This window comes from Hemicordylus capensis, chromosome 2 (genome assembly GCF_027244095.1).
Source record: "Hemicordylus capensis ecotype Gifberg chromosome 2, rHemCap1.1.pri, whole genome shotgun sequence".
NCBI classification, from domain to species: Eukaryota; Metazoa; Chordata; class Lepidosauria; order Squamata; family Cordylidae; genus Hemicordylus; species Hemicordylus capensis.
The window spans coordinates 265,660,151-266,145,079 of record NC_069658.1 but is presented as its reverse complement, the minus strand read 5'-3'; the positions used below and the strand labels follow the sequence as shown (position 1 = coordinate 266,145,079).

General features: G+C 46.9%; 11 protein-coding genes across 50 annotated transcripts; 3 read left to right on the top strand and 8 right to left on the bottom strand.

Annotated features, from left to right (window-relative positions):
* Positions 1-9,924: 9,924 nt before the first annotated feature.
* IL17RE (interleukin 17 receptor E) lies at positions 9,925-61,688 on the bottom strand. 5 transcript variants are annotated; one of them, XM_053299846.1, is made up of 17 exons: positions 60,056-61,688; positions 59,414-59,541; positions 55,798-55,953; positions 37,503-37,652; positions 35,765-35,868; positions 32,454-32,577; positions 31,340-31,479; positions 29,144-29,212; positions 26,787-26,853; positions 25,716-25,903; positions 24,764-24,811; positions 22,823-22,868; positions 17,741-17,895; positions 17,509-17,577; positions 16,261-16,312; positions 14,371-14,472; positions 9,925-11,843 (listed from the first exon to the last, which is right to left on the bottom strand). In XM_053299846.1, exons 5-17 carry the CDS (start codon positions 35,780-35,782, stop codon positions 11,146-11,148), a joined length of 1,776 nt encoding a protein of 591 aa, XP_053155821.1. In that variant the 5' UTR covers positions 35,783-35,868; positions 37,503-37,652; positions 55,798-55,953; positions 59,414-59,541; positions 60,056-61,688; the 3' UTR covers positions 9,925-11,145. The 5 variants fall into 5 exon arrangements, 4 of the variants coding, with proteins under 4 accessions (XP_053155821.1, XP_053155820.1, XP_053155822.1 ...); XM_053299845.1 differs by having other exon boundaries at positions 59,414-61,688; XM_053299847.1 differs by lacking the exons at positions 59,414-59,541; positions 60,056-61,688 and adding an exon at positions 58,217-58,374.
* A 15,404-nt stretch (positions 61,689-77,092) lies between these two features.
* JAGN1 (jagunal homolog 1) lies at positions 77,093-80,284 on the bottom strand. Of its 3 annotated transcripts, none has more exons than XM_053301598.1 (2): positions 80,149-80,284; positions 77,093-78,450 (listed from the first exon to the last, which is right to left on the bottom strand). In XM_053301598.1, exons 1-2 carry the CDS (start codon positions 80,235-80,237, stop codon positions 77,988-77,990), a joined length of 552 nt encoding a protein of 183 aa, XP_053157573.1. In that variant the 5' UTR covers positions 80,238-80,284; the 3' UTR covers positions 77,093-77,987. The 3 variants fall into 3 exon arrangements, with proteins under 3 accessions (XP_053157573.1, XP_053157574.1, XP_053157575.1); XM_053301599.1 differs by lacking the exon at positions 80,149-80,284 and adding an exon at positions 79,952-80,091; XM_053301600.1 differs by lacking the exon at positions 80,149-80,284 and adding an exon at positions 78,602-78,775.
* RPUSD3 (RNA pseudouridine synthase D3) lies at positions 79,975-96,687 on the top strand. 3 transcript variants are annotated; one of them, XM_053301595.1, is made up of 10 exons: positions 79,975-80,120; positions 80,636-80,719; positions 81,880-82,022; positions 86,056-86,100; positions 87,272-87,368; positions 89,161-89,268; positions 89,468-89,552; positions 90,004-90,130; positions 90,910-91,049; positions 95,727-96,687. In XM_053301595.1, the coding sequence occupies exons 1-10, from the start codon at positions 80,104-80,106 to the stop codon at positions 95,931-95,933; spliced, it is 1,053 nt and encodes a 350-aa protein (XP_053157570.1). In that variant the 5' UTR covers positions 79,975-80,103; the 3' UTR covers positions 95,934-96,687. The 3 variants fall into 3 exon arrangements, with proteins under 3 accessions (XP_053157570.1, XP_053157571.1, XP_053157572.1); XM_053301596.1 differs by lacking the exon at positions 79,975-80,120 and adding an exon at positions 80,297-80,436; XM_053301597.1 differs by lacking the exons at positions 79,975-80,120; positions 80,636-80,719 and adding an exon at positions 84,340-84,388 and having other exon boundaries at positions 81,885-82,022.
* Positions 96,688-97,766: 1,079 nt separating this feature from the next.
* On the bottom strand, positions 97,767-137,564 carry TTLL3 (tubulin tyrosine ligase like 3). 11 transcript variants are annotated; one of them, XM_053301581.1, is made up of 16 exons: positions 135,619-136,014; positions 135,174-135,324; positions 133,769-133,835; positions 130,589-130,702; positions 129,289-129,401; positions 128,941-129,115; positions 127,057-127,127; positions 126,718-126,846; positions 126,426-126,540; positions 123,506-123,634; positions 119,969-120,161; positions 117,398-117,546; positions 113,340-113,583; positions 109,530-109,965; positions 107,234-107,774; positions 97,767-101,688 (listed from the first exon to the last, which is right to left on the bottom strand). In XM_053301581.1, exons 2-16 carry the CDS (start codon positions 135,243-135,245, stop codon positions 101,471-101,473), a joined length of 2,766 nt encoding a protein of 921 aa, XP_053157556.1. In that variant the 5' UTR covers positions 135,246-135,324; positions 135,619-136,014; the 3' UTR covers positions 97,767-101,470. The 11 variants fall into 11 exon arrangements, with proteins under 11 accessions (XP_053157556.1, XP_053157549.1, XP_053157548.1 ...); XM_053301574.1 differs by lacking the exon at positions 97,767-101,688 and adding an exon at positions 137,442-137,564 and having other exon boundaries at positions 106,451-107,774; positions 135,619-135,697; XM_053301573.1 differs by lacking the exon at positions 97,767-101,688 and adding an exon at positions 136,305-136,414 and having other exon boundaries at positions 106,451-107,774; positions 135,619-135,697.
* A 5,638-nt stretch (positions 137,565-143,202) lies between these two features.
* Positions 143,203-156,044, bottom strand: ARPC4 (actin related protein 2/3 complex subunit 4). Of its 2 annotated transcripts, none has more exons than XM_053301603.1 (6): positions 155,760-156,044; positions 155,130-155,248; positions 147,154-147,265; positions 146,973-147,068; positions 146,104-146,274; positions 143,203-144,125 (listed from the first exon to the last, which is right to left on the bottom strand). In XM_053301603.1, exons 1-6 carry the CDS (start codon positions 155,760-155,762, stop codon positions 144,120-144,122), a joined length of 507 nt encoding a protein of 168 aa, XP_053157578.1. In that variant the 5' UTR covers positions 155,763-156,044; the 3' UTR covers positions 143,203-144,119. The 2 variants fall into 2 exon arrangements, with proteins under 2 accessions (XP_053157578.1, XP_053157576.1); XM_053301601.1 differs by lacking the exon at positions 155,760-156,044 and adding an exon at positions 155,560-155,714.
* Positions 156,045-156,185: 141 nt separating this feature from the next.
* TADA3 (transcriptional adaptor 3) lies at positions 156,186-172,318 on the top strand. Of its 3 annotated transcripts, none has more exons than XM_053301591.1 (9): positions 156,186-156,398; positions 157,132-157,351; positions 158,768-159,018; positions 160,434-160,539; positions 167,087-167,228; positions 167,956-168,059; positions 168,267-168,376; positions 169,529-169,714; positions 170,015-172,318. In XM_053301591.1, the coding sequence occupies exons 2-9, from the start codon at positions 157,145-157,147 to the stop codon at positions 170,205-170,207; spliced, it is 1,299 nt and encodes a 432-aa protein (XP_053157566.1). In that variant the 5' UTR covers positions 156,186-156,398; positions 157,132-157,144; the 3' UTR covers positions 170,208-172,318. The 3 variants fall into 3 exon arrangements, with proteins under 3 accessions (XP_053157566.1, XP_053157569.1, XP_053157568.1); XM_053301594.1 differs by lacking the exon at positions 156,186-156,398 and adding an exon at positions 156,421-156,730; XM_053301593.1 differs by lacking the exon at positions 156,186-156,398 and adding an exon at positions 156,421-157,020.
* Positions 172,319-174,359: 2,041 nt separating this feature from the next.
* CAMK1 (calcium/calmodulin dependent protein kinase I) lies at positions 174,360-228,463 on the top strand. Of its 7 annotated transcripts, none has more exons than XM_053301584.1 (12): positions 174,360-174,706; positions 186,564-186,692; positions 191,961-192,092; positions 198,257-198,331; positions 198,521-198,659; positions 212,701-212,827; positions 215,377-215,452; positions 217,027-217,139; positions 220,913-220,991; positions 222,992-223,079; positions 223,656-223,752; positions 227,034-228,463. In XM_053301584.1, the coding sequence occupies exons 1-12, from the start codon at positions 174,399-174,401 to the stop codon at positions 227,096-227,098; spliced, it is 1,428 nt and encodes a 475-aa protein (XP_053157559.1). In that variant the 5' UTR covers positions 174,360-174,398; the 3' UTR covers positions 227,099-228,463. The 7 variants fall into 7 exon arrangements, with proteins under 7 accessions (XP_053157559.1, XP_053157562.1, XP_053157563.1 ...); XM_053301587.1 differs by having other exon boundaries at positions 174,572-174,710; positions 186,526-186,692; XM_053301588.1 differs by having other exon boundaries at positions 174,575-174,706; positions 186,526-186,692.
* Positions 228,464-228,607: 144 nt separating this feature from the next.
* On the bottom strand, positions 228,608-245,530 carry OGG1 (8-oxoguanine DNA glycosylase). Its single transcript, XM_053295902.1, has 7 exons — positions 245,204-245,530; positions 241,298-241,671; positions 239,343-239,522; positions 236,258-236,439; positions 235,900-236,047; positions 234,239-234,288; positions 228,608-231,369 (listed from the first exon to the last, which is right to left on the bottom strand). Exons 1-7 carry the CDS (start codon positions 245,422-245,424, stop codon positions 231,262-231,264), a joined length of 1,263 nt encoding a protein of 420 aa, XP_053151877.1. The 5' UTR covers positions 245,425-245,530; the 3' UTR covers positions 228,608-231,261.
* Positions 245,531-247,971: 2,441 nt separating this feature from the next.
* On the bottom strand, positions 247,972-279,577 carry BRPF1 (bromodomain and PHD finger containing 1). Of its 5 annotated transcripts, none has more exons than XM_053295897.1 (14): positions 279,388-279,577; positions 275,804-276,413; positions 273,220-274,179; positions 268,830-269,028; positions 268,017-268,169; positions 266,852-266,998; positions 263,185-263,491; positions 261,744-262,049; positions 252,410-252,697; positions 251,763-251,910; positions 250,948-251,084; positions 250,728-250,846; positions 249,042-249,196; positions 247,972-248,835 (listed from the first exon to the last, which is right to left on the bottom strand). In XM_053295897.1, exons 2-14 carry the CDS (start codon positions 276,397-276,399, stop codon positions 248,652-248,654), a joined length of 3,699 nt encoding a protein of 1,232 aa, XP_053151872.1. In that variant the 5' UTR covers positions 276,400-276,413; positions 279,388-279,577; the 3' UTR covers positions 247,972-248,651. The 5 variants fall into 5 exon arrangements, with proteins under 5 accessions (XP_053151872.1, XP_053151875.1, XP_053151874.1 ...); XM_053295900.1 differs by having other exon boundaries at positions 266,870-266,998; XM_053295899.1 differs by having other exon boundaries at positions 268,017-268,151.
* An 8,922-nt stretch (positions 279,578-288,499) lies between these two features.
* On the bottom strand, positions 288,500-350,441 carry CPNE9 (copine family member 9). 5 transcript variants are annotated; one of them, XM_053297993.1, is made up of 21 exons: positions 349,833-350,441; positions 330,834-330,874; positions 324,896-324,942; positions 323,841-323,944; positions 322,733-322,772; positions 318,996-318,998; positions 317,852-317,928; positions 312,839-312,902; positions 311,086-311,189; positions 308,344-308,448; positions 307,846-307,887; positions 305,752-305,827; positions 300,838-300,891; positions 299,526-299,587; positions 299,110-299,156; positions 298,369-298,550; positions 296,094-296,221; positions 295,184-295,286; positions 293,022-293,079; positions 292,400-292,473; positions 288,500-289,106 (listed from the first exon to the last, which is right to left on the bottom strand). In XM_053297993.1, the coding sequence occupies exons 1-21, from the start codon at positions 349,907-349,909 to the stop codon at positions 288,954-288,956; spliced, it is 1,641 nt and encodes a 546-aa protein (XP_053153968.1). In that variant the 5' UTR covers positions 349,910-350,441; the 3' UTR covers positions 288,500-288,953. The 5 variants fall into 5 exon arrangements, with proteins under 5 accessions (XP_053153968.1, XP_053153964.1, XP_053153965.1 ...); XM_053297989.1 differs by lacking the exons at positions 318,996-318,998; positions 322,733-322,772; positions 323,841-323,944; ... (1 more) ...; positions 330,834-330,874; positions 349,833-350,441 and adding an exon at positions 319,104-322,700; XM_053297990.1 differs by lacking the exons at positions 307,846-307,887; positions 308,344-308,448; positions 311,086-311,189; ... (6 more) ...; positions 330,834-330,874; positions 349,833-350,441 and adding an exon at positions 306,215-306,363.
* A 2,830-nt stretch (positions 350,442-353,271) lies between these two features.
* Positions 353,272-470,695, bottom strand: MTMR14 (myotubularin related protein 14). Of its 5 annotated transcripts, none has more exons than XM_053297912.1 (21): positions 470,574-470,691; positions 458,235-458,285; positions 457,530-458,123; positions 456,058-456,206; positions 429,464-429,572; positions 427,186-427,261; positions 426,955-427,018; positions 424,245-424,367; positions 422,204-422,277; positions 420,167-420,237; positions 417,824-417,898; positions 411,855-411,921; positions 407,115-407,200; positions 405,073-405,149; positions 404,299-404,335; positions 402,462-402,532; positions 401,578-401,627; positions 394,229-394,367; positions 386,964-387,140; positions 368,470-368,613; positions 353,272-353,754 (listed from the first exon to the last, which is right to left on the bottom strand). In XM_053297912.1, the coding sequence occupies exons 3-21, from the start codon at positions 457,869-457,871 to the stop codon at positions 353,577-353,579; spliced, it is 2,109 nt and encodes a 702-aa protein (XP_053153887.1). In that variant the 5' UTR covers positions 457,872-458,123; positions 458,235-458,285; positions 470,574-470,691; the 3' UTR covers positions 353,272-353,576. The 5 variants fall into 5 exon arrangements, 4 of the variants coding, with proteins under 4 accessions (XP_053153887.1, XP_053153888.1, XP_053153889.1 ...); XM_053297913.1 differs by having other exon boundaries at positions 457,530-458,042; XM_053297914.1 differs by lacking the exon at positions 368,470-368,613 and having other exon boundaries at positions 457,530-458,285; positions 470,574-470,688.
* Positions 470,696-484,929: the final 14,234 nt, after the last annotated feature.

Sequence of the window (484,929 nt, the reverse complement as noted above, 5' to 3'; positions counted from 1 at the left end):
CCTGCACTAGGATTAGAAAGTTAATTCCAGCAACAAAACCAACATAGTATTAATTAAGGGTCTAGAGACTTCAGTAGTGGGTGGTATACAAATTTATTAAATAATAACTAAATATCCTTTCTATCAAATTTTTGTTGTTGTTAGATTTTTATACTGGTTTTCATTAAAACAATCTCAAGTCACTCTACATAACTATAAAACAGTTACAGAATAATAATATTAGATTGGAATATAAAAATACAAATCTACTTAAAAGTTTAAAAAAAACATACGAGACCATAAAATACAGAGCTGCAGCAACAAAAAACACTGGGTAAAAAGCCAAGATTTCACTTGCTTTCTAAAAACTGATGGAGATCGAGGAGTGAATAGCCACTGGGAAGGCATTCCAAAGTCTGGGGGCAATAACTGAGAAGGCCCAATCCTGCGTGCAGAACAGCTGAACCTCCCTAATTATCGGCACGTGGAGCAGAGCCCCCTCCAACAACCTTGTCAAGCAGGTAGAAACCCTTGGGAGCAGGCGATCCCTCGGATATCCAGGGCCCAAACAGTTAATGGCTTTAAAGGTCAAGAAGAGCACCATGAATTGGACCCGGAAACAAATTGGCAGCCAATGTAGCTCTCTCAAAATGAGTGTAATATGCTCCCAGCAGGCAGCTCCGGATAAAAGATCCATTTTGGATACAAAGCTGATTACCATTAATTTACAGTTTTATTCATTCTTAGATACCCCAAAGGTTTGCAGAACTGCTATTTTCAGTTTCAGATTTCCTTGAGAAGACAACCTTCAATGGAGAAAAATAAGAGGCTTACCCTTAGGCAAATGTTACAATGGCATACGTGAGTCCAATGAAACACAGGAAGCACAACTCAGAATCTATAAGCCTCATCATGTAGTGAAGCAGGCTTGTAGTCCACGATGAATCAATGAATACTGGCTGGAAATGCATAAATAAATGCGGCACTCATACTGCATAGACGGTTGCTGAATTCAGCGCTTGTAATGGCACATAAATATTCAATCTAGTTTTTCTCTTGTTCATCCCTGATGAAACCACAAAACATCATTAACGACTTCCAAATAATTCATCCAGCTTGAACATACCTTGATGATAATATTCTTCCCACACACTTGAACTTGAGAGTCATTCATTGGAAAATGTTCTAATTATTCTTTCACCACATTCCTTCCTGCCTTTGTTTTTAACTGCAGTTACTGTGCTATTGGGAAGCTGGTCAGTTATAATAATTTAGTATTTTGCTTGAACCAGACAACAGTGAATCCTCACTGTTCTCAAAATATTCTAAAAATATGCCATATGGTTTGGAATGCTCTCTTGTGTGCTCTCATAGCACAGTGGTCCAATTTTCCTTCCAGTATGGTGCAGTGGCACCATTTTCTGAACTAAAATTTGCTTTCTATCTAACAATCATTGTCACAGCCGCAGATTCAGACCCTGAGGATTTGGAGGAAGGAGAAGACTGGTGGCAGGAATCATACCTGGAGAAGGTCCCAGAAATAATCATGTGGCTGCTGGAGACTCTTGTGCACAGGGAGCACCAGCAGATAGCACTGCCTGCACTTGTGAACAGCCCAGGGACTTTTCTGTGTAGGGTGGTATACAAATGTACTAAATAAATAATTAAAATCTGTCTCACTGATTTAGGTAGCTCTACCCCCGGATTCCACCTTTGAGAAACTCTCTATGGTAAGAAGACATGTCTGAAGGAGCAGTTTTATTTAGGCTCACACAAGCCAAGCTAGAGAGTCCTAGTTTGGATCTTTTGCAAAACCTGATCCGGACAAACCTCATACACTATCCAATTACAACTGGATTTCTGAACATTGCACTCAAAGGGGGTGGAGGAGCTAGAGATAAGACAACGAATATTTAAATACCATTTTTCAACAAAAGTTTCAAAATGGTTTTACACAGATAAATAAAGATGGACCCCTGTCCCTAAAGGGCTCATAACCTAAAAAAGAAACATAAGACACACCAGCGACAGCCACTGGAGGGATGCTCTGCTGGGGCTGGATAGGGCCAGTTGTTCTCCCCCTGTTCGGGAAAGAGAATCACCACTTTAAAAAAGGTGCCTCTTTGCTCAGTTGGCAGAGAGTTATTCACACATGGCTTTATGTTATGAGGTATCTGAAGAGCGAATCTGCTTCGCAGCAGATTTGCAGATGTTTAATTCGGGGGATTAAATGGACAGCTCACACAGGGTCGGCTCCTCTCTGCAATCCCTGGAGATCTTTTTCCTGTGTGTGTTTCCACAGCTTGCTCTGGGGTTTTTTTTCCAACCAATCACATCCCAGAGGAGGAGGCGAGAGACCTTTTTTATTTTTTGTTAGTTTGACCGTTGGTTACAGAAGACTGATAGGGCAAGCTGCCAAGCAGCCGGATCAAACAACAGAACGCTTAACCCAAACCTGCCAAATCTTTGCTGATTTTTATAATGAACTCACCTTTGTGAGTGACTGCCTTCATCACCTCATGTCCCCCCTCCACACCCCAGACCATTTAAGAGGCAGGGAAGTTTAAAGTAGAAATCACTGCTTTGTAATGAAGAAAAATGCAGCCTCAGTCAGCTCAAACACAAAGGGTTCAGGTTACATCGATTCCTATGGTGACCAGGCTTCAATAAGATGAAGCTGAACTTGAAAGCCTAGGAAGAAAGCATTTTGTATGTGCTTCAGGAATTTCTCCCTCCCCTTCTGGGCTCCCTCCACAGAATTTCACCAATCTGCCACAACCCCTCCCCGCCACCCCAGCTCTCGCAATTTCAAATCACTCAAAGAGCAGACCAGACTGGGCTGTCAAACTCTCCTTCCTGACACTTGGTGTTGCAAGTTTGGGAAAAATCAAATTATTGGCAATGGCCTTTCCCCACATCACAGATAAGGGTCGGGGTTTACCAGAAGCCTCAGGTTTTCCCCCCAAAGCGGCTGAAAATAGAGGATTTTTTTAAATGCTGGACATAATTTGGGCTAAGCCATAGCGCAGGGGGACACAGAGTCGTGTCTGAACTGGTCACTGATAGCCCACAGCGACTTCGGGGTTAATCAAGCTATGTGGACTGGCACCCTCCATTCCAGAGGAGATGTGAACTAATAGCCATGTGTGTAAAAGCTCCAAGGGAAGTTAGAAGTAGTCCTTGACAATAGGACCATTAAAACGCAGTTAGCTTCAGACTAGGAGCATAAAAACTTAATTAAAAATAATTCTGTGGTGGATTCATCACCAGGGGTGGGGTGGATTCCTGGAAGGGTGTTGTATTTTATCTAGTAATGCTTTGTGTCATGAGTGTGGGGGAGGGGGTGGGTGGAGTTAGAAAGAAGAGGGTGGGAAAGGAGAAGGAGAAAAATAGCCTTAGTTAAACCAGAATAAAGTTTCTTCATGTTTACAAGGGAAGTCGTTATGAAAAAGGGTCAGTATGGCCCCATTTCCCCCCTAGTCTAGGTATGCTTTGGGAGTGGGGAAGGCTGGGAAACTTTGTTTTAGCCACTATACATTGATAGTATCTGAATATTGGTCCAAAAGTCACCCAGCAAACTTCACAGCTGAGCAGGCTTGAACCCATATTTAGCAAATTATTAAAGCCAATCATGACCAGAACAACATGCCATTCCAACACCTGATGCTAATAATTCAATTTGCAATATAAAATCAAATGAAAGGTGCAATTAACTTTCAATAGAAAATAACTCATCAGCTGATTTAGATAAACTGATAGAGCCAGCCTCTCTGCTGAAAGGGGAAGATGCTGTTATAGTCTATTTGAAAAGAAACAGGCTGGTCAGAGAACAAATTCTTTTTTTGTCTGCAACTGCTCCCTGCTGTGAGCCAACTTGAAAATGCTACTTCTGCCTCTGGAAAGTGTCGAAGAGGCAAATCATTTTTTTCCTATCATGGTGATCTACACCAAAGGTTCCCAAATGACTCCTCAGATGTTGTTGGATTACAACTCCCACAATCCTGTACCTTTGGCCATTGTGGCTATTGATGAAGGGAGTTGTAATTCAACAATATCTGGGGACACATGGTTGGGAAGCCCTGATCTACACACATGGACCCACAGTCTGGTCTTCTGATGCATTTTATCTTCTCCCTTGCCTTCTAGGCACTGCCTATAGAGCTGAGCAGGTGGGCATTCTGAAGGTTAGCAAAGCTGAGAATTATTAACTGAGATTGGTGTGCCAGCTCATGCCTTCTACAATGTGTAAGGGGTATGCATGTGTGACATCAGAGTATCCCTGTTTTCATTAGTGAAATGTTAAACAATATGCTTGCACAGAAGGGCAATTCACACATTCCATTGTACAGGTGTACAAATGTCTGTACGTAGATAACACATTTTCATGTGAATGAACATGCGCATGCATTCATAGAGGACCACTGAAAATGCAGAGTACAGATTGATTGTACCACTATATGCACATTGAATGTTACGTATGGATGAAGGTACATATATGCACATGAACAGATCAAAATCTTGAGAAGATCTATTGCATATGCGCTAAACATAACACAGGGCTTGTATCCGAGCCAGGATTGCATGCAAATTCCGGGTTCTCACATGTTCTGCGGGAGCGTGCAGGGGATAGCTGATTGTGGTTAAGTCTTTAACTGTGATCTTTCTGGTTGTGGGCCAATATGTAAAAATGGATAATTATGACCTATTTCCCAGGGTCATTATGAAGTTGAAGAAAAATATTTTTAAGTTCTTTGCTTAATAAAGGCACTTCCAGCATCTGACATACTGTTCACCGTATTTCTACTAACTAGCCTCCCCCCGATCCCTACTTTCCAGAGATCTGGCCATACTCTGGAGAAGGAAGAAAGGCAAACAATTAGTCTGTTTATAATATCATAACCCTAGAAGTCACCCTGTCCGGTCCCCATTTAAAAGCAGCACCCCCATTTCCTCCCTAAAAATTCATGGAAGCCACTACGAGTAAAGTACTTCATTTGAAACCATCTGGGTTTTATGGCAGAGAATCAATAGGAAACAAAGGTCTGCTAAGTTACAAGTGAGGCCACTACTTGATATTACATGGGACTCATAACAAGACTTATTACATGGGAGTCATTCAACTTAGGGCCAAAAAGACATAAAGTTAAATGTGTCACTGGCCCTGCTGTGCTCTGTTAGTAAACAGCAGCTAGACCAGGGATGGGCAGCTTTAACCATAATCCTGTCAAGGTCCTAGTCCAGATCACTGGGGTGGGAAGTGATCCATTCATGCCAAAGGAAAAAAACTTCCATTTGTGCCAATGGGTGCTTTTTTCCTTTGGCAAATAGAATGCGGTGATGATTCATAGCAGGATCACAGTGTGGGTAGAGGTTAAAGCTCCACTATCCCCTCAACAGACCTGAAGGGGTGGGAGCCCCAATCCAGCTGCTTTTCACCAAAGAAAATAAAAGCACATCAGGGCCACTGAGTGTATTTAATATCATGCACAAGTTGCCCCTAAATTTAGCTACCACTGTGACCTACAGCATTCTAAAGGCTCAGTAGGTACTGTGCCAGGAATTTGCAAAACGAACAGATATATTAAAGATAAATTCAAAGCAGATGCTAAAAAGAGCCAGAGCTTTTACCCTTGAAAAGTATCTTTGGCAGAGGCGTAACTAGGGAAAACGGCACCCGGGGCAAGCACTGAAATTGCGGGGGGCCCCCGTGCCCCCCCCGCCGCCCCCCAGCATACATCTGACTGACACACGTTTCAGAAAACTTTTATTTTAAAAATTTACAAAAATTACAAAAATTACCAAAAATTTCAAAATGCGATAAATAACCAAAAATGCGATAAATAACCAAAAATGCGATAAATAACCAAAAATGTGAACTCTCCCTCCAAGTAGCCCAGAGTGGTGCGCTACATACTTAGGTTTTTCCTCACAAACAACAACCCTGTGGAGTTGGCTTGTATCTCAAACAACAGAATTATGATGCAATGATTGATGATACACACCACATTATACTTAGGTTTTTCCTCACAAGCAAGAGACAATCTCCAAAGGTCCTGGCATATAACCCCCTCCCCCATTTTTCTTGCCAAACTTTGTGTCTTTAGCAGGATACCACAGGCACTTGTTAAAGCTAACACTGCAGGTTTTTCTGAGATGGAGCTGTTATAGGAGCACTTCAGCATAAACTGAGATCACAAGGCAAGCTTTCACAGTGCAAAAACGAGCATGCCAGCAAGCAGAACTCATGGTAAAACTCTCTTGAAACACCTTGTAACAATGCACAGGCAGCTATGTTACACTGCTTGAGTCAACTCACACTGCTGTACTACCCAGGCTGTGGGAATTGACTCTCAGTTCCATATACATGCATGCATTTAAGATTGAGTGCCAAAGAATCTTTATGATTGTTTTTCTTTCTTTTGGGGCGGAGAGAGGAGCGTATAATGCAAACATTAACACCTGTTAGGCACCTGAGACCATAGTTGGGCAGCTAAATAAAAGCCTGATTCTTTAATATGTTTTTTTTCCCCCACATGTGGCTTCTGTAGTTTTTGCAACTCATTCTCACCCTGACACTTGGTCTGCTGCTTCCACCCGCCCGCCCTGAATCCTTTCTTCTGTGCCGGGTGTCCATGTGTGTCCTCGTTGTCCTGCCTGCGCCTGCTACAGTGCAGCCCCAGCCCCAGCAACGACGCTTTCCTCCGTGACGGCAACCGCACCACTACGTGCAGGCGAACAGAGGAGGACGGACGCACCGCACGCATGCGCAGCACGACTTGACACGCTGGCCGAGTTGCGCATGCGTGCGTGCGTCACTGACTAGAAACCCTCTGGCTGGCGAGCCACTAGAGGGCCTCTTTCTGGCTGTTCCAGACTAAGCGAGCTATGGAGCGAGCGAGCCTCAGCCAAGGGCAGGCGCAGTGAGCAGCATGAAAGGCGCCCGCCACCAAGCCAGGCCACTGGCTGCAAGCAAAGCAATGGGGGGGGGGCGCAGGCAGGCAGGTGCAGTGAGCAGCATTAAAGGCGCCCACCGTGGCGCCCGCCGCTGCCAAGCCAGGCCGCTGACTGGCCGCCAGCAAAGCAATGGGGGGGGCGCAGGTGGCGCGGAAGGGACCGCTCGTGGGGGAGGGGGCGCCAACGCGCTCCGTTGACTGCTGCAGCGCTGCTGCACTGAGCAGGAGAAATTTGTATTTAAAAATTTTTTTAAAATGGGGGTTACGGCGGCACCCCCCACGTGACCCAAAAAGATGGCGCCCGGGGCACATGCCCCCCTGCCCCCCCTATAGTTACGCCTCTGATCTTTGGATGTTCATTTGGCACAGTTTCAAACATGTACATTTTTCATTTAATGGCTGTAGTGTCAAGCAATGACTTGCATGGGTGAATGAGGAATTAAAGATCAAACACCTCTAGAGGGCCTCAGATCATGGCCTCCAACACCAAACCCAGGCACCTTAGTGTTTCACCAGGGCAACTCTCAAGCAGATTGGCCTTATTTTTGCTGGTCAGAGAGGGTACTGGTATGCAGCAGTCCAGTCAAATCAGGTGATCTGGAGAATCAAAAGGGGCTTGATAGGCTATGAGGCGCTTCACGTGATTGGTGTGAAGTGCCAGACGGGGTTTGTGCAGGGAGAACAGGCTTAGCCACCCAGACAAGCAGCTGCTCCAGTCGGGTGCTCCTGTGCCTGACCGCAGCTCCACCGGAGCTCCAAGGGTCAGGTGAAAGGGAACGCCGTCACATGGCATCCCAGCCCCCTGAACCCCAGGAATGTACTGCACGAGTGCGTGGTGTCTTCCTGGAGGGCCCCCCCCATCTTCCCTCCCACCCCAGTGTTTCAGCTATCGTGTGGCTGACACACAATCAAATAAACAAGGTTAATGGAGTACTCACTCTGTTAACCTCATTTAGGGTGAGAGATAGTTAACCAGGCTAGCCGCCAGAGAACCACTGGGCTCGCCCATGAGTTCTCACGATTGCTCGAAACCGGGCTATGGGAGCCCAGCCCGGTTTCAAGCAATCGTGTGAATAGCTTTTAAGTATAACCACTGCTTCTGGCTTAGTGCCTCAGTTTGAGAAATTTGTTAGGTATGGTCTTCTGACCCTGAGGAGGTCGGTTCATGCAAGGGTATTTGACCTGTATCTTCTGTAGTTTAGATGCAAATAATTAATTCAGCTTCTCTGCAATCTCCATATCCTCAAACATTCCTTTCACTCCCTTGTCATCAAGCAGTCCAACTGCTTCCCTACCAGATTTTATGCTTCTGATGTATTTAAATAGGTTTTTATTGCTCACCTTGATGTTTCAGCCATACATGACTCAAATTCTTCTTTGCATCTCTAAAAATTAGAGATGACCATTATAATTGTCAGCTTATATGTCCTTTGCCAGAATTTGTGTTCCTTTTTGTTTTCCTCGTTTGGGGGGAAGATGCCCATTTTCTGAAGAAGGCTTTTTTGCCTGTATTTATTAGTCTTGCTGGAACTCTTTTGGACTTGGTAAGAACATAAGAACAGCCCTGCTGGATCAGGCCCAAGGTCTATCTAGTCCAGCATCCTGTTTCACACAGTGGCTCACCAGATGCACACCATTTGGTTGTACCAAATGCATGGAGAAACCTGGCTTGTTAAGGCAGCACATCCAGACCCTAGTGAATTTGGGACCTAGATCAAGGAGGCTTTGGCTACAAGTCACCAGGTCCATGTACAGGTGCAGAAGGAAAATATGCAGCTAGGAATTTGTCTTATTCTGTGGCTCAGCACTGGGTCACCCAGCCACTTCTGAAACTCTAGGGGTAAAGAAGGTAATGGACTGCTATGTCCGAGCATGCCAAACTAGAATAATAGATACTAGCTTCTGCACATTTTTCCAGTTCAAGGACAGTGTTTTGTTTGCCCTCAGAAGAACTGCATGAGGCAAATCGCCAGTAGTCTTAATCTATAAACGGGGACACGAAGTAACTCCAAATGCTTTTTCTACTGAACTATATGGACTCCCATACTGAAGTTTCCAGAATGGGTGTAAAAGGAGAGATCAGGTGACGGTTGCTTTTCTCACTGCTGTGTTTAAGGCTATAGCCCAGGCCTGCACAACCCGTGACTCGCTAAGCCAAACACAGCCAGCCAGCCAGTAGCCATGTGCTGTGTTTGTAGCCCAAAGCAGGCATCAAAAACTGGAGGCACACCCTGCCTCTGGTTGGCTGCCATAACTGACTGTGTACTTCATTCAGCTTGATGGATCACAAGGTGTGCCAGCCTACACTATACTCTTAAGCACATGTATTTGGAAGGAAACCCCACTGAAATGGGGTATTTACTTCCAAATATGCTTAGGAGGGGGGTGTATATCATGGAAAGGCCACGAATGTGTTGCTCCTGAGTTTAAAATTGTAACATGGGAATGGCAACCTGGAAAGCCAGAGACACCAAGCTACATTCGGTATACTCATGTCTTTCATATCATATGGGGAGCGGTTTATACTTATATCAAAGGGGGAGGGTTTATACTAGTACCTGCGCATATGAAGGCAGGCACAAATATAAACCCTTCCTCTTTTGCAGTTTTAGACACAGGAACGACTTGTAGATATATAACATGGTAAGAAGCCCTGAAATATACAACATGATAAGAAGCCCTGAGGCACAGTAGTATTTTACTGGTAAAAGAAGCTGACTGGAAGCCACTAGAGAGTGACAGGTTACCATGGAGGGTCCCCCTTCACCCTGGAGCCTTTGTGGGGTGAGGGCAAATGTGCCTTGCAGTTTTTCAGTCTTCTAAGCCATGAGCACCAGAAGCAACGGATCTAGGAAACCAAGCTCTGCAACAGATTACTGGATTTCATGTGCACTGCAAAAGGACACCAATCAATCTGCCTTCTCAGGGCTAAGTGGCACTGTAAACACACTACGCATGAAGTTGAACTTTGCACTGAAGATACTTTTGTGGATTGTTTTTTTAAAAAATAAAGAGTCATTTTATTATCCTATTCCAAACAATACAGAAAAACAAGAACAGATGTAGGAGTTGCATGAGATAAAGCCCCAACATACTCCATACACATAGCAAAATAAGAATCCCCTTGTCACCTCCCCTGGTGACACACTAGCTTTGTTCCTGTTTGGACAGGAGAGTTCAAAGTAAGGCAAGATTATAGGCAGAAATGTTGTGGTGAGGAGGTGGGTAGTCCCTGCAGAATACACAGGACATACATACAGGCAACTTATATACTTAAAACTGTTTAATTGCACTACCTGTTAGTGAGCAATTAGGTAAAATATTGCCTGCAAGTGTCTTTTACATCTCCAAAAGTAAAAGGGCTTGAGGGTAGGTTTTAAAAAATAAAAAATAAATAAAAACCAGAAATTCAGAGAGGCCCCCTAAGGACCCATTGTGGCTAGACATCACAATGAAGTTATGTCTGAATCTCCTTATAAGGGGTCTGTCTCTGTCCTATTTTACCCGATTAGGTTGTGATTCTTGGTCAGTGGGTTCACTGTCACCTTCCTCCGGGGCAGCTCTCTCTCACCCCTACCAACAGACCCTTGGAGACTGCATCATTAGGGAATGTTATATGAATTACACAGGACTACATTCATGCCGGTTCGAATCCCCGCTGGTGTTTCCCAGACTATGGGAAACACCTATATCGGGCAGCAGCAATATAGGAAGATGCTGAAAGGCATCATCTCACACTGCATGGGAGGTGGCAATCGCAACCCCCTCCTGTATTCTACCAAAGCCAACCACAGAGCTCTGTGGGCGCCAGGAGTCGAAACCAACTCAACAGCACACTTTACACACAACACATATTGCACAGGCCCTCTTTCAGCATTAAGGACAGGAGTTGGCCTTCTAACCTTTCCTGTGCTTTTTACATTAGTTTACACGACCACTAATCTCCATGGCAACAGTTGCCTTGGCCTCCATGTAAAGGCAGGCCCAGCTGGTAAGCGGAGCAGTCTCTCCTTACCTCTGGGTACTTGGCTGGGTTTGACCGTTCCACTTTACAGACTCGCAGGCCCAACAGACCACAAATGCCTGGCTTCTGAGTTCCAGGATGAAATGGGCATTTCTGAGGCCTGCTTTGTACCTCTATACCGCTACCCACAGGCAACCTCTGGGCTAGCTTCTCTTAACTACCCATGCTACTTCCACAGGTATGTGTCTCTTAGCAAGAACTGCTCAAGTGCAGCTTGGCCTGTGCGGTTTGGGATGAGCAAGTGGAGCAAGGCCGACCTGTGGTTGTCCTCCATGGCTGGTACGGATGGCTCTGCAGACCTCCCTTCCTCTCAGCCTTGAGCAGGCGGCATACCAGGGCCTTGGAACTGGCGCGGAGCCAGCTAGGAGTTGAACTGGAAGGGCCCTGTAGTACCCTTACCAGCCCAGGCAGCTGCTGAGGCAGGCGGTAGCGGGGAAGAAACCTCAGGGCACGAGGAATGTCCCGTTGGCCACACCGTTTACTGAAGTAGGCTATGACCCAGTCGCTCTGCCGCACAGTCCCTGGCGTGTCCCACAGTTCACCTTGTAAGCAGGCCATAGCTGCCCCGAACAAGTCATGGGGCTCTGGCACCGGCCCACTGCCTGCCTTTGCTTTTCCTTGCCACAGTCCATAGGCCCGAGTGCTGCCCGCACTCCACAGTAGCAGCACCTGGCCCTGCTCCCGGCCGACATGTTCTCGCTGTGCGTACATCCAGGGCAAGATGCCCAGGCGCCCCACGAGGTTCAGTTCCCAGAGGTCCAGAAGCACAGGGCAGCCCAAGGCTGAGCGTAGCAGCGCAGCAAAAGCACACACCAACTGCTTGTGCTCCTCCGAATCCGAAGAATAGATCAGCAGGATGGGACGGGAATGGTGCTTGCTAGGTGTATCTAGGAATATAATTAAGAATAAGAATAAGAAGAAGCATTTGTATAGGGCTTCTGCATGTTCAAAGTGCTTCATGTGTATTATCTGGTTGTATTCCTTACAACAAGATATGGGGACAGTCCTTATCATCCCCATATGGCAGATGAGAGGGTGCTGAGGCTGAGACAGTGTTGTCAGTTCCAGATGGTGGAAAAAATTGATAACCATCACACAAAAAAAGTAGCAATAGGGGATGCTTTTCACACAAAAAGCCTCCAAAAAGACTCCACTTTGCATAAAGTTTGCATATGTTTATTGGCATTATAGATGCATAGTTTGATTTAAAAAACTGAATCATTTGAGAATAAATACAGTTCACTACTGTGAAGCTGATGTATGTCTGCTCAGTCTGCTGCCCAGGTGCAGAGTTCTCAAGGCTCCTGCTTCTTAGCCGTAAATCCATCTCCTGGTGAGGTTTACTACATACACAGTCCTCCTCCCCCACAGGTCACCCAGCCGGCTCTCCCCAGCCAGGCCAGCAACTTCACCTCTTGGCTCGAGGCAGGGCAGCTAGCTAGCTACCGAGCCAGGCTCTCTGCATGCTGGCGCAGTGGTGCATGCACAGTCTCCCAGTCTCTTGCTGTTCTCTATGACTACAAACATTTATATACGGCTTTTCAACAGAAAGTTTCACGGTGTTTTTCATAGGAAAATAAATAATACGATGTTCCCCTATCCCCAAAGGGCTTACAAGCTTTTAAAAAAGGCCACACAAGGTAACACCAGCAGCGGCCATTGAAGGAATGCTGTGCTGGGGTTGGATAAGGCCAGTTGCTCTCCTCATGATAGAAGAGATTCACTACTCTAAAAGGAGCCTTTTTACTCAGTTAGCAGGGGTAGCTGCTTATTGAGTAGAGTTAATTCGCTAACTGCTGAGTAAAATTAGTTAGCTAACTGCTAAATTCTCACTGCCGCCACCACATGAAGGAAGCAAGGTGCACCCGCCGATACTACCGATCCGTGCTCCTGAATCACGTGGTTATGCAACCTGCCACTGAAGCAGAACCTCCCCTCTGGCAGGAAGGAGACAGAGGAGGAGAGGCTGCTCATGAGAAAAGAGTGATCTGAGCAAAGGAAATGTTCTAGCCGCTTCAGAACTTTGGACACCATAATACATGCAAAAAAGTCCTCCAAATACTCTCTATTCTTCCTAATGCAAAAAAAAAAAAAAAAAGTTGTTGAGTCCCCAAGATAGTTGCATGCCCTATATAAAAGTTGCTAGTTGGCATTGGCAACCCTAGGCTGAGAGGAAGCAGCTTGCCTGAGAGAAATTGGCTTGCTTACTAGTGACACCTAGTGAGTTCATGGCAGAAGTGAGACTTGAACTGGATTCTTCCTGATTCACAGCTCAGTATCTTAACCAGGGAGAAGAAGGCAGAGAAAGTGGCTAGCTGATGGAAATGGGGCTTTTTAGAATGTGAGCCCCTTGGGGACAGGGTTCCATCTTATTTGTTTGTTATTTCTCTGTGTAAACCACCCTGAGCCATTTTTAGAAGGGCGGTATAGAAATCGAATTAATCATCATCATCATCATCATCATCATCTCTTGACATCAGAAAGCCTTGTCACGGGTTCCTAAGGTCGTATCCCTGCTTAACAGGATCCTTCCAACCCTGACTATCCACATCAGCCCCTAAATCAATAAGCCTGGCCTATCAGAGCCTGTTATACTGACCACACATTTTTATCACAAGGCAAACAAACTGTGCAAAAGGAGGCTGAGGTCACATTACTTTTTTTTTTTTTACAGGAAAATGCCACCATATCGTAAGGATTTCCTGTACCTCTTAGCTCACCTTTCCTGTGAAGTCTTAGGCCTGGTTGTTGACTAAAACGAAGCCTAAGAGTGTGGAATTGAATTTACTCATATTCATCCCTTGTTAGGCTCCCCTTGCAGTCTCCCATTTGGCTGACTAGACTGTATGCCCCTATCTTTGTTGTTGATGGTATTCTGTAAAGCACTATATGCATTACATATATGACTGTGATTGTTCTTCAGGGCTTACCATTCTCAGAATTCTGAGAATAACATTCTCAGAATGTTACAAAATAGAGGGGATGCTACTGCACTGAAAATTAGATATGCCTTCTTTGAATTTCACCCCCCAAAAGTAAGTTATTAAAATTTCTCATCTTGTGCTGATGTTTGCATGCAAGAAGTGACTGTTCAAACACACCCTTCCCATCTGCTTGTCTCACACCTGGTGCTCTGGCCCCCAAATTTTATGGCCACTTCATCACTCTCTTAACTCCTCCAAGCTGAGCACCCCAAAACTCTACCCTACTACCCTTGATTTTTCAGGGTCTTGGTGTCCTGCTGCACCAAGCTCCCCAGACTGGCATTTTCAGCTCACACCATGATGGATTTAGTTTTGATCAGAGAATAGGTAGAGAAGATACTCCAATCCCTTTATAATTTTATAATTTATAGTCCCAGAATTCCACCCCTGTGGAAACAGACAGCCCTTCAGCCCCTCCAGTGCTTCTCACCTCTTTGAAGTCTGCACAGGCCCCAGCGAACCAGTAGGATGGCTACCACCAGCAATCCCAGGACCAGCCCCAGGGCTAGCAGACCCCAGCGCTTGTGAGAAACTGCAGAAAAAGAAGTTTGAAAATGAACATGAAAACTCCACAAAAAGCTATTTCGCCCACTTTCCCATCACCCAAAGCATCTGCGTATGCTCTCCTCCACTGTTCTCTATCCTAAAGTGGAAAGTTGTAATGCCATCTGTTCTTCTCAACTGGTGTGTGTGTGTGTGTGTGTGTGTGTGTGTGTGTGTGTGTACAAACCAGCTCTTAATACCCACCACTCTGAGGATTCCATTCTACTTTCTCCAAGAGGGTTCTGATGCTTCCCCCATTTACGGGCGTAAATGAAACAAACTCCCTGTCCTTCCTCACAAAAAGGCATGAGATTCATGCAGTGCTGATGCCCGGTTGTGGAGGGCCCTAGAGTAAAACTTTGCACTGGGACCCCCATAGGGTTGCCACATTCTGGCTTTCTAAATCTGGGGGCCTAATTTGCATAATATGTAAATTGGTTCAAAAATAATTTTTAAGCAGAATAGTGACTGCACGTTTTGCTCATTAACTCCGCTTCTACAAGGAGAGGAGAGGAGAGCTGGTCTTGTGGTAGCAAGCATGAGTTGTCCCCTTAGCTAAGCAGGGTCCACCCTGGTTGCATATGAATGGGAGACTTGATGTGTGAGCACTGCAAGATATTCCCCTCAGGGGATGGAGCCGCTCTGGGAAGAGCAGAAAGTTCCAAGTTCCCTCCCTGGCATCTCCAAGATAGGGCTGAGAGAGATTCCTGCCTGCAACCTTGGAGAAGCTGCTGACAGTCTGTGAAGACAATACTGAGCTAGATGGACCAATGGTCTGACTCAGTATACAGCAGCTTTCTATGTTCCCAAGGGCTAGAGCTTAACTTTAAAAAGAAAGAAAGAAAGAAAGCTGAAATCCAGGTGAATCTGGGTGGGCCAGGCAATCTGGGTAAGATGCTTAAGATCCAGGTAAAACTCAGAATTTCGGGAGGCATGGCAACTCTAGATCTCCACTGGTGCACCCTCTCCGAGCTTATGGCAGATGATGAGAAGAGGGGCTTATCAGAAGGCAAGCAAGTGGTAGCTTCTCCTACCCCCTCTTTTTCATGAATGGGAGAGATGCAATGCATCAAATTGCAGCAGCAGCAGTTCTTCCTCCTCACCTTGGAGTATGGCAGAAAGAGGAGGAGCTGCCACAGACAGACAGACAGACAGACACACACACACCCAGTTCACCAAGGGGAAGAAGAGAGAAGCTGCTGCCAAGTTTCTTACAGTTCTCTTGGAGAATATTCATTTGCTAAGGGTGCAGTCAGTGGGAGGCAATTTCTTGTCTAATCTTGTGCCATTGCTCCCACCCACTTCCCCATCTGCAAATGGCAATGTCCCTGTCTCTGGGGCATATTCTCATTTGCAGATGGGGAGGTGGGTGGCAGAAGACTGCAGCATCAGCAGCACAAAGGACTCACAGCAATGCTGCTTTATCCCACCACCCCTCCTATGGACCTTGGGGCCTTGAGGTTCAACCATGGGCCCTGAGTCAATGCCCAACTTGGCCAGCCCCCTGGATTCATGCACTAAGATCAGCCCTATAAACAAGGCCTTGAACTTTCCCCATCCCCTGAACGAGCCCTAACTCTGATTTCTGCTCTCCATCTAGTGGTGTCCAGCACCGTTCCTCTCTCCTTTCAAGAAGGACCTGGTACTTTCCTTACATTTAACATGCCAAATGGAACCCACTGGTACTGTCTGTCTCTGTTATGCAGGGCATGAAACTAACTGCCAACACCTCCTTAGATCCACCCCAATCCCAACCAAATATGGCCCTGTAACTTACCATCTAGGCACAGAAGCTGTTTGCCAGCAAAGTGTACATCGGAGCGCCAAACCTGGCAAAGCAGAAACAGAGAGAGTGGAGGACATAAGAAGAGCCCTGTTGTCTGAGGCCCAAAGTCCAGCATTGCACAGTGGCCAACCGGATAACTTTGGGAAGTCCAAAAGCAGGGCATGAAGGCAAGAGGCCTTTCCTGTAGTTGCTGCTTCCTACAAACTGGTATTCAGTGGCACCCACCCCAAAACAGTGCAGTTCTACACAGCCATCATAATTAATTGCCCTTGATGGACCTCTCTCCTCCACGCATTGGTCTAATCCCTTTTTAAAGTCACCCAGGCTAGTAGCTATCACCACACCATGTGGCAGTGAATTCCATACAAGAATTCTGCATGGCATGAAGAATTCCTTTGTTATGTCTGTCCTGAATCTCCTGCCAGTCAGTTTCACTGGATGACTCCGAGTTCTAGGATGATGAGAGAGAGGGAGAAAAACTTCATTATTCATTTTCTCCACAACATGTTCCTGCTTTGTTCATTCTCTAAACTAAAAAACCGCAGACGCTTTCACTTCTCCTCATGGTGCTCCAACCTTCTGATCATTTTGACTGGCCGCTTCTGCACCTTTCCCAGTTTTGCTACAATATTCATTTTGAGAGAGAGCAACCAGAACAGCACACACAATATTCCAAATTTAGTTGCACACCATATATATTTTTATAAGGGCACGATAATATCAGCAGTTTCATTTTCAATCCCTTCCCTAGCATCAAGTCACCACAGCCACACATAAAGTTGATGTATTGACACTCAAACTGGTTTGGCGAGAGTCGGCTTGGGCAATTGTCAGGTATTTGGCTCATGAAACTGGGCTCTGGAACTTGTAGCAGCCCAACCTGTTGATAAGTTTGCTCCCTTCTCAGTGAATTATACACTGAAATACAGAGGCTGGGGCTGGTCTTGTGGTAGCAAGCATGACTTGTCCCCATAGCTAAGCAGGGTCTGCCCTGGTTGCATCTGAATGGGAGACTTGATGTATGAGCACTGCAAGATAGTCCCCTCAGGGGATGAAGCCGCTCTGGGAAGAGCAGAAGGTTCCAAGTTCCCTCCCTTGCTTCTCCAAGATAGGGCTGAGAGAGATTCCTGCCTGCAACCTTGGAGAAGCCGCTGCCAGTCTGTGAAGACAATACTGAACTAGATAGACCAATGGTCTGACTCAGTATATGGCAGTTTCCTATGTTCCTATGATCCTTACCAATACACAGCTCCTCAAGACTCGCTGAGGGAGGATGAGGTCCAGATCTCCCGGGCCCAATCCCTCCGGCTGCAAAGACACAAGCACAGATGAAATCTAAGGTCCACTCCACTCTGTGACTCTCCGAAATAAAGTGCAGCCCCTTCTGAACCCATCTGAAATCCCCCCCCCCACTTCTCCCCACCCCTTGCCTTTCCCTCTCTCCTCCTTTTCTGATCCCATGGTCACTTACATGGGCGACAGTATAGACAGGTGGTTCTAGCTCACACTGGCTCGGAGACAGCCATTGGCACACAGCTGAACTGAAGGATGCTCCTGGTATGCGAGAGTGGAAATGTAAGTGTAGCTGCAGAAACTTGACACTTAAGGACACATTCCAAGCAGGGTCTAGAGGGGAAGAATAGCAAGAGGAAAAGTGTTGTCTAAATGGTTCCAGTTAACACTCTGCTATTTGCAGTCCATATGGGGATAAAATTGCTTCACTCACACACACACACCCTTGATGGCCCAAACCCTCATATACATAAACAAAATTTGGGATGTAGCTAGTTGTAACCTATACTCAACTTATACTGTAAACATAATAAATACTTCATAGCTACAATTGCTGCTATTCATCATTCCTGTGTCCAGAAGCATAAATGTGTGTCACTCCTTGATCCAAAGAGCTTACCACTGAACCTTTAAACAATGGGTGGGGTGACTAGGGCTGAATGTGAACAGGTGCGGTATTACAGCACCTGTTCACATTCATCCCTAGTCACCCCACCCACAGTTTAAAGGCTTAGTGGTAAGCTCTTTGGGGCAAGGATCTCTCTTCATTCACCCCTAGTTTCACCCACAGTTTGGTGGTAAGCTCTTGGGGGCGGGGTAAGGGTCTCTCTTTTTGGCATCATCCCTGCCATTTCTAATTAACTCTTTGCCTGGAGTCAGAGCCAGCAGCATCAAATATTGAGATAGAGAGACAGTTGCAGAGGGCCCAGGGAGACCCTCAGAGGAGCCCATTGCTGATCCCTGAGACCAACTCTGTGCTCAGAGCCTTTGTATTGTGGTGGTAAAGAAGCAATTCTTTCAGGACCCATTCAGGCAGGAGGAGGGCCCATAGAAGGCAGTTTGCCCAAGACTCCCTGAAACCTGGAGCCAGCCCTGCCTGAAGCCCAAGAAATTAAAACACATTCAGCCATTGAGTACTGCTGGCTGGTAGAACTGGAGAGAGACCCAGAGAAATGCAATTATTGATTGATTAGATTTGATTAGATTTTTATATCGCCCTTCCAAAATGGCTCAGGGCGGTTCTATTCAGTTCTAATTGGTTGCTGCTGATTGCACAGCCAGGGCGCTTTCCAGTTTAGCTGCTCAACAGCAGCAAAATGCTTCCGTTCAGGCAAATCACATTTGAAATGTAAACAGCAGGGGGAGCAGTCTCACGGAAACTAACAACCCCCAAAACAACAACCGTTTTACGCTGGATACATGATGGCATAGCACTATATTGCAGTGATTAAATTTGAAATAAGGCATTGGAAATGTGAACGGCACCCTGCTGTCAGTGGAGGGACTGTGGTGTCACCACACAGGAAGTCTGAAAGCACACTTCTGAGATATGCCATGACCCAGTTGTAGAGTGTAGTCTGGAAAGCGCCCTGCAGAAGTTTTGTATCACAGTGTTTGAGCTGACTGTTGGTGGAGCAGCAAACTTCTCAAGCACAAGATCCAAGCTGTGAGAATGTGGACTTTTGGTGGCAGCACACAAATCTTCTTAAATGATTTCCCATTCACTCCCACAATGATCAAGCAAGGGGTGGCTCCTATTTTGTACAGAAGTGATTTCTGTATATTCTTTGAACGTTGTGTGTGTGTGTGTGTGTGTAAAATCAGAGCAGAGGACTATGGACAATTCTCAACTTTCTTTAAAGCGGGGGGGAGAAATCAGAGTTGGAAGGGACCTCGGAGGTCTTCCAATCCAACCCTGTGCTTGAAGCACAACACCGGTACGGTATGATGCATCCTTAATGGAAAGAGAACCCAGGCTCTGTTTGAAAACTTTTAGCAAAGAAGAGAGCCCATCACTTTGCAAGGCAGGCAGGTTCACTGTAAAACAGGAAGGCAGAGAAGCAAACTATCCTTACACATAACAAAATGAAGGCTACATGCCCTTCCATAATCTCATCACATGGGGGTGCAGTTTGGCTTCAGCATTAAGAGTGCAAGTGCAATTATTCCTAGAGGAGAAAACAGATTGCAGGACCTTCTGCTCTTCCCAGAGTGGCTCCATCCCCAGAAAGGAATATCTTGCAGTGCTCACAAATCAAGTCTCCCATTCATATGCAACAAGGGCTGACGCTGCTTAGCTAAGGGGACAACTCATGCTTGCTACCACAAGACCAGCTCTCCTCTTGCCTGAGACCTTGGACAGCTAATGCCAGTTAAATAATCCTATGGTCTGCAGAGCTCTGCATTTCCCCCTAGAGATAAAATCCATAGGTGTACTTCAGGGATGGGGCTGCAGTTTAATGGAAGAGTTTTTAAGCAGAAGGCCCAAGGACAGGTTCAATCCCTAGCAGCTCCAGGTAGGGCTGGGAAAGACCCTTGTCTAAAACCCTGGAGAGCCGTTGCCAGTCAGAGTAGGCAATTTTGAGATAGATGGCCCAATGGTCTGACTCAGGAGAGAGCAACTACCTATGCACCTATGTGTATCTTCGTAGTATCCGCTTGGATATAAATCGTATACAGCCTGTAGATTTCTATATCAGGCGGTATAGAAATATGATAAATAAATAAATATCCATGTATCAGATTATGCTGTCCTAGTTAAAGTACACACATACAGACAAGGAATCCTTAAAATTGTAGGCATCCGTGTTTGTCTATTAGGAAAACAATGTATTATAGTAAGAACTAATCAGCCTACTTTCCTTTCACCGTCTCTACAACTGGACTAAATTTGGTTCAAATCAAGGTCCACAAGTTAAATCTCTTGCACCTAAAATGTTCATGTATCCGCCATCTTGGATCGAGGTGGATGACATCATTACAAATTACATCATTGAGGTGTCCCTGTGTGTCACTTACAACAACTGTGCCAAATTTGGTTCAAATCAGTTAGACAGTCTTCAAGTTAGTGCATTTGCACCTCAAAAGTTCACACATCCACCATTTTGGATCAGGGTGGATGATACTGTCACAATTTACACCATTGGGGCATCCCTATGTGTCCATACAGCTGTGGGAATTTGGTTCAAATCAGTTAAGCGGTTCACATTAGCCCACTTGTGCCTCAAAAGTTTACACGTCCGCCATCTTGGATTGGGGTGGATGACATCATCACAGACTATACCACTGAGGTGTCCTTGTGTGTTACTCACTGCAACAGTACCTAATCTGGTTTAAATTGGTTAGACAGTCCACAAATTAGCCTGCTTGTGACTCAGATGTTCCCGTGGCCACCATTTTGAATTGGAGTGGATGACATCATCACATGCCACACCATTTGGGCATCCTATGTGTCCCTACAACTGTAGCAAATTTGGTTCACATCGGTTAGGTGGTTCACAAGTTAGCCCACCTGTGCCTCAAGAGTTCACACAGCCACCATCTTGGATCAGGGTGGATGACATCATCACAAACTACACTGTTGAGGTATCCCTATGTGTCCCTACAACTGTACCTGATTTGGTTCATATTGGTCCAGGAGTTGCGAAATTGATAGGGGGCCACACAGCGACACACACAGAATGTTGGGTGATTTCATAAGCCTACTAGGAAGTAGGCTAAAAAATTAAAAAGCCAGACAGTTACTACCTGTATCAGGACCAGCTAATCTAACAACTAATAACTAAAGAACTGTCAGCCATCCTGAACTATGTCCTCATACCCTACTTAAGAGCTTCACTGGGCATCTGGCTGGCTAGTTGATGCTGTGAGCTGCCCTGAGCAGGAGCGTACTGGAGGGGTGGGGTAGAAATATTTCAAATAAATAAATAAATAAATAAATAAATAAATAGGATCAGAGACATAATACCAGCTTGGGTTAATCTTTGGTCTGATCCATCAGGGAAATTCTAATCTTATCTAGACACTGAATGAGTAGATTCCAGTCAATCAAGGCAGCTCTATGTGAGGTAGATTTGGAACTTGCAAAGGAAACCAGAAAGCAAAGGCCACAGAACAGAGGTAGTCAAGGAGAATCAAGCCTGGTAGAGGTAGCAGAACAGCCACGGTAGATCAGTTATAGGAGATCAGCAGGATTTGGGAGCTGAGGCACACAGGATGTGGAGACATGTTTCAGTAAAGCACTTAGAGTTAGCATTGTTATGAGATTGGTGTCTGTCTGCTGGAAATGGATCTATCACTATAGGTCCTATCTGAAATAAATGTGTGGTCAGAATCTGGGATTGGACAAAAGAACTAATGTTAATCCTTAATGGTCCACTGATGCTTATTTAATGGGAGATTTCTCTGGAAAGCGAAAAGCCCCCAGCTGAGGCAAGGGACTGGTGCTGAATGTAGAGAGACAGCAGTTTTTGCAGCCTGGGAAAGAGACAGGGAAGAGACACAGGATGAATGAGAAGGTGAGAGAGTGTGTGTCTAGTGGTGCAGATCTTCTCCAGGGATCTGATATAAGGAATCAGGCTTGCTTTCTGGGAGGACTGCATGTGATTTGCCTCTGCCTAATGCTCAATTTATACATGTGTAAACAAATCAAATATTATGAAGACATCAATGACCTCTTCTCCAGAGGAAGCCAGAATTCAAGAACCATTGCACACCTGGAATTTCTCACTGCTCAAAGAAGTGGTGAGCACATAGTGAGTTTATTTATACGAATGCTTTAGCCCACCATTTCCACTTTATATAAAATGTTCAAGGAGGCTAACAGCCAAAACAAAATACATTAAAAACCACTCAAACACACTGCATAAAAAATGAAAACAATAAAACAGCAGATAAAAGCATCCATGCAGCAGTATCAAACAGCAACAGAGAAAATTGCAGATAAAAGCATAATTGTGTTGCAGGGAGGTGAGGCTGGAGACCCAATAAGTGAGTACTGGGATTGCCAAGGCTTGCCTGTTAATTGGGGTTGCCAAGATCTGCAATTCTTAATGGTGTGCCATTAAGAACTGCACAACAACCATGGATTCTTGTCACACTGCTGTCACGCTGGGAACTGGGTACACGGGATGGGTACACAAAAGCCCTTTTTGGGTCCAGCACTTGCAACCCAAACAAGCACAATCCCCTGTTCAGGAACCTTTCCCCTCCAGAGCCTTCCCACCATCAGAGGTTTGTTCTGGGTCTTAACTAGACTCACCTATACGGTGTGGGCACTCAATGTGGCTGCCCTTAGTGAAGGAAAACTAAAGAAGAAAGAGGAAAGTCACTGAAAAAAATCATAACTGGTTACATCAAATCCTGCACTTTACACTCACAGCATCCCAGAACCACAAACACTGAAACAGATCTCATGTCCAGTACAGCTCCCTTCCTTCAGGAGGGATAGCTAAGGCATCTTTATAAGGAAAGGGAAAAGAACTGTCCTCTCACTCCTCTAGCAATGGACACCCTTAGATACAGGATTGGAATTGGCCATACATATAACTAGTGCCTCGTGCAACAACTCCACTTAAACGAATCCAAATAAATGTTTGTTCAACCTGCTGTTAAAAACCTTCATCATGGACCTTCAAGCATTCCAGGGTTCCCCCACACCTGTACAGTCAAGCAGCTCTTCCCAATGTTCAGCTCTGATCAAAACCTTTTTACATGCCCTTGAGCCCATTATTCATTTTGAGCAACTAAGGGCCATACTAAACAGGGCAAGAAACCTGTCAAAAATTTGCATGTTTTGAACTTTTAAAAAGCACCTACTGGTGGAACAATATGTGTTCTTTATGCCAATGCAAATCCACCCCCCACCCCCACCCCACACATACTCTATCTTGGAGATGAAAGAAAAAACATATGAGGATGACACATGTTTTTCCATGCAGAGCAGCTAGGTTTTTCAGGGGGTGGTTTTTCTCATGGAAAATGGAACATCTCATCTAGTTTGCCCACAAGTCTGCAATCCTATGTAGACTTGCTTGAGAGTAAGCCCCACCGAATACGGTGGGACTTAACCCTAATCAACATGCAACATGCAGATGTTCAATCAACTGCACATCTCCATCCACCTTTGGGCAACTCTTCATACTTTTGAAGGCTGTTATCCAGAGCCCTCCCAGTCTCTAGGACCTGCAAAACAGCTCGGACAGAGAGGCCTCCCCCTGGATTGGGTCCACCTTGCCAGTTCAGGGCACAGCAAGCCATGAGAGTAAAAAGAAAGTTCATTCATATGGCTTTAAAAACTATTTGAATCACAACGCTATCTACTTAATCCTACTGTAAGAATGGAAGCCCAAGATTCTGCTGCTCTCTTAAAGGTAAAGTGTGCCGTTGAGTCGGTGTTGACTCCTGGCGACCACAGAGTCTTGTGGTTGTCTTTGGTAGAATACAGGAGGGATTCACCATTGCCTTCTCCCATGCAGTATGAGATGATGCCTTTCAGCATCTTTCCTATATCGTTGCTGCCTGATATACATGTCCCATAGTCTGGGAACTCTCTTAAAGTAAAGGTAAAGTATGCAGTCAAGTTGATTTCCCTGCTAACTTGGCAAAGAGGCACCTTTTAACGTGGTGATTCTCTTTATTTAGCAAGGGGAGAGTAACTGGCCCTATCCACTCCCAGCACAGTACCTCCAGTGACTGTTGCTGGTGTCTGTCTTATGTTTCTTTGTGGATTGTGAACCCTTTTGGGGACAGGGTTCCATCTTATTTGTTTGTTTGTTTATTTCTCTGTGTAAACCACCCTGAGCCATTTTTGGAAGGGCGGTATAGAAATCAAATGAATGAATGAATGAATGAATGATTTCGATTCCTGGCACCCACAGAGCCCTGTGGTTGTCTTTGGTAGAATACAGGAAGGGTTTACCATTGCCTCCTCCCACGCAGTGTGAGATGATGCCTTTCAGCATCTTCCCATATCGCTGCTGCCTGATATAGTACCATCGGGAAGTTGAACGAACTGGCAACCTGCTGCTTGTTAGTCAAGCATTTCCCTGCTGTGCCACTTAAGGGAACTCTCTTAGCCTCTGATAAATGAGGCTGGCACAGATGGCAGCAGCTTTGAGCATATTCCGTCCCTGGGTAAAAGGGAGGGCAACTGCCATGCAAGTGTGTGATGGTGGTGATGGTGGCAGGAGGAGCAACTCACCTTGAAGCAGAGCTGGGGATGCACATCCACCTCCTCAAAGATGTACTCCTAGGGCAAGAAGAGCATGTCAGGACAGTGGCTGAAACTTCTCTCCTCTATCGAGCCTCCCCCCGCCCCCCAAACAGGGCTATGGTCTACTTAAAACCACCACCAGGTCCCTTTGGCCACAACCTCATATGCCTGACCCCGGTGTAGCCACCACAGTCCGTACATCCTCATGTTACCAAATGGCTGAGGATCTAAATGACTCTAGGGCCAGGGAGTCCTTTATCTCCTGATTTGTTTTTCCGGAGAGAGAAGGAGGAGCAGCAGTATGGATTCCTCTTTTCAAAGGGAGGATACACCTCTTCTCCTGAACCATTTCTTTACAGCATTGCCAAGTCCTTGCCTGGGCGCTTTCCAGACTAGACCCTGCAACGGGGTCACGACACATCTCTGAAGTGTGCTTCCATACTTCCCGTGTCGTGACAACGCAGTCCCAACAAAAGGGCCAGGGTGCCATCCATATGTTGGATGCCTTGTTTCAAATTTAATCACTGCGACTTAGTGCTACGGTGTCGTTTGTCCGGTGTAAAAAAGATGTTGTTTTTTCGGGTTGTTCATTTTCGCGAGACTGCTCCCCCTTCAGGTTTTACATTTTGAAAGTGATTTGCCTGAACAGAGCATTTTGCCGCTTTTGAGCGGCTAGACTGGAAAGCACCCTGCAGACTGTGCCCATAGTTTTAAGTGCTCCAAAGTACTAAGAGAGGACACAGGGGTGCTGGAGCTTTTGCCATGTTCCTCCAAGAGTTTTCTCCCTAATTGGCAGCTAGGGCCAAAGCATGTGGAGGGAAAAGCTACATGCCTTTCTTTGATTTCATCTTTGCTGCACACCATTCATTCACCAAGACACAAAACCTACCTACCACCATCCTGCTCAGCAAAATATATGACCCTCCCACCATCTCTTTACCTGGTTTGATCCGGAGACTGTGGAGTTTGGGATGTCTTGACAGGTTGCTTCTGGAGCGGCACTTTCCTTCCAGCAGAGGGAAACATTGGGATGAAGTGGGCAGCGACCATTTAGAGACATCACCATTTCAGCCTTGTCAATGGAGCTGTAATCCTGGAACCACGTTGAGGACCACAGATCTGGACCATCTATAGAAGCAAATAGGATCAGGAGAGAGCTGACATCTCAAACACATGCCGATGTCTTACAGCCTCTGATGACATACACATACTCCTTTCCCTCTCACTGCAATGCCAGCTTCAACAGTTCTTATGTATTTATTTTTAAACCAAGCGATCAAGACCCTCTCCCATAACATTATTTTCCTTTGAAGCCTGTGAGGAGCTAGGAAAGTGGGCAGGAGGGGCCTCTCCTCTGTGTGTCTTTGTGGGTCTTTGTGAATGAGTGGTGTAGAGCAAAAATGCAAAGCATAGCAAGGTATGCAGCTTTTTCTTGCCTGCATTAAAACAGTGGTGAACAACCAAATTCACAATAATGAATAATTCAGTGCCCCAAGGCCTGATGCTGGCTTTGGAAACATGTTTTAGGGTCTGATGCCAGCAAAGCCCAGCTAGACTTAGAACACTGGCACTGCTTCTGCTATTGTGCTTGCTGTGAATTGTCAGATAAACCAAGCAGGAGGATGCTACAGCCTCTTGGCCAGAAGCAAATATGTCAGAGAGACCGAACCTATGCTTTATGCTTGCATCCCTCTAACAGTGGCTTTGGATTGTCTGCTAAACTCCCTCTTGACTCAAACAAGCCCCAGACAGAAAAAAACCAGTTCTATACCCCAGCAAATGAATTAATAGTTTAATAGTCTTCTTAAAAGATAATGGTCTGGGGAAGAAGCCAGGAATTTAAGAAGTTAGCAAGCATACCCTCTGTTTGGGGACCCACCCCAATTCTCTTTCCACAGACAACTAGGCCCATGGTAAGAGAGTCGATGTGATGGTCTATGCAGGTCCAACAACAGAGCTAGCAAACACTGACAGCCCAGTATGGCAGGTCTGGCTCTAACATAAGACTCACAGGCCTCTTGCTGATCCTTGAAGGGGCACACCTTATTGCGCAGGCCATCTTGGTGGTTATATGATGCCTGGGGAAAGGTGGGGAAAGTCAGAAAGATCAAGCAAGCTGTTAATCAACTCTAGCCCTATTCACACATTATATTCAATGCATACGCCATCTGCGCACAGTGCACACATATACTGATCTGTATGCATGCACCATCATCCATCTACACATTATGCACAATGCACATGCAGCATCATGCTTCCTATTTGTACTATGTGTTTAGTGGAGAAATAAATAAATAAAATGAAATAAATAACTTTATTTGTTAGCTGCCCCATAACAAATTGTTCTCTGGGCAGCTTACAACACAACATTAAAACATGAAATAAAAACACACTACATATAAATCATAACAGACCAAAAAGGGGGGAGGGGAGAAAATACAATACACAGTACAAAACAATTTTAAAGACATTTTTTAAAAAATCAATTAAAATCAGATCAAAATTTAAAATTTAACAGGTCTGAGTGAGCAAAAATGTCTTTACCAGGGGTCAAAGAACAAAGTGATGAAGCCAGGCGAATCTCACGGGGGAGGCTATTCCATACACGGGGTGCAACCACCAAAAAGGCCAGTACCCAGGTTCACTTTTAAAATGAATGCATGTGAAGTCACTCACATGACAACATGTGCTTCAGTGCTTGTGTACAGAAACACAAACGAAAGGCTTCTGATTCCCTTTGTGGCCCTTGGGAAGCTACGCAGCGTGGCCAATCAGCACACCAAGTGGGTAGGACCTAGAGAGGCATTGGAAGGAAGAGAAGACTCTTTGCTAGAAAGGAGTTGGGCTGGAGGAACAGCAAGACGTATGGCCATGGAAATGGCTGTGAAAAGAACTGCAGATCCTTGAGAGACAGGATTGCAGGAAACTTGATTCTCACCAGGTGAGGGGTGAGTTTTGAAGGAAAAAGAGATTCAGTCTAGGGAACAGTTTGATAGTAAGATTTTACATTAGAAACTTATATTTCTTTTGAGTGCTTTTTACATCCCTGATATTGTTCGAGGATGGTTTATCTGTAAGCTTTTAAAGGTGCTTTTGTATTTTCTTACATCCATGTTCTTTGCAACTGGGTGACCATGATTTTTAAAGTGTACCACCCCAATATCATCTGGGGTGCTTTCTGGAAGTATTATTGTAACCTACTGAGTATTTATTTTACCTGTAACTAAAAGCTGAGAGAGCTGCAGACTGAAGCAGTCTGTAGTATTTTGAATAAAGCTTTTTTCACCTTTTTTGCCATTTTAACAAGTCTCTTTGAGTGGATTTTTAACTAAGGAAAGGGGGTTTCTCTAGTGCAAAACACATCCTCAGGCATGCAGCAGCTCTACCAGTTTTCTCACCATGTGTAAGCTGGCACGTGGAAGGTTTTTGTATTTTTCCAATAGCAGAGGAGAGAGTTTCCATGGGAATTCCACTCAAACCCGTGTGTGTTTGTGTGTCAAACTCTGTTGATAATTTGGGTGTTGGTGGCAGCCTACAAAGATACAGGAAGGTTTTGGGGAGAAGCCTTTGTTCAGAAAGCATGGAGGGGATGATTCAGCATTTTTCTTCCCCTCATGTGGTCTTGCTCTGAGACAAAGGCTTGGTAATCTACTACATGGTGAGCAGCGAGTGGGATGAACAGCCACCAGAGGGCCCCAGAGACCGGTTTTGTCTCTGCTTGCCTCTTTACTAAGAAAAGCGGGGAGATTTTTGTTTGGGGGTGATCCCAAACAGAGAGTTCTTTTTTGAGTTTGGTTATTTTGACCAGAAAGCCTAATTGTTTTGGCTGTGAACAAAAAGGGATTACAAGCACACACAGCGGTATATAAATATTTGTCATATTTGTCTTCATAAAAGGGGGACATGCTGAGAGCATGCCATTCTCACATCATTTGCAGGGTTCTTGATGTCCTCCCAGTACATTCTTTTATCATGTGTAGGGTGGCAATTTGGATTAAGCACCCCCCGACACACACACACACACACACACACACACACACACACACACACACACACTCTCTCTCTCTCTCTCTCTCTCTCTCTCTCTCTCTCTCTCTCTCTCTCACACTCACACACACACACACACACACACACACACACACACACACCAGAGGAATACACTGGGAGGACATAAGGAGGTTCGTGGAAAACGTTAAGATAGGTAAACTCTTGGCGAGTGCCCTCTTTTAACAACACGAACCAGGAAAATGTTGTCTTAACTGGCCCTCGGCCTTTTGTGCGGCAGCTGTCCTTTAATGAGACATCTCCATTTTCTCTTTTCCTGCAGAACTTGTTGTTGGTGCATCCTTCAACATGATGCGTACATACCTCAATACATAAGCAAGGAAGCAGGAGCTCATATGGCAGCTGAGCAGGCTGATGAATGGAAACCTCTGCCTAGCAGGAGAAAGAAACAGAAAAACGATACTGTAGAAAGACACAGAGACTCTGAAATCGGATATAACCCCCTACAGCATCCCTCCTGACAGCCCACACCCGGTCCTGTCCATCCTGCAGATCCCCTTCCTTCCGCCTTTCCCTTTCAATCTCAGGCATTCTCCCCATGGGCCACATATCTGGCTGGCACAATGGGATCCTCTCAGTTGCCTTCCTGTATGGTGTCTGGGGTGTGAGTAGCCACAAGGGTACTGAGAGGCAAAGGGGATAATGAGCCCATAATAAGAATCATGATAAGGAGGCAAAGGGAACTTTCCTTCCTGGATCAAAGAACAGCTGCTGGGGGAGGAGCCAGACTAAGGCCACCAGGAGGCCAAAGGGATAAAGATCCCTTCCCCAACCCCACTATTCCCTGGTCCCAATCCAAATCTCCCCATGGCTCCTATAAGAAAATTTACAAGTGTCATTCCAAGGACATGTTTAATCTAACGTGTAGTTTTTGGCTCAAAGTCTTATTGAATAGATGAAGCTCATTATTCTGAGTCAAACCATCTGGCCCTGTTCTGGCTGAGGGTGGCTTCGTACGGTCTCAGGCAGGTGCCTTTCGTTGTCCTGCAGTTTGGGACCCTTTAGATGGAGATGCCAGGGACCAGACCTGCAACTTCAGGCATCCAAAGCATGTGCTCTGTCATTGAGCTATGATCCAGTTATATTTTTATGCTGCTCCTATAACTAGTGATGCCTCAGATGCCATGTGCATATGACAGAAGACAGCCATGGGTGCTTCCAGATGGCAACTTAGAATGGCTTCGCAACATATAGGCTTACTGTGTGTTCATACAATCTGGGTTTTGACACTGTCTTGCATACGGGAACAGCAAGATGCCGTTCGTACAGCCACAGCCTGTCTTGGGCTCTTATCTTAAGATTTCAGGTTTAAAGAGTTGTATGTGTGTTACAAAAAAGTAGCTGTTGGGTTTTTTTAGTTTTGAGAACAGTTTGCAGGCTTGCTGGGTTTACGGGAGAGGAGAGCTGGTCTTGAGGTGGCAAGCATGACTTGTCCCCTTAGCTAAGCAGGGTCCACCCTGGTTGCATATGAATGGGAGACTAGAAGTGTGAGCACTGTAAGATATTCCCCTCAGGGGATGGAGCTGCTCTGGGAAGAGCAGAAGGTTACAAGTTCCCTCCCTGGCATCTCCAAGATAGGGAGATGAGAGAGATTCCTGCCTGCAACCTTGGAGAAGCCGCTGCCAGTCTGCATAGATAATACTGAGCTAGATGGACCAATGGCCTGACTCAGTATATGGCAGCTTCCTATGTTCCTATGTACTTAGAAGTGAACAATTCAGTCCAATGGGCTTCCTCCCAAGTAAGAGTGCATAGGATTGCAACTGGAGAAGTGTGGCTTGCACAGAGGCAGACTATTTTCCGCCAATTATTATTATTTTTTTGGTACCCTAAACCAGTGCTCTTACACAAATTGCAGCGCTGCATTCTGCTTAAATTCTGCAGAGACTAAGTTTTGGGTGGTATGAAAATATGTTAAATAAATAAATAAACAAATGGTGGGCATTGGGCAAGTTTCGGTGGGTTCCACCCAGTGATACAGCTGCGGGAAGCGAGTGCCAAGGCAAAGGGGCACGTCCCCACCTATGCCCGGCTGCAGTGGGGAGGCGTGATGGGCAAGCCCCTTAGTCGAGGGAAGGGAGTGGCAAGAAAGTTGGCTGTGCTCAAATGCACCGAGGGAAAGGAGGTGAGCGAAAGCCATCAGTCACCCACCCCCTCCTCCTCTTCTCTCTCTTTTGCTCTCTTGGGGAGGAAGTGGTGTTAAATCCGAAGACAGCTTCAAAACATTCGGGTAAAAGCCGTGGGATTTCACACCACTTCCTCCCACAGTCTGGAGAGCACCATGGGGCAGCAGGTCCAGAAGGAGTGGGGAAATGTCTGCCGGACAATGCAACTGACTGTTTCCCAGGATCCCTAGCCCTGGCCCCAGGAGTCCCACCAAACCTCTTCCCTCCCCTCCCCAGCTATCTCCCTGGACCCCCACCCCATTGGGCTCCACCTCCTGTTCTGCCTCTTGCTCTCCCTTCCCATCTTCTGCTCCTCCTCCCCTGAAGGTCCCACCTGCTGGTGGAAGGGCTGGCGCAGTTCCTCACACTCCAAGGCCAGCTGGTGGCAGAGGCGCACAGTGATGTTGGGGCTGTCAAGAACAGAGACCTCAATTGCCCGTTCCGCTGGCTTCCATGTGTACTGGAACTCGGGTGCTGGGAAAGGAAAGCAGGCTGTGACAGCAGAGGAGAAAACCACCGTCTCTCTGTCCTTGCCCCCTGCCCCAAGCAAGACCTCACAACATTGTTGGTCCTTCTGAAGACACACCTCTCCGCAATCAGTCGACGGCACCTGAGGTTTCCAGATCCTGTAGAGTTAGCCCTTCCAGATCTCCAGACCTGGCCCTGAGACTCCATGAACCAAGCTCTGCTTCTGGGCTTCCAGGCTGACAGTCTGAATCTGCGGCCTCTGCTCTGGCCTGTCCACGAGTTTGCTTCTTTATATGGGGCAGCATGCTCTCCTATTCCCTCCTCCTCCTGCCAGGCACTGACATCCAGGCATCACCCTGTTCTGCTGCTTTATAAGCTCCTGCTTCCTTGCTTAAGCAGTGAGGTGTGTATGCATCATGTTGTAGGGTGCACCAGCTATAGGTTTTGCCCAGTGCCTGCTGCACATGTTGGATACTTCATATTTGCAGCACATGAGGCAATCATTGCATGGACACAGTGGCTGCCTGCAACGCAGCTGCTGCAGCAGTGTGGCACCAGTGCCGTGCAGAAAAGGCAAGGGAGAGCAGCTGGGCCAGCACTGCAGCAAGAGAGTGCAAACATCTCATCGTTGCCATTTCGGAAGGAACATAGGAAGCTGCCTCATACTGAGTCAGACCATTGGTTTATCTTAGCTCAGCATTGTCTACACTGACTGGCAGCAGCTTCTCGAAGGAGAATCTTGCCTGCTGTAGCCTGTTATTGGCAGGCCTCGTGAACACTATTTGCTGTGACTAGGTAACAGAAAACATTAGAAAGACCTTCCAGGGCACTGTGCCCAGACCTTGCATGGAGGCTGTGCCTGCTTGCAATGCTTTGTTAGAAAGGGAGAGGCAGGAGCTGGTGCCAGCTGCAATAGGAGGTACAAGTAGCAATAGATTTGGCAAGACCCACTTCTTGTGTTTTGGCAGGCTGTCTCTTACCTGACTGCTTGTTGGAGACCACAAGGCTTTGGTTGAGGCTCAGAACCCCATCAGGAATGGTTTTCAGTGAGACAAGCACCCGTTGGCCCGCCTCTGCTGGAAAACAGTCAAACTGCAATTGCCACTGGAGAAAAGAACATTGTGGTAAGAACCGAGCCCATCCTTGCCTCTCCCTGCCTTGTGAGTCATGCTGGATCATCAGCCTGCCCCAACCTGGAGTAACCCCATAATCAGTTGTCACTGCGACAATTTAAATTATTCCCTCGTGAACCTCTAAGCAACAGTAGACCTAGAGATTTGGACTGACTTTATTATGCAGTTGTGGAGTGCAAAGTATTGCTTCTAATATGGAATGCAGTAATTTTTGCTTAAAATAGTTCAGCTTTCAGTTTTTAAAAGGAAGTTTCTAGCCCTCATGCAATGAACTTTAGAATATGCAATCAGGTTCTGCTAATTCCCCAAGTTCCCTCCTCCTGTCAGTCCTCCTGCAGAAGGAAATGTTTCCACACTAAATTTCCCCACAAGTCTTGTCAATTAAATACATACATACGTACATGAAAAGTGTATGTACTGTCCTTCAACAAACATTATCCAGTTAGATAATGAGAGAGACCACGGGCTCTCAAATTATGTATCATATGGAAACAATTCTCCCTAATTTGAGATTATTATGAGCTGGTTGTGGCTACCGCCGAGTAGTGATTCAAGTAAACATAGCCTGCACATACTCAAATATATATATTTCATTATTATTTCTCACATGTTCTAGAACTGAACATGGACACTGAAGACAGGCTCTGGGGCTCAGCCCTCCTCCCCTAGTCCTTTTTCTCTCCTTCTTGATCCTTCCCCCACATGGAGCATAAAATAAAAACAGAGTGGTAGGGATTGTGCACTACTCTGACATAGAAACGTCTTGACTTGAAATGGGCTGTTTCGAGTGTTTCGAGCTCAAAACAGAACACCCTTTAAATAAAGGGCCTGTTTCGAGCTTGGAGCAGAACAACCCAAACACAAAACACAAAATGAGGGAATTTCAGAATGTATTCAAAGGGACTGAGAGGCAGAGAGAGCCCTTATAGAGTGATCTCTCTCTCATAGAAGAGGATACATCAGGAGAAGAGGAAGGTCGGTTTGATTTTGAGGTTTTCTTTTCTCAGCACTGAGTATAATATGCTGTGCTATTGTTGCTTTAACTATCTGCTTTTGCTGGATCTCAAATTGACAGAATGTGGGTGCCTTCCTTCCTTGAGTTGTGGTTTGTTTTGTTTGTGAGATAGTGTTGTGGTGAGAAATGGACAGTGGCAGGGGTGTGTGTGTGTGTGTAAAATATTTCTTGGCAATTGCTGTGATGAGCTCCATGACTGGCCTTGAGACTAACTTGTGCTTCACTCACTGCTCTGGTCCACTCTGCAATCTGCATTGCAACGCGTACTCAGTCAAAATGTTGCTAAAGTTGCTTTAGTTGAGCTTATGGCTATGCTTGCTGCTAAGTAAGGGTGCTGCTGTAACAGCTGTTGCAATGCTATGAAATAACATAAGGAGTCATAATTGTATGTAAGAGAGCAACTTGTGCCAGTGATGAGAGCAACTTGTGCCAGTGATGCCACTGCCAGGCACTGTGGCTGGCAGTGGATTCTGGGTCAGTGATTCTTTTTGGGCCATTTGGACTCTGTTTGAAATGTGTATTCTGTGTTGGGAGGGACAGATTCTCTTTTAGTGTGTGCTTCTGCAGTGTTTTTCAAGGCAGGGTTGCAAAATGCATTGCAAATTGCAATGCAAAACTTGTGTGTGCACTCTGTGAGTGCAACTTGTTCCGTCCATAGAGAACAAAAAGGAAACTTGAAACACCCCATTGTTCCCCATGGGTAGCTCCTAGGGACACAGAAATGGGTTGGGTGGTAGGGCATGATGGGTGCTACCTACCTTCTAATCCACAAAAGAAATGGGCAAGTGAGATATTTTTAACCAAGTTTTAACCTTTTCCCCAAATCCCCATAGGATCTTATGGGGGTTTGGGGAAAAGGTTAAAAATCTGTTACAAATTGCTCGCTTGCCCTGTGGATTGGGTGGTAGGTAGTACCCATCATGCCCTACCACATAAACCACTTTGGTATCTCTAGGAGCTACCATGGGGAACAATGGGGTGTTTCGAGTTCCCCATTGTTCCCCATGGCCAGAACACTTGAAACATTTCAAGTTGTTTCGTTGAAACATCTGGCTCGACCGCAGTTTTGGTGGAACATTTTGCCCATTTTGTGTTTCGTTTCGAGCTCGAAACAGAACACAAAACCCATTTCATGCACATCCCTAGTTGTATATATATATTATGCAAGTTTTCTGCAGTTGTATAATTTAGGCTGCAATCTTATGCACATTTCCTTGGGAGCTATGTCCATTAAAATCAGTAGGACTTACTTCTGAGTAAATAGAAGCAGGAGCAGGTTATTATTCCTGTTGTAAAATGTTGAATTCTTCAGAAGCAAGATTGAGCAATTTTGATCACAGGACTTTCAGCTTAGAGAACCTGCTTTGAGTGTGGAATCTACAAAGACTACAAATTTCCTAAAGCAGCAACCCAATAGGGAATATGAGGCAACGCTTACAGGGTTGCAAGCGTTTTCCCCAGGAGAGCACCTCTAACAGCTGCATGACAAATAGAAATGCATGCAGAAGGTTCCAAGTTCCCTCCCTGGCATCTCCAGACAGGGCTGGGAGAGACTCCTGCCTGCAACTCTGAAGAAGCCGCTGCCAGTCTGTGTAGATAATACTGGGCTAGATGGACCAAGGGTCTGACTCAGTATAAGGCACCTGCCTATGTTCCTAAATACTACAGCTACTGCTTTTCCCAGAACGGAAATAAGGTGATACTTTACCTGGGCACTTTCCAGACTAGGTGCTCATCATCAACAAAATGCCTCCGTTCAGGCAAGTCGCATTCGGATCATAAACAGCATGGGGAGCAGTCTTACAGCAACTAACAACCCGAAAAACAGCAACTTTTTCACGCCGGATATACAACATCCTTGCTCCATATTACAGCAATTAAGTTAGCAACAAGGCAATGGAAATGTGAACGGCACCCTGCTGTCCGCGTAGGGACTGCGGTGTCACAACGCAGCAAGTGTGGAAGCACACTTCTGAGATATGCCCTGACCCCATTGTAGAGTCTAGTCTGGAAAGCGCCCTGCTGAATTTCTGCCTGTCACACAGCTGTTAGGAACCCTGACAGGACAGGAGCGGTCTGAGGTGCACATCCCAACCCAAGTCCCAACGTGCCGTCTGGAATGAAGAGGCCAATGTTAACTAACCAGGGTTCCCATAGCCATCTGGTGCTTTTTTCGCCTCAAGACCTGAAGCCAGCCAGAGCGGTTAGAACGTAGTACCAGGAAATCTAGCTCCAGCCCTTTAATCCCTAAAGTAAGAAAAAGCAAGTATGAGAAATCTTGAAGACAGCCCAACACAACAGGTCATCTCTGAAGCAATCCTCTCGTGAGATGTTGCTTTAGAATGGCAGAAGAATGCTGCCCTCCAAGCAGTGATGGCCCTGCCCTCCACAATGCCTACAAGGTTGTGTGTATTCTATACATGTATGGGTTTGCTGTACATATACAGAATATGCTTCTCTAGCAGGAAATCTGGGATACTAAGGCCCAAACTTGATAGGAAGTCAGAGATGCAAGAATGCAACTCCTGGAGGCTATTCACACAAGCGTGCAAAACCAAGCTAAGGGAGCCCAGCCTGGTTTTGCACGCTCGTGTGAACCACCAGGATTCCGGCTGATCCCACTGGCCACATGGTGTAAAACCTGCCAAAGTAGCCTCCTAGTTAAATGACGTTAAGGAAGCAAGCATCCCCTTGATCTCATTTATTTGATTGTGGGGGACACACTCAGGGGGAGGGGGGCCCCCAGTAAGGCACCGTGCACTCACACCCAGACAAGCAGCAGTTTGGCTAGCCTGCGGTTCTCCCGCAGCTTGCCCAGCAGCTCTGGGGGTGGGGCGCCACGTGGCAGCACTTCCCTGCGCTGAACCCCCAGAGCTGCTGGGCGGAGCTGCCTGGGTGAGCCATTCGCCTGCCCAGGGAATGGTGAGTATTTGTGGGGAGGGTCGGGCAAATCTATTCTCTCCCACAGACTTCCCTTTGGCACTTCACACTGCTTGTGTGAAGCGTCTCCTGATGTTTGTTTGTTTATTTGTTTGTTTTTATGGTGGGCTTTGTTTGTTTATATTTTGTTAAAGAAAGTTGGAGGAGATCCTGTTTGACTTCCCTTCCTCTTACCAAATCCTCATTGCAAATGGCCCCTGGAAAGGAAAACATGGGATACCTGTTGGATCAAACCTAAAGCTAGGGCATGGAGAAAAGGGTTAGGAAAAGATCCTTCCCAAAACCCTAATCCAAATGCTCCCCACCTCCCACCCATGGCTGCTTTTAGCCAAAAAGTGGGCTTCTGGTCATTGATGGTATATCAAAGGCTACTAGTCTGAGGGCTTAGACCACCTCCAGCTTCAGAAGTGAGATGCCTCCCAATACCAGGTGCAGTGGAGTGACAGGAGAGAGGGCATGCCCTCAGCTCTTGCCTGAGGGCTTCCCGGAGACATCTGGTGAGCCACTGTGTGAAACAGGATGCTGGACTAGAGAGGCCTTGGGTTTGATCCAGCAAGGCTGTTCTTATGACTATAGACAAAAAGTCAAAAATGACTCCTCCCCATGTCATCTTCCTTTCCCAAAATTAGCTGAAAACTGAAACACAGAACGAGAAAAACACACTTTGACCTAGTTTGAACTGACTTCCTGGCTGCAGAATTTGAAAAAAAAATTTTTTTTTAAATTAAAAATAGAGAGAGAAGTGTAGCTTCCACACACGTGTATGCAACAGTGTCCTCGGGAATATGCTCTCTCAGAAACAGGCAAGAACAAGACAGGTATACAACATCCCAAATGTCCCAGAACTCTTCTGAGATAGGAAGAGGAGAAACCTACCAATCTACCCTGTCATAGTTAACCACTAATTAGCAGTCTGCTTCCCGCCCCCTGCCTCATCATACCTGCAGCATTCAGAGCCACGCAAACACGCACACACGTCTGGCATTCATGTTGGCAGAGCTGAACTGTGCTTAAAGCAAGGGTGGGCACAGGCAGAGCTGGTTCCTCCTGCGGCTTCCACTGGCATCGGGGTTTGGACAGAGTGCTGTCCACTGTGGGAGAGAGTAGGGAGACTAATGTAAACTCCATAAGCCAACTTGGCCTAGATGCTTCCCCCGCCCCCCCATTTCAAGCATCCCATTCAATAAGTCTCTTCACATGATCATCTAAACCTGGGTTGTCTGCCTCTAACCCAGGGTTGCATGCTCATGTGAACCAGGGCAAATGCCCCAAGCCCTGGTAGTCTGAATCCAGGTAACCCTACTTCTAACTTTCACTTCCTAACCCAGGTCAGTGAAGAACAGGGGCGCTGGTACCTAGGCTTGTTGATCGTGTGTTCGCTTTTCCCAGTGTTTTCAGGTCCCAGATGTCGGCCACCTTGTTTGTGAGAGAGCGCTGTGCCTGGGGGTTTCCCACCTGGCCAGGCAGTGCATGGTGGGAAGGTTCTCCCAATTCTTGGCAGACTTCCTGGTTCCGAGCTCGCCACTGCAGCTCCCATTGGTGTACTGGGCTTGCAGAGTCCAACAGAGGCTCTATTTCTCTGTTCAGAATTGTGTCCAGCTGTCCCTATCCAACCCCAGCACAGCATCCCTCCAGTGACTGTTGCTGGTGTCTACCTTATGTTTCTTTTTAGATGGTAAGCCCTTTGGTGACAGGGGAGCATCTTATCTATGTAATATTTATTTTTCTATGTAACCTGTTTTGAGAACTTTCATTGAAGAGTGGTATATAAACAGTAGCCACCTAATGGTGCAGTGGGGAAATGACTTGACTAGCAAGCCAGAGGTTGCCGGTTTGAATCCCCACTGGTATGTTTTCCCAAACTATAGGGTACACATTTATTGGGCGGCAGCAAAATAGGAAGATGCTGAAAGGCATCATCTTATACTGCGCGGGATATGGCAATGGTAAACCCCTCCTGTATTCTACCAAAGAAAACCACTTGGCTCTGTGGTCGCCAGGAGTCGACACCGACTCGACGGCACACTTTACTTTGCTTTATATAAACAGCAGTAATTGTAATAGTAGAAGCAGTAAATAGCAATAGTACGGCTGATCATGCGCAAGAGCCCAATGTCTGAAGTGTTGCCTGGGCTGAGTGGCAACATTTCCTTCCATGCTCATCATCATAGTAGATGGACTTTTGGACATACTATATCAGCCAATGTGGGAAGTGGCTAGACCTAGAGTAGTGGAACTGGACTGGAGAGACCCAGTTTCAAATCCTTGCTCAGCCATGAAGCTCACTGGATGACTGCTGAGGATGGAGCCAGATGGACATGGAGGATGGGCCACGTAGGGCACCTGCTTTGCATGTGGAAGGTCCCAGGTTCGATTTCTTTCATTCTCAAACAGTGCGAAGAAAGATTACTGGAGAGTCACATTTGTACTAAGGCAGAACTGCAGGTTCAATGGATCCACTCCCCTCTCCCCCATCCGAATTTGGACATAACTGAGAGATCTCCCTTTGCAGTCAGCAAGACTGCAGAGAGGAGCAGGAACTGGCTCCCTGGGCTTCCTTCTTGATTGAAGGACAGCCTGGCAGCCAATAGCAGCCAGAGAGAGTTGCTTCCTCCCTCAATTCCGGTTCCAAGCAGCGAAACCATGGTGCCACGTTTGGATGTAACACTGGCACCGCAGAACCGGAGGTAGAGGCAGTGAAACTCACTACAAACTGAAGGTACAAATAGGAGTCTGGGGAGGGAAACCGTGGTCCGTTTGGAGATGAAACTGCGGTTGCACGCATTTGGATGTACACAAATTGAAACCGGAGGCCTCTTCAACTTCATTTTCATGTTACGTCCAAATGCAGCTAAGTCAGTGTAGACTGTACTGAGCTAGATGGACTAATGATCTAATTCAGTAGAAGCTCTATATGACCTTGGGCTATATGACCCCACTCTCTCATGCTAATTCACCCCCAGGGTTGTTGTGAGAATAAAAGGGAGTGGATGGGAATAAGATATATTGAGCTCCTTGGAGGAGGGGTAAGATAAACAAGTTAATCATAAATCATACCTGTAACTGGGCAAAGAGGCACCTTTCAAGTAGTGGTTCTCTTATACTTACACTTAGGAGAAGCACAACTCTTATTATTCAGCTCAACATTGCTTCTCTCCACTGGCTGTCAGGTGTGTGTGTGTGTGTGTGTGTGTGTGTGTGTGTGTGTGTGTCTGTGTGTGAACATTAGAAGCCTGTTTAGGACAGGGAACAGCACCCCCCCCCAATTTCTCTACTATGTAAACCACTTTGTGAACGTTTTGCTGAAAAGTAGAATATAAATATGCTGTCCTGAACTGATTAAACTATATAGGATAGGAACACACAGGCTCTCTTGTTACCTATCCCAGGAGCACATCAAAGTGGGTTTAGAGCCTGAAGCAATTAACAATTCTGAATAACTACTATGACACAATGACCTCCTCTCCTTTGCCATGTAGAGAGTGAAGTGCAATGCTCACTCTGGATAAAGGAAGTCTATTTGGAGTGGTTCCTAGCCTGCATTATAGGGCCTGTATATCACCAGCCAGCCATTAAGTGCTCTTCAGTGGCACATATCCTAAAGCCAACATTCTTCCCTCCTCACTTTGTTGGCTCCTGTAAAACACGAGTTGAAACTGAGGGAGCCCAGCCCAGGAAATGAACCATGCCACATTCTTTCTGGCAGTGCTATTGTTCTGCTATAGAAAAAACTCTAAGTAAAAAGGTGGCAATGATGATGTGAAGTCATTGAAAAGGGTATGGAACTTGTGATCCCAGGGCATTTAGCCAAGTACACTGCATGACCTGTCTGAATCCCAGAAAGAAGTGTTGTTTCTGGCAAATGCTGGCCCAATCAGGCAACAATTCTATGCATGCTTACAAAGAAGGAAATCCCATTAAACTCAGTGGCAGTTATGTCTGAGTAAACATGTATAGGATCAGGCTGCATCTCATTCTCCTTCCCTTTAATTAAAAAAACCCAGTCCTGGAACCCAGATCCATTCTCCATCAAGAAGAGAAACTTTTTGCCCCCTGAAGTTTGGAATCGCAATTCTTGCCCACCCTACCATGTAAATGTGAGACTGTGCCACTTCTAGCGCCCTCTAGTGCCAACCTGGAACACTGTGCAGTCCCAGCATGCAGAATCCAGCCTCTAAGGCAGTGGTTTCCAATCTGGGTCCCTCCTAGGGTTGTGCGTTTTGTTTGTTTTTCTGTTTTGTTTTTGGCCCGAATCCAAAACACCCCCGTTTTGTTCTTTGTTCGAAATCAGCCAATCCAAAACACCCCAATTTTGTTCTTTGTTCGAAACTGCAAAATCCAAATCCGAAACGTTTTGGATTTTGAAAAATGGCCCCGGGGGAAAACTAGTGGGTGGGGGTGGTAGTGCCCAATGGGTGGAAACTACCACCCAAATTTCAGAGGAATTGGGCAAAGGGCTGGTTTTTGGTGAATTTTTGAAGTATAGGATTTTTCCCATAGGGAAGAATGGAGGTTTCAGCAAAAGTATAGCTTCATGTTGGGGGGAAAAGGGGTGTCTCAAAGCAGAGTAGGGTGGGTGGTAGTGCCCAGTGGGGGCAAGAAAGCTGCCAGAATTATTTCAAAGGAATTGGGCAGAGGGCTGATTTTTAAAGATGTAATGAAGTTTGCACGTCTGTAAAGTTCTTCCCCATAGGGAATGATGGACCATAATTCCTGCCCCATAACTGCACTTGGGAGGCACCAGGGTGGCCCAGAGCGAGTGGTGGTGTAGAGCACATAGGGTGCCAACCACCCCCATGGGTTGCTAACCCATGGGGTACTGGGTTCTGTTGTTTCTGAGATGTTTGAGTGTAGATTCAGATTCTCTGGTAGCATATGAGAGTGGATTCATGGTTTGTCATTGAAAATCTCATATGCTACCAGAGAATATATACTCAGAACACCTCAGAAACAACATAACCAAGCACCCCATGGGTTAGCAACCCATGGGGGTGGTTGGCACCCTGTGTGCACTACACCACCACTCGTTCCCGGCTACCCCAGTGCCCCCCAGGTGGAGTTATGGGTCTTCTGAAACCTCCTTTATTCCCTGTGGGGGGAACCTTAAAGAAGCGTAAACTTCAACAATTCCTAAGAAATCAGCCTTTTGCCCTATTCCTTTGGAATAGGGCAAGTGGCAGGCACCCCTTGGAGCATTGCCACCCAACCCACTGTTTTGCCCCTCAGGCCCCCTTTCTGCCCCAAAGACACGTCAACTTCAGAAATTCTTTAAAAACCAGCCCTTTTCTCAATTCCTTTGGAATCTGGGTGGCAGCAGGCACCCATTGGGGCACTACCACTTGAACCACTCTTCTGCCCCCAAAGCCCCCTTTCTGCCCCGAATCCACCCCAAATGACATCAACATCACACATTAACAGCAGAGCTTTGGGAAAAAATCAGGCAGATTTCCAAAGGTCATGCACATCCACATCCCTCCCACCCAAAATGCAGTTGATCTACACACAACAGTGTGAAACAACAACAATGAAATGCACACTTCCCCACTGGGCAATGAGGGTAAATGCACACTGCCCCACTAGCCAATGAGGGTGAATTCTACCCTTAAATTTGCTTAAAAGGAATAAGGAGGCAATTGCCAGCAGATCAGTCCATGCTTTTGCTGGCCAGTCTGTGGGCTGGAAATTCAAACAGATGTCAAAACTCAAAATGGAGACTGAAGGAGAAAGACTTTTTGCGATTGCAAAATGGAGTTCCAAAACAGCCGAAACAACAAAACATTTTGTATCCAAAACAGGGATGTTTTGTTTTGGCTACAAAATTTTCTGTTTTGAGCATTGGGTGTTTTGTTTTGGCTACAAAACAGCCGAAACGGCCTGTTTTGTGCACAAAACGTTTTGTATCCGAAACGAAACGCACATCCCTAGTCCCTCCAGATGTTGCTGAACTGCAACTCCCAGCACCCTGGAGGAACCCTGGTTGTGAACCACTGCTCGGAGGGTTGGTTTTTACAACTGGCAGAATAAGGAGCAACATTTTTCCTGGAACGCACCACTTCAGGCTGCAAGATGGAGGGCTGCATATTTGAATGTTTCCCTCCCCACTGCCCCATGAAAGGCACTCCATGCAAATACAAAGTTCAGTCTACCCTCCTTCCTGACACACACTTTCTCTATATGCAGAGAGGGCCTTTTCCCCTAATGAAGGAGTTTTCATACATGTAGTTGCTGTGACCAGAAGTAGCACAGTCCAGAAAAACCTGATTGTATAAACTGGCCCTCTCTGAATCTCTGTGACTAATCTCTGCAAAACAGATTAGTGCCCTTCTTGCTCTCCATGTGCACAACCACATCCTAGAGTTCAGGAGTTCCAAAATCTCCCTCCCCCGCTTTCCTTTCCGTCACCTCTCCCCGCAATTGCTTCCCTCCCACAGCATCCACAACAGGCACATGTAGTAGTAGCATGTTTATGTAATAGTGTATAAGTTACTCACCATAGGTTTTGCATTCCTGTAACAACAAGAGAGAAGGACACATGGTTAGCAGGGGAAAGTGGAATCCAGGTCTCTCCACTATGTTACAGCTCTGCAGCTGGAGGAGAGGAATTGCTTGGGTAGAAGCCGACAGGCAGCCTGCACCACATTCAATGCTGCAAAGGGGGTGTCGGGATTTCCTACCCTCCAGTACAGGGCTGTTTACCCAGTCAAATGGCAGGATGCTAGGAGAAACAGGGGGTTCCAGACGTCAGGATAACCCCAGTAATTACGTTTCAGGAGTCGGGAAGGGCTCGGAGGGACGTGCAACAGCTGCTGGGGGATGGGCAGGGGGCAGCCCAAGAGGCATCAGAATGGTGGAGAGGGAATAGTAATGATTTCAGCTCCACAGCTGCAAACGGCTGCAGAAAGGCTCATGAAGGGGGTGGAGTTGGAGAACAACTCCCCTTTGGAAACCAGGGACTGGGTGACCAATCCACTTGCCTGGCCAGGGAAGAAGGAGCAAGCGGGGAGGGGTGTCCTAAATGTAGGGCTTTATTTAAGGCAGGGGCTGCCGAAGATGAGAGGATCAGCAGGGATGAGGTTTATTGGTCTGATGGACTTCTGGAGAGGAGCTCAGGCTTTTGGCTCCCGCTGATAAAGGAATGGACTAAAAATATGTTCCTCCTCCCTCAACTCTGAGGCAAATGCCCGTGCCTATAGTTCAAGGGTGAGAGGGTGGAAAGTTATCTGGAGAATTCCTCCTCCCTAAACACAGATAGGGGGGGAGGGGGTGCAGATTTCACAGATGTCTTTCAGTGCCTGCCTGGTCCAAAGGTGATAAAAGGCAAAGGAGGTATGTCTTCACACAACTGAGCTATGGAATTCACTGCCACAAGATGTGGTGATGGGCACTGGCTTAGATGGCTTTAACATGGTATGAGACTAATGAATGGAGGAGAGGTCTGTCCATGGCTGTTTGTCATGACAGCTAAATGGAACCGTCAGGCTCAGAGGTGGGATTCCTCTGAAGACTATTGGTTAAGGGATGGTGGGGAGAGCAGCAGGGGAATGTCCTGTTTGTGGGTTTCCCATAAACCTTTGAGTGATGTTCAGAATAGGATGGGAGACTAAATGGATATGTTGTCAGATCCAGAAGAGCTCTGCTAATGTTTTTTTCTGAAGAAATCCGTGGTACCTGGGGTGGTCCAAAGCACTACCATGATGGAGGGCAGGCACCAAAATGCTGTCTTACCCTCTGCCTCTGGTGGGAACCAACCCCTTTTCAAAACAAACTTGGGCAAGCTCTGAAAGTGGTAAGGAGACACGGAGGAGGACAACAGGTTGCCAGCAGCCTCCTCTCCTCATGCTTCTTGCACACTTTCCAATCAGTCCTGAAGAGCTGCTCCAATGGTGGCAGGGGGCATCTAGCTGCCCAGCTGGTGCCCCAAAAATCTGCCACCTGAGGCCACTGCCTCACCTTGCCTCATGGAAGGTCTACCCTGGTGGTATCCAATGGTGGTGAAATGATAAAAGACGGGGGCATCTGGGCTCTAAGACATACTAAGCCAATGCATTTGGATGCCATCGTCAGCACCTTCACTTGAACAGTTTGGTTCACTTTAACAAACCCTTAACTTGCTTTAGCTTGGCCTAGCAAAAACCCCAGAAGCTATTTGCCTTCCTGCCAAACATTCCTGTATTAGTCATTTACTGCCTAAAACCACACTGGATCTAGTTTTGCAACACATCCCTGCCCGGTCACCTAGAGTTGGTTCTTTCCACAGGAAAATGGCAACGTGCAAGCCTCCTTTAACTCCTGTTCTCATCAAGGGCAGATTGGGTCGTGGCCTACAGATGTGGTTTCCTCTGTGCATATGAGGGCGGTCTCTGCCGTCGTCACATATAGAGAAGTGCCTCTGATTATGTAACAGCTCTGCAAAAAAACATTACTGAAACCCCGCTCATAAACTGAGTGTTATTGTTGCCATGGTACGCAACCAGACATAGGCCTCTCTGCTTGAACCTGAGCATAAGTACAGGTGGTCCCCATTATCCACGGACTCCATATCCGCGATTTCGCGTTTCTGCGATTGGGTCTTAGACACCCAGTTTCATTATCTGCAGGTAGAAAAATAGGTGAAATTCTCCTATCCACAGTTTTGAGTGACAGGAAATGAATTCCGATGTCATTTACGGCTGCCATTTTCCAGCAGAGAGCCATTTTGTATCTCTCTCTCTCTCTTAAAGGCAAATATCCAACTGTTTAGGGGGTTTGGGGGAGCATTGCTGGAGAATAAGGTACTATCCTTTCTTCTCTTATTTCTCTTCCCATCCCTTGCTTTTTTCTTTTTTTTTGGGTCCTTGTTATTTTGGTTAGGACCCTAAACTCCACCCCCTCCCATTGATTCAATGTTCCATTATTCAGTTTCTGTATTCACGCCTATAGGCAAGAATGGAACCCCTGTGGCCTCCTGTACTTCTCTTGCCTGAGGATCCATAAAATCTGTATATTTAATTCTCCTGGGTGCGCCTTAGAATTTGCGTACTGGTGCCCAGCTGATTGGCTGGGCGGCGGCAGCTGATTGGCTGAGGTACACCCAGGAGGATTGGTCGCTGCGGTGGTGGCAGGCCCGGCTGCGGAGCCAAAGGTGGTGGCGGGCCCAGCCCGGCCGTGGAGGCAAGACCCAGGAGGGGGGAAAGAAAGTGCGGGGAGGCAGAGGTGGCGGTGGGGAGGAGAGGCGGCTGGGCCTGGCACGGGCCAGCCATGGTCAAGAAGTGGAGACTGGGGCAGAACGGGGGGGGGGAGATGTAACCGCCGGCCCCAAAGAGCGCACAGATGCTCTGTGCAGGGTCGGCTAGTTGCTCCTGAATTGTTTGTGAAAATATTTCGAGTGGCTCCTATACAATCCCTGTTCAGGGGGTTGCCTTCCACTCCAAAGAAGAAATAAACTCACCACAGGGGATAAAAACTGTCTTTAACAACTGGATGACAGGCAGAAACACACACATATGCAACGTTTCCCAGCATGGAAGGGGAAGCTTCTCCTGTTTAATTTCTGTCTGCCACACAGCTATTGCAGGCACAAGTACTCTGCCAGAAGGAAAAGTGGTAGCTCAATATAGAGCCCCTGGTGGCGCAGTGGTAAAACTGCTGCCCTGTAACCAGAAGGTTACGAGTTTGATCCTGACCAGGGGCTCAAGGCTGACTCAGCCTTCCATCCTTCCGAGGTCGGTAAAATGAGTACCCAGAATGTTGGGGGCAATATGCTAAAAAAAAAAAAAAATCATTGTAAACCGCTTAGAGAGCTCCAGCTATAGAGCGGTATATAAATGTAAGTGCTATTGCTATTGCTATCTCAGAAGGAAAATGTGAGGAATGTGCTCCTTTATGAAAATATGTGAGAAACGTACAGTGGTAAGGCAGGTACTGCTGAATAATTGCTTGACTGCAGTAATGTCTAAAAACAGTCATTTTCCTCACGTATATACACAGTTTGGGTAATTAAACCATGTTATGGAGTCTTAATATGGAATCTTGAAATAGCAGTTTATGTGAATATGGCCAAAGTTAGCTGGGTTTATTTTATTTATTTATGTATTTGATTGGGCTTACCTTATTTATTTATTTATTTATTTATTTATTTGATTTTATTTCTATACCACCCTTACAAAAATGGCTCAGGGGTAGTTTTATTTTAGTTTTAGTTTTATTCTACATTAAAATAAAACTAAAACCAATTAACTGTTAAAATAAAAAACTGTAAAAACAACATAAAAGCATTATTAAAACAAAACAGTTTTTAAAACCCTGGAAAACCAGGCCAAACCTTTACAGTTTTAAAACAGTTTTAAAACCCTGGAAGGCCGAGCCAAACAAATGGGTTTTAAGGGCTCTCCAGAAGGCCAATAACGAACTCAGGTTGCGGATTTCTGCCGGGAGTGCATTCCACAGCCCAGCTGCAGAGAAGGCCCGCCTCTGAGTCGCCACCAAATGGGGTTTGTTTGTTTGTTTTTAAAGTTTAGTGTTTCTGAACCTATGTAAATACTTATTGCTAAAGAGGAAGCATTAGAGGATAGTTATCTTTTCCCCTCTGGCAGGGCTTTTGTGTCTTATCTGTTCTGAACATTATCAGTTGTGCGGGAAAGGAAGAAATTCAACAGATTCTGCTTTTCCTGACATGAACATTTGGTGGTCGACAATATGAGTTTGTTAACTTTTATCAGTCATGTAGTAGTTAACAGCAGGAAAACCCTGAAAGTAATTTTTTGGTGTTTTTTTTTTAAAAGTGGCAGCCCTTAACTCAAGGGGATTGTTCTCATGACCAGCCCTACCTGGGTAGGGCAGTGCTAGCCCTTTAGGGCTAGTCATGAGGAGTCCCCTGGGATCCCTCCCAATCCTGGTGCTCTACCACTGGGTAGCCTGGGCTTGAAACCCAGGCTAAAAGTGAGGTAGGAGGACACGCATGTGCCTCCTACCTCACTGCCCAGTCGTGTGGAGATGGCAACAAAGCGGGATGCACGCCTGATAGAAAGTAGAATAGAAAAATACCGTACAAAGGTAAATAGTGAGGGACCAAAAATTGCTATTAGTAGCGGAGGCACTGCAATTGCTGGAGAAGCAGCTGCTGACAGCTCCTTTTGGAGAGAGCCGGGTGGGGGGGAATAGCATACCAGCAGCCAGGGATATCCCAGTGCACCGCAGCTTGAGCAGTGCATTGTGGGATATCTGCTGGCTGGGCTGTCTTCTCCTCACCTCCCGCTTGCCATCCTGGTCGGTGCTGTGCTGCTCGTGTGGGCGCACGAATGGTGGAGCCCTCTACGGGCTCGAATTGTGTTGGGCAAAGGCAGGTAAGCTTCTGCCTCCCCCCTGTCATGCCCCCACTCGAGGAGACTGGAGAGGAGTGTGGGGCAGGCAACTTACTAGAAGGCGGGGAGGCACCTGAGGAGGAGCAGGCCAGTGATGTGAATGGGGAGGTAACTGAGACAGGCCAGGGTGAGTTGGCGCAGGAGGGGTCAGCAGGGCCCGGTGATCTTTGGAGAGAAGGGTCAAGATCTGAGCCAGGGTTTGAACAGCCACTATCTCCTTGAGGATGCAGATGGGGAAAGCGTCAGCAACAGGTGAGGGAATTACGGAGGAGTCATCGGCTCGCAAGGAGGCAGCAGGAGCTGGATTGAATCTGTGGCAGCTGGAGGGGGTGGAGTGTTGATTAAGGGCATGTGGCTGCTGACTATAAATCGGGCAGCCTGTGCCTTGAACAACTGCTGGAAACGACACGTCAAATCCGCCTGAGCCTCTGTCGGAGAGATTGGGACTTTGGAATCTGGGCTTCTCACTCCTGTATCCCTGGTGAGACTGTTAAACCTGCCTATTTAGAAATAAAACTGAAACCTGAGCTACTGGCTACTGTATCATATATCTCTGGCCAGCGTCTTCCGTCGAGTGAGCTCGTGACACTCCCCCCCCAGCCCTCCCCTGCCCCAGCGCATGCAGAAGGTCCCAGGCTCAATCCCTGGCGTCTCCATGTAGGGCTGGGAAAGGCTCCTGCCTAAAACCTTGAAAAAGTTGCTGCCAGTCAATGTAGACAATACTGAGCTAGATGGACCAATAGTCTGACTTGGTATAAGGCAGCTTCCTAAGATGCAGCTGTTTGGGAGTAGCAATGGACATTTTTAGAAGCTGTCCTGCTCCCATGCCTTTAGCAGCAGCTTGATGTGCTGAAATCAGCAGGAGGCTTTATACACAGGGCTTCTACACTGAATCTCCTTCCGGAGAGAGTGTGTGCGTTCACACACCAGCCAAACTGACCCCAAAGTCCCTTCGAGATCCTTGGACCCACTCCACACACAAATCGGGCTTTGTCTTGTGAATTCTAGCTTATCTCGAGGTATTTTGTTTTTTAAATGCTGCTTTTAAGCAACTTTTTCTGAAAATGCTGGAGCAAATAGGGAGAGGCACTGATGTAGAATCATTAGCATGATAAGAGGGATACTCTCTTTACAAATGCAGATGTAGTTCTTTAGTAATCTCTCCCCACACACACACCACAATTGGCTAGAAGGAAAACACATAGGCATGCCATGTGAACTTGCATCAAAAGCAAACCTGAGAGCAGAGTGGAGCAGCTGCTTCCCTCAATGCTGCGAGTGTAATTCTAAGTAGCTTCGCTCAACATTTACCCCGCAGCATGAAGCCATGTGTAAATAACTCCCTGGTGAAGCTGTTCACAGCATGGAACTGCTGCAGCCCAAACTCCTGTTAATGACACAGGAACAGGGATCACTTGAAAAGTTGGCAATCCTAAATGCTGTTAAGGAGGGTTGTGCAAGAGGTGGGTTGTCAGCTCTAACCAAGGGAGTGTGTGCTGAAGGCACAGAACGCCGTTCACGTTTCTGTACACAGGAATAGTACAAAGTAAGTTTTCGTTCCCCATCATTAATGGGAACACTGATGAGAGCAGTACAGCCTGGTCAATGCCTTGCTGCGATTCAACTGTTATGTGTTTTTTTTAAGTCAGGAGTTCTCTTCAAGGCCAGATATCGGTGACCCTGTACTCTAATATCCGTAATTACAATAGATGTACATGCAAAACATCTCAGCTTCTCTGCAAACTAAGGCTCATTTTATACAGTCCACATATTTCCCCCTAAATCTGTTAGTACTCCTGACCACCGTTCACACATTGGGGCCTTTCTCACGATCAAGCATGAGGATGAGCACAGAAGAAGTCTTGGAATGCTTATCTCCCCCGCAGACAATCATCCTGTCAGTGCTGTGTAGGAGTGTGCATGGTTCGGTCTGGCACAATTCAAAAGACCGCCGGACCGCTCCGGAGGTCCGGATGGGCGGGGGACTGTTGCTTTAAGCGGGGGGTGGTAGTACTTAAACCCCCCACCCCCGCTGCTCTTCCTCCTCCGGCGCTGTGTCATTTGAAAAATCTTCTTGGGGCGGCAGAGTTCCTCTGCCGCCCCTGCCCCCGTCGTTGTTTGTAAAGCCTTCAAAGAGACGAGCGCTAGCGGCGCACATGCACCCTGCGCAGCACGCGCGCGCAGCAGCGTCAGAGACAAGCGCACACGCCGCGCACGCACACCGCTAGCGCTCGTCTCTTTGAAGGCTTTACAAACAACGACGGGGGCAGGGGCGGCAGAGGAACTCTGCCACCCCAAGAAGATTTTTTCAAATGACACAGCGCCGGAGGGGGAAGAGCAGCGGGGGGGTAAGTACTACCACCACCCCGCTTAAAGCAACAGTCCCCCTCATGCTGGACAGGGGGTGCACCAGACCATGCACACCCCTAGTGCTGGGCGCGTGGTTTGCACACCCAGATGCTCCGCCACTGCCCCTGGCAGCGTGGAGGCTGGGATGCGTCATCCCGGCCCCTGGAAATCCCACAATGCAACACGCCAGTATGCTGTGCATTCTGGGGCTCCCCCCAGCGACAGGTGTCAGTGTTTCAGCGCCGGCTGAATGCCACATGGTCAGGTAAACAGGGTTAAGGGAGAGCTCACTCCCTTAACCTCGTTCAAGAGGTGAACTCCCTTAACCAGGAGCTCAAGAGGCAGGCTCCCTAGGCGGGTTTGGTGCCAAGGCGCTGCCAGGAGCCAGTGGACTCCTGCAGGTTCCTATGGGCAGCTAAGCCCAGGCTTAGCTGCCCTAGCCCAGTCTTGGCTGCTTGCGAGAAAAGCCTCATTACGCTTTTCCGCTTTAAATGTCACCACATTGAAATGTCTCGTTTGTGTAGGAATAGGTCTTCTCACCCTTGCTTACCCAGATGTTGGCCCAAACTGCCCTGCGACTTGCCCTGGATGCAATCCTGTGCTCACGTGGTTGGTGACAGCTTGAATGTGTGTTAACACACCACCTCCCCCTGAACATTACCTGACCTACTGCCATTTCCTGGTTATCTGTGAGATGTGTGAAGTTGGAGCAATGCCGTGTCAGTTTTACCTAATGCTCTTAGGAGAGGAGAGCTGGTCTTGTGGTGGCAAGCATGTCCCCATAGCTAAGCAGGGTCTGCCCTGGTTGCATCTGAATGGGAGACTTGTTGTGTGAGCACTGCAAGATATTCCCCTCAGGGGATGAAGCCGTTCTGGGAAAGGCAGAAGGTTCCAAGTTCCCTCCCTGGCATCTCCAAGATAGAGTTGAGAGAGATTCCTGCCTGTAACCTTGGAGAAGCCGCTGCCAGTCTGTGAAGGCAATACTGAGCTAGATAGACCAATGGTCTGACTCAGTAAATGGTAGTTTCCTATGTTCCTATGTTCCTCTTCTCAGAGTGCTTGTGAAATGAACAAGGCTGTGGAGGAGGAACCCAGTCAGCTTAATCAGTCTAGCTTTTGTTTGTTCTTCAAAAGGGCATGGACGTTATATGTGCACCAGTGAGTGACCACATAGCGTTTCTTCAGTTTTGTTTTGTTTTGAAAGCTGCTGACAGGGCACCAGATGAATTGACAAGACATTTCCTCAGTCTTGTCAGTCTCATGAGAGTCCAGACAGGTGCGGTGAGGGATAAATAAGTAGCCATGTGGCAGATGGCCACCATAGTCATGGAAAAGGAGAAGGAACGAAGGGAACCACAATATACCCGTTAACAGTGACCAAAGAGACACTCACCCACAGGGAGGAAAGATTAAAATGTGAAAAGGCCATTCCCAACTGTTCACAACCACGCTATGGAAAAATTGTGGACTAAAAAGCCTTTTTGAAAGACTGCATGCATCTGTTCACAGGTGACACAAAAAATGCGGGAAGGTTGAAATAATTAGATTTAAGGTGTTAATCCACCTTCCTAGATGCCCATCAGTGGATTTTAAATCTGATACTGGCCCATTTGAAATGGCATTTCTGTCCTTTACACATGTGCACCAACAGCAGGAGAGAGGTTCAAGAAGGCTCTAAGTGGCACATCACGAGAAATCATTCTTAGCAGAATCAGGTAGCAAACCTTTTCCCACATGGAATCACTTCAGGCTGCATGTCTGAATGCTCCCACACAGATGAAAAACTCCTTGTTTGTACAAAACTAGCATGTTTGCTAGTTTTGAAGAGGAGTGCTGATCTTGTGATAGCAAGCATGACTTGTCCCCTTAGCTAAGCAGGGTCCACCCTGGTTGCAAATGAATGGGATACTTGATGTGTAAGCATTGTAAGATATTCCCCTTAGGGGATGGAGCCACTCTGGGAAGAGCAGAAGGTTTCAAGTTCCCTCCCTGGCATCTCCAAGATAGGGCTGAGAGAGATTCCTGCCTGCAGCCTTGGAGAAGCTGCTGCCAGTCTGTGAAGACAACACTGAGCTAGATAGACCAATGGTCTGACTCAGTATATGGCAGCTTCCTATGTTCTTATGTTTCTCTGTTTGGGGAAAGGGTTAGCCTTTCCAGGCAGCCTTTCCCCCCAAATGCTAGCATTCTGTGTATGAGGAGTTTGTTCCACGAGTACTTTCAAGTTTCCTGGGGAGTTCATTAAGACACACAGCCCACCACACACATTTGCAGTCTCTGAAGTGATGCCATTGGTAGTGGGGGAAGCTTTCCCCACTTGATTCCACTAAAGGTATAAGCTGGTCTTACGCATCTTGAAAAGTAGCTTAGATTTTGAAAAGGAGCTGTTGGTAGGAGATTTATCTCATATAAGTTTAGTTTTAGAGAATAACCCTGTTCAGATATTATGTTGCACCTGCAATCAATGTCTGTGCATATGTACATGTTTTTGTATGAATGACTGTAACTGTGTACATTTTAAAAGTGAACCTGGGTACTGACCCCTTCAAATGCAGGCTGCAGATAGGACATGTACAGCTGGACTTGTGTTCCACATAACATGCAAACAACTACTGTCACCACATCTTGTGGCAGAGAATTCCACAGGTTAGTTATGCATTGTATGAAAAAGTAGTTCCTTTTGTCAGTCCTAATTTCTTGGCAGTCAGTTTCATTGCAAGACCCCTGGTTTTAGTATTATGAGAGAAAGAGAAAAATTTATCTCTATTAACTTTCTCCACACCATGCATGATTTTATAGACCTCTATCAGATCTCCCTTCTGTTGTCTTTTTCCTAAACTAAAAAGCCACATACCCGTGTACACTGTACACTCATTGTACCAGTGTTGAATATAACATGTGAATATAGCTATAATGCAAAGTAATAGCCAATGTAACACCAATTTTCAAACAGGGATCTGGGGGGGATCTGGGAAATTATAGGCCAGTTAACTTAATGTCTGATCTGGGTAAATTGATGGAAAACAGTGAAATCCACAAGATTGTGAGGAGCTCCAAAAGGATCTCTCCAAACTGGCAAATCTGGTTCAGTGTTAGCAAGTGTAAAGTGATGCATAATGGGGCAAAAAAACCCAACTTAACATATAAATTGATGGGGTCTGAGCTGACAGTGACTGCCCAGGAGAGAGATCTTGGGGTTGTGGCTCATTGAAAGTGTTGGCTCAATGTGCGGCAGCTGTGAAAAAGGTCAATTCCATGCTTGGAATCATTGAAAATAAAACTGCTAATATTATAATAATGCTAATATTATAATGCCCTATACAAAACCATGGTGCAGCCATATCTGGAGTACTGTGTTTAGTTCTGGACACCATACCTCAGAAAGGATATTATAGAACCGGAGAAGGTGCAGAAGAGGGCAACCAAGATGATCAAGCGCCTAGAGCACCTTCCTTACGAGGCAAGGCTACAACACTTGGGGCTTTAGTTTAGAAAAAAGACGACTGAGGTGAGACATGATAGAGGTCTATAAAGTCATGCATGGTGTGGAGAAAGTTAAAAGAGAATTTTTTCTCCCTCTCTCATAACATTAGAACCAGGGGTCATCCCATGAAACTGACTGTCAAGAAATGTAGGACTGACAAAAGGAAGTACATAATTGACCTATGGAATTCTCTGCCACAAGATGTGTGACAGCCAACATCCTGGGTGGCTTTATGAGGAGCTTAGATAAATTCATGGAGGAGAGGTCTATCAATGGCTATTAGTCTGAGGGCTTTAGGCTACCTCCAGCCTCAGAGGCAAGATGCCTCTAAATACCAGAGGAGCAACAGCAAGAGAGAGGGCATGTTCTCAGCTCTTGCCTGTGGGCTCCCCAGAGGCAGCTGGTGGGACAACGTGTGAAACAGGATGCTGGACTAGATAGGCCCTGGGCCTGATCCAGCAGGGCTGTTCTCATGTTCTTCTTATGATTAGAACCTGGGTTCAAATCCCCACTGAGCCATGAAGGCACTGGCTGACCTTGATCCAGTAAATATCTCTTGGCCTAACCATCCTCACAGGGTTGTAAAGAGGATAAAATGATGGTAGGGAAAGAATCCAAATATGCTGCCCTGAAGTCCTTAGAGGAAGGATGAGATTTTTTTTTAAAAAAAACCAAATAGATAAATGTCCTTCTTAGTAAATATGCCAAGAATCAGACTGCACTCCTCCTCCTTTTGGGTATTCAGAAACTGGCAAGTATGCACAGTCAGCTAGTGATCAATTCAAATGAGTGAGCCACTGGCATAGTCCAGTGGTCTGTCTCGTCAATTTTTTGTTTCTTTGTTTGAAATGTTAATATGAAAATATGCATTTCTCTAAAAAAAAATTTTTTTCTTTTTATTTAGAGGTGAACATTTTCATTACCATATGAAATCTCAATTCGAAATTTCCCATATAAAACGGTTGGCTGTTCTATTGATCAAGTAGGTCCAGCTGGCAATGAAGCTCCAGCACTGGGTACAAATTCAAAGCACACCATCAGGCTTGCAGCACACCCCCGAGAACATGAAAACCATCACCACTGCATGGGCAATGCTGGAGAGCATCCAGTTCTCTGGATGCAAGCAGGAAGGCTACCAAGGCAACAGCATTTCTGCAAACAGAGACCGTCTGGAGCAGAGCAGGTCAGACATATCGGACTGGAGAAAAATTCTCATAGGAAGCTCCTTAAACAGAGTCATACCATCAGTCCCTCTACACCAGGCCTGCTCAACTTAGGCCCCCCCAGCTGTGTTTGGACTACAACTCCCATAAACCCCAGCCACAGGGGCCAATAGCCAGGGATTATGGGAGTTGTAGGCCAACATCTGCAGGAGGGCCGAAGTTGAGCAGGCCTGCTCTACACAGTCTGGCTCTGCAACAGGGGTCTTTCCCAGCCCCTACTTGGAGATCCCAAGGACTCGACTGGGGACCTTCTAAATGCCAAGCACACTGCAACAGCTCCTCCATCCCTGGACACTCCTGAAGGCTGCTGGGACGCTCCTCCATGCTCTGCCAGTCCCCACTGCGGTTGCTCCTCTGTGTGTGGACGGCAGCCTTTTCCTACAGTCAGCAATCCTAACAAATTACACTCCATGAGGTTCCTTAGCACATGGCTTCCTTCCCCATGCGCAAGCCACCCTCCCTTCTCCAGAGGATGGCCTTTGCAATAAACCATGCTGCGTACCCTGCAGCAGAGCCAGAGAAGAAGCCAGCAGGTCTCCGTCAAACACCCCCAATGTTGCCCATAAGGTGGGGGAGGAAGCCCTTTGTCACAGCCCGCCGCCAGTCATCCTTTCTCCGCTACACACCGTCGCCTTCCCCCAAACATGCCCCTGGACCTCTCCCAAAGAGTGCAAGGCAAGGGCCCTGTGAAGAGTGCTCCCCTGTCCCTCCTTCCTAAGGAAGGCTTGAGGCCCATGCCTTCATGGAGGCCCACGTTTGCAGCCCCCACACTTCCCAATGATGTGGCATGTCTGACCCCCCCCCCCCCACTCCATGTCCAAGAAAAAGGGAAGCTCCTTACAAAATTGGTGAGGACTCGCAGGCGGACGAGCGGCAGGTGGGTCCGGGGAGCAGCGTGCAAGAGGCTCAGCAGCAAGGCGGTCGGAAGCAGCAGGGCCCTCGGCGTGGGGCTCCCCATGGAGTGCCGGGGCCGGAGCTCAGCTGGGCCGGAACATGGCTGTTGTTGTTAAACGGTCGGGATCTCAGTGCACCTGGGCGAGGCGGCAGCTGCCAGAAAGTCTCCACCCCTTCTTCTCTCCGCACACGGCTCTGCCCTGCCCCAGCCTGACCTGTCTTGCTCGGCTGCATTCCTCGGCTGCTGCAGCCGCTGGATGTTGAGGCAGCCAGAGAAGCCTCACTAGTCCGGGGGGGGGGGCGGTCTTTCCCCCTCTGCCCCAGTGAGTGTATTTCTGGAAGCCCCTGCCTGTCCTCTGGGAGGGTGGAGCCTGGCTTCAATTAATCATTCCCAGCCCTCCTGAGTAAGGGGCTAAAGGGCATTCAGTTCCTATGGAGCAACCCATGGAACTCTCCACTCTTTGGAATAGGTGCAAGTGCCTTACAGATCCAGAGCCCACCCGACACTCCAGGCCAGGGGTGGACAGTCTCCAGGTCTCCTTTCTTTTTCTTTTTTTTACTAAAACTCTGAGGTCCAGCAACCGAGGCCAGGTGCAAAACAACAGCGCAGTTCCCCTGCTAGCTGAGCAAAGGGGCACCTTGTTAAAAGTGGTGATTCTCTTTACTGAGCAGGGGAAGAGCAACTGGCCCCATCCATCCCCAGCACAGCATCCAGTGGCTGTGGCTGCTAGTGTCTATCTTGTTTCTTTTTTACATTGTGAGCCCTTTGGAGACAGGAATCCATCTTTATTTATTTATATTTCTTGAAGTAATCTGCTTTGGGAACTTTTGTTGAAAAGCCATATACAAATACTTGTTGTCGTCGTAGCTTAGCCACCTAATGGCACAGCGGGAAAGGAACTTGCCTAGGGAGCAAGAAGTTGCTGGTTCGAATCCCCGCTGGTATGTTTCCCAGACTATGGGAAACACCTATATTGGGCAGCAGCGATATAGGAAGATGCTGAAAGGCATCATATCATACTGCACTGGAGGAGGCAATGGTAAACCCCTCCTGTATTCTACCAAAGACAACCACAGGGCTCTGTGGGCGCCAGGAGTTGACACCAACTGGACGGCACAACTTTACCTTTACTTTAGTAGTAGTTTACACAATCAACATGAGGCTAGGAAGAGCCTTGTTCCCTAATTCGGGAGTTGTACATGTTCCCATGTGCTGGTCGTGTGTCAGTTAAAAACAAGGCCAGAGGCCTGAAGCTTGCTTGTGAGCTAAGCCCTGGCTGGGTAGGACGATGCTTCCTCCTCCCTTGCTCTGAAGCTGGGGACGGAGTCTGGGGAGGGTGTGCTCGTTCAACACAGCTGGGGCTTGGCTCACAATCAAGCTTACAGTGCTCTCTGACCTTGTTTTTAAGTGAGCGGTCAGCAAGGAGGAGCTTGCACAGCTGCCGAATTAGGGTAGGAGGCCTTCTCCTACCCTACTGCTGATCGTGCGAATTGCCCTAATGCTTCAGAAGGGCAGACTTGCACTTTGAATTAAGGAATGGGGTGCTTCTGAGCCCATCGGTACCAGTTCACCGTCCTCTTGCACCAACACCCATTCCTGGATTTTAACCAGGTGTTTTTCATTTCACAGCAGCCTGATTTGGCTGGGGACAGCCTTCTAGAGATCTGCCAGTAGACCCTGATTTACCTTCTGCCCACCTCTGCTTTAGGCTCAGGCCAAGTAGCAACCTATCCTCACAACAACCCTGCAAAGTACTTCACTATTCATCCCTTTTTACAAAGGGGAAATTGAGGCTGAAGGAACACTAGCTGGATATTGCCAACCATGTCCTGGGTGTATGCAGTGCGCTGTGGCCACTGGATGGCTGCTCTGGAAGCCAGCATTCCCTGATCCAAGATCAGGGCTCTCAGGGTTTAATTTGTGCCAGGGCTCACCTGCAAAATGAGCATATGAATGACCTACCTAGTAGTGGGGATTCGGGCTGAACGGAAACATCAGCCCTCACTTTGCAAACCTATTCATGGACTGTAAAGTTTGTGTCCTCAGTTTCAGCAGGTTTTGAGGAACCCCTACAAACATGGTCAAAGTACCCTTACTGTGCCGGCGGGGCGGGGCGGGGCAGGGCAGGGGGGTGGAGAAGAGAATCCCTGTGCTACCTGAGCAACTGGGCAACTCTCCCTATCTTGCTGTGCTGTGAGCTGCCAGGAAGATAGGGAGAGATGCCTCCTTGCCTAGGCAACACAGGGACAGCCCATCCTCCCACACCGTGCAGCAGTAGTGCTGTGCCTTTGGTGATGCTCCTACTTTCCCACACTATTTTATGAACTGCCAGGAAGAGAGGGAAGTGTCTGCTTCCTTCCGTTACCTTAGTTCATCTGGAATGTGATCTGAGTAGCCGCAGGACTGGGAGGAGGACAAGCCTGTGCACTGGAAATGGTGGCGGTGGCTACTGTTAGGTCAGGTAAGACGAGGCCTGGCAAGGCAGCCAGTGAGGTGGCGGGGTGCTCCCACCTCCTCCCATCCCCCACCAGAAGCAGCTGCTTCACCAGGCCTCATTGGCGGACTGCCCTGGGTGAGGATAAAGGGCGGTGGGGGCGGGAGATGGGGAAAGAAGAGGAATGGCTCTCTGCAGCCTGCCATGCTACTTTCTGTTACCCCTGCTAACTGAAGAGAGAGAGACACCTTTTTAAATGGTGATTCTCTTATATTTAGCAGGGGCAGAGCAACTGGCCCTAATCCAGCCCCAGCACAGCATCACTCCGGTAGCTTTGCTGGTGTCTATCGTATGTTTCTTTTTAGATTGTGAGCCCTTTCGGGACAGGGATCCATCTTTATTTATTTATCTTTATTTCTATATGTAAACCTCTTTGGGAACTCTGCTTGAAGAGCAGTATATAAATATTTGTAGTAGTAGTAGTAGTAGTAGTAGTAGTCCCAGCCTCCAAATGTTGGAGCAAACAAATCCTTTCCTGGCTCTAACAGGAGTTTTCCCTCAAGCCATTCCTACAAGGGGAGCTCCCTTTTCCTACATTTGCTCTCCATCTGCTGCACTGGCAGTTTCATGGACCCATAGCAATTTCCAGCAGGCTTTTCAACAGGAAATTTGTGCAGAGGTAAAATATTAAGCACCCCCTACCTCTACGCCATGGTCTCAATCTGGGATCAGACTCCCAGGCAGCTACTGCTTTAGAGTAAAAGCAAGCCCCTATCTAGATGCTGGTGCATTTAAGGCCACATCTAGCTTTGGCCCTTTGCTCCCCTGGTCCAAGGCTGGGGCCAGCCTGAGTATCACCCGGATGTTCTTCCTCCCTCCCAGCTATCCTCCTTCCCAGCCATCTTTCCACCCATCCTGGCCCTTCCCCACCACAGAATTCCACTTCTGCTGCCCATGCTCCAAATGGCAGCATGAACGGACACCCAGAGGATGGTGCATTGGCACCGTCACGAAGTTTCCTTTCCCACATTGACTGAACCTCAATTGTCTAGTGCTACTAGGGAATTAATCCCAATTTTCTAGTGCTACTAAGGAATTAATCCTTACCTTGGCTGATGATTGACTTACCCATCAGAGGACACTCTCAAGTCATCTCAGCCCAGGCTGAAGTCTTTGGTGTCGAGGATAACAATGTAGTCCTGGTTTTCTTATGCTGGTTTCTCCCACCAAGAGCAGCCGTGGGAGGGAAGGACAATCTGTGGAGGAGGAATAGCACTGTCGGGCTCTTTCACTGCACCGCACACTTGGATTGACATTGCCTTACACCAAGTCAGACCACTGGTCACCTAGTTCACTATTGCTCACTGACTGGCAGCAGCTCGACAGAGTTTCAGGGGGGGTCTTTCCCAGCCCTAGCTGAAGGTGCTACCTGCCAGGGACTGCACCTGGGACCTTCTGCATTCAAAAGCACTGAGCTTCCACTGAGCTAAAGCCCCTTCCGACTGTGCATGAAACGCAGGCAACTGTAACTCAGTGATAGGAGGCAGGCCAGCTAAGCGAAGGGGCAGAATTCACTACAAGGCATGGTGTCAGAGTCCCATCTTCCAGGAAGAAAAGGGGAGCAACGGGGGTGGGGGTGGTGCAGGGCTGAACGTCTAATGAAAGGCAGAGAGCTCTGGGGAAGGGCATCTGGTTGCCACTCTGCTTAGTCCATCCCTGGCCAGGGACATACATGCCACCCACGCAGCACCCAGCTAGGCTGAAACATACCGGCACCTCCTGGCTCCCGGCCACGCAGATTTCTCTTCCCCGCTTCTCTTTCAGACAGCCTCTGCAGGCAGTCATTCCACACATACGCCAGGTTCAGTCCCCACCCACAGAGGAGGCTTGATGCAGAGCTGCAGGGAGGAAACTGGGACATGCAGTAGGTGACCTGGTTTTGCTGAGGTTTCCTGTAAGACTGACTCCACAGGTAATGGGGACGCTCCACACCAGCCTAGGAGACGATGTGGTTGAAGGTGGTTGAAGGAGGCACGTGCAGAGGCACTGGGGGAGAGAGACACGATGTGGGGAGGGAGGAGGGAAGCAGGGCTGTCCTCAGAGAGCTCTGGCGGGGTGCAGGGCCTGAGGCAGATCAGCCAGTGCGGGGCCCCTTCCAGTTAATTTTAATGGTGGTTTAAAGAGCGGGGCCTTGCTTGCCCTTCCCTAAGAACCGCCCGAGGGAGGGAGGGAAGCTATGACCCAGAACCTGTCAGAAGCCAGCCATCGTGGTCTGACCCTGCCACACCTGCACCCTGCTCTAATGATCACAGGCCGTGCACAATGGCTACGTCCCAAGGGCACAAATACCATGAAAGCACATTGATTGCAAGGAGAAGCACAGAGCCTGACCTGGAGCGTTCAAGGACCAGGAAACCCAGCCGTTTGTCCAGTATGGCAAGGCTCCCACAAGAGCTCTATTAACCCAAGCAATGCCTCAGTGTATAATTTAATTTCATGGCCTCAGTGCTGGGGCTCAAATAGCCAGTCCCCATACCTAGGAACCTTTTTCTGATTAATTGTACTTAACACGCATGGAGAGCTTCACTTCTTATTGTCTCAGAAATCCTTACAAGAACATGGAAGGGAGGTGAGCAGTATCTGTGGCATTTATAGCCTGCCTGCCTGTCTTGGTTGTTGCATGTGGGGCACGCAGGCAGTCTCCCATCCAGGTACTGACCAGACCTAAGCCTGCTTAGCTTCAGTAAGGCTCAGCCTCAAATGCCTTCAGACCATCTTGCAGGTGAGGGGCAGCTGGCTTTCCTGAGCCAACCTGGTGAGGGCATGGTGAAGCTGAGCCTTTTTGGCTCGTAACTCAATCTCACACCTACTATGCTACAAATGGCTTGGATCCCCAGTGGCATGGGGAAGGCTTTCTGTACATCTTCAGAAACACTTTCTTCATTAATGGGGAGTCACATATTCTAGGTTTTGAGCTGTGCTGCTGGGAAAGCAGCTGCTATTGTCCCAGGAAGAAAGAAGCGTTGGTTTCACTTACCGTGAAGGCTTCTTCTGGTTCTTGTCACCAGGGACATCTCATGGGTTATCCCCCTCCACCAGCTCCGAGACAGGACAGATAATCTGATAGGAAAAAACAGATACGAACCACCCACTCGGGGCTGTTGGGGATAACCCTGCCCCAGTTCTTTCGGACAACTGAGCCGTGAGCGAGATAATTATCCACGTGTAAAGAAAAACTGTCAACTAACATAGAAACTTCAGACAATAGAAACAGGTGTAACTGACCTATACCTGCCAAACATGAGCATTGACAAAACAGGAAACCAACAGAGGATTAAGCACAGCTAAATAGAAGAAGAAGAACACCCTCGCCACACTACCATATTAGACAGGAACAGGCAGGAAGCGCCTACTGGGTGGGTCGAGATGTCCCTGGCGACAAGAACCAGAAGAAGCCTTCATGGTAAGTGAAACCAACGCTCCTTTCTCGGTTCTTGCCGCCAGGGACATCTCATGGGACATACCACAGGTTTGGCCAACTTGGGCGGGAACGCACCTGGCTATTCCTGTGGAAGGACCCGTTGAAGGACCCTCCTGCCAAAGGCTGCCTGAATGGTGGCATGTGTATCCATCTTAAAGTGCCTGGTAAACGTTGACGGAGCTGACCAGGTGGCCGCTCTGCAAATATCTTGCACTAGTGCATGAGATGAAAAAGCCGCCGTGGTTGCTGCCGCCCTGGTGGAATGTGCTGTGATTCGAGAAGGGGGCGTCATGTGTTGTGCCTTGTAGGCCATAATAATACATTCCCTAATCCAGCGGGCATTCGTAGCCGAAGTTGCGGCAGATCCCATAGAACGTGAATCGTATGATACAAACATAGAGTCTGTTTTGCGTATAGAGGCAGTCCTCTTAATGTACATCTTCAAACACCTACGCACATCCACTTTGTGCCAGAGCCGCTCCCTCTCATGGGCTGGGTGAGGACAAAAGGAAGGAAGGTAAACATCCTGGGACTGATGGAAAACAAACAAAACATTTGGTCGAACAAAAGGGTCAGGAATAAGCTTCACCGCCTCTTTCTGAAAAATGCAGAAGGATTTTCCAATTGATAAGGCCCTTATTTCTGAGACTCGTCTGGCTGAGGTTATCGCCACTAGGAAAGCCAATTTATAGGTTAGGTTTTTAAGCGGAACGGTTGAGATTGGTTCGAAGGGAGGATGCTGGAGGGCTGTAAGGACTACGTGCAGGTCCCATGAGGGAAACCTATGGATGACCGGAGGGGACATCAGGGTAGCCCCCCTGAGAAACCTCTTCAGATGAGGATCGAACTGGAAGGAGGAAGGCAGGCACCCGGATATAAGTCCTATCAAAGATGTCGCCTGGCGCTTCAAGGTGTTCGGCTTGAGGCCTTTCTCCAGACCATCCTGCAAAAACTGTAATAAGTGTTTTAAAGTGGCAGTCCCCCTAGGGATGGAGTGATGGGAAGACCAACGTAGGAACGCTCGCCAGGTACTCTGGTAAATACAATTGGTCGAGGTCTACGTGACGCCAATATTGTCTGTAACACTTCTGGTGAGTAGCCGAATCGACTCAGTAATCCCCGTTCAGTCTCCAGGTGGTCAGCCTTAACCAACCCGGATCTGGGTGATGGACCGGACCTTGATACAGGAGCTCGCTGGTGACGGGTAGCTCCCAAGGTGGTTCTGCGGACAGGAGTACCAGCTCTGGAAACCACGGCCTCCTGGGCCAGAACGGCGCGATGAGGATCACTCAGGCCCTCAAGAGGCGAATCCTCCTGAGAACCCTGGCCAGCAGGGGTGTTGGCGGGTACGTAAACAGGAGGCCCCTTGGCCATGGACTTGATAGGGTGTCTACTGCCGCCGCTCCCTTGGAGGGGAATCTGGACATGAACCGCTTTAGTTGTGTGTTTTTTGGAGTTGCAAATAAGTCCATTACCGGAATGCCCATTCGTCTCGTGATTAGCTGGAACACCCTTGGATTGAGGCTCCATTCCCCCGGATGAAGATCTTCTCTGCTGAGCCAGTCTGCTACTTGGTTCAGTTCGCCCTTGAGATGATGCGGTGAAAGAGACTTGATGTTTGTCTCCGACCAAGAGAGGAGTAGCATCGCCTCCTGATGCAAGGACCTGGAACGGGTACCTCCTTGCCGGTTCACATGGGCCTTTGCTGTGGTGTTGTCTGTTCTTATGAGAACATGATGACCCTGAATTCTTGGTTGGAAGGTTTCCAGAGCTAAGCGAATGGCTCTGAGTTCTCTCCAATTTATGCTGTGTAGACTTTCGTCTGTGTCCCAGCGACCTTGAGCGGAGAGATGTAGGCAGTGTCCCCCCCAGCCCCTGTCGCTCACATCCGTGGTTACCAACACCTTTGGAGGGTCCAGGAACTCCCTCCCTTGGAAGAGGTTGAGGGGGTCCAACCACCAGAGCAGTGACTTTCGTATTTGAAAAGGAAGACACAGCCATAGTCTTCTCTTTCTTGCTATGGCCTGCTGATGTGGAAGCAGGAACCACTGTAGGGGGCGCAGGTGAAATCTTGCCCACGGGACTACTTCTATTGTTGCTACCAATAGGCCCAACAGCCTGGACAGGGAGGTAAGTAGGGTTGAAGGGGACGCCAATATCGTCTTTATTTCCTTTGTAATGGTGGAGAATCTGTCCCATGGAAGAAAAAGACGGTCTTCTACTGTATTTATCACCATGCCGAGGTGACAGAGATGGTGGCTCGGCCGCAGCTGACTTTTTCAGTGGTTTATGAGGAAGCCGTGACGTTCTAGCTCTGCTATTGTTAACGCTAGGTCTTGCTGAGCTTCCTGTAGACTGCGTAATTTCACGAGCAAATCGTCTAAGTACGCAAAAAGTCGAACTCCCCGCAGGCGGAGATGCGCCACCAAGGGAGATAGGACCTTGGTGAAGACCCTGGGTGCGGCGAACAGGCCGAAAGGCAGTGCTGCGTACTGATAGTGGTGCCCCGTGTACTTGAATCGAAGTAGCTTCCTGCTTCCGGGATGAATGGGAACATGTAAATACGCCTCCTTTAGGTCAATAGATGAAAGAAAATCCAGGTGGAGAAGGGCTTCTGAGATCGACCTTAAGGTTTCCATGCGGAAACGTTGCCTCTTGACTGACTTGTTCAAGAATTTTAGGTCTAGGACCACCCTTTTTGAGCCGTCTTTCTTGGGGACGGTGAATAGAATAGAATAGAATAGAATAGAATAGAATAGAATAGAATAGAATAGACGCCCCCTCCCTCCTGAGACTGGTACTGGTTCCACCGCTCCGATCTCTAGGAGATGTCTGATGGCTTGTAACATCCCTGCATGTTTTTGGCGACATCGAGATCGGGGAGTGGGGACAAACCTGTGGGGAGAAGGGGCGTCCAACTCTATTCTGTAACCCTCTTTTATCACTGACAGGACCCAGGAATCTGTTACAGAAGATTCCCAGGCGGCAACAAATTGAGCTAGGCGCCCTCCCAACTGAACTGCTTGGCAGTCATTGCTGGAGGTTTTGTTTCGTTTGAGCGGATTGCTGTCTAAAGTTACTTGCCCCTCTATAGAGGAAGCGCTGGCGGCCCCAAGATCCCCTTTGTTGTCTAGTATCCCTGTACTGGCCTCTAAAAGGCCGGAACCCCCGAAAGGGCTGAAACTGTTGAAAACTTTTCTTAAAGGGGGGCCTCTCTGGCTTGCGTACGGCCATGGGCATGGTCTTGCGCTTATCGCTTGACTCAACCAGAACGTCTTTTAGTGCTTCTTCACCAAACAGCTTAGTGGCGTCATAAGGAACAGCTGTGAGGTTGCTCTTTGAGGTGCTATCCACCGCCCAATTCTTTAACCATAAATGGCATCTCCCTAGGACTGACACTGCGGCCACTCATGAAGAGTACCTGATGGAATCAAGGGTGGCATCGGCTATAAAAGCCTGCACCTTTTGTATCTTGACCAGTTGTTGTTTTAGCCTAACGCTGTCGGATGGCGGGTAATTTAGCAGACCATCTAACCAAAGCAAGGAGGCCCTAGCCTCCATGGAGGCTGCTGCCACCGCTCTGGTTGCGTGAGTTGAGTTATCGTGTGTGCGTTAAAACGCTGACTCGGCTTTCTTGTCCGCTGGGTCTTTGAGAGTTACCTCGCCATCCCTTGGTCACCAAGGAATTTGACACCAGCTGCGCGATGGGCGCGTCCGTACAGGGCGTTTTAAATAACTCTGTGACCTCCTCCTGAAAAGAATAAAAACGGTTAGAAATAGCTAAAGGCTTCCTATTGGCTGCGGGAAGCTGCCACTCCTATTTCACCACATCTGCAAACAACTCTGGCAAAGGCAAGAGAATGTCCTTTGGCGTTGCCCTAGGAAAAACCCAGTCCCCTTTATCAGTTGTGGGTTCAGGGTTAGTGGTCTGTTGCAGACCTATAGTCTTTATAATCCTGGACATGAGAAGATTAAAATCTTCTGCCATGAAAAGCCTTTGGGACACAGATGTAATATCATTGTCCTCTCCTCCTAACCAATCTCCATCTTCCCTGTCTGGGAACTCAGGGTCCTGTGGTAGGGAACCCGTTCTAGTCCCGGGGTCCTCCCCACCCGATATCGGGCTTTGCGGGGGATTTCTGCTAGGTTTTGCTATAGGCCTAGGATTAAGAGGCTTAGAGTCACCGGATTCTTGGTCAGATATGAGCTAGAAGGACCAACGGTTTGACTCAGGATAAGGCAGCTGCCTATGTTCCATTTCCTGTAATATTGCCAACTGACCAGAAAAAAAACAACACCCTTATTTTGGTCTACTTCTGTGCTTCTGACAATGACCTGTTCTGCAAAAATCAGAACTTTATTCATTTTTAATTTTTTGCATTGCAGAGAGTTCAGTATTCTCTGACCTGCTAATGTCTGCAAGTTAAGCTGCTGTTTCAAGGCACAGGGGACAGTAAAGAAACTGGCAACTGATTCCAGTGATCAGCAGCCATGTAGCTTGATCCTATGCACGTTTCCCCAGAAGGAGTGAAACTTTCTTTTAAAATATCTGCGATTTTATTGCTGCTGTTTTAGTTCAGGGACTGGCCCTTTAAGTGTAGGTACAGATGGTGTAAAATGTTGTACATATGTCCAACATAATATAGGGTTGCCAACCTCCAGGGTCAGTCTGGAGTCTCCAGATAGTGGCAGCAATCTCCAGGTGACTATTGAAAGCAATCCTGGAAATTTTAAAGGCTTGATATAGTGGAGGGAAATACTGAGGGAGGGATCTTCGTTAATAACTACAGTTAGAGTTGACAACTTAACTGTACATCCATATAGATCAGCAATCTGTGTATCCTGCACATAGTAGGGATGTGCACAAATCAAATTTTTAAATTTGAATTGAATTGGAACTGAATTTTGAACACTTGTTTTGAATTCAAATCAATTTGAGCCTGTTTTGTTGCCTTTTTTAACCAATCAAAAGGGCCTGAATGGTATTTAAAAGGTGCCAAATGGCCCTCAAATTGAATTTGAAATTAATTTCAAAAATTCAATTCAAATTTGAATCTAATTGCCCTTTTGAGGGGTGATTCGAATTGAATTTGAATCACTCGAATCACCCATATTTGAGATGAACTGATTTGAATTCAAGTCGATTTGCACATCCCTAGCACATAGATTGTGCATGCATAAAACATCATGTTTAAATAACCTAAATAGATCTGTTAGACTTTCAGGCACCGATGTCTTGAGAAAACCACCTCTCTTAAAAGTATGAAATATTGCAACAGCTTTGAAGTCTTAGCTGGCTGATTAGAAAAGATCGCGTTTCAGCTATTTCCCTGTCTATCATTCTGTGGTGCCAACACAATGAATATTTACTGTATGCAACTAGGGCCCTTCACTCATACCATCAGAGAGCATTTCTTATTCTATAGGCCTGGCAGCTTGAAGTCACCACAGACACTAGATCTGTTTTCCCTTTCTCACTTACATAGTTGTGGTATCTACTGCACCAAGGGGCAAAGCTACAACTGAAAAATTGGGACAACAATTGAACAAGGTGGTAGGGATGTGCAGAAGCAGTTCGATCACAAACCAGTTCACCACGAACCAGGTCAGTTCAAGCTGTTCAATCATAAACAACTTTGAACTGGTTCAAGCTGGTTCGTTGACCCGACTGGTCCAGCTGGTTGACCAAACTGGTTCGGGGACCCACAGTTCGGACCTAATTCAGACTGAACTGTGGCAAATGGTCCATGCACACCCCTACAAGGGGTTCAGGACCGGCCCAAGGACTGGCAACACCCCAGACAAAGCCTGGCTTTGGTGCCCCCAACCCCCTTCACCCCTGTTGGGGCAGATGCCTACCATCAGGCAGGCGAGCCCCATCTCTTGCCTGGCCACACATTTGCTCTCCTCGCTGCCTCCACTTGCTGCTGGGCAACTGGCCTGCAGCAGCACATTATAACAATGTCGCTGCACAATGCGCCATGATTATAACATGCAACAGGAGGCTGGTTGCCCAGACACAGCCAGCAGGAGCAGCAGGTGGCAAGGAGAGCAAGTGGTTGGCTGGGTGGGTGACAGGGATGGGGAGCACTTACTTGGTTGCCCACCCACTCCAATGGGAGGTGTGCATGCACGCCTGTGGGGGCAGGGTTACATGTGCAGCTGGCACATGATCCAGGCCATTGGCACCCTTCCCCACTTGGAGCCCTAGGCAACCAGCTACTTTGCTTAGTGGATGGGCCAGCCCTGAAGAAGGGACAAATATCCCTGGGCCCCTGAGGGAGGGGGCCTTGCTGGCTGAGTAACAGCTCGCTCTTATTTGCTCTCCCCCTCATGCCTCTCTTAAAAAGAGGTTGGGAGGTTGGCAGAGGGGGGGTTACATCTTTACTTTTTTGCTCCAGGGTCCAGTCTAGCCTTGCTATGCCTTTGACTGCATCCTTGCAATGAAAGCAGAGGATATATCTAACAGTCATTAAATTGGTCTCATACACCAGGCTTAGTCCAGTGTCACAAGAGTTTGTTTGTTTATTCATTGTTAAATTCTTATAACGCCTTTCATGAAAATAATCTCAAGGAGGTTTACAAAACATATGTATTAATTCATGCATAACGAACACTACGGCACCATACAGTGTACAGCCTGTCATTTCACACACAGTGCAGTTGCTGAGGTATATTTTGAACAGTTTGACATACTGTAGGGCATTTTATGTTTCCCTGCCATATTTTCAATAAAAAAAGAAAAGCCTCTTCTAGGTTGAAAACTGGGGGAAGCAGGCTATTGCCAAATTAACTATCACGCCGTACAGAAGACAGGTTAAACCTTCAGCATTGTGTAGTAGAAGGATTGAGGGCAGGGGCAGGCAGTGATCTTTGGTATAAGAGTTATGCCTGACCCAACTTTTCTTTGAGAAATATGTGAGGCTATGTAGTCCCAGGAATAGCAGGAAATGACTGAGAATGAGAAAGTGCTGAGTTATTTAGGAAAACAGATCATTTTGAATACACTTGTAATTCTAACACTCAACCCTATGCACATGTGCAAATTGATCCTATGCATGTTTACTCAGAGGTAATGCCCACTCTGTGCAATGGGCTCCCTCTCAGACTCATGTGTATACAATTTCAGGCTTAGGTGATAGCAAGCTTACATTGGCTGACATGAGGAAAACTACTCAAAGGAGTCCCATTGAAATTAAAAGGACATGTGAGGCATTGTCTAACTTGTCTTTTAATTTCAGTGGGACTACTCTGAGTAATTTTCCTCATGTCAGCCACTAATTTCTAAAATAAAGAAAAGAAAAGAATGCGCAAAGGTTAGTGTATGCCCAGTTGGTTGGACTCAGCCCTGCAATGTGTTAATTCATGTTTACATGTAGTGAAGTAATATTTAGGGCCCACCAAGTTCTAGCAAAGCAGATTAAACAATTTAAACAATAATTTTCTGGCTCCATACTCATGACAGAACGTTGAAAAACCAAGATGCCTTTAACCATGCAGTTGCTCCATAATTATTTCAGCTGCCATAATTATTTCAGAGTTCCTTTCACTTATCACTGAGCAGTACATTTCTAAATGCAGAGGGCTGAGGGTTTAAGCTTGCCTTTAAACCACACCCACTAGCCAGCCAGCCATCCCTGCCTCCTAATCCCAGATACATGGGTATGAGTGGAACATTCAAAACAATTGGGTGGGAGGAAGGGGAACAATTCTCAGGATTTCAGGAATTGATTACTTAAGGCTCAGCAACAATATCCAGAGAATCAGGACACACCTAAAACCACAGCAAACTATAAGCCCTATTCACACATTATGTTCAACACTCGTACAAGTGTACAGTGTACACTCAAATGCAGATCTGTACACAGATACAATTATTCATACATTATGTTGAATACAGGTACAGCAATATACTTCTGTACCACACATTTTGAGGGCCTATAACCAGGTTTACTTTTATGTATTTCTTTATTTATCATATTTATTTACTGCCTAATATGTATATCTCTAGGTGGTGTACATAATCCAAATTACAATATAAAAAGAAGATAAAAGCAATTAAAACACTTTCACAGAATAAAAACAATTAAAAACAATTCACAGAACAAAACAAAACAAATTTGTTTATTTATGTACTTAGTAAATTTATAGACCACCCCAAACTTTCATCTCCAAGCTTCCGTCTCTGGGTGGTTTGCAAAAACATAGAACAAATCAAGACAAAAGTGAAAATCTTAAAACAATTTAAAAACACAGCCAAGTTAAAAAGCTTGGGTGGGGGGAAAAGAGTCTTTAAGGACTTTTAAAAAGTTGTCAGAGATGGGGAGGCTCTTATTTCAGCAGGGAGCCCATTCCAGAGAATTCACAGAAAAAAACAGGTGTGCCTTAAGGGACTTTTAAAAAGCAGCCCGAAATGAAAAGCTCTTATTTTGTCAGAGAGTGAATTCCAAAGCCATGGGGCAGCCACAGAGAAGGCCTGGCCCTGAGTCCAGGGCTGATGAGCTGAGTCACTGATGAGCTGGCAGTGAACTGTAACCGGAGCTCCCCAGAATAACTGAATAGGCAGCAGGGTTCATGACTAAAGAGGCGCTCTCTTAAGTACCCCTGGACCTAGGCCATTCAAGGCTTTATAGGTAATAACCAGCACTCTGTATTTTGCTCGGAAACATATCAGCAGCCAGTGCAATTCTTTAAAAATTGGTGTCATATGGTCCCTTCAGGTTGTCCCAGAGACCAACCTGGCTGCCGCATTCTGTACCAGTTGAAGTTTCTGGACTACATACAAAAGCAGCCCCACGTAGAGTGCATTACAGTAGTCAAGTCTGGAGGTTACCAGCATATGTAGTGCCGCTTTAAGGTCATTTACCTCCAGAAATGGGCGTAACTTCTTCCATTCCAAACTCCATGGAACTCTCAGCAGAAGTGGAGTGTGTGGGGGATGCTGCAGAAGCTTGATACATCAGAAGTACGTGACAGCAGAATTCACATGGTTTAAAAAGCTCTTGGTGGGGACAGTCAGAGGTGCAGGGGAGGTACAGACAATCAACTGGCCATGTTTTGTCCCCTCATGCAGACAGAAAATAGTGACATGAGTCTACAAAATAAATCTGCAAGAACTGCTGTGTGTGGAATCTGTTTCCCCCCACATGCAGTTTAATCTGGAAATCTACAGAGGTAAAGACAAAAAAGTCCTCCATCTCAAAGGGCCCTAAATGAGATTTTATAAGAAATTGGTGTTTTATGGGAGTAGCCCAAGTTTCATGTGGGATGAGGAGAACGTCATCTGGATGCTCCATTAAATCTCCCATAACAATCAGTGTTCATGGTGAAATAAACCACCATCTGGAAGGAAACTTTTCTATGACACTCTCTAAGTTGGAAGTTATATCACTCTTTTCTTTTTGCTTTTTTCAAGCCCATGTTTTTTGTTTCCAAGTGAAAGTGTTTAGTAGAGGTTTGGGCAAGTCAAAATTTCCAGTTCAACTTGGATCTCAGAAAAATCTTTTTAAGGCAGGAAAATTATTTAAGCCTATTAGAAGACAATAGCAAAAGAATCTGAGAGGCCCAGCATAGGGAAGGTTAATTACTGACAAAAAAGACAAACATAGTTAAACTAATTAGAGCTTGAATTGCCTTAGTCTTCATTAAAAAAAATAAACACTCCGATAATTAAAAAGATTGCGATGAGCCAGGTGGAAGAGAAGCAGATAAGAGCAAAAGAACAACCCAAGAAATTACTGGCTTATCTATTGGAAATTGCATGAACAAGATGCAATTTAAAACTTTTGAGCTTTATTCTGAAAACAGATTCTGAAAACATATGGAGTGTTCCAGAAGACTAGTGAAGAAGAACAGGGCTTGTGTTTGCATGATGAACACTGAAAGTGCTCCATATTGCACTTATGGGGCTGAACATTATTCCTATTGCAGTTAGGGGGCTGAAGCTGAGAGACACTGGTTTGCTTAAAACGATCCAAGACATTTCCAGACAGCAGTAAAGTGTGAGATTATAAAAGCTTCTGCGCACACGCTCCAAACTCCATTCTACTCACAGCTCACATACTTGCATAGGCTTCCGTACTCCTTCCTAGTGCAACCTTATTATCTGGCCAGACACCGAGCAGGGACCTCACACAATTTTCACAGTCCCACCTGCAGGCCAGATTTTGCATTGCAGGAATAATCACCCACAATTTTTGTGGTGATTGGGGAAAGGGTGGATTCCCCCCCCCCCCTTGGAATGCAACTGCTGGCCAACAGATGGTGCTTCAAAAATCTGGCTAGATAATATCCTGCTAGGAAGGCGATTTCAAAATCCCATGCTTTATTGACATCTGGAAAAGCCCTCAATGAGTTCATTGCAGAGACAAAACTTGAACCATGAATTTTCTGGTTCCTAGTTCAGTCTCTCAGAGCCAATTTACACACAACGTGTGGAACAGTAGTCCAATCACTCTTTTTTCCTGGGAAAGTAACTTGAGCAAGGAGGTAACAGGGAGCAGAGAACCGGTGGCGTGAGGGACACAAGCCTTGCCTCATCCTACTCAAAACCACTTTCTCCCAGGCAGTTTTCCTCCTTGCAGGGTTTTGTTTGCAGGGCCATACAAAACTCAGCAGAGGAAAAACAACTGGATGGGATAAGATTTTGTTGGGTGGGGGGCGGAAATACCATGGCCTTCCTCTGCCTTCTCCACTTCTAGCTGCCTGCCTCCAGTTGGCCCTTAACCGCCTGTACTCCAGGCCTGCACCATGTGAGCAGCAAAGTTTCTGGATAGTGGCTGCCGCCGCCACACAATAGAAGTGCCTCCTTTTTCACCTGAGCTCTGTTTACACGTTATATCCCACACACATCTAATTTTAATACAGTGTACACAAATACAGTTATTCACACATTATAGCACAGGTACAATAGTACACTTCCTATCTGTACCCTGCATTTGAAGGGGGCCTGTACCCATGTTCACATTTGAAATAAACACAGGTACAATCATTCACACACAAAAAGTCTCAGACCATTTGGTTAATGAACAGATCTTTGTATGCACATACCATGTATTGTCCTGTTCAGACATTATGCTGTATGTGCATACAAAGATCTGTACATAACCTAATGGAAAATAATCAATTTTACTTCGGATTGGTTCTAGTCAACTATGAACAAGCACCACTTGAAACACCTGCTATCCTGAGTAAGGCACCAGAGTGAAAGTTGGTAGCCTACCTGGCTGTGTGTGTTAAAAGTCACTCCAGAGCTGGTGAAGTAGCCGAACTGCATCAGGCCCTTGTTCTAGAACAATGGGGATTTGTTTCAATAAGACTGTTGTTTTAGCGTTAGCACATCCTGAACTTGGAGAAGGACTAGGTCTAAAAATCAATAAATATCATGTGGGGAAATAGTTCCTGCTTTCTTACTGAAAATGATTTTTTTTTCACTTTATATACTGCCCTTCCTAAAACGACTCAGGGCAGTTTACATTAAAAATCAAAAAGACATCATAAAACAATTAAAATGAAAGAAAACCATTTAAGCCACATTAAAATTAAAACTAAAACGAGATATCATTAGAAGCCAGGCTAAAAAGATGGGTCTTCAAGGCTCTCCTGAAGGCCTCCAAGGAAGATAATCCTCTTATATCCACAGGGAGCACGTTCCATAGCCCAGGGGTAACAACGGAGAAGGCCTGATCCCAGGTCGCCACCAGAGGAACTGGTGGCACTTGAAGACGGACCCCTCCTGATGATCTTAATGAGCAGTGGGGATCTTGCAGAGAGGCACTATCTCAGGTAACCCGGACCTAAGCCATTCAGGGCTTTAAAGGTAATAACCAGCACTTTGCCCGGAAACATATCAGGTAAAGTACAAAGTGCTGGTTGTGTACATTCTGTCTTAGTAACAGACCGAATGCTTCAGTGGGACAGATCTACAGGAAATGAAGCAAAAGGGAGAAATGCAACAATACTGGGAGAATCCATGCAAAGTGAAACTGAGCAGCAGATAAAGCAGGAATTGTTTTGCACATGTAGTATGAGGAACAGAGCAATGAAAGCAGGTGAAGAAACCATTAGTAATTTCAATAAGAGAAAGCAGTAAAGTTCAGAGATAACGGCAGAATCAAACAGTGGGTGGGGAAAGGCCATAGCACCTTTCCTTTTAAAAAGAGTGGGCAGGGGAATGCCTTCAGATATAAGAAATAACATCAAAGGTCATAATGGGCCAAACCACAGATCGTTAGCCGACAACATCCTTCCTTTCCCCGCCTCTCACTTTGAGAGATGCTGACTTCCTACAGAAGGCAATGGAAACAGAGCATTGACAGGCACTTGGTGCCAGGAGGAAACTCCTGGTTCAAGCAGCAGCATCAGTGCTGTGCAGAGGATGAGCTACTGCTATTCAAGGGTGTCCCTTGAACACTGGCCCCTCTGCCCCAGGGACCCCTCCGCCCATGCCCTCACCCCCCCCACCCAACCCAACCACTCGTGCTCTGCTGCCCAGCTGCCTCCTCCTCCACCTGCTTTTTGTCCCAGAGCCCACTCCAACCTTGCTATGCTCCTGCCCCCACCCACGTATCTAGCCCTGGGAGTTGCCTTCATGCCCTGCACAACTGTAACAATATCAAGGTTGCCAAACCCACTGGGTGACTCTGGGCCAATCATGTATCTCTCAGCCTAACTTACCCCACAGGGTAGTTGTGAGTATAAACACAACCATGTACACCGCTCTGAGCTCCTCGGAGGGAAAAGCGGGGTATAAATGTAAAACATAAATAATAATAATAATAATTAATAAATGTAAAATAATACATACTGTACCATAATTACATTGTCCCTCTGCTTGATCAATAAACTTCATCTCTTTGTTTCAAAGGCCTTATCTCTGAGGCTGTTGTTCCTCTGGGGTTACCCTAATGTTGGCATTTGCCTGTGTCCAGACTGCAAACAGGTTTTTTTTAATGAAACCTGGAAATTCAGTTTTGAGCTAAATTCCCCAAATCAGTTCAAGAGCACAGATACACACGTGGGTAGCATACATATGTATGAGCAAGTGTGGTTATAAGATTCTGTGAATGTGGGACAAGTAAATATAGTTTTTCAGAACACATAGATAGATAGATATGGTACATGTGGTATTTGGGGTCACAAAACCTAAACATCCCACTTCCTGATATAGATATTTTCCCTTAATCTGCTGCCACCATCTATTCCCACAATGACAGAACAAACACTTTTAAAATTCCCAGTAACTTGGTATATTGTAGACATAAGATAGACCATCAGAGGAAAGATGCAACTCAAAAAGGTATACCTTTTATTAGCAGATTTTAAAAAAACACCTCCAAAAACCCAGACCCACAGTTGTTGCAGGTACTTTCTTAAACTTGTTCTAATTACCGACAGTTGATTTCTTGATATATTATAGGCACAGGTTATTGCTTTTCTGCAAAGGTGCAGGTTCCTCACCCCTCATATTACTGAAGCCTAAGAACCCATAACGCGCCCCCAAAAGTATATTTCATCCCCACACAAAAGCATTTAAGAGAGGTGTTGCTCTGTCTGCATCCCTGCTTGTCTGTTAGTAATACTTTCCCCCAATTAGTTTCAAGCTAAATTACCCTTCTCCTGTCCCTACACTTTTCAAACATCCTCCCAACTCTAACCTAACTTAAACTTTCCCCGCTTAGATTCACAGAGCTCAGTGACTGGTCCTGACCTGCAGTCAGGGGCAACTCTAGAACACCTAGTTTGGGGGAGCAAAGGGGTGGCAAAGAACATACTTAGGGGAGCAAGAGTCTTGCTATACATTAAATACATGATCTCACCTGCTTTGACAACTTTGGTTGAAGAGGGGTATATAAACATTCATAGTAGTAGCAGGCATGGTAATTAATGTTGTTACCTTATTAGTAAGCTTGCTTGACATTTTCAAACTTGTTCAGAAAGGAGCAAATTCCTCTCAGGAAATCACTTGTCTTTTTGGCTTATACCAAACCTTCCAACCTGCTTCCCAAGCTAGTTTTCTCTTCCTGTCCAAGTCCATCTTGCAGGAAAGACTGAGGTGGGGAAAGAGGTCAGTACCAGGGCCGCTGAAATCTGCAGGGGAGATGACCCTACACCCCGCTGCACTGCACACGTGGTCTCACCCAGCCCAGTTCCTGGCCAGGAAGGAAGCTAAGGGGTTGGCCTGCTTCTTAGGAAGCTGCTGGACAATCTTCTGCCTAGCTGGCTGCAAGGGATGCTGCTGCTTGTTCTGGGGTAGAGGAATGAGTGAGAGGCTTCTTGAATTCCTTGAAATGAATTAATTCAAGCTTTGCTATGTCTGTGATGTATGACTCTTTGCTGTAAAATTCCAGTCTGATAGATGGGGGAGTGTGAAATATTTATGGAATCATCCCTGCCTGCAGTCTCCACTTCTGGTCTGGCATCTATGTTCTGCACACATGCACACTCATTCTGCCTCTCTCTAACCACCACAGAGTCCATGATTCCAGTGCCTCCTTGAAGGCTTTGTCTCCCCTTCATAAAATCTCTCCACTGTTCTCACTGCTGACAGGAAACAAGAACTGCTTTCAAATAACTGGACCTGCTTCCATTCCTCCTTTCCTTCTGCTTTTCAAGTGATATCAGCTCAAAACTGCTTGATGGTTGAAGCTCCTCTGCTTCTCCCTCTGCTGCTTCTTCATTGGCTGACCCATCCGGACACAAACAATTTTGGGCTATCTCCCCTTCCCTCTGCAGCTACTTATGCCTCCCAAGGGTACCCCAACCCTTGGGGATATACATAGTTTTGGGAGCTATAGGTGGCTGCATTTGCACAACAGAAAATTTGGCACATCGATGCAGGGTTAGTCTGGATAGCAGCCATGAATGGATGCATGTTAACTTGGAAATATCTGAAGATTATGGATGGCGTCATGACAGGAGGATACCCGAGGAGGGAACTGTTGCAGTGGTGGTCATAGGCAGGGGAAACAAGGAACCAGGAGAAAACTCTTTACCATAGGGTAAGGAGTTTGTGGCAGATGTAGAAGAGACTGAAAAGCCAGCATAGCTATCTGAAGAGTACTGAAAGAAACCACTTTGAATGTGGCCCTTATGTAGGACTTCCCCTCCCCACAACAGATATGTGGCACAATTCTCCATCACTTCAAATCCCTCCTTAAAATGCGCCTTTTGTCTCTGATTTACCTTCTGCCCATTCCTGTTGTAGGGCCCTGCAATGCCACCCAAGCCAGGGCAGAAACAAGAATGAGTGCAGTTCCACCCAGCTGCCACTCCGCCAACCCTCACCACCACCACCCCCGCAACCCACAAAAGAGGCAAGCGCAACATTCCACAAGTTAGCTCTTTATTTGGTTCACAAGTGCACAGGAGCGGGTGCTAAACCCACTGGCTGGGAGCGAAGCAGCAGTCGTTGTCTCTGGGGCAGCAACACGACCTGAGGAAAAGGCAAGGGAACATCTGAGAAAGGATGGGATCCCATGAGAAGGGCAGGCTGTAAACACAGAAAAAGCAGGCCAGGCTCAGAGAGGCAGTGTCCATTCCACAGTTCAATGCTTGGCATATGTCTGTCTACTGTTGGCAGGAAAAGGGGTAAAAGTAAAGCTTGACAACATCTGGGTGACAGCCACTTTGGCTGGAAGCTCATCAAGGCAAGAGACCTTCCTTCCACCACAGCAAGGAAAATCACTATCCCTGGGGAAATGCATTCACATAGTGGTTGGACTGAGGACTGTGGCACTGCCTACTGGGAATCCTGGGATGGGTGTATGCAAGGGATCCTGGTCTTACCATGGGCAGCTCTGCCATCCATGATAAGAACCATCTTATCACCCACAGCACAAGATGATGGAAACAATCAGTTCAAGGATGCCAGCACATGGGTCAATGTTCACTCACATCATCAGGAGCTCCATCATTGCTCACCAGCTTGGCTGGAAGAAGATGCCATCTTTTTCAAGGACACCAGCTACCACTTCTGTGGCAAGAGGGCCCTGTAAATCCTTTCCAAGGCATGGTTGTCCATGCCTGCAAGCCCTTCAGCCCACGCTAGAAGAAACTTCTACATAACTGAAGAAACCTCTGGCATCTCCCATCAACTTGGCTCAGTGAGGATGACAGAGAATCCCAAAAGGACCATCTACTTCTGCTTGAGTAGGGGCACCTGCTAGCTCCTACCCCTTGTCCCAAGACAGTGTTGCATGCAGGCAACTCCCAACCCCTTGTTCATTTCTTCTTTTTCTCCTGTGTGCTGGCAAACCAGGAGTCCAGCAACTTCTTACTGTAATAAAGCTGCCAGCCGTGAACCTGCACAGCCACCACAACTAGCAGGTACATGACAGAGACAGCAGAGAAGCCAAAGATGAAGCGATAGGCTTTGCCATGGCGGAACAGCTGCTGTGCCATAGGGAACATCTCCATGCTGCCATAGATGAGAGGTGCCACTGAGAAAAGGCCAGTGCTGATCATGGAGATCACCAGGTAGCTGATGTTGTTCCGTGGAAAGGAGAGAAGGCCGAAGAGTGAAGGGATTATACTGAGCAAGTACGGGTATTCCCACTGGTAAGGCATGGCCACCTGGTCATGGGCCAGTAACTTAAAGTGGGCTGAACACATCTGTGCCACCACCAGTAGCCACAATGCCACCTGCATGTAGATCAACTTCTTAATTTCAGACTTCAGGGACACACTGTGGGAAGCAGAAAAAGAGAGGCAACACATTTAGTAAGGGCTGGGACTAAAAGAAATTACAAACATGTTTATGAGATATAGGACACCAAGCCAAGCCAGTGAGAAACTAGGCAAAGGACAGAAATTAACACATTGAACAGGGTGTTTACCTTCCAGATGTTGTTAAACCTCTATCCCAATATCAGGCTTTGTACCATAGATGGCCCTCATTATTTGCAGGCGTTCTGTTCCTGCCTATTTCTGCGGATAATGAAACCGCAAATAACGAGACCTTGAGTCTATTGGGATTGGGGGGTTCGGTTCCTTGCGCTTTAAAAAAAACACTAAAAAGGCAGGAAGGGGGCAAAAATAAGGGTAGAAAAGCACAGTATATCATTCTCTAGATCTCTAAGACTCCTCCTCCCACACACACACACAAATCATTTTGCTTTAAATCCATGGTGTTGTTTTTAAGAGCCACAAAATTGCTCTGCACTTCAAAATGGTGGCCGGAAATAACACCGGAAGTCATTTCCAGCCACTCGGGAACCACAGATAAGTGAAAATCACCCATATTTCATACTGCAGATAAAGAAACTGGGTTTCCAAGATCCATCAGCAGATACATGAAAACATGACTCGCAAAACCACAGATAACAGTTTCATAGACTGTCATGCTGGGGGAAATTTTGAGTAAATGTTTGCAAGACATTATGTTATTGGCCACACTTCATTCGGTATCCAGTACAGCAGCTGGTATCATTTATTCTCTGGATCAACAGAACACCAAAACACTGAATTTTACAGATTTTTTTTAAAAACCCTGATAGATCTCTATTACAAGTGCTTATAATATATAACAACAATTTAAAAGTGCTGAATCCTCATATAACATTCTTATCACTTAGCACACATATGTCCTATTTTGCAAATGAAACAGTCAAGAGTTTGTAGAGAAATGACCCCCCAGAGATCCAAGAGGCCCAAGTTCAGCCCTTGATCTGTTAGCTTCCATCTCTACAGTGAGCTGTAGTGAACTAAGCTTGGGGGCGGGGGGGGGGGACACTTGATAAAAGCAAAAACGTTTTGACAGCACACACAAGAAAAAAAGCTGCAGATGAGTAGGGTTGCAGTATTTTCAAGGGTCGAGATTTCGATAAACAAGACTTTACAAGAAAGACCAAGTGGCAATTCTGTGTTAGCATGCAGCATTGCCAACTTCTTCTCTGGCAAGGCTCTCACACTTTTAATAGCTGTACTTCAAGCATGAATTCAGCAGAGGAAGCTTTCCCCAGCCTGCAGATACAGTCGGGGTTTCCTCGCCATGTAGTTAAAGGTCCAGGTCGAGAGCCTTGTTGAAACAAACAAAAAACCCGCTGGCGACCTATTAGCAGGTGACTGGCGGATCACTGCAATTGCTCTCCTTCTCTCCCGTCCTATTCTGCCCCCCTCCCCCTTAACGATATCTCTCTATTAAATAACGAAGTCTACAATCTAGCATGTGAGTTTCCTCCACTCACTTCCTGTGGGGGTGGGGAGCGAGGTACCCTAGCAGACGGTGGAAGAAGGCAGGGATTTCTTTCCCAAGCAAGCGACCAGCGCTAAATGGCTATGGGACGCCTCGAAGGGGAATGACTGGGAGAGAGAGGGCGGCCGAGGCAGAGACTCCTGCATGCACCCTGCCACGAGGTTTGGTTTTCCCTTCGCCCCTCCCCACCTCATCTGATAGTGCTCGGCCACGCGCTCCCGGTGCCGGAAGTCGCTGCCGTCGGTTCCTGTGGCTCGAGGACCCGCTCGCGAAGCCATCTTTTCACGAGAGATAGAAAGCCAACGTCAAGAAAGGGGCAGAGTGAAGCGCGCATGCGTGAAAGCTGTTTCAGGCCTCTAGTCTGCTTTACGGCTCCTCCCCGTTCACCTTTCCATGGGCAACAGTGACTGTTTCTTCTCGCTAACTCTAGCCTGTCTGGCCTCTGGAGGATAGGCTCTATGATTTCTGTACTGCAGGGTAGTTTGCTCGCGCGGCTCTTATTGGATGGTTTCTGGCTGGTCTCTACGGCTTTCGCTCAGTACAATCCTTACTCTTGATCCCGCGCGCAGTACGTGTTCCCACGTGTGAAACTACGTTTCCCAGCAGCCCCAGCGCCTGCCTCCTATTGCCTTTGCGCAAGCGCGAATCTGAACGGAGCTTCTCCCGTACCTTTCAGGTCCGACATGTTCCTCCGCTCCTCTCCTGGGCGCCTGCTGTGCGGTCGAAAAAGATCGCAGGCACACTTCAGTGCACGTTCCTGGTAAGGGGTTCGTGAGGAGCAAGAAGGGTGGGCGGGCGAGCGAATAAGCAGAGAGCCTGGTTGTCGGGCAGGGCTTCTACCGTTGTGACTTTTAGCAGCTTTTTGACAGGCAGAAATCCAACAGGGCTGGCTCTTTCCGACATAGAGATGCAGTGGTGAAGGAAGCATCACCGTCTAAACTTCTGACTCTATATCAGGGATTCTCAACGTTGGGTCCCCAGATGTTCTTGGACTTCAACTCCCATAATCCCCAGCCCCAGTGGCCTTTGGTTGGGGATTATGGGAGCTGAAGTCCAATAACATGTGGGGATCCAAAGCTGAGAATCCCTGCTTTATATTATGAATAGAAGCGGCAATGAAAGTGAGCCCAAAATATGAAGATTGTGTTCTGCCTTGGTAGAGATAAAATCATCATCATCATTTTATATCAACTTTCACTGAAAAGTTTTCAAAGCACTTTGCTTTGAAAGCAGATGCACTAAGAGAGTAGTTACTCTTTGTGCATTTAGCAGGGTTACTGGTTGGAAGCTTTTTCTTCTTGCCACACATACACACTTCCCATTTAAAAATATTGCCAATAGGCATATGTATAGGGAAAAGAGTATGCAATTGTGTATGTGCAGAGTGCCCCCCGCCCAACATTGCCACTAAATAAGCACAATCTGACATTAGGAGGAATGGTTTCTGGATCAGATGTCCTTTCTGGGCAAGATTAGTCTTCTGTTTTTTTAACTAAAGTGCAGGGAGGGGCTGTAAATAATAATTTATGTGGACCTGCAGCCCATTTTGTCATCGTCTCTGAGGTTTAGGGGATAGCAAACCCTTTTGTACATCTACTAGTCCAATCCTAAAAATCTTTACTCATAAGTACACTCGTAAATGTACTCCTAAGGAAGTGCTGTGGATTTCAGAGAGATATGGAGAGGGATCTCTTCTGTTCTACTACACTGGCAATATAACACTGACTACCCTGTGAAAGGCTTAGACTAGAGCCTGAGGCAGACAAGGATACGAATTCCTTACATCTGCTACTAGATCAGCAAGGAATTCCCTCTTCTGCTGTGAGTAGTGGGAACTGGTGTCAGGAGAATAGGGAAAAGCAGAGAAGCTTTAAGCTGGCTGCATAGTGCTGGTGGTTCTTACACTTTCTCTTCTTGCAGGTATCAAATGCTGCTGAAGCAAAGAGGCTTGGGGAAGCCAGCAGCAGATGATTTTAGCAGAGTAAGCATCTTGGGGCCAGCAAAGTCACTGGACCGAGAAGAATTGATCAAGTTGCTGGAAGCATCAGTGGTGCATGCAGATGGTATGTGGGCATTTTACATAGGGGGATATTACATTGTGCTCTCCCTGTATCTTAACTTGCTCTGTCAGGGTGGTGGAAGGAGGCTCTCGAGGTATTCCATGGAGACAAACAGAAGGAAGTTGAACGCCAATGTTTGTGCCATTTATCGCACCCTGGTCACCCTGATGTGTATGATTGGTAGTTACTGCATTTGATGTACTGTTTTCTGGTAAGAAATAGCAGATGTTCCTAGGAAAGGCTGTCTCTATCATGAGATCCATTGGGTCATACAAATATAATTTGCAATCCTTTTTAAGAATTAATTCTGCTTAGCCTGTTCCCCTGGCAATGTTCTTAGAATACTCCATTAGGCTGCCCATGCTAGTTCATACAAGCACCTGAACTTATGGCCGTTGCCTTCATGCCCCACTGTGAGCTTCCCAAAAGCCTCTGCTGAGTCACTGTTGTAAAGAGGATGCTGGATTACATGGATGGACCCCTGGTCTGATTCAGCAAAGCTCTACTTAAATAGATCCTGTAACTCTCTAAAGCCAGTTGTGCTCGGTGCAGTTTGTGGTTGAAAGCTACTATACTTAAAATGATTCATATAGACTTGGATTAAACCTGTGGAGACTGGGGATACAGGAATCCAACAAAGAACCTTTGCTACTTAGTAAGTTTTAAGTAGAGCTCTGCTGGATCAGACCAGGGGTCCATGTAGACAATACTGAGCTGGATGGACCAAGGGTTTGACAGCATGAGGCAGTTTCCAATATCCCTTCTTATGGTTCTTCCTATGTTTCCTTCAAATTTCTGAGAACATGCCCAGTGAAATTTGGGGATATGGAAGTTCTCATGAATTGTGCAGAGGGCAGGTTGTTTTCTTTCATAACATTAGAGAAGTGATATAAGCTGATACAAAACACTTTGTGTAAAAGACCAGTTGACAGTAACCCTATTCAACTACTATGTTGTAGTTGTGTTTAGGTCTCTGTGTACTTGTCTGTACACAAGTACATGTGTTTGTGTACACCACTCTGGGCTCCTTGACAAAAGAGTGGGATATAAATCTAACAAGTTCTGGTAAGAAATAATCTGCCTACTTTCCTTTCACTATAATCTTAATTGATAATTACCATCTTCACAAGTCAGCCTTAGACGTTCACATGTCCACCATCTTGAATTGGGGTGGATGGCATCATCACAAACTACACTGTTGAGGTGCCCCTATGTATCTTTCTCTACAACTGTACTAACTTTGGTTCAGATTGGTTAGGAGGTTCACAAGTTAGCCCTTTTGCCCCTCAGACGTTTATGCATATGTCATCTTGAATTGGGGTGGATGACATCATCACAAACTATGCCTTTGAGGTGTCCCTATGTGTCCCTACAGCTGTACCAAATTTGGGCCAAAGTGGTTCCCACTTGCTCCTTAAATGTTTACCACACACATACACACAGGATGCCAGGTAATCTCATACACTTACTTTCCTTAAGGAAAGTAGGCTAAAAATAAATAGGCTAGTGTGTATTCCTGGGCTCCTCTTTGGAGGATTTCAAAATATTGCTGTGGAATCTATTCTGCAAATGTACAAAAATGTATAGAACTTAACTGGTATATTTATCGGGGCAGGGAACGCTTTCTAGTTTGTTCCAGACTAGGCACAGCCTGAGTCTCAGGTTTCATTTTGAACCCCAAACTCCATCTTGGAGTGTGTAGATGGTTGGAAACGAGAGGCTGCTGCTATGACTCCTTTCCTCAGTTGGCCTTAGTGCCCATTCTCCGCCTTGCATATGGCCCTGCCCTGGAGGAAGCCATCAAAGTCCTCTCCGCTCATGGAGTGGAGCTGGCTGCTTCTTAAGTATGATCATTGGCTCCTCCTCTGAGATCAAACGTTTTTCAAACAGCTCTGCAGCTCTCACCTGAATCATTCAGAGCATGACCAACCAAATACAAGAGTTAAATTCAGCATTCTCAGAATGTACTTGCTGGTAGGTCTTGATATGCAAACTGTTCATTGACATTTCCAAAGTAGAGCTATGCCCTCTTGGATGATCAAGATGGAAATGGAAACAATGTGGTGTTCTCTTTATACTACTGCAAGCAATATTGCTTTTAAGTGGAACAGTATTTAAATTGTTCCTAAGCTCTTGGAAAATTGGAGCTGCTTTCACTACCCACAAGGGCATAACATCCTGCTGCTTCCCTGTTCAGGACACCCTTTCTTGTCCAGAGCACAGATTTTATTTCAGCAAGCATTTTTAGATTGAGATTATTGCTGTTGATCATTCTACTTCATTATTTGTTTACCACACATATCTTGCTTTTCCTCCAAAGAGCTCAGAGCAGTGTACGTGGTGGTTTATCCTCACAGCAACCCTGGGAGGTAGGTTAACATAAGAACAGCCCTGCTGGATCAGGCCCAAGGCCCATCTAGTCCAGCATCCTGTTTCACACAGTGGCCCACCAGATGCCGCTGGAAGCCTGCAGGCAGGAGTTGAGGGCATGCCCTCTCTACTGCTGTTACTCCCCTGCATCCTGCCTTTGAGGCTAGAGATGGCCTATAGCCCTCCAAATAGTAGCCGTTGATATGTTCTCCTCCATGAAGTTATCCAAACCCCTCTTAAAGCCTTAATGTTATCCATCTTAAGGTTTAGATGGTTAAGATGGGTTTAAGATTAAACCCATCTTAAAGGTTAAGCTGAGAGATTTAAGAAGTGACCCAGAGTCCTCCAAAGAGGCTCTCCACACAAGCAGGGTGGAGAGCCTGCAGGGGGTTTGTGAGGAGAGCGGGCTTGACCCACTCATGCTGCACACGAGCAGGCAGCTCACCCTGGGCAGCCCACACAATTACCGGCTCCAACACGGGCGGCGGGGAGGTCCCCGGAAGTCCCAGAATGCCTCAGAGCAGAGCATTCTGGGGAGCCTCCCCGATGCCAAGAGGCTTGTTGTAGCATCCCTGTCGGTGGTGGTGGGTTTCTCCTCATGAGTTGCCACAGCGTGGAGCTGCAACACACGACCAAAAAAACCTGAGGTGAGCGTAGTGCGTGCTCCGCTAACCACGTTTAACAGTGGGGTGGGGATTTAAGAGGGCTGGCTTCTGGGAGCTGTGTGGCTCCTGTTGCAACACACGAGCTGCAGAAACCGGGCTGAGCTCCCTTCGCCCGGTTTCTGATGCTTGTGAGAATAGCCTCATAGAGTTTCATGTCTGACTGGGAATGTGAAGCTGGGCCTCCCCAATCCTAGTCCAGCACCCTAACCACTACACCACATGAACTGCCAGTAGCTTCTACGCTACTGTCTCTTCACTGGTGTTATTGTGATTATATAAATATTGTTTTATGAATTTGTATTATGTCTACGTATATTTTAACCAATAGCATTGCGAGTTGCCTTGAGTGTATTATGGAAATTAATAAAGTTAGAAAGAGAAGGATAGCAATAGCACTTACATTTATATACCGCTCTATAGCCAGAGCTCTCTAAGTGGTTTACAATGATTTAGCATATTGCCCCCCAACATTCTGGGTACTCATTTTACCGACCTCGGAAGGATGGAAGGCTGAGTCAACCTTGAGCCCCTGGTCAGGATCGAACTTGCAACCTTCTGGTTACAGGGCGGCAGTTTTACCACTGTGCCACCAGGGGCTCTTCCGGCTGAGATTAGAGCTGCTCCATCCCTGTTGGCTTTTAGGATACCTCTGGAAAGGAATGGGAGTGGGGACTGTGGACAGGGAGCTCAACTTAGCATGGAAGTCCCAGTCCAGGGCTGCTCAACTTCGGCCCTCCTGCAGATGTTGGCCTACAACTCCCATAATCCCTGGCTGTTGGCTACTGTGGCTAAGGATTATGGGAGCTGTAGTCCAAAAACAGCTGGGGGGGCCCAAAGTTGAAGAGGCTTGTTCCAGTCCCTGGAGTCTTAAAATCCCGTATCATCCCTGCATTCTCAGTTGTAGCAGTTTTGGAATTTTTCTTCTATACTTGGTAGGCTTGGATTGAATACACTAATTCTGGGCCCTCATTTCTGAAGCTATTGGTTGCTTTGGGTTTCAGGTACACTTGTGGCTATCAACAAACCCCCAGGCTTGCCTGTGACAGGTATGTATGTCTGTGGGGCTGGGGCAGCTGTGCTCTGTGAATTAGACAAGTGAAATACAATACTATTTCTCTCTGCCTGCTTCATCAGGCAATGGCATAATGCCTGCCTTGAGACAGTAATGGGCTGGATGAGGGATAACAAAACTAAGACTGAATCCAAACAAGATGGAGGTGCTCACGGTAGGAAGCCGCGCTTCAGGAAATGGGATAAATCTGCCTGTTCTGGATGGGGTTACACTCCCCCAGAAGGAACAGGTTCGCAGTTTGGGAGTACTTCTGGACCCAACCCTCTCTCTGATACCTAAGATGGAGGCGGTGGCCAGGAGTGCTTTCTATCAGCTTCAACTGGTTCGCCAGCTGCACCCTTTCCTGGAAGTGAATGACCTTAAGACTGTGGTGCACTTGTTGGTAACCTCCAGGCTTGACTACTGCAATGCATTCTACGTGGGGTTGCCTTTTTACATAGTCAAGAAACTGCAATTGGTACAGAATGCTGTTGCCAGATTGGTCTTTGGGATGCCCCGTAGAGACCATATTAAAGATCTAAAGGATCTACACTGGCTACCAATAGGTTTCCGAGCAAACTACAAAGTGCTGGTTATTACCTATAAAGCCCTTAATAACTTGGGCACAAGGTATTTAAGAGAACATCTTCTTCGTTATGAACCCTGCTGCTTATTACGATCTTCAGGGGACGTTTATCTGAGGGTGCCGCCGGCTCTTCTGGTGGCAACTCAAAGGCGAGTCTTCTCTGTAGTTGCCCCTGGGCTATGGAACGCACTTCCGGCTGAGATTAGAGCTGCTCCATCCCTGTTGGCTTTTAGGAAACAGCTGAAGACATATCTCTTCAGCCAAGCTTTTTAGTTAGTTGATGTGGTTTTATGGTTATTTTAATTTGATCTTTTAACTGGTTTTTTTTAATGCTGTAACTGTCTAGAGACTTTGGTAGTGGGTGGTATACAAATTTGTTAAATACATAAATAAGGAGCCAGATATACTGGAAGGACAAGTCTGCTTCCAAAGTGAAAGTGGGGCAGGCAGATCAGCTACAGTGTGGCAGGGCAAACCAACACCTGCCACATCAGGAAAGGCAGTGAGCAGAGTAATGCAAGGCCCTGGCACTGACCAATTGTATCTCCTCCTCCTCCTCCTCCTCCTGCTCCTCCTCCAGGCAAACCAGGGGAGCTGACTCTGCTGTCTCTTCTACCAGATCTAAGCTGGAAACTAGACCACACGGAGGATCTCCAGGTGATCAAAGCTGCAGGAAAGTAAGGAGCTGAGCAAGGCATGGGCAGTTGGTTCTAGGAAGAACCACAGTGGGATGTGTGCAGGACGGATTAGTGATGGGTTCCTCAGTGCTCGCAGGGTCAGTCTTTTCCCACCAGGCCAAGTCAGGCAATAAGGGTGTGGGGGAGGCATCGCTGCCCTGCCTCTGCCTGTGTTCTCTGTAATTTTTTTCATCTGTGTGTGGAATGAGTTTTGTTCTGGGCAGCAGTATCAAGGCTGTGTGTGTGCATGTGCATTCAACCTGACCGGGGTCTAAAATTGCCTGAGTGGACATTAAAAAAACACGTGCACGCCTTAGAGGGAACTCTGCTGTCCGCCCATCTGCCTGCCCACTCCTCCATCGCCTCTCTTCATGGCCACTGTTGCTCCTTGCCTCCTCCTCCTTCTGGGTGATGCAGGGAGCGCTGCTGTGTGCCATTGGGAGGTTGGTAGAGTGGGAAGTGCAGTGCTAGTAGAGGTTGGGGGTCGGGACAAAGAGTGGGGATCCGCACTTACCATGTGCTGCCAGGGTAGGGGTGGTTGTGGAGAAACATCAGTGCGCTTTGTGCACCTGCACTGCAGGGAGAAGAATGGTGAGCACCATGCACCTCCTCATGAGACAGGGGCTTGGGCTGGCACTAGAAGTGGGATCATCATCATCAAGAAATCATTGTTTTCTAATCCATCTCTATCACAGGGCTGCTCAGCTTTGGCCCTCCAGCTGTTTTTGGATTACAGCTCCCATAATCCCCAGCCACAACAGTCAATAGCCAGGGATTATGGGAATTGTAGGCCAACATCTGCAGGAGGGCTGAAGTTGAGCAGTCCTGCAGTCTATCATGTCTCCCTGTTTAGTCACCTTTTTCTAAACTAGAAAGCACAAAATATTGTAGCCTTTTCTCATAGTGAAGAGAGTGTCCTTGAGATGCTGTAGGGATCCCCATAGTACAAAGGTTAAGCAGAAAACTGTGTTCTGGGACTCAGGCTTGAGAGTGAAGCCATAGAGAGCCAGGGAGTTATTTGGAGGAAGCTGCTCTTGTGTAGAGCTGACACCAGCCCTCTAATCTCCTTCCCAGCTCTCTTAGTTATGTTGTCCTCTCCTCCAAAACACCACCACCTCACTTGCCCTGGGGAGGTGGAGAGGCCTGTGATTGGCTTTTACAAGGCAAGAGACCTAATTGTTCAGGGTAATGGAAAGGAAAGTGGTACTGTGGAGACAGCATATCTTTTAGCACCAGCACTTTGCAAGGTGTTGTGGTACATAGAATGGGTAGCAGGTGTCTCTACAGGGATTCGGTGCTCCTGTCATGTTTGTGCTTGCATATTCCCAGTGTATTGGAAAGATCTTCAAGCCGCTAAACATTGCTGCTCCCTCTTCTATCCTGCAAAACCAGTTTTGGCTGTTCCCTTTCCCACCAATCATCCAATGCCATCTGGTGCAAAGGGTCTTTCTGTTCATGCAGCAGCTAATTGACTGCATTGCTTGGTTTCCAGTGGCCTGGGTAAAAAAACAACCAGCTGAGGGAGATGGTGAGACTCCTTTCTCACCATCTGCTCTCTATGGAGCAGCTGTCAAAGTACTAACTGGAAGTAAACCATGGCTAGCAATTCTGTCTGACAGTGGGGGAAATTCTGAAGTTGGGCATGCGTTTAAATCTCATCTCAGCCGTGGATTCATTGAGCAGCCGTAAGCAAGTAACTGTTTTTCTGCCTCCGTATTCTGTCCATACCATGGGAATATTAATGGCTTATCTCAGCAACCTAAGGATTACGAAGCACTTTGTATCTCCCTAGGGAAAGTTCTGGACTGGTTCTGCTCTCAGGTTGTCAGAGCACTGTCCAGCATCTCCGGGACTTCTATATCAAGTGTCAAAGAACAGGACGTCCAGCTGCTACCTACTAGTGCGTAAGACTTTCTCAGTTCTTCCTGTTTCTACTAGGGGATGGGGGGGGGGGAGAGAAAGAAAGGGCTATAAGGTACCATTCTGCCTTCCCCATTTCTCTCCAAGCAGAGAATTGTAGAATTGGGCAGTGTGCGTGTGCGTGCGCGTGCATGCATGTGTGTGAATGCTGGGCCTGACAATACGCTCTCTCTTCGCAGTGCTGTCACTACCAGAATCCCGGCAGCCTCGGAAGGGGAAGTTTGCACAGGCCTCAAGCTGAAGCAGGTTGAAGATTTTGTCCTGGTGAGAGGATTAACAGGGCTATGGCTCTAGGAGAGTTGCTGCTGCTGGGGGCAGCAGGTCCAGTGTTCACTCTTATTTTCCCCCCATCTGTGTGCAGAATGAGTTTTGTTCTGGGTGGCAGTATCAAGGCATGTGTGCACACGTGCTTTCAGAGTGGGGCCTTCTTGATTCAGCCTGAGCGGGATCTAAAATTAACTGAGCGGACATCAGAAGTGTGTGTGCGCGCACACACATGCACATGCCAGAGGGAGCACTGAGCAGCCCCAGCCCCCAACCATTGTGCAGTAGAGTCCCTGCAGGGGAAGCGCTAGCCCCAAAGGAGTCCTGACACTTTTGGTCCTGCCTCATCTGGGATCCAGCGGTCTGGACTGGGCATAGGGGTTGCTGTGACTGTCGCGCTGCTGATGTGACCCAGGGAACGGGCTGACTTGTGTCCTCGGTGTGGTTGCAGGTGGTGCCCATGGCTTCCCCATCTCGTCAGAGCTTCCAGAGGAAGGAGGTGAAAAGGACATTGACGTGCTTCAGGGTGCTGGACTCGCATGACGGCTGTGCCTTGTTGCAGCTGCAGCCGTTGACAGGTGTGGTACAGAGCAGCAGCCGTGGCACAGGCCCCTAAGGAGCCACTGGGAGGGGTGTTGTGAGGGGGGAGGCCAACGAGAAACGGGCAGCAGCAAAAAGTGAGCAGTTCCACTCCTGGATCAGCTCAGTTAGCTGCACTCCATCCAGTCATGGACCCGGTTGCCGTCCTAGCCCAAGATTAAGGCCGTGCCGCATTTGATCTGCGACCTGACGTAGCAAACCTGTGGCCTTGTTTTTCTAATGGTTAAGTCTCCAGTCTTCAGAGAAACATTTGAGTTGTGTGAGCACTGTTTGAAATGCTTAGAAACCAGATGAGCCTTTGGCAGGCCTCTGTGTGGGTCGGGGATGAGGCTTCTGTGCCCAGTTTATCTCCTCCCCCCTCCTCAAGGCTCTTAGTCCCTTCTGCTCCCCACATTTAAGCCTCATTTGGTTTCTTTGCTCGTATGACTCCATTCCCTGCTCTTATTCCTAGCCTTGCTTCCTAGAAATGCTTGCTGTAACTCCATGCCTTGCCCTCTGCCATTCTGCCTCTTTTTAGCACTTGAAAATCGTGCCACACGCTGCAACAAAACAGTGTCATTTGGCATGATTTATTCGCAATGTCAATTTTAAAATTTCTTGGCTGCAGAATCGGGCTGTGGTCATTTTTTATTTTGGACACTCTACATCTGTCCTGCTCAAAAGTCCTGAAGAGAGCTAGGGCTGCGGGTTACATTGTGCGTATTCACCTGATGCTCTCATGTGAGGCGTCCTCACCTCTCACTTCTCTCTCCGGCAGCCTTCACTGGCCAGCTCCTGGTGCATCTGACACTGATCCTGAGCCCGGCACTAGGGGATCATCTGTATTCTTCTCGTGTGGGGACAGTCCTGGGGGAGCCCTTCCTCCTGCCTGCTGAGACTACCCTGCCTCGTGTACAGGTACCAGATAGTGGAACTGTTGCTGTCTAACCTGGTGCTACAGATCTCTAGAGCCACTTAACAGGGTAGCGGAGAGAAGCTGATGTGCCAGTGTCATTTCAAAATAGATTTGTTCCTCTGTTTCCAGAAACATTGGACTGTAACTCAGGACATAGTAGCAGCAATAGAGCTTGATATGAAGGCTTCTGTATGTGCTTGATATGAAGACTTGCTGTCATTTTTATCTTTGACTTGCTCTAGAACATTTTGTATTCTGTCTTACATTCACACTTTTGTTTGCATACCAAGACATGCAAGCAGAGTACGCTCACACAGAGTTTTCTCCGTGATTGGTTGATTTTCTCTGTGAGCTTGGTGTTGAATCTCCAAGGCTGAAGCTGCTCCTGGGAATGAATGAGGAAAAGAAGGTGTCTTCCTTTTTATGGTAAACCTCCAAATCAGGCTCTGCCCATCATCATTAAAGTGCTAAGACTGACTGACACAACTTGTAGAGAAAAGGGTGGGCCATGGCAAAAGCAGCATGTGACCTCATGATTCGGAAGCAGGATGAGGAGTTGCAAGGGGCTAGAAGGCAAGTCGGTCTTACATGGCTCCCTACATGTGGACTAGGGAGTCCAGGTTTGGTCTTGTAACATGCCAGGATCAGAACTGAGGTGCGTCTCATTTGGAATTCTTCTTGGTTGCATTGAAACAAAACTTATCCCCAGGGCCGGTGCTAGGGGTTCTGGCCCCCCCCCCGCAACCTATAAATCGCCACCACCCCGCGCCCCATTTATTTTTAAAAACTGAGCAGAATGAGTTCTGTTCTGAGTGGCAGTATCAAGGCAGTGTGCACACATGTGCATTGTGTGCCACTATAGATAATAAAACACACGCACATTCCAGAGATATGAAAGGAAAAATGTATTTTACAATTCTATTATATTTATAAAATCGGAGCATATACATTGCAAAGAATAATATCTTTTTGGAAAGGGTTTCAATTCCTACTTGGGAATTTTTTCAGTGAGACACACAACTTTACAATATTATTCCATTTGTATGATAGGTGATGATCCTTCCAGAAAAAAATATTGGGAAGAAAACGGTTGGGTACTTCCAACATAGGGGAGAGCTGGCACCAGTATCTCCATTTGAGAAGGAGCCATTAGCATTATATGTTTAGCCTGGAGACAAGAAGGCTCAGGAGGAACATCTCTGCACTCTTTCACATCTCCTAAGGGCTATGGCATAGAAGGCAGAGTATGGGTGCTCTCTGCCTGCCCCAAAGAGCAAGAAAAGATCTTATGGGCTTAAGTTACAGGAGGGCAGATGTCAGAGCACATTAGGAGAAGCTTCTTAATGGTCAGAGCAGTCTAGCAACAGAATCAATTAACTGGAGAAAGGGTGGGTTCTCCCTAGCTGGAAGTCAACAGGCAGAAGCTGGACAGCCCCTGCTGCGATTGCTCTGCTCTGGATTTCCTTCAGTGAGCACAGGTTGATCTAGATCGCCTCTGTGGATCCCTCCAACTCCAGGAAGGGCTTCAATATTCGCTTGCAATACTGGAATATTAAACTGGGCCACGCCATATCACTTTCCCTTTATAACTACTCTAGCTGGCAAAGTACAGATCAGTGTTCCCTCTAAGGCATACGCACGTGTGCACACTCACAAGTTTTATGATATCAGCTCAGTTAGTTTTAGATCCCACTCAGGTGTTGTTGCACATTTTTATGCCCCATACATAAATCTTTGCAGGGCAAAATTCTGCCCCATCACATAACTTTAAAAGAGGTTTTCCTTTTCTAATAACAGCTTAGTAGAACCCAGTGCACATTCTCACACTTTTAAGTGCTAATGTCATTGATGGGAAAGAGATTGTGTTTCTGTGGAAGCTAGTTGACATTCTGGATGAAGCAACTTGATCTGAGAATACTTACTTTGACTGTTTCTATGGACAAGAGGCTCTAAATATCTGCAAACGTTTCTGCACATCAGTGTGTCATGCACAGAATGATTGTGCATGACACACTCCGGTACCACCGTTATCATCATTTTTCACTGCCTTTCATATAGATAGAGGTCCAGTTGACTCTAACAACAGAACAAGCACTAAAACTGGTCTTGGATTGTACCACTTTAGACTGCAGGTGTGGGATGGCATGATTTTTATTAAATAATATTTTTATTAGACAGTTAAACCACAGCATACAGATGCCTTACCATGTTCAAGCTAAACAGAAATTAAAAAACAACAATGAGGGGGTGGCCTGTCTTTGTCCAACAATCCTTGAGCAAAGTTCACTCCTCGATGTCACTCCTCAGTGACACAAAGAGAGGGTGCCAAGCACTTGGGCTAGACGGATCCTTCCATTCATTCCATTCCCTGTGTGTGAGTCCTGCAACCCTCAAGGATGTATTTTTGGAAGCACATTGGACTGTTGGGGGGTTGGCAGAAATCACCCCTGCCCTGTTATGCGTGAGAAAATTGTTTGGGTACACACAACATTAAGTCTGGATGTCGGCTAATGCAAATATTAATATCAATAGAATACCATGGCACAATTGGCAAATGCGATAGTCAAATGTGAAACATGTTAACGAAGTGGGAGTAAGGGTGAAAGAAAGAGGAGGCAGGAGCAAGCAAAGCTGCTTTCAGATGCTGCCTCAGAACAGCCCCTGGGAGTCTCTGGCCCCTCCCCAAGCAAGACTGTTGAAAGGACTGTGTCGCTTTCATTTCTCCTTGCTAAAAGGGTGCTGCAAATGCCAGAGAAGGGAAGTGGGAGGTGGCAGGGGATGGGGAGGAAGATTTCTCATTGTGAAAAAGCTGATCTGTGTTCATAGATGATCTGAGGCAATAAGCCAAGGCTGGGAGAAAGAGAGAGGCAGCAATGAGAAAACTTGATTAGCATAATGATGATCAGAAGGAAGCAAACCCACCATCTCCCCACATGCCTCCTTTTCCTTTCTACCAAAGCCTCACACATGGAAAGAAGCTAGGGTGGGTGTTAAAAGTCCCTGACTTTGCTCCCAAAGTTTGCGCGCGCGCACACACACACACAGTAAACCCCTATACTCCCCATCCCCAAACCAGCCAAAACTTACCCAAGAACGGGATGACAACTCAACCCCCCCACCTTACATGCCCCGAAGAACACTAGATCTCCCCACCCCACTCCACACCAGCAGAAGTTTACTTTGCCCTCTTTACTTTTTACATTTGGTAGACCAATTAGTAAAGTGCTTCTCCTCCTTCCCACCCCCGCACATGCTGCCTGCTTGGGCTCCTCTCCCTCACTGAAAGCCTGGGGAAAGAGACAGCTCTCAGGCGCAGGCAGGTGCCCCAGAGTGAGTGCTCCCCTGGCCTGTTGAGCAAGCAAGAGCAGGAGGGAGCAAGCAAGCTCAGCGAGCGCCCCCTCCCTGGAGCAGCCAGCAGGCGCCGAGTAAGGGCACAACGGGGATGGGAGCAGCCGACGCCCCCGAACATCGGTGCCCCACTGCAATGCGGCTTTTGCTTACTGCATCGCGCCGGCCCTGCTTATCCCTCGAGATCACTCCTGTCTTGACTTCAGTGTGGATGTGGTAGATATGGACTAGGAGCTTGTAGAGTGTCGAGTCATCTGGAAATGGGAATAGTCATTACCTATTTTCAGAATTAGATGTTGTATGAGCCAGTGAAGTTGGGGGTCAATCTAGAGGTGGAGTGGCTGTAGCTCAGTGGCTGAGCACCTGCTTTTTAGGTGGAAGGTCCCAGACTCGATCCCTGGCATCTCCAGGTAGGACTAGAGTTCAGACTCCCTGTCTGAACTATGGGGGGTTACCAGTCAGTGCAGAGAATACTGAGCTGGAGGTATCAAGTGTTTATGACTCAGTATAAGGCAATTTCATGTGTTCATATTATGCAGGAGCTCAATATCTATCTATATTTATGAATCCACAAAATCCATACATACAATAAAATTGAATGCAGTCAAAACTATAGTAGTAAGAGAACTAACACCAGTAGCCAAAGTCAACCAGGGGAAGCAAGGAAAATCTCTGCAGTGGTCAATGGCCCAACTTCCGATTGCAGGGGTACCTGGAGGAGAGCCTCTGAGGACACTCTGAGTGAGTGAACAGGCAGCTTTGGTTGGTACAAGGCCATTCTTCAGGTACCTTGACTCCAGTCCATTGAGAGTCAGTCAGGGCTGACTCTAACCACCCCACACACTGTTTTGAAAATTGGGGAAGTGGTGCAGGGGGAGAGTGGTTTAACCCTTGATTTAAATCCCTAATCAAACCTTCCCTCCCCCTGGTGGTTGCAAAAGATAGGTCCCATATGGGCCACGCCCTTGATCTTCAAAGCAGATGCATGGGGTTGCCAATTATGGGGGGCTGGGGGGGGAATAGGTGGAAGCTCTTGATCATGGCTCTCCTGTGTCGCATCAAGATTTGGTACAATATTGTGCTTGGGCACCAGACATCCGAGTTCAGATCCCTGCTTACCAGCAAGCTCACTGTCTGGCCCAGCAAGTCACTGTTCACCTGCTTTATGCAGCTTCCCAGTTTGTCATAAGGATAAAATGAGACTGTTACCTACTGTTGGGTTAGAGTGGCAACCCACCCACCCCCTCAGACCAGTAGTGAAATAACAGACTGTAAACATTTTACTACAGAAGCGGTTAACAATAATAATTCCCTTTTCTCCTTCTTGGTAGGTCCTGGGTGAGTCTTTGCTGCGCAAGCTTCACCTGCAGCAGCAGCAGGTGCACCGTTTGCCACTTCACCTCCACCTGCACCAGCTTCTCCTCCCTGGTGCCAGGTCTTCCTCTGACAAGGTGCTCACAGCTCCTCTGCCAGCCTTTTTCTCAAGGACACTTTCTTTACTGGGGCTTGCCTTGCCACAGGACCAGAGCAAGCAATGAAAAGACAGTCATGACATCTTCCCTAAGAGGTGGAAGTGCTAGCCTTGAAGCCAGGAAGAGCTCTCTCTGGCATGGAAAGGAGGCCTCTACCTGCAGAAAGGCAGGACAAAGTTGCCCCCTGCTGGCAAAATGGTCCCAGATTTGCTGAAGGAGGCTGTATAAGGGAAACTTGCCAACACAGAACTCTGCTGGCAGTGTTTCAGGACTCGTTGCAGCTTCAGTTTTTAGGAACATGGTGTGCCCTGAGCAATAGAACCTCAATGGACTCCTAACCACCAACCCTACAGGGTGTCGGTTGGGGTAGGGGGTGCCTTTGGCAGCATACATTGATCGCCAACGTTGTGTGCAGTTCAGAGGTTAGGCTCACTTCAACTGCAAATCCCATTGACTTAAGTGGGATTTATGCATCTCTTACATTCTATGGATTACACATTGTCTTCGTGCTTCCTGGAAGAAGCCTCAATGGTAGAGTCCGCGTCCATGTGTTCAGTAAGTTGCGTGCCATAGGGGCCCCTTGGCCACATGAGACCTTGAGCAGCAGCGAAGCTCATCTTGACAATGATGCTGGCATATAGTCTGATGTGAAGTCGGCCTCTTTCCTTCATAATACCTGCATCTGCTGTGTGAAAGTCATAGTCCTGAAAACTGTGCAGAGGAGAGGCTTTGAATCTTGTTTTTTTAATTTAAATGTTGCTATAAACAGTTCGTGTCTATCCAGCATCTTTTATTGAATCAAGAATATTTACTTATTTTATTTCAAATGGTTTCTGTCTTGCTTTCCCACCTTCAAAGCAGCTCACAACAAATAACTTTACGTTTTAATTACATCAATTGTCCTTAGTATGAAGAAGGGCATGGCCTAATCGAGTATGACTAAACTCCCCTTCTTTCCCGGTGACATCGTCATGATCTTGTAAACACCTAAAGGGATGATCCCCTTTGGTGCCCTCCCCTTTAGGGCCACTCCAGTGGTGGCAACCTGCTACCCATAGCAGCCCAGTAAAAATAACCTTGCTTCTTGAAATGGTTGCCTTGGCAATCGGAATGTTAATCTTCCACAAGGACAACACCCTGTCTTTCCTGCGTCCCGGATGGTCTTCTCTGTCCTGTTGCTCAGTGGCTACTAGTCTTGATAGCTGTCTGTTATCTTCAGGTCCAGAGGCAGGATGCCTCTGAATGATGCAGGGGATCCACAGCAGGAGAGCAGGCATGCCTTCAACTCTTGCCTGTGGGCTTCTCAGAGGCACCTGGGGGGCAGGGTCACTATTTGAAACAGGATGCTGTACTAGATGGGTCTTGGCTTGATCCAGCAGGGCTTTTATGTTCTTCTAGCACTGGCTTCAGCAATGAGAGGAACTTGGGCAGTGGTGTTGTTCAGCTGGTTGCCCTAACTGTCCCAGATGACTGAGCTGCCCAGTTTGCAACATAGTATGCAAGCTTTTAAGTTGCACAGACTTCATAACTGCCCAGAGATGCAGGTTTTGGGCGGTATTGAAAAATGTTAAATAAATAACTGAGAAGAATGTGAAAATAGTTGGATATCTGGGTTAAAATTTTGCCTACACCTGGCTTTCCATTCTTTGTGGAGGGCTTGGTGTAATTTTGAAAGCTTGCCTACGCCTATGCTGACATAAATGATCCAATAAAAGTTTATTTTCCCTGTTTCCTAGGGTTTTTCCTTGCAGCACTATTAAGTCTTAGTTTTTGCCCTTAAGTACAAATGATTGACCTCTTAATTCCCTCAATTTAGATGCAATTAAAAAAAAAAATTACCACAAATAGAAGTGTTGTATTGAAACCTAGTAAAAACGGAATCTCCAAAGGTAGTTAAATATGTCACAAAAGTTTATTTTTTTTTTACAAACTAGAATTCACAAACCACTAAGTATTGATGATATAATAAATACAAACCAAGGAAGACTATAAAATTTCACTAAACACACAACATGTATTCCTGATTATTTTCAAAGAGCTGGGGACTCGGGGACTGTAAAAGAGGTGAGTTGAACCTTTCTTTTTAACCTTCTTTGATCATTATGTGTTTAGAACTAAAGCGGTTGCCATCTTCTTGACTGGCCCTACTCTTTGACCATTCTGGCAGTTTTGTACACAAATTTAGCAGGCAATGTTTTCCCCAGCCTTACCTCTGTACCAGAGAAAGCTTCACTTGCTAAACATTTGTATTAAGCTGCCATTAAAGGCATAGGAGCAGGGCCAGTAGTAAAGACGTGGCAACCCTAAGGATGGATAAGAACAAGTGAGATATAATACAAAGCATGCTAAAACAGGCACACTCACTAAAATATCATAACTGAACAAATGCAGCCTGTTCAATATCTGTGATGACAATTCAATCCTACTCCTGGTAGATGCCCAGATTCACATGGACATCCAGGGTCTCTGTCCATGCCTTTGCCATCCATGAAAAGCACTAGCAAGAAGATGCTCTGAGCTGATTAGAGAGATCACAGTGGGGCTCAGCTGAGAGGCATCTGCCATTTTAGAGCTCTGTACATTAAAAACCAGCACTATGCTGGGCAGCTTTCTTCTCAGAGACATTCCCTCTTATAAGAGAAGAACAGTGGAATGCCTCTTAAGATAGTGCTTGGCAGTTGCAATTTTTAAGGACCTGTATTGATTTTATAGGTCTCTCTGCCTGATTTAACTAAGGGCATCTTTTGAGCCTGTCAAAACCTTTTAAAAATAAATTTAGTTGTTGCAGCCCTAATAATATCACATCTAGGCATTTTTATAAATGTGTACTATTGCAGCATACCCAAGCATAACGTGAATTCATGAGCCATCTAATGCTCTCACGAACATGCATCTTGATTAAACCCTTCCCCAAAAGGCCAATGCATTCTAGATGCTTTGCATTCAACCCAGGAGTACTCCTATCTATCTGCCTGGCCAGTTTTCATATACCAAAGTATTGATCATTTCTTGATCACCAACACTGCTTTGACCAAGATGGAAACCTAGAGCTGGATGTGAAGGTAGAGGCTGGCTTGACTTCCATGATTCACAGGCATAAGAAAATAATAATGGGGGTGGGAGGTGACATCCAAACTAGAAGGAAATATTGCCTACAAGAAGATGTAACCAGGAACAAGCACAAGTGCCAGCTTTTCTGCTGTGAGGTGAGCTCTGCTTGCCCCTGGCACCATCTTCCTCCCTCAAAGGACAGATGCAGCTTATGGACTGAATCTGGATTGCCTCTTCCTATTTGCCCCTCTTCCATATGCTTTGTTTTTGGGTTTCAAGCACTTCAAACACAACTAGTTGAATGTTTGATGGTTCAACCAAAAAAAAAACTTTAGAGGAGTTTTTTGTTGTTGCTTTTGAAAAAAGTGCTCTGAGATGAGTAAAGGGAAAGCAGTGGCTTTGTTACTGAGACAAAATGCAGTCCATCAGTACTATATAAATGTAGCTTCTGCTGCAAACCGGAAGGAAATGGCTAGCATAATGGACAATGGTACACCAGCCTAGTAATGCTGAACACACAAGTTGAGCTAGTGAGACAAATGCAAATTTTGTCCAAATATTACATGAGTGCAAGCCCATAATTCTAAGGTATATAATTTGAGTGGTGCAGGCAAATTAGCCCAGCTGAATGTGTCCTAGAATAGCATTTTCCTCCCTTGTAGGGGGTCTCTGTGAAAGCTAGTAGGGAAATTTAACATTGGCCGGTCAAAACTTGGTTTGCCACTTTTTCTTAGCTGTCTCCTGTGCCTTTAACTGGGGGCCTTTAACTTGCTTTATTGGGGGGGAAACACAAGTGCAGCAATGAAAATATCACCTGCTGAACTTGACTGTCACAGGAGCATTGACAAGAAAAATGTGATGGACTTAACTGAAGCCTAGTGCAAGAATAAAACATCTATACTGGGGTCAGTGTCCCCATGAAATGCACAACTTTTTGCACAAAAGAATGCTGATCTGATTCTTCATTTTCACAGTTTCCATGGAAATTTCAGGAAAACTCACTCTGGTATAAAAGCTAAGGATTTTCTATACACACACTCTCTCTCTCACACACACACACACACTCTTCTGGTTTTATTTTGCATTTCTCCTTCCCAAAGATAATTATTCTGGTATTGACAATTATTATTGGTATTGACTACGTGCAGGCCAAATTATAGTTCATGTTTAAGAGGTCCTGCTCAGCAGGTCATTTTACTAGAAAGCTACTTTGAGGAGATAATGGAACAGGGAGGCCAACCTAAGATCCTCCAACATGGTTGGTCTACAACCCCCATCATCCTCAGCTGCCATTTATTATGGCTGGGGGTGATGGGAGTTGTAGTCCAACAACAGCTAGAGAGCCTCAGGTTGGCCACCCCTGTGAAAGTAGGCCAGCCATCTCTCTGAATGAACAGCCGGCAAGTCCTGTAGCCACAGCAAGCAGCCTCTCTGCACAGACGTGCTCACCTCTGAATTGGCTTCTGGGGTGCCACATTCTGCTCTTCAGCTGTCAGTTTTGATCCCCACCTTTAGGATCAGCAAGATCAAAAGCTGGTGCCCTGTTATTTAAGGCATCATGTTATGGAATCCAACCTCTACCATGAACTCACAAGGGGGCCTTTAGGTCCCGCTTCAGCCTTTAACACTCATACATAATAGGATACTTTTCTATCTTATAGTGGTGGTGTAAGGATGGCGAGTCAGTGCCTGTGAAGCACTTTTAACACTCAAAAGAGCTACACACATTGAAGTACTGCTGTTGTCAGAAACATGGCTCTTCATTACCCTGTGAGAGGGTGCAGCAGAAGCAGCTGTTGTCCTCCTGAAAGGGTTTGTAAGTTTGGTTTCTAATATGTGCCAACTGGTATAGCCCTGTGGGGGGATCTGTCACTGCCCTCTCCTGTGCCTTAGCTAGTGGATCTTCTTCACCCAGCAGGCCTCTCTTGCTCAGTCTTCTTTGGTCATGGCTTTGAGTCTCTTCTTGGTGGATGAAAGAGAAAGATGTGTTGGGAGTGCTCAGGATGAGGGATCTGTCTCTTCAGGAAGCCTTCCCACCTCGTGAAGGAAAAAGCTCACATACAGAGCATAGCAGGAGCCTCCATTACCCACTTTGAGGGCTTTTCTAAGCAAATTGAACAGTCTAAATAATTTTCAGTGACTAGGAGGCTGATTCAAGCATCATATTAGGCCCTAGAGGTCTTCTGGGAGTCCCAGACCCAGGCATATTTCTAAGGGGAGGCTCCACGGAACCCTAGCCAGACTCTTACCAGACTGAAGCCACAAGGTCAGTCAGCCACAGAAGTATTGAGATGGGGCAATTATTCCACATGGTTCCAGAGTCTTTGTCTCCCCTCCTAAAGCAATAGAGCCATTTGGTTTTCGAAACTGGGCACCAGAAAAGCACGCGGCTGTTACTGCGGTCATCCAAGAAATGGGAAACATCCCAGTTGCTGCTGAAGCTGAGAGGCGTCTGAGCGAAAGCTAGCTTCCAAGGCTTCCCTCCGGCAGAGATGAGGAAGGAGGCAGGGAGAGGCAATTCGACATGCTGGGCTGGTCAGCAAGGAAGGTCCTCAAGGGAAGAGTGAAGGGAAGAGGGCTGTCCCAGAAGCCCTCAGGGCCTCTTTGTACACCTGCACCGGGCAAGTGGCAACCCTCTTGCGGTAGCGGAGTCTGGGAACTTTCGGAAGCAAAGCCCCAGCTCTGGAGCAGCGGCACACCACTTGCAAACTTGTCAAGGCTTTTCCGTCTCTGCAGAAGAGGCAGGGGAGCCTGTGGGCTACAGCAGGGCCTGGGGAGGAACCAATAATACAGCACATGGACTTAATGAAGAGACCCAGAAAGATTCTCAACACCCCAACGGTGCTTGCAGGCAGAGAGCCACTGCTTAGAACTAGCAGAAAGCGAGAACAAACACACATCAGTCTCCAAAGCAAGATTAAAGCCCCAGGTCTGCTTCAGTTGCAGCACCAAAGAGGGGCATGAGGCTATGGTAGACTATTCCCAGTCCAAACACAACTTATTTTAACCCACAACTACTAGCAGGCCACAGTGCCAAGGCTCTAGAAGCAACAGTCAATGCAGGGGTGGGGAATTAACATACCATTAGCCACACCATCACTGAACCACTTCCAGAGGGCTAGGACAGCAAACATGTGACTGTACACCTGCAGACTGAAAGACACACTGATCTCAACCCACAGGCTCTACGCTAAGGGACAGAAGCCTTTCAACGGAGCTCTGCAGGAGCTTGGAGCCCTTGATGGAAATCACAGGAAGGACAGAAGTGGGCATCTATATTCAATGAAATTTTTACAGACTGAAGGATTTCCATGTGGCTCCTTATGGCAAAAAGAGAGAAAGCAGCACGGCTTATTTTAGAGTTACTTTGATGGTCAACACCTTTCTTTGGTAGGACTCCTGTACTTTTAAAAGCTGAAACTCAACCAAGTGCAGCTCTCATTACTGCATTTTGGAGCTGGTATAACCTGGGAGGATGATCTGGATGAGATTTGATCATTCAAATCTCAGCCATGAAATCTTAGGCAAGCTGCGATTCCCTCATGCGCCTCATAACACAGACCTGTCTTATAAGAGTGTTGTAAGAATTACTGAGAATCTATGGGAAACGCTTTGAACAGCTTGGAGCATTATATAAATGCTTATGAATCCTCAAAGCATTCACCTGTTGGATTCTGCCTCTCATGCAGCTGTTAAAAGAACAGGAGCTCCCTGGCATGGGAATTTAATGATAGGGAAAGAAAGCTTCACTTGTCAAGTTTTGGCCTGTCCCACAACAAATAGCGGCGTCCCAGTTCATAAGATTTTTTTTAAAGGTTAGCAAAGCTACAGTGGTTTCATTAGAGACAGTGGAAAAGAAAACTAGAAGATGAATTTTATCTGTTTCGTAAATTTCTACCCCCCCAAAAGGAATTCATTCATATAATAAGCAATTTTGTAAGAGCATTAGAGGTAGGGTTTTAAAACTGGTTTTGTATCACAGACATTCCAAACCATGACACTTGTTTTTCCTTGTTGTAAAGTCACCTGCTGATAAACACATGCAGCAAAGCTCTTGTTAAAGGAATAACCTGCAATCATGCTTAGGCACTTTGACTTGCCAAAGGTACTTGGCATCCAGTCTGCTTACCTTTTGATGCCTACAGTATTAAAGAACTGGCTATTTCAGTCAGCTTTCAATTAATTGTTCCAAGTTTTTGTATCTACTGTCTCTCCTGTTTGCAACAGGTTTTTTTAAAAAACTAAATCACAGTTCCTTGTTGTTTTAATTTTGCTACTTGATTTGTTTTAATCCTGTTTGTAAAATGATAAATGCTATTGGCTTGTTCACACATTCTGCTTCAGTCCTTGACAAAATATATGGCATATATCATGATACACCCTTACCACTCATACAAATCTGTCCACACAATAACACTTTATGGTTATGTAGAGCTATGCTTCCGGAGAGTTTTGGAAAAGCAACTTTAGTATCAAAATAAAAGAATAAGGGCTGAGGACTGTAAAAAGGGTCTGTGAAGTACTGCTGCTCCATTGCCCACTGCCACCACAAGATTATAAGCATTTAGCAGCAACTGTCCACGTATTTTTAGGCTGTTCTGTGGCACCATGAGGTCTAGAAACTTTCTGTGGTTGCTTCCAAAATCTGTTTGTGAGGCGCGATTGTGTGCTCTATAAGAGTGGGACCGATGCCTACTGCCCTGCAGTTGTGTCCCAACAGCCTGAAAAGATCTTCCCAAGTAAGTGGGGCTCAGTGAACACCAGGACATCTCTCTTGGCTCTGCTGGAAGGACAACAGAGTTTTCTTTCTTTTCCCACCCAAGAGGTGACCGTGACTCCACCCAGTTCAGGAGCCAAGGCTCTCCTCCTGCCACAGATGTAGCAGCATGGCAAAGGCAGGCTGCACCACAGATTTGGTAATGGGTGCAGAGCTCAGCATCCTGAGGATAAGAGCTTTGAAATTGTTTTGATAGTTTCTAGACCTTGAGGCTGCACAGATATTTTTCAGCCTATGAGAGCAGTACCAGCCTCCTGTTTTTAAGGCCTTTTCTTCTGTGACAGCAGCTCAAAGTGCCCTCTCCTACCTTGGCCCTTAAGACTTTATCTCTGAGCCCCTTGGTATCAGGCATGCATAATTTGCATGTAATCAGCCAAACTGGTTGTTCCCTTCTCCCAATAAACTGAGGAAGGCTGTTGTTGGACCTTGCCTGGCCAATCGATTAATATCTGCAGTATAGACAGCCTGCCTGGGGATTAATATCCTTGCTTTGACCTTCTTGCCTGAACCCAGTGCTTGTTGCTTTCTCCCTCCAATCTGAATCTATTGCTGCTTGATCAATTTAGGCTTCGGATCACATGAGTTGCTTCATTGCTCTAGATTATACAAACCTAAGAAGTGCCTGGCTGGATCAGACCAACAGTCCACTTAGCCCAACATCTGGTTCCCAGAGTGGCCAACCAGACACAACCTCTAGGTAGCCAGTCTTGTGGTAGCCAGCATGACTTGTACCCCTAGCTAAGCAGGCTCCGCCCTGGTTGCATCTGAATGGGAGACCACATGTAAGATGTAAGATGGGGCCGCTCGGGGAAGAGCAGATGGCTCCAAGTCCCCTCCCACGAATCTCCAAAATAGGGCTGAGAGAGACTCCTGCCTGCAACCTTGGAGAAGCCACTGCCAGTCTGTGTAGACAATACTGAGCTAAACCAATGGCCTAACTCAGTATATGGGCACAAAGTAGCTCTTTCCCATTGTTATTTCCCAGCATCTGGTATTCAGAGGCATACTGTTTCTGAATCAGGAGCTTTCTCACACAGGGGCTTTGCCCCAAATCTCCTACAGAAGGGAGAGTTCTCACTGAAGCCGGATTCCCGCCAAGGTCAGCTCAATGTCCTTGGAAGCAACCCATACACAAACCAGGCTTTTGCATTCCGATTTTTAAAATCCTGTTTTTGGCGTTTGGGGAGATAAATTGCCGCAGGTGCTGATGTAAATCTTTACATTAACATCAGAGCAAGTCACACCTATGAAAAGCAAATACTGTAGAAAGCTGTAGAGGCAAAGAGTGTATTTCTCTCTTTGCTGATCTTTGAAAGGGCTTCCCCCAGCTTTTTTTTTTTTTTTTTTTTTTTTTTTTTTTGGTGGCGGGGGTGAGATCTGGGAAGGAGAGAGAATTCGTAGTCTGCAGAGGGCTTTCCTTGCAGAAAAGGAGCATTTCCTTGCTATCATAGAATCTCCTCAATGAGACTGCAAGGTATAAAAGGGAAGAAGACTTGGTTCAGAAGATGGAAGTCCTGCCCCAATGAAGAGAACAGAAAAGAACATGAACTCTGCTAAAATAAATGCAAAGAGACAATTAGGGATGCAAAGTGAGAGTCTGAGGAGCATACAGCTAGAAGGGGGCTACTAAAGCAGAGGCAATGATGCAGGAAGGCTGACATATACTAGGCGCGCACGCGCGCGCGCGTGTGTGTGTGTGTGTGTTGGGGTCATGGGGAGAAGGGAGAATAGAAGGGAGAATAGAAAGCCAAGGCTGATGGCTGATTAAGCAGAAGGGTGTGAGTGTGTGTGTACTTCAACAGCACCAGATCAGAGAGGGTGTTTTATTTACAGTACCCTTGGGAAAAAGGGAGGGATGGCATCCTGCCTCCTCTAGGAAACCATTGGCCACAAGCAAAACATGGAAGTGAGCTGGGTGTGAACCTACACAGAAGAAAACTCGGAGCAGAGAGGGGAGGGGCTGCTTCCCTAATGCTGTGAGTCTAATTCGAAGTGACTTCGCTGGCCGAATAGAGCAGAGCGGGAAGCCCAGTCCGGCAAGGCTCCAGCAGGAGAGAGGCTAGATCCATCTTGACAAGTGACAATGGATAGGCTTCTCTTCCATAACTTTGTCTAATCCCTTTTAATACCATCTAAGATAGTGGTCATCTTGTGGTAGTGAATTCTACGTATTAAATTATGCACTGTGTGAAGTGGCAGATTATTTTGCTTGCCATGAATCTACTGCCAATCCATTTTAGGGGGTGACTTCAAGTATTAGAGTTATGGGAGGTGGGGGGAAACTTTCCATCCACTTTCTTCACATCATGCACTTTCCACTATCATGTCTCTACTTCAGTCACTTTTAAAAAAAAAAAAAGCAGAACCACCCACTGTCTGATGCCTTTTAGATAGTAAGCTTGCAGGCAGAATCTTCTCATTGTCAATCCTATGTTTATATAGCACTCTGATTTTGTTTGCTTTTTTAAGTACTAAGAAAATAATATTCTATTATTAATTCTTATTTTCTTATTCTTATGCCCACCAATGGTGTTGGAATTACTCCTGGCAATTGCTACAGACATGGGCGTAGCGTCCATTGGACAAACAGGGACAAATGTCCCTAGGCCCAGAGGGGTCCCCAAGCAGGCCACCCCGCCACCCCTTAACTGTTGGCCTCTAGGGAGTGGGGGGTGAACCGAGCGGGGCAGGCCACACCCCACCCCCTGTGGTAGTGGTAGGAGCTGTGGCTGCCTGGTGGGCCTTTCCTCTCTGACTGGCTGAACTGTGTGCCTACACACAGTTCGAATAGGGATGTCGTATGCCCGTGACATCAAGTGCACACAATGGGGGCCCCATAAGAAGACTGTCCCCTGGCCCCCAGGGGTCTCGCTATGCCTACAGATCCTGTATTTGCATCCTGATTTGAGAACTTCCCTAATTCCTGGGGCTGTGCCAGGGATCAGAGCCCTTGTCTTCATCCCCTACTCTCTCTGCACACGTCCGCTCTCCCCCAGCCCCCATGGAGCCTTAACTCTTCCCTCCACACAGACATTAAGAGAGTCCCTCCTGCCCATCCACCCTGACCTGCTGCTCACCCTGCCATCACAGACCAGCTGGTCAACATTCCTTCAAAGTCCTTTATTGCGATGGAGAGTCCAGCTCCCAACAACATGATTTCCTGTCCACATAGCCCTGCCCCCTCACCAGAAATGCTGCCCAGACCCTCTAGCATGATTCCTGCCTGCAGCAACAAACCCAAGGCCAGGGCTGTTCCTGGGTCACCTGTCCCTCCTTGGCCGCCACCGCCTGATCATGGTTGCCCGGATGGCATTGAGCCGGGCAGCTGACACAAGATTCATGCCTGGAGGGGATGGAGGAGGTAGGGGCAAGGGCATGTTCTGCATGAAGGACTGCCTGCAGTTCCACAAGCGCTTTGGCACACTGGATCTCATGGGGTAGGCGGAGGGGAAGAGGTGAGCAGGGGAGGTTGGCAGCTCTTCAGAGGCAGAGGCGGAATGCATTTCCTGCGTATGCAGCTTCAAACACAATTCCCTACCTGGCAATTTGATCGCTTTGCTGGGTACCTGCGCCAACGCACCAGACAGCTTGGAAGACTTGGCTTGATTGCAAGTAGACGCCTGTGGGTCAGTGGCCAGCTTCTGGGAGCCGGATTTGACACAGAGCAGGGCTGGGCATGGCAACTTGTCCCCTGGGACGATAGCGGAGGTAGCCATGCTGTGTGCCATCAGCACCCTTCTGTTACAGGGGTCTGATTTGTTGGGCAGCTTGAATCTGGCAGAAGTTGAAGAGGGGATCTTGCTGGAGGGAGCCTTCTCCTTGGCTTTGTTCTCCTTCCCAGGAGCAGCTAGCTCTGTTATCTTGCCATTTCTTGCTGTCAAGGATGGGGTAGGGACCCGGGGGCTACTGTGGTTACTGCGGCGGTGACTCAGCTTAGGGGCCTTGGGCTGCTGTGGGTCACTGGCATACTTTCCATCACCTGCCCCAGGGCTTCTTTGGCAGGCCGGCCGAGGTTTCTTAACAGTGGAACCTTCTACCAAAAGGCTAATGCCAACATACTGGGGGACCTCCACAGCAGCCTGTGAAGAGAAGAGGGAAACAAGATGAGATGGCTAAACACAGCTCAGCCCAGGTGGTGGAGGGAAAGCAGCTGGGGTTCCCAGGGCTGTGTAGGTGCCACAGGATTTGCTCAAGGCCCTGAAATGGGGGCTTTAAGCCGGGGTAGGCAGCCTTCAGGCTTCCAGGATCTATCTATTTTTAGTAGAGCCCCAAAGGCCTACCAATAGAGCCAGATACAAAACAGTAGCTCTGGAGGGGCGGAGCCAATTACTTACTTCACCCCATGGGCCACACCCTGGGATAACCTGCATATACCACTACAAAGTACATCAGAGTTACTACAGATTAAAGATTCCAACACAACATACAATCTGGCCAGTGTAGCTACCCAAAGACTTGGGGAAAGGCAACCAATTAATACTCCTATTATACAAGGCCTGGTTCCTGGTTCCAGCTGTTAAGCTGGAAGGTTCTGTCTCTTTGTTCTGATGGGACCATATAGCCGGAAGGAACTGGAAGATAACCCCAGTCCACACCCAGGGCAGGAACCTCCATGCACCCATTGTTAAGCAACCGTCAGATTCTAGCCCCACTGGGGATGGGATTGGATGGGCCAGTGAAAACTTCCCTCCTAGGGCAAATAGCAGTTTTGAGAGTGGGGGGCTGTTCTGGATCAGCACTATGGTGGGGCAAAGGGTTAAAGCCTTCCCCTGCAATGCTATGATCCCAGTTTGGATCAGCATCCTCTACAGCTGCTATTTATTAAAGTGAAATATAAGTGCATCAGATCTAACAATGGGGTTAATGTTATGTATAGTTTGGCCCAAGGACTGGGAGGGAAAGCAAGCAACACCTCTTAGATCTATTCTTGTTCCTTGCAAGTAGACCATAGACTCTGGATGACTTTTAACTGTGGGTCCATAGAGGTTCCTGCTTTGGGTGTGTGCTAGACTAGCGTCATCTTCTAGTTTCTTCCAGTTCCCTGGCTCTCTCAAAACAAAAAGAGACAGAACCCTCCAGTTCAGCAAATGGAACTCACAAACAGGTAAGGAGCAAAGATCCAATTTGATCTCTGTGGATCTTGTTTTAGTCCCATTGTTTAAGAATCAGAGGCCTTTACAGCAGACTCCCAGCCTCTGTCATAGGTAAGCCTCCTTAAGAAAACAAAGATGACAGGAGGAGGCCAAAAAGTCAACCTGGCAGCACTGACTCCCATACTCCCAACCTAGAAAGAAACACATCAAATAAGCACAGAGGGGAAAAAGAAAGGCCCCGAGGAATTAAAAAAAACCTTACAGGAAGCAGAGATCTGCCCACTTTAATCCCAAATGCCAAAAATCGACACAAAAATCGTTTACTCTTAGAAGTGACTGGGTGAAGACTGGTTGGCATTGCCTCCCAGATCAAACAAGGCCACTTTTTGAAGAAGAAAAAATGTTTGCCTCTTTTGTTATGAACTGCTCCTCTCTGTGGCGTTCCTGTCCCAGTCCTGGACATGCTGAAGATAAGCTCCAAATGATCTCCTTCCACTTTCTGCTGGTCATCCGGTGCTCAGGTACTGGAATGCTCAGGCCTTAAACATCTAGTTGGCCTGCAACTCAAAGTGCAGAAAGGAAGAACCTCTGCACCCAAGGCTATCTAAGGGCTCCCCGCAAAAGGGAGAGAGTCAGAATCAGCGGAAGGAACACAAGGCAGTCCCAGAGGCTGCTTTGTCCAAGCAGCTCTACAAGGGTCCCTAACCCAATCTGTGAAGCTAGGCAAAGAGGGGCACTAACCTGTTTGTAAATGAGCTCAAAGTTTCCAGTACTACAAGTGCGGTCATACTTGCGGTCAATGACCACACGTAGGGTATCCTCCTGCACGCTGGCACACAACCGAGTGGTAATAGCAGTGGAGGCTGCCATGGTTGGGCTGGCATTGATCTCAATCAGCCATGGCTGGTAGTTTTCTCCAAAAAGAAAGTCTGCACCGTAGAGTTCAAAGCTGTTTTTGCGGAACTCTACTAAGTCCTGTGAGGTTTGCATGGCGTGAATGATTGCTGCCTTCATACCAGGCACAATCACCTGAGTCCAAGCTTCTGGTGCCCCCATTTGCCGCAAGTGGACCTGGAACTGCTCAGATGACCACATGTTGTCAGGGGGCAGCTCAGAGTGGCGGTTCAGCGAGTTCTCATAATGCTTCTGGATGGAGTTATTGCACAGATGGATGGAGCTGTTGGAGAGGAAAGTGATATTAGTACCCCAAAGAGCTGCTCAGATTCAAACACAGGAAAAACAGGAGGACAGCATTAAAAACTGAGCCAAAAAAGAGAGAGTAGCAATTAGCTTGAAACGTACTGGGATTCTGCAAAAAATATATTTCTCTGCACCAATCTGCCACTCTTTTTTGGCTCAGATACAAACAACAATATGGCATTTGGACATGAGAGAAGTGGGATGAAGTCCCGGTAAGCCCGGATGGCCTCCATCTTCTAAACCCCTCCCTATCTGCAATTCTCAGGAGCCTGTGTGTGCATAATTGTTTGGAGTTACTGTGCATAACTCCCTTCCTTTCCCACAATTAAACATCTGCTCCCTTCGCTGCATCCTCACTGCTCCTTGAACAAATCCTGACTTTGACACTACACCATCTCCATCCCTCCCCAAAACACTCCTACAAACTGCAACTCCTTTTCCCATTCTCAATTCAGTAGATATCCATTCTCATACACATTATTTTTAGGATTTCCCTTTTTCTGCTCCAGAGTTTTGACCTTCTCTCCTAAGGCTTTCCAAGGCCTGCGGTGTGTAACTGCTGCCCAAATACTGCCCTGTGTGTCTTTCTCTGAGTGACAAGGCTAAACCATACGCTACCTGACCAAGTTGCATTGTGATACTTCAGTACATGTTGCTTGTACAAGAGCCATGGATCACAATAATACTGTCATGAGAAGTCACAATTTTGGGGCACCCCAGATACCTCTCCTTGTACCCCTTCATGTGGTGCTGGCATGGAGGACCTGAATTTTGAAGTCCTGGAGAAATGCGTGTACACTCTGGCAAGGAGAGATCGGCAAAGTCATGTATGCTAGGAACCTGGCCACAGGTCTTGCACTCTTGGAGGGTCATGCCACACAACTTTGATACCTCAAAATTGACTTTCCATTTCAGAATCTCCTAAACCCTTCTGAAACCAATAAATCAGAATCCCCATAGCCTATCTCTGTTTGTTAAGTAACACACCTGACTGCATTCCTTAAAACTATTCAGAGCGATCAGTTCAAATTTTCCAGGATCCTTCAATCCTTAGCCTAAACGAGGGTTGCACAACTCAAATGCCCTGGTGGGCCGGAACCACCCACAACTTGGTGTGCAGGGGCCGAGGTCAATTTTTAACACATTATTATATTAAAATTAAAAATATGATTAGTTACTTGTGGATCTATTCCCCCTGTTAATGGACCCATAGTTTCAATCAAGGGTAGTGGCCAGAGGATTGGTCCTGTCCCTGCTCAATGAGTGGGGCCCCTAGACTGCATGCCAGCCCCAAACAAGTGCCAAGTCCTCTCCTCTCCCTAAAACACAGGCGTTACATGGCACACCAATGGAGCATGTTTCTGAGAAAGCATGCACAGGATGGCGCTATAAGGCAATTTCCAGCTCCTGTGTTGCTGCAGGGTAGCTGGGGGCCAGTAAAATAGTCACTGCGGGCCGAAGCCAGCCCCCGGGCCTTATGTTGTGCAGGCCTGTAAAAAACCAAAAGATAACGACACAAGGCCTATCTCAGCAGATGATCCATTCACACAGATTTCCCAACACATAGACTTCCCGGCACATTTACATATCTCTTACCCAACTCCCTCATCCTTTGTCCTGGCACCCAGAGGACAGGAATTCTATGGAATTTTCCACTGGATTTTGGCCCTATATAAGGGGGCTTCACTGGTCCCTCTCTCTTGCTTTCCGGACCTGACCGGAAAGTTCATGACTCTACGCCATCCTATTCTTTCAGCAGGTATGTCAGGAGATGCATTGTCCCCTCTGCCCTGTGTCTCTGGAAATTTTTATTATTTTCTTCATCCTAGACCCCCTTTCCTATCCTGTGTATGGATGTGTAGGACTAGACTGTTAGGCATGCATTGAAATTACTTAGGATTTGCCCCTTTGGTTTTATGGTTTAGATTTCTATTCTATCTTTTAACTGATTTTGTTGGAGAAGAGGGACCCTGACCCTTCTCCTGGAGCGAAAGCATGCTTAGTCTCAGCCAAACTCATGACATGAGTGGGTTTATCGTGGCTATCATGCCAACTGTGCAATACCATGCAGACTGTGCAGTCTGTTATTAGCCCCGCTCTGAGCGGACCACTCTCTCATGAGAGTGTTTATCTGTGGAGAGACACATGCAGGCTAAAGAGTTTCCCAGACAACTGGCTGAAGTTTTCAAAGCTGTAGTTCAAAAACTATTTACTCTGCAATAATAATAGAGGACAATTCTGATTATTTCAGCAAGACTTTCACCAAGACTATTTTAGATTATGAGTGGATTAAGCAGACTTTCTTGATTAAGTAGTGACAGAGTAGCACTTAAGAACATAAGAACAGCTCTGCTGGATCAGGCCCAAGGCCCATCTAGTCCAGCATCCTGTTTTGCACAGTGGCCCACCAGATGCCACAGGCAGGAGCTGAGGGCATGCTCTCCCTCCTGCTGTTACTCCCCTGCAACTAGTACTCAGAGGCATCCTGCCTTTGAGGCTGGAGGTGGCCCACAGCCCTCCGACTAGTAGTCATTGATAGACCTCTCCTCCATGAAGTTATCCAAACCCCTCTTAAAGCCATCCAGGTTGTTGGCTGTCACCACATCTTGTGGCAGAGAATACTACAAGTTGATTATGCATTGTGCGACAAAGTACTTCCGTTTGTTGGTCCTAAATTTCCTGGCAATCAATTTCATGGGATGACCCCTGGTTCTAGTGTTATATGAGAGGGAGAAGAATTTCTCTCTATCCACTTTCTCCACACCATGCATGATTTTATAGTCCTCTATCATGTCTCCCCGCAGTCGTCTTTTTTTCTAAACTAAATAGCCCCAGCTGTTGTAGCCTTGCCTCATAAGAAAGGAGCTCTAGGCTCCTGATCATCTTGGTTGCACTCTCCTGCACCTTTTCCAGTTCTACAATGTCCTTTTTTAGATGTGGTGACCAGAATTGTATGCAGTACTCCAGGTGTGGCCACACCATAGTTTTGGATAAGGGCATTATAATATGAGCAGTTTTATTTTCAGTCTCCTTCCTAATGATCCCTAGCATGGAATTGGCCTTTTTCACAGCTGCCGCACATTGGGTCGACACTTTCAATGAGCTGCCCACCATGACCCCAAGATCCCTCTCCTGGTCAGCCACCAAAGGCTCAGATCCCATCAGCGTATACTTGAAGTTGGGGTTTTTCATCCCAATGTGCATCACTTCTTTGTACCATATACTGTATTTTTCTCTTTCTCTTCTTTTACTTACACACACACACACACACACACACACACACACACACACACACACACACCATATAAACCTGATTCCATAAAAGGAGGGTGTGAGAAATGCAGAACTCACGTGTCTAGGTTGCGGAGGGAAAAAGGCTGCGTAGAGAAGCGGATGTAGCTGTGTCGGTAGAACCAAATGGTGAGTGGGTTCCAGTCAGTCACCAGGAACCACTGGCGCAGATCAAACTTGGTGCCAAATATCAGGAGGGGCGTCTCGATATATTTCTGCACCACCCACTTGCCATCCTTGACAATCATGGGGTCGCAGTCCACTAGTTTCACGATCTCCTCCAAGCGGTCCATGCACAGGATGCCTGTTAGAAAAGGCTTGCTCATGGCCATAAGCAAGACACACCTGTCCCACCCAATCTCTGTGCTCAGAGCAGTTCAGAGAAAAGCCAAATGCTCACAAGCCCTTTCTGCAGAGGCCAAGCTAGATACAGGTTCTTCCACAACAGAGGTTTTGGAGGCTGCAACATACACTATTCCCCACCTTAGAGCCCAAAGTGTGCACTTGTGCTACTGGTAACTCAGCTCTACTCAAAATGAGAAGAATGTTGAGTTCCGCATCCTCCTCTATGCATAGCTCTGCTCATAGTAAGGGTGGCAACTATGTAACACCAGGTTTAGGAGCCCTGGAGTCAGGGGAGTAGCTAGGAGGGGGGGGTCTGTGTTCACCCCTCTCCCCGGAGGCCCCTTGGAATGAGGGACATAATGAAGAAAACAGGGAGGTGTGGATCTGGAGGGCACTCAGGAGCTAGGAGGCCTGGGCTATTTGAACCCATCTGCTCAATTATAGCTATGCCCCTGCCTGGAGTAACCAGATGGCCTGGGAATTTGGTAAGGCAGAACTTGGCCTACACTGGTGGGTTATTCTTGACCAGGGATTCTCAATGTTGGGTCCCCAGATGTTTTTGGACTTCAACTCCCATAATCCCAACCAAAGACCACTGGGGCTGGGGATTATGGGAGTTGAAGTCCAATAACATCTGGGGACTCAACGTTGAGAATCCCTGTTCTTGACCAACAGGCTCACCACTGAGCTTTAGTAGAGGTGTGAGCACAGTGGCTCACAGAAACAGACAATTCATCATCAACTATTCAAACACAGATGAAGTCTCCATCTGTGCCTGGCATAGCCAGCATTTCTATACAGTGAGCAAACTTTTCTTGTTTTAAAACTTTCCTCAGAACCCATTTTCTGCATAACATTTTCTGGTCCATCACAGATTTGGCTGTGTTAGGCAGTCCTTCCTTCTCGATATCTGCAGTTCTTCCATCAAACTCTGTCATCTCTCTATTACTAAAGGACCAGGTTGCTGTGTCTGTCTGCCTGGCGCTCTCTCTCTCACACACACAGCTGGGCATAACAGTATACCACAGGAAGGCGGGAAGCATCTTAGTGAAAATAATCATATCTTTTTCCCCATGAGGAATGAATTGCAGAAGATTAACTGTATTAGTCTGTTGCAGCATCATAATAAATACATACATAAAATTTTTCACAAGGTCTGTGGCATCTTGAAGATAAATTTATCATGGCATGAGCTTCCAAAGGCTTTGCAGCTTTATTTCAGATGGCTTTGAAATATACTACACTTATACACAGTGGAGAAGAAACAGTTAATTCACTGAACCTAAGCAAGAGAGATGCAATATTTGAAGAAGTCAGAACTGGGAGTCCCCCTTAGGACCACAAACATAAGATGACTGCACAACCCAATCAGGGTTTTACATATATTGCCCAGAGGGCAATATATCTCTTGCAGTTTTGTTGATCTTTTGGCTTTATTAGGTCAACTGTTTCTCCTCCATTATACAAAAATCTATCCATTTTCCAGGCCATTTAATACGTCTATTGAAATAGCCTGGAATCCATGAAAGTTAATGGTCACAGTCAATCTGCTCTTTTCCTCACGCACAAGGACGCTCTCACTGCATTCACTGGGGGAAGCAAGTCATGTCGATTGCGCCTTCAGCCCTAACTGGTTCCTATCAAATGTGTAAACTGGTGGGGCAGCAGTGCAGGCTGAAGGACTCTTCATGCTTCACCTATTCGGCCCAAGTCTGCCTCATAAGAGCTAGGGATGTGCATGGAGCCGGCTGGGGCTGGTTCAAAGAGGCAGACAGGGCAGCAGGGAGGTACGCTGCTGCCTTGCTGGAACAGTTTTCCAGCAAGCGCCAGCAGGGGAAATGTGGTGGAGGGGGAAGGTAAGTGCACCGTCCCCCACCCTTAAAGTTACCCCCCTCACCACCACGTTTCCCCCGCTGGCGCTTACTGGAAAACTGGTCCGGCAGGGCAGCAGTGTACATCCCTGCCGCCCCGTCCGCTCCACGGAACGGAAGTGATCAGAGGTAGTGCATGCACACATCGTGTGCCAAACGTGCACATAAGCAAGCGTGACATGTGCGCATGTACTACTTCCGGTCACTTCCAGTCCGAGAAGCAGACGTGGTGGCAGGGAAGTACACTGCCGCACCGCTGGACCAGTTTTCCAGTAAGCGCCAGTGGGGCAAACGCGGCTGGGGCAGGAGGGTAGCCGCACCCTCCCGCATCCTTAAAGTTATCCCACCCATCCGCCTTCCAACTCTTCGAACCACCCGGTGTTCGGTTTGTGCACATCCCTAATGAGCAGCCTTGATGGATCAGGCCCAACACGCCTAACTAGTCTAGCAGTCTGTTTCCCCCAGTGGCTCACCAGATACCTCTGGGAAGCCCACAGGCAAGAGACGAAGACATGCCCCTCTCTTGCAGTTGCTCCCCTGCAACTGGTATTCGGAATCATCCTACCTCTGAACCTGGAAGTCGCATATAGCTATCAGGACTAGTAGCCGTTGATAAACATGTTAGAGATTCATCTAAGCCCTACCTAAAGCCATCATCACATCCTGGGGTAGAGAATTCCATTCATTCATTCATTCATTCATTCATTCATTCATTTATTACATGTATATACCTCCTCATACAAATGTCTCAAGGTGGTTTACAAATAAACAATATTTGTTTATTATGTGTTGTGTGATAAAGTACTTCCTTGTGTTGGTCCTAAATTTCCTGACAATCAGTTAAGAACATAAAAAAAGCCCTGCTGGATCAGGCCCAAGACTTATCCAGTCCAGCATCCTGTTTCACAGAGTGGCCCACCAGATGCCTCTGAGAAGTCCCCAGGCAAGAGATGAGGGCATGATCTCTCTAATACACAGGGCTTCTGCCCCGAATCTCCTTCGGGAGAGTGTGTGTGCGTTCACACACTAGCCAAACTTACCCTGAAGTCCATTCGAGATCCTTGGACCCACTCCACACACAAGCCGGGCTTTTTGATGCAGATTCTAGCTTATCTCAAGGTATTTCCAGATTTTTAAAATGCTGGCTTTAAGCTACTTTTTCTGAAAACTCTCCCCACTCCCATTGGCTAGGAAGGAAAACACTGACACCTGCCATGTGTACTTGCAAAAACAAAACCCAAGAGCAGAGGGGAGGGGCTGCTTCCCTCAATACCATGAGTGTAGTTTGAAGTGGCTTCACTCAATATTCACCCTGAAGCCTGAAGCCAAGTGCAAATAACCTCCTGCTGTTGCTCCCCTGCAACTGGTATTTAGAGGCATCCTGCCTCAGAGACTGGAGGGGACCTATAGCTAGGGAGGTGCACAGAACTGGCTCCCTTCGAGCCAATGGTGGGGCGAGGGTGGCTTTAAGGACAGGGGAGGGTGCACTCACTTACACACACACACACACTCACTCACTCACTCACTCCCCCACCCCGTGCTTCCCCCTCCAGAGCTCTGAGAACAAATGGTCCGGTGGGGTGGCAGCATACTTCCTTGCCGCCCCGTTGTTTCTGTGACCAGCGGTGCCATGTGTGCACATGCGCAAGCATATCACACGCATGTAACGTGTGCATGCGCGCTCGCATGGCACTTCCGGTCATGGAAACAACGGAGCGGCAAGGAGGTATGTTGCATCTTAGTACACTGTAGGCATTTTTTTAATAATGAGCCACCTAAGGGCAAAACAGGCAATACACAATATGAACAAGACACAAACCCTATATGAACAACAAGCTCTTCAGATGTTATTCTATATATCAAGAGAACCACACACCCACAGTGCTGTCCCACTTTTCTTACCTCTTCCCCGGGACTTGGCTCCTGGCTTTACAATCCAAATGTTCCTGTCACCTTCCATGTCCAACTGTGGAACAACCTTTGCTAGCCGGTACAGCATGTCTTCACACCGCTCAACATGGGCCCCTGTCTGCACCATCTGTGCCCCCTCGCTGCAATCACAAACACTTGGAGTAATGCCCCACCAGCCTTCTGCCCCCGTTACCCAGCTGAGTTTGAGCAAACAACCACTCTAGGCACAAACTTTATAATCAGGGCTAGCTATAGCTTTCGGAGAGAGGGAATGCTGTTTCAGGTCAAGAGGACTAATGATACATTCTGAAAATCTGAGCATTAACATTTTATGGAGAACAAGCTTCCAGAACTTGCAGCTGCAGAGGGAAACAACTAAAAATATGTGGGCATTTTCAGCTAAACTCTCAGGGTCAAATTAGGCAGGATATTTAGCATGTCTGAATTCCATGCTTGGAGTTTTCCCTGTCATATTTCAGCCAAAGGCTGAAGAAAGTGGTCTCCAAAGCTGCACGTGTATACAATTAGCAGCTTTGGTGAGGGCAATTTTAATTAGGAAAATAGCATGGTGGGGGCACAGCCAAAGTTGTGTGCACCCCACCCATGGTCCCACCCCATCCATTAGTCCCAATCCCGAATTGGGGTCCCCAGAGCTGCATTTGGTTGAAAACAAGTCATGGAAAATTCCAAGCCCAAGATTCAGAGACATGTTAAACTTCGCAGCTAGTTTGACCCTCAGTTCCTACAGAGCAGGGGTGACCAACCTGAGACTCTACAGCTGTTAGGAATATAGGAACATAGGAAACTGCCATGTACTGAGTCAGACCATAGGTCCATCTTGCTCAGTATTGTCTACACAGACTGGCAGTGGCTTCTCCAAGGTTGCAGGCAGGAATCTCTCTCAGCCCTATCTTGGAGATGCCAGGTAAGGAACTTGGAGCCTAGATGCTCTTCCCAGAGCGGCTCTATCCCCTGAGGGGAATTTCTTACAGTGCTCACACTTCTAGTCTCCCATTCATATGCAACCAGGGCAGACCCTGCTTAGCTTTAGGGGACAAGTCATGCTTGCTACCACAAGACCACAACTCCCATAATCCCCAGGTGAAATTTATTGCGGCTGAGAATACTGCGAACTGTAGCCCAACAGCAGCTGGAGAGTGTCAGGTTGGCCGTCCCTGCTACAGAGCATCTGGACAGAACTGCCCAGTGGTTAGACTTCCCAGGGCACTTTCCAGACTAAACCCGACAACAGGGTCAGGACGGATCTCAAAAGTGTGCTTCCACACTTCCTGCATCCTAACACTACAGTCCCTACAAGGACAGCAGGGCGCCGTTCACATTTCCAATGCCTTGTTTCAAATCAAATTGCTGCAAAATGGAGCTAGGACGTTATATATCCAGCATGGAAAAATTGCAGCTTTGTTGGGTTGTTAGCTGCTGCGAGACTGCTCCCCCGGCTGCTTACGTTTGGAATGCGACTTGCCCGAACGGAGGCATTTTGCTGCTAATGAGAAGCTAGTCTGGAAAGCGCCCAGCAGCAGGCTCTTTGCTCTCTCCATGGTCTCCAAATTCCTATTGTCTGTCTGTTCAGTACTTATTTCTCCCCAGTATTTCACAAAATACTGAAAACCCAGCTGTTTTCTGCACAGTTCATGATAAAAAAAGAATATTTCAAATGTTTCCAATTTCAGATTTTGAAAGGAAAAAAGGGAAAGCAAAAACTAACTTAAACTTGTAAATAAAAGCAAAGCTGCCTAATTTACAGAACATACTTTTTTCAAAGAGATGTGTATTTCTTCATGCATAATTTGGGTATATAGCTTCTAAAAACCTCGCATTTGGAAATACAGCAAATTAACATTAGAGATTTTTCTTTTTGTTGAAATATAGCCATGTTTCCGACTCTCATAATTATGGAGGAAATGAAACTCTGAAAGTGTACAGATAGTATCTACTAAATGTCTAGGAAAAGCCAGCCCTGATCTGGCTGAGGCTTCTGATAGCCAGAAAGGGGGGAGGTTTTCCTGCACTATTCCCCGTCTTCCCTCATTGTCCGGTCCCTCTTCCTTGATGTATCCAACTGTATCCTGATTGGTGCAGCATATTCCCTTAATAATGAAGTTCCCTAAATTCTATTATGTAGAAGTTTGTCCTTTTACAGTTTCTGTAGGGGGCTCTCATGATCACTTTTCCTAGGATGCTCAGAGGGAGAAGGGGAGGGGGAGCAAAGAGAAAGATGGGGAAAGGGGGGAAATGTGGCTGCAGAGAAGATAAATGATACCAGGTTTGTGTTTCAGTCCTGCCTGATGTGTCCTCTTTGCCAGGAACAAGCTACAAAATTAGTATCTAATGTCATACCTTAAGGGCACCAAATTGCCTTTTCCGATTTTTTTGTCCAGAAAAGGAAACACACACATATTGCTCAACCAAACTGTGTGTACACATTATGCAAATGAATGGTAATATGGTCAACTTGCATAACATTTCAGTTACACAATGTTGGCCTTCTGCTTCAGAAACTGGTGGCTTTGTGGTGCCATCTTGCAGGTCCTCTATACTTACTGGACTACCTGGTGGTAGCCACTTAGAAATTTTTCCCAGTGTGACTTTGTCATTAGCAGGGGAGATCCAAAGTCTCTGTCAATGTCTTGGTGCCTCAAGCTGCTCAAGTGCTCCTCACAGGCATGTATTGCGGTTTCAATCAGTTGGGATGAGACTATGACCCCTTTCTTGCGGCTGGTGCACTGCTTGACTTCTGCAAATGAAAGAATAAGTCAATTACATTGCCTGTGGGGAAGGCAGAGATGCTGTACCTGGTTCTGCCTCTGAAACAAAACAAACTATCTACACACACACGAGACACAAAGGGCATTTTCACATACAAGGTTTTTAAATGGGCTGTGTTGAAATGGAATTGGCTTCAATGGACTGAAATGAAACTGGCTTCCAATCTAAAGCCTGCATTTGGCAGGGATGCCAAATCTAGTGCATTAGCAGCATGTATACACTATACAAAAAGCAGGAGACTTCCAGGTGTCTGATTTTGCAAAAACAAAGAGTCCCGTGGCACCAAAAAAAAAGACAAATCATTTATTATGTCATGAGCAGGGTTCCCTCTAACAGGGATTCCCAGATGTTGCTGACTTCAACTCCCAAAATCCCCAGCCACAGGCCACTGCAGCTGGGGATGCTGGGAGTTGTAGTGAACAACATCTGGCCATCCCTGTTAGGGGGAACACTGGTCATAAGTGTTTATGGACTAGTAGAGACCACTTGGAGGACTAAATGCACTTAGGGCATCTTCACATAGGAGTCTTAAAACATCTGCTGCTTCAGTTCAGTTCTAATGTTCAGTAGGGTTTTTAAAATTATTTTAATGTGAATGATTTTAATTGTTTAACTGATTTGATATTTGGATGTTTTTGACTGTAAACCACCCAGAGACGCAGGTTGACAGGGCGGTATAAAAATATGCTAGCTAGCTAAATAAAGCAAATGTTAAATCGACTTTAGACAAGATGCTGATCTGCCTCTCCTGTTTTCTACTGCAGTCCAATAGCCATAGGCAATTGTGATAGGGGAGGAGGGAGCCGCAATCCAACAGCATCTGGGGCAGTGTTCCCTGTAACAGGGATTCCCAGATGTTCTTGACTACAACTCCCATAATCCCTAAGCAAAAGCCACTGCAGCTGGGGATTCTGGGAGTTGTAGTCAACAACATCTGGGAATCCGTTAGAGAGGGAACACTGATCTGAGGAGCTAAATTGGATAACTCCTGGGCAATTCAGTTTGTATGATTGGAAAGACCTTGCTCATGTGGAATACCTGCCCTGAGTTCCTTGAAAAGTAGGCAGGGGCATACATTCCAAAATAAAACAAATAACTAAAAATGTGTCCTCAAGCAGGCATTGGATAGAAAAAAAATAGAAAGAAGAAACCAACAAACCAACCGCTCCCCCACCACTGAGCAGGCAACTGTAGTTGAATGACAACCTCCACCACCCTGATCCATAGCCTAGCCAGATACTGGTCCTGCTTCTTCAAAACCCCAAAGTCCCAGCTTTGTAACAGGAACTTATCTCCCTGTTTCCAGGCCAATTAAAGCTCGACAAGTCAGTACTGATATCATGCACCAGGTTAACTATATTTCTGCCTAGTAACAAACACATCAGATCTAAATAGAGGAAAAACAGACAGAACCCACAAATTGGCTGTTGGTGAGTGACATAGGAACACAGGAACATAGGAAGCTGCCACATACTGAGTCAGACCATTGGTCCATCTAGCTCAGTATTGTCTTCACAGACTGCCAGCGGCTTCTCCAAGGTTGCAGGCAGGAATCTCTCTCAGCCCCATCTTGGAGATGCCAGGGAGGGAACTTGGAGCCTAGATGCTCTTCCCAGAGCGGCCCCATCCCCTGAGGGGAATATCTTACAGTGCTCACACATCAAGTCTCCCTTTCAGATGCAACCAGGGCAGACCCTGCTTAGCTAAGGGGACAAGTCATACTTGCTACCACAAGACCACCTCTCCTCCCAAACAGGTGACAAACAGGTTTAAGTCACAGCAAATGGTGCATACATCAATTCCAGTTAGGACTGGCTGCTTTGCAAGTTTTTGCTCCCCCAAATGGATTCTGAGCATTTTAAACTGGTAGTAGGTATGTCAAGAAGGCCAGAATAATTTATGGACAGTGCAAATTTTAATTCATCTCGATGAGAAAAGGAAGTATTGGGCCATTGTTGCACATGAAACCACGATAAAGGACCAAGACAGACAGCAAAGGAGAGGATCAAAGAATATTTAAGATTCATGAGTGAAAATGTACCTAGGGTCACTTATAAAAATGTCCTTATTTCTGCTGCATGCTCCATGCATAATCACAGCCAAGGAAAATGTCTGCTCTCGCTGTTTATATCATCCGGTGATATCTACATTTCCCAGCGTTCTACAGATACTGGCTAGAGACTGCAGTTGTTAAATCCTGATGGGTTTTTTAAAGTTCATAGAGTAGCAGTAGCACTGACCCAAATATATCTTTGGTGAAGATATTGATTCTGGGCAGGGTTCAAAAAGGTTCAGGAGGTAGGAAGAAACCACACAGCTTCATGAGGACTCAACAAAACCACCCTGAATTTTCTGAGGCCCAGGGAAGGACCAGGGGGAGGGGGGCACTTACGAACAGATGCATTCTTGCTTAACAAAAATTGTGTCTGTTTAGGCAGCAGCAGCAACCATGCTTTAAAAACGCTGCACTTCAGGGCAGTAGACTCCTGGGGGAAGCCTTTTTGATCCCCACAAATGGGCATCATATTCCCAGGTGCATTTTTGGTTGTGGGGAATGGTGCATTCCCAGGCGCATTTTTAGAGAGCTGCCCACCACAAACAGGAGCAATGCTTCTCATTGCTGCTGCCACTGCTGCCCACAAAAACGCAACTTGTCAAGCAGTAATACACCTACTGGGATTTATTCACACTCGGCTTCGGGGTAAACGTTGAGTGAAGCCACTTCGAAGTACACTCACAGCATTGAGGGAAGCAGCCCCTCCCCTCTGCTCTCGGTTTACAAGTCCACATGGCAGGTGTCAGTGTTTTCCATCTAGCCAATGGGAGAGCGCGAAAGCACCCTGCAGAAATAGATCTGCATTTGTAAAGAGAGCATGCCTCTTATCATGCTAATGATCCTACATCAGTGCCTCTCCCATCTGCTCCTCCGTTTTCAGAAAAAGTAGCTTAAAACCAGCATTTTAAAAACCCAGACATACATCGAGATAAGCTAGAATTCACATCACAAAACCCGATCTGTATGTGGAGTGGGTCCAAAAATCTCAAAGGGACTTCGAGGTAAGTTTGGCTGGTGTGTGAATGCACACACTCTCTTCTGAAGGAGATTTGGGACAGAAGCCCTACGTGTCAAGCCTCCTGATGAGACATCGACTTCTCCGTCCCTGGTGCTTCAGGATTTTCGAGGTAGTTTCATAGGCTCTTCTTGAAATTACCTCAAAACTCATCTCCCCCTTTCAGCCACAATCAGTGAACATGGAGGATGAGGGAGTTTCATACCAGCACTAACATGGGGCTCCCACCAGATACATTTACCTGGAGACTCCTGTTCATTTGGGAGCTCATCCTGATACGTGTCCAACGCTGTCATGAAGGTGGGCTCACTCCAGTATCGTTTCACCACCACTTTGAGAAGGCTCCTGGCTGCAGTGAGCTGGAAGTCCTCTACCGTGACAATCAGAAAAAACGTAATTGCTTGAGCTTTCTCTAAGGGCGTTATTTCTTTCAATCTTTATCCCACCCTGATCCAAGGACTCAGGATGAGTAACAGTACTTTTTAAAAACTTATTTTATTTTTTATATCCCGCTCTTCTTCCAAGGACCCCTGAGCGATGTACATGGTTATGTTTCGCCTCACAACAACCCTGTGAGGTAGGTTAGGCTGAAAGAGAAGTGCCTGGCCCAGAGTCACCCAGTGAGTGTCATGGCTGGACTCGGGTCTCCCCAGTCTTAGTCTAACTCTCTATTTAAACACACAGTGGCAAATATATTTCATAATGTCATGCTGCATAAAAATGCTATGGAGTATCCCACCTGGATTCACCCTTTCCATTAAAAGGTTGACCATACAAAGGACTTGAAGAGCTGCTGGAAAATAGCTAGCATTCCATTCACACTGGCCCATTAGTGACACAGCAACAGTTACTGCATAGCAAGATCCTACATTGATGCAATAAGAGTCTTCCTTTCCTCCCTACCCTGTGACTCTCACCTTGTCCAAATTTAGACTGTAAGCTCTGTGGGGTGGGGACGCTATTTTATTTTCATTATGCCACTCTGCAAAACACTTTATACAATGAGGACACAACAAATAGTTTGAAAACTGTAAGCAGCGCCAGTTGCTTGACATGGATTTTGGACTGGATCAGAGAACCATATAGTTCAATGATGGCTATGGAAGGGTTTGAACTTCCAAAAGGGTTACATAAGTATTTATGGACTAATATAAAAAGGAAAGATAATGACACAAAATCCCATACAATTAGAATTAGTTTATTACATGTTTGGGACAAATATAAGAATAGGATAAGTCCGGAGCTATTGCCTTCTACATAAACTATTTTTTCCCATGGAGAAGAAAACTCTAGAAATTTTGCCCATTGGAGAGAGAAGGCATACAATTTGCAAAGTTTAACTACAGGGAAAACAAAAATGAAATCCACCCAGACTCTTGCTTCAGAATGGTCCAATTAGCCCTCATGGTTTCAATATCTATAAATTAGTACTATATTGCAGAAAGAAATACAAAGACAAGGTGGCAAACGTAGAGACTTAACAGAATCCAAAGTATTAATTACTAAAAATACTGATCATTTATTGGGATAGGTATATAAGTTGCTATTGAAATATGATTCAGAAACAGAACAGGTAAAAGACTGTATGATCAAGTGGATGCAAAATTTAAACAGAATAACTGATATGCAACAATGGGAATATCAATGGAAGGTGAACATTAAATTTACAGCAAATAGCTTTTAAAGGGGAAATTGGTACAAAATGCATTTTTGATGTTATATTACTCCCACGATGATTGCAAAGATGGATAGTAATTACTCTGGAGATTGTTGGAAGTGTAAGAGTCATGCAGGGACATTTTCTCCTATGTGGTGGACATGTAGCAAAGCGCAACAATTCTGGAAAAAATTTCACCATAAGATGTAAGAAATTTTAAACATAAATTTCCCTTATTCTCCAGAGGTTTTTTTTGTTAAACATTACTAAATCCTATATTCCTACTAAGTATTCAGAGCTGTCTTTGTATATGATTACTGCAGCCAGGATCTTATATGCTGCTAAAAGGAGACAACAAATAATCCTGATGGTAGATGAGTGGTTATTAAAATTATGGGAATATGCCTCTATGGCTATAGTTACTGCTTACTTATGGAATACTTCAGATGAAACATTTATTTCTATTTGGGAGCCTTTCATAGTTTACAGTTTAGCATCGGGTCAACATCCTCATCCAAGATTTGGTTTTTCTTTTTAGAATAGAAAAGTTGTATTTCTGTGTTTTGTTTTGTTTTACAATTCTTGGCAAGGGCGGTTTTGCGTGGGTGGGTGTTTTTTGGAAGGTGGAGAACAGAGGGCTGCTAAACCTCCCGATTGATGTATGTAATTATGAGATGTCTAGAAACGTTAATTGTAAAGTCACTTTTATCTTTCTTTTTTCCCCATGTCTCTTTTCTATTTCTGTTGTCTTGTTGAAAAATAATAAAAATATATTTTAAAAAAAAGAAAATTGTAAGCAGGTTTGAATCTTGTATTTTTAATTGGGCATGCCTTTCCATTTTTATTGTGGGCTATCTTAAACTATATTCCCTGCCTTGAATCCTGGTGTATGACAGAGACTGAAATAAATCTAGCAGATGGGAAGCAATCAGTATATTTGGGGCATTTCTTTTGAAGAGGAAATACCACAGCTCTAGAAGGTCTGAAGGGCTTCAAAGTACCTACTAATGAGATATTTCAAGGTCTTATGTCTGTCTTGCAAAACTGTAGTGGTGATTAATCTGTGATGGTTCCTTATCAATTAACAAAACCAAACTGAGTCTGCCTGATGTCATTATTGCTATCTAAAGACCTAAGGAGAAGTAACTTCAAACAGTCCTTTTGTTGAATTCATGAGGCACTGTTTGAAAGAGCCTATTGGATCCTCAGGGAAATTCCTAATTAGAGAACCAATCCAGCTGAGAATTACTCTCCAAGGTAAGGCCAACTCACCTATTCAGAAGGGGAAGTGTTGAAGAAACAGCCTCGGGGCAAAGTACCAAGAGCTTCACTGCTTGCCAGTGGGGATATGAAACTATTTCAGGAAATGTTCTTGGGCCCATCAACTTTGCTACCTTGGAGAATGCTACAGGGAAAGTCCTGCCCTGGTCCTTTCCATGGGAAGCAAGATACTTTTAACAACAAGCTCGAAAAAAGGAGAGCTCTGTAAACAGAGTTTTCTCACCAATAAAGGCATGCTTTTCATCTGCAGCTCCCAGACGGTAACAACGTGGAAAAAATGTATCAGCATCAGCCTGGTCAAACCATGGCAGGTTTCGTAGGTTAAGGCACAGCCCTACCTGGGAAAGAGGGAATATCTTTGCAGCAGCTGAACTTTCCAGTTCTCCACAGAATACAAACACACACACAGCGCGCCCAGATTCTGGAGGCAACTAAATTGAGATTATTTCCCCCAACTCTCTCATACATGCTTCACTACCATGGCTGAGATGTCTAAGGAATAGAACTCTGCCCACCTTAGTGGTGAAGGTGCCTGCCTTGGCATAGTGATTCATCATCTGGTCCCTGCGCAGAAAGCGGCAGTCAATGACATCACGCCGGTTGGTCCAGATGAAGTAGGGGATCTGGTTACGAACCAGCCTCGACTGTCAGCGAAAGAGGAATGGTAAGCAGGCTGGTGCAATAGCACAGTACTAAGAAAAAGTGCAGGAGAGATGGGTGGAATGACTGGGTGCAGATGATAATGCTGGTGGTAGGAATAGTGAAATCAGGCTAGATGATGTTAAATAACACAGCAGCAGGATCTATGAAGATCAAGCATTTAATACATGGGTGTCTTGTCACACTGAACTAACCATGAGGCTATAGGTGCCATCAGAATCATCATCTTGCTCATCTTCCTCCTCTTCTTCATCGTCATCATCATCTGTAGAGGTATTGGAAAACCAGGGGTAAGGGCTACCAAGAAAACAACCAAGGGGCTACGGTTTTGGGTTTTCTAAGGGACCAATACGACTACTTACACTTTTGAATGTTTATATAAGAACTGGTACCTGCATTTGTTCCTTTTCCTTTCCCCTCCCTATCCCTTTTTCCTTTTGCATCGCCCCAATTAGACTGTAAACCTTTGAGCAAGACCTGTGTGGTTTTTTTGTACAGCACCTTTAAAAATGTAGGTGCTTTATAAATAACAAAGCACCACCACCTACCATGGAACAGCTTGCTGCTTGTATATATCTCAAACCACTTTTAAAGGCTTTATCATTATTTAATGCATAAAAGGATGTGTTCTCTTATTTACTGTTAACATTTATATCACGTCATTTCTCCCAGAAGTCACTCAAGCTGGCTCACAGTAAAACCACACAACCCACAGTACACACTTGGAAATTATATGTTGGATATTTTAACCTCCATTGGGGCAAGGGCAGAATTAGCATTTCTGCATCAGACCACAAACTGTCCTGGGCCCAGCATTCCCTGTAAGAGGGATTTCCAGGTATTGTTGACTACAACTCCCAGCATCCCCAGCTGCAATGGCCTTTAGTTGGGGGATTATGGGAGTTGTAGTCAACATCATCTGGGAATCCCTCTTACAGGGAACACTGCCTGGGCCATTTCTGTATCCTTTCTACGTAATTTAATTGTGAGCTGCTTTGAGAACAAATCCAGGTTGAAAACTGAGTTTAAGTATAACAAATAGATAAATAGGTGAGATCTCATTGTTTTCATTTTTTTAACTTGTCCATTCCTGTTGCAGCACTATTTAACTACTGTTGCCTTGTCTACTATTATTGGTTTACTTATGCAGCAATGTCCTAATCGTTGAATTTTTATGTCTATATATAGCGGGTGGCACCCAGACCTTCAAAGAAGCTGTGTTGGTGGAAGCACCTTCCTTGAATGGAATGAGAGCTGCACTCATCACACAAGGGATCCTGAGAGAGCCCCTCCCCTTTATTCTAAGGAATGAGAGGGGTACCAATTGCTGGTGTCCTCCTCAGCATCTTTCCAACATGAGCATTTATTATCTGGTGGGACCCAATGATCATTGTGTTTCTGAACTCCTGCAATAGCATCTGTACATGAAGCTATACAGAACATAGTACAAGCATCCAAAATCTGCATTACTGTTTCTAGCAAAGGAGAAAGATTTTCAAAGCAGCTTTAGAAATTGCTTCCTCTGCTATGGTTATTGGCTAAGCAACAGGGCTCTGAATTCTTCTTCCCTATGTTAAGACTAGTATTTTAAGTTATGAGCCAAATGATCAATAGCTTCTGAACAAAGCACAATTCAAATGTGGATCTCATAAGGCACACCTACAGGAGTTAAGGAGGGCTCACGCACTGAGTTAGGCTCAGCTGGGACACCACCACATTACACCCCCAGCGTGTTTGCCTGTGTGAGAGCAAGACAGCACAGAAGAGGCTGCATTTCTGATTACTGTTTTGTTAACCTGTTTTCAGAGGAGGGCAGGGGAGACCCACAGCAGCAGGACCAATGCCAGCTTCATGCCACTGACACGGGCTTTCCACCTGCTCCCTTACAAGAATACCAGCTCTGGTTTTCATGCCATCAGTGGTTAATTGGCTTAGCATATGGATCTGTTTCCATGATTTTTCAATGCACTCCCTAACAAACAGCAGTTGCATATGTGAGACCTCAAGGAGAAGAGAAGGCCACACGTGGGCACGAGAAAACCCAAACCAGCATGGGCTGGTGCTCCTGCAGGCCTTACCATCGTCAGCCACATCACTATCCTCTCCATCTTCCTCCTGCTCCCCATCAGGCATGCGCTCCTGCTTGTGAACAGGTTTCGGCAACTTGGGAAACTTTCTCTCCACCCAGCCTCTGCCACGCAGTCGCCTTCGGATCACAGGGTAAGGGCCATGCACCATGAAGATCTTCCTTTGCTGTGGTCGGGGAGGAGGATGAAGAGGATTAACCACTGCAGCAGCACAGAGGTGGCTAGACAGGGCCTGTCCGCAGTGACAGGGCTCCTGAGACAATGGAAGACCTGCTCAGAGAAGCAGAGACAGACAGACCAAGCAAGGACTCAGAGAGAGGTTGAGCCAGCAGCCCTCACCTTGATAGCCCTCTCCACGTACAGTCTGGCTTCCTTGAGGCGCTCAGGATTGAAGGAAAGGCCAAAGCCGGTGCTACGCTGGGCACGCCTATCGATCAGAGAGGTCGCATATCCTGGAAAGAAAAGAGTGACAGACAGACAGACACAAACCCCTGCCTTTTACTGAGTGACACTACTGGTCTACCTAGCTCCATAGTGTCTTCACCAGGGTTTCTTAACCGTGGGCCCCCAGATGTTGTTGGACTACAACTCCCAGAATCCCCAAGCAAAAGCCATTGCAGCTGAGGGTTCTGGGAGTTGTAGTCCAAAAACATCTGGGGGCCCAAGGTGAAGAAACCCTGGTCTACACTGGCAGGCAGAGATTATCTAGGGTTTCAAGCAGAGAGAGCCGTTTCCTAGTCCTACATGGGCACTTTCCAGACTAGCTGCTCATCATCAGCAAAATGCCTCCGTTCGGGCAAGTCACATTCAGGCCGCAAACAGGAGGGGAACAAGTTTCGCAGCAACTAACAACCCGAAAAAACAGCAACTTTTCCACACTGGATATAGGACGTCCTTGCTCTATATCGCAGCGATTAAATTCGCAACAAGCAGTGGCGGCCCATGAACATGCCGCTGCAGGGGGGGGGCGGCAGGAGGCACCTTTAAGGGTAAATGCATTCTCCGCAGCAGCTGCCGCACCTGAACGCTGTTCAGAGAAGTGGCGTGCCACCCAGCAGCCCGTGGAGAGGAATCGCCGCTGCCACTCACCTTGCTTACATGGAGCCGAGCCCCCGCCAGCGGCCAGGTGAGTGGTGGCAGCGATTGCCCGCCGCTGAGGCTGCTAGGTGGAATGCCACTTCTCTGAACAGCGTTCAGGTGTGGCGGCTGCAGAGGTAAGCACAGAACGCATTGACCCTTAAAGATGCCTCCCACCACCCCCACCCCCCGTGGCGCGTTCATGGGCCACCACTGGCAACAAGGCACTGGAAAGGTGAACAGCACCCTGCTGTCCGCGTAGGGACTGCGGTGTCACGACACAGGAAGTGTGGGAGCACACTGCCGAGATGCGTCCCGACCCCGTTGTAGGGTCTCGTCTGGAAAGCGCCCTGGAGAGGTCAGGGATTGAACCTGTGACTTTCTGCATACAAAACATGTTTGACCACTGAGCTCCAGGGCTTCCCGTTTCTTCTTCGGTGGGCACCAACTGCTGGTGTCGTGGGCATTATTCCAATACGAGTGTTACTTATCTGGTGGGAACAGCAGTTGGCTTCACACCAACCCACAGTGCAAACACCCTGGCAGCCGCCTAGCCACTCACCTTCCTGTCTGCGCCTGCTGACAGTGGAAGCCATGCCCGGCTGACGGCAGGTGGAGCGCAGACGCGTATGTTCAGCCTTGGGGAGTGCATTTCCATCAGACTTCAACCTGCCAACTGCAGTCAATTGGATACAGAATGTTAAAGCGGTAAGGGTTCCAACGGCACGAACCCGTACCTGCAGAACACAGAGCTATCCGGAGTCATACTGGGCTGTACACCAAAGGCGCACCCTGCGCCGGTCTAATGCCTGCTGTCGCTGAAGGCGGCAGCAAGACCTGGGTCAGGATCGCCGAAAAGATCTTTGCTAATCAAGGCTTCTTGTTTGCTCCTGCTCTCTGCATGAGGCAGATACAGCCTTAGAGATCTGAGTGCCAGAGGCAGGCCGTGCAGATCCTACTGCCATGGTGCCATATAGGGATGTGCACAAACCGGTTCGGCAGTCCGGAGTCTGGGCCGGTTCGGCGGGAGTTCCCTTTAAGGAGCAGGGAGGGTGCTCACCGCTCCTCCGCCGCATTCCCCCCGCCGGTACTGGCACAAAGCCACTGGTGCGGGGCAGCAGCGTACCTCCTTGCCGCCCCGGTCAGCGTCGGACCGTAAGTGGCCGGTGCATGTGCAATTTTGGAGACAGCGCTGGCGGGGGAAACGCGGCAGGGGGTGGGGATGAGCACCTTCCATGCTCCTTAAAGGGAAAGTCTCCCACACACCGAACCGGCCCAATGCTAGTCCGTGCACATCCCTAGTGCCACAGGCAGCCTGCAAGCATGGCGCAAGATGACTGGCTCCCTCCTTCCCTCCCTGGGTTTTACATTCCAGAATGGTCCAGCATGCTGCAGTGCGTTCGCCCTGTGTGTGGCCCAGCCAGGGTTCAGTGGGAGTGTAGGAGCTGAAGACTATGGGGATCCCCTCCTGCACATGGGGATGGAGCATGCCCAGGATAATAAATGGATCCACTGTATGATGCCTTCCAATGCTACCCAAATATCCCCTGCCTGAATTACATGGCTTCACCCTGCCCAATAACAGGGCTATACTAAGATGAGCTTAATAGACTAGGACTCTGCTTCCTCTACTCTGACCATGACAGGAAACAAAAGAAAGGGTTTTTAGACACACTGTACCTCCCAAGACAAGAACTTTTGGTACAAGATCACCTGGCAAGGACACCCCTTCACAACCGGATGCAGACAGCGGCACAGGAATCCATGACTGGATGCAGATCAGGTGCACATCAATGCTCAGCCCACATGCAATCAGTCAGGGGATTTGGGCTAGTGTGGAGGCATCTCAAAATTAGGGGTGTGCATGCGCTGCAATTCAAGCACCAATTCTGTGCAGGGAGAGGAGCAGGTCCTTACCTGCTCTCCACCGCCCCATGTAGCTTCCTGCTGGGGCAGCGCTCGGTCCAAGTACCCCCACGCTGCGCCAGCATGCGCACGGCATCTGTGCATGCGTGGGCAGCAACACCATGCTGATCACACAAATGGTGCCCACACATGTGCGGATGCCATGTGCGTGCTGGCACCACGTGGGGGTCCTTGGGCTGAGCACCATCCCAGCAGGAAGCTGCATGGGTCGGCAGAGAGCACGTAAGAACCTGCTCTCCTCTTTCTTAAAGCTCCTGCTCCCTGTGCCGAACCAGTGCTCAAACCACAGCTCATGAACACATCTACTCAAAGAGCCAGTGTGGTGTAGTGGTTAGAGTGCTGGACTAGGACCAGGGAGACCCAAGTTCAAATCCCCATTCAGCCATGAGACTTGCTGGGTGACTCTGGGCCAGTCACTTCTCTCTCAGCCTAACCTACTTCACAGGGTTGTTGTGAGGAGGAAATTAAGTATGTAGTACACCGCTCTGGGCTGCTTGGAGGAAGAGCGGGCTATAAAATGTAAATAAATTAAATTAATTAAAATATAATAAATGTCTGAACCTCCTCTTTTTATATATAAGACTTCTGTATTGCAATTGCTTTGCTTACTCTCTATGTTAAGAAGCTGTGCAGGGGTCCAAAGTTCACAACTCCTGTCCTACAGTTTGGTTTGGGAGGGAGAAGAATTGTACTGGTTTGATTTTGGATGGAAGATAGGCTTGGTTTGATTGGATTGGATAGGTTTTTAAATAATGAAGGGAACTTGAGTTGTTTTGACTGGTTTGTTTGATAAACTGTGGAGGGGAAAAGTGGAATATCAGGAAGCTGCCTTCAGCAGAGTTTTAGTACAAGTTAGAGTATTGAAGAGTCCAAGTGAAGGAGTCCAAGGAGTGCAAGTGGCTGTCACAGTCAGAGAGAAACAGAGCTGGTGCTGGAAAGGGAGTGGTCTTGTGGTAGCAAGCATGACTTGTCCCCTTAAGCTAAGCAGGATCCGCCCTGGTTGCGTATGAAAGGGAGACTAGAAGTGTGAGCACTGTAAGATATTCCCCTTAGGGGATGGAGCTGCTCTGGGAAGAGCATCTAGGCTCCACGTTCCCTCCCTGGCTTCTCCAAGATAGGGCTGAGAGAGATTCCCGCCTGCAACCTTGGAGAAGCCGCTGCCAGTCTGTGTAGACAATATTGAGTGAGATGGACCTACGGTCTGACTCAGTATATGGCTGCTTCCTATGTTCCTATGACTCTCTGGAGGGCTGAATCTCTCCCAGCGCAGCAGAAGGAACAGTCTGGGATTGAACCCCCAGAACTGGGGATGATGGAAGTAGTCGTCCAAAAACAGCAGGAGATCCAAGTTGCCTACCCTGGCTGCCAAGGTAGCATGCAAAAGCACAAGATAATTCTGGACTGTAGCTGGAATCCAAAGCCCTGCATGTGATGGCATTGGAGCTTTTCCGTTGCTCTTCTAATGATAGCTCTCCATACCCTCCAAAGTCAGGGAGCTCTCCAGAACAGCACCCCATAAAGCAAGAGATATTACCAGGAAGAAAAACATACACAACCTGTTCCTGTGCACATGCTGAAGTGCTTTCTGCTTGGGCTGGATCCTGGCCTATAAACTGACTCAGAATTTGTGCCTTAAGAGAGTTATGGAGCATCTTGAACCAAGGGCCACAATCAAGTCTTTCTACAGAGCCAGGGCTTGATCCCAGTGCAGATGAAGGGCCTGGTCCCAAAGGAACTGTCGCAGTCTGTAGAATACTAGCCCATTGTGCACTTCTCTGACCTGGAAAACATGCTTGTTTTTGAATCGCTACCTTACCTCTTCTTCCAGGCCTTCTGCCCCCTCCAGTGCCACTGCTCTCTCTTGCTTTACACTTTGGCCCCACCTGTGAAAGACCAATAGAAATCCTGAACTTGTCTTAGTCCCTTTCGCATTCTAAATGAATGCAGCCCCACAAACTCCCTGTTGTTGTTGCAGCTTGTCAGAGAAAAAACTCAGTAACCTCACAACAACCAAGTGGCATCATAAGGGTCAAGGCTAAGGATTCTAAACTCCCGTCATCTTTTCTGGGATTTGTTTTTCTCTAAAACTAACTCATTTTGGGCAGGGAATATACAACACACCCTGTGCTGCTGATGGTGGTAAAGAGAGCATTAGCTCTGAATCTCACAGTAGTAAGGGGATATACATCAAGCAGGCACCTGCATTCATTCTACTTCTTCCCCATCCACTCTTGGCAAACTTCTTCTAGAAGGGTCATCCTGTTAGTGTGGTAGTGTCACCATAAAGATTAACAGTTATATTGTAGCACAAACTTTTGTAATCTAGAGGCCACTTCACCAGATGAACCAAGTATCAGCTGAAGGTACACACAAATACCTGTCAACTGAGGATAACACTTCAGCCAGCTGTAGTCCATTAAAGTTTATACTACAATAAATAGGTTAGTTTTTGAAGGTGCACTGTTGTTTTTACCCTTTGGAAAGGTTTTGTTCATTGTGCGGTATCTGCTACAAGTTAACCATCCCCTACACTTGCCATCTCTCAAATTTTATCCTATCTGGACAAAAAAATGTGTTACCACCTATACTACACCTGATGGACATGTTTATTTCTCAGCCCTTCTCAAATGCCCAGTACCACCACCTGGTTATCCCATGACATGAAGTGACTGGAGAAGAAAAACTCCTGCCTGAATCACTGCCCCTAACCTGGGAGGTGGGAAAGCAGTTGCTGGGTGGACAGATAGGCTTTGGAATAGAGGGTAAGCATGCCCCATGCTCATATGTGATTGCAACCTCTCCAAAACTAAGCAAGCTGGGCTGAGTCCATATCCTATATATTCTGTGCAGCTGCTGCATAAGCATAAAATTTGATGCTCACCATCAAGTGTATTGAGTGTGCCAGAATGTAGAGTATGTGGCACTCTGGTGGATGTGTACACTCAGCATTCATTTTTAAAACCTACAAGTTCCTAGCCCTTATTATTCTGAATCAAAGCTTACAAATGTGTGGGTAAGAGCTGGTGAAATCAGATGGAAGGGATTAACTGGGTGGGATTTGCACATGGTCAGAAGGACTACCCATAACTCCCCCTACAAATCCATCTTCCCTCAAACTCTACACCCTTCCCTCTGTGCAATCCCCTTGTCATTGCCAGGAATTCCAAGCTCCTTGAAAATCTGGATCTTTGAAACAGTAAGTTATGGAACTTGGATCTTGCCTTCTTTGGTTGGGAAAAGTAGAATCCTGGGAAAGAGAGAGCCGTAGCAGCTTCAGGGCCATTCACCGGCATATTCTTCGTGCCAGCTCCACTGCCTGTACAGCAACTCACAGTGAACAGATATGTCAGTCATGGCGCACTGCACAGCCACCTGGAGGGACAAGGCAACAACTAACTGTAGCGGCTAATCCATCAATTCCCACTCCCCATATCAGCATCCCATACAGGAGCCCAGGGCAGAGCAGAGTTGTGGACAGACATCCACAGCAGGCAACCTACGGCTGCCTGTTCCTTGCAATAAGGACAGTGAGCAAGTGCTCCAAGAACATGAACAGGCTCTGTCTTTGCAGTGCAGGAGGCATACAGCCACCATTAGACAGATTCTTCAAGAAAGCATGGAGATTCTTATTTAGCTACTGTAATTAGCAGCTAAAAATAGACCTACCTTTTTCAGGAGCACTCAAATGGGAGCTGTAACAGTGCCACTGCATTTTGTGTGTCCTTTTGCTAATGTGGGTTCTTCTCTGCAGGAATAATAGAGTGCCTTTCTTGCACTACTGAATGGCTGGCCCCAAGCAGCCCCCAAGACTCCATATGGGAGTAGTTTCCAAATCAGACCAGAGCCATGATCAACTTTCATTTCAGAAATTATGCTCTGCATCACATAAACACACACCTGTACAAACGCCATCCCTTCCTTCATATTCCCAGCCCACCATGACAATTCACCCATCTCCAGGACGGTTGTTCCATTTCCACCTTTGCCCTCCAAAGTCTAGCAAACCATGCCTATAATCCAAGTTCTCCTATTATTACCCTGTACTAAACCCATCCCCATGAATTCCTCCCATCAACCCACCCTTTTACACAGAGCGGTGTTGAAGCCGGGCTCATCCCTGAAACCGAACATCTTAGTGGACCTCTGTGCATGTGCAAAGGGCATTTTCTCGGCGCAGAATAAATCAGACCGCTAGGAGGCAGGGCTTGCCACGCAGGCTCGAGCCCCCATCGTGCAAACACAGCCCTCCCCGGCTACCACTAGCAGAGTCCGTTCCACGCTCAGCTCCCATCCCCAGCACCAGCCACCGCCTCCCTTCCCCGGTTCCCCCCAGCCCTTCTCCTCCAGCCCACCTCCCCAGCAGGCCCCGTGTGTATCCGTGGGGGTGGAAAGGGCTTGGAGAGCACCCCCCGTGCAGGCCTGCGCGGCCCCAGCTCCTCCTTACAGCTCCCACGCGGCTGTTTGGTGTCTCTATGGAAACCTCGGAGACCCGGCACGGCAAGCGCTTGCAGCGCGGACGCTCTTTTGCCCCGATTAAGCTGCGAAAAAACCAACAAAACCCCAAACCCGGGAATGGGCAGATGAGGTGCGGCCAGAGGTCTCAGGTCGGAGACCCCAAAGTACCCCCCCGCCGCCACCCCCAAAGGAGAGGCATCTTTCTTCATCCTTCTTACCAACACCTTCTGAAAGAGTTTGGGGTCACAGAATCGCAGCGAGTCTCGGGCGGGGCGGGGCGGGGCGGGGGGAGCGACCTTCTCTGCTCTTCGGAGGTGTCCCAAGTGCTTCCCCACGAACTCCTACTCATCCACCCTCTCCCCCTTCGCTTCGCTGTCTCCAGCAGGTGGTGCTGCTTGCTTGCTTTCCTACTCTTCTCAATTTTCCTTTTGCACTTGGCGCGGGGTGTGTGTGTGTGCGGGGCTGGATTTGGAGAGGCAGCCCACAGCCTTCTCCAGAGAGACAGAGCTTAAGGCAGGGGTTCCCAACCTTGCCCACCATCTATAGTAGCCCCACAACATCTGGGCATCACCACTGCCTTCTTCAGGACGTTTGGTCACCAAGCTGGAGTGATGCGGTGGGGTGGAGATTTCCATTGCCTGAAAAGTGGAGTGCTGTGCACACAGACTAGACACAAAAGAGTTATAAAGTTAAAAACTACAGATAGAAAATATCTGCTTTGTGTCAAGGTATGGATCCAGAAAGGGAGGAGGGAAACTTTTGGAGCAGAGTAGAAGAGCAAGCACCTTGAGCAACAAAAATTACAAATACCATTCAGTGCTCCCTTCACACTAACTGAAAAGGACATAAGCCCCCATTTACCTGAAATGTGGCAATTTCCACCACCTGGCTACCACCAATGAATGCCATCTTCCCACCTGCCTCTGATGAATCATCCACACATATTGCTTCTCTTTGGGTGTGATATGTGGGCCATGCTACACAGGCACACATGAATACTTTACCTATAACAATTGAATTCAAAACTATCCTACCTCTGGTTGTGAGTGTATGAAGCCCAGATGGGGCTCAGTGGGAAAGTTTTTGGCACAGAAGTCAGGCCCAGCTTGAAAGAAAGGGTGAATGGCATTAAGGAACTAACAGCATGGAACCTGCACAGAATGTTCAAGATGCCTTACCTGTGACATCAAAGGGTACCAGAATCACTTCATATTCTGGGCTTCTGTTCCATTATCTTGGTCCCTTTGCTTCCAAAGAACATGTACCTACATTCACCCTTGGCTGAGAATGGCACTGAAATACCAGCCATCACTAAGCCAGAAGGGTTTAGTAATACCTCCATTGTTATGAACTTTCTTTGGCTTGTATGGTAGAGTGCATAGGGCCAAAGTTTTGCATTGTGTACAGGGGAAAAGAAGGGACCAATTGCAGCACAAATGAACACCTCCTCATGTCCTAACTAGGTAAACTGGGAATAATTCATCAGTGTCAATACTAGAGTAGGACTATGTGAATGACACTGAGACTACCATGGGGGCATGAGGTAAGGAGATTCACATATAAGGCCATTAGTGCCAAACTGGACGTTCAGAAGAGACAATAATGGCAAATGAGAAGCCAGTCTCAGGAGCTAGAAATTCATTGTCCCATGCTGCAAATACATTTTGCCAACACAGCCACACTTTTAGGACCTTCTCCATAAGAACAGCCTTGCTGGATCAGGCCCAAGGCCCATCTAGTCCAGCATCCTCTTTCACACAGAGGCCCATCAGTTGCCACTGGGAAGCCTACAGGCAGGAGTTGAGGGCATGCCCTCCTTCCTGCTGTTACTCCCCTGCAGCTGGTATCCAGAGGCATCCTGCCTCTGAGGCTGGAGGTGGCTTGTAGCCCTCAGACTAATAGGCATTGATAGATCTCTCCTCCATAAAGTTATTCAAACCACTCTTAAAGCCATCCAGATTGTTGGTTGCCACCACATCTTGTGGCAGAGAATTCCATAAGCTGATTATGCGTTGTGTGGAAAAATAATTCCTTTTGTTGGCCCTAATTTTATGGGCAGAACAATGGGATGACCCCTGGTCCTAGTGTTCTACAATGTCCTTCAAGTATGGTATCCAGAATTGTAAGCAGTACTCCAAGTGTGGTTTCACCATAATTTTTGTAAGGGCATTATAATATTAGCAGTTTTATTTTCAATGCCCTTCCTAATGACCCCTAGCATGGAATTGGCCTTTTCCACAGCTGCCACACATTGAATTGACACTTTCAGCGAGCTGTCCACCATGACTCCAAGATTGCTCTCTTGGTCAGTCACTGACAGCTTAGACTCCATCAGTGTATATGTGAAGTTGGGGTTTTTTGCGCCAATATGCATAACTTTACACTTTCCAACACTGCACCACGTTTGCCATTTTGTCACCCAATCCCCCAGATTGGAGAGATCCTTTTGGAGTACCTCACAATCTGTTTTGGATTTAACTACCCTAAATACTTTGGTGTCATCTGCAAATTTGACCACCTCTCTTAACTTCTGGATCACTTATGAATAAATTAAAAAGCACCAGTCCCAGTAGAGATCCCTGGGGGACTCAATTTCTTACTTCTCTCCATTGTGAAGACTCTCCATTTATACCTAACCTCTGTTTCCTGTCCTTCAACCAGTTAGCAAGCCACATATGTACTTGTCTCCTTATCCCATGACTGCTAAGTTTTCTCAAGCGTCTTTGCTGGGGAACTTTGTCAGAAGCTTTTTGGAAGTCCAGGTATACTATGTCAACTGGATCACCTTTATCCACATTAGGGATGTGCACAAATTGATTGTTTTTAATCCAATTTGTGCCCCAAACAAATCACCCCTGATTTGTTTTGTGTCTAAATCCACCCCACCCAAATCACGCCAGATTCGATTTGTATTTGCTTCAATTTGATTCAGACCACTTAAAGCCCGAGGGGCACCAAATGTGGGTGGTGGGTACTGTAGGTCCCATGGGTGCCATCTACTACCCAAATTTCAAGACAGTGGGACACTTGGTTGATTTTTAATTAAGTTTTTTAGTTTTTAGTGATTTTGAACATGTCCATCATAGGAAACAATAGGGATTCAAAATTGCCATATCCTAACCCTAACATAGATCCCCAGCTTTCATTAAAAGAAGAAGAGGAAGAAGAGGAAGAAGGCAGCTAAGCTCTAGCCCTTGCAGAAGTGGAGTTATGGAGCAAGATGTGCAGTCATTATTTTTCGAGTGTTTGGATTATTTGGTGTATAATAATGTTTCCTCATAATGAATCCCTATGAGGATTCATTGCACACCTTCATTTCTTCTGTTCACTTTGACTGTCACCGGACAGTGCCAACTGTCAACTGCCATGTGTCAACTACACCCCCCACCAGGGTATTCAGTTTATTTTTTAGGTATTTTTGAAGTGTTTGGATTCTTTGGTGTCTTCATTATACACCTTCATTTCTTCTGTTCATTTTGACCCCACTGCTTTGCAGGTGAGGGTGGGGAATTAGTGGCATCCCATGTTCCAACTACCCCCCAACCCACAAGGTACTCAGTTTATATTTTAGGAATTTTTGATGTGTTTAGACTCTTTGGTGTGTAATTAATCCTCATAGGGATTCATTAGGAGGAAAGGTAATTAGACACCAGAGAGCCTAAATACTTGGGAAAAATCCTAGAACATAAACTGAGTAGTACCCCACTGCCTTGCAGGTGGGAGTGGGGTGTAGTTGGCACATGGCAGTTGCCAACTGGCACTGTCAAAAAGACAGCAAAAACGAATGGAAGAAATGAAGGTGTGTAAGAAATCCTCATAGGGATTCATTGAAGAGAAATTATACACCAAAGAATCCAAACACATGAAAAATAGTGACCACACATTTTGCTTCATAACTCCACTTCTACAAGGGCTAGAGCTTAGCTTTTTAAAAAAATTAAAGCTGGGAATCTAGGGGAATTAATAGGAGGGATCCAAATCTCAAATCGATTCGAATAGAATCAGGAGTGATTTGAACCCAAATCTAGCCAATGGACCACAGGGGTGATTTGTCTCCAAATCACCTGAATCAGCTAGATTTGGGGACAAATTGATTTGTACCTGAATCAATTTGCACATCCCTAATCCACATGCCTGTTGACACTCTCAAAGAACTCCAAAAGGTTCGTGGGGCAATATTTACCTTTGCAGAAGACATGCTGGTTCTCCCCCAGCAGGTCCTGTTCTTCTATGTACTTTACAATGTTAGCCTTCAGAATGCTTTCCATCAGTTTGCCCGGAACAGACATTAAGCTAACCTGCCTGTAATTTCCCAGATCCTCCCCAGGATCCCTTTGTTCCCAACTGCTTTGTTCAGTTGTACAGTTAAGACAGCCCCCTTTTTCCTTGCTTGTCTTTGTCACACTTGGCAGGTGCTCCACTTATCGCAATGCTTGGCTTCAAAGCCATTGCAACCTTCCTCCTACTTACGTTTAGCACAGGGGGAAAGACGCATACATGACTGCATATGAAATATAGCGTGCGGATTAATTTTGGCACCCATGTGTAAGATCAAGCAGTAGGAAGCAGCCTTCAATTCCATTTATAGAGTACAGCTCAACAGTCTCTCAGCCACAACAGGGGACCCTGAGCTTGAGGAACCAGCAGGACAACTTCTGCTTAGTTAGAGTCATTGCCTAAACCACAGCGTGACAGCTAACCTCAAGAGAGCAGAGGCTTTGATGGGGGTTGGGGGGAGAGTGTAAAGTGGGGCTTAGTTATTTGTACACACCTTTCTCCTGCAAAGAAGGAGAAAGGTGTGTACACACCTTTGCCACTAGAAGAAACTGTTTTGAAAAGATTTGATATAAGGACATTTGGGGCTGGTTCAGAATATGCTTCCAGCAGCCAATCCTAATGACATAGGGAAAGAGTGTGGGCATGCAAGTCACCCCAACACTTGTCACAGAGGGAAACAATGGGGCAAGGGGATCAAAATTATCCCTCAATGCATGTTTCAATGCTATTTTACAGTTGTATTGAAATCACCTGTTGGCCACTTCATATGGGGTGAAGGAAGATATGACCACACCCATGCTTCTCCACACATTTAGGATGGATCAGTCAGAGACAAGGCCTCTTGTCTACCTCTATCTGAGGAACAGGCAGCCAGTGTAGGATTTAGCAAATGATGTACTTTTGGCAGTTTGCAGAATAAGTGTCATAGTCAAGGAAATACAGTTCATTTTACCCAACCTTTAAAACAGGTTATCTCCTGTATCACTGTGAGCTAGAGGGAAGAGAATGCAGATCCCCTGTTCCAGCAGCAAGCCCTACCCAGCTGAAGTGCTTCTTCGCTACCGGAAAGACTAGCTGTTCTTTGAAAAGCAAGGGAGCTTCCTGGGAGAGCCTCAAAACATCACTGAACATATTCTCCTTTCTAGGAGCTTTCTAACATGAGGGGGAAAAAACCCCCCAAAAGGATGCTGTGCTCACATAGTGTCCTGAAAGTGCACTTGCAAACCCCACAACACCACACTGTTCATGGTTACAGCTTTTGAAGAGGCAGGTATCAAAGTGCAATTGCGATTGCCTTCATGATTGTGTGATTGGGGCTCCTCAACCTTCCAATCACAGAAATGGCCATCATGCTTACAGTGTTTGCTTCTTTAAACACCATAAGCTTGGAGAGTGTAGAAAGGGTGATGCTTCTTGGTACTAATGTGCCAGGGCAGGATTTCTGGACATGCTCTCAGGACATAGATTTCTGGACATGCTCTCAGTGCATAAGTACAGCATCCTTTTTGGCGGGGGTGGGTGGTGGGGGTGGGTGCATGTCTGAGGCAGGCTGTGAATAATTGTGATCCCTTCTAATATCACATTGGTTGGTGGTCCACTGACTGCCAACTGGATAGTGAAATGAGGCCAACCACTCAGAAGGCAGAACTTTCTGTATATTCTGGCCACTCCAAGTATGGTTTGTAATATACTGGCTTGTAAAATTAAACCAAATTTTTAAAGTGGCGCAACAAGGGCCTATGCTTGGTAACATCCAGGACCTATAGAAAGCTGGGGCAGATGAGTATCGGTTAAAAAGAAAGGAAAGTGGTGAGTGAGCTGGCCTGCTCAAGCACTCAGAAAGCTTAAATTATCTTGGCAGGGGTGGTGGTAGTTGGTGGGGTGGGGAATTAGGACAAGGGAGAGGGACATCATGAAGTTAAAGAACTCCCCAGTGCTGTACAGGGAGGTTTGGGGAGGGGAGGAAAAAGGACATCTTTACCCTCTCTTCCACTCTTCAAACAGTCTCCCCCTGCATATCGCAATGAAGTGTTTAACATGGGACAGCTAGCCCTAAACCTAAACCGAAGCCCTTAAGTGCTAGAAAGCACAGCGGAAAGCTTTAGATGGTAAAAAAGGGGGAAAAGAAGAGGAATAATTTCCCTTTCCCACTCCTCCAGTCCCAAGCAGCACAAGAAGTCTTCTGTCAGTCTGGCTGGGGATAAACTACAATGTTTGTTGCAGGGTTCTACTTGTGCACACATGTTATATATACATGTATATGTCACTGTACACAATTAGGAGCATATATAATTCCACAGAAGTATCTAATGCCAGTTGCCTTTGTTTGGGTGAATGCAGCCTATCTGCCACTTAAAATGCAGAAGTATAGAGCCATCAGGTGAGAATATTCGTTCTAGGGAAAACACTCCTTTGTGAAAACCGGGCTTTGTCAGTGAACTCAGCACTTCCTAGGAAGCACATCTCCAAAATGGAAGAGGCAGGGCACAGCACCACAGAAAAACCATGCAAGCACCCTTATTTCAGGAGGCAAGAAAAAAGGCTTTAATAGGGAAGGTCCCAGAATAAGAAAGTTACAGCAAGTGCCATAGCAAAAAGAACCAAGAGTTACAGATTCCAGCTCCGTCCCGTTCTGCTGATGCATGGCCTGACCCCTCCCATCATAGCTCCCTCTGGCACAGGTGTGGAAGGGAACAGAAAGGGTAGAACAGGAGGCAGTGCTGTGCTCAGAATGCTCTGATCCCTGTGGGAGTGGGGCAGGGGGATGTGGAATGGGGGAGAGGGAGTTCCCTCCAGAGACTGGAGTGACTTGGCACGGGGGGGTGGGAGGGGGGCAGAGAGTGCAGTCTGCTAGACAAATCATGACTCCTATGCATAACCTGGGAAGTGAGTCAGGGTAGTCACGCTGTAGTCACCCCAGTGTTGGCTGCGCCAAGACTGGCTGCCATTTCAGACAGAAATGTTTCAGTCCTCTTTTACTGGTCCCCATATGAAGAGATAAAGGCAGCTTTTTGTCAGCTATTAGAGGTGATTTTTACATGAGCAGAATTGAGCTGTAACTCCTGCAGCAACTCTTGCCAAGGGTTGCTAGCTAGCGCAACCAATCCCTACCCCCTTTCCCAACAAGGACATGGCCACAAGGAGACTCAAGTAGATAAATTATAGCAAGTGATCAATCATTTAAAAAAAAAAGGAGAGAGAAGATATCAAGTCGACACAGTCTTAAACAAGCACAGTTTTGTTCCAAAAATATTAAAAAGCACCCTCCCCTCCCCTGGGCACACTGGCGAGCATGGTGTACATTTAGCTGGGACAGCCCCCGCAGGTCTGGCTGCTTCTCATCTCACTCCTGAGCTGTGGCCCTCTCTGTAGCCCCAGCAAAGTGGCTGTGCAGAGAGAATGAGAAAGCAAAGCTGTGGACTCCAGCCCTCGGTCTAGAACTGTGGGGGGGGGGGAGTGGGGAGAGAAAAAAGGAAATATATTAATTTAAAACTGTACTTATCCAACTGACCTAAGTTTTTTAATTCTCTGGTCTTTTATTTGCTTTAATTCCCCCCTCCCATTTTTTAACCCCCCACAACCTGTGTCTCTGGGCAGTTTACAGTTAAAATCATCTAAACATTAAAATTAAAAACCCAACTTTAAAATATTGAAACTATAAATCTAATTAAAACATGGGTGAATAAATATGTCTACAGTCCTTTTTCAAAATTGCCAGAGATGGGGAGGCTCTTATTTCAACAGGGAGCACATTCCAAAGTCCAGGGGCAGCAATGGAGAAGGCCAGTTCTTGAGTAGCCACCAAATGAGTTTGTGGCAACTGCAGACGAACCTCTCCAGATGATCTTAACAGGTGGTAGGGCTCATGGTGAAGATGTTCTCTAAGCTGTTTAGGGCTTTACAGGTAACTAGCTGATCCGACACAGACCATCTGCGCCCCTCATCCTCTCTGTCATTTCTCCCCCTCCCTTTAGCCCCTGTCCGTTCTGCACTTGATTTTCCTTTCCCTCCCTGCCTGCCAGTGGTGCTTTCTCTCCCTGCCAGCTGTGCTGGGCTGTGCTGTGTGAGCTTTCCCTCCCCGCTGGCTGTACCACCGTTTTGAGGTCCTTCATCTCAAGAAACAGATGCAGATGGTGTATCAGCTGAAGCTGAAAAAAGCACCTCTGGCCACAGCTTCAATCTGGGACACCAGGGAGAGGTTCGGATCCAGAAGCACCCCCAGACTGCGTAAATGTTCCTTCTGGCAGAGTTGACCCCATCCAGAACCAGCAGATCAAAAAAGTCTCCTGAGTTCCGACCCCACACAATAAGTACCTCTGTCTTATCTGGATTCAGCCTCAATTTGTTATCCCTCATCCAGCCCATTACTGCCTCCAGGCAGGCATTTAGGGAGGTTATGCCTTTTCCTGATGATGATGACATGGAGAAATAGATTTGGGCATCAGCAAAATACTGATAACATCCCGCACCAAATCTCCTAATGATCTTTCCCTGCAGTTTCTTGTAGATGTTAAACATCTGACACAGTATGGAACCCTGAGGGTCACCGTATGAAAGTTCAGATTCTGAAGAACAACTGTCTCCAAGAGACAACATCTGGAATCTGCCCAGGAGGTAGGAGTGGAACCTCCTACTCCATTTGTGAGCAATTTTTATGTTTGCTATTTTAATAGTTTTATTATGTTGCAAACCACCTTGAGTATTTTGATGGAAAGGTGGAATAAAAATAATTTAAATCACACCAGCTGATGTATTACCACTTCCTTCACCCTAATAAAACTGGATAATCGTTGCAATTTACAGGACTGTGCCCTAGAAACCTTAACTAGACCTTGCAAGGGGAGAAACCCAGCTCTTGTGCTATCTCCCTTTCTCCTTCTCCCAGCAATTTTTGTGTTTTTATTGCTACATGAAGCACCTGACAAGCCATTTAGATTATGTCACCTGGAGCACAGAATCATCCAAGCCCTACCAGGAACATTTGCTTCCCACTGGAACCTTTCCTAGAGTGAGCAACAATGCATATGTACAGAATCATTTCTACAGCACTTTACAATTCTTTTCCTATTGTGGCCAGAAGTAGCAAACAAAGCTAAAATGTAATTGACTTAAGTCTACTCAATAAGCTGTATTTGAACTTAGGGCTCTCGTGCAGAGACACAGTATTATACCACAAAACCCCTGTTGCATCCAAAACATTAAACTGGCAATACCTCCTCTGAGTGGGTGAAGTTCTCTATTTCATCGCTAAACTCTGACTTTGTTTAGGACCCACCTGTCATTCTCACCTCACCTACAGTCTACCCTTCTATTATGGTGGGCAGTCAGCAGACTGCTATCAACAAGCTCCTACAACCCACTAGTGAACTTTGGTATGTCATTAGAGCAGCACTTCTGTAGCATTTAGCCAACTCTTACATTCTTGAGGAACTCCTCGGCCACAATGCGAGCTCTGGCATTGACTGACAGCTTCATCTCACTGATTTCTTTGTCGATTTCCTCCATGAAATGAATGACAAAGTCCACCAGTTTGTGTTTGTACATCTGCTCTGTATGGAAGTTTGTGATCAGGAAGCTGATGTCATAGCCCTGGTACAAAAGAGAGAGCAGCAAGACATCATCATCTGTTAAGCCAAGAGGTTTCCATTATTCCTCCTAGTCACTCCTTCAGCTACCTAGCAGGAGCAGCAAGGAAACCTAGGGCAGACAAGCAGTTTTGATCATTAGTATCTAGCAGAATGAAGATGTGTTCTTTCAAGAAGCAATAGCATCTGCAGATGGGTAGTTTTAGGGTCCTGGCATAGAAACATCTGAAGCCAGACTATGACAGCCATGCAGTAGATTCTAATAGACAGAACACACTGGGTTAAGTGCAAATAATGGACCTCCGCTCTGTTGGTTGGGTCAACAGTTAACTTCCGATACTTCTATGCCACCAGTCACGGGGACAGCCATCTTGCATTCTTCTGAGCGTATGCAAATGCATGCAAGCAAACAGCATTCCACTGTGACCAAGCTATCAAAAGCTAAGATAGCAGCATTCACCCTTGGTCATTCGAATACTAATCAGACTCATCAAGTCCCAGACAGGAGTGTTCTAAGGGTTCTAAAATCACACAGCCTGATGTGTTGGGAGACAAAATCTTGTCTCCCAACAGTACTTAATATTACTTGTGGCATATCCCACTCCCCAGTGTTAAAGCTACTATCAAAGTAGTGGCTCATGTAGGATGTTGCTCAAAGACAAAGAAAATAGCACCTTGCTGACCCTCACCAAGTCTCCTCACCTCAACAGGTTTCCGGCGTAAAATGAAGAAGTTCTCTGCTCTCATCATCATGAAGCGCATGAACTTGTGACACAGGATTTTCTCAATCTCATCAGCCTGCAGAAGGCAAAGGGATGCTCGCCATCAGTATTTCCTCTTGGCTGCCTTGCAGCAACCATCCCACCTCTTGTGCTCAACTTACCTGCTTCACAGCAATGCTGACACGTACAGAGTTGATGGACCCTTCAATGAGGACTTTCTCTTTCTCATTTCTGCTGATGATCACTGGCTGCAACAACAGTTCCTTGCTGCTTCTGCAAACCAGAGAAAGACATATCCATATCAAAGAACACCCTGAGGAGGGTACTTCCAAACTGTTTTAGGTTGATTCCAGCATAATATCACCCATTGTTCTCTACACACAATAGCATGTGTGTGTTTAAATGCAATCTCAGTTCCCCCCCACCACAATCACTTATCTAGGAGCAAGGGTTTTCTAGTTTCCAAAGCTTCTACCTTTGCTTGCTAAGGGTAGACAGCATATAATGTGCAAAGTACAACAGGCCCTCCAAAATCCTCCCTACCTCCCAGCAGCTGCTCCAGTGAAAGGAACAGAATACACTCCAGGGGGTCAGACGCTGAATACCCAAGGGCATGATGGATGAAGGATTAATTCAATTACTTGATCAGAAACACTTTCTGGACACTTTTTGATCAGTAGCACTTTCAAGTGAGCAAACAAGGCAAGGTGGGTGGCTACTAGGGAAAGGGCCTTTTCAGTGGTTGCACTGTTTATGGAATAGCCTCTCCAAGTAAAGACCTTTTTGTTAACTCAGGGCTTTTAAATTTTGATTTTTAGAACTGACTTTTTTTAAAGTTTTAAAATTTTATTGCAGTGTGTTGTGATTTCTTGTGTTGTATTTTTGCTTGATGTTTTAATGCTGTGTTGTGAGCAGCCCAGAGAACAATTTGTTATGGAGTGGTTAACAAAGTTTATTATTATTATAACCAGAAGAAGCAGTCAAGCTTCTGCACAAAGTGTCACATCACAACCATTACTCTGAATTCCGTAACATTTAAAATAATAAACAACGTTGTTTGGCATATCTCTAGAACCAACACCGAATAATTTCTTCCCTAATTATCATAACTTCTACAGGTCAGTCAGCCTAAGAATTTGTTCCTACATCTATTCTGGCAGCTGCAGGCAAGCAGCTGAGAGAAGAAGCAGCAACACCATGCAACTAATCTTGGTCCCTGTGTTTGCAACAGGAAGCATTAGTCTAACACAGAGTGAATCTGTGTAGCCAAACAGATAAGAAGTTTAGACTGGGAAGTCCAGGTTCAAATCCCTGTTTAGGCTTTATAAGTTCACGGGATGACTTTGGGTATGCCATAATTCCCTGTCTATAGAATACTGTGTTGCATGCAGAAGGTCCCAGGTCCAATCCCTGGCATACCCTGGTAAGACTGGAAAAATCCCTTCCTGAAACCCTGGAAAGCCACTGGCAGTCAGTGTAGCAACATTGAGGCAGAATGAACCAATGGCCCAACTCATATGGCAGCTGTATATATGCTGAATAATATAAACAAGTGTGTAAGCTAGGAGCTTGCAGGAGAAGCACAACAAAATCTCTGAACTCACTCTTGTGTCTCTAAGGCCTGGCAATGCATACATATGAATCATAGTGCATTAGTCATGTTGCAGTTTGATATTACTAAGCTGGTTCACTGAGACCCTGTTTAAGTATTTATCTTTTCCTATTACGCATGTGATTCAACAATACTGGGCAAAGGAACATCTGCACCAGCACTATGAATACATGTGATTATCTGTTCACAATGGCTTTTAAAACATATTTCCTACAATCTCTGTGTGACCATTCAAAGAGTAAATGCAATAGTATTTTTATCCAAGCCTGTAATGTGCCATCAATAACCAGGGATCCTAAAAATCCACATGGGTACACACACTAAATTCTGAGCAATGTCCATTTAAAGAAAAGCAAAAATTTTAGTTCGCATGTTTATGGAGAAAAAGCTAATCTACATAAGCAGTTTCTACTAAAGATTTAGAAAACTGAGTCAGAATCTGAGTGCACTACTGAGCAGACGTTAGCACAACTGCTTGCTTCCTAAGTCTTTCCATCTTGTTTCCCTGTTATTTCACACTCAACACTTTGCAATAAATGTTTAACATGAAAAACTTGGTCACCCTTTCAAAATTCTGCATTTGTACAAGGCGAGCAAGCAAAATAAAGTCTGGTCAAGTTCCTAAATTGAATGCAGTTACTTCAGCTATTCTATATGTAGATCTTTCTTCCTCTCCTTCACTCAAACACACCATTCATATTACAAAACAGGCCGTAGGAAAACTGCATACAGTATATTCTTCCAGACTCCACTATACCCTGCCAGCTTAGGCCAAGACCTATCTAGTCCAGCACTCTGCTTCCTACAATTGCCAGTTAGATGGCACTGAGAAGCCCACAAACAGGAGATGAATGCATACCCTCAACTACTATTGCCCGCCTGTAAGTGCTATTTAAAGACATCTAAACTAGTGACAACCACCACATCTTGCAGCAATGAATTCTACGGGTGAGTTTACTTGTATTTTTATACTGCCTTTCTATCTTAGACGGTACTTTAAGCAGTACACAATCAAAAATTGACACAAATATGAAACAACACACTATTGCTGTGCAATTATATGCTACATGAAGCACTTTTTGAAATTATATTTTAGAAATCTATACTCTGCTTTTTTCTATAATTCAAAATGGCTCAGACACACAATTTAGAAACAAAATGCAAGATAAAGATAATCAGATAAAAAGAAAGATCAAACCTTAACCAACTATGGGAAAACCAGACAAAATAAGTAAGTTTCAGCTAACCACCAAAACACCCACCAACGGCTAACTAGACATCCTTGGGGAGGGCTTTTCACTGGGAAGCAAAGGAGGCCTCTCTCACATTGTCAGCAGATGCATCCCTTAGAGAAGTGTCTCTTGAAATGCTCTTACAGGAAGAGCAAATTCTTGTGGGAGGAAATGGTCCCTTAAGTAGTTTGGTCCCAAACAATGCAGAGTTTTAAAGGTTAACACTGGCACTTCAAATCATATCCAGAAACAAACTGTTTACCAGTGCAGGTGGAAAAGAATGGATGTAACATGCTCTAAAGGTAAAGTGTGCCATCAAGTCGATTTAGACTCCAGATGCCCACAGAGCCCTGTGGTTTTCTTTGGTAGGATACAGGAGGGGTTTACCATTGCCTCCTCCCGTGCAGTATGAGAGGATGCCTTTCTGCGTCTTCCTATATTGCTACTGCCCGATATAGTACCAGTGGGGATTCGAACTGGCAACCTTCTGCTTGTTAGTCAAGCATTTCCCCGCTGTAGCACTTGAGGCTCTAAACGCCTTAAATTAGTCAATACCTTCATCTCTGCATTATGGACCAGCTGAAGTTTCCAAAGGGTCTTCAAGGGCAGTCCCATGTAGAGCATGTTTCAGCAACACACTGGAATGCAATTAGAGCATGGATAACCTTGGCCAGATCTGACCGAGACAGAGATGGAGGAAACTGATACACCAGCCAAGATGTGTAGAAGCTCTCCCAAGTCACAGCAGAAACTGGGCACTCTAGTGTAATGCTGAGCAGGAGAGCTCCCAATCTGCAAACCTGTTCCTTCAAGGGGAGTGCATCCCTATCCACAATCAACTGAGAAACCATCACCATCAACAGTTTTTCTGTCTTCCACCTCACCCAGATTTAATTTCAGTTTGTCTGTCTTCATCTATCCCCTCACTGCCTTTGTAAAGAAGTGTTTTTTGTCCATCCTAAAATTTCCTACCAATAAGTTTCTTGATGAAACACTACTTCTAGTATTGTGATCAAGAGGGAAAAGCCTCTCACTATCCACTTTCTCCACACCATGCATAATTTTTAAAGCTGCAGTCATGTTTGCCTTAGTCCACTTTTTGCTAAATTAATAAAACAAACATTGTAGCTTTCCCCCAAAAGAACAGTGTTTCAGCCCTCTGATCATTTGTCAGAATCTTCTGCACCTTTTTCAGTTCTACAATTTCTGTTTTGAGATGTGGTGAGCAATATATATACTTGGGGGATTTTTTCCTTCCCTCCATTGTGAATGTTGTTCATTTATTCTACTCTGTTTTCTGTTTGTTTGTTAAGTTACCAATCTTAACAAATCTTAATCTTACCAAAGGCTTTTTACACAGTTTATATAGCAAAAGGAATGAAAAAATGTTTCCCTGTCCCCAAAGCACTCACAATCTAAGAAGAAACAAAAGGAAACACCAGCAAACTGCCGCTGTGAGGGACTCTGTGCTGAGATGAAATAGGGACAGTTGCTGTCCCCCTATTAAATATAAAGGGAGCTACCACTTTAAAAATATGCTTCTTTGCCCAGTTAGCAGGGATTTTAGGGATATGTTTCATTTTTTTGTTAGAAGATCTGGATTTCTATGGACAGTGTCAATACATCAGCTTGCAAGAGAGTGCTACAGAAAAGACTTTAGATTGCACCTGCAACCAAGCCACTCTTGAGGATCAAATTAATTAAGAATGGAACTTACAGCAACCAGCCAGAAGGAATCAGCCTATGGTAACTGAAATGGGGGCGGCCCAGACCAACCACTGAAAGGTGATGCAGGGCATATAGTATTGTGTTAGTTGGAGCACAGAAGTAATAACATGATCTTCCTCAAGACCCAGAAGAGTAGTCAAGGAAACTGAAAACTGGGCCAATGAACCTGGATTTTAGCACTGAGGTTTGTAGGAGATGCAACATAGGCCATCTTCTAATACAACAATAAAAGCCAAAGAAAGAATGTTCCACAATCAAGTAACAAGAGCCAGTTTCTTCTGTGTCTCTTCATTTGTTCCAATATTAGCCTACAGACGACAGTTTGTGCATTTGGTTCAATAAAACTTTGACCAAGTTTAACATTGGTGTACAGATTTCAAAGAGCCAGGATATCTTTGAAAGTCTAGAGAAGCTTAGGGTACTGACACTCTGCACATCAGAGTATCTTAACACATCAGAGTATTTATGAGAGATGGAGCAATTCCAAGACTGAAGGTTCAGCAATGGAACCAATTACCCAGGAGAGGGTGCTTCTCTCTCACTGAAAGTCTTCCCCAACAGACTGCCCAGTCTCTGCTTGATGTTTTCACTCTGGATTTACACTAGGCTCCCTTCATGATTCTATGAGCCTCGTTTACTGCTGGTCCAACACTCTTTCTGTAGTTACTGGAACCACATCTAAGATTATGTGTAAATCCTAGGACATTTCAAATTCACATATAATGCACTATTTCTAGAAGCAGGGCTTCATCAGTTTGCTTACACTGTTGGTGCTCATTTGTCATGAAGGACACCACTTTCTCTGCTCATGGAGAAACAATAAGCACAAATCCATAACATCCTTTAAAAGTGTAAAAGAAGGTTGGTGGGCAGAGGAAGAACAAGTCAGACTGACCAAAGTAGAGGCAATTCTAGTGGAATTCAGTGCACTGAAATAAATGCCAAAAGAGAAGGGGAGGGTTGAAAGCAGTGGAATAGCCACCATTGGACAAGGGGAGACAAATGTCCCTGGGCCATCACAGCACCCCTCCGCCAGGGCACCAATGTTCCCTTTGAAGTGTGTCCATGTGCTCACATGTTTTTTCTATGTCTGCACAGTTAATTCTAAATCCCGTTCAGGTTGAATCAGGAAGGCCCGACTCTGAATGCACGTGTGCACATACTGCCTTAAAACAGCCACCCAGAAGAAAACTCATTCTGAACACAAATGAAAACAAGTTGTTCTAGTAAGAACTGATCAGCCTACTTTCCTTTCACTGTCTCTACAAATGGACTAAATTTGGTTCAAATCGAGGTCCACAAGTTAGATCTCTTGCACCTCAAATGTTTATGCATCTGCCATCTTGGATCAGGGTGGATGACAGAATCACAAACTACACACTGAGGTGTCCCTTTGTGTCACTCATTACAACTGTACCAAATTTGGTTCAAATTGGTTAAACAGTCCTCAAGCTGGTACACTTGCTCCTCAAAAGTTCACATGTCCATCATCTTGGATTGAGGTGGATGACATCATCACAAACTACACCACTGGGGCATCCCTACGTGTCCCTACAGCTGTAGCAAATTTGGTTCAAATCGGTTAAGCGGTTCACAAGATAGCCTACTTGCATTGCAAAAGTTTATGTGTCTGTCATCAGTGTGGATGACATTACAAACTACGCCACTGAGGTGTCCCTACAACTGTATCCGGTTTGGTTCATATTGGTTCAGGTGCTGCGAAGTTGATAGCGGGGAAATACACATGGACACACATACAGAAGGCCGGGTGTTCTCTCAAGCCTACTGGAGAATAGGCTAAAAATCAGAACACTGCTTGCAGGGCACCCCTTTGTCCTCTTCCTGAACCCAGCCAGCACATAAAGTGTTTGCCAGCTGAGATTCAGAGGCCCATCCTTAACCTTTTCAAGTCAGCATTTTGTTTGCCGGCTAGAAAGGAGTGGGTGAGGTGCTGTGTGGCCCACCTTCTGAGTGCTGGCCACACCCCCTGCATCTGCCACCCATGTAGGGTGCATGACCAGCACACGCGTGGGACAAAGCGCTGGCAGAGAGAGAGAGAGAGAATGAATGAATCTGACTTATAGCAGCAGACAGAAAATATAACAAGGGAATCCAGACAAAGGAGGCAACATGAAGACTATGGTGGTTTCAGTGATCAACACACCATTCAAGCGTGCATCTAGAACTTAATTTACTGTCCACGGCCATGGTATGGATACAGAAGCAGAAAGCAAGTCAGAAGAAAAAAGGTGAACAAGTGGTAAGTTACTGCAAACTATAAAGACAGTTGCAGCAGGAGCAAGGCAAAGGAACAAGTAGTACCCATGGAGCCATTGATGTGTGGAGGACACACTTGCTTGGAGATGAGCAGAGGGCACGTTTAGCTTCCATTTGTTGATTACCAAATTCATTGAGTGATACCTATTCCACTGACATATATCACTATGTGTTGCAAACCATGGGGCGGGTTCCCTTGGGAGACCCGCAAAGGGGCAGGTGAAGGATTGCCAATTTGTACATGAATAGCCGAATAGCTGCAGCTTTCCTCAGTAGTTACCAACTAGTGGCAGCAAAATGTCTCTGTGCTTTTCCTAGCTGCTGCTTTTCCTCTGTCTTCCGACTCCAATGCAACAGAGCAAGTAGTAGCACTTTAGCAGTAACTCACAGAGAAGAAGCAACAGCTTTTGGAGGAGCCCAGAAGGAGGGAGGTCTTTGGAAGGCTCAGTGCATGCATGGAGCACCATGTTCAGAATCCTACTCTCTGAAACTGAGGACTCAAACTGGAATACATTCAGAATGGGACATTCCATATGCAAATCATGATCCAGAAAAACAGTGGCATGACAATCACCATGCAAAGTGGAAAAATTAGAAAGTAATTTGTATGGCAGTTAAGCAATCATCATGATAGACTCCACATTAAGGTGGCAGGATATTTAAGTCATGAGAATTAAGAAGAACACTACTGAAAACCTATGGAAGAGAGAATGTACTCTGATGTGTACAAAGACAAAGAGGAATGAATAAAAAGCAGAAGAGGAAGGAGAAAAAAAGAGACAGACTACTGGTAATGTGACGATTGGTCTAATCATGGTAAAGTGGAGATACAGAGAACAAAAAGTGGAATTAAAAGAGAATATCTGTGGAATGGGAGAAAAGCAGCACAGAAAGGCTATGGGAAACCTTAGAGTGTAGGATGAAAGCAAGCAAGATGCACATTGCCTTTCTACCATGTCATTCATTCCTTTTGACGTTTTCTCGCTTCCCTATGTCACTTAGCTCCTCGCTCTCTGCCCTCATCTTTTGCTTCTGCTGTACAACTAAACTCACACCTCTTTAAAAGAGCCATTCCTATCAATTGCCTTTCAGCTTCATAACTATGGTTCAAAAAATAACCATCTGAGCTCAAAGGAAGAATATAAATGTAAAAATAAGATAAAGATCATTTTTTTGCTGCAATTTATCACCTTGAGAACAAGCTAAAATTGACAGGGTCCCCAGAGAACTGTTTCCTTGCACAAATAAAAAACGTATGCAGTCGCGTTTTGATCCTCTGCTCCCATACCTGACTTCCACCTCAGGCTTGTTGTGCCGCTCCACCACTTGGGACGAGAAGTTCTCCAGGCACAGAGCAGCCTGTAGAGTTGCTCGCACTGCATTGAGATAGGGGCGGAGGGTGGCAGTCTGCAAGGAAGAAGGCAAAACTCGGCATCAGTAATTCACACACCCTAAACCTGGACCATGACATTCACGGCACACCCTGCTTTCCTTTGAATCTGTCAGAGTAGTGGTCCACTTAGCCCGGGATCGTCTCCTCTGACAGGCAATTAGCTTTCTAAAGACTCGAGCATAGATCTTTTGCAGCCTTGCTAGCCGAGACACTTTTGACAGAGTGTGGGTAGCAGCCCACAGTCCACTCTGCTGCCCCCCGCCACCGAGCCCAGCCTTCTAATTCCATCCCCACTGAAGCCACCCGACAGCAACTCCCTCCACACCTTCCCCACCGGCAGACCAGCACCCATCCGACATCCTCCTTCCTCTTCAAGGAAGCCCCCCACATGTCCTCCTCCACCCTGTCAGTCACTTCTCTTCCTCTTCCTCTTCTTCAAGGATAATGCTGACAAAAGCCCCTCGTGAAAACCCTCCTCACGGTGGGCTGCCGCTCGCTCGCCCACCGCCGCCGCCACCCACTCACCATGGCAGCAAGGGCGGAGGCGGCAGCAGAACGGGTCTGGGTCCCGGGAACGGAAGCGGAAGTACCCCTAGTGAAGAACAGTTCTCCTCTTCCGGAAAATTTGGACTATTCCAAAGCTTTCCGCGGGTGGAGGATTGCCTTTAGACCTTGGTTTCTTTTTCTCCCAAGTTACTCCAAAAAAATTTTTTAAGGCTACCTAACGGGAAGACAAAAAGATTTTTTTTTAAAAAACCATTCTCCAGAGCACAATATGCGCCTCACACAATCTCCTCCTCCTATCTCGGCGTCTCAGTTGGTATAACTCAGCCAACTTTACTCCATATTTGGAAACAAGAGAGGCAGTGGGCGCGGCCAGAAAGAATTCGACCAATTAGAGACAGTCAGAAATTCAGCCAATGGAGGCGGGCCAATACGGGAAACGCTGAGCCAATAGGAAGGTGCTGTGGCCGGAGCGGGAGGGGCCGGAAAGGAAACTGAAGAGAAGGAAGCGTTCTACCACGCAGGAGGATTCATTGCTACACACGTCTGTCTCGCTCTCCCGCCCCGTGGTCTCTCACCAGTCCGCGCACGCTATCTCCCGGGGATACGCGGCGGCGCTGCTTTTTCTATTCCTCTCCCCGCGCGCAGGCATCGTGGGAGGTGGGTGTAACCCGGAAGGAGCTTCTCAAATCGGAAATTACCCCAATATAATCTCCCCTTTTTCCTCCAGCGCCTTCTCTTGTCTTGTGTGCCCCTACCTCATTCATTTTCTGTTTCTCCTTCTTTTGCACAATTCTCTCCGATTAATGTCTGCTGCAGCTCAGTGCTTTCTCTCTTTCTTTCCTCATACAGTTCAACCTGCAGCACCTTTCTCATCTCATCACTTCTCCGCATCTCAATCGTTTTTGCACATCTGCCTGTACCCCACTGTTCCCTTAACCCTGCAGTATCTCTTTTGATTTTCGATCTTGCATTGCCATCTTCATTTGCAGGTCAGCCATCTCCTAGCTTTTTCTCTATCCTATAGACTAGCCTGTGTTGATCAAGCAGCCAAGTATTTTTGCAGCCCAGCAATTGAATTGCTTCTGTCCTTTTAATTCAGCTGTTTTCCCTCACTGTGGTTTCTTCTTCCTCTCCACCTGACATCAGCTTTCTTAACTTGCATTGAATATCTCTGCAATTTTCCTGTCTATGAACAAATCCCAATTTTCTGAACAGTGAAAGATCATTAGGCCAGTTTCCAACTGATTTCTCCTTTTTATTTCTGTTCTTACTTTGGCAGGTATCTGTTTATTGGTTTTTCCATTTCCACTCTTTCCACTCCAGACACTTTCTTTTTCTAATCCACCTACATCTGTTGTGTAGTTACTCATGTCTGCTTTTCCTTTTACAGGCCCAGCAGCACCATGTCTGAGTTGAAGGACTGCCCTCTTCAGTTCCATGATTTTAAGTCGGTGGACCATCTAAAGGTGTGCCCCCGTTACACAGCTGTACTGGCCCGTTCTGAAGATGATGGCATTGGAATTGAAGAACTCGACACCCTGCAATTGGAGCTGGAAACATTGCTGTCTTCTGCTAGCCGCCGGCTTCGGGTGCTGGAGGCAGAGACCCAGGTCAGAGGGTAATCTAGCTGTTCTTTGAAACCACAATGTTTTAAACCAAGGCTGTAAGGCTGCTGTCCCTTCTCTAGATATACAAACTGTAAATGCAGGAACTGTCCCTGTAGAAGGCAAGTTCTTTTATCTATCAATCATACTTTATTTCAGTCACTAACCAGCACAACTCTTTTAGTTTTTTCCTATTGGGACATCTTCATTGTGACAGTATGATTCCTGCCATGTGATGCCTGCATAGCCTATATATTCCCATGGTCACCTTTATCAGCTTTGTGTCTAGCTGGAAGACTATCATAGGCTTGAAGTACTAAATATGTAGATCTTGGGGATCAGGTGTGCAACACGGGGGGGGGATCTGATCTGTGAAGTAATGTTGATGTGTTGTTTCTGGAGGGCATTGTCTCTCAATCGACTAAGGAGTTCCTAAGTGTAGCAATCCTACAATAGAGTCTTTTTCTCCACTCCCATTAGTTTGTTTTTTGTTTAACATATTTCTATGCCACTTTTCTACTCATAATGTACACAAAGAGGCTTAGAGTGATAAACATACAACAGAATAGTTACAAAAATGCATATTAAAACAAGGCAAATTGAAAACAATGAACTAATACAACACATTAATACACAGGCCATTTAAATCAGAAGTATGTTGTTTTGTTGATTGTCACCATGGACAGATCTATAGCTGACGTGTGAACCAGAACTGCAGAGAAGCAATTCAGGATTAAGAGTATTACTAACTGGCATGTGTTACAGTGAATCCTGGGATCTTCACAGTTTCTTACAGCGCAATCCTATATGTTTTCAAGAAAGATCTGAGCTGAATGAGATGACATAGTTTGCAGACACACTTAAACTGAAGGCTTTCTTGAACTCAAGTGCTTTTACTTCTTAGTAAATGACTATAAGTCTGGAGTATTCATAGCCTTGGGCCATTGCAAGGATCCTTGTATATGTGCATTGCACTGGTGCGTTCCGAAAGCCTGCTCTCTTCTCTGATGCAGGAACTGTAGTTGGTGGAGCAGAATCATGTAAGAACATGCATGGATCCCAAGTGGACAGAGATGGGATGTGGAAGTGGTAAGGCTAGTCGGCATCCTACTTAAACTGCTAGGATCAGGACCCCAGCTTGCACCCATTCAAATCTGCATTTCAGAACTTAACAAGTGGGCTGATATGAAAGTACCTCTTGCCTTCAAAGGCTTCCAGTCTGAATTCTGCCTAGCATGTGGTGGTATTAGCGAAGGGCCCACCATTCTCTTGATAAACGTGTTCTAGCACCCAAATGTATTTTCATTTTTCTTCCTTGGGAAGTGTTGGGAATGCAAGCTGCAAGTCACTGGGGCCAAGGAGATGGTGTGATTCTGGGGCAGTGACCTGACAGTTTTGCAACAGAGCTGTTGTTTTTTTCAGATCCTTACAGACTGGCAAGACAAGAAAGGGGACAGGCGATTTCTGAAGCTGGGCAAGGAACATGAGTTGGGTACTCCTATCAAGCATGGCAAGCCCAAGAAGCAGAAGCTGGAAGGGAAAGGAGGCCACAGCACAGGGCAGGGGCCTGGTCGGCCCAAATCCAAGAACCTGCAGCCTAAAATCCAAGAGTATGAATTTCCAGATGACCCAATTGATGTGCCCCGTATTCCCAAAAACGATGCACCTAATAGGTATGCAGGAGACAGATAATAAGATTACATAGCACTTCTGTGTGTGTCTCCTATTTTCTCAAAAATCATTAACCTCTCTGTAAGGTAGGCTATTATTAATGTTCTCCATGTTACCATTTGAGAGAGGCAATCTCGCATTTAGAAGCTGTCTTATACAGAGAGGGACTGTTGACTCATGTAGCTCAGTACTTTCTGTACTGACTGGCAGCAGTAGCTCTGCAGTGCTTCAGACGGGGATCTTTCACCTAGAGGTGCCGGGGATTCAACTGGGACCTTCTATGCAAGGCATGTACTCCTGAGCGATGGCTCCTGCCACTTTGTATCATCTCAGGCAGTGTTCCCTCTAACAGGGATCCCCAGATGCTGTTGACTACAACTCCTAGCATCCCCAGCTGCAATGGCCTTTGCTTGGGGATTATGGGAGTTGTACTCAACAACATCTGGGAATTCCTGTTAGGGGGAGCACTGATCTCAGGGCACATTTACGCAAACAGTTGCTTCTGTTTCACCAAGACATGTTAACTTCTGCTCTCTTTGATGAAAAGAGTTAAATTTTGAATAAAACCACATCTGAATATTTTTGTATGTGAGAATATTATCAAGGGATGTGATCGTCCCTTACCAGGGTGATTTTCTTCACCATAGAGGGGATGATTGCCTCTCTAGCAGACAGTTAGGTGTGGTGATCATTATTCAGAAAGATTGTGATAGCGTTCACTTTGGGACAGTAGCTTTCAGTGTGTGGATGGACTGTGGTGAGTGGGTGCTTGCAAACAGTTATTCAGAAACACAGTGGAGGAGAACTCTGGTTGCTGTCACTTCCTGAAAGTGGAGAATGGACTTCTGTTTATTGAGAGTTCTTTCTCATTGTCCAGACAATTCATTTGCTCATGAATGGCATCTGGAATAATTCCTACCACTGTTCATGGAGGTACAATGTAATACCATACCCTACCATACAATACAACGGATATTTATATACCGCTTTTCAACTAAAGTTTCCAAAGCAGTTTACGCAGATATAAATAAATAAATAAATAAATAAAGATGGCTCCTTGTCCCCAAAGGGCTCACAATCTAAAAAAGAAACATAAGACAGACACCAGCAACAGCCACTGGAGGGATGTTGTGCCGGGGATGGTTAGGGCCAGTTGTTCTCCCCCTGCTAAATAAAGAGAATCACTATTTCTAAAAGATGCCTCTTTGCTCAGTTAGCAGGGGATACAGCATAATGCAGCAGGGGATACAGCTTCCCCTGTGGCAACTTGGTGTGCTTGAGAGCTCCTGCCCTCAAATCTTGGTGTGTTTGGGCTATGTGCTCCTCTTGTCTGTGCCATCCAACCAATGTGGTTAGACTACAGTTTCTTATATCTAGCAGTGCTCACTCCCCCCCCCCCCCCGCCCTGCATTTTCAGATTCTGGGCCTCGGTGGAGCCCTATTGTTCTGATCTCACCAATGAGGAAGTGCGTACTTTGGAGGAGCTCCTCAAACCTCCTGACGACGAGGCTGAACACTACAAGGTAAAAACCATTGTGGAAGAATCCCTCTCTTCACCTTGTCAGCTGATGTTTGGTAGAGTGTTTTGGCTTCCCACTGCATAGCCCTTTCTGGCAAACAATTGCATTGATTCATTAGTGCAGTGTGTTTGGGCTTAAGAGACTCATTGCACTAGGGACCCATGATAGCGCTACAGAGGTATGGAACCATGTGCTGCCTTTATGAGTAGACTGACTCCTGGGCTGTGTGTGTTGAGTAGGCTACACAGATTAAACTGGGGCCTCTTTTGTAATGTCAGCCTCTAGCTCTGTGATCTCCATTATTTTTCAAGCAGGGGCTTTGAGAACCTTTGAAAGGCAGTATGTTATAGTAGTAGTTGTCATAGTTGTTGTTGTAGTAGGGCCACTTTGTGTTTGTTTTTTAAAAAAATGTTTTGATATGAGAGCCTGTAACAGATTAAAGCCTTTGTCTCTGAGCAAGCTCACGTGAGGGAAAGAAATGCTGAATCATCCCTGCTAAGCTGCATGACTAGGCTTCTCCTAAAACTCTTCTTTATGTTTAGTAGGTTAAAAAATGGCTGCCATCCCCCACCCCACTCCCCTTTATTACAGAATTTGAACTTCTCTGGACTTGGAGTGGAATCCCAGGGAAAACTCTCTCTCTTTTGCTATTGGAAAAGTACCCCAAAATCCTCCATGTGCAAGCCTACACATGGTGGGAAAACTGGTAGTTGCTGAATGTCTGAAGACGTATTTGCACCAGAGTAAGACCCCCTTCCAGCTCCCACTTTCTCCTGAGTTAAAAATCCACTCAGAGAGGCTTGTAAAATAAAAGAACAAAAAGAAAAACGGTTTTATTAAATGCTACAGACTGCTTCCATCTGAGGCTCTCTCAGCTTTTATTTACAGGTAAAAATACTCAGTAGGTTACAAGAATACTTCAAAAAGCACCCCAAATGATGTTGGGGCAGCACACTTTAAAAAATCGTGGTTACCCAGTTGCAAGGAACAGATATGTAGGAAAATACAAAAGCATCTTTACAGAGTCTTTTGCAGTGCTCAGGCTGGATGGGTGAAGACTAGTGTTTCTTAGTTTAGTTACAGGTAAACAATCATAGAACAGTTTCAGGGGTATACAAAGCACACACCAAAGAAACAGAAAGTCTAATGCAAAATCTGACTAAACAGACTTGCCCTAGGCTAAATTTCCCGAAGCTGAAGCCCTGGCTTCCTTTGTCTGGAACTTGCCAAATCCTGGATGAGAATTCAAGCCCCTACAGTCCTGTCTTCCAAGAACTGCAGTCATCCTCCAGCAGCCATTCTCCATGGCCACATGTGTTCCTCTCTGCACCCCAGCCAGCTTTTTCTCATAAAGAATCTCTCCTTCCGCCCAACAGCTCTCTAGGTCTCACCCACCTGGTGTGCTGATTGGCTGAGCCCTCGAGTTGGCCAGCCTGTCAGTCAGGACAGGGTTCACTTCTGGTTAACTCTTTAGGGGAGGATTGGCTGATCACTACAGAGCTGTTCTCCATACTGACCTCTGCACTGTGCTGTGTTTTGCCCACCACCAGTGAGATCCTTTCAGGGGAAATGAAGCCTTGCCATGCCCAAGTACCATCTTGGAAAGCTGTGCATGGAACTCTGAAGAATGCAGTCCTCGCCAGTGCTTTCAACAAGTTTTTATATATTACTTTTTAACAGAACTTTCCAAAGCAGTTTACATAGAGAAACGGTAGATAAATAAGATGGATCCCTGTCCCCAAAGGGCTCACAATCTAAAAAGAAATATAAGAAACACCAGCAACAGTCACTAAACGGATGCTGTACTGGGGCTGGATAGGGCCAGTTACTCTCCCCCTGCAAAATAAAGAGAACTAGCTGATCTGGGGCAGAGTATCTGTGCCCCTACTTCTTGTTGGGAATTCTCTCTGGTAAGAGAAACCCTTTTTCATTATAGCAGAGTGCACAGAGGCACAACAAAGCGGAATTTAGTTAGGCATGCGTATATGCTGAGAGTAAAGTAAGTTGGAGCCAGTTCATAGTTTCAAATCAATATAAGTGGTATTTATTAGAGAACTCCATTCTAGATAGGAAAGTGAGGAGTTAGGATCTCTAATCTAGCTAGCTGGATGCAGATGGATTCTGCATCTCTGCACACATGGTGCAGGGAGAGGAGAGCTTGCATGTTGCAAGGTAGAAGGAACAGGAAGAGAAGAGAGAGAGGAAGTGAATGGCTGGAAGGAAAGAAGTCCCTAAGATTAGCAATCTAAATTCCAAAGAGATAGTGTCAGAGCAGTAGAGAAGGGATGACCAGTGTCTTGACCCTCTAGCCCTCTGACTCACTAGTCTGTCCTCCTATGTCACTGAGACAAGAGAAAGAGCAAAGTCCTTCACTTCCAACACTTCTCCCTGTCTCTCCTTCACATCTTCATTTCATCTTCAGCCCCAGTCCATTCTCCCCCCATCCCTGCAGCCCCGGTCCACCCTCCTGCCTCGTCCCTGCATCCCTGGTCCACCCTCCCCCATCCCTGCAGCCCTGGCCCGCCTCCCGCCCCTCCCTCCCCCCCATCCCTGCAGCCCTGGCCCGCCCCTCCTTCCTCCCATCCCTGCAGCCCTGGCCCACCGCCCACCCCCCCATCCCTGCAGCCCTGGCCCGCCGCCCGCCCCTCCTTCCCCCCATCCCTGCAGCCCTGGCCCGCCGCCCGCCCCTCCTTCCCCCCATCCCTGCAGCCCTGGCCCGCCGCCCGCCCCTCCTTCCCCCCATCCCTGCAGCCGCCGCCCGCCCCTCCTTCCCCCCATCCCTGCAGCCGCCGCCCGCCCCTCCTTCCCCCCATCCCTGCAGCCGCCGCCCGCCCCTCCTTCCCCCCATCCCTGCAGCCGCCGCCCGCCCCTCCTTCCCCCCATCCCTGCAGCCGCCGCCCGCCCCTCCTTCCCCCCATCCCTGCAGCCGCCGCCCGCCCCTCCTTCCCCCCCATCCCTGCAGCCGCCGCCCGCCCCTCCTTCCCCCCATCCCTGCAGCCGCCGCCCGCCCCTCCTTCCCCCCCATCCCTGCAGCCGCCGCCCGCCCCTCCTTCCCCCCCATCCCTGCAGCCGCCGCCCGCCCCTCCTTCCCCCCCATCCCTGCAGCCGCCGCCCGCCCCTCCTTCCCCCCCATCCCTGCAGCCGCCGCCCGCCCCTCCTTCCCCCCCATCCCTGCAGCCGCCGCCCGCCCCTCCTTCCCCCCCATCCCTGCAGCCGCCGCCCGCCCCTCCTTCCCCCCCATCCCTGCAGCCGCCGCCCGCCCCTCCTTCCCCCCATCCCTGCAGCCGCCGCCCGCCCCTCCTTCCCCCCATCCCTGCAGCCGCCGCCCGCCCCTCCTTCCCCCCATCCCTGCAGCCGCCGCCCGCCCCTCCTTCCCCCCCATCCCTGCAGCCGCCGCCCGCCCCTCCTTCCCCCCCCATCCCTGCAGCCGCCGCCCGCCCCTCCTTCCCCCCCCATCCCTGCAGCCGCCGCCCGCCCCTCCTTCCCCCCCCATCCCTGCAGCCGCCGCCCGCCCCTCCTTCCCCCCCCATCCCTGCAGCCGCCGCCCGCCCCTCCTTCCCCCCCCATCCCTGCAGCCGCCGCCCGCCCCTCCTTCCCCCCCCATCCCTGCAGCCGCCGCCCGCCCCTCCTTCCCCCCCCATCCCTGCAGCCGCCGCCCGCCCCTCCTTCCCCCCCCATCCCTGCAGCCGCCGCCCGCCCCTCCTCCCCCCCCATCCCTGCAGCCGCCGCCCGCCCCTCCTCCCCCCCCATCCCTGCAGCCGCCGCCCGCCCCTCCTCCCCCCCCATCCCTGCAGCCGCCGCCCGCCCCTCCTCCCCCCACATCCCTGCAGCCGCCGCCCGCCCCTCCTCCCCCCCCATCCCTGCAGCCCCGGCCCGCCCCTCCTCCCCCCCCATCCCTGCAGCCCCGGCCCGCCCCTCCTCCCCCCCCCATCCCTGCAGCCCCGGCCCGCCCCTCCTCCCCCCCCCATCCCTGCAGCCCCGGCCCGCCCCTCCTCCCCCCCCCATCCCTGCAGCCCCGGCCCGCCCCTCCTCCCCCCCCCATCCCTGCAGCCCCGGCCCGCCCCTCCTCCCCCCCCCATCCCTGCAGCCCCGGCCCGCCCCTCCTCCCCCCCCCCATCCCTGCAGCCCCGGCCCGCCCCTCCTCCCCCCCCATCCCTGCAGCCCCGGCCCGCCCCTCCTCCCCCCCCATCCCTGCAGCCCCCGCCCGCCCCTCCTTCCCCCCCATCCCTGCAGCCGCCGCCCGCCCCTCCTTCCCCCCCATCCCTGCAGCCCCGGCCCGCTTTCTCTCACTGCTAGCCAGCCTGCCTGGCCGCCTCTTTCTCTCCCCACTTGCTGGCTGGCTGGGCTCCCTTCCACCTGTCTCCGCTGCTATCCGGCAGCTGCTTGCGAATTCCCGCATGAGCTGCCACACATGGGATTAGCAAATGGTACGTTTAAGATATATATCTCCCCACATTAAAAAGGTGCCTCTTTGCCAAGTTAGCAGGGCAAACTGACTTTCCTGATAGAGCATTATGGGGAAAGCAGTGGGAAGGACTTCATTTCCTAGTGCTTTGTGCATACTTGTGCTGGGGCTCCTATGGGCTCTGTTTCCCTTAAAAGAGCCCTACCAGTGCTGGGCAAAGCGCAGCACTGCTCAGAGGGAATGGCCATCTCTCTGTGGTGCCAGGGGGCCTATGCAGAGTATTTGGTTTCAGCTGAAACCGAATACTGAAGCTCTGTACAGGCCTAATAAACGAACAGGGAAATACACTTGGGGCCAGTGAGAACTGCCACTGCCTCCCTCACAATGAAGAATGCTGCTCTAGCTGGCTATCCTTCAGTTTCACCAAAGCTCAGTACATGGTGGCTATTCCCTTGGCACATGGCAGGGGAGGAGTGGCCGTGTTCTCCGTTGTTGGAAGACTTTAATGTGTTGGCAGTCATGTTGCCAGGCTGCAACCTGGAGAACAATTTTGTTTCCTTAACAGTCCCTCTGTTGCGAAAGATGGTGGAGAAGGAGTTCCAGTGCATTGACCTTTCACACCAACTATCCTAATGACCACTAGGAGCATTGGGAGTAGAGGTAGTTAGTGAGGGTCCCCTTGCCTGTCCCTGCTTTGCCTCTACTCTGTGACACCTGCTTTGACTCCTCAGGTATTTCCTGTAGTGAGTCAGTTCTACCTCCTTTCTCTTTGGAGAGCAACTGGGAGCATCTCTCTTTCACCCTTCCTATTCACTTTGTAGCTCACAGTTAGGATAGGTCTTTCCTATCTCAAATGTTCTTAACCTAATAAAATTATTTACTTTATACTGCACTACAATCGCCGTGCTTGTTCTTGACGAACTGCAACAATAAGGCTCGGCACTACTTCATAACTGGAGTAGGCAGCTTCCTCTTGGTGCTTTGCTCAACAATCACGAATTGCAACAAAAGAGGTGGGAGAAACTGTAGCTTTGAAACTACCTGGAGATTTTGGAGATGCAGAGACTTACCAATAGGTGACTCAGAATGAAATCACAGCTCTGTTTTGCACAAGCTGCAGAGCCTTGGCTTGAACAAGCCAGAATTCCTGGCTGCGCAAGCAGAGGAGATAAGGGGACAAGGGTGCCTGCAGGCTCATTGGCTTTCAGGCCACGTCTACAATTCTAGTTGATTATCAGTTCTTGTCAAATACCAATTCTTAGATGATAATCTGAACTGGACCATTAGGAATATAGGAAGGTGCCATATACTGAGTCAGACCATTGGTCTATCTAGCTCAGTATTGTCTTCACAGACTGGCAGTGGCTTCTCCAAGGTTGCAGGCAGGAATCTCTCTCAGCCCTGTCTTGGAGATGCCAGGGAGGGAACTTGAAACCACCTACTCTTCCCAGAGTGGCTCCATTCCCTGAGGGGAATCTCTTACAGTGCTCACACTTCTAGTCTCCCTTTCATATGCAACCAGGGCAGGCCCTGCTTAGCTTAAGGGGACAAGTCATGCTTGCTACCACAAGACCAGCTCTCTTTCCTTGACTTGGTATTGGAAAGTTTAATAGATGGGGTGTCACACAAATCTTTCTGGAGAGAGTGTTCAGGACCTGAGAAAACCTTGTATCCAGTGCATGTAGCCCCCAACCTCTGTGGAGGTACCTATATTTAACAGAGACAGATAGAACATATGAAACACCTTTCCTGTGGTAATCCAAGAAAATATGACTTCTGTTTGTTGTATTAATAATGAAGATAATCTAAACGAGGGACAAAGAACTATGCACAGTATGGAAGCTCTACTCTGAACACTGATAATCTGGCCCGGACCCCAGTTTGGCCTCTTAAGATTTCAGCACACTTCCAAGTCTCTCCTAACAGCCTTGAGACCTAGAAGTGTGGTGGTGGTTTTAATGAAAGCTGAGGTTCCCAGGGTGCTGTACCCAAAAGTATAAGTGGTTTAAATGGAGACAAAAATATGAGATGTGGGGGAGAGGGTCAATTAGATGTGAGCTCTTTCGGGACGCTTGGAGCTAGCCTTTCTACCCTCACATTGCTAATCCCCAACATTAAAGCTATTAATCCATTCTGCCCTTTTAGATTCCACCCCTGGGGAAGCATTACTCGCAACGCTGGGCCCAGGAAGATATGCTAGAGGAGCAGAAAGATGGGGCTCGGGCTGCAGCTGCTGCTGATAAGAAGAAAGGCATCTTGGGGCCACTGACAGAATTGGACACGAAAGGTATCTTGAACTTCTCTGTAGAATTTTATGCAAAATCACAAGGCTAAAGAAGCCTACCATCTGATGTAGAGAAATCTGGTGTCCATTACTTTTGTGTGTGTGTGTGTGTGTGTGTGTGTGAGAGAGTGAGAGAGAGAGAGAGAGAGAATGAATGAATGAAGGCCATGGGTTTAATCCTCAATTAAGGATTCTTAGGTTGTAGGGTTTAGTGCCTGAGAGCTGAATTTAAGGCACTGCCAGCCAAATGTGATAATCCTGAGTGGATGGGCCACTGCTTTATGTTCTTCTCTCTGCTTTTGTGGGACTTAGGAGGCACCCAAAATTTGGTTTCCTTTGCTTTGGTGTAGCATTTAATTTAATTTATTTATTACATTTATAAGCCTCCTAACACCTAGATCTCAAGGTGGTATATACAAAACAACAAAATAAAACTCAATAAAAACAATGTTTAAATGCATAAAATTTTAAGAATTGTTTTAGCAAAAGGTCTGAGAAAACAAGTGTGTTTGGAGTGATATTTTTTTAAGGCAGCCAGAAATGGAGAAGCTCTTATACTGACAGGGCGCATATTCCAGAGTTCTGGGGCAGCCACAGAAAAGGCCAGACTCTCCCGTTACAGACTATCATGGGCTGCTGCATGGTGTTACCAACAGCTGCCACTTTTGTAGATGGCACTAGACACATCTGGTTGGTCCCGCTCATTTTGGCTTTATCCCCTTCTCTCCAGATGTGGATGCTTTGCTGAAGAAGTCGGAGTCCCAACATGAACAGCCTGAGGATGGCTGCCCATTTGGACCTCTGACCCAGCGCCTCCTGCAGGCACTTGTAGAGGTATGGAGGAAAGATCCTGACCTGGCTTTCCATGGCTTCAACAGGCCTTGATCTCTGGGGTGGTGGGAAGCAAAGGTCAGTGCTAAGCCTGCATTCCTATACATGCTTGCTTGGGAGTAAGCGCCATTGAGCACAGTGGGACTTACTTATGAGTAAACATGCACAGGATTGTGATGCAAGCCTCTTCTCTTCATCTTCTGTCTGTAGGAGAACATCATTTCTCCCATTGAAGATTCACCGATCCCAGAGATAGCAGGCAAGGATTCTGCAGCAGATGGTGCCAGCACCTCCCCCCGCAGCCAAAACAAACCCTTCAGGTGGGCATTATTAATGGTTTTGTTTCCGCAGGAGAATTTAGTTTAATTCTGTCCTGCCTGTACCCACATTGGGTCTTTGAAGTGACCAACAACACTATTTAAAAAGCAGTATGAAATGCTACCCTACAATTTTTTTTTAAACTGCCTAAAAGCCTGAGCACACAAAACAGCGGAGATAAGTAGTTAAGATTAATAAGAAGGTCAGTATTATTAATCTTAATGGCTGCTTATCGCTGCTATTTTATGTGCTCAGGTTTTTTTAATCTGTCTGGTATAGCATTTCATATTGCTTTTTAAATGGAGTTGTTAATACTGAATTACTGTCAAAAGCCTGGGAAAGTTAGGATTGATTTAACCTGGCAGCTAATGGATAGCAGCGTCTGTGCTGGGGGAATGTTTCTGTGGAAGGACAGGAATATAAGGAGCCATCTAGCAGGACAACTCTGGGAAGGTTAGTGCCACTTCCCAAACCTTACCCTCCTCTTCAGATGATGATGATGAGTCAATGACCCTTCCACTCATCCTGCCTTGTGGCTCCTTGCATTTGCTGATAGAAAGCAAACTCATCTCCTCTGCTCCCTCCAGGTTCAAGGCAAATGCCTGCATGTGATCCTTTGCTTTCAGGGATGTTTACTGCTGGCATGAGGCCACCATGCCAGACCAACCTCCTCCACCCATGGCAAAGGGTGGCAAAGAAGAAAGCTGCTCGTGATCCCCTACTATTGTTTTTTATTAATAACAAAGCTTGTGGGTCTCTACTATCATTAGACACACGTGTGTGCACGCACACAAGTAGATATTTGCAAATAGATATTTGAAACTCTGATTGGTTTGCATAATTTATACAAATTGTGCCAGAAATCTGAAAATGGCAGAGTTGTGCTTACTTTAGCCCAGAATTGTCACACCCCCAACTTTTTTTTGAGGCACAGAACACACAATACTTGGGGAGCTGATGCCGAGAACTAATGATTTGTCCAAAACTTACCAGATGAATGTACAGTTGTTTGGGGATTTGAGTGCTGCTCTCCTAAGCCCCCAGGCAAGTGCTCTCTCCATCAAATAACACTGGTGGTCATGATGAACAATCTCCCTGCTGTAACTTAGCATTCCTGATGCCCAGTTTTGATGGTGCTGCTGCTTCTTTTGTAGTGTACCCCACACCAAGTCTTTGGAAGGCCGCATCAAAGAAGAACTGATTGCTCAAGGTCTGCTAGAGTCAGAGGACCGGCCTGCTGAAGACTCGGAGGACGAAGTATTGGCTGAGCTGCGAAAGCGACAGGCTGAACTCAAGGCCCTGAGTGCACACAACAAAGCCAAGAAAGTCGAGCTGCTCAGGTGAGATGAGGTGGGGAGGCGTAGCTAATAACCCCCTTCCTTTGTTGCCTTAGCCTTGGAGGCACTGGTTTTACTGCCTTCCTCTCTCTGGCTAGTGGAGCTCTGCATGAGAACCACATAGGTCTGGAAGAAGGCTAGGATACCACACTCGTGCAAAGCTGCCTTATACTGAATCTGATTATGGGTCTGTTTAGCAAAATATGGTCATCCTGACTAGCAGCAGCTCTCCAGCCCTGCTTGGAGATATTGCCATTTCCCACAGCATGAGTGAAGCCACAGCGTGTCCGGTTACCGTTGCAGGCTGGCCAAGGAGGAGTTGCACCGGCAGGAGCTGCGGCAGCGGGTGCGCATGGCAGACAACGAAGTCATGGATGCCTTCCGCAAGATCATGGCAGCGCGCCAGAAGAAGCGCACCCCGACAAAGAAGGAGAAAGACCAGGCCTGGAAGAGCCTCAAGGAGCGCGAAAGCATCCTTAAGCTGCTAGATGGCTAATACTGGGATCTGAACACATGCCTGGTCAGCCAGGCTCCTCCACTTTGAACTACCACAGGGGCTCAAGGCCTGCCGGAGGTGCCTGTTGCCAGAGAGACTGCAACAGCAGCAGCTCCCTCCATTGGCTGCGCAGTGTGCAGTTTTGCCCCGTTTGGTCATGTCGTAGCCAAGGATCTGGAGAAGCTGGGTTCTGGCAGCGCACCTTGTACGACTGTGAGCACTGGCACTGTGAAATGGGGGCCTCTTTTGCCAAAGGTGGCAATCTCCTTCCTTGATGCCTGTAGGACCAGTTTGCTACAGCATGGAGCTGGGACAGGCCAAAGCCCGGCATTGGCTTTTGCATCACACCCGCTTTCAGGGCCAGCCTTCAGCAGCAACTAGGGGTTGCCCTTGAGGACTGACTTGCTTTTTTTCCTTTCTTTACCCCATAACTGTTGTTCCCTTGCCCTGCATCATTGGAGGCTACAGGCACTGTGGATTTTGTATTGGGGAACAAAATGGCCAAGCACCTGGATGGTCAAGCAGTTTGTTGACCAACCACCATCCCCTCACCGTAGCAGGTGAACACCCTCACCTGCCAACTTCAGGGGATTGTCCCAAGTTAAAATGCCAGAAGAGTTCAGAAACATGGGTATCTGCCCTGTCCCTGGATAGTGCAAGAAGATGCCTGCAGTAACCAGTTTTGAACAGTAGAGGGAAATGTGTGTTCCCTGCTGGGTGTCAGTTACACTTTTCACTGTGTGTAAAAACAGTGTTGGTCCAAGCGCTGCTGTGGACTGCTGCATTGTGGGCGGGGGTGTTGCTGAGCCTGCGAGGCGCCGTGATGGCTTTAAAGTTTCCTGTTCTGCTAAGCCTCTTCCTGTAGTGGTGGTTGGTCACACACTCCTCCTTTCCCCTGCTTTTCTGAAATACACCAGAAAGTGTTGGTCTCTGCAGAACTGAGCATGAGGGTGCCATCGGGTGCTTGATGCAAGAAACCAAGCTGAGGAGAACCTACAGCAGCACAGGTATGGGAGAGCAGAGAAGGCAGGGCTTGGTTGTATTGGTGGGATGGATTGACTGGCCTGACTCAGCCTGTGTCCATTCCAGCTACACACTGGCCAGTGATGGATTGCAAAAGGCAAGCACCCATTAGGAGGAAAATTGCTGTGACTGGAGGGAGAGAGGCACCCTCAGTTCTCCCAGAATCTGTCTTGCTTCTGGAGTTGTTCTGAAAAAGCTCCCTAGATCTGAGAGAGTTGAGCTGGGAAGAAGTGAAACGCCAGCTTCCCTACAGGGGCATCCTCTCAGCTCTGCAGGGAAGGGGAAGAGAAGCAGCAGAACTGGGGTCAGCTGAGTAGCTGAGGATGCTTCCTGCGAGCTGTGCGGGGGCTGAACCCATGCAGAGAACTCTCAATCCTGGTAGCTACATATCTGGCCAAGCTATAAAACAAAGGTTGCGCCGGTGCGGGGGCTGCTCCAGAGCTTGCCACTTTCCTTGATTAAAGGGTGTGTGTTTGGGCGGCGGAGGGGATTGAGCTGTAGTCCTGTCTTCTCCTGCTCTGCTGGCCTTTGCCCCGTCTCGCCTCATTCCCCTTGTGCCATTATATGTGCCATTAGAAGGACTCCATTCATCCGTACTGTGGTCACCCATAACATGAAGCTGTGCACAAGGGTGCACCTGTCCCCTATCCTCATTGGTTATTGTAGCACAGTCTGTAGGAGAGACTGGGGCAGGTTGTTAGTTTTCTCCTGGACAAACTCTGGCTGTTGTTTCCAGTGACGACTTCCACCACCGTCACCTACTTCTGAAGGTTTGACTGGTAACTGCTGCTTGTCTTCCATACTATACAGTGTTTATTGTTAAACATAACATTGGACTTGCTTTTCACCCACCCCAGATACCCGCGGGTTTCAAGAATGTCTTGGGGCGGGGGGTATTTCAAAGTTCTAAAATATGAGATGGCTTTGGGAACTGCCAAAAACTGGAAGTGTGGGGACTAGGAAGCAGAGTTGGGATTTGGGGAGGGATCACATTAATTCTTCATGCTGTAGTCTGTTGTAGTTTGTGTCAACATCGTGCCTCATAAGAATTCTCCCAGTATGTCAATAAACCCGTGACTACAGGAGCAGCTGATGGTGTGTTTGGATTGGTTTTTTTAAGTGAGAAGAACCCAAGAGGATATTTACAAGTGAGTGAAAGAATCTGCTGTTGATTGGGTCTTGACTGCAAGAGGGAGTGAAGAGGTGGGCTTATGTGTCCCTTTCTTATGCTGAGGGGTGGGTTAATTGCTAAGCACAAGGATCTTACCAAGAACAGAGGGCTGTATCTGCATTCAGACAGTGCGGTTGGTGGGTTGCACTGTGGGCTTAGTTTCTGAATATCTACAGATTGCATTTCCCTCATGACCATGTAAGCCCCAGCCTTTCTCTGCTGATTGAAGATTAGGGGCTGAGAAAGTTTCTAGGATATCGTTTGTGGCTTCCAGGGAAACCAATCTGAAGAACTGATCTCATGCACAAAAATGTCATGCTTTTCTGTTTTTCTCTATAAAGGAAAAAGAGTGCAGAATGGGTGTTCCTAGCCAAGGGGCGATACAAGGATGGAAACAGATTGCCCTGGATCATGACACTAACAGTCCCTACCTATATGAGAGGGATGTGTTCCATTACAAAATTCTGTAGTCAGGAGACTGGAACATAGGAAGCTGCCATATACTGAGTCAGAAATTGGTCTATCTAGCTCAGTATTGTCGACACAGACAATGGCTTCTCCAAGGTTGCAGGCAGGAATCTCTCTCAGCCCTATCTTGGAGAAGCCTGGGAGGGCACTTGAAACCTTCTGCTCTTCCCAGAGCGCCTCCATCCCCTGAGGGGGATATCTTACAATGCTCACACTTCTAGTTTCCCATTCATATGCAACCAGGGTGGATCCTGCTTAGCTAAGGGGACAAGTCATGCTTGCTACCTCAAGACCAACTGTCCTCTACTGACTAGAATGAGTTGTGCTAATTGAGCCTATCTGTACAAATATACTTTATTTGCACCTGGTGTGTCTGGTTGCACAATTTTGGAATGGAATGTTGACAAGGGGTGGGGGGTGGTCATACACAACTGAAAGGCATGGGGCTGGGATCTTGGAACCACAGGGAAGTAATGAACTTGTCTAATGTGAACTATCCCCTGGCTGTATCCTGCTATGCATTTCTCAGCCTCAGACCAAAAGGACTAGAAGTTCAATCACACACACACACACACCCCATTGGATGACACATTCTGTTCAGAATGTTGTTCTAAGATTTCTGTTCTTGGTATGTTATGTGGTCACACAACATGGGAGATAAAATTGTGGAATCGGTGTAGACAACTTGCTAGGCTCAAGTGACTAGATAGTGGTGGAGCTCTAGGGCCAGGCTGATATTACCTCATGAAGCAGTGACTGATGTATGGGATGGTATTGAGGAGAGTGCTCGGGTGACACATGAACAAGTAAGTTATAGTGTGACAACGCTGAATTTGAGCTGGGCCTTAGTCAGAGAAAGTAGATAAGCATCCAGCAATGCACAGCTGGTCGGTTTGTGGTGACGACCTCTAGTGCTTGCTGGTTGGGAGGATTCTGGCAACGAATGTTGGACTGGTAGATCTTTGTCTAATCTACCAAGCAAGGCTCTTCCTGTGTTCTTAAGCAAGAATGCCTGCTCAGGCTTTCTAAATACACACATCCTGACTAGCCCTCTTCTTTTGTAAATTTAAAATGCAGTAGTAGCCTTCTGTGAGCTGGAGGGAAAGGGTAGATGGTGCAAGATTGTCAGCCCGCCCTAGCTCTGGAGCCTGTTTGCGAGATCTACGGAGGCGATTTTGCGAACGTGAAGTAAAGCCGACGAGAGTACATTTGACCAGGTGCAGAGTGTCTTTCGACCACCCTGCGCTATGTGGGATTGAAGGGAGGGTTTTGAGGTCTTGAAGGTCTGGTTTCGAGACAGGCCGAAGCTCCAGCCACTCCTCCGCCCAGGGTGAAGTCAGGGAAGGCTTTGCTGAAAGGAGGAGGTCGTGAGGAGGGACTTGGAACGAGGAGTGGAAACTAGATTGATGAACAGCAGGGACTGGATGATCTTGCAAGAACGTGGGGGTGAGAACCTCCCCAGCCCCAGCCCCACATGAAGAGGGTAGCCAGCACGTTGTGTGTGTGTGTGTGTGTGTGTGTGCGTATTTATGAATGAAACAGTTCTGCCCTTTCTTCCCCCTCCCCACTCCTCGTTTAGTTTTAGTTTAATTTGGTCGCCAGGCAGCTCCCGCCTCTCAAGCCTCCGATTGGCTGCCTCGAGGTTCCAACCCCGCCCCCTTCTGGCGACATCGCTGGGGGGCTGGAGGGGAGTGGGGAAGCGGGCGGGGGGCAGAGAGCGACGCTTTTTCAAGCCTCTGCGCTCCGCGGCAGGGGCGGCGGCGGCAAAGAGGCCACGCCAGTCTCCCGCCTCCAGGCAGTCGAGTCGACCCGGGGAGAGCCGCTGCAGCCCTTCCATGTAGGTAAGGAGGAGGAGAGCAGCTTGGGGCTGCGTGGACAGATTGGAGAGGGAAGGATGGGCGGCTGCTGTGGTGCCCCTGGTTCTGTGTCTTTGGATAGAGAGCTTGTGTCGCCGCCTGTACTCGTGTGACTCTGCCCCTCCCTGAATGCTGCCTGTAAGGTTACTACCCCTTTCTCTCTCCCTAGATACTGCATCTATGTACGTGCAGGCGCACGTATATACCTGTCCCTGCACCTGTCAGTCTGTCTGCTGTTCGGTTACCATGATTAGAAGTCTAATGAGTCAGAGACCATTGTTCTTCTAAGTCGGTTTTGGCCATCCTGACTTGCAGCGGTTTTCTAGGGTTTCAGACCAGAATAACCCGGCCTGGAGATGCCAGGGGTTGAGCATGTGCTCTAGTATCTGTGGCCCCATTCTCAACATTCCTAATGGTGTAACCTTTCTTTCTCCTGCCGTGTGAACTCGGAGAACGGAACCCAGGACTTTGGGTACCCAAAGCGAGGATTATGTCCCTAGACATTCCCAGATGTTGCTGGACAACAATGCCTACCATCATCAGGTGGGGATGATGGAAATTGTAGTCCAACAACATCTGGGGACCCAAGGTTAGGAACCCTTGCACTGGATCACGGAGCTGGCTCAGTTGCCTGTGTGATTGTTTCTGTGCAGCTGTTACTTCCCCAACATCTCTTGGTATAGTTAATACTGTAGCTTTCTGCACTTGACTCGGGGTGTGTGTGTGTTGTATCTCTGGGGCAGGATGCCTGTACATCATCTCTGAAAAACTCCTCTTACCTTGATACCACCATATGGCTGGTAATGTCTTTCTCTGTACTGTACTGCCTAAGGCTGCAGTCTTATGCAGACTTACATGGAGTAAGCTCTACTGAACGTAGTGGGACTTGCATCTGAGTAAACTTGTTTCAAGACTAGGAATATGCATGGTGCAATTGTCTCTCTTGTCTTGGGTGTGGAGCTCTCTCTACACAGGTATCTCTGAAATTGTATAAATTAATCCTGTGTGAGGAGGGTGTCCTTGTATGTGTATGAACATGTGTTCAGCTGTCTCTGAGCAGATGCAGCTATGTCTGTGCAGGATTCTGCTTAACTGTCTCTGTGTGATCATACCTGGCACCTCTCAGTCTCCACGTGCACCTTTGCCCTAGCCAGAGTCCATGTGTGCATAATGCATGAGCGTCTGAGCAGGATGCTGATCCACAGTCTTTGTGGGAGAAGACCGCTCTGTGTAAAGTGGCACATACCTTTCTTTACATCTTGGGGAGATGGCTCACTGTAGAATTCTCTGTACTAGCGCAACTGTCTATATGCAAGTATCTGCACAATTAGTTTTGCACGAATGGATTAAATGCAGCTGAACAAGGAGGCTGGCATAGACCTTGATCTCCACCAGCTTTCATATGTTGCATCTGTGTCTGGGCATGCAGCTCTGTGTGTGAAGGTGAGCATGTGCTTCTCATTGCAGCTATCTGCATCTGGGTGTGTTTATATAACTGTTCCGTAGGTATGAGTCTGTTTCTTTGTAGGTTTGCTGCTGTCCCTGTGTGAGTGTGTATGGAATCTTTCTGTATGTGATGGTATTTGTGTGACTGCCACTTTGCCTATTTTTGTTGGTGCGTCGTACAATTTTATTTCTGCTGGTTTGTGGGTGTAGATCCTTTAGTGCTTGCCCTCACATGGGTATATTTAGGCGCTTTCCAAATTATCCTTTAATACTCTACCTCTGAAAAGTCCTTTTTAAAGCGAACTATGTCTTTTTTATGTTAGTATTATTTTAATTCTGCCGTCATAGTTGTTGAGCAGTGTGTACAGGGAAAGGAGTGATATAAGCCACTTCTTAATTAATTTTAAATTGTTTAATTGTTTTTATTCTGTTCTTATGTCTGTATTCAAGTTAGGTACACTGCCTAGGGATGCACATACCAGGCAGTATATAAATAAGATAGATAAAGAAGCTGTAAAAGGGAGATCTGGGAAAGCAAAAGTTGTAAAAATAAAATAAAGTCCAGAATAAACAAAAACATAAATGGAAGCGGGCGATGGGGAGCCCAGTGTAAGTGTGTCTTGTTATATGGGGTGATAATACTTATGTGTATAGTGCTTTTTGAGTGTGCAACGTGTTTCATATGTATTATCTTGATGTTATCTTTGCAACAACTCTGTCAGGTAAGGAAGTATTATTATCCCCATTTTGCATCTGGTGAGCAGTGGCTTGCCTTGGTAACAGAGGGAATTCTGATTCACGACCCAGTCTTTTTAGCCCCTATGCTACAGCTCTAGGCATCTAGACATTATCCCAAAGTAGCAATTCCTTTGGGAGATCTCATTTTCCATGGACTTACTCTACTACTTGGAGGCAAAATGGACAGAGGCCGGGAAAGGGTTAAGCAGCCCATCTCTCCCACTCGCTCGATCCAGCTTCTGTGTCTGCTTTTCATTGTGGGGGGGATTTATTAGAAGAGTGTTTCATATGCCAGCTGTGTAATCTTTAGTTTTGGCCCAGTGGATGCAACCAGTGTGCTGACCATTCACTTGTTGCTCAGTTCAAAATACTGTTTTAAAAATCTGATGTTGCCCAGGTATTCAAATCCAGGCAGCTCTGCTAAGAGGGCCTACACTTATATAACTGGATATCACTGACTCACTAGCATCAGACCCGAACCTTCCCTGCTTTCCAGCTAAGCACTGCTGGGAGACCCACACCTATTTTATTTGTTACACTTGGCTTGGATTTCAGAATGGCATTTCAACACTTAGGTGCCTAGGATGGATAGTTCCACCATAACCTACTGCAGGGATTTTTTTTCTGGAGGAGGAAAATGTCATTAAGCTGCTTGATGGCTAGGTAGGTTTTTTTGGGTTTTTTGTTTTAGTTTTAATGGCTGTGAAGCAAACATTTCTGCCCAAGTGGCAACCTGGCTCTGTGAGAATGGAGGAATTTATTTTTACTATCCTCTTGACTCATAGGGTGGGCTCACATGTATAGCAGCACGTGAGCACCTGCAGCCCTGGGAGTGTGTGCTCCCCACCTCAGTCCCCACGTGAACCTCTACTTCCTGTCCAGTTTTGATATGCTGAGATTGATTATGATGTCCGAACCCACCAATCTCTGTATATCTTGCTCTACTTCCATCAGGGAATCAGATATTTTTTGCCATTATCTTTGTTCTCCTTGTCTGTTGAATATATACCTCTTTAGCTGTACCTCATATTGCATTGTGTTTAAATTTTATAGGTAGTAATTGTTTCTTGCTTTTGTATTGCATGCAGAAAGTCCCAGGTTTGATCACTTGGAACTTTTCTGGAAAAGAGGCAACTACGCAGAGAATTGATAGAGGTGTATAAAATTATGCATGGAATAGAGGGAGTGGAATTTTTTCTCCCTCATTCACAATGCTAGAACCAGGGGTCATCCCATGAAACAGATTGCCAAGAAATTTAGGACCAACAAAAGGAAGTACTTTTTCACACAAGCTCATAATTAATCTATGGAATTTTCTGCCACGGGTTGTGGTAATGGGCACCAGCTTGGATGCCTTTAAAAGGGGCTTCGACAAATGCATGGAGGATAGGTCTATCAATGGCAACTAGTCTGAGGGCTATAAGCCACCTCCAGCCTCAGAGGTGTGGTGCCTCTAAATACTAGTTGCAGGGGAGCAAAAGCAAGAGAGAGAGAGAGAGCATGCCTTCACTTCTTGCCCGTGGGCTCCCCAGAGGCATCTGGCAGGCCACTGTGTGAAACAGGATGCTGGACTAGAGAGGCCTTGGGTCTGATCCAGCAGGGCTGTTCTTATGTTCCTATCACTGGCATCATAAAGTAGGGTTGGGAAAGACTCCTATCTTCAACTCTGGAGAGCCACTGCCAGTCAGTGTAGACAGCAGTGTTCCCTCTAGTTTTTTTCCCATCGGTGTGCAGAATGTGTTTTGTTTCTGGGCAACAGTATTAAAGCAGTGTGTGTGCATGTGCATTCTGAATGGGGCCTTTCTGATTCAATCTTAGTGGCATCTAAAATTAACTGAGTGGACATCAAAAAACGTGTGTGTGTGTGTACGTATACACACACCTTAGAGGGAACACTGGTCAACAGTACTGAACTAGGGGGACCAATAGTCTGATTCAGGGTAAGGCAACTCCGTATGTTTATGGAATTCAGGCTCCTCTTTAAAAATCAGTATTGCTTGAACTCCTGTGCTGTTTGGCTCTGCAGATGTTACAAGAGCAGAGCCCGCTCTTCCTTTCCCCAAGGTGTATCTGTCCATTGCATTCACTGTGGGAAGTTGAGCCAACAGGAATTTGGGAGGTTTTCACATAACTTTGCACATGATCTTTCTCTGGGGGCGGGGAACAGCATCAAGTAATTCTTCTAAACATGCGTGAGCATTTTTGTTTTAACTGGTAAATTGCCTTTCAGCCTGAGGCAGAAGTACAGGTAATACAGAAGTCAAGTATCTGAAGCAACAACACACCCATCTGCTTAGCTTCCACGAGAGCACCCAATGCTGCTCCTTTTATATTCATGTGAATGCCGGCTGTACTTCACATGGGGCCACAGAGTCTCGCCCTTAAGAGGGTAAGAGAGTGGCCAAGTCTGGCCCCTGAGAGGCAGAGGTTAAGGCAGAAAAAGGATTTGTATTTTTGATGTTGTGACAGCTACAACCGTTGCCATGGAGACAGCAGTAATGTTACCAAACAGGCTAAAGTCTGAGCTCCACTCTTATGGGCCCATAGAGGAAAAGCAATCTGGAGACGCGTGAGATGATCTGAAGTAGAAGAAGCCCTTAGGTTTGGCCATCCCTTCTGCTTCCCCCACCCCGCATAAAAGGCTGTGCACCCCTTCTTGGTAAGACCTGCATTGCTCTCATGTCATTGTGGGCAGGTAGGCCACAAGACTTCTGGCTGACATTGTCTACGGCGCTGTTCTCATGTCACAGAAGGGCTTGCCAGCCTAGAGCCAGGCCTTTGAAGCCTGGAGGAGACTTCTGCAGACTTTACAGCCAACTTTCTCCAGTCTATGAGCAACACATTTTGAGCTAAACGACTTTACTTAAGGCAATACACTGTGAGCTTCTGAATCCCAGGTTGTTGATGCAGCTCAGCTGAATAGTTTCCAAGCCTTTCGCTGAAAAGCAACAGGTAGCTCTTGCTTCATATTTATGAACTGAACTGAACAGGTAATAAGCCCTCTGCCTCCTTTTGTCCCTCATTTGCTCTTCTCCTAGGCAATGTTTATTTTCAGGATGAAGAAGCAATCCAGGCTGCCTTCAGGTTCCCTTGTTTTTTTATTTTATTTATTTAACACATTTATATACTGCCCACTACCAAAGTGTCTAGGTGGTTTACAACAACAAAACAAACAAATGTAACACATTTAAATCATATTTAAAATTTAAAAAATCAATACAATTCAATTAAAAACATAAGCTAAAGCTTAGACTTAAATGCTTGGCTGAAGAGATGTGTCTTCAGTTGTTCCCTAAAAGCCAACAAGGATGGCTACAGAGATGGCCCACCTCTGAATCTCCACCAGATGAGCCGGTGGCACCTTTGGACAAACCTCCCCTCAATAGGTGGCAGGGTTCATAACAAAGAAGGTATTCTTGTAAATACCCTGTGCCCAAGTTGTTAAGGGTAATAACCAGCACTTTGTATTTTGCCCAGAAACCTATTGGCAGCAGTGAAGTTCTTTTGAAAGAGGAGTGATATGATTTCAGTGGGATGACCAGTGGAGACCAACCTGGCAGCAGCGTCCAATTGCAGTTTCTAGACTATGTGCAAAGGCAGCCCCACATAGAGTGTGTTGCAGTAGTCAAGTCTGGAGGTGACCAGCATGTGCATCGCTGTCTTAAGGTCACACCTTCCAGGAAAGGGCTCAGTTGGCGTATCAGCCGAAGCTGATAGAAAGCACTCCTGGCCACTGCCTCCACCTGAGAGATCAAAGAGAGAGTTGGGTCCAGAAGTACTCCCAAACTACGAACATATTCCTTCTGGGGGAGTGTAACCCCATATTTCTTACTGAGTAAGAAAGCTAAAGAAAGCTTCTAGTTTATATACAGGTCAAAATGATTTATTTGTATATCCTCTTACAGATCAGAAAATAAAGCCACATAAGCCAATGTGGTGTAGTGATTAGGTTGTTGGATGAGGACTAAGAGACCCAGGTTGAAGTCCTCACTCAGTCAGATCACTGGGTGATTGTGGCCACTCACTGTTTTTCAGCCTAGCCTATCTCAAAGGGTTGTAGTGAGGATAAAATGAGGGTAAACAAACTTGGGATGGAGTGTACAAACTTGTACATGGAGTCATCTGTGAGGCAGTCTCTCTCTTAATGTGACCAACTTGTCGGGATCCTCGTGGATCCCAGCGCTCCAGTGCAGCCTGACCCCCTTACTAAACCCAGCTGTTAGCCGAGGTTAAGAGTGCGAGCGTACCCGAGTGTGCAGCCCGACACAGAAATGGGGGAAACCCCCAGTGCACCATGAATGGTGCATTGCGGGATATGTGGCAGCCAGAACAAGGAGTTCCAGCCACGTATCACTCCGCACTCCCCTGTGGAGTGCTGCTTGTCTGAATGCACGGGAGGTGTGCCAAAGACCCAGGGCTTGATCATCTGGGAGGAAGGTGAGTTAAAAACAGCCCTCCCCCTGGGCCCTCCTTGCCCGCTCTCAGCGATTGAGAGAATCACCTCAATGTATCCCACTCCCATCACAGGCAGGTAACCTGGAAAGATAGCTAAGCACTCTGCATGCCCTCCAGCAATCTGAACACAAAGGTCTCTAAAGGTAAACTTCAGACAGAGTATACTGATGCTTTGTTTCACAGAGAGAAAATAAATGGCCATTTGCTACCATTAGTCAGCCACAGTAAACAATAAGGGACACAGGGAGATATTTGCAACTGCTCTGCAAAACAACCTGCCTAAGCCTTAGAGAAGTTGAAGATTTACACAGAGACTTAACCAGAAGAACTTCAGCCTCTTCAGTTCAGGCCAGGTTTCTAATTGCAGTGTTGCAGCTAGAGGGTCAGAAGAACTTTAAAGCAAGTGAGCTGTGAGGTAGCGAGTTCTATGGCATCCAAAATCTGAGGGCAGGGGAGCCAATCCCCTCCCCCATGGACTCCTATGCCACCCTCACTCCTATTTTCCCATTTTACTCACAGAACAGTCCCCCCCCCCACCGCCCTTTGATTTTCAAATTTGGCTGACCGACCAGTCAGCAGCAGAGTAAAACTATTCAAACTTAGGTGGGCAGAGAGGGAGGAACAGAGCACACACACAAGGATGCTTGGAAGCCAATGGAATCCATGCTTGCAATAAAAAGGCAGATCCTGATGCAAGAAAGCAAAGCAGTGATTGGCTGATATGTATTTTGGTTTCAGCAATGTATTTTAAAAATACAGAATACCTAAGCAAATGTGTATTGGATACAAAATACTTTCCTGAAAAGTATTTTGTATACAAAATACAAAAGTATTAAAATACATATTTTAAATATTTGTGTTTTAGATACTGCCCATCTCTGATGATGGGCAAGGGTCAAGAGAACACGTGGTAGGACGCACTGTTCTGAGCAGCTTGTTCACATCCTCAGGAGTCACAAACTGAAACTGATCCCATGTAACCACACTAGAGGAGTTACTGGATGCCCCCACAAAAGACTCTACTCCATCAATGATATCTAGGTCATCTTGACTATGAGAGATCTTGTCTACAAAAAACTCACTCAAAACCTCACAGCAGCTAACTGATGGTTCCAAAGCCAGGGCAGAAGAGGTCCATATAAGTCCTCTCACCACCAGGGGCGTAACAAGGCTAGAGTGGGCCCAGAGACAAAATTTTAAAATGGGCCCCTCGCAGATACACATACACACACTTCACATGTGACTTGCCTCTGGGGTGCCCCTCGAGGCATGGGGGCCCCCAGGCAGCCGCCTCCCCTTGCCTAATAGTAGTTACGCCCCTGCTCACCACCTTCAACAGTTCCCCTGGCTGTGAACCTGTGGATGCAATACATGCAGCAAAGACTTGCCACACATATTGCCAGAGCACAAGGTCTTCACTTGTGCTTTGTGTTGTAATCTGTTGGATTCGAGTCCTTCTCCACTTGCACTCTAGTCACCTAGCCACTTCAACACCTGCAGTTCTTCCATATACCATGGAGTTAATTTAGAAGCAGGTTGGAGAAGATGTTTAGGAGCGATCATGTCTACTGCCCTGGTGAGCTCATTATTCCATTTCTCTACCAGGGCATGAACAGGGTCTCTGGTAGAGCCAACATTTCTTGGAATCCTATTGGATCCAATAGTCTCTTTGGGCGGACCTTCCTAATAGGCCCTTTACCCCTGCAGAGGTAACTAGTGGCTGCAAGTTGAACCTTCCCCAAGTGGTGTTCCATCCATGACAATGGGGAAATCATAGAAGTCCCCACCATGGAACACCTTGATCAGAGCAAAAAAACCAAATCAAGTGTGTGACCCACATCATGTGTTGGTCCTGAGACCCCTTGGGAAATGTCCATAGCTGCTATAAACTCCCAAGCTGTACCTGACAACTTAGTCCCAAAGTAGACATTGGTCACCCACCACCATAGGCCTGGGTGTCTCCTGTGCCAACCCCACAACCAAATCCGACTGCTCAGTTAGGGATTCTGTTGGGCAGCGGGGTGATCGTTACACCAACAGAAGTCCCAATCTATCCTTGGTCCCAAGGATCAAGTACCCACATAGCCAGTGCTCTGATGGATCCTGGAAGGGAAGATGTCATTCTTATAGACCACAGCCACTCTGCCGCCCCACACGTGTCCTCTCACCTGCTCCACAACAGAGTATCTCGTCAGGAAAAACTGGGACCAAACTGGGCCATTAGCCTCTCCCAACCAGTTCTCTGTAATGCATACCAGACAGAGGTGCTCTTACCCCTGGACTCCAGGGTTGAAGTTCAGGGCCTCCACAGCCCCTGGGGCCCCCCAAATCCTCTTTAGTCTGTCCCGGTTGGTGTGGCCACCCAGCAGAGCATGATGATGCTTAATTCTCAGGGGTGGTGGTGGTGCTCCAGAGGCCTTTAGGTCCAGACTCCAAAATTACCTAGGTGCATCTCTGATACCAGATCAGGTCTCTGTAATGCATACTCCTCATCCATAATCTCGGAGAGACCACATTACTCCTTTGTTGATGGAGTTACACTGGCTGCCAATAGGTTTCCAGGCAAAATACAAAGTGCTAGTTATAACTTATAAAGCCCTAAACGGCTTAGGCCCTGGGTATTTAAGATAGCGTCTTCTTCGCTATGAGCCCCACCGCCCATTGAGGTCACTTGAGGAGGTCCGTCTCCAGTTGCCACCAACTCGTTTGGTGGTCACACAGAGACGGGCCTTCTCGGCTTCTGCCCCGAGATTGTGGAATGCGCTCCCTGCTGAGATACGATCCTCCCCATCTCTGGCAATTTTCAGAAAACACCTGAAAACACATCTCTTCAACCAGGCTTTCTCAGCTTTTAAAAACTTGTTTTTAAATTGTTCTGATTATTTAATTGTTGTTTTATGATGTTTTTAATTGTTAATCATTGTTTTATGCTTTATAATTTTTGTTTTAATAATTAACTGATTTTAATGGTGTTTTAATGTAAACCGCCCTGAGCCTTTTGGAAGGGCGGTATAAAAGTTTTAATAATAATAATAATAATAATAATAATAAAAAATCAAGTCATGGATAATTTCTTATTTATTTTGGGCTGACCTGGCATTGCAAAGGGGCAAGGTGAGGCTCTGTGGGTAGTTGGCACTGTTCCCCAGGGTCAAAGAGCTGACAGAGCAGCTGGAAGGGGAAACAGTTGTTAAGTTTCTGTTTTCCCTTCCCCTGAAACAGCCTTCTGACCTGCCAGCACTTTTTGTTCTTGTTACCCACTGCCACTGAGATAGCTGCTCCCTGCTGAGAACACAACCTTGTCTCTCCATCCTTAGATAGGCCTAGACACATCCCTCAGCCAAACTAATGAGAGAGGCAATCTCAACACAGACCACAAAATCCTTTAAAATGTTAACTGCCCCCAGCTCTCAATCCTACCACCAAAGGCCAGTCCCATGTGTGTATGTATTTAAAACATTTCTGTACGACCCAAAACTTGTGTCTCTGGGCGGTTTACAATTAAAATCATTTAAAATATTAAATTAATTAACAGTTAAAATCATTTAAAACATTAAAACATTTAAAACCCAATACTGAAAATATCAAAACTATAAATCTAATTAAAAGCCTGGGTGAATAAATGTGTCTTCAGTGCCATTTTAAAAGTTGCCAGAGATGGGGAGGCTCTTATTTCAACAGGGAGTGCAATGTTGTAAACCGCCTAGAGATGTAAGTTTTGGGCGGTATAAAAATATTTAAAATAAATAAAATAAATAAATTCCAAACTTCAGGGGCAGCAATGGAGAAGCCCTGTTCCCGAGTAGCTACCAGACGGGTTGGCAGCAATGCAGGCGCAGAGCCAGCCAAACGGTGGTCTTGGTCCAGGTCTGACCCCGCCCAGCGGCCCCTCAAGCGACATCATGCTCACAGGGCGTGGCTTGGGCTCTGTAAGAGCCCCGAGAGAACTCCCCCCCCCAATGAAAGGGCAGAGTTGGCTCGGGCTGTCCAGATCTCGAGGCTACACACAAAGGGGCGTGGCCTCACGCAACCCCCCCACCCACCCATGAAAGGGCAGAGTTGGCTCAGGCTCTCCGGATCTTGAGGCCACACGCAAAGGGAGCATAGCCTCAAAATCCAGAGAGCCCAAGCCAGTTCTGCCCTTTCATTTCAGGCAGCGCTTGCTGCTTGTAAGCACCTATTTCCTTTTCTCTCCCTCGATGGAGGGAGGGAAAGGGAAATAGAAGCTTTCAGGCAGCAAACACTTTTTGCTTTCAGGCAGCAAATGCCCTTTACCACTGCAGAGGTAATTAGTGGCTGTAAGTTGAACCTTCCCTAGCAGCAAACGGTGCCTGAAATGACAAGGCAGAGCTGGCTCGGGACTCTTCCGGAGCCTGGGCGGTGGGTGGGGGGAGTTCACTCGGGGCTCTTCTGGAGCCTGAGCCACGCCCCCCCGTGGGCTTCAGTGGCCCTGGTTCTTTGAACCCGTTCACACAATGGTAGCTCTGCCGCTGCAGCAACTGCAGATGAACCTCTCCAGATGAACAGGCATTGGGGCTTATGGCAAAGAAGACATTCTCTTAAATTCCCAGAGTCTAAGCTGTTTAGGGCTTTATAGGTCATAACCAGCACCTTGTATTTTGCCCGGAAATGTATCAACAGCCAGTTTAGATCTTTCAACACAGGAGTAATACGGTCTCTCCTAGATGACCCAGAGACCAACCTAGCTGCCGTATTCTGGACCAACTACAGTTTCCAGACTACGTATAAAGACTGCCCCACATAGAGTGCATTGTAGTAATCCACTCTAGAGGTTACCATCATATATACAACCATTTGCAGATCATTTATCTCAAGAAACGGAAGCAGCTGGCATATCAGCCGAAAGTGATAAATAGCACCTCTGGCCCCCACCTCAACCTGGGACACCAGGGAGAGGTTCGGATCCAGAATCATCCCCAAACTGCATAGCTGTTCCTTCCAGGGGAGCGTGACCCCATCCAGAACCGGCAGATAAAATCGTTTCCCAAGTTCCAACCCTGCACAATAAGTACCTCCGTCTTATCTGTTATGTCGGGGATCTCTTCCCAAGTAAGCAGAAGCAGCAACAGCAGGATGGGAAGTATGTTTATCTCTGCCTCCCCTCTGTTATAATACCATGCGTCTTTCCTTGCCTACATAGGTCCTGAGTTGCCACACTTTCCTGTCCCTCTCCTCCAGGCCCCCTGGGGATTGGGCAGCCCACTTCAGCCCGGGAAGAATCATGCCCTTGGAGAAGGATGAGCCCAGTTGGAAGAAACGAGCTGAAGACATCCGGGAGATCTATGAATTCCGGGAAGTGCTGGGCACGTGAGTCATGCAGCTACTAGGACCACTTGGGTGGGAGTGGGGACTGATATTCTAAGAGTTTATGTATATAACCAAGATTTAGAGTTAGTTAACCTGAGTGAACAGTCCTTGTCTGCATGAAGGAAACACTCCCAGTTGTTTTAGCAATAGCAATAGCAATAGCACTTACATTTATATACCGCTCTATAGCCGAAGCTCTCTAAGCGGTTTACAATGATTTTAGCATATTGCCCCCAACATTCTGGGTACTCATTTTACTGACCTCGGAAGGATGGAAGGCTGAGTCAACCTTGAGCCCCTGGTCAGGATTGAACTTGTAACCTTCTGGTTACAGGGCGGCAGTTTTACCACTGCGCCACCAGGGGCTCCTGGTGGAGCCCCTGGTGGAGCCACACATCCTTGCTGATTATTGAGTCATTCACTCACTACAATATATCTTTCTGTGCAACTTTGGATGCACCCATTAGAGATCCCTCGTGTTGTTTCCCTTCTCTCTTTTTGAAGAGATGGGTTGAGAATCTACAGTCGTCCTCTTGTTGACTCTCTTAATTCACTTCATATACAGCAGAGGTTCCCAACCTTGGATCCACAGATATTGCTGGACTACCACTCCCATCTCTCCCCTGCTACAATAGCCAGAGACTAAGTTTGGGAACCCCTGCTTGCTCTAGTGTACTGTCCATCACTTGAAGGCAATGTTTGAACAGTTTGAAAAACGTGCAAACATGGAAAACATGCTTTCAGCACCTTCTTATATCGCTGCTTCCTGATATAGGAGTTTCCCATATTCTGGGAAACACACAAACAGGGATTCGAACCAACAGCCTCCTGCTCTCTAGGCAGATTGCTTCCCCACTGCACCATTAGGTAAACCCCTCTTGTATACCAAAGAAAATCACTTGGCTCTGTGGTCGCCAGGAGTCGACACTGACTTGGTGGCACAACTTTACTTTACTTTAAAGAGGATCTAGAGAAGTGGAAAGCCATGTAATGGCGCAGTGAGGAAATGACTTGACTAGCAAGCCAGAGGTTGCTGGTTTGACTCCCCACTGGTGTGTTTCCCAGAATATGGGAAACTCCTATATCGGGCAGCAGCAATATAAGAAGATGCTGAAAGGCATCATCTCATACTATGTGGGAGATGGCAATGGTAAACTCCTCCTGTATTCTACCAAAGACAATCACTTGGCTTTGTGGTCTCCAGGAATTGACTCAGACTTGACGGTATACTTTGGAGAAGTGGGAGGAACTTCCTAAGCTTCAGTGAGGGGCAAATCAGGGCTACTGGACTATATCATTACCAACTTATTCAGAAGAGGATGATGTAAGAGCTTTGTCTTCCTTTTCTGACCACCTGTTAGCAAGGGCGGAGTAGAGGGTGGTTTGGGTTCAGATATGAAGGCATTTGCAGCTTTGTTGAAGCTCTTTGGCAGAGGAAGCCTCTGCATTTGTGCTCTCAATTCATCTCCCTTAGTCTTCGCCTCTGTTTTGTCTAGCTTGGCAGGGCACCGATTTTATATCTTAGTACATTTCTATATTCTGCCTTTTTTCTGTCGTGGAATTCAAGCTTCAGGGTTCCCAGGTGGCCACCTGCTTAGCTTCAGCAAGAGGACTGTATCACATGCACTTGAACCATCTCTGGGGCCCATAATACATTGTAGCGGCCACACAGAGTCCTTTCGCAAGCCTGATGCTGCCTCTGGTCCATCCTTGTTGTTAAGCCTTCCTCTCCTTTTGGATCTGACCATGTATAGTTCCCTCTTTCTGTGTGGAATTAGAGGCAAAAGTCTGTAAATGCTGCCTCCTCCAAGAAGGAGAGCTATCTCTGTGGACAGTAGGACTGGCATTAGGCATTTCAGCTCATAGAAAGCAAAATATTTCAGTTCTCTCCTACCGTTGTCTCTTCTCCCAGCTCCTGGACACACTGTCTGGTTTCACGCTCCCTGTTTCCCAGCACTATTGAAATCGCAGGGCAAGTTTCTTTTGTAGGAGAAAGCACTGAGGGATTATTGCATCTTTCTAATAGTCTGTTTGCTCTACCTGTAGATTTGTAAGCAGGTATTATCCTGGTGCAGAGCACTGTTGGTAGCATCTTTCCTTAAAAAAAAAAAATCAGACTTTTCTCAAACAGCAGAAGTTTGAGCCCCAAAGTGGCACTTGGAGAAGGAATTGCCTTCCATCTGCTTCAGCAACAAAAACAACCCCCCGCCCTACAGCTTTAGGCAGTCACCTAGTGCTGTCTCCTGTTGGATGGCCCTGGTGAGTGGCAATGCAGTGGGAACTCATGAATATTTTTGGTATCACATGGTCCCATTTGGAGGTGGTCTAGAATGTGGAGCCAAAGGGGAGACCGGAGGGGTGCTGCAGAGAGCATGCTTGGGGTACAGTCAAGTGAGAAGTCCCTTTGGAGCACCCGTTCCTCTCTTTCACTTTCCAGGCATGCTGTGGCTCGCATTTGTAACACGGCTGGGCTGACAGGTGGTGAATGTGTTTTGGAAACCTGTGGTCTCAAATATTAACTTAGGTCTTGGTCAATATTGACAGGGGACCTGGGGTTGCTGAAGTAGGTAGCTATCTAGAGTGTCCTGCTGTCTGTGGGGAGGGGACTTATCCAGGCTGCAGATTATTACGTGAGCACTGCAGAAGGGTTTCTTGGCTAACTCAGTAGCCATTTTTAGCTTTGACTTTAGCCAGCCCCATTGGATTAAAAAGAACTCATTGGTGGGGTCTTTTCAGGCAACTGCACAAGAAGGAATCCGTGTTTATTTTCAGGGTGGAGAAGAAACAACTTTGGCTTCCTCTCCAAACAATGCTTCCACCACCCCTTTACATTCCAAGTCAAATGTGGCTGTGATATAGGGCAAGGAATCTTATCTTGCAGCCCTGAGGTCAAGGGCTCTGTTTGACACCCAAGGTGGAGCTGGCTGGCAGGCAGGAAAGTAGCCCAGACGGGCTTGTTTGCAGAGTGGAGAGGCCATGGGGCTAAGACACTTAGACGGGATTAATGTGTTAATTACAGAAAGGATTAGGAGGGGAGGGCACACAGAGGTTGCCATCACCCAGTCTATGGAGAAAAACTGCCTGGAGTACTATTTCCCAGGATTGAAGCCCCTGAGATGCCCCATAATCCTCGGGGGCTCTTCCTTTACAGCACCCTCTCCTGCCAGTAGAGTTAATGCAGGCTGTGCAACTATACCGGGTTGAAGACTGATGCTGTCACTGTGTTTTTCTTTATACAGTACACTTAAGCTTTACATAGAACTGTATTGCATTTCATGTGCTTTGCATGCAGAAGGTCCCAGATTCAATCCCTGGCATCTCCTGTAGGGCTGGAATGAAATCCTGGAAAGCTGGTGCCAGTCAGCTTAGACCAGGGCTGTGCAACTTTGGTCCTCCAGCTGTTGTTAGACTACAACTCCCATAATTCCCAGCCACTGTCCAATAGTCAGGTATGGTGGGAGTTATAGTTCAGCATTTGCGGGGGGCAGAGTTGTGCAATCCTGATGTAGACAAGACTGAACTAGATGGACCAGAGATCTGACTCAGTATAATGATAAATCAATCTTTCAAGGACTAGGAGACATTTTGCTGTTGTTTTTGCAGTGGACTAACACTAACTCATCTACCCCTCTGGAAGTTGCTAGATTATGACACTGGTGCCATCGTACATGTGAATTTCAGTGTCACTTAAAGCAGGTTAGTTACTTTTGAACAGATGTTTAGCCAGCGTTTTTTGTACTTGCAGCTAGGGGGGTTACTTAGAGAGCGATAAAATCCATGCTTAGAAAGACAAAATGCATGCTTATTCTAAATAATGGCTTTATGTGTGGAAGTAGGCAGTGGCAGCTGTTTTGGATTATTCCATCTGGAATCGATGGGTGTCGTCTAGTTCAGGCAATGGGTAGGAGAGATGGGGGTAGCCAAACCAGACAGCAGATCTGCAACCCATCATCTTTAGCTGTGTACATTTGTCTTTCATTGGACCATAAAAAGCAGCTGGCAAGTGGACGTTCTCTGTGGGGCAAAAGGGTTTATAGGTTGCAGCATAAACTCGATAGTATTGGGGTGTGTTATATGATTTGGTGTGCTCTGTTGTACTTGGAGCAGCTGATCCCCCATAGTCTGCCCTGCCCTGTACCTCTTTTGCTTGAACAGTGTGTCTGTACAGATAACAAACCTTTCTTCCTGTGCCAGTGATGACGGAACTCTGGGGAACTTGCTAGGCCCTGAACCCAGGCTGCTTCTCCGCCCCCTTTTATCACTGTCAATATATGGGGCTGAGAAGCCAAAGAACTGCAACCACAAGACTGGAGATAAGCAGGGAGGAGGTCTGGGCAGCTTCCTCGGCCAGTTGGTGTACTTTGACTGAGGAGGGCACAGCCAAGGCCTGCAGAGAAAGCAGTGCATGTGTGTGTTCGTGCATGCATGCATGCGTGCACACGCGTGCCGTGGCATACCAGCACATGGGTTTCATCACAAGGAGCTCTCTGTAGGGAGTCAGAGGCACCATGCTTCTTGTCCCAAGACCCTGCATCATTCCTCTCTGGCAGAGCTGGCTCTGGGTTTAAAGAAGCTCTCAGGAAACTTCCCTCCATCGACCCCTTCCTACCTCAAGAGAGTTGCTTCGTTACCACCACATGAAGGCAGTGGGCACAAGGTGGTCTCAGGAATGGGCAGTGGGTCCTTGACAGCTGTCCAACAAGGCCAAGCCCTGATGCTGGGCCTCTCTAGGTCTTCCCCCTCCTTGTGTTTCCACAGATGCTGAAGGGTTTTCCTAATCTGCTCTTATGCTGAGCCAATGCATGACTCCTCCCGCCCTGTTTCCCTCCCAGGACACAGCGTGCCCGGAATCAGTGTTCCTCCTACCTGGCACACTCTCCCCATGCCTTGCCCAGCAATCCCTCTCCCCCCCCCGCCAACCACTTCCTCCTGGCACATTATCTCCTGCTGCCTGCCCGGTGCCATCTCTCACATGTGCTCCTATAAATAGCTGGATTCTGCAGGTTGCTGTGGTAACAGTGGCTGGGTGAGAGATCCAGCTGGGTGTAATGGGGAGGGGCTGGTGCTGACAGGATGGCAGGGCAAAATACGACAGGGGCTCACTTGCCTCCCTGAGTTTTGGGCTGACCTCACCCTCCTAGCTTAGCCTGAGCATTTTGCATCCCTGTGTTCTCTGTGCACCACATCCCTGGCCAAGCATGGGATGCCTGCGGCTGGGCAGACTCTCCTCTCTCACGTTTCCCCCGTCCATCTCTGTCTGTTCTCCAGGGGTGCCTTCTCAGAGGTGGTGCTGGCTGAAGAGAAGTTGACCCAGAAGCTGGTGGCCATCAAGTGCATTGCGAAGAAAGTGTTGGAAGGGAAGGAGACCAGCATTGAGAATGAGATTGCTGTGCTGCACAAGTAGGTGGTGTTTCTCCGCTTCCCTGTTCCCCACCTTGCTTATCTGACCCACCTTGCTGGATCAGATCAGAAGCCCATCTCGTCCAGCCCTCGGTCTAAAACAATGACCAGTCCAATGCCCCACAGGAAGCTCAGATCAAGATGGAGGCAGCCATCCCCTGTCCTTCGCCCATGCCCTGCTCCTGCACAAATATTCCCAGGGCATGCCTGCAGGGAGCTTCCTTCTCTCCTGGTTTGTTGCTTTTTTAGAGCACAGTCAGGAAAGTGGGAAGCAGACTGAGGGAAGAAAAACATGTGGGGTTTACATGTAATGTGGTCCAAGGTTCAATCTCTGTTTTTAAAAATCAATATTAAAAGTAACTGGCTGACATGAGGAAAATTACTCAAAGTAGTTCTATTTAAATTAAAAGGACAAGTTAAGCATTGCCTACTTTGTCTTTTCAGTTTTAATGGGACTAGTCTGAGTAATTTTCCTCCTCATTCCAGCCACTGTCTGGAAGCTTTGTGATCACCTTCCTAGGCTGATTGTCTCTCTCTTCCTGTTTCTCACTCTCTCCATATTTTTTCAGTGAAAGGGATTGGATAGCAGAATGACCAGTCCCTCACAGCAAAGCTCTGTGGTAGGAACACATGGGTAAGGGCCTGGATTTAGTCCCTGGAATCCTCAGTTGCTTCAAGCAATTTTCCTCTGCTCAGTTCCAACACTGGAAGTGAGTTGGGCTGGCGAGAAAATTGCCCAAAGTAACTGAGGATACCAGGGATTACATCCAGGGCCTTATTCATGTGCTGTACCACTGAGCTATGTGAATCAAAACACATGGCTGTCCCATCTTTTGGTCCTCCAGTGGCAAAGCTGGAAAAGGATCCCGAAGGGCTATTCCCAGCCAGAGTGGAAAGTTCTGTGCTAGAATGATCATTGGCCTGACTTCTAGATATTATTCCACCCTTCCTCCAAGGAGCTCTGGGCAGTGTGCTTCGGTTCTCTCCTCCCATTTTATTGTTATTATAATTCTATTAGAAAAGTTGGGAAGAGAGTCAGACTGGCCTAAGCTTACCCAGTGAGCTTTATGGCTGAGTGGTGATTTGAATCCAGTTCTCTCCACTCCTAGACTGATGTTCTGACCACTACGCTGCACTGGCTCTGCCATAGTACTAGGAGGTGCCATAGCTCATTGCTATGTTTCTTAACACAACATAACACTTCCATGGGTGCATGGGCTACTGCATCCCCACACACAGGCCAGGATTCCCTGTGCCTGGGGCTGGCATTCATGGCAAAGCAAAGAGTTTGGTATTGGGCAGAAAACTCAGTGTCCCAAGTGTTCCAGCTTGTGTGTGTTTGTTAAAAACCAAAGTTTCCAGTTATGGCTGCAGAGGGGGATGGGACTGAACATGTGTAGGTCAGGGGTGGATGGGGAGGGTGGGAGTTGTACTCCAACATCTGAGGACCAATGTTTGAGAATTCATGGTGTGGGCAATGCTTGGTGAAATCCCCGGGAGCCTAAGAAGAATGTGAGCAAGCTTTCTGTGGGTCAGGGAGACATACATGAGCTAGGGCTGGTAAAATAGGGCATGCACACCTGGAAAACCTTCACAGGAGCCCCTTCAGGCCCAAGGCCCATCCAGTCCAGCATCCTATTCCACACAGTGGCCCACCAGATGCCCCTGAGAAGCCCACAAGCAAGAGCTAAGGGCATGCCCTCTCTCCTTCTGTTGCTCCCCTGCAACTGGTATTGGGAGGCATCTTGCCTCTGAGCCTGGAGGTGGCCTATAGCCACCAGATTAGTAACCATTGATAGACCTGTCCACCATGAATCTGTCTAAGCCCCTTTTAAAGCCATTCAAGCTGGTGGCCATCACCACATCCCATGGCACAGAATTCCAAAGATTAATTATGTTCTGTGTGAAAAAGTACTTCCTTCTGTTGGTCCTAAATTTCCTGGCCTTCAGTTTCATGGGAAGACCCCTGGTTCTAATGTGAGAGATGGAAAAAGAATTATCTTTCCACTCGCTCTACTTCATGCATAATTTTATACATCTCTATCGTGCCCCCCTGTAGTTGCCTTTTTTCCAAACTAAAAAGCCCCAGATGCTGTAGCCTTGCCTCATAGGAGAGGTGCTCCAGTCCTCTGATCATCTTGGTTGTGCAGGTTGTGCAAGCAAGTGTAAAGTGATGCAGATTGGGGCAAAAAACAACAACTTCACATACATGCTGATGGGATCCGAGCTGTTGGTGACTGACCAGGAGAGAGATCTTGGGGTCGTGGTGGGAAGCTCATTGAAAGTCGTCTCAGTGCGCGGCAGCTGTGACAAGTGCTAATTCAATGCTAGGGATCATTAAGAAGGGGATTGAAAATAAAAATGCTGATATTATAATGCCCTTATACAAATCTATGGTGTAGCCACATCTGGAGTACTGTGTACAGCTTTGGTCACCATATCTTAAGGAGGACATTGTAGAACTGGAAAAGGTGTAGAAGAAGGCAAACAAACTGATCAGGCGCCTGGAGCACCTTCCTTATGAGGTTAGGCTACAGCATTTGGAGGTCTTTACCTTGGAAAAGAGGCAGCTATGGGGAGACATGATCGGAGTGTATAGACTTATGCATGGAGTGGAGAGGGTAGACAGAGAGAAATTTCTCTCTTTCACACAATACTAGAACCAGGGGTCACCCCATGAAACTAAAGGTTTGGAAATTTAGGACTGACAAGCGGAAGTACTTTTTTACACAGCACATAATTAATCTATTGAATTCCTTGCCATGGGATGTGGAGATGGCCACCAGCTTGGATGGCTTTAAAAGGGGCTTAGACAGATTCATGGAGGACAGGTCTATTTCAATGGCTACTAGTCTGATGGCTGTGGGCCACCTCCAGCCTCCGAGGCATGATGCCTCTCAATACCAGTCACAGGAGGGCAACAGCAGGAGATAGGGCATGCACATACCTCTTGCCTGTGGGCTCCGCAGAGGCATCTGGTGGGCCATTGTGTGAAACAGGATGCTGGACTAGATGGGCCTTGTGCCTGGTCCAGCAGGGCTGTTCTTATGTAATCCCCTTCCTAATGATCCCTAGCATGGAATTGGCCTTTTTCACAGTTGCCGCTTGCTGAATCGGCACTTTCAATAACCTGTCCACCATGACCCCAAGATCCCTCTCCTGGTCAGTCACCAACCGCTCAGATTCCATCGGTGTATATGTGGTTCAGGTTTTTTTTTGCCCCAATATGCATCACTTTAAAATTGGCAACATTGTTCTGCACTTTCCATTTTGTCGCCTACTCCCCCAGTTTGGAGAGATCCTTCTGGAACTACTCACAATCTTTTTTGGATTTCACTACCCTAAATAGTTTAGTGTCATCTGCAAATTTGGCCACTCCGCTGCTTATCCTAATTTCTAGATCATTTATGAACATGTTAAAGAGCACTGGTCCCAGTACAGGTCCTTGGGGGACCCCGCTTCTTAACTTCCCTCCTCACCTCCTTACTTTGCTGCACACCTAATTCTGGGTGCCTTGGTTTGAGTGAATGCAGTTTTGGAACAGTATACACACAGGTATGCTCATGTGCTGGAGATCCATTCCCTGACAGGTGTGGGCCATCAGCCCTGATATATCTATACTTCTTGCACGTCAAAAGCCTTCTACATGTCCTGATAATTTCCTAGTCCCCATATCTGGACTGGGGTATCAGCCTTTCTGAAAATAACTCAGCTTGGCACTATGCAATGTCTCCTTGTGCCCAGAGTAAACCACATGACCATTCCCGTGCACCTCTGATGCTCTGTGAGGACACCAAATCTTTGTCACCTGGCATGAAGCTTGCTCAGGAAGTTTCAGGAGGAGTTGCTGTATCTGGTGTCTCCATCAGAAAGCCACATCTGACCAGTTCACTGAAGGGTGAAACTGTGACAGACACCTCAGGCCTGGCCTCTTAGTGTTTCTGGGACTGACCCATGCAGAGGCAGCTGACCGAAGAAGAAGAAGAAGAAGAAGAAGAAGAAGGCGGCTGTTCCTCACGCAGCCTAACATCCATGATGAAATTATGTTCACAAACTGGCACAATTGGTGACTGTGAGATGAGAAGTCATTAATCTGTGGTAGAGGGATGTGTTTTGCATGTAGGAGGTCCCAGCTTCAATCCTGGGTGTCTCCAGGCAGGGCTGGGAAAGATCCCTCTCGGAGGCCCTGGAGAGCTGCTGCTGCCAGTTAGAGCAGACAGAGCTGGCCTAGATGAACGAAGGGTTTGACTCAGTCTGAGGCAGCTCTCGAGTGACTTCCGAATGCTCAGAACCTTTAGGGGGCTCCTCGGTGGATTCCCAAGTGGTAGCGCTCTTCTGTGGCCAGCACAGTCCCCCCACCCCCACAACGCAATGGCTGTTGCCTCTCCGTTTGGGTACACCGTGTCTCCCTTGTGTTTCTTTTTAGATGCACGTGCTCTGGGGACAGGGAACCTTCCTGTTCTCTTTTCTACGTAAACCGCTTTGAGAATGTTTTCATGAAAAAGCAGTATATAGAGTAAATATTTATAATAAGAAAACGTGCAGCAGCTACTCAGTTTTTGTGGGGGATCAAATGCCGCCCCCGCATCCCCAGTAGGGGATGTTGCTAGAAATGTGCATTCTCCCAGCACTCCTCAAGCTGTCATATTTTTGTTGCTTGGAAAAGGTGTTTTTTCTGCCTTACTGCTGCTCTCCCAGCAAGCATCCCTCTTTTAAAAATGAGTTGTTCTGACTATGTGAGTATCGTTTATCGATGTACAAGACAGATCTCATCTATGTGTGGATGCTGAAGGTTGCCAACTGGGAAGTTGGGCAAGATTGGAGGGTATCTACCAAGGAGACCCTCTACCCCCCAATGGGAGGAGATCTGGTCCTGTGGTAACAAGAATGCATTGACCCCATTGATAAGAAGGGCCCACCCTGGTTTGCCTTTGAATAGGAGACGACGACATGTGTGAGCACTCTGTAAGATATTCCTCTTAGATGTCAGGGCCGCTCTGGGAAGAGCATGCAGAAGGTTCCAAGTTCCCTCCTTGGCACCTCCAAGATAGGGCTGAGAGAGACTCCTGCCCGCAGCCTTGAAGAAGCTGTTGCCAGTCTGTGTAGACAATGCTGAGCTAGATGGACCAGTCATCTGAATTGGTATAAGGCACCTTCCAGTGTTTCAAACCATCAAACATAAAAACCTCAGTGGTGAAGGGTTGCACCTGCCCACATCCAGGGAGGAGAGCTGGTCTTGTGGTAGCAAGCATGACATGTCCCCTTAGCTAAGCAGGGTCTGCCCTGGTTGTATATGAAAGGGAGACTAGAAGTGTGAGGACTGTAAGATATTCCCCTCAGGGGATGGAGCCTCTCTGGGAAGAACAACTAGGTTCCAAGTTCCCTCCCTGGCATCTCTAAGCTAGGGCTGAGAGAGATTCCTGCCTACAGTGCAACCTTGGAGGAGCTGCTGCCAGTCCGACAATTCTGAGCTAGATGGAACAAGGGTCTGACTCAGTTTATGGCAGCTCCCTGTGTTCCTAAGCATGCCCTTGGGCCCACCCATTTTGCCAGCAAATGAGAGCTTAGTCCATGACTAAATGATCATTTGGATGATGAAATAATACCTCTCCTCTCTTGTCACCAAAACAGTGGTAACTTTGCAGGCTTCTCATAATTTCCCATGAATTTTAATGAGTCATCAGACTCAACCTGCTGGCCACTTCTGGTAATGTCACAAGTGACATTATTCCGCTCCCCCACCCATGCTGTTTTATGACCAGTAACACATTACTATAACCGCTCTTTAGAAGCTGAACCACTTGTGTGGAAGTTCTTGGATAAAACCCTTTACAAACACAGTGAAACAAACTCTGCCTAATCCCAGCAATTTGAGACACTTCTAGACTGGGAGCTTTTTGTGCTACCCAATGGTTACTTTTCCGCTTTCACTTTCATCCAGAATTGCAACTCGCTTTCCATGCTTGAGGGTATAGTGCTTTTTCTGTGTTTACATCCACACTAATGGGCAGGCTATGGGATCTGTTAGAGTAGCCTTGCCCCTTCAGGGAAGCTGAGATGTTGAACAAGTATATAAACATTTGGTCAGGTTAAGGCGGAGAGGTGGACAGTGGAACCCTGACCGAACCCTTTCCTAATCAACATGCCCTCTCTTTCTCTGCCAGGATCAAGCACCCTAATATTGTGGCCCTGGATGACATCTATGAGAGTGGGGAGCATCTCTACCTCATCATGCAACTGTGAGTCGAGGAGTGGGGAACTGGAAGCCCCAGCTTCAGGGTGTGTGTGTGTGTGTGTGTGTGTGTATCGCAGCCTGGCATGCTATGTGTGTCTGAGCATGTCAGTGGTGCTTATAAGTAGATTTAATCTTAGCCACTCACCAGCAGGGGGTGTCTCAGCTCATGTGCTGTCTTTGTCCTCCATTGTAGAGTCTCAGGTGGGGAACTCTTTGACAGGATTGTGGAGAAGGGGTTTTACACCGAGCGGGATGCCAGCCAGCTCATCCAACAGATCCTTGATGCTGTCAAATATCTGCATGACATGGGCATCGTCCATCGTGACCTGAAGGTGGGTGTGCACACCTGTGCAGGGATGTCCACTTGTCATAGTCACATCAGGATTTAGATGCACACATGCAGAAATGGCTGGCATTCTCTTCATCATCTTGAAACTATATCAGGTTCCTTCAGCTGCCTTTGACTGGGAGTTCTGCCTAGCCCTGTGATACCAAGTTTTAGGTATCTTGTCAAGATCTCTTTGTTTTACTGGACCAATGGCTTAGAGTGAGATTGTTTGCAATATGTCCTTGATTGCCTGCAATATGTCCTTGGTGCAGAATTTACTTTGTTTTGTTAGAATGTGATTTTGAATATATATGTGTGTTTGTTGTTTTCATTGAAGGATTGTTTTGGTTTTATAAACATCTCCATTTCCCCTCTCTGTCCCACCCCCTTGCCCATTTACCATCCTCCACTCCTCTCCTCTGACATAAACTTATAAACATGCATAAAAATAGTATAAAAATTAAAATAAAAACACAAGCAAATATATACATAAGGAAAATATACATCATACTGTATTCTTCTGGTCCACAGCTAGAAGTTGCACAGTTGACTTCCTTCCCTAGTAGAATCCAAATGGCATCTAGATTGTGTATAGTTCCTGGAATTCACCCCACACATCCTCAAATATTTCTAGATTTCCTTACCTCATATGAGTGGATTGCTGTAAAGCCGCTTGGTTTTTTAATGTGTTGATTTTTACCGCTTTAGGTACATTTTTGAAGAAGAGTTGTTTATACATTTTAATAAATGTATACAATTAGGCAGAGGCACCTTTAATAGTGGTGATTCTCTTTATATTAAGCAGGGGGAGAACAACTGGCCCTATACAACTCAGCACAGCATCTCTCCAGCGGCTGTTGCTGATGTCTACCTTGTGTTTCTTTTTATAGACTGTGAGCCCTTTTTGGAGACTGGGAACCATCTTCTTCTATGTATGAATTCAGATGACTGTCAGTGGCCTGAAGTAGGGAACATGTTGGTAAAATGCCAGCAAACAGAAGTGTGATGTCTGAATTCATCCAAGTCCAGTTCCCAAGATTCTCCACCCAATCTTGGTTAGACTCGTTGGGAGAATCTTGAGAACCAGACTTGGATGGGTTTAGATGTCATAGGAAGCTGCCTTATACCAAGTCAGACTATTGGTCCATCTAGCTCAGCATTTTCTACACAGACTGGCAGCGGCTTTTTCAAGGTTGCAGGGAGGAGTCTCTCTCTGTGTGTGTGCCCTATTTTGGAGATGCCAGGGAGGGAACTTGGAACCTTCAAGCATGCAGATGCTCTTCCCAGATTGGCCTCATTCCTTGAGGGGAATAACAGATGTAGTCTCCCATTCAAATGCAAACCAGGATGGACCCTGCTTAACAAAGGGGATGATTCATGTTTGCTACCACAAGATCAGCTCTCCTCTCATCATGCCCACTAGGAGCACGCACTCTCACTTGCTGGCATTTTACTGACTTGTTCCCTACTTGTAGACTTGCTGGTGCCTGTCTGAACCAGTTCAATGTAAACCACTTTGCGTTTTCCCTTCCACTGCCCCTTAAAGATCTGTATGGCTTTCCCCCTTTTTGTAGTGCTTGTTCTGCACTGACAGCAAATAATGTGGCTTAGGGCAAACACCTGCATGTGTGACTGTGAACTATTAAGTTACTGGGGTCCTATTAGGCTTTGTGCTGCCAAACTGTTGGTTCATAATCAGGAAAAACCAACAATCTAAAAAATATTACTTTGTCTTTTATGTCTTGAGATTAGTATCTTGAGGTTTATATATTCAAATATTTGGGCAAATGGACTCTAGTTTGTCAGGTTTGCTGGGACAAGAGAATAAGACCTGTGATGGCTGCCATGAGGATGAAAACACACTTTAGGAAGACTTCCTGCCCAAGTCATCTTTGTTTAAGGCTATTGGAATGATTTTATGCTGGCTTTTAGGGAACTTTGGTGTTCCGTGGAAGCTTCTTGGTAGTGGGTGTGTTGCCCATCATGAACAATCAGGATACCCCAGGGTCCTCAGACTTGGGTCCCCAAATGTTGTTTGACTACAACTCCCATCATGCCCAGCCACAATGGGCAGCCTGGAGATGATGGGAGTTGTAGTCCAACAACATCTGGAGACCCAGTTCTGAGAACTCCTGGGCTACTCCTTTCTCCCTTGCTTTTTCTTTTGCTTGGAACTCACTAGCATCTCCTTTCTTCCTTCAAATAGCTTCTTAAAATCCACCTTATCTGTGAAGCCTCTGGCATAAAGTCTTAGTCTCCATTCCCAATCTAACTAAGCTCAAGTACATATAACTGAAACCATAGCATGTTCTTCTGCTGTTTACCCTGCCTCTGTTTCCCGTCCTCTGTTGTCTCCCTTCTTACAGTATCTAAATTATAAGCCCCTAGGAGACAGAGACCTGTCCCCTCACGCTTTGTAAAGTGCCATGTACATGGGAGGCATTATATTAATACATAATACCCAAATTACAGCTTCCCTTAAAACATGAATGCATTAAGATGCCTTGTACTGAATCAGACCATTGGTCTCAACCCTGCTATCTCCGAGATTCTTTAGCTGAACTTATGCATGAAACCCATGTGCTTTACCCCATGCTAGGGTCCCTCCCTGCCTTATACTGGGTCAGCCCATTGGTCAGGGGCGTAGAAAGGTTGGAGTGGGCCCAGAGACAAGATCAGCTCCAGGTCTTAACACTCACATCAATTTCGGAGGATGAATACAACTGAAGGAAGCCCGGGTGGGTGCGTGGCTGGGGGAGTCAGTCATGTGACTTGCCTCTGGGCCCCCTCAAGGCAACTGTCTCCCCTTGCCCTATTATAGTTACGCCCCTGCCATTGGTCCATTTATCCCAGTCTTGTCTACTCCAGCTGTCAGCCGATCTCAGGGAAGGATCTTTGCCAGCCCTATCCCTGAGGTCCTTCAACTGGAGAGGGCAGGGATTAAACCCAGGAGCAGGGGGTCAGCATTGTGCACAGCTGGCTTCTACTTTAAATTTGCAGAACTGTGTTTTTTTCAGAGCTTGGCTGACTGCAGTGAGGGTGCTTTCAGAGTAGCCCCTCTGCTATAAAAATGTTATGTCTGCCTTCACCCTTAGATTACCAAACGCTATTCCCTGCAGAAAGCGGTACTTTTGAAGGTCTTCCTTCAAAGTCAAGGGAACAACATTGCCTTTTTCATAGGATATGCTTCCAATCCAGTGGCAGTTGTGGTACATCCTGTTTCCATGTAACAGATGGAAGAACAGAGTTGATATGGAGGGATATTTGTAAGCTTTTTTAAAAAAAAGTCCTCCATAATTGTATTAAGCTAGATGATTAGTCCAGGTTCTCTTCATTTTTCTTTTCAGAAAAAAAAAAGTTACATAAGCAGCTTCCTAGCCATTTAAGGGAGTTTCTTGCCTGATCTTCCTTCTACTTGGACTTTATGCTGAAGCAATCTGAAGCTTTCTGCTTGGATCTTCTGCTGAACAACAACTATATATGATCTAAGACTTTCTGCTGAAGCAGAAAGTTCTATTGCCACAGCAGGACTTCCTACAGCATATATTGTTGTTGTCAGTTCCATCTGGAAAAAATGCTGATTAGGATATTTTTCAACTTAATAGAGGGGTAGGGAGATAGTTCCTTTCAGTTTGGCTGACCAGGAGGAAGTTCCTTACTAGTCTGTCACTCTCTGCATTTTTCTTCAAAGAGGGGTGAGCCTCAGGCTAGTTTGGTGTCAGACCCAGATTTGGGAAACCGGGCCTCCACTAGACAGCTGCTAAGTGAGGGGCTGATTTTGCAGAAGAAAGCCAGTCGTTAGCATGTGTGTGCGCGCTTAACCCTTCCCCTTTGTGCTGCTTTCCCTCTGCAGCTTGCTTTCCCCCACAATGCAACAAATATGAGTCCAGAACCCTGGCAGGAGGGAAGGTGACTGAAGGTGGGGTTTTGCAGGGGGGAAGTGGTAGGCAGGGGAAGGGTTAAGTGCTCTCCTCCTACCCAGTGCTTCTCTGCTGCAAGCAGTTCCCTCATCCTGCCACTTTGCAGCTGTCTGGCAGGGATCCACATTCCCAAACCTAGGTCTGCTGTTGAACGTATGTGCTCCAACTGCCCCTCCTTACCAAGGACAGTCCCTATCTCTTTGGCACTGTTGCTAGTAAATCACTGGCAAAATTATGTGGATGAAAGATTCTGCTGATGTTGTTGTTGTTCTTTGGGATTCTGTTCCCTTCCTAGAATCTCTGGAAAGTTAAGTCTCTGAGGAAGAAATGCACTTTGTCTCTGATGCACATTCATGTGAATAAGAACAGCCCTGCTGGATCAGGCCCAAGGCCTATCTAGGCAGCATCCTGTTTCACAAAGTGGCTCACCAGACCTCTGGAAAGCCCACAGGCAAGAGCTGAGGGCATGCCTTCTCTCCTGCTGTGGCTCCCCTGCAACTGGTATTCAGAGGCATCCTGCCTCTGAACCTGGAGGTGGCCTATAGCCACCAGACTAATAGCCATTGATAGACCTATCTTCCATGAATTTGTCTGTGCCCCTTTTAAAGCCATTGAAGCTAGTGGCTGCCATCACCACATCCCAAGACAGAGAATTCCATAGATTAATTACATGCTGTGTGAAAAAGTACTTCCTTTTGTCGGTCCTAAAATTCCCGGTTTTCAGTTTCATGGAATGACCCCTGGTTCTAGTGTTGTGAGAGAAGGAGAAAATTTTCTCTCTGTTCACTCCATGCATAATTTTATATACCTTTCTCATGGCTCCTATTAGTCACTTCTTTTCCAAACTAAAAAGCAATAAGGAAGTTGCTCTAGGCCCTGATCAACTTGGTTGCCCTCTTCTGCACCTTTTCCAGTTCTACAATGTCCTCATTAGGATACGGAGACCAGAACTGTATGTAGTACTTCAAATGGCCGCATCATAGATTTGTATGAAGGCATTAGAATACTAGCATTTTTATGTTCAATCCCCTTCCTAATGACCCCTAGCATGGAATTGGCCTTTTTCTCAGCTGCCATGCACTGAGTCACATGAGCTGTGAAATGCAAGCACATGAAGACTGAAGCACTGTGTAGTGCAGAACCTGTCATTTCTTGCTAAAGTGTTTGATGGACCATTTTGAACCTTTGATAACCTACCCCTGTGAGTTTAGTATGTATAGCTGAACCAAAAGAAACATCATCCTCTGGCTTGATGAATCAACCAAATTGCCAATGTCTCTTAAGAAACTTGAAAGAGATCTTGAGATTTGAAAAAGAAAATGCTAAAACTTAGTTTCACTTTAAATTGTGGTTTCAGCAGAGCTGACAGGACTTCCCAGTTAAGCGCAGCTTGTCCGTGCTCCAGACTGTGTACCACTGCCGATTTAATTCTTGGCGTCATCAACTTTGTATCCCATTTTGTCAAACATAGCTTAATGTATTAACTTTCGCCACAAAATAAATGTGAGATTATGTAGTGGAAAGTAGGCCTAATAGAAGCTGAGCGTAGACAGCCCATATCGGAGGGAAGTTGCTTTTGGCCTCCTATGACAGCTTCCCTTATAGCTGGGCTTCTCGAACCCGGGTTTCCAGATGTTGTTGCACTACAGCTCCCATTATGGCCAGTGGCCTTTGACTGATGTGACTGGGGATGATGGCAATTGTAGTCCAACAGCATCTGGGTTGGTTCTGACTACAACATGTTATAGTCAAACAACATTTTATTTATTTATGTCTCTGTAAACCACTTTGGGAACTTCTGTTGAAAAGTGGTATATAAATATTAGTCGTCTTCATATCTGAGAACCCAAGACTGAGAACACTATTTATGGAGTAAATAGCAGCTTCAGAGAGGTTACCTTTGTTGGAAGTGCAGGCTGGGGGAGAAAGGGTTAACTTTTCTCCTTCTCATGTACTGCAGTCCAAATCTAGATCACTTGCTATTGAAACATACACGCGCGCGCACACACACACACACACACCCCACCCCACCCCACCCCACCCCGCCCCCTTTGGAAGTGCAGTGCTACCTTAGCAGCCTCCACAACCACTCCTCCAAATATGCCTTTTTAAAAGGCCGTTTTGAAGGAGAAAAATCCCAAGATTACTCTTATTGTTATACTAAGCTCTTGCCACCATCTGTCCTCGCCAGTGATAGAACTTCACCCTTGCAGCTTCTCCTCCTCCTCTTCCTTCTTCTGACTAGAACTCTGACATCCCCCCAGCTAGACACAGGTGCAAAATAGTGACTTCAGGGATTGGGCCAGAAGTAAAATGGTGTCTCAGGGCATAGAGCCAGTGAACTACTGCACCCCATACACTGGGATGACCTGCATATACAATTGCAAATCTATATCAGAGTTCTACCTGGATCAGAGATTCCAACACAAACCTCTAAACTTGGCCAGTGGAGCTGCAGCACAATCTGGTCAAAGGCAACCAGTTAATAGTCCTATTTTACAGGTGAAGTACACCAAGGCTGAGCCACCTAGTGGTGTAGCGGGAAATGACTTGACTAGCAAGCCAGAGGTTGCCGGTTCAAATCCGCACTGGTATGCTTCCCAGACTATGGAGTACACCTATATCTGGCAGCAGCGATAGAGGAAGATGCTGAAAGGCATCATCTCACACTGCGCGGGGGGTGGCAATGGTAAACCCCTCCTGTATTCTACCAAAGACAACCACAGGGCTCTGGTCGCCAGGAGTCGACACCGACTCGACGACACACTTTACCTTTAATTGATTAAGAGTCAGAAAACCTTGCCTGAGAGCAAATCGCTGAGATCAACCAGTAAATCCCAAATCTACTTTCTGCCCTAGAACAAGGCCAGCACTTTCCGGTGGCTGTATGTTGCCACATCAAAAGACTGGTAGTCCTGATCTCAGGGAAGCATATCCACCATTGCTGCTCTTTCAGTTGCAGAACCTATGCTGGCCCTCTGCCTTCCTGCTGCAGCAGATGTCTGCTGCGCTGTCCCTGTTCTACAAGCATCTAATTCTGTGTGTGCCCCCGTCCTGGGAAAAGAGGTAGCTGTTTTTTCCTTTACTGAATGGAGCATGGGAAGTTGCTGTAGTGGCACACCCTTAGTATCTGACAGTGAGCGTGAAGCAGTGCCAAGCTGTATTCGGGGGAAATGGCTTTGGGTTCTTTTTAGCATAGGTCCACCCTTTTGATACATTCTACCCATATCTTTTCCCTTTTGACACTCTGACCTGTTTAGCTGGTTAGAAATCTCAGCCAGTATTGCTTCTGGGAGCTAGTTCTTATCTAAGCCTTTGTGGTTGGATCCTTGTGTCCATGCCAGCCATAGACATTTCAGGGCAGCACAGCAGTAGCGCTGGAGGCAGGAAAACAGCACCCCACTCTGGAGTCTGCTGCTCAAAGCAACTGCTTCACATTGCTTCACTGGAAGGCTGGCCTTGCCCCATGGAAATCGTAACTTGAGCTTGCTGGTTTTCAGGTGAATGCACTATTTGTGCTTTCTTAGAGCTGCTGATCCTGTGGTTGTGTTGATTTCTGTAGACTCTGTGACATTGTGCTTTACTGGGATCTTTGTCAAAGCCAAGGATATCTTGATTGTCCCAGAGTATAGAGTTCATGTAGCACAGATGCTGAAAGGCAAGGAGGGAGAAAGAAGGGAAGGCACAGCCCAGGAATAAAAAGGAGACCTCAAAAGTCCACCAAGGGGTGACATATTGAGACCCAGTAGGTTTCAGGTCACTGACAGAGGGTGTCTCCCTCCCTCTGAAGGGTAGCCTTCATTTACTTCCTTTTTACACAGCATCCGGACAGTGTTGTTGCAAATGTACTGCTTTCCAGTGTTTTCTGAATGCTTGCTCAAATCTGATTTGTGACTTAAAAATAATCATAATAACGTTATTACATAAACATAATAACAGCCGTTTTGGATCAGGCCCAAGGCCTATCTAGTCCAGCATCCTGTTTCACACAGTGGCTCACCAGATGCCTCTGGGAAGCCCACAGGCAAGCGACGTGGGCATGCCCTCTCTCCTGCTGTTACTCCCCTGCAAATGGTATTGAGAGGCATCATGCCTTTGAGGCTGGAGGCGGCCTATAGCCAGACTAGTAGCTATTAAGAATCAGATTCAGGAAAGGGCTAAGCCCCTTTCAAAGCCATCGAGGCTGGTAGCCTTGACCACATCCCATGGCAGAGAATTCCATAGGTTAATTATGCACTCCATGGGAAAAATGCTTCCTTTTGTTGGTCCTACGTTTCCTGTCATTTAGTTTCATGGGGTGACGCATTGCAAGCCTGTTGAGTGTAGATGAGCAAAGTGTTATTGAGAGTTTTCTGGGTTATGTCTCTTTAATGAGTTGCTTCCCTCCCAGCCATTGCATACTGGCTCCCTGGCAGCCTTTAGCTGGCAAATGTGTCTCTGCTTCCAGCAGCAGTGCCCAACTCAGATTCCTCCTCCCCTCCTGCTCATCATGCCTGTCCTTCAAAGGCTTGGAGTGTGGGGGAAAGAACAATTCCTCTCCTGTCTTTGCCAGTTCACACCTCTGCTCTGCACTTCCCGCCTTCTAGTCCATCTGTCCCCAGCCCCAACATGCACCCTGGATAGGGGAGGCTCACCTGACTTAGGGGTTCTGGCTGATGTTTTCCCTTTGCTACTGCCTCCAAATGCCACACTGCCAGCCTTGACCCATCAGCTAGTAGAAATCCAGGCTCTTAATGCTGCAGTCTCTGCTGAAGGCTAGGTTCTCATTTCTACTTTGCTACAACAACAAATGTTTATATACCGCTTTTCAGCAAAAGTTTCCAAAGTGGTTTACATAGAGAAATAATAAATAAACTAGCTGAGCTGGGCGCAGAGCATCTGCACCTCTGCCGGCATGATTCTCCCCCCATCCCCGCCTGTGGTTTCTGGCTGGCGGGCTGGCGGGAAAGCTGGCCCATCACCTCCTCTGGCCCGCCCGCCAGTTCCCGGCAGCTGGGCTGGCCCGCCGCTGCCTGCTGCTCCCAGTGGCGGGGTCAGCCCGCTGCCACCTCCCACCAATTCCCAGTGGCCGAGCCGGCCCACTGCCGCCTGCTCCTGCTGGCCAGCCTGCCGCCACCTGCTCCCGCCGGCCAGCCAGCTTGCTGGCAGCTGGCATCCCTATTTTCTCCCCATCCCGTTGCTAATCGGCAGCTGCTCACGAACTCTCACGAGAGCTGCCACACATGGGATTAGTGACGGGTACGTCTAGGAGAAATAAATATATAGATAAGATGGCTCCCTGTATCAAAAAGGCTCACAGTCTAAAAAGAACCATAAGATAGACACCAGCAACAGTCACTGGATGTATTGTGCTGGGGGTGGACAGGGCCAGTTACTTTCCCCTTTCTAAATAAAGAGAATCAGCATGTTAAAAAGTTGCCTCTTTTGCCCAGTTAGCAGGGGTCAGGATAAACCCAGGATAAAATAAACATGATGCTATTTTTATTTTATTGGGTGACCTGATTGGAAATGGGGAATTTGCATTGGGCATTGCTGTGAAAATCAGGGAGACATTTTGTTAACTGCAGGCTGCAGTCCTGTGCCCATTTCCATTATATCCAGAATGGATGTAAGCCCCATTCTGTTCAACACTCTAATCACTGTTACTTTTGAGTAAACTTGTGTTGGATCATTGCTGTATTTTTTTACAGAGTTTATAATGGTATTTAGTCCCTTGTGAAACCACTGCTTTAATTCCTCTTCCAGCATATTGTGGAAAAGCAATGCCCTAGCAGTGCTAAACAGCCCTAGTGTAGAAACTTCCTTAATCTCTTTAAGAGGTGACTAGAACAATTTTGCATGCTATCGCAGAGCAACTATGTGATAGCATGTGAGGTTATTCTAGTAAACTCTTGAAGAGATTAAGCCAGTTGTCCCATTTTATGACTTGACATGTGCTTGGCCTTTAACATATTGTGACCTTCAGGGGCATGCCAAGGCTGGAGTGGGTCCTGGGACAAAAAGGTTAGTGGTCAAGATGGGCCCTCAGGTGGCCAGGTACATCCCCCACTCCCCCGTTTCAATTGTAGCTATGCCCCAGTGACCTATGAGATCTCCTCCTATTTTTATTCTATAGTTGCTGAAATTATCAAAAGACAGACCCAGATTATTCTGGGCATGCTCTTCACGTGAACGTGTCTTGTCAGAAACAGTTGTTAGTTTCATTATGGATTTATATTTCACTTTGTCCATTACAGCTGTTTATCAATCTTATAGCTCTATCCTATGCACATATACTTGGACATTTCCATCCTCAGTAAGTCTTTCTCCTAGGTAAATGTGCACAGTGAAATCTTTAATCTCATTCATTCTCCATATGTTCCTCTGAAGTAGGTGGTTGTTCCCATTTTATAGACAGGGAATTGAAGCTATCCACTGAATCTATTGTCAAGTCGGAAAATAATTGATGTTTGCCTGGACTGATTGAATTTAGTATTATTCTAGATGCTTTACAGTGATCCCTCAGAGTTAGCTAATTACAGACCTGTCTCTAATCTTCCTTGGTTGGGTAAGATGATTGAGTGAGTGGTTGCTTCTCAGCTCCAGGCAGTTTTGGATGACACAGAATTCTTAGATCCTTTCCAGACTGGCTTTCAGGTGGGCTGTGAGGTTCAGACTGCCTTGGTCGGCCTGATGGATGTTCTCCAATTGGCAATCAACAGAGGGAGTGTGGCTCTGCCACACCTTTTGGATCTCTCAGCAGCTTTTGATACCATTGACCATGGTATCTTGCTGGGTCGCCTGAAGGAGGTGGGATTGGTTGGCACTCTTTTACAGTGGTTCCGTTCCTACCTCTCTGACAGATTCCAGATGGTGTCGCTTGGAGACTTTTGCTCTGAAAAATGAGAGCTAAAGTATGGTGTTCCACAGGGCTCAATACTGTCTCCAATGCTTTTTAACAGCTACATGAAACCGCTGGGAGAGATTGTTGGGAAGTTTGGTCTGGGGTGCTATCAATATGCTGATGACACCCAGATCTGTTTTTCTATACCAACTTGATCAGGAAATGGCATGACCCCCTTAAATGCCTGCTTGGAGGTGGTATTGGGCTGGATGAGGGTTAACAGGCTGAAGTTGAATCCAAATAAAACGGAGGTACTGTCTGTAGGGATTGGGATCTGAGAGAATAACAAAAACGTCTTTAAAGGAATAACAAAAACTTCTTTAAATACATTGGAAGCAGGAAACCTGCCAGGGAGGCGGTTGGACCATTAGACAATGAGGGAGTAAAAGGGATTATTAAGGAGGATATGGAGGTTGCAGAGAAGCTAAATGAGTCCATCTTTGCGTCCGTCTTCACAGCAGAGGATACTGAGCATATACCTGTTCCTGAACCAGGCTTTTTAGGGATGGAGGCTAAAGAACTGAGTCAGATAGAAGTGACAAGAGATGATGTTCTAAACTGTCTGGAAAAACTGAAAACTAACAAATCACCAGAGCCGGATGGCATCCATTCAAGAGTCCTCAAAGAACTCAAATGTGAAATTGCCAACCTCCTTGCTAAAATATATAACTAATCCCTGCAATCGGGCTCTGTACCAGAGGTCTGTAGCAAATATAACACCGATTTTCAAAAAGGGGTCTGAGTACCAGTTGCAGGGGAGTAACAGCAGGAGGGAGGGCATGCCCTCAACTCCTGCCTGTGGCTTCCAGCAGCATCTGGTGGGCCACTGTGCAAAACAGGATGCTGGACTAGATGGGCCTTGGGCCTGATCCAGCAGGGCTGTTCTTATGTTTAGATTTGCCTGTTCTGGATGGGGTTACACTCCCTCTAAAAGATCAGGTTGTAGTCTGGGAGTGTTCCTGGATCCCAAACTCTCCCTGGTTTCTCAGGTTGAGGCTGTGGCCGGGAGTGCTTTTTATCAGCTTTGGCTGATACGCCAGATATGTCCATTTCTGGAGACAAATGACCTTAAAACAGTGGTACATATGCTGGTAACCTCTGGGCTTGACTACTGTAATGTACTCTACATGGGGCTGCTTTGTACATAGTTCAGAAACTACAATTGGTTCAGAATGCAGCAGCCAGATTGGTCTCTGGGACAACACGAAGGGACCACATAACACCAATTCTAAAAGAACTTCACAGGCTGCTGATACGTTTCCGAACGAAATGCAGAGTACTGGTTATTACCTATAAAGCCCTTAATGGCTTAGGTCCAGGGTACTTAAGAGAGCACCTTCTTTATCATGAACTCTGTCACCTATTAAGATCATCTGGAGAGGTCTGGTTATGGTTGCTGCCAACTTGTTTGGTGGCAACTCGGGACCAGGCCTTTGGAACTTGCTCCCTGCTGAAATAAGAGCATCTCCTTCTCTGTTTGTTTTTAGGAGGACCCTGAAGGCGCACCTATTTTCTGAGGCCTTCAACTGATATCAGTTTTTTTTTGAATTTTAATTGTTTTTATCTATTATGATTTTTATCTTTTTATGAATTTTTAATGTTTTGTATTTTACATTATGTTTTAATTCTGTACACTGCCTAGATATTTTGATATTGGGCGGTATATAAATTCAATAAATAATAATAAATGATAAGAAATGGGCATGGGCATGCCAGTAGAGGCTTACAAGCTGTTGTAAATAATATTTTATTTTATATTCATTCATTCATTCATTCATTCATTCATTCATTCATTCATTTGATTTCTATACTTCCTTTCCAAAAATGGCTCAGGGTGGTTTACACAGAGAAATAATAAATAAAAAGGATGAATAAATAAGAGTATATAACACTCATATTATACTCTTATATAATCGTATTATAAATAAGATTATATAACAGTTTTCAACAACAAACCTTTCTCAAAGAGAATGAGAAGATGGTTTTGTGTCCCAAAGGGTATTACAGTCTGAAAGGAAACAAAAGGAGAGACACCAGCAGCAGCTATTGGGACATAGCCGCATGCTATGATGGGCTGAAAAGGAACAGCTGCCGTGATTCTGCCTTCTAAATATAATGGTCACTGCTTTAAAAGGTGCTTTTGTCTAGTTAGCAGGACAAAATATATTTTCAAATCAAGAAGATAACATTTCAGTTCCCTCAAAAGTCAAGTTTGACCTTTTGTTTGCTAGTTCACAAGTCTTGTTCAGCTCTGGATAACAGGTTGTGTCATATCAGATAGCATGGACTATTCCAGTTCTCTCTTGTGGAAATAAAGCTTTCCTAGCTGGTCCTTTGAGTAGCAGAGCTTTCTGGAAAGTAAGACGGAAAGGATTTCTCATTTGGCATTTTGATTTCTTGGTTGCTTGAGCCAGTTTCTGAAGTTGCATAATGAGTTTCTTTCTTTACTCTATAAAACTGTCATGATTTCCATTGTGCATATTTAGGTTTTGAGTGTCTTGAGTCTCATGGTTCTAGCAGGCTGCAGGTGTCTACCTTAAAAACTTTAAATGTTCCCATTGTCACAACTTCTATTATTATTGTTTAGAATACACACCCAAATGCACACTGCTGTTCATCAAAAGGTTCTGAGTAGTTTACATAGCAAAAGAAATGAGAATATAGTTCCCTGTCCCAAATGAGCGCTCACTCTAAAATGAAACCCAAAGTAGATATCGACAGCCACTGAGAAGAATGTTATGCTGGACTGAATAAGAACAGTTATGCTGTCTCCCTCTGTTAAATATAAGAGAGTCATCACTTTGCCCAGTTACCAGGAGTTCCCTGATGTTCCAGGGAACTTGAGATCCAAAGTTCTGTTTGAGGGTTAATGATCTCTAACACAAAATTCTTATCATCCCCAGAAATGTACACCTTGGGGTTTCCTGTCAGTATGATTTACTTTATTGTGCTCATAGATAGATAGATAGATAGATAGATAGATAGATAGATAGCATTTATTTATCTTCCATGTCCTGTTTGGGGCCAGATTTATCTGTCTTGCTCTGTGTGTGTGTGGTGGTGGTGGTGGGGTTTGGTGGTGGTGGTGTGGTGTGGTTCTTTTTTGGGGGGGATGTGTAGAAATGTCCCTTTCTATGGTCTTGAAGATGTTTTTGTGCATTTTTACTTTGAAATAATTTCGGAATTTGGCATGCTGTATTAAAGTCTGTTCGTTCTTTCTCCCTGCTTTCATTTCCCATCAGCCTGAGAATCTGCTATATTACAGTCTGGATGAAGACTCCAAAATCATGATAAGTGACTTTGGGCTATCAAAGATTGAAGGCTCAGGCAGTGTCATGTCCACAGCGTGTGGGACTCCTGGCTATGTGGGTGAGCAGCAGAGGCTTTTTTCCTGAATGAATAGGGTGAATTGGGCTTACAGAGGAAGAAAACCACATGGTGCTATATGGGATTTTCATGAGGATGTTGAACCTGGAGGGTGGGGCTAGGGTTTGTCTGCAGCCTACCTAGAAGAAGGAGTTTATAAGTACCTCTCCAAATATGGATAGCACTTTTGAGTAGGAAAAAGCATGCAGATCATGTGTACATTGTGATATGTGACAAACCACACATGTGTGTCTCCGTATGTACCTGCACTGTGAAACGGTGGTTGGCTGCAGGCTCCCAGCATGTAATCCATAGGAAGAGCCCTACTGGATCGGGTCCAAGCCCTATCTAGTCCAGCACCAGTTTCCCACAGTGGCCCATCAGCTGTCTTTGAGAAGCCACACAAGCAAGAGGAGATAAAGGCATGCCCCCTCTTCTGCTGTCGCTCCCCTGCAACTGGTGTTCTAAGGCATCCTGCCTCTGAACCTGGAGGTAGCCTATAGCCATCGTAGCCCTTGCTGTACATGAGAATCTCCACACGCTTTGCACACCTTTTGTCTGCATAAAATGCTAGCCGTATAAGAAAACTTGCAATGTTTGAAGCAGCCTTAGGGGCTTCTTAAAATGAGGGGTTCCCCTCCCTGGCAGAGTGCCAGCCAAGGGTTACTTCCACTCTAGCGGTCGTCTTCAGAATTGATATCATTTGTTCACTCTGTGTTTTTGCTTCAATTGTTTATTATTATAATTGTGAAGCTGTGGTCTGTTGTGTTTTTTTTGTTTTTTTTTAATTAAAAGAGCAATTCTTCTGGCTGCCAAAAGGAAACTAGTCACTGAAGCCTCCCCCAACCCACAAGCCCAGAGAACAGAAACTAAGAGCCAATTTAGGAATGCCACAGCTAGGCGAGTGAACAGGAAGCAACCAATTACAAGGGCAGAACAGCTTTGAAAGAGAAGGGTCTGGTGGAAACTGCTAATTAAAGGGACAGTGGCAGGAGATGTGGGACATTGGTTGTAATAAGACTTACTTCTGAGTAAACATAGGAGAATCTTGCCCACATGAATGGAGGTCACCAGGAAATGTAGTGCTGTTTTAAGTGCCGTGTGGAACCACCGTGAGGGGTGGTAAGCCTGTGTGGGCTACACCCTTCTGGCAGGGTTCACAGAACCAAATGCTCCTCCATACAAAAATGTTCCCTGCATATAGAAAATTAGCGTGCTAGGGAGAAGTTAGACTTGGAACCCTTCTTGCTGACCTGCTAGTCTTCTATATGGAGAGAATGGTTTTTTTCTATGGAAGAGCATTAAATAATGTCAGCCCCAACCTGCCATCTGAAGTTGTGCAGCCCAGGCAAAGGTTTTCTATCTAAAGTCAGACCCATGGGATGGGATGGGATGGGATGGAGCTGGAGAGGAACAAGAGCTAAAAGCAGAGGTTTTGGAGGAAGGATCTGAATGGGGGTACCAAGCTAGGTAGAGCAGCACTGCTCATGGGCCAGGACTAGGGATTGTCTTGGGGAATGAGGGAGGTTTGCAGCCAACCTTCAAAAGGGTATTGTAGAGTCAGAAAAGATGCAGAAAAGGGTGTAATCAGGGGGCTGGAGCGACTCCCCTATGAGGAAAGGCTACAATGTTTGAGTCTCTCTAGCTCAGAAAGAAGGCAGATAAGAGGGGGGATGTGACAGAGGTTTATAAAAGAATGCACAGTGTGGATCAAGTGGAAAGAGAAATTTTTCTCCCTCTCTCATAATATTTGAGCCCAGGGTCATCTGTTGAAGCTAAATGCTGGGAAATTCAGGACAGACAAAAGAAAGTACTTCTTCATATAACATGTAGTTCAACTATGGCATTTACTGCCGCTAGTTGTGGTGATAGCCACCAAACTAGATAGTTTTTAAAAGGGATTAGACACATATATGGAGGATAAGAGCTATCAATGGCTACTGGCCTGGATGGCTGTATATTTCCATCAGGATCAAAGGGCAGGCCCCAGAACAACAGCTGCTAGGGAACACCAGCAGGAGGGCAGGTTGCATTCTTTGTCCCGCTTGCATGCTTCCTAGATTCTATTCTATTCTGTTTGTTTGTTTGTTTGTTTGTTTGTTTTCTATTTATTTTCTATTTATTTATTTTAGTTTTATACTTCCTTTCATAAAGCAACTCAAGGTGTTTACAAAAGTTAAAATACATCAAAACTCCATTAAAATAACATTCCACACCTTACAATCAGTTGAACAGTAAAAACCATAAAACAACAAATAAACCAGAAAAAAAACCAAAAGCCATCCACCATAAAAAAAGACAAGCAGAAACAGGAGAGCTGAGAGACCTAGTTGGTCACAGCATGAAGCAGGATGCTGGACTAGATGGGCCTTTGACCTGATCCAGCTGGGCTTTGCTTCTGTAACCTATTGTGAGGGATTTCTTGGGAGAGCAAACTAGGGAGAGATTCCTATTACAAGGGCTAGATTTGCCAGTGAATCAGGTCAGGGGCAATAAGGCATTTCAGCTTCTAATGGTCGCCTTCTTTCCTTCTCCCCCATTGTCTGGTCCAGCTCCTGAGGTGTTGGCACAGAAGCCCTACAGCAAGGCCGTTGACTGCTGGTCTATTGGAGTCATCGCCTACATCTTGTATGTATTGAGTCGGGGTAGGAGGCAGGTAGGGCAATGCAGATGGGGTTGGATAGGCAGGTTTATCAAAGGAGTCCTATTGAGCTGAATGCCCGATGACGTCCTGCCATTTTTATCCTTCCATGGTGTCTCCAGCACTGTGTTCATATAAGTGCTCTGTGTGCTCCTTGATGGCTCCCTTGTTTTATTCCTTGACCCGCCCCCTGCAGACTATGGCACAACCATCTGCAGTACTCTTGTTTTGATGCAAACTCTCTTTTGCGGGTGGTCACCTTTTGCCACAAAAAAAATCCCTCTCTCTTTAATGAAAGCCTGGTGGGGAGACTACAGCTTCTGTAATCGCCATGCTACTGCGATGGGGAAAACAGCATTTTTTCCGACCGTCCAACTAAATTGCACAGAAACCCTCCTTTGGGTCAAGAACTGGCAACTTTTTATTATGGGTTGTACGTACCTCACACTAAAACATTTTTAGCAAAAACCTTTGCTAACGTAACCCAAGGGAAAAAAAGAAGTCTGCAACTTGTACAAATTATGCAAATCTGTACACGTTTGTTTGGTTAGCATAATTTATTCAGCTTGGCTGGTTCTTGCTGTGGGAGGGGAGGGGGCTGAAGCCCTAGGTCCCTGCTGGAAATCCTGCTCCTCCTCTTTGCCCCCATCCTAGCTTTCTGAAAGTTTACCAGGCATTACCCAGGCATCTTCTAATCTATCTTCACAGCAAAGGACTTGCAGTTTTATTTATTTGTTTTGAAGCTGAGATTCAAGAGTGTACCATTCTGCATCCAGTAGCAAATTCCATATCTGAATAGCACTATCGTAGACATACTCGCTAAGTCCTCACTTTGAGATAGTGCCTGCATTTTTTAAGGCTCTGAGGCACTGAGTGAGGCCACAGCTGTGGGGCCCCCCACCTATTGAGGCTAACAGTAGTGTTCAGATTAATGGAAGCTCTTAGTGACAGCCAGAAGCCCACAACTCCCCCCCAATTTTACCAGAGCTCAGGAAATCCACTACCCCACTTAATGCCTGAAAAATGATGCCTGGTGAGTGGAAAGAAATCCTGACAAATAATGAATCAACATAGCTCGAGGAATAATCTGGCGAGTAAATATTTTGTCTGGCTGCCAATTACTGTATCCAGTGTAACTGTCAAAAACATCAGCTAAGGAAGTCATCACAAAATCTGTTCCTCTTCTCTAATTTGAGCCTTGCTAGCAGGGCATTACGTTTGGCCCACAGCAGGGTTGAAAGGAAGATGGAAGAACAGGGTTTGAGCAGCCGTAGCTTCAATTTCACTTGGTGCCTTGATGTAGGCACCATCTCCAGGTGATGATCTGGCAACCAGGATTGTCACACACTTGCTTTGCTCTATAAGTACTGTGAAACATTCTAATCTCCAGGCCAGGAAATAACCTGATCTCTTTCTTTCTCTTCCTCCCCCATGCAGTTACCTTACTTCTCCATACTGTTTCGCCTGTTCTCAGGCTATAAGTTTTTATTCCCCGTTCCCTCAGTGTGTCTCCCTTGGGCCTTATAGTCACACGTGCTGTGTCCCCACTCTCTCCCCTCAGACTGTGTGGCTACCCTCCATTCTACGATGAGAACGACACAAAGCTCTTTGAGCAGATCTTGAAGGCGGAGTATGAATTCGACTCCCCCTACTGGGATGACATTTCGGAATCAGGTGAGGGGAAGTTATGCTCAAGGTCCTCCAGTTTCAGTTTTAGTTTTTTGTTTTGTTTTAGTGGCTTGTGCCAGGCTGTTCACAGGGATTTGTCTGGGCTCTCTTGTAAAAGATGGAGGAGGGGGTGTGTTCAAGGAGATTGGGGTGGCTATTTCAGTCGTGGTGGGGAATACAGAATTTGGTGCTGACAGGCCAGCATGCCGTTACAGGGGGAGTCCAGTAATTCAATTACTGTTTTCCCTGCCAGCTGCCCTGTCAACTCTCAGGCCTCCAACTCCCCACCAGCGTTCCCTGTAAGAGGGATTCCCAGATGTGGTTGACTACAACTCCCATAATCCCCAGCTAAAGGCCATTGAAGCTGGGGATTCTGGGAGTTGTAGTCAACAACATCTGGGAATCACAGGGAACACTGCTCCCCACTGAACCTAATCATACTCATGCTCCCCACTGGACCTAACCATGGCATTACAAACCTTACATACTTTGTAATGCCAGGTCGGTTCAAAATAAGATCAAAATCATACATGATTTGATTGTAGATGGAGCTGACCTGACGTATAACTGAGAACTGGTTGGGGGAGGCTAGTGGTCCTGTGTGGGCCCAACTTCTTCCCCCAGGGCACTCTGTTGTTGAGCAGGTATGGGGAAGTGGGTGAGGGGGTGGAGTGGCTGTGGTCCATAAGAATAACATCTCCCTTACCAGGATTCCTGTCAGAGAACTGACATATTGAGTGTTTTTACCTTAGGTTGGGGACTCGGGATAGACTGGGGATTCTGTTAGTGTACTGTCTACCCCACTGCCTAACAGACTCCCTAACTGAGCTGATGGAGCTGGTTGCTGAGCTGCTGTTAGTCACTCAGGCTTTGATGCTGGGTGATTTCAGTGTCCACTTTGGGATTGGCCTGTCTGGTCCTGTTCAGGAGTTCATTGCAGCTATGACAACTGTGGGTTTGCCCAATCAGTCCTAGGACCTATGCATGTTACTGGTCACATGTTGGATTTGGTCTTTTGCTCAGATCAGGGGGGTGTTCCATGGGTGGGGTCTCCTGTAGTTTCCCCATTGTCATGGATGGACCACTTTCTGGTTAAGGGTGGTCTCACAGTTACGTCTGACCCCTTTAGGGAGTAGGTGGACCTATTAGAATGGTGGACCCAAAAAGGCTGTTGGATCCAGTAGGATTCCAAAGGGCCTTGGAGGGTTTGGGAGTCGGTTCTGCAGTGATTCTGTCAGTGCCCTGTTGGACGATGCCCCTGGTGGCTACCTGGAACAGGGAACTTCCCAGGGCAGTTGACATGATCACTCCTAAGCATCCTCTCCAACCCGCTTCAAAACTAGCTCCATGGTATATAGAAGACCTGTGGGAGCTAAAGCGGCAAGGTAAATGACTGGAGCACAAATGGAGGATGACTCATTTTGAATTTGATATAAAACAGCAAAGAGCCCATTTGAAGGCCTGTGCTGTGGCAATAATTGCAACAAGGAAGCAATTTTATTCTGTGCATATTGCATCTTCAAGTTCTCATCCAGCAGAGCTGTTCCGGATTGTTAGGGGTTTAACCCAAGCTCTTTCTGTTTCAAATCTGTTTCCGGAAACAGTTTCTCATTGTGATGCATTCAATAAGCTTTTTGCAGATAAGATTTCTAGCATTTGGGCTGATCTGGACGTCAGTATTTCTGCAGGGCCAGTTAGGGATGTGTCCAGCAATCCCTCTTGCAAGGTCAGATTGGATGTTTCAGTTTGTGAGTTCACTCCTGAGGATGTGGACAAGCTGCTTGGAGTGGTATGGCCTACTACCTGTTCTTTTGATCCTTGTCCAACATGGCTGATTTCATCTTGCAGGGAGGTTGTTGGAGTTGGCCTAGTTGATATCATTAATATCTCACTGAGGGTATGCCTCCTTGTTTGAAGGAGGTAGACCCCTTCTTAAGAAGCCCACTCTGGATCCCCTGGTGATGAATAATTATAGACCAGTCTCCAACCTCCCATGGTTGGGTAAGATGACTGAGCATGTGGCGGCTGACCAGCTTCAAGCGGTCTTGGAGGAGATTGATTATCTAGACCAGGCATCCCCAAACTGCGGCCCTCCAGATGTTGCTGAACTACAACTCCCAGAATCCCTAGACACAATTTTTTGTGGCTGGGTATGCTGGAAGTTGTAGTTCAGCAACATCTGGAGGGCCGCAGTTTGGGGATGCCTGATCTAGACCCTGGCTTTAGGGCGGACTATGGGATTGAGACAGTCTTGGTTGGCCTGATAGATGACTTTCACCAGGGAACTGACAGGGGGAGTGTGACTCTGCTGGTTCTTTTGGATCTCTCTGTGGCTTTCGATACCATCGACCATGTTATCCTTCTGGATCATCTGAGGGAGTTGGGGATAGGAGGCCCTGTTTTACAGTGGTTGGTGACAGTTGCTCTTCAAAACAGGAGCTACTAGGTGGAGTCCCTGGGCTCCATTCTTTCACCTGTCCTTTTTAACATCTGCATGAAACTGCTGGGTGAGGTCATCAGAGGATTTGGTGCTGGATGTTATCTATATGCTGATGATACCAACATCTATTTCTCCATTTCCTGATATTGATGACAAGGTGTTAGCCCCTTAAATGCCTGCCTACAGTAATGGGCTGGATGAGGGATAATAAATTGAAGCTGAATCCAAGCAAGACAGAGGTGCTCATTGTTGGGGGTCGTAATCTGCAACACAGGACAGAACTTTCTATTCTGAACGAGGTTACACTCTCCAAGAAAGAATAGTTTCATTGTTTGGGAGTGCTCTTCGACCTGGGTCTCACACTTGAGCCTCAGGTTGAGGCTGTGGCCAGGACAGCTTTTTACCAGCTTTGATTGATTCGACAACTCTATCCATTCTTTGAGGACAATGACCTGAAAAGAGTGGTGCACCAGCTGGTAACCTCCAGGTTGGACTACTGCAATGTGCTCTATGTTGGGCTACTTTTGCACGTATTTTGGGAAGTTCAGTTAGATCAAAGTGCAGCAGCCAGATTGGTCTCTGGGGTATCCCGCAGAGACTACATTATGCCTGTTCTCAGACAGTTGCACTGGCTGCTGATATGTGTATCCGGGCAAGGTAGAAAATGCTTGTTGTTACCTTTGGCTTAAGTTCAGTTTACCAGAGAGAGCGCCTTTCTCCACAAGATCCCCACTGCTCATTAAGATCATCAGGAAAGATCAGTCTTTGGTTGCCATCAGTTCATCTGGTGGCAACCTGGGATTGGGCCTTCTCACTTGTTACCCCTGGGTTGTGGAACACACTCCCCATGGATATAAGAGGATTATCTTCCTCGGAGGCCTTCAGGAGAGCCTTGAAGACCCATCTCTTTAGTCTGGCTTTTAATGAGATCTAGTTTTAATTTTAATCTGTGGTTTTTTTTAAATTAATGGTTTTATCATGTTGTTTATTTTAATGTAAACCGCCCTGAGCCACTTTAGGAAGGGTGGTGTGCATGTGTGTGTACACACACACACACACACACACACACACACACACACACACACACAGAGATATTTTTGAACAGTAGAATGAAGAGAAATCGCCATGGTTCAGTGTTAGAGCATCAGCTTTGCATTCAGAAGGTCCCAGGTTCAATCCCTGACATCTCTAGGTAGTTCCATCTGAAAACCTGGAGAGCTTCCGTCTGTCATTGTAGACACCGAGCTAGATGGATCATTTAACTGACCTGGTATAAGGCAGCTTTGTGTGTGTGTGAGAGAGTGTTTGGCTCATTTGCTTGTATTCTTTCTGATCCCAGCCAAAGATTTCATCCAGCATTTAATGGAGAGAGACCCCAAGAAACGCTTCACCTGTGAACAGGCACTGCAGCATCCTTGGTAAGGGGGATTGAAAGCCCATCAGCCATTTTGGTGGATTGGGTCAAAGCACTGAATCTTGTGAGAAAATTAATATTTGTGTATTCTGCCCCCACTTTAAAAAAATGTATATACTGACTTCCTTCCAAGAATTAGAACTCAGTGTCCTGCCTGATGAGGTTGTCAGGAGGCTCAATATGACGGACTGTGATGTCACAGGGAGGGCCTTAGTTCAGTTGCTGAGCCCGTGCTTTGCCCACAGAAGGCTCCCTGTTCAGCCCAACTAAAAAGGGTTCTCCAGTTGTGGGACTGGGAAGACTGCTGCCGCAGAGCAGGGAAACAGCTGCCACTTGGTATACTTCTCTGGACAGGATGGATCAGTGGTTTGTCTGTCTCAGGTAAACCTTTGTGCTTGCTTGAGCTTTCGGCAGCAATAATGGGGACGTGTTTGCAGATAATTCAGTTGAATTGCTAGGATTTTGATCTGCAGCCGTATGTTTTTCTCCTTTGTTTAATACTGTATTTGAAGCCTTTGAAGTATTTGGCCTTGAATCCCAACAAGGCAGGATATTTTTAAAGAAATAAACATCAAGGAGGTTCCTAAGTGCTATGCATATTAACAGTCCAATCCTAACTCTGTTTGTGTAGAAGAAATTTCCAATGAGTTTGAAGCAAATCTTGATAGATTGCGAATAGTAGGAAGAATGCTTAGGCTGACAGCCAAACAAACTACGTAAACGAGGCGTCATGATACCTAGATTACAACGAGGTCTTGGACGTATTGGGTGCACAATCTGGATTTCTAAGAACCTTTGTGTTCATGAGGGTTTCTTGCTTTCTTCACATTTCTGGCTTTTTGACATGCAGCAGCTGTTTGTGAAGGAGTCCGGCAGGAAGCAGGGCTTCTGTACTTTACGTGTCTTTCCATGTCCCTCTTTCATGGTCTCCAGTTACACCCCCTTTTTAATTTAGCTCCACTGCCCCTCGCCCATAACTCACCTGTTGCCATCATGCTTCCACACACCCAGAATTATGTCAAAATATTGGATTCAGAAAAAAATCATGTCCTTTGAGTGATCTTTGACAATAGTACTAGCAGGGAATTGGATAGGGGTTTTTTTGTCCCAAGTCATCCTGGAAAGTAGTCCTGCATACCTGCCTGGATGGGGTGGGGGTGTTTGCTGGACAGATGTGAGCATATTAGGAGATTCTCTCAACAATTCTGGTAACTGGATTGTCAGGGGTAGAATAATGCTGCTGTTAATCTAATACTGTGTGTGTCTGTGTCTATGTGTGTTTTTCTCCCCATAATGATCAACCTGCAGATAAATAAAAACCAAGTTTTCTGTAATGGCTGCAAGAATATCACCTGGAAAAAGCAGAAGTGTATATCAACATATCTTATTTATTGAAAACATGGATATCCCGTATTTTAATAAATGAGTCGAAATCAACTTGACCACACACTTTTTAACCTTTATTCTCAAACTAGCTTATAGCCTGCAGTATAACCTACCATAGTTATCAAGCTGGCTTATAGCCTACAATATACCTATAGTTATTAACAAGCTGATTTATAACCTACAGTAAAAATAACAATAAAAACAGTTAACACAATGAGAGTTTGATTAACAAAGCAACACTTTCTTCAAAAGCAGTTAAAAACTGTTTAAAGGTAAAAGCATGTATTTTTCTGGACTATTGCCTAAAAAATGTTTAACTTGGTGCCAGGAAAGCTGATATGGAGAAAGAGTTCTGAGTCGCCATCACCAAAAAGGTCCCATCTTTGGTATCCACCCATCTTGCCTCAAAAGGTGAGATTGCCCAGAATCAACCCACTAAATACTATCTTAAGATCCAGGCAGGTCTTGAACAGCCACCTTGTCCTGACCTTGGCATTTCCCCCCTTGCCAGACCACTTTAATGTAGCTTGTACTAGAGAATGATGACATGTGAAGTTCCTGCAATGACTGGAATAAGTAGAGTACTTTTAGCAAGAACCAATCTGCTTTCTTTCCTAGGATTGCTGGAGACACGGCATTGGACAAGAACATCCATCAATCAGTCAGCGAGCAGATCAAAAAGAATTTTGCTAAGAGCAAGTGGAAGGTGAGGGTGCACCACCTGTAGCCAGGCGTTAAGGTATTCTCACATATGAGGCTTAAATCCGTTCCTGCTTAAATCAGACGGCAATGCAAATATAAAGCCTATATTGGTCAGAGTATACATTTGAGTTCTTTGCCTTGTTCTGGTGCGCATTAATAACATCCACACATGGCATTATTAACATGAGAGGCTCACGTGCATGTTTTGGAGTGTATCTACACTACAGACTTACATGAGTTTTATACCAATTTAATTGGCATGGTCTGCCCCCAAGATTTCTGGGAATTCTAGTTTGGTGTAAAGAATTCTGATAGGTCTCTGGCCAGCCGCCTCATAAACTTCAATTCGCAGGAATCCCTGGGGAAACGGAACAACTTGTTCATCTAATTTAAGCCCATGATGCAGGTATATCTTAGTCACACAGATGAGAACTTGCATTTGCTGTCACACTTTCTGCTAGCAGTTGGTGCTGGAGATGTGGGGAGGGGGGAAAGGAAGAGCTTTTGTCTCCTCAGTGTTTCTCTCTCTTGCTCCAGTTTCCTTCACCTTCATATCTGTGTTTCCCCCCCTTTTTCATAGCAAGCCTTCAATGCAACTGCTGTGGTAAGGCATATGAGGAAGCTACACCTTGGAACCAGTCAAGAGGGACCTGGTCAAGCCATTCAGGAGAGCAACGGTGAGAGGCTGGGAGTGCCCCTGGATGGCATGGACTCTTTTCCTCACTATCCTGTAGTGGCCCCTAGTCTACAGCTGAAGCAAACGTTGCTTCTAAAATACTCTTTTGAATTCTGCTCTGTGAATCCTTGCCAAACATTGGCCAAATATATTCTTCCAAGCATGCACCCAAGATTTGATAGCAGTGTCTTTATATTTGAAGAAATCTATATATCTATTTCCGAAACAGCTGGAAATGTTACAATCCATATGGACACATAGCCAGAGCACCTGTGGTTGAGATGGAGGTACTAGCAGAGTCAGGGTAACCATCGGATAACATTGGTTTCACAAAAATCTGAAGTTGGGGGGGAACCCCAAACTGCCCACTTGTAACTCAGTGGAGCAAAATGTTTGTGGACTCAGAGGGCACTTAACAAACAACCAGGTGAGTGGAGCTAATGTAATTCAGGTGCAAGGAGTGTGGGGAAGGAGGGCTTGAACAGAAAGAGTGGGGATTTCTCAGCTTCAAAATACTCCCTCAAGAATACTCCTCCCACAGACAACCCCTTTGGCTTCAACCTAAAATTTTCACCATGCTCAGGCAGAGGCTCAGGTAACACATGCACACCAGGGATATACTGCAACATTTTATTGTGGGGCCATACTTGTTTGGTCTTAATGTTTGATATGTTAGCAGAAAAAGTTGATGTTGGCGATGCTATGCACATATTAACTTCTAAACAGTTCTGTCCACCCAGACTAGTCATGTGCACGGACCGGTTCGGAGGCCATTCTAAAGGCCTCCAGACCGGTCCGGACACGGGGTGGTTTTGGTTCGGGAGGATGGGGTGGGGGGTTCCAACAAGAAATGGGGGGGGCGTTACTCACCCCGGAGACAACCACACCGTAATTCACTGAGCAATCGGGCGGCAGGATATCTCCCTGCCGCCCGCTTCATTCCCCGCTCGGCGGCTCCGTCCTCATGTACTCTAAAGAATCCTCCTCCTTAAGCATTTAGACCCTTCAAAGCCCCGCTGGCGCTCGGCTGGCGGGCGCTCGGCTGGCGGCCGCCCCAAGAGGACCCCTGCCGCCCCCATCCTTAAGAAATAACCTCCCATTGCAAGGGGACGGCAGGAGAGCTGCCTGCCGTCCCCTTCCGCTTTGCCGGTCTGGCTGCAAAGGGCTTCTAAGAAGCCCTTTGCGCACGTGCGCGAAAGGCTTCTTAGAAGCCCTTTGCAGCCAGACCGGCAAAGCGGAAGGGGACGGCAGGCAGCTCTCCTGCCGTCCCCTTGCAATGGGAGGTTATTTCTTAAGGATGGGGGCAGCAGGGGTCCTCTTGGGGCGGCCGCCAGCCGAGCGCCCGCCAGCCGAGCGCCAGCGGGGCTTTGAAGGGTCTAAATGCTTAAGGAGGAGGATTCTTTAGAGTACATGAGGACGGAGCCGCCGAGCGGGGAATGAAGCGGGCGGCAGGGAGATATCCTGCCGCCCGATTGCTCAGTGAATTACGGTGTGGTTGTCTCCGGGGTGAGTAACGCCCCCCCCATTTCTTATTGGAACCCCCCACCCCAGTGCCGGACCGCAGCTCCACGGTTCCGTGCACACCCCTAACCCAGACCTCTTTATTTGCACAAAAAATAAAATATAATTCACCAGATGTTACGTGTTAAAAGCAAAACAGTTTCAGTGTAGAATACATCATCTTTAGTTGCTAATACAGACTGAATGTCTCTGGTTCTTAAATTCCTTCCCCCAAGATAAGCAATAGGCGAGAGAGAAACATCACCTCTGTAGCTGTGATGCTTCTCTCCCGCCTATTGCTTATCTCGTGGGAAGGAATTTAAAAATCGTTGAGAGTTGTATTAGCAACAGAAGATGGTGTATTTTACACTGAAACTGTTTTGCTTGTAACCTGCAATATTTGGTGAATTTTTTTTAACGCAAATAAAGAGGTCTTGGTGGACAGGTTTTACTCATGTCCCTTTGAGACAGGCAGTACTCATAAAAACTGACACAATTTGACCCTATCTTAGCCACGAGCAAGCACTGAAAAAAAGTGGAGGGGAAATTCTGGAGCAGGTAAAAAGCACATGCATACACAGGGAAGGAGGCATAGGGCAGAGGTGGAGCTGAAACAAAGTTCCATGGACATTCAACATTTGTCACAACTTTACAGTCATCATTTGAGTGACAAATCTGAACGAGTCAGCATCTGAATGTTAGGTGTGAAACGTTATCCAATAATTCAAATGGTTAACCATTTGAATTATTGGATAACGCTTCACACCTAACATTCAGATGCTGACTCGTTCAGATTTGTCACTCAAATGATGACTGTAAAGTTGTGACAAATGTTGAATGTCCATGGAACTTTGTTTCAGCTCCACCTCTGCCCTATGCCTCCTTCCCTGTGTATGCATGTGCTTTTTACCTGCTCCAGAATTTCCCCTCCACTTTTTTTCAGTGCTTGCTCGTGGCTAAGATAGGGTCAAATTGTGTCAGTTTTTGTGAGTACTGCCTGTCTCAAAGGGACATGAGTAAAACCACCAGAATAAAGGAATATGATATTGTGCGTGTGATGCAAAAGTTACCTGGTGGGCTCCTGGCCATGAGTCATTCGCTTCTCCCACAGCTTCTTTCATCAATACCCTCAATTCTATTTACCTAAGATAAATGGTATCTTGTGGAACTCTGTAAAATAGTAAATTTATTGAAGCATAAGCCTTTGTGGACTACACTTCATCAACTGCATCTAATGAAGATAACTGTGGAGATGTTACTAAAGTGTGGAGGATGTTCTTGGTTGTAGGGCAGTGGGAAATTACTTGGGTTGCAAGATCCCTTAAATATGTCCTCTGTGATCACCAAGAAATTAGGTTTTGCTAAAACAATTCAAGTATTTGCAAGAGGGATGACTGAAGGTGCGGTAAAACTTGCACAAATCTGGCCACTTAATATATGAAAATGAATATGATGAATATTTATATACTGCTTTTCAAAACAAAGTTCTCAAAGCAGGTTATACAGATATGAATAAATAAAATGGCTCCCTGTCCCCAAAGAACTCGCAATCTAAAAAAGAAACATAAGATAGACACCAACAACCACAAGAGGGCTGCTGTGCTGGGGATGTTACTTTCCCCCTGCTGAATAAAGAGAATCGCCACTTTAAGGTGCCTCTTTGCTCAGTTAGCAGGGGACAGACTAGAAGATGGGGCTAGGTCCCTTTACGCTGTTGCACTGCTGTGTTGTGTGCTTATTGGTTAATTCCACCCTGACAGCCCACTTTCTTTCCTCCTCTAGGCTCAGCTTCTAGTAGCAGCGAGGAGTCCTTGGGGAATAACTCTCACCGTCAACCTCAGGACTGAACGCTCCTTGGTGGACAGAAGGACAGATGGCAGTGCCAGCACCAATCCATAGCTGGGTGGGCAGATCCAAGCCCAATTTTGCCATGCTGCCACCAGCAGAGCCAGGAAGGGTCTGGGACTGCCACCACACTCCTCCCTGCAAAGTGTGGCCGAATCCCCATTGCAGGGGGAATTGAAAGCTCTTCCTGTTAAGCTGCATCTCCCCAAACCTGGAGGTGGGAGCTGATCCCTTAGGAACCACACACTTCCCTGGAGATGCTTCTCCCTTGCTCCGCCATAGAATGGCCCGTCCCTCAGCCTCCTGTCCAGATCTCGAAAAGAAATACCCTATGGCCCTTTACAGCACTGGGTCACTGAAGGGGCTGTTTCCAGCTCTTCATCTAATCGTAGAGCTAGAAGGCACGAAAAATGTTAAGCGAGTCCCCTAATCAGTCCATGCAAACAAGTGAGCCCTAAGCAGAGAGAAGATGCATTGTGTGAAGGGGCCTGCAGCACCGCCAGCTCCAGCTGCCACAAGTCTCACACATTAGGGGAGGGTAAAGCTGCTTCATTTAGTGGAGGAGCAGCTGCTCTATCTTGTAGCCTCTCACAGCAAGCCCTTGTGGGGAGTGGGGGGCTCCTCCAGGCAGGAGGAATTATGTCTTTCTGCCATCATGAAGTATTGAGCTGGCCTGGAGGAGCATTTGGTTGGTTTGACTGTAGCCCTCAAAACACACCTGCTATTTTTCCTGTCCCAAGGAGAACTTGTAGGGTGAGGGAGAAACACAGTGCTGAAGATTTTCAGTGTGTTTCAGGATGAACTGAGGGAAATGCCAACTGTGGCGGACACCCAGTGATACATAGGCATTAGCCAGTAACCCCTCTACTCCTGGAACAGTTTTGCAGTTGTTTTTTAAATGTTTGTGATTGGGGTGGTTGAAGAGGTAAGTGAAGAATGAATACATGCACCCCTGTGTGTGTGTTTCAACATTTAAGCAAACAAACCCAAAACCAAATAGTTAGGAAGCCCACCTAAGATCTGAGGGAAAGGCGGCCACACCTCCATGGCATGGGAACCAACTCATCAAATCCAGCGTTCAACTTGTTGGCCTGTATGTTTGCAACACCAAAAGCCCACTGTGCCTGCTCTTACGAAGCTGTGTCTGTCTTCAGCCAATCTGGCCCTGGCACCACCCAGCTGGCAGAACCAGGATTCTTTCCATGGTCCGGTCCTCCTTCCCTTGCTGACCCTCCTCATCTCGAAGCTCACAGGTCCTCACTTTTCTCTCCTGTTCTTTCTCTCCACCCTCTTGGTTCAAGGAGAACTTTCGAACTTGAAGTTTCTATTTTGTTGCTTGTTCTTGTATTAAAAAGGAAGGAAGTGCATATGGTTTTATTTATCCTATCTCAGGGGGTGTGGGAAGAAGAGAGAGAAGGAGGAAGCTGCCACTGATCCACCAACAACCAGCCCAGAGACCAGTCTTGCAGACCCATCTCTAAGGGATGAACAAAGCAAAAGAGAGAGAGGCCTAGAGAAGCAAATGTTGGTTTATTAATTACAATTGAGACAGCACCTAGAAGAAAACTAAGCACTCATAAAAGGTTAAAAATAAATAGGTCCCTTTCCAGAGAGGCTTACAATCTAGAAACAGAAAAAGACAAAAAGGAACAGGAACAGGGGCAAGGGATGGGAAATAAGAATAATGACCTACAGATTATAAAACACACAAGGCACAAGCCTGTCAAATCTGCATGCATTTGAAAATCCAATTGATTCTGACAGAGGAGTCAAAGCACATGTTAAATCTCTTCAGAAATCCGTGGGTCTTAAATTGTGCTTAGTTTATGGCACCTACAATTTAGCTTACAGAATATAATTTAAATGGAAAACATCTTAGAAAAGAATGAGAAAAAGGAAAAGCACGAGAAGTTCAGAAACTCCAGGCACAGGAAGAAGCAAGAGCCAGGGAAGATTACATTTGATGGCTCTTCATTCATTTCATGTTATTTTCTTGAATGTAAGAGGCCAGGCTGGAACATCACAAGCAATCTCAACTGGCCTCTGAATCAAATGACAGAAGTCTTCTAAGCAAGACACAACATGCCGTGACGGGACCAGTGTTCCCTCTAACATGGATTCCCAGATGTTGTTGACTACAACTCCCATAGTCCCCAAGCAAAAGTCATTGCACCTAGGGATTCTGGGAGTTGTAGTCAACATCTGAGAATCCCTGTTAGAGGGAACACTGATGGGGACTGCATGAGAGACTGTTAAGAAAATTATCCATAAAGTGGGCAGCCTCTGTTAAGATATGTATATGCAAACATATAGGCTGGGACGGGAGGAAGACATCTGTACAAGGTAAGAATAAGGACGCTTCTTCAACAACTGAGGGTGGTAGCACGGCATCACACTCAAAGTGGGACAAAAATACTGTTGACAAGAGATTGGTGTTCACTTTGGCACAATGTAGCTATTTCAGTCTCTGGCCTGGTGATCTGTACTGTCCCTAGCTGACATACTGCACAACATGGTTGGTTGGTGTGTGGGTGTGTGTGAGAGAGAGAGAGAGAGAGAGAATGTAATGGTCATGCAGTTGCACAAGAGCGCTCTTGCGCTACATGCAAGAATTATGCAAACGCAGCCGCACATTTCCTGGACATTATTTCTCATGGTTGGCAATTGCTCAACTGTGCTTGCTTGTGCAGTTCTTGCATATAGTGCTCTCACACAACTGCGTGAATGTTGCCACACGCATGTAATGCGCAGTATGCTCCTCCTGTGTGGGCTGCAGGGACAGGTTCTCTTTTTGTAGAGTGTCAATTCCCTCCAAAGCATAGTGGCCTTAATCCAGATGAAGCTGGTCATGACTAAGTCCCATTGAAAGAAGTGGGATTTTTTTGTCAGTCACGCTTAATTCATGTCATTGCTTTCTACAGGGACAAACTATGTGTAACGTTAAATACTTTGGCCTTGCTTTAAAAAAACAGTTAAATAGCTGGGGGAAAAAACTGATCAGAATTAGGTCTGGGGCATGTTGAGAGGGATTATTTAATCCTTTCCCATCATGCACCTGACTCCTGACATAAGTCGCACCCACCCACCCACTGCTATTAGCCTCAGAAGAGAAGCTTGCATTGGTGCCAATGGAAGCCTCCCCTCTCCCCCTGGGCTAACAGCTTCAGGGATGCAATTTTTGGTCTGCCACACAAACTGACCCTTGACGAGTGGCCAGGATCCATAATAAAGTAGATGCCATCCAGTGGCAAGGGCTTCACACGTGCATGCATCTACACACACAGCATGTACACATTACATATACAAAACTACATACAATATCTCAAGAGAGCTGTAACATTAAAAGTGTGGGCCATCTCTCCCGCACAACTTGCAAACAGTTCTTTACAAGTGAAATAGTGGGCAAGCTTTTTCTCACACAAACCTTGGCAGACCTGAAAGGCCAGGTGACATTCCTTTAAAGTTGAATCTAGCCCAAGGCTGCTCATCTCTGGCCCTCCTGCAGATGTTGTCCTACAACTCCCATAATCCCTGGCTACTGGCCACAGTGGCTGGGGATTATGGGAGTTGTAGTCCAAAAACAGCTGGGGGCCCGCAAAGTTGAGCAGGCCTGATCTAGCCCCGAGGCAGCCGGCTGGCCAATCCCATCCAGGTAACTGAAGCCAACAAGCTTGTTAATATCAGATGAAATCCCAGCATGCCTGGCCCTCCCTGGCACACCACATCAGACTGTCATGTAAGAATTACAATGTTGTATGTTTTGGGATAGCCAGTCATAGTCCTTGCGCAGACCTAAGTTCTAGCTCTTGGACCTTAGCAAGGTCATGGCTCTGCTAAGTGGAGTAGGGGCCTCCAGTGGCCCAGCAGAGAAAGTGGCCTGTGCCACAACAATATACTATACCCCACGGCCTAAGCAAATGACAAAAGCTACAGGAAAAGCATTCTATTCTATACCACAGTACTATACATCAAGCTCATACCACAAGTGCCCCCTGGTGGCAAAAAAAGCATCCGCTTAAATAGGAGCACCACAGAAAGGCCCTCTTCTGCAGCTCAAACAAAGCCCTGTTCTCCAGTCTGTCTGGCTCCAGTGCTGTAGAGTAAATAGTTTCTTACTTGCTTGATTTAAATTCCCAAACAATAGTGGGCTAACAAAGGAAGATTATTATGTCAAGATAGAATGGCTGCTTCGGGCAACTTTGGCACACCGGTGTTTGGCGTCTGGATCTGAAGATGAGTCATGGTACTTTCTTAGATCAGCACAAAAAAGAACCTAAGAAGGAAGGAGAGTCAGAGTTATCAAATGTTTAGGGTGGGAGGGGGTAACTGAAAATAACCTGGGGAGGGGAGGATAACCACAGAAATGAGGTGGAAAGGGCTAAAATCTCCCTAAACAGATATTGGCAGCTTGAGAAGTCCAGTGCTTGAACTAAAGTGGGGCCTGGCCCCATCTCCTTTTGAGAGGCGACCCTTTTAGCTACTGGCCAACGGTCTAGTGCACACTGCAATGTAACCTCCACACAGTTGCACAAGTGTGTGCTTGTGGAAGCACAAAAGGAGGCGCTCAACAGTGTGGCCATTGGAAATCATGGCCACACTGTCATGCAGCTCTGCCGTTTTTTCATGAGCTCAATTGTGCACGTGTGCAACTGCACAAACATTACGTTGTAATGCACATATTGTTGTACCCCAACAAAGAGAGGTTCTTTTCGGGGTCAGTAGCCAAACACGTCACCAGTCGAGAAGGATTTAAAAGGCTTTATTTTGCTCTATAGTAACAAAGGTCTTGGCAGCTATCGCTCAAGACCCAGACATATACAAGCATGACATATTTATAGTCTAGGAGATGGTGCATAGGTACTGCCCCTTTCCTTTGTCTGGACTTTCTGTAAATTTCCAGCTAACTTCTGCGCATGTATTCTTTTAGGTGAATACCTCATCACCTTATCTAGTATCTCCTGGCGCTCCTTGGCACAGAAAAGCAACTCCTTATAAGGAATCCCCTAGGACCCCTTTACACAGACAGAATATATGAAAGGTAACATGGCTTTGGTCTGGCTCAGGCCTACACCAATAGTACTGCACCCACTGTTTTCAGAATTCTCCAGCAGGGGGCATAATAGGGCTAAAATTGGGTGGTGTCAAGAGGAGAGCCTGCGGATTGCATTCAGGGATACCCGACCTTTTCTCCCATACTTATTTTATTTATTTATTTATTTGCCATATTTCTATACTGCCCAAAACTCATGTCTCTGGGCGGTTTACAACAAGCACTGAAGAGGTCCCCAGCTGAAATTGCCACCTGTCCCAGACGAGGAAAAAACTCACCTTTGCTTAAGCTCATTTCTCTATAAGAAAATGTTTAATTTCCCATTGTGGCCAAGGTAAAGAAAAACAAGCCAATATACACAAACAGAGACCAGCATAAGACAGCACAGGGAAACATTCTTTAGTTACCACAGCTGCATGATTTTTGAGACAGGCTACAACCAGAAGTGGGCATAGTGCTTGTCTGTGTATATTGAGAAGGGTGGGGGGGATGATTTTTTTCAAACAACACAATTCATGTATGGAATCCACTGCCACAAATGCAGTTATGGCCACTAGCTGAGATGCCTCTACAAGTGGAGATGAGCTGAGGTCTGTCATTGGCCGGAAGTCATGCTGGCTATATGAAAGCTCCATGTACAAGGGCAGTATGCCATTGAAAACCAGCTGCTGGGTGCAGAGGCGATGGCGGGGGAAAGACCTATTGCCTTCAGGCCCTGCTTTTGACCTTCTTGGGAGCTTCCGATGGGCCGTAGTGAGAAATCTGAAGCTGAACTAGAGACCTTTGGTCCGATCCAGAAAGGTTGCTCTGGTGTGATTATCCTTTAGTAAGAGCTAAGAGAAATCAAGTTTCTCTACCAAGTAATCCATGTACTGCAGCAAGAAAAGCTGGATAACATGTACATTGTTCCATCAGCATTTGCAAATTATAGGATAGGGGCAGGGAGCTCTGCAAAGCACTGGCCTCTAGAAACTGTGCTCTGTTCCTCTTCCTGCTTCTGAGACACCACCAGGTATTGCCCATACACTTGGCAGCCTGTCTTTTATTCCTTAGAGATGGTGTAGCTTAGTGGCTAAGAGACTGGGCTACAAATCAGAACTTCCCCAGTTTGAATCTCCCCTCTACCATAAACCCACCCCTTAATCCCATAACTGGCCTTAGGTAAGCGACTCTTTCTCAGCCTCAGCTCCCCAGCTGCAATACTGTATAGGGATATTTATGCTTACTCTGCAGGGTTGTAGTAAGGACTTCAACCAAATAATATGTGCAAAACACTTTACCCAAAAGCACTATACAAATGCTAAGTATTATTATTGTTGTTATTATCCTTAAGGGATAGAAACTAGGCAACATTACTTTTGGAAAATGAAACTAAGGCTCAGAGAATGCTGAACTGGGCACCCACCCAAAACCATGGGCAACGTAAGTGCAGAGCACACAAGTGGGGTATCAGTCTTGTGCCATAGCTCAGTGGTAGAGCATCTGCTTTGCATGCAGAAGGTCCCAGGTTCAATCCCCACCATCTCCATATAGAGCTGGGAAAGATTCCTGCCTGAAAACCTGGAGAGCAGCTGTCAGACAATATGGAGCTAGATGATCAATGAGTTGACAAGGGAGCTTCCCATGTTTCTGTGACAGAGTCTTGATCACAGCTGACATGCACAAAGCACTGTGGGCAGTGGGGAACGGAAAGGGTCAGGGACAGTGTTTCCTCGAACAGGGATTCCCAGATGTTGTTGACTACAACTCCCAGAATCCCCAGCCAAAGGCCACTGCAGCTGGGGATGCTGGGAGTTGTAGTGAACAACATCTGGGAATCCTTGTTCGAGGGGAGAGTGGCCAGGGATTGCATGGTATAGTGGTTAGAGTGCTGGACTAGGACCGGGGAGACCTGAGTTCAAATCCCCATTCAGCCATGAAACTAGCTGGGTGACTCTGGGCCAGTCACTTCTCTCTCAGCCTAATCTACTTCACAGGGTTGTTGTGAGGAGAAACCTAAGTATGTAGTACACCACTCTGGGCTCCTTGGAGGAAGAGCGGGATATAAAATGTAAAAATAAATAAAAATAAATAAATGGTCATCATGACTCACCGCCTGGGCCCAGCCAGCATATGGTCCCCACAGGCTCCGGAAGAAGTTCCCTGAAGGCAGAGCAGACAACAGAATAGGCTTACTAAGTTATACAGAGACAATCTTGACTGTAGCTGGAGGCTGAAGTGAGGCTCAATGTCTTGGCAGAGCACATATCATGCCTTGTACTATTATGATTCATCTCTAGGCTCCTTGTTAGAGAAAAGATGTCTACTCCTGTTGGGAGGAGAGGAGAACTGGCCTTGTTGTAGCAAGCATGACTTGTCCCCTGAGCTAAGCAGGGTCTGCCCTGGTTGCATATGAAAGGGAGACTCGGAGCGTGAACACTGCAAGATTCGAGGATGGAGTCGCTTTGGGAAGAGCAGAAGGTTCCAAGTTCCCTCCCTGGCATCTCTAAGATAGGGCTGAGAGAGATTCCTGCCTGCAACCTTGGAGAAGCCGCTGCCAGTCTGTGTAGACTATATTGAGCTGGATGGACCTATGGTATGACTCAGTATATGACAGCTTCCTATGTTCCAAATGGGGTGAGGAAAACAAGGTGGCTATACCTCTCAGTTGGCTCACACGGACCAGAATGCTTCATATCTTCAAGCCTATCTCCACCCCACAACCAGAGCCTGGAGTCCTTCCCATGTTCAGCAATGCACTCTGCCAGGCCTCAGTGAGTGCTTGCAACAGCCAGACACACTGACCAACAGGCAGCACAGCAGTCAGTTGGTGTAAGAAGGGCTTCAGGCCCATGGGGAGCCTGCAGCATCCCTGGACACTCCTCCTTACATTCTACAGCCGGGATCAGAGAGTAATTTCTCCATTCCCTCCAAAAGCCTTCCCCACTTGCAGGAATCTCTTCCTGAGGGTCACACAGCCCTCAGGAATCGATTTCTGTAAGTGGAAAGAGAAGGCACAACGTGCCATCACTGCAGGGAGGTTAGATGCTCCCTGTGGATCCACAGCCCTTCTTGCACCAGCTGACTACCGTGCATCATGTCGGCCACTGGCCGTAGCTAACCCCGTAGCTGAGAAAGCTTTGGCCTTTTTGTCTTTCTTCTGTTCAGGTGCTCACAAGTGAGCAGCCTCTATTGGGTGGAATCTTAGCAATAAGTTTACTCTATATTTGATAGAGTTTTTACTCTACATTTTCTGGGTGTGAGTAAATGAGGAAGTTAGGGGTGTGTGTGTGGGTGTGTGCTGTAGCTAGTGGGCAACATCCAGATTAAGTCAGTTGTGACTAAGTCCTATTAGTCAATGTACTGTGCAAGAGTATATCAGCCTAGTAATGTTGCACAGTTTGTGCTGCCCAAGATTAAGTCCATTGTTTCCAATGGGCTTACTCTTGTGTAACACAATTTATGCACACTACACTAACACAACATTACTAGGCTGATATACTGTTGCGCAGTATGCCAACCATTGAAATTAATGGAACTTAAGTTAGTCAGGATGAATGTGTCTCAGTGGTGCTCAGTCACAACTAACTAGTCTGGATGTTGCCCAGTGTTTCGGGGGTGGCACATGTGTCACCTGTTCTAGTTTGAAAGTGATGCCTGTGGCGGCAACTAAGACCAGGCGTCAGAGTCCCAATGGTTGGACTCCAAACAGAAATCTGGAGAGAAACTAGGCTGTTGCGGTTCACAACACAAACACCCCAGCCCAGCTCTTACCAATTTCCCGATGTACGCGCTCCGTCACACTGCGGGCCCCCAGGCCCAGCTCTTGGCCGTAGTACCGTTTGGCAACCTGCCATATATGGGTGTCGACAGGCACCGCTTCAGCCTTGTCCAGTGACATAAGACACACACAGTCGGCTACCTGCAAGGAGGGAAGTAAAGAACATGGCACTGAAGTCATCAGATTTCCGTCAGCATTTCAAGGCCACCCACCACCACAACCAATAACAACCCTTTCCCCCAAACCACCACAACCACTGTCATTCTCATGCCACCACAAACGCCCACACTTAATCAATCAGGCATTGGTTACCATGGCAACAGGAGGGCGTGGTAGCCCACTGACACTCACCTTGGCTCCCACTCCAGGAAGGGTGCACAATGCATGTCGGGCCTGCTCATAAGGGACGGTGCGTAACTGCTGCAGGCCGGCAGCACCACCCAGTGTCTTCAGAACGGCGCGGGCGCTCTCACTAACAAACCGTGCCCGATACCCAAAACCCAGCTCTCGCAGCCGGGCTTCTGTGTCTGCCCCTGCAGCGGGATATCCAGAGAAGAATCATCTCACCCTCTTTTTTAAAAAAGTGTCATCAAATAGAGAAAAACACATCCAGAAAACAACAGAAATAATTTTTTTGTAAACCACCATGAGGCACTTTTTTTAGTGGTATAAACCTGTAATTAATAATTAATTAATAATAATATTCCAGTAAAATACATTGTAGCAGAACACCAGTTGGCTAGAAGAAAGTAATGCCCAGCTCAGTTATAGTGAGCAACTGAGAAAGTAAGAAAGTACTGCTTGCCATCATTATACCCACATGCCACATTACAAAATCAAATACATGTCTTCCATCTATCATAGAAGGCATTTCTTATGTCAGCCTCCCTTAACTCTCATAATATTTTAACCAGCTTCATAACCTCCCAAAAGGGCCAACAGACAACCAGTCCCCTACTGAAGGCAATTTGGAAGATTTCCATAATTTAGCAATCTCAATTCTAGCTGCAGTAAATTAATAAGCAACCATCTCCACATCACCTTCTCTAACAACCCGTTTCTGATACCCAAGAAACAGGACAAATACCTCTGTAAGCAATGGTAACCAGTAGGGGTGCCAACTCTGACAAAAGCTGTTCCTGGAAACAGTGCTGGATTTAGGTACAAGCTAAGTACCTAGCTTGAGAGGAGAGCTGGTCTTATGGTAGCAAGTATGACTTGTCCCCTTAGCTAAGCAGGGTCTGCCCTGGTTGCATCTGAATGGGAGACTTGATGTGTGAGCACTACAAGATATTCCCCTCAGGGGATGGAGCCACTCTGGGAAGAGCAGAAGGTTTCAAGTTCCCTCTCTGGCTTCTTCAAGATAGGGCTGAGAGAGATTCCTGCCTGCAACCTTGGAGAAGCCGCTGCCAGTCTGGGAAGACAATACTGAGCTAGATAGACCAAGGGTCTGACTCAGTATATGGCAGTTTCCCATGTTCCTATGTAAGTAAGCTATAGCATAGAGCCTCACACTAGAAAGGGCCTCTGAATTTAAAAAGATGACTAAATTTTAAGTTTCACATAATCTATTTACATGTAAAGGTATTTCTAATGCAAATAGGCCTATTGCAAGATCATTGTTTTTGTTAGATTTTCCTGTTGCCACTGAGTCCCCAACTGCATGGAGATAACATACACAGGCTCTTTTCTGACCTTGGGATAAATGCATGGGGGCAGAAGGCATGATCCTCCTCCTCCATGCATTCATTCTCCACAAAATAGTTGTACAACAACAAAGTCAGCAGGACTTAAAATCCACTGCCAACTGCCCACATTTCCAGCAGTTATCTACGGCTTCAAAAGTTTCTTTAACTTTTTAGGCCTTAGCTATCTCCTATATGTCATTGTATGGCAGCTTTCCTGATGGTGATGTCTGTGTCAATTCATTTGAGCACAGGCTCAAATGTTCCAAAATGTTGTTCTCAAGCAATTCTAAATGTTTTTCACTATCTAAACAGAAAACTATAAATTAAGAGACTGTTAGTACAGGTTGAGTATCTCTAATCCGGACATCCGGAATCCAGAATGCTCCAAAATCCGGAAACCACAGCTTTTTTTAGTAAGTACAAAACATTATTTTCACATGAAATTTGAATTTCATGTTTGAGTCTAACATGACCAGCAACATTATTGCATTCAAAATTTTCTTGCTATTAGTTTTCATTACATTTACAGCTACCTGTAGTTATCGTAAATTCAATGCTTATTTGTTTTTATACTTTAAATCAAACCTAAAAAAATAAAATACAGTGTACAGTAACCTTTCATGTTTAGACTTGGATCCCATGCCCAAGATATCTCATCACAGTATGCAAATATTCTGAAATCTGGAACACTTCTGGTCCCAAGCAGTTCAGATAAGGGATACTCAACCTGTAAATGGTATTTCTCAGCAGAAATTCTGATAGTGTACAAAAGGTAATGCTTTTCTTCATTAACTGTAGGAAAATGTTTATCCTAGTCAAAAATGTGCTGTCTCCTCCTCCCACCACCCAGTGCAACCACGAGTCCCATATCAGCCTATCCAGATGCTCAGAGGCCCTGCTCCTGGTTCCTACGCCATCAGAGGTGAGGACTTGAGAGAGGGCCTTTTCTGTAGTGGCTCCTAGTTGTGCAATTCCTGTCCTTAGGAGCAACACACAGCCATAGGTCAGAACACGGGTCCATTTAGCTCAGTACTGTCTGCATGGACTGGCAGCAGCTTTCCAGGACTCCAGAGGAGTCATTCCCAGCCCTACTTGGAGATGTCAGGGATGGGAAAGTGCAACCTTCTGCATGCAAAACAGGCAGTTCCAGGTTCATCTGGCTCCAAGTGTGTTTCCGCTTTCAGCCTCAGGCTATACTCTAAACGCACAATGGAAAACCCAAATTGTGTGTGAAGTGCTCCCTGATAACTCACAGGGACTTCGGGGCAAATTTGGCTGATATGTGAACACACCTCTCCATTCCGGAGGAGAAGCGAAAGAAAAGGCGGGTGTGAAAAACTTCCTGGTGGCTTTTACCCCCAAAATGGGATAGACATGTTATTTATCATTAAATGGGGCTCAAGATTTTATCCCACCTGCTTTTGTTTTAACTCATGTTTTACTTTCTGTTTTTATTTTGTTGTAAACCGCCCAGAGACGTGGGTTTGGAGCGGTATAAAAATATGCTAAATAAAATAAAAATAATAAAATAAACCTAAATGTTGCCTAAAATGTCAAATTTCATGCTCCATGGCATAATCTACGTGTTGCTCCCTGCACCCTTCTAAAACTCTCTCTGTAACCATGAGGACCAGAGACTTCTTTGGGGTTTAAAAGAAGAAAATAAAGATTTTTAGCCAGCCAGCCAGCCTCCCTCCCTCCTCCTCCAATCCACCTGTACCTAGAGAACGTGTCAAGAGACTCCTTACCTGCCATGGCCTGCAGCGAAGGGAATGCATGGTATGCCTTGGTGTCCAGCTGACACAGGCGGCGCCCAAAGGCCTGGCACAAGTGCTGGATCATGTTGGTGATGCGTGAGAGATGGTTGTTGGAGGTGCAGATGAAAGAGAAGAGGCATTCCACGGGATCCTGCCGCAGCACCCGCACTCCTGAGAGGACACAGGGAGGCAGGCAAGCAGACATTTGGTTTGCTCACACAGTGTGGGACCGCAGAGCCCACGGAAATAAGCTGAAGGGGATTATCCCAGGGTCTAGGACTGTATGTATTTTGCAAACATGTTACATACCTTGGGTTAGGGTGGTATAAAAATGTGCTAGATGAATAATAAATAAATAATAAATAAATGTGTGGAATATGAGACTGGACACAGAATTCAGCCTCCTAAGAATCTAACCTTTTTTAAAACCAAAAAATAAAAAACAAAGTTTCTAAGCATCAAGGCTGAAAAAGAGGCTTGTAAACTTGTAGGCAAGACCTGGGGAAATCTCAGAAGTCTCTCCTTTCGGGTGAGGGAAGAGAGATTGAGTGGGATTCCCAGTGATTAGGAGATGGGATTTTAGTATCACCTTATGTGACACCCTATCAGTTGCAGAATAATCTATGTACAATAAGCAAAATTCCACCCATGTACTTGTTTGGCATCATTTATACATTTCACAGAGTTCAGCTTTTCTTGGTGCCAAATTTGAATGACTAGGCCACAGATGTTTGGGTTTTGAAAATGCAAAATACACACAGTGGTAAGTAACTAAAGGAGCTAAATATCCACACAGGGATTAGAGGGCTCGGAACAATAAGATCTTCCCTTCAGCAGAGGCTGTCACTGTCTGTCTGCACATTTCCAAAACTATCTCTGTAACTATGGGGACCAGAGATGACAACGGCTTTTTTTTTGGCGGGGGGGGGGGTAAAAGAAGAAGAAAGCTAAAATTATCAAGAATCTAAATGCTGAACCAGTTTCTTTGAGAAATTTTACCCTCTTGAAATCATGGAGCACAGCCCTGCTGGAGGCTTATCATCTTTAGGTAAAAGAAACACAAACACCTACCTTTGCCATCTCCTGAGGTACCCTGATGCACTAACTGATGGACCTGTTTGTTAAAAATATTTATACTCTGCCCCTCCAGCATGCTCGGGGTTGCTTACAACATTAATAAAACAGATACACAAAACAATAAAATTCAAAAAGTTAAAAGACCAAGCGAAAACCACATTTAGAGTTACAAATTTTAAAAGTTTCACATTAAAAATAATAATTAAAAAGTTAAAAACTAAGAAACCTACCAGATATAATAACGAATAAAATATTTAAAAGCCTCTCTAAAAAAAGATGTCTTCAATTGCTTCTTAAAAACACTGAGGGAGGAAGTGTGGCGAAGCTCTTCTGGGAGGGTGTTCCAAAGCCGAGGGGCCACAACCAAAAAGGTCCTGTCTTTAGACCCCACCAGTTGGTTCTCCGTTAGTGGCAGAGCCATGAGCAGGGCCTGAGATGCTGAACAGAGGGCCCTGGCAGGTTCATATGGGTGATTGTGGTCTGACAGGTACTCCGGCCCCAAGTCATGTAGGGCTTTAAAGATCAAGACCAGCACCTTGAATCTAGTCTGGAAGTGGACTGGTAACCATAAGGTGCCACAAGATGGGTGTAACACTGGTGAAGTGACTTGCACCCACGAGCATCCTTGCAGCAGCATTCTGGACCAGCTGAAACTTCCAAACTGTCTTCAAGAGCAGCCCTACATATAGTGCATTGCAGTAGACCAATCTGGGTGTCACCAAAGCATGAGTGACTGAGGTCAAGTCCGACTAAATGAGCCCTTCCTTCCCTCTTGTTCTCCATCCATCACATAAGTTAAGTTACATTTTGCTCATATACCACAACGTCTTGAATGTCCAGTGCGGGCTGCTTTCCCTGAGCTCACCTACCTGGGAACTTGATGGCTACTTGTCGGAAGTGGGGGTCAATATAGGACCAACTCTGATAGAGTGTCGATACATTTACATGTAGCTGGAAATAGTCCTGGAGGATCTGTGATGGGTTCAGTCCGTCCATTCCCCGGATCAGCTCTCCTGACAAATGGCTGCCGGAGCGTTCACTCACTCCAGCTCGGCTTGTGTCAGGCTGTGGCTGCTTTCTGCTTTTCTTGAGCGGTGGCTCAGAGAGGCCATCTTCCTCCCTGCTGCCCTCCTCCTTCTCCTCTTCATGCAGCGTGTACCAAAGCTGTTCCTCTGACTGTGTGAGAGTCCACACTCGTCCTGCCAGCACTCCAGTCCAGTAGCCAGGGCTGGTTTCAGACCACCTGAGATGCACACAGGCCCAATAGCAGGCACACCAATTATCATTAAGAAAAGCTAACCTAGAGGCCTCTCATTTACTGTTTTTTAAAAACAAACATTATATCTCTTTCCCAGGCAGTCACCAGACCTACACCAGATCAGCTTCAATAAGATGGCTTCATGTCCTCGGACATCCCTTATTATGGCATCGGTCAGTTATTTATTGGGTCCAGCAGAGGATTCCCCACTCCAACCGGGACTCACTTTGAATATGGCAACATGACATAATTCTCAGCTTCCTCGCCCTATTTTTTGAAGGTAGAGGGGGCTCACTGAGAGTACCTTGTCTGAGGGTTCCCCAAAGGGTTAACCACCCTAAGCAGCAAAAGCATACAAGTTAAGGCTAAACTTCCAAGAGAGGCAATATCACATTCATTTTTCACATTTATTTCCCACCCTTACTCATAATAACATAAGAACAGCCCAGCTGGATCAGGCCCAGGGCCCATCTAGTCCAGCATCCTGTTTTACACAGTGGCCCGCCATATGCCTCTGGGAAGCCCACAGGCAAGAGCTGAGGGCATGCCCTCTCTCCTGCTGTTGATCCCCTGTAACTGGTATTCAGAGGCATCTTGCCTCTGAGGCTGGAGGTGGCCTATAGCCCTCAAACTAGACCCGTCTTCCATGAATTTATCTAAACCCCTCTTAAAGTCTTTCAGGCTGTTGGGTGTCACCACATCTTGTGGCAGAGAATTCCATAGGTTAATTCTGTGTTGTGTGAAAAAGTACTTCCTTTTGTCGGTTGGTCCTAAACTTCCTGACAATCAATTTTAGGGGATGACTCCTGGTTCTCGCGTTAGGCGAGAGAGAAATTTTTTTCTCTCTGTCCACTTTCTCCACATCATGCATGATTTTATAGAGCTCTATCATGTCTCCCCGCAGTCATCTTTTTTCTAAACTAAAAAGCCCCAGGTGTTGTAACCTCGCTGCATCAGGAAGGTGCCCTAGGCCCCTGATCATCTTCGTTGCCCTCTATAATTTCCTTTTCTATAATTCTATAGAAGTTCTATAGTTCTATAATTTCCTTTTTGAAGTAAGGTGACCGGAACTGTACGCAGTACTCCAAATGTGGCCGCACCATAGTTTTGTATAAGGGCATTATAATATTAGCAGCATTATTTTCAACCCCCTTCCTAATGATCCCTAGCATGGAACTGGCCTTTTTCACAGCTGCCAGAAATCAATCAATCAATCAATCAAATCTGTACAACGCCCCAAACTTTTGGCTTTTGGCAGTTAACAATAACATACAAGTTAAAACATACATAAAACTTAAAAATAATTTAAACAATTTGTCATGTGCAAAGGCGGCATGGCCCGAGCTGCTGAGAGCCTGAGTGAGCTCTTAGCTTGTTATTTCAGGCAGCGCCGGCTGCCTGATAGGACGTTTTCCCCTTCCTTTCCCTCTCTGGAGGGAAAGAAAGGGGGAAACGTCCTATCGGGCAGCCAGCACTGCCTAAAATAACCAACAGAGAGTTCGCCTGGGCTCTTGGCAGCCTGGGCATGGGAGGGGGGAGTTCGCTCTGGGCTCCTCTGGAGCCCGAGCCATGGGGCTTCGGCGGCCCTTTTCATTGGCAGCCTGGGTTCTTTGAACCCGTTGGCCCAATGGTGGCTACACCCCTGCATGAACCCTAGATCCCTCTCCTGGTCAGTCAATGACAATTCAGGCCCCATAAGAGTATATGTGAATTTGGTTTGATTTTTTTGCCCCAATATGCATCACTTTACACTTGCTAATATGGACCTGCATTTGCAATTTTGTCACCCACGCTCCCAGTTTGGAGAGATCCTTTTGGAGCTTCTCGCAGCCCTCTCGAAAAACCTCAGGGCAGCTTACATGAGGGCTATGGTCCCACTTTAGCCTCACAACAACGGTGAGACAGAAGCAGTGATTAGGCCAGCAAGCCCTAGAGCTGAACAAGATTTGGGCCCAATTTCAACACTCTAACCATTACCACACTTGGTCTACTGTCTTTTATCGCAGTATAAAAGACAATAACCTGCTAACCTGGCAAAGAGGCACCTTTTAACATGGTGATTCTCCTTATTTAGCAGCGGGAAAGTAACTGGCCCTATCCACCCCCAGCACAGTACCTCCAGTGACTGTTGTTGGTGTCTATCTTGTGTTTCTTTTTAGATTGTGAGCCCTTTGGGGACAGGGATCCATCTTATTTATGTATTATTTCTCTGTGTAAACTGCCCTGAGTCATATTTGGAAGGGCAGTATAGAAATCAAATTATTAATAATAATAATAATAATAATAATAATGGGAGAGTGAGTGCTCCTTTACTTGAGGTTAAATCTGAAACAGTTACAGCCTGTGACTTTAGCATAGAACGTCTCAAAGCATGGCTTTGGAGGGTTCTACTACAAAACAGTCTCGCTGAAGTGCATCCTACTGAAGTGCAGGGGGTGTGTCTTGTTTTTCTGGTGAGCAGGGTCTTGTCATGGCCAATCTTATGTTTGTACAGCATTTTGGTTTTTTCGGCACTTAAAATAATAACATCATCATTATATTTCTTAATGACACCAGTCTCCTTTGCATGTCTCTTGTTAATGGACAGATCTTCATATGGCTACAGAACTGCAAATATACACATTCACAGCACATGAATGCACATAACACTTTGGTGCATATGCATGCATTTTGACAGCTAACGGTGCACACTAACAACAAAAATAGTATACAGAATGTACTTTCTTCCTTTCTTGGCAACCACCAATTCTAACAAGCCATACTTGAATAGGTGGCGTTTGGGTTATGTAATACTCTCTCAAGGGTGAATTAAAGGAATTCCGAAAGCTCTAGCAATTCAGCTTCATGAAGTTGGGGATTGTATGCATGCAGAGGAGCAATACTTTAAAAAGGATTCAGTGCTAATCAACAATAAATATTTTGATGTGCCACGGCTGTTTGTATGGACCATGCTGCGATTTTGAATTTTCAGAGGCTAGCAAATGTAAAATTAGCAATGTGGCCCAAAGACCATTGTGGCCATTTCCCCTTTGCAAACAAGAGATAGACAAAAGTGATCTGTCTAACAAGACTGTGAAGAGAATAAATAAATGATGAATTAAAAACTGGGAAGTTGAGGGATACTTAGGAGTCAGTGGAGACACAGTACTACAAAAAACACAGTGCAGAGAATAGAACATAGGCTGCCACCTATGTTCTGGCAGAGCTCTTCCGCCTTAGCAACCGCGGTGAAAGGCAGAAATGCAAGAGGTGCAGCTTTCCACATCACTGCATTACTATGGCAAGGAAAGCAGCACCTGCTGAACCGCTTAATACACAGGAGCTCTGTCGTGGGATAAAGGAATACGTCACCCCTAGAAATAGGCCAGGGGACACAATGGGGGTCCCAGAGAGGGGACAGGAGAAGACAGGACTGCAGGGAAGCCTCAATGCACTCGAAGGCATTCTAGGGGGGAGGGGAGGATCCGTCTTAGTAGGTTGCAATTCCACACCGGGAGCCACTAGAGGGCGCACTAACCGGAAGGTCTGTCCGCCACAAAGCACCAGGTCGAGGCGGAGATCGGCGCGCGGGCAAGGCAGGGAGCGCCAGGGGGTAGCGCGAGGCAGCGGTGCCGGGCGGGAGTTCATGTCGTTCCTCTGCGGCCCTCGGGACAGGCGCGCGGCTGCCGATGCTCTTCCCCGTGCTGCAGCAACAGCTCGCCACGAATCCCGCAGCTCCGAAACCGCAAAAATCACCATAGAGTTTCCACACTGTACTTGTGGGAGGGACCGCGCAGGGGTAGACGGATTTCGGCGGTGGTCACTCTAGGCTGCTGGTATTCTCTCTATGGCCTGAAGGAGCGGAAAAGCTGGCTTTGTGGGTGGCCGCAGAAATGCTTCCCGTCTAGAGTTGGGAATTGGGCAGGCGCAGTAAGGTAGGGCCGTTTGAAACGGTTGCCAAAAAGGAAAAAAGGGGCGGGGGTGGGGGGGAAGAGAGGGTAAATAGTGAAATAAGAGCCTAGTGAAATAAGAGCCTCCGCATCTCTTGACAGCTTTTAAAAAGTCTTTAAAGAGGCATCTGTTCACCCAGGCTTTTAATTAATATTGTTTTAATGGTTTTAATGCTGTTTTAAACATTTTAAATTGTTGGAATGTTTTAAACTTTTTATTTTAACTAATATTTTACTTTTTCTGTTTTTATTTTGTTGTAAACTGCCCAGAGACACAAGTTTTGGGCGGTATAAAAATATGTTAAATAAATAAATGATTCTTGCCCCACATCAAACTCACGGGCATTAAGTCCCTCCATGTACACTGGGACAAGCCCTGTTTAAAAAGAAAAGGTGGGAGGCGCCCAGCCTTCTATAGGAGCTTCCAGCGATTTTGAAACAATCGCTAAGTAAAGCCCTGGGGTCTTCTAAAACTAAAAATGTTTACCACCTGTCACTGGATTAAAGGAAATCTGATCAGTAATATTAATATACCACTTTTCAACAAAAAGTTCTCAAAGCAGTTTACACAGAAAAAGAATTCTTATGTTTGTACACCACCCCAAACTTCCATCTCTGGGGTGGTTTACACTAAAATAAAAAATTAAAACCTTAAAACAATTTAAAACCACAAGTCTAGTTAAAAGGCTTGGGTGAATAAATGTGTCTTTAAAGACGTCCTAAAAGTTGTCAGAGATGGGGAGGCTCTTATTTCAGCAGGGAGCACATTCCAGAGTCGGCAACAGAGGAGGCCTGTATTTGTGTAGCCACCAGATGAGCTGGTGGCAATTGCAGACAAATCGCTTCAAATGATCTCAAAAGGTTATGGGAGTCATAATGAAGAAGACTTTCTCCTAAATACCCTGGGTCTAAGCTGTTTAGAGCTTTATAGGTTATAACTAGCCCCTGGAAACTTATTAGTAGCCAGTACAGTCCTTTTAATAGCGGAGTAATATGATCTATTCAAGACTACCTGAAGACCAACATGGCTGCTGCATTCTGTACCAACAACTGCAGTTTCTGGACTACATACAAAGGCAGCCCCACACAGAGCATACTGCAGTAGTCAAGTCTGGAGAGTACAGATTTATCTCAAGAAACAGATGCAGATGGTGTATCAGCCAAAGCTGATAGAAAGCACCTCTGGCCATTGCTTCAACCTGAGACACCAGGGAGAGGTTTGGGTTCATAAGCACTCCCAAACTGCATACCTGTTCCTTCTGGGGATGTATGACTCCATCCAGAACTGGCAGATCAAAATTGTTTCCCGAGTTCCGACTCCACACAATAAGTAAAGTTGTGCCGTTGAGTCGGTGTCGACTCCTGGCGACCACAGAGCCATGTGGTTTTCTTTGATCAAGTACCTCCGTCTTATAATCTACGTCTTATTTGGGTTCAGTCTGTTTGTTATCTCTCATCCAGCCCAGGCAGGCATTTAGGGAGGTTATTATGCCTTCTCCCGATGATGTTGCCATGGAGAAATAGGTTTTGGGTGTCATCAGCATACTGATGACACCCTACACCAGATCTCCTGATGATCTCTCCCAGCGGTTTCATGTAGATATTAAAAAGCATTGGAGAATATGATGGTTCCCCATCCCTAAAGGGCTCATAATCTAAAGAGAAACACAAGGCAGACACTAACAATTACTGTAGGACTGCTGGGCTGGAATTGAATATGGACAGTTGTTCTCCCCCTACTAAAAATGAGAGCCACTGCCTCTTTCCACAGGGGTTAAATAGTGGAGGAAATACAGCTCTTTCTCTGCTAAAAACTGTAATCTCTTACCTTGACTGGTGCAACCTTGTCTCTGGCCTTCCATTTTTGTCTTAGCCCTCTATCTAGTACTTTGCTGCCAAAATCATCCATATCTTTTAATCAGAAAAGTTTTTAGTCATGAATTTTTCCATGAAGCTTCTGGTCCAACTCTTTCTTCCCTATACTACACTGTAAATAAGCCTGAGTGTGTGTGCATTATAAATAATTGCATCTCTCCCCCAAAGTCTTTCCTTGCATCAGTTCCCTGTACCAATGGCACAACATTTTTCTGATTTTAAAAAGAGCAAGGGGGAGGAACTTTTGAATGACCTGCATCACTTCTAGGTACAGTACCTAGTTCATACTGTTGGAGCTAAATGAACAGAAGCTAGTAGTTCTGCTGATCCTGACAGAAGAAAAAAGGAGAGTTGATTTTGTGCAATGTGACCACCTGCTTTTGGATCACGAATGGACAGTGGTGTATAATGGGCACAAGACCTTCACACGAAAAGCCTTGCCTCAACCTTTCTGGAATGGAACAAAAAGAAACAGACCCAGTTGGTTCCAAAAGAGCAGTTTTATTTTCTAAGAATTGATAGAGATCTTCTTCCTCCAAAATAAATACAAGTACAAATGCCCACCCGGCTGCAGCAGAAAGAAGAGCCGGGGTCCTACAGGGTGGGTCAGGCAGAGCCAGATTCCAAAAAGCTATAGTATCAAAATGTGCGAGTGAGAAGACAGCGGCCCTGCTCTGCAGAGTGTCAGGAGGGCTGGGCCAAGGAAAGGCTGGGGCACCTGGATAGATGCTACGATGCAGGGAAACAGGGACAGGGTCTCTGTGGGGGGGGAGGGGAGGGGGATGGAACAGCCCAAATAATTTACATTTTCCCACTATTGTACAGTATTTTACAAAGGACTAGAGCCTGAAGACCCAGACAGTGGGGTATTGTCCTTAGGAGCTATACAGGCAGCTGGGTTTTGCTCACGCAGCTGGTCAGGGCCATTCCAGGTATGGAACAAGGAAGGGCAGGCTGGCACAAGAGGTAGGCTTGCCCATGTGGAGGGCGCAGTGCTCTGTGGGTGTGCCCAGCACACTGGAGGGGCCATTGGGTGCTCTGCACTCGCTCCCGGAGCCTGGCCAAGGGCCCGGGCTTCTCATGGCTGGAGCTCCCCGCTCCCCTCTCCCGTACAGTCCAGCTGCACTGAGCGAGCACCCAGGGCGGGAGCCCCGCTGAGGGTCAGTCGCTCTCGCTGGAGTCGCTGCTCTGTTCTCCTTGCACCTTGTTGCGGTGCTGCATGGCGCGGTGGTAGGCGATCTGGACAGACTTCCGGATATTGGACTTGCGCCCTTCCAGCATCTTCTCCTTGTCCAGGTCCTGGTTCACACCCAGGGGCACCAGTTTAGTGCGGGGCAACCACTGCCTGCAGGAAAGAGACAAACAAGTCTCACTATGGGGTACGTTAGTCTGTCTCTCCCTGAAGAGGGAACTGCTCCATCCCCGACTCTCATGCCTCATCACAGTAACTCCACGCCCAGGTGTATTCATCAGGTCTTGAACTGGCCCTGCCCCAACATGGCAGATGCCTCCCTACAAGATAAGCAAAGCAGAATGAGGCCCAACCATTACCAAGTACGTTTGTTGTCAAAGAAGAGAACCAGGTAGAGATGCTCCCTTGCTTCCTGAGTCATCTGTTCGCCCAGCTTCAACACCTCCAAGGGGGGCACAGGGATGGGGACACCATGGTGGAACATCCCTTCCCGTGGCATCTTAGGATCAATGATCTGCCAAGAACAGGAGGGAAACAGATCAGACACCAGGGAAGGGAAACTATCTGTGTAACTTAACAGGGAAAGCTTTGTATGTGCACGCGCGCACACACACACACACACACTCACACCCACCAGACAGGTGCTATATCTGCAGGACAGGACTGAGAACTAGTGTGGCATTATAGCCAGAGTACAGGATTGGGGAAACCTGGGTTCTAATTACCATTTAACTACTGAGTTCACTGAGCAGTCTTTGAAAAGGCACTGTCTCTTAGCTTAATCTACATGCAATGCAAGCCACTGCCTCAAGCTTTTGGAGGAATATATAAGATGCTAACAGGACAAATGATGAACAGACAAGGCAATCTGGTATTGGGGCTTTTGAGAGTAAGGGCCTTTACGACTTAGCAACCTGATTTGTTCCCCCCTTGCAAAGGTACATGTATTCTGCTACTGGTTGTGGCATTAAAGTTCTAAAATTCTTAAGCTTTCCAGATTTTTTAAAAAAGCAACAAGATTTTGTTACATGCATAGTTGTGTGATATGGGGCTAGATTTATATGAAACTGAATTCTGCAGCTATAAAGCCCAAATCTGCTTGGAACAAATAGCTTGCTATCATGATTTGACATTTGTGCTATCACCAGCCATATGCTGGAAGGTGCTAAGGATGTCAAGTTAGTTCATAGTTTTTTGTTCATAGCTTTTTGTATAGTTGAACCATTTAAGATTTATTATTATTATTACATTTATATCCCGCTCTTCCTCCAAGGAGCCCAGAGTGGTGTACTACATACTTGAGTTTCTCTTTCACAACAACCCTGTGAAGTAGGTTAGGCTGAGAGAGAAGTGACTGGCCCAGAGTCACCCAGCTAGTTTCATGGCTGAATGGGGATTTGAATTCGGGTCTCCCCGGTCCTAGTCCAGCACTCTAACCACTACACCACGCTGGCTCTGGATTTACAGGGAAATGAAGAAATTGAAGCCTTGAATTTAGTTTTTGCCGAGGAGTGGGAAGGGATTAAGCAATAAAGACACAGAAGGGAGTAGCCTTAGACAGACGCAAGAGTGAGGGACGCACACTTATGCTAAGTGAAGCAGTTTTACACACTTACACATACACGGCCCACATAAAAAACTTTCTCTTCAAGGATTAGGAAGGCCTTTCTTTTCTTTCTTAAGGGATACTTGGTTGGATTTAATGTTAGATAGCATTTTCTATGCTGCTGTGTGACTACAGATGGGCACATACATTTCTTTATCTCCTGGTTTCTTGTCCCCAGTGGTTTCCAATCTTGTTCCCCTAGCTATGTACCCAAGATTATCTTCAATTACTCAAAATCTCATTTCCCACTCTAGTGCTCAAACGGCTCTAGGAACATCAAGGTTTCCAGTGCTCCACTATATATTTATTCATGGCGAGTTGTACCCCAACCTTCTATTCAAAACAGCTTTTGGAGGTAGATTCCAAGGAATAAAACATTACATTACACAATAACCCCGACTCTCCGACTCTACATGCATACGTATGTATACAAACCCACCAGTGCTGGATAAGATGGGTAGCCCCGGCATTTGGCCCACACCAGGTCCAGGGCATCCAAAGCGGAGTCCTCGTCCTCAGACAGCCAGCCACCTGATCGGCTGATGCTCTTCCGCACCACTGTGCAGAGACAGAACAAGAGTGGAAAGTGATCATTGCCATCCTTTCTGCTGGCACATCTCCAGACAGGGAGGCAGGGGAAGCAGCATCCAGATACTCACTGCCATGACCCACTCCTCGACCGGTTCCCACTGAGTAGGATTCATTTTCTGTTCCTGACGTGTCTTCACTGCTGTCTTCTGGGAAATTCACACGGGAGAAAGAGGGCTTCCCTCTGCCTTGTTTAGAGGGAGTTGTGCTGGGTGGGAGAAAGCAAAATTAAAGCTAACTATCTGGGCATTGCCTTCTGAAGGAGTCTGGGCCAGACCTCCTCCTCCCTGACCAAGAGCGTGAATCACTGAGGGGGTAAAGGGATTACATTTACACCCTCTAAAGCCCAGGTTAGTAAGAATGCTGCAATTTTCTACTCTGGCTGTCAGAATCACGCTGGCCAGTAAAAGTCAGCCAAACCTTTGTGGTCTCTCATTGGGCCATTTGGGAAAGTGGGGGAGGGGGAAATGACCCCCAGAGCTTACTCCAGTATCTAGAGTTGTGTCATTCTGATCTGTGGTCGTGATATAGGCCTAAAAACTTTGCCTGAGTCACTTGGTCTGCTAAATTACTTCTTGCTTGCAGGCACCTCAAGTGTGGCAAGTTTTGCTTTGTAGGCACCACATAATCTGGAGCATCTGGATTCATCTGGAGGGCAGGTGCTTGTGCAAATGTCCAGGGGGAAGGGAGGATATTGGACAAGTCTACCTTTGGTACGGAAAGAACCTTTGCAGATATCAAGCTTGCCATCTGATAAATTCCCTTGTAGGAGACTACTTGGCCTGCAAAATTTCAGGGCATATATCACAACCACATATATTTTCCCTAGGCTAAAGGGAAAAGGGACTCTGCTTTATAGCTCTCTTCAATGGGCTGGGTCTTGTACCTGGTGCGGTCTGAGGCAGCACTGCTGGTGCTGGTGCTGCTGGATTCTGAATCAGAGCTGCTCCGAGGAAGGTTGTAGTCGCTGCGATAAACTAGGAAACTCTTCTTGACTGGCTGGTTGCCACTGCTGAAGCCATTGGCTGGTAGGTCTGGACAGAGACAGACAGGTGGAGGGACAAATTATAACAGGGTTCTATTCTACAACCCCTTAGTTAAATTCGCCAGTTGACAAGGCCAATAGCTTTCTGCCTGACTAGTGTGCAAACTGGACCTTGTGAAATCTGATTTCCAGCACAAATGAATTAGCTGCATACATTAGAGTCCTGTCCTTTGTTTAGTTTTTAAAGGAGGGCATTTCTAGCCCTCATCGCTGTGGACAAAATACATAATATGACAAGGTTGCACTGTCTTCCACAAAGTGCTACCAGTTTTGCTGGTTCTGAACTAAATTTCCATGGACAATAACAATTGAAGAATTTAATTTCTCCTTTGGATGTGTGCAAAGTTTGGCAGAACCAATGTCCTTGCACATACAGCCCAACCCCAGGGTAGCTCTCTCCACTCTTACCATACATGTTGTGAAAGGAAGACAGTGAGTGTCCCTCACCTGAGCCCTTCCCCAACAACTTGGTCCCATCCATCACTCACCAATAGGAGCATCCTCTGCCGATTTGTCGCTGTCGCTGTCTGAGCTGGAGCTGGGGCGTGGACTCCTCCCTCTCTTGCGTTGACGCTGGGACCCCCCCATGATTGGTAGCTGAGGGGGCCCCACAGCGCTGTTCCCATGACCTGGAGCCAGCTGGCTGTCGCGATTCTTGGGAGGGCGCCCAGGACGCTTTGGCGGTCCAGCAGTTTTCGGGTTCTTCTTGGAGAAAAGCACTGATGTCCTCCTACCAACTTCATGTGCTGGGGTGGAGGAGGAGTTGGGTCCAAGGCCTGGAACCAAGCGATGGCATTTGCTCAGTGGAGGAACTTGAGCACCTCATGCCCGTATCCCTCCCGGGGAAGCTGATCCGGCCCATAATGAAGGACCTATTCACCCCTTACCTTGGGCCACCTTTCTCTACTAATGGGACCCATCCCTAAAGGTAGCTGAACAGATCTAAACACAACCTTTGTGATTTCCTCCCAGTGTGCATTCCAGTGCCTCCCTCATGAGATCCTAGCTAACAAAGTGCAAAGTTCCCATCAGTAAAGAAAATTAAAAAGTGGCCCCAAACCATCCTCGTTGCAAAATGACAACCAGATCAGCATTTGCTTCATACCCAATTCAAGGTGTTGATTTGACCTATTTAAATCCTAAATCACTTAGGAGCTTACATACCATAAAGGCTGCCTCAACAGCCCTGCTGGATGAGGCCCAAGGCCTATCTAGTCCAGCATCCTGTTTCATACAGTGGCCCCCCAGATGCCTCTGAGAAGCCCATAGGCAATAGGTGAGGGCATGCCCTCTCATTTGCTGTTGCTCCCCTGCAACTGGGATTTAGAATGTAGGTCCTAAATTCCATGACCTTCAGTTTCATGGGATGACCCCTGGTTCTAGTGTTGAGAGAAAGAAAAATTTCTTTGTGACCACTCTGTCTACATAATTTTAAACACCTCTATCATGTCTCCCCATAGTCGCCTCTTTTCCAAACTAAAAAGCCCCAGATACTGTAGCCTTGCTCCAGGCCCCTGATCATCTTGGTTGCCCTCTTCTGTACTTTTTCCAGTTCTACAATGCCCTTCTTGAGATACAGTGACCAGAACTGTACGCAGTACTCCAGATGTGGCAGCACCATTTATTAGTCTAAGGGCATTAGAATACTAGCATTTTTATTTTCAATCCCCTTCCCAATGATACTTAGCATGCAATTGACCTTTTTCACAACTGCTACCACGCACTGAGTCGATACTTTCAATGAGCTGTCCACCATGACCTCAAGATTTTCTCTCCTGGTCATTTTCTCTCCTGGTCAGTCACTGACAGCTCAGACCCCACCAGTGTATGTGAAGTTGGGGTTGTTTGCCCCAATATGCATCACTTTACACTTGCTTACATTGAACTGCATTTGCCATGTTGTCCCTCACTCACCCAGTTAGGAGAGATCCTTTTGGAGCTCCTCACGATCTAAATAGTTTAATGTCATCTGCAAATTTGGCCACTCTGCTGCTTATCCAACTTCTAGATAACTTATGAACAAGTTAAAGAGCACTGGTCCCAGTACCTATCCCTAGGCGACCCCACTCCTTATTTCCCTCCATTGTGAAAATAGCCATTTATTCCTATCCTGTATCCTGCCCTTCAACCAGTTACCAATCCACACATGAACCTGACTGCTAAGTTTACTCAAGGACCTTTGGTGGGGAACTTTGTCAAAATACTGTGTCAACTGGATCACCTTTATCCACATGCTGCTGACACTCTCAAGAACTCCAAAAAGTTAGTGAGGAAGCCATGCCATGCTGGTTCTCCTTCAGAAAGGCCTGTTCTTCTATATGTTTAACAATGTTGACCTTAAGTATGCTTTCCATCAATCTACCCGGCACAGAAGTTAAACTAACTGGCCTGTAATTTTTTGGATCCCCTCTGGATCCTTTTTTGAAAATGGGAGTTATATTAGCTACTTCCAGTCCTCTGGTACAGTGCCTGATTGTAGAGCACTGTATCAGTTACAAGTTACATATTTTTGCTAGGAGATCAGCAATTTCACAACCCCTAGTTGTCTAGGTTTGTGAGGGGGTTAGTATGTGCTTGAATTTGAACTTGGAATCATCAGTCACTCACTGTGACATTTTCAATGACTTTTTCATGGATAAAATTTCTCGTATTCGGGTCGAACTGGATTCCACAGTTACTACAGAGTCTACTGTGGAGGTGTCCAGCAACTCCTCTTATAGGATTAGACTGGATCATTTTCAGTTTGTGACTCCTGAGGAAGTGTTGACCCTTGCCCAAACTTCATCTGGTAAGAGGGTCTGGTAAATATTATAAATGCTTCTCTGAGGGAGGGCAGGATGCCTCCTTGTTTTAAGGAGGCTATTATTAGACTTTATTTGAAGAAATCTGCACTGGATCCCTCAGAGTTTGCTAATTACAGACCTGTTTCTAATCTTCCATGGTTGGGCAAGCTGATTGAGTGGTATTGGCCTCTCAGCTCCAGGCAGTTTTGGATGATGCAGATTAACTAGACCCATTTCAAACTGGCTTTCAAGTGGACTATGGAGTTGAGACAGTCTTGGTCGGCCTGATGGATGATCTCCAATTGGCCACTAACAGAGGGAGTGTGACGCTGCTGATCCTTTTGGATCTCTCGGTAGCTTTTGATACCATCAACCATGGTATCTTTTGGGGTCGCCTGAGGGAGGTGGGATTGGGTGGCACTGTTTTACAGTGGTTCCATTCCTACCTCTCTGGTAGATTCCAGATGATGTTGCTTGGAGACTGTTGCCTTGCAAAGCGAGAACTAAAGTATGGAGTTCCACAAGGCTCCACACAGTCTCCAATGCTCTTTAATATCTATAAGAAATTGCTGGGAGAGATCATCAGGAGGTTTGGTGCAGGGTGTTATCAACATGCTGACACCCAAATTTATTTCAGCATATTGACCGTATTAGGAAATCGAACTTATTAGGGAAATGGGTTTTCCCTAAATGCCTGCCTGGAGGCAGTAATGCCCCCGCCAGGTGGCTACTAGGGAGAGGGCCTTTTCGGTGGTTGCACCCTGTTTGAGGAATAGCCTCCCCAGTGAGGTTCCCCTGGCTTCATCAATTTGTTCTTTTAGACAAGAGGGATAGAGACCTTTTTGTTCACTCAAGCCTTTAAAATTTTTATTTTTAAGTTTGAATTTTAAAACCAACTTTTAAGAAAAGTTTTTTAATTGTTTGGTGGTGTTTTGTTTTTGGTTTTTTGGTGTAATTTCATGTGTTATGTGTTTTTACTTGATGTTTTAATGCTGTGTTGTGAGCCACCCAGAGAACAATTTGTTATGGAAAGGCTAACAAAGTTTATTTATTATTATTTCTTCTTTACACAGTCAGACTGGTTTGTTTTATCCAGACATAGAGTCATTCCCAAGGACCTGAGATGGCTGAATTTTATTATCAATATTGTTGTTATTATAGAGATCGTCGCCAGTGTGGTGTAGTGGTTAGAGTGCTGGACTAGAACTGGGGAGACCCGAGTTCAAATCCCCATTCAGCCATGCTACTTGCTGGGTGACTCTGGGCCAGTCACTTCTCTCTCAGCCTAACCTACTTCACAGGGTTGTTTTGAGGAGAAACTTAAGTATGTAGTACACCGCTCTGGGCTCCTTGGAGGAAGAGCGGGATATAAAATATAATAATAATAATAATAATAATATAGGCTGTTTCCAGTAAAGTTGCTTTTTGTAATTGGCTGATGGTGATTTCTGTGGCCCCTATGGTGTTGAGATGCTCTTCAAGTTGTTTTGGAATTGCACCTAGGGCGCCAATTACCACTGGGATTATTTTGGTCTTCTTTCAATTCAGCCATCCCAGGTCCTTGGGAAGGACTCGATGTCTGGATAAAACAAACCAGTCAATAACACCTGTCTGACTGTGTGAATAAATAATAATAATAAATAATATAGGCTGTTTCCAGTAAAGTTGCTTTTTGTAATTGGCTGATAGTGATTACTGTGGCCCCTATGGTGTTGAAGTGCTCTTCAAGTTGTTTTGGAATTGCACCTAGGGCGCCAATTACCACTGGGATTATTTTGGTCTTATTCTGCCACAGCCTTTCAATTTCAATTTGTATCTTTGTATTTTGTGGTTTTTTCTATTCCTTTTTCTTCTTTTCTGCTATCCCCTGGTATTGCTATGTCGATTATTTTAACTTGCTTTTATTTCTTCTCGACTACAGTTATATCTGGTGTATTGTGTGGCAGATGTTTGTCTGTTTGTAGTTGGAAGTCCCATAATATTTTTGCATCTTCATTTTCTACCACTTTTTCAATTTTATTGTCCCACCAATTTTTGGCTACAGGTAGCTTGTATTTTTTGCAGATGTTCCAGAGTATCATCCCTGCTACCTTGTCATGCCTTTGTTTGTAGTCAGTCTGTGCGATCTTTTTACAACAGCTGATTAGGTGGTCCACTGTTTCATCTGCTTCTTTACAAAGGCGGCACTTGCTGTTTGTGGTTGATTTTTCGACTTTTGCTCTTATTGCATTTATTCTTAGTGCCTGTTCTTGCGCAGCCAGTATTAAACCCTCTGTTTCTTTCTTCAAGTTGCCATTCTTAAGCCATTGCCAGGTCTTGGTGATGTCTGATTTTCCACTTATATTGTGCAGATATTGACCATGCAGTGGCTTATTTTTCCATTTTTCTGCTCGGTTTTTACTTGTTCTTTCTTGTAGGCCTGCTTTGTTTCATTGGTGTTTAATAGTTTCTCTTTATTGACCATTTTAAGTGCATCTTCTTCACTGTCTTTTATATATTCTTTAAGGCCTCTTTTCTCCTCCTCTACTGTTTGATGGACTTGCAGCATTCCTCTTCCACCTAAGCTGAGAGGGAGGTATAGCCTATCTACATCACTGCGGGGGTGCAGAGCATGATTGATGGTCATGATTTTCCTGGTCTTACGATCTAGTGTCTCTAGCTCTGCCTGGGTCCAGTCTATTATTCCTGCAGTGTATCTAATAATAGGTATAGCCCAGGTGTTTATGGCTTGTATGGTGTTCCCGCCATTGAGTTTGGACTTTAGAATTTTTCTCACTCTCCTAATGTATTCACTTCCAATTTTTCTTTTAACTTCAATGTGTGCGATGTTATCAGCCTGGAGAATGCCCAAGTATATGTAATGTTCTTTCTCTTCCAGGTTCTTGATGTTGCTTCCAATGGCAGTTCTATTCCTTCTGTTTTTGTTATTTTTCCTCTGTTCATTATTAATGCAGCACACTTGTCTAGTCCAAACTCCATTGCTATATCGCTACTGAATATATGGACAGTGTTTAGCAGTGATTCGATTTCTGACTGGGACTTTCCATACAACTTCAGATCGTCCATGTACAGCAGATGGTTGATTTTACTTGATGTTTTAAATGTTTATATCCGAGGCCTGTTCTGTTTAGTATTTGCGAATGTGGGATCATGGCAATTACAAACAACAGAGGGGATAGTGAGTCCCCTTGGAAAATGCCGCTTCTAATGCTAACCTGTCCGAGTGTCTCACCATGATTGTTAACTGTGTACTCCACATGCTTATTGCTTTTTTTTATAAATATCTGAATCTTTTTGCTGACACCAGTTGTTTCTAAACATTTTAGTATCCATGTGTGAGGCAATGAGTTGAAGGCCTTCTTGTAGTCAATTCATGCAACACTTAGATTTGTTTTTCTTCTCTTGCAGTTTTCTAAAATCATTTTCTCAATCAGCAGCTGGTCTTTTGTGCCTCTGGTGTTCGGGCAATTTCCTTTCTTTTCAACTGGAAGCTGCTTATTAGTTAATAAGTGTTGCATTACTTCATCTGCTACTATTCCAGTTAACAATTTGAACATGGCTGGCAGGCATGTTGGCATGGCATGGCTGGCAGGCATGTTTTTTAAAATTATTATTTCTTGTTTACACAGTCAGACAGGTGTTATTGACTGGTTTGTTTTATCCAGACATCGAGTCCTTCCCAAGGACCTGGGATGGCTGAATTTTGTTATCAGTGTTGTTGCTGTTATTATAGGTATCGTTGCAGAATATAGGCTGTTCCCAGTAAAGTTGCTTTTGTAATTGGCTGATGGTTGTTGTTGTTGTTATTGTTGTTATTATTATTCTGGATGAGGGGTAACAAACTGAAGTTGAATCCAAATTAGATGAAGGTACTGACTGAGGGCGGGGGGGGGGCAGGGTCAGGAACCAAGAGATGGCTTAGATCTGCCTGTTCTGGATGAGGTTACACTCCCCGTGAAAGATCAGGAACACAGCTTAGGAGTGCTCCTGGATCCAAAACTCTCTCTGGTTTTTCAGGTTGAGGAAGTGTCTAGGAGTACTTTTTATCAGCTTCAGCTATGCCAGCTATGCCCATTTCTAGAGGAAAATGACCTTAAAACAGTGCTAACCTCCAAGATCAACTACTGTAATGCACTCTATGTTGGGCTGCCTTTGTACATAACCTGGAAACTACAATTGGTGCAGAATGTGGCTGGCTGACTAGTCTCTGGGACAACTCGAAGGGACCATATAATACCAATTCTGAAAGTACTGCACTGGCTGCTGCTATGTTTCTGAGTGAAATAGAAGGTGCTGGTTATTTACCTATAAAGCCCTTAATGGCTTGTGTCGAGGGTACTTAAGAGAGTGCCTTCTTTGTCATGAATAGGGATGTGCAGAATCAGTTCACGAATGAACCAGTCTGACTCGAGCAGTTTGACTGCAAACCAGTTCAAGCCGGTTTGTCGGTTTGACTGAACTGGCTTGCAGAACAGCAGTTTGGTCTGAATTTGAATAGAACACCAAAAAACGGTCCGTGTACACCTCTAGTCATGAACCCAGCTGCCTATTAAGATCATCTGGAGAGGTCCAGTTACAGTTGCAACCAGCTCATTTGGTGGCGACATGGGACCAGGCCTTCTCTGTGGCTGCCCCGGGGCTTTGGAATATGCTCCCTGTTAAAATAAGAGCATCCCCATCTCTGATTGCTTTTAGAAAGACCCTCAAGACACACCTGTTTTCTCAGGCGTTTAACTGAAATTAATTTAAAACTGTTTGTTTTGATCCTATGAAATTGTTTTAACTTTTTATTCTGTGAAATTGTTTTAATTGTTTTATATTTGTTGTTTTAAGTTGTGTACACCACCTAGAGATACAAATAGGCAGTATATAAATATGACAGATAAATAAATAAATTTGAGTTCCTTCAGAACTCTCGGGTGGATGTCATCTGGCCCTGGCGATTTATTAATTGTTAGTTTTTCAAGACATTTTAGAACATCCCCTCTTGTCACCTCAAATTAACCCAGTTCTTCAGCCTCCAAGCCTGAGAAGCTCAATTCCAGAGCGAGTATATGAAGACAGCCTCCTCCTTGAAGTCAGGTGCAAAGAACTCATTCATCTTCTCTGAAATCTCCTTATCCTCCTTAATAATCCCTTTCACACTCATCACTTTCTAAGGGTCCAACTGTCTCCCTTGCCGGTCTTCTGCTTCTGGTATATTTAAACAAGTTTTTGTTATTCCCCTTGACACATCTATCTATATGCTCCTCAAACTCTCTTTTTGCATCCCTTATTGTCTCATTGCATTTCTTTTGCAGAGTTTATGTCCCTTTCTGTTCTCTTCATTTGGGCAGGATTTCCATTTTTTGAAAGAAGTCTTCTTCCCTTTCATAGCTCTCCTGACTCTACTTGTGAGCCACACTGTCATCCTCCTAAACTTGATGGTACCTTTCCTCCTTCTTGGTACTGTATACATTCCATCTGAGCTTCTATTATTGTGGCTTTAAATAAGTTCCATGCTTTCTGGAGAGATCTGACCCTCCTAGCTTTCCTTTTCAGCTTCCTTTTTACCAGTCCCCTCATTTTTAAGACGTTCCCTCTTCTGAAGTCCAACGCATCCATGTTGGACTTCCTTGGCAATGCTCCACTTGCATATAAGCTGAATTGGATCACACTATGGTTACTGTTCCCCAATGGTTCTGCAACTCTGACAGCTTGCACCAGGTCCTGAGCGTCACTCAGGATTAAGTCCAAGGTTGCCTTCTTTCTGGTTGGTTCTATGACCAATTGTTCTAAGGCACAGTCATTCAGCATGTCTAGAAATTTGGCCTCTCTGTCAATACTCGCATGTGAATTTGCCCAGTCTATGTGAGGGTAATTGAAGTCACCCATTATTACAGCTCTGTCTCTCTTTGACACTTTTCTGATTTGCTTCTCCAGGTCACTCTCAGCATTTTGATCCAGAGGGCTATAGCACGCCCCTAGTTTCCTTTCTGTCCTCATATTGTCACCCATAATTATTCTTTGGAGCTCCGGTCCTCCTAGGTTTTCCAGCTTGTTGGATTCTATCCCTTCTAATATACAATATACTTCCTCCACCACAATCCCTTTCATTAGCCAAGTGCCCTCTTAATATGCATATGGTGTAATGGATGGATCTGGACCAGGGTGACCTACTCAGTCACGAAGCTCACTACTTAACCTTGGGCTAGTAAATATCTCTCAACTTAGGCTACGTCATGTGGGGATTGCAAGGAGAGAAGTGGAATAACTCCATTATTTTGCCTTGAAAGAAAGTGAAGGATACAAATGAGAGAGATTACAGAGGGGCAATCTCAGTTACCCTTCTGTAGCTTAGGAACATCCCTCAATTATTTTCCAAGGCTTGACTATCTTCTGGATGCAATGTTAAGTTCTTTTTTTCATTTGGGCACATGCTCTATGTCTATGGATCAGCACTTTCAGTTTCACATAAAATACAGTACATGTTTTTATCTTTTATAAATCCTATTTATAAAAGTCAACCTTCTGACATTATATATTAAAAAAAATTAAGGGAAGTTAAAAAACATGGGGGGGGGGATTACCTTATATCTGTAAGAACTAAGGTGTTGAGTAGGGTGAGAGAGAGACCCTGGATGAAGACAAACTTAGCTGGACTGGAAAGTGTGTATGCCAGGGAAGGGGAAAGTTGCACCTCTATTGTCGCCCAGCTCTGCTCTTCAAAACAGGCAGTATCTGTTGGGAATGCCTTAGTATTGGATACCCATCATGTATGACCTGCTTGAGAGCCATTGGAGACCTTCAGTGAGACTGTGGAAAAGGACAGGATCGCTGAGTCAAGGTATCCACAAGCTAGTCAGACATTATGGGTATCCTATACTCAAAAAATTCCTGACATCTTTTTAGACAATGCTTCCAAAGAGGAGGAACCGCACAAATCCCCTGGACACTCTATCCTCCTAGGAGAAAGGACATGCTTGTGGTATGTGCAGTCCCCCGGCCAGGAACATGTCTCCATGCAGTCGTCCTACCACCACCCATCACAGCCTCTTACCTTTGCCAGTTTCCTGGCTGCTGCTCTCCTCAGCGGCACTGTCGGTCTGAGTGTCCTTCTCGCACGGATTGTGGGTTGGCAGAATAATGCGGGTCAAGGGGCCGTGCCCATCCCTCCCCGTCTCCCGCTGGTGTGCCAGCTTGCGCCTCAATGCTGTGATCTCCTTCTTGATCATCTTAGCACGCCGACAGCGGCCTACGCTTTGCTTCCCAGCGCTCACCTCGGCCAGACGCTCTAACAGGAGGTTCAGCTGCTCTTCCAGGGGTAGGTGCTTCTGGTTCTCAGACAGCAGCAGCCGCTCCTCATCTGGGTCAAGAAAACAAAGCTTGTTACTGAGTATTGACTCGGCAATGACATGAGGATACTGTCAGGAAAATAGCCTTGGCTTGGTTATCATCCCAGTCCCCAAGAGGTTAGCAGGGTGAAAGTGGGGCCGCACAGAAATAACCCAAACAAAGTGGCAGCAAGGTTGGGAGAGCAATATGGGTAGGGACAGTTGACTTCTGCCATTCCACAAATGTGGAGTTTTGTGAATGTTTCCGATTCCTGAAAATTTAAGAAACATTATCTTTCCTTACTTCTTTTGAAAGGTTTCTAACTCTAAAATCTGTGAAGTTTGAAAATCTGTACTGTTTCTCTCTCCTGGCCTCCAGCAGCCTCACACAAACAAGTAGCTTGCCAGATCTTCCCATTCTGTGACATGCAGGCACAAGCAAGGCAAGGCAAGCTTTTAATGGCCTAGTACAGGGATAGGCAACAAGTGGTAAAGGTGAAGTGTGCTGTCGAGTCGGTTTCGACTCCTGGCGACCACAGAGCCCTGTGGTTGTCTTTGGTAGAATCCAGGAGGGGTTTACTATTGCCTCCTCCTGCGCAGTGTGAGATGATGCCTTTCAGCAGCTTCCTATATTGCTGCTGCCCAATATTGGTGTTTCCAATAGTCTGGGAAGGATACCAGCGGGGATTTGAACTGGCAACCTCTGGCTTGATAATTAAGTCATTTCCCTACTGTGCCATTAGGTGGCCAGCCAGCCAGTGGCCTGTGAACGAATCCATCCTATCCCCGCAATATAACTTTTTATCCTGGCTCCCAGTGGTCCACACCTTAACTGACATATGGATTAAAAAAAAAAAAGGTGCTCCACAGAACCAGTGAATTGTAAGAAACAGAAGTACACCAAATTCTATTGCTTTACAGCATAGATAGCAAAGTCCGTCATTTCAGAAGGTCTGACTTTCAGGCATACACATGCAGGAGCTTCCTTCTCAGACACCCCTTTCTTCAGTAGCCATTTCCCAGAGGATCCAATCAAGCTGAAGAAGGCTGCCTCTAGGCAATACTCTGCCCTAACAACCTGGAGCAGCTGTCAGCTCTGGCACTCCTGCCCTGCCCTGGGAGCGTCAGCAATCTCTCTAGGCATGAGGCAGCCATGTTGACACTAACCATTCTCAGTGCTTCGCAGAGGCACCTCATCCCCAGCCATAGGAAAGTGCATGCCCGTCTCAAAATCAATGCCCATCTTCTCAGCTTGCCGGCGTGCCTGCCGCAGCACAGCACCCCCTTGCTCCCGCAACCGGACCGCTGCCCGGTAGAAGATGGTGTCTTTGGCGTTGTACTTCAAGCAGTTGCTGACAATCAGGTTGAAGTCCTCCTCAAACTCATCTAGATTCAGATAGCGGTAGGCCTCCAGCTTCTGTTTCATGGTGTAGAAGTCCATGGGCTTCTTGATATGGTCCAGATAGTCAGGGACCTGCAGCGGACACAAATCAGCATGGCTAAGAGACTCGGAGCCTGCCACCTGGGGAACACCTGCTCCAAGGAAAGAAAACGTTAACGTGGCTCAGAAACAGGCCCTGCTGCTCTTGCCCAGTCTGGAGCAAATTCCCCACTGAGAAGAGGTATTGCCATTCAGGGTGGGCACATGGCACAGTGAGCACCCCTAGAAGCATATGTCAAAGCACCAATACAGTCCTCTGGCCTCTGAACAGTGTCCAAAAAATTAATGAACTTTAAAAAGAACAAATTGCTGGTTGTAGGAGAAACAACAGCAAAAGAGAGAGAAAGAGAGAGACACAGACAGAGCTCCTCATGGATATGGCTAAAAGTCTTCATCCTAAGCTGAATGTTTGGGTACACCAAAGGTGCTACTAGTCCTCCAAAGCTTCTACAAACATTCTCCTGCCATCACAAGCTCTATTTCTCAAGCTCCTCACTTTAGGTAACCCGCCCATCATACTAGGAATGATCTCCTTTCTCAACAGGCCTCAGTCTTAACCCACAACCCTTTGCATGACTGAAGGTGCTCCAGATTTTAGCATGCCATGCCTTGCACAATACTGACAAAGGGATAGGAACAAAACCCTTCCTCTTCCTATGCAAAGACAATTTGGGACTCCTCATACCGGAAGAATTGGTGTGTTAGCCCATGGGTCAGGAAAACTGTTTTATGTTTAATGCTGCTGTGCTAAATACGATAATAGCCAATCAAGCTTGCTCGAGATTTGTATTGCTGTGAACCTGTCTCAGTTAAAAATTTGTGTCCTCTGAAAAGTAGTCTTCCTGATAACCAGGCTTTTTCAGCCAAGTGCATTTACTTCTGCCAGTGGTAATCTATTCAATGGCTGTGTTTTCATCTGCAGCTGGAGAGCATATAATGTACACTCAACTTTTTAATACCAAAATTAGCTGCTGGGTGGAGCATATTTGATTTATTGGTATATTTCTTCTTGCTCCGTGGTCCAACAACATATTCTACATTATTACAGTAACTAAGAACAACTAATTGACTTTCGGTCCCAGAGGAAGGATGCAGGGGATTGGCTAGTACCAAATTTAATTGGACCCTTGGATACTGCGGAAAAAGAAAAACAATGGCATTAGCTGAAAATCAGCGGGGTTTGTTATCAGCATACTCAAATTGAGAGCAGTGGGGGAAAGCACACCCTTTGCACTGATTATGAACATGACTAGATGGTTCGAAAGTGCTCAAGAGGGGAAACCAACCCACACGAAGCAATCTGGAGAACATACTGCGGCAAGAGCCCACCTAACCCTCACAGAGAAACTGCTGAGAGGAAGTGTCATGTTTTGGTGAGCCTTGGGTGACAGACCTTAATGAAACTTGTCACTTGTGCGATCTGGAGTTGAGCCACAAAGATGATATGAGGGGCAGACTGCACAACAGCCTGGTGCTTTCCAGTGATTTTTTAGCAAGCATCTATATTCTGCAAGGAAGCCTTTACCGGTTTAGACATAATCTCCACATCAGTCAAACAGGGAACAAGTGGGGCTGACCAAAGATGAGACAAGGGCCTGGTGGCTGAGAGGAGCTGGAGGCGGACCACCCAGAGCAGCTGCACACCAGGGTGTGAGCCACCTGCAGGGGTATGGCCAAGGTCAACGGAGACTGTCAGGATCACCCATTCAGGGCCGCACTATCTGGGTATACAGCACAGGCATCGCATAACGAAGGAGGACTGGCCACTCAGCAGAGCTCTCACCTACTTTCCTATTGGAATTCCAGGCCTCTGCCATTTCCCATAAAGTCAGGGTCCCACTTGTAAAATGACAAGAGCCTAGTCTTACAACCCCGGGAAACCTCATCCTTCTCCATCAGCAAAGGAGGGTATACTAAAATGTTTCCAGAGGCAGGGCCATGTAGAAGAAGATCAGCTTAGTCCCTTCCAGTGGGAGAAATGTGATCTCTCCCCCTCCCCTATGCCAGTCCTACCAGTTCTGCAGCAGCAGTGTTCCCCCCCCACCAGCAGTTCCTACTCTCACTGCCATCTAGCCTTAGGGAGCAAGGTTGAGACACCTTCCCTGAATTAGTGAACTGGGCCATTTTAGCCATACTGCCAAAGGAAAATGGAGTTCTCCAGAAGCTTGAATCAACCATAGAAGAAAAAGAGTTTGCCCTCAGAGCTGGCAGCATTATCTGAAGAGTAGTGGGGACATCCAGAGGTGCAGGGGGGGAAAAGGTTCTGTTCTTTGTGTTCTACAATGACTTGGTCACAGTTATGTGACCAACCTAGCTATGCTAGGTTATGCTCTGTTATGAGAACTATTAATGCGACAACAAGCTCTCTTGTTGATGAGAAGACAATAGGATAGATGAATTACTTTCTGTAAGTAAATTCCTTTCGCTGTATATAAGTCAGAGAGAAGTGTGTGGACCAGGGCTGCACAGCTTCAGCCCTCCAGCTATTGTTGGACTACAACTCCCATCATCTTCAGCCACAGTGGCCAATTGTCAGGGATTATTTATTTATTTATTTATCTCTCAAATTTGTACACAGCCCCAAACTTTCGTCTCAGCATCTTCAGTGAGGACAAAGTTGTGCAGCCCTGATGTGGACAAATGTCTACAAGGAAGTGGAGGGCTGTTGTCTTTGGCCAGCAACTGGTTATGTAGGGCAATGCAAGAGCATCCCACTCTGCAGGTTCTGAGGTGGAGCCCTGGCCCTAGAGAGAAAGATACAGCCCTAGATTGAATTGACAGCTGGCCTCAACCTTCCTTTCCCAGAACATGACAAAATCCAGATGTTATTCTGCATAAAAACAAGACACCAACAAAAACAACCAATATCAAGTATATGTAAGCAACTGAAAACTTTGGGGGTGCCCTTCCTTGGCCATTTTTGGATGGCTCATGAGAACCCTTTTCAGACAAGCCTTCTATGGGTTGCTGCTCTATTGGGGAGGACTGTGGCCATGAGGTTATGACCCATGCTGCCTGTGTTACCTTGAAAATGTTATATTTTAACCATATTTAAATTTGTTTTTATTGTATTTTAGCGTTCTGCTGATTGGTGTACATCACTTTGAGCACATTTCAGAAAAGCAGGATATAAATGAGATAAATAAACTAACAAACATAATCTGTCCCATTTTCAAAGCTCATCCCAGCTGCAGAATATGGCCAGCTGGTGGAGCACTTGTGGGCCTCTCAACACAGCTGGGACATGGTTGCCAAACGCGTGATGCCACCAGCCCAACCATGTGGGTGCGTGCAGATCACGGGTTGCGGGACAGGACCACCAAGCTGCTAGACCAGCCTCAGGGCTGGGTGGGAAGAGAGGAAAGTATAAATTGGGGGTGGAGGGGTTCTTACTTCGTAGAGTTCTGTTACCTCAGACAGCGGGACCGGCTGGCTGAAGATGTTGCCCGTGTCCTTCTCCTGGAGCTGCTCGAGTGTCCGGCGCAGGAGGATGAGGAATGGGGTCAGCTGCATCTCTAGCGCCACTTGCTGGATTTTAATCTGAAACACAGAGGGGAAGTGCCACTCAGCACCTGGCTTCCAGGACTCCCAACTAGACCTGGGCCTGCACCTCTGAAGTAGCATGAGGCTAGCACAAGCGCCCGCGGAGAGTCAGAGAGCACCAGTCACAAAGTGCTGTTCCTCTGAGGGGACAGGAGGTCAAAGTGCACAAACAGCAAGCCGCCTATTTAGCAATCCCTCGGCAATGTCACTTCAACTCCCATCCCTATGATGGGCTGTGTCTACCCCACTATCTGACTGAAGAGGTCTATCCCTTGAGATCCAAAAGCTCTCAAGTTCCACACTGCCCCCAGGGCTCAACCTTCTACCCTTGGGAAACGCTTCTGACTTCAAATTGACCTGACACAGACACCTGCATGTAACAGCAGATCCTGGAAGAACTCCATCTGTGTGGGGTGCTAATGGGCCTGTGGGCCACGCCGTCCCCTCACACAAGCTGAACACACACCCCAGAAGACACCAACACTCCCCTGCAACTGCACTGAGAGAGAATATCAGAAATGTCAAACTGTCTTATGACAGCTTGCCTGCCATGAATGAACTTAATATGGATCTCCTGATATGCTTCTACTGTGCCCCAGGGACACTGCCTGAAAAACATTGCCCTAAGAAATGCAGAGATGCATCATGGGCAATCTTAGCACGAGCTTTGCTCACATCACGATAGAGCATGGTCTGGGAACAGCCTTTGAGAATGAGGGCAATCTATGGGAACTCTGAAGTGGCAAGCAGAACGGGCAGTAGAGCCAACGATCATCCCCCAGGAGGAGCTTGTTTTCTTGCCAGTGACCTCGGGGGTTCCCTCTTCCATGCCAACTTCCCCATGAAAGCCTCAGGCGGGTCCCCTCTTACTGTGTCACTCAGCTATCCCATGAAGGTCCAGGACTTCCCCCTGCCAGATACTCTGAGAGGCTCCCACCATTTCCCCCCCTCCCCTAACTTTCCCCAAGGGAGGAAGCCTGTGCCTCGCCCCACCTCCCCTTCCCGGCACGGTTACCGTCTCTCTCTTGAGCTTCTCCCGCTTGCGAATTAACTCCACCAGCAAGCGCGCTCGTTCCAGGTCGTGGCGAAGGCGCTGCCAGGATTTCAGCTGCTCTTTCAGGGCCCAGTTCTTATCCTCGGTGTTATCTCGCTGCAGGAACATCAGAGTCTATGAGAGGAAGGGGCATCCCTGACCCCTGCCAGGCTGTCACTGCTTGAAGCAGCGCAACAACTAGCTCCTGCTGGAGTTACTGCTGGGGCGGGGCAGCAGTGGCAAGCACCAGAGCAGAGCAGAGCGGGGCAGAATGAGAGAGACCACTTGCGGGGGGGGGGGGCTCACAGGGGAAGAACATGTGCCTTCTCTCTCCCCTCCTGGCAGAAGGAAGGAAGATAAAGGAAACTGCCTTTCACAAAGTCAGAGCACCCTGCCCAGTACTGTATACTTTGAGGGAGAGCAACTTTCCAAGGTCTCAGGAGAGCAGGAGGTTTTCCCACCTTGAGATCCTTTTAATAGGAGGTGCCAAGACCAAGCCTAACATGAGGAAGCCATGGACACCCTCAGCCTACCTAGCTAGGGCAGCCAGGTTGCCCCCGCCCCCATTGCCAACTTCATAGGAGCTAGGAAGTGCATCGTCAGACCTGGTCACAAAAGCAAGCCTCGTGCCGAGCTTCTCCCAGATAACCCCATGCGCCGCCTTCCCAGCCCACCCCACGCTGCAAGCAACCGCCAGGCCAGAAGCCTCGCTGGTAGGCCCCCCCCCCCCCCCCCGCCTCGTCGAGGGCCAGGCCCACCTCCACCCCTTGCCCAAGCTACTGAGAGAAGCCGCACCTGCTCGGTCTTGGATACGGGAGGAGGCGGAGCCGGCCTCCCTTGCTCACAGTTCCGGTGGGACTGCAGGTGTGTTTGGAGCCGGCGCAGCAAGGGGACCCCATTGCGGGACTGCCTCTTCAGGGTCCAGTAGCTGTGCAGCCTCTGCATGAACTGGCTCTTCCTCTGGATGGTCAAGCGGTTGGTGATCTTACTGAGCCTGCAGGGGAAGAAGGGAGGAGTCAGCTAAGCCAGGGCCCAGAGAGTCACAGCGGGGGGGGGGGGGAGGGAGGCGTGGCCAGCATGTGGCAGCAAAGAGAGAGCTGGGCCTCGGTGTGAAAAGACCTGGGCTAAAATCCCCTACTCAGCCATGGGGTCCTGTGGGCAACTTAACTAGTTCTCACGGCCTTATCCACCCTATAACACTATTAGGAGGGGTAAAACAAGAGAAAAGCTTTCTGCTATAGACAATAAAAACAGCTTTATTATTGTGCTACAGTACTTGCAAGTGGGAGTCTTGCGAAATGTTTCCTGGACATGACTTTAGCCTGCTTCAGAACCCATCCCTTTGTAGACTGCTATGAAATTGTGGAGGGGAGGGGGTTAAGGGCCCTCCAGGCCTACAGATGCACCAGGGGAAGTTGTGGTTAGAAGCAGTTTGCCCAAGCCACGATTCAGCTGAGCGCACATGAAACCGATGTAGCGTCTAGTTAAAGCCCGAGTATGCAGGAGCACCCCCCACACACCTTCCCCTAAACAGCTCTCTAACCTAATGCCACCCCACCCAGCATCCAAACATCAGCTAATGATGCCACAGAGGAAGATACGGGGGTAGGGCTCAAGATTAAGGGGGGGGGGATCAAGAACCTGGAGGGAACGTTTCTTGACTCCACTGGGCCTCAATTAGTGCACCAGAAGAGAAGTGGGTGAATCTCAACTAGTACCTCCACAAACAGAATAAGCTCCCTTCAAAGCCAGAGGGGAAGAGCAATCTTTTGCCAATTCCCTCCCCTTTCCTCTGCAGCTTCCTGTGACCCCCTCATGTGTTCCTCAGGGCTCACCAACCATCTGATACACGTTGGGGGTGGGGGGTGCACAGGGGACTGCAAAGGGAAGAGGGGACAGGCAAAAAATTGCTTCCCCACCCCACTCCTTTTTGTGAAGGGACTTTATTTTGTTCCCAGAAGTATTAGTTGGGAACTAACCCAATGACACCAAGTTTTAGTGGACAATATTCCATAGCCAACCTGACTGCAAATCTCTCCTCAGTCACGGATTCTCTTGAGCAGGTGCCATCTCTCAGTTCAGCCTGAGGTACGACTGCTACTCGCTCATTCGCCTGCTAATGGAACAGGCAAGCAGCATTTTCTTCCCGGCAGCTGGGCAAATGGCTGCAGCGGAAGAGTCACTGGGAGCCCATGGCTAACAAAGGGCACTGTGGTGTCCTCACGCCTGCACATGCGGATTCTCTGGACTCGCTGTCTTGCAGGGTCAGACCAAGGGGCTATCTACTCCAGCACACTGTTTCCAACATCAGCCAGTCGGGTCTCAGGGAAGCTTGTGAGCAAGGTAAACGGGCAATGACCTCTCCCTGTTTGTCCTTTACATGTGATGACACACTGAAGGACACACTAGTTTCCTGCTCCCCACTGAGCAACTGCCCCCTTCTACTGGGTCAGACCATTGGTCCGTCTAGTTCTGTCTTGTCTACACTGACTGGAAGCAGCTCCGCAGGGTTCCAGGTGGCGTTTTCCCCCAGCCCTACCTGGAGAGGCTGCCAGGGACTGAACTTGGAATCTTCTGCATACGAAGTGGGTGCTCTACCGCTGAGCCATCATCCCTCCCCTATCTGCAGAATCAGGATCATTCCCATATTCTGGGAAACATACCAGCGGGAATCTGAACCAGCAACCTCTTGCTCGCTAGGTCAGTCATTTCTCCGCTGCACCATTAGGTGGCTTTAAAGGAGAATACAGACCCCTCACTCCTGAGCGGCTTGTTCATGAGAACATGACCAGAGTAGGGCCCTCTCCACCTTTTCCCTAGGTGCTACTGTTCAGTGTAAAAAGAAAAGAAAAATGCTGCCTTATTTGAAAGCAGAGCACCAGAAAAATCAGACACATTCTCCTGGAAACTTACTGGATACAACCTTTCCATTGTCCAGATAAAGTGGGGAATTTCTATCACCCTATAGAGGTGTGGGTGCAGTGTATAGAGCACTGGGGCTGGATGTGGGAAGGTCTGGGTCAAATTCCCCACTTAGGTAAGAAGCTCACTAGGTGGCCTCACCCCTGGAGAGAAGACTACTGGGTGGTCACTATCTCCCAACTGAAGCTACCTTGCAGACCAGGGTGGGGTGGGGTGGGGGAGTCTAAAACGGTTAACGGGCAAGTTGAAATGCCACCAGGATCCTCCTCTTCCCACTAGTTGTAAGTTTGGCACTGGAGAAAGGGGTGGGGATTGTCCTCCCAATGGCAAAAAACACAGTGCAACTGCAGCAGGAGGAGAGGATTGTTTTGGCCCTGGGTGATCAGGGTGTTCCAAGTACCTTGGCAGCCCAGTTCCAAAACAAACAGCAAGTCCAGCCAACTCCTTTGGTTCCCAATGAGAAGGCTAGAGCTTGCTTTTGCACTGAGCTGCTGAGAGTGCCTCGGCAGCCTAACACCAAACAGGAGCCCCAACCTTCCTCCCTGCTTGGTGCGGCGGGGGGTGGTGGTGGTGGTGTTCCTAGTAGTTGAGCTAAGCTTCCAAGAGCAATGTAACAGTAGGAACGATCCTCTCCACCACTCCTCCAAGCTGGAGAGGAAGGTTGTGGTTCCTCTCATCACACTTGCCAGGCGGCTGTGCTAAGGGAAGCAAGTGGAGCTGTAAGCTACAGTGTGGTGTAGTGGCGAGAGTGTCAGAACAGGAGTGCTTCTTCACCAAAGAGCAGCATCCTTGACACACAAGATTCAAATCTTCACCCACTCAAAACGTTCAGCGGGCAACCTTTGTACAGTTATTCTTTCTCAGGCTAACCTATACCTCACAAGGTTGTTGTGAAAATAAAACAGGGAAGCAGGGCTTGTATACCACCCTGTGTTCCTTAGAGGGAGAAAAGGATAGAAATGTAACTAATGATAGTGTTTCACTGAGTTCCTAGGAAGCAGATGAGATACAAATGTAATAAACAAAATACCTCTTGAATAATCCCTTCACAAGCACTCAAGCATGTGATTGCAGCCAAAGATAATTCCCACATAGGTCTTGGGATCAGGTGACCCAAACCTGGAAATTTGGGTCTGGACCACACACACACTGGCCTTCAAGGTCCAGCCCGCCCTCTAGAGGTGCGTCTGAGAACACCGTCACTAGTGCTGAGAAAGCAGCTTTTCTCTGCAACAACAGCAGGTCTGTTTCTCTCCCACTTTCACATCACTGGGAATCAGGATGAATTTAAAAATGATTTTTAAAAAACAGATTTTAATTATTTTAAGCAAATAAAATACTAAATTTCTCATTTAAAGAAACTACAGGGTTAAAATTAAATTTCATCACGCACCTATGCTTACAGTCTCTTAAAAATGAATTAATGGCTCTCTTACACATATTGAGTTACCCGCTGAGCAAACACGGGCATTGATTTCCATTTCATCTCAAGAAAACAGCTCTAGTCTGCCTGGCACTGCCCAGTAACTACCAGCTCTTACTTCTGGAAATCTCTGGGACTTCAGTTTCTGTTTCAAAGCAGACTAAAGTCACATGTGCAAAGACACAGACTGGATAGTAGGACTGTTGTTTGTGGTGGGGTCGGGCCAAGGCAGCAGAATTCCTTAAGACAGAGAGACAATAGAGGAAAGGAGGCCGAGTAGAGAGAAACAGGAGAAAGGAAAAAAGAAGACAGTATATGCAGAACACGGCTTCCTACATTCCCTCATACTTTGCCCCTAAAGAACTGTCATGACTTCTGGGGATAAGAGACACTCTGCTTGGGAATAGATTGAAAAAATTCCTTCAATGGGTGAAAAAGAAGGAAAAACGTGTCAAGTGCAAACAAGGAGATGCAGGGCAGCTTGACACAAGTAATGAGGAATTGCTGTATCATTTTTATATTATCCATTCCACAAAAACTGGTATTATGTACTATTTCCCAAATTAGTAAGAAATAAGTTATCTAAAATTCTACACAAAGTATCCTAGTGGATGTAAATGCTCTACTGAGTTGTAAATTAACATGTTTTACTGATCAGATTTACACCTTTGTTTAAGAAATCTGTGAAGAGGTGTCTGTGGGAAACTTGATTTAAATCAATGACTTAGATCACATTTTTCTCTTGGCGAAGTAATCAGTGATTCTGATCACCACGACTGACATCAATCCACCCTGTGGGGAACAGCAGGGGTAACCGACTGGGGGCAGAGGAACCCCTACCTGTGAGGGGGGATGCAGGGGACCGACACCACCGGAGCAGCTGCTCTCTTCTCTGCCAGAATCTTCCTCGCCTTCTTCATTTTAATCCGGGACTTGGCCTTGGCCTTTTTCACCTTCTCCGAGCTCCAGCCTTTCCCGTCCTCTTCCTCCTCCTCTTCCTCCTCCTCCCCTTCGCTATGCGAGAGGGCAGGCAGGCGCCGCATGGAGCCGGGCGGCGTGTGAATGTCACAGTAGGCCGTCTTGCGGACGCTGAAGGAGGTGCCATTGGCCCCTGTCTCGCGGACGGGCTCCATTTTCATGTAGAGCCCGGCCTGCTGGGCACAGGTGACGTGGAAAGCCGTGTAGCAGTTCGCTTTGTGGCACTGGATACAGGCCCCGGAGCCTCTCTGCTTGCAGATGTAGCAAGTCAGCTTCCAGCGGGCAGGGGGGATGTGTTCTATGCTGTCGATGGGCTCCAGGAAGACCGTATTGGCAAAGCAGACCTCCGGGATCCAGAGGGCGCACACCACGTGAGCCCAACGCCCATCGTCCGTCTGTTTGAAAGCCCCCCCTTTGTTTGGGCAGAGGGCACAGTCCACCGCCCGGGAGGGCGACTGCAGGCAGCGGCGGCACAGCCACTGGCCCTCGGGGATGTAAGGGACGCCATAGCACTCCTGGTGCACGGCTAGGTTGCACATGTCACAGAAGAGGATGACGTTGCTGTTCTGACACTCCCCATCGTTGCAGATGCAGCAGACAGCGTCCTCGTCCACTAAGGCATTGGGGTCACCCTTATTGTGGCTCTCAAAGTAGGACTCCTTCTCCAGCCGGTCCATCAGATACTCAAAGATCTCCTGGGGGATGGGGCTCACGCCTTCCGTCTTCCGGCGCTCATTCATGATGTCCAGCCAGATATAATCTTCCTCATCCATGTCGTACTCCACTTCCTCGTCCAGCTCCTCTGCAGACTTCTCAATGTACCTGAGAGCGCCGGTGGGGTGGGGGGGAGAGAAGAGAAAAAAGTACAGCGGGGACTCAGAAGCCAGTGTGGGCTGAACACTGGGCAGGGAGATATATTATAACTGGGAACCAGCAACCAGAAGACCGAGGTGCCAGCCATTGCTGCATCTCCTCATCTTGCCCTCATCTTTGAGCTGCTTGGAAAAGCTATGCAGCTGACGTTTAAATATATATATCACTTAGCAGTTGTAACTGTATGGTGAGCTGGTCACTATAGCCTGCAATTATGTAATGAGGGGATTCTTACCACCGCCCCTGATCTCCCTAACTGCAGGAGGGTGGCAATTAACTCCTCAACAGATGGCCAAATACTACAGTCTACCAGCTCCCTGTGTGTTTACAGCTATCACATGGCATGTGACACTTGAATCCACTTTGTGTGTGCGGAAGACTGACCTGCTCCCTTCCCATCAGTGCATGAGCCCTTCCTCTAGGCCACGGCTACAACTCCCAACCTGACTGTGGTTGGTAATGGTGGGAGTTGTAGTCCAACAACAGCTGGAGGGCAAAAGTTGTAAAGCCCTGCTCTAGGCCGAGGTGTATGATTGCTGCTAGTCAAGCCCATTCATTTTTGCTTGACTTCAGGAAGATTCATCGCCATCCCTAACCTCTCTGAGCTGTGTGTGTTGGTCTAGGAAGTTCTGCTACTGCACCAGGCAAACTATGTCATCATCAAAGTTTTCATACTTTAGCGTAGAGTATCTCCCTGAATCAAGGGGGGAAATGGGTGGGATCTTCCTAAAAGCAAAGCCCTGTTCAGACAGTTTATAAAAATGACACTGTAAACAAGTAGTGTGCAGAGCATGTCCAGAAGTCCCATTCCAGGCGTATCACTCACCCTTGCACTGACTTCATGGTTACGGCGTTGGTCTAAAGAGGCAAATGCTGTGAGCACTATTGTGCCCATTTCTATCATCACAAGGTTGGGTCCTCCAGCCGTGATCACAGAAAAAGGTGTGACCACACTTACAGCATTTGCCTCTGCAGAGGAACTGTGAAAAGCACTGATGGGTGGGTGGGTGATGCGACCAGAGTGGGGGACACACACTCCAGATGCACTCTACACTCTGTATTCATATACAGCGTCTTATTTTAAACAGTCTGAACAAGGCTCAGAAGTGCTTCCTTTCTACTCTGCACCCTAGAAATTCTCTGATAATAGGATGCAAATATTCCCACAGGTTCTCCTCCCATGGAGCAAGACTTCCATGCCTATAGGCAGTGTTCCCTCTACCAGGGATTCCCAGATGGTGTTCACTACAACTCCCAGAATCCCCAGCCAAAGGCCACTGGAGCTGGGGATGCTGGGAGTTGTAGCGAACAACATCTGGGGATCCCTGTTAGAGGGAACAGTGCCTACAGGCAGGAAAGTAGTCTTTATTTTTGCCTGTAGATATAGACTGTGTGGGTCTCTGTAGTGAACCTAAGTGCCGCCAGCAGACAATCTGCAAGAGGGAAGCACAGAGGCTCACCTGCACCTTCCTGAGGGAATCTCTCTCCCAATTTGAGATACATCAGGTTAGATGACCCCACAAAGCCCTTTCAACTATGGTTCTATGAGGCACCTCTAACCCACAGGAGGTACCTGTAATAGGAAGAGGGGCGAGGCGGTGCGTCAGGCGTGTCCTGGTCCAGCTCTCGGTACACGGCTTCTGGCAGCTTGGGTGTGTTGCCCGCTGAGGCACTGTGGTGGTGGTGGTTGGAGTCCTTGCGTTTCTCCTTGTTCTTGTGCTTGCCGGCTTTGGGGGCGACAGACGGGGTTTCCGTGTTCTCTTTGTTGCTGTTGTTCTCCGGGGCTTCCTCGGGGGCTTCGTCGTCCTCTGACACCACATCCAGGTTGTCGAAGATGCTGATACGGTGCACACGGCCATGCAGGTCCACCTCCACCATGCGCTGGGCTTGCGCATAGGTCATTACCTCACGCCCCGGCGACTGCGAGGTCTCAGAGGGGCTGGGTGATTGCTTGTTGGCAGCACGGCCTTGCCGACCCTTCTTCTTGTGCTTGCGCAAAGGGGTGTTCTGCGGGGGTGGGGGGTTGTCATGGTCGTAGTGGTACAGGTGGTACTCAATCCCGCTGTAGCTCTTGTAGATTTTGCGGCAGGTGCCCACAGGACACTCATACGGTGGCTTGGTTGCCCGCAAGTTGTGGCAGAACGTCTTCACATCAAAGTCCACCCCCATGGCGTCTGTCGGCTCTGTAGGGAAGGGGAACTCACTGAGTAGGAATGCTAGGCGATCAACACTACCAGGCTACCAACACCCAGGAGTTTGCTTCCCAGACTCTAATTACCTGTATTTGAGGTGTGTGTGTGTGTCATAGAGCTTTAAAAAAAACCCCACCAGTCTTCTGGCTCTTTACATCAGAGTCTACACATTATCACCACTGCCCTCCCCCACAGATTCATTTAGCACACTTGACACCTGAAAGATACACAGTTTCTGCAATAACCCCAGCTAGTCCAAATGGCAGACTGGGGCTAATGGCAGGGCCAGCTTAGGTGTCACAGCCCATTTTAGGGATTGTTCCACAACCCCTGTATGGCTCTGTAATTTATATGTTTATATACCAGGTGTTAGTCCTCATCCTTCCTTCTGATTTAATGCTAAATCATGCAAGCAGCAATGTGAGTAGGAGGCCATCTAAACACAGTGATAAAGAGGTGAGATTGTAGCCTACCCCTACACCACCACCACCACCACCGACCACAGTATGTTCTCCTTCTAAAGGTGATCTGTTGTCTATACAGGACCCAGAACAGTTCATCTCCAGCTTTCCATCTGCCTAAACATTTGCCTTTCCTCCTAGAAATCCCCCCTCAAAATCTCTCTGCAGAGCAAAGCTTTTCCTGGACCTCCTCACCTTAATTGCTTTTTCACTGTCAACTGATTTCTCCTACATCCCAGATCCACAGAGCCAGCTGACATGGCACCATGGGGACATACCTGTTACACACACACACACACACACACACACACACACACACACACACACAGTGAGCCAAACATATGCAACTCCAAACATGCAGTGGACATGCACCATAGTGGTTCCCCAGTGGGGGTCGATCACATGTTGCCAAGCTTCTTTACATTTCACGTGTTTATTGTTGCCACCATCAGACACCTGCATACCTCTGATATCACAGGAAGTGTGAAACAGCTTTTATCCCTTTATCCGTTCCTGCCTTGTCCTTTCACTCTAAAGAAGATTGCAAGCCCTCTCGCGTCTATATTCTGCGTATTGCCTAGCATGCTGCAGCCACAAAATGCTTAGCAGTAGTAGCAGAGATGGGAAGGTTTGAGCTTGGGGGTGTTCACCTTACCCGATCGCCCACGGCACACCCACCCTTCAGCTGCTTAAGGAGTGGGAGGGAAGCAGCATGTGGGCCTACCCACACACAATACCCTGCTCTCGCTATCCCCATGCTGCTTTCCTCATCCGTTGGGCAACCATGCAGCTGTGCAGGGAACAGGAATTAAGAGAGACAGTGGAAGAAAGATAGGGAAGATGTGCCAGTCTCTACATGGCTTCCCTGCACACACTAGTACTATGGACTACGTAGGGATTGGGTATTAAGGGAGAGCAAACAAAAGAGGGTGCCAGGGACTGCCACTTCTTGCTGATGCTAACTCCACACACTGTCCCTCCTCCTCTGGTACCCTACATACTGTAGATAAAATGACAACTAAAGGAGGTGTTAGGTTATCCACTTTACACTTACTTCCTTGCCTCTATAACTCTGATCACAAGTTATGTTCAACATTTGATGAGTGTTCAGTGTACACAGGTACAGAACTGTACACAGGCACAGCGATTCAGGCATTATGTTGAATAACTGCAACATGGACAGTTTTTCACATGTTATGTTGAACACAGGTACAGCAGTACACTTCCTATCTGTGCCATGCATTTGAGGGGCCAGGTTCACTTTTAAAATGAATGCAGGTACAGTCATTTGCACAATTATGCTACTCTTGTACAACATAATGTCTGAACAGAGCTTACGGTACCTCCTGACACTGCAAGGAATGGAAATCATGGCAGTATGTCTGGGAGACCATGAAGGGTGGTTGCCAATCTACTGCTGTTTCTGGCTTGTGCTAACCCACACGCTGCCTCTCTCATCCTGTGCTGTGTGTCCCACTAGCTATCGAGGAAACGGCAACTAAGAGAGGGGAAGTCTGGCCACCCATAACACACAGCTTTCTTTTCTCCTGGTTGTGCAAGGGATTGAAATAAAGGGGCTCCTACTAGCTGCAGAGGAAATGACAACTCGGGGAGGAAATGTCAGGCAGCCCCTGTGGCATAGTTGCTCAACAATACAGCACCCGATTGAACTAAGGACGGAAATTGTGGCAGGTGTGGGTGTGTATGTGTGTGCCAGCCCCCCACTGCCTGGCATCTATTAACCCCACATTGCCTTCCGCACTTCAACAGTATGGCCAGCATGCTCACCAGTGACCTGGGAATTAAGGGAACGCTGGAAGAGAACACAGAGGGAGGCCCGCCCACCCCAGACATCTCCTGCCCATACTAACTCCTTCACTGCCTTCCTCCCTTCTGTGGCAGCCTCTGTTTGTGCAAAACAAGGCGGGGGGGGGGGCAACTCAGGGAGAAGGTGGCTGGCTAGCTGGCCGGCCGGCTGTCAAGCCTCCCGAGACACACACTGCCTCCCTGACCTTTGCGCTACTCGAGGCGGGGCAGGAGACAGGGGCTAAGGGCAGAAGGAGAGGGGCCCTTCTACACGGGAATCCCCCCTGGCTCCTGCCAGCCAGCCAGCCAGCCAGCCTGCCCCTTACCGGCGCTGCCCTCGCATGGGGATCATCCGGTAGCTGTGAAGTGGGAGCCGGACGGAAGCGGGGCTGGGGGGGCTGTCAAGCGAGCTACGCCTCCCGCAGCCCTCCTTGCTTCCCGGACCCCCTTGGCGGGTGCAAGGAGGCGCGGGAGGAGGGGGTGGGCTGGGGGGCCGGCCATGCCCGCTGCCTGCCCAGCGCCCCGCTCTGCCCGCTCAGCCAGCCTGCAGCGCCGGATCCCCTGCAGCCAGCCCCGCCAGCAGCCTCCCACCCCGCGGGGCTCCTGCTCTGCCTGCCCGCCCGGCGTGTCCCTCGCTCGCTCTTCCGTGCTGGGGCTCCCGCAGGCCCTGGACCTCCCTCCCTCCCAGGCTCTCTCACCGAGCGCGGCTCAGGCCCCCAGCCGGCTGTGGCTTGCCTGCTGCGCGGCGGCTCTCGTGGCGGAAGGGCCCATGGGCCCAGCCCGGCCCGGACAATGGAGGAAGCTCCGGCGGCGGCGGCGGCGGCGGCAGCAGCAGCTCCTGCGCGGGGAGGCCCCGCTGGGTAAAGCGGCTCCTTGGCAACCGCACTTTCGCCACAGGCGGGCCCACGGCCAAGCTAGGGACCCGGCGGCGGTCTTACCCCCTCCTCTCCCCCACCTAAAGCAGGCACGAATATCGATCTCCCCGCCGCTGCTCCCCGCAGTGACCTTGCCGGTGACGCCCGGGACAGTCGGCCGGCCACAGGCGAATCTGCTCTTGTGAATCGCAGGCTGTGGCAGCTGTCGAAAGATGGAGGGCGGGGAAGGGCTCCTCGCTCCGGAGGGCGCTTGGCTTCCTCCTCGCCAGAGTTGGATCCCTGCCCGGCTCCAGCTCCCCGAGCCCCTGCGGCAGGGACGGACTCGGGCAGTCGCCGAGCACTGGAGGAGGAGGAGGTGGTAATCCTGGACGGACCCCTAATGGAGCTTTTGGCTAGGACAGGTAGTCGGGCGCGGGAGAACTGGAGGGCAGGTGCCGAGTTCCTAAGAAAGAACAGGCGCCGAGATTCAAAAAGTGATTTGTAAAACCAGACACTTCGGCAGATCGTGCGCTTTTGACCTGCAACCCCTTTCCTCTAAGTTCCAGATGCGCAGGAACTGGTGGTGCGGCCTGAGATGTCTGTGGGATAAATATCATTATGAAAGTAAAGCTGCGCCCGTAGAGCCGGTGTCGACTCCAGGCGCCCACAAAACCCCGTGATTGTCTTTGGTAGAATACAGGAGGGGTGTACCATTGCCTCCTCCCGTGCAGTATGAGATGATACCTTTCAGCATCTTCCTATATCGCTGCTGCCCGATATAGGGGTTTCCCATAGTCTGGGAAACATACCGGTGGGGATTCGAACTGGGACCTCTGGCTTGCTAATCAAGCCATTTCCCTGCTGTGCCATTAGGTGGCTAAATATTATTATTAAAGGTAAAGGTAAAGTGTGCTGTCAAGTTTATTTCGACTCCTGGTGCCTATTACTAAGTGTTTAATGCTTTGGTGTGTTCACAGCGCTTCACATGCATAGTCTCAGGAAACCTCACCACAACGATATCAATATCATTACCATCTTCATATTCAGGCAGGGTCTGGTGAGTTCCTGCCTGAGCTGTGATTTGAATCTAGGAGTGTTTGGTTCAAAGCTTAGTCACTTATCTAATACCCTGCTCTGGTACTACACATGAGATATATATTTCTGCACATGCTCAGAGGCATGGTTAGGAACATAGGAAGCTGCATTATACTGAGTCAGAACATTGGTCCATCTAGTTCAGTATTGCCTACACAGGCTGGCAGTATCCTCTCCAAGGTTGCAGACAGGAGTCTCTCTCCGCCCTATATTGGAGATGGCAGGAAGGGAACTTGGAATCTTCTGCATTCTCTTTCCAGAGCGGCCCCATCTCCTGAGGGGAATATCTTACAGCGCTCATACATGTAGTCTCCCATTCAAATGCAAACCAGGGTGGACCCTGCTTAGCAAAGGGGATAATTCATGTTTGCTACCAGAAGACCAGCTCTCCAACTTGATTACATGCTACCTTGGTTACCTTGCTATTATGCACAGCTTAAACATAATGCTTTCATCCAGCCCTGGCAACACTACAAAATGTTAATCAAACGGTTTTTTGAAAATGTTTGGGAGATTTTTAAGGAAGACTTGAGATCCAGATGTGAGAGACAGATAATCTTTGCTTTAACATTACATCGTTAGATTCTGAATGTAGCCCCAGTTGACAGCTACACAGAGACTTTATTACAGAGCTACATAGGAAGCTGCCTTATTCCTAGTCAGACCCCTTGGTCCATCTAGCTCAGTACAGTATTGTAGCAGCTCTCCAAGTTTCAGGCAGAAATCTCTCCCAGCCCTACCTGGAGATCCCAGGGACTGAACCTGGGATCTTCTGAATGCAAAGCTGATGCTCTACCACAGTGCTATTCCCCATCCCATATGAATGATCCCAACAGTCACTGGTAAGGCAAACTACAGTTACATGACAAAATACGCATGTGACACTGGACCATTAGAGATACAGTGATTAATGGAAACTGGTGGTAATTACTCAACACTGAGGGAATGGCACTCTTCACATGCTTAGAGGCATTTTCATATGTAAAGCCTGGGACATTCATTCCTCAGGGATCACCCATCCTTGTGCAAACCCTTCCTTATATTGTTGGACGAACATAAACACATAAGAAGAGCCCTGCTGAATCAGGCTCTAAGACTGTCTAGTTCAGCATTCTGTTTCCCCAGGTGGCTCTAGGAAGCCCATAAGCAGGAGATGAAGGCATACTCCCCTCTCTTGGTATGCAGATGCACCCTGCCTCTGAATCTGGAGGGCGCCTATAGTCATCCAGAGTAGTAGTCATTGATAGATTAGATCTCTATGAATTTGTCCCTTTTAAAGCCATCCAAGCTGTCCCAGTAAGCCTGTGAAAATGACTGCAGGCACTCCCCAAGTTGCAAACATCCGACTTACAAACAATTCTCCTTAACATGTTAACATTAAGGAAGTCCCCAACTTAACAAATGCCAAACCATACATACAAACTAGTCATTGCTCTTGAGAACGATATGTGTTCTGAGTTAGGAGCATCCGATTTACAAAGGAACTTTTGGAACACAACCTGCTTGTACGTTGGGGACCTCCTGTATTCAAATGAAGTGATAAGGTATGCCTAATGATATCACTTAGTTTCATTGCTTTATGAACCTGGTTTTTATTGGACAGGTTTTGATATTATACCTTTTAGCTTTTGCAAGATATTGTGATGCCTGAGGCAAGGCACAAAATACTGCCTTGCCCTATGCCCTCATGGGGGCTAGCCCCTTTCCCAAACCAGCCCCTGCAAGCATTGAAAGTGCATGGGGCAGGGAGGAGGGAACATTGCCAGCACTCTCCTCTCCTCTCCTCTCCTCTCCTCTCCTCTCCTCTTGCTTTCTGCAATTAATGCAAGATGCGTGAGGAGAGGGACTCCTTGCAAAGTATGCACGGGTCAGATCAGTCCCAAAGAGTGGCACTGGGGGCATCTTGCCGCCCCGCTGGTGGTGGCCCAATAATGTGCCGCCTGAGGTTACTGCCGCCCCTTGCCGCATGAAGGGACTGCTTCCTCTTTGGGTTGTCTGTTAGAGAGACAGATGCTAGGATGAATAAATATGTAATCGATTATTGTTCCACAGATACCACACCTGAGGCTTGCATTGAAAACAGGTTCTGGAGTTGAGTGCTGAGTTGTAATTTGAAACTACTGCTTTTGTCCCATTCCTTGTGCCAGAATGAATCTTATGTGCAGTACAGTTATGGCTTTCCAAGACATTTTAATGTTCTTTGCTCCTGTTGTAAAATTCCAAACTGGACAGCAAAATTCAATAGCTTCCATAGGAACATAAGAGTGCAGTGCACTGCAGTTCATAATAACATAACATCGGAACAGAATTAACAAAACTTCAGCCCTGCTGGATCAGGCTCCAGGCCCATCTCGTCCAGCATCCTTTTTCCCCAAAAAGTGGCCCCCCAGATGCCTCTGGGAAGCCCAGTAGCAGAAGATGAAGACATGCCCTCTCTCTACTGTTGCTCCCCAGCAACTGGTGTTTAGAGGCACCATGCCTTTGAGGCTGTAGGTAGTCTCTCTGTAGCCATCAAGACTAGTAGACATAAGAAGAACCCTGCTGAATCAGATCAAGAGTTCATCTAGTACAGCATCTGGGTTGCCACAGATGCTTCTAGGAAGCCTCTTGCCCTTCCTCAGCAACTAGTATTCAGAGTGCTTCCTCTGTGCATTTGACATAGTTCTTGTGACGTCAGTGATAGACCTTTTCTTCGTGAATTTGTCTAATCTTTTAAAGTCATATAACTCAGTGGCTACTGCTATATCCTGTGACAGCAGATTTCATAAATTGATTAATTATGTGTTGAACCTAATACCAATCAGCTTCTCTGTGTGTCTCCTAATACCCTGAGAGGGAATAAAATTATCTTTATCTTATTTATTTATTACATTTATAAACTGCCCCATTCAGAGGGGCAGTTTACACTTTGTTTATACCACACATAATTTTGCAAACCTCTATCATGTTCCATCACTTACATTATAGGAACATAAGAAAATGCCATATACGGTGTCAGACCATTGGTCTGTCTAGATCAGTATTGTCTTGGTGAAGCTTAGAGGGAACTTGAAACCTTCTGCTCTTCCCAGAGTGGCTCCATCCCCTGAGGAGAATATCTTACAGTCCCATTCATATGCAACCAGGGCAGACCCAGCTTAGCTAAGGGAACAAGTCATGCTTGCTACCACAAGTCCAGCTCTTCTCCCAAGGCCAACTCTCTCCTCCACCAAGGTTGTCGGTGTATTGATCACTCAGGATAAGAAACATATATACCACATATGTAATATCACATTCCTGTAGTCTACATTTCTTACTCTGGAATAATGATCTCAACCTAGTTTCTTATAGTTTCTCCCTAACATTTCCATTTTACCCAAAGCCATGCACTGGAAGGTGGGAACATAATTCATCTTTTTACTACTTTTCAACTACCTTGATTGTGAACATGATATGGACATTAAGCACTTACAGTGGGTAAGTTAATTTAAATTATCTCAGGTATAGAACTATAGAATAGATAATTATGACAGCTTTTTTTGTTTTTCAACCAGTTCCAAATATATATATATATATATATATATATATATATATATATATATATATATACACACACACACACACACACACACACACACAAAAGGATCTGCCAATGGTGAAGTCTCCAGAAGGTGGCGCTGTCACACTGGTGAACAGTTTCACTGTTCTGGTACATTTGTTGCTAGAGCCTGGAGCTGGAGGGGGTCTCCCAAAGCAGGATGAGGCAGCAGATGAGGTACCTCTCCTGCCCGCTGCTAGTTTTTCATTAAAACCCCATCCTTCTCTAGAGGCTTCTCAAACTTACAAATGCTGTACAAGCGAGACCTAAAAAACAGCAACTTCAAAGGAAACAGCCCTCCGACACAAGCAAAGTAATGAGTGGGGAAGATGATTCCTCTGAGATGCAGAATGTGAAGATGACTGGGTATCCGGGAACACACAGGATCCATCTTTCCCAGCCTCAAGCTGTTAGGTGGATGCAGTGGGGGTGGGTGAGTGGGAATAAGCTGTGAATTCTCATGGGCTCTGGAAGGGAATGTGGGGGTTATTATGGTGGCTCAAATCGAAGTCCGTCTAGCCCAGCACTCTCTGCCAGGAGCCCTGGGGAAGCTCACTAGCCGGTAATGAAGGAGGCAGACATCCATCTGCTGTTCATCTCCAACATCTCTAACTCAACTGTAAGCAGGAAGAGCTCCCTGCATGGATTAAGGATCTTCTGTAGCCAAACACCACTAACCAATTAGCCCATTTAGACCCTATAATCATCCAGAATAGTTGAAGGTTAGGCAACCAGCACATTGCGGAGAAACTAACCAATGGAATGCAGCTCAGAAAAGGCCAGTGCATCTTTACAGAGTAGACTCTTTTAGGTGAATTCAGCACCATTGGTTTTCCCATATGTTTTTTTCTGCTTGTGTAGAAGATATCTATCCTGTGTCAGGAAAAAGGAAACGGACACAGATAACCTCTGCCTTGAAATAAATGTGTAATATTTTAATGGCAGCCCCCCCCCCGCCCCCACAACTGTCTGTTCTTGCTGAAGATGTGGATGAACTCGGAAGCTAATGATTTGTGGAGGCTTCCTGCCCCATCTATCGATACAAAAAAGCCCAAGACAAAAGAGCGGGGGAAAGAGACTTGCATCTCTACTCCAGCTTACAAAGTACATCTATATCCTCCCCTCTCTGTCTCCATGTCAGTAAGGAACAACTGTGTCATCTTCCTTTTAGCTTCCTGGCTTCCAGCCTGCTGTGGCATCAGGGGCCTCTAGTGATTCAGGAAGTTCCATTAATCACACAACCTTTATTAGATGATCTACGATTACATGCTGTTTGCGTAATGCATTGGTAGGGCTGCGAGCGTAGCCAGGCTCTCTCTTTATCATTTCTAGCCCATCCTTACCTAAAAGCGGAGGACTGGAGACAAAACACTTCTGAGAGCTGGGCTTGTGGTCCTGAGCAAAGTGATGGCCCTTTCCCTCAGGTTCATCTTCAAAAAGTGACTTTTTGCTCAGTGAGCAGGGGTATTTTTATTTTATTTTACTTACTTACTTACTTACTTACTTACTTACTTATTTGAAACATTTAATACACCGCCCACTCCAAAGTCTCTGGGCTGTGTACAAAAAACGTGCAAAGCAAGACAACATTAAAATTACATTCTAAATTAAAAACTAAAGTAACTAACAAAAAATAAGAAACCAAATAGGTAAACTACAGGGCAAAAAGCCTGGCAAAAAAGAAAAGCCTTCAATAGAGATTTAAAAATCAGTAAGGAAGGGGCTAAACGAATCTGAAGGGGAAGGGAGTTCCAGAGAAGGGGGCAGCAACCAAAAAGGTCCTTTCGTGGGTCCTAGCACCCCGAACCTTTTGGACACCAGGGACCAACAAAAGGGCCGTCTGAGATGATCTGACCAGATGGGATGTAACTGGGTATTCCACTGATACCCCACCTTTCTTCCAGCATGAAACTCAAGGAAGTATCCAAGGAACCCCAGGTGGTCACCCATCCAGGCACTGACCATGTCAAAACCTGTGTAGCTTCAGCAAGGAAGGCTGCATTGTGTGCCCATAGCCCATGTCCTGTGACCCATGTAATGTTGAGACATGTGCACTGTTGGCAGGGCCGACGGGAGGGTGGGGGAGTGCTGGGACAAATCACCGGGGCCTGGCGGTCCAGAAGGGGGCCCAGGGGCCCACGACGTTGCATGTTTTTATCTTGCCTCCTGCCGCCACCCGTGCCCGCCCCGCTGCCACCACAAGGCCGAACCGCCAATCTCTAGTCGCCATGTGCACGGCCGGGGTGGGTGGGTGAGCCGAGCACATATCCCTGTGGTGGCAGCAGGCAGAGCGGAAGTGGCCGCTGAGACTGACCCAGCAACCCTTGAGAACTGTGAGGTGCTCCAGCACACCTGCGCAGTTTGAATAGAGCGCCGAGGCTCTGTTCAAAGTGCGCAGGTGCACTGGCGCACCGCACAGCTCTCAAGGGCTTCCGGGCTGGACGGTCAGGCTCAGCAGATGTTCCTGCTACGCCCGCCGCCACACAGGGGGAGGGGCTTGGCTCGATTTTTTTTTCACCAGGGCCCGGACCCACTCTCGGCGGCCCTGACTGTTGGTGCCACATGCAACAAGCGCATTAGTGCATCAGCACCTGGGGGGGTTGCAGTTTGGTTTGCCCCCCCCCATGCCATGGCTTGTTCAGGTACACCACCTTGTGAAATTATATTTTAAAGGCAACCTGGAAAGTTATGGGGCAGATTGTAGCGTGTATGTGAAAAGAATGCGGTGGGAGGGGGGAAAGAGAGACGTTTACCCCTCCCCTATCCACGGATGATGTGCCCAGACCAAAGTGCTAACACACTGCCAGGTCCATTTGCTTAGCAAACGTAACTGCCAGCCTCCCATAAGACGCTGGAGCTTCTTGGCCAAAGACAAAGGTGGTCCGAGCCAGGAATGCGGCGGTGATCCTTTGAAGCAGGTGTTGCTGCCTGGGCTGGCCCTCCTGCCGTATGGCGTGAGCAGAGGCATCCCGCCAGCTGCTACTTATCCTGCTGCATGTTTCATTCACGCAGGCTCGGCCCTGGATTGTGCTTTTCTTCCCTGAGCAGAGATGAAGTCGGGCCACACACCCCGCAGTTGGAATACTCCCTTCCCATCTGCTTGCTGGCTTCTAGCAAGTGAACCTCACGGGCTGGATTGTGGCTTCTGCTGTGTGCTAAATATCCCTCCGGGAGTGACTGTAAAGGGACTCCAGGGCCAGAGAATTGCTGCATGGGCAATGCCAACCTTGTAGGCTTAATATAATTGCACCATCTTTTGGACACACAGATTGTTTGTCCTAGACTCTCCAGTTGTAAAAGAAGTGTCCCCAGCACTTGCTTGCTTCCCCAAGGTGCCTCCCTAGTGGGCAGATGGGATATTTGGCCTGGATTTGGGAAAGAAGCTGTTCTCTCGGGTGCCTGCCTGGCTAGGGAACTGGCGTTGTTCAAGTATTCACATGGCATGGGCGCTTTCCAGATCACACGCTACAACGGGTAAAATGCTTTGGCTTGGCTGGATCGTATTGAAAACAATCCTCAGAATCTCAAACTCCTGCAACAGGGAAATACAGCTACTTGTTTGTGACACACATGCAACATTGTAGCACTATATTGCAAAGATAAAATCTGAAAGAAGGCACTGGAAACGTGAACAGCACCTTGCTGTCAGCGCAGGGACTGCAGTGTCACAACAAAGAAAGTATGGAAACACACGGAGCAGATCCATAGTGACACTGTTGTAGGGTTTAATCTGGAATGCGCCATAGCAAACCCCCAGAGCTCTGATAAATACATACATTATAAATTTGCATTAAGATATAATAGCCTAGTCTCCCCTCCTCCCCTTCCCAGAACAGTAGCTTTTAGTCAAGAATTAGAGCATTCCAGTTGCCTCTTCAAATTAGCTATTTGAAATTGTGACATTTTGCACTGGAGGTTTAACTGTGGGGGGAAATCTCTGTCCCTCTCTCTTAAAAAAAAAGAAAAAAGGAAAGTATTTATTCTGTTCCTGTTCTGCTTTTCTTTTCTGGAGCTCCAGGTGGCTAACATGCAGTTTCCTAGCAATCACCCATCTAGGCACAGGTCAAACCCAGCCATGCTTAGTTTCAGCAAGGTGGATGTATCATGTGCCTGCAGACCACATTCTGGGACCAATACAACGTGCCGAAAGGCTGTACTTGTGCTAACCTTTAGCTGGGCTAGGCAACCTTTGCGCTGGTCCTTGGCTGAGAAGCCTAGCTTGAGATGGCAAAAAGCTACAGTCCCCATGGTCACTCACAGTAACAAACATCAAGTATCAAGAAATAAAATATAAAACAGGGTCCTGGGACCAAGAATAGTTTATTGATATCCAGGCAGAACAGAGCTAAATGGCACCTTATTTAGCAAATGTGGCCCTAAGGAAGCCCCCAACCCCACAAGGCCCCTATCAAGATGCTCCCTTCCTTCCACCTTCCCTTCAGGTCCATGCTCTTCACCAGGGCTGGTTGGTGGAGTCATCCCTTTGAGATGCAGGCGGGGGGGGTGGGGCTCATGCTTTTGTGCTGGTGTCTCAACCTGTGTGTGAGGCACGGAGTCCATATCCTGCCCACCTCCCCCTAGAGATGCCTCCCCCTCCTGCCCCCCCGCCCCCCGGATCTAGCCAGCTCCAAATGAGAGCACGGCAACAGCCAACACTGCCCAACTGGTAGGAATCGTGTTGGTCCCAGCTGGAGCAGATGCATTCCATTGGCTCAGGTTGCACAGAGGATGGAAGGAACTACTGTGGATTGGCAGAGAGGGGCTTGATGTCGCGGCTCTTCATGTAGGAGAGGAGCTGCTCCGGGATTTCGGCTAAGACATCTTTTGCCAGACGTGCCATGCTTAATACATGGTTCCCTGAATGATCCACGTAATCCCGGAAGGGCACAAACTGCAACAGCAGGAAAGACAGAAGGGTGGTTATTCAGCCAGACTGGATCGTGCTAACCCAACACACCTTGGTATCAACTGCAGCAGATAAATGAAGGGAAACAGCAGGTAGGCATGGAAGAAGCCTCCGTTTTCCAATTCAGTCTATTTGAGTAGAAGTATAAGGGCTGAATCCCCATCTCCATTTGAATCTTATCTGCTGCCTCTGAAGTATTATCTTGTTGAGGCCACCTCCCTCTAAAGCAGTGTTCCCTCTTACAGGGATTCCCAGATGTTCACTACAACTCCCAGAATTCCCAGCCAGAGGCCACTGCAGCTGGGGATGCTGGGAGTTGTAGTGGACAACATCTGGGGATCCCTGTTAGAGGGAACACTGCTCTAAAGTACTGCAGAGTATTTCATTTATGTTTCCTAAACTCAAGTAAGCAAAACAAGGGCAGAACTGAAAGATCAAGCCAAAGAGAGCTTTGCAAGATCTCAGCTTCACTGCCACTTGATATTAAGATCTGCAAGAGGTCAGGTGCAAGTCAACTCAGGTTAGAACAAACTTGCTGTCCGCTCAATCAGACCAGATTCTGCCAGGCTCCATTGCTTAAGTTCCACATTTGTGAATCAGCAAACCTTTTTGTTAAGCTGGTACTCTTGGCGGGGGTACTTTTCTGCAAGGCTAACAGAATTTGATAGGAAAAATTGCTGCCTTTTATTGTCAGACTGGCAATATGAGGTAAATTAGCATTCACTCATACAGGGGACCCTCGTTATCCACAGTTTCGCAGATTGTGGTTTCATGTATCTGTGAATGGGTCTTAAGAGACCCAGTTTCTTTATCTGTGGTATAATATATAGACAATTTTTATCTATGCGTGGTTCCTGAGTGGCTGGAAATAACTACCGATGTCATTTCTGGCTGCCATTTTGAAGTGCAGAGCCATTTTGTGGCTCTTTTTTTATTTTTTAAAGATTTTAAACAAAAAATCAGACAATTTGGGGGGCGTTCCTAGAGACCTGGAGAACAAGGTACTATGCTTTCCTGCCCCCTCTCTGCCTTTTTAAAAGCATTTTTTTAAGTTCCAAGGAACCTAATCCTCCAATCTCCATAGGGTTAAGGTCTCTTTATTCACAATTTCGTTATCCATGGAAATGGGCAGGAACAGAACCCCCACAGATAACGGGGGCCACTTCAGGAATTTTATGTGGGCTTTCCTATCTGGACTGAGGACAATGTAAGGATGTCACTAGATTCAATCGTAGTCTGTTAATCATATGCATTTTAAATGATTAGTAATATTTACATACTACTAAAAACAATAGTTCTTAAGCAAAAAGCATGCTTTGTATTTGAGTGTGTGTGTGTGTGTGTGTGTGTGTGTGTGAGAATGCCTCTTTTTAAATGGTGCTTACTATTTGTAGTTTGTGTAAATCCTTTGACTGAAAATGGCTGACATACTGCACAGCAATTCCGCATATGTTGTAACCACAAAAACGGCACAAACCGAGTTGCGAGATGGTATGGCCATTGGAAATAATAAAGTACAACTGTGTTTATGCTATTTTTGCAGTTATGCAAGAGTGCTCTTGTGTAACTGTGTGCATGTTCTGTTACAACACTTGCAGAATGTTGCACATTATGTCAGCTAATTTTTTTAAATAATCTGGCCAGTTTATCAAGTCATCACTATGGTTGATCAGCTCCTAACCACTGTTCCCTCTAACAGGGATTCCAAGGTGTTGTTTACTACAACTCCCAGCATCCCCAGCTGCAGTGGCCTTTTGCTGAAGATTCTGGGAGTTGTAGTCAACAACATCTGGGAATCTCTGTTAGAGGGAACACTGCTTCCTGACATCCAGAGCAATGAACTTGGGATGTGCATGGGACGGCATTTGTGTTCCGTTCCACACTTGGAACGGAACACAAATGCCCCAGATTTTTCCGTTGGAACAACCGGTCGAGCCAGTTGTTCTGATGTAACAACATTCTGAGTTGGAACATTCTGTGCACCATTTTGGACTGCAAAATTGCACTGTTCTGGCCTCTGCACATGTGCACAAGCCATTTGCCTGGTAGTATTGACTACACAAATGGCTGCCAAGTATGCATAGAGGCCAGAAGAGTGCCACTTTGGAGACCAAAACAGAACTTGGAATGTTCCGAGATAACATTTTTGGAGACCAGAATGGTGCAGGATCATTCCATTCTGTGCTTGGAACAGGCCCTTCATTTGAAGGGTGTTCTGTTCTGAACTCAGACAAGTCGAAACAGCCTGGTTGAGTCAGAATGTTCTAACAGCTAACCGTTCTACACATGCCTATAATGAACTGCTTGTGGAAGGGCACGGTGCTACCACAAAACAGTTGTGCTAGCTACTTGCGTTAAGTCTAACACTTGTGCTGCAGCCTAGTGGTTGTGCAACAGTGGCACCCCCTCATTTGTTTGAATGGGGGATAGTTGCACAAGAATCCTAAAGTGCAATTCTGCAAATCCCAGTTTTTAGCACCACTAAGCTAATATATTGCGCCACTGTAAATGTGCATGCTCCACCAGTGGATTGTTGCTCTGGATGTCAGCCAGTGTTTCATTAATTAATCTGGTTAGTTAAACATTGTAGCCCTAGGGTGTCAAGAATAAACCAGACCACTGTGTGATAGGGAGCTGCATACATCTCTCTCTCTGTGACTTCGAAAGACAACCAAGGGTGTACAGGTCCATCCTATTGTTTTGCAAGATGTTTCCAAAGCTACTTTTCCAAGGGTGAAACAGCACTCATGGGGGGCGGGGGGGGGGTTTCAAGCAGAAAGGACTAACTTCTCCCTTGCTAGGACACTTAACCAAGGGTCTAGCAGTGAACAGTGAAAGGCTTCTATAGGGGCCTGGCTCCAGCAAAGCCCTTGATGTTGAGAATAATGTAGCAGGATCTGTAGAAATCAGGAGTCTTGACGCCTCACTCTTTAAGCCCCATTCAGACATTACACTGTGCATGCATACTGGTATCTGTACGCATGTGTATGACTAGATGTGTTCATTTTAAGGGTGGACCTGGGTACAGGCCCCTCAAATGTAGGGTACAGATAGGAAATTACCTTTGTTGAACATGAAGTGTGAATAACTCTATGGATGTACAGATCTGTACATGTGTACACTGTACACAGATTCTATGCGCATTGAACATAACATGTGAATAAGGCTGCTGTGGAGCCTCAAACTGTCAAGGGGACTCAAGAGAAACAGCCCACTAAATAAAACCCCACATGAACCTCCCTTGGTCCTGTTTGCCCACATCCTCCAGGAAGAGGTACCTGTACAATGTCTCTCTCAGCAAAGCGCCCTCTGGAGGAGACGCGCACTTCATCGCCATCCAGCTCTTCCATGGCTGAGGAGGAGACGACAGCAAAACTAAGGTCCGCTGCCAACTGCCTGGGTCAGGGCTGTCACCACCACCCTTGCCCAACTCTAGCATGCATCTCGGAGCACCTACACCTGCATGCACCCCCCACCCCCACCAGGAGGGACAGAAGGAAGGCCAAGCATTAGCTTGCACAAGGTGGCTCTCAGGTGGGCCTTCTGGATACGTGGCTGCTTCATGCTCTGGCTAGGTTGCCCATTCTGACTGAAGCTATTCTGGGAGAATCCCCTCACACCACCTCCCGCCTGGCAACATCTCATAGTATATCAAGTATTATTAACAATCTCCAGTCATCTTGCGATTTGATGCCAGTTCCTAGAGACCCCAAGCCGATCCTGGAGGGTTGGCAACCCTCGTTGTGGCACACAGGTGGGTGCAAAGTGACAAAGACTTGAAGTCCCCACTTTGGTGTCATACTGCCCTGCAGGCCCCCAGCAGCAGCAACCAATTGGCTTGGCTCTTCCAACTCCATTCCTTTCTGGTCCATAATGCATCTGGATAAGGGCAACACTTACCCCCAAACTCAGCAGGGCCTACTCCCACGATGATGATGGACAGAGGCAAAGAGGAGGCCTGTGGGGAGAGTGCAATGGCTTGAGCTACATCCTGAATGGTGCCTAGTTGACACATGCCTATCTGTCCTCGTCAGGGGCAGCATGGTCTCCCCTTGCAGACTTTGTAGCAGCCAAGCTCACAATTTGGGTCAGAGTAGCTGTAGCTCTAGCTGGGTACTTAGGCCGAGCCGTATCTCCAAGATAACCCCATTCTGGTTTATTTTAGGGCCAAGGTACATTACATTAAGCCAGTCATTAAGAGGAGGACTTGGGACTGGTACAGTCTCTTTTTATTTCATTCTAAGAAAGAAAGAAAGAAAGAAAGAAAGAAAGAAAGAAAGAAAGAAAGAAAGAAAGAAAGAAAGAGCAGGACACAATGCTAACTTGGCAAAGAGGCACCTTTTAACGTGGTGATTCTTTTTATTTAGCAAGAGGAGAGTAACTGGCCCTATCCACCCCCAGCACAGCATCCCTCCAGTGACTGTTGCTGGTGTCTATCTTATGTTTCTTTTAGATTGTGAGCCCTTTGGGGACAGGGATCCATCTTATTTATTTATTATTTCTCAGTGTAAACCACCCTGAGCCATTTTTGGAAGGGCGGTATAGAAATTGAATAAATAAATGACAACAACAACAATAATGCTGATCAGGACCACAGCAGTGCATGCAGGGGTTAGCACTTTCCCCTGAGCCATTTCCCCACCAAAAAGTGCCCTCGGCAGCAGCTATTTGCCCCCAAAGTGGCTGCTTGCTTGGAAGGGATTCTTGGTGAGAAACCAGTTCAGCACAAAAGCGTTCATCCTCCTGGTCTGCATCCCCACTCCCCGTTTCAGCTGTTTTGTTTGGTTTTAAAGATATACTTTTGGTTTCAGGCTTGTCTTTTAGCAATGGACACTGGGCATAATGCAACATGTTCTTTGGCCCTTTGAATTTGGTTTGGCCAGATGTTAAGTGGAGAGGTTGGCCGATACAGTCTGAATCTCTCAAAATCTTAGTACAAGTCACATACTATCTGCCTGGTGAATGATATATCCCTGCCACAGGAACTCCAGGTGCGTCATTTATTCCGATTCTCTTCCTGGTCTGTCCCAGGGTCTCAGGATCACATTTTCTCCTCACAATCACCCTGTGAAGAAGGTTCTCCTTATCTGAGACTCTTGAGTAAAAGTGGGCTGGACCATGAGCCAGGCCGTTGTGGATGAGGAGTCCAAGGAACAGGATACAAAGAAACCACAAAGTTTCCCTTTCGCTAAGGGAGGCAGGCGGGCAGTATGGTTCAATGGAGAGAGTGCTGGGGCTGACCTGCACTTGGCAGGCAGGGGTTGCAGTCCCTGCTTATTCCTCCACTCAGGAATAACTCCTCAACTCAGGACCTCTCCACCTCAGTAACTCCTGAGTAGTACTACTGAGTTACTTCATTTGGATGCTAGGCGCAGTCTACTATGCTGTAGTGGTTTGCCCCGAGGCTGCCGAGGACTTCAAAGCGTGGATGCTGTTCAGAAGCAGCAATTCTGCAGACTTCCCATTGCTGTGAATGAGGAAACCTGCAGGAATGCTGCTCCCCCCCCCCTCCCCCAGGGCACAGTGTTACAGAGCCATAAAGCAACACATCATGTGGGATGGTGTCTTCCCCCGCCCAAGTTCTTTGATGTTAGGAATTCAATTCAGAGTCCTCTTTCTTTCAGAAAAATACAGGTATAACCTATATTTAGTCACCTTAAGTGGCGCAGCCACGGAGAAATGCTTGACTAACAAGCAGAAGGTTGACGGTTTGAATCCCCGCTGGTACTATATTGGGCAGCAGTGCGATACTGCGTGGGAGGAGGCAACGGTAAACCCCTCCTGTATTCTACCAAGAACCTATATTTACCCCTCTGTTTTTAACAGGATTGCCTTAAATTCTGTGGCCTCTTCTATTTGGATAAACACTGCACATTTGGAGACTATTGTAGAGAGAGGTCATGAAGGAACCTTTGATGACCGATTTATTACAAATTATTTTCAGGAAAGGGGAAAGGGCTGAAATCTCTTTGATGGCATTTGAGGCAACCTGCTGTCCTGCCCTCTCCCAAATCCTGAGGTGCTTCCTGCTCTGCATGTGCCAGAAGAAAAGGTGGACTCACACTGACAATGGCTTCCTTGGTTTGCAGCATGTCAGAGATGACGCCATCCGTGACAATGAGAAGCACGTAATACTGGGATCCATCAGTAACCTCGGCAGCTGACCTGGGACAGAGGGAGAGAATAGAGAGGACCAAAACACACCTGATTTCAATGCTCCGCCCCCCCCCCCCACTTCCCATGGCAGTCCTTACACACTCTTTCTTGACCCCCACCCACCAGTTCAATGGCATGCATAGGCCTTTGGGTCAGTTAAAACAGCAGCCCCAATGGTGCTTGGACCATTCTGGTTCCAGTCTTGCAGTTACCTCTGCTTTTACCTTTGCTCTTATGTGCCATTCACTGCCAAAAGATGTCCATAGCCACTAGCTTACTCTATGACTCTAAATAGGGATTAGGCACATTCCTGGAGGAGAGTTCTCTTGGTGGCGATTTGCCAAGATGGCTACATGGAATGTCCATAGCCAGAATACTTCTGAATACCAGTTGCTGGGGGCAAAGGCTATGGCCTACTTGCTCTCCTTTAGAGCTTTGATCTGGTCTGACTCAATGGGACTCTTCTTATCAGGATGGGTGTGTGGAAAGCCTTGCCAGCCCCAGCCCTAGAAGCAGGGTTGCCAGATGCAATATGCAGAAAAGCTCCTCTGCCTTTGGAAGTAATGCAGAGGCACTGTGCTCCACTGGCCAGAGTTGCAGACTTTGATCTGAGAGAAGCCAGGCTCCTAGGAGTGCAAGCACTGAAGTCACATTGGATCATTTTGAAAGCAAACAAAACCTTTGTCAGCCCTAGGCATAGGACAGCTGGCCCTTGGCACACTATAAGGAAGTCCCAGCTCCTGGTCTGGTCACAGCCCAACACCGCGAGCTCCTGCAAGACAGGAGGGAAGACCGATTTTCAGGCACTCCACTTACCGGGCAACCTGGTTGATGACAGGTGCAAAGTTGGTGGGTCCATATAGCTGGACAGTACGCAAGCTTTGGAAATAGGATTCCAACACGCCCTCTATACCCTCACAGCTGGGGTTGTCTGGGTTGTTGTTCTGTGGACAGAACAGTGAAGTTCAGCAAACACAAGGAGGATGCCATGGTGCTGTAATGTGTGTATGCATGTGCATGCCTGAGAGAGAGAATGTGTGTGTAACTCTTGGCTGAGGCCTTAGCAGAAAACTACTTGTACATGAAAAATGTCTTCAGAGCCACAAAGACTAGTAGCTTTAAACAAAATAAAGCTTAGCAGGATTTGTATGGAGGATCCAGTGTATCTGTTGCACTGCTTAAAGTCAGCCACAGAAATGTCTCAATACCTGGGCCAATTGCCAATTGCCAGGTACTGCACTTCACTGTACACATCAAGCACCACAAACAGCAGGAAAGGAGTGAAGGATCGATCCTTTCATGTGCGTCACAGTGGTAAATGTTTAGGAAGAGAGGTGTCAAGGCTTGTGACAGTTTGGAAGCCAGGCCCTCTGAGCTGGAAGCACTGCCCAGTAACCTCAGATCAGTAGGCATTCAGTTAGGTTTACTCAGTGGCGAGGAAAATGCACTTTGCACTTCCCCAGAATCACTCCTTTGCATTTCAGAGATGAATTTGGCACTGAAAACAGGTGGAAGTCAAGTCTCAGTAAATCCTGGCACAATTATACCTTGCATCCCATTACCCATGCTTGTCCTGAAAAGGAATGCAGTGCTACTCAGAAGCTGGGTTGGGGACTGTAGTAATGTGAAGGGGATGGAAAATAAAACGAGGACTCAACTGTGGCACATACCCTGCTAACTTGGCAAAGAGGCATCTTTTAACGTGGTGATTCTCTTTATTTAGCAGGGGGAGAGTAACTGGCCCTATCCACCCCCAGCACAGTATTTCCCATTACCGTTGCTGGTGTCTGTCTTATGTTTCTTTTTAGATTGTGAGCCTTTTGGGGACAGGGATCCATCTTATTTATTTATTATTTCTCTGTGTAAACCGCCCTGAGCCATTTTTGGAAGGGTGGTATAGAAACTGAATGAATGAAAGTTGGGTAAGTATGAATGCAAGTTACTGACAAAGCTACAGAAAGGCCTGGTTCGCACCATCGTTTGAATTAGGTTTAAAACCAGTTAACCAACATAAGCATTATTGTGTGAACCCATGCCAAGATTACCAATGTTGGTTTGTACCAAAAATGAATCTCAGATTCCCACCTTAGTGTGGGTTCACATGATCATGTTAACGTCAGTTACCAACTTTAAACCTTGATGCAAAAGGCTCTGTGAGCCAGGCCAATGTGTGATTGCTTCAAAATGACCCAAGGGAAAGACATAGAAGATTATTTTTAGCTGATTTGATTAATACAGATTAACATTATATAAAGGTGAAGTGTGCCGTCAAGTCGGTGCTGACTTTTGGAGACCACAGAGCCTTGTGGTTTTCTTTGGTAGAATACAGGAGGGGTTTACCAGTGCCTCCTCCTGTGCAGTATGAGATGATGCCTTTCAGCATCTTCCTATATTGCTGCTGCACTGTATAGGAGTTTCCCATAGTCTGGGATATAGGAGTTTCCCATAGTCTGGGAAACAAACTAGCAGGGATTTGAACCGACAACCTCTGGCTTGCTAGTCAGGTCATTTCCCCACTGCACCATTAGGTGGCTTAACATTATATACTATAAGTGTTTATTTTTTGCCAAATTGACAAGTTGGTTACTCAGATTTGTGAAATTTGCTCCGGCAGCTTGGAAAGTCAGAGTGCATCTTGTAGCAACTACTGCAGTTAATGGTAATGACCTTTGTTTTTCTTACTCTGCATTGCAATACTATTCTACTTCTGTTGCAATATTTGAACAGAATACCGCGATGATGACCTAAATGGTTGAAAAACAACATGCTGCTTGCTTTGAATTGTTAATTTTATGTTCCATGACAGAGCCCCAGCCAGAACAGATTCTGAGGCACCACACTGTAGGGATTCCAGAGAGCTCCACAAAACTCAGTTCCATGAGGATGTTATGAAGAATAATGGTTCCCATTAGTCATGTATTATTTTGACTGACAGCATTTCTGCAAGATCCAGGGCAGATCTAGGGCAACTAGCATTGCTAGCTGTGGATCCTCTTAGAGCTGCCAGGGATAGAACCTGGGACCATATGCATACAAAGCAGGCTTTCCACCACGACAGTCCATCCCACCACCACACGGTGCTCCTACCTACCAAAGGAAACTGGTGGGACACTTTGCCATCTGGTGGAACTTTGGCTCCGAAGCCATAGGCAGGGAAAAGTTTGTCGCTGTCATAATCCTGGATGATTTCACCAACTGCCTTCAGCGCCATAGCGTACGAACTGAGCTGATACGGGCTCATGTAGTGGAGGGAGGTGGGCTGTGAAGGATTCCCTGCGAAAAGGCACTCTGTCAGCCTCTGAAACCTTGCACCCCCCCTCCCCCACCAGCCACTTAGCCTTGAGGCTTCCCACAACTAATACATGCAACAGTGGGAAACCAGAAACCACCTTCTATCTCAGCAAGCACAGGCACTCATGTGACCTGGCTTGGATGTCCTCCTACTGGGAAATTTAATCACTCCATGCGTCCTCATCCTACTTGCTCTCCCCTTTCTTCCCACTCCTCTCCACTCACACCCAGTAGGCTGCTGCCTCCAGTTCCTCTCTTCACAGGTCCATTCCCTGCCTTTTGGATTCCCCATGCAAGCGGTTGGACTGAGGCCTCCTCCTTCCCACCCCCACAGCTTGCAGTGTGAACATGCTCAAATCTTTGGGGGGAAGGTCCTCGTTGGCCCAGTTTGCAGGTGGAAGGCAGTGCCCAAACTGGATAGCCCCACGGAGGCGAACAATTGAAGGCCTCAGTCTGTGGCCAAGGGTCCTTGGTTCTCTGGTGACAAGCAGCTAAGCTGTCACTTGGTTCCCATAGCGACTCACTGGTGTGATGCACTCACCGTTGGAGGCTGTGAAATCAATGGCAACTGTGAAATTTAGCTGTGTCCTAGGGGGTGGGGTGGAGAAGAGAGATAAATAGATGCTGTCATCCTTGCAAGTCCCCTAAAATGTCCCCCCTCTTTTAGCTCCTCTCCGTTTTGTCTTCTTGGGAAACCCATCAACTCCATGTAATCTCCTGCAACGTGGTTCTCCCTAGCAATCCTATCCCCCCTTAACATTCCCTCTGCCAGCCCCCTGGCAAGGAACACGTCAGTGCCCCATAAAGCATTTTGTCCTGCCTCCTTGTATTTCCCTCAGCTACCCCCTATAGCTGCCTTCTGGGGCAATGCCTTGGAAGCAGTGAAGGCAGGCATGTGGCACCTGGCCCTCTGGAGCCTAGGATCTGGGAGGCATCCAGGCTTTGCCATTGACGCACCCGCCTCGAATGAAATCGACAAAGGTGAATTCAGATTGCACCGCAAATGACAGAAGGGTCACCTGCCAGAAAGAGAGACAGAAAAAAAGAATGTCAGCTACGGTGGACAGACAGACATAGCAGCTTTGAGGATCTGTTCTTAAGCAGCCTAATAGAAGCTGCATACTTCATATCACATATGTAGGATTGAACCCCTCTACTCTGTTTTAACTCATATGGACTAACTGCCATGCCTATAATCACTATCAAAAATTTTACTCCACCTTCTTAATCACTCTGGATTTTGAGCATGATAGTGGTTAAAATATGTTAGTGGGTAAACTAATCCCCAGGGCTGTCCTTAGAGAAGTCTAGTGGGGTGCAGGGCCTGGGACAAATTAGCCAATATAGGCTCCACCTTCCAGTTAATTTAATGGGGAAGAGCAGGGCCTGGGGCAGTCGCCCTGCTTGCCCTGCCGTAAGGACAGCCCTGCTAATCCCCAAGTGACCTTGAGTATACCTCTTTACTTCATTCATCCCCACAGTCACCTGTACCACTACACTGTTTAGATGGGGAAACTGAAGAAAACATCATAACAAAGTAATGGACACAGTGTCTTTGGCCATACTACATCTTACATATTCAAGCCAAACACTTCAGCAAATGGACTACCCTGGCTCCCAAGAAGTGGGTGAGCAGAGGCGGAGCCACGGTTGGGCAAAGGGTTCAAAGAACCTGGGCCGTGCCCAATAAGGGGCCGCGCCTCACAGCCCCAACACACACACCCCCACGTCTGTTGTCAGATGCGGCGGTGCTGGTTTAGCTCCTGAGCAGGGGCCGTGCGGCCCCTTTGGAAGCTAAACTGAGGCTGGCGCTGCATTCACAGCGCTGCCAGGAGTAGCTCTTCCCTCCCTTTGCAGGGAAGAGACGCTCCTACCTGCACCGCAAACACAGCACCAGCCTTAGTTTAGCTCCTGAAGGGGCCGTGTGGCCCCTGCTCAGGAGCTAAACCAGCACCCCTGCATCTGCCAAGGCAGGGAAGAGCCGCTCCTGGCTGCACCGTGAACGCAGCACCAGCCTTAGTTTAGCTCCTGAAGGGGCCGCGTGGCCGCTTCGGGAGTTGGACTCCAACTCCCGAACGGAGCCTCAAGGCTCTGTTTGAGAGCCAGGCCACGCCCCCTGCATCTGACATGAGGCACGGGGGCGCGTCTGACGTCAGATGAGGGGGGAGGGGTCAGCGGGGCCACCGCCACAGCCGCATATGGACCACTGGCGGTCAGGCTCTGCCCCGTGGGTGGGGGTGGAAGAGAAAGTAATATTTCCCATACTTACAGTCCCCGAATTAATGTATTTCTTTTTCTTGCATTTCTTCCTAGGATTTGAAACCTGATGTTGGAGCAGAAGAAAAGGAGAGATGAATCTTCTGTAGCCTTGAGTTCCCATCTGCCATTTTGTATCCTAACACGCATGACCAAAATTAGGTCCATGACACCCTTATCAGTGCCATGGGCTCCATATTCGCATCCCAGCTACTACATGGATTTAAAAAGAACATTTTTAAAAAAAACAATCACTTATTACATTTTTTACACCAACTAACACTTGATCTTTAACTCAGTAATTAAAGACCAAGTGTTTAGGTGGTGTAAAAAATGTAATAAATCTAGATGGATCTTTAACTCCATAGTTAAAGACAGGGCTATCCATCTTTTCTTTTAGGCCAACTAGTAGTTAATGGACTGAATCCAGCCCCTGGAACAATTTTGTCTGACGGTTGCTGAACCTACCCCTTTTTAAAATCATGATGCAATTCAGAGTTCAAAGCAAACATGTTTTCAAATTCCAAGAGAAAGAGAGTCCCCTGCTAATTGAGCAAAGAGGCACCTTTTTAGCGGTGATTCTCTTTATTGAGCGGGGGAGAGCAACTGGCCCTATCCATTTGCAGCACAAATTCCCTCCAGTGGCTGTTGCTGGTGTCTATCTTGTTTCTTTTTTAGATTGTGAGCCCTTTGGGGGACAGAGAGCCTTTTTATTCATCTATTTACCTTATTTCTATGTAAATTGCTTTGGGAAACTTTTGTTCAAAAGCACTATATAAATATTAGTTGTATTGTATTGTATTGAGTATACCTACAAAGATTAGAATCGTTCAGACAATGATTTTTTCAATGACACTCTATGGATGCGAAAGCTGGACTTTGAAAAAACAGGACAGAAAAAGTATAGACGCTTTTGAACTTTGGGACACATTATGCGAAAACCCAGCTCCCTTGAGAAGTCCATAATGCTGGGAAAAGTTGAAGGGAAGAAAAGAAGAGGATGACCAGCAGCAACGTGGATGGTCTCAATTATGACAGCAATGAATGCACCAGTGAGAGACCTTAAAGGCCAAGCTGAAGACAGATCATCCTGGAGAGAATCTATGTGGTTGCTAAGAGTCGACACCAACTTGACGGCACTTAATTGAAAGACAAAACAGAGGGTAGATATAAATGGAGAGTTTTCACAATGAAGGGAAGTAAGAAGTGGGGTTCCCAAGGGATCTCTACTGGGACCAGTGCTTTTTAATTTATTCATAAATGATCTAGAAGCAGGAGTAAGCAGCGAGGTGGCCAAATTTGCAGATGATACCAAACTCTTTCGGGTAGTGAAATCCAAAACAGATTGTGAGGAGCTCCAAAAGGATCTCTCCAAACTGGGGGAGTGGGCAACAAAGTGGCAAATGCGGTGCAATGTTGGCAAGTGTAAAATGATGCACATTGGGACAAAAAAACCCAACTTCAAGTATATGCTGATGGGATCTGAGCTGTCAGTGACTGAGCAGGAGAGGGATCTTGGGGTTGTGGTGGACAGATCATTGAAAGTGTCAACGCAATGTGCGGCAGCTGTGAAAAAGGCCAATTCCATGCTAGGGATCATTAGGAAGGGGACTGAAAATAAAACGGCTAATATTATAATGCCCTTATACAAAACTATGGTGCGACCACACTTGGAGTACTCTGTACAATTCTGGTCACCACATCTAAAAAAGGACATTGTTGAACTGGAAAAGGTGCAGAAGAGGGCAACCAAGATGATCAGGGGCCTAGAGCACCTTTCTTATGAGGTAAGACTACAACACCTGGGGCTTTTTAGTTTAGAAAAAAAGACGACTGCGGGGAGACATGATAGAGGTCTATAAAATCATGCATGGTGTGGAGAAAGTGGATAGAGAGAAATTCTTCACCCTCTCCCATAACGTTAGAACCAGGGGTCATACCATGAAATCGATTGCCAGGAAATCTAGGACCAACAAACGGAAGTACTTTTTCATACAACACATAATCCACTTGTGGAATTCTCTGCCACGAGATGTGGTGACAGCCAACAACCTGGATGGCTTTAAGAAGGGTTTGGATGACTTCATGGAGGAGAGGTCTATCAACGGCTACTAGTCGGAGGGCTGTGGGCCACCTTCAGCCTCAAAGGCAGGATGCCTCTGAATACCAGTTGCACGGGAGTAATGGCAGGAGAGAGGGCATGCCCTCAACTCCTGCCTGTGGCTTCCAGCGGCATCTGGTGGGCCACTGTGCAAAACAGGATGCTGGACTGGATGGGCCTTGGGCCAGATTCAGCAGGGCTGTTCTTATGTTCTTAATTGATCAATCAATCAATCAACCAACCAGAGAGTTTCCTAATGTTACATTTCTACTAGGATTTGTATGCAATGCTCTGGCTACTAGGGATGTGCACAAACCCGTTTGGGAGGCCGGGATCCTTCAAGGTGCAGGGAGGATGCTCTTACCTCCCCTGCTGCATTCTCGCCTCTGACACTCTCCCCCAAATAGCTGCTGCGGGGCTGCAGCCTACCTCCTTGCCGCCCTGGTCAGCATCCTACAGGAAGTGGCTGATGCGCGTATGCATGCACGTCGGCCACTTTTGGTAGGTTGCTGACTGGGCCTGTAAGGAGGTAGGCTGCAGCCCCGTGGCAGCAATTTTGGGGAGAGCGCCACAGGGGGAAATGTGGTGGGGGAGGTAAGAGCACCCTCCCTGTGCCTTAAGGAAACCCCCCTGCCTCCAAAACGGCTCGAACGCTGGACATCTGAACTGGTACAGCGGTCCGTAGAAGGACCACTGCACTGGTTCGTGCACATTCCTACTGGCTACACCTGAGCACATGCATTCTGTAACTGGGAAGTCTTTGCCTCTGGAGGGTAGCCAACTCTTTTATGATGATGGTGAATATTTATACACCACTTTATAACCAAAGCTCCCAAAGCAGTTTACACAGAGAAATAATAAATAAATAAATAAATAAATAAAGATAGATGGATCCCGGTCCCCAAAGGGCTCACATTCTACACAGAAATGTAAGATAGACACGAGCAACAGCCACTGGAAGGATGCTGTGCTGGGGTTTGACAGGGCCCATTGCTCTCCCCCTGCTCAATAAAGAAAATCACCACTAACTAGGTGCCTCTTTGCTCAGTTAGCAGGGCTAACTCTGCTCTGGGTCTCCCTGCTATCTGAGGTTAAGTGGGTGGGCATGGGAGACAAGGTCTCCTTAGTTTTGGCATCTTTGTTGTGGAATACCTCCCCAGGAACGTCTGCTGGACCTCAACACTACTCACATTTCATCATTTGTTGAAGATGTGGCTTTTTAAAGAAAGATATGGGTGATAGATTACACGTACTGGGGATGGGGCCATAGCAGGTAAAGCATTTTTGCAGGCAGAAGGACCCAGGTAGGGCTGGATAGACCCTGCAGAGAACCCCTGGAAGCCAGAGGCTACAATTCTGACAATTCTGACAGATGGACCAATATTCCGACTCAGTAGAAGGCAGCTTCCTGTGTGCTAATGACTGCTTGTTGAGGAATTGTTGTTGCTGGCTGCCATGGTTTTGTGGTTGTAACTCTGGTATAATTTACTTTTTTTTTTAAAAGAAAAGTTATGATTGTTGTAATTGCTTATTGTTAGTCACATTGAAGTTAACTTCTCCCTCTCTTTGCACCTTGACCCTGATCAGGGAGTTCCCCTGGACTGTGCAAACACTTCTGGGTTTAAGCACACATCTGAAACATGCAAGTACGTGCACATCTAGCCTAACCTTCAGCTAGTGATCATCACCATACTTCAAGGTAGTGATATGCACCTGTCAAGATGAGCCAGGGCTAAAACTGGAGTCTCCCGTTCTGCACCCTGGTGCCCCTTGTAGTGAGATGGCTCATCACCCTCCATACAGGTGGTCAATAGTCCCTCCTGAGTTAAATATCAATGCTTCCTGGTCAGAGCCTGGTTTACCTGGGCAACAATCAAACTTGGCCTTCCTTGTGTGATTCTCTGGTTTGTGTCCAGTGCTTCTTCCTGACATCTCCTTCCCATCTGCCAGCTTCCCCCAATTTGCTAGCCTGCCCCTCTGCCTCCAGCATCCTCAATGAAATTTTCAGCACAGCCTGCAATAGACTCTACCTGCAGACAGACAGGGAGGTGCACAGAACTACAGACGGCCGATTAGGCAGCAGAGGGGGGTTACCGTTAAGGAGCAGGAAGGGTGCTCTTCTCCCTCACCCCCCATGTTTCTCCGAATCACTGGTGCAGGGCAGCAGCTTACCTCCGTGCTGCCCTGGTCAGCGTCAAACCGGAAGTGCCTGATGCGTGTGGCCTCCCTACTCCTTAAAGGTAACCCCCCGCAGCCAAACTGCTGGACTTTCAAACTGGTTCGGTGGTCCACAAAAGGACTGCCGAACCGATTCGTGAACATCCCTACAGACAGACCCTCTTGAGAATCTGCATTCCATGTACAAGTCTCTTCCCAATCCTGATGGAATTCAGGTTCCTAACTGCAGGTCCTTTCATACTAAGTTGCTTATGGCTTGGTGCAGACAATGCTACCCCAGGGTTTCAGGCTCCTGCCTCACTGATTATGACTTTGACTGAATTTTTTAGCTCCTCCAAACTATATTGTTAGTGAGTAGAGTTTCAACCCTTTCTTCAAATCCAGAAAGCATCGGCCTAGGATGGGGCTTACCCCTTTAAAAGCAGGCTTTTAGCAGATATTACCATTGCCTTATTAAACTTTTATCGATGCCCATAAGAGTTAGAAACTTGGCTTTGTGTTTTTTTAAGAAAGCCAAACTCTCAGGAGTCTAATAAAATGCACAGGAGCCACACTCGAAGTCCAATGTGTTAGTTCAAAATACAATACCAGCCATTGCAAGAAACTAGTGTCATTAAATATTCATTATTTCAGTTGGAAAATGCTCACCTCATACACAGTGAACTGGCTCTGGGCACGGGAGAGCTCTCTGTAGCTTGTGGCAAACTCCCCAATGAAATCGTGGCTGTGGGGCAAAAAAGGAAGAAGCACCGTAGCTCATCACTGATGGTACATCCTAAATCTACAAGATTCATGATAAGGCACAATTTGCTTAAGGATTCAACACAGGCTTCCAGCAAGATGAGGGGGAGGATCCAGGAGTTTGTTTGTTTGTTTATTTATTTATTTATTTAGATGTATGTGTCGCCCTACTCCCATAGGACTCAGGGTGGCTTACAAGCAATAATATACACAACACAACTTCATAAAAATATATCTTACATAGCTTCATAAACCCCAACCCCATACAATACTCATTCCACATGACATAATAACCATAGATTACAAGAGCACTCTACAACCAGCGATCTCAGCGACCGAACACCCGGCGGAACATTTCAGTCTTACATGCCTTATGAAAGGCCAACAGATCATGGAGAGCTCTGATATTATCCGGGAGACATCCAGCCTTTTCCTCTAACAAATCTGCACCATCCACTCAACTCCCAGAGAATGTTGGGATCTTAACTGCTCCACCTGCTCTCATCCACTACGGCAGATTCTCTTTGCTCCAAGACCTAGGCTGGGGGTACACATACAATAGGTGGTAGAGTGAACTGTATCATTTCAGACTGCAGATGGAAGGGTACTATTTCTTTTAATGACCTCCCTATGTGTAACACAACTCCCTGCAAGTAGAGAGCTAGAACAAGAGGGAACATGCTAGCCTAAAACCCTTTCGTCTTCCTAGGTTTTCCCCCACCTCCCTCACTTGCAGGGAAGATTTTTTCCCTTAGAGGAGCATTCAAAAATCTTATCCTGCACCTGCAATCTGAAGTCGATTGTCACCTTACTGTGCTGTATGTGTCAATGGGGTCCTAATCCAAAAAGAACAAAGGGCGTGTTTACACTGGGATTTTGAGAACTGTACAAACCATAATGCTTAAAGCACTTCTATACAATATTTTGAGAGGACCTTGGAAGTGTGGAAAGAGAGAAATGAAAACATTTTGCAGATCGGGTGCCCTCAGAGAGCCATAAGACACAGGTATATTACTGTGTTGCCTCTGGCATCCCTGTCTATCTGGCCACAAGGCATTCTGGTGAGTATTTGAAATGCTTTGTTCATTTACACTATTCATTCAGTACTTTCCTCACTGATTCTTAACCCTTTCAGATTATGTGCCCATTTGTAAATCATATAATGATGTACACAACTCACATGACCTGAATGAGTTGTTCCAACTCTAGTCTCCCACAATTCCTAGCTCTACCTACCCCCAACTTCTGCCTGCTAGTTCCAATCTTAGTTTAGCAGAAAACATCTAAATAAATTCTGAACACGATTTTTTCTGCTTGAGGCTTTAAATATGATCCTGATCTACAGTTTGCTGTGAGGGCTTAGAGCATTTATCAAGAGATTAATCCCCTAAACTTTAGTTGATTGATCAGTGGGAATGCCTTCCAGTTGCTGCCCAGACTTCTGAGCAATGTTTCCAGAAGTTTCCTCTCAGGCCCAACGAAAGAACCAATTGCTGATTTACACATTATGCAGAGTGAAGCAGTAGAACTTTGGACTGTACCACCTCAGACTCCAAGTACGTGGATCATATTTCTGAATGTGCTTCCACATTAAAACTAGCATATCCGTGAGAAAGTTTCAGTGCATTGTTCCTCAGATGTACTAATTTGCTATACTCAGGGAGTTTTCTTCTCAGTGGAGCACTCAACAATGCACCCCTTGCCTCCTATTATGAAGTTGTACAGTCCAGTATTGTACCAACTCAGCATACCACTTCATTCTGCTCAATGTGTAGCTCAACTGAATAAGGCTGGGTCTACACATGCAGTGGAATGAGGTGGGAAATGAGGCGATAGACAGGAATGTATCTGGAACGTATCAACTCGGACTACAGGCAGCATATGCCACTTATGCACTTTTAATAGAAGTGGTTCAAATCATTCTACCACTTCAGCGTTCAACTGCATGTACAGACCAGGCCTTCAGAGAAGGTTCTAAGCCAAACAGACCGGTCACCTCACCTGCCGTCCCGGTCCCAGTCATACACATCGATTTTCACTGTCCTGGAATACAAGTGACAAACGGAGAATGAGAAGAGTTTCCACCACATGTGAAAGATAAAGAAACTCCCCAAGACAACACAGAGTTTATATCCAACATCCTTAAATTCCATTTGGGCCAAATGGTTTCACAGTATCAAGCCCTTACCAGTGCCCATGCGAGTGGGGGGAGCCACCTCCTTCTTTTAAATAGTGGAGGGGGGAGGTTTTCTGGGACAAGCTGAAGAGAAGATGAAGTGGCCTAAGTCCCCACTTCATCTTGGCTCTAGGACTTTAAGGTTACCCTCACTGAGTCCCCTTAATCTGAAAGCAATGGGGGAGATTTTTACCACTGCCTCTGATCTTCTCAGGTGCTCCTCTACCAGTCTCAAAGCCCTCACAAAGGTCTCCCCTCAGAGGCACCCTTGAGCAATCTCTCTAGCAACCTCTGGTCCCAGGCGGAAGCCCTTAAATGCTCACCTGTCATAGTCCCCATTGCACAGGGAACGCACAGGGATGGAGAACGGCTGCCATACTGGATTCAGATTGTTCTTCACCACCTCTGTCTTGTGGCAGATGGTGAACCTGGAACCAGAGGGGGTCATGAAAAAGGGCACAGGAACTCAGAAAGAACAGGAGGGGATTGGTTGGCTGTGGTATTATTCAAGATACCACAAAGGAGAAGCCCTCATAACAATGGGGCATGGGGATGATTATGGGTATTTATTATTATTACTTCTATTTTTATACCACCCTTGGTTCAAAAACTACAGGGCAGTGAATAACAAATAAAAAGAAATAATAAAGATAAATAAAGGCACCCTGAAGATAAAATAGGCACGGCTGCAACCTAAAAAGAGAGAAAGGGGCAACTCACAGGCCAAAAGCTGGGATAAAAAAGGGCAGTTTTCAACCTCTTACAAAGGACTGGGGGAGAGGGAGCCATGCTCAGTTGAGAGCGTGTTCCATAGCCTGGCGGCTATCACTCAAAAGGCTCTCAGCTGGTGCCCACATATGGAGCAGAACCTCCCCAGTCAACCTAGTCAGGCGGGTAGATTCAGCTGGGAGTAGGGGGGGTCTCTAAGGTACCTGGGGCCCAAGCTGTTTAGGGCTTTAAGGGTCATAACCAATACCTTGAACTGTACCCAGAAACAGACTGGCAGTGTATGAGGAAAGGACATTTGGCTATCTCCATGAGGGGCACTATAAAGCAGGACTCTGTCCTGTGCCTTTAAGAACTGCCACGGAAACAGTGGAGAAGATTTTCTCATTTGCAACTTCAGCTTAATTTCCACATGTGTGCTCAAACATACTAAATCTCCACACTCCACAGCTGTATTAAAAACACAGGAGGCCTTTTGTAGAGCCTAGTCCCGGCATGTCTAGTAGTGTCATTTCTGGGAGATGAATAAAGAGAATTTTTTTGTGGCTGCATGAATACGGTGAGAAATGCCCCAGCCCCCTCTGAGCCAAGCTAGAAATGACTGACGGTGAATGCTATAGTTGCTAGGCAATCACGCGGGGTTCCCCTACTTCTTCCTTCCTAGAACCACCAAAAGAGACAGCCAGAGGCTGAAGCATGGTGGCCACGAGCTGCAGTTGCCACTTAGATAAGATCACAAAACCTTTGCTCTGGGTGAATTAATCGAGTTTAGGCTTGCTCAGTTTTGGCCCTCCTACAGATGTTGGCCTACAACTCCCATGATCCCTGGCTATTGGCCACTGTGCCTGTGGATTATGGGAGTTGTAGTCCAAAGTTGAGTGGGCCTGATCTAGCTGCTCCAGGTTAATTCATCCATAGTGAAAGTTTGTGATCTTGTCTGAGTGGCAACAGCAGCTGGTTCATGCTTCAGCCCCTGGCTGTCTATTTTGGTGGTTCTAGGAGAGAAGAGGTAGGGAAACCCATAGTAGTTGCCTGCCTGTCCACAGATACTGCTCTTGAAAACTATGCAAATAAAGATTATCATTCCACTCATAAGTACAGATTGAGAGTGAATCCCATCACCCCCTTTACAACTCCTCATCGGTCCTGAATGCAAGGACAAAAAGGCAGTTAAAATGGGGTTAAGGAGGCAGGGGGTTCTCAATCATGGGTCCCCAAATGCTGCTGGACTACAAATCCCATCATCCCTAGCCACAATGGCCAAATATCATTGTGGCTGGGCATGATGGGAGTTGTAGTTCAACACCTGGAGACCCAAGTTTGAGAACACTCCTCTCCCTGCCCCCCCGCAAGTTAACACATCATTAATCCACATCATGTGACCTTAAGTATGCAGCCTGATCTTCTCAAAGAGCAAGAGAGAGTGACTGAAGCAAAAGGAAGATTTGGAGGGGAAAGACTATATAATTATGACACGTGGACCTAAATGAGAGGGGGCAAAAGGCAGATACAAACCTAGGCCTCTGGCCAAGGAAACCATATTGCCTGGCTGGGGCCTGTGCCTTTAAATTCCTCTGCAGCACACACAGAGGTGGCTGTTCTCTGTTCATATGACAGTGACCATATTACCAGATATGAGGACATTTACATTGCCAGTCTCTTGCCCAACCATATAGTCATATCCTCCAACCGAAGTGTGATGCATGGCTGTCACGCAAGCATGAGGCGGCATTATGGAGGCAGCATCTTAGTGAGGGCACACACAAAGCATGTCCTCAGCTAACTGAGCAGAGAGGCATCTTTTTTAAAGTGGTGATTCTCTTTATTGAGCAGAGGGAGAGCAACTGGCCCTATCCACCCCCAGCACAGCACCACTCATGACTGTTGCTGGTACTTATCTTATGTGTCTCTTTTTTAGATGGTGAGCTCTTTAAGTACAGGGAGCCATTTTATTTATTCATATCTGTGTAAACTGCTTTGATAAGTTTTTTTTTTTTAAGCAGCACATAAAAATTCATCATATTCATGAGACAGGTTGTGGTGTACAGACAGGGTCATGGAGCCTGACAGTGTAGTTCAGCACATCCCCCCCCATGTCCTTTAACCTTGTCCTGGGCAAGAATAAGTGAAATAATTGAAAGTGTTGTCATGGAGGGAAGTGGCGGACAGAAAAGATAAGCCTGCTGGTTCTTATGGAGGCAGCTTCTTGGTGAAATCTAGACAGAATAAGGAATGGAGTGATGTTATCAAGGCAGCTGTGTGCCCCAAGAGCACAAGCACACAAATGTATGCGGCTTAAGTAGGGTGCCATGGCTAAAAAGGGGGTATCTCTTGCGTACGTGCCATCCTCGTTGCTGCGGTAGAAAACAAGGAAGGGGTCAGATTTGCCGAAGAAATCCTTCTTGTCGAGCTTGTTGGCACACAGTTGCATGGTGACAATGTCCTGGAAGGGAAAGGTTGTATCAGATCAAGGGAACGTTGTGGAGAGGACACAATCAGAAACAATATGTGTAGCAGTGGAAGACTGGAGAAGAGAGCAGTGTGGAAAGGGACCCTTAAAGTAGGTAGGTAGAGGTGTGTGTGTGTGTGTGTGTGTGTGTGTGTGTGTGTGTACATATACACACACATGAGGCACCAGTGAAGGCTTAATGTCAGAGCATTATGTTCATAACGGAGACAGATGGTAGTAAGATAAACTGATACAGAAGTGAAAAGGATATTGTAGAACTGGAAAAGGTGCAGAAGAGGACAGCCAAGCTGAGCAGGTGCCTGAAGCATCTTCCTTATGAGGTAAGGCTACAGCATTTGAAGCTTTTTAGCTTAGAAAAAAGGTGACTAAGGGGAGACATGTTAGAGGTTTATAAAATTATGCATGGTCTGGACAGAATGGAGAGGGAGAAGTTCTCTCTCACAACACTAGAATTAGGGGTCATCCCATGAAACTGATTGTTGGGAAATCTAGGAATGACAAAAGGAAGTACATTTTCAACATTTGTAATTAGTCTATGGAATTCTCTGCCATACGATGTGGTGATGGCTACCAGCTCGGATGACTTTAAGTGGGGCTTAGACAAATTCATGGAGGATAAGTCTATCAATGGCTACTGATAGCTACAAGCTACCTCCAGGTTCAGAGAAAGGATGCTTCTGAATATTGGTTGCAGGGGAGCAAGAGAGAGGACATGCCTTCATCTCCTGGTTTGTGGACTTCCCAGAGGCATTGGGTGGGCCATTGTGGGAAACAGGATGCTGGACTAGATAGGCCTTGGGCCTGATCCCACAAAGCATTTCTCATGTTCTTATGGAAAGAAGACTGAGGTAGGTTTTATGGCCTGAGATTGAGCAAGGAAGGTTGGAGTAAGGTAATTTACCAGGTTGGTGTTGTAGTCAGCATTCAGGAAGAAAATGAGGGAGCGTGCGGGAGTAGTGTGTAAAGTGGCTGGATGTGTTAGGCACAGCTAATGTGGATCACCAGAAAACCAAGGTACATATTAAGCAGGAATTCTGTGACTTGAACTACCCCCCCCCCGCACCCTTTTCTTAAAAAAAAGAAGTCATGATTTGGTCAGCTCCAGAGTGGGGAAAAGTCTAATGCTTTGCCCTCATCCCATGACCCGAAACAAAACTCTGCCCCCATCTCCTGAAGCTGGTAGTTGTGCTGGTAGTTGTGCAGGGGGAAACATATAGGCACAAATTGTACCCATGTTTCATTTTCTATGGCTGGCTAGTTGGCTTATTTATAGCAGCTTTTGAAGGTGAGGTGTGATTTAAGTCAGGAAATCCATGGAGTGAGGAGGGGAAAGTGTTTACACCAGGCCTGCTCACCTTAGGCCCCCCAGCTGTTTTTGGATGACAACTCCCATAATCCCCAGCCACAGTAGCCTATAGCCAGGGATTATGCAGGAGGGCCAAAGTTGAACAGGCCTGGTTTACACCACCCTCTCTCCACAGGTAGTTTTTCCTGGACTCAGCTAAGTGAAGCTCAGACTAAACCATCCTTGTAGGGGCTGCTCACCACCCTTTGCTTCCAAACCCCACCTTTTCCTCCCTATGGGTAAATCCACAGATGGTAGGGAATGAACCGGCACTCACTCGACAATTGCTGAGCTCTTCAGCAGACAGCACGATGGTGCCACACTTTTTTCCTGGAATCCCCCTAAAGAAATGCAGACACACACTTAGGGCTGGTTCTAAGGCACTGATCCACCCCGCGTAGCTTGTGCTGGCATTGCTGACACTGGCGTGCTGATACTGGACACAATTGGACTGGAGCACAGGGCAGAAAGTACGAATGTGAGTCTTCTGCTATCAAATAACTGGCATATGCAAAGGGTTTTGGTCAGCAATCAGAGATAGTTGATCCACCATGAACACACGTTGAAAGGACAACAAAAATCCATGCTTGACTGAAAGCAAGACTGGCTCAATTAATCCACATAGTGATCTTGTATGTGTGGCTGTTAAATGTTCTTTACTGTTGTGTGATTGTGAGCTGCCCAGAGAACAATTTGTTATGGGACGGTTAACACAAAGTTGTTTGTTATTATTATTATTATAGCACAATATAAATAGTATTAATTGTTATTATTAATATTAATTGTATTGTTATACCACTGAATTAAAATTTTCTCTAGTTGTTTTATGAAATAAAACCAATAAAATACCAACTGAAACAACTTATTAAAACAGTTAAAACCATTTAAAACCATTAACCTTCACCGGATGTCAACACTGTTGCTGTTATGGGGTACCTCTGTACCCCACATTGGCCAGCCTTGGCAACCATGGCAGAGAGGTACACAGAAGTGTTTACTGCTGAAGGAGTGTCCATTGTGCTTTGCTTTCCTCCTCCTGCTTGATCTTCACACTTACTCGCTTTTCTGTCCTTGCTGGTAGGAAAGGGGCAAGGGAGCCCCATATTGATAGACAATGATGACGGGCTGACATGGGACTCGTTATTTGGAAAGGTCAACAGTGCAAGGACTTGGCAAGAATGCCAAGGTCAAGAAGAGGTTCCTTCCTCTTGATAACGTGTCCAGGGGTGACACAGGGGTCAGATAACATTGTTAGGTGTTAAGGGTTAGTCATTGCTAGGTGAGATTGTTCCAAAGTTGCCATTATGGTACACTTTGAATGCATCCTGACCAATAAGTCACCTACAAGACATAGTAGGGGGTTACAGAAGGGGTAGTCATTGCTAGATGCCAAGAGGTAAAAATGCTGAACTTTTTTTCCAAATTTGCCATTATGGTCAACCCATAATTCAACCAAACAAAACTTGCAGAGACAAACCAAGTCCTAGAATATATTTCACAAAGATAGTGGGGTGTTTTGCAAGTCAACTAACTCAGGGGTTCGACTGTACCCCTGATGGGGCACACTTGTTCCCCAGCAGTTTTTTGTTTTTTTTAATCATGGAGGCAAAACCATTTATGCTAATGACCTGCTCTTCGTAGATTTTGTTTACTGGGGTATCACTGTTAATGTCCTAAATGTACAAAATTTTAGAATTAAGGACATTTAGAATTAAGAACGTTTAGAATTTAGAATGTTTTGAGCCTCTAGAGGTACAGAAATACCCCATGACAGCCGGTGAGGGTTAAAACAGCCATCAAAATAAAATCAAATTCAAAATCAGTGTTTATACAACTTCTGGTTACTGTGTACAATGCGACTCCCAGAATACATTGCTTCCCTCCCTCCTCCACCCCCCCCCCAAAGACCATGAATCAGGAGTTGGGGTCATTCAAGCCACCACTTTCCTCGCCTGAAGGCACAGCGGTAAGAAATACCTGGAGTGACACATTGACCTGAACTTACAAACCAAACTGAAAGTTGCCATTTGGGTGTCGGGACTGGGATGCAGATATGGAGAGCTGCTCTGCTGCTGCATCTCTATGGTGCGAGCCTTATTTGCCTGGCATTGGTCACCACCCAAATGATCACATTCTATTAGAAACAGGGCATGTTGATTGAACCCCACTGGGACTGAGAGAATGCACTAGGGATGGAAGCCAAGCAGAAATATCGGCTGGCTGTCATGGTAGCAATGGCCCTGCTTTCCCTTCACAGCATGGCAAATGCCTGTAATCAGTGTGGTGGCAGAGTCAGAGTGCGAGTGTCTGGGACAGCAGCAACAAGAGACATGCTATGTCAGAAATTATTAGTGATGGAGTGGAAGACTGGTCCCTAAGGGCCGTACATTTGCCCTTGCTGCCAGCTGAAAAGCCAAGGAGGTTCAAGCCAACCCTTGAATAAAAAGCAGAAGGCACTCAGCGAGATAGATGGCCCATGCTAATAGGCTCCATCCTGGATGGGCTCCAAACAAAACCCTCCCCACACAAACCTTCATCCTGGCTTGCTGAACCCGCAAGCCCATATGTAGAACCACCACCACAACTGCACACATGCCTGGAGTAGAGAGATTAAAGTTGCCTTCTGTACACTTGGCAGCCAATGCCCCTCCACAGAGTTGGATTCCACTCTTTACAAGGGCTGCCAACCAATTACATTCTTTAATCAATCAACTAGGCAGCTTTGAACTGGTCAATTAATTACTTGACTTGTAAGAAGTACGTTTTGGTAATTTTTTGAAGTTGGAAGTGCCCTTTTCAGAATCCTGAAACAGTGGCGTAAGGAAAACACCGGCAGCCCCCACCGTCCCAGCCACACCCCCAACGTCTGAAGTCAGACATCTGATGTCAGATGTGCAGGGGGCATGGTCGCATTTGCATACAGAATGAGGCCCACCTGTACTGTGCAAGATTCTCATTTAAAAGACAGACTGACAAATGACAACGCTGGTGTTGCAATAGCAGCCATGAATTCTCCCCTTGGCTAAGTAGGTCCACCCTGGTTTGCATTTGGATGGGTTTCTGCCAGTCAGTGTAGACAATACTCAGCCGGATGGACCAAGAGTCTGATTCAGTACCAGGAAGGTTCCGATGTAACCACTAGGGATGTGCAAAATGATTTGGGTACAAATTGATTTGTACTCAAATCTAGTTGATTCAAGTGATTTGGAGACAAAACAAATCACTCCTGTGGTCCATTGGCTAGATTTGGATCCAAACTGAATTGCGCCTGATTAGATTCAAATCAATTCGAGATTCGGATCCTTCCTGTTAATTTTCCCAGATTCCCAGCTAAGCTCTAGCCCTTGTAGAAGTGGAGTTATGGAGCAAAATGTGTGGTCACTATTTTTCAAGTGTTTGGATTCTTTGGTGTATAATAACTTTCCCTCAATGAATCCCTATGAGGATTCATTACGCACCTTCATTTCTTCTATTCAGTTTGACTGTCTTTTGGACAGTGGAACATAGGAAGCTGCCATATACTGAATCAGACCATTGGTCTATCTTATTCAGTATTGACTTCACAGACTGGCAGCGGCTTCTCCAAAGTTGCAGGCAGAAACCTCTCTCAGCCCTATCTTGGAGACGCCAGAGAGGAAACTTGGAACCTTCTGATGCTTTTCCCAGAGCAGCTCCATCCCCTACAGGGAATATCTTGCAGTGCTCTTACTTCTAGTCTCCCATTCATTTGTAACCAGGGTGGACCCTGCTTAGCTAAGGGGACAAGTCATGCTTGCTACCACAAGACCAGCTCTCCTCCCATGACAGTGCCAACTGTCAACTGCTGTGTGCCAACTACACACCCCCTCCCATCCACAAGGCAGTGGGTTACTACTCAGTTTATGTTCTAGGATTTTGTTCAAGTGTTTAGGCCAGGGCTGCTCAACTTTGGCCCTCCTGAAGATGTTGGCCTACAACTCCCATAATTCCTGGCTTTTGGCCATTGTGTCTGGGGGATTATGGGAGTTGTAGTTCAAAAGCAGCTGGGCGGGAGCTAAGTTGTGCAGGCCTGGTTTAGGCTCTTTGGTGTCTAATAACCTTTCCTCATAATGAATCCCTATGAGGATTCATTACACACCAAAGAGTCTAAACACCTCAAAAATTCCTAAAATAGTACCTACAGGTACCCAGTGGCTTGTAGGTTGGGGGGTAGTTGGAACATGGGATGCCTCTAATTCCCCACCCCCACCTGCAAAGCAGTGGGGTCAAGATGAAGGTGTGTAATGAAGACACCAAAGAATCTAAACACTTCAAAAAGACGTAAAAAGATAAATTGAGTATCCAAGTGTGTGTGGGGTGTGTGTGTGTGTGTGTGTAGTTGACACATGGCAGTTGACAGTTTGCACTGTCCAGTGATAGTCAAAATGAAAAGAAGAAACGAAGGCGTATAATGAACGAAGGCGTATAATGAATCCTCATAGGGATTCATCATGAGGAAAAGTTATTAGATACCAAAGAATCTAAACATTTCAATATTCCTAAAAATTAAAATGAGTACCCCACTGCCTTGCAGGTGGGGGGAGGGTGTAGCTGACACATGGCGGTTGACAGTTGGCACTGTCCAGTGACAGTCAAAATGAACAGAAGAAGTGAAGTTGTGCAATGAATCCTCATAGGGATTCATTATGAGGAAAAGTTATTATACACCAAAGAATCTGAACACTTGAAAAATAATGACCGCACATTTTGCTCCCTAACTCAACTTCTACAAGGACTAGAGCTTAGCTTTTTTTTTTTTTTTAAATGAAAGCTGGAGATCCATGTTAGAGTTAGGATATGGCAACGTCGAATCTCCATTATTTCCTATGGCGGAAATGTTCAAAATAAGTAAAAACTAAAGAAATTCAGTAAAAATCAACCAAGTGTCCCACTGCCTTGAAATCTGGGTGGTAGATGGCACCCATGGGGACCTACCTACCACCCAAATGTGGTGCCCCAAGGACCTTGTTAAGTGGTCCGAATTAATCTCAATCCAAATCCAATCAAAGCAAATACAAATAGAATCTGGGGTGATTGGTGGATAGATTTGGACATAAAACATATCAGGGGTGATTTGTTTTGGGTACAAATCAAATCAAAAACATTGATTTGCGCACATCCCTAGTAACCACCCATGGTCTCAGTGTAAAGACTGGCAAGCAGTATGTCCACTCCTGCATTTGTTAGATGCTGGTCTGAAAAGGCTCAACCCGTTTTAATTGAAACACCAGCCGGGCTTCCCCGCGGAACCCTGCCAGACCTCATGACTTACGTGAGTGGTCGCTCCAGGCGGCCTCTTTGGGAGCCGATTACCTCACCCAGGGCCACAATGGTCTGTCCTAAGAAGTCCTGCCAGAGAGAGGGAGAGAGGTGACTGGAGCTCAAAACAACTGGGGTGGAGAAACCCTCTCTGTGCCTCATCACATTGCCAAAGATCTCATTGCCTACAGCCCACCTAACGACGCTGGCACCCCTGGCTTGCAGTGAATTCCCACAGGTACTTTTTCCTCTTCCTCACCAGCCCCATGAACCCTGACGTGCCTGGACAGACCTTCTGTGTCTCACTTGCTCCTGTCTTCAGTGTGAGCAGAGAGAGCATCAGCACAGGCTGAAGGTCAGGGGCTCAGGGTCACCAGTGCTCCAGGATTGACCTGGAGTTTCCAGGGATCAGTGTCAATCTCCAGGAGACTATTGAAAGCAATCCTGGGGATTTTAATGACCTGTGGGAAATATTGGGCGGCGGAGGGAATCTCCAGGAATAGTTTCAGTTAGCAACTGTACTGGTCTTATGTGTGGGTCTGAATAGGGAAGAGATACTCTGAATGAGAACCTCTAGTCTCTTACAAAGCACCGTACACTGATACTCTTATAATGGCATGAACTGACATCTCTGAACAATCTATAAACACTGAGCTCGGTTCAGGCTTCTCTCCTGCTACTGGCAGATACACTGCACAAGGGTACATCAGTCAGTTACATTGCATGCATGCAAGTTACACAAATTGTTCACACTGCAGCTCAGTGGTGGAGCATCTGCTTTGCATGCAGAAGGTGCGAGGTTCAATCCCTGGAGGCATCTCCAAGTAGGGCTGGGAGAGCCTCCTGCCTGAAACCTTGGAGAAGCCGCTGCCTGTCAGTATAAAGTAGAGAATACTGAGCTAGATGGATCAACAGCATAAAGCAGCTTCCTATGAACGCACAAATGATGTTGCACAAGAGTAAGCCCAGTATCTCCAATGGGCATGTGTAATATAATTTGCACAGTTTGCATAACTAGCACAACTTGTGTGCATGCAACATAATACTGGGCTGACACACCCTTGCCCCAAGCAGGCTAGTTCCGGCCAAACAGCATTCTACCACTTGAGCACAAGAGGGCAGTGTGACCCCTGCAGAGGAGGTCAGAGGCAACTTACCTTCTACAGGTCATGTTGAGCAAAGCAGCATGGAAAGAAAAGTTAGGACAACAATGTTAGTGGCTTCACTTGCATTTGTCCTGACAAGCCCATGGAGAACTTCCTTACCCCATTTCCGCTGTGATTGGGAACTGTCTCATCTTCTGGCTCATCTTGCCCTACAGGTGAATCTGCTAAAGGAACAAAGCAAAGCCAACCCCATGCAACACTCAGGCTCCCATTTTGCTGAACAGGCAGAGGCATATATTGGAGCTACAATTTTCTCAGACAGCATCCTCTCCCCATAGGCAGAGGTATGCAGAACTGCATGATGGAAGGTGACAGTTCCAGATGCCAAGAGGCTTGCTGTGCCGTTAAGAATTGCACTGAAACAGAATTTCACTTGATGTGGCTTTCATGAGGGTACAGCATCAAAGCTTTATCAGGACTTCTAGTATAAAATACCTCTGTTTTTCACTATTTTGCAATGCAAACTAAAGGAGCTATACAGAACTTTCACAACACGAGAGGCCAAGCGATAGAGCAGTGCTACTCTGCTTCCATACAGAATCATAACCAGCGGCAATTTCAGCTTAATGCAGGACGTTTAGCTGTGTGCAGTTTTTCTACCTCTATGGTGGTGGCTTTTGCTGCTTTGTGGGAGAAAGGTGCATATTTTTTAGCCTACTTTCCAGTAGGCTTATGAGAGCACCCGGCATTCTGTGTGTGTGTGTGTCCCATCAACTTCGCAATGCCTAGACCAATATAAGCCAAATCGGGTACAGTTGTAGGGACACATACGGACACCTCAACGGTGTAGTGTATGATGATGTCATCCACCCTGATCCAAGATGAAAAACGCGTAAACTTTGGATGCGCAAGTGGGCTAACCTTTGAACAGCTTAACTGATTTGAACCAAATTGGCTACAGCTTTAGGGATACATAGGGATGCCCAAATGGCGTGGTGTATGATGATGTCATCCACTCCAATTCAAGATGGCAGCCATGTGAACATCCGAGGCGCAAGCGGGCTAATTTGTGGACTGTCTAACTGATTTAAACCAAATTGCATACAGTTACAGTGAGTGACACACAGGGACACCTCAATGACATAGTTTGTGATGATGTCATCCACATCCAAGATGGCGGACACGTAAATTTTGGAGGTGCAAGTGGGCTAACTTTTGAAATGCTTAACCAATTTGAACCAAATTTGCTACAGCTGTTGGGACACATAGGGTCACCTCAACAGCATAGATTGTGACAATGTCATCCAACCCAATTCAAGATGGCAGACACATAAGCTTTTGAGGCACAAGTGCACTAACTGATTTGAACCAAATTTGCTACTGCTGTATGGGCACAGATGTCCCAATGGTGTAGTTTGTGATGATGTCATTCACCTTGATCCAAGATGGTGGACAGGTGAACGTTTGAGGCACAAGTGCACTAACTTGAGGACTGTCTAACCCATTTGGACCAAATTTGATACAGCTGTAGTGAGTGACACTCAGGGACACCTCAGTGGTATAGTTTGTGATGATGTTCTCCACCCTGATCCAAGATGGTGGATGCATGAACATTTGAGGTTCAAGAGATCTAACTTGTGAACCTCAATTTTAACCAAATTTAGTCCAGTTGTTGATTGATTAAGTGCCATCAAATCAAAGTCGACTCTTAGTGACCACATAGACAGATTCTCTCCAGGATGATTTGTCTTCAACTTGGCCTTTGGCCTTTAAGGTCTCTCAGTGGTGCATTCACTGCTGTTGTAATCGAGTCCATCCACCTTACTGCTGGTCGTCCTCTTCTTCTTTTTTCAGCTTTCCACAGCATTATAGACTTCTCAAGGAAGCTGGGTCTTCGCATAATGTGCCCAAAGTATGATAGTTTGAGCCTTGTCATTTGTACCTTGAGTGAAAATTCTGGATTGATTTGTTCTATGATCCATTTGTTTGTTTTCCTGGCTGTCCATGGTATCCTCAAAAGTCTTCTCCAGCATCAAAGTTCAAAAGCGTCAATGCTTTTTCTATCTTGCTTCTTCAAAGTCCAGCTTTAACATCCATAGAGTGTCATGGGGAAAACCATTGTCTAAACTATTCTAATCTTTGTAGGTGTAGACATGTCATGGCATCTAAATATCCTTCCCAAGGCTTTCATTGCAACCCTATCAAGTGCTAGTCTGCAGCATATTTCTTGACTGCTGGATCCTTTACTGTTGACAGTCGATCCTAAAAGGCAGAAGCTATCCACCACTTCAGTGTCTTCATTGTCAATTCTGAGGCTGGTTGCTGTACCCATTGTCATTAGTTTAGTCTTCTTGACATTTAGTCGTAGATTATCCACATCCTCAGCTATCAGAGTGGTGTCATCAGCGTAGCGCACATTATTGATGTTTCTTCCTCCGACTTTAAAACCACGCTCATCTTCTTCCAATCCTGCTTCTCTGTGTTCAGCATATGAATTGAATAAAGAAGGAGAAAGTATACAGCCTTGTCTTACTCCTTTGCCAATGTGGAACCAGTCTGTTTCACCATGTTCTGTCTGGACTGTGGCTTCCTGTCCTGTGTATAGGTTTCTCATGAGAACAATGAGATGTTCTGGGACACCCATTTTCCTAAGGATATTCCACAACTTGATATGGTTGATGCAACTGAAGCATTTTCTGTAGTCGATAAAGCACATATTGACTACTTTTTTGTATTCTCTGGCTTTCTCAATTATCCAGCATGCATCAGCAATGATGTCTCTTGTTCCTCGGCCTTTTCTGAAACCGGCTTGAACATCCAGCATTTCCCTTTCCACATAGAACTCTAATCTGCATTGGATGATCCCAAGCATTATTTTGCTAGTCCAGTTGTAGAGACAGTGAAAGGAAAGTAGGCTGATTAGTTCTTACTAGAATAACTTGTTTCATTTTATGCCATTCTTAGGCACTGGGGCCCTTTCAGCATCTGGACATGGAAATCCTCCAGTATACGATGAAAGCAGTATAAGAAATACAGGAAGCAGGGCAGAGATCATACCCACATGCCTGAGGTTTGCAAGCTAAGGCAAATAATGTATAGGGGATGAAGTATGGTTAGATGTAGGTCTTATGGGGGCCTGCATAAGAGAAGTGTTGAGCCAGGAGCCAGTGTGGCACAGTAGTTAGTGTAGTAGCTAGAATTTGGAGGGCCTGGGTTCAAATCCTGCCCCACCCCCCCAGTCATGAAGCTCACTGGGTGACAATGGGCTAGTCACCTTTCCTCAATCTAACCTATCTCGAGAATTGTTGTGAGGAACAAATGGGGAGGAGGACCATGTATGCTTCTGTGAACTTGCTGGAGGAAAGGCAGGATAGAAATGCAATCAATTTGCATACACAGTGCTGTTTGTTTTATGCATTTCTATGATGTTTCAATAAAAGCTATACAAATGGCATGGATACTGTGTTTCCCTTTCAAAAAATGCAACACACTGGTTCTACACAATCATTAGAATCTAGGTTAATGGTTTAATGCCAAGATGATTTATGGCTCGAGATGCATCTGAGATTCCTGCCTTGGCATGGGTTCACACAATCATGCTAACGTTGCTAACCCACATTAAATCTAGATTCAAATGATTGTGTGAACCAAGCCATTCTTTCTCTCTTTCAGCTGTAAGAGACTTTTTGGAATCTTGGCAAAAGAGATTCTTTGGAATCTTGTGGGTGGGCTCTGACTGTAAGAAACTTGCGTGGAAGTCCTTGGAGAAAGGACAATAGTGTACTCACATGCTTGGGGAGGATGCAGGTCTTTGAGTCCACATTGTAACTGGAGAAGCACAAAGCAAAAAATAAATTAATTAATGCCTTGGCCTTAGGACACTCCCAGATCTCGACCTGGAACAGGGTTTTGCAGGGAATAGGATTACTAGGTGGGAGAAGTGTGAACTAAGTGTCAGAGAGTGTTCATTGTCTGTTGAACTTCGTTGAATTCAGGTGCCACACAAATATTGGTAACTTAATTTTTATTTACAGGGTTCTACAAAGCATTCAGGCAGGACTCCTAACACAGGCCTGCAGTGCGTTTTTCCTACTCTAAGGGATAAGACAGAGGGCCAGATCTGAACTATAACAAAGAGGACAATGCTGTTCATTCACTGTATCGGAATATAATGCAGGGGTGATGAAAGAGGTAGAAGGGGATCAAGCTGGAATAGGAGGACGTGGAGCAGAAGTAACTTGAATTTTGTGTCCAATTCTGGACACAGCACTTAGGAAGGACATTGAGAAGCTGGAATGGATTCAGGGGAGGACAGTAAAGATGGTGAAGGTTCTGGAAACCAAGTCCAATGAGGAATGGTCAAAGGAGCTGGGTCTGTTTAGCCTGGAGAAGGGGAGAAGAGACATGACAGCCATCTTAAAATATCTGAAGGCCTGTAACACCAAAGGAGGAGTGGACTTGTTCTCTCTTGCCCCTGAGGGCAGGACCAGAACCAGGATCAATAACTAGATGATCCTGGTTAAATGCTGCTTCTCCCCCAGAGGTTTGATCAGGATTACCCAGAAATCCCAGGCTCTCACATCATACTCCACTGAAGTGTGCAGGAATTGGGGATCACCGTTAACTTTTTTAACTGGGCTCCTCGTCATTGTGAGAAAGACCACAATTGCTTTGATCGTGAGAACCAGCCCCAAGAGCGGTTCAACAGCAGAACAGTCTGCGTCAACTGTGGTGGGTTCTGCTTTGCAGAGGTTTTCAAACGGAGGCTGGGTGCCCACCACACCTGCCAGGGAGGCTGCAGCAATTTCCTGCTCTGAGTGAGGGGGTGGGGGAGGTGGACGAGGAGACCTCCAAGGTCCCTTCCAGCTCTAACTGTCAATGATTCTATGAACTCACACATTGAAACGGAGGTTCTGCTTCTCCTCGAAGTAATAGTCAAGTACAAACTTCCGGACAAAGTCTGGGTTCAGAGTGTTGTCGATCACTTCTGTGCGGCCAAACTAGAGGGGAAAGGAAACACAGGGCAGGAAAGGGGCAGCAGCATAAACCTTGTCTATCCATACAGTTGTGTGGAAGACGTGACCGGGAGGGCCTCTGGTCTCATTTCCACCCCCTCCTAATCCCCAGCCTCGGATTAAACTAAAGCAGAGGGAGGAGGAGGGCTGTTTGTCACAGAGGCCTGCATAACCTTGCCAGCAGGGATTAAATCGCTTTGGATGCAGCTATGGCCGCAAGCCCGGGCCAAAGCAGGGCCGTCCCCCAGCAAGAGGGTCCACGGATCAGTGGATGCTGCAGCTGCTGTTGGAGCTGGGAAAGAATTTAGGGGCCAGGCCCCAGGAAAGCAGCCAATCTGCCTCGTCTCCTCCTTGACTGGAAAGAGCTCAGAGTCCCAGTATTTATAGCTGTCAATGGCAACGTTGCTTGGATTGGGTGGAGGGAGAGGTAGGCAGTGGGCAGCCGTCAAGCCTGTGAGAAAGCCCTCCCCCACGAGGACTAGGAAACCCATCAGCAAAGGGAGGCTGAGTTGCCAGGGTGGTCTGCAGGGGCGTAACTACTATTACGCAAGGAGAGGCGGCTGCCTGGGGGCTCCCACGCCTCAAGGGGCCCCCCAGAGGCAAGTCACATGGCTATGTATTGTGAAGAGTGTGTGTGTGTGTGTGTGTGTGTGTGTGTGTGTGTGTGTGTGTGTGTGTGTGTATCAGCGAGAGGCCCATTTTAAAATTTTGTCTCTGGGCCCACTCCAGCCTTGTTACGCCCCTGGTGGTCTGCATCTACAACAAGGGTCTTTCCTTCCTATGCATCCAGGTGTGCTACACCAAGCCAGGGAACTAAAAGGTGAAGGCAGAGGTTGTGCTGTCGAGTCAGTGTCGACACCTGGCGACCACCAAGAGCCATGTGGTTTTTTTGGTAGAATTCAGGAGGGGTACTAAAAGGGGGTCACAACTACTTACCTCTCGCCATTCCTTCTCTGCAGATCCTTGGACATACAGAATCACAACTGTAAGGATTGATGGATAACAAAACACATTCAGGGCAGGGTTTGCTTGCTTTAACGTATTCCCTTTCTCCTATGTAATTGCATGGTGGGCCCCCCCCCCAATTCATACATGTACAATCATTCCCACACACAAACCCCACCCCACGTAAGAGTGTACCTATACTGATATGCACATTCAGTTTAATGTTTTAGTAGGGCTCCTGTCACAATTACAACAAAGCCCCAAGGCCTAAGCACACATTACAGAGACACACTTCTAAGAGATCCCTGACTGCCTCTCTCTTTCTAAGAAAACCAGCTTCAAGAGGGGGCAATTTGGAGTGAAACAGGAGTGGAGAAAGGGGGTGCTTATCAAATCTTATCCTATTAAGGTGTTGTTGGGTAGGTGGTTTGTTGAATTCTCAACTCCAGGACAAAGGCTTCAGCTGGTTTTCATACAGAGAAATCACACAGCCATAAAACCATTGCAAACAAATATAATCACAAGTCAATAAAAACACATTGCTACCAATCTGGGGGTCTGATTACTGTGAGTCGCCTCTTGCTATGGTTTTGCCATAACACAGGGCAAAACCTGGATCCCCAGATGTTGCTGGACACTGTAGCTGGGGATTATGGGAGGAACCGATGTGTGGGGAGACAGAGAGGGACTGAGTTCTGGGGAAAGATGAGACAGAAACAGAACCGAAAGCTGACTGAAGGCACCTTAAGGATGCAGAAGTGTCTCTTTAGAGATCTGATATGCCCTGAGAATGTTTTAACGAAAGGCGGTATAAAAATTTAATGCTAGGTAGAAAAAAAAATATGCCTATGAACTGTTGCTAACTTGTAGGAGCCCACTGCTGTTTGCTTCCACCTGATGCTCAACTTGCACATTTGTAAATTAACCAAATATTAAACATTAGGCCTGAACCTAAGGGGGATACTCGTGAGTCAAATAGGCCGTAACCCAAAATTTGGCTTTTAAAAAGCCAAATCTGGCAACAGAGCCATAAACCACCTGCGATTTGTTCTCCAAAAGAAGCCCAAACCAGGTAACTGTTTGGGAAAGTGAGGAATGCATATAACATTACAAAAAAGCCCAAACCCTTTCGTGTAATACCAAGTGCCACAGACCTGTCTAAAGATCTATCTACAGAACAAGAACCAAACACACTTTATAGCTAATAAGTTCCAGAATGGCACTCACGGCAGCCTGTTGCAGCCAATGCAACCATCTTTGGCACCTTAAAGACTTATTTTAGCATAAGCTTGTATGGACTGGAGCTCACCATGCCTCTGATGAAGTGGGCTTGACTCTACAAAAGCTCATGCTAAAACAACATGGATGGCATTTAATGTGCCACAAGACTCTTCACTATGTTTAGCGTTTCCTGCACAAACTGTGAAAAAGCTGGGTACTGAAGTGTATCACGGGGCAGTCAGTTCCAAAGGGTCAGGTCTCCAGAGAGAACACATTGCCCCAACTCTCTCTCTCAGTCCTGCTTCATGCCTGAATCTGACGGCTCCAGACAGTCTTCATGGCAACTGGACAGAAAGGGGGTCCCCAACATACGCAGGACCCTGCTGGTTCAGGGCTTTAGAGGCCTGTGTCTGGAAGCCAACTGTCAGTCTGAATCTAGAGATGTAGCAGCCAAGGAATCAAACATCCTCTGGCAGGGGGAAATGCAGTGGTGGGGTAGGTCAGCTGGAGGTGAAAAGCAGTGGGTGAGGAAAGCGTTAAATACTCTCTTCCTGACTGCTGCTTGCCTGATGCTAATGGCCCCTTCTTTGTCACTTTGCAGTGGAGAGACAGTGGAAGAAGCTCAGAGATGCATTTACTTCTGGCCTCAGCTATCCAGGGTTTTCACTCCTCTGGTATTGCTCTTCTACAGTTATATTCCATATACCACGGCATACAGAGTGTCTATGGAAAGTCCTTCCCTGACTATTCCATGGAGCAGTATGTTCTAAATCAGCTCACTCACACTGCAGTACAATGGAATGTTCACAAACATTCTGACTGCTGGAGGTTAAGGATTCAGCTATTGAATGCTGACAAGTCATAAGTTTCTGTTTTGACAGAGAATCTCTCACAAAAGGCCAGAGGCACACTTATCTCTGGACTTCAAGGTCAAAGTCCAGGGCCTCCACACCCCCTGGGGGCCTCCAAATCCACTTTAGTTTGTCCTGGGTGGTGTGGTTGCCACACTATGCTGCCGGGCAGAGTTGTGCCGGGCAGCCAAGTGTGATTGTGACCTGTGCCAGGTGCTTTAGAGACAGAGGGGGAAGTGAGGAAAGAAATATGTGAGATGGGAATATCTTAAGTTGCATGCTGAAATGTCTCTGCAAATGCATATTTGCATAAATATACCTGTTTTATATTCTTACATTCTTGTGAGTTCAGTTGCTGTTTGTGCTGTCAAAAACCCATGTGCTAAAAATACTATGTTGGCCATGGTGTGTGTGTGTGTGTGTGTGTGTGTGTAGGGGGCTTGACTTGTGGGGGTGGGGGGGCTCCAAAGGCCTTTAGGTCCAGACTCCAAAATTACCCAAGCGCACCTATGCAAAAGGCTAACAGCGGATAACAATTTGGAAAGAAAATGGCAGGGCAAAAACCTTTCTGAAGGCCTAGGAACTGGAGGTGAACTATGCAAGGAGGGTGATATATGCCAGGTGATATGTTGACAGGAGGGAGGAGAGGTGGGATAAAGAAGGGAGATGAGGAATTAAGAAGAAAAGGTGTGGAATAAGAGACTAGGCAAGCAAAAGAAACAGTTGGATTGATTTTTAACATGATACAAAATAACTGGCAAATTTGTAGAGCAAATCACAGCTTTGGAGAGATCTGTGGGGGTGGGACATAAAAATAGTCCAGGGGGAAGCGTTAATTCCTTCACTGTGCACCACACTCCTGGGCTGGATCAAGGACCTTGTGGCTAATGCTTAAAGATAAAAAGGACCACTTCTGGTTCACTTCCACATTAAGCCTGTCTTGTAAAAACAAGTTCAACATTATGTGTACTTTGGCTCTACTGGGGATTTTTTTTGGTAAGTATTGTTGATTTTCCATTAATCTTCAGCATCTGATAGTAACAACATAATTTCAGGAACTCATTGTCCAGACATGCTACAACAAATTTAGAAAATCAATGTTCTAACCACAGAATAACTTGTGCCTCTTTATACAACTGGAAGTCAAATAGTATTATGTAAATGTCTAGAGGTTTTGTTTAACGGATCGTTTTATTTTCCTTCCTGGGCTTGTCTCTAAGCTAATCACTTGGCCACTCTTGCAATGTCCCATCGTTTCAGGAGCCATTCCTGCTTGGGTCCACAGGGTTTTCTAATGCTGTATGAAGTCTTTGCAAAAAGTCTGCACTTATCTAGACAGGTGTTTGTAGACGTCATGCGACTGGAAGCACTTAAAAGCAACATCCAGGCGCTCTCTGCATCTCAGCCATCAGGACAGAGAGATCTGTAATTGGATACACCTCTCGGTCATTCAGCAGAGGGCTCTTGTTCCATTTGTATCTGAACCCAGCCTCTGGGGCTTGAACACTGCTCCAAGCAGGCAGTGATATCTGCTGCTGCTTCACCAGCAAGAATATGTTAGCTATATCTAGCTAATCATATTTCATTCTTTGTCTGTACATTCAATATGGCTTTCTCCCATCTTGCCATTGAGCCCCTCCAAACCTTTTAAAATATTTTTGCTCCAATCCTATGCACATTTACCAGAAGTCTCAATGAGTTCAAATGAGGCAATCATGTCTTTTATTCCTTTTATCCCCTTTCATGTCTTTTTATGCCTATTTAGGCCGTTTAATGCTATTTTGATGTCTTATTTTGTGCCTAAATACCTTTTAATGTCTTGGCATGTCTTTTAATGTATCACTCTGCATTACACTTTGCATTGTGATAATCTTCTGTATCTTATGCTGATCTATGACCGTAATAAAGATGATTGATTGACTGAGCTCAAACGAGCACAAGTTCACTTTGTATGCTGGGGCCCTGGAAGTCTCCTAGCCACCTGCTTTAAATATCCCAGTGCAGTAGGCACACCTATCCTCTCCTTTCAGGGCTTCTACCAGTAGCCACCTAATGGCACAGCGGGGAAATGGCTTGAGTACCAAGCCAGAGGTTGTCAGTTCGAATCACCGCTGGTATGAGAAACACCTATATCGGGCACCAGCGATACAGGAAGATGCTGAAAGGCATCATCTCACACTGCGCGGGAGGAGGCAATCGTAAACCCCTCTTGTATTCTACCAAAGACAACCACGGGGCTCTGTGGGCGCCCAGAGTCAACACCGACTCGACGGCACACTTTACTTTACCCCTCCTTCACCTGCTACCCAGCATATCTGGAGTTGGCTCATTATCAGCTCTCTCCCTCCCCAAGGGAGAAAGAGAGGGCAGCCAACAGGAACCGGAGGAGATGCAACTACCTTGGGCTCCTGCGGCAGCAGCAGACTTAAAGCTATGTGTCTAGGGTCGCCAACCCTCCAGGATTCACCTGGAGTCTCCAGGAACTGGCCTCAATCTCCAAGTGACCACTGGAAACAATTCTGAAGATTCTAATGGCTTGAAACTATGAAAAATATCAGAGCGGGTGGGCAGGCTTCCAGGAATAGCTTCAGTCAGCACTGGCAATTCTATACATGTCCAGTGCAAGCAGCAGCAACTTTATTTACTCCCAAGTACGCATGCATGCAATTGTTGCCTTGCAGCCCAATTCTGAACATATATATACTCCAAATAAGTATCTCTCTTTATACCAGTGGTTCCCAGCCAGGGTTCCTTCAGATGTTGCTGAACTACAGCTCCCTACATCCCAAGCCACAATAAATTGTAGCTGGGGATGCTGGGAGTTGTAGTTCAGCAACATCTGGAGGAACCCTGGTCGGGAACCACTGCTTTATGCAGTGGTTATCTACCTTCAGGGTCTAACTATGTGTTAATAATGTCCTTCGCCCAGACATGGACTGTTATTATCTAAATCAGGGGTGCGCATGAAATACATGTATGAAATATCTGAAGTAGCTCTCCAAGCCTTAGGGCTTGCTCCTCCCTTCCTCTTTCCAGCCCATACTGCAAATCTGATTAGTTGGCTGAGTCAGGCCATTTTTAACCTCTTTCTCCAAGTGTTCAGGACTGCTTTTAGGCTCACTCCCATTAATTTCTCTCCAGTTTCTTCTCTCACAAGGCAATCTCTCTTGCTCCCCTCCTATCCTGTAGCAAAACTGTCCTGGATTCCAGACATGAGCATCCTTTATTCTCTCGTTGTAAATGTTTGCATGAGCAGCCATTTTGCAACTGGTTTCACCCCCCAATTTCATGATAGTAGAATCTGCCAGATTCAAGTCTCCGGCAATCAGTCAGTTCACAGAAGCCTTAAGTCTGCCCATACCTGATCTAAATAGGTAAGTGTGGGTAGGGGGCAGTGAGAGGGAACACTGCCTCTGGGAGTTGTTGAATACAACTCCCAGAATCCCCAGCTGCAATAGCGTGGGGATTCTGGGAGTTGTAGTCAACAACATCTGGGAATCCCTGCTAGAGGGAACACTGGTGGGGGTACCAAGTATAACCTTAAGGCTCTGTTGCATGTTTAAAAGCTCTCTGATTGCAATGGAACTGAACTGTAGCTAGCATTATTTGGACTGTACTCAACAGACCCTGGTTTATGTGGGGCTTTGGTATGTCAGCTCTTAAAAGATTGTACCTTATGTTGGTGGCTGGACCTGGATCAGAAGAGCTCCATGTCCCCTCATGCTGGCCAGGTGGCAAAACAGATGGGGTGATGGCAGCCAAAGGATGCTGGTTTCCTTGGCCTTGCCTCTCCAGCTATACCCCTTGTCTCCTGCCAAGGATAATGCACACTGCGTTTGCCAGCTTGGCACACTTACCAGGATCAGACTTGGAGAAAGTGTCCAGGTCCAACAGGTTCCTGGAGAGATTGACAGGCAACCGGAGCAGAAAGAAAGATACAGAGAGTGTCAGTCAGAAAACAGAGGAAAGCAGGGAAGGGTTAGGGTGTAAGTCAGAGTTATAAGCTAGGATGTGTTGGTTTCCTTTCCATTTTCCTGCAGCAAGGTCACCCATCTCAGATGCTTCTGCTCTCCAACCAAAGTGTCTTGCGGTGTTGGGTTGTTTTTTAGTGTATCTAAATTAAGATTATGAAAGGAGGCAATCGGATCCACAGCCAGTGACAGCTTCATCCTGAAGATGAGCAGAAAGGGCCAATCCTCTACTCCTAGTGGAATCCTTATATCTGAATAGAGTCAGAGCAACCAATGCGAGAGAGAGAGAAGGGGCACTAGTGGGGAACAATTTCACTGTTGTCCTGTGAAAGGCCCTTTGCTCTAACCAGATCTCTCTCTATTGCTGTGGGAGCTCTACAAAGGCACAAGCTTTACGTACGATTAAATTACAGCCATGCTTGCTAGGCCATAGCAACCCTCATCCAGATGATGAGGCTGAAGTAGAATTGCCAACAGTGCTGCTTGTAACAGGAATTTCCAGATGTGGTTGACTACAACTCCCATCATACCCAGCCAAAGGCTAGTGCAGTTGGGAATGATGGGAGTTGCAGTCAACAACATCTGGAAATCAATGTTACAGGGAACATTGTTGGCCATCCTTAAGGATCAGCTTGGAGTCGCCAGGAATTTGCCTCAATCCCCCACAATCCCCTGAATTGGCCTCAGTCCCCTGCTAACTGAGCAAAGAGGTGCCTTTTAAAAGTGGCGATTCTGTTTATTTAACGGGGGAGAGCAACTAGCCCTATCCAACCCCAGCACAGCATCCCCCAAGTAGCTGTTGCTGGTGTCTACTTTATGTGTCTTTTTTAGATTGTGAGCCCTCTGGGGACAAGGAGCCATTCTATTTATCTTTATATTTATATCTATGTAAACTGCTTTGGGAACTTTTTGTTGAAAAGCGGTATATAAATATTCATCATATTCTCCAGGTGACCACTGGAAGCAATTTGGAGATTTTAACGGCTTGATATTATGAAAAATATTAGAAAAAATATACTGGGGGGAAACCCACCAGGAACAGCTTCAGTCAGAGTTGACAACTCTAGGATGAAGTTGGTTCCTAGTTCTTCTTCCACACAAGAATGGATGGTGTCATAGCTCAGTAGCAGAGTATCTCAAAACTGTGGTGCACTCCCTGGTAACCCCCTCTACGTGGGGCTGCTTTTGTATGTAGTTCGGAAACTTCAGTAAGTTCAAAATGCAGCAGCCAGACTGGTTTCTTGGAGAGACCATATTAAACCTGTTTTAAAACCATGCACTGGCTGCCAATAGGTTTCAGGGCAAAATACAAAGTACTGTAAATTACCTTTAAAGTCCTAAACAGCTTAGGACCAGGCTAGCTGGGAGAGCGCCTTCTTCTGCATGACCCCCATTGCACATTAAAGTCATCCAGAAAGCTCTATCTCTGGCTGCCGCCAGCTTGTCTGGCAGCAACTCAGGATTGGGCCTTCTCTGTAGTCGTTCCTAGGCTGTGAAATGCACTCCCTAGAGGTATTCAAGGCTTAGCATCATTACCAGCCTTTAAAATAACCCTAAAGACGTTTTTTTTTTAGTCTGGCTTTTAGTGATTCTTAAATGGTTTGAAATAGCTTTAATTTTTAATTGTTTCCAATGGCTTATTTATCTGGTATTTATTGTCTTTATTCACTTGAACTGCCTAGAGCCGCTGAGGTAGGCAGTACAGAAAAATAAAATATAAATAAAATAAATAAATAAATAAAAACAGCTTTACATGAATAATGTCTCAGATTCAATCTCCAAGTACGGCTGGGAAGGACTCCGGCCTGAAACCCTGGGAAAATGCTGCCTGCCAGTCAGTGTGGCCAGTACTGAGCTAGATGGACCAACGGGCCTGACTTGATAAAAGGCTGCTTCTAGTATGTTCCTCTGTACAAAGTTGCATGAGCAGCCTGAATAAGGAACTAAAGTCTATGTACCTTTGATGACCACAGAGATGTATTATTTGGGCTGGCTCAAAGTTCATTTTGAACTGTAGAGGTGTGTAATCATCAGTTTCTTATTCATATCGCAGCTCATGTAGCTCTGTGTTGAATGAGGAACTGGGAACCAGAGACCAACTTCAGCCTCATATAATTAGATGAGGAGAGATTCTAGGCTTTGAGGAGGAAAGCGGAGCTTGGTTTTCATCACTGCCAAACAGAGATGCCATCTTTTTTACTGGCCCTGATCTTGCACCTTTCGCCTGACAATCAGAAATTCACAAGTTGTCGTTTTCCCCTTAGCCAGTTTCACCTGCTACATTTCATGTCAGGCAACATCATGTTAAATCGTGCTATTAAAGGGACAAGAACAGGCCCCAGTGAGACACTTTGCTCTTTTCCTATGCAACAGCAAGTTGACATTTTCTGTGAGACTCTCCACTATGTCCTCAAGCCCACTGCTTGTGTCAGAATGATACCTTTCTATCTGGGGAGGAAACAAACAACCTTTCACTCTAATTCAGAAAGCTTTAGTCTTCTATGTATGTCTTTCCCTTTATCACTCCTTAGCATTACTTAAAAAAAAAAGTTTTCCCTCAAAGTTGCTTAAGACAATTGGCTATATAGCATTTGGGCTTTTTAGTTTAGAATAAAGGCAACTGAAGTGGTGGGGACGGGGACCTGATTGAGGCTTATAAAATTATCCAGTATGGAGATGTAACAATCAAAAGTGTGTGTGGGGCTGGGGAATACAAAATCCTCCTCTAGCTTTGAGGAGTTCCGGATAGGCTGCCACCATCCACTTTTTAATATGAGCAGATGCATCCTTCCAAGGGAACATTCTGGGAGAGTAAAGTGGAAAACCTCTCCCTACAAAAAAGGGCTTGAGCAGTCTTAGGCCTTCAAGAGCATATGGACTAGGGCAGGACCCAATAAGGACTGACATACTTTAATAACAAGGGTTTATTAATAATTGGATGATAAGGAAAACTATAGAGACATCAACAATTGCTGCTTCCATTCAAGTAAAACCCTTCCCCGGGAACTACAAGAGCCATGCAGTCAGCTCCAAGCACTTAAATTAAAACAAAAATAAACTTCCCGAGATGTCTAGCTAAAATAGCCCCTATCCTTCTTACTTACTTCCAGGTAAGGAATTTCCAGTTGATTGATTCCCAGCCAAGACTGTGTGGTGTAGTGGTTAGAGTGCTGGACTAGGACTGGGGAGACCCGAGTTCAAATCCCCATTCAACCATGGTACTAGCTGGGTGACTCTGGGCCAGTCACGTCTCTCTCAGCCTAACCTACTTCACAGGGTTGTTGTGAAAGAGAAACTCAAGTATGTAGTACACTGCTCTGGGCTCCTTGGAGGAAGAGCGGGATATAAATGCAATAATAATAATAATAATAATAATAATAATAATAATAATAATAGCAGATGAGACCACCTTCAGAGGCCTCCAGGGAACAACTACTAAATTCTAACAGACCCCTCCCCTACTTCTCTATAGGCTGTTGTCCAGGAAACCCTGCCCCTCACTCTGGATTGGGCAACAGGGATTTGATTCTCTTCCTTATTTGGAGAGGCCCACCCTCCAAGCAGTTACTCTAATTGAAGCCCTAGTCCTCCCTCAAGCCTGACTATCTCTACAGGAGAGAAAGAAGGTCTTCTACCTCTCTCACAACACTAGAACCCAGGGTCATCTAATGAAACTGATTAGCGGGAGATTTAGAACAAATAAGGAAGCAATTCCTCACACAGCACAAAATCAATCTGCAACAAGATTTGGGCCACTAGCTTAGATAGCTTTAAAAAGGGGCTTAAATAGGAACATAGGAAGCTGCCATATACTGAATCAGACCACTGGTCTATCTAGCTCAGTATTGTCTTCACAGACTGGCAGCAGCTTCTCCAAGGTTGCAGGCAGGAATCTCTCTCAGTCCTGTCTTGGAGAATCCAGGGAGGGAACTTGGATTCTAGTTGCTCTTCCCAGAGCAGCTCCATCCCCTGAAGGGAATATCTTACAGTGCTCACACTTCTAGTCTCCCTTTCATATGCAACCAGGGTGGACCCTGCTTAGCTAAGGGGACAAGTCATGCCTGCTGCTCTGAAAGCCAGTTGCAGGAGAGTGGGGGGATGCCTTCATTTCCTGTTGATGGGCCTCTCAGAGGCATCTGGTTGGTTACTATGGGAAACAGGATGCTGGACTAGAGAGCCCTTTGGTCTGATCCAGCAGAGCTCCTCCAGGGTTCTCATGGCAGTGTAGATGGTACTCTGTCCCCTCCATTTTATGCTCACAACAACATTGTGAGGCATGTTAGAGTGAGAGAGTGTGTGACTAGCTGAGCTCACCCAGCAGGAGCATCACTAGGGGGTAGCTCATGGGCACAGGCCCCCAATGAATTGCCCAGAGACCCGAATCTCAACAGCCCCCTCCCTCCTCCATGACCTCTTCCAGAAAGGCAATGTAGCTGGAAGAGAGATTCCGGCCTCTCCTAGCTCTCTGCTGCTCCCACCATGTGTGCTGTATTCGAATATTCAATTTTTTTAAAAACACATGTAATTATTCTTGGTCATTCTTGAGGGTCATGATCAAAAGGGGGCTGTGGGCCCAGGCCTCATCTCTTTTAAGTACCTAGCACAGCGCTGTCACCCAGGGAGTTTCATGGCCTCCCATGACTTCGTTTAATTCTCTAACCATTATCCCACACTCCTTTCTTTGCAGTCTGAATACCCTGGTGACAAGAGAACAACACAGAAAGGAGTTCTGTCAATGCAGCCATCCTCAGCACTTCTCATTGTCAAATTCTGCGCAAAGGTTCATCATCCAAGAGCCTTCTGCTGCTTTTCTGGGGCATGCAACAAGAAAGGGAGGCAAACTGAAGAGGATTCTTGAGCAAAGTAAACAAAGGGAAGTTGAATATTTGAAGGGGTAAAAATCCATTTATTGACACATTCCTCAAAGTTGATTATGCCTGTAGCATTTGGAATATAATGTAACTCTTCATCGAAGGCAACTGAAAAAACTTGTCAAGAATACAGAAATCAGACAACGTATCATAGGACTTAACCTTAAAAATAACATTTTCCTATAAATTTTTAAGACTATAAAAACAGGAATGCACAAGGAGACTAACATGTATATTCTGTATGCAAATCTGCATGCATATCATTTTTATGAACAATCTCATTAACTAAAAACATTCATTTGTTCTCTTTTTTCCTAGAGGCTATGTATTCAAGGGGAAAGGTTAAAAATGTATTTAAATAGGTGTATAATGAACAGATGATTGAGGGTGAGGCATGATAGAAAGTTCAAAAATAATTCACAGTGTGGGGAAAAATGGTTAGAAATAAGTCCCCCCCCCGTTAATTATGCTAGAACCAGGGTTCAGGACAGGTTAGCAGGTGGTTCAGGACAAAGGAAAGGACTCCTTTACACAGTTCATAGTTAACAAATAGGAATTTGCTGCCACAGACCTTTGATGGCCACTGGCTGATATGGCTTTAAAGGGTGTTTAGGCAAATTCATGGAGAAGAGTGGCCTATCAACAAATATGAGCCTTACTGACAAAATGGAACCTCCATGGTCAGAGGCAGTATACTACTAAATAGGCGCCACTGGGAACAAACAGAAGGGGATGACTACATAGGAAGCTACCTTACATGACCATTATTTTTCTTTTCTTTTCACACACATTTATATCCCGCTTTTCCTCCAAGAAGCTCAGAGCTGTGTACATGGTTATTTTTATCCTCACAACAACCCTGTGTACATGGTTAGGCTGAGAGATACATGACTGGCCCAGGGTCACCCAGTGAGTTTCATGGTTGAATGGGGATTCAAACTCAGGTCTTCCCGGTCCTAGTCCAACACTCTAACCACTACACTATGCTGGCTCTCAATTAGTCAATCTAGCTCAGTACTGTCTACAGCAGGGCTGCCTAACTTCAGCCCTCCTGCAGATGTTGGCCTACAACTCCCATAATCCCTGGCTATTGGCCACTGTGGCAGGGGATTATGGGAGTTGCAGTCCAAGACTAGCTGGGGGACCCAAGTTGAGCAGGCCTGGTCTACAGTGACCAGCAGCAGCTCTCTAAGGTTTCAGGCAGGAGACTCTCCCCAGGGATTGAACCTGGGACCTTCTGCATGCAAACCAGATACTCTTCCCCATCTTCTAAAGGGACTGTCTCACAGCAGACAGTGCTCACATCTAGTCACCCATCCAAATACAAACCAAAGCAAGCCCTGCTTAGCAAAGGGGATCATTCATGTTTGCTGTTGCAAGACTGGCTCTCCATCCCACAGGCACACAGAAACCTGCCGTATACCAAGTCAGACCATTGGCCCATCTAACTCAATATTATCTACTCAGACAGGTAGCAACCTTCCATCATCCCGGCAGGTGGCTTTCCCAGCCCTGCCTGGAGATGCCAAGGATTGAACCTGGAACCTTCTGCACAAAAAGCTGACACTCTACCATTAAGTTATGGGCCCATGGAAGCTATAACCTCCGTGCCCAGCTTTTGGGCTTCCTAGAGGTATCTGGTTAGCCATTGTGGGAGGCAGGATGCGGGACTAGATGGGCTTTCAGCCGGATCCAGCCAGGCTCTTCTCGTATTCTTAGGCATGCTCTTTTTACCAAAAGATATCAATAAAGCTTGTGACGAGTGGCTGCTTCTTTGTTTTCTTCAGTTGCTCTAATGCAGGGTGACATTATATTTTAAAAGGGGCCAAGGTGTGTGAGTCTGTAGCAGCAGCAGCAAAAGCAACCAAGAGTCTTGTGGCATCTTAAAAACGAACACAGAACATACGCTTCCATAGGAAACTGCCATAGACTGAAGGGCAGGGAATGCAAGGGGCCCAGCCTTTCTTATCTTGCACACTTACAGTACACGACTTGTTCTCTAGCATGTCCTGCTATCTGACTAGCCTATCCCCCCTCCCTCCTTGCTATTACACTTGAAATGTGACAGACATAATAAAGCCAAGGCTCCCCTGCAGTGTCAATTAATAGGCTTTTAGCAACTTTTGAAGTCCCGCTTCACCTTGTTTGCCGATTTGGGAAATGCACGCATTTCCTGCTTTCCCCGCCTCCACTTTGTCCTTCCCTCTGGGCCGCCACCCTCTCCTCCCTCCTCTTTGAAGCAATTCTTGTGTTTTCCCGGCTCCTTGCTTCCCCACTCCCTCCTCCCCCTGCCTCAAGCTCCTTCGCGGAGGATGGCTCTTTCGACTTGGGTATAATTGCTGCTCAGGCATTACCCAGCGTGCTGCTGGTAAAAAATTTATCCTGTAAATGGGCTTCCTGTCATGTTCAATCACAGTCTGCTTCCCCACATTACAGCTCTCACCCAACTGAGCCCCCATCCCATCCCATCTGCTTCCTGCTCTGCCATTGCCCATCACCTGCTCTTTATTTAGCCCATGTCCTACTTCAGCAATGCACATTTTCCTTCTTCCTGTCTTGCTGTAGATGTACGGATTCCTGGCAACCAAGGAGCTATGTAATCTGGCAAGTTTCTAGTCCTTAAGGAAGACAAGTTTGAACACGTGCGACAATAACATTTTAAAAGTCAGTGGGGGAGCATGTTGCATAAGACTTGTAGGAATCGGACGGTTGAGCATAATTTCTTGCCTCTTTCCCATGACTTAACACAAGGAGAATAATGTATCTATTATATTTGTATAAGACCCCAAACTCTTCTTTCCAAGTGGTTTACAGAATAAAAAACACAACACAAAAATTAAAACATTTAAAACACAATTTACAAATCTAATTAAAAGCTTGCTTAAATAAGTGCGTCTTTAAGATCCTTTTAGTTAGGCCAGCCATGCAAATCTGTATACCTGATTCAGGCTACAGAATTTGTCTCTTCCCATGGCAGAATGTGTATTACCTTTTATACATGCAGAGAAAAGATAGTCCTGGTTTGCTCCTGTGATCAGTGATCTCTAACTTTTTCTCCTCTTCTTTCTGTTACAGAATCCTCAGCCCTGTCACTCAAAGCCCACTCTACACTGCAGTCAACCAGCACCTTCTGTGTGATGCTTGCTCGACTCCTGCTGCATTGTACCCCACCAACAGATTTGTGTGCTCTGGATCCATCCCTCACTGAAGCCATCCATTCACTTTGTTAATTTCAGAGAAGTTGCCAGGATCGTCTTCTAGTGAGAGCTATGCCAAGCCATCAAGTGCAGCCAGGAACTTTCATCGTCCAGGCAAAACCCCAGTCTGAGCAGGAAGGAAACCTTTACACTCCTTCCCGTTGAGCAGAGCCAATGGCCAGTCTGAGTGGGCGGAGTCACTCCAGTTCCTGGAAACCTTTTACTGACTAGGGGGATGCACTGGGGCTCCAACTTCTAGCTAGCCCCACAGCTAGGGCTGGCCCTACCATGAAGCAGGCTGAAGTGGACCACTTCAGGAAACAGATTGTGGGCCAGTTCTCAGGGCAGCTCACCTAGCACGCCCCGCCATGGATGACCTGCAGAGGAAGGGAGACAAAATGGCACCACATGGCTTTTTCCTCTTTGCTTCCCAATAGAAAAGCAAAGAAGGGGAAGAAATCTGGAAGGCAAGGAAGAACCGGGAGTGTGAGTTTTTCATAGAACAAAAGAGAGGGAACGGGCACCCAAGGTACTCTGCTTCAGGCAGCAGAAATGAAATCCGTTGATTCTGTCAGCAGCTCACAAGACTGCTGCAGTGAATAGTCTGGTGGCACCTTAAAAACTAACCCATTTATTTTGGGATAAGCTTTTATGGGTCAGAATACACTGCATCTAACAAAGCAGGCTCTCACCCATTCCACACAAGCTTATGCCACAATTTGTGGGTTGGTCTTTTAAGGGGGCATCATCAGACCCTTTGCTGTATTTGCTTGCTGCTGCATTTCTGTAAGTCACTGGTACTGTGCCTGCCTTCCATCCCCTGCTTGGATCTTTTTGTCTCTCCAGCATACTATCCCTTGGGCCAAAGATGCACAAGGCGAAGCATGAAGCCGGACAGGGGAGGAGTCCTTGGAGATTATCCGCAACCCCTTCGGATCCAATCGCAGGCAGTGCAGTCTTCCAAGTCCCCTCCTGTCCACCCTTCCCCTCCTTCTTGGCCTTTCTATGCTCCTTAACAGCTGCTCAGATCAAATTAATCTGCAGGCACTTCCACCAAACAGCTTCTGTCTGCGGCTTTCAGAGGAGTTTTCTCTACTGCTAAATGAAGCTGAAACCCAAGTTCTGCAGCCTCTCTCCTTCAGTGCTGCATATGGCGAGAGACATTTCTGGGATTTCCCTGAGAGTAAGCAAGAGCTACTAATAGAAAATTAGCTCTATCAATTGTGTTATGCATCCTGAAAGTAGATGAAGGGTTCGCTTGAGGGCTTTGCTGCTCTTTTTTGAAAACAAACTAACACTACAGAAGCTCCTGCTGCAGACAAAGAATACTTTTGCTTGCTGCACCCATTTATCGGTAGAGATCAGTGTTCCCTCTAAGGTGTCCACATGTGTGTGCGATCACATGGTTTTTGATGTCTGCTCAGTTAATTTTAGATCCCACTCAGCAGTGTTCCCTCTAATTTTTTTTTTCATCTGTGTGCGAAATGGGTTGGGTGGCAGTAGCAAGGCAGTGTGTGCACATGTGCATTCAGAGTGGGGCCTTCCTGATGCAACCTGAGTGGGATCTAAAATTAACTGAGCAGACATCAAAAAAACTTGTGAGCACACACACATGTGCATGTCTTAGAGAGAATACTGCAGGTCAGGTTGAATCAGGAAGGCCGCACTCTGAATGCTCATGGGCGCACACTACCTTGATACTCCAGCCCAGAACAAATCTCATTCCACACACAGATGAAAAAAATTAGGGCACATTAGTAGAGATTTATTTATTTATTTCCTTCCTTCCTCCCAGGGGTAGGTTAACCAGTTTTGTATGGTCTACCTTTTTAAAACTGGAATCTTCATGATTGCAGTGATCTGATTTAAATTGATCAAGCAAAACTATATAGTCAAGATCTCCTAAGAGGTAAAGCAGAAACTAATCTGACAGTGATCACGACATTGCACTCTGGCTTAAGATCCTAAGAAGTGTCTCGTTGGATCCAACTAAGGTCCACCAAATCCAGCATTATTTGCAAGGAGCCCAGCAACCAGCAGGTGCTGGGCCATCTACTGCAAACTGATCAGTGGCCCAATGAACAGTGTCTATCTTTTGCCCATCCTTGCTCAACAGTACCGCTTAGTAGCCAGGTTTACATATTCTATCAATAATTATTTAGGCCAGGTTTACATATTCTATCAATAATTATTTAGAGAGATATCATTCTCAAGACCAAACTAGATGTAGCACAGGAGCTTCAGTATTCAAACTCCCAATATCTTTTTCAAAAGGATTCAGATGCTATTAGTTACACAGGGAAAAACTTACAAGCATAATTTTTATGCATATAAGCTGTCCTCTCTGAAGCTAACAGCAGCTTTGGTGGGGCAATTTAGAAATGGGCCATTTCTAATGTTTCAAGCTTGAAACAAAATGCCCTCTTTTAAAAGGGCCTGTTTCAAGCTTGGAACAAAAGAACTCTGTTTCGATCAGCATGTTTTGATGTTTCAAGCGCCATTTTGGAGGCCTGTTTTTCCCTTGCTGATTGGTTTTCTAGCACTGGCTTCTGATTGGCTTGCAATCTTGTTGCTTCTTGGTTAGCTTGTTATCATACAAATCAAGTGTTGTCATGGGCAACTGTGCCCCCATTGGCTGGGGAGAGGGGGAACACAAAAGAAGGGAATTTCAAAATGTTTTCAAAGGGACAGTCGGGGCAGGGGGTGGGGAAGAGAGCCCTTATGCCTCTCTTGAAGAGGATACATCAGGAAAAGAGGAAGGAAGGTTTGATTTTGTGGTTTTCTTTTCTCAGCACTGAGTATAATATGCTGTGCTATTGCTGCTATAACCATCTGGTTTTGCTGCATCTCAGATTGACAGAACCTGGGTGCCTTCCTTCCTTGAGTTGTGTTTTGTTTTGTTTGTGAGATAGTGTTGTGGTGAGAAATGGACAGTGACAGCTCATGCTCGTGCACTCTCTCTCTCTCTGCGTAATGTTTCTTGGTGATTGCTGTGACAAGTTCCATGTCTGGCCTTGAGACTAACTGGTGCTTCATTCACTGCTCTCTGGTCTGCTCTGCAATCTTCATTGCAAGGTGTGCTCAGTCAAAATGTGGCTGAAGTTGCTCTAGTTGAGCGTATGGCTATGCTTGCTAAGTAAGGGTGCTAGTGAGGCAGCTGTTGCAATGCAAGAAATATAAGGAGTCATAATTGTGCCAATGATGTTACTGCAGCGCAGGCACTGTGGTTGGCAGTGGATTCTTGGACAGTGGTTATATTTTGGGCATTTTTGGACTGTGTTTGAAATGTGTGTTCTGTGTTGTGAGGGATAGCTTCCCTTTTAGTGTGTGCTTCAGCAGTGTTTTTCAAGGCAGGGTTGCAAAATGCATCAGAAATTACAGTGCAAAATTTGTGTGTGCAGCTTGTTCCGGCCAAAGGGAACAATGAGGAAACTCAAAAAAACCCGCTGTTGCCCATGGGCAGCTCCTAGGGACATCAAAGTGGGTTGGGTGGTAGGGCATGTCCCTACCACCCAGCCCACAAAAGAAAATGGGTGATTTTTAACCAATGTTTAACCTTTTCTCCAAACCCCCATAGGATCCAATGGGGGCTTGGGGAAATATTAAACATGTGTTTAAAATCACCCATTTCTTTTGTGGGTTGGGTGGTAGGGACATGCATGTCCTGGTGTCCCTAAGAGCTACCCAGGGGGAATAGTGGGGTGTTTCAAGTTTCCCCATTGTTCCCTATGGCCAAAACACTCAATATGTTTTGAGTTATTTCATCAAAACTGCTAGTTCAACCACTGTTCTGAAAAAAACATTTTGGCCATTTTGCATTTCATTTTGAGCTCAAAACGAAACACAAAGTCCATTTCATTCACATCTCTGCTACAGACAGTGCAGATGGAAAAGGTTCAAAAATCCTCTCCCTACAACCCTGATCCATCCCCCTTGCGAAGCTGCTTGCCTTTTGAAACTGGTCTACTGTTTCTCAAGGACTGACCTCCTTTGATTGTTAATAACTGCATTTAACTTGTTAATAACTGTGCATTTAAAAAAAATTGTTTGCCTCATTGTCAGTGATCCCAACGTTGTTGTTTAATTACCTAATAAAAACTCTTTAAAAGTCCTGCTGTGTTCAGTGGGGCTTATTCCCAACTAAGTGTGGGTGGGTTGCAGCGTAGGCGGGTTGCAGCATAGGCAATACAGTGGGACTCCCTTCTGGGAAAATCTGAATGAGATTGCACTGCACATCTTTAGCAATAAGATCCAGTGAACAATGCTGAAAGTTAAGGGCAAACTTGGTCATTCCTAAAGCAGTTTTGTTTCTATTGTGCTACAGTAATAGAAATGAAAATACCAAAGACTACTTTTCCTGCTAACAATAAGTATTACCTTTTATTAAGCTGGAGGTTAATGTTATTATTAAGAATATTTGTATACTACTTTTCAACTCAAAAGGTTCTCAAGCAATTTACATAGATAAGATGGTTCCCTATCCCACTCGCAGTCTAAAAAGAGACACCAAGGAGACACCCACAACAGCCACCAGAGAATGCTATGCTGGATCGAATAGGGACAGTGGCTCTCCCCTTCCTAAATATAAGAGAACCGAGCCTTAGAAGGTGTCTCTTTGCTCAGCAGGGGTAGGTTGTCTTGGCAGGTTATCTTACTCTTCCTTTAATATCTCCAGAAGGCACTCCTATTGAGGTTTTAGTAATATGCAGATGTATTTGAATATAATTCATTAGTGATCTACCAATTAATCAGCTCAAATCCTTTTATCAGTTGACAAACCTACCTAGAGCACCAGCTAGGGACTCGCACACCGCTTAGGCATTCGCACACTGTTCTCTGGAAACCACGCTGAAGCCCTGGAAAGAGCTTTTACTCTGTGTTCTCCCCCATGAGGTTCTACAGCTGAGGCTTTCAGTCTTCATCAGAGAGAACCGAGTTCCTCAGTCAAGTAGAAACTGTTTGCATTTCACCCAGTGGCAGGGTTAGGGTCAGCTGGTGGCGTCCTTTTTTGCTTCCTGGACTGCTGGGACAAGCAAGTGGAGGTCTGCAACATCCTAAGGCATGGATGGGCAAATGGAAAACCAGGATACAGATTTGGTTGCTATCACCGGGCAGAAGGACAGGCAGAAGTTTTAAAATAAAATCTAATTCTATGTTAAATGTACTACATTTCAACAATATGTGAATAAATAATGGATTAAATGTCTGATAGGATGAGGAAAATTACACAAAGTAGCCCCGTTGAAATCAAAAGGACATTAGGCAATGCCTAACTGGTTCTTTGAATTTCAATGGGAATAATTTGAGTACTTTTATGTAGGCCAATAGTTTTAATAGATTTGCCATGTCTACATCCTGAAAGGGATCCTTGAAGGGCTACGTAGAAGTTTTATAGCTATGCCACACTCACTCATTCTCCATAGTGGTTGCAGCTTGTCTTTCGAAAACGTCTCTTTCACTAGGCACATGCAATGGCCGCCATAGCAAATTAGCAGCCTGTATTTTCACATAAGAACTGTAGTTTAAACAACATAAAAGCAGTCCTGATGGACCAGACCAAGGTTTCATCAAGCCCAGCATTCTCTTTCTCTATCTGTTTTTTTCAGGCTGAGCTGGGACCTCTGCTGAGGGAAGGACACAGACAACGTCAACGGAAAAAGGAGTCGGGACATCAGATAGCTCTGAGCAGGAAAGCAAGAAAGCTGCATACAGCCACAGAGATGGATGTTGCTCCAGCAGGTGTTGGAGTTGGTTGCTGGTTTTTATAGCTGCTGCTTATCAGCTAGAGAGTGGATCGGATCGGTCCAGTCCCTTCCCTTCCCTGGGTGCAAGAGTGTTGTGTGAAGAAGTACGTCTGTTCTGAATCTACTTTGTCTGTTCTGAATCTACTGCCATCAATTTCCTTGGTTGCCCCCCAGTTCTTCTTTTGAGAGAGGGAGAAAAATATCCCTCTGTCCATTTTGTGGAGGACAGGCTGGTGTGAAGCAGCAGTAATGATGGCTCCTTCTCCTTTCTGAGAGCAAGAATGGGGTGCGTGTGATGATAATAAGCCACTCAACCCGCAAAGTTTTTCCTGCAATTACTGACTGTTCTGAACACTGACAGATAGGAGACCCTTCCCTCCCTCAGAATTCCAACAAGCAGAGTGGAGAGCCAGTCTTGTGGTTAAAAGCATGCATTGTACCATTTGCTAAGCAAGGGTTGTCTTGGTTTGCATTTGGATGGGCGACTACATGTGAACACTGTTTGCTGTAATATATTCCCCGTCGGGGATCCAGCTGTAGCTTGGTAGTAGAGCATCTGTTTGTATGCAGAAGGTCCCAGGCCCAATCCCTGGTATCTCCAGGTAGAGCTGGGAAAGACTCTTGCCTGAAACCTTGAAGACTCACTGCCAATCAGTGTGGATGATACAGAGTTGGACCAACTGGACCAACAGACTGGCTTGGTATAAGGCAGCCCCCAACATTCCTATATTCCAGAGGAAGACTTACCTATCCTTGAGGGGTTGAATGAGCCTAAAGCTTCACCAAAGACTGGAAACATCCCACAAGTCCAGTTTCTTTGATAACTCTATTAGAATGTAAGGGTTGGGAGGTTCTTAGAAGTCTTCAGGACCAGAGCAGGAATCTGCTACAGTATCCCTGACAGATAGCTGTCTAGCTTTTATTAGGAACATAGGAAGCTGCCATATACAGAGACAGACCATTGGTCTATATAGCTCAGTATTGTCTTCACAGACTGGCAGAGGCTTCTCCAAGATTGCAGGCAGGAATCTCTCTCAGTCCTATCTTAGAAAAGCCCGGGAGGGAACTTGGAACCTTGATGCTCTTCCCAGAGCGGCTCCATCCCATAAGGGGAATATCTTACAGTGCTCACACTTCTAGTATCCCATTCATATGCAACCAGGGTGGACCCTGCTTAGCTAAGGGGACAAGTCATGCTTGCTACCATAAGACCAGCTCTCCTTATGGTCATACTCATATGACCATACTCTCCTTATGGTCTTGGAAAACGTATAGCAAAAGGAGAGACTTTCCCTTTGCAAGGCAGCCTTTTCCACTGTCAAATAGCTCTTCTAATTAAGAAATGCCTCCCAGTGTCCAACCTAAACCTGCTTCTGCTTCCACATAATTTTTAGGAATCTCTTTGTGATTTCATTTGTCCTGAGAGAGGATTCTGTAAGGGGAGACAGTTTGGACAGGACTTATGCTCAGTGGAAAGAGGTTTCTCTTTGGAATCCATCAAACCCTAGCAAATGATGACCAAAAAGGTAGAATCCATGATAATAACAACGGGGTATGGTATTGGTTCCATGGATTTTTTCTTAACTACTTGCAAGGCTGAGTTAAAGGTATTGGTAGCCGTTATACCTTGACATAGCAACCAAGAGGCTTTAAACAAAATTTAAGAAGCAGGGTACACACAAATACCAAAAGAGTCACTGTTAAATTGTGAAGCTTTTGGAATCATAAAGGATGGAAGGAATTCTCTCCTTCCGGGCTAATTTGACACCTTAGCATCCTTAGAGTAAGCAACTTGCACAGGTGGCAAGATTAAGCAAAGGAATGGGAAGAACTACCATTCACAAACCATCTCAGTGTGAGTGGGACCTCAGGCAACCTCTCCGCTTTTATCAGAAATAGAAGGGGAGCCTGGCTAGACTGGATCAAAAGCTCAGACATTCTGCGGCTGGCTGGATGCTTCTGGGAAGCTAAACGTGAGGCGTGAGGGTAACAGTCACCTCTCTCATTGTTTGTCCTGTCATTTGATGTCCTGCAACATGCTACCTCTGGACATGGAAGTTCCATTGTGGCTAACAGGCATGGGGAGATAGGGCTTCCATGTGGCTATCCCACTTGGTATGGCCTTCTCTGCTCTGTGCCCGGCAGTGGCCCCTAGCAGAGAACTGACACGACACCTTTAACAGTGAAGCAGCCTGGTCTTGTTACAATGAGAAACATGCTTTCTGTTCATCACGGGGTATAGATTTGTGCTCTTCGCCTAGCAAAGTGGGTGGATGCCTATCGCCTGTGGTAACCACTCTCCTCTCCCTGGCTGAGGAGAAAGGCTTCTTTTCTGTGTCCATTCAGGTCTATTTTTAAACACAGCCTCCAGGGACTAGGATTGATTGGCTCCAGGCACTGCTGCGGTACAGACAGACCTTCTCCCAGCAGCCCAGCCAGGTCCCTGCTTTCTCCCCGAACCGCACCCACCCCTCTAGCTACACTCACAACTAGTCCCCCATCATCAGGCCCTAAAGAAGAGGGAAAGGCTCTTTTCCTTTCTCAGCTGCCCACCTCTGAAATACTTCCTAGCATCTCTCAGTCAATCTGAACTAGATCACTACCTGCATTTTGTTCATATTCTGCAGTCAGGAAAAAAACACCACATCTTATATTTTGTGATGCAAATTGGACAAGTTTGTAGAGATTTGCTTAATTCATACGCCTGACTTTCCTATACATAAAATTGTGGGTGTGATGCTCAGTTTTTGTGTCAGGTACTGAATGAAGGATTGAGGGAACGGGTTGTAAGGAAAAGGGAATTAGATATATAAGAACAGGGATAAGCCCCTACCTCCTGACAGTTGGAAGATCCATTAATTAACTCTCTGGTTTCTAGACCTGTAGCAGAAACCAACAGCATTTCTCTTCAGACTTTTCTCTGTCAGCATGAAGAGAGGACAACTGGTCTTGTGCTAGCAAGCATGACTTGTCCCCATAGCTAAGCAGGGTCTGCCCTGGTTGCATATGAATGGGAGACTTGATGTGTGAGCACTGTAAGTTATTCCCCTCAGGGGATGGAGCCACTCAGGGAAGAGCAGAAGGTCTCAAGTTCCCTCCCTGGCATCTCCAAGATAGGGCTGAGAGAGACTGTCTTCTACCTGCAACATTGGAGAAGCCACTGCCAGTCTGGTTAGACAATACTGAGCGAGATGGACCTATAGTTTGCCTCAGTATATGGCAGCTTCCTGTGTTCCTATGAGGACTAATAACTTGCTTTTTTGTTAAGGAGATCAGAGGTTTCTGTCAACTATATTGGACTTTGCCTTAGGGGCCAAATTCTGTGCTTTGTAGCGAGACTGTCTACACATGTTCTGAGAAATCGGCACATGGTCATATAAAGTCACATATAACCAGAAACAAACTGGTCTGGAAGCAGATGAGGATGCCAAGGAGCTGATTCCCTAAAAAGTGTGTGCGGATCATCTCCAGTGCTCTTCAGCATGCCTTCTCCACATACAGAGAGTCTTGCCAAGGCAAGGAGCTGCACTTAGTGGTCTCATGGTTCTTTCCAACCCTGTAACTCAAGTACACTGCCTTTACACAATGGTACCTGTGCAAGAGAGCACTGCAGGCATTTAAATGCAGATTAGTGCCACCTGGACATGGGAAACACTGTGTATGAAAAACATACCCAAAAACACACTTTTGCATGCACAAATGGAGACTATACATACCCAGATGGCAACAAACATAGTGTGAGCACCTGAACACACACGAAAGGAACACACACCTCTTCATCTAGCACTCTGCTGTGCTAAAACCATTCACCTCTTGCGCTCCTCCTTCAATCAGACTTTGGGTTAGGGCGGTATAAAAATGCACTAAATAAAATAAAATAAATCCCTTCACCCGCCTCCTGACCACACCAGGATCCAGCACAAGCTCCTTCTTGACTTCAAAGCCCTCCATGGCCTTGACCCTCCCAACCTCTCTGATCTCCTTCCCCATTACGCTCTTGCCAGAGATCTTCACTACACCATCTAGACTCCAGCACCCTCGAGCTTCCAAAGGCTTCCTGCTCCCTCTGTTGGCGCCCCTTTTCTCCCTTACAGCCCCTTATGCTTTCCCTCTTGGAACACCTGCATAACACCTCATCTGACTTCCTTCAAATCCCTTCTTAAAACCTTCCCTTTCCTTGAAACCTTTGGCACAACGCCTTAGTCCCTATTACCTTCTGCAACTAAGCTCAAATACATATAACTGGAACAGTCACATGTTCCTCCTCTGCTTACTGCTGCCACCATTTCCCTTCTCTTCCTCCATAGTTTCCCTTGTGTCAACAACATCTAGATTGTAAGCTCCTTGGGGCAAAGACCCACCCTCTGATTCTTCTTTGTACAGTGACATAGACAAATGGATGGTGCCATATAAATAAATAATGACCCCAGTGTAAACACAGAATGACACAAACTGAGCATGCAGCGCAGTTCTGTGCATGTTTTTTCTGATGCAAGTCCCACTGTATTCAGTGGAGTTGACTTTCCCATGTCTTCAGGACTGTAGCCTACATACAGGTAGCTTGTACGTGAAAATGGCAGCCATAAAGCTGACAGCCATTACACACACACACACACACACACACACACACACACACACACGAGTGATTTATGCAGGGCACTAACATTACTGCCAGTGCCCCACTGTGTCAAAAGTAGCACACACAATAGCGGACCCACCCCTACTTCCTACACACCCAGACTGGCACCCATTCATAGAGATCGTGAAATGCACAGGCTGTGTAAGACATGTTAGCACCCTGTGCGCCTGGCTTCCCACGCGCACAGCCGTTGGGCCATCAGGATACACTTTGGTCTAAGTAAACACCCTGGGAGTTTCTCAGCAGCACTGTTTACAAATCCATGCGCTTCATGCCGTTTCTCAAGCCCGGAGCTGTTTCTCGCTGCTCTGCACCCCCCACCAACCGCCTCCCAAGTACTGGAGAGACCTGAGAAATATCCTCCAGCTCCAGCAAGCGTGCAGGTAGATTGCCCCTTCTGCCCCCTGGCCCGGCTCCCGTCCCAACCTCCTCACCTGCAGGATATGGTGAGCTCCACCTTCGTGGCGGGCACTCTGGAGGGCGCGGGCTCCAGGTCTCCCGGAGACGCCATCCTCGCCGGACTCAGGCAGCGCTAGGGGCAAAGCGGGGTGCGCTCCATGGGGCGGGGAGGAGGAGGCGGAAGCAGCGAGGCGCAGGAGTCTCCTCGATCGCTGCTCTGCCTCGCTCTGCCTAGGCGCGTCCCTTCTCGCTCCAGGTGGCAGCACGTGTAGATGGCGGGGGAGGGACCGGAGTGGGGGAGAGGAGGACCCCCCTACTCTCCCGCCCTTTCTTTCGGCTTGGGTGTCCCCGTCGGAGCGCCGCGCACGGAGCTGGCCAAGGTGCTGAAGCCGGCCGGACCAGGCTGCCTTCGAGAAGGAGCGCGGCGGAGTTGTCCCGCCCTCTCAGCTGTAGCGGCGCTTTGCGCCCAGAAAGAGCCCGGACCCCGCCTCAGCTCGACGCCTTCCCCCTCGCAGCTCCGCCCAGATGAGGGGCCAGAAGGGAAAGGTGGGGACGGGGTGCAAACTGGAGAGGGGTCCCACTTGCCCCAGTCCTCCTCCTTTCCCGATCTCCCTACTCGCTGCAAAGCGGACGAGTTTGAAAGCTCCGCCGCTTTCCCGATGCGTGGGCTGGTCTATTTATAGCACAGAAGAGGAAGGCGGAGGAGCAGCGCGACTCCGGGCTCTTTGCCTGAACAGTCGCGCAGCGCCGCTAAAGGGCAAAAAATGGGCCCCGTCGGGCGAGATCTCAACCCCCATTCCCCCCAAAGAGAACTATATTGCGGATGGAAGAAAGAAGCTGCTCGCTCCTTTTGCGGGGGCTACTAAACTGAAGAGGAGTTAGGTGGCACCCCGTGATGCCCATGGATAACCGGAGTTTGTGGCGGTGCCCTAGCATCGGAGTTATGCCTCAGAGCTTTTCAGGAACCTTTAAATTCTGTACAGTGTGATGTTGGGAAGAACCCAAGTTTGTTGGTAGGGCTCCAACAAACCCTTTTCCTAAGAGACTGGAAACGGATTTTACTTTGAGGGCTTTAGGACTATGTTCTACACTATTTTTCGAGCAGGGTCAGCGTTAGTAAGAAACCTTCAGTGCTCAAGCTATTTCCCACTGAACGGGCCACCGCACTTTTGCTCAGTAGTGGAAGGACCCTTCAGGAGAAGACAGAGCTCTCACAGAAAGTTCAGAAGAGCTATACACCCCAGCACTCTGTGTACACCTTCGTAAGATAGTGCAGGGCAGGGGTGTCAAACTGCTTGCCCATGGGGCAAATTTGGCCCACAGAGCTCATCAATCCAGCCCTAACAAGCCACTGCTTCCCTCCCTGGCACATTTCCCCCACCTTCTCTCATCACCTCACTGCCAGATTCTGCTTGGAGGTCCATTGCTGCTTTGGAGTGCAGAATGATGGGGGAGAAAAGCACCAGGGTCAGGGAGCAGAAAGGTGGCAGAGACCAGAAGCAGCATTCAGCCAACTTAAATGGCAGGGTGACAGAGGGAGAGGGAGGAAGGAAGAGAGACAGAAGGTGGCCGGAGGCTCAAGAGGGCTCTGTTTCCCCTTAAGGAGGCCCACCTCCTTTGTGGGAAACCGCAGCACTGCATGGTGGCAATGGTTGCCTCTACACTGTGCCGGGGGGAACTGTACAACTTTGACAGAAGCTTCACACAGCTGCAAACAATTAGTCCGGAAGCTGCACATAGCATTGACGGGGAGGTGCCACTAGCTGCCAGGCCTTACACTGAAGAACACTGCTTTAGTAAATTGTGTGTGCCTTAGTGAATCAGCTGGTTTAGTATTGCAGGCTTCAGGTCTGAAGACATCCCCAGGCCCAGCCCAGAGCTTGTCCCTTTGCCATGCTTTTGCTGGCCCTAGGACAGGCAGTCCTTACCTTGTCCTGAGTCCATCCTGTTTAGCATCCATGTACCTGCTGCCTCACTCCATGTCTCCTTTCCAAGCACATGCCCCTCAGGCATAAGACGTCCTAACCTCAAGACGCTAAATGTAAAGATTACAATGAACCTCTCGTACAGCCTTCGTTTGAAAGTGTTGTTTTTCTCCCCTTCCTACCAAGAGGCACCTAACCTTTTAAATACCACCAAGAAGCTCAGGCTGGCATAGAAGGTTCCTTCCTTTCTCTCACCACCATCTTATTCTTCTAACAAGCCTGTGAGAATGTGCTCATCATAGTGCAACACTAACCACTACATTTCTGCCCTTTGTGCCAATTTCTTACACATACACCTCAATTTTGGGAAACAGTTTAATGAGCTATGAGAAATGGCCCATTAAGGGCAAAGATGCTGCCATATACAGTTAGCCTACTTCATTCACACATTTGCAGCTTTAGTGTCCAATTGGTATAATCACATTGGTGGTTAAAAGGAAGGACTACAGATCTGGGGCAAAACACAGGCTTCCTATCTTGTCCAGCATCCTGTTCAGAGATGCAGGCAGAGGGAAAATGGGAGAAGCAATTCCTCTTAAAAGATTTTTGTTGTAGGAAGACATTGTGTGGGGGAGGGGAAGATATGGGGTTTCAGGTTTGGCAAGGGAGTTCAGTAAAAAGTGTGTGTGTGTGGCGGGGGGACCTCCCTGATCTGGTTTCCCATTTCATATCTTGCAAAACTGCTGCAGCAAGACTCCGTGACCAACAGGCACAGCTCAGAGCCACGGGTAGTTGAGAACCAAGGCTGAGGACTCCACTCTTCCCTTCAAAAGCAAGGCCAATTCTGCCATGCAAGGAGAGAGAAAAGCCTTCTGTCTAGATCACTACCACCCAGAGACAAGAGTCAGGACTATATTTTTGCTGGGGTTTCACAGGAGCACAGTAAAGCAGCAGAGGGTGGCAATTAGGCAAGTTTGCTTCCTGAAAAAATGTTTTTCATTTAAACAAAAAATTGAGCAAGGCTCTAGCCCTCTGTGACAGTGTTTGAAAGTATACAGGCAATGTCTGCCAAGATTACAGAAGGCAGAGCAAAAGCTGGAGAAGATTTCCAGTGGCTGTATAGATCCTTCTCATGACTAGCAAGTCAGAATCAATCAGGCAAAATAGTAAACACTGCAGAATTGTGCAAAATGAGAAATGTATACATTTGATCTATTTGCGTAATTCATAGACTTAACAAAATTCAGACTTTGGGGGGGTTAGAGGATTCAGATTGCCTGGACTGAGAACGGTATTTATAGCACATACTACATCTAGCCTGATAAGAGCTGTCAGGGTTTTGCTTAAGGTCTGAAGCGTCAGGGGGCAGCTGGGAGGGATGCTGAACAGCTCTTAGCAACTAATTCTATCCCTTGAACAACCTCCATTGTACCTAAAACATTCCTGACTGGAGTCTCTCCACAAAAAGGTCTCCAAGGACAAGGGAAGCCCCCGCACAAGGCAAACAACAAAAAACCCCAGTTGAACATGAGAGAAGCAGAAGAGGGGATGTTTTGATACATTTTACTGTGGTGATTTGTCAGAGCTAACCAAGTCCAGCATGATTGGAGGGGGTGGGGGACAACCCCAGCTTCCAGTAGAAGCCAGCCCGGCTGCAGGAAGTGGAGGCGGTGACCAGTCAGTCAGAGGTGGACCCAGAAGGGCTGGCAGTTAGGCAGTGTGGCCGGCAGCATCCAGAAGAGAACAGGGCCAGAGACCTATCTGGCCCAGACCAGAAGCTGGCACTTGGGCTCTCATGGCTTGTAGGTTCCTTTGCCTTTCAGACTAGCAGACAACCCAGACTGCGTGGAAGGGTCAAAGGATGCTGGCTCCTCTCAGTCCAACGCCTCGGGCAAACTGCTCCAGAAGGCCACCAATGGCTCCCGAGGGGCTAGGCGGCACAGACTTCTGGCCTACTGTGTCATTGTAGGCAGCCAAGAACGCTGAACGCACTTCCTCCAACCGGGACTGCCGTTCGGTCAGCATCACCAGCCTGTAAAGGCAGAAAATGCAAAAAGCCTTACAAAATGCAGCTCTTAACATAACCTTGGAATCATAGCATTGGAATCATTGGAAGCATTGGAATCATAGACTGTAGGACTGGGGGTGAGTGGGGAGTGGCATGGAGGGATACTGGCTTGCTTCAGACGGAGTGAATTCAGAGCAAAACTAAGAACCTGCTGGTTCATTCAGCTCAGTCTTTTAGCCCCTAGCTCCCAAGACCCCGCTGCAAGAGAGAACTGTAGGAATGCAGCTCCAAGAAGGATTTGACGGTTCATAGCCAGGCTGCCTCCCCGTTCCTGGCATGGAACAGAGAGAAAGCACGTATGCACGTGTGCACACATCTGCATAGGCACACCTCACTACTGCAGCAGACGTCCCTACCCGTGTCTTTTGAACCTCAACACAGAAAGAAGGAAGAGGCTCATGGCCACAAGATGGTTTCTAAAGCCAGCTGCTTCGGACCTGGTCATAAATTTCCCCCCATCAATTTATACTTTATTCCTATTGCCCGACGAGTGCATCTATGTAGGTGCCCTGAGCCTTTCTGTTTTGATCGGGAAAAGGTGGCGTAAACCATTGCTAATAAGAAAAGAATGGAGCCGTGTCCTGCTGGGGGCTCTGGCTCCACAGCTTTGCAGCGTTCCCTCAGCACCCCAGAACACAAGAGGCAGCATCTGCTCCTTGCAGCTGCTTCCGAGGCTGCCTGAACTCTTGCACTCCACGCCGGCTGCTTTGCGGCTTGCACGATTCCCACTTCAGCACTGCTGGGCTTTGGGGGCTCAAGTCAAGAGAGAGGGCAGACCACAGAAGGAGGGGCAGAGCACCAAGGGGAAAACTGGGAAGGCCTTGACCATGCAGCAAGTTGGTGCTTTGGAGTACTGGTGGTGGTGGGACCCCAGTAGTATTGTAGGAAAAGCATAGCCCTGGAAGGAGGCCGCCATGGCCAACTCCATTTGAATGCAGACTTTGCATCTCGCCGGTGTCAGCATTTGGAGAGCTCCAAGCGCACTACTGTTCAAGAGAAAGGAGGATTCCACTCGCCCCTCTGGCTCACAGCTTGCTCCACCAGCCCCAATTATAGCACACACCCCACCTGTCGCCTCCTGCGGCTCTGCTAAAAGGGACGCTGGCAAAGAGGCAGCCAGGCAGTTCAGCAAGATCTTCCAGGCTTCCCTCTTCGTTCTAAAGCCCACTGCCGGCCAAGAGAAGAGAGAGGGCTGGAGGCTGGGGAAGAGCCACGCACTGCGTCCTGCTGCCTGGGCGTTCGGCAAAGTGCTTTTGGGAGAAAGCCTTCTGGCAGGAAGCTTCCATGTTAGCAACGCTCCTCTGGCTCCATTAGCCAGCCATTTCCCCGCCTTCTTGTCCACCTCTCCTCTGCAGCCAGTTTCCGGAGGAGAGAAGGAAGAGGGGACCCCCCCTCCCCACTGCCAAGGATTTCCAGCTGGGGCTGCTAGTATAGAGATATTCCCTCTGCCTCCCCTTCTGTGGAAGAGATGAGGAGCCAGAGAGTAGGCCAAGGCATCCCCTGTGACCTGCCTCCTCTCCATCAGATCGACATACTGTTGTTGGGAGTGGGGTGGGGAGGGGGGCGGAGAGAGGGAAGAAGCAAACAAGGCATTCCTGATGAGAGCAGCGCAAGGGGAGATTACAGTTCAAAGGCATCTGTTCCAAGTGTCTTAAGAAAAACAATCTCTGTCGGGCATGCATGCATGCATGCCCCCCCTCCCCCCATTTCCTCCCATCTCTCTCAAAGAGAATAAGACATCCCTTCAAAAAGGTCATCCCAAGGGCACGGCGCAAACCTGCCCATCAAGGATTCCCTTTCATCTCCCCAGTCTTTCACAGGCTAGGATCTGGCACCGTTAATTTGAATTTAAGCATCAGAAAGCCACCCACTGCCACCAGCTTCGAGTCCGGAAAGAACAGCCCAGGAGATACGATGGGAGGCTTGGATTAAAAACCAACACAAACAGAAAGGCAGCCCACTGGGCCTTCTGTTTAGCCTGCCTGCCTGACGAGGGAGAGAGGCAAACAGGGCCAACAGCCTTCCCAATTGCCCCATCACCTCACTGCTCTAACATGGTGAGTTTGCAGAACTCCCCATCACAAGACTGCATCTTTGAAGCTGCAGAACAGGTCTGTGTATCTGAAAGTAAAGCTGCATAAATCGGAGTGTCAACTAGCCTGACACCCTCTCACAGAAAGAGCAGGCCCACAACCTGTGGAGGGAAACCCAGGTTCTCTATCCATCTTCTTAGCTTTCCTCCATAATATTCCAAAACTGGGAGGCTTTTAAAATGTAAGAAGAAAACCGCCATACCAATTGGAATCAAAGGCCAAGAGCTGCAACCAAGGCAGCAATCCTATCCACACTTACCTGGGAGAAATCCCCACTGAACACAGCGGAACTGACTTCCAAGTTAACATGCACAGGACTGGCCAGTTGTGACAGCAGGCCTGCCACTCTCCTGCAATCCCACCTGGCATCCAGCAGGTCTCAGAGAAGATGGAACTTTGAGCAAGGCTGTTCTTATCTGGTGCCAAATGTGGGACTCTTTTTTTTTTTTTTTAAAGGCTGGTTTCTAGCCCTCATGATTACCTACACATTCTCAATCATATTTGCTTGTAATTACTTGCCATGTGTCTGCTGAACACTGGATTACAGCATGCGGTGGTTAGCTGTTCCTTTCATCACCGTCTCCAGCCCTGTGATCCTCCCCACCCCCAGAGTTCCCATCTGCCAGCATAAAACTGCAAAGTCTCAGTTATCAAAACCAAACCTCAATTTGCATGTTGATGCCGGGCTACCCTCAGCGAATGCACGCATGAGAGACAGCACAAACAAGAAGGTACTACAGGGGACGGTCTGGCCTGGCCATCTCCCTCCCCCACGAAAACCGACCAAATTCTAAATCCACAGCTCCCCATGAACAGAGGCCCGGCTTATTTGTGTCACTACGGATGAGCTCACAGCTCTTCCTTAGAAATTCCCAAGATGCAAACAGTGCTATCAGGAGATTACACAAGACTTTGGCGTAAGCCTTGGCTTCAGCCACATGCTGCTTCCTCTGTGAAATTACCCATTTAGTGACACTGCAGCTCTCCAAAGTGGATGGTGAGAGGGGCTTGCGGCAGGCGGGAGGGGGGGAGAGAGGAAATTCAGCAGTCGCTTCCTGCTAGGTGTTTGGAAATAAACCAACAGGACTTGTGCTGAATGGCAGGAGAACAGTCTTAAGACCACTCATGTCCTTGCTGGGGTGAGCTGGACAGTACACAGTCTCTCTCACACACACATGCCCCAGCTCCAAGTGTTAACTTTTCTTCCGGGTCATCAAGCTCATTCACAGTGAGGAGAGCTTTCCATTTTAAACGTGGCCAAAAAACAAGCTGCCTCATTACAGATGTTCAAAATGGATGGATAAGATTCAGGACCTCCACAAGAATACATTTCAGACCATGCAGAACAAGCTTTTCTCTTTCAGTGTTGGGGATGAGGCTGCAGCTCAGTGGTGGAGCATCTGCTTTGCATGCAAGAAGGTCTCAATTTCAGTCCCTGGCATCTTCAGGGAGGGCTGGGAATGACTCTAGTCTGAAGCCCTGGACAGCTTCTACCAATCAGCGTAGACAATGCTGAGCTGGACGGACCAATGGCCTGACTTACTGCTGCATTTATATACCGCTTTTCAACCAATGTTTCCAAAGTGGTTTACACAGAGAAATAAAAATAAAATGGCTCCCTGTCCCCAAAGGGCTCAATCTAGAAACATATGACAGACACTAGCAACAGCCACTGGAGGGATACCAAGCTGGAGGTGGATAGGGACAGTTGCTCTCCCCTGCTACATGAAGAGAATCTATGCCTTAAAAAAAGGTTGGATCCTTAGATGATGAGGGCACTATTGAGGATATTTATTTATTTAACGTATTTGTATACTGCCCCAAACTCATGTCTCTGGGCAGTTTACAATAAAATACAAGGTAACACAATATTAAAACTGTGTAATTTGTCCCTACAATCAGACTCTGTATCAGAGGACTGGAAAGTAGCTAATATGACTCAGATTTTCAAAAATGGATCTAGGGGGATCCAGGAAACTACAGGCTGGTTAGCTTAACTTCTGAGCTGGATAAGTTGATGGAAAGCATACTTAAGGACAAAAATATATAGATAAATGCCAGATTGCCTACCTGTAACTTTGGTTCTTTTAGTAGTCATCTGACTTTTTACAGAAATGGCTTTGTGCATGCACGGAGACCATGTCAGAATCTTCCTGCTTTGGTGGGAAATCCAGTCCCAACCACTATATGTGGCTGCACCACTCCTCATCTCCTCAGTCACGGAGTCTGCCTTTAGGAGATGTCTGCAGGGAGGATGGGAGGGCATGTAAGAAGGACAGATGGCCACTAGAAGAACCAAAGTTACAGGTAACCAACCTGTCATTCTTTGACGTGGTCTCTTGTCTTTTACACAAATGGGCACATAGCAAGCTGTCTTACCTGGTGGTGGGTCTAGCTGAAAATAGATTGGAGAACAGCTCTGCCAAAAACAGTATCCCTGCGTGTCCGAGTATCAATGGCACTGTGCTGGATAAAGGAATGCTGCAATGCCCAGGGGACCACCTGGCAGATATTCTCTAGGGGTATCACTTTCACAAGGGCTGCCCAAGATGCCATGGTTCTGGTGGAATGTGCCTTGATTGTAGGTGGCAGGTGCTTACACACCAACTTGTAAAAGAGTTCAATTGTAGAGACTATCCACCACGACAAGGTGTGTGTGGAAATCTGGCATCCTTGCCTCTGTCCCTCATAAGACACGAACAAGGGCTTTGATTGCCTCCATTCCCCAGATCGCTTAAGGTAGAAGGCCAAGGCTCACCGTACGTCTAAGGAGGTGCAACCAGCACTCCACCAGCATAGACTGATTTTGGAAGAAAGAAAGAAAGTTAATTGCTGTGGAATGCTGAGATCATCTTTGGCAGGAATTGCACATCTGGTCTCATGATCACTTCGTCCGCATGGAAAATCAGGTAGGGAGCATCCACTCTCAACCCGTGGAGTTCACTTACTCTGAACGCCAAAGTGATGACTACCAGAAATGCAACCTTCCAGGTAAGCAGGCAGGGATCCAAAGTAGCTAGAAGCTCAATCAGGGGCCCAGAAAACAGGCCGGAACTAAGGAGAGATCCCATGCAGGGGCCATTACAGGGCTGTCAGCGAGGACATGAGATAGGCCTTTAAGAAATTTGTCTGACCATGGGATGGTGAAACCAGGAGTGCTCAGTCCTTGAGGAGTATGCGACGATCACCACAAGTTGAATCTTTAATCAAGCTAACATTAACCCTGAGTGCTTCAGGTGCAATAAGTAAGGACAAACTTGCTGAACTGTTAAGGGACGGACATCTTCCACTTATGAGAGTATGATTTTGCCATGGCAGGTTTCCTAGATGCTTAGAGGACCTCCTGAAGATCTAGGGGAAAGGAGATGAGATCTTCCACACAGTCAGGTGGAGGGACTTTACATCCAGATGCAACATTTGTCCTGGGACTTGAGATGGAAGGTGTGTATGCAGAGGGAATGGTATGAACTCTGAGGCCATCCACCATAGCCACAGAAACCATGGCCCCAGGGTCACCATGGAGCTACCAAAATGCACTTGATCCCTTATTTCCTGATTTTTTAGGAGAATCATTGGAATTAATGGGATTGGAGCAAAAAGGTAAGTAATGTTCTGTCCAAGACACCACAAATGCATCCCCCAAGGAGTTGGTCCCTTTCCCAGATCTCGAGCAGTACATTGTGCTTTGCATATTGTTCTCTGTAGCAGAAGTGACTAGAGTGGGGTACCCCAGCTACTGAAAACATGGAGGAGAGTGCCCTGATTGAGCACCCAGCCATGAGAAACCGTTGAAGACCTTCTGAGGGCATCTGCCTGCAGGTTCTGTATGCCCTCTATATGCACTACTTGTGGTGTCATCTTGTGGGTGATGCACCACCACCACAGTTAAATCAGTCATCTCCCCAAAAAGCGCTGTACCTTCAAAGGGCAAGCCCTCAATTCTTGAATGTGCTTCATATGTCAGGCCCAAGGACCTTAGCCAGGTGTGCCAGCATATGGCTACTGAAGTTGCCATGACCTTTGCAGCACACTCAGTGGAATGCCTTGCAGAATATAGCTCCTCCTTCACCAACTGCGCCACCTCTTTGACGAACACTTTTGCAGGATCTTTTAGTAGGCAGCTGTTCAATTAATGGTGTAACCTCACAAAGAAAGTGATTGTAATGGGCACTGTATGCTTGAGAGTTTGCAATTTTCAGATGCAAGGCAGCCACTGAATACAGGAGTCTACCAAATGCATCCAACTTACTTACTTCCTTGCCTGGATTAGCTGTAGGCCTTCCCCTGGTCTCCGTGAATGTGGCTTCAACAACAGAATTAGGGGTAGGATGCCTTTGTAAAAAGGCGGAAGAGTCCTTCTCTATTTGAACCCTATAAAAGTTGTCAAGGCGCTTGATAGGCTGGGGCAATGATGAGGGTTTCTTCCATTAGCTCTTCACAATCTCTAGAAGTGCCATGTTCAGTGGTGAAGATGCTGGGACTCGGACATCCGCATCAACGAGCCCAAACAAAGGGTCTAGCTCATCCTTCTGCTGCTGGTCCAGATTAACACCTAATGCTGTAGCCATCCTGGAAACATAGTTGAAGTATAGTTTTAGATCCTCAGACGGTGAAATTGGTTTTGAGTCAGCGAGAAGATCCTGTGGCGAAGACCCCAACAAAGTCAGCCCTGAGCTTGGGGATTGTACTTCCTCCTCCTCAGATTCCTCTTCTTGGCTCGAACCCAAGCAATCAGACTCAACAGGTTCGGCGTATTCCAGTACTGCTTGAGGCTCTTTCGGTATGAGGATAGTCAACAAATCTCCAATGTCAGTGGGTGTCCTCTTCTCAGTTGCCTGTAGGTCTTTCATCGCCAAGTCTTCAAGCAGATGAGGGGGGACTTGTTGCTCCGAATGCTTGCTAAGGTGAGGGCTAGGTCTATGATCTACTGACTGGATAGAGATCGAGATCAGCTCCAACGGTAGTTGCTATATCAGTCCACATGACCCCAATCATTTAAATCATCTAGGTACCAATAGTCAGCCAATCTATTATCTATCATACGAGTGCCGATCTTCGGGAATGTAATCGCTGGCATCCAAAAAGGAGTAGCCTGGTTCATTAGCCAGCCTTTGTTCTGGAGAGTGAGGCCTCATTGGCCTATATTCGAGGGAAGCTTTGACACTGGTAGAGGCTGGCATTGGTGGGGACAGCTCTTTCTGATTCAGCTGCAATGATGTGCTTGGGCCTGGAGCGTCCTTTCTCAAGACCGAGGGTTGTGATATGTGGTGTCTATCGCCCTCTTGGATCTTCTTTTTTTTTAGTTTCTCTGGGGCCGGCCTTGGCATCCAGCAGCTGCTTCTGTTTAGGAATGGCAAAGGAGGCTATAGATGTGAAGCCTTTTCTCTTCTTTTGGTCAACAATCCTAGAGTCGAGCCCCTAGTAGCTTTGGGTGGCAGAAGTTTTGGTGTTGACCCCCATGGTATAGGGGTTGGCAGCAGCGATGCCAAAAATGACAACAGAATAGCCGACATTGACAGCATGACAGGTTTTGGTTCCAGAGCTGTCGGTACCGACTGGGATTTAGGAGAGTGCTGAGTCACCATTTCAGGGCCAAGGCTCATGGAGAGGGGGATATTGTCGCCGGACATCTTAGTGGCACCTTTGGAAGTTAAGTCCTGGGAGGAGCACAGTGCCTGCTTCCACAATGCTGAACACAGGCAAACAGCTCTGTTCTTCCTAGCCTACTTAGTAAACTTCTGGCAGTGAACACAGGTTTCAATGGTGTGCAACTCCCCTGAACAAAATAGGCATCTGCTGTGGGTATTTGAAGATGGTAATTTCACCCCACAGCAGACACACTTCTTAAGAGTGGTCTTGCTTGCCATATGACATGAGTAAGGCCTAAATTCTCCCGCCTGGGAGCTGGGGTGGGGGGGAGCAAGAAAACAAAAATCCTAATGTAAAAAACCTGAAATTATGCAGAAAAACAAATAAAGCCAAATAAGAACAAGGAGAGGGTAGAGCAAATGGAAAAACACAATCTTCTACTTGCAGCTCGAAGCTCTGAAGATCCAACAGCGCTGACTAAGCATGGACAATGAAAGACTAAGGGGATGAGGAGTGGTGCAGCCGCATACAGCAGCTGGGGCCGGGACTCCCGCCAAGACAGGAGAGCAGAAACTTGGAAGATTCCAACGTGGTATCTGTGCATGTGTGAAGCCCATTTGTGTAAAAGACAGAGATCATGTCAAAGAACAGGCCTTGCTGAAGGAGAACCAGCACGGCTTCTACAAGGGAAAGTCTTGCCTCACTAACCTCTTGGAGTTCCTTGAGAGTGTCTACAGGCATGTGGATAAAGGTGATCTGGTTGACAGAATATACCTGGGACTTCAGAAAAGCTTTTGACAAAGTTACTCAAGAGCCTTTGGTGAGGAAACTTAGTCATGGGATAAGGGGACAGGTTCATGTATGGACTGCTAACTGGTTGAAAGAGAAGAAACAGAGGGTAAGAATGGATGGAGAGTTTTCATAATGGACGAAAGTAATAAGTGGGGTCCCACAGGGATCTGTGCTGGGACCATTGCTCTTTAACTTGTTCGTAAAATGATCTAGAAGTTGGGTTGCCTAGCACATGAGCATACCTGTGTGGATACTGTTCACAATTGCATTCACTCAAACCAAGGCACACAGAATTAGATGTGGAGGGAAGTAAGAAGTGGGATCTCCCAAGGATCTGTACTGGGACCAGTCCTCTTTAACTTGTTCATAAATGGTTTAGAAGCTGGGGTAACCAGCTGAGTGGCCAAGTTTGCAGACAACACTAAACTATTTAGGGTAGTGAAATCCAAAACAGATTGTGAGGAGCACCAAAAGGATCTCTCTAAACTGGGAGAATGGGTACAAAATGGCAAATGCAGTTCAGTGTAAGCAAGGGTAAAGTGATGCATATTGGGGCCAAAAAACCTAACTTCACACATACAGTGATGGGGTCTGAGCTGTTGATGACTAACCAGGAAGAGAGAGATCTTGGGGTCATGCTGGACAGCTTGTTGTAAGTAGCGACTCAGTATGCAGCAGCTGTGAAAAAGGCCAATTCCATGCTAGGGATCATTAGGAAGGGGAATGAAAATAAAAGTGCTAGTATTCTAATGCCCTTATACAAATCTATGGTGCGGCCGCATTTGGAGTACTGCGTGCCGTTCTGGTCACTGTATCTTAAGGAGGACATGGTAGAACTGGAGAAAGTACAGAAGAGGGCAACCAAGATGATCAGGAGCCTGGAGACCCTTCCTTATGGAGGCAAGGCTACAGCATCTGGGGTTTTTGAGTTTGGAAAAGAGGCAACTACAGGGGGACATAAGAGGTCCATTAAAATATGCATGGAGTAGCATGAGTGGACAGAAAAACCTTTCTCTCACACAACACTAGAACCAGGGGTCATCCCATGAAACTGAAGTAATCTATGGAATTCTCTGCCATGGGATGTAGTGACAGCCACCAACCTGGATGGCTTTAAGTGTGGTTTAGATAAATTCATGGATGGCACGTCTATCAATGGCTACTAGTCTGAGGGCTATAGGCTGCCACCAGCCTCAGAGGCAAGATGCCTCTGAGTACCAGTTGCAGGGGAATAACAGCAGGAGAGAGGGCAACCCCTCAGCTCTTGCCTGTGGGCTTCCCAGGGGCATCTGGTGGGCCACTGTATGAAACAGGATACTGGACTAGATGGGCCTTAGGCCTGATCTAGCAGGGTTAACATAGGAACATAGGAAGCTGCCATATACTGAGTCAGACCATTGGTCTATCTAGCTCAGTATTGTCTTCCCAGACTGGCAGCGGCTTCTCCAAGGTTGCAGGCAGGAATCTCTCTCAGTCCTATATTGGAGATGCTCCCAGGGAGGGAACTTGGAACCTAGATGCTCTTCCCAGAGCAGCTTCATCCCCTGAGGGGAATATCTTGCAGTGCTCACACATCAAGTCTCCCATTCAGATGCAACCAGGGCAGACCCTGCTTAGCTATGGGGACAAGTCATGCTTGCTACCACAAGACCAGCTCTCCTCTCCTGGGTTGTTGTTAAGTTTCTCACCAATCAGCTATTTAGAATGAATTTATTTAGAAACTCGAAAGATTAAATAAAACATAATTTAAATCTGGGTTCTTAACCTTGGGCCCCCAGATGTTGTTGGATTACAACTCCCATCATCTCCAGACATGGCTTTTGTGGCTGAGGATGATGGGAGTTGTAGTCCAACAACATCTGGGGGCCCAAGGTTAAGAAACCCTGATTTAAATCATTCATTTAAAAATCAACCTTTTCTTTCTTGGTAATTTAAACTGTCTTGACTTCAAATCAATCCACCTGTCTGATTAGTTATGGAATTCACTCAAGATGGTGCTGGCCGCTAAGTTAGAGGGCCTTAAAAGGGGGATTATACAATTTCATGATCTGTTAATAGGATGTGTGATGATAACTAAGTCAAGCCTCCATGTGTAGAGGCAATCTACCTCTAAGTATTAGATGCTGGGAACCGTTGAAGGGGGTATTAAGTAGTTTTTATTCATTTTGTTTGTTTGTTTAGACTTTTATACCACATCACCCAGATGGCTCTAGGTCTAGGAGGTTCAGTTGATGGCAAAACAAGAAAACAAAGTTATAGTTACCAGAAGCAGAGCATGTGTGTACCCAGTTTTGGCATCACCCCTCAGTAACAGGTGTATCAAAGGACCGCAACATACCTAAAGATGTAGAGCCACTTCTTAAGGCAGGGAGCTCAAAATATTAACACCACACCATTTCCATTACAGGTTGGTCACATATTCCTGCTGAGAGCCTGCCAGAAACAGAGTGCTGGTCTAGATTTCCCCATTCTAGATTAAAGCTGCAGGAAAAGTGGGTTTCTGCTGTGGCATTTCCCCTAATGCAGAGATTCAGCTCCCTGCACTAGCTTCCTAAATACATACATACACAAATCCTTGCCACACAGAACACAGCAGCTGCGTCCCTCATCACAAGGCCCGGGCTGTGGCCATTTGCCCAGCTGTAGGAGAATTAAAATACTGGCAGCCTGAGAAGCTACAGAAGAGTTCAGGGGTGGATAAGATTGGCGGGGGCCAGGAGGAGGGAGGAGAGAAGGCAGTGTACTGCCTTTATGCGGAGAGAGAAGGAAAAACACAGAGAGGGCATATTTTATGCATCAAACGTGGGGCTCCAGAATGTGGCTCAGCATGGTGACTCCATGTCCTTCGGAGGGTCTTGCCCACACCAGAAGCCTCTGTTATTCTGAGGACAGCTGCTAGGAGACAGAACTACATGTTCTCGGCAAATGTGTGTTTCCAATCCACATCTGCAGAAGACAGAGTGCACAGGGATGCTTAATCCTTCCGTTTGCCCATTTCCCCTGCAGATGGGAACCCTCTCCCAGCATATCTTTTTCAATCAGCTGGGCTGGTTTCCAATCTTGGAGCTGGTCTTGAGGCACACCCTGCAAGGAGAATAGGCAGGTAGGGACGGGTTAACCACTACTCTCCCGATGATCCCTTGGAAGGTCCATCCCCATTTTTGCCTTAAGGGGACAAGAAAGAAAAGAGGCTTGAGAACCCCATATTTTCCTTGTAACATTTACAATTGTTCTTAACATATGTTTATCCTTCCTTTCCATAAAATACTCAAGATGGCTTACAATTTAAAACCATAATCAACCAACAGAGATGGAAAATAGCAGCACCATTTTGATTTAAAAAGCCACAGGAGCCAAAGAAGTTCTTTAAGTCCAGCCCAAAGGCTGTGCTGAAAAACCAGGCTTTGGCCACACACCAGAAGAGCAGCAGCAGCAGGGTGGGCATATGGACCGCTTTGGGGTGGAGGTGATTTACAACCCCAGGGCTACAGAAGAAGTCCTGGCACACATCCCAACCCACCCCCATGGGGGTGGGACAACAGACACAGTCAAGACGGCCTCAGTTGGTGAGCAAAGCATCTGGGCTTAAGACTGAAGAAAGACAGGGAATATGCCTCAAGGTCTCTTTCATTTTAAATCTTAATTCTGTGTCAGAGAACACTGGATTCTGCCCACCATACACATTGGGCAAGATAAATACTCAGACTGATGAAAAACCTGCTCGGCACTCTTTCTGGTTCCTGGGATTTTTCACTCACTTTCAAATCTCCCTTCACAATCCAAAGGACTATTAACTGGAAAGCTGCCAGGGAGGGGCCTGAGTGTCTTTGATGCTTAAGCTAAGCAGATGTGACCCTGCCAGAAAGGTGAATGGAAGACCACTGGGAATCCCCATGAGGAAGGATGTGCAATTTAAATGTACATCTTAATTTAAAATTTATATAGATATGTGGGTGGGGTAGAATTCGTAAGAACATGATGTAAGAACAGCCCTGCTGGATCAGGCCCAAGAACCATCTAGTTCAGTTTCTCACACTGGCCCACCAGACGCCTCTGGGAAGCCCACAAGCAAGGAAAGGACTCCCCCTCCTCTCCCATTGTTCCTCTGCAACTCAGACGATCTATAGCCATCAAGACTAGTAGTTATTGACAGATCTGTCCTCCATGGACTTGCCTAATCCCCTTTTAAAGCTATCCATGCTCGTGGTCATCATCACATCCTATGGCAGAGAATTCTACAGATTAATTATGTGCTGTGCGAAAAAGTACTTTCTTTCATCTATCCTAAATGCCTCATCTACTGCCTATCTGTACTTCCACAAAAGAGAAGACAAATTCTCAAGAAACCTTCATTAAGAAGGATGTTAAGCAAAGCAAAGAGGAGTGAGCAAGAGAAAAAACTGGGCATTACGAAAAAGAATTTTGACGTCTGCAGTTTATAACAATCTTAAGATGGCATGCAACAGAATTACCATCCTTGACTGGCACCAAGAGAAACTGGATACAGATTTCAGGCTGTACCCAGGGCTTCTGGGACAGAAAAGCCAATAGTGACAGTTCCCACAACTTTAGAAAAGATAAACTCTAGCAGTTACTCAGTTCCATTAACGGAAACACAAATACATATACAAATGAATGAAGCTTCACCACACTGGATATGGGAGGAATCAAGCTCAATCATATTCTATTGAGCTCAAGCATCTTCTGCCTCTATATTCATGCATTATGTTTTTATCCTTTCCTCCACAGGAATCAGTGCAAGATGCATGGTAACCTACATGACTGAGCTCAATTGCTGCTCGAAAACGCTTCCTCAGAGCTCCCCCCCAATCAGATCCATCGCTTCCACCTTTCTTTCTCCTTCTTGTGCTCACCTTGGCTGGTGCAATGACTCCGTGACACTCAAGCACTTGATCACAGCAAGCCCCTCAAAGTCAAGATCAGCGGAAAGTGCCCCAGGGTCCTTGGCCTTCAAATGCTGCACAACCACCCGTGTGCCAGTGCCAGACTGAACTGTGGTGTCACCCCAGGGTACCATAATGCCCAGGAAGTTGTCATCGGCACAGCAATTCCAAACCGTGCAACTGTATGGTGCAAGGTTCTGTGTGGATCCGATGAAAGCGAGAAGGGGGTGTGGTGGGAGGCAGAGTGGCAATACTCAGCACAGATTTGTTAACCAGGAGATTAAGGATGCATGTTGCACTTATGTATCCTTTCTTAATGATGGAAAGTGTGCTAAAGAGGCCTCTACCCAAAGGGGCTCAGGATGCCAGCTAGACTGCACTGGTGCAATCAAGGGGTCCAAGTCCCAATGCAGGACGATTTTCCAGCTGGCACTTCCGGTTTCCAACCACACACTGCCATTTGGGTGGCAACCAATGCAGATATGGCACATCTTTCCTCGTGCACATCATGGTCCTGTCACTCAAAATGGCAGCTTGTCCCTCTGATCTTTTCTTAGCTCTGGGCACAACAGGAGCCCTTGATCAACTAACAGCACATCTGTCCTTATCCTGGGCTTGAAGACCCCACAGGAAGAGGGGGGATCCTCAAAAAGGGGGACAGGAAAGAGGACCCCAAGCAAGGCCCTTGGAAAGCAGAGGGCTTGACTGAGCAAGACTAAGAAGTTGTCCTCAGCATGAGAACATTAAAATCAAGGGGGTAAGGCCCCCCGGCTTCATGTGCTGCACTGAGGAAGATGGGGAGAAAGGCAGACTAACCTAGAGCACACACAGGCAACGATTCAGAGAGGAGCATGGCAACTGGCTGGCTGTGCTTCCCTGTCAGGGCCACAACTTTCACCTGGAGAGCATTTGAGGTTAAGACGGGAAGGAGATAAGCACTCAGCTCCACATCAAGATGAGATGTACAGCCATGTGCAAGAAGCACTTCTGATGAAGCACTGCTTAGCCAGAAAGGATGTCTGCAGACATTCTGCATCCTATTAGATGCATCTCTGCCCTCAGGGCTGGAAAAAGTCACCCCCACTACCAGTCAACCCCATGTTCGCCTGAGGGAGGAGCCCTATAACGAACTGTCACACCAAGTTAGACCAACGGACCAGCTAGCCCAGTATGATCAGATCAGCCCTGACTGGTAACTGACCTTGAGGTCTCACAGGCAGAGGCCTTTTCAGGACTAGCTGCCTTGGATTTGGGAATGGGGAGGAAATGGCCCCTTGCCACAGCATTCTCAACACACTTACAGGGAACTGTTAGGGAGCTCATCCGGGAAGCTGGAAGGGAGGGAGGAGTCTGTCTGCTCCTGTATACTGCCACTCCCCGTTACCATCTGCCAGCTGCCAAAGTCGGTAGAGATGGAGGATCCAGGCACAGAATGGTCGGCCGATCTGGGGCAGAGAGAGAGGAGAGGATGCAAGTCAGTGGCTTTATCCAGCAATGTGCACTTCTGCTAAAGCCCTCCTTGGTGTCTGGCACCTCAGAGTTTCACTGCCAGTGTGTCTGGGTAATGGGCATCAAGGATGCAGGGAGGGAGGCTTGTGGCAGGCCGCAGAGGCCAAGCTGCTCCTCTCTACATGAGAAAAGAAAGAGCGAGAGATGGCGAGCTTGTTAAGCGGTGGACAAAAGCACTGAATTGCAAGGCCAGCTGAACTGGGTCAAGGCAGCCGCCAGTCATGCAGGAGCTGTGAAAGCCAGCAGCAATCATGCCCAAAGAGCCCAAGAAATAGATGCTGCTTCCAACCAAGAGCATGTGCGCACCACCACCACCACCGCTGCCGTCATCATGCAGGCTGATCCAGTACAAGTTTGTGGAGGAGACAAAAAGAAGCCAGACCTGGGCTTGGCTGGTGCTTCTGGGAGGCACTTGGTGATCCTTCCTCCCCTCTGCCCTAGCCCCTCTCTTTTGTAGCTCACTCTTGAAGCAATATTCCAGAAGTGCTTTTAAGAGAAGATGATGAAGGCAGCACTTCCCGGGTAGGCAACCGCAACCACCACCACCACCGTGTGTTGGAAGAAGGCAAAGGAGCAACAGGCATTTAGTGCAAGAAAACCACCTAGAGGGCAGCAGAACAGAGATGAAGTCCCAAGCTAGTTTCTGGAGCGGCCTTGAAGAGAGTGCACGTAGCCCCTTTCTCATCTTCCTCCATAGGTGAGCCTTTCAGCCCCTTGCCATTTTCAAATCCTTCCTGTTGCCACAGAATGTTTAGCTGTGGCTCAAGAAGACCCACACACCGTGCAAAGCGTGAAGCAAGAGTACAACCTGGAAGCAGCCGTGCCAGTGGGAGCAAAGCAGCACCAGTTCTGCAGCTGCAGCAGGGAAGCAGTTTGTTTTAGACCCTTCAGGTGATTGCTTTCAACCGAAGCCCCAGCAGCTGCTGGCATTTTGCAGGAGCATCAGCCCTCCTTGCCTGAAAGGTCATGTCAACAGAAAGGGCTTTCAGTTGGGAAAGGCTGCGATACCACAGAGAAAATGATTTGACTTCCATTTGGCAGACAGCGGTCCCCCTGGAACTGGCAGAAGTGGCTGTCGTCTTTGAGAACAGGAAAGGGAAGGGCAAGTGGTTTGCTTTCCAGCACCTTACCAAAACTGACCCACCTACTGAATTGGGATGCAAGCTGTACACCTTAGCAGCATTTTATGAAAATACTTCCGTTCTGCTTTTCCAACCAGAAAGTCTTCAAGGTGGCTCACACTCCAGTATGAAAAGCTCTCCGTTTTTTTAATGACCACCCAAATGGCTCAGCAGAGCACTGCTGGCCAAGACCAAAAGGTCCATCTAGTCGAGCATCACACTTCCCAAAACAACCACTGAGAAACCCACAAGCCAGGCACGAAGACAGTAGTCCTCTCCTCTTGTTGCTCCCCAGCAAGCTGGTATTCAGTGGCATCCTGCCTCCAAATGTATACATTCCACACAGTCACTGTTCCTAATGTCACTGATGGCAATCCTCAATAGAGTGATCATCCCTATCCAACTTCCTACGTGCCCAGCAAAGAGACTTGCCGACTCCCTGCTCTTCTGGCCTGTCTTCCAGCAACTCTGGGGCAGAAGTGGATTTGCACCATGGAAAACATATGCCAGGAACAAAATGACAAACTTGAGATTCACCTTCACTGCAACCTTCAGCTGTCTTATTGGGGAGAGATCCATGTGTGCATTCACTGCATCTTCAAAGTACAGTGTTTGGGAGCAAAGTTTCAAGGGGAAAGAAAAATTATACTGAGCAACCTCCTTTCCTCCACTTTGAAGAGGTTTACAGCCAGAGAGTTCTGAAACACAGGCCTCTCCGAAAGAGAAGACAATCAGCAAGCTTAGCTTACAAGGGTGGAGAACAAGCTAGCACTGATGTCAGACAATGAGAAACAGAAAGCATGGAGGGTGGGGAAGAAACAGATACATCTGGTAGGGATGTGCACGGAACCGGTTCAGAGGCCCTTTTACGGACCTCTGAACCAGTTTGGTTCGAAGGTCAGGGGGTACCTTTAAGGACCAGGGAGGGTGCACACGCACAGCAGCCTCTTCCAGTCCACAACATACCAGGGCAGCTAGGAGGTACGCTGTTGCCCTGCGGGACCCATATTAATGACAGCACCGGCGGGGGGGGGGAGAGCACCCTCCCAGTCCCTAAAAAGGTATCCCCCCACCTTCAAACCAGCAGTTTCTGGTTCCGTGCATACCACTAACATCTGGTGGGATCAGGCACCAGTGCCTCCCTGAAGCACACAGACTTCGCTGAACCACAGTGGCCATAGTTGCTACTACTCCGCCAAGAGCAACGGATGCCTGGAGAGCAACATGCCTCTGCATGAAAAGGACAAAGGGCTTGGTACATGACTGAGAAAGACATTTCTGAAAGGACTCAAAGGGCATAATGTTGCTGGTGTGGAGATAAGAGAAGCCTGGGGTCCAGGCAGGAGAGCACAGATCTCCATGGCAAAGTTCAGGAAGCAAGGAGGCCTTCTGCAGTGCCAACTGGTAGAAGAGGTGGTTTTGGCACAGACACAAGACATTGTCCCCAACAAGAGAATGGGAGGTGGAGTTCCTGTACGTGGGCCACATGGGATTGCCCTCCTTAAACCAGACAAGGAATGCCAAAGGAAAAATAGCAGACATGTGCCCTGCGGGGAAAGAAGGGACACGCCACCCAGAGGGACTCTGGCCCTGAAGACTAAATCATGTTGAACAGATCATTCTGAACACATCAAGATTTTCAGAGGCTTGGGAATGGGGTTGGCTTTCTTCTACACTGGCAATGTTTATGTTACTCAGCCTACCAATGGAAGTAGTCAGAGCAAGAACAGAAATGTGTAGAATACCAGCTGCCAAGAGTGGAATACAGGAAAGGGAGCCAGAGAAGAAGAGGTTGGTTGCTTGGTCAGCAAAACAGAAGGAAAAAGCCAAGAACAGAGATTCTCAAGGTCCATAAAACACACAAGGCTCTCCACTAAGTTGAGGATGAAATTTATATAGTTTCAGCCAAGATGACATTAAATACCAAGGGTTTACTGATGGCTTTGTATTTCATTCATCTGTGCTGCCCAGATTACAGAATCTAATGCTGATTTAGTTCTGTCATATTTTCAGTTCTATTTTAAAAACCCAGCAAGTTTCTAGCCCTCAGTTTCAGAGAAGAGCAAGGAAAGGATGAAAATGCTGGTGAACCTTCCAGTGAACAGTTTCTGTGAACCTCCTAGGAAACTTTGTTTTTATTCCCTGAAACACACACACACACCCTTTGTGCTTTGTTCTCGATCATCTCAGTCCTTCATAAAGTCTCCTAAATCCTGCAAAAAGCCCACACTTCCTCTAAGGAGAGACACACAAGTACAGTATAGAAGATGGTAATTTGGCTACGGCTCCTTTGGACACTATGCCAAGAACAAAAAATAAAATAAATAAAATAAATGGAGTGGTAAGAGGGTGGCAACACCAGATAGACAATGTATCCATCTTCCTTCTACCCCCCCCCCAAATTTATAGTCATCTGACCTCCCCCCCGCCAAGCTTCCAGTGCTCAATACACCTATGCAACAACTATGGGGGGGGGCACCCTGCAGAATGACTGAATAAGCCATTGATTGTGAAACAGCTCACAAGGCCAGGCAATGGCAATGGTACAATATCAGGCATAAAAGAGCTTTCACTTCCAGGTCAAGGGATATAAACTAGCAAGCAAGTCCCAAAGAAAGTCAAAATGGTACTGGATTAAGCCTTACTAAATGGTTTAGGAAATGCTGGTGATCTGAAATATACACTGCTTGTGCTATATTCAAACTTGTGAGCTGTGTTAGAATTATGGTATGATCCAATTTCTATTAGGCAAAGGAATGTCACAATGATCCATCCTTTCTTCCTTTTGAATTTTCTGTTTTCTTGGTCCTTTTTACATATGTAGATTAAAAATCAGTATTCTTATCTCACACCATTACAAGTCCCTTCCCTCTTGATCTAGCTATGCTTTGCTACTCACAAAGCAGCCACCTACCAAACCCTTCCCTGGAGCAAACAGCAATGAGCTCCATCAATTAAAACTCAACTCATCAGAATTCCAATGCAGCTAAACAGAGATAGTGCAGATTCCATGTCAGGTCTTAGGTTTTTCAACTCAAGAACACAGGAAGAATTCAAGTCACTCATGAGATGCCCAAAGTGCAAGAAAAGGCAAATGTGGCAGCCTGCAAAAAAACAAAAAACAAAGAAAGCTGGCTCTCAGCATTACAAAGTCCAAGAACTGCTTTCGGGGAACGGTGAGGAGAGACTCCCTATCTCAGGTATGGTGATCCGTTATACCTGACAACATGATAGTTTAAATCTTTAATATGGTGAAATTAAATTAGTTTCATTAATCTCAATCACTATTTGCTCCATGAAAGTTTCGAGGAGAGGTTTGCTCACTTGCATGAATAGGAGAGCATCATTGCTTTGAAGGCCCTTTTGGACTATAAGGGGTGAGATATAGAGATAAGAAGATAAATTTGGCCCACAGGATGCCTACTGCCCAATTATGAACACTTATTATCAAGCAAGGCTCAGTGGCAAATTGCTCTAGGAGGAAAATGCTAAAGAACCTCTGATGCAATTCATCTACTAAATAGCACAACATGAAGCCACGTGGATTGTGTCCATTACAGAAGAGTGGAGTGCACTGAGAAATAAGGGGGGTGTGTGTGTGGTTTTTCTTGTTACAGGATGTGTGATTTTCAAACCACAGAATTCAAGACCCCACCAGACACCCCCAAGATCAGACAGTACCTTCACCTTTGCAGCAGACCAAAGGAGGAAAACCAGTCACAATTTAATATATAAAATGCCTGCCAGTTCTTTGCATGAAAGAAATAAGCCTGGACATTGGAGCTTGCTTTTGGGGACCTATCTACAGCCATTTTCAGACCCTGGCTGGGCATGTCTAAGCAAGCTTGCCTGCTCCCCACAGATCAAGATGGAGATCGGTGGAAGCTACTCACACCACCCAGAGAGACAGCCTGCCTGCCCGCCCCTTGGAAGAAAAAAATGGGCTAATGAGGGCAAGAGGCAGTGCTGTCCCCATCTACAGCAGGAAGGCCATTCAGATCTGCTGGTCTTCAGGCAGCCCACAGTCTTTGAAGCTGCAGCTCCCGAGAAAATACTTCATTTAATTAGGTCACTCCTCCCCACCGCACCTCCTTTCCCTGGCAGGAAAACCTATCTGGGTTTCTGAGAGCTCTGGCTTCTCTTTCCTTAAGTCAGTCAGTCAAGTCAAGTCAAGAGAGCTGGAACATTAACACAAAATACCCAACTGTGTGATGGCCTAAGAATGCAATTCTAGCTTTGGTCCAGGATTTAGTTTTGGGATCTATTCTCCTGTACGGGGGCTCAACTCTGGAACACACAGAGAAAAGACAGCCTTTAAGCATGCACAGAGTTGCTCTGCCCTCATACCCGTATATAGTTTTTTATGTTTGTATTTTGTATATTTTAAATCAGACTTGTTTCATATTTTTAGCCTAATATTTTTAATTGTTCATTTTTATGCTATGCTTTTTTAATTTTTGTAAACCGCCTTGGGATTGTTTTGAATGAAAGGTGGTATATACATTAAACAATAAGCAACTGCTGCTACCTTACATGCGTGCAACCTTGGAGAAGCCGCTGCCAGTCTGGGAAGACAATACTGAGCTAGACAGACCAATGGTCTGACTCAGTATATGGCAGCTTCCTATGTTCCTAATAGTTCAAATCCCCATTCAGCCATGAGACTTGCTGGGTGACTCTGGGCCAGTCACTTCTCTCTCAGCCTAGCCTACTTCACAGGGTTGTTGTGAAAGAGAAACTTATGTAGTACACCGCTCTGGGCTCCTTGGAGGAAGAGTGGGATATAAAATGTAGAGGAGAATAATAATAATAATTATTATTATTATTAATTATTATTAATAATAATAATAACAACAGCAACAACACTGACAATAAAATTCAGCCATCCCAGGTCCTTGGGAAGGACTCGATGTCTGGATAAAACAAATCAGTCAATAACACCTGTCTGAGTAAATAAATAAATAAATAAATAAATAAATAAATAAATAAATAATAGGGCCTGCCCCTGATAACAGCAAGAAGCAGAGAGAGAACCACCAGCCTAGGGGCAACTGAGTCGCCACCCCCAACTGAAGCTAATTCCTGGAGATGCGGTTTCCTCAATATTTTTCACATGATCAAGCCATTAAATCCTCCAGGATTGTTTTCAATAGTCACCTGGAGATTGACTATTCTTGAGGACTCCAGGGCAGTCCTGGGGGTTGGAAACTAATGGCAACCAAGGCACAGCTCTTGGGGAAGGACGCAGCACACAGGCCAGCCCCATCCTCTGCAGATGTCCTTAAAGAGACAAGGTGCAGCCCCTCAATAGCACCTTAATATTCTCAGCCTCCTTTTAAAATCTGTAATATAATGCCCCCCTTTTTTAAAAAAAAAGGAGCGATGGGCTTGTTGCAAAGATTTCTCAGGCTCAGGCTGTCCTTGCTAAGGCATGCTAAGGAAGTACAACAGATCTGAGGCAGATAAAAGTCTATTATTGCACCAGCTTTACTTAGAAGAGGAGCATACGTGGTCTTCAGTTTTACACTCTGACCCAGAAGTCTGCAGACACAAATCCCCAACTAAGTTAGTCTAGCTTAAATAATATTGTTTTGTCTGCTTTGACTCTCCTTTCGGGACTAAGATGGCAGCTAACTTCCAAGGCAGAATTTTTTTTGCTAAAAAACCCAAACACCCCCCCTACACACTAGAACACTGAGATCTCCAAACTAGAGCTAGGTGCAAAATAATGGCCTGGGGGGTGCGTGCAGTCAGATGCAAAATAGTGACTCAAGGGCAGAGCCAGAGACCTGCTGCACCCCATGTACTGAGATGGCCTGCAAATACGTCCGGGTTATGACAGATCACTCAGCCTGGCCAGTGGAACTGCAGCAAGAGCTGGTCAAAGGCAACCAGCCAATCGTCTTGTTTGGCAGATGAAGAGCACTGAAGCTGAGGGTGAACAGCTGGCAATGTCCTGTGCCATAGCTGGCCACACACAGTTCTACTTGCCATTGTGAAACGATTTGGAGACAGAAACCCTCTCCAATCTACTACAAATCCCCTAGAGATCTACCCACTTCTGCTCCAAGATACAGCCTAGATTCAAATCCCCACTCACCCATGGACCTTAGGCCAGTCACTATTGATCTACTTTCCAAAGCTGTTGCGAGGATAAGGCACAACAAGATAAAGCCCCATGTGCATTTCCCAGGGAAGGAAAGGCGATATATAAGCAACAGATTAGGCTAAAGCTATATTGAAGGCTATGGATCAAAGTGGGATTAAAAAGATGATAAATATGTACAGTGTACTCCGATATCAGTAGTAGCATGTGGTTACTTCTGTCCAATAAAGAAGCAGGAAAACCTAGTCTACTCCACCTAGAGACATGTACTGCATATCTGTGAGAACACACAGTAGTGCCGAATGCAATACAGAGTTCAAAATCCAGTTTCCTCATGATGTAACTATGTAGTCCAGAGTAAGGCTACAAAGCTATAGTTGGAAAAGGTTGCAAGCAATGGAAGCCAGAGAGGTGGCCAAAAGGAGATTCCCCGCGGTTGTAGATGGGACCCTTGTCTAGCTCCTTGCCCAACTCCACATGTCTAGCAAAGCCAGAATGATGCAACTAGAGTAAGTTTGCATACTCTCCCTTCAACCTAGTCTTGCCATCTCCTTAATGTATAATGGCTGCAAAATCCAGCTTTTCTTGGTGCAGAATTTGGATTGCCTTGGGTGCAGAATTTTAATGTTTCAAGTGTTCTTCGGTACCAAATTTGCACAACCCTGGCGGTAGACACGACTGCCTAGGGCCAATGCCTGCCCGTTTTTGCCCAGTGTAAGCAGCTGCCTATAATAAGCACACAGAGCTTATTATAGAGTTCCCAGTACAGACATGTTTAGCCATAAAGACCAGAAACCTAATAATTACTCTATTTGCAGCAGCTGGATGAACAGCAGACCTTTGTGCATATCCCAGAAGCACAGCTGGCAAGCCAACACTTGGCAGCCAGTAGGACTTTCCAGCCCTGCCTATTCGCTGTCACATTAGAGCATTTACTATTCTGACCCAGGGTAATAATCAGAACACCATTAGGGCCGAGAGCCAGGATGCTGGCAGTGCACGCAATGGATGGATGGAGAGGATGCCTGCTCCCAGCCACGGCTGCCACCTCAAGCAGCAAAAGCCTTCAGCTTCTCTGGATGACATCATGGGCTTCCCTGGGTTACAGAAGACGGCCAGGACATTCCAGAGCAGGAGCTCCCAACCTTGGACCACAACTTCCAACATCCCTGAAAGCCATTGTGGCAGAGGATGATAGGAGTTGGTAGTCCAACATCTGGGGACTCAACACTGGGAAACCCTGCTCTAGGATGTCCTAGATACGTATATCCAAAACAACTGCAAGCAAACATGGAATCAGAGGCTAACACTGATGGCCAGAAGCATGAACTAGAACAAGAGTGAGTCATACAGGGACTAGGTCGTTCAGTTGCATCAGGGCCATGAGAAACTCTAGGGCAGGGCTGTTCAACTTCGGCCCTACTGCAGATGTTGGCCTACAACTCCCATAATCCCCAGCTATAGGCCACTGTGGCTGGGGATTGTAGGAGTTGAAGTCCAAATACAGTGGGGGGGGGGAGGGGGCAGAGTTGAGCAGGCCTGATCTAGGGTCTTGCAGAAATCTTTGAAGATGGGAAACCCTGCTCTGGCACAGAGTAAGGCTGGAGGGACTTTCTACACGGCTCCACCTAGGGTACCACTTTAAACTCAACAAGTATGGGTGAACAAGGACCAAAAACCACCCAGTTTGCTGGAAAGAGTCATGCATTCAGATGTTTTGAAAACCAAAGTTTCGACTTCCTCAATCTGGGAGAGTGTAGCAATTAGAGAACTATCTAATATGCATACAAGACAGTTATAGGAAACATGGAACAGAGCATCTGCAAGCACTGTGGAGAAAAACCCTCTCCACATTCCTGTCTTATCCCCACTGCACCCACCAACCAACAGAACCTGCCGCCACACTTTACATTTGGAAAGAGCTGCCTCTGGCCTGAAGCTCCTGAGCAAATCCAAGCACATTGTATGAGCTTTGTTTAATGGATTTAGCAAAAGCGCATTCAGATGCGGCTTAGCCAGTTTGCTAAGCCACATTAGCGTCCTGTGAGTTTCTTACATTGCGTTAATCCCCACTGCCTGCAGACAAAGGGTCCCCTTCCACAGCCTTGCCCTTGCTCCTTAAGCATTCTGCTACAGTGGAACAGAGGCTGTCTTGCGATGCTCCTCACACAGCCTGGCCAGCAACAAGAAGTGCCGAAGGTGCCATCCCAGTTCCACAGGCAGCACTGGCTTGGAGAAGATGCCGAGATCCTATGCCCTCAGTGGGGTTTGGGGGTTATATTTTAAGGGTTAGCTCTATATTAGGGTAACTATAAACCTGTTCAGGCATACAAGTAGCCCAGGGCACTTTACCCAGGTACCGCATTTCAAGAGGTGCCAGCAAGCCCCACCCTTGACCCTGGTGGACTCTGCAGCCCCGCCCCCCATGCTGTCCACAAGTACAGCCTTGGTCTGAGATGCCAAATGCTGTGCTCAGGGAGAGATTTTCCCCATGACTGGGAGCACACGCCTCATCTCCTCAACCGCTGGCACTCACGGACAGTGTTCACTGGAACAGGGATCCCCAGATGATGTTGACCAAAGGCCGCTGCAGCTGGGGATTATGGAAGCTGTGGTCAACCACATCTGGGAGTCCCTGTTACAGGGAACGCTGCTCATACACCAGGCAGAGGTGGGGCGATGCAGGGCTCTGCTGTAAATGGAGAGGCTTGTCAAGACACTCTCACCGAGGTGGTACACAGTAGCCATGCTGTATGAATGAACCCCCCGTGAACAGGGCTATGCCAGTGTAAGATTCCCCTAAACTGGGAGACAGCATGTACAGCAGCCCGCCACCCCCTGCAAGCGCAGCATGAGCTCCATTTGCCACAAATGCAAAGACCAGGCAAGCATGTGCACGTGAGTAAATAAGCTCTTGGGCCACACTTGGTTAGTCACAGGGGAGACGCCAAGTGAATGGAGCCAACAAGGGGAAAAATGTTGCCCATCAATGGGCTGCTTAGAGAGCAGCTCCTTGGTGTGAGTTGCATGGGACAGACGGGAAGGAAGGGGAGGCTCCAGTTGATCCTCTCAGCACTCAAGGCTTCCTCACCCCTGCTGTTAAGAAGGCAGACAGACCCCTACAGGGCCATCGAGCGATGTCATTTCCTTTCACTCATTCACAGCTTCAGGCAATCTGAGTGCAGAGATGCATGCGCTTGCCAGCTTAACTACCAATATGCCTATTTGGCTTCATTTAAGCTTCCCTGCTCCAGCCTGTAAAGGAGGAGGGTGTGTGTGTTGGTGTTTCCTTCTGCTTGGCTTGCCAGTTTGCACCAATAATAGAAGCTTATGAGTGGCGGGGGGAGGGACACCAGCCCCTTCTCCTTCCCCAAAGCTTGCATGTACCATGTACCACACGGGGTCATCTCAGGCCCTGCTCCTACTCCATCATCCATTGTGACTGCTTGCCTCCTGCCTCTTTGTGCTTTCTGGAAGTGGCAGGTAACCAATTAAGTTACCTATAGAAATAGCTGTTGGCCCACTGGAATGCCTGTTTCTTCCCTGCAGCAGATGCTAAGTGTTTTGTTACCATGGCCACCAGCCCAGAAGATTTGAAAGCCCACATGCAGCTTTCTCTCAAACCCAAAATGCTGTACCAGTCTCAAGTGGCAGTTTCCAGGAGATGGAAAGGCATGGGTCAGCTGGGCAGGGCCTCGGTGCGGTCCTTCAGCCACATATTCAAAGAGAGAGGGCCACCTAGGCCCTGTCTAGCTGCACTGTGGTCATAATCACCATGGCAGGAATCACTAACAGCCAGATTATTTGGTCTAGAGGGCCCGACCATCCCTGGAGCCTACCCTCCCTACAAGGAGAACACCACCCCTCTTGGGGACAGCCCAGCCAGGGAGGATCAAATTCCTCCATCTGAAGAGGTTGGAAGGCACCTTTCCCAGTGCAAAAGGAGAGGACCGACCTCAGGGCTGGTGTTGCTTGGAGCCTCCTCCTCTTCGACAGAGAAGGTTCAAGTGAAGCACAGAGAGGGCTGCCATTGGCCCAGGCGATGCCACCTTCCATGCCTCGCCTGCTTAGGGAATGGTGGTAAGAGGGGCCCCTTCTGAGCTGGATAGCAGCAAGTCTGCCCTCCCAGCACTCACGGAAGCAGCACTCTGGAGGCATCTCTGCCAAAGAGCCCAGTGTTGCTGGCCAGATCAAAAGCAGCTTCCCGTAGGGAGTTCTAAGGCCAGGCATCCATCCCCATTTCCTATGCATATCCATGGGTGTTGGAGACAGACAGAAGCATCTAGGGCAGGAGTGTTAAACACAGTCTGGGGTGGGGTGGGATTTGATTGCAACACCCCTCCAGAGGGCCACACATAGCCTCCTGCTGCCTTCCATTGCCTCACACCTGCCTCATGCCACCTTCTGTCTTCTCCTTCTCCTCCCCACTTTCACTCACTCTCTTCTTCCCTCCCTTGCCCTGCCACTTAAATCAGCTGAATGCACTACAGTACTTTTACACCAGAATACGCTTTGGGGGAATTCTGAATATAATACTCACCCATGAGCTACAGATACCAAATTCTGCACACAAATTCCTGCCACTGAAATTAGTCAAATTCATACTTTTTCACCAGAATATGCTCAAGGAAATTTTAATATTTAATTTTTAGAAGAAACTGAACATAGCACTGTAGTGATCAGTCTCCCCTTCCTCTAAAGAGAACAGGGAGTGAATCCTTGTCTCAACTGACAGGCTGGTAAACTCCAGGGCAGCTAATCAGTATACCAGGTGGGTGGGACCTAGAGAGTGGTTGCTGGGAATTCTGGGAACAAGAAGGGTGGTCTATGCAGAAGAAGCGGGTACAGAAAGGCTTAATGAGGGGCATGGAGTTTTTGCTCTTTCATGGTCAAAGACAACATGGAGGTTTTTCTCATGGAATAACTGCAGAGCCTTGAAAGACAGAATTGCAGGAAGCTTGATTCTCATCAGGTGTTGGGTGAGTTTTCAAGGAAAAGGAGATTCAGTATAGGGAACAGTTTGTTAGTCAGATTTTGCATTAGGAACTTCTATTTCTTTGTATGTGTGCTTTGCCTGTTCCTGATACTGTTCGATTATTGTTTACCTGCAACATAATTAAAATAAGATACACTAGCCTATGCTCAACCCACCTAAGGCATTGCAAAAGACTCTAAACTTTTAAGCATGCCTATATGCCACCTGAAATTGAAGCCCAAGACAGCCTATTTTTATAACCTACTAAGTATTTTTGAGTATATTTAAAAACTAAAAATATTTAAACCTGCAGAAGGAAGCAGTCTGCAGTAATTGTATAAAACTGGGTTTTTTGTTCTTTTCTTTTTACAAGCCTCAGAGTTGGTTTTTAACTCAAGAAAAAGGGAGGGCAGAAAGGGGATTTCTCTGGTGCAGACACGTTCTCAAGCGCTCTCTCATCACATGTAGGCCTAAACATGGAAGGTTTTTGTACTTATCCAATAGCAAAATAAAGAGAGTTTTCCCTGGGATTCTACCCTAAGACCAGTGAGGTGCAAGCTCTGTTGATAAGAGAGTTAGTGACAGAATTTTAATACTACAAGAAATATAGATTAGTTTTATGAGAAGCCCAGCCAGGCAGCTCGCCAGGGATGATTCAAAATTCCACCCCCCCACACGTGAGCTGCTCTGAGACAAAGGCTGTTCATTCGTTGCAAACATATTACATTATTCTCAGATTTTTTACACACTCAGTAATCAGATCAATAATCAGAGCAGCATCATGCCCCAAGCAGAGCTCCTCTTTCCCCCTCCCTTACACTCCATTCACCCTTCTTTCTTCTTCCTCCCCACCTTTCTCACTGTCTTCCTCTCTTCCTTTATTCCTCCTCCTCCCTCACCCAGAGAAAAAGTGCCCTGCACTCTTCTAATTGTGTCATCCTCATCTTCCTCTTTACCACCTACCTAACACTCTGCGCTTTAAGCCCACCACAAGGAAGGAGGCGGCACTGGTCTCTGTTGGCTGATCCTGCACAGGGTTCGGGGAGAGAAAGAGATATGCCAGCAGATGGGAAAGGAAGCCTGCCAGTCAACAGGTAAAGAAGACGACATGTTGCCTTTTCGGCAGGCAGCAGATGGAAGAAACGTCATGGTGGCAGCGGAGGCTTGTCCTGGCTTCACGTAGTCCCGACAGTGGAGCTCCATGGGCCGGGAGTCTGACAGCCCTGATCTAGGGAGCTGGAAGTGGTTTGGGGGCTGCTAGCTGGCCATACCTGATCTCGGTCACAAGCGCTCGGGTCCACATTTTTTGCAGGGGTCTGTGGGATCTTATTGGAACACGTGTTTCAAAAAGCTCCCTCCCAGCTTTCTCTGACTTTTAAAAAAAAGTTGTAAATACAATCATCCCTCGCAAATTGGGTTTCCCGATTGTGGTTTTAAGTATCCATGACTGGGAAATTGTGGCAGGTCTCGCCAACCGCGACCCAAGTATCCATGGTTTGGTGAGATTTTTTGGCAATTTGGGGGCTCCCCTTCACTCCTCTTAATGACTTATGGTGATTTTAAACTGTATTTTGCAGTCTTTTCACAACCGCGATTCCCCTAACCCCGTTTGCCATTGATTTCAATGGCTCACCAACTGCAAATTCACCAACTGTGAGGTTTTCCCAGAATGGAACCTTTGTGGTTGCCAAGGGATGACTGTATTAATAATTGTCACTTACAGTCTTCTGTGCAAGTGCACCCTCCCAATACACACCATATCGTCCTCCACTTTGGCCGTTCACTGTTTGTCTTGGGGACAGCCTGGCCATAGTTATCCATGCTCCAACATCATCCCATTTGGACACTGTTCAAATGGGTCGTACATGAGGCTGCCCTTGAGGATTGTTTGAAAATTAAAGACAATGCAAAACAAAGCAGCTTGATTACTGATAAATTAAGTGGAGAGAACACATCTTGCCAGTCTTATCTTAACTGCACCAGCTCCCAGTCCATATCCAATCACAGTCCAGTTAGGACTGTTTTGAACCTTGCGAGCTCTAGACTGCTTGGAACCTGAGCGTCTTAAGGACCACCATCTCCCATGAAGGACTGCACATGTACTAAGATCATCACTGGAGACCCCTTTCTGGGTGCTCCTGCCATCAGAGATGTTGCAGGTGAGTCACCACCTGCAGAGAAGCCTTTTCAGTGGCAGTGCCCCAAGCTTTGGGATTCTTTTTGGAGATCTGCCTGGAAAGTCTGTCATCTTTCTGATTCCAGGGGGGAGATATTTGTTTTCCCAAGCCTTTCAGACTAATCGATTCTATTGTAAACCACTTTGGTCAGATTGAAGAAGTGGACTATAGTTTGAGTAAAAACTTCAGTAGTTATGATGGTCTCTGAGTTGGGAGCTAATACAAAGAGAAATCCCTCACTCAAGTCCACGAAACAACCTTATTTGTCTCAAATGGAAGGGATATGACTAAGCCTCATCCTGTACCACCTGTCCCTTGCCTCAATCTTGAAGGGCAGACTGCCCCCCACCCCGGAGGATGAAAGCTATACTGTAGCAAGTGTGGTGATCCCTGAATTTGAAAAACAGTATGATCTGAACTATCATACTTCGGACACATCATCATCAATCATCATCATCATCATCATCATCATCATAATTATTATTTGTAGTAATAATTGTATTATTATTATCATCATCATCATCATCATCAACATTTTATATCTCGCTTTTCCTCCAAGGAGCCCAGAGTGGTGTACTACATACTTAAGTTTCTCCTCACAACAACCCTGTGAAGTAGGTTAGGCTGAGAGAGAAGTGACTGGCCCAGAGTCACCCAGCTAGTTTTATGGCTGAATGGGGATTTCGGGTCTCCCCAGTCCTAGTCCAGCACTCTAACCACTATACCACGCTAGCTGTGAAGATCCAGCTCCCCTGAGAAGTCCATAATGCTGGGGAAAGTTGAAGGAAAGAGAAGAGGAAGACTAGCAGCAAGGTGGACTCGATTACAACAACAGAGATAATCTTCTGGAGAGAATCTATCTATGTGGTCGCTAAGAGTTGACACCGACTTGACAGCACTTAATCAATCAACTACAGGAGGACCTTGATATTCACGGGGGTTCCGTTCCACAGTACAACTGCAGATACCGAAAACACAAATATTGAGGCATTGTGCCAATGGGGAATTGGGGTTAGGTATCCAGTTGGGGAAAATCATCAACAAAAAATCGAATTTCATGGGGGAGAATGAATGGGAATATTCCTACCGTACTTAGCTGCTCTCCCTGAGTCGTGCTGTGCCCAGGAATGCCCCCAAATGGGCTGAAAACCACTAGTAGTTTCTTTTTTTAAAAAAATGGAACCATTTAGAGGCTCTGAAACACAAAATGGTGGCTGGGAATGACCTCAGCGGTCATTACCGGCTACCCTGAACCACAGATCTGTGAGGTTGACGTGTCGTCCCCCCCACCACACACACACGCCAAGTTTGGGTGTCTGTTACCCAACTGTGGATATACAAATCTGCGGATAATGAATTCACGGATATCGATGTTCAACTGTACTTTTGTTTTAACTAGAATTTAGTTTAACTATTATCTGCTATTTGCTTCATCTGTGACCAGTTCCTTTGCTTACCCTTTGCTGAGAGATCTTTTTGGTTCAAACCTAGTTATTAGTCTTTTGTTCTCTCATTTCTTTGCCTTGTGATTCATGTTCATCAATAATTGTATTTGGCAAGTTCATTTTCACTTTTGTCATTGCCACACCACCACACAGTTATCCCAGCCTCTTCTTACCTACACTGTTCTTACCAACTCCACACATCAATGGAACTTCCTTCAAAATGCTATTCACTTGTTCTCTCCCTCTTCCGCTAGGGGTTTCCCACCCTGGCAGCAGGGCTTTTCTCTGCTGGTGCAGACAGTATGGAGGAGATTAACTCCTTCGAGACCTAAGTAAAACACTAAACACAACACTACACAACCCCTCTCCTCCAACCATATTTTACCAGTCTTACATATTCAGAAAAGCATTTAACTCACTCAAACATGCCTGGTGTAAGATTCTGAATTTGAACTCCTAGGAAGGAACTTGGCCCTTCTAAATACATTCCTATGACTGCTCTACCACCTCCATGCTTTTGAATGTACACACAAAGCTCATGGACAACATTGCATATCCAGCTGAAAGAGAGCAGTTCCATGCAGCCATTCTTTTTCCATACATGAAACTGGAGGGAAGTGCTATATTTATACCTTGCATGCAGGCCAAAAGAAGCAGACCAAGCGGGCAGAGCCACAAAGCCTCAGAACTCTGTACCTACCAGAACTTTCTAAAGTACTATAGCTCAGTAGACCTGCTTCTCACTTTTCTCTAAACCCATCTACTCTCTTAGCTGTCAGTCCCTGGCCTGCTCCTCATCTGCCTCATTCAGTAAAAGTGAGCCCTCCAAACAGAGACAGCATCACTTCTGACGCCTTCTGAGGGTCTATCACAGTGCTTGGATTTTAACTCAACTTTCCAAGGTCCAAAATAATGAGAGAGGAGAAATCGAGCGTCGTCTGAGCCCACCCATCCTACCTCCAAGGAGCTATCATAGGCCATAAATCCATCTCTGGCACACCAGACGCTCCCTAATTTTTGCCACCTCCTGAGATTGCTACTGCCCACCTTCTCTGCGCAAATGTTTGAGAGAAGTCTTTGAGGGGTTCAATACCACAGGAGAATGACGAGTACACTTACCTGGCCAGAGATACAAGAATTTCCAGCAAGCCTGCACTGAGCCTTTCCTTCACTGAATGGAAATCCATGTTGCCTGAACACAGCATGATACTCCTACTCCGCCGACAACCCCACAATCAGGGTTCCGACATGCAGGGAAATATACTTTTCTACTTTCCTCTTCTAACTATATGAGTTTCTAGTACTTCCTTCTGGACAAGAGACTGGGCCAAGAAGGGAAAAGAAAAGTATCGAATGTGTGAATGCTTGAGACAGACATCATAGGAAACTATGCAGGTAAACAAGGGGTGGGCTCAGATATAACAGTGGCCAGCCCAGTTCTGCCAACCACCAGCAAGAGTCCCTAGCTCCTGATCTTCTGCATCGTTTGAATCCACAAATATCAAGTTGCCGGACAGCACTTCCCTCCATCATCGGCCATCTTCAACCAAGATTTGAAAGTGGGTGGCAGATATCAGGTAGGGGAGGGAAGTGCTATTCGGCAACCCAACATTGGTGGGTTCAGCTGACATGACATGTGGGGAACTTTACACCAGGAATGTGCATTTGCCATGAACTAGACTTGCTAATGTTGCGTCTGAACCCACCCTAGGTATTTCCCAGTGTCAACTGATTAGAGTTGTATACATCAACAAACTGAAGTCTGGGAACAGATCTTGACAGCAAGGACCTCAGCTGTATTTTTAAGAGTTTTAGAGCTTACAGCTGCAGAAGGAGTCTGAGAACTGTGGAAAAGGCGAAATCCTCCAGTGCAGAAGAGGGTGAGCAGAGTTGACTAATGACCACTGGCTCAGACCAATTCGGACCCTTGCTCCTCACACAGTTACAGCTTCTGGACTCCCAGCTTCAAAAGGTCATCATTCTCCATGCCTTTCCTTGCTGTCAATCAGGGCTAGCCCTGCCTTGAGACAATAAAGGCAGCCACCTCGAGTGACAGAAATCAGGTACAACTAAGCAACAGCAAGGTGTCAGCCAACATACTTTTACGGAGGGTGGAGGGGGGGTGAACACCTGGGAGTGCCACTTGCATTTTCTGCATCAGGCACCAAGTGTTTAGAGACGGCATTGGCCAGACACTTTTGTAAAAGCCTTCTAAGAACATGGAAGCCGCTTATGCTTGCATGATCACTCCTTCTTTGCATACAGTTGGCTTCCATGGGAAATGGTATATTTCTGTCACCCAAGGAAGCCCCAGAGCTCTGCTTGAATGCCAGGCTGGGTTGGTGCCATCACCTTCTTCTGCAGCCCAACTCACCTCCTCTGCAGCATTGCTTTGCAGCCCCCTCCCCCGTTCTCCAAGCTTCCAGTGACTGCCAAGAGGTGCAAGGAACAGCAATTCTCACCTAGTCTTGGGGACTTCCAGTGGACTGCTGCCCAGCCTTGAGAAGTTCTCCGAGTGGTTGGAAGAGGAGGAGCTGGAAGACCTTGCTTCGAGCACACTCTGCAAAGGCAGCCTGTCCTCAGGCTGTTGCGTCCTATTCCATAGCACTGTCTGGGGGGATGACGCACAGTTTTTCCTCCTGCAAGGAGGGGGAAGACACAAAAACGCACACTTGAATGAAAGTGCCAATTGCAGTGTGGAAACCTTGCTAGATCAAGACAGTTCCTCCTCACCTAAACACCACCCGCACCCACACACTCTGCTTCTTCCGCTGAGAGTCTTGCTCTCATGGAGGTCAGGCGGAGGGTTACAAGATGCACCCTGGATTTCTGAGCATCCAGGCACTTCAACAAAGGGAGCTACGAAGAGCAGGTGGTCACCCATTGCCATCATGACTTGGAGTTCACATAGTGTGTTTTTAGTATATTAAACACAACATCCTATCAAGCAGGGTCTCAAACTGCAGCCCTCTAGCTGTTTTGGACCACAGCTCCCAGTAGCCAGGGACCATGGAAGTTGTAGGTCAATACAGTGAGGGAAATAAGTATTTGATCCCCTGCTGATTTTGTCCGTTTGCCCTCTGACACAGAAATGACCAGGCTATAATTGGAATGGTAGGTTTATTGCAGCTGTGAGAGACAGAACAACAACAAACAAACCCTCAAAAGCCCAGTGCCCAAAAGTCAGCGATGGATTTGCATTGTAGTGAGGGAAATAAGTATTCGATCCCCTATCAATCAGCAAGATTTCAGGCTCCCAGGTGTCTTTTCACTATATGCAGGTAACGAGCTGAGATGAGGAACACCCTCTGTAAGGGAGTGCTCCTAATCCCAGCTTGTTACAGTACCTGTATAAAAGACACCTGTCCACAGAAGCAAGCAATCACTCAGCTTCCAAACTCGCCACCATGCCCAAGACCAAAGAGCTGTCGAAGGATGTCAGGGACAAGGTTGTAGACCTGCACAAGGCTGGACTGGGCTACAAGACTATTGCCAAGCAGCTTGGTGAGAAGGTGACTACAGTTGGCACGATAACTCGCAAATGGAAGAAACACAAAATAACTGTCAATCTCCCTCGGTCTGGGGCTCCATGCAAGATCTCACCTCGTGGAGTTGCAATGATCATGAGAACGGTGACAAAGCAGCCCAGAACTACACGGGGGGAACTTGTCAATGATCTCAGGGCAGCTGGAACCATAGTCACCAAGAAAACAATTGGTAACACACTACGCTGTGAAGGACTGAAATCTTGCAGTGCCCGCAAGGTCCCCCTGCTCAAGGCAGCACATGTACAGGCCCGTCTGCAGTTTGCCAATGCACATCTGAATGATCCAGAGGAGAACTGGGCGAAAGTGTTGTGGTCAGATGAGACCAAAATCGAGCTCTTTGGCATCAACTCAACTTGCCGTGTGTGGAGAAGGAGGAATGCTGCCTATAAGCCCAAGAACACCATCCCCACCGTCAAACATGGAGGTGGACACATTATGCTTTGGGGGTGTTTTTCTGCTAAGGGGACAGGACACCTTCACCGCATTGAAGGGACGATGGACAGGACCATGTATCGTCAGATCTTGGGTGAGCACCTCCTTCCCTCAGCCAGGGCATTGAGAATGGGTCGTGGATGGGTATTCCAGCATGACAATGACCCAAAACACACAGCCAAGGCAACAAAGGAGTGGCTCAAGAAGAAGCACATGAAGGTCCTGGAGTGGCCCAGCCAGTCTCGTCCTTAATCCCATAGAAAATCTGTGGAGGGAGCTGAAGGTTCGGGTTGCCAAACATCAGCCTCGAAACCTTTCTGACTTGGAGAGGATCTGCAAAGAGGAGTGGGACAACATCCCTCCTGGGTTGTGTGCAAACCTGGTGGCCAACTACAAGAAACATCTGACCTCTGTAATTGCCAACAAGGGTTTTGCCACCAAGTACTAAGACATCTTTTGTGAAGGGATCGAATACTTATTTCCCTCACTACAATGCAAATCCATCGCTGATTTTTGGGCACTGGGCTTTCGAGGGTTTGTTTGTTGTTATTCTGTCTCTCACAGCTACAATAAACCTACCATTCCAATTATAGCCTGGTCATTTCTGTGTCAGAGGGCAAACGGACAAAATCAGCAGGGGATCAAATACTTATTTCCCTCACTGTATCTGAAGGAGGACTGTAGTGTGAGCCCACCTGTTGGATCACCATTATCCCTATATTGCAGATAGCAACTTGCCTATGTGCTCTCGGGCTCTACTCACAAGGTCACTCAGAAAATTCAGAGATTAAGAAAGATGTCAGCCAGGGGACTTGCCAACTCCCTGTTCTTCAACAGTGCCTTGGGGCCAAGAACACGCACACACCCTGCAGTTCTTCCTATTCATACTGCCAAGACAGTGGTGTTCTTGCAGTCACCACAAGTCTCAGCAATTCTTAAAAATCGCTCCTAGCACTCATGATGTAAAAGCTTGGAAGTGTGAGAGAAATGTCGGACAACCCAAAACTTGGCTAGGCAAAGCTGCCATGGATTCAGGACTAACTTTTCAATGCCATACATATTTCCATAACCCTTCTCTGAAATTCATTCCCACCATCCGCCCCACCCCCACCCCCCACAATGATCCATCCGTAGTCTCTGTTCTTCATTCCCTCGCCCTTTACCACTCAAGCCCTTGTCAAAACCAAATGAAATTCTGAGGACAAGTTAATTTTGGAAACAGATTAAGAGAACAAATACATAAGATTTACATAATGTATTTTGATCATGAAGTTTGGTTTCTTGGCACAGAAGGATAGAAGCTGATGAGCAGGACTGTGCCCAGGAAGGTCACAGAAGTCCCTTCTTCCCAAGTCTTGCTGCCACACAGCTCAGAAGCCACCTCTCCATGACCAGGGACAAGTGCAAATTGCTGTGTCCTTTATTTGTAAGGGTCTGTTCATGAAGATTCCCCACAGCGCCACAATCTATTGCGGGCAACATTTTACGTGATCCAGGCGGTGTATCGAGACTAGTCACAGATCTGCCTGCTTCATCTCTCACTGCCATTAAAGGTGTGGGTGATGGTCATGCAGGAGAGGCCTCTCCTGGCTGCCGATAGGTTTCTGGGCAAAATACCAAGTGCTAGTTATAACTTATAAAGCCCTAAACGGCTTAGGCCCTGGGTATCTAAGAGAGCGTCTGCTTCACTACAAGCCCCACTGCCCATTGAGGTCATCTAAGGAGGTCCGTCTCCAGTTATCGCCAACTTGTCTGATGGCTACACAGAGACAGGCCTTCTCGGTCGCTGCCCCGAGATTGTGGAATGCGCTCCCTACTAAGATACGATCCTCCCCATCTCCGGCAATTTTTAAAAAAACACCTGAAAACCCATCTTTTCAACAAAGCTTTCTCAGCCTTTTAAAATTGGTTGGTTTTAATTTTGTGATTGATTTTAAATTATTGAATTGTTTTAACTTTTTATATGCATTTTAATTGTTTTATGTTAACTGCCCAGAGACAAATGTTTGGGCAGTGTATAAATGTGATAAACAAACAAACAAACTATGGAACCCTCTGTCCCAAGAGGCTGGGCTGGCCCCCTCCCTGCTGGCGTTCAGGTGACAGGTACTATGTAGTGAGCCTTTGGCCAGTGTTTGAAAGTTCATCCTCCCTCCAGCTCTCCGGCAGTTTTATTTGCCCTTTTGATCATCGCATTGTTGCATTTTAAATTCTTGATGAGCTAGCCGCCCTGAGGGTCCTGTTGTGGGATGGAAAGGCTGGCTGAAAATACCTTAAATAATACCTGCAAGTTGTCTCTGGGTACAGCCTGCTTCACACACAAGGGAGCCCACACAATTGTGGCCACGGATGCTCCCAGGAAGCAGGAGACCGTGAGCCACTCCTTAGCAGCCAAGAGAGCTGAACCTGCCACAGCCTCTCTGTAGAGAGACACATTCATGGCCCCTTTGCTCCCCCATTAGCCCTCCCCCAGCCAGCCCTGCTTCCCCAGCTGCCTGCTGAGCGATTATCAGAGGTCTGGCTTATTACTCCTGGCTGTGCGCGTTAATAAGGGCTCTCCTCAAGCCCCAGGATTTCCTTGGGAGACCCTCAGCAATTCGGCTCTCGCTTTTTGAAAGCGCAAGACAGCAGGCCAGGCTTTCAAGAGCCTTTATGTTCTCTGCCTGGCGATTGCTGCATTGTGCATGGGCACAAGGCTTCGGCTTAATGAAGTGCCTAATAACACAGCCACAGGCACTCAAGCAAGCAGGCAGAGAAGAGAGGCAATTAAACAAGAAGAGAGGCTTTTTAAAAAAAAAAAAAAAGCCAGAGAACAGGGCTCCCTGCTGCTTGTGCAACCGTCCCAGCTTGGGGGTGGGGAAGAGAGACGGACCAAGAGTACAGGCTGCTAGAAGTGTTCTCCTTGCAGGACCACAACTCTCCACTTTCCCCTGGCTGTACACTGTGGCTTTGCCAAACTGCCCCAAGTAATAGCTGTCTCTTGCCAACCGGAAGACGCTTTTGCCAACATTTCTTGTCAATATTGTAACTAGCATCATTGCCAAAACAGACCTAGGCAAAGGGCTTGGGAAACTGTAGAGCTATAATTAGGATGTAAATGGTAGACTATGGAAAAGGACGTCCAGCACAAAATGCTACCCTAAGAACTTCTGTTTTTAATTTAAAGAGCAAGGCTCTAGCCCTCATGACTCAGAAGCAACCTGAACACACAGACAGTTCAGCACATTGTTAGACATCTGGAGTAAAAAAAAAAGGGGGGGGGGTCTGGCTTCTAGTGAGCTTCTTCACTCAGCTTAAGTCCCAATGCTGGACAGTAATCCTTAGCCACTGTACTCTACATTTCCTTGCCATTCTTGGAATACTGACCTCCAACTCCAATTACTGACACATGCCTACCACAGCCCTCCGTGGATCAGGATCAATCTATGCACATGCTAGAGATTGGGAAACAGAAGATGGAGGGTGTGCAGACAGGAGCACAGACACCTACACAACACGGCTCCTTAAGAGAGCAACCCAGACAGCCACTTGCAATGTGGTAGCATTAGATGCTGCTGTTAGGAGCGGGGAGAATTCAAGAAGCCCCGTCATGGGTGGCTCTCCTGTTCATGCTTCTCAAGTCAAAACACGTTTTAGAATAACGCAGGGCTGCAGCTGTTGGACTACAACTTGAATCATCCCTAACTATCGGCCACTGTGGCTGGGGATGATGGGAGCTGGAGGGCCAACAGGTTTTACTGTGGTGATTCTCTTGTATTTAGCAGGGGGAGAGTAACTGGCCTTCTCCACCCCCAGCACAGGACCTCCAGTGATTGTTGCTGGTGTTTATCTCATATTTCTTTTTAGAATGTGAGCCTTTTGGGGACAGGGTTCCATCTTATTTGTTTGTTGTTTCTCTCTGTAAACCACCCTGAGCCATTTTTGGAAGGGTGGTATAGAAATTGAACTACCAACAATAACAACAGCTGGAAGGCAAAAAACAACAACGATGCAAGTGTCATTTATGTCAGGGGAGGTTGTGGTGGCTGGGGACGATCAGAGTTGCAGTCGAGCAAAATCTGTTTGAGAACTCCCAATTCAGGCAAATATGCCCAGTTTGGGTTTCTTCATATCACCTGAGTGAATCCAACTACTGAATCTGGATGACTGACGTCAGAGTTCTAGATACTTCTGTAGACAACTAAGGTGACTCAGAACCACTTTCAACCATGAATGAAACGTTTTGCCAGCACCGCCGTCTATCAGGTTTTCGTTCTTGATTTGTCTAGGACCAATTGTCCACTGCTGCATGCACAGAGTTTGACCAAGAGCAGTCATCAGGCTTGGCCGGGACACCATCCCAAGACTGCCCAGCCCTTGAACAGATTCCTACCACTGCCCCTCACTTCTGTGCTTCTCCGAGAAGCCAGGCATGACAACAGCAAGCGGAGGGTTTACTGCTACCCAGAGGATTTCCAGCTGCCTCTCAGCACAGCCCAGATTTAGCTCAGAATAATTGCACTGTAAAATATCATTAGCGCATGTGCTTAGGGAGAAGAAAGAAAAATTAAACTGAGCAGGGCAAGCCCACGGCAAGGCTCTGAAATCCCCAGCCCAAGCTTCCACCTCCGTCATGGGGTGGGGGGGAGGAGCGGGCGGGCTTCGAGAGCCAGCCGATCTGGAGGCTGCTCTCAAGCACAGGCCCAAAGGCCTTCCCAGAGCAGGCCGAGTCCCAGCGACCATCCCAGGGCCAAGCAGACACACTTTTGCAGACTCAAGGGTCTCTCTTGAGTAGAAGGGGCATGTTAAGATAGCAGAAGGGCATGTTAAGCCATTAGATGGCCAACCTCTTCAGCCTCCCTGGCCAAAATGTTGGAAACAGGGGGCAGACCCTCCCACCCCACCACAGAAGTCACCTGCCCCCCACCGCCCCCCCCCAATTCCAAATGAGAGGACATTAAATTAGAGCAAGTTATCACAGAAGCCTCTGGAACATCCTCTCATTTGGAACTCGGAGGAGCCTAACCTGCTCTAGTTGAGTGAGGTGGAAAGGAAGTCTGGTTTAGTGAGGTGCAAACAGGCTTGCTCTTGCCTCTGGAACATGCTGCCCCTTTGTGAGGGGTGCCTGCTGGCTCACTTTTGACTTGAAAAGGGGCTTAGACAGATTCATGGTGGACAGGTCTATCAATGGCTACTAGTCTGATGGCTGTGGGCCACCTCCAGCCTCAGAGGCATGATGCCTCTCAATACCAGTCGCAGGAGGGCAACAGCAGGAGAGAGGGCATGCACATACCTCTTGCCTGTGGGCTCCCCAGGGGCATCTGGTGGGCCACTGTGTGAAACAGAATGCTGGAATGGATGGGCCTTGGGCCTGATCCAGCAGGGCTGTTCTTATTGACAGACACCACATGCAAAAATGAAACACCCCCAGAAGGCCTCTGGAGTTCCCCCAAAGCTGTCACTTTGAAAGTTGTCAGGTATGTCAGATGTCTGGCCTGTCTAGCAGCTGCAAACCATGAATGAAGTTGCTCAAGACACTGAACCACTCATGCTAGCTCCTTCCTATTAGGGCAGCAGCAAAGAAGAGGAGTTTCTGCAAAGAACTGGCCCAGGGCGATGAATGTAGCATGTAGGCCATCGGGGAGGCTGCCAAGTTAGACTTCCGCTACTTGAGTAGCCGACAACAATGGGCTCACACCCCAAGCCATGCACCCATCCGGCACACAGATCCCCCACAGTTCAGCACTCAACCCATAGTCAAGTCTTACCAAGCAGCCTGCGCCTGGGAGCCTGCTGGCATCAGCTCCACGGCTTCGTAGGTGAAGCTCCCCGCAGCCCCCGGTGAGCTCTCCATTACAAGGGAGAAGCCGCTGCTCAGACTGGTGGTGCTACCCCGGTCCCTCTGCTCTGGAACACAAAGACAGACAGATGTAGGAGCAGCAGCAGGCCCCTTCCTTTTCTTTTTCCTCATGCTAGCAATGCCAGCATCCTTGTAAATGCACTCACACAGAGGAAGACCAAGATGTGAGCTCACAAATCACAGATACCGCCAGTGGCCAACTGCTTCCGGTGCATGAGAAATGCAAGTGCAATTCATTTATGAAATCCACTGCTAAAAGGTATGGTAATGGCCGTGGACTCCGATGGCTTTAAGAGAGAATTGGACACGGTTTATCAACTCCATTGTGGTTATATAGAGCTTCCAGGTCCCTGGGTAGTCTGCCAGTGAACACCAATTGTGGAGTGGGAGGGGACAATGAAGGAAAGGCTATGCAGGGACGTATCTAGGGTAGGGCAGGCAGGGCACGTTCCCCAGGCACCACTTGAAGGGGGGAGCCATTGTTAAAAATGAAAAAAATTTAAAAACTGCTGCCGAAAACAAAAATGCCACCGCACATGCTCAAATGCTCCCTGCAAGGCCCTAGAGACCAGAGAGGGGAGGGGAAACCTTTGCAGACCCGCCACACATGGCCTTAGAAAGCCCCTCCCAAAGGGGCTACAGATAATTTTTTTAAAAATTTTTTATATATATATATATATATATATATATATATATATATATATATATAAATAAAAAAATATAAGTCACCGTACACATATTTAGTTTGGCACTAAGTACAGAGAATCAGGGCTTGTGAATACTGAGCTGAAGCTTATGAGCTAGGATTGCATTCATTTGCTCTTACTTTGCTTCTTGTGATAAGTGAGTTAAATGTGACGTCTTAATAATCTGGCTATTAATGGTGAGTTTGTCTTTGAATCAGTGTGAAATCCTTAGTACTAGCTGACCCGAGTGCCGCCGCGGCCGGGCCGGACTGCTCCCGCCCCGCCGCACCACCACTACCGTGCTGTCGGGCAGGCTGGGGCCTGCCGCCACCTGGCCCGCCGCCGAGTCCCGCCGCCGCGGCCGGGCCGCCCCCACCCCTCCACACCACCACTACCTTGCTGTTGGGCGGGCTGGGCCGCCCCCGCCGCCTCACATCTGCGGCCGGGCTGGGGCCCGCCGCGGCCTGGCCCACCGCCGCGGCCGGTCCCGGTCAGGCCCGCCGCCTCGCCTCCGCGGCCGGGCCTGCCTGGCTCCCTTGCCATGGCCGCCACCGCAACTGGGCCGAGTGCGGCAGTGGCGGCGGCCCTGCGGGGTCCGAGTGCGGCCGTCACCGCCGCCTGAGGGGCCGAGTGCGGCCGCCGCCTCACTTCCACAGCCGGGCCCAGCCCGGCCAGTCCCACCGCCTCACGTCTGTGGCCAGGCCAGGCCAGGCCCACTGGCTCGCCTCCGCGGCCGGGCCCGGCCAGGCCCGCCGCCTCATGTCCACGGTCGGGCCCGGCCCGGCCCGCCACCTCGCTTCCATGGCTGGGCCAGGCCAGGCCAGGCCCACTGGCTCGCCTCCGCGGCCGGGCCCGCATGGCTCCCCGGCCATGGCCGCCGCCGTTCTCCTGGGTGTGCCAACCAATCAGGCGCCCCCGCAGCCCAGCCAATCAGCTGGGCTGCCGGGACGCATTTTTCCCTGGCACACCCAGGAGAAATATATATATATAGATTAAGGCCCACTGGGAGTTTCTTGCTCTCTTTCTCTCATTTTAACTGTCTTTCTGAAATACTAGAATATATTCCAAGCAGTGACACAGTTTACTCTGCATATCCTTTAATTATTTGCAGAGTATCTGGGAAAAGTCAAATTCTCCATTTATTTTTAAAACTTATGTAATGGTGATGCTACAATGCATAGTAGAGAATTAGACAGGCACTTCTGTTTAGTTTTCCAAGTACACCTCCACATAGTATTTGGGTATTTCTTGAGCCCCAGCATACTGAAATTTGTAGTTTTCCAGCATTTTTTGGTCTGGCTACGTTCACTGCTAAATAGTTTTTGAAATATTAAAAGATTAACGAACTTGACTTGTATTTTTGAGCTGATATTATGGTAAAGTTATCTGAAAGATGGGTGTCAGATGTTTGGATGGGGGCGCAATGTCAGTGCTTGCCCTAGGCGCTATTTTCCCTAGATATGCCTCTGGGGCTATGGATCTCATGCTGGGCTTGTGGGCTGCTTGGAGGCATCTGGCAAGAACTGGTGTAGGTTAGTGGCTAATTAGTCACAAATCAGGGAACCCTAGATTTGAATCTCCTCTTCTGCCAAGGAACTTGCTAGGTAGCCTTTGACAAGTACTCTCTCTAAGACCCGCTCTGTCCCCATCTACAATATGGGGTTAGTGTTCCCTTCCAGGAGTGATGCAAAGATCGCAACGAAATAAAATATGCCAAGTGCTTCAGACACTCAAAAAGTATTATATGAATGCTAAAATCAGCAGCAGCATCTGGCCAGCCCCTACAGGCAACAGGGCAATCAGCAGTTCTCAACAGGGGCTCCAAGTACCCCTAGGGGTACTTGAAGGACTCCCAAGGGATACTCAGAGCCCCCCTGCCCATCCTGCAGCCCAGCAATTTGGCTGCTCCCGTCACTGGATCAAGTTACTCTCAGCAGCTTTATTGAAATTAATGGGACAAGTTGAGTTGCCCCATTAATTTCAGTGGGAGGACTCATGAATAACTTAGTCTGGATATAAGCCAGTGACTGGAGTAGCCTGTCTAATAACTATAAAGAAGAGAAAGTGTATCTGGAGGGTACCTGAGCTGAAGGTTTGCAACAGAAGGGGTACACTTGCTAAAAACAATGGGGAACCCCTGGACTAGATTGGCCTTCAGACTGCTTTAACAAGGCTCCTCACATGCACTTCCAAAGTTATAGCAGCTGGAAAGAGCATTATTGCTATTGTGGATGTTACCAGTAGCCAAGCCTTTGGGCCAGGGGCGTATCTATGGGGGGGCACGTGCCCCGGGTGCCACTTGAAGGGGGGGGCGCAATTTCTTAAAATTAAATAATTTTTAAAAATGGCCACCAAAAACAAAATGGCCACTGGGCATGCTCAAATGGCCTCTGTGAGGTCCTAGGGCAGGGATGGGGAACCTTGGCACTCCAGCTGTTTTTGGACTACAACTCCCATAATCCCCAGCCACAGAGACCAATAGCTAGGGATTATGGGAATTGTAGGCCATCATCTGCAGGAGTGCCAAGGTTCCCCATCCCTGCCCTAGGGCATGCCACGCCTCGCAGAGGCCATTTGAGCATGCACAGTGGCCATTTTGTTTTCAGCGGGCATTTTAAAAAAATTTTTTTTTAAAAATGACCACCGTACATGCTCAAATGGTGCCTGTGAGGCCCTAGAGGCCAGTGGGAGGAGGGGGAAACTTTGCAGACCCCCCACAGCCTTTAAGATGTCCCCCAAAGGGGCTACAGGTAATTTTTTTAAAAAATTAATATAATATGTCACTGTACACATATTCAGATTGGCACTATGTACAGAGAATAAGGGCTTGTGAATACTGAGCTGAAGTTTATGAGCTAAGATTGTATCCATTTGCTCTTACTTTGCTTCTTGTGATAAGTGAGTTAAATGTGATGTCCTAATAATATGGCTATTAATGGTGAGTTTGTCTTTGAATCAAAGTGAAATCCTTAGTATTAAGGCCCACTGAGAGTTTCTTGCTCTTTCTCTCATTTTTACTGTCTTTCTGAAATACTAGAATATATTCCAAGCAGTGACACAGTTTACTCTGCATATCATTTAATTATTTTCAGAGTATCTGGGAAAAGTCAAATTCTCCATTTATTTCTAAAACTTATGTAATCGTGATGCTACAATGCATAGCAGAGAATCAGACAGGCACTTCTTTTAGTTTTTCCAAGTACAACTCCGCATAATATTTGGGGATTTCATGAGCCCCAACATACTGAAATTTGTCGTTTTCCAGCATTTTAACCTGAGCTATCCAAACAAATTAATGATAGCCCCACAATTTGGATAGTTTTAAAAAATAAATCTGAAGTGGTAGATAGGAGCTTGACCACATGTATGATATTGGTAATTTTTGTAATTTTAAAAATTTTTAAAATAAAAGTTTTCTGAAACATGTGTGTCAGTCAGATGTATGTTGGGGGTGGTGGTGGTGGGGTGCGGCGGGGGCCCCCCCCGCAATTTCAGTGCTTGCCCGGGGCGCCGTTTCCCCTAGTTATGCCACTGCTTTGGGCTGGTTGCTTCTTGTACCACTGACATGGCTCAATTCTGCCCAAGGCGTCTCATGCGTACCCCTCACTTCCTTCTGCAGTTTCAGAAATGGATGCCATAGATCATGCTATAGGCTGGTCTGGGGCAGTATTTGTGGAGTGCTACTTCAGTAGCTGCTGGCTGGAAAAGGCCCAGAAGCCAAGAGGCAACCCAACAAAGTTTTATACTCATTTGTGGTAGCTTTAAGAGCTACCTCTTAACTACTCTGTTATTACACGAGGCAAGCATAAAAACGGATGCTGAGTGCAACGGCCATTAAAAACAGCAAGCTGCAGTCCTCAAAGAAAAGCTTGAAAGTGTGAGAGAAATGCCTGCCAAGTTCTCAGGAATGGGAACTGGGTGTAGGGAGGGGAGAATGACACAGATACGGAGATCCTAGGCAGGACCTCCAGCAAGCAGAAGTGGGAATTCAGTGCCTCAACATGACTCTTTGCCACACCCACCAACAACTAGCAGCAGTGTGTGTGTGTGTGTGTGTGTGTGTGTGTGTGTGTGTGTGTGTGTATGACAACCACGCACTTATTCTGCACCATTTATATAGGACACAAAATGCAGCATTTCTTGGCAAAGAACTTTGGAACATAACAGCATATTTGGATTTTAACTTCAGAATGTACTTTTCAGAAACTGCATAACTTTTGGGGTTGTGGTGGGTAAAGTCTGCAAGAAAGGGACTGTTTTGTTTTAAGACGGGGGAAGGTGGTAGCTATCCCAGAAAGCCTAGAGGCAAGGCAACCACCAAAACATATGAGGGAAAGCTCTGGAAGATTCTGCCTCATGGCTCTGTGCATGCACATGAACCCATTAGTGGAGATGCACAGAGGCCATGTAGATCATCACCATAAGGACTAGCCAGGTCTTCCCTTCAAAGTATTTATTAGAGTACCAGAAAGCAAGGACTCTACAGCTACAGTGCTTTCCCCCTCCTTTACTCACCTACCCTTTTGTCCACCCTCCCCTCAACCATCTCTTGAAGGGCAGAACTAGAGCTACAGGTGAAGAACCAGAGAATTGTGACCAGCAGTGTGGGGAGGCTGGTGGAGGCTTGTGTGCGGCTGCTGCCTTAACCCTCTGTCATTGCCTGCCGCATCTGATGTCGGAAGCAGGGGTCCGGCTAGCCACGCCCCTGCGTCTGACAGAGACATTGGGGACATGGTCTCCCTCCCAAACGGGGATGTGCAGCTCCGTTTGGGAGATCAGCCTGCACTGCGCGTGGGCCAGAGCGACTCTCCCAGCCTTAAAGGCAGGAACAGCTGTTCCGACCGTTCTGCCAATGCAGCACGGGCCGATCTCTCTCCTAAACGGGGCCATGCAGTCCCGTTTGGGAGGGAGATCGATCGGAGACCAGGAGCAGCTCTCCCTGCCTTCAAGGCAGGGAGAGTCATTCTGGCCATGCTGCCAATGCAGCGCGGGCTGATTTTGCCTCCAAACGGGGCAGCGCAACCCCATTTGGAACCGAAATAACGTCCTCCATGTCTGACATCAGACACAAGGGGCGTGTCTGGGGCCGCATTCACAGCCCCCGATTGGTGGTGGCCCGGGTTCTTTGAACGCGTTCGCCCAATGGTGGCTCCGCCCGATTGTGACAAAGGTCACAGCAGCTATACTCTCTTGGTGCCCTGAAACTCCTCCCCTGAAACTCCTCCCCATCACACCTTTTAAAAAGAACAGGCACTATCTCTCACAATCCCAGTCAACAAGAGTGTTTTCAAGCAGATGATTACTCCAGGGCAGTGGACTTTGACTTGCAGCTCAGGCCAGCCACAGTTAGCAAAATTCACTGTCCCAACCTCTGGCCCCCATCTGTAAAAGTGGAACACCCGATCAACTCCACATCCACACCCACCATAAAAGCACATTCCAATTCAAAATGTGGAATGGAGAAGTTATAGAAGTCAAGGTTATATAGACTCTGCACAAACCAAAGCAATCACTTTGGCACAACATTTGGTTACCAGAAGAGCAGAATTCTGCAAACTATATGGATTAAGCACATCAAAGCAAATTTGCATGGTTTTGCTAAGGTTCTTTCCTTCTTTATTAAACTTCTATACTGCCCCAAACTTTTGTCTCTGGGCAGTTATGCATAAGAGAGAGGAAGTTATGTTGCTACAAGTTGTTGGAGAGAGGCAATGAGCATATATGGCACCGTAGCCATACCTGCAAACTCTGGGCTTCTTATTCTGCTCCTGAGATCTCAGCAGGCACTGAGCAGTATCTTCAAAACTAAGAGGGTGCGAAACTAGCTTTATTTTTTTAATGTTAAGGTTCTCAGGAAGTTAAATTCTGTGACTAATTTCATGTTTTGCAACATTATCCACACATGGCCCTGGTTATAGCTCTCTGTGGGCATTTATTTGTTTATTTCTTGAAAAGTTTCTTGTTGAAGAGTCGTATATAAATATTATTTACAACAACTCGTAAGCCTCTATTGGCACGACTGTGCCCATTTCTTTATCATTTATTATTTTATTTATTTAATTTATATACCACCTAATATAGAACTCTCTAGGCGGTGTACAGATTTAAAGATATAAAATATAACACATTTAAAATTCATAAAGAGATAAAAATCATAAACACATTAAAATTTAAAAATCTGGTCTTAGTTGAAGGCCTGGGAGAAGAGGTACATCTTCTTTAGACCTCCATTACACCTCAGGGGAATGAGGTTTTCATCGGCAGGCCCTCATGGGGCATTATGTTTAGCTCCCATTTTCAAGGTGCTCCCCATTGCGGCACATACCCATGACAGCCGAGTGGCGAAGGGCACTGATCTTTTCCAGAACCTAAACAAGACCTTCAGATGAACGTAGAAGGGACACAGTCCAGAATGAACCCTGAACAAGATGACAGAGAAAGTGGTCTTCCTGTGAGCCTGGATGGACTGCAGGGGTCAATGGGGCGAGTGAAATGTAGCTGCTCATCTCCCACCCACCAGCAGAGCACAGAGCCAGCGCAAACTAGGAGAAAGGCAGCATGAGGCACTCACTTAGCATACAGATCTCCTCCAAGGTAAATCCAGGTGGCAGACTCTTCCTTCTGAGGTAGGAAAGAAAGAAGTTCATGGAACAAACTACGGCTTGATCAAGCCAGGAAGTAATGCACAGGGGGAGGAGGGAGCAAGTGAACACAAGGCTGGTTCTCAATGCAGCCAATGACTGCATTCTTCCCCCCCAAGCCAAAAAATCCACCCTGCTCCTGTAACAAGGCATTCATTATAGGATTAGGCAAATATATAGAGCAGGGGGTTCTCAAACTTGGGTCCTCAGATGGGAGCTGTAGTCAAGCATCATCCATGGATTCAAGTTTGAGAGCCCCCCACCGCAACATAGAGGGTAGACTGCTGGCTGCTACCCCCAATATCTAAAGATGGAACCTCCATGTTGAGGGGCAGTCTATTTCACATGACTAGAAGGGAGGAAGAAGAGGAGGGTGAATAATCACTCATGAGCTGTCTAGAAGTGTGACGGGCTACAGCTAGGAGACAGAATGCTAAACTGAAATGGACCCTTAGTCTGGTCCAACAAAGGCAGGTCTTATGCTCCTATAGCAGGAAAAGTGATTCCAACTAGAGTCAGCCTGACAAACTAGCACAGTCCTTCTACCCCAAGTGGAAACGTAGCCTGTGTGCTGACAAAAGTCAGTCACTTCGCTTATGTAGGACTCCCAGACCAAACAGCTTTGGAGAAAGGGACGTGCCCCCATCCTCGGCCCCATTTTGCAGCTTTCCGAGTGCAGAATAAATTAAAGGGAACTGGGCCAGGACACCAGGGCCTCCATCTCCCAGAAGAAAGAGTGTGCACTAACGAGATTCTCGGCTCTTTTAGCCTGCCTTTGGTGGCAGCGGCGGGCGTGAGTGCAGCCCGCTCTTACCTCAGCTGCTTGGCGGCAGAGAACTCCTCAGAGGTGATATGCTTCAGAAAATCGAAGCAGAAAAAGAAAATCTAAAGCCAAAAAAAGAGGAAAGAAAGCGTAAGAGAGCAAAGGCGACAGCGGGACAGTGCTGCATTCATAAAACGATACCTGCCACTCTGTACGTGCCCTTCATCTCATCAGGCTGCAGCCCAGGGGAGGTGGCTGTCACTGCCCCACAACCCTCGGCAAGAGCCCCTCATTAGCCAGCACTTCTGGGGCCTTCAGGGCCTCAGCCTCCTGCTGGCCAAGACTGGGTACTGCATGTCACAAAGGCAAACCACCGCAGCCACTTCGCCCTCCATCCCCCCTTCAACCTTCCTCTCCAATAAAGCTCAGGCATGGCCACGGCAAGGTGCTGCACATACCCGTGTCAAGATGCATAACCAAACCCCCGACTGGAAGGTCTGGAAACCCACATGGCCACAAATCACTTGGGCATTCCAAAATTTAAGAGAACCACCAAGAAGCAGGCATTGTATTTGAGGAGTGACGTCAAGGCGTCAGAAGGGGCACATGCGCAGTGTGCCTGCGTCCTCTTCTCTCCTCCTTCCCCGCCCCCCCCCGTGTTTTCTGGAAGCGTTATTAGCTTTTTTGAAGGAAAGGGAGTAGTTCATTGGAGGGTGGAGTGATGTGTGGGGAGATATGGGGAGTTGTGGGGCTGGGTATGGCTATAGCTGTGTGGTGAGCAGAGAGCAATATGGAAGGGGGTATAGGGATGAGGTCCAAGACACGCAGTGCCTGTTCTCACTTCCACCAGGGTAGGCGTACTCTGATCCTTCCCCTCCCAGTCCAAGTTTGGAGCTGGAGTGACCAGCACAACTACAGGGATATCTCCTCCTTGCAGAAACCACAATCCTATGCATGTTTACCTGGAAGTAAAACCCAATGTATACAATGGAGCTTTCTTCTGAGTAATCATGCACAGGATTGTGATGAAAAGGAGCAGAATAGGGTTGTGCACAAATCAATTCATGCACGGCCCTGGGGGCAGCGAGCAGGTGCTTTAAATGGGGAGATGAAGGTCTTACCTGCCCCTCCCACGCTTTAACTGCTGCCCCCCGCCGCCTCTCCATGGCACTATCACACAGAGAAGACCACGCCATCTCTGCTGATAAAGCTTTGCCACACCACGGGCTTTCTAGATGGGAAAAAGTTCCCTGTTCCCAGCATCCCGCAGGCAGCTATATCACAGATAGGGTGTCTGCGCTGAGTACCCAGTAAAACTCAAGCTGCTGGGCATCAAGATGGCATCTGCACTGTGACATCGCCACCTGTGGGATACTGGGGAATGGGAACTTCCTGTTCCCAGCTAGAAAGCTCCCAGCGCGGCAAAGCTTTACCAGCAGAGATGGCATGATCTCGTTGAGTACCCAGAATGTTGGGGGCAATATGCTAAATCACTGTAAACCGCTTAGAGAGCTCCGGCTATAGAGCGGTATATAAATGTAAGTGCTATTGCTATTGCTATGGTCTCTGTGTGATAGCGCTACCGAGAGGTGGTAGAGGCAGCAGCAGAGCACGGGAGGGGTCAGGTAAGACCTTCCCCTCCCCATTTAAAGTGCCTGCTGGCCCCTGGCCGAAACGTTCTGGTGCCTTGATTTAGAGGTGCCAAATGATTCGTGCACATCTCTAGAGCAGATCCTTGGTGACCATGACTAACCAGAATTTGTGCTGCTCAGATGCACACAAAACCAACATTTGTGACTACAACCCCCCATTGGCCAGCATGGCATCTACCATGGGGCTTTGCCACCACTGATACGTGACACTAATTGTCCCAAACCAAGAAACATACCTCCTCTCCTTTGCTCAGTCGGTCTACCAACATGTGCCTGCAAGAGAAAGTGGGAAAAGAAACTGAGCATCACTCAAGAGCATGCTGGGAACTGGAGATGGGAAGGTCAGACCTTCCCAGCAGGTGTCAAGAGATCCCTTCAAATATATGCAGGAGCCCCCAGATTCTCAAAGCCTTTCCCAAACTCCCCCAAGGAAGATCCAGGACACATGGAGGGGGAAAAATCCTGAAACAGAATTACCCCAAAGTGAAAAATCCTGAAACAGAATTAGCTTGACAGTTTCCTTTCCCACCAACCAAGGAGTGGGCTGACTGAAAGGATCCTAGCTAATCAATGGGGGAGTGTGTGGGGGGGGGGCGGGGGGAGAAGTGACTGCTCCCCCGCTGTCCTATCATCCCAACCTCAAGAACACTCAGCATGGCTGCTTTGTTTTAATGATGGTTTCCCTGTGTGAGGTATTTGTTGTTGTTGTTGTTTGGGGGTGGGGGGGATAAGAAAACATCCTGTTCTATCTCACTTTAAATGCCACTGTTTGATCAGTGCACCAATCCACACAGATCCTCCCATTCAGCAGGGGCTACACACAGTCATGTGTGAGAATCTCTGTAAATGCTTGGCATGCAGCAAGACCAGTTTACAAGAAGGGTAGCCCCAAGTTCCCAATGTATGAGAAACACTGCAGCAGAACGACCAGGACATGGCCCTGCTACTCCCCTTTCCCCACCCCCACCTTCTTTTTAGCCAAGGAAAGGGCCAGTCTCCAGCATGCCTACCCAAAGAGGAACCAATCGTAGGCCACGGTCAGGTAAAGAATCTCTGCAGGCTCTAAAGATGCGTGGACCAGCCCATCCTAGGAAGGAAGGCAGACAGACCGATAATGCATCACTCATTACGACAACTCCCTGTCCTGCACATGTCCCCATAATACATAGATAAGACCCAGAACAGATCCAGGGTACTATTCCTCAACAACTGAGAAATGGTTTCTTAAGTCAATAGAAAAAGGGTACTCATCCTCTTCTTTTCAAAGCCATGCATTTCGCTCTGAGCAAAGCAGCACAGGATCTGGGCATTCCCAAGACTCTCACATTTCTATTTGAGAAAGCAAGCTTTAGTTCTCACTGTTTTAGGGAGGGGAAACTCTGCAAGGTTTACAAACCACACCAAGAGCTTCCCCAGTTCCTAAGGTACAGAAAGGCTGCCCCTTCACACCTCACCCTACTATCCCCATAACATTTCAGATCTTCCTCCATTTGACACCCCAGTCCCTACCGTACCCACTTCTCCACTCCACTAATGTAAGTTATGAAATGGAATAAAATCCATGCAATTTTACTTAATGAACATAATTTGCTCTCACTGCAGGGCAGATTTCTGCAGAAATGTGGAACACTCAACTACCCAGACCTACAACTGGCAGACTATTTGACATTTAACAAAGAGTTTGGTAATAACTGCAGTTTCTCTTGCCTTCCTCACTCAGGAACATTCAGAAACAGGTGCAGAATGGCTTAGCACGGAACACAGATGCCTTTGGAAAGGCAAGAGAGCATAGCTCTGCACATGATTTTTGTATTGACTTCAGAATACCCACCTTTTCCGGGGGAACAGGCGAATGATTTTTTCCCCCTTCAACTGTTAAGGAGATTGAGTTACTGGGGCATGTTGCTCATGTTCCTCATTGTCATGTTTTTTAATATTTTGTTTTGGTCATCTTCCTTTCTTACTCTGAGGTTGACAGACCAATTAACCTCAAGCATCTCAGCTTTGGTTAAACATTTGATCAGTGGCTCCCAACCAGGGTTCCTCCAGATGTTGCTGAACTACAACTCCCAGCATCTCCAGCTACAATAGGCTGGGGATGCTGGGAGTTGTAGTTCAGCAACATCTGGAAGGACCCTGGTTGGGAACCACTGCATTAGATAAAAGCGCAAACAGGTTGGGTCTTGCTACATACTGCCTAGAAAACAGGAAGTAAAGGGCAGGGGGGAATGGGAAAAGAGTCGAGTTCTGCCTCCAGGATTTTAGAGATCCTTGAGCAGAACATTCTCAGTGGGCCATCTTAACCTGGAAGAGACAGGGCACACAAACGGGAGAAAGGGCTTCTTCCCTTTATCCGAAGCTGGACAGGAGAAGCCTGCCACAAAGATGCCAGACACACTCCTGAGGTGCACACTCCTGGGGACACAGCATGGGTTGGCAAACATTGAGGGAGGACAGGCATGTGATCAGTGCTAGCCATGATCTGTGTAGACAGCTTTACCCAGCACATTTTCTTAGATGGAGAAAAGCGCACCCTGGGCCATCCTACTGAGGCAGCCAGCACGCGGCCGCTTTCCCATCCTCCTTTCTCAACGGACAGCTGGTTCTCAGGAGCACACACCGGTCTGAAATCCTGGCTGGATGCACCTCTTACCCAGCTTTCAATCATGTGAGCAGGCCCAAAAGTTTTAAGTCAGTGCAAGTCAAGTTCCTCTTTCTCTTGCGAATCAACACTCTGCTCTTCCCCCAACCCAAGCCAGGTCCAGTATTCCATAAATCCCAAGCTACTGCAGAAGAGTGCCACAAGATGTTCTCCGACTGCCACCCTTTCCAAACTGTGCAGTTCCCTGGTAATTTCAAACACGGAATTTGTATTTTCTGTGAGCAGAATTCTGCTTCTTTCAGCTGCACAGGTCTGGCTCTCTCCAACTGGGCAGAAGAAAAGATGACCCACTGCTGCATCCCTCCTCTACGATCTGTACTAGCTCTCTCTAGCCCCAGCTGCACTGCTCATGTCTGCTACAGGCAAGTCAATACGCCCACAAATACTCACAGCCCACAGGGAGAGGCGCAGGAGGGAGATGAAGAGAGGCGTCCTGTCCCAGCCGGATATACAGTGTACCAGGAGCCCACAGTCATCTGTGCTGAGCCGGCAGGAAAGGAAAGCAAAAGCGGAGGGAAATGCTGTGTTACTTGTATGGCATTCAGGATGAAAAGCCCCCCATTGCACCGAGGCCTCCGTTAGTCCCCAGGGGACACAACAGCATATGCTAGGCCAGCTGCCCGAGGCAGAGCATTCTCCAGGGCAGAGGAGACAGGAGACTAAACCAAGTGGGAGGAAGAGAAGATCATGGGGAATGTAGGGAAATCCTCTGCTATGCAGAGGATCAACTGGATATCTGCAGCTGCCTCGGCAGTTAATGCCCATCCCTCTGCTCAACCAGAACTTTTTGCATCCTCTTCCTACTACAGGCACTGGATCTACCCCAGGCCAGGGTACTCTCAGAGCCTGCTCTGTGCAGAGGCGAAGAAAGAGCAGGCCCCTGCAGTGGATTACCCAGAACAACAGACGCAAAACCAGCACTGCAGAGTATTTATTCTAGTGTTTGTTAAAGCACATCCTAAGTGTGGGCACAACCAAACTCCCGTTGCTCTCAGGAGATTCAGCAAAAGTCTGACACAAAGTGTTTTTTGTTTTGTTTTGTTAGATTTATATGTCGCCCTACTCCCATAGGACTCAGGGCGGCTTACAAGCAAACATACACAGCAACACAATTTCATAAACATATATCTTACATGGCCTCATAAATTCCACATGATATCATAACCAAGGATTACAAGATCACTCTACGACCAGTTTTCCATAAGAGCTCAATTATTTCCAAAATGCATACATCTCTGCTTAACCCCATCCTGTCTTTTCTTGCCTTTACTGGACAGTATTATGCAGAGATGCATGCATTTTGGCAATAATGTGTCTCCTTGGCTTTGCACTGCTCCCTGGGTTCAAACTAGACAGCAAGGGAGCTCAGTTTTCCAGATAAGTGTTCATATGGTCCTGACCAAGGGGATTTGGATGGCCATTTCGGCACACTCTCCTGCAGTATTAGCTACAGTCTATATCATGGCAGCACAACTTTGGTCCTCTACCTGTTTTTGGACTACAGTTCCCATCATCCCCAGGGGTCAGTAGTTAGGGATGATGGAGTTGTAGCCTAACATCTGCAGGAGGGCCAGGGTTGTGCAGCCCTGGTCTATAGGGTTGGCACGTGGGTGTGCTGACAGGGTGGGTGGATGGATACAGAAGGGTACCCACATGTCTTCCAGGCACACTTCCTGCGGTGAGCCACAAAACTATGAAGTACAGAAGGTTTCAAGAAGACACATCCTTTGAATATGATCCAAGAAAGAGCTAGATGGCAAGCACAGAGCTGACAGGACAATTGTCAGGGCTGTGTGTATCCCGTGAGTATACAGGTGAAACTCGGAAAATTAGAATATCGTGCAAAAGTCCATTAATTTCAGTAATGCAAATTAAAAGGTGAAACTGATATATGAGACAGACTCATTACATGCAAGGCGAGATAAGTCAAGCCTTAATTTGTTATAATTGTGATGATCATGGCATACAGCTCATGAAAACCCCAAATCCACAATCTCAGAAAATTAGAATATTACATGGAACCGGACCTCTGAAAAATATACAGTGTACTGTGCTTGACTGGCCAGCAAACTCGCCTGACCCGACCCCATAGAGAATCTATGGGGCACTGCCAAGAGAAGGATGAGAGACATGAGACCAAACAATGCAGAATTGCTGAATGCCGCTAATGAAGCATCCTGGTCTTCCATAATACCTCATCAGTGCCACAGGCTGATAGCATCCATGCCACGCCGCATTGAGGCAGTAATTGCTGCAAAAGGGGCCCAAACCAAGTACTGAATACATATGCATGCTTATACTTTTCAGAGGTCCGATATTGTTCTATTCTTCAATCCTTGTCTTCTTGGTTCCATGTATTATTCTAATTTTCTGAGATTGTGGATTTGGGGTTTTCATGAGCTGTACGCCATGATCATCACAATTATAACAAATTAAGGCTTGACTTATCTCGCTTTGCATGTAATGTGTCTGTCTCATATATCAGTTTCACCTTTTAATTTGCATTACTGAAATTAATGGACTTTTGCACGATATTCTAATTTTCCAAGTTTCACCTGTACCATGTCAAATGCAGAATGTGCCCATGGGCACACAGTACAGCAGGTGTTATTTTAAAGCAAGCCCCCATCCCCCACCCCAAAGTGGGGCAGTGTCTATCATGCTTCAAACAATGAGGGTGGGAGATAAGAATGCACTCAGGGATTTGAACTCTGGTCTCTCCATGTCCAACATTATCCTTTTGTGTCCTGGTCTGTATGTCTGTACACCCCCTCCCCCCACCCTACCCCAGAATGGACAGACTCACCACTTCAGGCATGGAGATGTTATTTTAGAGGGCTCTCACACATTTGAACAAGTTGTTCTAGTAAGAACTAATCTGCCTACTTCCTTTTCACTTTCTCTACAACTGGACTAAATTTGGTTTAAATCGAGGTCCACAAGTTTGATCTCCTGTGCCTCAAATGTTCATGCAAACACCATCTTGGATTGGGGTGGATGACATTGCAAACTACACCACTGAGGTGTCCCTGTGTGTCAGTGTAGCAGATTTAAATCCAGCCTTTGTCTCAAAGCAAACCCACATGGGGGGGAAGAAAAATGCTGAATCATTCCCTCCATGTTTGCTCTACAAAGGCTGTTCCTTTTAAAAACTTAAACTGCTTCCTCAGTAGATGATTCACTGCCACCACACTAATTATTACAGGTCTCCCCCCGCCCCCGGGGGGATTAATGGAAAAGTCCAAAAACCCTTCCACGTGCAGCCTGCATGTGATGAGCACACTTGATAGAGAGTTGCTGAGCAATCCAACTTGAGACGTGTTTGCACCAGAGTAAAAACCCCTTTTTCCTGAGTTAAAAATCCACTCAGAGGCAGGTAAAATACAAAGAACAAAAAGAGAAAACTTTATTCAAAATGCTACAGACTGCTTCAGTCTGAGGCTTCTCAGCTTTTAGTTACAGAAATAAGGAACACTCAGTAACTACAAGAATACTTCAAAAAGCACCCTCAGGTGATATTGGGGTGGCACACTTTAAAAATCGTGGTTCCCCAGTTGCAAAGAACACAAACGTACGAAGATACAAAAAGCACCTTTGAGAGTCTACAGAGACTTTTGCAACACTCTAGTTGGAAAGGGGCGCTGGTTTGTTTTCCTTGGCTTAGTTATGTTACAGATAAAACACAGTAGTCCAATGTAAGGATTTGCCAAGCACAAAAAGAAAAATCTAACATGAGCTAACAAACTGTTCCCTTGCTAAACCCTTCAGAAGCCCAGAAGCCCTGGCTTCCTTCCCCCCTGAACTCACCCCCAAACTCCAGAAGAGATTTGAAGCTTCCTGCAATCCTGTCTCTCAAGGATCTGCAGATGTCCTTCCATGAAAGAGTTCTTCAGGATAGCTTTTGACAATGAGGCAGCAAAAGCTCCATTGCTGCTCCTCACTAAGCCTTCCACCCGTCTTCTCTCATTCCCCCTCCTAGCTCCTTCTGAGAACAAAGACACGCTTCTCTTCCTGCCACAAGGCACTCTAGGTCCTGCCCACAGTGTGCTGAGTGGCTGTACCCTAGCCTCTCAGTTAGGACAGGGTTCACTTCCCATTCACTCTTTAGGGTAAAGGAGGGCTGTAGCAAATTTGGTTCAAATCAGTCAATTGCCCACTTGCACTATCTTGAATCGGGGTGGATGACATCATTGCAAACTACACAGTTGAAGTGTCCCTATGTGTCTCTACAACTATACCCAATTTGGTTCATATTGGTCCAGGCATTGCAAAGTTGATGGGGTCACACACAGACACACGGAATGCCGGGTGATCTCATAAGCCTACTGGAAAGTAAGCTAACAATGGGGCATTGATTCACTTACTGTGAAGGCTTCTTTTTGCTGCGGCATCCAAAGGCGTCTCTTGAGTTGGTTATGCTTGTCCATGTGACTCACTAAGGCAGGACTATGTAAATTAGTCAAGAGTCTTTAATAGCTGGATGAGCATAGCCCCACCCAGTTCTTTTAGGCAAAGATAGCCAAGAGTACTTTGAAGAAAAAACAGGTAGTGATCAGAGCTAAACACCCAAAACATTTAAATTCCAAAAAAGAAAAAATCCAACCAGTTATTCTGCAGGAAAAACTAGGAAAACACAAATTGTGACCAGAGGAAAAAAAACAAAGGGAGAAGAACCAGTATGCTTCCTGTTCTTCAGTCAGCTAAGTTAGCAATGCTCTCCTTGGGTCCCTGTGGAGTAGGCACAGGTACTGAAGAGTGGGTTGAGACACCCATGGATGCAGCAGCAAGAAGAAGCCTTCACAGTATGTGAATTGATGCTATTAGATTTTGTGCATCCAGAAGCAGTAGATAAGAGTCCTGCTGGATCAGGCCCAAGGCCTACATAGCCCAACACCAAAAAGCATCCTTGCAGCAGCATTCTGAACCATCTTCAAAAGGCAGCCCCACACAGAATGCACAGCAATAATCCAGTTGGCATGCCACTAGAGCATGGGTAACTGAGGTTAGAGCTGGTTTCTCCCGATAGGGTTACAGCTGGCATACCAGCCAAAGCACTAGTTGCCATCCCCCCCCCCCACAAGCTTGCCAAACAGTTCCCCTCCCTTTGCCACATCAGGAAGAGAAGCTTACCGTCGCCATTAATAATGGAGATCAGGAGCTTCAGGTAGTTCTGTGTCTGTTGCACTAGGTCCCAGCTCTGAAGGCGTGAAGGGGTAGAAGAGGAGGGAGAGAAGAGAACCGGTGAGATGAAGCAGAAGCCATTGGACAAAGTATCTTTTTGTAACCTGTAGGACAGCTGTTCCCCACCTATTCTCAGAAACATTTAATCCATGCTTGTTACTAGCTAACCTGCTTCACTTTGATTCCCCCACCCCCACAAGCAGAGGGGTTAGGGAGGATTGGTACTTCTTCCCTAAAGGGCAGTTGTTAGGAGATGGAGACTCCTCAGTTCTAACAAAACCATCTCTGCACAGCAACTTCCAGGGATCTCTCCTGTATCCCAGGAGAATACTACTTCTTGCTTCTCAAGAGCTTTGTTTTTAAGTGTCTCCTTGTTTTCAAGTCTCATCCCCCTTGAGTGCACTTAACATGGGAACAGCAACTATCTTCCACACGGTCATGTTTGCATTCACCCTAGGTCAGAATGTAACAAAAGCTACACAGGTACAAGGCAGAGGAACATCAAATATCTTTGCCATACCCCTAGTGCGTTGGTTGCAGACAGGCAGGCGCACACACCACCACCCTCAGAAATCTGCAAGATTAATCCTAAAAGGCATCCATTCATTTTCAAAAAGACAAACATGAACAAGCTTTATCCCTCATGGCTGTGAAGACAAGTTTCTAAAGGCTCAGGGATCCACATACAGCCAAGTCAAGTTTCAAGGGCTTTACGCTCCTCCAGCCATCCATACGGTCTCTAATATGCCCTCAAACGTCAAGCTTCCCATCCCCTGAACCACCCTCTCCCTTGTTCAAAAATCAAGCCACATCCAAAGTTTTGTGGCATGAACGCATGTGCCGCTTTTGTATCCTACCCTCCCTCCAAGCAGCTTGGAGCAGTTTTTGGGGGAGGGGGGTCATCCTTTTTTATTCTCACAACCACCTTGTAAGGTAGGTGAGGCAGAGAGAAATCTGGCCAAGGCCACCTAGTAAAGCTTCATGCCTGAGCAGGGACTTGAACCCAGGCCTCCTCACTCCAAGCTCTACTACTGCATCACACAGTGGCCCAGATCAAAACGTAAAGGGAGATCACTGTCTCTCACGAGATAAGAACATCAGAACAGCCCTGCTGGATCAGGCCCAAGGCCCATCTAGTCCAGCATCCTGTTTCACACAGTGGCCCACCAGATGCCTCTGGCGAGCCTACAGGCAGGAATTAAGGGCATGCCCTCCCTCCTGCTCTTCCTCCCCTGCATATGGAGATGGAGAGCCACATTTGTGAGAGAGCAACACTCCCGCATCCTCCTCTTTTATGCACTGGAAGATATCTAAAGCTTCTACCTTTGATTTTGTGTTAAGCACAGCTTTGTCTTCCAAACTTGGGGAACTGTGGCTAATTTGAATTAGATTGTTGAAACCAACCAACCACTCCCTAAATTCGAACAACACACAAGCCCTGCTCACAGTTATTTCAACTCATACAAGTGTACCATGTGCACTGGTACAGATCCGTACACAGGTAGTTATTAGGGATGCACGCAACTCATTTTGGGCAGCCGTGGGGGAGGCAGAGAGCAGTCGCTTTAAGAATGAGGCACGCAGGGCCTTACCTGCTTCTCTGCCGCCCTGCTGCTGTTCTGGTTGCGGTGCTGTCCTTCCCAAAAGGCTACACACAGCTAGGTCATGGTGACCACGCAAATGGCCGCCACACAGAGCAGTACATTTCCTATCTGCAACATGCATTTGAGGGGCCTGCATCCAGGCTCACTTTTAAAATGAACGCAGGTATAATTATTCACACAAACACACATGCCTGTGCACAGACACTCAGACATGTTGCAAGAATAGGGAGCTGCAAAGAACAGAGAGCAGGAACTGGCTGTTTCTTGCTGTGGTTCACAAAGGTTTGTGGGGGGAATGAACAGTGTGCAGCTCCCCAGGACTGATCCATGTAGCTGGAAACCCTGGCTTCCTGTTATGTTAAACTAGGTCAGAAACTCCTTAAAAGACTGGCACCATTTACGGTCTTAAGGAGCCACTGGTGGGAAGTTTTAAGCACAGAATCTTAGGTTTTTTAGAAGAGTATACCAAGAGACTGGGAATGGGAGGCAAAAAGCAAACTTCAGCTTGCAAAATGGGGCAAAGAGGCAGAACATTCTGACTCATTACTCAATTGTTCCTGAGAATGTTTAGTTTTAGGGAGTCACAGAGGGCATTCAGGACCACTAAAGTAAAGCAATCACTTTGCAAACTGATAGCAGAGCCTATTCGGAGAGACTGATTAGAGCCTATGAATACCCTGCTGGGCCCCGACCCATTTCTGCAAGGCCCCCCAAATAGGGGAAGCTCCAGCAATGACAGCTTTGCAGCAGCAGCAGAGAATGAAGTGTCTCCATCAGAGACCTGGAGGGCCTTTGCTATTCCAAGCAAGACCAGCCCCCTCCCTACTGCCCAGAGAACAGCTCACTTCATCTGTAATTGGAGTGGCTGGGCCAGAAATTTCACATTGAGCTCATCTTGGAATGACCCCACTGAGCTACCTGCAGAGTCCTAACCCACTTTCAGCAACTGACAGGGGATTGGCTCAGCAATTACTTCTTCTCAGCAGCAAGCAACAAGAGAGCCGAGAGAAGGGTCTTCAAGCCCACAGATGAAATGAAATGCTTACTTCTCTTGTTAGCTTGATGGTCCCCTCCCACCAGCCATCCAATATTAAGAGAAAGAGAGCTGGTCTTGTGCTAGCAAGCAGGACTTGTCCCCTTAAGCTAAGCAGGGTCTGTTCTGGTTGCATATGTAAGGGAGACTAGAAGTGTGAGCACTGCAAGATATTCCCCTCAGGGGATAGAGCTGCTCTGGAAAGAGCATCTAGGCTCCAAGTTTCTTCCCTGACATCTCCAAGACAGGGCTGAGAGAGATTCCTGCCTGCAACCTTGGAGAAGCTGCTGCCAGTCTGTGAAAACAATACTGAGCAAGATGGACCTATGGTCTGACTCGCTATATGGCAGCTTCCTATGTATTAGCCTGAGGAGACCCAAGAGAACTAGAAAAATCATAAAATCATTAGGAAGTCCCATTAGAGAAGAACACCCTAGAGTCTCAAAACAGGACTAACTTTCTCAGGATCACCTAAAGTGTCACATGGCTATGGGCAAGCTTTCGAGTTCCCCAGTACTCTTCATCAGACTAAGCAAAATGGGGGGTGGGAGAGAAAGAAAGCTGGACACCCCTGAAGTCTGCAGTTTATGAATCCTGAGGCAGGATGGAGGGGGAGGTGTGCAGATGTAATTCATTTAGCCCGAGCAGGTGCTAAGCAGGTTTCAGGATGCAGCCAGGGCTACTGGGACAAACACACACGAGAGATGTCCAGTTCCATCACAGAATCTTATATTTTGGCAAAGATGGCAAAATACGAGAGCTCGCAGTTACTCAGCTCTGTCTCCAGCACTAAAGGGAGGAGCACACAGCCCCCTTGTCAGGCAAAGAACTAGAAGAAAGGTGTCAGGAACAGAGAGAGAAGAAGGGCAGGTGCTTTGGCCCAGAGAGAGCAGAGCACTTCCCCTCCCTCCCCTGCTGAATCACAAACATGGCTACATATACAGGGAGACCTTTCAGGTCGTGGCGAGAGGGTCTACTAAAAACAAAGCTGGGCCTCTGCTGCGAAGGTCTACGTCTTGAGGAACTCGCCTCATCTTTCTTAAAATGGCAACTCAAGTTTCTAGGGCTCATATTGCTACAGAAAGCTTAGACAGGTGCCTGGGGTAGATGCAGAAAGCAGTGAGTGCTACGCAGGGCTTCCCGGCTCACTCCCCAACTCATCCACTGCCCTGCTTGCTTTCCTTCCATCTGTTTTCAAAAGCCACTCAAAAGGCCATTGATTGGTTGGGGTAACACATCTGCCCCAGCATGGTTTCCACAGTCTGAGACAGCTTCACACTGCCCATTTCCTTGACTCACTAAACAGGCTTCAGCCCCAATGATGCTATTGCCTATTGATTTCCCACAAATCCCAGCCCATCTTTGCCTTCACTATTCAGCCCTAACAAGAAGGAATTCCATATTCTGTAAAGCCAAAAAGCGCCCAGCCTTGTGTACACAAACCAAGAACATTTTATACCATTTTAATTTCATCCGCAGTATTGAGAGGCTCTATGGACAGGCTCCTAGTGGATCAGACACTGCACAGGAGGGTGATCATCCCTTCCCCCACCACCTGGCTGCTGAGGAATCAAAGAAAGTGACTGACATTCTGCAGTGAATCCCTCACCAGGAAGGAATGTGCTCAGAAATGCAATTAACGGCAAGCTACGCTTGGCAGGATCGAGGTGAAATTGCAGGGCACCAGCATAACGCTGCAGGCCATTGCTTTGTTGTCAGATTTTCAGCACTGTATAGAGATGCCACCCTGCTCACATTGGCTGCTATAACACAGGACAGTCATTTATGATCAGAGGGCACAATCCACCAAGCACTGGAGCTGCCCAGTGGTCACTGTTCTCTCTTTCTGGACATCCCCCCCCTTCCAGAAGGAATGAAGCCATCCTGGTTCTTGGAGATGGGCACATCCGAGAAGGAGCTTACACCACCCTTAGCAGATGCCCAAGTCTCCTTGGGCAGTCTGTTTAGCATCTTGAGAATGCTTGAGAGGGGAAGTCTAACCAGAAGGTTTCTAAGACCTTCTAGACTTCTACGTAGAAGTCTAAGCAGCAAGGTTTAAAGGACGAAGGAAGTCATAAAAAGAAAATGAGATTGTATAAGTTGAGGGAGGTAGTAGAGAGGGTTCTATTACTACTACTAAATAGTTGATAAAGATAAGGCATTTTAGGACAAGCACAAAATAGCAGGAAGCACAAGTCATAGAAGTGTAGAATGTGATATTTGATGAGAGGTAAGAGGGCAAGAGGGAGTATGAAGCACCTTGGCATTTTAGCCTGTTTCCAAACTGCATGGATAGAAAGGGCAAGTATGAATGGTAGAACTCTCTGGGAGGAACGCCAGTTCTTGAGGCAGAGCAGGAAGGAATTATCACCATTTAGATGTTATATAGACTTGCCATCCACCAGCACCATCCCATGCATGCAACACACTTCTGCAATACTCACTAAGACATGCTCCCGATGTTATTCGGAGGACAGGAAATTAGAACTTGGGGCCCAGGAGACTCAGGTCTGTGTCACATCTCCAAGGATGCCCTTTAGGTAGGGCAGAACCTCTCCTTCCACCCAGCCCATGTTCGTGCCTCTCTCTCTCTTTCTGACCTACACTCTGGTTCTATTTGCAGAGTGGCTGAAGTGGCCATCCCCATCTCCTCCAGGTATCTGGAAAAGAATTCTTACACACCTCTGAAGGCCAGGTGCTGGGAACATGAAAGGAGGGCTCTGTCTGAGCCCTGCTGGAAACAGGATGCTAGACTTGATGACCCCCTGACTGAACCAGCAGGGCTCTTCACACACATTTTGCCATGGACTCACTGGGCAGCTTTTAGCAAATCACGGCTTCAGCCTTGGCATCCCCATTTGGCTCAGAACAGTCTAAAGGCAAGTGATGCTCTTCTGCAACTGAAGCTAAGCAGGTCCAGCTCTGTAAGCTGCCTGGATGGGAGACCATGTGGGAACCAAAGGTAAGAAACTCTTTGTAAGTCTCATACACACATCTGTGAGGCAGCAGCAACAGTGACCTACTTCACGCAGTTGTCATAAGAATGACTAAGATACAGACTGCAAAGCATTTTGCAAGTTTAATGGCTTGTATAGACAATGATCACCAAGTTAGCACTTGAGGAGTCAAGAACTCATGCAACTTTTAGAGGAGATCCCTGGAATGTGGAACAGTTACAGGAGCAAGCAAATTCTTGACACTTCAGAGATGGGTTGGAGAAAACTTTACTTGTTCCTGCTAAAGACAGTCAACTGCATGAAGATGTCACAAAACCATCTTACCTGATACTCACTCCAGTCAATGTTCAATGACTGGGTAAGAGAAGCTGGGATGCTGAGTGGAGCATCTACATAATCCTGCAAAGAAAAAGGCCCAAAGGCTGTCAGAGGCAGAGTGATGCAACAAAGAGCCTTAAGGTGTACTACTGATAGGATTGTGCAATTTACTCTTGCAAACCCCTTGCCCAAGATGTAGCTTTGGATTCCAGTTCGCCTATACCAGCCAGAGTTCTCACCTGGTGCAAGTTTACTGGCAAGCACATCCCTCAGAGTTTAGGGAGAACTCCTCCCCTGCAAGGATATCTGAAGTCTTAGTTCTATCTGGCTTGAATCATGCCAATTATTGTCCTGCTAAGTAAATATGCCAGTTTGCCTTATTGGCAGAGCAATCTTTTAAAAAAACAAAACACCTTCCCTATACCTCTGCCACTGAATGTTCTGACCACCAAAATCAGAGGTGGTCAACTGGGAGCTGATAGTATCACCAAAAATCAAAGTATGGTCAGAAGTTTACTCACACGTGAGACAAGAGTGGCTATCATGATGCGTAAGGGTAATGGAGGCGGAAGGCATTGGTCCATGGAAGCAGCAGTGCTGCTGTCCCAGCTGGCATATCCCCACGGTTTCTCCTGTTGGCCACCATGGGAGGAGCCACAGGAGGAACCACAGGGACATTAGCAGCCACTGGTTGGGACAGAGGCACCACTGCTTCCATGTACATAGCAGCAATGGCATCAATGCCTACATGATACCAGCCAATATTTGCAGATTGGGGGGAAAGTCCTAGACATTGTTACTTCTCATTTTTGGGCAAAACATGTATGCAAAAATGTACGGTCATAGGAACATAGGAAACTTCCATATACTGAGTCAGACCATTGGTCTATCTAGCTCAGTATTGTCTTCACAGACTGGCAGCAGCTTCTCCAAGGTTACAGGCAGGAATCTCTCTCAGCTCTATCTTGGAGAAACCAGGGAGAGAACTTGGAACCTTCTGATGCTCTTCCCAGAGCAGCTCCATCCCCTAAGGGGAATATCTTGCAGTGCTCACACTTCTAGTCTCCCATTCATATGCAACGAGGGCAGACCCTGCTTAGCTATGGGGACAAGTCATGCTTGCTACCACAAGACCAGCTCTCCTCTCCTGGGTCAAACTTGAACACATCGTTTCAGAACCAAAAAGCCCACATTGCTAGCTAGAACCAGCTTTATTATGGAGGCTGACCACTCAAAAGGGCTGACCTGCCACAAAATACCCTTCTGGTCCAAAAACAGTCTGGGGAGTGAAAAAGTGGCCAGCCCTGTGTAGGACAGGACTATGCAAGTTGGCCATCCCTGTCAAAATTAGTGTGCCTATTCCTCCACATAAAGTGGCTTTCAAAGCCTCCCTTCTGATCTGCGATACTCAACTTACAGCTTTTCACATCTGGATCAGAGAGCGGCAGAGGAAGACATCACAGAATAAGAGTGCCTCCTAGCCTTGACGGAGATAATATTTTACCCGCATTATGCCTCATGGTTGGAAACGATGTCACTGCTATGTTTTCTCCCACAGGAGGCAGGGAGGAACACGTCTCTTGGCTGTACTGCTTTCAAAAGCATTTCTCAGACGGGGCTGCCTGACTGGAGGAAGATGAAGCTGTGCAAAGCTGGAGGCTGCTGCAGTTTCTTGGCCCTCTTGTGGTCACAAGTGTGAGGGTGGGGCAGGCAGTAAGCATGCTTAATTTCTAGAAGGTTAACCCCTGCTAACTCAGCAGAGTGGCACCTTTTTAACATGGCGATTCTCTTTATTTAGCAGGGGGAGAGTAGCTGGCCCTATCCACCCCTAGCACAGTACTTCCAGTGACTGCCACTGATGTCTGTCTTATGTTCCTTTTTAGATTGTGAGCCCGTTGGGGACAGGGATCCATCTTATTTATTTATTATTTATCTATGTAAACCACTTTGGAAACTTTTGTTGGAAAGCAGTATACAAATATATGTTTGTTGTTAGAAAGAAGCACCAGGGTTCAGGTGTGCCTGGAAACATCACCTGCTGCCCTGGAAGCTCTTTCCTGATGAGTGAGGAGACTGAGTGAAATGAATTCACTAACAGCCAGGCTGTTTTATCACCCTGATATTTATTTATTTATTCCTTCATCTGCTCCTGGGTGGAACACAAGTGTCAGGACTAGGCTCTGGCACAAATTAAGCCTGTGAAAAACATCCTGGTGGCACTGATGAAAACAGATCAGGTCTCTGCTCCCATGGTTGGCAGGGTTTCCTTATGAGGTGCTTGGGCCTTCAGCAAAAGCCAACAGCCAGCTCGACTCAAACCACCTTCTAGCTCCTCCACCTGCCTCATACCTGCTTCCAGTTGAAAACAAGCCCCTCAGCCGTGTAATCCCGCTCTTTGTACTCCTTGAAAAATTCACAGCCTGTGTGAAGAGGAAGAAGAGAGATGAGTGAACGCACACAGAAGTAGAAATACTCTCCATCGAGAAAAGGCTGGTAATTCATCCAGAAGCAGGTGCTCAGGCACCATTACTCTTTTCTCACTCCCAAACACACAGTGAGGTGGAGGGAACTCACAATCCCTGCCCAGGAATCATAGACACCACTCCCACAAAGGAGGCAGAAAGGCACATTAGTGCCAGAACTGGTCTGTCATTAGGAGTCAGAGGAGCAGTCAGCCTGGTATACAGCAACAGCACCCTCTGGGCAGCAAGTAGTCAGGGGGCTCAACATCAAGCAGGCAATGACTGACAATTCTCACTCAGGAACAGACAAGGCTCGTCGCCGAGAGCCAGAATCAATCAAGTGCTTAAGGGGCTGCGATCTTGCTTGGCCCCAGAGACCACATTTCATAGGCCAGCACACAGCTCTCTTAACCAGTATTCAGCCCTGGTGAGAACGGTGCATGAAAGAAAGATTCCAAGCCAAGCGAGGCATACCAGTGGATGCTCTAGGAGGTTCTCCTCCAATTGGCTACAGCAGGCAGGGGAGCATATACGGCCATGAATACAGTTCTGGGTGCATCTGTTTCTAAACCAATGCTTAGAAACCATTGTTCCAAGACTGCTTCATTCAACCAGGCCTGCATGATTAATGTGACAATGGCTCTATGGGCACACGCTTGCATTTTTTGCTGCAATACCTTGGCCAGCGTTTAAGTTGTCAGCATCCTCCCTAGAGGAGGAGGAGGAGGTTTCTCTCCATTACCCACAAACTAGAATATGAAGCGCCAGTGCCCAGGCCTCTTTGTGAGGGACACAACCACCCAAGAAAAGGTGGCTGCGGGTCACAAGCACACGTGCTTAGAGAGTCATGTCGTTTTGTTTTAAAATGGAGTCTTATATATAAAACACAGGCACTGCCCAGGCTGGATCAGAGAACGGAGATGTTTTCAACAACAAAACGAACAAATCCTGACGACTAGGCAATTTCGGAGGCATGTTCTGGAGGTGGAAATTCACCCACGCTTGATGCAACTTTAATTGGAACACTCCCACTGTGGGTTCCTATCCATTAGAAGATGTTGAATGCGGATGTGCTCATTTCTCCCATGTCACGTCTCTCCAGGAACATCCCATAATGTTCTAAGACTGTATGGGCTTTACAGGTCAGCACCTGCTAGCCAGTATTTCCTTGCAATGTCAAGCTCCTCTAACTGCATCAGGACAAGCCTGGGAAATAGCAGGGAGGAGGAGGAGAGGAGAAGCCAGCAGGGCAGATGAGCAGCAATGCCAACAACAAAAGATCAGCCAGTGGCTGTCCCATTTCCCCAGTAATCAGCACCACCACTTTCCAGCATTATCCCCTTTGGGTGTAACAGCTGTGCTCCCAGAAAGAGGGGAAGGGCAGCAGCAGAATAACTGAAGGACAAGGAAGCAAACCTCAAAAGGTGCCAAAATACCCACATTCTGCTACTCAGATCAATAAGCAAGGCCTTGCATAAGGTTCCATCTTGTGCAGAGACTCGGTTGGCCTCCACGCGAAGCAGGGCCTTTTCTGTTATAGCCCCGATATTGTGAAATGCCCTCCTGCAAGAGGTACGAGTGGCTAGTTTTGCTGGATTATATTAGCTTTATTTAACTTAAATGGATTTTTTTAAAAAATAGTATAAAAAAATATTCTGCACCCAAGAGATCAAGCAACTTCCAATTCAGGAGAGGAAGGACTACTACTTCTGACGCAGAGCACATCATGCACAACACATGTTAGGCACAATAAGAAACTGGAACACATTTTCAAATAAAGAAAACTTTTCTTCAGCACTTCTTGAAGTTTGCCTTCTGGGTTTTTGCTCCCTCCACTCATCACAGGAGTCGCCATTCACGACTACTGCGCCAGACATACGCAGCTGGGGTTTGCTGCCTGCCCCTCAGAACACTCCCTCCATACCTGGGTAAGGAATAGAGAGGAGGGTGAAGTCGGCATAGCGCTGAGCTTTATCCACCTTCTCGGAAGACGTCACACTGAGGAAGGGGGAGAGAGAAAAGCACTACATGGGTGTGAGATCATTTGGCACTGCACGGCAAGGGTGGTCCAGCATCATTCTTGCCTAGTCTCCTGTGCCCCTGCCAGAAATCTCCATCAGTGTATTTTCAGTTTAGAAGACACAAGGGCATACCCAGGACCTGTGCTCACTCTTGCCAAAGATGTTGCCTTGTTGAATAAGACCCAAGTCCAGAATGTACAAGCAGATCCAGTAGTCAAATCATTATTGTGAATAATCAGTAAGAGGGGATATAAATGCTTCACTAATATATGCTTTGCTTTTATGATTATTTGCTATTTGTTTTTACAGTAATCATTAAAACCCCTGCTAACTGATCAAAGAGACACCTTTCAAAGTGGTGAATCTCTTATATTTAAGGAGGGGGAGAGCAGCCGGCCCTCTCCAACCCCAGCACAGCATCCCTCCAGTGGCAGCTGTTAGTGTCCACTTTACTTTTTTGGTGGGCAGGTTATATTGTGAGCCCTTTGGGGACAGGGAATCATCTTATTTATCTTTCTATATAAACTGCTTTGGAAACTTTTGTTAAAAAGCAGTATAATAATAATAATAATAATTATTATTATTATTATTACTAATAATAATAATATTATGAATAGCATAGTAGTAGTAGTAATAATAATAATTTGAAATACTGGTATGCCAGTGGACATACCTTCTATTCAACTCTGCTATAATGCAATGACAGCTAATGGGGCAGAAAGACCACCATCTTGGAATATGAGCCCTTGAGTACTTAATACTCTACAGGAGAGCAGGAGGAGGAGTAGAACCAACTCCAATCTGTTCAAGAGCTTTTCTCCCTCTTTTAGAAGTTTGGGTCACCCAAGAAAAGTCAATTGGCAGTAGCTTTGGAACAAGGAAAGCACTTCTTCCCACAGTGCATGTTAATGTATGGATCTCACTGCCACAAAACATGGTGATGGTCCCTAGCTTAAGATGGCTTTTAAAAGGGAGTTAGAGAAACCCACCCTTCATGAGTTTGTCTATGGCTACTATCTACGATGCCTGTATGGGACCTCCATGTTCAGAGGCAGTATGCTTCTAAATACCAGGTCCTGGGAAGCAACAACAGGAGATATCCTGTTGCTTACATATCCTGCTTTATGGGCTTTCCCAAGGCATCTGGCTGGCTACTGTAGGAAACCAAATACTGGACTAGACAGATCTGTGGTATGATCCAGCAAGACTCTTATGCTCTTTTGTGGCCAGTACCCCGTATGCAGTAAGCTAACATACCAGAAAGGCTTCAGAGCCAGTGCAGTGATTAAGATGTCCAAGAACTGGGGAGATCTGGGTTCAGATCCCTGCTCAGCCATGAAATCCACCAGGTGACCTTGGGCCTATCCCTCTCTTAGCCTAACTGCAATGGTGAGAATAAAGTGGAAAGCCATGCACAACACCCGAGGTCCTTGGAGGAAAGGCACAGTAAAAATGGAAGTACATGTAGTATAGTTTTCTCCCCAGTGTTCTCACTTAGTATACATAGGAAGTAATCTATGCAAGGAAGCAGTCAAACACAATGACCCACCCCCACCCCTTCTTTTGCAGGCCAAAGTGGTACAGTCCAGAGTTCTACCACCTCTTTCTGTGCAATGTGTAGAATGGCTCTAAGTTCTCTGCAGCTACAGTTCCCAAGGTTCTCTAATTTCTGGATAGTCAAAACCTGGGAGAAAAGCAAAGAGGCACTCTGCATATTCCTCCCTTTTTAGCAGTCTTTCCAGAGGGGCTACAACATGCTGGGTAAAAGCCACAAGGGCAAAAACTCCCTGAAGGATGACCTTATTCTCCCAAAGTTGCCAAATGCTACCACAAGGAACCTGGCTGTCATATCCAGACAGTGGTAGTAGCTGGACTTCCTTTAGCTGAAATGCTCCTTGAGATTTGCCCGCAGAGCTCCCCAAACACAGGTGCATCAGTACTTACTTCAAACCAAACTTCACTTTCTTGTTCTCCACCATCAAGTCACAGATGTAGCCGACTGACAGGTACCGCAAGAGCTTGATGTCATGACCTCGGACCTTATCAAATAGCTGTGAATCTGCATTTCTGCAGGACAAAAGTGGGAAAGGTTCAGTCAAACTGAATCAGAGATGAGATCAAATACAAAGAAGTTCCATATCTGCCCCAAACAGATCTCAACACAGAGATCTGGCTGCTCTACAGTGGCAAAGACTAAAGCCAGAAGTTCTGTAGTAGTCCCAGCCATTTCAATACACAGGAGCACTTTCCAATAGGTTGTGCTGCATAAAAGTATCTGAAGCACCTTCTCCGGAAATTAGTTATGTGAGGCTCCAGAGAAACAAGTAAATGAGTGTACCTACTCTGAAAGCTTGAATTGTTTTGAATGGCATGGCTTCTCACTCACCCCTAGTCTCGGATACACTTTTGAAGGGGATGGTGAGAATGCTGAAGAGTGCCACTCAAAAATTAGTGCTTCCAGCGTTAAGAAGGGAAGTCATGCTAGTTACAAGTACCAGCAGAGAGGTTCAAGTAGTGCTTTCACTTCAGACCATACATGGAAGAGGCAAAGATAGTTGTTACCAATAATAATTTGTAATTATTGAAGAACTGCACAGGCATCTTTCTATTATGTTATTAATAAGTCCCGAGATTATAAACTGAGAAATCTCTTTCCTTCTATTCTTTTTCTCACTCTCTCACCCTGTTTCTTCCTTAACTCTTTCAAGCTTTCTTCCTTAACTCACTCCAGTTCTGACCTTTTCAACTGTCTCTGATGGACTATCTGCCTTGGAATCCTCCTAGAATCACACAGAGTTGGAGAGGTACTTGCTATCCAGTACAAACCTCTAGCCCAATGCAGAAAATTCAGAACTAGAGCATGCATCCTCAGAGGACTGTCTGGCCTCTCTGCCTGAAGACCTGCAGTGCAGGAGGGTCAGTCACTCCCATAGATAACCATTTCCATTAGTGAACCTTCTCCTAATCCCTATTCAGACATTATGGGGTGTGTGTGTGTGTGTATATACACACACACGCGCGCACATGGTTGTATGCAGGTGACTGGGCAGGTGTTCGTTTTAAAAGTTAACCTGGGTAGAAGCCCTCTCAAATGCAGGACACACAGACAGGAAGTGTACTACTGCACATGCACTGGACGTGTGAAGAGCTATGTACAGATCTGTACATGCATATTTTGTACACAGTGTATGTTCAACGCACATACAATGTATTAATAGGGCTTTAGTGTTCTGGCCATTGTGTTCTCCTGACCATCATGCCAAGAGGCTAAGGCATATCTAGTAGTGTGCACGGACCGGTCCGGGGCCACAGAAAAGGCCTCTGGAGTGGTCCGGAATTCCGGCGGCCCAGCGGCAGGGGTGGGTGGGGAGTGTGTCTTTAAGGGGGGGCGGTAGTACTTACCCGCCCCCCCCCGCCACTCTTCCCCCTCCGGTGCTGGACCTTCCAAAAACGTTCTTGGGGCAGCAGAGTTCCTCCCTGCTGCCCCGCCCCCGTCGTTGTCTGCAAAGGGTTAAAGTAGAGGCGCACGCGCTCGTTTCCGCTGCTGGCGCGTGTGCGCCACATATATCATGTATGTGGCGCATGCACGCCAGCGGCGGAGACGAGCGCGCGTGCCGCAAAGAGCGCATGCGTGCTGCCAGCTTTTTCTACTTTAACCCTTTGCAGACAACGATGGGGGCAGGGGCGGCAGGGAGGAACTCTACCGCCCCAAGAGTGTTTTTGGAAAGTCCAGCGCCGGAGGGGGCAGAGTGGCGGGGGGGGGGGAGTACTACCGCCCCCCCCCCCGCTTAAAGACACACTCCCCCAGTGCCGGACCACGCCTCCGTGGTTCCGTGCACATCCCTAGGCATATCTCACTCTCACACCCTACAAAGTGCAATTTGTGAAGCAATACTGGATCACAGAGGAGTAGGCACTGGACCCCTTGCTAATGACAATGCTTATGACATCACATTAGATAAGTGAAACTCAGCCTGATCATCTTTTATATGGTATTAGCCCTCATCTTTAATATGGTCTTTGTCCAATGAGTCAACTAAATGCTGTTTTAACAGTATGCATTGCCACTGTTGTGTTGTTGTTTTCCCCATGAAAAAGCTTATGAAAATAAGTTCCCTTTAACTCGGTTGCAAGAAAAGAAGCGTGAAGATTGCTGCCCTTTAAGTAGGGAACATGCAAGCTCTTGAGGGATAACTTTAGCAGGCCTCAAACTGGCCAGAAGGAATATCCTTAAAGCCACCACTATGGCCCCAGCTGTAGCATCAAGTGTGCAGGACTCCTTAGCTCAGGACAGCTTAATCCACCTTCCATATAAGCCCTGCCTTGCCTTCCCTTGCCTCTGCCTGCTTTCATTACTGTCACCCACTCAAGTGCTCTAAGGGCCAAAGTCTGCCTTCCTCCACAGCAAGCTAATGAGTAGACTGACTTGTCAGATCTGGTGGCTACTTTACCCACAGGACAGTCAAATCCTTTCCCGCCACAGGCTCCTAAACTATGGAACAAGAGAAGAATCCATGAAGTGCAGCTTTTCCTCCCACTGCAAAAAGGCAAAGAGTGCCCCCTCTCGACTTTCTCTGTCATGCCAAAACAAAAAAGGCAGCTGTCAGGAAAGATGAGAGAGCTGGTGTCATCTCACCAAGTGTGTCAGACAGACCTGAAGGCAGAGTCCTCTTCTGACAGATCCTCTGTATCCGCCGCCCAAGCATCGTCCGAGCCCCCTGCAGAGAGGCCACCAAAGAGGAGAAGAGCATGTTAGCAGCCAATGCCTTCACCATGTGCTTTGGACAAGAAAACATCCCCAATTACTTTGTACCTCTTCAGCTAGCATTATAAACAGAGCATGCACACAGCAACCACCACCAGACCTTCCTTTCCACAGCCTTACCTGAGAAAATGTAGTTATATCCTGTACGTCCATACAGCTCCCCCCACCCAGCCAGGGTGGCTGATCGGCATATATGCTGGGGAGAAAGATACAAAGAAGGCCCATCAGAGCACATAAGCTGAGCTGTGAATCCTGTTCCTCTTTGGGCCTCCCCCCAATTCCAAACCAAGAAGGGTCTATAGTCTTGCACTCGTGGTTTGCACTATGTCTCCAAACACAGATGTCTGCATGCTTAGCAGGTCAGGTTTCGTTACCTCCCAACTGCTGTGCTAAGCTAAGCAGCGTTTCCCCATTATTTCTTCCCCTTTGCATTACTATTTGAAATTCCTTTTTAACTAGCATCAACAGCAAGCCTCATTAACATGCTCTTTGAACCTTCCAACCCCTTAATGAAGAGGATTAGGCTGCTCCCTGCAGGAGCAAACTGCATTCACCTATTTCACTCTTAAGAGAAGATTTCAGGAGCTGCAGAAGAGCTGGAATAAATTTGCAGCTCACACAACAGCTAATCTTCTGCATGGGCCCAACCACAGCTCATACGAGTGTGTGCAAGTTTAATGGGGGCTTCAGCTACGACGTGAGAGCAATGAAGATGCCAAGCAACTCCTCCTGTCCAGTTTTCAGATACTGCCAGAGAGCACTGAAGCCATGCTCTGTAGCAGAACTCTTCCAGGAGGCAGGCAGAGAAGCCTGGGAAACTTGGAACCTTCAAGGGAATGAGAAGCAGGATGAGGGAACAGCAGAAGTTTAAGGCTTAAAGGGAGCCCCCAGTTGACTTGGCCATCTGCTCTTTCTCCTTCCTCCCCCCAGCTTTAGCCTAGAATGTTGCTATGGAAGTACAAGTATAACAAGGCTCACTGGACACCCTAAGAGCCGATCTTTATATCCCACCCTTCCTCATCCAGTGAGCAAAAGGCAAGTAACAACACACAAAAAATAATTGATGAACAATAAGGCTACAATACATACAAACCAGAATATAAACAGCAGCCTAGAAAGATCATAGTTTGATTGATTGTGACCGAATTAAAAGGCCTGGGGGTGGGGGGAGTGTTTTCAATGACTGCATAAAGAGAGAGATGGGGGAAGCCTGTCATACCTCTATAGGGAGAAAGTTTCAGGACTGCAGGCCTACTGAGAAGGCCCTGCTTCTGGTATGTGCCCAGTGGGACTTGGTTAGAGGTAGGCAGAGGACAGGCTCTTGGGTGCCATCCAAGGACTCAGGTAAGTTCATCTGGGAGCAGACGGTCCTTTAAAGAAACTGGCCCCAAGTTGCTTAGGAAGTCCTAGGAAAAGGGCTCTCGGGGTGTCGTGAGCCTTGTCACCTATTATTAATACCTGAGAATGGGCCATTTTGTGGGGCTGAAGCGTATCCTCTAAGCCTTACAGTTACTCAGGCATCTCCAGGAGAGGGCTGAGAGAGATTCCTCCTGTCTGCAACTTTGGAGAAGCCGCTGCCAGTCTGTAGACAATACTGAGCCAGATGAACCAATGGTCTGACTTGGTATATGGCAGCTTCCTATGTAATTCTCTTAAGCTTCAAACCCACCCACCCCCCAATAAAAAAAAACTTCCTGAGTTTCCCCATCCTCCCTGTGAACTGACCTCTCAATTCCACCCTCACAAGAAGTGCCTACTGGGAACCACCACAGGCAGAAAGACTCCACCCAGCTTTCTCAAGGGCACTATGAACAAAACCTTAACTGGGATCACAGGCTCTACCCCAGGCCTTCTCTTTGCAACCCTCTCCTCCACTTCGGAACACTAGCTTAGAGTGCAGCACATCCAAAACTGGCTTATTATGAGGATAGCTTCCAGGCTCTCTCTAGGCTTGCCTCAAGAGTTGCAACTCTGCTCTGACCAGAACCAAGCACAGGAGGCAGGCCAGACTAACCCAACTCTGGGCATAGAGCTGCCATGGAAGCTCTATGCAGAGCTCCTAGGGCAGGTACCAAACACCACACAAATCCAATGGAAGCTACAAGGAGAGGAGAGCTGGTCTTGTGGTAGCAAGCATGACTTGTCCCCCAAGCTAAGCAGGGTCTGCCCGGGTTGCAATTGAATTGGAGACCACATGTGAGCACTTTAAGATATTCCCCTCAGGGGATGGAGCCACTAAGAGAGATTCCCGCCTGCAACCTTGGAGAAGCCTCTCCAGTCTGAAGACAATACTGAGCTAGATAGACCAATGGTCTGACTCAGTATAGGGCAGCTTCCTATGTTCCTAAAGACACAAAAGAAAAGTAATCCAAGGAAGTGGCAGGTTACGTGGGTTTACCTTTCCCTTGTAGAGGATAACAGGGCAGACGAACCGCCCTCGGCATCGAGCCATCTTGCTGCGATGGATGAGGTCTTGCAGCTTGCCAACTTGGACGGTGCTCTCAAATCTGTTGGAGGCAAAGCAGTTCATTATCTGCACTGGCATAAACTGGGAGCAGTGTCTGGGTACACCGCAAGGCTATGAGCAGGGCTCAGGAAATCCACTAGTCACTAGTCTGATGAATGAAAAATGATGCCTGATGAGTGAAAAAGTCCTTAAGCGTAATGTACCAGTATTTATTTATTTAACATATTTTTATACTGCCCAAAACTTGCTGGGCGGTTTACAATTAAAATCATTTAGAACATTAGAACAATTAAAAATTAAACATTAAAAAATAAAAAACATTTTAATGGTTCTTCAATATAGCTTGAGGAACCATCTGACGAGTAATATTGTGTCTAGCTGGTGAACTGAGCCAACACTTCTTGACCTCTGGCTATGAGCGCTTGAGAACTCTCTTCTGGGCATGCTTCCGATGAATAGTCAACTCTCAAGAGCCTGGCAACTTCTGCCATTTTGTTTTGGGGCCAGCAGCCCATGGGCTGGGGGAGAGAGAAGAGGAAGCGCTCCACCAAGGAAATGCTTGATTTTGTAAATCTGTGAGTACAAGGAGCGTGCCTCTTCTCTCACTGGTTGCTTGTGTAAGTTACATACAGACTTAGAGCTAATCTGGCCACAGAACGTACAATATCTTCTCGTTTTCCTAACCCAAAACACAACAGTGTTTGGGTGAGTGAAGAGGCAAAACAGGGTTAAGTAGGGAATTCTGTCAACCAGGAAATCCAGATCAATGAGATCAAACAACTCTAGGGTTTAGCATCCTGCACCCAGAGGGAATGAATGAATGAATGAATGAATGAAGATATGATATGCACTCATCTTTTATTTTGCTTACACAATTTGGGGATTTTAAGGATCTAGACAAATGGATGCATTTCACAGAAAATGCCTCTCTCCACGTGGTACCCCAAATAAGCTCATGCTGGCATTTTTGTGTGCAGTATAACAAATATTGCTAAGAGTCAACACCGACTTGATGGCACTTAATCAATCACAAATATCTTCCCTCACCCCAAGAATTTCCAAGAAAGAACATGAGGGGGCGGGTAGGGGGAGAGAAAGGAGGAAGTGGGGAAGTCACTTAAAATAAGTCCAAACCCCATGTGAGACATGCTCTTCTCCTATTAAGCATAATATGGGCTGCTCTGTTGGTGTCAGGTTCAGAATTCCTCTCTAAATGAGCTGAACATTTTAATATAGCATGTGCATTTTGGATTTGAGGAAGCTGGAGGGGTAGTCTAGAATATTTTCCACTCTGCTGGGAAACTGCATACAGAAGGCAGAGGAATATGGACCCATGCCGAGTATAGAACAGGCTTGCACAACACACACGGGCTGGATCCGGCCTGTGGAGGCTTTTTTGCTAGCCTGCAGGCAAGCCCATCCCTAAATGGGGGAAAAGCTGTTGAAAAAGCTTGCTTTTCTGGCATGATCCTACTTCCACCTGCAAAAGGTGAGGATTTGACACGCAGAGTTTATGTTCTGCTTGTATAGGTATAGAGGATGATAATCACATCATTCCCTCCTCTGCATAGAAAGCGAATGGTGCAACAATCAACAGCTTATGCCCGGCAGCCACAGCAGAACTGAAACTTACTTTACTAACGTGATCCAGTAAGACCCAGTAAAGCAAGTTACTGTTTTGCTGCCTGCAGGCATGTGAAAGAGACAGAAGTACACAGGAGGGGAAAGCACCATGTTCACAAATAGGAAGGAAGGATGCAGTAGTAGTTTATTAAAGAGTAGATCCTGATGCGTTTTGAGTAAGACTTCAGGGGAAGTGACTTGCAAAGCAGAATACTCAACTTGTAAGCAGGTGAGATCCCACATTGGGATCTACTCTTAGAGAACTGCTACTGCATCGTTCCTGATCCCTTCCATGCTAAAGAGGCAGCTGTCTCTCTTTAGGGGTGGGCTTGCCTCCAGGATCACTCCCGACTGGAGAACGGGAAAACTGAAATGTCTACTCCTGAAGTATTTACAGTGGCGAGCTGTCATTTTCTAAAAGGTGATTTGCTTTGCAGCCAAGCAAGCCTAAGCATGCTTACTCAGAAGTAAGCTCCATTCAGTGTTCCCTCTAAGGCATGTGCACATGCACGTGCTCACAGGTTTTTTTTAATGTCCGCTCAGTTAATTTTAGATCCCACTCAGGTGGATTCAGGAAGGCCTCACTCTGAATGCATGTGCGCGCGCACTGCCTTGATACTGCTGCCCAGAACAAAACTCGATTCGCACACAGATGAACAGGATTAGAGAGAACACTGGCCCCATTCAGTATCAAGTTCATTTGAGAGGGGCATCTAAAGAAGCAGAGTGTAGCATTTGCTGTGAGAGTTGAAAGGACCAGGAATAGTAATATCTGTGTCTCTTCTTTTTAAAAAAACATTAATGCAAAGGGGGGACAATCTCTGCAAATAAGTGTACAAGTAGATTGTGGGGAATGGTGTAGTGTGGTGTAACAGTTGAAGCAGCCCTGCACAAACAGCCCTGCCTTTCTCTGTTTTTGTCTTTCTTGGGCACCCTTGATATAGAAGCTAAGCTCCAAGCAAGATCTTGGTAGCTAAGGCGTGGAAACCATCTCCATATCTAAACCCAGGTTAGATATCTGGAACATTGCTTTTACAAACAAGCTTCCATATGAACATGGTTCGGAAGGAAAGGCACAGATTTACTTGATTTATTGTTAGGGTTATATACTGCCTTTCATATAATTATCCCAAGGCAGAGAAGTGAAACGCAACATTTCTGCAGGATTACCAGAGGCGGAGCCACCATTGAGTGAACGGGTTCAAAGAACCCAGACCACCAATGAAAAGGGCCCCTGCACAAAGGGGGCATGGCCCAATTGCCAGAAGGTCCACCCCAGTCCTCCCGCTCATTTCCAGGCAGCAGCGTTTATTTCCCTTCCTCTCCCTCAAGGGAAATAAACCCTGCCTGAGATGAGAGTGGGAAGCTTGCTTGGGGCTCTCCGGAGTCCGAGCCACATGTCACATGCACGGGGCATCACAGGGGGCCGCCGGGCAGGGTGGAACAGGCTGCCGTTCGGCTGGCTGCGCCACTGAGGATTGCACCCCATTTATTCTTCAGTGAAATAGGACTGTGCTTGAAGGAAAACATTAGGTAAGGAGTACTCTCCTATCCTTGCCTAATGGTCTCTCCGATACTATTTGTGCCCTTTCAAGTTTTAAACCCCTTCAGCTTTTTCTATATGTGCATTTTTCCTAATTTCTTACTTTGCTGTAATGTTTGTGTTTTGTTTTTAGAACCAATACATAGTTTCATAATACAAAATTAACATACTAAACACAAATATAGAGCCTTAGAGCATTTGAAGTGTTGCGTGCGCACACAGATACCCCTCTACCACTGTAGTGCAAGGTAGGTCAGTCTTACCCTGATATTGCCAATAGGGAGGAAAAGCTGAGACACATTGACAGGACTAATGTTACACAGCAACTCAAGGCAGAAGCAAGAGCTGACCTAGACAATTCCTCAGAAGCCATTTGCACCTGACAGCATAGTGAAATTGCCCCCTGTAGATTCCTGAACGTAGATACCCACTAGATCTAGGCTACACAACTTCAGCTCGCCCACAGATGTTGAACTACAACACCCTTCATCCCTGTTTGACACTGGCTGGGGATGATGGGAGCTGTAGCCCAACATCAGCTGGAGGTTCAAAGTTGTGCAGCCCAGATCTAGATTCTGAGCATCTAGTGTAAGCTGTCCATACATTCTCAGGGTTTCTCACAAGGACTAGAAAAAAACTAAACCCAAAACAAAGGGACAACCTCTTGCAGCTAGCATGTTGACAGTCTCAGAATCTTGTAGCATCTTCCAGATTCTATGTTAAGAGGCCCTATTCCATAGCTATCCACGTTATTTCTAAACATTCTGCTGGCAAATGCCTTTGTATTGTAGCAGAAGGTAATGTTATTGCAGAACAGAAATACTCTCTCCCGCCCTCCGCTGCCCCTAAGGAGCTACATCAGCCTCTCTGTTTAGCTGCCGTTAAGAGCACAGAAATCTAGCAATGCCAGAGCCTGACCCAAATGCTCATGCGACCCTAATTCAGGGCTTTTGTGCTTGTTCCTTACAGCATAGAGACCTTTGTGTATTTCCTGCAAAGGCCAGTGGCCAGCTTGGGAACCAAGCTAAAGAGTCTTCTGATTAAACTTCAACTCTCCACACCCCCTGCAGAGCTGTTATTAATGGAACCCTGCAAAGGCGGATGGGGAAGGAAGAGTCTGAAATCACACAAAGCAGATTTCAAGTTACAAGTGTGTTAAGTTGAAGATGGCACATAAATGCTTTTATTTTGTTTTAGAGACATGGAGGTATTTACCACCACCTAAAAAAAAGCCCCACCCCCTACAAAACCCCAGCATAGAACCATTCTTCCCAATACACCAGATTCTCTCTCTCTCTCTTTTAAACCAGAAGCAAACTAAGTCATATACACACAAAGAAATATAAAAAGTGGCACCCCCCCATGTCCCAGCAACCTAAAGTGGTACAGTCCACTTCACCACAATGTCCTGTGCAGACCAGGCCTGCTCAACTTAAGAACCAGGGGTCAGATCCAGCCCACAGGGACTTTTTTGCTGGCCCACAGACAGGAATATCTTGCAGCAACAGCAGGAACCATGAAAAGCTCTTGGGGGCTGCCTTGCTGATGAGCAGCCGCTTGAAACCAGGTATCTCCCACCCCTGGACCATAGTCTACTGACATCATCCTTCTTTCCCCTCAGCTTTCCCTCCGACTCTAATCCCCTGCCTGCTCACTTTCATTAATATATTTAGTAATTGATTTTAATGCAACAATTAATGTGCTAAAAGTTAACCTCAGCTCCTGCACAATCACACCGTGGTAGGTTCAGTACACTGGGGCATTTGAGTTGGGCACCCCAGGTTAGAGACCAAGTTTTATTTGGTGCGGGGAGCTTGTGGCTCCTCACCTGGGACATCTTAGGGAAGGAAAACAAGATGTGATGCATCATCTTACAAAGGAGAGGGCAGTTTCTCTGTAGAAGAAAAACTCCTAGATCTTGGCATAAGGCACACAAGCACAAAGGTGGTTTGTTTATGGAATGGATGGGAGCAGGAAATAAAAGAATAAGCAGGAGTGGAAGTGGGAATTAGCAGAAAGCTTATGAATACTGCATAAAAGACACCAAGAGATGTACATTCCACTTGCCCCCTCCCCAAGTCAGGTTTTCCAGCGAGATCTGAGCACCTGCTGGTAGATTTCTCAGTTAAGCACCAAATACTGCTGCACAGAGCATGAAGAGTTTTGTAAGCCCCTTTGCAGACATCTGTTATTTGTTAAATAGAGAAGAAGGTGGGAGAAGGGGAACAGAACAGCATGGCATGTGTGCGTGTACAAGATAAGAGGCAAGCAGGTAGCAATGTGAAGCTGGCATCATCCAGGAAAGGCTCTGCTGACAAAGTAGGTCTTGAGGAGGGGCTCAGGGGAGGGTGGGATAATGAGCAGCTTGATGGAGAGGGGCTATTTGAAAGCATGGCAGCAGCAATAGATAGGGCTAACAGCAGTGAACTGAACTCCCAGGGGATGCCAATTAGCACTTGCTTGTTTAACATTCCTCCAGCTTCCTTCCTACTGGAAGATCAGAAGGCTTGGCCCCTCGCTCTCCCCCATTGCCTTAATGAAGCTCAAGTTGGCTCCTGGTTCTTTCTGATTCAATTCAGAGATGCAGATGCAACCTATGGATGGATGGATGTATCTGGAATATCAGACACTCTGAAGCCCCAAATAAGCTGTGGGGGACACCCCAAATCAGACACCCCACCAAGAGAGTGAAGGAACCCTAGTAGCACATCTGGCTGAGGGCTCTGCCTGGTGCCTAGTGCTCCCAAGCAGATGGCCCTCAAGATTGCCACCCATTTGCCTTTGGGACTTGTAGTGCTAAGGATGAAGTTTTGGCAGCTGCACTGCCACAATCTCCAGCTATTCCTGAAAACCACCCTCTCCTTGTTTTCCCACCCCATATGGCTTATTTTAGCCATCACCATTATATCCAGCTTATTCATCATAATTATATTGCAGCTCCAAGGACTCAACACGGCTTCCTTACAATTCTGGGCAGCAGACCATTCCCTTGCCCAATTCTTTCTAAATTTATTTACATATAATCCTCTTTACTGCATCACTCCACAATTGGCCAACATCTCTCCCCTCTCCCTTTTTAAGTGACAATAAAAAAGCCTACACACACCCCGCCCCCCAATTCATCACAGAATGCAAGTTTGGTGTTGCATTCAGAATGCATTATACAGGGCACAACCTTAACATTCCAGGTTGCCAATCGGGGCCAAGCGAGGGCCTTTCTGCTTCCATGGAGATCAGCGAAGCATTAACAAAAATATCAAGCACGGAACATTTCACACAACACAGCTGCAGTGTTATCGCCTTATCTAGGCAAGCCTGCCCCAGGGACAAGAAGGATGCTACTTCCCCAGCCTGAACCTACAAGGTGCTGGGTACAGACCTCCTCCCAGTAGCTACTGGGACACTGAACTTGTGACTGCAATGTATTCGGACACCGAGGAGAGCTCCCCTATCAGGCCAGGATGGAGCCGTGACCCTGCGGAGAGCCATGCCCAAAGCGCAATGATTTTATGCCAACTCCATTAAACTTCCCAGATGCTTTAAAAGCCTCTGTAAGCCAAGAGGTTGCTATAGCAACTTAGGCCCCTGCTTATGAAAAATACATAAAGTACAACGTTTCCAGTTTAAAAAGCCCTCAGCATGAGCAAGAAGCAAGTATTGCCAGCTAAGGTACGTTGCCATAGAATATTCTAGTACCCTGTACAGCTTATATATCCAGCCAGCAAGCGAGAAATCATCTTATCTGGTCATGTTATTTCTGCGGCATCCCTGCCACAAGGGGGCGAGAGAGGAAAGACTTTGGAGAACAATTCTCCACCAACTCCTCTACATGGAGGAAGTGCACTAAAAAACAAGGACCAGATTATAGAAGGCTCAAAGGACTGTAGCCAGAGCCTTTTACTTTAAGACCCATTTTTATGGTTTTCCCTGGGGCGAAGGGGGCGGGGAGATTGTTTTCTAGTATCAACAAGACCATCTAGCTATGCTGGTGAGCCTAGTGAAAGAGTAGGAAGCCGGCAGGTTCAATCTGCATTCAGGTTGGCTTCAGTCCAAAGGAGCCCCATACCCATCCATATATTATTCACCTCAACCTCTCAGCCTCATACAAAGGGTTCCAACTGCTCCCCTCACCCAGTGTAAACAGTGAGAAATTCTCCCCTTATGCACCTCAGCTGGCCACACTTCTCTTGTCCCATGTACAGATGAGAGCAACTTTGAGGGGTGGCATGGATGCTACCACAGCCTGTGCTGGTGTTCACACTGAAGAGCAGGGATTCAGCAACCGTTTGCCTACATTCAGATTCTGCTGGGGAGGATGCACATGCCAACCACCCCTTCAGTCCAAGACCTTGAGCAACAAACTTCTTTTTTGAAGGGAATTGAAGACAGCTCTTCCCCTTGGAATCCAGGTGAGAGCCTCAACTTGCACGAGGGTGGCAAAATGAATAAAGCCAGTCCTACTGGCCCCTCAATGTCACCTTAAGTGGCACAGCGGGGAAATGCTTGACTAACAAGCAGAAGCGGAGCATTGGTTACTCACCGTGAAGGCTTCTTCTGGTTGCTGCTGTCAAGGCATCTCATTGGGTTATCCTCGTCACGTGCTCCTGGGCAGGACTATGGAAATTCTACCTAGAAAAAAACAGTCCTATATAGCCCTGACGGGGATAACCCCGCCCCAGTTCTTATAGGCCGAGTAAGCAATGCAGAACGAATAACAGGTAGAAAAAACATACAGATAACACCAGAAGGAAATAACAGTTTACCAGAACAGAAGTGGTGGACTAGGGAAAACCCTGTCCCCTTTGCTTAACAAAAGGTTCCCCCGGAGAAGAGCAGCAGGCACTAAGCAGCAGGGTGGGCTGAGATGCCTTGACAGCAGCAACCAGAAGAAGCCTTCACGGTGAGTAACCAATGCTCCGTTCTTGGTTGCTGCTATCAAGGCATCTCATTGGGACATACCCAAGCAGTACATCTCCGGGAGGGAACCACCAGCTGCTCTACTCCTGGGGAAGGACCCTTTGAAGTACTCACCTCCCAAACGCCGCTTGGGTGGAGGCATACAAGTCAAGTCTATAATGCTTTGTGAACGTGGATGGGCTTTTCCATACTGCCGCCTTGCAAATTTCCTGAACGGAAGTGTTGGTAGCAAAAGCTGCCGAAGCAGCCGCGGACCTGGTGGAGTGTGCCCAGATGTTAACAGGTGGGGGCGTCTTTAGTGTCTCGTATGCCAGAGCAATACACGCCCTAATCCACCTGGCGATAGACCTAGAGGAGACAGCCTCACCCATGGAGGTCGGTAGGTAAGAGATGAACATAGTGTCTGTTTTATGGAAACTTGCCATTCTTTTAATGTACTGTCTCAAGCATCGTCGTACATTGAGCTTGTGCCAAAGCTTTTCTTGTGGGTGCACAGGATGTGGACAGAAGGATGGTAGGAAAATGTCCTGCGCGATATGAAATTGTGACACGACCTTTGGGAGAACGAATGGGTCTGGGATCAGACGCACAGAGTCCTGGGAGAATATGCAGTACGACTTGTGTACTGACAATGGCCTCAGTTCGGACACCCTTCTGGCCGAGGTCAGCGCCACCAAGAAAGCCAATTTTAGAGAGAGAAGTCTCAGTGAGATTGACCGGATAGGTTCAAACGGTGCCCCTTGTAATGCTCTCAGCACGAGATTCAAGTCCCACGATGGAAAGCGATGGACTACAGGAGGTCACAACAAGGTGGCTCCCCGCAAGAACCTTTTCAATAGGGATTGACCCTTTAAAATTGTAGAGGAATCCTTTGCCAGCATTGGTAGCAAGGATGCCGCCTGCCTTTTTAGAGTATTAGGTTTCAACCCCTTGTCCAGTCCGTCCTGCAAGAATTGTAAAAGGTGGTTAAGTGAGGCGCAGCCACTGGGTACTTGGTGTTTCCGTAACCATCGAAGAAACATCCGCCAGGTATATTGGTAGATTCGGTTCGTAGATGCACGCCGAGAGGCCAGAATGGTGTCAGTTACCTTCCGAGAGATGCCCTGTGCGAGCAGCCGGCTCCGCTCAGTCACCAAGCAGCTAGTTGAAACCAAGCCGGATTGGGATGTTGTACTGGTCCCTGAAGCAGAAGGTCTGGCCTCGCTGGAAGGTGCCATGGCCGGTCCACTGCCATGGCTATTAGCTCTGCGAACCACGGTCTTCTTGGCCAGTAGGGGGCCACCAGAATGACCTCTGCCTCTAGCATTCTGACTCTTCGCAGGACTCTCGTAAGAAGGGGAATTGGAGGGAACGCATATAGGAGGCCTCTGGGCCAATTGCAGGATAGGACGTTTGTCCCCCATGCCGCCCAGCAGGGAAACCTGGTTATGAAGTTTTTCAGTTTCGCGTTGAGAGGGGTCACGAAGAGATCTGTCTCCGGGCGGTCCCACTTGGATGCCAACTGATCGAAAACTTGATTGTTTAGCGACCACTCCCCCGGGAGCAGATCCTCCCTGCTCAACCAGTCCGCAATGGAGTTCAAGTCCCCCTTGACGTGATGCGCTGAAAGGGAGCCGAGGTGACTCTCCGCCCATGACAGAAGCAGCACTGACTCCTGGAATAGGGACTTTGAGCGCGTTCCCCTCTGCCTGTTCACATGCGCCTTTGCAGTGGTGTTGTCCTTCTTGATCAGTACATCTTTTCCTTGGACTGTTGGTTGAAGGTGCTGCAGGGCGAGCCGGATGGCTCTCAGTTCCAGCCAATTTATAGAATGGGACTGTTCCTGCTTGTCCCATTTCCCCTGGACCGAGTGCTGGAGGCAGTGGGCCCCCCAGCCTGGGACCACGTGGTGAAGAACCTGGCGAGTCGACCCCCAAGGAGAGGGACTCCTGAGTCAGAATTGGGGCTTCCCTTGTTGTTTTCCCTGGGTGTTGGTCGTACGATTGTTGGCGTTCCTGACGTTGAACTGCTGTCGGGGCCACAACCCCCTGGAACCCCAAAAGTCCCGATCCCTTCTCCTGAAGGAGGGGCGAAAGGAGCGAAATGGTTGGAAGTTCCGTTTGAAGGGTGCCTTATCAGGCTTCCGAGGGGCGGAAGGCATGGTCTTCTTTTTGTCCTTAGATTCCACTAGGATGTTTTCAAGGGCAGAATCTCCAAACAGCTTGGAGCCATCGTAAGGCAGGGAGGAGAGGTTGGTCTTTGAAGCAGAATCCACATGCCAGGCCTTCAGCCACAGGTGGCGTCTGCCTACGACGGATGCCGCCGAAGCTCTAGAAGAATAGCGGATGGAATCAAGAGACGTGTCAGTGATTAGGGCCTGCGCCCGTTGCAGTTTGATTAGCTGCTGTCTAAGCCGGCCGGATTCGGGAGGCGTGTCATCAATGAGGTCATTTAGCCAAAGGAGGCTGGCCCTTAGCCGCCATGGAAGCCACTGCCGAGGACCGCGTAGCCAGGGATAAGTTGTCATGTACGCGGCGGAAAGCGAGCTCCGCCTTCTCGTCAGATGCATCCTTCAGAAAACCTTCGCCGTCTCTAGGGACCAGAGAGCCGCTGCTCAGTTGTGAGATGGGTGCGTCGGTGTTAGGTGTCTTCAGCAAGGAAGAAGGTTCTTGTTGAAAGGAATTAAATCTGGTGGCGGATGATACTGCTTTCTTAGGTACACTCGGTGTGGCCCACTCTGCCTTGATGACTTCTGTAAAATAAGCTGGCATAGGTAGTAATAACTCACGAGGCTGTGCCTTCGGGAAAACCAAATCACCTTCGGGATTTTGACTAGGCTCAGAGGGGGTCTTTGACTGTAAGCCAATGGTATGTAAAACCTTGGTCATGAGGGGGTTAAAATCTTCTGGGGTGGACAAGCGCTGTGAAACCTGTGATTGTTCTAGGTCTTCGGCCCCCGACCAGTCGCCCTCATCTCTATCTGGGCCGGGGTCCCGCTCGGGGTCCCGTTCACCCCCTTCCAGACCCACGGGGGTGTCCCCTGCATCCTCCTCCACGGGGGGGGGAGGTGCCGGTAGCCCTTTGTCCTTTACAGGGCGCATGACTCTAGCTGTGGGTTCCCCTGACTCTTCCCCGGAAATCTCAGAGGAATGAATTGAGACAGGGGTCTTGGCAGACTTTTTGGACTTTTTTAGATGCTTTCTCTTAGATTTGGCTTTTCTGGGTGGCGGGGATGGGGAATTAGAGCCAGAAGATTCCTCGGAAGAGGAAGTGGGAGAATGCCTATGCCTTCTAGAGTGCTTGTGCTCTCTAACAGGCTTAAGATGACAAATAGACTCTGCTATGGTCGTTTTGAAACAAGTTTGCCATTCGGGGGGACCTGAGCAGGAATAGGGGGTATAACTTCCTGAATCAAGGGCCCCGCCCCCCCCGACTGAGCCGATCTCACCAAGGAGCTGGAAGAAGACGTTGCGGTAGTGGCGGGCTCCTTTCCCGCCCTTTCTGGGCAGGCGCCATCTTGGGAATCTCGGAGATCGCTAGAGGGAGCCGCCATCTTGTGTAACTCTGCTAGCTCGCGAATCTCCGCCTGTGAGGGGGGTGGAACCGGGATCGGGCAGACCGTCCCTGAACATAGCCGCTCGGTTAAGTCTTGAAAAAGGGAGCCCTCTTCTGTAATTCGTCGGTCTCCGCCGACTACAGAGCGCTCGGCCACTGAGCTGCGCGTAAAGCGCCTCGGTCTTTCACTGCACTCTGCTCCCTCCGTAATGCCTGAGGACTCGCCACCCAAAGGGGAGATCGACCGCAGAGCCTCTCCAACTGCCTGCTTGGACGGAGGCCAGTCCGCCGAGACCGGGGCAGGGAGGATATGAGCACTAAATCTTGGGCTGAGCGGAGAAGCGAGAGGAGGCAGATCGCCGGGTAGCCGAGAGCGCTTGGGAAAGCGTGAGGAAGGGCGTCCTGCCGGCACCAGAATGTTTACAACCCTTCCCTGCCTTTTACAAACTCTAGCTGCGTGTTCCATGCACCGATGGCTGGAAGGGGGAAAACGGGGGGGGGGAGAGGCGGGGGGGGAGAGAAGGGTGGGTAGCTAAGCAGACACGAAGGGGCAGTAGCTAAACAAAAAGTAATAATGAAGTGTGTGTAAGAGAGTGTGTGTGTGTATATATATACACAGTATACACACACACACACACACACACACTTAGTGAACAGACAAAAAACACGGATGGACTGTAAGGGAAAGTAATAAGAGAGAAGAAACAAAGAGAAGGAGTACAAGCCTGTTAATGAGGACAAACACGAGGAGCAGCCTGCCAGGAGCAACGCAGGACTATAAGAACTGGGGCGGGGTTATCCCCGTCAGGGCTATAGAGGACTGTTTTTTCTAAGTAGAATTTCCATAGTCCTGCCCAGGAGCACGTGACGAGGATAACCCAATGAGATGCCTTGATAGCAGCAACCGAGAAGTTGCTGGTTCAAATCCCCGCTGGTACTATATTGGGCAGCAGTGATATAGAAAGATGCTGAAAGGCATCATCTCATACTGCACGGGAGGAGGCAATGGTAAACCCCTCCTGTATTCTACCAAAGACAAGCACGGGGCTCTGAGGGAGCCAGGAGTCCAAACAGACTTGACAGCACACTTGACCTTTACTGGCCCCTCAGCCCGCGTTCGCTTAAAAGCACTGCTCCATCTAGAAGTTACTTGCAAAGTTGCCATGCCACATATAGCACATCAGGCTCTCCCATGGATTCCCCTAGAATAATACTTTGTAGGAATTTGCTCCAGCTCAGAACGGAGAGCTGGTCTTATGGTAGCAAGCATGACTTGTCCCCTTAGCTAAGCAGGGTCTGCCCTGGTTGCATATGAATGGGAGACTAGATGTGTGAGCCCTGCAAGATCTTCCCCTCAGGAGATGGAGTCGCTCTGGGAAGAACAGAAGCTTTCAAGTTCCCTCCCTGGCTTCTCCAAGATAAAGCTGAGAGAGATTCCTGCCTACAGCCTTGGAGAATTCACTGCGAATCTGTGAAGACAATACTGAGCTTGATAGACCAATAGTCTGACGCAGTATATGGAAGCTTCCTATGTTTTTATGTTCCTGTCCAGTTCTCTTTTCCAGCCAATACTCAGCAAATGACTCATGTATCTAGACCCATTTCAAACTGGCTTTTGGGCAGGCTACGGAGTTAAGACTACTTTGGTCAGCCTGATAGATTATCTCCAATTGGGTATTGACAGAGTGAGTGTGACTCTGCTGATCCTTTTGGATCTCTCTGTAGCTTTCGGTACAATCGACCATGGTATCCTTCTGGGTCACATGAGGGAGATGGGATTGGGTGGCCCTGTTTTACACTGATTCCATTCCTACCTCTCTGGTAGATTCCAGATAATATTGCTTGGAGACTGTTGCTCTGAAAAGCAGGAGCTAATGTATGGAGTTCCACAAGGCTCCATACTATCTCCAATGCTCTTTAACATCAACATGAAACCATTGAGAGAGATGATCAGATTTGGTGCAGGGTGCTATCCATATGCTGACAAGACTCAATATAGTTCACCATATTAACTACATCAGGTAATAGCATAACTTCCCTAAATGTCTGCCTGGAGGCAGTAATGGGCTGGATGAGAGAGAAACAAATTGAATGCAAATAAGTCTGAGGTGCTGACTGGATGGGTCAGAACTTGAGAACTGGTTTAGATCTAGCTGTTCTGGATGCGGTTAAACTCCCCCAGAAAGAACATTTACGTCACTTGGGAGTGCTCCTGGATCCAAAACTCTCTCTGGTCTCTCAGGCTGAGGTAACGGCCAGGGGTGCTTTCTAATCAGCTTCGGCTAATACATCAGCTACACCCATTTCTGGAGAAAAATGAACTTAAAAACAGTGGTAAATATGCTGGTAACCTCCAGGCTTGACCACTGTAATGCACTTTATTATTTATTTATCTATCATAATTGTTTGTTTTTAACTAATGTTTTAATGTTTTTATCTTATTGTAGACCACCCAGAGACGTAAGTTTTGGGTGGTATAAAAATATGTAAAATAAACAAATAAGTAAATATTTTTATACCACCTGATAAGCATATCTCTAGGCGCTGTACAAAATTTAAGATATTCAGGTCACAAATTAAAATACATGACAATAAAAACAGAATAAAATTATTAAAACAAGTTTAAAATTATTAAAATTCTAATTAAAAGCCTGAGAGAACAGGAGGGTCTTGAGGTTCTTCCTGAAAACAAACAGAGAAGGAGATGCTCTTATTTCAGCAGGAAGCTTATTCCAGAGCCCTGGGGCAGCCACAGCAAAAGCCCGGCCCTGGGTTGCCACCAAACGAGCCGGTGGCAACTGGAACCTCTCCAGAAGATCATAGCAGGCGGCAGGGATTGTGACAAAGGAGGTGCTCTCTCAAACAGCCTGGACCCAAGCCATTAAGGGCTTTATAGGTAATAACCAGAACTTTGTATTTCACCCAGAAACATACTGGCAGCCAGAGCAGTTCTTTTAGAACCAGTGTTATGTGGTCCCTTTGTGTTGTCCCAGAGACCAATCTGGCTGCTGCATTCTGTACCAATTGTAGTTTTAACACTACTAGAGAACATTACAGTAGTCAAGCCTGAAGGTTACTAGTAATAAAAAAGCCAGACTGGAATTTGCTAACATGCATATTGACAAGCCACAATGCTTCTGGGAGAATGTCCTTTGGACAAATGAGACAAAACTGGAGCTTTTTGGCAAGTCATATCAGCTCTATGTCCACAGACGAAAAAATGAAGCTTTCAAAGAAAAGAACACCATACCTACTGTGAACATGCTCAGTTATGTTTTGGGGCTGCTTTGCTGCATCTGGCATGGGGTGCCTTGAGTTTGTGCAGGGAACAATGAAATCTCAAGACTATCAAGACACTCTGGAGCAAAACGTACTGCCCAGTGTCCAAAAGCTCTGTCTCAGTCGCAGGTCATGGATCCTCCAACAGGATAATGTCCCAAAATACACAGCTAAAAGCACCCAAGAATGGCTAAGAACAGAACATTGGACTATTCTGAAGTGGCCTTCTATGAGCCCTGATGTGAATCCTATCGAACATCTATGGAAAGAACTGAAACATGCAGTCTGGAGAAGGCACCCTTCAAACTTGACACAGCTGGAGCAGTTTGCTCAGGAAGAGTGGGCCAAACTACCTGTTGACAGGTGCAGAAGTCTCACTGAGAGCTACAGGAATCGCTTGTTTGCAGTGATTGCCTCTAAAGGTTGTGCAACAAAATATTAGGTTAAGGGTCCCATCATTTTTGTCCATGCCATTTTCATTTGTGTTATTACTTGAAATATCCTGTTGCATCAACATTCTAAAGCAAAGTCTGATTTTTGTTAAATGCGGAACAATCAATGATGGGCGCCAATTAAGTTTGTCAGTTTCAAGTTATTTCAGAGAAAATTATGGGTTCTTTTTTCGTGGAGGGGTACCAACACATTTGTCCGTGTGTGTGTGTGTGTGTGTGTGTGTACACACACACACACACACACACACTTAGAGTGAGCTCAGCCCCCGATAAATGGGCTGCAAAGACGATAAGAGCATGGAAAAAGCCTTAGCCAGACCCTTCTCCCACCCGGAGGAGAATGGAGCGTAGAAGCCAGATAAGAACACCTTACCCCACAGCTGTCTTCCAGTCACTTTTCTGGCTGCCTCTGGCTCTATGTGGGTTGCCTTTGTATGTAGTCCAGAAACTAGAGTTGGTGCAGAATGCGGCAGCCAGACTGACCCAGGATAACCCAAGGAGACCATATAACACTAATCTTAAAAGAATTGCACTGCCTGCCAATATGTTTGAGTGATCCAGCAGGGCTGTTCTTATGTTCTTATGCTGGTTATTACCTATAGAGGCCTTAATGGCTTGGGTCCAGGGTATTTAAGACAGCACCTCCTTTGTCATGAACCCTCTCGCCTATTAAGATCATCGGAGAGGTCCGGTTACAGCTACCATTGGCTTGTTTCATGGCTACTCTGGACCGAGCCTTCTCTGTGGATGCCCGGGGGCTCTGGAATGCACTCCCTGTTAAAAACAAAGTTTCTCCATCTCTAGCTGTTTTCAAAAAGACCCTTAAGACACACATCTTCTCAGACTTTTAATTAATTTTAATTGGTTTTATATCATAATGGTTTTAATATTTTTTATCTAGTTTTTATATTTGTTGCATTTTAACGTATGTACACTGCCTAGGGGTGCACATGCCAGGTGGTATAGATATATGATAGATAAGTAAATAATGAATGAATGAATGAATGAAAATGGGATGAATCAGAACATTGCTTGGGTAGCAGGATTTCCCAAGCAAAGGTGTGGGAGAAGAAAGAGTTCTAAGAATTGCACCAGAAAGAGGCCTAGAGTAGAGTTTCTCCAACTTTGAGCTTGACACTCCTCCCAAATACAAACTTATGCTACTTTCTGCCCTCCCAAACCCAGCACCTATTTCACAGGGGAATGTGTAAAGATCCTTGCAAGTAGTCACATGCACAGAGTCTATAAGAACACAAGAAGAGCCCTGCTGGATCAAGCCCAAGGTCCATACAGTCCAGCATCCTGTTTCACACAGTGGTCTACCAGATGCCTCTGGGAAGCCCACAGGCAAGAGGTGAGGGCGTGCCTTCTCTCCTGCTGTGGCTCCCCAGCAACTGGTATTCAGAAGCATCTTGCCTCTGGGGCTGGAGGGGACCTATAGCCACCAGACTAGTAGCCATTGATTGACCTGTCTTCCGTGAACCTCATGAGTTTGCTATTGCTCATGAAGTTCTACGGGCTGAATTCGCAATTAGGGCTGTGTGAGTAAGTAAAGGGGGATTTCCTGGGTCGGAAATCCTGACCCTCACCACCAGGAGGCATCAGAACGCAGGACAAGTGCTCCGGGTAGTGCGGTGGTGGCAGCAGCAGCAGCCCTTTAACTGCACATCCAGCATGGGCGCAGGAACAGCACAGCAAGTCTGGGGAGCTTCTGGGGGCAGGTAGGGAGTGACGCCGGGCAGCCTGGGTGGCTCCTGGGAGGATGTGTGGGTGTCTAGGGTTGGTAGTTTTGCTCAAAGCTTCTTCCCATGAATTACTATTGCTACTAGCAATCTACAACCAGAATTAGTAGGGGAATGGAGCAGACCCTTCTGACCACACCTGCAAAGCCAATTACAGAGAAACACAAAAGAACAGTCAGATATGGTTCTGAAAGGCATGGAATGCACTCTCTGCCCAGGGATCCAAGCCCACCCTGGAACTTTGCACTCTCACCACAGTTTGAGGATCACTGGTCTAGGCAGGCAGATTCATTAAGCAAGATAAGCATATCAAGAGGCGCCAGTGTTCCCTCTAACAGGGATTCCCAGATGTTTACTACAACTCCCAGAATTCCAAGCTTCAACGGCTTTTGCTTGGGGATTATGGGAGTCGTAGTCAACATCTGAGAATCCCTGTTAGAGGGAACACTGATAGGCACTATTGTGAAAGAGACTAGTAGTCTCCCAAACTTATGTGTCAGAAAGCCAGTAGCACTTCTGTAATTTTTTCTTGACATCATATTCTATTCCACTTCTCCTTGCCATCCTAAATATACTCCTCCTCTGTAGCTTACTACAATTGAACAAAGTTATGTGTGTGGCTTTTGAGTGGAATGCGGAATTGCTCAACTTCAGAAGGGGGTTCCATCTCTGAAGTACCAGTTGCAGGGGAGTAACGGCAGGAGAGAGGGCATGCCTTCAACTCCTGCCTGTGGCTTCCAGCGGCATCTGGTGGGCCACTGTGTGAAACAGGATGCTGGACTAGATGGGCCTTGGGCCTGATCCAGCAGGGCTGTTCTTATGAAGGTAGCAATGTAGTTTCTAGTTATGTTTATGCATCTCAAGCTCTCCATGTTTGAGTCGGGCATGGCTTCTGTTCCCCAGGAGAAAAAAGGCAAGGCAGAGGTCCAACGGGAGCTTGCTCAGGGTTTCTAATGTCTGATGTTCGACTGCCAATGTCCAAGAGGAAGTGGAAGTTTCCTAATGCTGATTTGAGGAAACAAAGACGCTGTCCTGAGTCAGGCACAGTTTTGCATCTACTGCTTTCCCAAAGACATCCAACTGCATTTCTTGGACAGACCAATGCAAGTACTCCATTCTAGTATACCACAAGTACCAAGATACACTTTAGAACTTCACTTTAGAGCAAATATTGTCAAGCGTTTCATTGGGAGGAGAGCTGGTCTTGTGACAAGGAGCATGAATTGTCCCCTTTGCTAAGCAGGGTCCACCTTGGATTGTGTTTGGATGGGCAACTACATGCAAGCGCTGCAAGATATTCCGCTTAGGGGATATGGCCATAGCAAGTGCATCTGCTTTGCATGCAGCCAAGTGCCAGGTTCACTCCCTGGCATCTCCAGGCAGGGCCGGGAAAGGCTCCTGCCTGAAACCCTGACTGGCAGAGCCACTGCCAGTCAGTGTAGACAGTACTGAGCTAGGCGGACCAAGAGTCTGGCTCAGTACAAGGCAGCTGCCTATGTTCCTAAGCCACAGGAGAGAGCAAAACCACTCCACCATCATTCATAAACTCTGCCCAAAGGAAGCCCAACCTCAAAGGCAGTTGAGCAGACCCTGAACATGCGCATCGCCCATTCACCCTGAATGTGCGTGCGCACAGCATCCCATGCTACTCTCTTGCTACATAGGAGCTGCTTAGTTATCTTTCCAGCCAGCCCACCGAGAAGTTATCTACAAGCTTGACGCTTGCTTGCTCTTACACAACAGCAGAAGGCAGCACTGCTGTAGCCCTATCAACACTATGGTACAAGAATCCTAGGCAAATCCAGACAGGACAAGCCACAGTCCTAGCACTCTGTCAGCAACTTTGTGTTCCAAAGTTTATATGACAGACTCAGAAGAAAGGTAGGATTCAGGGCAGGAGAGGAGCGAAGATTGATCTAATGTGTGCCTAGAGCTAAAGGAGCAAGGACTGGGGGGGGGGGGGCTGTGGCGTCCCGTGATGTACCATCACCTCCTGACTACCTCCACATAAACACCCTCAGTATTTCACGACTGGAAAAGCAGGCAGACTGCCAAAAAATGCAAGTCAGAGAAGGCAGATGATGTGCTGCACAGAAAACAAGTCAACACACAAGAGTAAGAATCGCCCTGGGGGAATAACTGGCCAGGCAGCAGCATATCAGATCAAGTTATGGGAGACACTATTGAATTAAGCCCTGGCAATCAGTGTTTCCTCCAAGGCACGCACATGTGCTAGGAAGGGGTGTTGTGTTTTTTTTGTCCACCCAGTTAATTTTAGATCCCGCTCAGCTTGAATCAGGAAGGCCCCACTCTGAATGCATGTGTGCACACACTGCCTTGATACTGTCGCCCAGAACAAAACTCATTCCGTGCCCACATGAAAAAAATTAGAGAACACACACTGACGGCAATGTGTCGAAAGCTCAGTGCTATGGCTCAGAAGTCAGTCAAGCAGTTCACATGATCATCATTAAGGCAGGAGCTGTGGGAATTCCTGTTTTGTGATTGTGTGTGAGGGAAACAGCAAGGCCAGAGTGGGAGGAAGTGATCATCTAGATCAGTGGTTCCCAACCTGGGTTAGGAACATAGGAAGCTGTCATATACTGAGTCAGACCATTGGTCCATCTAGCTCAGTATTGTCTGCCCAGACTGGCAGTGGCTTCTCCAAGGTTTATTATTTAGTTATTCATTCATTCAATTTTTATACCGCCCTTCTGAAATGGCTCAGGGCAGTTTACAATTAAAAACAGAAATATAAATATGAACACCAATTTAAAAACATCTTTTAAAAATCAAACTATCAGAACAATTAAAACCCTGAAAACCAAGATTGCAGGTGGGAATCAAGGTTGCAGCCCTATCCTGGAGAGGCCAGGGAGGGAACTTGAAACCTTCTGCTCTTCCCAGAGCAGCTCCATCCCCTGAGGGGAATATCTTTCAGTGTTCACACTTCTAGTCTCCCATTCATATGCAACCAGGGCAGATCCTGCTTAGCTAAGGGGACAAGTCATGCTTGCTACCACAAGACCTCTCCTCTCTCATTACAAGGAGTTCCCAATTTACAAATGAGATGTATTCCAAGAGTTCATTTGTAAGTCGGATGTTCATAACTCAGAATGCATATAGTTCCTAAGAGTAATGAGCTGTTCATATGTGCAGGTTGGCATTTGTAAGTTGGGGACTTCCTTAATATTATATGTTAGGGAGCTTTGTCTGTAAGTTGGGGAGTGCTTGATCTGAGAAGGCTGAACAGTGGGTTGCCCAGAACTGAATATAGGCACAAATGTAGACAATCTGGAGAAGATTCAGAGAACCACACCAATTTACATACTGAATACTTGAAGAACAGGAAGGGAAATATGCTGGCAGTTTTGGCATGAAGTGCCAATGGCAGATTTGATTTAAATAATCCAGTTCATGCCAGCCTCTTCTCCCTCTCTCAACATTATTTCAAGAAGTAGAGAGAAGTGTTTAAAGACTGGAGGGGTTGAACAGTGCATCAGTTTAGCCTGCAGGTCATCAGTTGCTGGATGATGACGACTCATTGGATCTGCTTTCCAACTCATGTTATAACTACATTTCCAGATCTCCTCTACGAACGCAAGAGCATAAACCTTTAAAAGCCTTTTTAAAACCCCAATCTGCATCACTTCCACACAGTCCTTAGATTCCATTTTCCTGGCCAGATCTGAATACCAAACAGTACAGCTGCAAATTACCCTTTTGACCTTCCCGATATATCCAACTACCCAGCTGATGAGTAAAATGTTATCAGTTTTACAGATAGTTAGAAGACTGAAGCAAGAGCATGTTACAAAAAAAGGGCAACAAAAGTCACAGAACATGCAGCCAGGACATGGGATACACCCTGCAGCTGACAGCTTAAGACAGAGCACAAAACTAAGGACTGGTTCTACTGATGCAATAGCATCAGGATAGTTAAACTGGAGAGAGTTTTCAACGTTCCACCACTATAAGCTCTGAACATTCTATTGCTTATAAAATCAAATCCAGTTGTCTGAGCTGCCTGGCCACTGGCACACATTCACAAGGTGACAAGCGACATCTCCCCTGCAAATTTGGTGAAGATCCATTGGAAAATGGCTTAGATACAGCAGTTTAAAGTTTTTCTCTTTTGAATAGGGGTTTAAAGGGGTTCAATATATTTTTGGACTGAGGTAGTGCTATTTAAATGATTTTGTAGTCTAGTTACTTAGCTTCAGCCTTTAGACTGCATGCCAGAAAAGTGCTTTTTGAATATCCCCCTGGGACCCAACTGATTATTTTACAACTGATCCTCAAAGCTGGGTTTTAAGAGGCAGAAAAATGCATTTTTAGTCCTGAGTGTGCAGTAGCACATTTAAGGTTACAGTACCCATAATGCTGACAATAAACATGGCAGCTTATTCACTGCTCCAACCCTGCCGCCGCTGCTCCTGCCCACCACCACTGCATTCCGCTGCACCGCCCCTGCTGCCCACTGCTCCCACCCACTGCTCGCCTCCGCAAGCCAGTGTTCCTTGCCAGCTGCCTTGGCCTCCACCTCCAGGGTTCAGATGGCCTCCATGCATGAGGCTTTATGAGAAGTGAGGCTCCTTGGTCTTTCTCCAAGGAGTCTCAGTTCACCTTGGTCTTTCAGTTGGACATTGGGCTGGGGAGGGATGCATCCAGGCAGACGTTTAACAGGTGCAGCTGCCCTAATTACTTCCTAGAGGTGCCCCTGATGAATTTCTGATAATGGTGATAATTGTTCACCATTACAGGAACAAATGAAAAGCACACAGGCTCTCCTGAGAGCAGCATGCTTCCTATGCATGCTCCACAGTGCAGTGGGTCAAGTGGTAGACGTCAGATCTTGGAGAGCTGGGTTCAAATCTTTATTCAGTTTTTAGTTCAGTGAGTTTTCTTGTACTGGCTGCATTCTCATCCCCAGCAACCCATCAGAAAAATGCAAGTCAGCAACCTGCCTCATAGGGATGTTTCATAACTGTATAAATGCAGATCTGCAGGTGCATACCTTGCAGGAGGGCAGTTTATGGTATAGGTGCAGTTAGGCCATATTACAAACGTGTTATATAAGTGATTGACAGTGTTTTAGGACAAGCCCATTTACAGTGACATAATAAGCTGGCTTAGCAATAAATACCATGGTCAAGGACCACTTCACATGTGGAAGGGACTTATTAACAGGAGTTAAGTTATTCATGAAGCATAAAGCCCTAAAAATATTCAAAACACAGAACTGTACTATCAGCAAGGACAGAGGGGGAATTTGGCCCTCTCTTCAACAGCATCCCTGAACCCCGAACAGTGTTCCCTCAAAGCGGAGGATTCTGCGAGTTTAGTCAGCAACATCTGGGAATCCCCATTAGAGGGAACACTGACCCCGAAGCTACATCACTTGACTGTTTCTGCACAAACCTCTCACTTCCATTTAGAAAATGTGTCTGATTCAGGCTTGCAAACAATCACTTGCTGTTCACCTATGGTGAGAAAGAATCATCCCCAGGTGACTAAACAGGGAAGCTTTTGTAAACTGGAGACCATTTCTGCTCTTTCTCAGGGTATTTTCTAGCATGTGCAGATAGTAAGTCTAGTAAGATTTGGGGACTTCTTTGCAAGAATGGTCTAATTCTTTCAGCATACATGCAGCAGTAACCCAGTGTTCCCTCTGGCTTCTTACCTCAGTTACATAGAGAAAGACAGGTGGCATAGGACAAGATATGCTCCGTTTCCTACAGGGACATCATTGTTGTAAGAAAAACTCATTTTAAGAGTTTGTCCTGCTTTTCCTACCATGCAAGCCAAAGGTGATAATACAAAGCACAACAAATACACAGCAGCAGCTGTCAGTATCTTGGTAAATGCAGGTCTGCTTACTCAAACTCAACCACAATTTTACCTTGCTAAGGCCCAAAAGGCTTGTTTTAAAAACCTGGCTTCTCAACCTGGCTTTTTCAAAAAGAAAAGGGTTAAACAGACAAGCAAGTCACACATAACTGCACTGTTAACAGTTTGCCCTCCTGCTGAGACACCAAATTAGTTTATGCGAATGGTTACCCCCAGCTCCCTTTTTGCCTCACTACTGAAGTCAGGAAGGGTAATGATTGAAGATCAACCAACCATTTCTATGTCTCACAATCCTTTACACATGCCTAGAAGCGAACTCCAAAGCTGAAGGGGTGGAAATCCTCTCAGCCATTATATCAGCCAGCTTCCTGTAATAAAAGGCAAGACAAGCACTATTCTGTGTAAAAGTGTTTCCACTTTTGTGCTTCACTATAAAGAAATGGGAACTTGAGAATCAAAGTGAGTTCTCTTTCCAGGGGCTTTTGGCTTTGCCTTGGTGCCAGTCCTTAAGACATGTTTTTAGTCTCTTTGGTACTGGCTGAGCCAAGGTGCAGGCATGCTTCTTAGAATGCCCTAGGCTCCAACAATCTTGCAACCTTAAAGAAAGTGCCTTCCAATCTCACAACCACCAGATCAGATTGTTACTGCAAGAGGAGTATCTTGCATTTTGGGCGATTTTTTCCTATTTTCATCCTGAAACTTTATTGCCTGTAAACTCTGCTCTTGTTTTGTAACCAAAGTTCTTTAACCTTTTCACCATGATTAGATTATGCTTGAATACACGGCACCAGCCCTACTCACACCCAGTTAGTGATATGCTACAGGATTCCTGTTTGGGAATCTTCCTGAAGAGACCTCCAGTCAAATGGTGAGCACCCCACACCTATTCTGGGGGTTCAGGCTTGAGCAAAGCATCCAGCCAGCCTGAAATGGTTGAGAGTGGCAGCAAAGGGGGGGGAAAAGGGGGGGGGGTAATCATGTCTGATAAGGACTGAGACATGGGTGCATGAAATGCATCTCAGCAGTGGCAAAAGCTCCCAATCCTCACCCTGTGGTTGATCTGCACTGTAAACACATTCATAACCCAAATCAAAGCAAGCTATGGTTAGAAGGTGGGACTGGGATTGAAAAACCCTAGGTTCAAGTTCCCACTTAGCCATGAAACTCACTAGGGAGTCACCACTTCTCAGCATGACCTAATTCATAAGGCTGTTGTGAGGATAAAATGGGGGGAGTGCTAGGAAACCTGGATCAAGTTGGGGACTTAAGAACCACTTCATGTATGACTCTCTCTCTCTCTCTCTCTCTCTCTCTCTCTCTCTATATATATATATATATTTAAAAAAAACATGGTTAAGTGTCAAAATTCAAGCTCCTCAGCTCCCTACTAAGGCACTCCTGCTCAAAGGGGAAACTATTACTTTTCTAGAAAGTGAGAAGATTCTGATATCTGTGCAATTTCACTGAATATAATCCTCCCTGAAACCGCTTGTAAACAAGGAATGCATAAAGATGATAAGAACAGCCCTGCTGGATCAGGCCCAAGGCCCATCTAGTCCAGCATCCTGTTTCACGCAGTGGCCCACCAGATGCTGCTGGAAGCCTACAAGCAGGAGTTGAGGGCATGCCCTTCCTCCTGCTGTTACTCCCCTGCAACTGGTACTCAGAGGCATCCTGACTCTGAGGCTGGAGGTAGCCTCAGTATAGACCTCAGACCAATAGGTATTGATAGACCTCTCCTCCATGAAGTTATCCAAACCCCTCTTAAAGCCATCCAGGTTGTTGACTGTCACCACATCTTGTGGCAGAGAATTCCACAAGCTGATTATAGGTTTTGTGAAGAAGTAGTACTTCTATTTCTTGGTCCTAAATTTCTTGACATTCAATTTCATGGGATGACCCCTGGTTTTAGTGTTATGTGAAAGGGATAAAATTTTCTCTTGATCAACTTTCTCCACACCATGCATCATTTTATAGACCTCTATCATCTCTCCCCTTAGTCATCTTTTCTAAACTAAAAAGGCCCAGGTGTCTCATAAGGAAGGTGCTCTAGGCCCCTGATCATCTTGGTTGTCCTCTTCTGCACCTTTTCCAGTTCTACAATGTCCTCCTTCAGGTATGGTGACCAGAATTGTAAGCACTACTCCAAGTGTGGCCAAACCAGAGTTTCATATAAGGGTATTATAATATTAGCGGTTTTATTTTCAATCCCCTTCCTAATGATCCTTAGCATGGAATTGGCCTTTTATTTTGTTTACAACTGCGGCACATTGAGTCACTTTCAATCTGAGCTGTCGGTGACTGACCAGGAGAAGGAACTTGGGGTTGATGAGCTGTCCACCATGACATCAAGATCCTTCTCTTGGTCAGTCACTGACAGCTCAGATCCCATCAGTGTATATGTGAAGTTGGGTTTTTTTGCCCTAATGTGCATCACTTTACACTTGCCAACACTGAACCACATTTGCCATTTTGTCGCCCACTCACCCATTTTGGAGAGATCCTTTTGGAGATCCTCACAATCTGTTTTGGATTTCACTACCCTAAATAGTTTGGTGACATCTGCAAATTTGGCCACTTTGGAGCTTACCCCAACTTGTAACTCATTTATGAATAAATTAAGAAGCACCAGTCCCAGTACAGATTCCTGGGGGACCCCACTTCTTACTTCCCTCCATTGTGAAAACTCTCCATTTATACCTACCCTCTGTTTCCTGTCCTCCAACCAGTTAGCAATACACACATGTACTTGTCCCCTTATCCCATGACTGCTAAGTTTTCTCGAGAGTCTTTGATGAGGAACTTTGTCAAAAGCTTTGTCAATAGTCAAGGTATACTATGTCAACCAGATCACCTTTATCCACACACCTGCTGCCATTCTCAAATAACTCCAAAAGGTTGGTGAGGCAAGATTTACCTTTGCAGTAGCCATGCTGGTTCACTCCCAGCAGGGCCTGTTCTTCTATGTGTTTTACAATTCTATCCTTGAGAATGCTTTCCATCAGTTTGCCCAGAATAGATGTTAAGCTAAATGACCTGTAATTTCCTGGATCACTTTTTGAAAATCATTGCTTACATTGGCTACTTTCCAGTCCTCCGGTATAGAGCCTGACTGTAGGTATAAGTTCTATATTTTTGCAAGGTCAGCAATTTTGCATTTGAGTTCTTTAAGGACTCTTGGATGGAGGCCATCTGGCCCTGGCGATTTGCTAGTTTTTATTTTTTCCAGACAGTTTAGAACGTCATCTTGTCACCTCTATCTGACTCAATTCTTTAGCCTCTGTCCCTGAGAAGCCCAGTTCAGGAACAGAGTACATAAGACAGTTGCACATGAGAAAAGCTTATTTTTATTTATTTAACATATTTGTATACCACCCAAAACTTACGTCTCTGGGTGGTTTATGGCATCATCTATTCACCTTCCTATGACTGCTGTCAATACCAAAAGCAGTAAACCAGATGGGAGGAGAGTTTAGTGATAGATTTGCTAGTAATTCTTCCTTTTGCAGAAGGAAGGCTTATATGCTTTGCAGTTCAGTTTAATTTCAAACAGGCACACTCCTCTCAATGACAATCACTACTTACGTGTGCCTCTCTCGATCAGTGCTCTCATATTCTAGGAACACCATCAGCCGGGGATAGTGGCTGCAGATTTCACCATTCACATTGTGGATCAAGCTGTAGCAATAGTCCCTGCTGAACAACTCAAGGCAGTACTTTTCAATGCGTTCTACCTGCACAAATCAAAAGGTACAGTTATTACAGGTCTATTGCTATTTATATGTGCTATCATCCTAAGAAAATCAGAACAAGCACTGTACAAGAAACAAGAGCATCTGCATTAGGGAAGATGTGATCAAAAAGATGCAAGCAAGCATGGAGATGAAATTTCTCTCAATTCCAAGTTTACCAGATCAAAACATGCAAAACAAGCAGCATTCCATACAGCTGGCAACTATCCCACAAACAAAATAATCAACCATTTATATCCGGCAGTTCTTTTACACTGAGTGTCTCATTCAAAATACTGGTTATCTGACAACCTTTGGACAGAGCAGACAACTGATAAGGTTCACCTTCTGGACATTAGCACTAAGTTCCCCTATAGGCTGGAATGAGATGTACCAATTATGCATATCCAAAAGCCATGCACACCATGAGTTGATGCACCTGCCACATTCACAGCAGCAATGGAAGATCACACAGGGCAGTTCTATCTAGGTTAGGGAAGAATGTCCAGAACAAAATGGTACCCCTTTGCCCCACTTCCATATTCTGCTTCTTGTTTTGCACCAAAGCACCAAACAAAAAGCCCAGGGAGTTTCCATGCAGGCATGCCCTTAAATGCAACTAGACTAGAACAAAAAAAAGTTTTAAACGGTGACAGTGAGCATGTAAAGGTGGCAACAGTTAGGGATGCCTCTATTTTATGGACAGAGGTTCCATGCTTTTTAATGGCTACATAATCAGAAGCAGCAAAGAGGTTGACCTTTGTTATTTATCCCACTTTTCAGCATTGGTTCCCTAAGTAACTCATAGGAATAAGAGTTTTAGCACACACAATTACAAATGACAACTACAATTTAATACAAAGTGCTCCCGGGGGAGGAAGTTCTCAACCCAGTGTAGCTCGAGGCAAGATGGAGAGGCTGACTGTTGCCTCTCATCTCTCTAACAGTTCAGTGCCCGAATGGGGGGTGGGGGGAGAGAGATAGGGGGCCCTTAATGAATCCAGAAGACCTGGACTCTGCATTTTAGCCAAGTCATTCCACAACCGCCTTCTAAAAATAGCAGTTAAGGAAGTGTCACAGACTGACTGGCTGTCAACCCCCCACCACCCTCTCTTCCCTGTCCACCGAGCACGAATGCAGCTGCAAAGTGCATCGGAGACGGATTCCGCACTTGTTGCCTACCCTGCAGCTGTTAACAGGAGCATGGCAAGGGCAGAACTGGCAGTCTCGAGGGGCAATTTCGGGTAGGGCTGACAGCATCCCCAGCAAGGCTAGAGGAGGGTGACCTCGCCCCCCCCACACACACACACTGCAGCCTAGGCTTACCTTGGAGGCGGTGCTGCTGGTGCTGCTGGCGGTCCCTCCGCCGCCTGCCAGGCCACCGCTACCACCTCCTCCACCGCCGCCTCCTCCTGCCCCGCCACCACCGTCGCGGGCCCGGTACTGCGCCCTCGAGAACTCCAGCAGCAGCTCGGCCAAGGCCCGCTCCCGGGCGCCTGCCATGCCCACCCCACAATCACGGGCTCGAGCCACGAGCTGGTCGCCCCACCAGTAGCGCCAGCGCCTTCCCCATCCCCATCCCCACCCTTTTCCGCTTCCGGGAAAGGCGCGAGATGTCGTCATCAGAGCGCGACGACGACCCCCTCCCCCTTGAGGCACCCACCCCATTGGCCCGAGGGCAGAGCAAAACAACCCTCCTTCGTCTTCTCGCCGGGAAGAGGCAGCGGGGTGGGGCCCTGGTGGGGGGCGTGTCCGTGGGCGGGAGACCGTGGCTGTGGCTGGAAGCTTGCGGGATGTTGACGTAAGGGCTGGTTGGTTGCCAACTTGGGAATCCCGAGTCTGGAACCAATGAGATGGCGTGGAACTTTATCAAGAAACGAATGGGATTTTCCTCAATGGCTGTAGAACCCCGAGCAAACTCTGGCAAAAAACCAGCAATTTTTCTGCATCGTGCATATTTTCATTTTCTTTCTTTTTTTTTACAAAACATTGTTGCAGTTAGCATGGGAACAATAATACACTGCATATTACCTCGGTTTTGGAGCACTGAGATGAAATCTTGTTTTAACTTCCGAGGGATAGCTGTATTACAGTCGGTTGGAGCAAAAACAAATGAGTTTTGTGGCATTATTGAAATACGAAAAGGAAGATTAAGTTGTTAGTTAAAATGTCTGTGGCAGCCCTAGATTTTCACCAATTACTCCAGCTCTGAATGGTCACTGTGCTTATGTTGTATACATCCGAGATTTGCGGAAATGTCAAGACTCTGCCCCTTGTATTTTATTACCTTTTGCATCCGGGTCAGCATCCAGAGTAGATAGTCATGACTAAGCACCATGAATCAATTAGACAAATTAGTCATGACGAACTTAAGTCATTCATTTTAATTTAATTTAGTCTGATGCTGCTCGTTCCTTACCCCTGCCACACCCACATGTATATCAATATACAGTATTAGTCCTTCAGGTACCACAAGACTCCTTTTTTGGTTTAGATTTTAATTTTCTATTATTTTTATCTCATCTTTTAAAAATATAATCCCGGAGGCTTGTGACACTTTGAAACAACAACAAAAAACAAAACATTATAACATTGACATCAACTACAAAAACAAAAAAATTAAAAAGCAGGAGCACAAACTCTAGAAGCTGCAATCTACAAAAGCCCACTGAAATACTATTGTTTTTGCTGACCACCTAACAGTGATAGCACCAAGTGTGTATATGTGTGTGGATAGATAGATAGGGGAGCATAGAAGGGGGAAATGCTGGCGGGAAGAAACCACCAACATCCCTCTTCAAGTTTCTAAAAGAAAAAGAACAGTGTCTTTTGCATTAATGTTTCCATTTTAAAAATAAATGGAAGTGAGCCCATGGGGAACTTCTCTTTATATGTACTGTATATTGATGCTTCTTATACATAGTGACTGAAAATAAAGGAAAACATTTTTATGTATGTGAAAATGCCCTTCCTTCTAGTTACCAGAGGCAGTCAGCAATGGGGGCACAGCATGGGATGGAACCAACATTTGTCTAAGAGGGTGCCCCTCTCCTCTGCTGTGGTCTAAGCTCTTAAAAGCCAGCAGGAAAGGAGCTAAATGTACCTCCTTTGGAAAGCTGTTCTGTATTCAGGGCACCACAGCTCATAAGACCTGGTACCTTGTGGTACCTCTGGTACCTGCATGTTCTATTTCAGACAGTGGAGGGACCTAAAGAAGGACCTCAAAAGAGGAACAAGGCAGAACAAAATTCTCAGCAGGTTCATATGAGGAGAGATGGTTCCTAAATACTCTTGTCTCAGACTCTTTAAAGCTTTGAAGATCAAAGCCAGTGCCTTGAATTGAGTCTGGAAGCACATTCCTAACCAGTGCATTTTATAAAGGATTTATGCCACAATATAATCCAATCTCTTGAAGCCTTTTCATGTGTTATGTTCAATGCATGTACAATCTATATACGATGCACACATACATATCTATATGCAGAGGCACTCTAACCCCTGGACTTCTGGGCCGAAGTCCATGGCCTCTATACCCCTTGGGCCCTCCCCCCGCCCTAAATCCTCTTTAATCTGTCTCGGGTGGTGGCACTGCCGGCCCTTACTGGGCCGGGCAACTGAGCATGACTGTGACTGCTTTAGAGACAGAGGAAGGAAAGAAATATGTGGGATGGGAATATGTTAAGTTGTGTGTTTAAAATTTTCCGCTAATGCATATGTGCATAAATATACCTATTTTACATTCTTGTGAGTTCAGTTGCAGTTCAAGCCCTTAAGAACCCATGTGTTAAAAATACTAAGTGTGTGGTGTGTGTGTGTGTGTGTGTGTGTGTGTGTGTTGATGCTTAACTTGCAGCAGGGGTTGGGGGGCCTCCAAAGGCCTTTAGGCCCAGCCTCCAAAATTACCTAGGTGCACTCTGTATGCATGTACAGTTCTTCACACATTCTGTTCACATGTACAGTAGTACCCTTGCTATCTTTATCTTGCATTTGAGGGGCCTGTATCCAGGCTCACTTTTAAAATGGACACATGCACAGTCATTCATATAGGATCCTAGACACCTAGACACAACTACAATATAATGACCCCATTCTCACAACTAGCTCTACCTGGCTACCAGGGATGGTGGCCTGTGGCCCTGGGATAGCTACAGATCTCACCATTCCTCCCCTGGGTAGCCCTGATCAGCTACCCAGGCAGTGGTCCCTGTAATTTTTTTCATCTCTGTGTGGAATGAGTTTTGTCCTGGGCGGCTGTATCAAGGCAGTGTACGCGCATGTGCTTTCAGAGTGGGGCCTTCCTGATTCAACCTGAGCAGGATCTAAAATTAACTGAGTGGACATCAAAAAACTTGTGAGCGCATGCATGTGCACACGCCTTGGAAGGAACAGTGTGCCCAGGTTTAAAAGTCAGATAGGAGGACAAGTGTGTGTGCCTCCTGCCTCACTCTCTGGTCATCTGGGGCTCCATGCTGCCAGCAGCTGCTGCTCCCATCTTTATAATAGAGCTGGGGGGAATGAGCGGCCAGGCAGTGTGGCACTTCCCCAATGCACCATGCTGCTTGCGTGGTGCATTGTGGGATGCTTGGCAGCCCTGGCTTGCTCCCCACCCCTGCCCGCTGATCACTGCTGGACTCACTGCTATGTTGTATGGGTGCGTGGGTGGTGGAGCCCTGATGGGCAAAAGGCCGTCAGCAGGCAGGCAGATAGGCTCCTTCCTTCTTCCACCCAGCCCACCCCCCTTGTGGTTGTGTGAATGACCTCAGTATCTTTATAGGATGGTAGTTTCAGACAGAACAGCATTCTGGACCAACTGCAGCTTCCAAACTGACTTCAAAGATAGCCCCATATAGAGTGCATTACAATAATCCAGCCCAAAAGTGATGAAGACATGGATGACTCATGCCAGGTCCAGCTTTTCCCGGAGAAGGTGTGGCTGGTGTATGAGATGATACTTGCACATTGTACTCCTGATTACCACCACTATCTGGGCTCCTAGGAGCAGGACTGGGATCCAATCCAAGAGTCCTCACCACGGACTCTCTAGGATACATAGTGCCCTGAGCAAGGAGTGCCTTCGGTTCCCCCCACCACATGAATATATTATCAGTGTTGCAGAGCTGTGTGGTTTGTGCAGGAGTGCAAAACCTAGTAGTGTTACAGGCCCTGCTGTTCCCAGGCTTTCCCAGCAATGTCCATGAAGGCAGAGGTGCTCTTAGGTCTGGACCTCAGGGATCTGTCCCAGTCCTCTGCCGCTGGGAGGGAGGCCTCGGCACAGTGTGGGGCTGGGCTGGGCACCAGCTGCCTCTCAGCAGCCAAGGGGTGACTGCCGGCGGGGCTGAGCCCAGGCCAGCAGTCCTTCTCCCCCCACCCCAGTGGCAGCGGTGGCTGGAGCATCATGCTGGACTTGTGCTCAGCCCAGCGTCTCTTTCTAACTGTGAGGCGCACCTGGGCAGTTAGAAAGAGATTGTTGCAAGCCTGTAACAACACAGGTTTGCAATGATTTCTTTCTAACTGCGCAGGCACACCTCGCAGTTAGAAAGAGATGCTGGGCCGAGCACTGGTCTAGCGTGACGCTCCGGCCAGCGGCGCTGCTAGGGGTGTGTCATGGCTCAGACTTCTGACTCAGAAGAGTCAGAGGAGGAATGGGAGGACTGGCCTGCTAGTGAGGGCTCAGAGGCACAGCAACAGGATCTGGCAAGGAGAACAGACTCTGGAGCTGAGGAATTGGAACAGCTGCCAGACATGAATCCTGATCAGGAGCAGGCTAATCAGGAGGAGGCTGGGATTTCACCTGTCTTAAGAAGACATCTCAAGAGGAAAGCTCAGTGGGAAACAAGCAGGAGCAGGAGATCAGAAGAGAGGAAGCAGAAGTGCACTGCTGACTCAGGGAAGCCTGATTGGCTGTTGGTTTCTTGAGCCATATATCAAGCAGTCTGTGATTTCCACCAATGCTGTTAGCAACTTTCGCTGACCATGGACTGTGTTCTATTTTGAATTCTCAACTTTTCTGAGTTCCAGTTTGCCCTTGTTCTGTTCTTTCCTGCTCTGTGTTCTTGTTCCGTTAATTCCTTGCTCTGGTGTCCTTTGTTCTTTTCCATTCCTTGCTCTGTTGTTTTCTTTTCAGTTATTACTCAGTTATTGTTAGAGCGGGGTACCTAGTTCAGTTCAGGGGACTTAATTCATTTACTATTTTCTTTGTGAGCCTTTCGTTTTCCTTCGTGCAGCTTCACTGCTACTTTCTGTTAAGTCACGGGGGAGTGCTGAAGGGGGTTGTAAATCCTGTTGGGTTAGCCGAGCTAACAGATTTATGACAGGGTGGGAAGGAGGATTGCTGGCCTGGGCTCACTGCCCCCCCCCCGCACCAGCAGCCAACCCTCAGCTGTAATAATAATAAAAACACAGAGGTTTGGCACAAGAAGGCCCCCCAAAAGTAGGTTTCAGGGCCCTTGCGGTGGGAGAGGGGCTCATGGCAGGGTTGGGCATTGTGGCAGGGCAGTCCAGGTAGCAAAATTGCCTAGGTGCACCCCTGCATGAAGGGCCAGGAGTGACAGCTCATTAATTTGCTAATTTGCTGCTTGTGCTCTCCTGCTCCAGTTCTGGGGCCCCACTGAAGTCACTCGGGCCTTCTGCAACTTCCAACCAGACTGAGTTGGTTTGATGATGTCTCTCTTATGTTTCTTTTAGATTGTGAGCCCTTTGGGGACAGGGATCCATCTCATTTATTTATAATTTCTCTGTGTAAACCTCCCTGAGTCATTTTTGGAAGGGCGGTATAGAAATCAAATTAATAACAAACAAACAGTGAGGCACAGATTCAGCAACCACAAGGGCACTGCTTACTAAGCCCAGCCATCCAAGTGCATCCTGATGATCTCTGGTTCCCGAGTCCAGTGCTGCTGCTCTTAGCACCCCACCAGAGGCTGCCCTTGGCCTTTGCTACATTGCATAGTCAATCCAGCAGCGGTGTTCTCAGCAGCCTGGCGGGTCCAGCCACTTCCCTTCCGAGACATAGGCTGAAGTGCTACCTGGCAACAAGGCTCAGCAGAGGGTCCTGCCGGGTGAAAGGATCCAGGAGAGCCATTTTATCTGGGCTTCCTGTGTCTCCCCAGGCTTCAGTTCCAGCAAGCAGTGAGAGTACAGAGCAAGTCAAAAGCTTGCCTAAAACCAAGGGCACAGAGGCGGCCGCTAGCTCAGGTGCTATGGAGGCAGCTCACTCCCTGCTAGGAATAAGAAGAAGCCATCTCCCCTTCCTACTGGCACTGCATGGAGCAGGAGTCTGTGGTTACCAGGTGTGAAAATCCTGCAGACAGTGGCCAGAACGTTCCAATGCCTGACTTAGAATAAATGATTCACATTAAAGAGAGTCCTTCCTAAAAGACTGAAAGTGGTGTTTTTATTGCCAGTATCGATGTAGAACAACAGTCAGCAGCTAGAGATGCCAGAGCCAAAGACATCCCCTTGAGAGGTGCCCCCACCTTGCCCCCTCCCATTTCCAGCCATGAGGGGGAAAGAAGTGCAGGGAAAGGAGCATTGGTGGTATAAGGAGTGTCTTGCAAGTCACCTTAAGAGGGGAAGGTCAAGGCACGGATCCATTTCCCATCACTCTCAAAGTGTCCCTACAGGAAAATTTAGCCACTGACCAAGTATTAGATTGACCGAAGATTGGGTGAGCATGTGAGTGTGACCTGGTGATGCAAAGGTTAGCAGCACAATAGAAATCAGAGGGACCGCCTGCTCCCAAGGGTTTCTGCCTGCTTGACAAGGTCATTGGCGGGGGCTCTGCTCTGCATGCCAACTATGAGGGAGGCTCGCTGTCATGCATGTGGGACAGGGCCTTCTCAGTTATTGCCCCCAGGCTTTGGAATGCTCTCCCAGTGGGCATCTGCCCCTCAGTCTCCATCACAGTTTTTAGAAAACAAGTAACATCGTGGCTTTTTACCCAGGCTTGTATATGCATATGAGCTACCTAAGAGTGCAGTGAGGAAGCAACCTGCCTAGAGAGCAGGAGGCTGTTGGTTCGAATCCCTGCTGGTGTGTTTCTCAGAATATGAGAAACTCCTATATCGGACAGCAGTGATACAGGAAGGTGCTGAAAGGCATCATCTCATACTGCGCAGGAGATGGCAATGGCAAACCCCTCCTGTATTCTACCAAGAAAACTGCATGGCTCTGTGGTTGCCAGGAGTCGACACTGATTCGAGGGCACAAGCTTTCCTTCCCTTTATATGCGTGCTGCTCTGTATTTTATGTTCATACTATGTGCGTTTTTTAAAACTTTTAATTAGATTTGTATTTTAATATTCCAATTAATATTTTTACTGGATAACTGTTTGTATAGTGGTATATTGTTTTTAATGTTTTGTAAACCACCTTGAGATTGTTTTAATGAAAGGCAGTATAAAAATCTAACTATAAAAAGTAAATAAGTGAATAAATAGAAACCAGTTACTATGAAGATGGGCAGGAAGTAGGGTTATCAGCTGGCCAGCTAGTTTTCCTTTAATAGGGAATGGATATGCAGCAATGTGCAGGTGAAGTGTTTATGGCATGGAGCTAAATTGATCACTTGCTAATTGTTGCAGATCAAACTTGTGTCAAGATGACAGGGTGAGAGACATTCGCAGTCAGACAAAATAGCTCAACTGAACAACCCAGAAACTGCAGATCCCAGGTTCAGCCCCAAACCAGGCAAAGTCAAAAGCCAGTGTGGTGTAGTGTTAGAGCAGACCTGCTAAACTTCAGCCTTCCTTCAGATGTTGGCTACAGCTCCCATAATCCCTGGCTATTGGCCACTGTGATTGGGAGATATGGGAGTTGTAGTCCAAAAACAGCTGGGAGGGGCAAAGTTGCAGGCCTGTATAAGAGTGATATGGTAGTGGAGACTTAAGTTCAAGCCCCCCTTCAGCCATCGAACTCAGAGTGACTCTGGGCTTAACCTACCTCACAAGGTTTTTGTGAGGAGAAAGATAACCATGTACACTGTTCTGGGCTCCTTGGAGGAAGAGTGGGATACAAATGTAAATGAAAGACACAGTCAGGGATCCATACATTTTTTGTTTCTTTGGTGGGCAAGCCAGTTGCTCGTCACCTGCCCCTTCTCTGACTTCAGACTTTTCATTGGTTTGGGGGAGGGTCTTATAGTTCAGGGTAGAGCATCCACTTTGCATGCATGCAGAAGGTCCCAGGTTCAATCCCTGACATCTCCAGGTAGGGTGATGCAATATCCTTATCTGAAACCCTAGTGACACCTGTCAGTGGGTGTAGACAATACTGACCTAGATAGACCAGTGGTCTCACTTGGCATAAGGGAGTTTCACGTGTCCTTCAAAATTTGGCAATTCTAGCAGGAAAATATTTGTTTATAGCAGGCCCAGACTTCCAGAAATGTGAAGGTGCCATAGCTCAATGGCCACACACATACTGTGCATACTAATTGTCCCAGGTACTGTACAGAGGATAGGAGAACAGACCCCTGCCCCCCAGGGCTGACACTCTAGTTATTGAAACAGGGAAAACAACAGAGGAAGGGGAGAGAAACAGAGATGGGGGTAGGCAGAGAAAGAAGAATATGCTATTACATTTACTTGATTCTGTTTTTTTCTGCAGCAGATTTTCTGCAGCAGTGATTGGCGATGCTTTTTCCTACAGGGAGAGAATTTCCACGTAGGGAAAACGTGCTTGTGAAACAGCCCTGAGGAAATGTCTGTGGAAGAAATCCTTCATATGTCCCGGGGAGCTGCAATTTTGCATAGTAAGTGCAACCAAGGAGTGCTTGTTGGTCTGGATAGGCCCATGAATCACCCTATTGAATACCTATCATTCTTTCCCTCTGGTACAAAACACATATCAATTTGCAGCCACCAGATGGTGCTGGAGCTCTGCTTCCTACTGGTTTCTCTCCCTCCATCACTCTCCAGTATCAAGGGAGGTGGGCATGGGGGGGGGGCGGGGGAGGGAGAGATTGTGCCTTCGACTCCTGGTGGCCACAGAGCCATGTGGTTTTCATGGTAGAATACAGGCGTGGTTTACCATTGCCTTCCTCCCACGCAGTAATGAGATGATGCCTTTGCTGTTGTCACTGAAGTGAGCATCTGCCTCCAGCACCTTCCTCTATCGCTGCTGCCTGATATAGGTGGCTACAGATATATATTTACTGGGTACAATCTGGGAAGCAGACCGGCGGGGATTCGAACTAACAGCCTCTTGCTCCCTAGGCAAGCTGCTTCCTCACTGCGCCACTGCAGCTGGTCATAGACAGAGTTTTATTACCATATGTAACGCACAGGCCTGAATATAGCTTCCTACCTGTAGATTTCCACAGAGAACGATCTGCCTGACAGCTAGTGAAGCACAGGCTGAGCTGGGAAATCCCTGACTCCAGTGATCCCAGACATGTCATGGTTCTCTCAGCCTTAGCTCAACATCTGCAAATGTTTTAGGTGGGGGTGGGGGGTGGGGAAGGATAACTAGCCTACCTGCAGATCTGTTGTAATGGCCATGGAGATAATGCACATGTGGTGCTTTGAACACCTGGGTATATGCTATACAAAAGCAAGGTGTTAGTATGATTACTGCTTCCAACCCCAACTGAAAACCACACATTTGTGTGACATTAATGTTCTGTAGAACTCAAAAGCTTACATACCATTCTGAGTCATTTTAGTTGGTCCTAATAAAGGTATTGCTCTCCTGTTGCTGTTTGAATTCTGTTCTAATGGACTGGCACAGCTACCTGTTATTTTTGTGCATTTTGAAAAATTGCGGATTTAGCTGTCCAGGAGAGGGAGCCTGGATCTGGCAAAAGATGACCTTCTACCATCTAAAGATATATGACAGACAGACAGATAGATAGATAAAGATTCTGCGACTTTGCTTATAGGGGCTACATATATGCCCTCCAACCACTAGGTAAGACTAGCAAATTTGACTTCTCTTGACTCTTTTGATAGTGCACCACTCAAAATTATATCTCTAGCTTTAAATCTCTAGCTATCCCCTGCTAACTTGGCAAAGAGGCACCTTTTAACGTGGTGATTCTCTTTATTTAGCAAGGGGAGAGTAACTGGCCCTATCCACCCCCAGCAGAGTACTTCCAGTGACTGTTGCTGGTGTCTATCTGATGTTTCTTTTTAGATTGTGAGCCCTTTGGGGACAGGGATCCATCTTATTTATTTATTATTTCTCTGTGTAAACCACCCTGAGCCGTTTTTGGAAGGGCGGAATAGAAATCGCACAAATAAACAAACAAACAAATAATAGCTTACTGAATATAAAGGCATTTCCCTCCTCCACTTCTGTGTATTCCAAACAAGCACGTTCCACTTAACCCCGGAAGCAAATCCCTATAACTGCTGGCTTTCCTGTTTTCAAAGATGGAAACATGGTATTTCTTTTTGTCCCAATAGCCTTCTGGTTCAACCTGAAATCTGTTTTGCATCCAGTGCAATTTAACCTGATTAAGTTTGCATAACCCTTCACTCCATCTTAAGACTGTTACTAACTGCAGACTTTGGGGCTTTTCAATCGTGATCTGCTTTTTCTCCCCTCCCTGCTGCCCACCACCTCTTTTGCTTAGCATTCAGACGGAAGAAGAATTCTAGGGAAGGGGAATTCAAAAACTGGCTTCCTATCCTGTGACATTGTAGCTGGTCTCAGTAAAAATATTATCCTACTGTTACTTTTGACCACCACCACCCCGTCCGAGATCAGCACAGACCACTAAAAATATAAGATCAGCCTTGCTGGATCAGACCCAAGCCCCATTTAGTCCAGCATCCTGTTTCCCATAATGGCCCATCAGATGCCTCCGGGAAGCCCACAAGCAGGAAATGAAATCATGCCCCATTTCTTGCTGTCACATCCCTGTAATTGGTATGCTGCCTCGAGGTAGCATATTATTTTATACTACCTCAATCTTATTTTATCTTATTTACTATTTTGTATTATTTGCCATCTTATTTTATTTACTTTTATGTAAACCACTTTGAGAACTTCAGTCTTAAAAGCGGTATATAATTACTACTACTACTACTAGTAGTAGTAGTAATAGCAGTAGTAGTAGTAGCAGCAGCAGCAGCATATAGCTATCAAGACTAATAGCCACTGATAGGACTTGTACTCCATGAATTTGTCTATAAGAATTGCAGTTTTAGTGTGTTTGGGTAGGCTCTTCCCATCTGACCGCTGCAAGGCTGCTGCTACTCACAGATCTGTAGCTGGAGGCAGAGAGAGAATTGCGAAGATTGCTTTTAAAAGTACAACAGAGAGATTATTGCCTTCAGTGTACACCTACACAGCAGGGGCGTAACAAGGCTGGAGTGGGCCCAGAGACAAAATTTTTAAAGGCGTGGGGCCCCCCAGGCAGCCGCCTCCCCTTGCCTAATGGTAGTTATGCCCCTGCTACACAGTTCTTTCCCCCTGCCATAGGTGCCTGGAGGGGGGGGCAAAGGGGTAGCTGCTCCCCTGGATTGAGCCAGTCCCATTGAATTCAACAGGTAGCCACCTGATGGCACAGTGGGGAAATTACTTGACTAGCAAGCCAGAAGTTGCAGGTTCAAATCCCCGCTGGTATGTTTTCCAGACTATGGGAAAACACCTATATCGAGCAGCAGCGATACAGGAAGGTGCTGAAATGGTAAACCTCTCCTGTATTCTACCAAAGACAACCAAAGGGCTCTGTGGGCGCCAGGAGTCAACACCGACTGGACAGCACACTTTACCTTATTCCCAGGTAACTGTGTATAGGACTTCAGCTTTCATCCCCTGGAGAAAGCCCCACAGATACCCATGAGTCCTGGGTGTGTTTTCTGTGGCCAAACAGATTTTGCAGGTTTTAGAAATGCAGTACAAACCTGCAGAGCCTGAGAGCCGATGTTGGAATAAATGAACACACCATGGAACAGGATGTTTTGCACTGCCTTCATTATCATGAACAATGATAATTGACCTTCAGGGCCACCTCTCAAGGCCAGTCCTGCCCTGCCCTGTGAGATCTTCTCAGGTTGCCCTTCTTTCGGTCTCTGGTCTCAAAGAGGTCCATAGTACTAGCGCCCCATGGAAGGGCTTTCTCGGTTGTTGCCTCTTCACTTTGGATTTCTCAGCCGGCCCCGCCCCAGATTCCATCTGCCTCCTCCCTTTCAGCCTTTAAAACCTTATTGAAGACCTTTCTTTTCTGCTAGGCGTTTGCCCTTTAAATATTTATTTATTTAATCAATCTCGGATGCTGTTCTTGCTTGGTACACCGCCCTGAGTCTGTGGATTGGGCGGTATATTAAATCTTTCAATAAATAAATAAATAAATAAATAAATAAGGCGACTGCCTTAATTTAGAATTATTAATTCGTTAACAATTACTCATCCAGATGTTACAATTAATCAGACACAATAAAGACTGCATAAAGACGTTGTGAGCCGCCCCCAGCAGTCGTGTCCTGGAGGGGCCGGGTATAAATATTTTAAGTAAACACATAACGAATAAATAAGGCTATTCTCCGCTGCAGGCAGCCTGTACAATGCCCAAGACGTGCTAGGCGCCGCGCCGGGCAAAACAGAAGGCTCACGGCGGTGGGTCTGATGGAAAGCCGGCCAACCCTGTTTCTGACGAGAGCCGCAGAAGAGATGGACAGCGGCTGGAACGAATCACAGGAGGAATGGGCGCAGGGCAGGCGGGCCTCTTGCGTTCTCTTGCAGCCTCCTCCCCCCCGACCCGGGAAGATCTCCCCTCTCTCTCCCCCCATCCTACTGCTTTGCCTGCGGCGGGGTGGGTGAGCCTCGGCTCGCTCCCTCGCCCCCGCCCCCCCGCCCCAGGCAGGCCGGGTACCACGCTGCGGCGTCGCCGCCAGCGTCAGGTTGCAAGAAGCGGACTGGTGGCTGAGCATCCACCAGAAGACTTCTGTGCTGCGGCGATTGGTTAACATGCGAGGAACGACCTGGCTGTCCTCTTGCGGGGATTCAAGAGCCTGCCTGCCTTGCGCAGGCGCCGGGAAGGAGGACACCCTGGCTTGGGAGCCGCCGCCGTCGCGCGTGCGGCTTCGCTGTATCAGCAGCTCTCGCCTGCTGCTCTTGCAGCAGCAAAGGGCCGCGCTCGCCAATGGGCAGAAGGGAGGCGGCGGCGACGGCGAGACAGCCCTCCCGAAAGCCTCCTCCTTGTCTCAGTCCCTGGTAGCCCTCGGCCAGCAGGGGATTCCCAGCTGCTTTGGGTGCCTCGCCGCTTGATTCCCTCGGCAGAGCAAAGGAGTATTCTGGGCCGCTGCTGTTAAGGGCTGAGGACGGAGTTGTGAGATCACGAGTCCTTCTCTCCCCCGCCCCGCGCTTGGGAATTCTGGCGGCGCCTCCTCCACAACAGCGACTCAGCAAGAGGCTGCCACTAACCTCCCGGTGTCAGCAGAGTTCTCCTTTCAGGCAGATCTTCGTTTTCTACACACACCCCCTCCTTCTCCGCCGGGGACACCAGAAGCTTGCTGCCTAGCTCATTTTTAGACTCTCACTTTGCATCTAGATAGCATATCTCACGTGCTCAAAACACTTCGCAGATTAAGCCCCGTAACCATCACAACAGGCCAGCCAGTATTGGACAGACCCTTCTTGCAGATAGGGGTGGGCTAGGCTGAGAGCCAGAGTGAGCGCACCTTGCCTGAGAAAGCTACCTTGTGAGTTTAGGAGGCAAGATATGAATCTGAACTCACATCCTTCCAATGGCAGCTTCCCTCATGAAGCAAACAGCAGCATCAGAGCCCAGAGTGTGTGTGTTGGGCGGCGGGGGGGGGGGGGGAGGATTTTCATCAGGAACACAGGGGTGTGAAAAACATTAACCCCTTTCTACACACTGTAGTCCTGATCCTTCCTGCAGCTTCTATTTAATTTTTCGAAACAATCAATACACAGTGCCTCATCATGATGAATCCTCTGAGGCATCTGAGAGTTTGCACTGCAGTGCACGGTTGAATATATCAACTGTTTCTCACAATGGCCCATCAGATGTTTCTGGGAAATCCACAAGCAAGATATGAAGATAAGATCTCTTTCCTGCTGTTGCCTCCCCACAATGTGTTTTGGGAGCATAACGTCCCTGAATATGGAGGTTCCACACAAAAAAACATGACTACTAACCACTGGTAGAGACCTCTTCCCCCTGCATGAACTTCTATAACCGCCCCCTGCCCCCGTTAAAGCCACCTAAGCCAGTGGCACATCTTGTGGCCATGAATAGTTAATTATGTGTTGTGTGAATAAACATTCCCTTTTCTTTGTCCTGAATCTTCTGCCAATCAAATTAATCGGATTACCCCAAATGTGTGTGTGTACATATACTGTATGTACATAAAGAAAAACTTCTCTGTATCCACTCTCTCCACACTATGCTTACTTTTAGAAAGATCTACCATCATTTCTCTTTCTTAGTCATCTTCTGGACTCAGTTGGGACTGTGTATATTCTGTGTAATAAATTAATCAATCAAAATTGTGTACCAACATAACCCAAATTCTGGGTCAGGAAGAACTGAATTGTAGGAACATAGGAAGCTCCCTTATATCAAGCCAGACTCTTGGTCCATCTAGTTTGATATTGTCTAGACCAGGGATTCTCAACGTTGGGTCCCCAGATGTTATTGAACTTCAACTCCCATAATCCCCAGCCCCAGTGGCCTTTGGTTGGGGATTATGGGAGTTGAAGTCCAATAACATCTGGAGACCCAATGTTGAGAATCCCTGGTCTAGACTGACTGGCAGTGGCTTTTCCAAGGTTTCAGGCAGGAGTCTTTGCCAGCCTTATCTGGAGATGCCAGGGAGTGAACCCAGAACCTTTTGCAATGCAAAGCAGATGCTCTACCCCTATGCTCAGTTTAAAGAAATCTTTCTATGTGGCTTATTTATCCCTATCCATCCCCAGCACAGCATCCCTCCAGTGGCTGTTGCTGGTGTTTCTTTTATGTTTCTTTTTAGATTGTGAGCCCTTTGGGGACAGGGAGCCATTTTATTTATTTATTTATGCTTATTTCTCTATGTAAACAGGTTTGTGAACTTTTGTTGAAAAGCAATATATAATATCCATTATAGTGGTTGTGGTGGTGGTAGGAGTAGTAGTGTTTTACATAATTTATTCTTCTAGTCATGGGGAGGGATCATCAAAGGCACTACCTCCTGACATTTGAGGAACCTACTCAGCCCTTTTCTCTGGCTTCTGAGATTTCACCCTACATTGTTCTTATAGCATCAATCTATCTTTCCAGCCTCCTGAACTAGAAACTTGCTTTTTAAAGCACAGCATGAAATTCTGCTCATTGCTGATCAGCACATCATTGCTGATCAGCACATCATTGCTGATGTATGCTGGATAATTGAGAAAGCCAAAGAATACAAAAAAGAAGTCAATATGTGCTTTATTGACAACAGAAAAGCCTTTGATTGCGTCGACCATGTCAAGTTGTGGAATATCTTTAGGAAAATGGATGTCCCAGAACATCTAATTGTTTTCATGAGAAACCTATACACAGGGCAGGAAGCCACAGTCCAGATGGAATATGGTGAAACAGGCTGGTTCCAGCAGAGGTGCACCTAGGTAATTTTGGAGCCTGGCCAGAACCTGAGGGGTATACTCATGGGTCAAATGGGCTGTAACCCAGAATTTGGCTTTTAAAAAGCCAATCTGGCAACTGGACCTAAAGGCCTTTGGTGCCCCGCCCCCCACTGCAAGTTAAGCATCATTTTTTAACACATAGGTTCTTGAAGGCACAAACCACACCACCCAGGACAGACTAAAGAGGATTTGGGGGCCTCTGGGTTTGTGTGGAGGCCCTGGACTTTGGCCCCAAAGTCCAGGGTTAAGAGCACCTCTAGGTTCCAGATCAGAAAAGGAGTAAGACAAGGCTGTATTCTTTCACCTTATTTATTCAACTTATATGCTGAACATATACTGAGAGAAGCTGGATTGGAAGAAGATGAGTGTAGTTTTAAAGTTGGAGGAAGAAACATCAATGTCTTGTGCTATGCTGATGGCACCACTCTGACAGCTGAGAATGCAGATGATCTGTGAGCTCTAGTAATAGAAGTCAAGGAGCACAATGGGACTACGACTAAATATAAGAAGACTAAACTAACGACAATGGGTACAGCAACCATCCTCAGAATTTATCATGAAGACATTGACGTGGCGGATAGCTTTGACCATCAACAGTAAAGGATCCAGCAGTCAAGAAATACACCACAGACTAGCACTTGGTAGGGTTGCAATGAAGGCCTTGGAAAGGATATTCAGATGCCATGACGTGTCTATACCTACAATGATTAGAATCGTTCGGACAATGTTTTTCCCCGTGACACTCTATGGATGTGAAAGCTGGACTTTGAAGAAGCAAGATAGAAAAAGTATTGACATTTTTGAACTTTGGTGCTGGAGAAGACTTTTGAGGATACCATGGACAACCAGGAAAACAAACAAATGGATCAGAGAACAAATCAATCCAGAATTTTCACTCGAGGCACAAATGACCAGGCTCAAACTATCATACTTTGGACACATTATGTGAAGATCCAGCTCCCTTGAGAAGTCCATAATGCTGGGAAAAGTTGAAGGAAAGAGAAGAAGAGGACGACCAGCAGCAAGGTGGATGTACTCGATTACAACAACAACTGCACCACTGAGACACCTTAAAAGCCAAGTTGAAGACAGATCATCCTGGAGAAATCTATCTATGTAGATGCTAAGAGTCGACACCGACTTAATGGCACTTAATCAATCAGTCAATGAAATTATCTGACTCCTTGCAGGGTATGACTGAAAAACTATGGAGTCTACACAGGGTTATAATGCATGAAAATGCAACAAACTACCCATCTATGTCTCCATGAAAATGTGTAACCTCCAAAGTTGCTTCCAGTCAGAGCTTTGTCCTATGCACATCTCTCAGGCAAAAACTAATCTGCTAACTGTATAATGCTCATTTTTATACACCATTGAATAATGGGACCTTGGAGTCCACCCCCTGCTCAGTGCAGGAAACTGCAACAGCATCCCTGACATGTGGCTGTCCAGACTCTGTTGAAGACCTATAGTAAAGGAGAGCCTGCCACATCTCAAGACACAAAGCTGCCTTTTCTAAAGGTTCTCCTTGAAGTAAGCAAAACGTAGCCACAATGGCTAAGCTAAACCAAAAGCTAAGAAAATTCACTCTTATATTACTGAGAACGGATCCATACAGCCAATTGAGTTTTGGGGTCTGTTGGTTTGTTTGCTAAACCCAAGTGACTCTACAATCATTCATGAGCATCCCAGAAGCATCATGTGTTCATATTTCAAGGAAATCTTAATCCATCAGTTCTGAATGTTTGCCGGGGACAAACTTGTCTTAAATTATGAAATGAACGCATTCTTTTATTGGGAGCAAAATGTGTTTTACAAGAGAGAAGAACAAGGAGTAAGCAATTATTAATGTTTATGAAGTAACTGAGTATACTAATCAATAAAAGAGGGATCTTGCCTGCCTTTTTGAAGAGAGGGGTACTTTATACTGAATCAGACCATGAATCCATCTAGCCTAGTGTTACCGATGACTGGCAGTGGTTCTCTAGTGTCCTGGGCAAAAATCTTTCCCACCACCTGCTACCTGATCCCCTTTAAGTACAAATACTGGGGATTCATTCATTCATTCATTCATTCATTCATTCATTCATTTGATTTATAAACTGCCTGATATAAAACATCTCCAGGCAGTTTACATATAATTCAGAAAAACTGAAACAACAACAAAAATTAAAACAAAACAGTATAAACATTATTTTTATACAGATTCACAAGGGCTTTCACTTGATTTAAAAAAATCTTAGGCTATTAAACATGTGAGAGTTCATCAATTAATTGATTTTTATGCAATTTGCATATAAGTACAAATAATTTTGAAGCAAGAAGAATTTATTTATTAATTTTTTAGATGAAGCACACATATCACAGCCGGCATCATCTAGAAGAAGTGGTCTCTTCTAGTGAGAGAAAAGGAGGAATGAATGCCTCTTGTAAGATGGTACTTCTCATCTGCAGTATTTGTAAGTACCTGTGTTTAAAATAATATATAGATTTTAAAAGTCTGCTGCCCAGTTAACTGGAAGCAGCTTTTTCAGTAAATTAAACGTTTTCAGTAGATTAATTTAGTCAAGGGGTTCCAAACCTTAAGGTCCCCAGATGTTGCTGGAGTACAGCTTCCATCAACCAAGTTCCAACCATGGTGGCTGGAATGACCGGAGCTGTAGTACTGAAGCCCCAGTTTGTCATGATAACCATGGCCCCCTCCCTGAGCAGTGACTCTGAGTCTGAACCTGAGATGGCAATACCAGCTCTAGACTCAGATCTGGCCCTGACACCGGGCCAGAGCTTGAACAAACCCAATACTTGGAACCCTTGAAATCGCATTTTTCAGAGCCTGAGCCCCCGTCAATCGATACGGTCTGAATCTGAACCCCCTGCCATGCCAGCCCCTCCCACACCATTGCACTCCCTGGTATCTGCTGCACACCAGTGGTGGCAACAGGGTAGATACAGAAGGGGGAAGAGTGCCAGACTCCGACCCCCCACTTTCAGGCTTCCACAGCTTTCTATAAGGAATTGATAGGGCTGCCGTTTCTAGCAAAAACAACAGTTTTGTGGTGGCTGAAAGACTAGTGCCTGACATACTCATCAGCCTAGTTACACTGCATGCACACAAGTTTGCACAAATGCAAAATTTGTGCATAATACATTGCATGTGAGTAAGCCTGTTATTTCCAGTGGGCTTGTTCTTGGGTAACACCATTTGCACTACTTGCGTGCATGCAGTGTTACTAGGCTGACATGCTGTTGTACAGTATGTCAGCTTGACATGTTTATTGTGGCATAAGCATTCATGACATCCTGGCCAGATTAGTGATTCTAAGTCTGACTCTGAGGAGGCAGGACCAGGCTGGAAGAGCCCTGGAATAGGAGCCCCTGAAACAGCACCCTCGAATCCTGTGAAGCAGCACCTTTTGAACTCAAGTCCCCTGAAGAGTGAGCCTGGCCCACACCCTGATAGCTCCACACCAGCTCCTTCAACAAGCTAGGCACAATAAAACAGAGTGGAGGAGAAGGAGGAGGAGGAGGAAGAGTGCCAGACCCCAGAAGTCTGGCTTGTTAAGACTTCAGTTATATTGTTTGTTTGTTTGTTTATTATCATATTTTTATACCACCTGATATGTACATCTTTAGGTGGTGTACAACATTTAAAATATTTAAAAGTCACAGATTAAAATACATGACACAATAAAAACAATAGAATAAAATAGTTATTAAAACAAGTCTTTAAAATTATTAAAATTCATTCTGATTAAAAGCCTGAGAAAACAAGAGAGTCTTGAGGGTCTTCCTGAAAACAAACACAGAAGGAGATGCTCTTATTTCATCAGGGATCATATCCCAAAGCCCTGGGGCAGCCACAGAGAAAGCCCAATCCTGGGTCGCCACCAAACAAGCCACCAGTGGTATCTGTAACTGGACCTCTCCAGAAGATCGTAACAGGCGGCAGGGTTTATGACAAAGGAGGCTCTCTTAAGTAGCCAGGACCCAAGCCGTTAAGGGCTTTATAGGTAAGAACCAGCACTTGGTATTTCACCCAAAAACATATCGGCAGCCAGTGCAGTTCTTTCAGAATTGGTGTTATATAGTCCCTTCATGTTGTCCCAGAGACCAATCTGGCTGCCACATTCTGTACCAATTGTAGTTTCTAGTCTACGTACAAAGGCAGCCCCACATAGAGTTCATTACAGTAGTCAAATCTGGAGGATTTGTAAAAATACAATACTGCATGTACCACTGTTTTAAACTCATTCACTTCTAGAAATGGACGTAGCTAACATATCAGCCAAAGCTGATAAAAAGCGTTCCTGGCCACCGCCTCTACCTGAGAAACGAGGGAGAGCTTTGGGTCCACGAGCACTCCCAAGTTATGTTCCTGATCTACGTAAAGGTAAAGTGTGTTGTCCAGTCTGTGTCGACTCCTGGTGACCACAGAGCCCTGTGGTTGTTTTTGGTAGAATACAAGAGGGGTTTACCATTGCCATCTTCTGCAGAGCATGAGATGATGCCTTTCAGCATCTTCCTTATATCACTGCTGCCTGATATAGGTGTTTCCCATAGTCTGGGAAAACACACCAGCGGGGATTCAAACCGAGAACCTCTGGCTTGCTAGTCAAGTCATTTCCCTGCTGTGCCATTAGGTGGCTTCCTGATCTGCGTACCTGATCTCTAGTCAGGGAGTGGTGCCTAAGAGGGATCACCTGAGCTCAGTCTACCTCTGACTGCTAATGGGAAAACTTGTCCCATGGAGCTGTCCACATTGCTGCAATTTGCCTTAATTCTTCCAGACCTCATGGAAGACCAGACTTCAGAAAAGGAGGGGTGCTTGGTGGATTCAAATCAGTGGTCATTCAGCCTCTGCTAAAAATACATAAATCAAAACTGGATGTCTCTCATTACCCTGGTTATACTTTTCTTAGACACAAGAACATAGAAAGCGGCCTTATACCAAGTCAGACCATTGGTCCCGCTAGCTTAGTACTGTCTGACTGGCATTGGCTCCCCAAGATTTCAGGCAGCAGTCTCTCCCCAGCCCTACCTGGAGATAAACCTGGGACTGAATCTACCTGGACTGAACCTGGGACCTTCTGCAGGCAAAATAAATGCTCTGCCATTCAGCTGTGACCCCAGCCATCCCCTAAGGGGAATATCTTACAGCAGACAGCGCTTACACTGTGTCTCATCCCTCAGTCAGTCAAAATTGGTATTGTTCAACCAATTAGGTTATTACAAAATGTGTGTGTCTGCACACTCTACAGTCTCCCTCTCTTTGGGGAGGAGAGCTGTTCTTGCCGTAGCGAGTACGAACGATCCCGTTTGCTAAACAGGGTTTGCATTTGGATGGATGATGGCATGTGAGCAATGTTTGCTGTAAGATATTCCCCTTAGGGGATGGCTGGGGCCATAACTCAATGGCAGAGCCTCTGTTTTGCATGCTTAAGGTCCCAGGTTCAGTCCCTGGCATCTTTCCAGGTAGGGCTAGGAGAGACTGCTCCCTGGAACCTTGGAGCTGCCTGTCAGACAGTACTAAGCTAGATGGACCAATGGTCTGACTTGGTATAAAGCCCTTCCTATGTCCTTGTGTCTAAGAAAAGTAGAACCGGGGTAATGGGAGGCTAGGGCATCTGCATCCAGTTTTGATCTCTGTATTTTTAGCAGGGGCTGAATGATTTGAATCCACCAAGCACCCTTCCTTCTCTGAAGAACTATCCCTCCTGCAAACAAGAGCACATGAGGTCAGGAAAGGTTAAGGCAAATTGCAGCACTCTGGACAGCTTCCATAGTGACCAACTATTGGGAAGCCCACAAGCAGTGCATGAAAGCAGCCCTCTTTCCTGTTGCACACCAGCTGGTATTCAGGAGAATACTGCTTCTGAATATGGAAGTTCCATATATGGCTAATAGCCACGGAGAGACCCACCCTCCATGAATGTGTTTAATCCCCTTTTAATGCCATCAGGACTAGTGGTTATCATTAGGGATGTGCAAATTGATTCAGGTACAAATCGATTTGTACCCAAATCTTGCTGATTTGGGTGATTTGGAGACAAAACAAATCACTCCTGTGGTCCATTGGCTAGATATGGGTACAAATTGAATCATGCCTTATTCGAGTCAAATTGATTCGAGATTCAGATCCCTCCTATTAATTCTCCCAGATTCCCAGCTTTCATTTTTTAAAAAAGCTAAGCTCTAGCCCTTGTAGTAGAGGAGTTATGAGGCAAAACATGTGGTCACAATTTTTCAAGTGTTTGGATCTTTGGTGTATAATAACTTTCCCTCAATGAATCCCTATGAAGATTCATTACGCACCTTCACTTCTATTCATTACGCACTTCTATTCATTACACACTTCTATTCATTATGCACCTTCTATTCATTACGCACCTTCACTTCTATTCTTCTTCTATACATTTTGACTGTCTTTTTGACAGTGACAGGTGTCAACTGCCATGTGCCAACTACATCCCACTCCCACCTGCAAGGCAGTTGGGTACTACTCAGTTTATGTTCTAGGATTTTTTCCAAGTGTTTAGGCTCTTTGGTGTCTAATAACCTTTCCTCATAATGAATCCCTATGAGGATTAATTACACACCAAAGAGTCTAAACACCTCAAACATTCCTAAAATATAAACTGAGTACCCAGTGGCTTGTGAGTTGGGGGGTAGTTGGAATATGGGATGCCACTAATTCCCCACCCCTACCTGCAAAGCAGTGGGGTCAAAATGAACAGAAGAAATGAAGGTGTGTAATGAAGACACCAAAGAATCTAAACACTTCAAAAAGACCTAAAACAATAAACTGAATACCCCAGTGTGTGTGTGGGCGGGGGGCAGGGTGTAGTTGATACATGGCAGTTGACAGTTGGCACAGCCCAATGATAGTCAAAATGAAAAGAAGAAACGAAGGTGTATAATGAATCCTCATAGGGATTCATTATGAGGAAAAGTTATTAGACACCAAAGAATCTAAACATTTCAATATTCCTAAAAATTAAAATGAGTACCCCACTGCTTTGCAGGTGGGAGGATGGAGTGTAGTTGGCACATGGCAGTTGGCAGTTGGCACTGTCCAGTGACAGTCAAAATGAACAGAAGAAATGAAGGTGTGCAATGAATCCTCATAGGGATTCATTATGAGGAAAAGTTATTAGACACCAAAGAATCTGAACACTTGAAAAATAATGACCGCAAATTTTGCTCCATAACTCCACTTCTACAAGGGCTAGAGCTTAGCTTTAAAAAAGAAAAGAAAAAGAAAAGAAAGCTGGGCATCCGTTTTAGGGTTAGGATATGGAAACTTCAAATCCCCATTGTTTCCTATGGCAGAAATGTTCAAAATCAGTAAAAATGAAAAAAGAAATATTAAAAATCAACCAAGCGTCCCATTGCCTTGAAATTTGGGTGGTAGTGGCACCCTTGGGGACCTTCCCAACAGCCAAATTTGGTGCCCCTAGGACCTTGTTAAGTGGTCCTAACTGGACCAAATCAAAATTGAATCAAAGCAAATACAAGTCGAATCTGGGGTGATTTGGAGGGGGTAGGTTTGGATACAAAACAAATCAGGGGTGATTTGTTTGGGGCACAAATTGAATCAAGAAAATCTATTTGTGTGCATCCTTAGTCATCATCACATCTTGTGGAAGCAAATCCCAGAAATGAATCGTATTGAATCAAGGATGCAGACAGAGGGAAAGCTTGAGGAATAACTCCTTTTTAAAAAAATGATGGGTGGAGGGGAGGAAAGACACTTTGTGGGGAGATATGGATTATTAGGTTTGGTGAGTTGGAGTTCACTAAAATGAGGGGAGACTTCTCAAATGCTTTGGAGGGATCTGCACTCCTGTGCTGTATGAAGAAATACTATGTTTTGCCTTGACCTGAATCTATTACCAATCAGTTTCATTGGGTGACCCCAAAGCTCCAGTGGTATGAGAGGGAGAAAAACATCTCTTGGATCATTTTCTCAAAACCATGTAAAGTGGTGGGACCAGCCTGGTTACACCCGTTAGCAAGAGAAGGTGCAGTTGCAAAGAGTTTGCTTCCTCCATCCTTGCCAGAAAGAACAGATCCAACTAGTAGGTTTAATGTGAGGGTTTCAGCTTGCTAGTGCAGCTGTATAACTGCATAGACAAGGTGAAGGACACTTTAGGCCAAAGGACTAAGGACCACTCGGTCATTGCATGCCACCATCCCAACAAAGGAAGATAAGCCTGGCCCCAACTAGATACAGATGTCTGTTAACAACTCACCTCTTTCCCCCTGGTTTTGCCAAACTGATCTTCCCCCATCCCCTCCTCCCTTTCCCCTCCACTCCACTTCCCTTGTGTGTCTAGATCTGAAAGGCTAGATTGTCATGTGGTGCTGAGATGTGGCACTCCTGGGTCAAAATACTCTTTATGTAAACTCCCAGCAGGAGAGGCCGCACCTTAGATTATTCCTGTTTCCATTGTTCATGCAAGAGGAACATAGGAAGCTGCCATATACTGAATCAGACCATTAGAACATAAGAACATAAGAACAGCCCTGCTGGATCAGGCCCATGGCCCATCTAGTCCAGCATCCTGTTTTACACAGTGGCCCACCAGATGCCGCTGGAAGCCACAGACAGGAGTTGAGGGCGTGCCCTCTCTCCTGCCATTACTCCCCTGCAACTGGTAGTCAGAGGCACCCTGCCCTTGAGGCTGGAGGTGGCCCACAGCCCTCTGACTAGTAGCCATTGATAGACCTCTCCTCCATGAAGTCATCCAAACCTCTCTTAAAGCCGTCCAGGTTGTTGGCTGTCACCACATCCTGTGGCAGAGAGTTCCACAAGTGGATCACGCGTTGTGTAAAAAAGTACTTCCGTTTGTTGGTCCTAGACCTCCCGGCAATCAATTTCATGGAGTGACCCCTGGTTCTAGTGTTATGTGAGAGGGAGAAGAATTTCTCTCTCCACTTTCTCCACGCCCTGCATGACCTTATAGACCTCTATCATGTCTCCACGCAGATGTCTTTTTTCTAAACTAAAAAGCCCCAGGTGTTGTAGTCTTGCCTCATAAGAAAGGTGCTCTAGGCCCCTGATCATCTTGGTTGCCCTCTTCTGTACCTTCTCCAGTTCAACAATGTCCTTTTTAAGATGTGGTGACCAGAATTGTACGCAGTACTCCAAGTGTGGTCGCACCATAGTTTTGTATAAGGGCATTATAATGTTAGCCGTTTTATTTTCAATCCCCTTTCTAATGATCCCTAGCAAGGAATTGGCCTTTTTCACAGCTGCCGCACATTGAGTCGACACTTTCAATGAGCTGTCCACCACAACCCCAAGATCCCTCTCCTGGTCCGTCACCGACAGCTCGGATCCCATCAGCGTATACTTGAAGTTGGGGTTTTTTGTCCCAATGTGCATCACTTTACACTTGCTAACACCTAACCCTTTTTGAAAATCGGTGTTACATTTGCTACTCTCTAGTCCTTTGGTACAGAGTCCGATTTCAGGGATAAGTTAAATATTTTAGCAAGGAGGTCAGCAATTTCACATTTGAGTTCTTTGAGGACTCTTGGATGAATGCCATCCGGCCCTGGTGATTTGTTAGCTTTCAGTTTTTCCAGACAGTTTAGAACAGGGATGGGGAACCTTGGCACTCCTGCAGATGTTGGCCTACAATTCCCATAATCCCTAGCTATTGGCCTCTGTGGCTGGGGATTATGGGAGTTGTAGTCCAAAAACAGCTGGAGTGCCAAGGTTCCCTATCCCTGGTTTAGAACATCATCCCTTGTCACTTCTGTCTGACTCAGCTCTCTAGCCTCCATCCCTAAAAAGCCTGGTTCAGGAACAGGTATGTGCTCAGTATCCTCTGCCGTGAAGACAGACACAAAGAACTCATTCAGTTTCTCTGCAACCTCCATATCCTCCTTAATAATCCCTTTCACTCCCTCATTGTCTAATGGCCCAACCGCCTCCCTGGCAGGTTTCCTGCTTCTGATGTATTCCCCTTGATACTTTTGGCTAAATGTTCCTCAAACTCTCTTTTTGCCTCCCTTATTGTCACCTTGCATTTCTTTTGCCAGAGTTTGTGTTCCTTCCTGTTCTCTTCGTTTGGACAGGCCTTCCAATTTCGGAAGGGAGTCTTCTTTCCTTTTATGGCTTCTTTGACGGTACCCGTTAGCCACGCTGGCATCCTCCTGGACTTAGTGGTACCTTTCCTTCTTTTGGGTATTCAAGCTGACTGGGCTTCTAGTATTGTGGTTTTGAATAAACTCCATGCATTCTGGAGCGAAGTGACTCTACTGATTTCCCCCCTCAGCTTTCTTTTCACCATACTCCTCATTTTGGAGAAGTTTCCTCTTCTGAAATTCAAAATGTCTGTGTTTGACATCCTTGGTGATTCTCTCCCTGCATGTATGCTGAATTTGATGGCACTGTGGTCACTGTTCCCTAAAGGGTCGATGACACTGACATCACGCACCAGGTCCTGGGTGTCACTCAGAATTATATCCAAGGTCGCTTTCTCTCTGGTCGGTTCCATGACCAACTGTTCTAGGGCACAGTCATTTAGCGTATCTAGAAATTTGACCTCTTTGTCCTGACTTGAATGTGAATTTACCCAGTCTATGTGTGGGTAGTTGAAATCACCCATAATTACAGCCCTGCCTCTCCTTGATGCCTCCCTGATTTCCTCCTGCATCTCCCAGTCACTGTCGGCATTTTGATCCGGAGGGCGATAGCATGTCCCCAGTAGCATGATTCCTTTCCGGCCTTGTATAGTCACCCACAGGGTTTCTGTGGAGGACTCCAGTCCACTTAGGTTTTCTAGCTTGTTAGATTCTATCCCTTCTCTAACATACAGTGCTGACCCTCCTCCAAGGCGCCCCTCCCTGTCCTTTCTATAGAGTTTATACCCAGGGATAACAGTGTCCCACCGGTTCTCACTGTTCCACCATGTTTCTGTTATGCCCACTATGTCTATTTCTGCGTTAGCAACCAAGCACTCCAGCTCACCCATCTTGGCTCGGAGGCTTCTGGCATTGGCATACAAGCACCTATACACTGAATCTCTCCCCTGATGTATGCTATTCTTTTGACTCTTTGACCTGCTGGCACAGGCTCCCGTCTGCTCTTTATGCGGTTCTGCTCCGTCCCCTTCTGTTTTATTTGAATTATTTTCAGCCTCACACTTTAAAGGATGGCTTTTGCCAAACGGGATACTGCCCAGCTCCCATCGGCTGTTCCCCAGGTGTCATTTTAAAAGCTGCTCTGCAACCTTTTTGATTTTAAGCGCCAGCAGTCTGGTTCCATCTTGGTTCAAGTGCAGCCCGTCCCTTTTGTACAGATGATTATATCATTCTGACCAGAGGTCTACTAACAATACAGTCTTGTCCTTCCCACCCCCACCCAGAAGTAGGTAATGTTACTAGTGTTTTTAATAGGACTTGCTCCCAAGAAAGCATGCGTGGGATTGCAGCCTCAGTCCCTTTCTACAGCTGGGGCCAGAATGGGAAGCTCACACGCAAACCATCGTGGGGAAAGCCACCCCCTGTCTCAATATCCAGTTAACAACCTGGGAAATATTCTCTGATCTGAAACCCTGCCCAGTAGTCCCGGATGTGAGCTCTGATGTGGCCCGTTGATTTTTGGCTTGAGCTGGCCATGGAACCCATTTGGCCAGCTGGTATGTCTTGCAATGCAAACTGATGTGTGTTTCGTCTGCAAGCCCTGCACTGTTTCGTGGGGCTTGCCTAAATCCCAAGGAGTGATCACAGTATGGCAGCCATCAGTGACGCAAATAAGAATAACTGTGAGGGGGGCATAGCTCAATGGTAGAGCACCTGCTTTGAATGCAGAAGGTGCCAGCTTAGGAACCAGAGGAGAGCTGGTCTTGTGGTAGCAAGCATGACTTGTCCCCTTAGCTAAGCAGGGTCCACCTTGGATGCATATGAAAGGGAGACTAGAAGTGTGAGCCCTGCAAGATATTCCCCCTCAGGGGATGGAGCCGCTCTGGGAAGAGCAGAAGGTTCCAAGTTCCCTCCCGGGCTTCTCCAAGATAGGGCTGAGAGAGATTCCTGCCTGCAACCTTGGTGAAGCCACTGTCAGTCTGTGAAGACAATACTGAGCTAGATAGACCAATGCTCTGACTCTGTTTATGGCAGCTTCTTATGATCCTATGAA

Excerpts from the sequence above, each read along its gene's own strand:
- CPNE9 (XM_053297993.1), bottom strand. The coding sequence starts at position 349,909 with ATGGCGTCTCCGGGAGACCTGGAGCCCGCGCCCTCCAGAGTGCCCGCC. Across the intron at positions 330,875-349,832 it reads GAGCTCACCATATCCTGCAG|GAACCTGTTGGACCTGGACA; the intron begins GTGAGGAGGTTG and ends CAATCTCTCCAG. Across the intron at positions 289,107-292,399 it reads CTGAGAGAGACATTGTACAG|TTTGTGCCCTTCCGGGATTA; the intron begins GTACCTCTTCCT and ends CTGCTGTTGCAG.
- ARPC4 (XM_053301601.1), bottom strand. The coding sequence starts at position 155,586 with ATGGGTGCTGGTCTGCCGGTGGGGAAG. Across the intron at positions 147,069-147,153 it reads TCAGCATTGCTGTGAAGCAG|GCTGATGAGATTGAGAAAAT; the intron begins GTAAGTTGAGCA and ends TGCCTTCTGCAG. Across the intron at positions 146,275-146,972 it reads TACGCCGGAAACCTGTTGAG|GGCTATGACATCAGCTTCCT; the intron begins GTGAGGAGACTT and ends CTTTTGTACCAG.
- TTLL3 (XM_053301574.1), bottom strand. The coding sequence starts at position 135,245 with ATGCCGGTGAATGGCCCTGAAGCTGCTACGGCTCTCTCTTTCCCAGGA. Across the intron at positions 126,847-127,056 it reads ATGGCACCTATAGCCTCATG|TCGAGGCTGGTTCGTAACCA; the intron begins GTTAGTTCAGTG and ends TTTCGCTGACAG. Across the intron at positions 113,584-117,397 it reads AGCCAAGTCCCGGGGAAGAG|GCATCCTGTGCATGGACCGC; the intron begins GTAAGAAAAGTG and ends CTTTTCTAACAG.
- JAGN1 (XM_053301598.1), bottom strand. The coding sequence starts at position 80,237 with ATGGCTTCGCGAGCGGGTCCTCGAGCCACAGGAACCGACGGCAGCGAC. Across the intron at positions 78,451-80,148 it reads GCCGAGCACTATCAGATGAG|TGTGTCCCTGAAGTCTGAAA; the intron begins GTGGGGAGGGGC and ends TGCTTCCCACAG.
- MTMR14 (XM_053297912.1), bottom strand. The coding sequence starts at position 457,871 with ATGGGGTGGGTGCCTCAAGGGGGAGGGGGTCGTCGTCGCGCTCTGATG. Across the intron at positions 417,899-420,166 it reads TTGTTTTCAACTGGAAGCAG|GATTATGTAGATGCTCCACT; the intron begins GTATGAGGCAGG and ends TTTTCTTTGCAG. Across the intron at positions 411,922-417,823 it reads TTGACTGGAGTGAGTATCAG|AGCTGGGACCTAGTGCAACA; the intron begins GTAAGATGGTTT and ends TCACGCCTTCAG.
- BRPF1 (XM_053295897.1), bottom strand. The coding sequence starts at position 276,399 with ATGGGGGTGGACTTTGATGTGAAGACGTTCTGCCACAACTTGCGGGCA. Across the intron at positions 268,170-268,829 it reads CCGTATCCAAGACCGAGCAG|ACTCTGATGTTCCTGCAGCG; the intron begins GTGCGGCTTCTC and ends TTCCTCTCATAG. Across the intron at positions 251,911-252,409 it reads GGCAGAGGATGCTCCTATTG|ACCTACCAGCCAATGGCTTC; the intron begins GTGAGTGATGGA and ends GTCTCTGTCCAG.
- IL17RE (XM_053299844.1), bottom strand. The coding sequence starts at position 43,095 with ATGTGTCCTTCTCTCTTGTTGTTACAGGAATGCAAAACCTATG. Across the intron at positions 37,653-43,052 it reads ACAGGAATGCAAAACCTATG|TGGACAGCACTCTGTCCAAA; the intron begins GTGAGTAACTTA and ends TCTCTCCCACAG. Across the intron at positions 17,896-22,822 it reads TGAGTGCCCACACCGTATAG|ACCCTGCTTGGAATGTGTCC; the intron begins GTGAGTCTAGTT and ends CTTCCCCTCTAG.
- OGG1 (XM_053295902.1), bottom strand. The coding sequence starts at position 245,424 with ATGGTGATTTTTGCGGTTTCGGAGCTGCGGGATTCGTGGCGAGCTGTT. Across the intron at positions 236,440-239,342 it reads TTCGCTGCAGGCCATGGCAG|GGGCAGACACAGAAGCCCGG; the intron begins GTAAGGAGTCTC and ends ATCCCGCTGCAG. Across the intron at positions 231,370-234,238 it reads ATGCTGGCTGGGCCCAGGCG|GTTCTTTTTTGTGCTGATCT; the intron begins GTGAGTCATGAT and ends CTTCCTTCTTAG.
- TADA3 (XM_053301591.1), top strand. The coding sequence starts at position 157,145 with ATGTCTGAGTTGAAGGACTGCCCTCTTCAGTTCCATGATTTTAAGTCG. Across the intron at positions 159,019-160,433 it reads AAAAACGATGCACCTAATAG|ATTCTGGGCCTCGGTGGAGC; the intron begins GTATGCAGGAGA and ends CTGCATTTTCAG. Across the intron at positions 168,377-169,528 it reads AGCCAAAACAAACCCTTCAG|TGTACCCCACACCAAGTCTT; the intron begins GTGGGCATTATT and ends CTTCTTTTGTAG.
- RPUSD3 (XM_053301595.1), top strand. Across the intron at positions 87,369-89,160 it reads GTGATCAAAGCTGCAGGAAA|GGAAAGTTCTGGACTGGTTC; the intron begins GTAAGGAGCTGA and ends GTATCTCCCTAG. Across the intron at positions 89,269-89,467 it reads CGTCCAGCTGCTACCTACTA|TGCTGTCACTACCAGAATCC; the intron begins GTGCGTAAGACT and ends CTCTCTTCGCAG.
- CAMK1 (XM_053301584.1), top strand. The coding sequence starts at position 174,399 with ATGAATGAAACAGTTCTGCCCTTTCTTCCCCCTCCCCACTCCTCGTTT. Across the intron at positions 212,828-215,376 it reads TGGGACTCCTGGCTATGTGG|CTCCTGAGGTGTTGGCACAG; the intron begins GTGAGCAGCAGA and ends TGTCTGGTCCAG. Across the intron at positions 223,753-227,033 it reads AGCCATTCAGGAGAGCAACG|GCTCAGCTTCTAGTAGCAGC; the intron begins GTGAGAGGCTGG and ends TTCCTCCTCTAG.